General features: G+C 36.3%; 1 pseudogene; it reads right to left on the bottom strand.

Moving 5' to 3' along the window:
• Window positions 1–555,977: 555,977 nt before the first annotated feature.
• On the bottom strand, window positions 555,978–556,583 carry LOC140613240 (regucalcin pseudogene; annotated as a pseudogene).
• Between the last annotated feature and the right edge of the window lie 20,133 nt (window positions 556,584–576,716).

Raw genomic sequence — 576,716 nt, 5'->3', positions numbered from 1 at the left:
CAAATTCATGCATTCCGTTCCCTGAGCATAATCTTTCATAGTTTCAACTCATTCACTCTACACCCCAACTCCAGCCACCACCCTTCAACTACTCCTTGATCACTCATCTATTGACTCAACGACTTTAACCCTGACCTCACTGATGCTCTGCCCTCTTCCTCTTTCCCATTTATAATTCCATAGTCGGGCATTATACCTCCTCCCTTGCATAGAGCATCCACACCATTGCTTTTGCTTGCTTTTGTGATTTTCTCTTTACAAAGCCACAAACAGGATGAGATTCATGCCTCTTACTACTGCACCTTTACATCTGATTCCATTAAGGAAAAGCACATAATCGTGCTGCTTGGCCTCATTTTACTTTCATGTCCTCAAATTGTAAGTAACACATCAAATCTGTCAGGCAATCATATGCTTTCGTAGACCAGTTGTTCGCTCATTCCACTAGATGTCTTTCACACCTTCCCTTCACACTCCTAACACCTTCTCCTTCTCCTCGTCCTCAGCCCGAACCCTTGCTTCTCATCCTTAATGTGAAACAATCCTAAGAGAAGTTGTGCAGGCTCCCACCAGCTCATCTACCACCAATGCCTGAGTATTTATACTCCGCTTACCCATCTGTCGTGGTAAACAAATGATTCATACTTCTACGTGGCTTCTACATTCTACGTACCTCATCCTCTCCTATTCAAGAACATAGTTTCATTAACTTTCTCCTTTCCCTTCTGGATGATTATAATCAGCAAACATGCTGTAATTTCCTCTACCTAAAATGAATGAAATAAATGCATGAGTGAATGAATGAATACAAAATGCACTCAGGATCCCACCGTGCATGCTAGCTATCCTCTCATCTCATTTCTTTTTCTTTTTTTTTTTTTCCTCCTTTTCTTTTTTTGTACCAACACATCTCAGGAAAATTTATTCAACTTGCTATCTCCAATTTATGCCCTTCTATTTTCTCAAAAATTTATTCTAGTACAACTTTCATTCCTGTTCATAAACAAAATGGGTTTTGTTGACGTCTTCAGTTAACCTCAACCTGGTTAAATCCAATTATCAGCACCCAGTCCTCATCTTATCTGACCAACCAGCATCTTTTAATATAATCAAAGACTTCTTGATAATCTTCCTTCAGTTGGCTTCTAGCATACTATTATACCTTCCTCGGCTTTCCTTTCATTATGGTCCTTTATTCCTCATTTCTTGTCGGGATCATTTACTAATTCCTCCCTTTTTTACCCTTACATCTTAGTATTGCACGTCTTGTTGCTCAGTTCTTGGTTGTTTGTTCTTGCTACACTCACTTCCTTGTTGATGTCATCCAACTCCATGACTGAAATGTGTCAAACCTCTATCTTCAGCCTTCTCTAGGAAACTATTGTCATAAGTCCAACGGCCAACTAGTATCTCTACTGGGATGGTGATTAGAGATCTGAAACTCATCATATCCCAAACTACTACTGAAAGTCCCCTCACCTGGGTTGCCAAATAAAACACAGGATACACACATATTTCAGTTTCAGAAAAACAAATCACTGTGGTCCAAGTTTGAAGTTACCACAGAATTAGTACAATAGTTTCCTGACTGGTTTCTCTGACCATATACTACCTCCTTCCCCCTTCCAGATAATTGTCAACACAGCAGTTAGAGTAAATGTTTTAAAATATAAGGCTAAAAAATAAATAAATAAAAGGCTGATTTTTTTTTTTTTTTTTTTTGTACCAGACTCCACTCCATGATAGCTCTCTACTTCATGCAGTTCTTGTAATGGCCTACACATCCCTATATGATCTGTCAGCCACCATGTTCCCTTCCTAATCTTATCCTCTACTATCTCCCTTTACCTCGTGCACTCCAGCTATATTGGCCTTCTTGGTTGTTCTCACACATAACAGAAATGTTCTCACCTTTGTAACTTTGTCTTGGTTATTTCCTCAGCCTGAAACATTCTTCTTCAGGTGGATATAGAGCTAAAACTTTCATTTAAGTTTTTCCACTCTCATATGTTATTTTTTCAATGAGATCTGCTCTGACAATTGCATTTAAAATTACACATATTTCTAGTCCCTCACGCTGTATCACTGTTAACTTGCTTGCCCTTTTTAGTTTTTAAACAAAAGCACTTATCATCTTACAATTGATTACATAATATATGCATTTATTATATTCATTCTGAGCAATAGAGTAGTTTTTGGCACATCAAATGTGTTCAGTTATTTGTTAAATGAATAAATGAAAAATTGGAATTTACAGGACCTTGATTCTTATGATTTTGATCCCAAAGGCATTCTCTATTTATAAAATTTTGTGAAAGAATGTGGTAAAGCTTTCAAATTTAGATACAATTTTTAAACAAAACATGGTGCACATCAATCAGGTTTTTATTAAAAATACTTTTTTATTTAAAAAGTTGAAAAATAACAAGAGGTTCATAGTAATGATAAAGATAAAGATCATTCCAATGCAATGCTCATAAAAAAAAGATAGATAAAATTCATATTAGTGCTGGGAAACGTGTAAAGGTAAACACAGTATGAAGGAAAATACCCACATGAAGTGAAAATATTTTGCCACAGCTCATCTTACTCTGGTAAATGCATCTCAGATTAAATGAAATGCATTTATATATATATATTTTTTTTGTTTTAATTCAACTAGCCAACATATAGTACATCATTAGTTTCAAGTGTAGAGTTCAACAATTCTATCAATTGTGTAAAACACCCAGTGCTCATCACATCATGAGCCCTCCTTAATGCCAGTGACCCTATCCTCCCTGCCAACTCCCCTCCAGCAACCCTCAGAGTGTTTCCTAGAGTCAAGAGTCTCATGGTTTTTCCCCCTCTCTGATGGCTTCCCCTTCAATTTTCCCTCCTTTACCCTGTGACCCTGTATGCTGTGTCTTCTATTCCACATATGAGTGAAACTGTATATAATTGTCTTTCTCTGTTTGACTTACTTCACTCAGCATAATACCCTCCAGTTCCATCCATGTCCCTATAAATGGTAAATATTCATCCTTTCTAATGGCTGAGTAATATTTCATTGTATATATAGACCACATCCTCTTTATCCATTCATCTGTTGATGGACATCGAGGCTCTTTCCATGGTTTCGCTATTGTGGACATTGCTGCTATAAGCATCAGGGTGCAGGTGCCCCTTCGGATCAATACATCTGTATCGTTGGGCTAAATACCCAGTAGTACAGGTGCTGAGCCATAGGATAGCTCTATTTTTAACTTCTTGGGGAACCTCCATACCACTCTCTAGAGTGGCTGTACCAGATTGCATTCCCACCCACAGTGTAAGAGGGTTCCCCTTTTCTGTATCCTCACCAATATCTGTTGTTTCCTGACTTGTTAATTTTAGCCATTCTCATGGGTGTGAGGTGGTATCTCATTGTGGTTTTGATCTGTATTTCCCTGATGGCAAGAGATGTGGAGCATTTTCTCATGTGTCTGTTGGCTATTTGTTTGTTTTCTTTGTAGAAATGTCTGCTCATGTCCTCTACCCATTTCGTGACTGGAATATTTGGTTTTGGGGTGTTGATTATGACCAGTTCTTTATAGATTCTGGAAAATAGCCCTTTATCTGATTTGTCATTTGCAGATATCTTATCCCATTCTGTGGGTTGCCTTTTAGTTTTGTTTACTGGTTCCTTTGTTATGCAGAAGGTTTTTATCTTGGTGAAGTCCCAATAGTTTATCTTTGCTTTTGTTTCCCTTGCCTTTGGAGACTTCTTTAGAAAGAAGTGGCTGAGGTCAAAGAGGTTGCTGCCTGTGTTCTCCTCTAGGATTTGGATGGATTCCTGTCTCACATTTAGGTCTTTCATCCATTTTGAGTTTATTTTTGTGTCTGGTGTAAGAAAGTGGTACGGTTTTGGGATCTCTCTCTCTTTCTCTTTGTTTCTCATGAGTAAAAAAATATTTTTTAAAAATAAGGATCAGTGTTATATACTGATTTGAAAAAAAAAAAAAAGTGGTCCAGTTTCATTCTTCAACATGTGGCTGACCAATTTTCCCAACACCATTTGTTGAAGAGACTGTCCCTTTTCCATTGGATATTCTTTCCTGCTTTGTTGAAGATTAGTTGACCATAGAGTTGTGGGTCCACTTCGAGATTCTCTATTCTGTTCCATTGATCTATGTGTCTGTTTTTGTGCCAGTACCACACTGGCTTGATGATTACAGCTTTGTAATACAGCTTGAAATCTGGCATTGTGATGCCCCCAACTTTGTTTTTTTCCCCTCACCATTCCTCTGGCTATTTGAAGTCTTTTCTGGTTCCATACAACTCCTAGGATTATTTGTTCCAGCTCTGTGAAGAATGTCAATGGTATTTTGACAGGGATTGCCCTGAATGTGAAGATTACTCTGGGTAGAATAGATGTTTTAACAGTATTTATTCTTCCCATCCATTAGCATGGAATGTTTTTCCATTTCTTTGTGTCTTCCTCAATTTATTTCATAAGTGTTCTGTAGTTTTTAGAGTACAGATCCTTTACCTTTTGGTTAGGTTTATTCTTAGGTATCTTATAGTTTTTGGCACAATTGTAAACAGGATGAATTCCTTAATTCATTTTTCTTAAATGAATTTTTAATTTTTAATTAAAATTTGTCTTTCTTAATTTTTCTTTCTTCTGTATCATTGATAGAGTATGGATATGCAACTCATTTCTGTGCATTGATTCAGTATCCTGCCATGCTGCTGAATTTTTGTATGAGTTCTAGCAATTTTCAGGTGGAGTCTTTTGGGTTTTCCACATAAAGTATCCTGTCATCTTTGAAGAATGAGACCTTGATTTCTTCTTTGCTGATTCGGATGCCTTTTATTTCTTTTTGTTGCCTGATTGCTGAGCCTGGGACTTCTAGTACTATGTTGAACAACGGAGGTGAGACTGGACATCTCTGTCATGTTCCTGACCTTAGGGGAAAAAACTCTCAGGTTTTCCCCATTGAGAATGATATTTGCTGTGGGCTTTTCATATACAGCTTTTATGATATTGAAGTATGTTTCCTCTATCCCTATACTGGAGAGCTTTAATCAGAAAGGTTGCTGTATTTTGTCAAATGCTCTTTCTGCATCAATTGAAAGGATCATATGGTTCTTGTCCTTTCTTTCATTAATGTAATGTATCACACTGATTGATTTGCTAATGTTGAACCACTCTTGCAGCCCAGAAATAAATCCCACTTCGGGGGGACCCCTGGGTGGCTCAGTGGTTTAGTGCCTCCCTTCAGCCCAGGGCATGATCCTGGAGTCCCAGGATAGAGTCCCGCGTCGGGCTCCCTGCATGGAACCTGCTTTTCCCTCTGTCTGTGTCTCTGCCTCTCTCTCTCTCTCTCTCTCTCTCTGTGTGTCTCTCATGAATAAATACATAAAATATTTAAAAAACATTTTTTAAATAAATAAATCCCACTTCATTGTGGTAGGCAATCTTTTTAACATACTGTTGGATCCTATTGACTAATAGCTTGGTGGGAATTTTGGCATCTATGTTCATCAGGGGTATTGATCTCTAATTCTCCTTTTTCATGGGCTCTTTCTCTGGTTTTGGGATCAAGGTAATGCTGTTTTCATAGAGTTTGGAAGTTTTTCTTCCATTCCTATTTTTTGAAACCGTTTCAGAAAAATAGGTATTAATTCTTCTTTAAATGTTAGTAGAATTCCCCTGAGAAGCCATATGGCCCTGATTTTGATTACTGAATCAATCTCCTTGTTGGTTATGAGCCTGTTCATGTTTTCTATTTCTTCCTGTTTCAGTTTTGGTAACTTATAAGTTTTTAGGAATGCATCCATTTCTTCCAGATTGCCTAATTTGTTGGCAAATTGTTGCCATAATATGTTCTTAAAATTGCTTTTTTATCTAATCTAATACTCCATGTCTTTTGATTGGAGCATTTAGCCCCTTTACATTCAGAGTAACTATTAAAAGATATGAATTTAGCTCATTGTATTACTTGCAACATCCCTGTTTCCTGTCTCTGTTTCTTTCTGGTCTATGTTCTTTCTGAGCTCTTCTTTCACTTACAGGATCCCCCATAATAATTATTGCAGAGCTGGTTTAGTAATCACAAATTCTTTTAGTTTGTTTGTCCTGAAAGCTCTTTATCTCTTCTTCTATTTTGAATGACAGCTTTTCTGGATAAAGTATTATTGGCTGCATTTTTTGTTTGTTTGTTTGTTTGTTTGTTTTTTTCACTTAGGACTCTAAATATATCATCCCAGCCCTTTCTGGCCTGCTAGGTCTCTGTGGATAAGTCTGCTGCCAATCTAATGTTCCTACCCTTATATGTTAAGGACTTCCTGTCTCAACCTGCTTTCAGGATTTTCTCTTTATCTCTGAAATTTGCAAGCTTCACTACTATACATGGTGTGTTGATCTATTTTTATTGGTTCTGTACCTCCCAGACTTGAATGCCTGTTTCCTTCCTCAGAATAGGAAGGTTCTCATCTCTGGTTTGCTCAAATATACAGAGAAATGTCCCTCTTTCTCTTTCTTCTTCTTCTAGGACCCCAATAATTCTCCTATTGCCAATGTATATTAACAGCATTTAACAGCTAAATGATCCTGGGATTCTCATTCAAGATAGCAGCACAGGGAGAACAGCTGGGTGGCCTAGTGGTTGAGCATCTGCCTTTGGCTCAGGGCGTGATCCTGGGTCTGGTGATGGAGTGCTGCATTGGGCTCCCTGTGAAGAGCCTGCTTATCCCTCTGCCTATGTCACTGTCTCTGTCTCTCTCTATCTCTCACAGATAAATAAATAAAATCTAAAAAAAAAAAGGGTGGCAACATAAGACAACCTCCTCCACAAATACCAAATCTATTTATTTATAAAGAAATTCCTTCTGAATAACTGAGGGCTGATTGAAAAGCTTATGCACAGCAAAAGATAGAGAGGCCACACAGAGAATGCCAGAGAGATGGGAGACACCATAAGGAAGGGAAACCCCAAGGCTTTGAAGGACAGTGGGGAAGGACAAGACTGAAAGATTAGGAGTAGATTCATCTGCCTTGAGGTACAGCAAAAAAGCTGTGGTTTAAAAGGGAACTAGAGGGATCCCTGGGTGGCGCAGAGGTTTAGCACCTGCCTTTGGCCCAGGGCGCAATCCTGGAGACCCGGGATCGAATCCCATGTCAGGCTCCCGGTGCATGGAGCCTGCTTCTCTCTCTGCCTCTCTCTCTCTCTCTTTCTGTGTGACTATCATAAATAAATAAAAATTAAGAATAAATAAAAATAAAAAATAAAAGGGAACTAGAATATAAAAGATCTAGCCCTGGACTTCCACCAGCCACAGCAGGGCAGGGGTGAGGGGAGTGTTGGAAGAGTGGCTGGAACTCTCTCTCGGTTGGAGGGGCTGGTGAGCACCATGGTTTACATGTCCCCTGCACCTTAATAGTGCAAATTGAGACAGGGCCCATGTGCCATAACTGGCCTACCACCTCAACAAGTCCCAGGCCCCAACCCACATCAGCCCCAGCCATCCCACCAAGGTAGCCCCAGCATGGCACACACCAGGGCACCCTGGCCAGTGCTCACTACAGCTCCAGCTATTGTGACAAGGTGATAGCATTCCAAAGTACCTTGGAACACTCTAGGGCCATAGCACTTTGTCTTCATATGGCTTGCTTGGGTACCCTCACCCCAGCACAGAACACTCCAGGGACCCCAGGCTCATGCCTGCTTAAGCTCTAGCATTATTCATAATAGCTAAGAGGTAGAAGCAGCTCAAATGTCTATTGACAAATGAATGGATAAGGAGACTATGGAATACATCTCTCTCTCTCTCTCTCTCTCTCTCTAAATTTTATATAAAATGTTTCTCAGCCTTAAAAAAAGTAGAAATTTTTTTTAAAGTAGGAAATTTTGTCACATGCTTCATGTGTGAAACTTGAGGTGAAATAAGCCAGTCAAAACCCCAAAATAATGTATGATCTCACTTATATGAGATTTCTAGAGTAGTCAATTCATGGAAACAGAAACTAGAATTGGGGTTACCAGGATTTCGAGGGAAGGGGAAAGGGGGTTTGTTATTCAATGGATATAGGTTTCTATTTTGCAAGATGAAAAAGTTCTGGAGATCTCTTACACAACAATGTGAATACAGATAACACTACCAAACTCTACTCTTAAAAATGGTTAAAAGAGTTAAAAAAAAAATCAAGTGGAATGATCATGAAAATTGTAATGGGGCTTCTGGGGGAAAATCATTAAAAATATTATATTTCATATTTGTGAAATACTTGGAAAATTATATATGTATATATACTATATGCATAAAATTTATTTATTAAAGTATGTAATATTATATTTATAGTTATGATTATATATTATAAAATTAAATATGTTAAAATTTATATATTATTCATACCCACATGCACACAAAATGACCTATAGACTACTTTAAGACCCATTAGGAACCACAGTGTTTTATAGATCACACCATGAGAAAACATTTATTCTTACTGAGCCTAGGGTCTATCGCTAAAGAACATTCTACACCTAGAAGCTTGAATTTGGTCATTGCCATGAATCCCTGAAAAGGAGGCTGGAGCCTATTTCTCACTGAATTTTTAAATCAGAGCAAGAAAAGGATGGTTAAAAGAACCTCAAATGTATTTGGGAAACAAGGACACAAGAAAAGTACACTTTCCTTCTGGCCAGAGCCCTGTGATAGTCCTGGCAACCAGAGAGGAGAGTGGGACCTTAACTCAGCTGTAGACATCAGCCCATAGCTGGGCCCAGGGCAGGTGAGGCACATCCCAATGGATGTCAGGACAGAGCGTTTCTATCATGGACACAGCCCACCCATCAGTTCCTGGAGCATTCGTAAAAATCCCTCTTATATGTTTCATCAGTATTCAATATGTACATTAGAGTAAAATGCAGTAAAATAGAAACTGCTGCATATTAAAACCAGAATATATATCCCCATTAGTTTTACATGTTAATTTTAGGTAACATTTACATTTAGCTTCTCCCTATGTTTTTCACTATGAAGTTCACTTAAAAATTACCAATTTGTGATGCCTGGGTGGCCCAATTGTTGAGCATCTGCCTTCGGCTCAGGCTGTGACCCTGGGGTCCTGGGATTGAGTCCCACATCGGGCTCCCTATAGGGAGCCTGCTTCTCCCTCTGCCTCTCTCTCTTTCTGTGTCGCTCATGAACAAATAAATAAATAAAAATTGCCAATTTAAGACCATCTATAAAAGAAAAAACTGATCATTTGATGAATAAGCTGTCATTTAGATCACATTTAAGACAATATCCCATCAGGCAATAAAAACTTCCAGTTCAATTTCCTCTAATAGAACAACGTTTTCCCTTGAATGAAATTCTCTTCATTTGCTGATTGGGGAAGACAGCTCATTTTAATAGAGATTGTCCCTCCATGATTCTCCTACATTTGCAGATTACTTAGGAAATATGAATTTCAGGAGGAAAAACATCATTAGCAATAGAGGTATTTAGAAGAAGTAAAAGGGTAAAGTGTACATTTAGCACAAAGCAGCAATCTCTTTACTCATAGCTCCAGGGTTATCAGGATGCCATTAACAGCTTTTCACTATGTAAATGTTTTCAAACAAAATAAGCTAAATGAGTAACAAGGTGAGTATGGTTCATTCCAAAACACTTATTTAGTGTTGCTTGAAAATTGAAGGGGAAAAAAATGGTCCCGTTCCAGCTCCTTTCCATAGTAAACCCCAAAAATCTTTCCACTGCATCTAATCAATTTGTGTTCTAATGTAATTTGGATTTCATAGTATTTAGGTCAAACACTGTTTTAGAACCCTGCCGGGTAACAAATGTTGTCACATATTTCTGTTTTATTTTACTTCTACTTAGCATGCCACAGAGAAGTACCTTATAAAATTTTACTTTGGTGTGGTCTAAAAGTCTCCCTTTTCACACCTCAAGAGATAAGCTGATTTCCAATAAAATGGCCAGAGATTTAATGAGAGCACCCAGGAATGAAGCAGAATTTATTTTTCTGATTGCAAAAGAGTAACGAAGAAGTGGTTGATAGTGTGACCGGTTATACAGCAAACATTCACCAAGCTCCTCCCTCAGAACCAGGCCCTGAAGGAAGTTCTTGAATAGGTCTCAAACCTTTCCTTTAAAATCCTCCTAAATCGCAATTTACACGTTTAATGCAATCCCTATCAAAATACCATGGACTTTCTTCAGAGAGTTAGAACAAATTATTTTAAGATTTGTGTTGAATCAGAAAAGACCCTGAATAGCCAGAGGAATTTTAAAAAAGAAAACCATAGCTGGGGCCTCACAATGCCAGATTTCAGGTTGTACTACAAAGCTGTGGTCATCAAGACAGTGTGGTACTGGCACAAAAACAGACACATAGATCAATGGACAGAATAGAGAATCCAGAAGTGGACCTTCAACTTTATGGTCAACTAATATTCGATAAAGGAGGAAAGACTATCCACTGGAAGAAAGACAGTCTCCTCAATAAATGGTGCTGGGAACATTGGACATCCACATGCAGAAGAATGAAACTAGACCACTCTCTTGCACAAAGATATACACAAAGATAAACTCAAAATGGATGAAAGATCTAAATGTGAGACAAGATTCCATCAAAATCCTAAAGAAGAACACAGGCAACACCCTTTTTGAACTCGGCCACAGTAACTTCTTGCAAGATACATCCACGAAGGCAAAAGAAACAAAAGCAAAAATGAACTATGGGGACTTCATCAAGATAAGAAGCTTTTGCACAGCAAAGGATACAGTCAACAAAACTCAAAGACAACCTACAGAATGGGAGAAGATATTTGCAAAAGACCTATCAGATAAAGGGCTAGTTTCCAAGATCTAGAAAGAACTTATTAAACTCAACAACAAAGAAACAAACATTCCAATCATGAAATGGGCAAATGACATGAAGAGAAATCTCACAGAGGAAGACATAGACATGGCCAACACACACGTGAGAAAATGCTCTGCATCACTTGCCATCAGGGAAATACAAATCAAAACCACAATGACTTAAAAAAAAAAAAAAAAAACCCACAATGAGATCCCACCTCACACCAGTGAAAATGGGGAAAATTAACAAGGCAGGAAACCACAAATGTTGGAGAGGATGCGGAGAAAAGGAAAACCCTCTTACACTGTTGGTGGGAATGTGAACTGGTGCAGCCACTCTGGAAAACTGTGTGGAGGTTCCTCAAAGAGTTAAAAATAGACCTTCCCTACGACCCAGCAATTGCACTGCTGGGGATTTACCCCAAAGATACAGATGCAGGGAAACGCCGGGACACCTGCACCCCGATGTTTATAGCAGCAATGTCCACAATAGCCAAACTGTGGAAGGAGCCTCAGTGTCCATCGAAAGATGAATGGATAAAGAAGATGTGGTTTATGTATACAATGGAATATTCCTCAGCCATTAGAAACGACAAATACCCACCATTTGCTTCCACGTGAATAGAACTAGAGGGTATTATGCTGAGTGAAGTAAGTCAATTGGAGAAGGACAAACAGTGTATGTTCTCATTCATTTGGGGAATATAAATAATAGTGAAAGGAATATAAGGGAAGGGAGAAGAAATGGGTAGGAAATATCAGAAAGGGAGAGAGAACATGAAGACTCCTAACTCTGGGAAACGAACTATGGGTGGTGGAAGGGGAGGAGGGCGGGGGGTGGGGGTGAATGGGTGACGGGCACTGAGGGGGGCACTTGACGGGATAAGCACTGGGTGTTATTCTGTATGTTGGTAAATTGAACATCAATAAAAAATAAATTTATTATAAAAAAAATAAAATCCTCCTAATCTAGGGGCACCAGGGGGAGGCTTAGTTGGGTAAGATCTGACTCTTGATTTCACTTCAGGTCATGATCTCAGGGTCCTGGGATAGAGCCCTGTGTTGGGTTCTGTGCTTGGCAAGGAGTCTGCTTGAAGATTCTCTCTCCCTCTCCCTTGGCCCCTCCCTCCACTCGTGTTCTCTCTTTCTTGAATAAATAATTCAACCTTTAAGTAAAAGGCTGCTAGTCTATTGTTTTTTTTTTAATATTTTATTTATGATAGATACAGAGAGAGAGAGAGAGGCAGAGACACAGGCAGAGGGAGAAGCAGGCTCCATGCACCGGGAGCCCGATGTGGGATTCGATCCCGGGTCTCCAGGATCATGCCCTTGGCCAAAGGCAGGCACCAAACCACTGCGCCACCCAGGGATCCCAAAGGCTGCTAGTCTAGAGTGAATTTCAGTTCAGCAGCCAGTCCGTATTGTTGATTTAGAAAACAAACAATATAGGGGTGTCTGGATGGTTCAGTTCGGTTAAGTGTCTGCCTTTGGCTTAGGTCATGACCCCAAGGTCCTGGGATCCAGCCCTGTGTCAGTGGGGAGCCTGCTTCTCCCTCTCCCCCGGTGCTTGTGCTCTCTCACTATCTCTCTCTCTCAAATAAATAAAGTATTTATTTAAAAAAAAAAGAAATAATGTAAAGAAAATAAACATTGCCAATTATGGCACAAATAAAATTATTGTGAATATGCTTGTATATACCTTTTCATATTTTTTCTGTGCAATTATGTATATATGTTTTCTACAAGTGGGACTATACTATCTAAAATTCTTGACTGCTTGCTTGCTTTTTAAATCCACTCTCCATTTATTGAATAATATGCCTCTAAGTCACCAGTTTTAATGGTATTCACATATATGAGTATATGAATTTTTTTAACCATCCTTGAAGTGCCAGACATTTTTACATTACCAAAGTTTGTAATTATAAAAGAAAATGCTGAGCTGCTCATACTATAAATTTTTTCATGATATTTAATCTTTTCCTTAGAATACAAACCAATAGATAAACTTCCCGTAATAAACGTTAGGCATAATTTCAAGATATCTGAAACATACAGCCAAATCGTTCCTTTATATTGGTTTTTATTGGTATGAAAATAAGTTATGTTGTTTTCTTTTTCTTTTTTATCTTTAATGAGTCTCATTGTTTTTTCTATTTTATAGTTTAAAAAAATAGTTTCTAATTTGTGAGTAGTTTTCTACTGGGTATTTGCTAGTTTATTTTTTTCTTTTTTTTTTTTTTAGTTTATTTTGTATAAAAGTTATTTATATTAAAAATATCCTCCTCCAATTTTATCCCTTCTTTTCAATTGGTAGATATGGAGGGCCATAGGCAAGGGCCAGGAGGCAGTGTCTAGGAAATGAGAACATCCATCTCCCGTCAGTATCCAACAAAGAGCTGGAGACCTCAGTCCTCCAAACTCAAGGAACTGAATGCGGCTAACAATCTGGATGCATTTAGGAGTAAATCCTGCCTCAGAGCTGCCAGGTAAGAGTCCAGTCACCTTGATGTTAAATTTGTAAGACCCCAATCAGAGAAGCTATCTAGGCCCACCCACTCTTCTGACCTACTGAGCTGTGAGCCAATAAAGGGAAGTCATTTTAAGCCACTAAATTTGTAGTAATTTGTTACTTGACAATAGAAAATTAGTACAGACAGCCCTAAAAGACAGTGATGGTGGGTGACTGACTCTTCTGTTCTAAAACATTACAAATAATCTTGATTTTGGTAGTCATTTTAAGCAAAATAAACAACATATTCAGGAAGTGTACATTATTCCAAGTTTAGTTAGAGCTTTTAATAATAATAGTAATAATAATAAAGACACTACATCTCATCAAATGCTTTTATAGCATTTTTATAAAGTTTGTGTGTCTTCTACTCTACTCTGATGTATTTATGTGATGATTTGTATCAAATATTTCCCAATCAGATTTATTTATGAAATAACCCTTTTTTTGAGTCTCATATATTATTATTTATTTCAGTTATGGGTTGTTATTTTATTTGAGATATTTTATATCTATTTATAAGGAGGAATGATCTGTAAAATTTTCTTTTATTTTCTGCTATTCTTCTTCTTATATCAGTTTTAGGATTATGCCTGGGTCATAACATGAATTGAAAAGCACTTCATCATTTTTACATGTTATATGAAATATTTGTTCTTTATTTGAAAAACTAACTTGCCCATAAAATCATTTTGGACTGGAAACATTTGAGCAATAATTCTTTAAAAACTTGTTCATTGTTTGTCATAGCTATTAGTCTACTATGCAGTGCAGATAGAGGTATGGACAGGGGCATATAAATCCACACAGGGTGGGAGGTAAAAAGACGGGGATGGGTTTTGATGAGAAAATAATGCTGACCTCATTGTGAAGATTGGGAAGACAGCAAGGCAAACAGGGCAAGGAAGGGAATTTCAGGAAGAACAGGATTTACAAAACCATAGGTAGATGCTCGTTGTTTCCTATCTGCTATACATTTTATTCCAAATAATTTTATCCTGCCACATAGCACACATGCAAAATGAAGCCCAGGAAATTTAATTCATGTGTGGAAAGTTACCAGCAAATGCAAAAATGAAACTCACATTCAGTTCCATCGAATTCCGATGTATACATTTTATTTCTTCTATAAAATATTGTGACTGGAAACAGAATGAAACCTCAGAAATCTGAAGATGGCCAAAAGGATTGGAAAAATGGGAAAATAGAAGTAATTTTGTTGATTTCTATCCTATGTCTATATTGCAATGATTTTGATCGTTATAGGATACGAGCTTTATTAGATTCACATCAATACTTAATATTTATTAAGAAATAACATATTTTTCATTTAATTCCCCAATGACTATGTGATACATTCTTTACAATCCAAGATTGTCTTTCTCAAGGACCTGGCAGCCATACCTTTGAAATGTAATCATCAATAAAGATAGATCCTCTCTCTTCTAGTCTCTGAGAGGGTAGGAATCTCGCTTTGATACGGAATGATTCAGCAAACGCAGTGGGCCAGTCTCTCTGACCAGTCTTCTCCTCTAATATTTTCCTGTACTTTCCACTAACTCGTCTAGTATTTAAAATTCCTTCAGCCTTTTCTTCTGCTAATTTGATTTCAATCTCTCCCCCCAATTACAATAATCTTGACCTCTATTACAATCCTCTGGAATAAAATCTTCCCTATTTTTAGCAAGTGTCCAGTGCAATTGTCCTTTTACAATACGTGTTACAATTCACCCTGATTGTATAGTTGTTGAGTAGCTCAGCTGAGATTGTAATTTTTTCCATCACATCAAAATTGCTTGGAATGTTTACGGATAGGTACTGTGTCACTGATAAAAAAATTAAGTAGATATATCTGAATAAATCAGGCTTTTTTTAATGTAGTTCTGTTCGATAAGCATTGATAACTTGAAATGATTTTAGTAGCTGACCTTCAGCTCAGGTTGGTACCTGCACAGTATAGGTGGTTTGGATGGCAGGTGATCCAAACCTCAATCTATATACATTATCACTCAAAGCTTTTATAATTATTTACACAGTTATTTCCGTTAAGCTGATGAGTATCTATGTAAATAATCACAGCTTCGTGCTTCAAGATCATTGTTATTGAACATGCACCTTGGAAATATAGACCCCAATTTTCCTTTTTGTAAAGCCATTTACCAGTATTGTGTCTTTGGACAAATCTGTTCTCACTCCAATAAAAACCGTATGATATATGCTTCCAAGCTTTGTGATGAAGTACAACAAATTAAAGCACTTTGAAATAGACATTACTATATAAGAAGAAGTCTCTACAATTGGTCAATGGAAATTCATGGGATTTTGAAATTGTTCCCATAATGGTTTAGGTAAAATTTGAAGTCAGAGTAAATAATAATAATAATAATTGACATTTAATAAAAAAATAATACATTTAACTTTTTTAAACAAAAAAGCTCCCATTTCCTCATATATCTATTTAATTCAATAGCTTCAAACAAATGAAGTATTCTAAGTTTCATTTATTTTTTTGTCTCCTATTCCATGAATAGTACTTGTCTTAAATTTTTTGTGTAATTGATATCTAAGGGTTTGAACAAGGTTGAGCAGCTACATTCTGCCAGAGGCTTAAGGAAGTCAATGGAAAGTCTTTTTATGAACAAAGACTGTTGAGCATGCAGATTCTGTAAATTTATAATAGTTTTGGAACATATGTTCAGTAATGTATTTGGACTCATTTTGAGCCAGGTTACAGAAAATTGGTTCAATTAGCTTTAAGTGGAAAGGGTACATGAAGCAAACTGCAATAGGAGATGGGGTAAAACTGGTTTCATTAATGACCATGCAGGAATGCCAAGGTCATCAGGCCTATTGTTTTTGCATTGGATCTGGTCTATTTTTTTTTTTTTTTCTTTCGTTGTCTTTTATCTCCACTTCTCTTTGATTTCAGTTCATTCTCTTGGACAAGCTATCTCCACAAACCCAAGACCATGGCCACATGCTGTTTTGGGCTTTTTTATGGTATAACCTTGCAAACAGAAAAAGAACACTTTTCTGCCAGTTTTCATCATTAAAAAATTACTAAGAAAGACATCTGATTGATGTAGATTGGGTCATGTTTCTATCACTGGAAAACGAATTGAAGACAGAGGGATGAGTTGTTTTGATTGTTACCTTCAATAGGAAGGAGTAAGAGCAATAGTATTTCAAGGCTCTGGCCTCACAGAGAATAAAAAGAATGCTGTATTACAGATTTCTGATAATGGGTTTGCTCATTTTATTTATTTATTTTTAAAGATTTTATTTATTTATCCATGAGAGACACAGAGAGAGAGGCAGAGACACAGGCAGAGGGAGAAGTAGGCTCCATGCAAGGAGCCTGATGTGGGACTCGATCCTGGGACTCCAGGATCATGCCCTGAGCCGAAGGCAGGCGCTCAACCACTGAACCACCCAGGCATCCTGATTTGCTCATTTTAAATCATCATATATCAACAAGCCCAAAGTGACCCAATAGATCTGAATTTTCCATATTTATAGTAACATTTTCAGAATCTATTTAATTTAATCTATGACTACCTAAGGTCTATCTTCAGAATTATACTTCCTTTTGGGGCACCTGGGTGGTTCAATGGTTGAGCATCTGCCTTGAGCTCAGGTCATGATCCCAGGTCCTGGGATCAAGTCCCACATCGGGCTCCCTGTGGGGAGCCCGCTTCTCCCTCTGCCTGTGTCTCTGCCTCTCTCTCTGTGTCTCTCATGAATAAATAAATAAAATCTTAAAAAAAAACAACTTCCTTTTGAAGAGTAGTAACTGAGTATCATAAAAATTGATTATTTAAATATAATATACACATTTTCAGACCTGCAAATGCACTTTATATTAATATAATTCAAGACAGGAATCTGAAGTAGCAGGCATATTTGTATATGTGATTATTTATAGTTGGAAATGGGTAATATATTTATATAAGATGAAAAAAACTCATATACATAAACACTTTTGAAATAGTCATTAATTTTCACTTTTCTAATCATTGTGCTAAGGTTTCTAAAGTAACATCTACTTTTTTTTCGCATAGTCTGAAACCTAAGTCCATTGAACATGTTTGATAAGGGCCTATTAAAGCACTAGGTACACCTAACTAAACCATGGGCTTGTTAAACATAAGGGCCAATGTTTTATTCATCTTTGTTTTCTGATCCCTGTCAGAGTAGCTTGCATGTAGCAAGTGCAGGGGCAGAAAATGTTCTCCTTCCTTTCTAGGTTCTTTGGCTGGTTTAATAATTACATTGTTATAAGACAAATTAACAGGAGAAAAACAAATTTCATGCATATGGGAACCCCAAAGACATGAGACCCAAAGACAGTCAGGCATCAAGTCTTATATGCCATCCTAAGAAGCAGTAGGAGTCTGGGGCTTCACAGGGGAGTAACACAATTCACGGGGAGATGAAAAGGACAAATGTTTGGTAAACACATCTTTGCCATGACATGCAGATGAATCTGTATAATAAAAAATTATTTTTGGTATTAGCTCTCTCCTGGTACAGGCCCTCTATCTAAATTCTTGAAGGCAGTTAAGGTGAAGGTAACCAGCTCTTGATTGTCTACAGCTTGAAATAATTCACATGTCAAAGTGGCACATTTTGGGATCACATTCTGCTTCCTCTCTCTGTCCATGTTTGTGAAAATGAATCAGTGGTTGGATATTAACATATTATTGGATAATAAATAAATATGTAGCTTCTCAACTCAGAGAAATCACTGAGAAGGTGATAATCAGATAATTTATGGTCCTTCATTTTCCAAAAATATAGGTACTGAATAGCCATATTTCTTACATAACTAAAGAAATATCTGTATGCTATTTTTTCCCCTATTTCTCTCATTCAAGCCCATAAAAACAAAATAAAACAAACATGACCCATGTTTTGTGGTTTCTTGCCATCAGTGGCTCTTGCAGCCATACGTCCCCAGGTGTTTCAGGAAGCCCACCTATGTATCTCCTGTTACACTTCTTGCCTCCTTCCCGTCCCGTCAAGTTCACTGCTGCTACCTTGATTACGAGCAGGTAAATGACTTCTGCAGCTGAATCTCATTTGGCATGAATTCTTCCCAGGCTTCTCCGCAGCTTCTGCTCATTATCACAGTAGCCACTTAACGGGGCTAATCTGGTTCAGAGCAGGCTGCCATACAGCTTCCAGAGTTCTCAGGGTGGCACTGTGTCATCCGAAGTCTTCTGCTGGAGAAACACTGCCTTCCAGGTAAACGTAGAAGATATTTTCTTCCTTACCCTTAGCTGCATACTGGTATCTGGTACGAACTCTGTTTTGTCCCCAGTTTGTTAATAATACTTTTAGAAAGTTATCATTTAAGATTGGACCTTAGAATTTACATACTCCAAGGACTAAATTTGAATTCAGAGATTATAACTAGAAAAAGTCACAGCAATAAGGATAATACAGCTCACCCATGATCAACATGGGCTTAAACTGTGTGGGTCCACTTCCACACAGATTTTGGTGACTATGATATGGGACTCTAAATGTATCTTCTCTTCCTTATGATTTTCTTAATAACATTTTCTTTTCTCTAGCTTTAATTTATGATAAGAATATAGTATATAATACAACATGCAAAATATATGTTAACTGACTTTATGCTATCAATAATGCTTCCGGTCAACAGTAGACTCCTAGTTAGGTTTGGGAGGAGTCAAAATTTCTTTAGAATCTTTATTATTGTGTATATGCTCTTGTCTGCATTCGGAAGTTTGACTAATCTTTGAGAGAGACCCCAAATAAGCAACTTTATATGTATCTTTGTGCCCCAGGAGTTTGTGCATAAGTTAAATGGCTTACCCACTTAAATACTTGTTTATGTCTATTTATAAGCCCAAAGTCCGCATAGGTACAATTGACCTAAGAGTCACTTGTAGATATAAATTACATTTACATTTTGATTTGAAGAGAAAACCCATCTCAATTTGTGTCATTATGGCTCTCTAGGCAGGGAAGAGTCGCTTGCATGTGGTGGGGGTTATATACTGAATATCAGGCTATTTGGATCACTGATGTCTTTAATTAACACAGAGAAGGTCATGTGAATGCCCACGAGCTGCCCATGGCAGATGCTTTGCCTAATCATTATTGGATCCAATCACTATTAATCACTAAAGTTTCATTGGGGTTTGCAAGTGTTGAGAGGAAACAGCAGGTTTTTCTACACAGCCCATTGAAGTCATTCTTCTTGTCCATTAACTCTTATGAGGTCATGATGCTAATGCTTTCCCAGGAGGACCGTGTATCTTTCCATACACTATGTGCTTCTGGTTTGAATCGTAGAGCCTGGTTTGGATCACAGCCTACATGAGTATATCATACTCTTCATTAATGAAAACATTCCCATTTAGTATGTCAGACAGTGCAGGGCAGTGTCAGGAGCACAGAAATAAATAAGGAGTTCAGTTTGATCATGACCATCAAATAGCATTAATAATAATGTGGCCCTTTGTACTTGGGCCCCTTGTACTTGGGCCATTTTTCTCATTGGACCAGATCCAAATATTATGCATGATTAAAGAGAAGCAGTTCTGAGGCTCAAGTGGATCTTGAACTAGATGGACATCACCAAACAATTATACAATAGCTGATCTATTTTTTCCTCTGTAGGGTGCAAATGACCCAAACTCATATTTAATAAATTATCAGTTGGTGACCAACTTCCAAGCCAGCATTTCCATTCTGTTTATTGTTTCTACTCTATGTGGGCCCATCGAGTTGAGCAATATTTCATGACCACAATAAGTTTCAAACCCTTGCTGGGGCTATAGATGCTATATAAATAGGCATTGAAGAAAATACAAGTATTCAGCTTTCAGAATATTAAAAAAACAGAGAAGATGAAATCTGAACACTAAAAATATAGACAAAATGTGGTAAATACTGTGAGATGAGTTATAAGCAAATTGGTATGCAAGTGTGAAGAGCCCCCTCTGAATACAGAATAAAGTATAATTGTTTAGCAGGCTATTCAAAGCCACTGTAAAATGTAATATTTTTCTCAGCTCTTTGCATGGGCTTTACCTTTCAGTGGGTCTGCACGGTGAGCCCCAGTTTCAGCTTAACTAGGTTAATTACTATTCCCACATTACATCTTCATCTTCCTTCCCTATGCTTTTTTCTTTCTTTCTTTTCTTTTGGAGAGCTGTTACCTTGAATACTAGTGGTCAAATACCCTTTTAAAGATCACTTAGAATGACCAAACACTGATGGAATTTTAAGAGAGAGAGATCAAAGTTCTCCTTAATGGTATTGTTAATCAAAAATAAGAAAATTAAAAATAAGGAAAAAAGGAGAAAGAGAACAATGCTAGAAAGGTTCAGGAAATAGAAAAAAGTGATACACTCATTATCTGGTATGTTGACTCTGAGATATCATCCTGTCATCGTGGGGAAATACCCAGATATAAATTTAAAATGTTTCTCTGCAGCTCTAGGAGAAAATGTTGGGCCTAAAGAATTAGATGTAAGAGACATTGCATTAGAAATTCTATTTGAAAAAAAAAAAAAGAAATTCTATTTGATACAAGAGATAATCAGAAAAGCACGGAAGGTAGTGTCAGAACCTAGGAGTTCCTACAATGTATGGGCAATTGGAGGAATACAAAGCTGGAAAAAGAACATAAATATATAGTCATTTGGGAACTTTGAGAAAGAAACAGATGTAAAGGTAAGTTTAAAGAAACCAGGGCTCTTTACTACTATCAGGTACAGGAAAAAGTCAAAGATTGACTATTAGGGAAAGGGCTTTGGCTTAGAAGATGAAATTGGTCATTGACCTTTACCAAAGAGTCAGGGCAATGATTTCCAAGGCATAGTGGATAGTAGAATAAGACAGATTTTTTTTTCCCCAAGGGATTCAATATAGAGTATCAGAGAAATTAGCTAGTAACAAGTTACTTCCCCTAAATACTTGTAAACTTAGCTTATCATAACCTATATTAACACATTATTATAAGGATTCAACACAATACTAGCAACATAAGCACTTGCTAAATACTATTGTCTATTATTATTTTAACTATTACGGAATCCAATCTCCCTTTTCTATCTTTGGTCAAAAACCATTTCTTTTTCTCTTGATTGGCTTCACTTTTTCTAAGCAAGTGCCACTTGAGCTAATTTCCACTGTGTCTCCTGGGCCTTGGGGTCTCAACTGGCCTCCCTTATTACTGCTCTTGAGTTCTTGTGTTTGAGACCCTGGTTCCTCGGGTGCATATTGCTGACAAGAACTGGTGGGGATATGCACATTTTTCCAGAAATTCATTTTGGAAGAATAGTGCCAATCCTCTTTGCCACATCGTTGGAACTGCCTACATATTCTTGCTGCTGCTACTGACATCCAGGGTTCCTTAAATATCAAAGTATGACTATGGCTAAGTTGCAGTAAGAAGGCCCCTTTGCATTTCCATGGACCATGTTACTAGAAGGAAGTGAAAGTCTAACTGCCTTGAAGACTAATGTTTATTTTTTTTTTTAAGATGTATTACTTACTTTAGAGAGAGGAAGAGCGATCATGGGAGGAGGGGAGAAGGAGAGAACCTCAAGCAGGATCCACACCCAGCATGGAGCCCAATGCATGGCTCCATTCCTGACCCTGAGATCATGAGCTGACCCAAATCAAGGGTCTGATGCTTAACTGACTGAGCCACCCAAGCACCTCAAAGACTAATGTTTAGATCCAGAGGTCTTGTTGTAAGTTTAGGAGTCCGGGAGGTAGGTGAGTGGCAGTTCTGAGTGATACCTTACTGTGTTCAGAATCATTTGCCATTTTAAAATAAAAATGTCTTAATTATTTTTTGAAGCTAGGATCCCTCACTCCCTCAGATGAACTGGATAAGGCAGTCCTTCCCTGACAGTTTGTCAAAAATGACCAAACACTTTGAATTTCAGTCAAGCCTAAACCCAAATTGTACCCCTCTGCTGCACAGATCAATCTCTACTGCCCACTGTTAGAATATGATTCTTTATGGGTCTTGTATGGGTCTTCACATTTGCAAGCAAGACCACTGCTGCCCTTTGCTCCCAACATCTTTTTAGGAATGTCTATTTAATAACGACCGTGGAAGATCGAGATAGTGTCTTCCTCTGGAGCAGAGGGAAGGCAAGCTTACTGACCATTATAAAAGAATCAGGTGCCTTAATTCAGAATTCCTTTGCTGTTGTCCAAAACACACAATGTGCTCCTCTCCCCTGGACTACTTTGTGTCATCCTGTGGAAATGGGACACAATAATACATTAATCCTCCAATTAATGCTATTTCTGTGAGTAATAAAGCACTTCATTTATAACCCTAAGCCTCCTGCCAGCATTCACCCAACAATGGCAGGCTAACTTGTTAGCTTTCCAGCACATTTAAAAAATCTTAGATTCCTCCCAGCTTTTCCACACTTACCTCATAGTAAACACTCTAAATAAGAGCTATTATTAGTATGCAGAGCATTATTACCACAGAAACCTCTGAGTTGGAATAGATGGTGTCTAACATGTCAACCTTCAACACATCTGACTGATAGTTTTAAAATGTATTAGGGAAAAAGGAATTTTGGTATTAGAACTCTGTGTTCTTTAGAAAGTTACAACTTTTCTAAGAGTTTTTATTCCTCTGCGTGCCTCACAAGACTTCGATGGAAATCAAATGAAAAAGTGGGTAACGCGTCTTTGTAAACTGTGATGTTTATACAATTCAAGTTTGTACCTTTTTTGCACATGGAAAAGAACATTAGGGTCTAGAAATAATGATTCAAAACGTCTTCAAGAATTTTATATGAAAGTTAAATAGAACACGCACACACGGCAGCATGTTTGAATAATAACATGTCAGTGGAACTTGAATAGAAAGCCAGGACCAACAGCTTTGATTTGACATCAAATATATTTAACTTATCTGGTTCTTATTTTCCTTCCCTATAAAATGCTTTAGGACAATAGGCTATTTAGGGTGAGGCATTTATTTTCAATTGCTGTTATAACAAATGTCCACACACTTGAAGGCTAACAGTATCACAACATTTATTTTATCATTCTGCATTTTAGGAGTCTGGCATAGGTCTCACCAGGCTAAAACTAAGGTGCCAGTAGGCCTCCATTCCTTTCTGGAAACTGTAGGGGACAATCTCTTTCTTTCCTTTTAACGCTTCTAGAGGCTGCTCACATTCCTTTGCTTGTGGCTAATTCCCTTTCATCTTTCAAGCCAGCAGCAGTATCTTTTTTTTCTGACCATTTTTTCCATAGTCACATCTTCCTGTGACCACATCCAGGAATGGTTCTCCGCTCTGTGATTAGACTGGGCCCACCCAGCTAATCCAGGGTAACCACTGCAGGATAACTCTTCTTACACGCAGCCCAGTACTGCGCATCAGGCGTGAACATCCCTCATTTCCACATGTGAAGTGCCAGTCACATACCCAAGCCATTGTAATGAATAATAATGAATATTCTAAAAATGACCTCCTTACTTTCATCCCACATTATGCTATCTTTAGATTTCTCAGAATACCAAGAACGTAGGGAGTCACATGTTGAAAGGAAGGACTTCTTTCAATTAAGATAAATGAAACAATGGAGCTTATCTTTATTTATATTTTTGTGGAGACATGCATCTATTATCTTTTAACACTTAAAGTCTCTGAAAATAAGCAAATTTCCTATGCTGTAAGAATCTAAAACTTGACTATTACTTGCCATTCTATAAGCTATTGGAAAGGATGAAATCTAAAACAGCAGGTAGCTCCTGAGAATAAAGTCTTGGCCATTGGTGTGGATACGATGCACTGCAACTGCAGATTAAATCCTTATAACAAATATAGGAAGAAATTTAACCATGTAATTCATTTTCGATATCCCCGAACACCATTTGTCACCCACTATCCCTTATCAGGTATAATATACTTTTATTGCTTCTCCAGTCATAAATGAGAACTGTTAGCAGGATGGTGGTGAGACATCCTTAGAAGATCCATTTCCACTGCAGTCACCATCCAGCGTTCGTCATCCAAGAGTGAGCTCAAAAGAATGAGGATAGAAAAAATAAGTTACTCTCGTCATCTAACCTGCAAAGAACCTGCTAAGCTATTTCTCTCCTTTGCTATTTTAATTTGCTTTGTATGTCTCTAGTACATGGTGCTTTGAATAATATTTGAACTTGTGGCAAAATAGCTGATTATATGAAGGTATAGGACCTTCTAGGTCGGTTATCACGGCTAAGACCAGAAGTTATCATAAGCAAAGTAGAGGGGCAGAATTGTTCAGTGAACTGAAGTGGATTCTTCAAATTACTTTGATTTATTTTCCGTGTGAGGAAAATGTGCATTGTAAACATGGGGTGGAAGGAACACTTTTTATCTTCCACCAACAACTGCCAGAGATTAAAAAAGAACCCAAAAAGTTTTACCTGCATTTTTTATTTGCATTATATGTTTTTAAAAATGTACACTGGTATTGTTAGTATCTATTTAATGATTTACAAATTGGAGCAAAATAAAGAGAGACAGAAGTGATGGCAAATTAGATAACAAGAGTATCATTTCTATATATTATTTTGGTGCAGTACAAGGTTTCTGAACCTTAGCACTTTTGGACCAGATGAATGTTGGTTGTGGGGCTGTCCTGTTCATTGTAGGATTTTCGGTAGCTTCCTTGCCTTCTACCCACCAGATGTCACTAGCAACTTCTTCCACCACTGTGTTCATCAAGAACATGCCTAGACATTATAAAATGTTTTCTGGAGGTTATAATCTCACCCAGAATCGAAACCCACTGGGATGGAGTTTGATGGTTTTCTAGTATTTCTCTGTAACTTTCTCTATAATTTATCTCATTCTAACTTCACATGATGTATTTTAGAAATGAAAAAAACGTGAATCTTAGAGAAGTCAATTACCCATGGTAGCACATCGACTAGATGCTAGGACTAAATTTACAATCCATATATTTTTTCTTCAGTATGTTTTTTTTTTTCCCCCCTCCCACTGACCAGGGCTTTTCAAACCTTATTGCATCAGACTCAGCTGGAGGGCCTAGCCCCAGAATATCTGAGTCACAAAGTCTGGATTACAATTTAATGATCTTTATTTCTAACTAGTTCTCAGGTGATGGTGGTGCTGCTTTGCCAGGGACTACACTTTGGGATTCATGAGGCCAGACTCTGCTGAAATGTAGCTTGCTTAACGTTCTACAGTGAGTATGTCCATACATTTCCCCAAAGTGTGGCCTTTTCCCTGACCATGAGTAATGTGTAGATTTAAATCTCTTCTAAGTATGTGAGGATTCTGACAAAAGGCAATGAATTTGTGACCATAGATGATAAGAATGACTGAAAGGTTTGGTCCAGAAATTAAATTCATGTATTATTAGGATGTCTCTCAGGAGATAACTTTTTCACAAAAATTAAAAGTTGAATTAGATCACTACTAATTCTTTAACAAATTGATGGTATAACTTTGCAAAAGTTACTTTAGCTCTCCCTTTGAGTTTTAATTACCTTATCTATGACATGTTACCTTTTTTTTTTTTTTTTTTTTTTTTTTTGTAGCCTGGGTGATCAGCTCCAACAGTCTATATCCCATTATTACTGTAATATTTTTAATGCACTTAAATTAAAATGAAAAGGTCAGTGACATTTCTTTGAATTGTCTTCATGGATATCTGGATAGCCATGTATTTATATAATATACTCTATCAGTAAACTTCAGGTGCTGCCAGCAGGATTTTAAGCCCTTGTGCTTTTCTTTATTCTCCAGTGGAGAAATTTAATTTCTCATTTCTTTGTGTTTGAGCATAATCTGCCTGATATTATTTCCCAATTTCTTCTTCAGTATTAAATGTCTTTAACTTCTGTTCTCACGTTCTTACTACTCTATTCATGAGTTCTTACTATCAAGTTCAAAACTTATTCGACTCTCATATTAATGTGTCAATCAAAAAAATGTCTAAAGCTTAATTACATAGTAATAAAGATCAGGAGATTTTTCTTCCTTTCCTCAGTTGACATAAATGAATGCGTAGTTTAGCTGGAGAAAATAGCTTCATCTTTTGGTAACATAAAAACATTATTCCCTCTTTGATCATTTCAGCAAGAGAACATTTTTGTCACCTGTATATAACAGTGGAAATGATTTTTATTGGTCATGTAAATCCTGTAAGCTTTTGTGAGTCACTTAGCTATAGCTAGAAGAGATCAAATCATTTAGATGAGAAATGAAGTAATGGCAACAAAAGGGATAGATTCTCATGGTTTTGTGTTTGCTTTTTCTGTGACTCATAGTCTGTGACTCTTTTTTTTTTTTTTTTTTCAGCAAAGACTCTATCTGAGCAAGGGGTCTCCGAGCAATGAGGTGATAGAAACTGCATGAAGATCATTGCTATAATTTTCCTTAAGATAAATGCAAATTGTTAGCTACTTATCTAAATCATCCTTTATCTCTCTAATGCAGGGACGGCTATAGTTAGCCACAATGCCTCTCAATTTCAAAAAAGCATTACCTAGGAAAATGGCAGATTGCACAAGTGAGAAAATAGAAAATAATTATAAAATTCTCTATTGTGTTCTTTATAGTCATTGGAACTGTTCAGGAAAAAGCTTATCATATCAACAATGAGATAAATACAATGTAAGAGCTTTGGGGGACAGTACAAGGAGACTAACTACTCTGAATTAGAGCCCTTACTTTGCCATCTACAGGTTGCATGATGTGGAACAAGTTACTTGATTTCTCAGTCTTAATTTTCTCATCTGTAAAATGTGGATAAGAGTAGCACCTGTCATATAGCAATTGTGTTATACATGAGGAAGCTTTATAGTACCTGTAAGGAATGCAATATATTCTCAACAAACACACATTATTATTTCTTAGGCAAGAAATATATTCTCAAAATATACATTTTTATTGCTCAAAGAACAATCTTCGTCAAATTTGTTTTAGCCTGTTCTTCATTGTACAGGATTCATAATTCATCAGTGGTAAAAATAAATTAATTTGGATTCAGAGATGCATCACTCTTTCAGATAAATTATTTTTGTGCTAGGATTTAATTTATTTCAACAAGTTTTTCTCAAATGCATACTATGTGCTACCACAAAACTGTAAGGATCAAAAGAAAGAAAAGGCTTAGGCTATAATGACAAAATTGTTAAATGTGTTTAGGTTGAAAGAAATTCTCATCTGTAACATGGCAATCATGAAACTTGCTTTATCTATTTCATGGTCATATTGTGGACAGTAATATAAGGTTATTGCTCTATTAACTCATTCAAGATCATATTTGCAGTGATGAAATAATGGATACTAATGTACATAATCACATAAAGTAAAAAACCAAAAACTTAAATGTAAAATGACATTGTTGAAAATGTGTGAAAATAACCTCAGAAAACCCACTCAAAAATAATTATTTTATTTTTATATAATTTTTATTGTTTTTTATTGAAGTTCGATTTGCCAACATATAGTATAACACCTGGTGCTTATCCCACCAAGTGCCTTCCTCAGTGCCTGTCACTCAATCACCCCATCCCCCCCACCTCCCCTTCTACTACCCTTTGTTCGTTTCCCAGAGTTGGTCTCCCATGGTTTGTCTCCCTCTCTAATTTTTCCCACTTGCTTTTCCTCCATTCCCTTATAATCCCTTTTACTATTTCTTATATTCCACATATGAGTGAAACCATATGATAATTGTCCTTCTCTGATTGACTTACTTCACTCAGCATAAGACCCTCCAGGTCCATCCATGTCAAAGCAAATGGTGGGTATTTGTCCTTTCTGATAGCTGAGGAATATTCCATTGTATATATAGACCACATCTTCTTTATCCATTCATCTTTGATGGACACTGAGGCTCCTTCCACAGTTTGGCTATTGTGGACATTGCTGCTATGAACCTTGGGGTGCAGGTGTTCCAGTGTTCACTACATCGGGATTTTTGGGGTAAATCCCCAGCAGTGCAATTGCTGGGTCGTAGGGCAGGTCTATTTTTAACTCTTTGAGGAACCTCCACACAGTTTTCCAGAGTGGCTGCACCAGTTCACATTCCCACCAACAGTGCAGGAGGGTTCCCCTTTCCCCTCATCCTCTCCAACATTGGTTGCTTCCTGTCTTGTTAATTTTCCCCATTCTCACTGGTGTGAGGTGGTATCTCATTGTGGTTTTGATTTGTATTTCACTGATGGCAAGTAATGCAGAGCATTTTCTCATGTGCTTGTTGGCCATGTGTCTGTCTTCTTTGTTGAAATTTCTGTTCATGTCTTCTGCCCATTTCATGATTGGATTTTTTGGTTCTTGGGTGTTGAGTTTAATAAGTTCGTTATAGATCTTAGATACTAGCCCTTTATCTGATGTGTCATTTGCAAATATCTTCTCCCATTCTGTAGGTTGTCTTTCAGTTTTGTTGACTGTTTCTTTTGCTGCAGAAGCTTTTTATCCTGATGAAGTTCCAATAGTTCATTTTTGGTTTTTTTTCCCCTTGCTTTCATAGATGTATCTTGCAAGAAGTTGCTGCGGCCAAATTCAAAAAGGGTGTTGCCTGTGTTCTCCTCTAGGATTTTGATGGATTGTTGTCTCACATTTAGATCTTTCATCCATTTTGAGTTTATCTTTGTATCTGGTGTAAGAGAGTGGTCTAGTTTCATTCTTCTGCATGTGGATGTCCAATTTTCCCAACACCATTTATTGAATAGACTGTCTTTTTTTCCAGTGGATATTCTTTCTTGCTTTGTTGAATATCAGTTGACCATGGAGTTGAGGGCCCAATTCTGGGTTCTTTGTTCTGTTCCATTAATCAATGTGTCTGTTTATGTGCCAGTATCACACTGTCTTGATGATCATAGCTTTGTAATACAGCTTGAAAAGACTATACCCCAAGATTTCTAGAACTCATGCAGTGATTCGGCAATGTTGCAGGATACAAAATCAATGCCCAGAAATCAGTGGCATTTCTATACACTGACAATGAGACAGAAGAGAGAGAAATTAAGGAATCAATCCCATTTACAATTGGACCCAAAACCATAAGATACCTAGGAATAAACCTACCCAAAGAGGTAAAGGATCTATACCCTAAAAACTATAGAACACTTCTGAAAGAAATTGAGGAAGACACAGAGAGATGGAAAAACATTCCATGCTCATGGAGTGGAAGAATAATTATTGTGAAAAAGTCTATGCTACCCAGGGCAATTTACACATTCAATGTAATCCCTATCAAAATACCATGGGCTTTCTTCACAGAGTTGAAACAAATAATATTAAGATTTGTGTGGGATCAGAAAAGACCCTGAATAGCCAGGATAATATTGAAAAAAATATTTTTTTAAGTATATGACAGATAATATTTGGATACTGTTTCAAGGTTATCCAAGGTTGAGCATGACTTTAAATAAGGTGGCCTCTCAATAGCATCACCTTTAAATAAGGTAGCCTTTCAATAGACAAGCAGTGTTTTACATGTGTGCCATAAAGTATTTTGATGGCAGATACTATTGAAAATTAACAAGGAGTATTGGAAAGGAAGGATTTGGACAGTAAGGATCTGTCAATGAATCTGCACTATCACTCAGGCCTGATTTTATTAACCAAATATCAATATTCTACGATAGTCTCAAACTTAAGTGCTTTTATTGGCCACTGTTGTAGAGTTAGGAGATGTATAAGAATAATAAAAGAATAATAAAAATAGAGATATATGAGATATATAAGAACAGAATTGAGAGAGAAAGGGGTAAATGTCCTCTCTAGAATTATTTAAAGTAAAATTATTCAACATCATGTGGACTAAACAAAATACTTCCAATGACCAAATTGGGCAAAAGATTATGGACACTGGAAGATGGTGGAATAAGAAGCACCAAGAATTTGTCTCCCAACCTAAAAAGTCCACTGGCAGAATCAGTCTGATGTAACTATTCTGGATCCTTGCGGTTTATCAAAGGCTTGCAACTTCCAGGGAAAGACTTGGATGGCAAATCGCACTTAATGTTGGTCGATTTCATCTCAGCAGACTAGCAGCCATTCATCCTCCACCAGCAGCCTTTTGGCAGGCAGATGTGCATGTGTTCCTGGAACAACCTGCACACAGTTTGCAGAAGCCAGGAAGAGCCAAAAAGACCCTATTCTCTAATCATAGAGGATCCGTGCTGTGGATGATGATTGCTACTTCCAATCTCTGAAGTACAGACAAAGAGATAGGTGACCACTGTTGTTACACACACACCCCCTTTGTTACTAGCCCCTTCTTCTCTAGCTGAAGAGATTGCCAGAAAATGTAAAGGTCCAGCCCCTTTGCTCCCTTCTTGTTTTTCCTTTTCCTCTTTTGGAAGCCAGACATTAAAGACTAGGACATTCAAAAACAACTGTATATTTGGAAGAAATTGGAAAGTGGCCAGGTATGCCAAGGGAAAGGCATAGAGTTATAAGAGAACAGAAGACCTTGGACTCACGCTTCAGACTGATCCTTAATGCAGAGAGAGCTCACAGAATTAAAACCACAAAAACAATAATGAAATCAATGACAACAACAACAAAAGAAAATGGGGGAAAGAAAGAATCTGATTTCCAGAGCTAGTTATTAGATCCAAGTGTCCAATATTGAACAACAACAACAAAAAATCCATAAGGCATAAAAAGAAACAGGAAAATACAATTCATTCAAAGGAGAAGGAAAACAAATCAGCAGAAACTCTGAAATCGACCTGCTGTCAGATATACCAGACAAAGATTTTTAAACAGTTATCTTAAAGATGCTTAAAGATGCAAAGAAAGTCAAGAAAATGATGAATGAACAAAATGAAAGCTCTAATAAGTAGATAGAGACTCTCAAATTATGGAACTGATAAGGATGATAACTGAAATAAAAGATACCTTACAATGATTCAAAGCAGATTTGAGCAAGCAGAAGTATCTCAGCAAAGTTTGGAAACTTTGGAAAATGGAAATTATCAAGTCTAAGAACAAAAGAAGAGTATTGAAGAAAAGTGAATAGAACCCAAGGGATCAGTGGGACAGTATCAAAGAGACCAACACATGCATTGTGAGAGTCCCAAAAGGAGAAGAGAGAGGAAAAGAGATAGAGGGAGCATTTGAAGACCTAATGGCTGAAAACTTTCCAAAATTTGAGAAAAACATGAATATAAACATTCAAGAAGTTGAACAAACTCCAAGTTAGTTGAAATCAAAGAGATCCAAACCAAGACACATTTTAATCAAACTTTTGACTACCAAAAACAGAGAATCTTAAAATCAGCCAATAGAGAAATGCTCCTCAACAGGATTATCAACAGATTTCTCATCAGAAACCCTGGAGGCTAGAAGACAGTAACCTAATATATTCAAAGTAAAAGAAAAAAGAAATGTTAGCCAAGAATCCTATGTCTAGGAAAACTTCCAGTTAAAAATGAGGGAGAAATTAAGATATTTTCAGATAAACAAAAGCTGCATGAGTTTGTTACCTTTAGACCTGTCCTGTTGGGTGAAAGGAAACGATACTAGATAGCAACTGGAAGCAATAAAAAATGAAAAATCTCAATAAGGCTGAATACATGGACTATTATAAAATGTAATATTATTGCATCAACAGTTTGTGACTCCACTTTTTGTTTTCTACATGATTTAAGACTAATATATTTTTAAAATAATTATTAGTCTAAAATCAGTGTTATTGTAACATTGGCTTGTAATGCTACATGTTTTTTTTGTTTGTTTGTTTTGTTTTTGCGTAATTTGAGTGTTTATGTTTTGGGGCACAGAAGGTATTAAGATGCAACTTTGTGACATTAACAAAAAGGGTTAGGAACAGAGCTATCAAGAAGCAGTTTTTGTATGTTACTGAGATAAAGGGGACATAAATTCAAATTAGAGTGTTATAACTTTAGAATGTTAAATGTAATTTCCATGGTAAACATAAAGAAAAGAGAGATAGGACAAAATTAAGATGAGAAAGGATTTTCACATTTTTCTTTGAAGAATCAACTAGACATAAAAGGAGACAGTTATATAGAAAATGAACAAAAAAAAACTACAAAGCATACATTACTACATTCTTTTATGTTAATTCCCACTTATCAGTAGTTACATTAAGTGTAAATGAGTTAAACTTACCTATCAAAAGGCAGAGATTGAAAGAATGGATAAAACACATGCTCCAACCATATGCTATCTACAGGAGAGTCATTTCAGATACAAAGACACAAAAACATTGAAATTGAAAATCTATAAAAAGCTACTCCATGCATATAATGACCAAAAGAGAGCAATGATTATTGTACTAATATTAGAGAAAATAACCTCTAAATTAAAAAAAAAATTTACAAGAGACAAAAAATGGCATTATACATTAATAATTTTTTAATGTAGCAAAAATATGTAAAAATTATAAACACTTGTGTACCTAATTACAGGCCATAAAAATATATATAGCAAAGACCAACAACATTGAAGGGAGAAATAGACAATTCTGAAGTAATAATCGGAGACTTTAATATCCCATTCTCGATAATGCATAGGATAACCAAATAAAAGATAAGTAAGAAAATAGATATCTTAATGCAATAAATAAAAGAGATCTAACAGACCCTCACAGAGCACTCTACAGGAGTTAACACATTCTTCCTAAGTGCACATGGGACATTTTCCAGGATAAACCATATATTAGGCCACAAATTAAGTTTCAACAGATTTTAAAAGACAGCTATCATATAAAGTATCTTCTCCAATCACAATGAAATAAAATTAAAAACATAATAAACAAAACTAGAAAATTCACAAATTTATGAAAATTAAACAACAAACTCTTAATGAATAGATCAAATAATAAAACAAAAGATAAATTATAATATACATAGATACAAATAAAAACAAAAACAGAAAATACTAGAATTTAGGAATACAGTGAAAAAAATCTTAAGGGGTAAATTTGTAGTCCATAAATGCTTACATTAAAAAATAAGAAAGAACGGGGTGACTGGGTTAGGTTCCGATTCATGATTTGGGCTCAGGTCATGATCTCAGGGTAGCAAGACTCAGCTCTGCATCATAAGGCTTTGTGCTCAGTGCCATGTCTACTTTAAATTCTTTCCCTCACACACCCTCTGCCCCTCCGCTGTTCATTCTTGCTCTCAAATAAAGAAATACATTAAATCTTAAAAAAAAAAGAGAAAGACCTCAAATCCACAACCTAACTCTACAACTAAAAGAACTACAAAAGGAAGAACAAACTAGGCACAGGTAGCAGAAGAAAAGAAATAATAAAGATCAGAACACAAACAAAACAGTAGAAAAACAATAGAGAAAAATCAATGAAATCAAAAGTTGGTTCTTTAAAAAAAAAAATCAATTGACAAACCTTTTGCTAGATATATTCAGAAGAGAAACTAAAAGTATTAAAATCAGAAATAAAGGTGGGAAAATTACTATTGATTCTACAGAAATAAAAATGATTATAAGAAAGTAGTATATATATTTTAAAAAGCATACAATTTAAAACCCATAACTTACATGGGATCTATAGGTTATAAAAAATCATAATGGATTTTGCTTTGAGTAAAATCTCAATTATGTTAATTTTATATGTTATAAAAGGTAAATATGCAATTTCACTTTTTCTAATTTATTTCTTTACAAAGGAGTTAAAACAAGCCACAAGCAACTAAGGGAATGTCTTCTTCAAAGTAGGAAAATAATAAATACATGTGAAATTTTCTCTATAATTAAAAAATATAAATTAAAACAATGAAGGAGAGGGGCACCTGGGTGGCTCAGTGGTTGAGTGTCTGATCCCAGTGTCCTGGAATCGAGTCCCACATCCAGCTCCCCGCATGGAGCCTGCTTCTCCCTCTGCCTGTGTCTCTGCCTCTCTTTGTGTGGGTCTCATGAATAAATAAATAAAATCCTTAAAAAAAAAAAAAAAAGAAATAGAGGTACAGAAATCTTTCAAGCTAGCAAACTTCATCTCATCAATTAGCCTTTTATTTTTCCTTAGTCATCATGCAAAAAATCAATAATCTAAATAAAACTATATGTATGTATCCATTTAGAACTGTCCCTTAATTTTGGATTTGAGTTTGTACATTTAGATGCAAATAAATGTATTGATCATTTCCTAAAAAACAAAACAGAACAACTTTGGTAGTTTGATATCTTGCCACAAACTCTGATAGTTTACCAAAGTGTAAAATCCAGTGCACACTGTATTAGGAAAAAGGAGAAAACTCACATTTATTGAAGACTTACTGTATGCCTTGTATTTTACAAATATTTTTTTCATTTTATTTTTCCACTAACTTTGTGTCATAACCTCTAACAGATGACAAAACTAAGGCTTAAAATTTTGCAATGATTTGATTTAGGTTCCATACATAATAGAAAAGAATTGATACTCAAATCCAGTTGTATCTGGCTCCCAAACCCGTATTTTTTGGAGACACAGAGATTACAGACAGATGACCCAAAAACTCCTAGTACTGGAAAATTTGGAGGGCAGGGAAAGCCAAGACCCATGCTGGGGCTCCTATCTCGGCTTCCACCAAAGCATTTCATTGATTATTGGTTTATATACTAGACCTAGATGTTGTTTCAATAAAGAGTTTCATTGCTAAAATATGTTCAAAACCACTGTTTTAGAGCAAAACCATTTCATGATACAAATGTGTATTACTCCACCTTCTTTTTTTTCTTTAAAAGATTCAATTAGTAACCTTAAAAACCACCCCGAAATTATCTTGCTATGAAAAACTTTTCCTTAGGTTCTCCTGAGTCTTCATTGCTTCAGGCTAGGTGGTGATCAAAGGCCTTCCTCCCAGTTCACTTTGGGCACACATTCAAGATCGTGAATTTTGTGACTGCCATTTTAATAGCTTTTCACAAGGATTTCAATTCTTCACATCTATCTCATATTAAAAGTTCTTGTCTTTTAGAGGGGTGAATTGTAGGGAAAGGAGAGGACAAACTCATTATACTCTCCTAAAACTATAGGTCCATCCCGGTCATAGGAAACCTATTGTTTCTTTAGCCAGGCACAGGGAGGGGAACTGGTGCTGTTACTTCACTCGCACTGACTGGTGCTGCTACCTTACTTGGACATAATTTATTATCTGTCATTTATTGGTTTATTCCCAAAAATGCTTTTATGTGCAAAATTCTTCAAAGTCGCCAGAGCAGTGGAGCCAACATTTAGATGCGCTTGTAAGTTCCCTGAGGTCAGAGACCTTGTCTGTTTCATTTTTGTGTGACCTTCCTTTCACCAGCACTATGCAAGACCAATACATTTCAAAAGGAAGACATTCATAAAATATTTAGGGAATGCAGAAATGAAAGTGTATAATGGAAGGATTAAACGAGAGTAGATTTATCTGTGATTAAAACTAGTATTTTATTACTTTGCATGTGTATGATATTTGAGCAATGCCCCGTCCTCACCTAGTCCTCCTATAGGAGGATATAATCACACACACTCTTTCTACACAAAGATAAGGTTATATATGAGTCCATCTTTCCTACTGCTATTGCCTCCACATCTGAGAACATAGTAGGTTCTTTGCCATGTGGCTCACTGACTTGTATTTATTTCACTGTAAATTAATTAATTTTGGCAGTGAATTTCTGTACATATTTATGACTTAAGACACCAGGCAACTTCAGAGTGGGGGTGGAGAAAAGCACTTTAAAGTTTGGGACTCATAAAGGAATGTTTTTATGAGGACAATAATATCTCGGATGGGTTTTGTACAAATTTATTGCATTCTCCTCATGGAAGAGGTTAATGTAAGAGTTGTAAAAGATGCCCAAATGTAGGGCCATCACTCATTTGAGAAAAGAAGACTGAATGGATAAATAAATGGTCAATGATTTGTTTTATGCCTACAGTAGCTTAACCACAACTCTTTATAATATTTTCAGCACAAAGATATTTATGAACAGACATTAATATCTCAGCACATCCCTCGTGGCAATGCTGAAATACCTGTAAAATATTTTCAAGCTATATTTATTTGAAAGTAAAACAATGACCAGGTATCATTTGTGGCCAAATCTACTTGATCATGAAATAAAAGTGAATTTAAGGCCATACTACCAATTTTAATAGGTTGAGGAACCTATGTATTTAAAAATCAAAATAAAATACATACCTGTGTCATGCTATGACTACGTATTACTAGACAACTGATTGTCAGCTCTCAAATATGTTTTTAGCATAATTGATTGATTGATTTTTAAGAGAGGGAGTTGGGAGGGACAGAAGGAGAGGGAGAGGGCCAACCTGGAGTCTGATACAAGGCTACATGTCACAGCCCTGAGATCATGATCTGAAATCAAGAGTCTGACACTTAACAGACTGGGCCCTCCTCGTTCCCCCTTTTAGGATGATTTAGGAGTAAACCTTACAGCAGGGAGAGATTGTAATTTATATAATCTAAGAGTTTTATTGTTCTGTAGTGATATAAATTTCCCTAATACTATTTTGAACAATTTTGTCTTTTTTTTTTTTTTTTTTTTTTTTTTTTTTTAATGCAGCTCTACGGGGACAAAATGATTTAACCCTATTTTCTTCCTTAAGCTCCCATGTCAGAAATTGCGTCGAAGCCAAAAGATGCTGCAAAGGAAACTGTGCTGTGGAAATTTCTTATATACTTTATGACTATATTATTGAACGCTATATAAACTTAAGCAATTCTACTTACCATCAAGACGTCTAGGAATGGAAAAATCAAATACAGTCATTGAAAAGTCAAAACATGTAGCCATTTCTCTTCCCTGAATTTGCTCATCTCTTTATTTTCCCTACCCTGTATATGTGGACAACAAAAGCAGCCTTCAGAGTTGAATTAGTTATTAGCCCTATGAAATAGCATAAAAATTCTAGAAAAATAAGTGAACTAATGTACACAGTGTTAACATGTTTATGACCTGTGCCAAAATATCAAGGGTTTTCCTAATGTCTTATTTGATGAGGAAGAGTTTTTTTTTTAAGATTATTTATTTATTTATTTATTTATTTATTTATTTATTTATTTGAGAGATTGAGCAGGAGCAAGGGGAGGAACACAGAGAGAGGGAGAAGCAGACACCCTGCTGAGCGGAGATCCCCATGTAGGGCTTGATCCCAAGGCCCCGAGAGCATGACCTGAGCTGAAGGCAGATGCTTAACCCACTGAGCCACCTGGCTGCCCCAGTGAGGAAGATTTTGTTTTATCGCCATCAAAAGAATTATTTTCCTGCCTTCGTTTTATGAGTCGGCCAACACAGTCCCTATTTAAAAAGATAATAAAAGAGAGGTGAGATCAATTTTTCCCCCCAAGAGAATGCAAATTGTAGATCTATGGTTTGAATTTAGGTTTCCTGACACTGTCTGATGCCTAGTACTCTAGACGGTGATTGACAAAGTGATGCAGCAATGCCTTGTGCTTGGCAACACATTTATTTCTGATATTTCTTAGCAGTATAGAATTATGCTACTACCATATGGACTGATAAGGAATCTAACGCAGTTGAGATTTTATGCTAGAAGCCATTACAAACTCAGGAGATCTGAAAGCAGTCAAGTTTGAAGTTGGATTCTGACATAAGCTGCGTTGTTCCTGTTTAATTATCTATCTCCTTTATAATCTAACTTATCTGAAGATAGAGATTTTGCCCCCTTTGTTAATAATTGTATCCTGAGATAAGCATAGAGTAGATACTCAGTAGGTATGTGTTGATCAATTTAATAAGCAAATGAACACTGGTTGCTCATGTGCAGGATTTCATCCAACAAAGTCATTCTAAAAGATGAGAAGAAAATCAAGGGAAAAAAACAGATTGTTCCCAAAAGGTCCCAGCTTAACTTTTTCCCCAGCATTATTTAATAAAAATTGTGTATATTTGGGTTATACAATGTAATGTTTTGATATATGTATATATTGTTAAATGATTACCACAATCAATTTGATTGACATACATATCACCTTGCATAGTTACTCTCCCACCTTCTTTTTTTCTCTTTGTGGCCAAAATATTTGAGATCTACTCTCAGCAAAATTCAGGGACACAATACATTATCATTAATAATACCCACCATATTATACATTCGGTCTACAGAACTTGTTCATCTTATAACTGAAAGCTTATATCTTTGACCAATATAATATCCCCTTTTTCTCCAAATCCCATCTCATGGTAACCATTATTCTGCTCTTTGTTACCATCAGTTTGACTTCTTTTTGAATCCAAATAAAGTGAGATCATTCTTCGTGTAGTTTATTTCACTTAGCCTAGTGTCCTCTAGATTAATCCATGTTGTTGCAAATGGCAGGATTTGCTTTGTTAAGGTTGAATAATAATTTTATACATGTAATATTTCATCTGTCAATGGATAATTAGGTTGTTCCCATATCTTGGCTATTGTGTGAATATGGGGACATAGATATTTAAAATATTGATTTTATTTCCTTTGTATGTATATACTCAGAAATGGGATGCTAGGTCATATGGTAGCTCTATTTTAGATTTTTTAAAACAATTCCATACTGCTTTCCATAATGCCTGTACTAATTTATATTCCCATTAAGAGTGTACAAAGGTTACTTTTTGGTCTGCATCCTCACCAACACTTACTATCTTTTACTTTTTAATAATAGCCATAAGTACTGCTGTGAAGTGGTATCTCCATTGTGATTTTGATTTGCATTTCTCAGATGACTAGTGTCATTGAGAATCTTCTCATGTTTCTATTGGCCATTTATAGTTCTTCCTTGCAAAAATATTTATTCAGGTCCTTATTTCATTTTAATTGGATTATTATGATTATTTTTGCTATTGAGTTGTAGGAGTTCTTAGAAAACTACAGTCATCAAAACAATATGATACAGAAATAAAAAGAGTCACATATGTCCATGAAACATAGTAGGAAGCCCAGAAGTAAATTCAAGCATATACAGTTAATCTTTGACAAAAGTGCCAAGAGTACACAATGGGTAAAGGATATTTATTCAATAAACAGTGTTGGGAAAACTGGATATCCACATGCAAAAGAAAGAAATTGGCCCTTATTTTATGCTATACACAAAACCAACTCAAAATATATTAAATGTGTAACCCAAAACTGTAAAACTCCTGGAAGAAAACACAGGGGAAAGTCTCCTTGACATTGGTTTTTGCAATGATTTCTTGGAATTGACATCAAAAGCACAGGCGATGAAAGTCAAAATAAACAAGTGGGACTACATCAGACTAAAAAGTTTCTGCACAGTAAAGGAAAGAGTCATCAAATTAAAAAGCCAAGCCTCTGGAATGGCAGAAAATATCTGTAAACTACATATCCTATAAGGAGTTAATATCTAGTTTGACTTCTTTAATTAGTTATTTTTATGATATTGGCAATGTCCTAAACATTCCAGTAAAATGAAACAACTCATCAATAGAACCCAGTGAACTGTTGGGCAAAATGAAACTGGTAAATATATGGGTAGATGCGTTTTGGCACAGAACATTGCAATAAAGTTGTTCTGATCATTTGAGCATCGGGTTATTAATAAAGTTCTCCAAGCAATTATATTTTTCTCTTCCTGTGCATTTGTCCTAAAGTACAAATTATAATTTTATCCCTGGCATTAATATCCCACAGCTTGATTTACAAGATATTTTCCCTATTTCCACTAATACAGGTGACAAGTAATAAATAGGACCCATCAACAAATACATACTATTATTGTATCTCACTAAATGTGTATAATTCAGATTCTTTGACTATTAAATTTTGTGGACACATCAACAGATAATTAGAATTTAGAAGTCAATTCTTTGAATGGAGTTAGAATGGCCTAGATTTAATATTATGCGGCTCATCAATAGTGTCTTTTTTAATCTCCAAATTTTTACATTAAAATTTGAATTTCAAAACTTATATGAATCACAGTGTCAGCAAATCTGGTGAAATATTTCTCCAGGCTATATTTTTCAGGTTCACATAATTTCAGGTAGACTCAGATATTTGATGACGTTATATAATATTTTACCACAATTCTACTTTAAATTAGTGGGGAACAACTTGAAATCTCCCATATTTTAAAGTCATTTAGAATTTGGTTCCAGTTGTTCAGCCTTCAAAAATGTTAAATCTATAAAATAATATTAAAGACATTTCATCAACATTTCTCTGTAACTCATTTTACAAATTTATCTTAAAAGATGTGGTGTAGCTAAAGATATGGTTTGAGGCTTGGGACAGCTGAAGAATTTGGTTGGCCATTGAGGGATCCCTAAGGTAAGATTTGTGGATACTTTTTTCAAATACTTTGAGGACTCTGGTGGCTGCTTTATCAGAGAATTTCCTGGGAATTATAACCATGATATGTCTTAAAAAATCAAAGTAAATAAGCCTATTGCATCCTTAAAAAAAGAAAATGTATATTCTGAGCATTATTTTGAAGATAGGCAACCAATTCAGTTTCTTTTTCTTTTTCTTTTTCTTTTTCTTTTTTTTTTTTTTTTTTGCAACTCAGTTTCTAAGCATGAGTTGTAGGTTTTCAACCCAAGACTATTTTACAAAGTTAGTTGCTGAACAAATTCAATGTGTACAATGGCTTAAACATAGATTTTTTTTTTTTTTTTTTTTGCTTGTGTAATGTCAAATATATGATCCTGGCAGACTGAATAGTCTCCTTCCAGGGGTGGTTCAAGATGCTGGTGTCTTTCTCTTGTGGTTTTACTTACTTCAACTTGTGGCTTCCATGGTTACTGTGTTTATTTTTGCTCAAGATGGTGGGAAGGCAAAAGAGCTTGGCATTCACATATGGAAGTTTTTAATGAACAGTGGTATAAGTGGTTAATACGACATCTCCCTATATTCCCTATACTCCCTGTCTTCCTATACTCCCACTGTTCATTAAAAACTTCTTGAATGCCTACTATATGTTCGGCCATCATTTATATGTTGAAGTGCTAAAAAGTCCAATTATCTCAGAATTTGACCTTTATGGAGGTCATTAAACCACTGTGAGGTCTTTCCCCGTTAGACTATTAGCAGTCTGAAGTCAGGAATGGATGTTCTCTTTGATTCCAAAGTCCCTGTCACATTGACTGACATGAAGTTGGCATTTAATAAATATATGTTGAATGAATAAGAGATTATGTCAGCAAGAAAAACCCTGGAGGAAATGTTAGGAACTGGTAAGTAGATTGCTGATGAACTTCAGATGTATTTTTCCTGGATTATTCCAAGTTCTTTACTTCTTGCCACAGAAACTGGCCAGCTTATGTATTTTAATTAACTGTTAACTCCTCCTGGGATAGTCAGAGGCAAGCAGTTGCTTTAGTAAATACATCAATTTGGAGCATCTGGTTCTCTAAAGTTTAAGTCCCATATTCAAGTCCTGTAAATTGTTTAATGGAGAGACAGGCAGACCTTCCCGCGGCAATGGCAGGGGAGATTTGATCTCAAGAGTGCCTACTACTTTGAATTTGCATGGTCTCCTGGACAATAGCCTTTCACTGGACTTTCAATAATATGCCTCAAAACCAGTTGAACTGTCAGGAACTCCTCATCACTGTCTTACCTGTTCTCTTAGTTGTTCCCGTAGCATATGTCGTTGGTGCCTGTAGGGAGTTGAAACCCCTTATCAGAAGAGAAATCAGAATGTGAAGACTCCTGAGTCATTCAGAAGTATTTACTGTCCCAGAAAAGCCCAGAAGTCATCGAAGGTTAGAAACAAAGCTGATAGCGATAAAAGATTATCCTGCTTAGACAGGTGGAAGCAGCAAGGTCATAAAGAAAACGAAGGGTGAAAATGCTTTTATTTGAGATAAAATAATAGAGCAGAAAATGTGATAGAGAGGAAGGAAGGATTTTGTGTGTGTGTGTTTCCCGCCCCCCAAGACTGCAGTAGGGTTGTATGAGATATTAATGTCCCTCAAATGTACAAGATTGTTGAGTAGCTCTGGGAATTGGGAAGTCTGCAATTTACAACCTCTCTCCTCTGTTCTTATAAGCAATTTAACCAAGCTCCTGTTAGCAAGAGACACTTAAGGAACAGAAATCCTAGAGGAGATTTTTAAGCCCATAGTAAAGATAATACAATCCTCCTGCATAAAAACAAAGGATTATTAATGCTGTGCTGCTGGTGAAGTCTCATTTCACAACCGATGTAACTTTCTGTATTAAATCAGCCCCACCAGCCCTGGAATGGGCCAAGCTCAGGTGTCATTTATCACTAACCATTTTGGGTGCACCAACCATAGAGCCAGCCCTCAGTTTGACCCTTCCAATGACTCACCCCACTGTGTGTGCAGAGGTTTTTATCTGTAGACATGCTGATTTTTTTTCTGGATTCAAATTTATTTTCCTGACATGGTTCATGGCTCCTGTCTCCAGGTGCTTGTCCTCAGAAGGAAGAGCCTGCCTTTGCGGTACACCTCCCTTGGCAGATCATATCCCTATGGCAATCTGTAGCCCTCACTCCTTTCCATCTCTTAAATCTCAGTTTATGACCCATTTACCTGAATAATTCATAATCAATTGAGGTGCTAATTTTGCCATTTGCTGAATCACCCAGGATAAGTGAGGTGAGGAGGTGCTGTTTAATTGCAGAGCAATTGGTGATTGACAGATTTGGCTTTTTGTTTTTGGCTTCGCTTTGTTTTGTTTTATAGGTTACTTTGACAGACCTGAGGAAAACATATCCCCCTTCCTTTCCCAGATGAAAGCCTCTATTAAAACTGGCAGTGTTATTTTATACTCCTTTCTTTTCTTTTTTCTCTTTTTTCCTTTTAAAAATAAAAATCACCTTGTAGAAAGCAAATCCTTTGCTCACACCTAGAATAGATTGCTCATTAGAGTTTTTTCCAATCATTATATTGCTCCTCTATTCTTGAGGTGTTATCAGTGGGGGATTACAGTCACACATTATATATGAGACTACGCCAGGGTGGCTGTAAACACCAACATTATTGAATTTATTCATTTCTCAACTCAGGTGTCTTGAGTGCCTACTATATGCTTGTAGGTACCTACTTGTGGGTGCTAAAAATACAAAATAAACAAAAAGGACAGCATTTTTTGCTCTCCTTATGCTTGTATTTTATACTCCTTGGATGCCACCATGGTAGTATGATATCACCAAACCACCACAGGCTTTGAAACCAGTTACCCTGAAGTTTCCCCAAATATTAGAAGGGTGATGTTACAATGTCAGGGAAGCACAATATAATGGTTTCTTCATAGCCCTTTGAACCAGACAAATCCAGTTTCTCTTTCTGGCTATGTGACGTCAGCCAAATTATTCAAGTTCTTTGAATCTCAGGTTTTCTCACTCGTATAAAGGTGAAATTAATCCCCCAACCCCTCCCAGACTATGATAGGGCCAAGATCATTAAGTATGAAGTCCATCATACCATATAGCTAAGTGTTTAAAAGATACGAAGTTAACATGCTATTAAATAAAATGTCTTCTTCATTCTTACCTTGATATTTTCATAATGACCTAAAAGCCAATCCAAAATTTTAAATTCTTGAATTCCTCAAACTTTTGAACATGGAGTGCTGGTGCCTGGTCTGCAAGTCTCCAACTCAGAGCTCATGCTTTCCTCTCTTCCCACTCCCAGGTTACTGGCTCACCATGAGCAACTCATCCAGTTCCATCTGCCAACCCCTGAACAGCTCTCCTTGATCATGCCCAGGCCTAAGTGTCCATGTGCCAAGCTTATAATCTACCTGGAGGAAATGGACCTCAGAAACATGCACTTGCATACTCTGAAACTGGGCTTGGGAGGAGGGCAAAGGTTTCCATGATCCCAGGTAGCCAGAACATTAGCCATGTTAAAAGATAAACTGAAGCCTATTAAAAATGTTGACTTCATTTGGGCAAAAGTCAATTCAAAGAAGGCAATATCTCACCTAACAGATCAAAAGGAGCTCTGAGATGCTAAACAAGATGAAAATTTTCTATGCACAGAAGGGAGTGGGTAAAAGGTAGGTATACCATGAAAAAGTGGTTTAGTTATTGCAATTACTTTCCTTTCCTAAACACAGGGAAGATTTCTCAGGCAGATTATCCAGCTAATGCTGATGAAGTGATCCCTGATAGATTGGTTTAAGATTCCATTTCTGTGCACACTGAAAGTGTAATTAAGTCTCAGTTTGGTGATGCAGGGCTAAGCACAAGTGCCTCCATTTTGGGCCTTTTTTTTTTATTTTTGTTTTTTACATCCACCATTAGAGGTTGTCTCAGGGTTCCGGGAGGCAAATTCTTTTTGAGTCTATTGATTCCTTTCCTCCTAAGAGTAGAGTAGGAGTAGGGCCAAAGTGAGGCCCTGTTGAGGAAACTTAGTGGTTACTAAGGTGATAATATGTCTAAATGAAGTAACAAAAAGTTCTTATTTCTGTGCTGAAGTCATGGTAAATACTCTAGCAAAGGGATCTAATTTATATCAATAGTAGAAGAATAACATTTTGTCTACCTCATATTTATAGCTACCACCTCAGTGCTGGGTATTTAGAAAGATCTTAAAAGGTGTCTTTGCCATTTATTCTTTACGGGACCTCAAAAGGCGAGCTGATGCCAATTCAGAAGCATTGATGGGCTTAGACTCTTCAGAGTTCTCAAGGGGATCTCCTGCAGCTCTGGGACCATGCTGCACTGTGAATATATTTTGAAGGCAATTTCTCCTTTTGGTAATATATTTTTGAGAGGGACAGATAGTTTTCCACTGAGAACAAAGGAGAGGACATTGCTATATTTATAACAAACACTAAGCTACCATGAAATTGTTCATCTTTTAATTTTAATTTCATGCCCCCACAGAGGTGCACTCATAGGAAAACTAGTTTATTCCACTTATCAAAATGAGATGAATGGGTGAGATTTAACAGCAGCAGCTTGATGAATGAATGAACATATTTTTGTGACATTAACATAGTTAAAACTCACTATTTTTCCCCATGACCTCCCACATCTCCTGATAGCTTGTGCATATTAAGAGGCCTTTTTTAATCCTTAGAACAGCCACAAAGATAAATAAAATAACTACATTTGAAAATGACACAGCAAACTACTAATTTAACAAGTATATACAAAAAGAAAAAGAAAAATATAATTGTGAGACATATAGAAAATAAATAGCAAAATGATGTACATACAGTGAAAGATGAATGATTTTCCTCTAAAATCAGGACAAGGCAGAGAGGTCTGCTCTTTGTCATTATTTTTCAATATTGTGTTGCCAGTGTAATAAAGAAAAAAAAATATTGGGAAGGAAGAAGCAAAACTGTCTTGAATCTCTGATATTGTGGTACTATATCTAGAAAAATCCCAACTACTCTGATATATTTTTTTAAGATTTTATTTATTTATTCATGAGAGACATGGGGGGGGGGCGGTGCAGAAACATAGGCAGAGGGAGACGCAGGCTCCATACAGGGAGCCGGATATGGGACTTGATCCCAGGACTCCAGGGTCGTGCCCTGGGGCAAAGGCAGGCACCAAACCTCTGAGCCACCCAGGGTGCCCTACTCTGATATTTTAAATTCAATTAGTATCATAGATTCAATAAGTCTACTTGCATTCCAGATTACTAATTGGATGATCTATAGTCACTTCCAGAAAACACATGAATTTAATTTTCTTTGCTTCCCTTGACAATTCAAGCATCTGATACATTTTCAAGAAACTATAAGGAAAATGTCAGTTAACATGAAATTCTAAATTTTCACCAGTAGTTATTGACTCTACTCACCGATACATAAATATAACCTCATAAATCCTAGTGCATGGTAACTACATATTGAAAAGCTTTTCAGATGGTGTAAAACCTACCACATTAACTCCATCTTTCAAAGTAGGCTCTTGCTAAGTTATTCATGGAGTAAATTTCTCTTAGAGTTACTGCTTTTTCTTTCTCACTTTCTTATAAACATGAGTTCTTGATTAGTTATGTTTTGCCTAATGTTTGCCTTTTAATTTTCTTAACAGTGTCTGTTGAAGAGTAGTATTTCATTTGTTGTTGTTTGTTTTTAAGTCAGCTCTATGCCCAACACTGATCTCAAACTCATGACCCTGAAGATCAAGAGTCACATGTTCTACCAATTGAGTCAGCCAGGCACTTTCTAATACCAAAGTCTTTTCTTGTTAGTACCATTTTATCAGAGTGACTGAATATTTTCAAGAATCTGTTAATTTTCTCTTCCCTGTATTTCCCAGATTATTTTGTTCTTTATTCCCATAGATTTATATTCTAAACTTTCTTTCCCTGGGTGTTCTGTTTCCCAGACCTGTCTGTCTTGTTCTAACAGCTGTTTTTTTCTTAATCACCTGCTCTTGTCCTCATCCCTCTTCCTCCTGCTTGCCTCATAGAGCCTTCCTATTCCACACTCTTGTACCCTCAGGCCATATTATACTTGGCATAAAGTAGGTCATTTTCATTTTGAGACTGCCATGCTACATTGATTCTCCAGCAGACAGTCTAAACTGCAGCCTGACAATCAGTAAGCTGCTATTTAACTCTAAAATGGGCTACTCCTCTTTACGACTATTACCCCTTCACTCTACACAGATGTATACATATAAATACGTATGTATATTCTATATATAACATTTAGTACATATATACATTCTAGTGTATGTATATAAATATGTATATAAGTAGGCATGTGTAGTCTATTATATGTGTGTATATGTATGTCTATCTATATCAATATATGTGAGTCCTCTCATCTCTTGACTGTTCCCACACATCTTTGTTGTGTTAGCTTCTACTGATGTAGTGACAAATTACCACAAATGTAGCAACCTCAGATAATCCATTTATTATCTCATGTTTTCCATGGCTCAGAAGTGTTACCACAGCTATGTGGATCCTCCATTTTAGATCTCACAGGGTGAATCAAGGAGTTGGCAGCACTAAGATCCTCATCTCAGGGTCTGGATCCTCTTCCAATATTGATGGTTATTGGAAGATGTAATTTCCTTGCAGGTATATGGCCATTTTCTTGCTGGCTGCTAGCAGGGGCCTGCTCTGAGCTTCTAGACGTTGTTCCCCAGAAGGTCATAACACAGCTATTTGTGTTCTTCCTTAAAGCCAGCAAGAGTACATCTCTCTCTGACTTCTGCCCTCAGCAAAAGAAAATTCTGCATGTAAAGGGTTTTACTGGATTGAGTCAGGCCCATTCAGATAATCTACAGTAGTTCAAGGTCATATCTGAGGGACTTCAATGACATCTGGAAAAACCTTTCATAACAAAGTACCTTGATTAGTATTAGATTGAACAGCAGAAAAAAAAAAAAAAAAAGATCAAACAGAGGATGGGTAGTTAAGGGGTCACCTTCAGAACCCAACCTTCCATACCCCTCATCACCCATCCAACTTCTGCACAACCCTCAAGGTTAATCTCAAACCCTGTCTACCCTTTCTTGCTTTTTCCAAATTCCTTTCTTCTATTATAAATATCTAGGCCATACATAGGTTTTATTTATCTATGTTTATATTATCAGTATATAGAATCATGTTTTGTTTGGAAATGCATGACCCACCCAGCTGCCCACCCACAACTGGAAATACATACATATAATATACACACACACACACACACACACACACACACACACACACATATATATATATATACGTGAAGATACAAAACAATCTTTAAAATTTCTTTTGCATAAAACATTCCTTGACTATGATACACCAAACATCCCGACAAGAAGAACTCAGTGTTTAGAATAGTGGTAGACTTACAGAGTTCTATATTAACTTTGCTGGAGATGATAGAGAATCTCTGAACAACTATTTAGGTTGAAAGTTCATCGTAATTTTCCCTAATTCACAAACAGAACTTGGAGCCAGCACCGTGGGACACTAATGAAGCTCAATTATGAACTCAACTGGGTTGAAGACAAGCAGGCAGCACTTTCCAATGGCCTTTCTCCAAATACTACTATAGGATTTTAGTCTAAATCATGAAACACTGTCCTTGAGAAGCACACAATCAGAAGACATCTGTATAAGAAATGACCCTCTGAAGAGGTTGAGAGATCCCATCCTCATTTTTCACTAATTCTTGAACCAAGACTTGCAGCCCAATGCTCTTATAAATTATTTCTTCACTCTAGAAGAAGGTGGGGGAGATTGGGACAAGGAAACTTTTTAATAGATAATGTTTTTTGTAATTTGATGTGTCAAAATCCACAGGCTGTTTGTTATGCCCATTTTGATGGAATATGGAAACAGAAACAAATTTCCTTTCAGAGTGAAGGGAAACATACTTCCTAAAACACTCTCTTTAGATTGCATGATAGCAAGAACTAGATAAGGAATAAAAACATTTTTATATATGTGTATTGTTAAACATAGGCACATATAAATTTCCAAATTTTCAACATTCAAGTCTCTCTTTTTTTTTTTTTTTTTTGAGAAGAATAAATTAGTGCTGCTCTGGTTATGATGGAATAATTCCTGGCATTGCTGTGATTAAACTAGGTATATTAAAGTAAGCAGTGATGAATTAAAAGCACAGTAGAATCCTTGGTGGGTGTGAACTGATGAGTAATCTTAATTAGAGGTAAAATGTGCCCATTATTTTTGTGCTATAAATGAATTTTCATATTATGAATCAGAGATAAAGACAATGTGAGGCACAGTGACATTAGTCAAAGACCAAGCCTAAGTGAACTAGGTATAGTTATTTCTGTTAGAAAAGAAGAACAAAAGGCAAAATTTATTCTGCATCTGATTACCTCAATTTACCTAAACTTGAATGGTTAATTGGTGATGTCTTATTCAATAGTTCATTATCTGGATTTACATTAGAGTTTGGCTATCGCTAAAATTCAGTTGTAAATTGGTATTTAATTTGATACTCAATTTAAGCTAAAATATTATATCTATTCCAGCATCATCAAAGAACAAAGGAAAACCAGGGAAGTGTAGATCAATTAGTACCCTGTCCAGTGAATGTTGCATATTAGCAATTATGCAATTATTAGGAAATAAATTTATCATTTCTCAAGGTGAAGCACCTACTAGTTCAAATAAATGGAGGTGGAAGTAGGAAGATCAGTAATCATAATTTGTCATACTATAAGTGATAACTTCATCGTTGAGCTGGATTTTATTTTACTTAAATTGTTTGGCATGAAGTACCAACTGACAACTGACTCAGTAGAGCATCTGAAAATTCCAGTAAAAAACAAAAAAAACAAAAAAAACAAAAAAACCTTATGAGGTAGCCTGTCCTTTGAACTAAGCATCCTATGGAAAGAGTGTACTCACTAAATTCCTCATATTTTTTTTTTAAGATTTTATTTATTTATTCATGAGAGACACAGAGAGAGAGAGAGTCAGAGACACAGGCAGAGGGAGAAGCAGGCTCCATGTAGGGAGCCCGATGTGGGTCTTGATCACTGGACCCCAGGAACACAACCCAAGCCACAGGCAGACGCTCCACTGCTGAGCCCCCCAGGCGTCCCGCTAGATTTCTTATATTGACAATAAGCTTGGAAGACATGATCTAGAACAATTTAAAGAGGTAAAATTTGCTTTCTTGAATTAAGTTATATTTCCACAGCTCCAATAAAGTTCAACAAAGAAGAAAACAGAGTTCAGTTAAGGACTTAAGATGTCGCATATCAAAAAGCAAGTAGGTAGTCAAAGACTCCTTATGTTCAAAGAGCATGTGCTTTTCAATGTATCACAAAAAGGTCTTCTTAAATATCCTGGTGAAAAACCACAGAGATGCTGGGTTTTCTCTTTGTGCCCTTGATAAACTAAGAGAAAAAGACAATAGTGCTTTTTTCATCTAAGGAGTCTGTTTCCTTTTTTTTGTTTCTTTTTTTCCCCCCTAGACAAACTGTATTCAGCTTCCTTAAAGATACTTTTCATAAACAGCCGTGGCATTTCAGGCAGGACACAGGTAGACAATCATGACCAGCATACGACTTCCAAACCCCCTTCTCCAAAGGACTGCTGAGATCAGAAAGCCACTGTAAAACCCAAGGAAGTCTTCCTGTGATGCTCGGAACAGAGAAAGTTTAGAGTGAGGATTGACGTCTCGCGTTTAGCATATCGTTCAACAACTTTTCACCAGCCAACCCTGACTTTCAGGAAATGAAGTGAAAATAGCAGCATTATCAATCCAAAGATGTACAAGATAAAAAAGGAGCTCTCTGAAGGGGCACCGTCTCAATGGCAGGTTGCCTGATGTAGTGGGGACCACTTTGGGGGTGGGGGGGGCAGGTTCCAACAAGTCTCTGGGTATAAGAGAGTTGAGTCTATGCTGAAAGCAGATAGGGGAAAAGAGGACATTAAAAAAAAAATGAAATGAATCTTTGGTTTTCCACACCACAAGGAGTTTGTGCGATGGTGGCTCTTGTCCGCCAACATCAAAGTATCTTTCCTCCTGGGAACCAAGAGGGATAGTCTCAAAACTAGAAGGGAAAGGTGGTTTTCCCCGGTATCAATCCAGCTTCTGAGATATTCTGTTAGGGACATAGGCCCTTCCCCTAAAATGACAATGAAGTGTTCTGTGTGCTAACAACATAGCTTTAAAAAAATTTTAAAAAGTAAAACAAAATTCTGCATTTTTAGAAAACTTGATATAAAATAGTATTTCAAACTGTACAGTCATGAGACACACCCAGTTACCAAAACTACACGCATTTCACGTGGCATTTCCAGGACCTTCAGCTTTCTGTGTCTGCTCTGTTTTGGCCTCTCCATGTTCGGCCGCATCAGCTTTCCTCTTTTTCCTTTTGGGTCCTTCTTTCCCTTCTTCGCAGGGGCCTCTTTAGGCTTAGGCTCTGGCTTTGGGGAAGCAGATCTCTGTGATTCACCCTTCACCCTGGCTTTATCTCTTTCGTGTCCCCTTTAGCCTTTCTCTCGGGCATGGTAGTGTTGGAGGGACACAGACGCTGGATGCTGGGGTGCACTGGCCCTGGGCTTTAGTGGGTCAAGGGGTCTTTCTGCCTCTTCTTCATACTGCTCCTTAGGATTCTTGTTTCCTTTTGATACCTAGATTAGTTTTAGGATGCCAGAAACTCTCTTAGGTCTCCCCCTGGAGGCACTGGTAATTACACACTCTAGGGGAGACAGTTTGTATAGATTTACTTGGTCACAGCTACTGAGTGCTACCATTAAATTAACCAACTGACCCTTGGTTTCAACTGCGTCATGATCTCATGCCTCAGATTATAATCTCATGGATCGTGGGATCAAGCCCCACTTGGTGGGCTCCACGTTCAGTGGGGAGTCTGCTTGAAATATTCTCTCCCGCTGCCCCTTCCCCTATCCTCTCTCTCTCTTTCTCTCTCAGAAATAAATACTTAAAAAACAATTTAAAGTCTATATACTTTAACCTATCCGTACATACCATGGCAGGTCATCTTGTAATAATTATAATTGGGACTCCTATTAGTAAAAATAGTCTTTGCTTAGACTGTGGAGGTATTTCTGAAGTTTTTTTTTTTTTTTTGAAAATACATGTGAGAGGAAGAAAAGATAGTCTGGCTATGCAATTATGAAAGAGGATTAGAGAAATTATTTTCAATGTGATCTTTAGAGTCAATGGCCCTCCTAAGATAATAGTGGGCCTGTCTCTTTTTGGACCAAAGTTAGTAGCTTTCTATCACTACTGTATACTTCAAGGTTTTCGAGAAGGGGAGATTTTTGCATAATGCATTTTATGTCACAGTTCTCACCAAGAGGCTATAAAAACCTCAGGTGGCATCGTCTGATAGATATTTCAGAGGTGGACATTTTAATTCTAATCATATACTAAATTATTTTCATGAATTGTTTATTAGTTTGATAATTTCTCAATGCATTCTTGAAATATTTTCCATACGAAGTAAATATTTCTAATATTTACTGAAGTTAGCATACAAAAATGCCCTTTGTAGTTTTGTTTAAACAGGGACATGAGTGAATTACAGATAAGGAACTGTTTCTAGATTAAGAATGTCACTTACATAATAAAATTGCCCAGTTAATTCTATTTATTAATAGGAAATAAATAGTATTCATAATAACAATCATCTTAAATCAAAATGGAGCAGAACATGGAATTTGAAATGACACAATTCCTGTGTGAACTTAAGAAAATTCATTAACTTCTCTCGGCCCCAGTGTCTTTCTTGATAAAAATAGAATTAATAAAATCTATGTTAACTTATTGTAGAGAATATGTGAAAAAAAGAAATAAAGGAAACATATGTATGTTTTTTGAACATATGTATATTTTTATTTATTTTGTATAGTAGAGAGCACTTTCGTAGGTATCCAAGAAATGGTACCTTAATTTTGTTAATATATAGAGCACATTATAGTTTACAAGTATTGCTTTCGTATGGAGTAATATTTTTTCACTACTTTCCCTTTTTTACATATAAGAACCTGATACCCTAAGAGCTTAGATGATTTTCTCCAGTTTTTGCATGTAGCAACTTTCTAAGTGGTGGCTTCATACGTTTATCCCACAAATATTCTGATGTTTCACATGATCTAATTTAATTTTTACAACAACCAAAGAAACTGAAGTACAGAGAGTTAAAACCATTTTCCGGGGATCACACAGCTAACGTGTTTGAGATTAGGAGACAGGACCCCTACTCTCTACCAGAATCTCAAGCTCTTTATGTTACAGCAACTCTGAATCCCAACGCGGTTGAGGACACCATGTTGCATTTCCAATCCGATCTCCATTCCCTCTTCCCCTGAATACACCGTCTACTTTCCAACATGTTTTACTCACCTCCTGAAATTGTATTCCTGCTTCTGTTTACCCATTACATTCCTGGTGTCCTCCCAAGTTTTGTGTACACCGGCCTCTTCTTTGAATTCCTTCAATCAACTACCAGGCACAATCACATCATGTTTGGGTGTCCACAGCTCCTTCTCCAAGTGTTTATATATATTATATATGATATGATAGTTTTATATATTATATATTATTATGATATTTATAGCCCCTTCTAAGCCAAAAATAAAATCTCTAACCACTTTTTTAGAACTGTGTGTCTGATCTAAGCATTTTACATGTTTACTCATTTAAGCCTCACAAAACTCACAGGGGTTTGTTATTATCATCACCCAACTTTCACAGACACATGGTGAGGTGAACCTCCAAAGTTCACCCAGCTCAGCCTTCACTTACTTCTAGCTTTAATATTCTTTTTCCATCATTCATCTTCACTTTTCCATGTATTCTACATCTACAGTTTCTCACTTGTAGAAAGCAGAGAGTTAGCTTTTGTTTGTTGATCCATTCTGGACATCTCCATCTCTTTGTTGGGATTTTCATCAAAACATGTCCTTATCGAGGAGATGGTTGTCTATGGAAGAAACTTCCATGAGAACACAGAAACTAGAGATGAGGGATGGCATCGCAGGGGAGAGGATATTTGATTTCACTCTTGAAGAGCAAGTGAAGAAGGGTATCCACGCATGATGGCTGAAGCATCACTGACAGAGGAAAGCGCATGTGCAAAGACACAAAAGCCCCAGAGTAGCAAAGGTGTGGTATAAAAGAGATATTGGCCCGCACACCTTTTTCATGCAGTGTTCTATAGGAGCACTTCCTGCCTCCTACTGGAGGACTGAGTTTTGCTGACACATTTGTACCAGATGAACTCCTGGTACTTTACATCTCATAATAACCCTGACTAATGGGGCCAGCTTTGGATGGGTTAGTTAAGTTAGATTCCCCAGATTTGAGGATCAGTGCTAGGAACCATGGGCATCGGTATTAGAAAATGGTGACATACCAAAGAATATATTTGATGAGGTGAAAACGAACTATGGATTTATGTAGTATTTTTGTCTTTATTTACAGAAAACGGTATATTCCTTTCAACATCATTTCCATTTAGTAGCATGGCACTATTTACTCTGGCCATATAGATAGATCTACTAGGTTTACTGCGAAGGTGTTTTCGAGATTCCCACGGTGCCCTGTTTTGGCTACCCTAGGAGAGAGAGTAGCAAAAATGATAGCCTATACAATCATGGCGAAGGCAGTGTGAGTGAATAAAGAAGAGAAATCAACTCAGTTCTTTCTATTTTATTTGCACTATTTCAGTGTCATGTCATGAATATTTAATCACGCCTCACCGATGTAGGGAAATAGCAGGGTGATAGCAACTAGAATAGGAATGGATACTATCACGGTGAGGGATGGTTACGTTTTTATGTGTTCTATAAGGTCCCATACACAGGAATTTCATAAATAATGTTGATACTAGCTTAATATATTCAGGACCTGATATTCCAATCGAGGCTGAGATTGAGCATGTTTTCATATTAGAGAAAAATAATACTAATCCCAAACAGTTGAAAGGAATGGAAAACAGTACAAATCCAAGCTGTGAAGAAATGATAGACCGTTTTCTTTATATTAGAAAAAGAGTAAAAAGTGTTGAATTATGGCAGAGACTTGAATGGACTATAATGAATCTCAGTGGCTGAAAGCTGATTCAAAATAAATGGAGATAATTAACAGATTGGAGATCTGCAAGCAACAGGTAATTGGATTATCAATGGATAATTTGTTTCCATGGACGTTTTTACTATCTGCACATCTGCAATATTTCATTCTTGTCATTTCGTTCTCTGAAAGAATGTCCTCAAAACTCAGTTAATCCCCTGTATGATCTCTGTAATTAAGTTATTTTGAAGAGATGGGTACTGCATTTTTATCCTCAAACAACATCCAAATCCCTCATTTTAATTACAAATGACACTTTATTTCCGCTGCTTTTGTACTGACCCTTTGAAAGAGTGAGACGTTTTTCATTCTCTAGAGAACACAAACCCAAGTTTAAGAGTTTTAATCTTTTAAAATATTGATCATCAATCTGGGTCTTTTGGTTGGTCACAACAATTCAACATTTTAAGTTTCAAATATCTTTTCATCAAATCTCTAGCCTGGCCGTAAATTTGAAAGTTTCAGTTGTGCCCTGAGCCTCCTCCACGTACCTATTTTGCTGTTTATAGTCATGTCCAGGCGATGAGAGTCCATTTTCTCTTTCTTTAAGGAATATAGGAGACCACCTCCCTATTTTGGTGGAAGAGGAAGGGTGGCTTTCAACATTGTCATAACGATTTTGTTCAAGCCATAATTGATTCAAAATTGGGATTTTTAAGTGAAAAGTGTTCTAAGTTGTTAAATACAATATTAGGACATTTTAAGACAACTTGACAGCTTATTTGTTAATTTAGTTTTTTAGATGCATAGCGTTTACTTAAATTTTCAGAAAGTTTTACAGAACATTGAAACACTTAAAAGGGAGGTTGAATATATTAAATTTATAAAAACCACTTGAACCATTTGAAATATATAGGAAATGAGTTGAGTCCCCTTAAAGATAATTGTCGAAATTTTCTGTTTTTATAAAGACATGAGCCCATATACTGAAGTAACAGATTTTAAAATTTATATAAGCTTTTAATATTTAACACTAAAGAAACTCTGGAAGATCTTTTCTTGGGGGAGAATCTTCAAGGGAATGTTTATGTGTGTATATGCATGAGTATCATATTTAACAATCATTATCCTTTTCAAACTGGTTGGATAATTTGTCATCAACCTTTTTTCTACTCCTTTAGATTGTGAAATTTTTCTGAAAATTTGAAACCAACTTGAAGATTGTTTAGGGTTCCAGGTATTGTACCTGGGAATCATAAATTGGATAATAATAAGGCTTGATGTGTTGAGATTTTTGGGATAAAGGATCACAGACATATTTGCACTATCCTCTGGAGTCTAAGAAAAGAAGTATTGTAGTTGGAGGTCAAATGACCACTGGTAACTGGAGCCTTCTTATTTGAGCAGCATTGCAGGAATATAGGAAGCCAATGAGTGCAAAGTTCTATGGTAGTTTTGGGAAAAGACAGTGGCTACAAGAGAATAAGCATATTTGGTTCCTTTAAACTTTCTGCCACTTCTCTGTGTTTTTCAAGACAAAGACTTTTCTTTAAAAACTTCTGTGTTTGCACATTTTATAACATTGTTTTCTCTTTGTTCTTCTCCAGATTTTAATAAAGTGCTTTTGTAATTGGGATTGTAATAGTTTCTGGTCTCAGTCATTGCTTTGGTGGAACCAAGGATAGGATTTCTGTGCACATTTAGAAAAGCATTTGGGAAAAAAAAAAAGTATTTTGGAGGGGTGCCTAGGGGAGGATGCTAGCAGAGAGGGAAAGAGGAAGGAGCTAAAATTTCCTGAGACTATAGCAGGTGCCTACCCTCATCATTTTGTGATCTCTTAATAACAGTCATCTTGGCGTTATTATCCATGTTTTAAAGATGTAAAATGAACCAACCAAAAATCTAAGATTGCGAACAAGGTCACACAATAAACTAGCAGGATGGGTGTCAAACTCAGATCTGATGCCAAAGTCTTTAATTTTTAGTAGAGGAAATGAAAACTAGTGATAGAGTCAGATTTGTTTCCCACCAAAATATTTTCATTTCAGACCTCCCTGATCCTCTGTTTTAATTTTTTTAAAAGGATATCTTTATTTGACCTTTATAACTAAATTAATCATGAGAACTCTATTTGCTTATCCCTGAGAGGTATATTATTAAGTTCTATGTCTGCTAGGTTGACTACCTCAGTAATTTACAGAAGTTATTTTTTACTCTTAATTTATTTTTTGTCTGTTATTTTCCATTTATTTTTGCCATGTGGTATTAAATAGTACAAGAACCTTTCTTAATGATTTTAGAAAATATATGGAATCAATGCCCATGGCCAAATGTGTTTGCTTTCACTGTAAGAGTAATGTTAATGTCAAGTGTCTGTGTTTTTCCCCTTAGGATCTGTTTTAATGACCCCATGTTTAGGTAATCCATGACTTTTGAATGCATACCAAAGTGAATTCCTTTGCTTCACACCATTGTAACAATCCATTCAGCCAGAAGAGGCCAACAGAACACAAATTAATGGTGTTTGCATTGATTCGGTGTGAGTCTAAATTACTGTAATGGAAATGTCTACATTGTCTTAAATATTTTTTCTACTGGCTTTTAAGAAGTAGTACCACTGTTTCCACAATGTATCACCAACTGGTCTGGGGAGGAGAGGAAATTATAGCTACCTGTTCCTATTGCTTACTTGGTGCCAGACATTTTGCTAAAATATATTGCAAGTATTTTCTTAATAGGATATGGTATTAATTAGTTTGGGACTATTTATTTTTGTTGGTTTTTTAAGCAAAAGTTTTGTTCTACGGCTAGTATCAGGGTGCAAAATAGAAGTTTCTGACGATCGTTTTCTTTAAAAAAGCCATTTTATTCCCACTGTTCCTTCTGTATTCCTGAGAATATGACAAGGTCCTTGGCAGTGCCTGTTTGGAAAGACTTCATCTCGTGTGGGTGTGGCAACCCTTTGAGGGCCTGTTCAGGCCTGTAGCAATGGATAGACTGATAAAAATCTGATAGAGGGTGATTACTGATTAATCACAAAGTTCAGCAGGGACCTCTTCATGACCACCTGGTAATTTGTATCAGCCCTTCTCCCCATCTTGGCCCTGTCTACGGTTATGCTGAGGGACACGGACAGCCGTTCCATATGGTGGCTTCACCACATTCTGCATGGAGTCACTCTGCCCATTATCTCTGCATTCTGAGTCTCCCTCTACATTTATTCTTTTATTTTAATGCAATTCATTGAGTGACCACTGTGTGTCAAACACACTGACATCTTCACAGACAATCCTCATCTTATAGCAGCTCATTTCTCCATGTGTTATCTTAAACATACACAAAATGAATATTACAACACTTTTACTTCTAACACTGTGCCACACAGGTAAAGTGTTTTATTGGGGCCATTTGTATAAGCAGTTTCTGTTTTTAAAAATGCAAATTAGAAAAGGCTTAAAAAGCGATCCCAGAACTTTTGACTAAGGCAGGACTCAGTAAATAGAAATTTACTATTACTGGTTTTCACAGATGAAGAAATTAATTGACTTAATTAGTTAAGGGAACTTCCTGAGCTGATATGGGTACTAAGTGTTAGAGATGAAAATAGACCTCAGTTTCATCAAATACCTGGACTCTTAACAACTAAAATATTCAAGCTTTCTGTGACAGAGATGAGGCAAATGATTTGATTCTACAGTATTAGTTTCCCTGTTCTTTAAATTTAATGAAGGTCAGTGTCTTAAGGCTCTGAAGATTGCTTCACATGTAAATGACTTAAACACAATTTCTAATGAGGGTTGTTAAAGCAGTGGAAATCAAGTACCATTCTGGAATTAAGAGACGGGGGTTCCTTTTTCTAGGGACACAGAAGTTGTGACACCCAAATGACTTTTCTGTGAGCTAATTCAATAAATGTTACCCTCTTACATGGGTAGTATTTATTATTTGAGAAAATTTATTAAAGTTGAATAATTATCTGACTCTTTTAAGGACGTCTGCATGTTTTGGTACCTCGTGCTCAGGCATAGTTTGCAAACTGGTAGAGCTTAGCTTAGAGGTATGTTATGGGAGCACCTGGGTGGTTCAATCAGTTGAGCAACTCTTGATTTCAGTGTAGGTTGAAGTTTTGGGGTTGTTGGATTGAGACCCCATTGGTTCCATGCTCAGTGGGGAGTCTTCTTGGGATTTTCTCCCTCTTCCTTTGCCTTTCCTGCTGCTCACATGTGCGTGTGCACTCATTCTCAAACAAATAAATAAAATCATTTAAAAAAGGTTATTCATGTATTTATATCTCTTTACATATCAAGTTTACCAGTTTTTCTGAAAGTGACTCATTTCAATTTATAAACTGGTTGATTGGTCTAACAAAAGAAACAGTTAGATCATGGGAACCAGTTAAACTCTTTGTACATATAGGAAAAGGTAAGCAATTTATCATCCTGGTCTTGATTTGTCAAAGTCGTGAGACATGATGATGTACAGCAGGTACCATGCCTACGCGCCTCTTCATAGCGGGACTCATTTTCTACAAAACTCCAGAGAACCTTATTCACAAAAGACTGCATTTATACTTTTCCCCACCTCTTTTACCATATGTTCCTTTTCCCACTCAGTTGCCTTTTAGTTAGGCCTTCCAGAAATATCTGCCAAAATGTTTAATAATTTTTCATGGCACCAATGGCATACTTGAATTCTTGCATGGGGGTAAGCCATGACTTCAGGTCTGAAGAATGTCCTTGGACTCTTAAGGAGTAACTCAGTATTTGATAGACATACAAATCCCATAAGAGAAAAATAAACCACTTTGTTGTAATTTTATCTAATACCAAAGATACTGTTTGTTCAGGGAAAAAGTAGTGGAAATAATGCTACAGAAGTGGTTATTAAATAAATAAGTACTAAGAAGAAAATTTTCTTTTCTCTGTCAAAAGCATCTGGTCTTGCCAAGTCATCTTGTATCTGATGTTCAAGAGAGACAGGGCCGCTCTCTTCAAAGGCTCGTGAGAAAAAAAAAATCAACTTTGTAACTACTAAAGAACAGAGGAAGAAGGTAATGATGAGAAAATATTTGTGTTATTCGTCAAATCAAAGAGAAAATTGAAAGTATTAATAAAAAGTCTCCCTGGGAAACTGAACTTTATTAATACCAACAGGTTGATAGAATGATATATAGTGTTATTTTTCTATTTCATTTGAAAATATGGAAAGGATAATATTTTAATGGTTAAAGCAATCCAGGTTCTATTTTTATAGTCCTTGTGTGTATGTGCTTTCTTTCAAATCTAACTTATTAGAAAGATATATCGATTCATTTCTCACTGATACACAGGTGCAGAGATCATTAGACTATGTATAGCCTGACTGAATGTATGGGCAGATTACTGGTGTATTTGTTTACAGAGAACAGTGTCTTTCATGTCAATAATATGTTTTTAGGCATTCAGCCTACAGGAGGATATATATTATCACCTCTCTTCCACATACCCAGAGAAAATAACTTGTTCCCTTGCAGTCTATTGACACCAACCATTAGTGTTTAAATCACATTTGTTAAAGAATAATTTTCAGGAAAAAAAAGTAAAATCGTGAATCTCATACAGAGACAAAATGAACATGTGATCAAGATTGAATTTCACTCATTATTAAGGAAGGAACCGGTAAGATGTTACAATAAGTTAAAAAGAGAGTACCAAGAACAGACACATTTATAAATCAAGAATATTAAAATGAATGTGCAAATGAAGGGAGGGCAAACTGCCTTCTAACATAGTGGCAGAGAGAAGCCAATTGAACCTTTATCTGACAAAATTTATTTTTGTGTGTATAAGTCAGAATCATTTTGCATTGTCATGAATTATCTGTAATTTAAAGAATTACCTATAGCTTGTAAATAGCTCAAAAGCAGTGAAAAATTGGAATCATATAACTGGGAAGTACGTGTGGTAAAAAAATACATAGTTGTCCACTGAGGATATCCAGTAAGTTTTTGTACTTATTGCAAATTGTCTTGCACATTGGAATGTTCTGGTTGATAGGTTGGCTACCTCTCTGGTTATTTTCTGCATATTTATACATCTTTTTCCTTCTAGCTAGGTCCTGGGCTTCCCTGGATTAAGAATTATGCTTTGATTTTTTTTTTTCTTTGTGTGTTTCCTTGCTATTCCCAACAAAGGATTGGGAGAAAAAATGCCTACTTCTTAAATAGCTGGTGGAATGAAATTATAACATTGGCTGTTTTTGGTCAACCATGATGAAACTTTGATCTTCATGATGTGTTGCTGATTGTAAAAAGATGTTATTGGGAGCTTAGGAGAAGAATGTGTATTGTGTTGGGTATAACTGGTGAATAGCAAGCAACACTTTCAGCATTGTTTCATGTCCTTATTTTATGCTTTTATAAATTTTGATTGTTGAGAGCTCGTTTGAGCCCAGCTTAGCCTAAGCATACAAAAAAAAAAAAAAGAAAAAAAGAAAAAAAAGAAAACGAAAAGAAAAGAAAAAAAGGGTAGAACTTTAAGTGAAAGTCTAGATTTAAACCCAACTCTACCCCTTTAACCCTTAGGAACAGTGTGACCTGGAGAGAGATGACTAACTTGACTGAGACTTTTTTTTTTTTCCTCTTTTAAAACTGAGATAATAACACTGCAGCCCAAGAATGTTATGAAGGTTATATAACATATATTAAAAGCTTAGCCTACGGAGGAATGCATAAATACTATTTTCCTTCTTCCTCTCTTTTCTTAATTTGATTTAAATTAAATAAGAGAAAAATCAAACTGAAGACTCATACTCTGCTGGACAGTTTCAGACTTGAAATTAGCCTGACTACTCATAAAATAGGTTTTTGAAAAATGCTTGAGTCATTTTAGTTTCTAAGATTAGTTTATAACACTGCTTTCAACTTGAAGATAGAAAATACGCTTTAAGGTTGGGATAATTTTTAAAAGCCAATAATTTGCTCCGTCATAATTAGAAAAAGCTAAGTTTATTAAAGGACTTCCTTTTCACCTGTTAGAAGATAAAAATGTCAGAATATTTCTGGGATGCAACTATTTTTCTTGTATTCATTCATTCTACCCCCCATCTCTCTCCCCCTCTCTCTCTCTTTCACTCTCCCGTAATTAAGGGAGACATCCAATTCAGAAAACAGATTAGCCATTGTATTTATATTCCAGAAAATATCAGCATTCACACAGAACATTCAGTATGTATGCAGAGTTGCTCTAACCCTCTCATAGCCCTTTCATATATAAAAATAAAAAATCAGTCTCTTGAAAGGCCTAATTGCTTGGATGGGAGTAGTATATGATATTTTCTCTGCCAATCCCATATGGCACATGTATATATTCCCCTTTTATTTCCTATTTCTTCATTTACAGATTACAGTGGGCCTCTCAGCTACCCCAGCAGAAAATCAGCATAAGAGCTGCATACTTTAATGTGATTTTAAACAATACTTATTCTCTCAGAAATGAATTTTGCCCTCTTTGTTTGCTAGTATTCTTATGGCAGCTCTACAATTCCATTTTTTCCAAAAAAAAACTGCATCTGCTGAGGAGTGAAAGCATTTGGACCAACTTTAATTAATGCGCTGTTTATTTGTGAATTATTTGTCAGAACAGTTTTGTTACCTTATTGTCTCCTCGAGGTTGCTGACTATTTAAAAAACAAACACAAGATAAACATAAACAGAATATATCATGTCCTCTGGAACACATCTGAATAATGAGAAATTAAATGCTGTAATCACCATCGATGCATTTAGAGGTTCCTGGGCTTCTGTGGAGATTTTAAGGCCCATGTGAGGTCTTTGTACCTGATTCTTCAGTAGAGGGGTTTCAGAAATGGAAAAATCATGACCCCGGGTCCCAGGATCAAGTCCCACGTCGGGCTCCTTGCAGGGAGCCTGCTTCTCCCTCTGCCTGTGTCTCTGCCTCTCTCTCTCTCTCTCTCTCTCTCTCTGGGTCTCTCGTGAATAAATAAATAAAATCTTGAAAAAATAAAAACAGTTGAAAATTCCCTCTAAAGCCCAGTCACAGTAAAATTTTAAATATTTTCTAATTTTATTGCAGCAAATTCTAATCTTTCAGGGGTTTGGAACTCGGAATTCAGTAGATTGTATCTTGACTATTTAGGCATTGGAAGCTTATCTTAAAGGAACTGAAAGAAAGAAAATGGGAGCCACATACTGAATAGATCTGACGATGCTCACACAACCAACATTCTAGATGATTTTAATTTATGGGCTGATCAGATGTGAACCAAATCCTACTTCCTTCTCATTAGTGATAATTAACAATTAATGGAGCAGGAAAGGAGTCACTCTTAACCAGATTCCTTTCTTCTGTAAGAGATCTGATTATAGGTTATGTTTTCCCTTTAGAAATTTTAGTCACACTAAGAGTTTAATACGGGGGGGGGGGGGGAAGTGCTTACATTTCTGAATTAGTTATATTGCCTATCAGTAAAACTTCAAAAATATTGAAGACTATTTTCAAAGGAAGGGTGATTTAGAATGGAGAAGACTATGCATTATCCACTTTTTAAAACGATTGATATGCACTCAGGTTATATGGTGATTAAGAACAAAAAGTCGTGGCAAGAAGTGAACATGGATTTGAACTGTAAGTCCAGGGCACCTGGGTGGCTCAGGAGTGGAGCACCTGCCTTCCGCTCAGGGTGTGACCCCGGGGTCCCGGGATCCAGTCCCACATTGGGCTCCCTGCATGGAGCCTGCTTCTCCCTCTGCCTGTGTCTCTGCCTCTCTCTGTGTCTCTCATGAATGAATGGATAAAATCTTTAAAAAATAAAACAAAACAAAATGTAAATCCAGCATGGAGTCCAACTTGTCCAAAACCAAACTCTTTATCCTGTCCCTACTTTGCTCCTACTCTAATATTTGTTCAGACTGAGGGAAGGTTATTGTCCCAATTGCTCAAACCAGATATTTTGAAGTTTTTCCTAATACCTTCCTCATTATTTATAGTCTACCAACTACTTAGGCTACTGGCTCTCCCTCCTAAGTATTGTTAGAATTTGTTTACCACCTTTTTTCTCCCTGCTTATCACCCCATTGTAAACTATGAACTTCTCTAGAGTATCCTGCAGAAACAGATTGTGACTGGCTTCCTCTTTAGGGCTTTGTTGTTCTTTTAATTTTTTCTTAATCATGTAGCAAAAGTAGTCTTCAAAATCTGGTTATGTCAACCCAACTCATTCCACCTCTCTACCCCCAACACACACGTGCACACACATACACCATAGTTAAAATGGGTTTGTCTTAGGAGAAATTCTCAAATGCATAGTGTGGCTTACTGTTTCCTGAATAATCTGTCCTTTGTCTCTCCAGCCCCTGTATCTAAGCTTGTATATGCGCCTTTTATCTACCTGGCCTTGAAGAATATAATTTTTGTGCCAACATTCCCAGCAAAAATCTAGAGACTCACTCTGATGGGATGGATAATTTAGCTTAATATGAATTGCGTATCTAGGTATAGAGCTTACCTTTGCCGGAACTCTATGGTTTTTCTTTTCCTTTTTTTTTTTTTTTTTTTAAGATTATTTATTTATTTATTTATTTATTGCAGAGAGAGAGAACAAGCAGGGGGAGAAGTAGAAGAAAAAGGAGAAGCAAGCCCCCTGCTTAGCAGGGAGCCCCATATGAGGCTCCATCCCAGGACCCTGGGATCATGACCTGAGCCAAAGGCAGATGCTTAACCGACTGAGCCACCCAGGTCCCCCACTTTCTGATTTTCTAAACTGAAATGGTGAACATTCTGGAAAAGGATGGTATGTTTGCTAAGAAGACAACCCACCAGTATCCACTAGGTGTGTACTTCTAGAATTTTAAGGTGCATAGGAATTACCTAGGATGTTGTTAAAATGCAGATTCTGATAAGGGGGATGCTGAGATTCTGCTTGTCTAAAAAGTTCCCTGATGATGTTGATGCTGCTGGACAACAGATCTCTGAGCAATAAGGCATTAAAGTGTTCTATGCACATGTACGTAGATAAAGTAGAGTCATTCGAATCTGAGTTTGGGAGTCAGAGAGGCTAGGAGTCAAATTCTGAATCCAACTGGTACTCATTGGCCAACTTCGGGAAATTACTTAAAATCTCAAAGCCTCAGTTTTCATATCTATTAAAGAGCAGCACCTACTTCAAGAGGATCTTCTGAGTATCAAGTGAGAATATATATTCATAATCCTTCATATAGGCTTGCAAGCCATTAAGAAATATAACATGTTCAATATTACTATATTAATATTGATTTATGAGATGAAATGCAACACACTAGTTAAGATCATTAGTCTCAAAGAAGTTAGTGTATTCAGAGAAAGAATAAACATGACTACGTGAAAATCTGAGGTCTCATTCAACCCAAAAATGTCGTTACCAATGACATAAAAATATAATTATTAGTAAAATCAATAAAAGTGTAATATTTTATAATTCCTATAAGTGGGAACTGAATTAATAAAGTTTTCTCTTGGCTGTATTTCTTTTCAATATATATTAGGAGATGACAATTTGGAATAAAATTACAATTCTTTCCAAAGATTCAAAGAGATTTAGTTTCTATTTATCTGTTTTCAGGATTAACATGTATCTTTAAAAAGAAATTAAGACTTAGATATTGGTCAGGTGAAAATATTTTGATTCATCTTTTCACGTATGCTTGGAATTCACTGGAATAAGGCATAGTGTGTATGTGTGTGTGTGTGTGTGTGTGTATTGCACTTAGGCATCAAATTATAACTTAATTTAGGAAAGCTAGTCTTTGAATTCTGTGAGAGAAGCAAGCTATGTTACTTTCACCTTGTTTGTCCAGTTGGAGTAGATAACTGATAAAAAATTCAGAATATGGATGTTCTCTTCTTCCTGCCATTACTGTTTCTGGCTGAAAGAAAAGGACCTGAGTCTCTACTGGATGAACTCATTTGCATTTGGCTGCAGATTGAGAATAACATTGAGGATGGGGTGGGTGGGAGACGCTTTTAGCCAAATTTGAAATGAGTTGGAGGAAAAGAGTGACTCTAACCTTAGAGATGAAGATGCTGTAGGACTGCCTACTGTCCCCTTCGGGTTAAGATAGAAGGCATATGCTTCAATATTAACGTCCTTGAAAATTGTATTTTGCATTCAAATGATTGTGCAATCAGCAATAAAATCCTATCTTTATGTTAAAATTCATGCTAACCTTACAGAACATACAAATGGAGTAGGAAATGTACATATATTATAAACTGGGATGAATATTTTTTAAATGTAATGTATTCCTTACTTTTCCCTGAAAGGAGTTACTATTTTATGAAGAGTGGTATAATAGACACGACTAAAATTCTACCCTAAACTTAGTTTAAGAACATGAAGAAAAGAAGCAGCAGCAGCAGTGCATCTGATGAAGATCTCATGGCATTTGCTTCTTAAACTTAAATTTGATTTTCATGCAACTTAGTTTAGGGAGGACACAGGAGAAGGTCTGAAGACAATAGGATGCTTCTGGGCCAATTATGTTGCAGTGTAATCTGTCTCTACCAACGAAGTATAGAGAAAGATTGAATAACAAAAATAGAAGTTTGTGCAGGGGTTTTAGGATGGGGGAGGAGAGTGGGATTAGTATGTGTGCTGTGGGTACAGGGTTGAGGAGGACCCCAAAATCATTTTGTGTCATAGGAGAAAGAAAAGAGAAATTAGGTCTATCAATGGATCCACAGGAAGCAGCTTCTTCTAATCAGGTCTTCTCCCTTATTTCAAAGATTATTTCTTTATTATGTTACTTATCTATATGGCACATGAGAAATACTTTTATAAAGAAAAAGATGATAAAGATAAGGTAAGACTTTAAAATCAGATCATTTTTCTTTACTTTTGGACAGTGATTTTTGCCCTTAGGGGACACTTGGCAATGTCTTAGCAACATTCTCACAGCTAGAGAGAGGATACTTTTGGTACCTAGTGAACAGAGGACAGGGATGCTCCTAGAGATTCTACAATACATGAGAGAGTATCCCCCCCAAAAAAAAAGAATTATTCTGCCCCAAATATTAATAGAGCTGAGGTTAAGAAATCCTACTTTGGAGTTAGGGAGTATTTGTTGCTTGTTTGTTTTTTGAAGTACACTTGACATATACAATAGTAGTTTCAGGTGTACAATGTAATAACTCAGTATTTGTGTATGTTGGAAAATAATAAGTCTAGATAACATCTGTCACCATACATAGTTATGGAACTTTTTTTCTCGTGATGAGAACTTTTAAGATTTACTCTCTTCATAACTTTCAAAAGGGCAGCACGGTATTATTAACTATAGTCATCATGTTGTACAGTAGTACATCCCCACGACTTATTTTATAACTGTAAGTCTGTACCTTCTGGCTCCCTTCACCCATTTCACTGACCTCCCATCCTTCTGCCTCTGACAATCACCAATCTGTTATCTGTATCTATGAGTGTGTGTGTGTCTGATTCCATATAAGTAAGATCAAATGATTTTTGTCTTCCTCTGATTTATTTTACTGAGCGTAATGTCCTCAAGGTCTATCCATGTTGTTGCAAAAGACAAGATTTCATTTTTTTCTGGCCAAATAATATTCCAATGTGTGTGTAGATACTACATTAATCTTTCAGTGGACATTTAAGTTGTTTCCATGTGTTAAGTATTATAGATTGTAAATAATGCTGCAATGAACATGGGAGTACAGATAAGATACTGGTTTCTTTTCTTTTAGATATATACACAGACGTGGGATTGCTAGAACATATAATAGTTCTATTTTTTTGTATTTGGAGGAACCTCCATACTATTTTCCATAGTGTCTGCACCAATTTAAAATCCACTACAAGTGCACAAGGGTTCCTTTCCTTCAAATCCTGACCATTCTAATAGAGGTGAACTGATATCTCGTTGTGATTTCAATCTGCATTTCCCTTATGATTAGTGATGTCAAGAGTCTTTTCATGTGTCTGGTAACCGTTTGGAGATATGGTAACTTCTTTGGAGATATGTCTACTCAGTTTTTCTTCCCATTTTTAAATCAGATTTTGTTTTGCTATTGAGTTGTATGAGTACTTAAAAAGTTAAGCTTGCCTATTATATATACCCTAAGATAATAGGTTGAACTGTTTTATACATTATTTAAAGTCGATGTTCAGACTATGTTTTACAAAAAGATAGATGTATCAGTAGTTCTAGCGTCAGAATCGCTGAGTTGTAATCCTGGCTTTAAATATATCATCTGCAAAATGGACTTATACTTTGAGCTATTTCATAGGGTGATTACATGGATTAGTTGAAATAATCCATGAAAAACACTTAGAATAGTACTCAGTATAAGATAAGTGCTAAATAAATGTTAGCTATTTTTAAGGAAAAAGAAAATCCCAAACAACTACTCATCAATGCCTTGATCATGGGCTCTATTTATCCTAATGTTCCTCAACATTTGTGCCATTATATCAATGTATGTTGAGTTGTTTTAGTCTCTCACAGGGGAGAGTGACTGGGGATGACAAAGTAATAGTGGATTTTATAAGTATAAATACAACCAACAACTTACCTGGAATTTTATGTAGCTGAGAATTATTGAAAATCCTTTGCCAAGTTATAATAATAAAAATTAGAATATATTCTGTATAATGTTCCTTATTGGTCTAGTTCATGTTGGTGCTATTGCAGAAGATGCTTAATCCTTTTTCCACTTGGCAGCATTCTTCTATGTTTTACCAAGTGAAATTGTACCCTTTGGGTCTATATTTCATATTACATGAATGCAGTAATACAAAAATCAATGATATTTATATACAAAAATCACCACTTATTCAACAAATGGCAATGTCTTAGGTGCTGCGAATACAGAGCTATGTAAGATCAGTTCTAACCATGGAGCTACAGACTCTTGTTTGGAGAGAGACACACACACTTTGTAGTACAGCGAGGTGAGTACTATGTTAGATGCAGGAAACAAGTACTGCTGTCGAAGCACACCATTTGTGAACTACCTTTAACTAAGGAGATATAATAGACAATAATTTTAATAAGAATGAAAGATTATAGAGGTAAGGTAACACTTCAGTTTCATTTTTTGTACGTGGGGGCAATGGTGGTTAGAGAAAGTCTCCATGGGTGTGAATTTACTTAAGTGGATCCATTTTACGATTTACTCTCCATATTATAAGTGTCAAAGTGAGATGCCAATTACAAAAATTTGTTGTAACATTACCCACCACCAAATAAAATAAAATTAAAAATAAATAAAATAAAATAAAATAAAATAAAATAATAAAAAAGACATTTAGTCTATATATTGGAAAGGATGGCCACCTGCAACCCAAGAGTGAAGCTTTGGTTTTCCTTCATCACATAAACATAACCATGAGGGTATTTGATTCAGTTCCAGGGGCCTCATCTTAAGGGTTATAAACACAGCAAAAGGAAAGAAACTTATCAAGAAAATGGCATGAACACAAATAATATAACATGAATATAGGTTAGAAAACTAGGCATAAATAGCCTAGCTTTATAAAGTCTCATGGGGCAACAGAATTGTTTCCCAATATTATAAAAGGGATTAGACCAAGGATTATTGTCATGTACTACAATGATAGATGTAAAATTGTTGAGTAATGTGTTTGTTTCATTCTATACAGGAAAGTTAAAGTTGTAAAAAATGTGAAATGAGTTGTCCTAGGATGAAGAGAATTCTTCTGCATTCAAGGGGTTTGGCCACAGGACTGAACACGGGTGACAGGAGAGCTGAGCAGGCACACAAACATCATATAAGTAGCAGTGAATTACCTCTTTTTCCAACACTGAGAAATTCTGATTTTAAAATGGGAAACTGGATTAATTTGTTCTTGACTGAAGTTACTAATGAAAGTTAGGAATATATTAAATGTTGAATACCATTCTGGGCTGCGTTCAAGTAGAGGGAAATAAAATTATACCACTGGCGACCCTTGGGTCTATCATAGAAATGAGATGTCTATCTCATACGGCTATTATAATCAAAAAAAAAAAAAATTAAATAATGACAATTAAAGGGTGGCTGGCTTCTCTAACTAATGAAAGTTCAATATCTTCTAATTATATTGGTGGCACAGTATGGTTGCAATATATGACCTGGTAACTCTAATGCGGCACTAGAATGAGTCTTCATTTCAGCTCTCTGCTGAATGCTTTTAAATCTCGTGGGCATCTGAAATACGCCATTGCCAGAGGGCAAGAGATTCAATGTTTCTGACATGGTAGAGGAACAATATACTTTTTAATTCAATTTATTTCAGTGATTAATTACTGTTTACCCTGGATCATTCTCTATGCAGGGGATAGAAATAATGCAAAGATCAGTAAGGTCAGTAAGGTATGAAACTTGCCCTCGAGTTGCTCACTGTCTAGTGGGAGAGTAAACACATTAAAAATATCTGTTACAGAATCAGGGAAGTATGTTAATGAAGCTACGTCCAAAAGCCATGGAAGTACGTGGGAGCCATCCAATCTGCTGGTGGATGGATAGTGAGAACAGTGGGGAAGGAGAAGGTCAGAGTTAAATTACATTTGAGCTAAAAATATATATAATTCATCAGAGTAAGCCTTATAAATACTGTGGAATAGACATTATAAATACAGCTAACCATATGAATGCATGACACAGTTGGTGTGATTACACATTTGATTGTCTGTGTTGGCAAAGACCTGAATGTGAAGTTGTAGACTTAGATCGTGTAACAAGCCAATGAGATTGGATCCATTAAGAATCTTAAACTTATTTTCCTCAATCATTTTTGTTTCCAAAGCTCACCTACTACCCAATAGATTGTGATGGTTCTCCATTACTGTTCCTGGGCTATGAATCCTCTATCCTGATTTGTTAAAAACAAATCACACGAATCTACTTCTTTGAGATGCAGGCCATTTTGCAAAATTAAGCTCTATACCCATTCACCTAGTTATGCTCACCTGCTTTTTTTTTTTTTTTTTTTTTTTTTCAATCTCTGCAGTTAATCAAGAACCTTGGCACTTTTGATTGAAAAGTGCGATTTGACTAACGCTTGTATAGTTTTGATTGATGTCAAGTCTGTATGGATGGCAATCCCCTCAATGGTAGCCTCTCAGTTTCCTTGATGTCTTAACTCTTTCTTTGGTTCAGTAAGCCACCGTCAAATTCCTACTTTCTCATTTTCTATCTATTGTAAATTTTATTCCTCCAACGACATTGCTTCAAGCATTCTAAAGTCTGACCACAAGTCTCTTTTCCCAGACAGCAGGCTTGGTTATGCCTACTACATCCATTCTTGACCCTCATCTCTACCTCCAGATACTTCTCATTTTTAATATTTCAGTTCTCAAATTTCTTTGTTTGCCAATCTATCATCTAATGATGAACCAAGTACAGGTTGCTTAGTTCATCATTATAAAAACACATTGTCTATTCTGTAAACACTTTAGGTCATTGTTCCTACAGAGTCATTGACACTGACAAGAACTAAACTAATCAAAGCACCTGGATATTTGAATTGTTTAGTCTTTTTTTATTATCAGAGTTTGGCCCAATATGACAGCTATTGATTACTTTGAGAAGAGAGAGAGAGAGATTTTCCTTAGCCCTCCTATGAAAAATATTCCACGGCTATAATATAAACTAGCAAAGCAAATCCACTTTGAAATTCTTACTATAGTTTGGGACAGTTAGATTTTTATACAATAGGTCAGAAGAATAAATGTGAACTGACACTCATGGTGGAAACCAACAGATTTTTCTTTTTTATACACAGATGGACCTTTGTAAATAGTACATACCATAGAACTGAAAGAGTAATTTGTTTCTGGCTATGTCTTATTACATTGCTAGCTGTTATTTTTCCTATGTAAACCTATGTATTGTAGCTTTATAATCCAAACATCTTTCAAATCCATACATTTCTCACCATCTCCACCCCAACTATTCTAGATCAAACTGTCATCATGGTAAGACATGCTCCTACTTGGTCTTCCTGCCATATTTTCTTTCTCCCTTCTAACTCATGAAGACACTGTAACTAGAATTATATTTTCTAAATGTAAATCTTTCCCTTTACACCTTAACTATTTTAGTGCCTATGGGTCTTTGGATAAAGGTCTAAATCCTTCAAATAGCCCAAAGGGTCATGCCCTGGTCCCTACCTTCCTCTTCACCCTCACCTCCTAGAATACCATTCTTTTCCTCTCTGTCTGTCCCTAGCCTTGTTCTTAGACTTGAGATAAACCATTTTCTCTTTTGGCACATCCATGTTTTTGATTTTGCTCCAGAAAAGCTGACAAAAGGTAGACCTTACCCATGATTATATCCTCTTTTCTTAACACAGTGCTTTGCTCATAGAAGTAGTTCAGTAAATGTCTACTTAAGGAAAGAAAACTAAAGGAACTGTGTCTACACATAGGATTACTATTCATTGTTATATGGTATAGTTCATTGTTCTTAAATGACCCCCATACACACACATTTTTAATATTTAAAAAATCAGGATGTATCTTACAACTGGTAATATCCGGTAGCTACTTTCTACCAGACGGTTTTCACATCATCGTTGTCATGGCAAGCATTGTGTGTAAAATTGCTTTTGCAGAGGGCATAATGGTACAACTGTAACTTCTTGACTTCATAGTAAGAAACCACTAGTGGACCATTTGAAGAAGAAATATGAGTCCTGGTTATTGTCTCAAAATGTTCTGTTGGAAGGGTCCATACTAAGTTATGAGTTAATGATTGTCAATCATTTGAGAGGCAATTTAAGATATTACTGGAGAACTCTCAGGAAATGCCACATTCTCAAAACTCTTCCTTAGAACAAAGGAGGTTACCACGTGAAAAAAATATGGATGCCATAGGTATGAGTGGAAAGTGATTCAGAAGAAAAGGTCCTTGAATGAGATGATGTAATAGAAAATCCCACAACCAATTTATTCTGATTGTATTTTTCTTTTTATGTTCATACAATAGTGATATATGACAGGAAATTTTTAAATAAGTGTATTTAAAAAATTCTAAGTGATGAAACATTGTATCATGGTTTATGTGGCAGCATTTTTTCTTATTTGGCGACTTATAAAATATGGGCACATTTTACAACTTATAAAATATGGGCACATTTTACAACCTATGGGATCTTATATTGAGTGAAATTTAGTCACATCTACTATCTTTTTAAGTTTTAGGCCATTTCATAGATTTTGTTGTTGTTGTTGTTAAAAAAAGCCATGGAGTTATAGACACATAGGACATTAGAGGTGATATGGTCCAGTTTTTTCACATTGAGGACCCAAATCCTAAATGATGATTAAAAAGAAATACCTATTTTCAAGGAGCTTGTTAATTATCTGACAGATTCAATGTTTTTTCCTTCTCTGTTGGATCCATGTTGAATTACTCATCTCTCAATATTATATGGAAGTACTGTATCTCACAATCTGGTTTTGTACTAGAAAGAACTGTCTTCTCAAGCAGAAGGTTCTAAAAGTGTACCAAGATGGTAAGAAGTACCAGAAGCCTATTTTATCCTCTGTGTTCCTGATAACTTGCCTGCCTGCCATGTGCTGAGGCCTATGATTCAAATGAGCTCTCCACAAAATATGGATACCAAAAATATCACTTGCTTCAGAAAAACTTCCTCATCTACTCCCACCACCAAAAGGCAGAAAAAAAAAAAATTTGCCATGATTAGCAGCCTTCCCACAAGGAAATTTTTACATCCATCTTAATTCACTCTGAGCTTCTCCTAAATAATAGGAGCCACCAATGCACTAAAGATGGTTTGAATTTCCAATATTCAAATTAGCATCAACATTTTTTTTTGAGCTTCATTATAGTCATTTACCAGGAATTCAGATTTAGCTTGGCAAGCTGAGAAGTACTCAAGAAAAGTACTATTTTTCTTCTCTTTATTAGTTTCATCTGTAGGATAAAATGTCTATAAACCTCACAAGCCCAGTGACTGGCCAATAGTCGGCCCTTTATGAGTATCTGCTAAAATGAAAATAAAGTTAAAGGAAAGGATTATCTTCCTTCAATCTGAGACTGGAAGTGAACTTACAGTCTGCAGAGCCAAACGTTAGCACTAAAGCAAGTCCCGCAAAAGCTCTTTGCTGGGGACTCTGTTTCTGTTGGCAGATTTCTTTAATGGCACGGCTCTGTCTCATGGACCACTGACTCAGTGGGTTTGATGGGAGAAAAAACTCACAGTGTCACAGAGCTGAGACAGGCTGACTCCAACAATCCCTAACAAGCTACATATGGGAAGTAACACAGAAGCCATTTCTATGGGTTTTCTCTTTTGGGGTTTCCTTCTCTTTTTTTTTTTTTTTTTTCTTCGTATCAAAAATGCCTTAACATTTTTTTTTTTTTTTTTTTTTTTTTTTTAGTTTGCTTTTGCATTTCTTTTCCAAATGATCCTAGAGCTCCTGCTAGGAGTTTTGGAATGAAAATTAAACTGAGTTTGTTATTATTGTGCTTCTGCAGTGCAAATCTAGCATGGCTGACTACTGTAGGAAAGAGATGGAATCTTTTTTTTTTTTTTCAGATTCTTGAAACCTATGAATTATCTGCACAGGAAGCTATGGACCCTTGTAGTGTGAAAGGATTCACACTGCAGCCTGTCACCGGGTTAGAAGATGAACTTGGATTTGGGTCTTGCTCAGTGGTGGAAATTATTGAGCACCAATCTAGACAGGAAGTACTCACCCAAAATTTGGATGGAGTAATATAAACAATAATTTATAAGGAAGGGAGTCATTGGGTTATATTTTTACTCTCTCAGGCTATAGAGTAGTGACAACATCTGGAAAGTTGACTGCTGAACCTCATTTTTGGTTGAGTCGGCCAGTCTAAGTGGGTTTTATTAGAATGTGACAATATCTAAGTGACTCATTATGACAATCCCATGGGTGTTCTACAAAAGTGTAGTGAGTACAATCAATGTGCCCCATGTGAACAATGTTCATGTAATAAAAGGATATTTATGTAATAAATCATGTAATAAAAGGATATTTTCTGCTACATGCCCTGCTCAGTTAGTAAATAGATTACGTTTTCCCTCTCGTGGCTACTTCTCTGCTGCTCTTCAGATGCCCACCTCTCCACGGAGCACTCCCTATGCTTCCAGAAAAAGTGACTTCACCAGTGGTTTACTGAGGGGCATGTGGCTGAGGCCTGAGCTAATCAGTGAAATACCATCCTTTGTATCACTGATTCAAAGATAAGTAGGTGGCCCAACGGGGGCCAGTGAGATGCAAGACGTTTTGGGGTAATTCCTTAGAAGGACTCTTCAAACTCTTCATACTCTTACTCTTTCTGTGGACTTAGAGGAGGAACAGGAAGCCTGGAGTTTATCCACAGTCGTCTCGTGACCCAAGGGGATGCGTTTCTTAGGATGATGCTGATGCCACGCATGGCACACACAGGGGCTAATCATTTAAAACCCGAAAGCTGGGTCAATGAATCAAACAGGTTGTGACACCCGACCTGCTTCCCGCACTTACAATTGTAGGAGATAATAATTCCTTTTTATTAAGCAGGTTAAAGTTCAGTTTTCTCTTATAAGTGTCATAAAATCTTAACTGCTAGGATATCTGTTTAAAATATTTGACATAACCAAATAGAAATGAGGTTTATTAATAGAACATTCTTCAAAAGGTACTGTGGACGTTTTTGGCATGTGTGTAAATTTAAGTATCTTATCTGAGCTTCATTGTTCAAGGGTCCGGCTTTGCAAACTGTGTATCTATTTAGAATAAACACAAAACTCATTGAGGTCAAAGCTGGTTAACTAGGAGTGATGAGCTACAATTAAAAAGAAAATGAAAATTTGGGGAGGCCCGAGTGGCTCAGTAGTTTGGCGCCTGCCTTCAGCCCAGGGCGTGATCCTGGAGTCCCAGAATTGAGTCCCATGTCAGGCTCCCTGCATAGAGCTTCTTCTCTCTCTCTCTGCTTCTCCCCCTGCCTGTGTTTCTGCCTCTCTCTGTATTTCTCATGAATAAATAAATAAAATCTTTAAAAAAAAATTCTACACATTCTCTTCTATTGTATCCTTAAGTATAAAATGCAGGTATGAGCTCCAAGCAAACTTGAAGGACACATTTTAGAAATTCTGTGGTTCAAGCAATATGTCCTCTTGGCCTGCAAGCACCAGCTGCTTTGGAGAAAACCTTTGGAGAAAGTGTTAGCGTCTGCTCTTTCCCACGGCACACCTGCTACGCATGGCTTTCAGTTCTCTACGCTAATGCTGTGACACAGAGATCTCTCCAACTTGTGTTGACAGAATAACTAGGGGAAGGGTCTTTCCCATAAGAGCATGGTACCAGATGTGGCCTTGCTGTGGCTCAGGTCCTAAGGGAAGGACCCTAACAGCCTTCCACGTACGCTCCAGGGATGAGCTGTCAATGCCCTGAGTCAGCCTGCTGCTTAAGGACATTCTCCAGACTGTCCTCTTCAAGAGACGTCGGCTCCTCAGTTCACCTGAAAAATGAAAAAGCAAACAAGACTCTCCATCCACAGGTAATCTGAAGTATTTTTCCTACACCCTTTTCCACCCCCTTTTTATTGATTGGCTTTTTCCTGTGTTCTCTAAAAATAAAGACATTCTCCTACATATGTATATAAATTTTATGCAGCAGCCAAATAATAATGTCTCCAATTAATGACTTTACTGCTTAAATAATTCTGAGTTACTCTTTGACAGGTCCAAGATGAACACACGTTTCTATTTCTTCCCTGGTGCTGCTCAGAGCCATGAATTACTATGAGGACCCTACAATGCTGGGCTAAATATTCAATAATCTTCCCTAGAATAATTGTCCACCCTTCCCTATGGAACTGTGATGTCTTGGATAGCCGTGTCTCAGTCGCCTAGAGGAGTCCAATGCTTCTAAGATAACACCAGGCAAAATTGCACAATCACACTGCTCCGCCCCACTCAAGTTCAAGTCATGCAACCAACCTGACCCTTCTGCCAGGATTGTCCTGGATCCCCTCTGTTGGAACTCTCTGAAGGGGTTCCTTTTCTCTACTAGCTTCTTTCTTTCTCTTGATCTCTATTTCATTTTTTAAAGATTTTTTGTTTGTTCATGAGAGACACAGAGAGGGAAGCAGAGACACAGGCAGAGGGAGAAGCAGGCTCCATGCAGGGAGCCCGACGTGGGACTCGATCCCAGGACCCCAAGGCAGGCACTAAACCGCTGAGCCACCCGGGCTGTCCTTGATCTCTATTTCTTTTTTCTTCTTTTTTTGTTAATCTCTATTTCTTAATTGAAATCTGGCTGGAAGATGCACCATCTTCCTTGTAGCCCTCTCAAGTGAAAGGTGGTTTCTTGCCCCCATCTCAAACTTAGAAAAGTGAAGTGTGGCAGGTACCCCCGCACTTGCTTATGATGGAAGCTTCCCTATCATTTTAGTTTTTTAACTTCTTAGAAACAAAATAAGAATAAAAACCCAACACAAAACAGCTTTGGATGTCACGCCGTCCTGTGCTACTTCATTTGGGAGTTAATACTTCTAGGATTGCCAGTCCTCCCCACTCATTAGTTGGAGTTCAACTTTTAGCTAACAGAAGTCTGTGTGACTTATTCTGGATTTTTTTTCAGTGAATTTAATGCATTTAAAACATTTCACATATTTATACTCATTACCTCTCTATGGCGTTGGGTCCTTAATGTCTCAGCTTTCTAACCTCTTCCATGCCACCCTCACTGCCCGCCCCTTATTCACCCGCAGGCCATCATAGTACAAAATGCTCACCTTTCAAAATCTTAGCGATGGACCATTACCGCAGATTCTCCCCGTTTACCTTCTCTAGGATTCAAACTATGACTTGACTTTGACATTTTAAGAGTTCTTTGAGCAATTATTAGCCTGCAATTTTTTGTTCTTCCTCCTTTTGTTTTATTATGTTGATGGTATAGTACCATTCTCTCATTTCCTCTCCCCACCCCCAAACTATTTTTGATTCTGTGGCCTATTTTTATCATTATCCTCAAAGTCCTTTTAGGTCCTTGCCTTTCTCTCACACTTAACATGAAATCTATTAAGATATGCTTTTAATTTTATTTTTTCGAAGTTAATTTAAACATTACTATGCATCATCACTTTGCTGCCATTCTTTTACAAGGCTGTATCATCTTATACCTGGGTCATCTCAACGGCCTCGAAAATGACATTTCTGCTTCCACTCTTGTGTTCTGCTCTTCCCGTATCCTTCTGAACACAGCCACTGTGCATGTGTGTGCGTGTGTGTCTGTGTGTGTTAATTTTAAAAATCATTCTAATGGTTTCCTTTTCACTGGCATTGGAATTCAGTCCTATTATATCCTGCAAAGCTTTACATGACCTGACCTGGGGCTTCCTCTTGGCTTCCATCCCTTAATATCCCCCTCACCCCCGTTGACTCTTCTACTCCAGTCACACTCTTCATTCCTCAATTTTTCCAGATACACCTGTTCCTCAGGGCTCTTGCACTTGCTGTTCCCTCTACCAGGAATGCTCTTCTTCCAGATAGCCTCAAATTTCACTTCTCCATCTCTTTTTTTTATTATTTCTTTTCTTCTGCTTATTTTGTATTTGATTTGCTCTTCTTTTTCCATTTTCCTAAGGTGGAAACAGCTTATTGATTTTTTATCTTTCTCCTTTTTCTAATATATATTCAATGCTATAGCTTTTCCTCCAAGCACTGCTTTTGCTACATTCCACAGATTTTGACAAGTTGTCTTTGTTTTAATGCAAAATACATTTTTTTAATTCTCTTGAGATTTCTTATTTGACCCATGTGTTATGGAGAAGTGTGTATGTGTGTGTGTGTTTAGAAGTGTGTTGTTTAATCCCCATGTATTTTTGGATTTTCCATTTATCTCTTTATTGCTGATTTTCTAATTCAGTTTCTTTGTGTTCTGAAAGCAGACATCGTATGATTTATATTCTCTTAAATGTGCGCAGGTGTGCTTTATAGCCCAGCATGCAATCGATCTTGGTAAATGTTTCAGGTGTGCCCGAGATGAATGTGTACTCGCCATCATTGAATGAAGTAGTCCGTGGATATCTTTTGTACCCGGCTGATTGATGGTGTTTTTGAGTTCAACTGTCCTCACTGATTTCCTGCCTACTGGATCTGTCCATTTCTGATGAAGGAATGCTGAAGTCTCTGCATTTGACAGTGGGTTCATTCTATTCTCCTTTGAAGTTCCAGGAGTTTATTAAACCTTATTGGTTTGATGTTATGTTGTTAGGCTCATACATATTAAGAATTATTATGTCTGCTTGGAAAATAAATTTCTTTTTTTTGATTATTTATGTATTCATGAGAGACACAGAGAGAGGCAGAGACACAGGCAGAGAGAGAAGCAGGCTCCCCATGGGGAGCTTCATGCAGGACTCGATCCCAGGACCCTGGGATCAGGACCTGAGCCTAAGGCAGACGCTTAACTGCTGAGCCACCCAGGTGCCCTGGGAGATAAATTCACTTATCATTATGTAATATCCTACTTTATTCCTGATAATTTTCCCCTTTGAACTCTGTCCTGTCTGAACTTCACATAGCAACTCTATGATCTTTGGAGGAGTGTTTACAAAGTGTATTTTCCTGAATCCATTTAATTTCTAATTTGTATGGGCCTTTTTTACTTGCAGTGGGTTTCTTGTAGACAAAACATATCTAGGCCTTTTTTTTTTAATCTATTCTGGCATTCTTTGTCTTTTAATTAGTGCAGACCACTGACATTCAAAGTGATCATTGGATTATTGATACACTGGGCTTGATATCAACCATATTTGTTGCTGTTTCCTACTTGTTGCCCTCTTCTTTGTTCTGTTTCTTGGTCTTCCACACTTTTCTGACTTTTATGGTTTTAATCGAGCATTCCATGATTCCACTTTCCTACCTTTCTTAGCATATCAGTTATTCTTTTTTTAAACTCTTTTTAGTGGTTGCACTATAGTTTGTAATACACTTTATAACTAATCCAAGTCTAGTTTCAAATAACATTACACTGCTTCCTGAGTAATATGAACATTATAACAACATAATCCTAAATCCTCCCTCTTATCCTTTGTATTATCAATATCATCTATTTTGCTTATACATAAGAATAACAATCACGATATGATATACATAAGAAGACATCCTTGAATACAGTTGCTATTATTTTGAACATACTTCTATTTATTAGATCAATTAAGGATGATAAAAATGAAGCTTTTAATTTATATAAATATTATAAGGGATTTTTAAAATATTTTATTTATTTGTTTATTAATAGAGACACACAGAGAGAGAGAGAGGCAGAGACACAGGCAGAGGGAGAAGCAGGCTCCATGCAGGGAGCCCAACGCAGGACTCGATCCCAGGACTCCAGGATCACACCCTGGGCTGAAGGCGGCACTAAACCGCTGAGCCACCCAGGCTGCCCTATACAAATATTATATAAAATAAATATATATCCCTTCTTCAATGGTTCCCTTTCTTTATATAGATTCAAGTTTCTGATCTATATATTTCCCTTCTCTCTAAATAACTTATTTTAATATTTCTTGCAAGTTAAGTCTACTGGCAACAAATTTCCTTAATTTCTGTGAACGGAGAAAGTCTATTTCTCCTTCACTTTTGAAGGATAATTTCACATTTTATATCGGTGTGTCTTTTCTTTTTTCCAACACTTTAAATATTTTGCTCAATCTCTTCTTGCTTGCATGGTTTCTGACAAGTCATATGTGACTCTTAGTGTTCCCCCCATAGGTAAGGTAGTTTTTATCTCTAGTTTCTTTCAGGATTTTTTTTTTCATCTTTCATTTTCTATACTATGACAATAATATGGCTGTGTGTGTGTGTGTGTGTGTGTGTGTGTGTGTGATTCTGGCTTTTCTCTTGCTTGGTGTTTTAGTGTTTGACATTAATTTAGGAAATCCTGTCATCATTTCAAATATGTCTTCTGTTCCTTTCTCTCTTTTTCTTCTGCTATTCCCAATATGCATATGTTACACCTTTTGCATTTGTCCCATAGTCCTTGAATATTTTGTTGTTATTATTGTTTCATTTTTTTAGTTCTATTTGCATTTCAGTCTTAAGGGATTCTATTGAGATATCCTCAAGTTTAGAGATTGTTTTACTCAGCTGTGGCCTGTCTACTAATGACTAAACTGTCTTCAAAGGCATTCTTCATGTCTGTGACAGTGTCTTTGATCTCAAGCATTTCTTTTTGGATCTTTCTTAGTTTTTCCATATCTCTGTTATTTGCCCATCTAATCTTGCATGCTGTCCCTCTATCTGGTAAGTAAGAGGCCTTAGAATACTAGTCATAGTTGTTTGAAATTCCTGGTCAGATCATTCCAACATCCTTGCTGTGTCTAGTTCTGATACTTGCTCTGTCTCTTGAAATTATATATTTTGCCTTTTGGTATGCCTTATATATTTTTTTCTTGATAGCTGGACATATTGTACCATGTGAAGGGAACTGTTGTAAGTGGCCTTTACAAATGTGGTGGTGAGGTGTGTGCAGGGTGGGAAGGGGGCAGGAAGCAACCTATAATCCCATTATTAAGTCCCAGACTTTCCGTAAGCTTGTGCCTCTAGACTTCAAACTTCATTGTTTCTCAGTTTTTTTCTCCCCCCTCATGAGACAGGTTGGCTAGAGTGGAAGTGATGTATTTCCCTTCTCCCATGTGGAAGGTTACAGTTGTCTATAGTTGGGTATTTCTGCTCCCAGGTCACTTAGGCCCTGATAATACTCTAGCAAATTAGGTTCCAGTTAACTAGTTTTTCCTGAGGAAAGAGCTTGTTAAGAAAAACAGAATGATCTAGTATATTCCATATGGGGCTTTTTTTTTTTTCCTACTCCTGCCGGAAGCATGAAGGAAATTTTTTCTGATATTTACTGTGAGTACCTAGTCAAGCTCCTAGAAGAAAAACTCACAGTATTGCAGGGGACCTGCTTGGAGTTTTTAACCTTTAGAGGTGCCCACCCAGGCCTCCAGCAATTTGTCAAGTACACTTAAGTTTTTTCTACCCCAGCCCCTGTACCCAGGATGATTTCTTTACTTCGGTCTCTGCTCAGGTAAGCCACAATTCCCCATATCTGCCCATCTGTCTCTCTAATCCTGTGGTCAGTGGTCTTCCTGGTATCTTCACCTCTCCTGCAGATGCAAGGAGAGTTGTTGGTTTTTCAATCTGTTTCACTTTTACTTGTTGTTAGAATAGAGTAGTGACTTTAAGCACATGCATAACTGGAAACTAGAAGTCTTTGCTTATTTTAATTTTTCTGATCTGTGTAATAGAGCTATTAACAATACCTACCTCATGAGGTTGTATTGACTCAAAAATATTTACTAACTTAATATTTTCCCAGCTTTTCTAGGACCTTGGCATAAGGAAATGTCAAGGTTGAATGTGAAATGTTTTCATTAGTAGTCTTTTATAAATGTGGCTATTAGACTATTTTATTTTTTAAACCCCCAAAATAGATGTGGTAACCATTAATTGATAATTATATTCACATTATAATTTATGATTCTTTTCATTATCATATATTTTCATAAAACTTATATTTGGCCCTTGGCCATTTTCAAAATGCTTTTCATTTTTAATATTTAATATTTATGTAACCCACGGTCATTTTAAAATTTAAGTAAATTGATGATCTCTTGTTACATACTTAAAATATACAGCACACACAGTGAAAAAAAAAGTATTCTGAGTGATTGATATGAAAAAATGCCCAAGCTACAGGTGATTGTTCTGTATTTATTTAACACCTTCAGGGTGATGAAAGTATAAGGACCAGCTTCACTTGAGGAAAAAAAAATGAAAACAAATATTAAATAATATTTAAATATTATAGGTGATGTGTTAGAAAAAACTATTTGTTTTGTTTTGCCTGCAAATGCATGTTTAGAGCATAATGTCAACATTCAGACAAAAAGTGTTTGAGATTCTCTTATTTTTCATTACTAAGTAAGCCTGAATATTAGAGCAAAGTTATCAGAGCACCATGTTAGGTTTTCATTTTTTGAGACCTTCATTTAAGCACGTTGAAGAAAATGAATTAAGATCAGAAGATCATTTGAAATGGATTGAGCCTTATCTAGCAAAAAATCTAATCAATGCTCCCTGCCTCACAGGATGGACTTGATTGTTCACTACCTATTACTAACAGATGGCTGTTTCTGGTCCTCATTTAGGGAACAAGTGTCCTCAGTCCATTCCACAGAGGCCATATGTTCCCAGGCAAGCCTACTGTCCTATGTGGCATCACTCCATTTTAGTACAGGAGAAATTGGATTGTCAAAGACAGAAATCTGAGTCAGAGTTCAGTTGCATCATCAGTTGGTTCAAAGAACATGCTTGTTTGGAAATCCAGATCATGTGGCTATAATTCTCCCTATTTATAAAACTGGAAGTCAGAAATCAAATTACCTACAGTAAAGCAAATCACTATACTTAGAACAATTGTTTTTAAGAATACTGTTTCTGAGGTAATTTGGTCACTGCCAGATACTGCAAGAGTGTATTTGGGAATAAAAGACTTCCAAAAATTAAAATTCATGTGAGAGCATGCAATATTCCTAATTTTAATGGATAAGCCTTTCTCTGAAATATTCCTAGAGATTATTCAACAATTGGAATAGATAATCCTGTTATGTTAGGCCGTGCATATGCACATAGGCTTACAAATGCAAAATGGTAGAAAATATCTGGATTGACCCCCATGTCACTAATCCTAGCGAAGGAATGAGAATAACAGTGGTGTACATTTACAGTACATTTTCCAGGGTGTTTTTGTGTTGATGATTTCATTTAATCCTCAGGACATCCACTGAATTAGTTACTTTAATCCTCAATTTTTCAGATGGGAGATATTATCCAAATTTGTCAAGATCACCAAGTTCATAAATGTTGGAGCCAAGACTCGAACCGACATCTTTGGACTCTTAGGCCTTAGGCTCATTTCACTAAATTTCAGAATCAAAATTCATTTTTCTTTCACTGGGATAATATTTTACTTTCTCTTGAGAAAATGGCTGTCATAATTTACTATTACTTCCACAATTCACTTTGAGGGAATTTATAGAAAAGAAGAAACCAGTATAGAGATTCATGAAGACCCAGAGAGATTTTCTTATGGTAGAAGAAATGCTCACGTATTCATCACATTAAAGAGAAATCATCAAAGGTTGTAGAAAAGGGAAATGAGCAGAGCCACAAACAGCTTTTCCACAAGTACTCACCCATTTTAGTCCCTGTTTTTCCAGCTTTCCTTCTTTTCACCTATTTGGGACTTTCTTGCTGTTTGAGGAAAAAAAAAACATGAATTGATTTCTTCAGTTAACACAACTATTAGTGATCTAACAAATTACCCCTCTATGATTTTGAACGTTTGTAAAAGAGAAAATAAAACTATATAGAACATATATGAAAAAAGAAAATGAAACAAATGAACTAAAATCCATGCAGTTGTAGGGTGAGGAGAGACTCAAACATGAAGAGAACAGGATTTCCTATTTTCATTTGGGAGTTGGGCAACCACATGATTTAAAAGTAAACTCTTATTTGTCTGCGTTGTGTGTTTTCTGCACATATAGGAAAAAACTAAAAATCTCATTCAAAACAGCCAAATAGAAAGGAAACAACCTAGTTCTTCTCCCTGTGCCTAAGACATTGTATACAGGATATCCCCCACCCAAGAAATTATGTGTGTGTGTGTATATATATATATATATATATATATATATATATATAACACAGTTTTAAATATTACTCTCTATTCCTTCTTATATATATATTTATTATAATAAATCTTATTTGTATTTATTATATATTTATATATAATATTATAACAAATATTATATATATATATATTCCTTTCTGAATTGACAACACCTAGAAGTCAAAAGGCAAATGTGAGGAGGTTAGGTTTTTTAATTTAAGAGATATGCCTACTTGAAAATTTTCAAAAGCCACCTACTTTTAATCATTTCCTCTTTCCTGAGCACAGAACAAAAGATATTTTTAAAAAACATAATATCTTCCTACATAGAACATAAGGCTGATATTTTTTAAAAAGTGAAGGAAGGCATTCAACTTTTGGAGGGCTTCTTCCCCCTAACCAAGGCAAAAGATGTTTTAAAAATACAGAGTGATTATACAGATAAGATTCAATGAGAATAGTAATTTAGGAAATGTGCTCAAACAGAATCAAATCAATATTACCGAATCTCCTGTGAACACAGTTTTAAATATTACTCTCTATTCCTTCTAGGGTTAGGTTATTGATTGCAAAAATTGTTCCCAAACCTCCATTCTGAATAATTACACTCTGCTTGCTTGTCTTTTCCCCCCAGTGCCATGAAAATTACAGCATTCTAATCAATAAAGATATAAAATCAGAGGAACAGAAACCGTGGTTTCTGCCTTTCCCACATTTCACACTTTTGTAAACACTAACACTTGTCTGCAATTATTTTCCTCTGAGGGTTGTGTTTTATGAGGCCTTTTCTAATGGGAAATCTGGATAAGTTTTTGTTTTGTTCTGTTCATTCTCCTTATCACATCCCATTGGATTGTCAGCTAAACGTACCAGCACACATCCCTCAGATGTCCTTATGCCTAGTTCCATTTGTTACATCGTGTCCAAAACTACAATAGTGTAAAATATGAAAGCAAGTTTTGGCTATCGTTAGGCAATTCTACAAAATAAAGACACATTTTGGTTATTTTGATCATTAATATTTCCACTTAAAATCAAGACAAACACTTAAAATCAGCAAGCGTTCATACTATTGACTCAAATCAGTTGAGCTTAGTTTTATTTTCTTGTTGCTAATGTTCCAGGCTGATTTTAATTGGTTTGGGTATTAGAAAGCCGAAGATCAACTGAGCCAGATTTCCTTTTAGCTGAATGTAAAGCTCAGATCACTTTAGTGATTCCTAAACATAGTGTGGAAGAAACTCAGCCACTACTCCTTACAATAGGTAGAAGCGTATCAGAAAAGAGAAGAGTTGACATGGTCTGTCTGTTTGAGGTTTTCTAGTTGTTAAAAGAACCAAGAAGCTTTCCCTGGGCCCAGAATAGGTCCTTTAAAAACAGAACCATCTACCAGACCTTTATTAAAAGCATAGGTTTTAGAATTAGGTGCCCATGGGTTTGAATCTTATTGTTACAGGTTGCTGGTTGCATAATTTTGGCCAAAATGCTGAAACCTCTGCAAGATTTAGTTTCATTCTTTGTATGAGATGGTACCATTCATGCTTACTAAAGAAGTTGTTAAGGGAATTAGATAACTTGTTCCTTGTACTGTGATTAGCAGAGTGTGTGGCACCTAGTAAGTATTCAGTAAATATTAGCTATTAATTTTGTGACACTTTTATTACTATTAGATAACCCATGGGGGCTGTCAGGTAGTTCAATCAGGGATACTTTTTCTATGTGTTGAACTTAACCACAGTACCTGATAGAGAATAAACTTTTGTAGAAACTCTGTGAATAATGAATAATGATGAATAGACTTAGCTCTTAAGTACTGATGGCCGGTCTTGATTTCCTTGCGGCCTGTCTTAAGACATATCATTGCTTACTCATAACCTTTCACAAAACTGCCATGCCCCTGAGGAACTTAGTCAGCTAGGTAATGAGGTGGAAGTATGCTGGTCTGATGACTCCCCAAGGTTTCTGGAGAAAGAAAACCACGGCTTCACATGATGTGTGGGAGGTCAGGAGAAGAAAGGAAAAAGATTATGCACTAGACCCCCAGAAATTCAACTCTTTTTCACATTGCTTTTTCCTAGAATGCCCTTTCTTCTGTCCAACTTTATTGTCTGACACACCCGTCTAGTTAGCTTTGGGTTAGAGATGGGCTATCCAGTGTCAAATTCTATTAGTTGAAGGTAGCAGCATATATGCCATAAGATAGCACTTCCTGCCTCCAGATCTCAGCCCTCCCCTTTCAGAAGAGGGGAAGTCACCTTCATGGGGACTTTAATAAAACGCTGAGATTATCCTGTGATCTCTCAGTTGCTTCATTTTGAATAACAAAGGGGAACATGTATTAGCAGGAAACGACCTCAATCGCTGGCTTGTTTAGGACACTTATGGAAGCAACTTAACACAAAGTAACAAGGGAAAATATGGAATGGAATAAATTTGTCAGATTTGAGGATTATTCCTAGGAATTGATCTCACAACTGCAAGGATAGATCGTGAACGTAATTAAGCTATTTAAAAAAGAAAATCCCCTTATAAGCTCAGGTATTTACCTGGAGAAAATGAAAGCACTTATTCAAAAAAATTAATTAATTAATAATTATTTTTTAAAAATCTCCTTATAAATAACAACAAAGTGGTTACTTTATAAACCTCATAAGCATAAACTTATATGACAGGTAAAGGATGTGATCTGAATGGGCCCCTGTGTCTCAATATAAAAGTTTTGGGGATAGAAACAGGCTTCACTCATTTTGCACAACTTGGAAGAAAGTGAAAATTGTATGTTTTTAAAAACCTAAAGTCACCTAAGTGACTCCAAATGTCGCCCCAGTGAGAACTCAAACATTAACAAGGAAGAAGGACAAGGAGAATTTTTTTTGTTTTTATGAAAAGTCAGTACAAAAACAACAATATTTCTAAATTGCTACACCTCTTTATATGGCAGGTGATTTCATGTATTGTTATAATGAAATTAATAAACCAAGTATTTTAAACATATACCCTTGTTTTTTTACACTTTCCAAAAAAGTGTTATACAAACACGTCAAGCAATAAAACAAACAAATATTCTCACTACGTATAGGAGTTTGCCTTGTATTCTGATTTAATTTACACACAGGGATGCAGGGTGATTTATTTTTATCATTACCTGCATCTTTGAGTTTTCTGCAAAGTGAGCCGGTTGCTTTACTGTTACTGTGTGTGCACGTGTGTATGTGTATGTGGCAGGGTTGCTAGGGGGTAGAGAGGACAATTTAAAATGCCCATGACAGAGAAAGTGGCTTTATATTACCGCAAAAATTTAAATTCTTTTCTTTCTGTTTTTTTTTTCCCTATTCCTTTCCTTGTCATTTCAGTTTAATTTCCCCATATGAAGCTCCGTCCACAGATCATTTAGCAGAATTTATAAGCTCAGGGTTGTGTGTGTGTGTGTATGTACATGCATTTGAGTTTGGGGTTGGAAAAGGACCATAAATATCTAATCACCAATATTCTCTTACCTTCAAAAATTACTAGAAACACACAAAAAAATAGTGTTATAAAGTGCACAGGCATAGGAGTTTCACAAATATCAAAAAAAAAAAAAAAGGATTAAATTCAGTTTTTAAGCGATGATCTCAGTGTTCCAGACTAGAGAGCAACTTTTGATAGAGCTGTAAAGTAGCGCTTACGCTGGTGAAGGGCCCTGGTGGGTTTGGATATTTAATATAGTCTTCAGCAGGTCTTTTACGATAAAAGGCCTTTTATCTAGTTTTGAAACAATATTTTTGCTAATTCGGAGAATCTTGTGTCAGGCTGGTTCACGTGCCTGCAAATCTGAAACATATATTTTTTTTCAATACTGGACAGTTTTGAGCATTAAAAACAAAGTACATTCAAATCGAGATGGAATATACTGAACACCTTGACAAAGGTGCCATTTAGCCTGCACTACTTTAAATAGACTTTAAATGGCTTAACCAATGCAACTGTACACTTGAACGGTGATGCCATGTATGTCTCTGATGCCTCTTCTTGATCAAATCTTTGCTGTGTAATGAGCCATCTTGCATAATCACCAAAACACAAAAGGATAGGCACTTCTATCATTAGTAGGTGAGGTCCTTGGACTATAAAATTGAGAATGTTATCCTTTTACCAGATAATATGTCTGGTTGTCTTCTATGGTCATTGGAATAAAATATCGGAGTCCAATAGTTAGGTTGATGCTAGACCACTCAATGAATTGATGGTTATTTTATATAAGAAAGTTCAGATAGCATTCCAGGGTACTCAATAACTCTTGACACTATCATTTAGCCATGCAACTTATAACATTTGAATAGCTTAAAGAAATGGCTGCCCTGAATTGCAAGGTCTCTAAATAAGAAAGTTAACTATTAGGATATTATCCTCCAAATGATTGGTAATCTTACAAGAGCATAGTTGGGTCCCATCTTCCTTTCCATATAGTTGAACCATCATGGCAACTTTGCACGGACTCTAGACAGCTATGTGAATAAATTGCTATTTATGTTGGGTATTAAAATACAAAATTAAAAAAAATAAAATAAAATACAAAATTATTTCTATGGAAACCTAATGATTATTTTACAAAAATAAACATTGTGTTCCAAACCCCCTTTTAATTACATTTCTGATGTAATGAACTTTTATGATTCAACTGGTATATGTATGAAATAAAAAGTGTGACTGCTTCCTTTGTTCTTAGAAAAGTCATTAAATTGTGTGACTCCATGAAGAGAGGGATTTATTTTTGGTAAAAATCAGTTTTTTAATTTAAAATGAAGTTGGCATTTTCAGTATCTACCTGAAAAAAGGAACAATGACTCAATTAGAATGCCAAATCAGTGAGAATTTTTTTTATAGAGTTCTGGTTTCAGAAATAAAAGATATGATATTTTTCCCAAGAGGTTGTGAAAGAGATATTATAGATTGAATATTTCCATTTTAGGGGAAAAGATGCACTTTCACTTCCTGCATTTGGTAGCAAAAGAAAGCATTGACTTGCACCTGATTCTAACATCACCTTTGATCACGTGATTCTATGTGCAGAAACCTGATGTGATCATCACATGTAGAAATAAAAACAACTCTTCATAAAATGAGCCATAGCATTTTGAGGGGAAAAAAATAATAAAGGTAAAGACAATAGACATGAAGGTGCAAAGTGTGTCATTGTTTAGAATGAATGAATACTTTAAAAGTTACTTTTTAAAACAATTTCAATTGATCTCTTCTTTGTATCGCTCTTATATATTTTTATTCTGTTGATCACTCTATTAACCATTCCTTCACCCCTCTTCTTCTTCCAACACATATGTACTATTTCTGGAATCAGGAAAACCTTGTTTGTCGGACAAGTTCTGTACTGCTCATGACTATCTAAAAAAGGAGCAACTGGTAACTTTCTAGTAAGGGGACATTGGAAATAAAGTAGATAAGTAAAATTTATAACAGGTAAGATAGTGGCAAGTGCTAAGAAGAAGCTTTAGGGCAGTAAAAGAGGGTAGGATATTTGCGCACATATGTTGACATTTTTAACAAAATATTCAGAGAAGACATCAGTGAGAAGAGAAGTAAACAGGTGACAAAAGAGAGGGGAGTGTCCATGAACATATCTGCAGAAATACTCATCAAGACAAAGGAATTGCAGCGGTCTTAAGGAACATCCTGCCCATAGGTAGGAGCAAGGCCTGGAATGTGTGAAGTCCATCAGAGACTAGAAGGAGGGGAAGGGAACAAGAAGGAAAGGAGATGAGGTCAGAAAGGTCATAACAGTCCTGCCATCCAGGCTCTTGTGAGTGAAGTAAGGACTTTGGTTGGTCCCTTAGGTGAAATGGCAGTTTTGGGGAAATGTTTAAGCAGGGGAGTGGCATGTTTTAATGTCTGACTTCTATATTCAGAATAATCCACACAAGGCTGAGGAGGGAAACCAGTAAGAAAGAAAGAAATTCTACACTAGGAGCACCTGGGTGGCACAGTGTTGAGTGTCTCCCTTTGGCTCAGGTCATGAACCTGGGGCCCTGGGATCGAGTCCCTCATTGGGGGACTTAAATCTTTAAAAAAAAAAAAAGGAAAAAAAAATCCTACACCAGGTGATTGTGGCTTGGATGAGTGGGATAACAGTAAAAGAGGCAAAAAGAAATCAGATTTTAGGTATTTTTTGACCACAGAACAGATAGGTTTTGCTAGAGAATCTCATGTGGGGTATGAAATAAAAAGTTAATTCAAGTATTTCTTTACTGATTTTGCCTAAGAAATGGGAAGAATTGAGATGCTGTTAACTGAGGGACTGAAGAGCTGGATTGAGAGGTGAACTGGGCATATTAATTAGAAGCTCAGTTTTGGACAAGTTGAGGTGGGAGGCCTATTAGCCATCCAACTGGAGAGGTTAAAGAGACAGTTGGATTTTGGGGTCTTTAGTAAGGATCCTCAGCAAAAAAGATATTTCCATGTGTCATCTTTCTTTTATCTGTTTTGCCTTTATGTGGGTAAAGCACTGAAGATCAAGATGGGCTTTAGCTCTTAGCTTAAATGTAGCAAGACGTAAACTTAGTCATGAAAGTTAGACCCATATAATCTGTAGACATTGGTCACTCATACATTCTCAACTAATGTTTAAAGATTTGTCTTTATTTCATATTTTATCGAAAGGCTACAATATTGATTATTTTAAAATAAATATGGCACAATAATATATTTTTATGATATTTCTTTCATAGTTTCAGTGGTGAGTACCTATGAATATGGAGCTTGGAAAGAAATTGATGACCAAGGAAGACACTTGATCTTGATTTTTAGTTTGGAACCTTGGCCAGGAATGCAGTGATGCACATTTCCTATTGGCAAATTCACCATAAAATTACCTTGAACTTTGGACCACAACTCTGGTTAGTATTATTTTCTCCTGAACATCTTTCTTCCTCTCTCTCTCTCTCTCTCTCTCTCTCTTTCTCAAGGGTAACTGCAGTAGCAATGGGATTTAGACTTGTAATCTTATGTACATTCTGATACCATCAACTAAGGACACTGCGGTTACTAGGATTACTTCCTTGGAAGACCTCTTCCCCTCCTTTTGCCCACAGTGTCGTCTACCTAAGGCAGCACGATCTAGGAGAGTCACAAAGCAAGATGCATGAGGCAATTACCCAGAGCCTTCATGCCCTAGGAATGATTCTTGCCTAAGCTTGACTGCATTTGGCACCAGTAGCATCATCATTTTCTCCCAGATGAAATTTTCTTATTAATTGATACAAGTAATCTCCATGGGGATAGAAAATTGTTAGGTTAGCATTATTTGGAATAATTATTTTACCTCAATCTACTAGCTGTCAGTTCTGTAAAAATTACAAGATAAATGAATACTATGCAAATAAATACTCTAGAGGGGTATTTCAATGGCATATACTTTAATTTCTGATTGGGGGGATTGGAAAGCAGACAAGGGATTTACCTACGATTGAGTGTATGGAAACACACAAATACGTTTTTTTTCCACCCCAGATTACGTGACAGGCTTCACAATGAGTATCTGTCATTTGTTGTGACTGGGTTTCAGAGATTTAATCTCAGTAGTTTAAAACCTAGTGAGAGATGCTGCAGGAATGACCTTTTCAAGGTGTAGTGTGTTAATTGAGAATGCTGCCGGTTTTCAATTCTTCAGTGTGTATGGATATTTTTTGTTCTTGTGCAAGAATAGTTCTGTTGACAATATTCCTATTTGTGGGTGTGAGGGTGATAGACCCCTGACATTGAGGAGACAGTCTGAGCAGTTCTTATTGAGATGCAAAACTTGGGGGTCCCCTGACTCACTGCCTGGTTCTGCCTCTGGAGGGGAGCCAGAGGGGAGCCAGAGCAGTATACGCAATTCCAAATTACACTTGACATGTGTTGTCTTCTTTAATCTTAACTACTCTGATGATGTAGAAAATAAGTTTTCGTTACAAATAACCATAGGTGATGGGTGCCACAGTCCCTTGCTAACGTGCAAAACTTCATTTGTTAAGAATACAAGTGGTTTTACTACAGGTATAATGTCGTTACTAAGGCTTACTATGTCCAGGGCAGACACCTGACTTATGGGGGTATTACTCGCTTTTGCATATATTTCATTTTTTTTTCTTTGAGGCATCCTGTCTTCAGCCACCCAGTGTTGCTTTGGGGACCTTCTATCCCTTTTGGTTGCTGATCAGTTTGTTCAAAATGATACAATTAATCAACAAACTCTATAGTGAGCTTTCAGTTCTGGAACCTTCCTTGTTCTCATTGTTGAATTTCCCTTAAGTCCTATTGTAATAGAGAGCAAGATGAAGTAGTTAGTTTTATTTTTTTTTCCCCGTGGCATTCTTAAACCACATATTTATTCTCTAACTATTCAGGAAGTAAGAGTTGGTCTTTGTTTGTTCAAGAAACTATACATAGTTGCCTAAGATACATCTCACTGAGCTTTTTAATGCTGTAATTTAAAAATCCCAATTTCTGAAGACTGGCTAATTAAGATATACTGACGTTCTTTTTTCAGAAAGTACACAAAGTTATTTTTGAGTTTAGTGCTATTTGAGGTAGGTTATACCAGCCCTCCAGTTGCTCTGCTGCCAGAGAACTTTTTGGCTTGTCGCTGATAGCTGAAATTACTGAATGGCAACTGCAGCATCAGGTTAAAAAACAAAACAAAACAGAACAAAACATTGTGTTGGCCAATGTCAAAAATAAATAAAACACAAGTAAACCTAAAATGGATATTATAGTAACATCACCATTTTTGCCTATCACTTAGTAGTTTCATTCATCCTGTCGCCATGGATTTCTCGAGCTACTCACACCAGAATATTTCTGCCAATTGTGTTATGAAAATACATTCAGGGTGCCTGGCTGGCGCAGTCCATTGAGCGCCTGACTCCTGGTTTCAGCTCAGGGCACGATCTCATGGGTCCTGGAATTGAACCCTGCATCAGGCTGTGTGCTCAGTGTAGAGTCTGCTTGAGATTCTCTCTCTACCCCTCCCCGTACTTGCTCGTGTGTGTGTGCACGTTCTTTCTCAAATAAATAAATTAAATGTTAAAAAAATTTCCAGGAAATTTGCAGCTTCATGTAATTAGCAAATAATTTGGTTGATATTGAGTAATACCCAACTACTCTATAATTTTATGATGGTTTAAATGTCCAAATGACAAAACAAAGAGAATCGCCAAACTTTCTACATGATTTTGCTTGCTACTACTGCATTAGGATGCTAGACCTGGTATAAGAGTATCAAGAAAGTCTACACCAGTGTATTGTTAGGAATGTGGAGGATGAATCAGGGACAAAGATGTACCATGCTCCAGTGGCGCTATAGCTTGACAGATTAGGTCACGGAGGACCACATCATGGAGCATAAAAAGCTAGCAAAGTATTTTTCACTGCAACTTAAAGAATGCACAAAGTTGCTGGTATGACTGACAACATGTGTGCTCTGAACATGATAGTAATATCAAGTAAGACATTTTTGCTTCAGAGTCATGGCTTAGATACCCAATTACTTCTGGACTGTATAAAACCATTGAGGATTTGGTTGTCAACAAGTAAGTTTTGTATAAAAGTGTGTTCTGATGGTGCAGCTGCAATGGTAGGACAGCACTCTGAGTAATTACCCAGATTAAGGATCGTCCTCCAGAATGTAAATCAACTCACTGCTTTCTTCACAGAGAACGTTTTATGGTGGAAAACAAATAATAAGTCAATTGATAAAACTGAAGTACTTAATGATGTAGTAAAATTTGTGAATTATATAAACACCACTGTGTTGGAGTCTATTCTCTTCAGTACATGATAATGTGAATGATGATTATTGAGAGTTACATCCTTAAGTATGATGGTTACTGAATGGAGATTTTCTGCCAATCATGTTTAAACTAGGTAACAAACTCCAGTGTTTCTACAAGACAAGACAACAGTTCGGTCCCAGCCTTTAATATGAATTAGCATCAGACATACTTTTTTTGTTTTTGTTTTTAATAAACTTAAAACCTCCCCTAGAAGAAAGTCATGTCATATTTCCCCTTCCTCAGTGGCAGATGACATTAAAGGAAAATACAAAAATTAAAGTTGGCTAAGAGCAAATCATTATGGTACACTCCGTAAATTAAAGACAGTAATTGATGAAGTAAGTGATATTTATATCACACAGTTAGGATTGTAATCAGTGAGCACGTCCATATTTGATAGAATGATTTAAATCATATTTTGCACCAAAAGAAGATTCAAATGTAGGAAATTCATGGACCGGATAGTCATTTTTTTCTACAAAAACATTATTTAAATTTAACTATATTTGTGTAGCATGAGTTGTTGGAATTGACTACCTATGAGTGACTGAAGTCAAATTTTGAGCACCCTTCACTTAGTTATTGATGAAATAAAATGAATCCCCTGAGATTGCTTTGAAATATTGTCTTCTATTCTTATCAACATACCTGGTGATATGGTTTAATCTGGTTTTCCCACAAGTGTTATTGAGACAAACATTATAAATGTTAAGATCCGTGTTACTGCCTGTGAGTGGTGTTATAAGCATAGGTGAACTGCCTTGGAGGGGAGTGCACAGATTTCTGAGAAGTTCTTTCTCAACTTTGACATGCCATAGTTGGCTACTTCTTCTTTTTTTTTTTTTTTCTAAGATTTTATTTATTTATTTGAGAGAGAGGGAGAGAGAATGTGCACTTACACCCAACATGCACATGCATGTGAGAGAGATAGAAAGAGAGCGTGCACATACAAGAGAGTATGAGCAATGGAGGGGAGGGGGGCAGAGGAAGAAGCAGACGCCCCCCTGAGCAGGACCTGATCATGACCTGAGCTGAAGGCAGACCCTTAACCAACTGAGCCACCCAGACACCCCCATACTTGATTCTTCTTAAATTCTGTCTACATCCTGTTTTCCTATGTCTTCCAGTGGCTTTGTACACATTATTCTCAATCACATGACATACACCAAAACCAAAACCTTAATGTAAGGCTATTCCACAGAAAATTACCATAAATTTCACAAGATTGGAAGACACAAAGTGACGTCTTGCCATCAGGTCTTTGCTTAACCCAAAACTCCTGTGTTTTTGCTGTAATTCAAACACGATTAAACAGTGCATGTCAGTTCCTACAAGACAAGGAATATTTCCCAGCACATCTAGGGATAATGATACTGGATATCATTTGCTGTTTTTCACTCATTCCTTGTATCCACCTCCTTTATTTGAATTCACAGTAATTTCCTCTGGAGTGAGTAGAGCATATTCCTTAACCCGATGTTGGCTTTAGTTGACACACATTGACTAATGAAATGTCGTAGATTTGATGTGATTAGAAGCTTGAAATGTGCTTATGTGGCTACTGGATCACATTTGCTTCTGTGATCCATCACAAAAGGAATATGGTCCTGGTATCTGCTGGTCCAAGGAGAATGTGGAGACATTTGGAGTAGAGCTGAATGCAAACTAGAACCTGGAGATACAACCAGATTAAAGATGAGCCCAATTTAGTGACAGCCAACTCAGCAGACTACTGTGTTGAGAACCAAAATATGTTTATGGCCACAGATATTTTGTGGTACCTACATATGGCATTATTGTAGCAATAGACAACCAATAGAATAGATTACTAAAATTAAAAAAAAATCTTTAATTTCTGGCATTTCTTGATTTTCTATGACTATCATTCTTAAAATATTTTTTTAGAAGGCTTTCTCTGTCAGCAGAGTAAGATAAAGGAATCATTCCAGCTTTCCCACATGAATTTACATATTATTGTAATCTTGTGCAGGGAGCCCGATGTGGGACTCGATCCCAGGACCCCAGGGTCACGCTCTGAGCCTAACGCAGACACTCAACCACTGAGCCACCTGGGTGCCCTCTGTTTAGACACTTTAATAGTAGTAACTTGAATGTCTTCTTGGATGTCATAGGCATTTTGTGAACCCTACTCTTTGTTATCCTGGCATCTTTTACAACTGTCTTGGTTGTTTAAGGTAGCTGGAGTGGATTCTATTGTTTATAACTAATAAGAACCCTGACATTGGCAACCAGGAAGTAAGCTTCCACTCCCATTTCTTTTCCCTCTCCCCTTCCTCATAGGTTCTGTGTGGGTGATAATATCATCTTCTTAAGTCTCATGATCCTCCTCTCTAGCTGCTATCATTGTGTCCCAGTTATCAATGGGTTTGCTTCCTTAGCACAAAATAGTATCTTCAATAGCATATGTCGCTCCTTCAAGAAACTTTAGGATTGGACAATAGCATCTTTGTGTAAAACATATGCCTCTTTTTTGCTACACTATTCATATAATAAAACTTATTTTGGCTATATTTACATAGTTTTCTTACTTCTATAAGGCAGTGGTTCTCAAATACCTCCTTTGAGGGACTATTTAATTTTTTTTTCTAGTCCATATAGACATTTTAGAAAATTTAATAAGGATGAATTACTAAAAAAAAATAAAAACACATTCATAACAGAAACTTGTATATTTTATTATTAGATTTGACAAGACTATAATTACATATCAATAAGTATAATTAAAACAAATAGGGCCGAAAACATAATTAAAAATTGTACACATTGTTTATTGAAAGTATATATAGGTGAGTAATCGAGAAATTCCCTCATATTTGTGAATTTGCACATTATAGAATATTAACTAAGCAAAAAGTTACGAGTAAAATAAAGCTTCTGTATATCAAGTGCCCGTTCACACGGTGAATGAAAACCACATACATTGTTCTTTAACCTTGACTGTGACAAATGAGCTTGCTTCTTGCTTATTACTTTGTATCTTTCCAGGTAGATCTGGATAAGTTAAATTTTTCTTCTGATAACCTGTGGCATGAATTTATTAAGCTGATACTATAAATGAACCCATCATTAGAAAAAGCTAAGTTTAAGTTATATATATTTTTTTCCTTTTCTTTTCAACAGATCTGTAGATATTCTGTCGTTCTACTGATCTAAGCTGAGATCAGTTAGCCTTGGTGCCAGACTGATTTGGTTTCAGGTCTTCCCCACATGCCTTCATGTTCTTCTTGGACTAGCAGCTTCCTGGGACATACTCTTCTAATAGGGGGTCACAGGAGCATAACAGAACAATGTAAATGATACACAATCTCAGCCTCTACTCTGATGGTACTAGCATCCCATTGTTCAAACCAAGTTCCACAGGCAACTTCAATAAAGCATGGAAATATATTTCACTTACTCTAGAGAAAGAATTGCAAAGACACATTTAAGGAGTATAATGCCAAGAGTGACTGAAAACAATTTTTCAATCGACTACATCTACTTTCATTAATATCCATTTACTTTGGTGTTTCTGCTAAGACGTGATTATTGCTTAAGCCAGCACAAATCAGAATAAAAGGGTAATGATTCTTGGTCAAAGTCACGGTTATAGTGGCAGGAGTTCCAATTGTAACCTTCCTTCCCCTGGTATTTATGATGAAAGTCAAATAGAAAGTTCCCACATTATGGTTCAATTTTTCTTAATCTATATAGAGGGAGGATAATATACATAAAGCCAGTAGAAGGCATGAGAAAATAGAATACAGATAGAAATCAAGGTGAAGTCAAAGTAGCGTATGCAATACAACCTTGGAGAAATGTGACCGTTCTTCTTTAAGATAGACGACATGGCTATCACTAGTTTTAGAAAGAATTTCCCTGACCTTCTATATAAATCTCACAGAGAGGGAACATAGGTTATCACATTATATCTTAGACTGCCTTATTTTAATCCCTTTAGAAAAATGGCTAACCACTACAATGCCACTAATATCAAGAGTTGCAGTAGAACTACTACATTTTAATTTATAGCACCTACATCTTTAATAATAATATAGTGATATAAATTTCCTAAACTTGATGATTTTGATGGTATTATAGTTATATAAGAGAATGTCCTAATTTGTTCAAAATATATGATAATGTATTTGGGTACAAGAGGATTATCATGTTAGTAACTTATTCTCAATAGACTTGGGGGGGAAATAGTTCATTGAACAATTCTTTGAACCTTTGTATCAAATTGTATTTGTATCACAAATTAATTACAATAAAAAATTGTAATTGTATCAAAAAATTAAAAATCTGCACCAGTAACAAAAATGTGGTGCACTTATGAAATAATTAAGCAAAAGGGATTAAAACTTGACGTAGAAATGGTAAACATTTACTAGAAATCATTTAAAAACTAAATAAATAGATATACCATGTTCATGGAGAGGACCTTACAATATTTAAGGATGTCAATTATCCTGAAATTAATTAACTTATCAAATAGACTGCAATATAATTAGTAATAGTTTTGCATGAAACTTGGGAAGGTGATCTAAAATTTTACATAGAGGAATAGAGGGCTGAGAATAGCAAAAATTCTTTATATGAAAAAAAAAAAAAAAAACACAACAAATCCGGGGAATTTTCTTATGATATAACAAGACTTATTATAATGCTTTGAATAGAGATCTCAGAAATAGACTTATGCACATATGGAAACTTGTTTTAAAGCAGATTTGTCACACAGATCAGTAGGGAAAGAATACACTTTTCAAAATAGTAATATGATAGCTGGTTATACAATTAGATTCATTTTTCTCACTGGAAATTTTTAGTGTCTTTTCAATTCCCTCATTGCTCTGAAAATCATGAGGGTGTCCTTTAGTGTGGACTATTTTTATTCATTGTGCAGGAAGTGTGGTAAGCATTTTAAATATGAAAACTAATGCAATTCATTCAGTCTATCTAGAAAATTTTCTTGAATTAAGTCTTTAGTAATTTCCTACACTATTTTTTTTTCTGATTTTCTTCAGGCTCTCCTATTATTCAGATATTGGTCCTTTTGTACTGATCATCTAATTTTGTTTTATTATCTTCTATTTTAAGCTTATTTTCCTTTTGTTATACTTACCAGATTTCCACAATATTTTTCCACCCTGTATTGAATTTTAATTTCTTCTATATTTTTAAATTCCAAGGGCTAATTTTGCTCTCTAAATATTTCTTTTCATAGTGTGCTGTTCTTTCCTACATGTGATTTTTTTTCCTTCTCTCTGCAGAGATTAGCTATAACTCCTTTTTGCATGTTACTTTCCCTGCCTTGTTTTCACTTATTTTAAAATCCTCTGGGAGATTTGTTTGTTTTCTATATGTCCTAATAGAACATTTTCTCTATTGATATTTGGTTGTTCCATATAATTAAGGGAAGCTCTCAAGAGCTGATTGTAAGCTATATGAATTGATGAGATTGGTTGCATGGTGGATTTCACTCTAGATGACCTAATCAAGGGATTTCACTTGGGGACCCAAATGGTCAGGAACTGTGTGTTTGGGAATGTATATGTTTATGTGCATATGTATGGGTATATATACACATATACATATTTTTCCCTCTGGGAAAAACCTTCCATCTCTGGCTGTAGATTGTAAATTTATCTATCATTACCCCAGACCCCAAGTAGGGAAATAATAAAAGTAGTTAACACAGGGGTGCCTGGGTGGCACAGTCAAGTTAAGCATCTGGCTCTTGGTTTCTGCTCAGATCATGATCTCAGGGACCTGAGATTGAGACCTGTGTTGGGCTCCATCTTCAGTGCAGAGTCTGCTGGAGATTCTCTTCTTCCCTTCTCCCTCTGCCCCTCCCACTCATTCTCCCTCTCTCTAAAATGAATAAATAAATCTTTTTAAAAAGTAGTTAACACATATATAGTACTTATTTTTTGTCAAGCCCTGGAAAATGTATGCTTCACAAACATTCACCCATTTAATATTTATATCAGTCTAATAACTATGATTATACTCATTTTTCAGAAGAAGAAAGTGAGGCTCAAAGAAGAAAAGTAACTTACCTATGGTCATAAAGCTTGTAAAATGCAAAGCTGTGATTTGAACTCAAGATACTAGGCTCCTAAATGGGATATACTCCATTTCTTATCTACCATGCATTTAATCCCCTAACCCTGCTTTATTTTTGATGGAATGACTGTCTTCTGTGCCTTGTGTTTTTCCAGTTCAAAGTGTTAGACTGTTAACTCTACAGGTGACATACTTTCAGTTCTTTTCTAATGCAGGAAAAGGTCAATACCAAACTGAGTCAGGAGGGTGAAGATCAAAGTGCCCAAAGTCTTAGCAGATATTCAAATTATCCTCCTGTTTTTAGCTCCCTCTAACCACATTTACAGAGGTCTGTAGTTCAGCAAATTCTTGCACATTTCTAGGATAATGCAATGCAAAGCAGGTGGTTCTCTGTCTTCCTCTGTGGTTATTTAAATTTAAGCTTTCTCTGGTCTTCTAAATTTGTTACCACTATCCATCTGTTTTACATTCCCATATATATTTTTTTCTTTTTGACTTTAATTGTCCTTATATGATATTTCTTTTTTAAAAAATTTCACTTTACACTTGTTTCCATGAAAATTGAAGAGGAAACTGGGGTGGACGTGTGTTTATTCTCTCATGTTTAATAAGAACCCACTTTTATCTATTTTTCTTGATGCAAATTACTTCCAACTTACCTCATATTTGTAGATGGTGGGTTCCAAACTGAGAATCATGTGCTGGATCAAGAAAGTTCCCTTTCATCATCTAAAATTTCCTGATCCCAGTTTGTTGAGGATCACAGCAAACGAGAAGCCAGATCCTAGAGATTGGCTGGAAATACTGAATTTGCCACATCAGTCAGAGCTTTCTGTTATGCAGGGATGCAAGTCTTGATATAAGCAGGAAGTAAAGTAAGGATGACTCTTCCAGGCTCTATTCAAAAGATCTCAAAGCTTTAGGCAGATAAGCATTGGTGTAGTAGCTATATAAAGTCCTTCCATCTTTAAGCTCCTACAGTCTTAAGGCTACATATATTAAATCTGTTTGAAAACCAGACAACATGGGGCACCACGATGGTTCAATGGTTGAGCATCTGCCTTTGGCTCAGGTTGTGATTCCAGGGCCCTGGGATCAAGTCCTGCATCAGGCTCCCCTCATGGAGCCTGCTTCTCCCTCTCCCACTGTCTCTGCCTCTCTGTGTGTCTCTCAGGAATAAATAAATAAAATATTTAAAGAAAATGAAAACCAGACAAAAGAACTGCTACAAAGAGGAAACTAGGAAGAAATTAAACTGTGTAAATGGTTTCTTAGCTTCTGCTTTTCCTGGAAATGACCTGTGGAGTTTTGTTTTGTTTTGTTTTGTTTTGATTTTTAAAGCCCCAATTCAAAGATGTCCTACGAGCCCGATTAAATCTGAACTTCTAGGGGTAGAGTCCCAGTAATAGTATTTTTAAAGTTTCCTGTAGTGATTTCATTATGGAGCCTTGTGTGTTGGTCTTCTACATGATTTGAGCAAACCTGGATCTAACAATGAATCTGTTAAAGACACTTGGTTATCAGTTTCTCTGTGGCCATCCCTGGATTTTGTAGTATGAGACTAACTTAATAATAGAAAAAAAACTGAAGATAATTGATCTGCAATTTAGTGTTTGGCCATTCTCTCCTGTTGGTATTCCTTTCAGAGCTCATTCCAAGTCTTCCTTTTTTGCTGCCAAGTTATTTTTCGAAGACCTCTTAAACTTCTAGTATAGGCTTATGAAAAATATATACATACATTTTTTTTCTAACCAACTTTATAACAATTGGAGACAACTCTCACAGCAAGGTGACTTGGAAGGCTGAATATAAATAACTAGATCCTGAGTTGCATTAATTGGTAGAGATGGAAAGTGGGAAAGTGAATTTCAGTCCTGTTAGATTTTGTTATAAAGCAACCTCTCTCTCTAACAGCCATCTTAATTTAATTATCACTTTATCCATTACTGGCTGAATTTGTGACAATGGCAGCTTTATGTGTCTCTCTTAATAGGAACTGAGCCGAGCTCCCACTTGAAGTGTCAGGGTCAGAGGAGCAGTGGTTGAAGTGCCTCAGTACATCACTGGAGTGGAGGAGCTTTCCAGCTAATATACTTAGGGGAAGTATGAACCACTCTACTCCTGCCCCTCACCCCTTCTGAAACAGCACACTGCTGGCTCTTAATTGTATTGGGAAATACTAAGGCTCATTTGAGGAGAGAAGGCTCATATAAGGAGAGAAGAAGGGCGTGGAGTTTCAGGGATGTTGAAGAGAACAAATGTTAAGTTTCTTGCAACACTCAAGACATCAATTCAGTCAAGAGATGGAAATTGTTATTAAGCAAGTAAGCACAATGGAAAGGATAATACCTCCTCTGAAATAAATGGAAAAACCACAGTATAAGCACATGCCTATCTATTGTCTTTTAAGGTTGGGGGAAGTGGACTGACTGAGTGAGTGAGTGAGTGCCAAGTGCTCTTCCTCAATTGTATCCCCTGTTATCACAGCAGATTGGCATAAGGTTGATCTCTGGCCAGTGGGGAATGTGAAAGTAATTTCAACAGAGCAGATTCAACAGATATAAGACCATGCAGGGTCTTATTTATTGTTCATTTCAATCCCAACTTGTGACCCTAAGATTCTTCCATAGGATAGCCAGAAATAATTATAATGATTTTGTAATGCTTCATTACTAATTAAAACGAGAATTCTTTCATTTCTTCTTAAAATAAGAATTCATGAAATTAATTGACCATAAATATAAACACTGTTTCAACAAATCACAGAACTCTAGGAGGTTCCCATTGGCTGACCCAGGATAGAAGTGGGTGAGCAGTCAATGGGGTGGGGAGGATGAATGGTGAATGGCAACTCAAGTTCAAGAAGCAAACAGCAAAGATAATATGCCTGCAGAAACCTTGCCAACTGCATTCCCAAACCACTTTATTAAGTAGCTGATGTCATTTTGAAATAATTTTAGATTATGACAGTCAAAGAAAAAATAGCAGAAAAATTAAAAGGGTGTCTAAGGGGTGCCTCCATGGCTCAGTTGGTGAGCATCCGACTATTGATCTCAGTTCAGGTCTTGATCTCAGGGTCATGACTTCAAGCCCCACATTGGCCTCCATGCTAGATGTGGAGCCTTCTTTTTAAAAAAAAAAAAAGTATGTATGAAATATGGGTCAAAATATATATGTAATTTTTAAATTTTAGAATAATGGATGATTCCATTTTCCAAACCCACATATAAGTAGCTTTGGAAACTAATATGTAAAAAGGGGAGCAGGGAAATTAGCATGATAGATGCCACAACACAGGCATTTTTATTTGTCAGAAATTTGTGGCTGCAATTGATAGAAAGCTCAAAAACTATTAGGGAAAAAAAAGAAATGAGAAATGTGTTGCCTCACACAATTCAAAACTTTTTTGTTGATCCACAAGCTTTGGAAAAATTAAATGCTTTGACCAGGATAAGTGGAATATGAGTTAAGATTATGTGCCTACCGTGGAAGAAGGAAGTAGGGTCAAGGCCTTTTGGATCACTGTATTGCAGTAAGAAAAGATGTGATTTTCCGAAGGAAAATCAAGATGCTGTCACCCAGGTAGAAGGAGAGAGATAGCAGGCCAAGAAAAACAGCTGATGTTAAGACCAGTAATTAAATAATGCTAATTGAATGAGTGGCCATGTTATGAATGGAGTAAAAAGAACAAGTGTGTGAACAAATTTAAAGGATTGAGATAAAATTAACATTCTGCAGTGCATTAGGAGTGGACTGCAGTGTCCCCTATATTTTTATCTTTTGGGTAGGATTTTCTTTCTTCCATCGAGGTACATGCCACGTGACATTAGAGCTAGCAATGTACAGTGATTTCTGATGTTTTTATATATGAAGGCGTCCCATTCCCTGTGAACCACTACTGCTTAGGGCTGGAACTTTGAAAATCCAATGTCTCTAAATCCAACCAGGGCATCTTTTGTTTGTGTGTTTTGGTTTTATTGTCTTTTTCTCCTTTTCTTTCTCCCTGAAAAGGAGATCCTAACCCGTATACTGTGTGTGTGTGTGTGTGTGTGTGTGTGTGGAGTAGGGCTTAGGGGAAAGAGAATGGACAAGGACCTAAGTCTTTGTCAAGAGCACACAACACTGATCTGATGTTCTGTGTGGACCCTGGATGATTAGGTGAACAGCAAATCATTCAGGTCAGACTAAGCTGGGTGGTCGTTTGTCACTACACCTCAGGATAACTAGTTAGCACTTCACCTGGCACCTGGCAGTGATCAAAGCAAAGATAGCTTCTGTTCCATTTCAGACCACTCAATGATCAATCAATCTTAGATTTCTGGATTATCAACTCAGCAAACTTTTTTCTGGCCTTTTCTCTGATACTTTATTATAGGAAAGAAAATAAGGTAAATAGCACTTCCTGTTTAATGTTTTGAGGAACCATGTAATTCAGTTCAACTTTCTCTTCATTAGAAACGCTATTTTAAAAATAAAAGCACCTATTCAACTGAAGAAATGCTAATTTCTGAAGAAGCAACATTTTAGCTAGAACTTGCTTCCAAAAGACCTAAGCTGTTCCTAATTTTTCCATGCTATTTTGATCTAGAAATTGAGCTAGAAATTCCATAAGGTGTGATCTGAACCTTACTCTGACAAAACTCAGGTTTCTTTAGCAACACAAAGCATTTGCATACTTGAGAGAAAATGTTAATTTTAAGACAACAATGCAAAGAACAAAGGAGTAGAGTGTTTCAATGCTTCCAGTGTTCGAGTAAAAACAGAACGATTTAAAAAATAATAGCCACATCTCAGATCTAAATTATACTCCTTTATTCTGTCAATAATTGTGACAGCCTCAAAAGTAATTACTGATGAAAGACTTTGTCACCTTTCTGTTAAAATTCACTTAATGACATGCATCTTGGGTTGGATCTGAGTCATAGCTACTTTTTTTTTTTTTTTGAGACTCTACTGTAAATTGTATGGGATGTGGAGGTAAGGTGGTAAGGAAAAATATATTGCTACATATATCTTCTCTATATAATGTAAGAATGGCAGTATCTTACCCTTATTAATTATTATTTCATTTCTAGAATGTTTCCACTTTTTTCTTCTTTATTGTTGTCGATGGTAGATCATGGAATAATCATTTCAGATTTCGTTTTACCTGTGACTTCTAATACAGTGTTACCTGTAATAGATTTTTAAAATCCTTTAATCCTTATCCATTAAACACTATGAAATTAAAGTACAAAAAACTTGTGTTAACCATGCAAGACATTTTTGTGAGGAAAAAAGAAATTCTTCAGTGGTTTTTTTTTTTTTTTTTTTGCTTGTCCAAGAGAACACAATTCTGATGCATTAGGATATACTTTCTTATCTTCAGCATCTATAGTCCATCCCCAAAGTAGCAATTGATGTGCATGAAAAATAACCATTACCCTATGACTCATTCACACTTTGCCCTTCTAATCAGAAACATCAGAAAAGATGCTAATTCATGTCAAAGTTTGAGACTTAGGTATGCCAGGCTTGGCTGACATATCTTGGCTCCTTGAATAACTGGTCTCTTTGTGGCTACAGTCAGCCCACTCTCCTCATTTTGTACCTTGTTTGTGCAAGCTTTGTTAAATAAACACAGTAAAATCTTATGCAACACATAAAAACTACTGGCATTTAGGGAGCTGTTTAGCTTAAAAAATAATTGGCGTGCACACAAAAGATGACACCAGCCATCTAGATTATATTCTTCATTATCAGGGTAAATACCACGTTTAAGAGGAATAACTGGCACTGATGGCACCAGTTTTATCATTTGTGTGCCTAGATTTCCTCATCTGTAATGGGTATCTTAACAAAACCTAAGGTTGGGGTAGGTATGAGTTATATTCTATGTCATATAAAATCATTATTTATATCTATTCATCTCTTTCCCTCCACTTTATTTTTTTTTCTTTTTTTCCCATTTTTTTTTTCCTTTTTTTTCCCCCTCTACTTTCGAACACTGCCTAGAACATAACTGATGAGGGAGCACAAGGCAAGCTGACAGTTTGCAATCCCCCCTACGCCCAGGTAGGAAATATGTGACATTCCTCAGGCACTCCCCACTGTCCCAAAATTAAGGAAACAAACAAACAAAAGAAACACACACACACACACACACACACACACACACACACACACAATGGCTAACTAATAGAGATCACAGTTGAGCAAGATCTGAGTGTTCCTCAGTTTATAAATGTCTTAGTGATTTACAAGAAGACTCATTATTAATAACCTAACTTCCAGAGTCCCATAAACTCAGTTTCCTGGAGCCTTAACATCACCCACCCACCCAGAGTGATGTGGCAAACAAAGGTAGCAGGGAATGTAAACAAAAGAAAATATCCTTATAACCTGCAGCCCATTGAGGAGCAATAGGTAGAGTAGAATATTCCTCCTAATGTTGATGCTTTTCTAGATGGAAGAGCAACCTTAACAGGACAATGGCAAGGCCACTAGAATCTTGTAGGCACTCTTTAGCATGCAAAAATTCTTTTGAAAACTTCCCTTTTTCCTTACCCCCAACTCCCAAGCATATAATCAGTCACCCCTCACTCTTGTAATATAGCTCTTCCTGCCCACTGGTCCTGTCCCTGCACTTTAATAAAAACACCTTTTTGCACCAAAGACATCTAAGAATTCTTTCCTGGCCATTGGCTCAGGACTTCACTTATATTTCAAAAATACATCAATAATTTCTTTATAAATGTCTTTTATTTATCCAAAACTACGCACTTACGGTTTTAAATTTGCTTATTGGTGATTATTATTAGGAATGTTTCCACCACTGGACTTTAAAGCCATTTGGATATACTTCACTGGATCACAGTTAACTTTATATCACTGCTCCTTTACTAAGTACAAACACTGAAGGTATGAGATGAATGAATGATGACTCAAGCTGCTAGATTCAGATCTGGACTGAGACAGGCTTAGTCAGAAGTAATCAGAAACTGAATGATGAAGTAGAGGGTGAAAAACTGGCAGCCTTAGGTGATCTTCCACTGGATATTAATTTACATCAAAATTGCCTGATGTTTAGTGTCTTGATAACCCATGTTTCATATATTTTGGGGAGATTTTTTTGCTTTAGGTCAGATGGTAAATTCTTTGTTATTTTGTCTTGAGTGAAGGGATCCTTATTTCTTAAGAGAAAGTTTGTCATATCTTATTAAACGAGATTTATTCTGAAATATGTCACTAAGGTATAATGTTGGGCACAGAATCAGTTTGTTGAATTGAGTCAATTTGTCCAATTATTTATCTCAGTAAAAAGGAGGATAGATTTTTTTAAAGATTTATACATATATATAAATAAAAATATGTATGTATGTATGTATTTATTTATTTATTTATTTATTTTAGAGAGAGTTCATGTGAACAGGGGAGAGGGGCGGATGGGGATGGACACAGAGAGAGAGAAAGAGAGAGAGAGACAGAGAAAGACAGAATATCCTCCAGCAGACTCCCTATTGAGTGGAGGAACCCAGTTGGGCTCCATCCCAGGATCCTGAGATTGTAATCTGAGCTGAAATCAAGAGTCACATGCTTAACCAACTAAGCCACCCAGGGCCCCCAAGGAGGACAGATTTTTATTGAACCTACGCAAATTCTCATATTGCCATGAAAATGTAAGAAGATTCCACAAAGCATTTCTCTCTCAATTCTGAGGAATTTTTGAAAACTGTCTTTTCAACAGGCATTTTGACTATCCTTTTTTGGTGATGACAGAAATTCTAACCTACAGTTTACAGCACATCTTTTGGCAAACATCAATAGGAAGCAGAACCCTGTTTGGTTTGTTATTAAATGATTTAGAGTAAGTATGAATATTAGAAGAGAGGATAAATTCTCTATTGGGATTCAGTACATAGTATATCAGGAGTTTGATCAGTGTTTCTCCTGAGGGTAAAAAAAAAAATATGGACAGTGAAGAAATTGAAAAATCTCTGGGAAACTAAACAGTATATATTCTGAAATCCTGTTGTAATAATATCTTATCTAGGTAGTGTTTCCTTAGGAAGGGCTGCCTATTTCTTCTACTTTGATGATTACTCCCTCATAGATTTTATAGTAGTATCAAGATAATTATGAATCTGGGACACAGTGAACAACCTTCATTGTTCCTATCATCTCTTTTTTTTTACAAGGTAAAGTAGCAAATATTTGTGTTTGTCTAGAAGACTTATGGGAGCTTTCCTGAATATATTAGTTTTTTTTCTGAATTTGGGATCTGATATTGGAGGCAAACCAAAAAAATAAAATCAATTTATGACTCAAGATAGGACCATGGATGTGGAGAAACAATATCTGATTATCTGTTTAATAAAACTGATAAAATGTTTAAAATGAACATAAAAGATAAAAACAGTTTTGTAAGAAACTTTATCTCTCTCACGAGTGAGGATTTTTTTTGTTTTAATTAATTACATAATAAAATCAATTCTATACAGAAAGGATTCTTCTGATAAGATGTGGAATCTCTGCTATGTGGGAAATTTATACAGAAGATAAAGAATGATATTACCTCTTAAGAGTTTCTAAGACTTAATTATCAATTTGATAGAGAAAGAACCAATTTTTTGTTTTGCACGGATATATATCTGACAGCCAAGTTTTCATGAATCTTCCTCACCTCCTTAAATTATCTGGAGAATAAGCCCATCTAAACTGATTTAACTTTGCCAAAATTTAAAGCTATTCATAGCTTCCTTTCAGTCTCAGGTATGATAAACCAAGGCAAGTAAAATTAATTTCCCTCATACTTTCTTCTACTTGTTATACACACTAATGTTTTCTTCTTTACTATATATATACTTTTTTTTTTTCTTATTTGGGATCAAATTTATACTTCAAGGAAAAACTACTTACTATTTTTTTTCTTTGAAAACTTAAACTTCAATTTTATATAACACACTGGTTTTCTCAAACATTGCTCATAGTATAGTCTCAATAATCCATAGTAGTTGTAACTTTTAACCAAGACTATCTTGTTTTGAACAAAGAAAACTAGGAGATTGTATTAAGACTTATCTGTTATATACAAGCACAATTTCAGCAAATAATCACAGCTTATAAATACACACAACACAAGCCTAACCTCATGATCACTTTTCCATTTATGAAAGTGGCAAAAATGAACAAGTTCATTAACATAACCCAAATGTATAGTGACTCCATGACACATGCAGATAAGAAGCAAACAATATAAAATTAAAATTGTGCCCTGCAATGAGTGGTTCACTATTCAGTCTCACTTGCAAATTATCTACAAATTCAAAGATTGTCCATTAATTCATTTCAATATTAGTTGAAGGATTTTAGTTATCTAAAGATCTATGAAGTTTTGTGCAGTATGATGTACTGTAAACCATATTTATACTTTACATAAAAAGCTTGTCAGAATTATGATTCAATTTAATTAAATCAATATCTACATTTTTATTATCTCAAACATTATATAAGTTTAAACCAGTATGAGAAGTTTGAAATTTCAGATTAATTTATCTCTGTGAAAAAACAAATCCAAATTTTATTAAATAAATAAAAATCTTTTAAATCTCATGAAAATATTTAAACTGTAATCTGTAAAGCGTTTGTATTTTACTTCATGTTGAAACTCAACTAATACACACATAGCTATCATTTATTTTTTAAATATAGAATTATAGTAGTATAATTTGCAAAATTCACCTCAACTATATGCTTTGAATTCCTTAAAAGTTTTTAACATAACAATGTCTATAATAAAGATTTCTCTTAGTGCTTTTAAAGTATTATAGATTCAATTTATTTTCTGTGAAGTTTAGAAATATCTTAATTTTTATATGTGCTTATTTATACGTATAAAACAATCAGAAGATAATTTAATTTAAGAAATGATAAACTCTAATTTGTATCCTCTGGAATTAGAGAAATATTTCGTACCCAAAATGAAAAGTAAAAACTTACCTTAATTACAAAGCCAGAGACACACAGGCAAATTATACCTTCAGTCCTACAATCTAAATCATAAGTCAAAAGCAAACATAAAAATCTGTTAAGATTTCAATGAGCTGTTCTCCTTCTTAATAGATATCTAATTCTTAATTGAGATAAACTCACAAGTAGGCCAAGTTAAAAAATACTTAAAAAAACAGCAAATAGAATAACAAATCATGTATTATTTCTTCTCTCAATCAACAAAGAATAGGTTTTTATAATCTATTTGATAGAGTTTATCATAAAATTTAGACCATAACCAAATACCCACTTTTTATTACAACCAAAGTAGAATAACTCATCTGTGCACAAACTAGGAATAAAAACAAAATCATAAAATCAGTAGAAAGTTAAGAAAATTAAAGAGAGTCACAAATGTCAGTTCCAAATTCATTTGGGATTCACTTACTGAAACCAAGGAAAGATGGAGATGGTCTGGACTTAAGTATTCTATGGGGGTGAATTTCTGGTTTATCCCCACTTACTTGGCTCCATCAGGGGTGCCAATTTGACATCTCAGTGGATAATCTCCATTTTTTTCTTTCTTTTTTTGCTATTCACATAAACTTTTTATTTCTCTGTGCCACCATAATATCAAGATTTAATATCTGGCTTTTCCTTATTTTGATAACATATTATAAAAAATAATGGGATATAAATAATTGTGAACTATTTTCTGTATATAAGCCATTAAGAAAACAGGAACAGATGATATCATTATTTAAAGGGGGCATCAAGAGGAATGGAATGAGTAGCACCTATGTACATTCGCTTGATATGTGCTATGTCATTTAATTCATACACTAGTCTAATGAGGTAAGATTTCTATTTACTAATGAGGACCCGGAGACCAAAGTTTCCTTAAACAGAGCTGGTCTATCATTTGTGGCTTACCTAACCCAGGGCCAAAGTATATTTTCTTTTGATTATACTGCTTACCAATCCCTTCATGGGCTTTACTGAAAAAAAAAAAAAAAAATCTTAAAGTAACAAAGTGAATAGTTATCCTTATTTTAGATTCCCTAAGCACCAATCTTTGGTTTTCACAAAGCCCAAGGTTACTTTTATGCACTCGTTTGAGTTTCAACTTTTGTTCTGACTACATACCACCTGAACTGTTATTTACTCATGGTTTTCTTTATATGAGTTTACTTTTAATTGAAATTTATTTAAATGGGAAGCTTTATATCACATTATAAATGTATTATACCCACTGTGTTGACCAGAAACAGAGCCAAAAAGATAAGTAAGCATGAAATGATGGGAGTTCATAAGCCCCCTAGATAGTTCTCAGGCATTATCAACTGTGCATCCTGAAGGGTGGGGTGTTAGGGTGGTGGTGGTCATACAGGACCATGAAGTCTGGAAGCTTCTTGGGTGTAGAGGAAGGTCTTGAGCAGGAGTTTTCTGAGAGTTATATCCATGCTTTGATGTTATTATATAATTTACTTTTCCACCATCAGACACAGAGATTCATGGCATTGTAGAGGAGATTCACCCCATTATATAATTTTATCTCATTTTAAACATGAAAAAATTACAGAAACAAGAATCCATATGTTACTAGAACTAAAGCTTTAGAATTCCAAGTGTAAATATCAGGAGAAATTAGTTTCTGGTGTGTACTTTATTTTTGGTTTTCCTGGTATATAACAACTTGAACGGAATGCTGATATACATAAGACCTGGTGTCCGTGTAAATCTAATATCCTAAAATGAAATTTTCAATGCACTATACCCCCAATGCAAATCTGGTCAATGGCTGCTGTTTGTGGCTCTTAGTTTAAACTTATAATTCCATAAAGTAATCTCTATTAATTTGAGGGAATTTGGGCCAATCAGATCAATAAGCTTTTCTTGTAAAATACTTTGAGCTGCACAAAACTCACTATATGCCAAATGTGTGATTAGAGCCCTACTATAAAAAGGCATATGACCGTTCACAAAATTCAGAATTATCTTTTATATACCTTCATGACAATTTAAATCAGCAGTTATTTCTAGCTGCACTTCCTCCGCTTTTCTCTGATAGAGACACAAAATTGGTGGGACAGGAACCTGGGAAGTACAATGGCATCAGTTGAATGACTCTAATGGTGTAGTGAATGGAAACTCATAAGGTCCATTAAATGTAGAATCATCCACTGCAACCATAATACTAGAAATTAGAATGGCAGAGTCAAGAAAAGTCATACAAGCAGCAACTAGAATGTCCTGAAGTGGAGATCCATTGGGAGTGGCAGAATGTTTCTAGTAAAATTTTTTAAGACTTAAAATCACGACTTTCAGACACATTAAAAAATAACTGATGCCATAGATATTATTTAACTCACAAATTAATGAGAGAAGCAGGAAGATATTAAAACTTATCCACATGGCACTTGAAGTGAGGGTATTTATAGTAAATTTTAAAAAGAAATATTAGGATAACATTACTGGTCCCTATACAGTACTGATTAATATCTCACAGAGCAATAAAATACAATCTTGTGGTTATCTGTTTTATTGAACAAAAATAATGGGCATTTCTAGGAGAAATTGGCATTTCTTCTAGATAAGAAAAATCTACAGTTAACATGCAACTTCACTATCTGAGACTTTTAATAAATTAGTAATAAACTAAAGACTTTACCCTTGGTATGCCTCTGGTGGCATTCAGTTCATCCTACCCACTTTTTGGACTTATTTATGTACTTTGGTTGTATTTTCACAAGAGTATAACAACAAAATAGTGACCGTTGGTATAAAGTAAAGCTGTCCTGTCCATTATTCTGACTCAGTCATTGCCCCTCAAGCTCAAAAGAGAGGTTGAGATGATCAAAGATGAAAGAGAAAATATCTTTTTTAATAGAAATCCAAATATTTAAGTGCTTCCTGCCACCAATGGGATAAGTTTGGAAACTCAAAACATATTGATATTAGAACCTATACATGGTGTTGTGAGCAAAGTAAGAAAGAAATCATCATACTGAAAAAAAGTGAACGCTAGATAACCGGAGTCAGAGAATCACCAGCTACAAATACTGGTTGCAGGAAGAGCGCATACCTTGAAATACATGATTGGTAGATTCACCATTACCAAGGGGCTGCCTGGGGACTTGAAACAGTTGCTCAGCAAAAGTGCAGGCGATGACCTTGAGGAAAAAGGAATAGTTCAGGTGATGATCAGAAATGGCATGAACTTGCAGTTCCAATGCTGTTGACCTGAACAACTGTGAGCGAAGGTGAAGAGCACTTGGTGGAATGTTGGGACAGCAAAGAAAAAAGTACTTTGACAAAGTATCTGTCTTGGAAATATCCAAGGGAAGACCAGAAGGAGAAGAGACTTGGGTCTTGTTATTTGAAAGTTGTAAAATTGGCCCATGGACTCCAAGATCAACTAGCAAAGAAAATTTCTGTGCAAAGTAAAAGGTGGTGATAACTATGGGATATTATGATTATAAATAATACCATGCAAGGAGGTGAAGGTAAAAATTCTAAAATCTAAGATTACTAGGTACAAAGACAATTTATATCATTTTTCATCATCTAATCAAGGTAGAATAGATATTTCTCTGTACCACTCAGAATGAAATTAATGTAATTTTCTTTTAAATGGAAAGCCTTGATTATCCTTCTGAAGCTCTTCTGACACACCCATAGTGGGTTAATCTCAATGGATTAAAAGAGGAGAAATATGGAGCTTGGCATGAGACATATTTTTCTGGGTAAAGGGGTTAGTAAAAGAGCAGAGGTTAGACCAATTTTTGAAGAGAGAAAAAAGTCTGAATGCAAGAAATTAGGATAAAAAGACACTTTTTCTAGAAAACGACCTTTCCCCTCATCTGCTTCCTTAAAGCTTAACCTCTTGAATATGTACCCTTGCTCTCTCAGAAAATTGTTACATGGCACACATCTCTATGTGTTCTCCTGCACTGTAATTACATTTCCTTTTCTCAAGCCTTTAATTAAGTTTTATATACTTGCATGTTTTATATAATAGTGTCCTGGAAAATAAAGACATAGGACAAAAAATAAAGTGTCCCTTGACCCATTGTAACTTTTCCGATGGCACCCATCAGAAGAGTTCTTCATCCTGCCGAGGAAACAGTGACCAAGAGTTCCAGAAAAGACCTTGATCCTAAGGAAAACTCGCCTCAAGACTCTGGTTGTAGAGGATGATAAGCAGAACACCAGAAGAAACATGGATAGATAACTCAAAAGGAGACTAAAGTAAAATTTGTTTTTTTTTTTTTTTTTTTTTTTTCCCTACTCTGTACTAGAGAATTGACCATTGTGGGTAATGAGATAAAGTATAGTGGAAGTTTCCACAGAAACGAAGAGGCTGAACATTGGCATGTAGGACCGCAGGCATGCTGCTAGTCAGCAGAATGCCAGATAGAGCCTGAGATCTTTTAAATGTAAGTAAAATATATTTTTTCCACCGAACCGGCCTCCTTGAAAGATGCTTGATGAGGATACAGCCCTGACAGGCTCCACGTAAGCAGTAGAGAAGACACGCTGCCTTCCAGAAAGGAGAACAAAAGAAGCCACCAGAAGCTACCTCCAAGTTCCCACTGCACTCATACTCGTTATGGTAATTTAGGCAAGACTCTCCACTGTTTTGAGCTTTACTCATCTATGAAATGATTAATGTCATTACCCTCTTGGAGTGTTGTGAGGCAAGATAATGATCTGTAATTCTAAAATATCAAGGATAAAAATGTTCTACAAATCAAAAGTACCAATAATATGCATACAATGAAAAGGATTCTTTCCAAATCTTTTGTGAATCTGATTTTCTTCACCTTCCTTAGATGAATTTACCCAGGTTGCTATATCCATCCATTCAATGAACACTATCCTCCTCACTAGCATATAATGTTCTTATCTTTATATTCCCTCTCCTCCCCTGCATGGAGAATATTAGAAATCCATAGTAGAAATGCCATAGTAGAAATGTAATATTTGTTAAATGAATAAATGATTAAAGTAATGACTGAATTATTGAACACCACATTTTTCCTGATCTTTGCTTGGTGCTTAGAACGAGATGAATAAGCAATGTCCTCTGTCCCCGTAGATTTCATCATTTTCTGTCTTGAATATATGAACTTTTAATCATTGCACTCCAACTTTCCAGTTTACCACCAAATGAGATTCTTTCAAGTAAGGAGATGCCCATATACAGAGCAGTTCACGTTTTATGCATATTTAATGAGCCCAGTGAATAGTAATCTGTGTTTATGTCTTGCCACATTGTGGTACCACTTTAAATGGTAAATACAAGACTCGTGTAGCTTATAAGGCTCCCAGTTTTAAATAATTCATGCCTCCAATCATGTGTTCTCCACGAACACATCTTTGTTTCAAATGTGGTCACAAGACAAGAAATCTTAGTAAAAGGAAGTCAGCGTTTTCCTGTTTGGGTTTTCATGATACACAATGCTATACAAATTTTGTGATGGTCCTTCAGTAATTCTCCTATATCTGCTCACAAATGATAGATACACAGCTGCTGGCAAGCTTGCAGAATACTATCCACTCCAGCTAATCCTTGTGTGCAGGTGGTGAGAAGTGAAGGTAAAATAAGGAGCAAGGGGTAAAAGGTCCTTCTTGCCTTCGGATGATGTCTTAAAACTCAATGGGTTTCTAAAGGCCCCTCCTCAGAGAGAAAAAGGGTTACTGTCAAACGGAAGCCTGCATTTTAAAATGGTCTCTCTGTGGCTGGTTAAACTATGATTAATTTTATCTTCTCACATCATTTCTCATATCCTCTCATTTTTCCTTTATCTTATTACACATTTCCACCCACCCAGTGCTGGGTTTTTTTACTGTTGTGTGCTTACCATTTCAAATAAAGACCCGTATTAAAAGGGCAGTGGTTGATTGCTTTGAAATTTTAACTTTGGGGTAAATTTATTTTTATTTTTGTATATAAAAATAAAATACTAACTCTTCCCTATAACGTCAAAAACTAAGTATTCGCCTATCTCCTCTCATTTGTGTAGTGACTTTCTTCACATGTCCAAATTCGATGTAAGGAATTTTGTTGTTTTATCCAGAAATCAGTTTTCCATTTGTTTATTCGTAGTTGTTTCTAATGATCATTATAGACAGATTTCCCCTCAACAAGACAATACATTTATGAAAATATGCCATCCTCTTTTTGTTTTTTCTTCTGGTTTTGTGTTCATTCACTTACCCTTTCATCTAATTTTATTAACTACTGTGTGCTAGGAACAGTACTTGTAACACAATAAATACAAATATGAGTGGAATAACAGGATATCTTCTCTTCCTTTAAGGGTGTAATAGTCTGACATAGAAGTTTCTAACAGTCTCTATAGAGAGCTTTCTGTGTTTTGATAATTATCTGCAAGACATACAAATTTTGGGTGAGTATGCATACGCTCATTTTTTGATAGAAAAAACATTTTCTAAAGAGAGCAATTTTAAGATCTCCATCTGTTAAAAAATAATTTATAGCCATTCTCTGCTCTGTCTTATTCCTGTCCTCTTCAAACTCCTTCTCATTCCCTTCCCTTTTATGAGGACTGTGGTTACCCATCTTACTTAAAATGAGACCTTACATACTTAGTTTCTATTAAAAAAAGAGACTATAGGCCTGAAATGGAGTCACTTGTGCTAATCTCATGTCACCAAACTGAGACTTAAAACCTAATCTAAATTCAGTTTAAATCTCTCCCAGGATCATAATCTCAACCAGTCAGTCTAGGATTATCTGGTCAGTGCTAGAGAGGTAATTGTCCCAGTAGATCTCTCCTGTCCCCCCAAAGAAAGGTGACCTTGCTTGTGATAATCTACTCTTTTCAAATAACTTCCTTAGTCTTCCTCCTGCTGCCCTGAAATTCATCCATTTTCTACCACCCCTTGGAACTCCTTTTTATTTGCTAGATAGGATGCTGCCCAATTTATGATTCATTGAATTAAGCCAATGACACCTTTAATTTATACAGTGGAATTTATTTTTTTTTAATTTTTTAATTTTTTTGCAATTCTTTTGAGAACTTTATTTTAGAGATATTAAAAGTCATTCACAAGACTCACTTCTGGAATGGTGGCATGAGGGCCTCTACAGACCCACTCCCCTAGAAAATAACCATTACTGAAAAAAAAAAAAATAAAGCAAACAAGTATTTAGGGTCTGTAGAGATTTTCCTAAGTTGTTACAACAAATAAATAATTATTTATTCAAGAAATTCTACTAAATTTCAGTAATAATAATAATGAGAGTCCATGACCCTTGTTCTGTGAACTCTTCCCTCTCTTTTCCATCTCAGCTAGGTGAGAGGAAGCTCCATGACAGCAGGGGTGGCCAAGAAGGCACGCCTTCCACTCCTTCCAGGTTGCAGTCAAGTTCTTTGGTATTTTCCAGAGAGAGGCAAGACACCGGCACTTCTCATCCCAGCCTCTCCTACCCACCATTTGTCATCTGCCCCAGTTCCACATTCTAAAAGTCAAAATCAAAGTAACTATGACAGAATGGTCAGGAGCTCTCTTTCCCTACCCACCTCCCACTCCATTGTCTGAAGTCTCTACAGTGGTTAGCATGCTATTAATCCTATGGCCTTGATTGACCTTACCCCAGTTTGTTTATAGGAGGAAGCCTTCACACCTGGATATGCAAGCTGAACACATTAACCAGTATCTTACTCATAAAGGAGGTGTTATGTTCTGAGAGAAGTGAGCCACTGTCCCTGCCCCAAGCTCCTAAACAATCCCTTAGAGATTTTGCCCAAGGGGAGAGTTAAAAAGATCTTAAAAAGAAAGAGCTCTAAAGATCTTCCCAAAAACATTCATTTTGTTTGAAATGGAGCATGGACAGAGTTTGAGATTAATGATAATCTTGAAAACAATGGAGATTTTGTTGTAAGCAACACAGGGTAGACAGTTTGTTCCTAGAGAGCAAAAGTTTATGGAGCAAATAGTTTATCAGAGATAATCAAGAAAAGAGGCAGCTCAGAAAAGGCTTCTAGGGGCTCAGAATAAAAGAAAAACAACATAAAACCAACTTCAAAAACTATGCTTGCAAAGGGGGCTTCTTGAGTCTGTGGGTAAGGACAGCCTTGCTGACACCTTCATTTTTGATATCCGCCTCCAGAACAATGAGACAATAAATTTCTTTTGCCTTAAGACACCAATTTTGTGTTGATTTGTTATAATAACTCTAGGAAACTAATGTAAGGCAACAAATTAGATAATTCCAATGAAATGGCCAAAGCCATTAAATAATATATAATAAGTAATATGTTTATAATAAGTAAATAACAAGTAGTTGTATAACAAGTAAAAATATTGGGAAAGTGATCAAAAACTACATACACATATATAAAGAAGGACCATATCCAGTTAGTTGGCTTTATGGGTGAATTCTACCAAACATTTAAACAAGAATTAATACCATTTGTTTTTTTCACAAACTCTTATAAGAGAAGGGAACAGTCCTCAAGTCATTTTTAAAGGCCAGTATTATTCTCATGCCAGAACTAAAGATATCACATGAATAGAAAATTATAGACCAGGGCACCTGGGTGGCCCAGTTGTTGAGTATCTGCCTTCCGCTCAGGGCGTGACCCCAGGTCCCAGGATCGAGTCCCACATCGGGGTCCCTGCAGGGAGCCTGCTTCTCCCTCTGCCTGTGTCTCTGCCTCTCTCTGTGTCTCTCATGGATAAATATATAAAAACTTTAAAAAACATTTATACCAGTATTTTTTTTATTATAGATACAAAAATCAACAGAATACAAGCAAACTGTATCCAGCAATATACAGAAGGATTCTATACCATGGTCAAATAGGATTAACTCCAGGAATACTAGATTAGTACAACAAATGATAATTAAGTAATACATTATATCAAGAGGACAAAAGACATATGCCACTTGATAGATAATCTTAGTAGATGAAGAAAAAACATTGACAAAAGTCAACACCCCTTCATGAGAAAAACACTTGACAATCTAGGAATAGAAGGAAATTCCCTCATTCTGATCAAGAGCATCTATTAAAAAACAGAAATAACAGCATCTCTAGTGGTAAAAACTGAAAGCATTCCCCTACAACTAGGATTAGAATAAGGATGTTGACTCTCACATCTATTCAGTGTTGTCCAATGTAGGGCAATTAGTCAAGGGAAAAAAAAAATGAAACCAGATAGGGAAGGAAGAGTGAAACTATACTTATAGATGGCATGATTTATATATAGAAAATTCTAAGGAATCCAACAAAATATGTATTAGAATTAGCACGCATTTCAAATGTAGTATATCCAAAGGATTCCTTTTAATTCCTACTCCCCTGCCCTTCTCACAAGAAAAACAACATCTTTCCCCCCACTCTTCTTTAACATAATTAAGTGCAATGTCCTACCCAGTTGATCTCGATAAGTGTCAGCATTATTCTCCTTTCTTCTTCTTCCTCATCTGACACACGTAATCCACAAACAAATGTTGTACGTTCTACTTTCCAAATATATCCTATTATTTCTCATTATATCTGTTTCCTTCCTTGATACACTAATCGAGATCAATAGGATCTCCTACCTGTACCAATACTATAACCTCCTAACTTGTCTGTAATCTGCTCTGTTGAAACCACCAGAATTATCTCCTTAACATGTAAAGGAGATCATGTTATTCTCTTGCTTAAAAATCACCAATGACTCCCCATTGATTTTCGATATCCATTCTCTTCTTCAGTCTTGCAAAAATCATACATGATCTGGGGTCTTTCTACCTCCTTGACTTCATTATATTATGTCATGTCATATCATTTAACACAATCTATCCTTTTATTATTATTTTGTTTTATTTTCTCCTTTGTTGACTATGTTAGCTTTCTTTTGATTCCTTGATTTGTCATGTGTATTTCTTGTGTTTTTGCATTAGCAGTTTCTCCTGCCTGGGATGCTTTCATTAGGTTTCTTCTGGGGCTAATGCTTAGCACTCAAATATTAGCTTATATATCCTCTCTTTAAAGAGGTCTTCTCTGATCCACTGTATTTAGTTACTATATACTCTCTACCTCGTCATTAATTTGCATTTATGTGCAGCACATTATCACTAGATGATTATTTACTTATTTCTATTCTTTTGGGAGAGACAGAGTGCAAGTGAGAGAACATGGGGGCAGGGAGGCAGAGGGAGAAGCAGACTCCCCTCTGAGCACAGAGTCAGGTGCAGGAGCTCCAACCTGGGACTCCAGGACCATGACCCCACCTGAAGGCAGATGCTCAACCAACTGAGCCACCCAGGTGCCCTGAATTTTTTTTAATTTAATTTAATTCCTCCAGCAGAATATAAAGTCTATGAGAGCAGACACCTTATCTTTGCTCACCATGGTAATGTCTAAGACAGCGTTGGCAACTTTGACGTATGGAATGCGCTCATAAATATTTGTGAATGAATGCAAGAACTAATGAATGATTTTAATTATACAAGATAGTCATATAATTACTAAATTGGAAATTTGGATTCAAGTAAGATGACTGGGGCTTTGTGCCAAAGACACCCGTTATTCAATAACGAAGAAAGTTTCAGAAATCAGGTCTGCAACTGAATTTAAAAGAGATACAATGCTTAGCTCAGAGGAAGGGGTGTTTGAGTACCAAGAGGTGGCTTGTGGGGTGTGTTTTGGAAAATGAGATGACCACGAAGTAGAAAGAGAAGAAAGGTCGTTCTTGACAGAGAGGACATTGTGGACACAAGCTGGAGGTCACACTGGTGGATTATGACAAGTCAGAGATGGGAGTTCAGCTCAGTTACTGCAAAGCCCACAGATGCCCTTCTGAGTTCACTTGCAATAAGAAATCTTCTTGTTTGGAAAGTTCTCTAATAAGTATACAGAGTTTACAGATTCTGGCAATTATCTGTGTGAGAAAACAGTTTCCAGGTGACCCCTGATTTGAAGATCTAAGCAGATTCTGAAGATATTTTTGTCTGTTTCTTTTTTTAGTGCTATTTACAGAGAGGAAACATTGGCAGAAACACTTGATCCTGGTGTGCGTCCAATTTCTTTCTGTTTTGATTGGCTAGGCTTCAGTAAATGATTTTCACATAAACAAAGGGACATTTGAAATAGTGATCTGGAATCCTGTATTTCTTTCTAATGCTGGTGTTGATGAGTCTGGATGCTGAAGTTCACAAAGGCAATGAACACAGGCTATTGACTTAGGACAAAAACATGGTGTGTATTTCAGATTGTGGGTTAGATAACAGTAAAACAGACTCAAAATTTGACTTGGAGAAAGGAAAGGTAATCACATGCTACTTAAAACAAGTTTCTAGGCTGAAAATCTATTAAAAAGTTTCAACATCTACCATAATTTTGACAGGTTATATTTAGTTACTAAGAACTATTTAAACTGAATTTTTTTCACCTTTGATTAATTCTTCCAGCAACTTGGAGAAGATGCAAATGCATATGGGTAAATGTAATTTAGTTCTAACTGTTAGGTTTTATGAAGACCTTGGCAACAGAAATCTGCAGAAGAACTATATCCTTTGAGAAAATGATTTATCAGTTGCAGAGCAACTTGGAAAGAGTAAAGGCTCTTGCTGAAATTTTAGAAATTTAAATACATAATTGTCTGTAGAATGTAATAAGGAATAGCCCTATATGATTGAGAAAGAGACTAACAAAAAAATTTCCCTTCATTCATGATGTGCTTATCTGTGCTTTTAATTCCTGGCTATTCTTACAAAGATATGCAAAGACAGCTACAATGAAATAAGAAAAGCCAAGGTGAAAACACTTAAGAGTTATAAGGCCATTGATTTCCATTATAATAATGTAACATTTTATTCTGACTTTAAAAGGGATGCATGCTCCCTGAGAAATACTGGAAAATACAAGATAAAAAAGGAGATAAAATCATTGATCATTCCAATATCCAGATATTAACATTTTGTTACACTGAAAACTTTTTTACTTGACCGGTAGATAATAGAGGGATAATCATAGTTATCATATAGGTTTAGACAGTTGGCATTAACCTGTCATCCTACAAATACATTTTTTTCTTTTTAATTCATTATTTGTTTGAACACTAGTCTACATTAAATATTATTCAAAATTATAAAAATATTTAAAAAAATTTAGCATATTTGATGAATGACATTCTATAACATATGGCCAAAGTAAGTTACTGAGCAATCATTCCTATTGTTTTGTAGGTTTATCCTTTGTTCCATTATAAACAATGCATGTCCTTTACCTAAGTTGCTATACTTAATGAATTTTCCTGAGAATGGAGTTTTGAGGAGTTTAGCTCTGGCACAGAGGGTAGAAAATATTTTTGTTCTCTCTATGTATTCCCAAAATTATTTCTAGACGTGTAGCACAATTTTGTCTTTCATCAGCAGTGATCCTTTCTGATCACACTATACCCTCTGTTGCAATGAGTTTTAGTCCTAAAAATCTATCTTAGCAGAAAATAGAACTTAGTTACTTCAAATTAAATAATTACATCAGTGTTAATGTAAGACATTTCTATAAAAAATATACTCATTCTTTTATGTCTCTTTCTATTTTTATTGCTGCATAATAATTTTAGATTTAGGACATTTTTACATATTAAAAATTAACTTTGATCATAATCATTACAAAATTTACAAGTTTTTTAATCTTTTAATGTTCTTTGTAACTACTCTGGGGTTTAAAATATTTATACAATGTGCACTAAGGTATGTCACCCTATTCATCTCTGATTATTTTTCCATAGAATGTCATCCTTTTACATGTGTCTATATTGTTTTTTTGATGTTTTAATATGACTATTTTTTAAACGTTTTATTTATTTGAGAGAGAGAGCGCAAATAAGAGAGAGAGACAGTGACAGCATGAGCAGAAGGAAAGGAGGTGGAAGAAGCAGACTCCCCACTGAGCAGGGAGCCCGACAGAGGGCTCGATTCCAGGACCCTGGGATCATGACCTGAGACAAAGGCTTAATGGACTGAGCCACCCAGGTGCCCCCAAATTACTATTTTTTTACATATGACTTTTAAATTTATTGGATGACATATAGTTTAGTTGGTCTATAATATAAAATAAAGATCTAACCTCAATTTTTGCAGACACTTTTCTAAGAACTATTTTTCAAATAATATTTTTCCATTAGTTTTTCATGCCCCCTTTATAATAAATTTAATTATCATATACCAAAAATATTCCATGACATCTGAAGGTTTCTTCTGGCCAAAAGAGCATAGACATTCCATGGGAATCTCTTCATCCCTCGCTGAATGTGAGGTAGTTGTCGTTAAGTGTGGGCAGTACATGGGACACCGTGAGGGTGTCCAATTATTTGTATCTTGAGTTAGTGGCAAACTGAAAACTTTTTTTTTTTTTAACTGAAAACTCTTTAACTTCTTTAGCAGGTTTCTTGTATAATCTGAATAATCAGAAGCAAATGACTTTTTTGGGGGTAGAAATCTCAATAATGGGACACTTTATTACAGACAATTATGTCTACGGGGGTAGTTTGGGAGAACGAGATAGAGCTATAATGGAGGTTAAAATTGCTTTGCATAATGTAAGACTACCTTCATTTCAGACGTGTAATATCTCTGTAGATTATTGCTTTAGGAAGGTGATGATTCTTTATGAATATGGACTTAAACATCACTGAGTCTGAAAATAATTTTATATCATTAGAAGATGTGCGTGGCCATGTGTCTGAGATGTGTGTGCGCACGTGCATCTTGTGTGTGTGTGTTGTCTGGCAATTAACGGCAGAGGCACTACTCAAAGTTTTAGTTTTTTAAAGTTTTTATTTAAATCCCAGTTAGTTAACATACAGAGTTACATCCGTTTCAGGGATACAATATAGTGATTTCAGCACTTCCACACTTCACCCCGTGCTCATCGTGATTAAATGTACTCCTTAACCCCCACCACCTATTTCACCCATCCCCTCGTTCACCTCCCCTCTGATAACCATCCATATGTTCTCTGTCATTAAGAGTCTATTTCTTGTTTTTTTTTCTCTCTCTCTCTGCTTTTTTTTTCCCTTAAATTCCATAGAAGAATGAAATCATATGGTATTTGTCTTTCTCTGATTAACTTCTTTTGCTTAGCATTGTACTCTCCAGCTCCATCTACATTGTTGTAAATGGCATGATTTCATTCTTATTTATGGCTGAACAACATTCTTGTGTGTGTGTGTGTGTGTGTGTACAATCTCTCTCTCTATATATATACACACAACGGGCTGCTTCCATAGTTGGGCTGCTGTAAATAATGCTGCCCTAAACATTAAGGTGCATGCATCCCTTTGAATTAGTGTTTTCAATAAAATACCCAGTAGTGGGTATTTGGGTAAATACCCAGTAGTGTGATTGGTGAATCTTGGGGTAGTTCTATTTTTAATATATTGAGGAACCTCTATACTGTTTTCCCGCAGTGGCCACCCCAGTTTGCATTCCCACCAACAGCATAAGAGGGTTCCCTTTTCTCCGCATCCTTGCCAACACCTGTTGTTTCTTGTGTTCTTGATTTTGGCCAACCTGACAGGTCCTAGGTGATATCTCATTGTAGCTTTGATTTGCATATCCCTGGGGGGAGGCAGTATTGAACATCTTTTCACTTGTCTGTTGGCCCTCTGGATGTCTTCTTTGGAGAAATGTCTGTTCACATCCTGTGTCCACTTTTGAATCGGATTATTGGGGGTGTGCATTGAGTTTTATAAGTTCTTTATAGATGTTTGACACTAGCCCTTTATCAGATATGTTATTTGTAGATGTCGTCTCCCATTCTGAAGATTGTCTTTTAGTTCTATTGTTTCCTTCACTGCACAGAATTTTCTTATCCTGATGTAGTCTCAATAGTTTATTTTTGGTTTTGTTTCCCTTGCCTCAGGGGACCTCTCTAGAAAAAAATTGCTACAGCTGGTGTCAGAGAAGTTACTGCCTGTATTCTCTTCCAGGATTTTTATGATTTCAGGACTCACATTTAGGACTTTAGTCCATTTTGAATTTATTTTTGCATACAGTGCGTAAGAAAGTGGTCTGGTTTTATTCTATTGCAGGTTGCTGTCCAGTTTTTCCAAAACCATTTCTTGAAGACTTTCATTGGATAGTCTTCCCCACTTTGTTGAAGATTAACTGACCAATAATTGGGGGCTTATTTTGAGTTTTCTTTTCTTTTCTCTTCATTTATATTATCTATTTTTGTGCCAGTACTGTACTGTTTTGATTGCTACACCTTTATAATATAACTTGAAGTCCAGAATTGTGATGCCTCCAGCATTGCTTTTCTCTTTCCAGATTGATTTGGCTATTCTGGGTCTTTTGTGGTTCCACATACATTTTAGGATTGTTTGTTCTAGTCGTGCGAAAAATGCCATTGGTATTTTGATGGGGACTGCATTAAATGTGTGGATTGCTTTGGGTGGTGTAGACATTAAAAGATATCTGTTCTTCCAAAGCATGATGTATCTTTATGTCCTCTTTAATTTCTTTCATCAGTGTTACATAGTTTTCAGAGGACTGGTCTTTCATCTCTTTGGTGAGGCTTATTTCTAGGTTCTTTGTTTTTGGTATAATTGTAAATGGGATTGATTCCTTAATTTCTCTTTCTGCTGTTTCATTAGCAGTATATAGAAATGCAACGGATTTTTGTACACTGATCTTGTATCCTCTTACTTTACTGACTTCGTGTATCAGTTCTAGCAGTATTTTGGTAGAGTCTTCCAGGTTTTCTATATAGAGTATCATGTCATCAGCAAATAGTGAGAGTCTTACTTCTCCCTTACTGATTTGGATGCCTTTTATTTTTGTTTCCTGGCTGCTGTGGCTAAGACTTCCAGTACTTTGTTGAATAAAAGTGATGAGTGTGGACATCCTTGTCTTGTTCCCGACCTTGGGGAAAAAGCTCTCAGTTTTCCCCATTAAGGATAATGCTAGCTGTGAGTTTTTCATTATTTTTTTATGTTGAGATAAAGATATGTTTTATGTTTATTATGTTGAGATATGTTCCCTTTAACCCCACTTTGTTGAGCTTTTTATTGTGAATGAATGTTGTAATTTGTCAAATGTTTTTTCATCTATTGAAACGATCATATGGTTCTGATGTGATGATGTATCGCATTGATTGATTTGTGAATATTGAACTACCCTTGTAACCCAGTAATAAATCCCACTTGATCGTGATGCATACTTTTTTTTTTTTTAATACTTTTTTTTAAAAAAAAGTTTAGGTTTGCTAGTATTTTTTGAGGACTTTTGTATCTGTGTTCTTCAGGGAAATTGGCTTATAATTCTCTCTCTCTCGATGTATTTTTCTGGTTTTGCTTTCAGGGTAAGGCTGGCCTCATAGAATGAATTTGGAAGTTTTCCTTCCTATTCTATTTTTTGGAATAGTTCAAGAAAAAGAGGTGTTAACTCTTCTTTAAATGTTTGGTAGACTTTGCTTGTGTGACACCATCTGATCATTGACTTTCGTCTGTTGGAAGTTTTCTGATTATTGATTCAATTTCTTTACTGCTGATTGGTTTCTTAAAATTTTCTGTTTCTTTTTGCCTCTGTTTTGGTAGGTTATATGTTTCTAGGAATTCATCCATTTCTTCAGTTGTCCATTTATTGGCATATAGCTTTTCATAATATTCTCTTATAATTATTTATATCTCTGTGGTGTTGGTTGTTATTTTTCTTTTCTTATTTGTGATTATATTTGAGTCCTTTCTCTTTTTTTCCTGATAGGTCTCTCCTGATAGGTTTATCAATTTTACTGATTTTTTCAAAGAACCCGTCCTGGGTTTCATTGATCTGTTCTAAAACATTTTATTTTGTTGTTTCTATATTATTTATTCCTGCTCTAATCTATTATTTCCTTCCTTCTGATGGTTTTAGGTTTTGTTTATTGTTCCTTTTCTAGATCTTTTAAATTTGAAGTTAGGTTGTTTGAGATTTTCTTGCTTCTTGAGGTAGGCCTGTACTGCTATAAACTTCCCTCTGAGAACTGCTTTTGTTGTCTTCCAAAGGTGTTTTTGCTGTTTTTTTTTTTTATTTTTATTTTTTTTAAGATTTTATTTATTTATTAAAGACACAGAGAGAGAGAGAGAGAGAGAGAAAGGCAGAGACACAGGCAGAGGGAGAAGCAGGCTCTATGTAGGGAGCCTGACGTGGGACTCGATCCCAGGTCTCCAGGATCACACCCTGGGCTGAAGCTGGTGCTAAATCGCTGAGCCACCCTGGGCTGCCCCAAACATTTTGAACCAAGTGTTTTCATTTTTATATGTTTCCGTGTACTTTTTAATATCTTCTGTTTCCTAATTGACCCATTCACCATATAGGAATATGTTATATAATCTTCATGTATTTGTGGTCTTTGCAGATTTTTTTTCTTGTGGTTGACTTCTAGTTTCATGACACTGTGGTCAGAAGATGCAGGATAGGACTTCAATTTTGAATTTGTTGAGGTTTGTTTTGTGGGCTAATGCGTGATCTATTCTGGAGAATGTTCCATTTGCAATTGAAAAGAATGTGTATTCTGCTGTTTTAGGATGAAATGTTCTGAATATATCTGTTAAATCCATCTGTTCCAGTGTGTCATTCAAAGCTATTGTTTCCTTTTTAATTCTTTATTTAAATAATCTATTGTTGTAAGTGGGGTGCTAAAGTCCCCTATTATTATTGCATTATTAGCGATTAGTTCCTTTATATTTTTTCTCAACTGTTTTATGTATTTGGGTGCTCCCATGTTGGGTGCATAAATATTTACAGTAGTTCTATCTTCTTGTTGGATTGTCCCCTTTATTGTTATACCTTTGTCTCTTGTTACAGTCTTTTTTTTTAAAGTCTATTTTGTTCGATATAAATATCACCACCCTGGCTTTCTTTTGACATCCATTTGCATGATAAATGTTTTTTCATCCCCTTGCTTTCCATCTCTAGATGTCTTTAGGTCTAAAATGAGTCTCTTGTAAGCAGCATATAGATGGGTCTTGTTTTCTTTTATCCATTCTGTCATCCTATGTCTTTTGATTGGAGCATTTAAAGAGTAAGGTAATATAGTTTCACCTCAGATAAGAAAAATGGGATAGAACCTGGAGGTCAGAGCCCAATCTGAATCAATTCTTTGGCTGAAATTACTCTCCTCTCTTGACACACCATATTGGAAATGAGGTTATTCCTAGACTGAATATTGCAATTTTGGGAAACATATTGGTGGATGATTTTGGGAAACTATTGAAGATTTTTTCCTCTTTTTTTTACATTTTTGTTGATGTATAACATATGTGCATATATATGTTGAAGTATATAAACATATACACATACGTTGAAGTATAACATTGTATATACATGTTGAAGTATAATATGTATATATGTATATATATGTTGAAGTATTTTTTAATGTGTGTATATATATACATTAATCCTAAGTGGAGATATCAATTTATAGACTGCATAGACCTGTATTCAGCACTAGGATTGAGGAACAGAACATTGCCAAACATTCTAGAAAACTTCCATGTGCAATCATCTATTTATTTTTCTCCTAGGGTAATCACTATTCTGATTTTTAATATCATGGATTAGTTTTATGTGTTTTTAAACTGTACATCCGTGGAAATATGTACTTTTATATTTGGCTTCTTTTGGTCAAAATAATATATCTGAGATTCATTTACATTGTTGCAAGTACTTGTAAGTCATTCATTTTTATTTCTGTAGAATATACCATTGTTTCACCATATTTTTATTTATTCAGCTTTTGCTGGGGATTTCTGTTGTTTCAGTTTTGGAGTCTCTTATGAATAGTGCTACTATAAACATTCTAATGCATGTCTTTTGGCGTGCACATTTCTGTTAATAACATACCTCGAGGTGGAACTGGTGTATGATAGATTATGTTCAATTTAGGTTTGTACTACCAAGTAGTTTCCCCAAAAGTTTAACAATTTATATACCCACCAGCAGTGTGTAATGAGAATCCCCATTCCTCCAGTTTCCTGACACCTCTTTCTATGATGCCTTTTAAATTTTAGAATTTCCCTTGGGAGCTTACTGGAATTTCATTGTAGTTTGAACTTGTAGTTCCCTGATAACAAGTGAAGTGGGACACTTTTCATATATTTTTTCTGGCTACTTACACATCCTTTTTTGTGAAGTACCTACGCAAGTCTGCTTTTTTCTACTGATTTTTAACCAACTTGTAAAAGTTGTGTTTGTTTTTTGTTTTGTTTTCTCTATCTTCTGAGAACTAGACCTTTCTCAAATAAATGTGCTACAAATATCTTAGCCCATTCTGTAAGTTGCCTTTTTATTCCTCATCCTTTTGATGGAAAGATGTTCATAATATTCACATGGTGCTATTTACTTTTTATTAAATACTTTAAAAATTCTTCATGATATTGCTTTGCTTAAGCCACATTCAGGAGATATTCTCTATGATTTCTTGAAAAGCTGGTTAATTTATCTTTCATAGCGACATCAAGAGCACCTCTGCAATTGAGTTATTACTGTCATATGAAGAAAGATCAAAGTTTCTTTTTTTAGATTTTATATATTAATTTGAGAGAGAGAGAGAGAGAGAGAGAGAGAGAGAGAGCATGCACAAGCAGCAGGAAGGGGCAAAAGGAGGGAGAGAAGCAGACTCCCTGCTGAGCAGGGAACCCTAAACAGGGATAGATACCCGGACCCTGAGATCATGACCAGAGCAGAAGGTACACACTGAACTGACTAAGCCACCTGAGCACCCCAAGATTAAGGGTTCTTTATTTCCTATATACATTGCAACTTATACTATTTATTTAAAATACTGTCCTTTCTCCATTGTACTATATCACCCTTGTCATAAATCAGTTGACCCCATACATGTATATCTTTATTGTGTTTTATTGGTTAGGTTGTATATGCTTGTTAAGTCTCCATACTCTCTTGATAATTATAACTTTACAATAGAAGTCACTCATAGTGTCTAGCTTCATTCTTCTTTAAGAGTGTCTTGTCTATTTTTGACCATGATAATTTCTAAGAATTTTAGAATCTACTTTTCAATTTACATACACACTATACCACTTCCCCACCCTCCAGATCCCAACCCACAGTCATATCCTTCTAGGAATTTGAGATTGAATTAATGATATAGATTTATTAGGAGAGTTGATTTTTTTTTAACTTCAGTTTTTCACTCTATACACCTAGTCTTTGAGATTTTTTTTTGGAGATTAAAAAATTTTAAAAAAGGTATGAGTCATAAGACTATAATATTGGATATTATTGATCAAGAAGGAAATTTGTCTCAGAAGAAAACTCATTAGGTTAAATAATCAATGTTCTTTGTATTATGTTAATGAAACTAGAAATTGGGGTCAGTGAATTCAAGAAAAAATAGAAAGAAGAGGAAAAAACTGCAAAAACATTGCATTCTTGTGACCATTAAGATAAAATGAGGGATGCCTGGGTGGCTCAGTGATTGAGCGTCTGCATTTGCCTCAGGTTCTGATCCCAAGGTCCTGAGATCAAGTCTCACATTGGGCTCCCTATAGGGAGCCTGTTTTTCCCTCTGCCTGTCTCTGTCTCTTTCTCTGTGTGTCTCTCATGAATTAATAAATAAAAATTAAAAAAAAAATAAAATAGAATGAGCCAAGGTATAGTACAGTTTAACTAAAGGGAGTAGAACTAGCTGTGGATTTATTATTGCTATTTGAAATGGATTAATAAATATTTAAAACAATCATCTAAAAATGCCTACTACAGTAAATATTGAGAAATAAATTCTCCAAAAAGACTCTGATATCTTCAGAAACTTTTAGGAGTTGTGAAGGGCTCTTGAAACCAAAATTTGAGAACTACTACTGTATTAATCTTTTCAGAGAGAGAGACAAAGAGAGAAATTCTCAGAAACTACTAGCCCAGAAGCTATATAGGATTGCAAATTTGTATTACTAAGAAGACTCCTTGGACAAATCATACTAGTTTGCTAATTTTAGTTGAAAACAGGAGAATGAAATTCACTGAAGTCAAAAAGCATTATAGGGGAAATCTAGTGGAGAGACTTTCTTTGCTTCGTTAGCCTTAAGATGAAAGAAGTAATAATAGAGGCTTTTACATTATCCAATCTGAGATTCTATGATGAAAATTTGAGACACAAGTTAATTTTCTTGCATTAGAATGTGCTCAATACTCTATAGGCAAGGAGATTTACAGGGTTAATTAACACTGCTTATAGCCCTGTATAAGTAAGCCAATTGAGACTACCATTTTTTGCAATCAAGAATAATCTTTGGAGATTGTGCTTTATCAAATTGGTGGGGTCACTAAGCAAATAAAATTATTTACAGCTTGAAAGTAAAGCAAAAGTGTGGACTGTGTATCCTTTCAAATTTATACCCAAACTTCCACAACAAATTATTTAACGATCTAGAAAAATGTACCTGTGGTTGATGTTGCTATTAAACAAAGGCTCACACACTCATAAATTACATGTTAATTTGTAGGTCTTGTCCAATAGAATTGCAAATATTTCTGTCTAGTAGAAAAATAACCTCAAAGGTTATGTATAGTCCTGTAGGTCATTAATCACTTTTTCCCCCTCTGGATGAACTATTTCAGAGTACCTTTCATGGTGGATCATCCTAATTTTCATTTGACCCAGGTCTGCCATCTGACCAGTTCTCTCCTTCATTAATGAGGTGAGTAAAATCTTTGTCATGTGTTCATTCTATATATGTATAAAATCTTTTTAAAAATTCTTCGAAAAGATTTAAGACTTTTTAAAAATTGCATTTATCTTATCATCTCTAAATGCATTGGTATGCTCAAGCCAATGAGGATTGGCTCTAAAGAGCTGATTTCATCTTTTCCCAATTTCAATCCAGATCTGCAAGTCACTCACAAGAAAATCAGCCATGGTAGGAAGATTTGCACCAAAATGCTTGTTATAAACTAAAAATAACAACTTTTTATTATTCTTGAAGAGTCAGCTTACCGATACATTACACAGGCAACTAAAAAACACATTACTTAATTTTGCTTGCTTTGAACTTTTAACATGTTCTTGGACTTTTTCACTAAGACGTTTCTTAGAGTAATCTGTATTATTGCATCTAGCTGCAATTCATTCACACTAGATGAATTATATCTATATATGAATATCCCATTTATCCATTCCTTTGCTAGTGAACTTTTGTGTTGCTTCCAGTTTATGCTATTACAAACATTATTGTTTTCATAGCTACAATTACTAATGTACACTTTTATGAAATGCCGGTTTGAAGCCTATCCATCTATCTACTAGATTTTCTTTATTTTAAATTGATTACGGGATACACACACACACTTATTAGAAACATGGAATACACATACCCCCCCCCCACAAACACACACACAACCTGTGAGCTCTAGTTGTCTCAGGAATGTCTTCTACTCTGTGGCTTGCATTTTCATTTTTGTAGCAGGGGTCTCTTGATGAATTCCAGCTCCTAATTCTAATATAGCCCAGCTTATTATTTTTTTCCCATTAAGTTTAAAAATTATCTTTGAGCTTTATTTAAGAAAATGACTTTGCCTATCTTAAGTCAAAAATATATTTTACTAAACAACCTCATAAAATTCATAGTAGTTTTTACTTTGACATTATTTTATACATATTTAGAAAACTTACAAGTTAATGTTCTTTTCAAAAATCTACAGTAGGATAAAATTTCATTTTCTTAATATAGGTCACTTTTCAGCAACCTTTATTGAGAACACTATTATCTTCCTATCCCTCTGCAGTAATACATTCAAGAGTCCACAAATAAGTGAGTTTGTATCTAGGCTTTTTATTCTGTACCATTTGTCTAGCTCTCTGTTCTTATGCCAATGCCATATTGTCATGTTTGTTGTAGTTTTATAATTAGTCTTGACATTCAGTAAAGCAAGTCTTCTCATTTTATCCTTTCTCTTAAAGAATATTTAGGCTCTTCTTGGTTACTTATATTTCAAAATAAATTTTAGGTTTGTCTTGTCAAGCTCCCCCTATTTCCCTTTTGGATTTTGATTAAAATTGAACTAAATCTGAATTTGGGGGGAAAGTATTAAGTTCAAAATATTGTCTTCCAACTAAGAAATCTGATAAATCTCACATTTTATGGAATTGACAGCTCTCTGGGTTTCTGTATAGAAATCTTTTACATTGTTTGTTACTTTTATTCCCAGGTTTATGATATTTTTGTCCTACTACAAATGGTATAATTTTTACATTTTACTTTGTATTTGTTATTAGTTCCCAGAATAAAGCTATATCTCTTCAGGAGTTTTCTTCATATTAGCCTCAAACAAAAATAAAGGTATAGAATATTGTGGCTCCTGTGTTTTCCTAGAGAGAACTTTAGAGATTAATGAAATAATTCTTTTAAATAATTTTTGAAATCACTGCAGGTTATTTTTACAAGACAATCAAATTCTAGCATTATTACTTAAGTAAATAGTGTGATAGATAAGAAAAAGTAACAGCAATAGGCTACACAGGATATATGGCTTAGGTAGTATTCATTTATGTACAATAAAGCTGAAAGAATTTCAAGAAAATAACTGTCATTGTTATTGCTTTGCTGTTTAAAAATCTCTCAATTTTTCCTCTTTGAGGGTAATTTACAAATGTAATATACTCAAACTTCAAATAGTAGTTTGTTTCCTGATTTAAAAATCCTTTGGCAGTGCTGTTTTAGTGTTGGCTTATTGTTTTTTTCTAACCTTTACTTTCTAATTTGAAGATCTTTTTAAAACTTATATTTGTGTCCTTGAAACTGAAGTTTAAAACACATACTTTATATACTATATAGTTCAACAAACACTTCTTTAAAACATCATTGTAGAGTGAATCCAATACCGTAGTTTATAATGGAATCCTTCAGTCCAAGCAATAATGGAGCTCGTTTTCTACTGGGACTGGGCAGTGGGAAATGAACAAGCATGAAAGCAGTTAAATATCAAGTAAAGACGAGTCAGTCACAGAGTGGTATGAAGGGAATGGTGTAGGAGGTACTTTTTATTTACTATTTAGAAGAGACCTCCCAATCCTGGCAATATATTCAAGCTAATATCTGAAAAATGTGAGGGAGCCAGCCAGGAGATGATGTGAAGGCAGAACCTTCGAGAAAAAGGAAAGAACTAGCAAAAAGACCACAGCATAGACATGGGTTTGTTGTCTTTGAGGCCCAGAGTGAAGGACAATGGGCTGAAGATAAGGAAAAAGAGGCTATACTAGATGTAATCTTACAAAGCCTCGCAGGCTAGAGATGAAGGCTCAGGCTTCATTCGAAGTCAGTTATAATGCACTGGGGATTATGATTTCGTACCACCTAATTATGTTCTACAAGCATCACCCTGGAATGCTGTTTCAGGATGGATTTGCAGGGTAGCAGGAGTAAAAGAAAGGAGTCTATTCATTCCCTTAATTTCAGGATCTCCTTTCAAAGTCAAGTCAATAGCTCTTGACTGTATTCTGGATGTCAGGAGTGACAGAAAAATAGAAATCGGAAGATTCACAGGATTTTCCATCAAGTCATTACGTTGATGGGTATTTGTTGTTGTTGTTTTTTTGAGGTGAGAAAAACGACACTTTGAAGGAAACATCCAAATGTTACTACTTGTACATAAAACTTGAGATACTTATAAGACATTAAAGAGATTTTGAGTAGCTTGAAGCTCAGAAAAGTCTTGGCAAGAGATATGAATTTGGGAGTTATTGGCATATGGGTGGTATTTAAATCCATGGACATGGATGAGATCACTGAAAGTAAACATTATTTTCATCAGTCTATTTACATATTTCCTTACCTCACCGTCAGTACTTCCACATGGTTAAGGCACCCATCCTTCGCTAGTGCCCATCCTAGTTCATCTGGGTGCCTAATTGTTAATTACCACTGGTTCAACAAAATAGCGAGGGGACAGCTACAAGACAAGTTCAGCTAAAAGGCATTTGCTGAAATCTCTGAGCTGTAATAAGCATTACATGCTTACTGGTGTACTAATAAAGGTCTAGTTTTACTAAAAATAATTTAATTTTCTTTCCCCAGAAAGAGTTTAATAAACATTTGAATTAAATTGGTAGCTTAAAATACTCAGTGTAATCAGGGCAGCAATAGGAAATGCAATTGTGACTCACAGGAGTAAAAGTGAACAGTGATCAGTGATCAGGAAAGGAAAAATCTATAGAGAAGATGAGAGATCCCTGGCATCGAGTAAATGATCCCCATGAGGTCAGGAGTCAGAAGTCTAAAATCAAAATTTGCAGCGCATTAGTCTTGAGGGTCTTTTCTTCTCTTACTTTTCCCAATTCAGAGATGAAATGGAGGTGCATAGATGGTACTGGGTGGTTTTTCTTCTATTCCTTTGGGAAAGAACAACAAAAAAAAATCTGTAAATAAAACCTTCCAAATTCAACTCCCTGTTAAACTCAATTTTAATCACTACTGCCTAGGAATTTATAGACAATTTTCCTATTGGTAGGCGAGCTACCACTTGCCCCATGCTGACAACTTCGCATAATCAAGACGTCCTAATTTGGATTCAGGAAAATTTGGGATGTGGAGCTTGTAAATGAGTTTGGTGAAGCACGCTTGCTACTTATTACAAGTGATGCAGGTGGTGCTATAGACTTCTTGCAATTCTTGAAAAGTTCCAGGGGTGTTCACTCTACAGAGATTCTTCAGGAATCTCAGAACTGAGGAGGTTTAGGATAGGAATCTTTAAGATTTGAGGGGAGAAACAGGTAGACAGTAGGGTCAGAATGGAATATTCCAGAGGGAGTTGCTGAATTAACATTATTTCTTTGGCAAGACTTTACAATGTGTGAGAAGCATTTCTTGAGTGCTTCCCATAGGTCAGCTGCCAGGCTTTATGTCAGGTAATCAACCCAACAGTATCATAAAATAGGGAATATAATTGTGTTTATTTTAGAGATAAAGAAGACTGAGGCTCAGAAATCACACAGTTAATAAATAGTTCAGCTTGAACTGGAAATCAGGCCTTGATTCCAGAGCCTGTTTCTTAACTGCTGTATATTTTGATAAAATGCGTATGTGAGCATGTCTAAGGTAGAAGGTGTGCAGAGAATTTGGTTAAGTAATACCTGACTAGTGCCTTTTATTTTTTTTAATCTAGCCTCCCTTGAGTACCCTTTACTTATACGACAAAAGGGAGATTGTCCAAGTAGATCTAATCTAATCACAGTAGCCCTTAAATGCAGAGGCAGAAGAAGTCAGGAAGATGTGAAATGTGAAAAGAGTTTGACAGTGCTGGCTTTCAAGATGGAAAGAGCAATGTTAGAAGAAATGCAATTGGCCCTAAGGAGCAGAGGAGAGCTCCACCCTGCTCCCCCTGTGCCCTCAGTTGACCAAGAGTAAGGTAATGGAGACTTGAGTCTGATGCAAGAAGCCACAATGGGCCAACATAAAGGATTCTTCTCCAGATGCTCTCAAAAGACTAGTCCTACAATCCATGTAATTTTGGCCTGGTGAGACCCCAAGGAGAAGACCCTGATGAGCCTGCCTGGATTTCTGGTCTCCAGAAATTGTGAGATAATAAGTGGGTGTTGCTCTGAGTTGAGATAATGCATATGCAGCATAAGAAATGAATACAGTGAGACATCGCCACTATACAGCACCCTAATTTTCTTATTTCTGTTGATCTGATGAGGCAATTATAAGGCTTTCTCTAGAAAAAAAAAAAAGGGGAGAGAGAAGATGGACTCTCAAGGGAGAAGATGGGCTCTCAGAGGCTTTCAACTCCATACACAATAAAGATGGCAAAGTAAAGTTTGATTTTCAGTGCTTTTCTTCATTTTTTTTTTTAAAGATTTTGTTTTGAGGCAATTGGGTGGCTTGGTAGTTGAGCATTTGCCTTTGGCTCACGGTGTGATCCCGGGGTCCTGGGATCGAGTCCCACATTGGGCTCCCTACATGGAATCTGCTTCTCCCTCTGCCTCTCTCTCTCTGTGTCTCTCATGAATAAATAAATAAAATCTTTTTTAAAAAGTAAAGGTTTTGTTTACTTGTTTGAGAGAGAGATAGCTAGAGAGTGACTCTTGGTATCTATACCAAATTTTAAAACTTGTTTCCAACATCTAAATGCTCACAAACCTTGCTTGATTATTTTGACATTTCTGTTAAATGAGGGTAGTGCTGTGAGGTGGGACCCAACGATGGCATTTTATAACTCTTGCTTTTAACATCAATTGACAAAACACAGACATGCCTGATAAAACCACAAGAAATCTCTCCCTTTGCAAGTGGGCACTGTATATTAAGTAAGATTCAATATGAAGAAATATTGACATGAAATGAATAAACTGGGCAATTGTCCAATTTGGGGACAAATGACACTGAATATCTGATTTTAAAAATTGAATGATTTTTGTCCAAGTCTCCATAATTTAATATAAATCCAAGCACACCCGCACACATAAAGCTTGAGATGTTTTAAGTTAATTATCCTTTATACAAATATGTATATGCTATTTAATCTTGATATGTTCTTAATGAAATGCTAATGTAAAAAGAAAGAAAGATTTGCCTGAGTGGCTTACTTTAATAAAAATTAAATGAATTTCATAGGAATGCTAATATAGCCCAGTCATCCAGTCCCCAGCATCATTTTCACTGCATCACCAATGCTTCAGAAACAGATGCTGACAAGGGACCTCCAATTAGATGAGCAGGAAATAAGCTCAAGTGAAAATGTTGATTTTAACATGGATGAGCCCCGAGAAATTACGACTGTAAAAAGCTTCGGTTTTAATGACGCCACTTTGTCTCTAGTAGGCATGCATTAACAACGAATCCCCTCTTCATCTTTCTTGCTTCATAAACTTTTATACCCAGTGTAGCCTCGTGCATTCCCTGGGGAGGATGACTCCAATAATTGAAAACTGAGGCCCAGGCTATTCAAGTCGTAGCCCAGGAGCACCCATTACTCTCATATTTATAACAAACACACCCAGCTCAAGAAAGTGTTAATTTACTCTGCCCACTTGCCAGGAGGATTCTGCTTTAGGACCAGAGAAGGGGAAAGGGGGAAATAGCTTGTTTCTCAGTTTTGTTTAAAAATGTGCAGATGCGCAAGCAAGCTTGGACTTTTCAACAAGTTAATCTGAAAATAGTTCATGCTCATGCATCCCGTGCTCCAGTGGAAACCCACTAGATGTTAAAGACGGACTCAGTCATCTGTATGTCTTTAGCTCTAAGCAGATAGATGGTAACTACTAATATTCATGTTCGTAATAACGACATTTTTCATCATTAGTATGTTTGGGGCATACACAGGATATACTTTATTCCGTTTAATCTTGATGACAACTCTCCGTAATGGATATTATTCAAACTTATTGAGTTTTACGGATGTTTTGCCTTAGAAAATCAACACATTTAAGAGCCCAAATGTTTGATACATTTGGTGAATGAATGAATGAGTATCCATCTCATCTCTGTAGGATTCCTCTACTACACTCCATTGTGATTGGACCATCGTTAGGATCTGTGGAATATATATTTCTTCTAAAGCAGAAAAACAATGTCACTAATGAAATTTTTATTATATTTTTTCCTAGGCTAATCCTATTAGTAGAGCCCATGAGATTACTTTTATGTACTTTTATATAGGCTTTCCAATTATCTCTCCTTTCTTTTATCTACTCAATTTTTGCTTGCTTGGCTTCTAACTCCATTAATGATTAAAATAGAATATCTTTCACCACTTCACCTATATTGCCATCCTGCTTATGTATCTTCATGACTCCTCATTTCTTCGTGTCTTATGCTGAAATCTCAGCAGATTTCTTTATATGCTTCACTCATCAACTGGGAATCAAATATAATTATCAAAACCATTTGTACCATATTATTACAAATATGACAAAATATAAAAACCCTAAAATGAGACAGTGTATATTTTATTTTCATATTTTATACCCCTAATTTTCTTATGTATATATTACTAACAACAAATATTAATATAATAGAATATTAAATCTTGAAAAGGTAATATTTAAATTATATGATTTAGCTTAATATTAGCTTGAGATAGCCATCTCATGTAAAATATTGGTAGAATGACAATTTTCACCTTCGATTGTCCTAAATTTATATTATTAGCAATTTGTAAGATTTCCCTGAGGCCACATTTTTTAAGATTTTATTTATTTATTCATGAGAGGCACAGAGAGAAGCAGAGACATAGGCAGAGGGAGAAGCAGACTCCTTGCAGGGAACCCGATGGGGAACTCGATCCCAGGACCCCAGGATCACACCTTTAGCCTAAGGCAGATGCTCAACCACTGAACCACCCAGGTACCCCTCCCTGGGGCCATTTAATTAAAAAACTTTTTGCAAATAAAATTATCAAAATATAAAAAATAAAAATAATACTATAGTGAACATATACATTTCATTCAGCTTCAACAAGTATGAACTGTTTCTCTTTGTTTCATGTGTCCCTTTCTCCCAATTCTTTGTGTTTTATTTATTTATTTACTTATTTATTTAAGATTTTATTTATTTATACATGAGACACAGAGAGAGAGAGAGAGGCAGAGACACAGGCGGAGGGAGAAGCAGGCTCCATGCAGGAAGCCCGTTGCAGGACTCGATCCCGGGACTCCAGGATCAGGCCCTGGGTGGAAGGCAGGTTCTTAAACCTCTGAGCCACCCAGGGATCCCCAATGTTTTTTTTAAACACTGGGGGATTTTCAAACAATCCCAGACAGTATATTATTTCACATTTTAATACATTTAATTCTTACATGAAGACAAATATACAGATATGGACTTCTGTTTCTTTGTTAACCTCATGACATTATCAATCTTTTTTTTTTTTTTTTTTTAAGATTTTATTTATTCATGAGAGGCAGAGAGACGGTTAGTGAAACAGGCAGAGGGAGAAGCAGTCTCCCTGCAGGGAGCCCGATGCAGGACTCAATCCCAGGACCCCGGGATCACACCCTGAGCCAAAGCAGACGCTCCACTGCTGAGCCACCCAGGTGTTTCGACATTATCAATCTTTAAAATTATCAATGTTAATTACTTAACACCATCTAGCATCAAACTCATATTTAAATTGTCCCAGTTGGCTCATAGAGTTTATTTTAGACTTGCTCAGTTCAAATCAATTTCCAAACAAGGTACAAACATTCATGTGCTTATTATGTGTTTCAAGTCTTGTTTAATCTATCTATAATAGTGCTCCTCCCTCTAGCTTTTAAGTTTTTATTTGTTGGAGAAATACATGTTTTATGGAATCTTCCATATTTTGTGTTTGACTAATTCCTTCTTGAATGGATTTTTTAACTTGTCCTCTATCCATTCAATTTCTGCTAGATTTGTAGTTATATCCAGAGACTCTGTTAGATTCAGGTTCTGATTTTTAGCCTAGATAATTCACGTACGGCCATGTATACCTCCTTGTATCACTTCATGACGTGCTTCATATGATCCTGTTGTCTCCATTTGTGATGCTGAGATTGACTGGGTTCAGGAGGTGTGGTCCTGCCCTGCTATTCAAACAGTAGTACATGGGAAATCTTTATAAGTGTTCATGTTTCTTGTTATTGTCATTGCTAGAGTCCAATGGTAAGTCATTTTCAAGAGGTGCCACGTTTTAATATGCATGACATTTCTCTTCTCTAACTCATCACTTTCAACTCTGTTATGAAGCACAACTTTGGTAAAGTGGGTCAAAATATACTTTAGAGGTCTTGGAACTTTGGAGGAGATAGGATTTACATTTAGTGCCCTAGGATGCAGATATGGTTCAAGACACATGGGAAGCAAATAAAAAATGAACATCAGTAATTCAGTAGAAGCAAGGAAAAAAAGCCAAAAGCATGAAAATATATCTTAAACCCCAATAATCTCTAGAAACATTGGGACTAACATTGGGACTAACTAACATGACATATGGGATTAGAATTTGAATGGAATAGTTAAAAACAGATCAGCACATTGGAGAAGCCCAACAACTGAGGGCTTCAAAAAATTTGAATTTTTTTCAAATTTATCTAAGTGATAACATTTATCTAGGTGATTGTTACTCAGTAAAACAATTTCGGTCTCTTATAGACAATGTTTGTGTCTTTCTACCACCATGACCACTAAACTTATCTCAAAATCCAAAGCTCTAATGTGATGTTATTAAGAGGTGGGACCTTTGAGAGGGGTGATTAAGTCTTAAGGAAGGAGCCCTCATGAATGGAATTACTGCCTTTATAAGAGACTCCACAGAACTCTCCCACTCCTTCTGATATGTGAGAACACAGTGAGATCACATCTTTGTGGCAGGAAGCTGCCCCCAACACACAACACAGTTCCTGGCATCTTGATCTTGGACTTCCCAGCCTCCAGATCCCTGACAAATTGTTAAGTTACCTACTCTATGGCATTTTTTAAAGATTTATTTATTTATTTATTTATGAGAGGCACAAAGAGAGAGGCAGAGACACAGGCAGAGGGAGAAGCAGGCTCCCTGTGGGGATCCGGATGTGGGACTTGATCCCAGGACCCCGGGATCACACCGTGAGCTGAAGGCAGCCGCTCAACCGTTGAGTCATCCAGGTGTCCCTATGGCATTTTTGTTAGAGCAGCCAAAATGCACTAGGACAAAGTGCTCCATACATTTTTCTTTTTCTAAACTGGATAATTGTAATTTCTAAACTTAAAATTATGCAGCATTTCTGATACAAATAATTTTAGGTTACTGAAGACAAACTGTAGTATGTGTTCACGTGCACAAAACAATATATGTTTCCAGGAGGAGGAAAAAGGTAGAGTGTTGTGTTTGCTTGAATTTCTTCTTGTTGTGATCCATGAGCTTATGAATATGTTATTCTTCTTTTATTTAAACTTCAAAAGATTAGAGATAAGTAAACACTAGCAAGAGGTATCTATTTGTCATCATACTGAAGTGTAAGTATGCCTTTACGAATGGAAATATGTGAGGTTTCTGCAAAGTTTCCTGTGTGCTTATACTCATTTACTCTTCAGGATGATACTGGGAGGTTAATGGATGGGGATGCTGTGCTCAGTGTAGACAGGTTGCCAAGGTCACATTATATGGTCTTGTCACCAACACTGACTTGGAAGCAAAGATTCTTGACTCCATTTCCAGTGCTTTCATTATGCCCCCAATGAACTGGAAAATAATGATAAGTAAATTGTCAGAAGAAACAGAAAGGGGTGTCTGTATTGTAAATTAAGAAACTAAATTATAAAGCATTAAAAAAATAAAGGATTAAAGTATATATACCTAAAGTATTAAAGTATGTGTGAAAATAAAAATCTTTAAAAATTTTTTTACTAAAATAACTATTTACTATAACTTTTATATCATAAAAAGTATGAACACCAAAATCTGTATTTTTCTTTTCTTGCAAATTGCAAAAAAGTGACACAAATTTTTTATAATTCAATAAAATACAATTTTTATACTTTAATAAAAAAGAAAATAATTTTAATTAGTAACTGTATTATGTATTAAATATAACTTAAATATATGACATGAAAGCTTTAGGAACCATTTGAACTTTATGTTATATATTTAAAATTCATGAGACATAACAAGATGTCTCTAACTCTGTTTTGAATGGCATCTATTTGAAGTATGTAATATCTGTTCTTATGTAAGATAGGACAATGCTCTCCAAGACCTACATGCCTTTCAGTATTTACAGAAATTTTCATTCCTCTGTATGCACCTCATGCTCTGAAGGAACATCTGTCAATTGCAATCTGACTTGAAAAAGTTGGAGCGCATGCTTTCTTTTTGATTTGGTATATTACAAGGAGGCAGACTGAATTGCACTTGAGTAATAATTTGGAATGAGGCCCTAAATAAGACTTTTTTTTTTTTTGAGTTAGCTTATAGCTGTTCCAAAATTCAGATAAAACTGTCCAGTAGAGTGGGTGATAAATTCTCTGGTTTTCTAATCTCAGATAGAATTAGTAAGAGGACTCTTTAGCAATTTATCAACAATTTCTCTACATGCAATATGATATCCTTGGTATTGTGGGAAATGGAAAGAACTGTGTAATACAGAATCCCTGTCCTGAAGAAGTTTATACTTTATGGGAGAAGACAGGTGTTTAAGTACATACACAGCAATGTGAATTAAACCACAGCTCTCTCACAATTCTAGTCATGACAATTTGCCCAGTGATAAAAAGAGATAATAAAATCTAGGAACAGAGAAATTTCCAAGGTATAAAGCATCTTTTATTAAACCCTGCCCCCACACCATAACATAATTTTTTTTTTTTTTTTTATTCAGTTGAAATCTGAAAAGCCACTTCCTAGTACCTAGTATGGCTATTTGCACTTAGGAAGTTTGCTAGGCTTACGTCATATCATCAAGTCATTACAACATATCTGAAATTAGTGGTATTAACTCTATTTCATCGATGGAGCAATTAGAGGTGCCAAAACCTTATTGTTTCTTCAGGTTCCCTCAGACAGCAAGTTGAAATAAGAACCCAGATAATTTAGACTTGGACATTCGTACTCATCCTACTGAACCACTCACTGTTGTTACTAAACATTTTCATCTAAATGGATAGATGTCACTTAGGAGCATTTTAGAAGTTCTGGCAATACCCAGATCGGATGTCTCTTTAAAGCCCCTCCGCGGAGCCTTATTTAGGAACTCTGAAGGAGAAAGTACTCATTATCATCCCCCAGTTTTTAAAAAGTTGAGAGAGGAGCTATGGAACCCAAAAAGCTTTTCCTCTTTGAGACTGATCCTTTTTATATGCCATTCCGGAAAAAACAAAACAAAACAAAACAAAACAAAACAACAACAAAAAAATACTTTCCAGGGAGATAAGATGTAACCTCAAGGAGGGTAGTGTTTTTGCTTGATGATACATTTAAGCAGCATATGATATAATGGGAGGAAACACAGAAACTTTGTGACCTAATGCTTATCTCCTGGGTCACGACGCACCCTAAGGTCGGAACATTGGCTCAAGTCTGGCCTCCTCCCATCCTGCCTGCCTGCTTGACCATCTAGATACTCGCCTTCCTTCTCCTCCTTCCTTCTCTTCCTTTCACTCTCTTTTTCACTTCCTCACTCATTTTTCTCTTAGTCTTTCTTTTCCTTATCCCCTCCATCTCATTCTTTATCCTTTCTCCCTTTCTCCATTCTGTCTCTTACTCTCTTCTTTGTCCCTTTCTCTGTCTCCCCACTTTATTCCCCTTTTAAGTGAAAGCATCTTCCTTCCTTCCTTCCTTCCTTCCTTCCTTCCTTCCTTCCTTCCTTCCTTCCTTCCTTTCTTTTCTTCTTTCTTCTTTCTTCTTTTTAATGCTGCACAGTAAAAAACATTGTCTCTCCCAAGCTATTTATCCCTCTGCTATTCCTATCCATTGCTTGGACCACTTCTTAAATGTATTTATTTATTTGTTTATTCACAGTCATGAGCTTAATATATGTCAAGGCAAGAATTGTAAATCAATAATGAAGAGATAGAACATCAATACTTGTTGGAAATAATCAAGTTAGGTCTTCATCTCTGTAATGACCACTTGTCTCTTGGTGGTCTCCCCAGGCAAAAATATTTCCCGTCCCTCATGACTACCCCTCCCCTGATTCTTTGATATAAAAAATCAGATCCTCAGAGAATGGCCTGCTTGGGCTACTTTTAAATGTTCCTGTGGGGGAACATTGGATGGAAACAGCTGCGTTCAAAAGAAAAGTTTCTGACAAGGCACATACGAAAAAAAATTGCAGCAATCACTTTCACAAGTCTGGTTAAGCCAAAATTTGTTTGTGTTGCTGATTGTTCTATAGTAAAAACTGCCATCAATGAACAATGCTTTCCATTCTTAGCACATTTAGAAATTATGTAAATTAAAAGAAGAGACAAGAATATTCTGATGTGCTTGAGTATATCTCTGTGTAATGACCGCGGTTGTCCCATTTATCTCTTCAAACTGTCGGTATCAGAGGCTTCCAATGGAGAGCCCAGATTAAAAAGGCAAATGAATCATAAATAAGCTTGCTCATCCTTTCTGCAGATGACTGTCTAGCTTTTTGGTTTAACTTTATTTGAAATATACATGTCTGGTGGAAGCTAATATGGGCCTTGGAAGGGATAATGAATAGGGGATGCATCCATTCATAATGACAAGAGAGACTTTAAGTGTTGAGGCTTTTAAATTTCATTCGGAATCTGACATATAGGATTATCTGTATTTGAACTTAGAGCTATCAAAATTTCCATGAAAAAGCCATGGGAAAAAGATAGTGGCTTGAAATGCAAATATATTCTTCAAGTCAAGAAGTAAATATTTCTTGCATTGGCATCAACTTTTATCTGCTGTAAACAAAAGTATATTTTTGCTGGTGGTTTAATCTTGTCAAATTTGTACCATTAAATAGATCACTAAACACATAAATATGGTAAGGTTTATTATATGGCAGACAGTGTTAATTGTCTTCTACCCAACAGCTATCATATTTCTCTGATATTCCTGTCCTTAAATGTTTGCGTGGAATTCCTGAAATTCTGAAGCTAGATCACGGCAATCATCAATGACATGTGTATGTGACATAATGAAAAGATAGAAGGCTTTTAGGAACTTTGATAAACTTTTGAATTAACTTTGGAACTGTTCAAACTCTGAATTTGAGTTGGGCAAGACCAGAGACTGGAAGACCATTTTTAGAGATGATGGTTTTTCTACTTTTTCTACTTTTTTGTGAATCTATTGTAGTCTTGTGAATACAATAGATTCACAGAAAAAAGTCCCAGAGAAAAGCTTTACTTTTGCAGCAGAAACAGAAAACAAATGGTTGCATTTTGACAGCTTGTGTAGCAGTGACGTTTGATGACATGTATCACATTCACTTGGAATGATGGCAGGCCTTTGTTGTTTGGTAGAAAGTTCTAGAACAATCCTAACTTCTATGAGATAGAAGACCCTGTCGCCTATACTAGTGCCCTCAGTAACTCATTCTCATGTGAATTTCTACTCCCTTCCTGACTTACTTTTCTCAGTTCCTCACTCTGGGTTTCTCAGAGAGCTTTCCAAATAATCTACCTGCACCACTATCCTTGTAACATGCTCTGCTCTTAGGTAGATCTCCTACTAATACACCTATTTCAATTATATCTAGTATCATAATTGTAGAAATTTAAATTGTACAATTTTCAAAAGGATAAGAAATATTCAAACTTGGGAAGTTTTGATTTTGCTTGGTTAAACCAACTAGTTGTGGATTAACTGCTGTTAGTGTCTACAAATCGTCTGTCTGACTGGTGAAAGAGGATGGGTATGGCTAGAGTGGAAACCAGTGCCAAAAATGGTGATGCTTAGGAAAAGCTTATCACTGGGAGTAAAATTAGATCTCAGAAATCTGAATCTCAAGCATAATTAATTGAAAACCTAGTTAGAGCTCTCCTGTGTAACTCAAAGATAAATGTAGTTTTAGTTTAGCCATGATTTTAAGAGTTTGAGAGTGTTTCTTACATTCTGCTCATTGCATTCCTTCCACCAACCTTCCCTCTTCATGACCTCTTCCCATAACTTATAGAAAATTTTCTGTATGGAGTCTTATATTGTCCTAGTTTAGTTTAATTGGCTTTGTCACATGGCATATGTAACTGCTATACGTGGACATTGTAAAAGCCTTAAAAGCATGAGGTAAAATTTCAATAGGGAAGAGTTTAGTTGATTTTATATTTTAAATGTTTTTTTTGTAACCAATAATTGATAAACAAATAAAGCATATAAAATAAAAATGAATGGGAATTAAAGTTCAAATACACATTTTTATCAGCTGTATTTTATAAACATACTTTAGACCTTGAATATATAAGGGACATGAAGGCAATTGCAGGGAAATACCTGTGGTCACAATACAGTCCTCTCCCTCCTGGTGACTTTTCATAGAATCATCAAAACTTTACTATATATGTACTCTCTACTAAAATCGTATGTTTATTGGAGGCAGGTGCAATGTCTGATTTATCTTTGCTGCACCCACTGTATATTACCATAGCACTTTACATAAATACTTTATACTTCACCTCCCCCTCACACATAACTCTCTTGAATTTCAGAATCATATTACCAACTGCCTACTTTACATCTGCACTTGGATGTCTCATGGCAATTCAAGCTAATCATGCCCATATCCAAACTCTTGATTTCGCCCTGAACAAAATGTAATCTTTTCATTGTCCTCTCGTTTTGGTAAATGTAAATGCCAGATGTTGGTGGCTCAGGCGAAAGTCTTGGGTATCCATCTTTGGCAACTCTCTTTCCATCACAACACACACCTAAAAAAAATCAAACAAAAGCAAAAAACTTAATTAGCTTTGCTTTCACTATTGATCTAAAATTTGACCACTTCTTACCGTCTCTACCCTTAACATCCCCAGTCATCCTCATGTCTCATGGAATTATTGCAGTTGCTTCCTTATTGACCTCCTTCCTCCCACTCTCGTCCTCCCATACTGCGTATTCTTAACTCAACTATCAGAGCTTCCCAGCTCATTGAGTCAAAGTCTACCTTGTCGTTTGTGATCTCACCTCCATTACTTCTCTTACCTTATCTCCTGATAGTCTCTCTCTTGTCTCCTCCACTCTGGGAGCATTTTCTCTTTACTGTTCTTTGAATCTGCCAAGGATCCTTTTGTCTCAAGACTGTTACACTTACCATTCTTTCTGCCTGATGAGGTCTTACTATAAATACCCCGTGGCTTACTCCCTGTGTTATTTTCTAGGGATGCTGTAACAAAATACCACAGACTTAAATAACAGAAATTCATTTTCTTACAAGGCTGGAAATCCAGCCCAGTGAAATCGAGGTATCAACATGGTTGGTTTCTCCTGAAAAACTCTCTCCCCTTGTCTTGTAGCCTTCTTGCTATGTCCTCACATGGCATGTGTGCACCTGACATTTCTTCTTCCTATAAGAACCTCAGTCCTGTTGCAGTAGGACCCCATCCTTATGACTTCATGTAACATTAATTACTCCTTTAAGGGCCTTATCTCCAAATATACTCACATTGTGGTTAAGGCTTCCACCTATGAATTTTGGGAGAGCATAATTCAGTTTATAACATTTTCTTATTGTCTTCATGCCTCACTCTACCAGCAAGGGCTTTCCTGACCAGCCATTGAAATTGCATTCCACTCCCCCTTTTTATCTACCCCCATCTGTTCTTCATTTTTCTTTATGATAATTATGTCACTAATACATGGTAAACTTCTATCTGTTTCTCCCATCAGGCTATAATAACTCCCTGAATACAGGAATTTTCTTTTTTTTTATCCCTGGGGTTTTATTCTTATCACTGAGATTTATGCCTGGATAGAATAGTTTTTCAACACATAATTGTTAGAAAAAAAATAATGAATTATTTCAGTAGGCAGTGTAAAGTGGCATACCAGTAAGGATTCCAGTAAGAAATACATGGGAAGTTCAAAAACTAGAAGAAACTAGAAGAACTTAGAGTAGGGTAGGAGGAGTTTTAAACAACAACAACAACAAAACAAAACAATGAGACACTTGGGTGGCTCAGTGGTTGATCATTTGCCTTCAGCTCAGGATATGGTCCCCGGTGTCCTGGGATTGAGTTCCACATTAGGCTCCCCACAGGGAGCCTGCTTCTCCCTCTGTCTGTGTCTGCCTCTCTCTTTGTGTCTCTCATGAATAAATAAATAAAATCTTAGGAAAAAAAAAACAGATCAACAAGTGATGATGAGGCATCAAGGATCTAGCCATAGTCAAAACCATTTCCTTCTCTGGACCTAAAGGACCAAAGGAAAGGCAATTGTGACTGGAGCCAAGGAAGAGAGTCAGCCTAATGAATCCATGACTACAAGGGATGAAGACTTTGCCAGCTATTGTGAAACAAGGAGAGGGAGGGAAAACAAGTAGATTGTTCTCCTTTTCTCTCTAATCTCCCTTTGGTAACATCCTCTGCTTAAAGAAATTGGACACTGGAGAACACAGAGGTATAAATGATGCAATGAATAGAGGCCAGCCTCCTGAAGGACCAAGCAGAACAGCAAAATGAAGAAAATGGATCTTTAGAGAGAGGAAAGGGGGATAATGGAAAGTAGGCAGCCCAAGGAGTTAATATTTTTTAAGTTATTAATGTCTTTCTAGATTTTGTTTTGACTATGTGTCCTTCTCCCCAGTAATCTTGAGACACCCTTCTACCACCAGTGGTGGCCCTGGTAGGGAGGAGATGGAGGATATACAGAACTGTTACTTGTAAAATGCAAAGAGTAATAAAGGGTTCCTCTTCTGCTATTGGAATTCACACACACACAAAAATGATTTTATAACAAGACAGAAGAGATTGTAATCCAGGATTTGAGTAAAGATCAAGGATTTTCTAAATTGTCTCCATATCAAGAACCTGGCCTGGAACCAGGTCATAATGTCTTACACTACATAGATAAGAGCCCTATTCTACCTATAACTGGGTCATGGGGCTAGCACCCTAGAATTGTAGAACAGTGGATAAGAATTCCATCCTAAAGAAGGTAACCTGAGTTTGTTAAGTGGAGGCAAGGAAGTTTTCCTTTATCCAGTATGGAACTCTAGGAGATAATATTGCTGCATCAAGGGGGCTAATGATATGGATCATTCATTAATGTAAACTCGGTGGCATAGCATTGTTAACCGGAAAAAGAGTCTAGGTTTCACTTTCTTACATTCCCAGATAGTGTGGATGCATCCATTTTCTTTTAGGAGTGATGGTAGCATGGGAAGTTATTCAAGACATGGATTAGAAGGTTGATAGAAGCGTGGGCTCACAGGAGGGGCAAGGTGGGCCCTTTAGGCAAGGCTTGAAGAGTAGACCACATGGACACCTGGACTAGGCTATGGATATCACTGGGTTTTTGTCTGTTTGCTTTTTAAAGATGTTATTTAATTATTTGATGGAAAGAGAGAGTGAGAGAGAGCACAAGTGGGCAAAGGGAGAAATAGCCTCCCCACTGAGCAGGGAGCTCAACCTGAGGCTCCATCCCAGGACGCTGAGATGACCTGAGCCAAGAGCAGACACTTAACCAACTGAGCCACCCAAGCACCCCTGGATATCAGTGTTAGACTTGGACCAAGATGGAGCAACAGTAAGAGTTAAGATGGAGGCCAATCAGTTAGAGGCTCACCCTGACCAACCTGAAACTGCTTATCATATCAGTTAAACTGATAGAGCAACCAGGGATGGGACAGTCATACTTAAGGAGTCATCAGTCCAGAGAACAGCACAACACACTTAAGTCAGTTTTAAGACCCTGTTCATGCGATGGGACGTGCCCAGTGAACCCCCTCGTACTAGCAGACACTACCTTGAAGTGTAGCAAGGGCAAAAGAGGAGGACTGAAAAGTGGCTCTGTATCTCCAAGAATCCAATCTCCTAAAAGCATATCTCAAACTATAAAATTAAACTGAGATGACCAGACTTGACCTCCTCCCTCAAAAAAATGAACTTTGATTCTTTCTTACTCTTCTTCCCCAGTGCTGGCAAGGGATGCAAGAGGTATCCATAAGGATATGTCACTTTTAGAGAATAATGAACACATTTTTCTGCAAACTTGAGTGTGCTATGCATAATTCCAGAAAAACTAGAAATTCTATTCCAGGAAAAACTAATGCTACAGATATATATATATATATATATAATTCTGAAGTATATGCATGTTTAAGCTTGTTTGGACTCAACTATGCATGAAGTTCACTCTTGGTTCTGTCAAATCATTGATTTGACATTGATCTGATTTGATTATACGTAGATAGATGATATCAGCTCTAATATTGAGGAAGTAGACAATGCAAAGTAATTATTCACAAAGCTCTTTTGTAAGCCTCCAATATAATGAACTCTGGGCAAATTAGCCCGTAAGCATCATATCTCCCATTTTAATTTGATTTCTGAGCTCCAGAATTAGGAGAGCCATCAGTAAGATCCGTTGTTATTTTGCCCAATATAATTAGAGGGTCAGCAATTTGATCTTGCCTTGATGACAAAACAATTATCTATGGCATCCCCTTTCCCATTTAGGAAAAATAAAAGCCTGTGCTTACTTAGGTTTCTTTTCTAATTAAGTAGAGTTAGTCCTGGTTTCACAGGGCCGGAATGAGCAAGGCATAAATGTCAGAACTGAAGCTCAGCGTGAGTGTAAAGACTATCGCAGGCTGGAGGACTCACAACCACAGCAGTCACGGTTCTCTAGCCCTCACCTTACTGCCCTTCTGTCTCTGTGTCTGTATGAATGAGCAGAGTTTCCCCTTTCCCCCTGGTGCGGGTTATGGTGGCTTCCCCCTCCTTCCGGGCCTATGTTGGCAGGTGAGCTCCCAGCAATTCGGCTCTACATCTGGTCATTTCACAGTTCTCCATTCTCTGTTACTGGAGTTGGGAGCTTGTCAGTGGAATTGCATTTTCTAGTTTCTCTAGCAAAGTATAAGAAAATAGAAAGCAATGCAATATGTTATAGCAATCTAAAAATGAACAGGTGTTTGCTGGGCTTTTTCTTTCACTGTAGTGAACGTTTGAAATTCTGTCAACACTCTTGGTAAAGCATCCCAATTTCTTACACCCATTAATGACACCCATTTTCACAGTTCTCTTAAAAGACTATTTGGAAATTTTTTGACATTCTGTTAGACCCACTTCCTACCTATTAGCAATCAGTACCCAATATTGTAGCCCATAGGTCAGATGATAGTTCTTAAAGATGTTTTATATTTACCATGTTGAGGTTCTTTGCCTTTTTGCTCCCTGCCTAACATTTTTTGTTTTTCACCGACTTGGTGAAAATCTAAGTATGGACTACATATGAAATGGCCCCATCTCTACTTCTTTTATTAAACAGACAATGTTCCAAATTACTTTTTCTCACATGGTCTCTAATAAAGTCAGCCAGTGATAGCGACCTGCATACTCTGGGGAAAATGGGATCAAAACCCACAATGAGCCTTATAGACTATAACAGAAGAAAAAAGAGAGAAATAGATTTCAATGCAAAGAACTCTCAATTTTAAAGCAGATGCAACCCTATAACGCTCTGCTTGCATGTGAAATTTGCCAAGTACATGAATCTTCCCTTTTAATCTTAGTTTCCTTGTCTTAGTTATAGGATAACCCTCATCTGAAGTAAAGTCACCTCATGCCTATTTTAGGCCTTGGGAATTTAGCACATCTTCCCAAAACAAAGTTCCTAGAGCCAGAATTCTTGTGTGCCAGAGAAGGAGGTGGACAGATACCTGCTGTGGCAAAATTAGCTGTGAGACTTTGAGCAAATCGCTAAACCTTACTGATTTTGTTTTTATCAATATAACATGAACCATCATATAATCTTCATAAAATAATTTTGAGGATTAGTGAAATAATAAAGAAGTAGAAGCACTTAGCATGGTGCAAATAATAAAACCTTAATAAAATGATAATTGCTTCATTTCTTTAGTTTTCATATTATTCCTAATTTTCTTCTGGAGAAGAAATTCTCCCTGGGATTTTTGTTCTTTCTAAGGATTGTTCAAAGCATATTAGCAAGCTATCATTGAAGGCAATTCTCTTATTGTTGGGCAAACAGGTATGTCTAGGAAGCCCCCTGGTAACCTGTGTTCTTTCTGGTCACTAGGTTACCTAGAAAGACTTACTAGAGCTTTGCCAAGGGAGCGGTACATCTCTTCTTTACAAATAACATCAGGTCTCCCACAAAGTGCCTGTTTTGAGCTTTCAGAAGAGAGTAGAAATGATTCATCTGTCCTATATCCACTGAGTTGTTGAAACCCTGAGATAATTGTAAAATGTGGTTGAAAATTCTTTGACACGCCTCCCATTGATAGACGGCATTTGTATCCTTTCCTCTTTATCTGTACAGACTTGTCACTGCTTTAACCCATAGAGTACAGCAGTCCTGACTCCAGGTGACTTCTGAGACTAGCAGATATAAAGCCATGACACTTCTGCTCTTTTTCATGGCGTCCCGAGCTACCTTCAACTACAGTGAGGCAGCCATGCTGTGAGGAAGTCCAAAGGACCTGGAAGGGACATTTGTAGCTCAGTGTAGCTCAGACGAATGTAGCACTGAAGTCAGCACTGAAGTCATCCAGCCCAGGTGCCAGGTAAGCCAATAAATCAGCCTCCAGCTGGTTGTAGCCACACCCCCACCCCCTCCGCACAGTCACATCTGGGGTGGTCTTCCCAGGGGAAGTCCCCAGACTCTGTTGAGCAGAGTCAAACCATCAGTTGTGCCTTGTCCAAATTCTGGACCCACAGAATCTAGAAGCCTAATAAAATGGCTTTTGTTTTATGCCACTGACTCATGGGGTAGCTCCTTATGCAGCAATTTATAACGAAAACAGTCTCTGAATTTTAGCAGATCTGCTCAGGCAGGTGATTAAGTAATGATCAGTTAAGACTTTTCCAAAGAAATCTATTCAGATGAAGACAAAGAGGGCTGGTAGTACTGAGTGGGCTCAAATGAAATGCTTCAGGGGAACCTGCCATAGGGTAATATATGGGATTGAGAAACTAACTGCAAGAAAGTCTAGAAGCAGATTTAGGGGACTAGTGTAACAGAATTCCAGTCTCCTAAAGAAGAGCATGTGAAGGAAAATACTAAATAGAAGAACAACGCCCAGATTTAAACATAATAGCCTGTGTAATCAATTACTGAGGAACCAGCAAAAAATATCAGTATCTGAACTCGATCAGGGAAGGATAATCTGTGTATTTTACTGGTTATTGCCAGATATCTCAATTACAGTCACAGCGCTTTATCTGTAAGGCCTAGGATAGTTTAAAAACACTAGTGTGTTCCAAGAAGATAATCATTCTTTCATGTTAAATGTCTATCTCCACCAATAACTTACTTCACTATTAAAATTTAAAAACAATATAAAATTTTCCTGTTTCATAAAATATTTGTGTTATGCCTTTAGAAACAAGAGCTACACGTTATAGATTAGTCGGCCCAAGACCTTTCATGGCATCTGACACGTGACAAAGCAATTCCATTTGGGAAACGGTGACAATCAAGAGTAGAGATCTCAAAAAGAGACCAAGCATTCCGACTGAGGCCAACCAAATTTGAGAGATTTTAACAGTGTTTTACTTTCAGGGAACTTGGGCGTCTCAGAAGTTTAAGCCTCCCGTTCTTGATTTTGGCTCAGTCATGATCTTGGGGTCTTGAGATCAAGCCCCAAATCGGGCTCTGAGCTCAGGGGGAAGCCTGCTTTGGATTCTCTCTCTTCTTTTCCCTCTGCTCCTCTCCTCTCCCCCCTACCTCCTTGCACGCTGAAGCCAAGAATATGATAGTTCACGGTTCACAGATAAGGAATTATTTTTTTGTCTTCAATTCCACCCTATTGTGCCTGTTTCTGCTTCTACATCTTGTTGGTGAGCTTCTCGGCTCTTCGTAGGCCACATGTTATCCCTGGCTAAGATCTCTGTGGCAAAGACTAGCATGCAGATGCAATACTCTTTCTTGCCCCGCCTGCAGGGAGCACTCACACAAAGATGAAAACGTGGGGGATGTTACCCATATTCTTCAGCTGTAAACAAGGGTACAAATTGAGACAGGAATCTATTCTGTGGATGGCCCATTCTTTGAGTCATGGCTGAGTCATTTGGGAATTGTGGGGATTGTGAATCCCTTCTTATGCTTCCTGGTTTAAGCCATACTCCTCATCAATTTTTTGATGAATTCTACATAAAGACTTGTATATTCATAAACCATTTGATTTGTTATTGATTGATTTTACTGAGATATCATTGGCATATAAAATTAGAAGATATTTAGAGGGTCCATCATGGTGATTTTATATAGGATTTTCTTTTTTTTTTTTTTAAGATTTTACTTATTTATTCATGAGAGAGAGAGGCAGAGACACAAGCATTGGGAAAAGCAGGCTCCCTACGGGGAGCCCAATGTGGGACTCAATCCCTGGACCCTGGGATCACGCCCTGAGCTGAAGGCAGATGCTCAACCACTGAGCCCCCAAGGTGCCCTGATATAGGATTTTCATCTGATTTTTCTTTGCTTCCATTGGAGGGTTGAAGAAGGCATGAGTGCTAGGATTATTATTAATCCCTAAACAAAGGCCTGAGAATATTGTATAAACTGCTCTGCTCGGAGAAGATTTATCCTCCATCTCCAGAATAAAAAGAGATGTAAACTAAAGCTCATTTGATGGGCGGGCCTTGCAGCTTTCAGGTTTCATGAAAGTGAGGGCCTTGATTCCAACTCTGGCAGTTTCCCAGAAGAGAGTTCAGAGGTAACTTTGAAGTGTTGTTCCAGATAACATCTGTATTTGATGTTCTCAGGAAATGGAGCTTTTGAGTATATATTTGACATATTATAGAAGTACATCCCACTGATAGTTTTTGGGTTTTCTTTGTTGCCTCAACATATAGTGGAAGGCATAGAACTAATCTTTATATGCTCCTGTGTTGGTTTCCTAGAGCTGTCGTTACACAGTACCACAAACTGGCAGCTTAAAACAATAAAAATTCACCGTCTTAAATTTCTGAAGGCTAAAAGTCAAAGTGTTGCAGGGCCACGTTCCCTCATGAAACCTGTGAGGAGAATCCTTTTTTGCTTCTTGCCAGCCTCTGGTGGTTTTCTGCCCATCTTGGGAGTCCCATGGTTTGCAGCTGCCAATCTCTGTCTCTGCTGTCCTAGGATATCTCTCCTTGTGGGTCCGGGTATCTGTGTGTCTCTTAGGTTCTTGTAAGGACACTGGTCATATTGGATTAGAGGCCTTTCCTACTCCCATATGACTTCATCTTAATGGGTCATCCCTGTGGTGATCCTATTTCAAACTCAGGTCAAATTCTAAGATGTTGGAGGTTAGGACTTCCACAGAACTTCTGAGAGTACACAGTTCCACCCATAATGGTCTCCTAAGAGTAATTCTTAGTTTTATTTTAGTGTACAGTTTTAGATCATATTTTCTTCCCATTTCCTAAATTGCAACAGTTAGAGCAAATTACAGACAGGCACACTTACGTATAGTCTAGTATTTCCAAAATATGTAATGATTTTAACATCTAGCTCTTTCAGAAGCTCCTTTCCCGCATCCTTTCTTTTTATTTTTTTGTCTTTCTTTGTCCTTTATAAAAGGGCAAACGATGCAAGAATACATCCCCGAATGATTGAATTTATCTGCAAATTGCTTCCAGGTGCTCATATCACTTTCTCTCCATCTTCAATTGAAAGACAAAAAAAAAAAAAAAAAAAAAAAAAGATTCAATGTCACTGAAGAGCAAAATCATGAGGAATTTAAATGGTTTTGGTTTTCACCTCATTTTCCTTCTGAAATATTGCTTGTTTATATTTCCCTGGTTTGCATTTACTTACACTTCCCATATTATACCACTAGTACAGTGTGAGACTTTTGTTCATTCTTGATTTTCCAGTTGCCAACATAGTGCGTGGCTCATAATAGACACGGAATAAGACTTGATTGACTTCAATGTGGAGTTTTCAAATGCTTTAATTCACTTGAGGGGTAGCTAAAGTATCTCAACCTCCAAAGGATTTATTGGTAAGGAACAAGTCAGAACAGATTAGTCATAAATATCCAAAAGAAAGGGTTGAAATTCTGAGGACATCTGTTTATATTCTATTTTTTATAGTAGATGTAAATGGTACTTTAAAGGAGTTTGAAATGAATATTACTCTGTTATAAACTCAACATATGATTTTAATTTACTTGGCATTCCTTCACCTCTGTTGCTCTTAAGAAAAGGTAAAAAAAAATACATATACATATATATGTATATATGTTTACAACTATATATATTGCCCACAATCACCAAATATTGACATTTGTGAAAAGCTGTTAACATCTTCCCTTTATCCTTCTCTCTCTCTCAATCATCTTTTGAAAATAAATTGAAGGGACTGTGACACTTTATCCGAAAATACTTTAGCCAGCATCTCATAAAAATAAGGATATTTGCTGTAGCACCCATTGAAAAGTAACATTAATTCAATAATGCCATCTAATACATAGTCCATACTTAGTTTGCATCAAAATTTCATTTATCATTATTTTAAAGTTGAAGATACAGTATAAGTCCACGTATTTGATTTGTATGCTTCATTAGTTATGTTAAATCTAAGACAGCCCCTCTGCCTCCTGGTTTTTTTTCTACAGCGTATACGTTTTCGTGGAGCTTATGCTGCCTGTCCTGCAGAATATTCTACATTCTTCATGCATGCAGTTGTTTCCTCATTACTAGATTTAGATTAAACATTTTGGGAAAGAATACTACAAAGGTGATGCTTGTATGTCTAGGGCATCAATTCTGGCGGCATGTAACATTCTGTTTCACAATATTGGTGGTGTTGACTTTGATTACTTGATTTGCGTGCTGGTCAATAGAAATTATAAAATTAGATAGTCTTTTTGGAGTATGTGCATACTCAGTTCCTCTGAAACCCTTTATCAAATGATTTGAGCATATTTTGATAACCCTTAACTCTTACAGTAGGATTGTGAAATGGTGTTTTTCTAATTCTATCATTTCTTCTACACATATTAGCTAGAATTTTCCTATAAAGGAGAGTCCCCCCTCTTCTTTATCTCTCTCTCCAGCTCTATTATCATTCCTACCATCATCATCATCATCATCATCATCATCATCATTAATTTTAGTATCACCATAGGTGTAATTTTTAAATTCCATGTGTTTTGATCTGTTTCCCAATAAGGTATTCAATTTAATGTTCAAATTGTCTCATCTTTGGTTCATGGATGTCCCAGCATGCTAGCTCTTTTGTCCTTGTTTTCAGGCATGAAGTGATCTAAATTCATTTTATACTTTTTCTGTCTAAATTCAGAACCATTCATTTCTCCAAGGAGCCTGGTTTCTTTTATAAGGAAATGGTATTTAGAATCCAATAATCTGGCGCCTATACATCCTTAGGATACTGAGGTGTCATTATTTCTAAGCCCTTTGAGTAGAAACAGCTAGGAAAATACTTTTACAAAATACAAACCTATATTAATATGTCCAATTCTCAACCAACCCCACAACATTCATCCTTACCCTCCCTCTTTCCCATTTGCCTTTATTTTCTTAATCAGTGAAAACTCTGGTTTCCAAAAATATTTAGCGTATATACTCACTGGCCGTATTCCAGAATATATTAAAAATAATTTTGAATCATACCACCAATGCCTTTACGAACTACAGACCTATAAATCAATCTCAAGAATTTGGAGTTTTTTTAAAAGATCTTTTTGCCCTTAGAACTTCTTTCTTGAGAAGGACATTAAAAAAATAAATGAAATAATCATTTGCTTTGTGTTTTCATGCTTTTGATTTTATATAAAGTTAGATTTTATAATTTCTATTTTTAGTCAACTTGAAGGTTTCCCCCCATACTTTTTTTTTTGTATTTTAAATCTACAAAACATGGACACGTATTAAAATTCAAACCATTTTAAAAAATAATTGGAAAATTCAGACTTCTATTTCTAGTCCCTCACCTATAATCATCCACTCTGCATCAGTAACATTTTTCATTACTATCTGGTTTATCTTTCTATGTTTTTTTTTTCTTTTTGCAAAAATACATGTGAACATCTCTCTCTCTCACACATGCACACAAACACACATTCTTATTTCCTTCTGTCTCACACAAAAAGTAGCCTACCATATACATTCTTTCATACTTCTCCTTTTCCATTTGACAATTCATGCTGAAAAATACTGTCGGTCTGAAGAGATCATCCTCATTTTGATTAAGAGGCATGGTGCTATGTTGTATGAACGCGCCATAAGCCTTTCGGCCCAGTCTCTTATGAAAGACACATATGTGGTCTCCACCGTTTTCCTTTGCCACATCATTCCAGAATTATGAATAAGCATGTGCCTGTATTGTTTCATGTTGGTGGGAGTGTAGCTCAGTGACAATTTCTCATAAGTGAAGCACATTATTCTTCTAAATTCTCATGATTGCAATTCTTGTGAGATAGTCATGTTTGTAATTCTGGTGGAAATTCATCAAACTCCCATCAATCGTGGTTGCATCACTTTGCTGTCTGGCAAGCAAAGTCAGATAGTGACTATTTTTCAGAGATTTATTTAAGAAGTTTATTGTTATATAAAATTTCTGCCAAGCATTGTCACAGTGAAAAAGATCTTACTAAAACTTTATTTTCCTTTTCTTCTACTATGAGTAAATTTCATGATCTTTTCACATGCTTAAGGGACATTTGTCTACATTTTTTTTGTAAGGAGCTCTCCTTGATGGATACTTCAATCTTTTTTTTTTTTAACATTTTAATTTGAACTAATTTCATATTACAGACAACTTATAAAAATAATAGAGTACTACTATATAGTCTTCACCCAGTTCCCCCTAGTGTTAATATCTTACATATCATAGCCCATCTCTCAAAATCAGTCAACTAATACATTTTTTTTAATGACACACCATATTCAAATTCCGTCAGTTTTTCCACTAATGTCTTTTCCTGTTCTAGGATCCCAGATATATCTATTTGATTTTGAAAACTGTTTATATTCAGGACAGTGGTTCTTTTCCTGTGATTGAAATTACCAATACATTCTCCCAGTTTGTTGTTTGTTCCCTCTCTCTGGAACATCCTCTTTTGACTTGACTCCACTTATTAATGCCTGGCTTAATTCTCTCTCATAGCCGTCTTAGAGTTTCCTCCACAGCATTTATCAATTGTCAGACTTTTATGTTTGTTTACTTACATATTTGGTCTCTCACCTCATTCAACTCTAAAAGCCACAAATGCAGGAGGTATGTTTAATCACCACCATACAAGAAACTGAAAGAGTACCTGCCACATATTAACTTTTTATCATTATTAATTGGGCTCATTAAGCAAATCCTCAAGAAAGCATGCCATAGAAGAAATCACTGAAAGATGTAAGACCATTTAGTTTAAAACAAAGAAGGTTGAATAGGAGCATGATAAACATTTTTAAATATTTAAAAAGTGATCATGTTAGACTAATTTGACTTCTTGTATGTAACTCCAGAGGCCAGTCAGAACAGCAAAAATCAGCCTTTTCTTTTCTGAAATTAGAAAATGTTTTTCTAGTGTTTTTTCCTAAAATTGGAAGAATTAAAAAAAAAATGGAATGAAAGTGTCTTCTGAGCCATGGAGTATTTTCAAAGAGAAAACAGATTTCAGAGAGGTTGGAGAAGAGGTTCATGCATAAAATTGGTTTGACTAAATAAATTCCACTAAGTATATTTCTGAGCTAAGATTTTATGAAGCCATGAAAAGAAACTTCCAGGGTGAATGTTGATATAACCATTCTCTTAGAAGAAAGAAGTAATTCAGTATTAGTCCAAATGAATGAATTCATCATGGTGAAATTTTAGCAATTAAACTGCTAAGTGGGAACATAATGTGGGTTGTAAATATTTCTGGCCACCAAAAAATAATACTGCATTTATAATCTCTTTCTCAGACTTTACATGGACCATGCACTAATATCATACATTTATCAAAAATTATTACTATTTGTATGTGTTATCAATTTTTCTTTTCTGTAGATTTGAGCTGGAACTTTGCAATTTATATATGAATTAATGAAAAATAGCTAATAACTGACTTCTAACACCTGAAATATACATTTCTACATTGAATATATGGTCAGGTCCATAGGCAGCACCTGAAGCATATAAACTAATGCACATGCTTGAAGAATAGAACACTTACTTTAGTGTTTAATCTCAAATTTCATGGCATGAGATTTTGGGAAATAAAATGTCCCACTAATCATGTTGATGTTGCCGTGGCATCGCCTGGTAACTTTAACGATGTTCTATTTGTGGGCCAACCTGAATTTGACTCCTATCTCCCTCACTGACTAAGGAAAAAAATCAGTGCTGATATCTAATTAAGTGCTGATTCGAAAGACATAAATGCACTAAAACTAATATTAAAATACAGCAAGTAAAGTATGGCAGAAGGATAAAATCTGTGAAAGGCAATGGAAGTGAATTATTAAATCCACAAATATCAAAACCTCGGGGCTCTTTTGCTTATGGCTGGCTACCAGTTTGGAAAGGCCCATCATTTTTCAGTTTTCTTTAAGGCAGACATTCTACATATCACCATATGCTCAAAGAAATTCTGCAATTTCATAATCTGTTCTACTTTTTTTTTTTTTTAGTTCGTTGTATTTGCCGCAGAGGATGAGTTTGCAAATGCACCTGCACAGTTTGATGTTTATAAAAATGGCAATTATGATGATGTACCATTGAAATAAAACTTTGCTGGATAGAAATTAAAGAGTGAAAACAATGATCTGCTAAAAACTATTATTTTGTCAGGCATTCCATTCATCAGAATTGCAATTAATTTCTTCCTCTCTATCGTCATTGTGGTTGAAACAAAGACCAGTAATCTCACATCTGGTTACAGATTTAAAAAGAGAACACTTCCTTCTTTCACAAAGCTCTGTAAGTATTGTGTTTACATTGTTTGAGGAGATAGTTAAAATTCTCTGGTGTTCAATGTCTTATATTTATTGTGATTTAGACTCTGGAAAATTTGCAAATCCAAGTATGGAAGCGGTGTTTTATTAAAAATAAATGTCTTAAAACAGCCTCTCTTGCTTTTCATTGCTTTGAAATGTCTGTGATACTGAGGTTTAAAAAAAATAATGGTGCACTGTTAGCATTCACTATACATTTCATTTGAAACAATGACTATTTTTGTACATAAATAAAATCCTGAGTCTGCAAGGGTTAGAATTCATCTTGTCATCATAGTGGCAACCTGGCACTTCATTCTGAATGAATCACCTTGTTATGTGAATTTTGTTATGTTCCCTGCCTTCCTTGCCTTTACTTCTTCTGCTTTTCTTGTTCATTTGCATCCTACTCTCCCTCCAGCCATTACCACCAATGTCAGAAGACAACATGGCTCTCCATATGGTTCTTCCTCTAAATAGTTTAGAGTTTGGCTTTATGTTCATGGTGACTCCTTGACTCTGTTTCTTCCCACCACTTTTCAATGAGGCAACTGTCTCAGTGTATTCTGGCTGTATTTTAAAATGGTTCCCCCCCAAAAAAAAGGTCCCAGGTTTGGTGACTGGAACGACGTAATGTATTTATGTAGAAGAAGTCTGAGATCAAGTTGTCACAGGGTTGGTTTCTTCTGGGACCTCTCTCCTTGCTTTGTACATAGCCGTCTTCTCCCTGTGTTTTCAAATGTATGTATGTACCTATGTCCAAATCTCCTCTTCTTATAGGAACACCCATCGTATTGATTTAGGGCCCACACTAATGATCTCATTTTAATGTAATTACCTCTTTAAAGACCCTATCCCCCCAAACAGTCACCATTTGAGGTATATATTCTTTGGTAAGGTGTTTCTTAAGGTCTTAGGCCCATTTTTTAATTGAGTTCTTTTCTACTTGTTGAGTTTTAAGAGTTCTTTGAATATTTTGGACAATAGTCCTTTATCGGATGAGTCTTTTGCCCATGTTTTCTCTTAGTTTGTGGCTTGCTATTTTCATGACATTGTCTTTTGCAGGACAGAGATTGTTAATTTTTTAAGATTTTATGTATTTTATATATTTATTTGACAGAGAGAGAGAAATCAAAGCAGCGGGAATGGAAGAGGAAGAAGTAGGCTCCTCACTGAGCAGGGAGCCCAATCTGGGGCTTGATCCCAGAGCCCTGGGATCATGACCTGAGCTGAAGGCAGACACTTAGCCAACTGAGCCACCCAAGCACCCTGGAAGTTGTTGATTTTACTAAAGTTTAGTTTATTGATTCTTTTATGGGTCATGCATTTTGTCACATGTAATTCTTCTTTATCCCTCTCTATGTAAGGTCTTTGCTTCCTCTAGCTTCTTTCAAAATTCCTTCTTTATCTTTGATTTTCTGTTGTTTGAAAAATATGACTAGAAAAAGTTGAGTTTTGAGAGGTTTTTGTTGTTGTTGTTGTTGTTGTTGTTGAGGGTTTTGGTTTTTGCATTTATTCTGGGTATTGTTCTCTGAGATTCCTGGATATGTGGTTAAGTGTCTGACATTAATTTGGGGGAAATTGTCTGTCATGATTTTATCAAATATTTCTTCTGTTTTTGCCCTCTCTTCTCCTTCTGGTATTCCCATTATGCAACTATAACTACCTTTTGCAGTTGTCCCACAGTCCTTAGATATTCTGTTCTATTTTTCCAGTCTCTGGTTCTGATGCCTTTTGGTTTTCAAGGATTCTATTGATATATCCTCTAGCCCAGAGATTCTTTTCTCAGCTGTGTTCAGTCTACTAACAAGCTTGTCAAAGAGATTCATATTTGTTACAGTGTTTGTTTGTTTGTTTTTTTTATCTAGCAATCTTTTTGGTTCTTTTTTAGGATTTCCCTCTCCACTTACATAGCTCATCTGTTCTGGTGTGCTGTCTTCTTCATCCATCAGAGCCCTTAGCATAATAATCATAGCTTATAATTCTAACATCCCTACCTTGTCTGTTGTGATATTCTCTCTCTCTTCAAATTGTGTTTTTTATCCTTTGGTTGTGAAAGACACTTCTGTCAATAGCCTTTGGTAACATGGTGGTGAGATGTGGAGGCAGGAGAGGTATTCTACAGTTGTATAACTAGGACTCAGTCTTTTAGTGAACCTATTTGTCTGGATTAGGAACTTCCTAAGAGCTTTTTGGTGTTTTTCCTTCTTCTTCTGGTGAAACAGGATAGGTAGAGTGGACTGGAGTTGGATATTTCCTTTTCCCCAAGTCAGTTAGGCTCTGATAATACCCCAGCAGGTTATCCTAGGTTAATTAGTTTCCCCTGAAGGCAGTCCTTGTTAAGAAGAGAATGTTCCTGTGTGTTTCAAAATGGTTCCTTCTCTCCTCTCCCTGTCAGGAGTATCGGGGGATTCTTGTCAGTATTCACCTTGAGAATCTCTTCAAACTCTTGGAAGTCAACTCCTGACTTATCTACACTGAGCTGCTAGAAATCCGTCAATTGCATTTCCAGTTTTCCTACCTGGTACTGATTCCTGAGGTGGTTTCTTCTGTGAGTTTCTCCTCAGGTAAGCCACGGCTCTGTATTCCTCTTTCTCCAGTCTTGGGAGCAATGGCTTACTCTGTCTTCTCCTCAAGGATCCAAGACAAGTTGATCTCTCACTGTTCAGCCTTTAATTGTTAAAACAAATAGTAACTTCAAGATGTCTTACATGTGAACCAAACACTGGAAATACTTAGATGGCTATTTTCTGGATATAGAGAAAAGGAGGTGTGCCCCTGTGAAACTCCTAATGTAGTGGATGGAACCTTAACTGCAGAGTTAGGTGCATGTATGGGGTTCACAATTTAAGTCCTTCTGCTTCTACTTCTCTGCTTCTCTGATTGTAAATGTTGATTAGGAATCGCTACTGTCTACCCATACAGCTGTGAATCAGTCATATGTCACCATAAGAAGCTTAATAAACTGGCTTTTATAAGTCAAACACCACTGGTAGTTAATGCGGTAATTAGCATTCACAGATCTTTCCATTTCACTGAACTAAATTTGGAAAATTTTGTATAAAGAACCAGAGATAACACTTTTTAATTTACTTTATTCTTTTGATAGTTTTATTCATTTCTCCTTTTATATCATATTGGCTTTTAAGCTTGGGCCGTCAATCTCTGAAGTAGAAATCCGCAAAATATATTTTTACCAGAGGCAAAAGGGATTCACTTAACATTTTATGTTAAGTTAGAGAGTTTGAGAGACTTTTGCAAGCATCTTATTTGGATATTTATGGAGATACTGTTTCCCTCAGAAAAAAAGTCTTTCTATATCATTTGGAGCATTTTAGCCTCTTTCTTTTTCTACGTTAGAAGTAAGCTTGATGACATATGTACATACGTAAGATGATTCTTCTCCAAGGCTCATTATCTCTCCCTTAATGCTTGGGAATTATGATCCTAATGGCTTTCTTGCTGCACTTAATGAATGATTTTTCATGTTCTACCTGTTTCTGTCCAAGTCTTTATAAAGAGGAAAATTATTTTAGGATGGTCATAGATATACATGTAGTGATTCTCCATTAGTAGAGATTGGCAGTGCGAAGTACTCTAGTTTAAGAATATTATGTCTATCAGCCAAAGGGCACCACTCAAGCTAATGGAGTCTTCATTTCCTGTAATGACTATTCTACCCTTTGCATATAAGCAGAGGACAAAGTACCAAAGAACTACTTTAGAAAAAAAAAAAATGGTTAAGAAAAAAAATTAAAATAGGAATAATCTTTGCAGCAATTTCTGGGCATCTAAGACTTTTGATATCTCTTTAGTATTTTCTCTTTCAATATGCTTTCCTTTGGGTTCACATTAGGATGTTTATGTACTTGAAAAAAATTAAACTTTAGAAGTAGACATTGTTTTAATTTTTTATGGAACCCAAAAATATAAAAATGAAAAGAAGCCTAAATAAAACCTGAGTTTCCTTCTTTCTTTCTTTTTTTTTTTTTCCTTCTGTTTCGGAAATCGGAAGCCTTCACCAAAACATAAAAAGGGGAATTTAGGGAAAGGAAATGATAATAGACTAAACCTGTTTTTACTCGAGAGAAACCAGTTAGAAATGTCATAAAACTGCAAGATAAGGAATTTTCAGAAATCAATAAAAAATTTGCCTCAAAGCAATGCAACGATCTACATATATGCAATAGTTTCATAATGAATATTGATATTGAGATTACAGTTTATATCAGTCCATGTTTGGTTAGCCTATTTCACAATAGAAAATTGAGACTTAAGAAGATTGAATCTTATAAAGTTATATCCCAAAAGCGTGAGTTGAGAGCTCTGAATCTGATAACTTTTCCTTGATACATATTATAATTTTAATATAGTTTGAAAATCTTCTTAAGTATTTTACCTTTCTTCATTTCTAATCTTCTTCATAAATTTAGAAATGTTTTGCATTTTCCATGTGAAGTACGTTAAAATATTTGTTCCAAAAATGTTTTTGACTAAGAAATATATTCATAAAATAGTTTAAAAGTATTCTTTTCCTGAAGCAAGTTTTAAAAGTTGCAGCTTGGCTTAAGAGTCTTTATCATCAAATATTCCTAGTGAAATTCTCCATGGGAATCAGAGAGAGAATAGTTTGATTGGCATTTGTTTATTGAAGAATAGTCATTGGCTATTATTTAGTCTTTACAGGGTAAATACTTCAAATCATTATTCAACCAAACAACATCTTTTACCTCTTTATTTTTCCCAGAGCCAGTAAAAAATAGAGAAGTTCTAAGATGGTTGCAACAAAGTAAATTAATTCAGAAGAAGCTAGACTAAAGGTCGGACAGTTAGAAGCCAGAAGGGATCATCCTATCACATCCCAAACAATGAACAGATGAAGCAAAGGAAACTTAGAAATTTTGAATCACTTCCAAATTCCCCAGGGACTCATGACTCCTAATTTAGAGTTCATTCCACTGACACATCTAGGCTAATTGTACATGTAGTTGTAAAAAAGAAGTTGCTCTTTTCACATATGAATATATGTGTTTATGTATCTCTGTATTCATTAATTGTTAGCCTAATATCCTAAAGGTTGATGACCAACAACCAGAAATTACTTGACATTAATCAAATCCACAAAGTGACATACCAGTTTCAAAAAAGAGAAAACTGAAAGTCTGTATTCAGAATATATAGGAATATTTTACTCAAGCTGTGATCAGAGAAAGAGTATTGAGAGGTAACAGAGCTTTGTTGAGAATATGATAAACTATACTACAAACTAAACTAAACTATAGATAATTACTTCTTTGCAAAGTATTTCCTGGAATTATTATTTTCAGCCATGTTATATTTTTCAAGCATTTTTATTTTTTATAAAGATTTAGATATATTTTTTCAGAAGAGGAAAGGTCAGGAAAAAACATACTTGAATGCAGTTTCTAGGTAAGCACCTTCCTTTTAAATGAGAAAACTAAACCTCTCAACTAAGGCAAATAGTCTCACTGATTGGTAGTTTTACTTAAATGTGAAGCTATTAAAGAGAAAATCAAAGGAAGGTCAAACTAGTGTCAGAAAACATTACTATGTATTCTGTGGAAGAAGTAGTTTTGGTTTTGTTTTTAATGAGTATCATGTAGGTTAAGGGTAGCTTTACCTTATCCTCCCTCTTAAAATCTTAGAGCGAATTAAGTCCTAATGAATCACCTTCTCTATATGATAATTTGTGACTGCTGATATATATCTTTTATGGCCATACTTTTTTTTGTGTGTGAACTACATTGCTGTGTCTTTGTCTCAATTTTTAAAAGATTTATTTAAATTCCAGCTAGTTGACACAATGTAATATTAGTTTCCAGTATACAACACAGTGATTCAGCACTTCCACACATCACCTGGTGCTCATCACCGCCAAGTACACTCCTTAATCCCCCTCACCTATTTAACCCATCCTCCCACTCACCTCCCCTCTAGTCACCATCAGTGTGTTTTCTATACTTAGGAGTCTGTTTCTTGGTTTGCCTCTCTTTTTTTTTTTTTTTTCCCCCTTTGCTCATTTCTGTTTCTTAAATTCACATGAGTGGACTTGTACAGTATTTGTCTTTCTGTCTCAATTATTATTTCAAGTATTTCCTTGAATGTAACATATGCAAAAAATATTTTGTACTGTTGAGGTCAATGCTCAGTTGACACGTTGTTTCACAAAGCACTAGGTTTCGGGTAGAAAATGTACTGCAGTAGAGAGATCACTGGCTTTGTAGGGAGACAAACCTCATGTGAAAATCCCAGTTCTACTATTTTCTAGTTGTAACTATGTAGGCAATTTATTTAACTTCTCTCTGAAACCTCAGTTTTCTCATCTATAAATAGGAAGAGAAATCTTTCCCCACTCTTAAATTCGGAGGATTAAATGAGTTCGCATATCTGAAATCTGTGCAGTGCACATGGGCACAAAATAAGTAATAGGAATTGTGACTTTCCTTTTCCTTCCATTTCTTCCTTTCAGCCCTTACTTTTTATCTATTTCCATGATATGTGTCCCACTCATTCTTGGGGAGAAACCTTTCCTTTGTTTTTTTGTTGGAGACATAGGTACCTAAAAGTCCAATCTCTCGTTGGTCTCTGACATGCTCAAATAACTAAGGGGATTTTTGCTCTTTCCTACAGTTGTGAACTGAACAGATGGGGATTTACTACCTGACTGCTCTCTGTAATGTCAGCCAGGGCAGCTGAGGGTCAAGGTCTGGATGATACATGTCTAAATGTAGGTTTCACTTGCACCATTAAAGTGACACGATACAGGCCACATTCATTTTAGTTCTTATCCCCGATTTCAATGAAGAGTTAACAAAATAAAATGAGCCAGCCACATTAAAACATTACAGTCCAACAATGACCACACAATTTGGATAGACATCTGAATGAGATTCCTTTGAACTCATTGGTTTAAATTAATAGCATGTACCGTATGTTTTATGTATTGTTATTAATATCTAATGTTATCCTCAATTTATAGAGAGGTAAACTTGGCTAAGAGAGGTCTGACTGTGATTTGTCCAAAAATATAAATGGCAGACTTAAAAATTTGAATGAATAGCTTTCTACAAAGCCTGTACTTAAAATGTGAGTGGTCAATGGTGACCACAGGCCTTTGAATGGAACCATTTCCTATTGCTTTACATTAGCTTTAGATCCAAAGCACATGGCAGACTTGAAAATTCTTTCAAAATTCCCAGTTTGTGGAGGGCTGAATTGTTTTCTGAACTATCAAAATTATTTCCCCTCTTTTTTGCTTTAGTTCAAATACTGTTTTTCACTGAATGATATATGAATGTGTAGCAACTTAATCAAAATGCCTAGAATTGAAGAGAAAAAAAATCACCATCATATTTTGATCTTCTGTGAATAATATTTGACAAGCAGAAATAGTATATAAATAATAGTTAATGGAGAATGTTCGGCTTTCACATTACATCTTCCTTCTGGTGGTATAAATCGTGATGGGAAAAACGCCATATTTTATTTGTTATAACCCTGAAGAGAGTGAAATAAATAAAAATAGTATTGTGGGGCTGGGGTAAGATCAATATGAGATTTCACTGAAATATTAAATATTCTGTTGATGATGGATTGATCCCTGGTCTTCTCTATTGTCGAAATTGTTAAAGCTGCAATACTTGGAGGCAAGAGGTGAAAACAATACAAATGCATTAGAACCTATTTAAGAGTATGACTTATTATATGAGTTTATGTATGGCACAAATGAAATCATTTTCAGAAATAAAACTACACAGAGAAAATATCTGATCAATGTAAATACTATTATGTCTTATTTTTTTTTTTTTTTTGTCCACTACAAAAATTTCTTATGGTCATTCAGGTCTCTGCTGCATAATTTAATTTCCAACAAACATGCGGAGGAATTAAAATGTAAGTTAGACAATACCACTTTATGCTTACCTCTTTACAATCACCTAGAACAGGGTTTCTTAATCTCAACACTATCGACATTTTGGGCAGGATAATTCTTGCTGTGAAGAACCATCATGTGTAGTGTAGAATGTTTAGCAGTATCCCTGGACTCAAATCACTGCATGCTAGTAGCCCCTCCCCCTCCCATTTGTGACAATCAAAAATGTGTCCATATTTGCCGCAGTGGCCAAATTATCACCTGGTTAGGGACCATTACACTGAAAACTTTGTAATGAATACAAAATAAATTGCACACTCCTTATCCTGCCCTACAAAACCCCAAAATGCCCTGTGCATATTTGGCCTCTCACACATTATGTAATCAACTCTCTCCTATTCTCATGCTCCAGACACCTCTGCCATCTTTTTATTCCTCTAGATTCTCAAGATTGCTCCCAAGACAGGAGCCCTTAAACAGTCAACTTGGATTGCTCTTCTCAAGACCTTGTCACAAGCTCCTTCATGTCTCACATCAGCTGTCACTCCCTCGGGACCTTCCTTGTTCACCCTATGTAAAATAGTCACCTGGTCCCTTTCATTGTATCACCTTATTTTCATACCTTTCACAAAACTTATTACTGTATTTTATGACTTAGTTTTTTTTTTTTTTTTAAATCTCCTTCCACTGGAATGTAAGGCATACAACAGGTGTTTTGATTTGTTTAACACATTTTTATTAAACCTCACATTATTCTAAGCATGAGGAATATAATATTAAAATGCAGGACACTTAAGGCTCAAATATATAAGCTGTAGAATCAAGTAGAATTTAATTATATCTGGGCTGGAATAGATTATGATAAAAGAAATGAGTTCAAGTTTTATAAACCTGTATCAAAGGTGAGAGTCATTAAATTTATTTAATTCCTATTTCCAATAAGATAATTAGCTTTAATATTACCCATGTGTATGATAGGATAAATGAATAGGACTATGACAAAAGAATAAAAGAGAATGAATGATATGAGAAGGAATTAATGAGAGGCTCCCTAATTTCTCCAGGTGGTAATAGCAGGTCTGGCTTCTTTCTTCCCACTGCACCAAAGCATCTGCACTGTAATCATTTAACATGAGACCTACAATTAGTCATAAGGTCCTTGGAGGCAGAATCATGACTTTTCACCTAGGTATTTGCAGCATTTTTTTCACAGTCTTGGTATAAGTAGGCCACCAATACATATTTCTCTATCGATTATCCAGTGTGTGGATAATATTTGACTATTGATTACTTTGTGAGTCTTGATTTGATTATTCTATCAATACCTATTGCTCAACTTGATATCATCAAGCACTATTCTAGGCACTAAAGTTTCATTATTATGCATGTTTTACTTTTGCTTTCTCCTCTCTAGGGTAGCACGAAAAAAATGCTACAACAGTAAGAGCCCTGTCCACCCTCCTCCCCAAAAAGAATAAAGAAAATCAGTAATACTAAACTGATGGAACTTCATTGTTTGAGCTTTACTTTTCCCTAATTTGAAAGCCTGCTACTCAGTCAATGAAATTAATGATGGGGAAATTGAGAATCAATGAAAGGAAATGCGTTCTGTGCATTGTGTGTAGCCAGGCGATAGAATTCTCTGACACAGATGAGATCAAGTCGAATAATGTGGTTGGATATGAAAATAGAAGAGATAGCTTTATCTTCATTCATAGTACTTGCAGTTATTACACTATTGATCAAACAAAGAAGAAATTTATCTTTTGCTTCTAGGCATATTGATAAGTTGATTGTCTGCCATGATAAATGTGTGATATTTTGATCTTCCATGGGATTTATGTTGCAGTGTGGAAACGAGGGAAGGGTTGATGTATGGGATTGATCCTAGTGCTTCCAGAAGAGCTAGAGATCAGATACCTAAACTGAACCTGTGTGACAAATAGAAGGATCCAAACCACATTATCTAAGACCTTCAAAAATAAGCCATGGGACAGTTATTAAAATAAAATGAAAGATAAAAATATTTTATAGTATGTTTCATTTATGTAAAAACCATACTGAATCAACAGAAAAAGAAGGAAAAAATGTCTATTGAGTACTCATCTGTCATAGACACAGTTTAAGTGGTCTTACCTAGTTATCATAATGATTCTAGCAAATAGAAAAAAACTACTAACTGAAAGCAAATTATGTATTAGCAAATATTGCATACTCCATGTATTGGTATAATTTTAATATTTCAAATAACGCATGGAATAGTTTATATTTTCTTTAAAAAACTAGAGAAAGATGACCTGTGTGAGACCAGTAAAGAAACTTGTGGCTCTCTGATAACACCATAGGTTTAAGCCTCTTCACACCCATTTTTCCAAAGAGAAAATTGCAGGTTATAATAGATAAACAATTTAGTTGTGATGTGTCACAGTAAAAGAGGAGGGGAAAACATTTTATGACTCTCTAGAGTAAAATGACTATTGCCTCCTTATCTTCTATTTAGAAGCTGCCCTGAGCCATTTACTTTACCACAAAAGGATTTAATTAGAATATTTTGAGTGTGCGTTTAATAGAAAAGGCTGTTTTTAAAAAGGAAATAATCATTTGAGAGTAAAATTTAATTTAAATATTATCTTGCAGACATCCTAATATTATTTCCTATAGAAGAGAATTCCACAAGAAGATTCATCTGCATCATGTCTCGCTGCTCATTCTAGTTCTCTGAAGGCTTTATTCAGAGTAATTAAAGCATCAGGAAATGGGAGATTGTGTATGGAGAGACAAAATAATGTTTGGTAGCAAACAGACGTAACGACATCGAAAGGGAGAAGTATTTGAAGGGAATTATCAACAAACCCCTTTTCTAATTGCAAGCTATACATTAAATGGACATAAATTGGTAAAATCCTCAAGAAAAATATCTAGACATAGGTAGTCTTATAGAACTTGTGGCTTGGATTCATTAAAATAACTACTTCAAGTGTATTTTTTTAGGACAACTATTCATTGAATTCATTTTAGGTGCCAACGACTATTTCAGATGTTTGGTATAGAGTCGAGAAAGACATTGACCTGGTTCCTCCCCTCATGGAGCTTTCAGCCTAGTTGGAAAGATGAATAGTTTCCAAACAAGCCTATAACAAAAATACACAGATATAAAATGTGTTTACTTTTAAGAAAGAAAATAAAGCACAAAGATGGCACGTAACAGGTGACTGAGAAGTCATAGCTGAGACCCCTGTGGCCTTTAACCTCCAAATTTCAATCTCTTACAAGAACACTCATTCCTGTTGTGTAACACTCATGTTGCATGCTGGCTATAACTCTGCTGGGTTCTACACAGCCATCATGCTGTCTTCCAGGGAGTGGCTTGGCTCCACATGGATTCCCACTTTGGAACACAGCCACTCTGGTTCTTCTCATGGTGGGAAAACGCACCCCGCTTACAGGACATGATGGTAGGGGTGAGGGGCCAATGGATACTTGTGGACAAGTGATGCAATCATTCAGCAGCTGCTTCTTCTTCTTTTTTAAATATTTATTTATTTATTCATGAGAGACACAGAGAGAGAGAAGCAGAGACACAGGCAGAGGGAGAAGCAAGCTCCCTGCAGGGAACCCAATGCAGGACTCGATCCCAGTACTGATCGAGCTAAAGGCAGATGCTCAACTACTGAGCCACCCAGGCATCCCTCAGTGGCTTCTTTTATATTACAAATATTTGCTTTGCTCCCTGTGAGCAAAATATACTCATCTCTAAGGACATCGAGAAAGTTTAATCACACATCTGACTCCAAATACAGGATGTCATGATCTATCTGAAGTTGGCGTTAATTCCATCTTTTGTTCATCTTTTGTTTAAGCTTGCAAATTGAAAATATATTTTCAATTTGCAAGCTACCAAGAAACATATAAGCTAAAAATATCCAATATACAGAAATATGATGGTGGAATGGGAGCCACACTCCCTGTGAACAGTTCCATCCAGAAAAGAAGGGGGAGGCAGGGAGGGAAGAAGAGTAGTCACAGGTCCTAATCGTTTCCGAAATCATCCAGGCAAGTGTTGTAATGTCTCTTTATTCCTGTAATAGGGAACTTTTCTCCCCCAAAATATTTTGAGCTTTCTTAAAAAATAATTGAAGTACTTGAATTGAATTGCTTCTCTATCGATTAGCAACACCAATGTTTTGTTTTGTTTGCTGTATTTCTCTCCTTAGACTTGATAAAGGGTACTTTGAACCTATCAGACTTCCATACAACCATGTGATTGATTTTTTCCCCCAATTAATTTGTCTAATAGAATGGATTTACTAGGGGCCAACGTAATACAACCTAGACCTTAATTTGGTCTTCGTCCAGAGTCTGGGTCTTAATTTGAGACTCTTTTCCAAAATGAGGTTGAGAAAATTTGCCTCTTTCAACATTGAAACCCATTAATTTTTTTTATTTACCCCTTCATCAGTGATTATGAAGAGGCCAATTATTTTCTAAACTTATTTTCTATAATCATGTGGCCCAAAAACCTACAATTAAACACCTAAATCCAGGTTCATTAGGTACATTTTTCCCCTTCCAGTTTATCAGTAATGACAGTTGTATAAAATATCTCAGCCTTGTAAATTTTGTGTAGCATTTTTCATCCTCCTATAACAGTTTACTTGTCACTTGCCACCAGCCATAAATCCATGGCCATATATTTTTTATTTTATGCTATTGACAGCCCCTACTTTTAGATTTCAGTTTATGTGTTAGTTAACTTTTGCTAGGTTATGTGGTAAAATAACCTACCTCAAAACTGAAGTTGGGTTCAACATATTCATTTCTCATTCATGTTACATGAGAGCTGTGGATCAGCTATGCTTCTCTTGCTGTGGTTCTATGGCTCAGCTGGTGTGTGCAGGGCTCATTGAGCTCTTATTAACACGTGTCTTCTCTTTTTTTTTTATAATAAATTTATTTTTATTGGTGTTCAATTTGCCAACATACAGAATAACCCAGTGCTCATCTCGTCAAGTGCCCCCCTCAGTGCCCGTAACCCAGTCACCCCCACCCCCTGCCCTCCTCCCTTTCCATCACCCCTAGTTCATTTCCAAGAGTTAGGAGTCTTTATGTTCTGTCTCCCTTTCTGATATTTCCCACACATTTCTTCTCCCTTCCCTTATATTCCCTTTCACTATTATTTATATTTCCCAAATGAATAAGATAACTAGGAATAAACCTAACCAAAGAGGTAAAGGATCTATACCCTCAAAACTATAGAACACTTCTAAAAGAAATTGAGGAAGACACAAAGAGATGGAAAAATATTCCATGCTCATGGATTGGCAGAATTAATATTGTGAAAATGTCAATGTTACCCAGACCAATTTACATGTTTAATGCAATCCCTATCAAAATACCATGGACTTTCTTCAGAGAGTTAGAACAAATTATTTTAAGATTTGTGTGGAATCAGAAAAGACCCCGAATAGCCAGGGGAATTTTAAAAAAGAAAACCATATCTGGGGGCATCACAATGCCAGATTTCAGGTTGTACTACAAAGCTGTGGTCATCAAGACAGTGTGATACTGGCACAAAAACAGACACATAGATCAGTGGAACAGAATAGAGAACCCAGAAGTGGACCCTAAACTTTATGGTCAACTAATATTCGATAAAGGAGGAAAGACTATCCACTGGAAGAAAGACAGTCTCTTCAATAAACGGTGCTGGGAAAATTGGACATCCACATGCAGAAGAATGAAACCAGACCACTCTCTTTCACCATACACAAAGATAAACTCAAAATGGATGAAAGATCTAAATGTGAGACAAGATTCCATCAAAATCCTAGAGGAGAACACAGGCAACACCCTTTTTGAACTCAGCCACAGTAACTTCTTGCAAGATACATCCACAAAGGCAAAAGAAACAAAAGCAAAAATGAACTATTGGGACTTCATCAGGATAAAAAGCTTCTGCACAGCAAAGGATACAGTCAACAAAACTCAAAGACAACCTACAGAATGGGAGAAGATATTTGCAAATGACCTATCAGATAAAGGGCTAGTTTCCCAGATCTGTAAAGAACTTATTAAACTCAACACCAAAGAAACAAACAATCCAATCATGAAATGGGCAAAAGACATGAACAGAAATCTCACAGAGGAAGACATAGACATGGCCAACACGCACATGAGAAACTGCTCTGCATCACTTGCCATCAGGGAAATACAAACCAAAACCACAATGAGATACCACCTCACACCAGTGAGAATGGGGAAAATTAACAAGGCAGGAAACAACAAATGTTGGAGAGGATGCGGAGAAAAGGGAACCCTCTTACACTGTTGGTGGGAATGTGAACTGGTGCAGCCACTCTGGAAAACTGTGTGGAGGTTCCTCAAAGAGTTAAAAATAGACTGCCCTACGACCCAGCAATTGCACTGCTGGGGATTTACCCCAAAGATACAGATGCAGGGAAACGCCGGGGCACCTGCACCCCGATGTTTCTAGCAGCAATGTCCACAATAGCCAAACTGTGGAAGGACCTCGGTGTCCATCGAAAGATGAATGGATAAAGAAGATGTGGTCTATGTATACAATGGAATATTCCTGAGCCATTAGAAATGACAAATACCCACCATTTGCTTCAACGTGGATGGAACTGGATGGTATTATGCTGAGTGAAGTAAGTCAATCGGAGAAGGACAAACAGTGTGTGTTTTCATTCCAAAACATAGGTTAATGGGATAGTCTCTGTTACAGGCTACTCTTCTCATAGGAAAAGTCTGGGAAAAGAAGTTTCCAGACAAATCATCAATAATGTTTATATTTTTGCTTATATATGACAGATTCTATAGGGAAAAATCTATCACATGGCCAAATTAAAAATTAATGGGGGAAGGGAAGATGGCAACATGAGGGAACAAATAGTTATTTACAAATAATATAATACAATTTACAACTCCCACAATAAAGGAAGAAAGGAAGAGAGGGAGGTAGGAAGAGAGGAAGGAAGGAAAGACAGAAAAAACTAAAAAAAAGAAAGAAGGAAAGAAAAGATTTGGAATCACATTAACCTAATTTCAAGTGTTGCTCTTGTTCTGTACCAGGTATGAAATCTTGGAAATGCCATACCATTTATAATACGTGCTTTTTATCTACAACAAAGGGTTACTAATTTCTTCTGTGTTGGAAATTTGTGAATTAAAAACTAAAAAAGACAAATAGAATCTGCAGCAGAATGCTTTACACATAGCGGACATTCAATGAGTATCACATAGGATTGATTACTCATTCATAGCAGAAACTTTGAATGGCAACAGGTTTATTCTGTTTCTATTCAGAGCTAATTTATCAATAAGGATAGATTTTTAATAATTTTCCTAAAATTAGTTTACATGGAGAAAAAAGGGTGCATGTAGAACCTACTGTTTTTAAAGACTCATTCTCAGCTAACATACCAGAAGTTTTTATTTCCTGGAATTACTGATAGGGACTGTAGTTTAGGAGATATTTATTTATATATGTATAGATTATGTACAAAGACAAAGCAATTAATTTGAAGTTTATACCATTTCTGATCTTATTCTTAAATAATTCATAGAATTGATAAGATTCTCAAAAGACTGGCAAAAAATAATGTCCAATTGATAAAATATGGAAAAGAGTATTTTATATGTTGGGACACATTTCTATATACACACATGGTATATATCATGATATATACCATTACTCTTATTTTAACATTTATGGATGTTTTAAAAATATCCCAGGTTTCTAACTTGTAAATTAAATTTCTAATACTGCAGTTCAAAAATCAAATTTCATATTTTTCATTTATGTAAAACTTAAACTAAATATGTTTTTAGGAGCTCAGAAAACTGGTCAATCCCTTTTAGAGGTGGAAGTGCTCAGTTCCAGAAAAACTAGGCAAAAAAAAAAAGAAAATCTTGGTAACCTACCTATAGAAAACTTTTTTTCCCCGAGAGCAAATCATTTGGGGGGGGGACGCTAGAAAAATAATCGGTAATTTTTTAACAAACAGATTATGATTAAAGACCTAACACTAACCTTCAACATTACAGAAAAAATTGAGTCAATATTAAAGGGTTCTTTTCCTAGTTGTATCAGAAACTAATTAATGTATGCACTTTAAAGCCTTTAAACTTTAATTATAAGTTTTATTTTCCATAAAAACAGTTACTAATTTCCTGATGAGAATTCTAACATATCATGTTTAAGCACTGTACCAGTTAGCTCTGTGAGCTATACAAAGCTGCATCACACACAACACCAAAATCTCAGTGGCTTATAAACACGACTTTTTTTTTTTCACCATATATTTTTATTGCAGGCTCTGCTTTCCTTTTTCTCTTTAGATTTGAGTAAATAAGTGTAACAGCTGAGGGAAAAGGAAAGGGAAAAGTGGCAGATCTTCGGGGAGCTATTTAGGATTCTACTTGAAAATGGCACATAATCACATCCACTCATATTCCATTGGACAAAGCAAGTCAACCAACCTGGAAGTACATGGGAGTAGAGACGAGAGAGGTAGGGAGACACCATGAAGAGATATAAAATACATGCATTTTTAAAAACATTTTTTTAAATTTATTTGAGAGGAAGAGAGAGAGGGCATGTGTGGGAGGAGGGGCAGGGAGAGAGGGAGAAGCAGGCTCCCCCCTGAGCAGGGATCCCTGGACCCTGGGATCATGACCTGAGCCAAAGGCAGATGCTTCATCGACTGAGCCACCCAGGCACCCCTAAAGTGCATATATTTTAAATCATATAATTGACCTCAAACCTTTATCAGAAGTGAAACATTTTCACTTACTTGATTTCCATTTCCAGAGACTGTGCGTTTTTATTGTGTGCTGCGTGTAATTGTTTGCATGTATATGCCTGTGTGGTGAGACAGTGCATCAGGAAGGAAATAAATTTAAACATTTCAGGAAAAAAGTTAGCGTGTCTTGAGATGTCACTGTGGTGTGGTGGGATATGAAACTGTACTGTCAGAATGATTACTTTATTTCCTGTTACACAGAAAAAGGAATCAACCAATACAGTTTGAGAGTCTTGTGACTCAGAGAACAAGTTTACACTAATTAGTGTTCCCCTTAGGCTCCAGTTTGCCTCTATGTGATGAAGTGCAAAATAAGACGTTTGCCTGAGCCAGTAAGCCATTCAGCTGAAAGACGCTACATAATTGGTTTGATGTGCTCCTGGTTAGTCAGGTCATGTACGCAGAACTGGGGGCCGAGGGGGGTGGTCTAGGATCACGAGGTCCTAGGATTGCAATCTAGGGCAAAAAAAAACATGAACCCTTCCCTACCTATGATGTGAGAGTTCTGCAGGAGAATTGGAGAGGTCGCCAATATTTTTATTTTATAATATTGTTAGCTCAAGGTAGGAACTAAAGCTGAAGAGAAACCAGTAGCCCAAATGTCTACTCGGTTCACAGTCACAGCAGTTGTCAATTTTATAAGGTAGCCTGTCCCAGATCATCGCTCATCTCTCTGAGGTGCAGTGCTGCACATCATTTATATTTGATTGTGCAGTGTGTTTTTTTATATTTATATTTATTTTTTATTTATTTTCTTTTCTTTTATTTTTATTTTTTATATTTATATATGTTTTTATATTCGATTGTGCAGTGTGTGATTGTGCAGTGCTGCACATCCATTTATATTCGATTTTGTTTCCCCGAGGATTTGTTGGACAATTTAAAATAGTATCCAAAGCAGGTGATATAGCAACAGTTGAGTTTTGATTGTTTTAAACATCTATGAGATTAACTGTCATGACTTTAAACCCGATGAACTCTCTGTAGGTTATATGCTGTCTGTAGAAATGTAGAAAAAAGTTAAAACCTTACTATGATCGAAACTGATGAACGTGTTCAAGACAGCTCAAGCAATACCTTATCATCATAAAAATTTAAAGTAGAAAAAGCACTAAGGAATCTAATGTATTTAATTTTGTGGATAGGATCTTAAGAGGAAGGAGGTAATTTGCATACCTGAATTATTATTATTTAGTTAGTGGCCAAAGTGAGGTCATTCATTCATAAATTTGTTCATTTATGTGAGCATTCATATATCTTGAACAAGAAGTGTATTGACTGCATATAATGTGGCTAGTACAGGGACATGTGGGTGTTGGAGAGCACCTTGGAAAAAGACACAGGATAGATGGCACTTGGGGGGCTATAGTCTAATCAGAAAAATATTGAAAATTATTTAGGAATTGGTGATCACAACAAAGGAGAAGTCAAGAATATCATGGCAACAGGAGAGAAAGAGAATAGATTTGAACTCAGCAATGATTAAGCTCGGCTTCGTGTTTATCGTACAACACCCACTGTGTCTTGTGAATCATTTTTAGAGTTTCCAACCTTGTCTTTATCTGGTAAAAATATTTCCCAATCCCAGTCTTACTGGTGTGTACCTATCATCTCTTTTTTCAGCCAATCTTATTCTAATGGACCTTTTTTTTTTTTTTTTTGCTATTATCAAATAATATGTCAGTATCCATCCTTTACATGACTCTGCCATAGGCACAAACACATCCCTTGGGGAGAATATGATGTGGAATTGCTGAGGATAAGAATTTGCAGATTTTAAATTTTAACTGATGCCATCCAATCGACCTTGCAGAGTAGCTGTGCCAATAAATACTCTCAGAGTGTCTCCCACTTACCAACACAGGATATGTTTAAACATATGATTTTTGGGGATCCCTGGGTGGCGCAGCGGTTTAGCGCCTGCCTTTGGCCCAGGGCCCGATCCTGGAGACCCGGGATCAAATCCCACGTCGGGCTCCTGGTGCATGGAGCCTGCTTCTCCCTCTGCCTGTGTCTCTGCCCCTCTCTCTCTCTCTCTCTCTCTGTGACTATCATAAATAAATAAAAATTAAAAAAAATATATGATTTTTGACAATTTTATATGTGAAAAATGGTTTTTCATTGTTTTAGTGTACGTATCTCTGATATCTATTTTGACTGATCAAATCTCTTGGTTGCATTGATTTTTGTTTTACTACTTTATGCTCTTATTGATCTTAACACTAAAATACCCCTCAATAAAAATAAATAAATAAATAAATAAATAAATAAATAAATAAATAAATAAAAAAAAAATATCCTCAATTTTGGCTGCATCACTTTACCTCTCCCAAAGTCACTCTAGAAAAGTACTTACATTTTCTCACGTGGATCACTGCAGCTCCCTAACTGTTATCCCTGTGTTCGGTGATCAACACCACCCTTCCGTCAGTTTGCAACATGTAGCCAGAAGAAACTTCCAAGATGCATATCTGACCACAGCTTAAAACCATTTCTATGGCTTCCCATGGCTTTGAAGATCAAGACCACTGTCGTGAACATAGGCAGAGACCCTGCGTGAACTTGTCCCAACTTTCTCCTAAGCTTCTCCTCAGGCCATGTCTTCAAGCCACTCAGATCTTCCTGTAGTTCCCGCAGTGTGCCATGTCCTCGTGTGCCACAGTGCCTTTGGACTTCCTCCAGCCTTTCAGCATGCCTGCCCCATCAACTTCACCTACTTACCATCTGCTCACCCTTCAGATCTCAGACTGCTCATGATGACTTCCTAAGACAAATTGTTTCTACATTCCTCCACTAAGTCAAACTCCCCATCATGTTTTTCTTCCGATACCTATGTTTTTGTTTATAGCATTTTTACCTTCTTTAGTATCTCTCTTCCATGATAGACTCTAAGTTCACTACGGTCAGAAATCATGTCTATTTTGGTAGACATTGCATTTTTTTAGCCAATATATTTAGTGACTGACATATAATACATATTCACTGATTGAACAAATTAATAAATATCCCAATTAATGTAGCCCCTCTCTGTCTTCTAGCTCTTATTCTAGATCTAGATTATTTACATAATTTATTTTAAACCTTTTTACATTCTACAATATACAGGGAAGGCGTGTAATTTTTCTAGGTGTTCTTTTTTGGGCATATTACACAGGTGTTGATGTGAAGTCCTCACTTGAACTTATTTTAAAGTAGTTTCCAGTTACTTTTTTTTTTTTTTTTTTACTTTCCTCTTTACTAAAAATGGTAATATATGTGGATACATTAAAATTTCTAAGTGGATAGATTTTTTTGAGTTCTCTATTGTTAATTTCTAAATCAATTGCTTTTAGTCGGATGATATGGAATGTGTGACTCATGCTGTTGTTTTTTCTGGTTCTGATAAATAATGAAAGAGTGGGATTTGGAGAATAATACATGAGTAGTTGAAAACATGCATTCTCTATTTTTTGATAGAAATTTAATATCTATTAATCATTGTTATTTAGCATATTCAAAAATCTTGTACTCATTATATTTGTTAATATTCCTCAGAAGATTTTATGTCTTCTCTTTGAGACGTCGTTTTCTGTGGCTATTGAGGATATTTTTCCTTCTTATAGTATTTGGAAAAGGATGTTAGTAGTTTTTGCCATTTATTTATTTATTTATTTATTTATTTATTTATTTATTTATGAGAAACAGAGAGAGAGAGACAGAGACAGAGACACAGGCAGAGGGAGAAGCAGGCCCCACACAGGAAGCCCGACATGGGACTCGATCTCAGGTCTCCAGGATCAGGCCCTGGGCTGAAGGTGGCGCTTAATCCCTGAGCCACCAGGCTGCCCAGTTTTTGCCTTTTTAAAACTACTTTCAACGTTCCATCTTTTGCACTACTTTTGTTCATTCAATAAATATTTACTGAGAACTTATGAAGTGTCAGCTGGGAATATAGCAGTGAACAAAACAGGACAAGTAATTGTTCTCATGGAACTTCTATTCTAGGGAGGAGGATACATTCCATTGTAAATTGTATTTGGCATTCTAGTATAACCCTGGTCTTGAACTTTTGAATCATTAATTCAGTTTTAAGCACAATTTTTTCCCCATTCAAATCGCCTCTTCATGTATTATTTCATTTGTCAAATTGATTCCTTTCTTTAAATTTGTTAGAATTCCATCAAAATGTGGTGATTCTTGGTTTTCTGCTAATCACTGAAATTGAATATCCATGTTTCCCTGTCTTGTGTCCTAGGTATTGTGTACTAGAACTCGGCTTTTTGATACAGAAGGAGGATCAAAGCAGGTGGGCTGTGCTCACCACTTGTCTTAGGGGTTTGAAGCCACACCGCGGGTTTTTGCTAGGGCCACTGCCCTCCCTCTGACTCTATTACAAAAGAGAAAGGTCTCTTTTATCTGCTACTGAAGTCATGGAGAATACAGTTTCATTTATTTCCAGTGCAATTTCCAAAGTAATCATCTTGACATTAACTCTAGGGACTTCTGTAACTCATTATACCCTTATTAATTAACTCTAAAATTGAGAGTTTTGCCACTATCTTTTTTCTAACATCCTCTACTGCAATAATTTAGGCTATGTTGATTCTTTTTATTATTATTATTATTATTATTATTATTATTATTATTATGTTTTTTTTTTTACTGTGGATCCGATTCCTCTGACTTTTTTTTCAATATTGTGGGTCTTTCTTATTTTCCAATACTATTATATTTTTATTATATTTTATTTTTTATTTATTTTTATTTTTATTATATTTTAAAATATTGTTAAATAAAAAAGGCTGCAAGATAAATTTGTTTAGCAAATGATCAGTATGTTATGTTGCTAACATCTGATGTTATCATTACTTTATTGAGCAATTTGTCAAAATGCATGAGATTTTAAATTCCCACACCCTCTGATCACATAGTGCTTTTGGAATTGCTCTTAAGATAGATGGGCAGAGGGTGCCTGGGTGGCTCAATCAGTTGAGTGTATGCCTTTAGCTCTAGTCATGATCCCAGGGTTCTGGGACCCAGCCCCATGTCAGATTCTCTGCTCCATGGGGAGCCTACTTCTCCCTCTCTGTCTGCTGTCTGCCTGCCACTCCCCCTGCTTGTGCTCTCTCTCTGTCAAATAAATAAATAAAATCTTTAAAAAAAAGAAAGATAGGGATATTTAAATATAATAGACATATTTGAAAGTTACATTTCTGACAATGTATTTTGCTGCATTCACAGTGAAAATTTACCTTCACAAATCATATTCATTCAAAACACTTAAAAATATGGCAAATATTCAGCATTATTTTAAATAACAATAGTTACGGTTTCAATGTTATGAAAATAAAATTTTTTGTATATATGAACCTAGAATAAAAAAGATATTATTTAAATATATATCCTATCTTTTGTAAAGTATATATAATAAACATAATTTTCAATTATAAGTAAAAAATTCTGATATTTATTATCATTTTTAATATCTATCACAGCTGACAGTTGGTTCAAAGTCAAATATTAAGAAGGGTTTTAGGGAAAGTTAAAGCCCACTGTCTGATATATATATATATATATATATATATATATATATATATCAGACCAATGAATAAGTACATGACGGATAAATGGAACAATGCATGAATATTGAATATCAAAACAAGGCTTAGTTGTTCATCTCTCATATATTGGTCTAAGACATTTTCTCAAAACATTGAGAAAGATTTATCTCTTATAAAATCTTTCAATCATAGGATTCAAAGAGAGAATAATCCACCAAGAAAAATATGTGTATGTTCTTTTATTTACTGAATTTCAGAATTCCCTGGAGGTTATGCAATTAAACATCTCCCAAATTAACTAAGTAAGCAAAACAACCCATTTTCTATGATCCTTTCAAGGGAAAAAGTTCTGATGATGCTCTTTATACCATCTGTGCCTGCAGTTAGAGCTAACTCTATCATATCACAATAGCTAAACATTCACAGAGGCTACCCAAATTAATTTAAAATAAAATTAAACTGTTTTTTTTCTGATGTGTTTATAAAGCAGGGACATGAATACATAAAAATCTGACAATGAAAGAGTTTATCTAATTGGTATGTAAGAGAAACTCAATTATTCTAAATATTGCTTTCCTTTAGGATTCTTCTAGAGATTTACACTGAACAAACAAAAAGCAAAAACAAAGTTTTTACACTCATGACTTGACTCGAAGTTTGTGGGTTCACTCATGTTTACTATATTCCTGTGATACTCATAGTTGACTATAAGAATAACGTGCGATATAAGGAGTCAATCCCATTTACAATTGCACCCAAAAGCATGAGATACCTAGGAATAAACCTAACCAAAGAGGTAAAGGATCTATACCCTCAAAACTATAGAACACTTCTAAAAGAAATTGAGGAAGACACAAAGAGATGGAAAAATATTCCATGCTCATGGATTGGCAGAATTAATATTGTGAAAATGTCAATGTTACCCAGGGCAATATACACGTTTAATGCAATCCCTATCAAAATACCATGGACTTTCTTCAGATAGTTAGAACAAGTTATTTTAAGATTTGTGTGGAATCAGAAAAGACCCCGAATAGCCAGGGGAATTTTAAAAAAGAAAACCATATCTGGGGGCATCACAATGCCAGATTTCAGGTTGTACTACAAAGCTGTGGTCATCAAGACAGTGTGATACTGGCACAAAAACAGACACATAGATCAATGGAACAGAATAGAGAACCCAGAAGTGGACCCTAAACTTTATGGTCAACTAATATTCGATAAAGGAGGAAAGACTATCCACTGGAAGAAAGACAGTCTCTTCAATAAACGGTGCTGGGAAAATTGGACATCCACATGCAGAAGAATGAAACCAGACCACTCTCTTTCACCATACACAAAGATAAACTCAAAATGGATGAAAGATCTAAATGTGAGACAAGATTCCATCAAAATCCTAGAGGAGAACACAGGCAACACCCTTTTTGACTTGGCCATAGTAACTTCTTGCAAGATACATCCACGAAGGCAAAAGAAACAAAAGCAAAAATGAACTATTGGGACTTCATCAAGATAAGAAGCTTTTGCACAGCAAAGGATACAGTCAACAAAACTCAAAGACAACCTACAGAATGGGAGAAGATATTTGCAAATGACCTATCAGATAAAGGGCTAGTTTCCCAGATCTGTAAAGAACTTATTAAACTCAACACCAAAGAAACAAACAATCCAATCATGAAATGGGCAAAAGACATGAACAGAAATCTCACAGAGGAAGACCTAGACATGGCCAACATGCATATGAGAAACTGCTCTGCATCACTTGCCATCAGGGAAATACAAATCAAAACCACAATGAGATACCACCTCACACCAGTGAGAATGGGGAAAATTAACAAGGCAGGAAACAACAAATGTTGGAGAGGATGCGGAGAAAAGGGAACCCTCTTACACTGTTGGTGGGAATGTGAACTGGTGCAGCCACTCTGGAAAACTGTGTGGAGGTTCCTCAAAGAGTTAAAAATAGACCTTCCCTACGACCCAGCAATTGCACTGCTGGGGATTTACCCCAAAGATACAGATGCAATGAAACGCCGGGACACCTGCACCCCGATGTTTCTAGCAGCAATGGCCACGGTAGCCAAACTGTGGAAGGAGCCTCAGTGTCCAACGAAAGATGAATGGATAAAAAAGATGTGGTTTATGTATACAATGGAATATTACTCAGCTATTAGAAATGACAAATACCCACCATTTGCTTCAACGTGGATGGAACTGGAGGGTATTATGCTGAGTGAAGTAAGTCAGTCGGTGAAGGACAAACATTATATGTTCTCATTCATTTGGGGAATATAAATAATAGTGAAAGGGAATATAAGGGAAGGGAGAAGAAATGTGTGGGAAATATCAAAAAGGGAGACAGAACGTAAAGACTGCTAACTCTGGGAAACGAACTAGGGGTGGTGGAAGGGGAGAAGGGCGGGGGGTGGGAGTGAATGGTTGACGGGCACTGGGGGTTATTCTGTATGTTAGTAAATTGAACACCAATAAAAAATAAATTAAAAAAAAATAAGAATAACGTGCGATACCAGCAACTACCTTATTTCATAATAATGAGCTGTATTCTTTTTCCTTTCAGTGCACATTTTATTGAGTAAATCTAAGAAAAGAACTTCAATATTTTACCCTGTAGGAGGAGAAGAGAGAAATCTTCAAAACCTGGCAGTACAATCCAAACAATATGAGGCATAATTAGGAAAAGTCATTAAAACAATGTGCTCACAATATGCTCTAAGTATCAATGACCGTGTTTAGTCTGTGGATGTTTAAACATAGTTTGAACATGTTATTGTTTAAAGAAAACAAATCAGAAAGAAACTCAACAGCACACACAATTCTACGAACATTTGAGTAATGGGACATCATATGTTAATGTAAACCTTTTACTGAGCGGAGATTCCGTTTCACCTTCATCACTATTATTGTAACTTGAGTAGCTTTTTAGTCTTCTGTTTAAGCATATACTCAACATATATGATCTCTGCTCTTCATTGGCTTTTTGTGTATAATGATGGACAAGATGATATTGGACTTTTATAGATCATTCAATATTGGAAACAATCCATGAATCCTAGTTGGTAAAAGCGTGACAATTAACAAAGATAAATAAAACCTGATTAGTATTTACTACTTGGGAATCTCAGAAAATTCATTTAAGGTTATTTCTTTTTATTTTATGGGAGAAGATATGAGTGTTGAACTGTAAAATCATTTGATCAATGATGCACTTGTTAATTAACAGTGTGTAGGTGGTTAATAAAGCTTCATTCTCAGGATCGAAGTGATAATTATCTAGGACAGTGCCTAGCATATAATTGACACTTGATGCATAATCATTCTTTTTCATGTGTAGTTAGTTTCTGAAAGGAAAAGTAGAGCTCAAATGGTGAGTGGTCAAAAAGAAATTTTTAACATCCTAGATTTCTTATAAATTGTGGAGGCAAATATTCAGAGAATTTAACCGGAGGATAGAATGCGGTTCTCAATACATATATCAAAATAGAGTAATGAGTCTTTGTTGTCAGGGATCTTGTTGAAACATGGGCCTCTGAGAAAATTAGCTAAAAACTGATTAATAACACTTGGTTTGGTAAAATTGTTGGTTCTATGGCTATCCCCACGCAGATTCTCAAACAAGCTTCTCAAACAAACATTTCCTATGAGCAGTATTCTTTCTGTGTTTTTCTGAAATTGAAGCAGATAGTATTATATCTGGTTCATTTTTAAATGAGGGCAAATCTAATTCAGAAATGACCAGATCCTTTCAGATTTAGGCTGAAATTTATTTGAGTATAAATAAAGAAAAAGTTTGATATTTTTGACATAAGATGATAAAATTAAGGAGGAGTAGGCTTAAAAAGAAATTGAATTAATTTTGATCACCTATTGAATTAAATGGAAAGAATACTTTGTCCTTTTTTAAATAACCAATTTTTAAAAATAATTAAATTTAATATCAATAATGACAAATTGATTTGATTTTTATTGAAGCCATGAAGCAAGGTGTTCCTTTGCATATTTCCATCTGATAATTACCTTACAGACAACACATTTCTTCAACGGGCATAAAAACAACTCTGAGTGGAATATCTTGTTAAAGGAATTTCTAGCATATCGTTAGAGTTGCCAAATGAGATTTTGAGAGACTTAATTTATACTTAACTGTTATATGTAGGGAGATACTAGTATCACAATGAGCAGACATCTCCCAGGCTTGTTGAATTCCTGTGGTGGCCAGACTCATTTTAAATAAATGTCTTTTGTATGTTAGCCATTATGCTGCCACACAGACTAAATATATATATTTTTTAATTTCTCCCATGAGGGGATATTTTTATTGTTTCTATTTCACATTTTCATTCATTCAATAAGACTAAAAAATATATCAAAGATCAGACATTTGTAAAGTTTTAAGGTTGCTTTAACTTGACCTCCCATACCATTTATCGCATGAATGTCGGTAAGAATGAGTCCCTATGGGGCACTGCGTGTGTTTTTGTTGTGGTTGTTTCAAATGTTTCCCCTCTCTCTATTGTGTACCTAAAGGTACAGAAGATCCTTAGTCATCCCAAGTTGTCTTGCTGATAAATAGGAACATTAAAGGAACGCTTTGTAGGATATCAGGAGGGATATTTCTTCAAGTGGATCTTGAGGCCACTACTCTATGACATATAATCTCCCATGGTAACCCTTTCCAAACTTCATCTTTTATGAAAAAAATATTTGGTATGAATATTTAGACATTTTCCCGAATCCTTTCCACTTTCAAAGGTTTCAGTATGGCCTCATGATCTTGACACATAGGTATGTACTTAAGAACGTTTTCTAAAACCTAAGTGGGGAAGAGGAGTTATTCTGGGTAGAAGTTATTGGCCTGCATGTAAAAATGCATGACACAATCTAAGGTTTTTGTTTTGAGGAAATAATTATAGCTCCTAAAAAGACCCTAAACTAGACTGAAAATTCTGATAAAGATGGGTTTATGGTTCATTTTGAGCAATGACTTGGGATAAAAGCCAACACTTTCTATTGCTGTCTTTTAGGTACTTTGTACTAATAACTAATTTTTTAATCAGTTTACTTTCTCAGATAAAAGGATCAGATATTTTTCTTTCTCTAGGCAAATGAAACTATCAGCCATTTTGTACGTATAAAGGAGTGTTTGCATTCTATAAAATATGCAATTTTTTAAAAAAAATTTATTTGTTAATGAGAGACACAGAGAGAGGCAGAGACACAGAGGGAGAAGTAGGCTCCCCTCAGGGAGCTTGATGTGGGACTCGATCCCAGGACCCTGAGACCACAACCTGAGCTAGGCAGACATTCAACCACTGAACCACCCAGGTGCCCTTAAAATATGTAATTTTTGTAATACTAATCAACCATGGCAAGATTGCCTTTTTGCTTTTGAAATATTATTATTCTAAATAATTATTATTCATTATTTCATTATTCTAAAACATTTATTATTTTAAAAATTATACATATGTTCATTATACAATGTTCATAACATTAAAATAAACATTATCACCCATAATTCTTATACCTTTATTTAAAAAAGGTACGTTAATTTTTCAACATTTCTAATTTTAACTGTTTTTGTCCTTATTACTATAATTACAATAATAGTACTATGTTTTTCTAGTTTTTAATTCATTGTCTTCTTTGCTGCATATCATAAATTCAAAATTATTGTGGATTTCAGTATTTGTCTCTCGTCTACCCTACATATCCATTTTCTGCCATCATATTAAATGATTTCTACTCATAGCAGGTATACCACTTAAGAAGACAACATTTGCTCAACACCAGTGACTCACTTTCACCATACACCAAGGTGTTAGAAGTGGTACAAGTTTTGTCAGGGGTAGAGAAGGTGAGCAATTTGTAATTTTTACTAGAATCTTAATACTCAACTATCTCCTAGCCAAGCCCCCAACTAACAACAGATTCGTGAGCAAGCCCTGCTGAAATCAGTCAAAACCAGCCAAAATCAGCAGCAGAACCCAGCAGTCAACCCATTGTTGAATGATGAATAATACATGCTCATTGCATTCAGCCTCACAGTAGCTTTGGATCAACAGACCTTTACTCACATTATTATTGTGGAAATATTTCACAGGCACTTCATAGTACCTCAAATTCTTTTTTTTCCCCCTAAACTTGAAGCTATCATTCATTTTCTTGATTCCCTCACCTTGTTAATTTGAAAATTTCTCCTGAGTTACCCATTTTGGTAAATCACATGAAAACCTCTACAGTTTTCCAGGTCCAAAGCATGATTTTGTTTTTGTTTCTCCTTTGTTATCCTCTTACCAATTCCTATTAATTATGCCTTCTACTAATCTTCAAAATCCATTATTCTCTGTCTCCACGCTGAAAATTCCTTAGTTCCATCCTTAATCATATCTTACCTGAGCCCCGCCCCTGCCCCGCTTTTTTAAAACTAGGCTTAGTATCACCTTTCCTTCCTCAGTATTTCCCTCTTCAAAAAAATGTAACTAACTCTGATACTCCATTAAACTTTCTAAAATGCACATTTGATCAGGCTACTTCCCTGCTTAAATCCCTTGATTACATCTCTAAAAAGGGAATGGACACAATTTCGGTGTTATAAAAAGCCCTGTAGTTTGTGGCCCACATCTTTCAATCTGTCCCCATGAAGGTCAGTTCTAGAAGATGTGTCCATATGCTTTTGTAGACATATTCTCATCTCCAGCTACTTTCTCCAAAGCTAACTCTTCCTGATTCTTCAAGTTCTACATCAAATCTCACAATCTCTTAAAATGAAGTAGGTTCTTATAATGTGTATTGTCATAATACTCTAAATATACTTCTACTTTAGGCTTTATTAATTATGTCAACAAATATTTTATATATTTTACTTTGTAAACTCCTGATGGCAAGAAATATGTCTTGTGGGATATAATACACTTTGCTTCATAATCTAGAGAAGGAAGGATTTTTTTCACTTTCTTTGAATTATTTTCTTTGTATTATAGTATTTTGAGTTGATTGCATCCAGAACTAACAATAACTAAAAAAAAAAAAAATTCTTATCATTTAAAACTTTCTCCTTTTCAATGAATGATAAGGCAATGGTCTATTGAATATTTTTCATTTTTAAAATCTTATAACTAGATTTAAAATAATTGGAAAATCAAAACTTCTTCAAAATTGTCCTAAATACAGATATATCCCAGAAGTCTACTTTCATGGAAGAGTACCACATTGTATTCCTCTAAGATCTGAGATTCACTAACCTGTATTTTTCCTGAATTTATTTATTTATTTTTTTTAGTAAAGGTGTAATAAAGACTAAGAAAGCCACAGAAATACATAAGAAAGGTCTATACAAATATCTCTAATAATCCATACAACTCATAAGTTTTTTATTAAAATGAAAGTTTCTTGATCCGTGTTTCAAGACTTTGGGAAGTTTCTAGAGTAACAATTCTTCTCAGTCTCCATTGATAATATGCGAATGTATGCATAAAGCAAATATTTTAACATTGCATCTCAAATGCAAAGACATCTCCTTTTTTTGTTTATCTGTATTTTCTATGAAAATGCATATGACATTTAGAGCAATCTAAGAGAAAGGAGCTAACGGTGTTGCAATGAACATGAGGAATTAACAGATTGCCACTTATTGTAGAACACAAATACATTCATAGAAGCTTGGAAAACGTGCTGCATAAATAGGAATTGCAGTTATTGTTGGCCTATAACTATTTGAGTTCATCTCTCATTGATTCTTATTCTTTTCAGTCTGACAAGACATTTTTACTTTTTTTTTCTTTTTGGTGTCCACTGCTTTTAAAGACAAAGTATCTTAAAAATATATATATATATATAATATATATATATATATATTTATATAATTTATTTGAGAGAGAGAGGGTGAGAGAGCACAAATGGGTTGGGGGTGGGGAACAGAGGGAGAGGGAAAAGCAGACTCAGACTTAGCAGGGAGCCCTATGTTGGCCTCGATCCCAGGACCCTGAGATCATGACCTGAGCTGAAGACAGACATTTAACTGAGCCACCCAGGGGCCCTAAAACCCAAGTATCTCAATAACATTTTTTGGTGTGTATCTTCAGATGGTTTTATAACATCTCATATGATAATTATTTTTAATTCTGTAAATATATATACATTTGTGCCTGATCAGGATCTAAGCCATAAACTCACTAAAGGACTCTAATTTTTAAACTGCAGCCCTGAACTCTGTCTTAAATTAAATATACTCTTAAGTTCTTGCTGTAACCATTAATTTAATTATCTATTTAGCAGATATTTATTGAGTGGGTATTAATCCCAGGGCAATGTGCTGGATGCTTTTGGGATTACAGAAAAGAGAGGCAATCAGGTTTGACTTCTCTGAGTGGGTTATATATTTGAGATCGGATCATCATAATATCCTGGTAAAGATCACCCTATACAATGGAAGTCTTTCCACGAATAATATAAAATTGCACAGAAATACTTAAAAATTAAAAGTAACAAATACATCTTCTGAAAACAGGCTTTGTTATATTTTTTCATGTTATCTGTAGGTGCAGAGAGTACAGCTGGTATTTTGAACTTCAGATTTTTATTGACTTTTAACTTTTGTTAGTGCAATTCCCTCTGTAATGCCTTACATTTCTCAGGAGGTTCAGCCAATAAAAGAAGTCAGGTTCTCCCCAGGAAGTCCTTTGTCTTCAATTAATTGATCACAGGAAGCATGCAAAGCCAAATCTATTGGCCAAAGTACATATATAAGGGGCAAGAGAAATATCAGATTGCAATGTTCTAAAGTGAGAAGATTTCAATTTAGAATTTGAGATATTACGGTTGTACAGAACACTAGATATTCAGTTGACTTTTTTTTTTTACTACTTTCCACCCTCTTCTCACCTACTAGCTGTAAAAGAATGATGAGTTTTTAAATATTTGGGGCACGAATGGTTCAAGATATAATTGCTTATAGAAATGTGAAACGTCTAAGTTTTCAACTGGTAATTGAGAAAATCAATAAAACTTTTGTAGAAATTAACAGTACTCTATTTTTTTTTTTTCATTGTGTCTAAATAGAACTAAAGCTTGTTTGTACCAGAAGCTGGGATAAAGCAAACTGCTTGTGGGGTCTTCAAACAGGAAGACAAAATGTTCTTTTCTCCAATTTGATCAGATAGAGCTCCATGAAAGAAAGGATTTATTTTGAAAGAGGGCAATGGGTTGACTTTTTAGGAAAGAGTCTTTTAGTCAAAGGGACTGTGTAAGAGGGAGCAAAGCCATAGGATTTTAACAAAGAAATGGGAAAAGACAGAGAGAGACGAGTAAAAGCTATGGAGAGATAAAAAGGACATAAGGCAGAGCTTAAAACCATCAATGGGAAAAAGAGTAGGAAAGGATTCCTTGCATGTGGTCTGGGGTGGGGGGGGATAATTTGGATAAAACACGCATATCCAGGATTTGCCCCTTTTTCAATTAAACATAAACTGTTATATGCAATGATTATTTTGATTTTACAACTATTTACTTCAAAGCAATGTCTTTTGAATACTGAGAGATTGATATAAATTTGATGGAAATTTGCTACAAATCTAATTGCTGACATTTATGTGAATTTGGTACTTACGTGACTATCTATATATTTACATATGCTAAATTTTATAGGTAAAAATTTTCCTCAGTTACCGATTGTATCACAATATGGCATATGTAATTTATGACTTAAAATTGTCTATGAGTATTTTTTTTTGCTTATCTATGTTAACACCACTGAAACAATAGCAAGATTACTTTTTTCCAGGTAGAAAACCTGGAAAAACTGGTGAAAATTATGTGCTTACAGACTCATAGGCAATTTGAAAAAGGAAAAAAAAAACTTCTGAGTTTGATTTTTATGCTCAGAAATCAATATAGCTATTTATTGTCAACTTGGTCTTTGAAAACTAGCTGGAAAAATGCACAGTGATTTTTCAATCAGCAAAATGGGAACAATGAAACGGTGAGAAATAATAGCTCTTTATGGTGAAGGAGTAGATGTCCTATTTTTATTCCATTTTGTTTTCTCCCTACCACTACTTCATCTATGAGCAAAGATATAATCCAAACTGTGTGGTTTATGGGGCAATTTTTAGAGATAGTATGTTGGAATATAGTGATTGAGTTAGCCCTTCAGCTCTGCACTTTTATATATTTCAAAGTTTGATGCAGTTCCTCTCAATCTTTCTTTCAAGGAAATGTGATGTGACAGCCAAAACCAAGTGCTTCCCTCTATCTTATTGTTTTGTTTTGTTTTGTTTTTATTTAACAAAAATTTATGGGACTTCTTAGTTCCAGCAGAGGATACAAAGATGAAGAATGACTTAACACCAGCAAATCCTTCTTAAGGCTCGAAGATAATTTTTAAATTTCATATATTTTGTAGAATGTTTCAACCAGAGTTCACACATATGAATCAGTTTTGCATGCTTAATGTTTTTCATCCCATTGAAACATATGACAAGTTGACATGGATTATGATGACAAGGGTCATTTGGTACAGAGGGTGTTAGAGTTCTCAAATCTTAGACCTAGAAAGGAAAGTAGGAAACATGTAGCCTGACCCACTCATTTGATGGATGATGCATTGCTGTAAAAGAGTGCAGTGAAAAAAAAAATTTATTGAGGCGAATTTGTCCTTCCTCCTCTGCTAGTCTCGGCAGGTAAGGTTTACCCCAAAAACTCCAAGTCTCTGAGAATCTTTTCCTACAGAGAAGGATGGAATATCATGATTGATGGGTTGAGAATCAGAGAGTGGGACCATCGTGCACCATCTAAGTGTTTCCAGAGCCAGGTTGCTTGCACCACCCAAAATAATGTTAGCCCTGTGGTTTTAGCACTGGACAAAAATCACATATTTTTAAGACATAAGCTTTGAGATCTTCATGTGGAGAAGCCTGTGATTGATTAAGGCTGCTCCTAACTGTTCTTGTACATTTGGGATTCACTACCAGAAATGCTGGAATTATTGTGCGACTAAGTCAATATCAATTCTATTCAGTAACAAAGGTTCTCAATTGTCTCTTTATCCCCAAATCGTTTAGACCTTGAATTGGCCTCAGATTTCAACAAGATGTATTTTATTAGTGTATGTGTGTGTGTGTGTGTGTGTGTGTGTGTGTGTGTGTACATGTTTGGGTATTTGGAAGACTAAATGCATATTGTATGAGCAAGAGTATAATGACCACATGAGTAGACTTACATGGGTAAAAGGATATGCTTATGTTTGCAGTGATGCCTAATGGGGTTTGCAAGATAATAGAAAGGACACGCAGTTAAATTTAAATTTCAGAAAAATAATAACAAGTATATAGTATAAGTGCACCCCACCCATTCTTCATCTGAAATTTAAATTAACTGGATGCCTTTTATTTTTATTTGCTAAATCTGGCAACCCTACCCATAATGATTTATTCCTTTGATACAAGACAAAGCAGTTACAAAATAATGACTAGTAAGCAATGCCTGGTGTGACTTGGCATCCTGGATATTTGCTCTGAAATTTCTGAAAGACAAGCTTGTTTAAAATGGAGCATATAGGAGAGAGCACGCCAACTGGTGTCTGTGGGTTCGCAACTGAGAGCTTTACTGTACCACCAAATGAGTAGGCAAGGAATCCTCGGAAAGATGTATGAAAATTCTTCATAATCACTCTCTTTTGTCCCTTATAGTTCACTGGGGAGCAGCGTATTTGATGGGTATGATGATGCCGCCAACTTTTTAAAGAAAACTTTCCCATTTCTGTCATTTCTCATTTTTTAGCGTGAGAAACACAATCATCAGTGATCAGAAAGGTAAATGAAAGCTAGGCAAACAACTTGCCCTTAAGGGATCTAATTTGGTCCTAAAAACAAATAATAAGCATCCTAAACATGATGCCCTAAACACATAAATACAAAATGAATCTAAATATCAAGTGGTCTATATCTCCCAAAAAGAAACTGGAAATAAGAAATTTCCTATTTTTATGGACTTGTAAATTTGGATGTTTAATCATGTAGAAGAGATAAATCAAATACATTATGTTATTAAATTAGTTGTGTACATCAACCTGATATTATATGAATGTATTGATTTTGAGATAACTTTTTCCCAAGTCATATTTAATGAGAATAATTTTATTCAGACTCACATATATTTCTTCAATATCAATGCTGTCATTGTCAGAGTAAATTTTTCAATCACCTAGCAGGCTTTTTCAAAGGTTGTTTCTATGTTTTACTTGAGATGGAATACACAGTTTTTTATACACAATGTGTCTCTATGCACAGATTTCCTGATAGTAAACAAAAAATAGCCCTAATGGTCAAATTTTTATTTAATTATTACTGGATTTTGTTTTTATATAGTCCTCTTATCCAGAGGTACAAAGTAACGAATTCACTCATCCCCATGGGACATCCCATTGGGAGTTCCAGTAGACCACTTCTTTCCCAGTTGTGATGGGTCATGGCATTCACAGCAGCCCGGCATATTGATCCACAGGGAGAAGTGGGCAATGTCTATCTTTCTTATTTCTATGATGCAGGTGTCTTGGCCTGGGTCCTCAGTCTGGCATATCGTGAGGCAATAGGCCCTACCTAGAGTTGATCATTCAAATGTATTAAAGCCTGGGATACCAGCATCCCAGTCTACACAGCCAAAGCGGTTTTACTTGTTACTTATTTCATCTGTTACTGACTCATCTCCTCTTTCATATTCGATTTGTCTCCTTTCCATCAACCTGCTGTTTGCAGATTATGAGGGAAATAATACCTTTTTCAATGTCCTGTTCTTTTACCCAGGGTTAGATATCATGACCTTTGAAATATGACTCCCAACCACTGTTTATTTGATGAGGGTTTGTACAAGGTATTCAGCTTCTATAATTCCCTTACTGTGGCAGCCCAGTTTGTGTGGTGATGTGGGAAAGCCTGAGTGAGGTCAGAAGCAGTGTCTACACAAACCAAAGCATATTTAGAACCCTCACTTAGAGAAAGGAGAGCCAATGTAATCAATTGGCCAATTCCTTACCAGTTGGCAACTCCAGCAGAAGGTCCCAAACTTTTCTGGCAGCTGCTTTGGGCATTGTTTAGAGCACAGGACACACTATTACTGCATCAATCAAGTCACTGTAATTCAAATGCAACCCAGCACACATAACAATATGCCATCCCACCTGGGCACTGCAGCAGCTGCTCTTTCTCTGCACCCAATTGACCAAATCTGTTGAGGGATCAGCTGCTAGGGCTTGTACCTGTTTTAGGGCATCAGCTTCCTGATTGCCAGGGGGTGTCAGTGTCTTAGGACCTGGGAAATAAGAAGCAGTGAGAACTGCGGCTTTTGGAGGTGAACCCAAATGTCTTTCCACATATCCTGATAATGTCTTTCCACATTATCCCATAATGGCTTAATCATGATCATCCAGCCCTCCACTTCCCATTGTCCAATACATAGGGTTGACCTCCAACAATCAAGACAAAGGGAGAATGGCCAGGGCTCATGGGTGATCACCAGCCAAACAGCTCTGAGTTCAACCCAGGGACTGCAGTGATTCATTCCTGTTTTCATCCAGATGGTGTCAGTGTTAGACTGAATAGTGACTGTAGCTCCTGTGGATGGACCGCCTCCACTAGACCCACCTCTATACCAGGCATCAATAGGAATTTACCCTACTCTCACTCTACAGGCCACTGGACCCACCACAGGAATAGGGGCAAGGGCATTTGGAGGATCTTCATATGCTACTGAGCCTAGTAGCACCCACAGTTCTGGAGACCGTGGGCTGGTGGACAGGGTGCTCCTCTGGTGTAAGTAGGCATGCCATTTAGCCAGCGTGGGCATTTGAGCTGTGGCAGAGGTAGGTTGATGGGACATGTTCTCACCCAACTCCTTGATAGGAAGGGAAGTTCTTATCATGATACACTGTTCCTTTGTGAGAGTCTGTACCTGGAGGAATGCTGTGTACATCGTTACGAACTGTTATTCTATGGGGGGTGGGGTGGGTAATATCATCTTTCTGCCCTTTGCCAGAAGTGGGACAAAAATCCTAGGGGTGCTCTCTACTGCTGTTTCTTCTATAAGTGCCCAACCCATACCTTCCGGAATCACAGATATTTTTAACTTAAGCAATACCCCTACTTGGAAGGCTTTGATTTGCTTTCACTAGTATTTCTGCCTTCTCAAAGGAGGCTTGCTCCTCTGATCCCCAGTCCCACACGTACTCTTCTTATACCAGGCAGTCTAAAGGGATGAAGGCATTGTGCCAACTGGGGAATGAAAGTCCTCCCAAACCCTAAAATCCTCACAAAAGCTTGCACCTCTTTTACCTTCTCAGGAGTCGGGTAGACTTGCATCTTGTCCATTACCACTTCCGGGACAATGTGTATGTTTCCTGACCATATGAATACCAAACGCTTTATAGCAGTGCCTATGCTATAAAGTGATCTCACTTCCCATCTGCTCTCCCTCCTATATGTTCTAGCAAAGTTTGCAGAGTGTCCTATTGCAGAAACAAATCTTCATATGATAACATCAGTTCATCAGTGGAATGGCTCCATTTTACTCTAATGGGGAAGAAGGACATGGGCAGATCTTGGGTTACCATCCCATGACATATTTGGGAGGTTGGGGAAGTACTTGGAAGATCCATTGTCGCCCTTTCCACATGAAGGGAAATTGATCTTGTGACTCAGGAGCCCGGGGTATAATGAGAAAAGTGTTTGCTGAGTCTAGTACAGCGTGGAATCCTCCTGGGACTATGGCCAAAGTATCCACGGTGGTGGCAATGTTGGGCAGAGCTGCATTTGTGGGAGGCACTACCTTGTTGAGTTCTTGGTAGTCTTTGGTCATCCACCATGAGCCCTGTTGCCCTGTTCCTTTTTTACTGGCCATACCAGGCCATGGAAAACACTGTAGGTGGGTTGCACGGGGTATCCACTTGGTGTGATTTTTGGATAGTTTCTCCTCTTATGCTCTCCAGTCAACTTATATTCTTTGAAAGTTACCACTCTTCAAGGGAGTGATAGACTTCCTGGTTCCCAGTTGGTGTTTCCACTCAGCACTAGTTTTGATTATTCTAACCCAGAGACAGAATCCTTCCGTGAAGGTTTACAGAGTTTGACCTTGTAGGAAATCACTGTTCAAAATGTTCTCTGCTATTAAAAAGAGAAAAACCTCATATACTTCTGGAGGTAAACTCCCAATTAGCGAAATGTTAGTCGTCTGCCCTTTGTAACCCTTGATAGCGCCGGAACTTCTGAGGTTATCATATATTACAGTATATTTGGCTCCAGTACCAACCAGAGTTGTTGTCCTTTGTTTACTTCTGTGGGATCAGTGAATAGCAAGGCCAGGGACCCTCACCTAGAGGTGATTTTGGCCTGCATGTTGTACCCAGGGCACCCTGAATAGGCCTGTACCCTGTGGCCTCTGTTGGAGCAGGCAGGGCAGGTATGAAATGTTCAGGTTTAAGGCCAACCAATGCAATGTTGGTGTGCAGTCTATCTTTTCCTTTTTTTTTTTTTTTTAAGATTTTATTTATTTATTCATGAGAGATACAGAAAGCGAGGCAGAGTCACAGGCAGAGAGAGGAGCAGTCTCCCTGTGGGGGAGCCTGATGTGGGACTTGATCCCAGATCTGGGGATCCTGGGATCTCGCGCAGAGCCAAAGGCAGACACTCAACCCCTGAGCCACCCAGGCATCCCCAGTCTATTTTCCAATCTATCTTTTCAGCTGGGGTCTGGGCAGCAAGGAAATCAAACCACATTTGCTCCCCAGTTACTTTGACCAAACCCTTTACAGCTCTTCTTTTCTCTTACGACTTTGTGATTTCCCTGGAGTTAATAATTATTTCATATTCTTTAGTATGCCAGATGTCCCGTGCACCTATTGCTAACTTCTTTACTTTTCTTCCTTCAAAAATCCCTAATGTCTCATTCTAACTTTGAGAAATACAAAGATAATCTATCAGGTTTTTTTTTATTTTTGTTTTTTGGCGTGTTTTTAGACAATGACCACACAGCCGTTATCCTGGAACTATTTTTACAACCGTTTTAGGTAGGACTCTGCTTTCTGGATCGTGTCATTTCACCTTTTTTGTTTGTTTGTTTCATTTTGCGAAAAAACATTCTTAAATAGTCACAGAAGAAAGTTTTCTAGGACTGAACAGAAAATTTATCTGAGGAGCCTCTAGACATAGTAAACATGTAAAACCTCAACCAAACTACTGATCAGTGAAATGCAAACTGAAGTACTATCATTTCACATCATTTGAAATTGGCACAATGTTAAAAATGATAACACCAAGTGCCAGATACATATACAACAGATAGGAGTACAAAGAAGTAAATTTACTTTTGAAAGCAATTTGGCATAATGTAGAAAACTTATAACGTGGTAATTCTGATACAAAAGGAGACATACACAAGAAAGAAATGCTCAGCATGACCATGGAGAAAGAATAGGTAAATAACGCGTGGTATATTCTGAGGTCGGAACCTGTAAAACAGTTCATATAAGTTTGATTGGAAAGGCAAGTTGCAGAGGTTCCTGGGTTGCTCAGTTGGTTAAGCCTCTTTCTCTTGGTTTTGGCTCAGGTCTTGACCTCGGGGTCATGAGATAGAGCCCTGCGTTGGGCTCCCCACTCACTCTGTTGTAGAGTGAATAGGGCGAGGGTCAGAGGGAGAGGAAGGGAAAGAATCTCAAGCAGATGTTGTACTGAGCATGGAGCACAATAAGGGCCTCCAGCCCACAACCCATGAGATCATGACCTGGGGCAAAACCAAGAGTGAGACATTCAACTAACTGCAGTACCCAGGTGCCTTCCACTCCTTTTCATTTTAATATTATTTTTTATTTAATATTATTCTATATCTTTTAATCTCCTTTTCTTTAATCAGCAATTAGTAATCTTATTCCTTGGTTTCTTTGCTTCTCTGTCTCTGCCTATTACTTTGATTACTTCTTTCTTGATTTTTCTTCCACTATTGTTCTCACTTTGCTGATTTGAAGCAGTGGATTGTATCTCTATTCATTCTCTCTCTCTCTCTCTCTCTCTCTCTCTATATATATATATATATATATATGTAAAATATGTATGTAAAGGTATGTGTGTGTGTATATATACTACATTTGTTGAAGAATCAGCTTTAATTCATATATTTACCACTATATACTCTATTTTATATATATTTAGTATTCAGAATTAACCATATATTTTTATTTCAAAAATCTAAAGTTATTAAGCATTTTTCCCTCCATAAATGATCATATTTTAAATACAAACTGAACAGGTTTTTTTTGGTTTAAATTTTAATTTTAATATTTTCTGGAAATAAAGCATTAGTTATTTATTTCAGTTTATAGTTAATTATGTTTCCCAAATATTCTGTTTGTGTTCATGATTTTTGTTGATATCTCTCCTCTTCCCTCTGTTCACATTTGCTGAATAATTAGCTTTAATAGTTGACTCTGTAACTTGTGAATTCTCTTAGTCTTTGTTTATCTGAAAATGTCTTCATTTTGCTGTCACTCTTGGATGATAATTTCACCTGGTATCAAATTCTAGATTGTCAAAGATTTTATCATTTTGAAGATATTCTCTCGTAACTTTGAGAATATATTATTGTTAAAAAATTAGGCTAGTTACAGGCCAGTTAAGATTTTATTTTAATGGCATATCTGGTGGCTCAGTGGTTCAGTGTCTACCTCAGTCATGATCCTGGGGTCCTGGGATCGAGTTCTGCATTGGGCTCCCCACAGGGAAATTGCTTCTCCCTCTCCCTCTGCCTATGTCTCTGCTTCTCTCTTTTTTTTTTTTTTTTCTGCTTCTCTTTGTGTCTCTCAGGAATAAATAGATTCTTTTTAAAAAAATATATTTTCATCATTGATGTTCTAAAATCATGTGGGTGTTAATATTTTTTGTGTTCAGTACTCAGAGTTCACTTTCAATCTGAAGGTTCACCAATAATTCTTGGGTACTATATTTTTAAGATACTTTATTAAATTTTCTCCCTGTGTTTATTTAATCCTCATATAGGTAGGCATTGTCCTATCTCCCACTGATGTCTAATCTTCCATTTTTTTCACTATAGTGTATTCTTGGTGAATTGGCACCATTTTCTCATTTAAAAATGTATCATCTGTATAGTTTTTATTCTATTTCAATGTTTTAGTCTCAAGGTTGTACTTTTTATCTCCAAAATTTCTTTTTTGTCTTGCCTATGTTCTCTTAAAATACTTATGTCTGTTTTAATTTCATAATCATTTATTCCCCCCTCCCCCCAGGAGTCTGTAAGGGTATAAACATGAAGCAACAAGAGTAACTAAATAAGACATTAATTGACTTGTTTAATGAGGAATTAAGGCTCCTGACTGGTTATGGAATGAAAATGAAGACTTTTTGCAGAAACACAAATGTCATTATAGTTTCTGAGTGTGAATTGTATGCAGGAGTAAAATAAAGACATGAAGATTTTCTGACCTTTATCATTAATATTTGCCCAATCAGATTTAGCCTCCTTCCTGATCCTCTCTCTAAGGAGAAACATCCCTTTTCAAACTGTTGCTGTACCTTTATGATGCAGAAATAGGAGTTTAGAAGAGACACAGTGATAAAATTGTGACCTGGAAAGAGAATGAGAAAACACTTGCAAAGGGAGAAAAAAATTGTCTAGAGAAGTGTAGATTATGCACATGACTAGAAGCTAAGGAAAGGAGAGAGAGAGTGAGGCCAAAAAACTCACAGGGTATCCTTTAAGGGAATTTTAGGAGTTCGATTAGTGAGATGCTCAAAAGAAAATTGGGGAGAAAAGTAATAGACATTTAAAAATATTTAAGGTTGTAAGTCAAGTTCTATGTACTCATTTAAAATGCAAATAAATAATGGACTTACTATTCACTTACTTCTGGCTGTGAACTAACTTTTAAGTGTACCGTACAGATAGTGGGCCACAGGAGCCCTGGATATTATTTGGGTTATATTATTAAACATTCCTTATGACTCTGGTAGCTTAGGGTGTTAAGGTTTAATGATTTCTTGCCCAACATTATTCTGGCTCCTGATGATGCAATGGAAACCATGAAATATTAAGACTATGGATGCTATTGATTTTAATTAGAAGTTACCTGAGTAGTATCTCTCTCTCTCTTGTCTCCCTCACCCCCTTGTATATGTTTTCCTATTTTTAATTTTAACATACTCCAGACTTACACAATTGTGGAGAATTAAGTGTAAACTTGGGGGAAAACTTAGCTTTGGCCAACTTCCTTAATCATTGCAGCATCTGTGTTGACAGTGGATAGGTGGGCAAGATGGAGATATTCCACTTACTTTATTGGAATGTGTGTTAAAATTGGGATGAAGATGGTGAGCGAATGAAAAGGGACATAGTAATGGGGGGAAATGCCAGGTAAGAGGTCAGTTGCAAAGATCTACAAAAGTATGGTGGTTTGAGATGGCTTCTCTGAAAAGTTGTCATCCAAACTGACCACAATGACAAAAGGGAACCAGTATTGAGCCAATATGGAGAAACATGTTCCAAGAAAAAGAGACCCTATATTCAAAGCAAATGAAGAACTTGTTAGAGTTGAGGACTAAAGAGAGGCTAATGGAGTGGAGCGTAGCAGCAACAGGGCAGAGAAACACGCAATGAATGTGGAGGAAGAAAGTACATGATTGTGCACTGTCTCCGAGGCTTGATTTAACAACATTGCAATTCTCTCTCTCTCTCTCTCTCTCTCTCTCTTTTTTTCTTATTTTTGTAATTCTCTTTTTTTAAGTGTACTGGAAAGTCATTGGAGGGTTTTACATAGATAGAAACCACCATGTAAAAATCAAAGTTAGTCAGTGAAGTCTTTTTTAAAAAAATTCCATTATAGTTAACATACAGGGTTCTATTGGTTTCAGTGGATCCACAGTTCTATACATGCTTCAGTGTTCATCAAGATAATTATTCTCTTAGACCCCACTGCCTATTTCACTCATCCCTCTACCGGATTCCTTCCCCTCTGGCAACCACAAGCCTGTTCTCTGAAAAATCTGTTTTTTGGTTTCTCTCTCTCTCTTTTTTATTTTTCTTTGTTCATTTGTTTTGTTCCTTAAACTCCACATATGAGTGAAATCATACAGTACTTGTCTTTCTCTGACTTATTTCACTTAGCATTATGCCCGCTAGATCCATCAATGATAAAGTCTGTCAGTGTGATAAAAACACCAAATGACCAGGAATCTGAGATTACTGGATACAAATTTTGGCTTTAGTTGAATGATTGAGTCATTTGGATGTGATAATACTCATTGTCTTCATTTTTAAAGGAAAGGATTGGATGCTACATAATTTTTGGTAACAGGAGAGGATGTTGAAATTGGTCAGTAATTTGCTCATCTGATGTAATGATCCACTTTTGAAAGAGCAGAGTACTTCATGAAAGAGCCACTTACCCTCTTCTGAGGAGTCATTTCCTCTGGCGGCTCTTTCTTGAGCTATCACTCCAAACAGTGTTCATTACTTATATTAACTTTTTAACAAATGGCTGCCTAGAGCAACAAACTACTTACACAGTTAAGCTCTCTATAAATAGTGAGAAAGTAAATATTTATTAGTTGAGAATAAAGAGGACTCGAGTAAAGACTACATGGGGTGAGTAGATTATTCTTAGAGTTTCTTTGGATTCTGAGTTTATTTGTTGTAGAGGCATTTCCTCCAGCCGTTATCACTGGTATATCCATTTATGGCACCAACATTTGATATTACATCTTGGATTTAGCATCTTAAAAATGCTAATTGAGGTTCTAAATTAGCACAGGTGCTGTGGAAAGCAAGTGCCTGGTTATTTTCCAGCCATGCTGGAATCTAATGAAAGCTATAAACCCATACTGAGAAATATGCAAATATATTTTTATAAAGTTTCAGGGATTCATGAACTCTTTGAAGCCTTTTCGCGGGCCCTCCACATGCAAGCCCTGTGGGGGTGAATATGAACCAAGGATAGGTACCTTCCAAGTATAATCTGTAATTCTCAAGGCTGGCTTCTGTCCTAAATTTAATAGTTCTAATTAAAGTGAAGGTATATTCTGTTAATTTTTCCTTCATACTATAATTGTTAACAGTATTAACAGTGCTGCTCAAAACTAAGTGGGAACATAAAGAGACAATTCAAGTATAGGATTTTCTGACAACCAGAAATGTTAGCATAGCTCATTTTAAACATGGGTTAAATTTTCTCTCCCATCATATTGGCTGAAAGAATTTTGTCTTGTGCATGGCTAAAATTGATTGAAATATACAGATATAAATCTGGTGGTTTTTTTTTTTTTTGACTTGGCAATAAGTTTCCATGCAGTTCTTTAAAATTGATGTTTCAATATGCAAAATCCCCTTAGGAATGCGGAAATCAAAAAGATAGTCACCATTTTTTTTTCCTCCCAAGGTAAATGACTATATTTACAACTGTGCTTGTTTTTCATATTTATCACTGCTATCTTTTATGTGTGGGCGAGCCATCACATTTTCAGGTTGATAGCTAAACTTGAAAGATACAGTGTTGAAGGCATTTAGGTTTGCAGTGAAGGATGGTAAGTTAGCAGTAGACTGCTGGCAGTCTTTCTAGTTTCTTCAGAAAAAGGGATTAGATATTCAAAGTGCCACAGACACAGTTATACATTTGTTAACACCCACTGGGTAGTTGTTGGTGCACATTGACCTGTAGACTCTTTGAGTTTCAGTATCCTCATCTGAAAAATGAGGGCAATCACACCTCAGTGGGTTGTTCAAAAGATTATAATGAGATAACAAATCTCTTGCTGACCAACAGATGCCTGTGCCCATTATTGCTCATTATGATCACCATGTAGTCAGTAGCCAGAGAGAAATTTCTACTATTCGACTCAAAGTTAAATCCTTCTGTAGAGAGCAAGCTGACATCATTTGAGGGCACATGAATGATGAGCCCCATGTGGGCAGCCAACAAAAGCAGGCGGTAGTGAAGTCAAAACAGACTCAGCTTCACCTGCTCTTAAGGACCCCTTACCTCGTGTGTCACCAGGGATTTATAGGCATTCCAAGGGCTGAGCCCTCTGTTGACAACTCTCACGTGTCTTTATGAAATGGAAGTGGTTCATAGGCATATATGGAACAGAAGGTCAAGTTAGAGACAGAGCTGCAGGCAAGTAAACAGTGTCCAGTAAAATGCCTGCTAAACCATCTGAAAATACTTCGTTTAGAGTCATGGTTTTGAAATACCTAGACATTGGTTATTTAATAGATCTTATTGGATTCATTAGTCATCCCTTATTTACATGTCAGGATTATGGTATTTAAGATAATTAGCTGTAGAGTAATGTAAAAGCATATTCTGCAATAAGTTTAGAGTATTTCATTCTGTTCCACAAATTTCAGACATATTCTGTTATCAGGATCATATTCTTTTTCACTACATCCTGAATGGTTCCAAAATTTCTTTTCTGTAACTTATCCAAACCTGAAATTAATGTTGAGTGAATAGTGGATGTCTTAATCATGAAAGGACATACTTAGGCCTTATCATAAAAATAACAAAAGAAATAAATAGTAGTGAAATAGATATTTTTGCCCATGTATTATCTACGAGGAAAGAGCACATTCATTGTTACACTTCTGTTTCTCCTCCAGAGCATTTGTTCAGGTTCATATCAAGATATAGAACAAGAGGGACACCTGGGTGGCTCAGCGGTTGAGCACCTGCCTTTGGCTCAAGGTGTGATCCTGGATTCCCAGGTTCGAGTCCCACATCAGGCTCTCTGCATGCAGCCTGCTTCTCTGTCTGCCTGTGTCTCTGCCTCTATCTCTCTCTCATGAATAAATAAATAAAATTTTAAGAAAAAAAGATATAGAACAAGAAATGCTTGTGGCACTTTAGATAAGAGGCTTTGGACTCGGGGTTGGATCCAGCTCAGTCCTCTAGCACCTTTGAGTTTGAGCGATGAACTTGAACTCTACAAACCCCAGTTTACTCAGTTATAAAAAGGGAGAAAATACCTCCCTTGCAGGGTTTTAATGTGGGTATGAAGTAATGTATGTAAAATGCTTAGCAGATAGTAATCATCCAGCAAACAGTGGTCGCTCCTATTACTGCTACTATTTTTGCCTATCGGTGGTACATAGAAATCCACGGAGATGTCTCTCAACTCTGAAGATGAGAACTTGAAACTACTTTATAAAGCAAGACATCTGAGTACCAGTTTATAAATAGAGATGAATGGATTTTCCAGGTTCTTATTTTTTTCCACAAAAAGAGTACTCCCTGCTTAAAGCTGCAGCAGAAAAAAAAGATGATACAAGCATTTAAAAGAAGAAAATAACGTGTAGAGAGAGAACAGAGACTTCATACAGAGAAGTGAGCTCCTGTGGCTGTCTACGATGTCTACATCCCATCCCTAGTGTTCCTCTTTGCCTCCTGAATATTGGGTTTGGCCTGACTTCCACCACTAGAAAATAAGTGGCTTGGTACAGAACCCGTTAGCATTCCGGTGTGTTTCTGTCACCTGTTTGCTCCTGCCCTGTGCTCTAAGAGTAGACACGTCCCATTGGGGGTTGCCTCCTCGAGTTTAGGTGGCAACACGCAAAGACGTGTGGAACAAAGCTGCAGCCCACCCCCAGTGTGGGACAGAGTTAGAGTCTGTCAGAGTCACAATAGATGAGCAGCCTCTATGCATTGCAAACAAGAAGTAACCTTTGTTTTTCTAAATCACTAAGACTTGGGGGTTGTTACTGCAGCAAAGCTGACAAATATATCTGCAGGGTGATTACGTGAACTGATCTCATTTGTGGCACATCTCTGTAAAATGTGGTCTCTGCTTCCCTGTTAACCACCTCCCAAGCATCTATACCCAGCTAGAGAGAGGTTCTAAACCATGTATCGGGGTATGTTTTACTTCTAGGTAAAATTCTCCAGGGTCCTGCCAGTGCACTCAGGATAAAATCATAATGCATGTTTTAAAAACCCTACACTTGGCCTAGGAGGCAGACACAGTCACGCACTTCCTGCCCCCCACATCGACTGTGTGCCCCTCTGCCCTGTTGCTGCCACAGTCCAACTATGTTAGCTGCTTTTTAGTTCATCAGGTATAATAAACACTTCCTTTTCCTTAGCTATATGGTCTCTTTTTCCTGGATCATATTTCTCATTAGTGTCTCAATGGCTGACTTCCTTTCATCTTTATGATCGCAGTTCGAATATCACTGCTTCACAGAAGCATAACAGACCACGGTACCTCAATAGAGAATACATCTCCCCTCCATCCCTGCCACTTTCCCCTCTTATTTCATTGCATTAGTTTCTTCCATCTGCAGTACGATTTTGATACAATTTTCACCACTCGTAATAATAGCCAAGAGCCATCGAATACTTAGTATGTTCCAACCACTCTTTTGTTTTAATTTTTTAAATTTTTTTCCAAGCACTCTTTTAAGAGAATAACGTAGAATACTCCATGTATTCTATAGTACGTACTATTTTATTTTATGTTATTATTTTTTGTAGGTACTATTTTAAAGAAGAGGAAACTGAGGCATGATAGAGATGTATTATTTTACCTCTCTAGATTATAAGATACATGGAAGTAGGGGTTAGGTCAATTTTTTTTTCACTGCTTATACTCAGCATCTATTATAAAGCCTGCTACTGAATACGAACTCAAAAACATTAACTTCCTGTAGTCATCGCCCCTTTTGAAACCAGTGTTACAACTGGACCTACTATTGTGCTTCTTTTTACGATTGTGAAGTGTGCTTCAGCGGAACCATGAGGAAACTCTGAAAAAAAGAAAAAAAGTTTATTACTTACAAGACCTGGATGCAAGGTTTATTACTTACAAAATATAACACACCTGGGATCACACAGCAAGGTCATACATAGAGAAAGGGCCCATGTGTCTGCACAGGTTAAGGGTCCTGCTTTTATTGGGATAGAGGATGAGGGCCTGGGGCTATGTGGGCTCAGTCTTTATTGGTGAATATAAAACAGAAAAGTGGGGATTTAAAACATGGGAGGAGAAGAAAAGACAAGTGGCCCAAATGGTCAGTTATACACATCAACCAAGCTTGCTGAAACAGAGGGGCCTCAGTGGGGGGGAGTTGGCCTGACATTTTATCTAGAGGCCAGGATTTTCACTATAGCTGTTTTTGAAGTGGACGCCTCTTTGCAGTGGATGTGTTGGCAATCAGAACTTAAGTCAGGCACTTGCACTGTAATAAAGAAAAAAAAAAATATCTGTCATGGCTTAACAGAAAACCATTGTGGAATTCTAAGTAGGGGTATAACACAATCTCGTGTTCATTTAAACTAAATCACCTTTGTTACTCTTTGGGAAACAAAAAAAGGAAAGGTAGGGTAAACTAATGGTAATGGAAACCAATTAGAAGAGGAAAAATAAGGCAATAAGAGATGCTGCCAATTTGGACTTCAGTGGTGGCGTGGAGATAAGACAAAGTGTAAGGAATCAGAATCCACAACTGATACGACCTGTTAGACCGAACAAGATTCATTTTTAAATTCCCTCCTAGAGATTGTTCATCAAGAAATTCCTAAGTAAATAAAGTAAGTGTAAGTAAATGAGGAAATAAATGAATAAGCCATTTTGTTCTAAGTGGCAGCAGAAATGCCCTTGGATGCACTGGGTTGTATTAATATCAGGAAATTGTATGTCCTGTGCGCAGCATCATTAATCCAGAGAATCCAGTAACTTGAAATTGCACTGAATTCTACAAATCATCCCTGAGACAGAAATTCATATAAAGGCTACATTTTTCAAGATTGTTTAGTATTAAACTTAATAAAAATTTTCATGTTAAAAAAAATCCTATATAAAAAAAAAAAAAAAAAAAAAAAACCTGAGTGGCTCAGTAGGTTAAGCTTGTAATGGAGCCCAGCATGTCCCTGCTCAGTGGGGAGCCTGCTTCTCCCTCTTCCTCTCCCCGCACTCGTGCCGTCTCACATGCACTCTCTATCTTAAATAAGTAAATACAATCTTTTAAAAAAATATCCTGAGTTCAGTTCTTAGGTCTATGTAAATTTTTAGGTCAGTTTTTTTTGTTTTGTTTTGTTTTCCCCTCCTAATCCTTTCTTACAGATTTTGGCATTTTCAAAAACAATCAGCTATCTTTGGGCCCCTGTTTGACCTGAAAAACAAAGGCTTTGGGTAAGATGATCTCTGAAGTCTCTTCTCTGTCACATCTCTGTGAATGCTTTGAATAACATGGTCTTAATCATGACCCATAAGCTCTTTTTTCATGGATCTTCAAGAGAGAGCTATTTGTTTCTCTCTGGTGGTAGGTCTTTAAATCTGATGGAACTTGTAGGTTAGTGTATAAGGCCAAGTATATTTGCATGAAACAGCCCAACTCTGACACTAACAGATCAAACATTTAAAAAAAAAATCAATATATCACCCTGGGACACCATGCTGCCCTGTTTGCTAATGGACTTTACATAGGGAGCAATAAATAATATCATTGATCAACACTGTATACAATTTTCTACCTCTCTGACTATACAGTATATCTCAGCATATTTTGTAAAAATTAAGTATATTTCTGATGAGCATGCCCAAAGTCTTATGAACATGTTCACACATTTCTATCATGTTATTCATTCATACAGATTTTTTTTATTTTTTATGAATTTTTATTTTTATTTTTAAAATATTTTATTTATTTGTTTATTCATGAGAGACACAGAGAGAGGCAGAGACACAGGCAGAGAGAGAAGCAGGCTCCCTCGGGGGAGCCCGATGTGGGGCTTGATCCCAGGACCCCAGGGTCACGCCCTGAACTGAAGGCAGACACTTCACCGCTGAGCCACCCAGGCATCCCCAGAAATTTTTTTAAACACCATGTTCCAGGCACTATTTTAAGAATGAAGAGTTGAGTCATGCAGACTTAGTCTTCACAGAGCTTAAATTCTTAAGAAACTTGCTTATTTCTAAAATAAATATACCTTTAAAAGAAAAATTAAATGTTCCAATAAAACCACTAATAATTTCAACTGATTTAGGCAGCCCATTGTCAGAAGGTCATTTAATCCTCCAGGGAATCAGTATTTTACATGGAAAGTAAGTGGAACTCAAAGCAGAAAGTAGGATATGAACCCAGATTCTGGTCTCATTCTTACTTCCTTTATTATGTCACTTTAACGCATACATATGTCATTATCCAGTTAAAATAGTCGCCTTTCTTAGTCCATACTGTTTGTGTTCTGACAAGACACCAAAAATAAATTTCAAAACTTTTTATAATGTGATGAAAGAGAACAAAATGATGCCAATGTGAAAGCATTTGTCTAAAATTTCACAACTAGGATAAAATACTCTGATCTCATTGTACACCATGCTGCTAAATCACTCTATGATTGACTGTCTCTAAGTACTATATATATATTTTACAGAGTAATGAGATATGATTAAATGATTAAATAAGATCTAGCTAAATAGTCTACACATTTCAAACCAATGGGTCAAAAATAAGAATTCTTCAGATGGTGTAGCTGGACTTTGTACTGAATGCTGTTTATTTTATCTGGAGCTATATCTATAACCTGACCTTCTGTTACATTTATGCCCACAAACCACCTCTATTCCCTAAAGACATGAAAGCTGTCAGAATGAGGATACTGCTCCTGGAGCTCCTATAAATCCCTGGTGACATATTAGAGGTGAATCCTTAAGAGCAGGTGAAGCTGAGTCGGCTTTGACTTTGCATCACCTGCTTTTGTTGGCTGCCCACATATGACTCATCATTCATGTGCTCTGAAATTATCTCAGCTTGCTCTTCACAGAAAACACTAACTTTGAGTCTAATAGTTCAAATTTCTCTACAGACACTAGATGCATGGTGATCACGAAGACTAATGGGGATGGGCAACTGTCAGCAAGTGGTTTGAGACTAGCTCTCACTAATAGTACCTAATTTGATATTTTAGGCATCACTTGTTAGGTTATTGGTATGCTGTTTGGGTAAAAGAGAAATGATATTTTGGGGCACTGACTCTCAAGAGATGAATGATGTTGCTGAGTTCTTTGGCAGGGAATGATTGTCTAGCAGGTGACTCACTCAAATATCCTTGTAAACAGATTAATGATGGAACTGCTGGCAAACATACTTAATGGTACGTACTTGCTGGGGTGTCCCATTCTGGGGGGTGCTTCAACAAGATGTACCTGCCCTGTCTGGCTCTGCTTGTGGGTAACAAATATGGAATCTGAATTTGTGAGACAGGGTTCCTTGGAAAACGTTCCTTAAACACTGTAACTATCTGAGGATAAAAGAGAAGTTTTACGAAATAAATGGCTCTTGCTACGGTCTGCATTTTGAAATCCTAATGCCCAGTGTGATGGCATAAGTAGGTGGAGCCATTGGGAGGTGATTTGGCCATTGCCTAGTTGAGTCAGGAGTACTGAATCCCACTAACTCCTTATTTAATTGTCCTATCTAGCTAATACATAAAGAAGGTGGTTCCCGGAGTCAGTAAGGGATGATCAAGGTTTAAACATTTTATTTTTATTTATTCATGAGAGACTCATAGAAAGAGGCAGAGATACAGACTGAGGGAGAAGCAGGCTCCCTGAGGGGAGCCCGATGTGGGATTCGATCCCGGGACCCTGGGGTCACGCCCTGAGCCAAAGGCAGACTCTCAACTGCTGAGCCACCCAGGTGCCACCCCTCCCTTTTAAAGATTTTATTTTCAGGATGATCAAGGATTAAACTAAGTAGTTCCTCCAACTGTTTTAGCTATAACCAACATGGTAGAGAATGTACAGAGAGGACCACAGACCAAGGAGGACCAGTAGGTTAACTCACACTTTCTTTTCCATTTGAATTTTGGAGTCTAGCCAAGCACAATCTATACTCCTATGGAACAGAACATAGTATATGTCTACCATTTTGCACCAGCACTATTTTATTTCTCCAGAAAACTGCCTTATATAGTTAGGTGGGACCTGGACTTGCTACCCATTAAGTGGAAGTTTGTGTTGTCCATTGATGACATCATGGTTATTGGCTCCCCAGAGGGAGTGAAGGACTGAAGTTACCGATATGGCTAAGGGAAGGTCATTGATACATCTGACTAAGATTTTAGAGCTAGCCGATTTATGAAATTTCTGGGATTTACATGAGTGAGCACAACCAAAAGATATTCTTGATCACTATAAAAAAAAATAATAATAAGTTACTATCTCTTGCAGAACCTGCTGATAAGCCAGAAACAGACATTCAGATCTGTTTCCTCTGGACCAAAGAAATTGAGGTTCCCCCTGACTTCCAACCTGTACATAAAAACTTTATCTGAATTATTTGGAGGAAAAATGTGCTTGCTCGGCTGGCACCTAGTTGACTTCAGCTGTCATTCAGTTTGTAGCCTGCAGGTTGCCCGTGAAGGAGCTAATCAAATAATGACTTTAATGAAATCATACACATCGACAACCTGAGGAGGAAGCTTGTCATCTCAACCAGTCTATTCTTGTCACTGTCCGATCTGATGTCTCTAGAGATCAGTAAGCTCCTGGAGTGCTAAAGAGCCGGGCTGAGGCGAGCGTGGAAAGGAGCTCAATGTGCAGCCTAAGCCATGGCAGGAACATGGGGCGATTGGCTTTGTCATTGTTCTCTGATGACCTGATGCTACAGGTCAAAAGGGAAATTGTTTTTCCTGTGGTGCAACTGCTTGATTCCACAGGAAATCCTTTTCCACGGGAAAAAAAATAAAAGAACATCTTGTCCTTGTAAGGGGGAACAAAGAGGTGGTGCTGCATGAGATCTGGAAGCCAGTGGCTGTGTCTACAAAACATGTATTAATGAATACAGAATTAATTTCATGTGCAAAAGGGTCTCCAACCATGAGCCAGTCACTAGATTTATGGTACATGGGGAAAGCCTTTCTTCTTTGGGACAAAATAGAGTTTTGCTGTCATCTTAATTGATATGTGGACTAGGAAACATGACTGTTATGTCTCTACCACAGTGACGGAGAGCAACCGCGGGCTTGTGCGTTGTTATCTTCAGGGAAGAACCTATTGTGAGAGTCTGAGCCCGTCTCCCCGAGTCATATAACACCTATGGGAAACATGGATAAAGTAGGAAGTGAGTTTGGCCTTAGAACAATTATGCAGAAAAATGTCTCCATCGACCCATATAAAAAGATCCAAGTGTAAAAAGAGTCACACGTGAATAAAGGAGGGGGGGGGGATAAAACCCGACCTACAAAGAGAATTTAAAAAACTGTGAAAGAATATTATTATACTTAATATATTTTATAAAAAGGGGATTCCCTAATCAAAAGTGAATGGTTCAAATGCTGAGCATTGTTAGGGTGCTAGGGGACTTTTGCCTTTTGCATAACATTTTGTTGAAAGATGAAAAGACACCTGGCAAATATATGGTGAGTAGAAACTGACCAAAGTCAGAGGGTGGGATTGGAAGGAAGTGGCTAAGAAATGGCACTCCGTAGGCTTTCCACTCGAGGAAAGACGGAATGTGTCATTAGTGTACACACACGTATGACAGGCCTCCTCCAGACAGGGGAGCCCTGGTCTCTGGAATTTTGTTAACTGCATGTATCTGCTCTGTAGAGGGTCCTTGTAAACAGACCTGGAGTCTATGAATTTAGGAGGCCTCTCCTGATGCAGAAGCCTGTGTGAGCCCTCTGACTATGTCTAACCACCACAGCTCCACCACCAACCCGGCTGCCTTTACAGAAGGACATGCTCACATGTGAGTCTGAGCCAGAATGTGACTTGACGCTGCTGTAATGGCCTTGGGACTCTGCTGGTTCTGCTGATGCCTCATGATTCCTGGCGTCCTAGGAATTAGTAATTCTTAGTAAGACCTAGGTAAGATCTCTGATTTGTGTGAATTGGATCTTTTTTTTTTTTTTTTTAAGATTTTATTATTTATCCATGAAAGACCCAGAGACAGAGAGGCAGAGACACCGGCAGAGGGAGAAGCAGGCTCCATGCGGGGAGCCCAACGTGGGACTCGATCCCGGGTCTCCAGGGTCAAGCCCTGGGCCCAAGGCAGATGCTCCACCACTGAGCACCACCCGCAGCGTCCCTGATCCTCCTTTTTATTTCACCATGATCGTGTTGCTTTGATCATTGCAATCAACTTGTGTCATGATTTCAGTGTAGACCTCATATTTGACATACAGGTGTGATTTTAAAAATTGGCCAGAGCAGGACAATTCCAATACAAAGAGTTATGAAGAGGTTATTCATCAGTCACACATTCACTTTCACGCATGTGCACACCTGCATATGTGCACAGCCCTACGCACCACGGGCTAGTGTTTAAATCTTTTAAGAAGGATAGTGCATTTATTGCTTCTATGAGATTCTCTCGTGTTTTCACATTAAATAGAAAATTCCTGAATCTTCTCTAATCCATTAGTTACATCCTCCCTTTCTTCCTTCCCTCCCTCCCTCCTTACTTCCTTCTTTTTCTACCTTTTTCTTTTCTTTTTTTTTTTCCTTCCTTGCTAGCCATTTGTTTCCCTTCTTGAGTTCACATAAGTAGGTACAAGCCCCTCCTGTAGACCCTTCCTTCTGTCAGGTGCTTGTAAGGGAGCATTTAACAAGACAAACAAGGCCCCTCTGGTCAGGAAACGTACATTCAAGCAGGAAGTGAAAGTCAATAAACATGTTTACGACTAAGTAAATAAGATGATTTCAAACAGTGATAAGTGTTGTACAGAAAGTAAAACAGGATGAGGTAAATTAGGAGTGACTGTACGGGTGGGCACAGCCCCTGTAGAGAGGGGTAGGAAGGAGGTCTTTTTTTCAAGGAAACATTTGAGCTGATGCTGAATCACGGTTAAATTGATTCATTCATTTAAAACAGCTGCTCAAGGAAAACAAAATCTGGAGACCATATTAATACATTCTTGCCTTCAACATCTGCATTCACTACACACCTAAAGAGTGTTATCTCCAAAATATTGGCCAAATCCATTTATCCTTCTCAACTTTACCACCAGGGCTCACCCAGGCTTCGCCATCATCCTGCCCCCCGCAACCTGTTCTGGTGACTACAGGAACAAACAGGGCCTTGTGCGCATCCAGAGATTTAACGTGTCTATTATCCCCTAGTCTGTGTGGTATATTGAACATCTGCTCATCAAACCCTTCGTTAAGAACTAAAATATCCCTTTACTATCGAGTTTACCTGTGTGCTCTTCCCTTACCTCGTCTCTCTGCCTATTCCCAGGGGTAAGTGCTATTTGCAATGCTTTTAAAGATTTTGTTTATTGGAGAGAGCGTGTGAATGAGCGAGTGAATGAGAGAGAGAGAGAGCACCTGCACGAGCAGGGGCAGAGCGAGAGGGAGAGGGGCACTGCCCTGTTGAGCAGAGAGCCTGATGTGGGGCTCCATCCCAGGACCCTGCGATCTCAACCCCAGCTGAAGGCAGATGTTCCACCAAATGAGCCACCCAGGTGCCCCTGCAATTTTATATTTACAATTCCATTGTTTCATCAAATATGTGTTTGTGTTTATAAGTATATGGACATATTCATACGAATATGCCTTGTATAATCTGGGCAGGATAAAATTAGTATCATGTTAACTTCTTTTGTTAAATTTAATTTAAATTAAGTAACACACAGTGTATTATTAGTTTCAGAGGTAGAGGTCAGTGATTCATCAGTTGTATAAAACACCCAGTGCTCATTACATCATGTGCCCTCCCTAATGCCCATCACCCAGGTACCCCGTCCCCCACCCATTCCCCTCCAGCAACCCTGTTTTTTTTTTTCCATAGTTAAGACTCTCTTATGGTTTGTCTCCCTCTCTGATTTTGTCTTATCTTTCCCTCCCTTCCCCTATGATCCTCTGTTTTGTTTTTTTAAATCCCACATATGAATGAAATCATAATAAGCGTCTTTCTCTGATTGACTTATTTCCTCTGATCCATCCACATTGATGCAAATGGTAAGATTTCATTTTATTGATGGCTGAGTAATATTCCATTGTTTATAAAGATACACACCCTACATCTTTATCCATTTATCTGTTGGACATTTCAACACTTTTTCCACAGTTTGTCTACTGTGGACATTGCCGCTATAAACATTGGGGTGCAGGTATCCTGGTGTTTCACTACGTTTGTATCTTTGGGGTAAATCCCAACAATTGCTGGGTCATTGAGTAGCTCTATTTTTAGCTTTTTGAGGACCTTCCATATTGTTCCCCAAGGTGGCTGCACCAGCTTGCATTCCCACCAAAAGTGCAAGAGGGTTGCCCTTCCTCTGCATCTTTGCCAACATTTGTTGTTTCCTGACTTGTTAATTTTAGCTATTCTCACTGGTATAAGGTGGTATTTCCTTGATGGTTTGATTTGTATTTCCCTGATGATGAGTGATGTGGAGAAATTTTTTAAGTGTCTGTTGGTCATGTGTAGGTGTTCTTCGGAGAAATGTCTGCTCACGTCTTCTGCCCATTTGTTGCCTGGATTGTTTGTTTCTTGGGTGTTGAGTTTGATAAGTTCCTTATAGATCTTGGATACTAGCCCTTTATCTGATATGTCATTTGCAAGTATCTTCTCCCATTCTGTAGGTTGGCTTTTGTTTTTTTTTGTATGTTTGTTTTTGTTTTGTTTTGTTTTCGACTGTTTCCTTTGCTATGCAGAAGCTTTTTATCTTGGTGAAGTCCCAATAGTTCATTTTTGCTTTTGTTTCCCTTGCCTTTGGAGACATGTCAAGGAAGAAGTGGCTGAGGTCAAAGAGGTTGCTGCATGTGTTCTCCTCCAGGGTTTGGATGGAACCCTGTCTCACATTTAGGGCTTTCATCCATTTTGAGTTTACTTTTGTGTCTGGTGTAAGAAAATAGTCCAGTTTCATTCTTCTGCAGGTGGCTGCCCAATTTTCCCAATATCATTTGTTGAAGAGATAGTCTTTTTTCCATTGGATATTCTTTCCTGCTTTGTTGAAGATTAGCTCACTATAGAGTTGAATGATTTGTTGGGTTTTTTTCAATGAAATTATGTTTGTCACATTTATCCATATTGGTGACTGACTAATTTATTTAATTGCTGAATAATATTTTATTCTGCAAATATTGCATATTTAATTTATCCTCCTATCCAACATCTGGGTTATGGGCCAATTTTTTTCCTGTTACAATCAGTGCTAATATAAATATTCTTGCATATTTCTGCCTGGATACATGTGCAAGACATCATTATATATTTTACAGCAAAATTTCTGGTTGTTCAGCATGTGCACAATCAACTTTACAAAATATTGTTGTTTTTCCCTTTTTTATTTTTATTTTTTTTTATTTTTCTCTTTTTAAAGGGAGTTTACCAGGTTGCAGTTTCACTAACTGAACATAAAGGTTTCCAATGCTCCATGTTTTCTTGAACACCTGATATTGTGAGAATTCTTAATTTTTGCTTTTTGGAGATGAAATTTCATAATTTTTAAAAAGATTTATTTATTCATGAGAGACACACAGAAAGAGGCAGAGTCACGGGCAGAAGGAGAAGCAGGCTCCATGCAGGGAGCCCGATGCAGGACTCGATCCCAGGACCCTGAGCCAGAGGCAGACACTCAACCACTGAGCCACCCAGGTGTCCCAAAATTTTATAATTTGTTTAAATGTTCCTCGTTACTACTGAAATCTCACATCTTTTCATATTTCTATTGATTATTTTTGCTTTTCTTTTTTTCTCTGAGATGCCTGTTCATATTATCTGCCCATTTTTTTCTATTGATTCACAGGGATAGTTCCATTTGTTCTAGATGTTATTTTTTTATTAGTTCTGTATGTTGCAAGTATATTTTCCTAACCTGTGGTTTGTCTTCAGTATCTTTTATGTGCTTCTTTAAAAAACAACTTCTTAATAGGGTTGTATTTCTTTCTTTCAAATTGCAAGTATTATCGTGTCCTAAAAAAAAAAAAAAAAAAAATCTTCCCTCTCCTGAGGCTATGAGAATAATCTTTATGCTATCTGAAACTAATGTTTCTGTATAACATGGATAGGGGCTAATTACATATTTTGTCCGGTACCATTTCTTGAAGAATTTATCCTTTCTTATTTTGCAGCATCAACCATGCCATATTTCAGTACTGGCCAGTAATGTAGGCTTAAATCCATTGAAAGACACTAAGGATTTTATTTTTTAAATCTGACTGACATAGGGATATATTGTAAACAGAATAGTGGCTCACAATGCTGTCCAAGCCTAATCCTTGGAACCTATAAATGTTTTACCTTATAGGACAAAAATAAACTTGCAGATGTGATTTTATACATCTTGAGATGGGAAGACTATCCTAGATTATTTGGATGGGCCTATTATCATCACAAGAGTTATTACAAGGGGCAAGAGTGTCAAAGCCAGTATAAGGAGGTTTGACTAAGGAAGCAGGTGTTAGAGTATGTGTTTTGAAGACAGTGGGAGGGAACATAAGCCAAGGACTGTACAAACTAGAAAAGGCAAGGAAAATGATTCTCCTGTGGAGCTGAGACTTTAGGTTGAGCTCCAGAGAGCCTCATCTCAGACATCCAGAGTCGTAAGATAATAAATTTGTGTTGTTTTGATCCATTGCAATTGTGGTAATTTGCTCCAGTAGCAGTAGGAGACTGATACAGGGAGTCCTGGAGAGGTTTGCACCGAGAAATTGCCTGATTTAACTTACATTTTAACAAGAGAACCCTAGGTGCTATGTTGAAATAGAATATAGGGGTCCCGGGTAAAAGCAGAAAGCAAGTTAGGGACTGTGGTGGTAACAGAGGAGAGCTAGAGTGGTGGCTTGGACGAGGGCAGAACTAGGAGAAGTGGTAAGTAACTGGTGAGTAATTTTTAGGATATTCTAAAAATATCCTAAAGGTAGGGCTCTCAGGATTATAGGGACATTAGGACCGTTCTGTGAAAAAATAAGGTCAAAATCAATTCTAAGAGTTCACAGTAAGCAGCTTTTCATTGTCTCCACGTATTTCATTTAAACCCAGAGACTCTCTGCCCATCTTTATCTACTATCTGTCCATTTAATCTCTATCTATCTGAATACCTTTTTGCTGTTTCTTTTGGCATCTAGTTCTGCTTTTAGCAGTCTGGACTGTTAAGACTGATTTTATTGCCTACTTTGGGCACACTGTGGATTTGCCAAGTAACTTCTCAAACTCTGTCTTTCTAAAAGAGTTGATATTCTAGTCTGGGGATGCTAGATGTAGGTTAAGTCAAGCCTCCACGATGGCCTTTGTAGGGTCTGGGATGACGGAGTCACCCACAGAAATCCCCACTCATGTGTGATGCTGGACTGTTACTGGCTAATCCAGTAATTTGCAGTGTTTATTACTGTTATGCTGTTGGTTTCAGCGTTACAGTGCTACTGGGTAACACCTCCCCAAGTGATTGTCACCCACTGTGAAAAAGAGAAGGTGGATGGCTGAGGGACTGGAGAGAAGAGTTTCCCCCAGAGAAGGGTATCCTATTCTTCCAGAATGATAATGGGAACCACATAGTGAGTGTTCAGGTATTAACAACCCATCAGGTCCTTTTTGTAAACGGAGGAACTACACTCAGATTTTAAAACAAACACACAAAAACCTAAGTGAACACAAGTGCCTTTAAGAAAGACAAAAGGAGGCATCTGCAGGGAACTGGCACGGTTAGTTTGCTGAGAGTTTAGAAAGCAAATGTGTCTATAGCTCTGCTTCCCGCACCCCAGAAGAAAGCCACATAAAGAACATGTAAGCAGAAAACTAGGTGAAAAATAACTGACTGAAAAAACAATGTGATTCTTGTGCAGTGCTGCAATTGGATATTTTATAGGAGTGAAGCAAGAATATTATATTTGGTCTTCCTTTGATCTAATGAGTTACCTACACCAGGGTGGAAAAAATAAAAACCTGACACTGTCATTAAAAACTGATCTACAAGCCACCTTTCTGACTCCCTGGCCTACTTGAAAGTACATGTTAGGTCAAAGACTATTATAATAGAATATTGGATCTACGCTGCTGAATAGCTTTCCCGACTCCATTCAATATGTCAGAGCCTTCGCCTCCAGGTCACTGATGTAACAAATGGGCCTGAGATTAAAAATTTAGAGTGAGAATAAATGATCAAGAAAAGTAATGTAGATAAAGTTGCAGTGCAAGAAATTTTTATTTTTCTCCTAATACAAAGTTCACTCGCCTATCTTGTTGCAACGTTCCAAAAGTCTTTTAACGGATTATGTTAGTCTAATTTCCGAAACAAACAGCTCTCAAGTTTCAATACCTTAACCCAATGGACATTTATTTTTCTCACATCATGTCCCCCATCAATCAGCACGAGGCTCTATTACACTGAGACAGGGAGGAAGCCAGGTTCCTTTCATTAAGTCACTTAAAGCTCTGGATTCCCTCCACTGACTCATTCAGGGAACCAGGATCCCTCTGTTTTATAGGTCGGCTATCTTCTAACGGTGGCTCATTTGCCTCCAGCTGGCTGATGACACACAGAGAGAGAAAGAGAGGAAGAATCATGCTAGAAGTTTTAGAGGTTAGCCTAGAAGTTCTGATGCTCGCACTTAACAGGCTCACCTAATTATAGAGGGGCATTATTACAGGAAAAAGAAGAGAAAAATGGGAATTGGTGAGCACAAGCATTTCCCGTCCAAACTGCTTTCCTTACATAAAGAAATGCAAAAGTATATTTCATCTTTTATTCATTCAGACACAGTTTGGGGCATGCAGTCTTTCAGACTCTACCTTAGACAATGAATGCACACAAAACCGATAAATAGCTTTTACTTCCAAGTTAATTAGAATCTGGTAAGGAAGATAAACACATACATAGAAAAAACCCCCACATTATCAGAAGATAGGGTCATATTAGGGTACTATAGAAATATAAATGTGGTGTGCCCTGTGCTTTAACTTCCTTAAGGGCATTAAGAGAGATTTTTCTGGCTGGGATTATCTTCCTGTAGAGTCTTCACATGAAATAGCCAGTGAGAGTAGCGGAGAGGGGAAGGAGCTGATGCAAGGCTTAGGACTGGAGGGCTCTTGCTCCCTTCCCAAGGGACTGGCTTGGAATGGCTAAAGCAAGTGGTGGATACCTTGGGAGGATATGAAGCAGGGGCCAGATCACCAAGAGACTTTTGTGTTTGCATCTTGTGTGTGTCCTTTTCAAGAATCCATACCCTATTTTGGAGCTGCACATACTCATTGATAAAACAACTCATATGGCAGGGAGAACATGATAATATTTTAAATGTCACTTTCAGTCATCAGAAGATGTAAATTCTCCAAAGTGACCTCTGAAAAACAAACAAAACAAAACAAAAAGTGACACTTTGGGTCAGTCTCAAACACGTGTTTTGTCCACTGGTCCATTTTCTCCCATGTTGAGCCAAGGGGAATTCAGAATTAGGCGAGTTAGATAAGAAAGATTTTAAAAAGCTTTCCATGTAAGGATGATTAATGTCACCTCGTTTATATGTGCATTTATTGTCTCTCATCACCTTCCATATATATATATTTAGTTGAAGAGATTTGTGATGGTGAATTAGCAAATATGCTGCCTAAGTCAGAGAATATCCCAAATGCTTTTTAATAAGGACTACAGAATTAGAATATAAATGTGATATGATATTTTTTAATGTGATATGATCTTTTGTTTAAGATTTTATTATTCATGAGAGACACAGAGATATGAGAGAGGGGCAGAGACATAGGCAGAGGGAGAAGCAGGCTCCCTGCAGGGATCACGATCTGAGCCAAAGGCAGATGCTCAACCACTGAACCACCCAGGCGTCCCTGTGATATGAACTTTTTGATTAAAGAAATAACTTCCGAATCATTTCTTCACCCTGTGCCCAAGTGGAACTATTTTGCCCAGTTTAACTTTCACTCAGCCTCTGGAATAATTTTTCCTTGTCTCCTTCAGAGAAAGAAAGGTAAATGAAGAACAAACTAGCAGAAAGATCACATGTAAGCCTCTGGCCAAAGTAAATACTTTTGGACTGAGAAACTACGGTGACATGAAACTGTGTGTTTGGAGATGGCTTCCAAAGAGTCTGGCTGTGGAAATAAAATTGCTTGGGTTAGCCAACACTTAGTACCTCATTGTAGTGTTGATAGAAATACTGAGTACTCCACACCTTCTTCCCTACCTCACCGACCCGCCCCCCCCACCCTTGGCACAAGTTGGGAGCACTCTGGCATCTTCAACAGATAAGCCAATTTCTGTCACAACTATTTCAGAAGCAGGTGTAATGGAGAAAGTTTGCAAATAGAGGAGACTTCAGTGTAGTCGTTCTCAGGGGCTAGCGATGTGAATGATTTTTGTTCCCTCTGCAGGTAGGATGGTAGACAGGGGAAGAATGGGCTTTAGATTCAGTTGGAAGGAAAATGAAATAAGTGATGCACAGTAATCAGCAGAGTGATCTTATTTAGCTAAACTTTCTAAAGTAGAAATTTGGTGTAATAATACTTTCTTGCCAAGTGTCTTGTGGTTTTAGTGTTTTCTAAAAAGCCCCCAGTGCATATAAGTTAGTTACTCTTTGCCGTAATAACTTATATTTTGTGGTTTCATTCAGTCTAGATGCTGCATGTACAGCTTAACTTTTCCTCTTTTTCAAAAGTTTCTACAAATTATGCTAAGGGCAGTTGATGGGTAAAATGTAGTACTGCGGCGACATAATTTTAGTCTGTGGCTCTCAGATAAGAGGTGATATCTTAGAAAGAATTGAAAGAAGGTACTCCTTGAATGAGCTTAACACAACAATGGCATATCCTTTGTTAAAAGAATTATGGGAATGAAATAGGCAAGCTGATTTTGGATGAAGTGGACAATGATGATTGCTTATCAAAACCCATTCATCCCTTCTATCCCACTTTTATTCTGGTAGGAAAAACATCTCTGGGAAAATAATCACCTCCACCAGCTACAGAGGATAAACAATGGTTTATGTTTGGCATTCAATGAGAAGTTCCAAAATTCTGGGGTGGTTTTGGAAGCTGAATAAAAAGAAAATCAGAAAAACAAAATGTTGTCTCCATCTTCCTATATTCAACCTGGTTCAATAAGTTTAATGATGCTTGGACCTTCATCCATCAAATTCTAACCACGTGATGACAAGTTCATAGACAGCAATTAACAACCCTATGCTTTCACGTTAATAATGGTGGGAATAAAGAGAGATTGAAGATATTTGAATATATTTGAGTGCTTACAAAAAAACTATGTCTTCAGGACTTTAGCCATCATTGTTTGGGCATTATGTTACTTGCAGCTAAATGTACCCTAATTGGTAAAACTAAATCCTGAGAAAAGGGAACTGATAGCCAATGCTAGAGAAGAGCAAGGCTGTCATCAAAACAACACAAAACTTTTATATATCTAATTTTTTTCTTTGTGTTCATTTATTATATATCTATATCTATATCTATCTATATATGAAAAGCACTGTTCTAGGAAAATTTATCAAATCTCAAATCCTTGTAGAAAAACACACAAATACATAAAATAAATGTGATTTCATAAACAAATATTGTGCACCTAGTATACACAATGCTGAGTGTTGGTTATATATTGGGAGGAATAAATTTTATTAAGCACATAGCATATTTCAGAAGTATCATATTGCTTAAGATCACAGAGTTCTTAGTCAAATAGACCTAGGATTCAAAGCTGGCTTTAGAAATTCCAAACATGTGATTTTAGATGAGTTATTTATCTTTTCCAAGCATCCATTTCTTCATGTGGAATTAAGAAGCATACCTACCTCATTGGATAGCTGTAAGGATCAAATAAAACATTATTATGTAAAATATTTAGAATATTTTTGACAAATGCTAAGTGTTCAATATACAGTAGCAATTTTTATTATTCATTGAATCACAATATATTTATTAAATACCTGATTTTATTGGGAATAAAAGTAAACAAAACAGGAAAAAAAATCATCTCCCCACAGAGCTTATATCTAGTCATAGGTTTTGAAATAATGCACAAAATACTGATTATTCCAAACTTAAACATCCTGTATTCAAGGGGTTTCATGTCTAGTTGAAAGAAAGGCAAACTAGTGTATATTAAGTATGAGGATCCGTGATATTCAGTTGATGTACATTTTTTCCAAGGCTAGGAGAGTTGAATAATTCTCTAATGCTTTATCTCTACGCGCATTTATGAGCAAGAATTAATAGATTATCTTTCACACCCAAGGTCCAGAGGACCTCCTCATCCTCCTCCTCAGGATCTGAGGCAAATGGAGCAGAGTATTGGGAGAAGTACCGGTCTCCTCCCTGAGTTTGAGGGTCATGCATTTCCCTGAGAGAACGGAAAACAAATATATGAGAATTTCACAAATAAGTATAATGTACAAGTTCACAAATTTTTTTTTGTAACTCTCTCCCCCTCTCAGACAACACAAAGATGGCAAATTAAAATGAACGATTTTTTACTTTTGTCCAGCTTGAGCTGTTATTTGTCACGCAGCTGGGGGCATTGGCAACAGTAACTGGCCAATCAGTTTCACAGCTAGGTTTAACCACTCAGTTCCAGAAGAAGTCGGGCATTGCTATAAACATAAAAGTGGAATGTATCCCAAAGATCTCTGGTTGTTTTCAATAACATTTGTTTTATTTAGCACACTTCTTGGCCACCATTTACAGCTGATTGTGAAATTAGCTTTGGTAGCCCTGTGAGGCAGAAGCTTTGTTTGACGAGTAAGTTCAGTGCAGACCTAAGTGTAGGCCCATCAGTCATGACCCAAATTCCTGTAAGACTCAGTATTTTGCAAATGGTAATCTTCAACTACCCCAGCAAAGGTTGGCCTGGTGGTTGAGTTCATCCCATATATAGGTAAGAAACTCCATTTGTTCAAACAGGATGATAATATATAGAATATCTTAATTCCCCAGTACCCAAGACATCATGTATTTGTGCCTAGAGCACTATTTAAATAAAGTGTAGCATTCCTTTATTAGAAAACAAAATACATAAAGTGGAAATTCCTGGGAAACTGAATGATGAATCAGTGAACTGTGATATTTGATTACATAATAAGCCTATATAACCATATGGCAGGATTATGCATCCCCAAAATGAATGATGTCATGTATTTTATTTAATCCATTTTTTTGTTCCTGCCAAGCATTTAGTCTAATTTTCCATAGTATAATTACCAGGAAATACTATTATTCTGTGAATAGTTTAACTTTTATCATGCCTCAAAGTCTTGGGCTTCACAGATTTTTTCTACATACTATTCTTTATCATGTATCATCAGCAATGACACATCCTCATCTGTAAGACATCTTTAGATACTGTTACATTTTCCTTGTGAAGTTACTTTTTTTATGTGAAAATATTTAAATGGAATATATTGTAAATAAAAGAGTAAATGGAAACAGATTCATGTGGAGTTTAGAAAATGAGAGTTGAATTTAAAGGATTTGTATTGAGAGAAAAAGAGATTTCTTTTTAAGTAAGCAATAATTAAATGAAGATGCAGTGCTTCTTCATAGCCCTGATCACAAATACTGTTACACACACACACACACACACACAGTCTTGATCTAAATAATGTATTAAAGCATCTCTTCTATATTTAATCAGATCTCCAGATTGTTGCATATGTAAATGAACAGTCAACATCATTTGCTCTCCCTATTATAAAAACTGTTTTTTTAATTTAAATTTATTTCTCTCCAAATAACTTATTTTTATCCTAGAAAGGATTTAAAAGTACTAAAACTCCTTTGATAATTAAAACTTATATATATTATGCATTAAATGTCCATATATAAAGACATCTACATCTATCTATCAGTCTATCACTACTTATATATTCAACATAAGCAAATCTCTGAAAATAATCTCAGATTATATATAAATCCAAGCCCTGCTCTGTTTCTCATTGAATAGTTTCCTCAGATAATAGATTACATTAGCTTCAGTTATTCCCCTACTGTCACCCTGCTACCACCCCTTTGAAGTTATCCAAAGGATCCTGGAGGTGGACCTCTACATGACACTGTTAGATATCAGCCCTGGGAGTGTGAAAAACCGTACAAAGTCATCACCGTGTCCCTGTAGACCACTGGGTCTGGTCCAAGTTGGAGCTTAGTCATTGAAGCTAAAAATGGCAATAGGTCCGATGGTCTTGCTTTGTCTGAGACACGAGAAGTCTTTCACTAGAGGACAGTAGGGGATAGCAGGAAAAAACATGAACTCTAGACACACACCAAGCTCTCATCTTGCTTTTACCCCTTGCCACCTCTGAGTACTTGAAAAAGCCACTTAAGTTTTCTGAGATGCAGTTGTGACATATTTCAAGGAGTTGTAAGTTGAATAAGTAGGACTTTGGATGTTCTTAGGGTATTATGTGGCACATAGTAGGTCTTTAACAATACGAGTTTCGCTCAGCATTGTGTATAGATCTTCAATGAATCTTCCCATTTCAATTGTACAGTCTTCAAACATCCCATGTTCCCTTTCTCCATTTTCACAATTTTATTTTTCTTTTAAACATTTCAGAGAATGAACTTTCAAATGTGTTTTCCTTTCACTTTTTTCAGTGTGTTGCCTCTTTTTTCTTTCCCATTTCTCTTCTTTTATCTGTCATTATTGTTTTTATTCATTATAAGGCAAAACGCATATTGTGTAGGAACCAAAAATTTGTCTTGTTAGAACTATTTTAGTAGCCACCACAGTGTAATTATTTGGCCCCATGGCTTTCAAATGTCCCATGCAGATATCACAGACAAAAAAATAATTACATATATGTAATATATATATATGAATATATATAAAATTTCCTTATATAGTGTATGTGTGTGTGTGTGTGTATATATATATATATATATATATATATATATATATACACACACATATTTTCCTTCATGTAATTTTCTCATTTATTTACATGGAGATGTGTGTTTATGGTCATATTGTATCCTGTTCTTAGGTTGCATGTTATAAGAAAAATGACCAGAGGGACAGCTTTTAGACAATTCCAAAAACAAAGAAAAATTATGATTAATATTCCATATACTTCAATAAAAATTATGATTAATATTCCATATTCTTCAGTTGGTGGTAATGAGTGGCAAGCAAGTCCTTAAACATTTTTGAAATTTGAACTGCCAGGATCTGAAAGGACTTTGAGACTTTTGTTTTTCAATTGGTGTCCTCTCATTGTTCCTGCTTGTCATTGAAAGCATCAGTTTTGTTTGCTTCCTGCAAAATGACAGACAGAAAGAAGAGAAACAATGAAATTAATGGAGAGCTACAACATACCTTGGCAGTAAAGTAGATCCGTCACAAAGTCATAATTTTATTGTTCCCTCTGCATGATGAAGTCTGTCCAATAGACAATGAGTTGCAATCATAACCCTGTGTGCAAAGAATAATAATGAAATAACTACAAAGAAAAAAACAAAGCAAAAGCCTCTGTTCTCACTGGTAAATTCAGTGACTTCCTCTGGATGAAAGGGTCAGGGGCTTGAGAAATAGATGTGAGCGCTTGCAGATGGGATGTAAGGCTGCTCAAATAATAATCTAATGCACGACAGGATCTTCTATTTCCACCCAGGTTTCAACTCAAATGTTCCTTCCTCAGAGAGGCTTTCTCTGTGTACCCTAGATGAAGTCGTCCCTCCAGTTTAAGTCTTCACTGTAGCATTTCTTCTCATCACAGCACTAAATATTATATTTGGGGTTTTTCTGTTTGTTTTTGCATTTGTTTTCTGTGTTCCCAGATAAGAATATGGATGTTGTGAGCATGCCATTCAGGCTTCTCTGCTCACTTTGTATCTCCAGAACCTGGAACGCTGCTCACAGTCCTTACTGGTCATCAATAGCTATCCATTGAATAAATAGATGAATGAACTAAAATGGGACATAAATCACTTCATCTTTTACAATGTTTTAAGCTTAAAATTGAGGAAACCAAACCATGACGAAGGAAGTAGTTTTCTCAAGATTGCAAAGTATAGACCATGTGTGTCTTTGTTCCCAAATGACTGTACTGTAGCTTGAAATGATTTTTCCACCACTGACATAGATGAAACCTTTTAAACTTCCTTCGCATTGTATGGGGGCAGTAAAGTTAGGCTATAGATTGAGTTTGGGGGAGATCAAACAGTAAAAAACCAACAAAACACACAAAAAAACAAGGGAGGGATAACAAATAATGGTGAAAACAACTCCAAAAACAAAACCTCCCTTCCTTCTTCTACTCAGATGATACATGTCCTATGTTTTCATTAAAAACAAAAGAACACAGCGGCACCTGGGTGGCTCATTTGGTTAAGCAGCTGACTCTTGGTTTCAACTCAAGTCATGATCTCAGGGTCGAGAGACGGAGCCTGGAGTGAGGGCTCCACACTCAGTGGGGAGTCTGCTTGAGATTCTCTCTCCCTTTCCCTCTGCCCCACACCCCATCATGCTCTCTCTCTCTCTCTCTCTGAAATAAATAAATAAATCTTAAACAAAACAAAACAAAAAACACAACACAAAAGAAAAATGGAAAAAATCAGCTTTTTCACTGAGGACTTCCAGTCTTCAACAAAGGGACATTCTTTTCTGCCCCTGGTTTGGTAGCTGGACTATTATTACCTTGCAAGTCCTTTCCATGTGAAGTTTATCGTGTCTACCAGATGAGAAACTCATACTAGGCAAGCATACTAGCTTTTACATATTTATTTTGCATTTTCTGCCATAGCACCTATCACTCTTTTGTATAAAAAGTACATTTCTTAGTTCTCTCGGTTGAAAAATCTGTATGTGTGAATGTGAAAGGTAGCATCATGATTTCTCTGATATTCACTGTCCACTGTATGGTGACTTTTTACCATGTTGTTGATTATCTTCTGTGTACTTCACTGATTATTAGAATATACTGTTCCTGGTGGTAATAGTGTGCCAATTTTTGTACACCATGTTTTTGCAGCCGTGGCTAATATGTACTTTTGAAAAAGAAAGCTGAAATTATATTTAAAAAATAAAGTGTAATATTAAAAATTGGTTAGAATCCTTTTTTTAAAAAAATCCAGAGGACAGAATGTGAAAGAAAATGCCAACTTTTAGGTTTAGTTTGATTCCTTATTAATTCATCTTTAAGTGTTAAGGCAGTAATTGTTCTAACTCCAGGTTTATCCTTGACTTTAGTAGCCCATGTCCTCTTAACTGACCTTGAATTTTTAGTATGCACCCCAAGCTTTGCTCAAATATGAGAAGGAGTTCAATGTTTTGATGTTTTTTGTTTTGTTTTGTTTTGTTCTTCTTCTTTTTTTTTCCCCAATATTTTGAAGTGTTAAGCCATGTTTTTGTTCTGGAATACAATGACAAATTGATCATGTGGAAGATGCCATTATGCATGTTATTTAATATTTTCTTAATTAGTGTGAGAGAAGCAAGGTCCTCTCTTTGGTCCACTGATCCTCATTTCCTGAAACTCCCTTGACACTAGAGACAGAAAAGTACATTTGCTTATAAAGCAGCTGGAAATGTCTCTTTCCAGTGAGAACAGTTATTACCTTTTATCTTAACCCGATCCAAGTCCCTCAGTTTCATTACCAACTTATAGCAAGCTATTTGTCATGCTCTTTTTTTTGAAGCCATTAGTACCCACCAATGATTTATGTAGGTATTGTTTTAAATGATATTTATATTCAGTCATCACCATAGCAACAAGCTTAATCCATCACATTATGTAGAAAGCATTTTTTTAAGTTTGTGGTTTAAAAAAAATCTATATTTATCCCTATATCTACGTCTACCTCTACATCTATTCAATTCTATGCCAAAACAGAACAATTAAAAATAGCTAAAGGCTACAGCAAGAGCAATAATCATAATAAGGACTTCATGAAAGAAATGCAAAGAAATTTTAATCAGTGCACTCCAAGAGGAAAGTGCTCGTATTAGATAGAATCCATGATTGTCTTTGCTCTACCATGAAAGAACGTGTTGAATTGGGGGTGGTTCCTTAAATTCTCTGCTGTCTGTAGTACATAACTATCTTTGCCTTTCCAGGATCTCTCACTTTATTTTTTTGCTTCTTAGATCCCAGTTTTCCTTTAGCAATGTGCTAAGGTGGAGGGCAAACCCTTCAAAGAGGAGTCTCATGAATAAGGCTAAGCTAACTGTGTTCTTGGTCTTGGTGGCTGGTCCTGGAATATGAACATGAGACAAGCTGGAGCCATGAGGACAAGACCTGGCAGTTGCTAAAACCATGTCTTGGAGTACGTAGTATCTGCTGGGCTCTTAGACCATAGGCTTGGATGTCTAATGACTCCCAACACAAAGCATAGCAAGAGATAGAAACTGATACCTGTGGACATATGTTTGGGCAGGCACTTAACTTTTTCAATGATAAGATTAAAAAACAAAAACAAAAACAAAACAATAATCTTTTAGGCTAAAGCCAGTTTGGACTTTTTGGTCATTTGTAACTAAATAATTCCTATTAGTCTTCAGTGATTCAAATTCAAAATATATGGTACTTGTTTATTAATATTATATATAACATATTACATATTATATAATAACTGAATATTTATATTAATAATTATTGACTTAGTTGAATCATCCTAGTTCATTGCATAGGTATGAAAATAATTTAAAATTTTAATACAGCATAATTGGCCATCTTTTTCAAGTTTTTCTTGGTGTTAATATTATTTCAGTTACACTTACCCAATTTACTGTGATTATATTTTCTACCTTCAATACGGATTATTTGGTATTGTTTCCAATATCTGTACATTTAAATGCTTTGATAACATGAAGCCAACATCTCAGATGACCTAAATATACTAATGAATTAATTGAAATTAGGATACTGGTAGCAGTTTAATCAAAAGCAATAGTAAAATTGAAAGTTACTTTAAAAAGAAAGTAATGAAAGTAAAAAGAGAATTAGAACAAAATGAGGAAGAAAAGAGATGCGATAGCAAGAATTACTGTGGCATGGAATGATAGAAATATCAATTAATAAAATATATATAAATTTGATTCTGTTCCCTATGTTTGCCCTTCAGAATGCCAGAACATATTATTTGGGTTAACACAATAATTTATGTTGTAGTGTAAAGTGTTCAGACCTAGTTAGTATAAACTGATTCATGTTCAGTAAAATAATCAGGAAAACATTTTTTCTCTGCCTGAATAAGCCTATTAAATTCCCTAAAACACAGTCATAGAAGAGGGAAAGTGTATGAAGAGAGAATCTGAGAGATAGGGGTAGAATTTTGCTGAAGTGTTTATTAAAATTTCTTTCTGGATCTAAAATTTTTTTTTTAATTTTTATTTATTTATGATAGTCACAGAGAGAGAGAGAGAGGCGCAGAGACACAGGCAGAGGGAGAAGCAGGCTCCATGCACCGGGAGCCTGACGTGGGATTCGATCCCGGGTCTCCAGGATTGCGCCCTGGGCCAAAGGCAGGCGCCAAACCGCTGCGCCACCCAGGGATCCCTGGATCTAAATCAATCTATCTATAATATCATTTTTTGTGCTAGGCACTATGCTAGTACATTAATATACAAAAATGTGAATACTTTTTTTTAAGATTTTTTATTTATTCATGAAAGACACACACACACACATACGGAGGCAGAGACACAAGCAGAGGGAGAAGCAGGCTCCATGCAGGAAGCCAAAAATGTGAATACTTGAGTGCAATTTTAGAATACCTCCATAATTAGAAGTAACATTAAAGGACATTAAAATAATTAGAAAAAAAAAAAAAGATGCTTTGAATTATATATGGTACTACCCAGAAGAGAAATTTATGTTGTAGCAATAAATAATAAGCACCCAAATCTCAGTGGATTAAGGCAATGAAAGAGTTCATTTTCATTTTCAAGATATATGTCTAACTCAAGTCAGCAGAAAGGGCTAAGGAGCATCTGCATATCATTGCCACAAAAGGGACCCTGGGCTGTAGAAGCTGTATCTGAACACGTGCTCTCTCAATCACTGAAATAATGAGAAGGGATATGTTGATGTGCCTAATGGTTTTTACAGGCTTTAGCCTAGAATGCCGTATATTACTGCTGCTCATATGGCATCAGACAAAGTCACGACTCTGCTGAACTTCCAAGGGTATGTGGAAGGAGGAAAGTTGGAAAATCTGTTGAACAGCATTGATGATTATCAGAGTTCATTGTTCTAACCATCAAATATTGTGTTCACTCCCCTCTCCATAAAATATACTCTTCTACTCATTAAAGGAGATAAAACAAAATTTTATCCAAAATCGGATTCACTTAGTCCACAATCCCTAGATAATGTGCATAGTCACTATTATGAGAATGATGTGTCGTACTTGGACATGTCAAGCATGGAAATTGGTGAACTAAAAAGGCAAGTTAGTTGAAGCCCAAATATATTGTAGAGATATATATGTAAGAGATGAAACCTACCATTTCTAAAAAAGAATGAAAGGTGACAGAGCAGTCATTGATGTGTCATAACTCTTAAATCCTGCACAGATGTTTCCAGGGTGGCTTACCCTAGGGTAGAGAATAATCCTAGATTTGGCTTCATTTCTTCTTTGGAAGAGGTTTACTCATCCATTCTTTGTGGCCTTAGGCTCTGAACTCAGGGAATTTTGTCTCTTTTTCCTGATTCTGTAAGCCACAACTAAAATGGGCATTGGAGAAGATGACCTCTTTGAGAAATAAGCAGGTTTTTTGACTCACTTGTGGCACGAATGTTTGGTGGTTGGGCTATCATCGTAATTGTCAGATTGTCAGATGATCACCCTATCTTTTACCCCAGGCTGGCAATACTTTAAGCACTACCAATCTCTCAGGGGAGTTCTGTTATCTCCACGGACCAATACACATGCAAACAGGTCTTTTATGGACAAACGTTTTAGACTTGCACGTGTAATGTGTTTAATATAGAATTTTTTACTTGTATATCTTTTTTCTTTTAATGGAGTTCTTTGGGTTTTGGTGGAAGAACCACATTTAGTCCCCTTTTCCCTTGAGCAAAATAGTGTGTAGCTGAAGGATTTTAAGCCATTCAGAGATTCTAACATCAGGCGTAAAGCCCATATCCTAGATTGGATCCTTTCTACCAGGTTGGGTTTTTAATCACCTCTTGTCGTTTGGAATGCTGAAGTCTGTTGCTTCTTCAGACTCTACAAAGTCCATCTATTTGTGGATTTTCTCTCTTCTATTTCTTCTTGCAAAATGACCCTTTCTTTTTTGAGTTCAGCTTATTCATTTAATAGCTTATCAGCTGCAAGCAGCAGCAATCACCACATGCTATTAAAGTTCTTTTTCCTATCCTCTTATCTTAGGGCTAATGTTTCTAAGTACTTCTTTCAAGTTAGTCTAAATCACAGTTTTACAACTTCAGCATTAGATAACATGGATTATCATCCTTTCAGTCACCAATAACTGTTTTTTACACTGCTTTCTTTCTCTCCCCCTTAAGCTAGTACCATCTGTTCTGGGTGTTTTTGTTATAGCAGCTCTTCATCTCTACTACCAATTTCCATACCTGTTAGTATAGGCTAGGTTATGCTGGAGTGAAAAGCAATTCAGACTCTTGGGTCAAATATCAATAATTTATTTCTCAAAAAATTTTATAGATTTCTAGAAGTAATTCAGAAATGTATGAACAGTCTCCCCTGAATTCCACATATGCTAATAAATTTGAAAATCTAGATGGAATTCATATTTTTCTAACAAAGTATACATTATACATTTGGATTATGAAGAATTAGAGAACCTAGGAAAAAATAACAGTAATTTTGAAATCATAATGATGAGTTTAGAAAGACCTGTCTAAGGCTGGATAGCATAAAACACAATACAAAAAAAATAAAAATATGTAGAATTTAACAGGAAAATTAGTTAAATATCATAATTGAAGTTGATAGATGCATGAAGATTTTCAAACTGATATCTAGACATAAAAAAGATGATCATATAATTAGTATTAAAATGTGATATTTTCCACTTCTCAGAATAATGATTAAAATTTTCAGCGATTGAGAATCATCTTTGTTCAAAAGGTTATAGATTCACAGGCATTGTCTTATATAGTATAATATATACAAAAGATATAAATATGCTCTGGAGTGATCTATTGAGGCAATTCTGGTTCTACAAATTTACTGTATGGAGGGAATTAGGTGTAGAAAAGTATACAAAGAATTATTGTAGCAATAGGATTATTTATATTAGTGTAAGTTTGGAATAAAAGAAAAGCATAAAAAGCCAAATAAACCTAAATGGATATCAGTAGTTGGTAGTAATTCCAAAATACAAAGAAGCATAATGAGGTACAAAATAACAAAATGCATATCAATGACAAAGCAAGTTTTAGAATGACATATGAACAATTCTTATTCCTTGGTGAAAGTTTTATTCACAAATATACTGTCACAGTGCCAAATAGGATACACAATATAAAATAAAAGGCTTTGATTTTATTGATAAGTGGAAGTGAAATGGACAAACAGAAACAAAAATTATGAATACTGCTAGGATTTTTGGCAAATAGACCCTTGTCCCTATCACAAAAGCTATTGTCAAAACATTAAAAGATCTTTTTTTCTATTTAACTTATACTTTTAGTTTTTGAGTCAACAATGCGTTTCTTTTAGAAGATTTGAAGAGCTGTGGAAAACAATGAATTTTCTAAATAGCTAAATAAATATGTTTATTGTTAAATCATAGCCTATACTGTTGTGCCTCTATATATTGGGCCTTCTTTCCATTTAAATAACCCTGTGCGATTTTCATTGAAAACAAATTATTGTTCATGCATTCAAAGGGCAATGAGCAATTAGAACATAATTGATCCAACTGAGCATCTGATTTCAGCTTTGTGCTGAGAAAATGGTCTTGAAATAATGTCTTTTCCATTAGCAATTTCACCTAATTCAGAAGAACATTTTCTTGAATATGAGAGTGTATTGACCTGAAGGAGAGTTAACTACTATCACCAACACTACAATCCTAACCGCTTCTCAGCTATTTTAAATATGAACTCTCCACTCAAACAATGAAATATTGATAAATTAATTAATGATAAATCATGTTTACATTTTTTTTGTACATTCCAAATGATATGTATTTTGTTATTTTGTATCTCACTGTGCTTCTTTGTAATTTGGAATTGGATATTTAGGTAAGACCAGTTTTCTTCATTTCATTAGATATCCACTGAGATATTTACAGAGTTTCTGATAAACTCAGGAAATGCCAAACTGAATAAGACAAGTATCTTCCATCACTGTAAAAACGCAAATGAAAGTATAATAAGAAATTGCAGTAATTAATCGGAGATAAGTGGGAAAAGGGCAGTAGGTACTAGAAGGAAGATCAATGTGGGCAGTCCTCAAAAAGAAGGAACACTTGAGCAATGGGATGCTATCTAGAAACTACCAGTCATTAAGTGTCTTCTGGGTGGCACATGCTTTATATAAATTATCTTTAACCCTCACAGTACTCACAACTGATTTGTTAAAAAGACAGTTTGATTCTGTAATTTCCCTCTAAAGCCAGTGTTTCTCAACCCCGTATCCTACTACACCAAACTGCTCCATTTATAGCACAAAAGACAGAATTTCAGAGAGAGGCAACAGCGAGTACCACATAGAAATGTGGAACCACAGTAAAACTGTCTGGAGCATGACAGATGAACAGAAGAGTTGAAGAAACAGGGGTTAGAAAAATCAAAAAGGGGTGAAAACATGGGGGGATGATGAATACAAAGGAATTTGAGGTTTTCAAATAATTTATGGGGAACCACTGAATGAGTTAAACAGGAATAATTTTGATTGAGCTGAGTATTAGAAGGCTGTTAGTGCAGAGGTATAATCTTTGAGGAACTCATCTAATGAGCTACTGTTAGGAAGAATAAATGGAATAAAAGGGAGAAATCAGAGGTATTTAAAGGATATATGGGAAGAGAGGAAGTCATAGAGAGACAATGAAAAACTGGGGAGACAATAAAGTCCTTCTGAAATTCCTCTTAGACTGATGTTGAGTAACCATGAAAGGTTCATTTAGGTACACTTACGTTCAGAAAGAGCCTCCATTATTTTCATTTAAACACAAATTGCCCAGTTGTTTTACATCAGATTTAATGAAATGAAATGATAAACCTCTCCATGATTAAATAATACATTGTGCTAAGTGCTGTAGGGAATTAAAGATGAAATATTAATGTCAATAGCCCCATGTTTTCTCTAAGCATCTATATGTTCTACTGTAGTCGAAAATGGTCTTCCCTAGCACATTTCTTGACTGGTTGTATCATATTATTCAAAACGGTTAAATATTTACTGAATAGGCAACATATGCTAGGAGTGGAGATTCATAGCTGCGTAAGAAATGTACCCCGCTTTGAAAGATTTCACCTTGTCATAGAACAGTAGACTTATAAATGTGTTAATCATCATATAAAACAAGGAGCTAAGTAATAAATGTTTGTATAAGAGAAAGTGATAAAAGCGTAGGAAGCTACAAACTCTCTCTCTCCCATTGTAAGAAAGCAAAGTCTCTATATGGTTGGTAATAGGCTGGAGATATCTGACTTGTTGGTTAGTGATTACCTAAGCAGTAGGCTGGCAAGAAGAGCTGGTCTTCTCCATACATAGGACATCCACTACAAAATTGTGGTGGTTTGCTACCTCTGTGAAATAAATGAAGAGTCTGAATCAAGGTAATGATACTTGGTCAGATCTACATTGGTTTCACTAAGCTAGGTAGTCAGGTCAGGGTATTACCAATGTATATTAGCATGTGATAATAAAGTTAATCAATGTATTTAGTAGAAGTAGGGACATCATTAAAATTTTGTGAAGAATAATAGATTTGAAGGATTGAGAAGAAGCAAGATTGAACTAAGGCAGTGGAACTTATGCTATGAAGTATAGAGAGGTAGAGCTTTCAGAAGTTAATAACAGATTCAGTATTGAATTTGGGGAATGAAAAGAGAAAGAAAGATTCCATTTTGCCACTATGAAGATTCCAGTACCTAAAATAGGGTATATAAAGGATTAAAAATAGAGGAACTGGGAAAGGAGAAAAATAATTTGGCTCTAGAAAAGTGGATTAACGTACTATCAGAGTATATAAATGGATATATCTTTTAGACAAGGTACAAATTTCTGGATATGTGATGAGAGATTTAGGCTAAAAATAGGGACTTTATGGTTAAGAATATGGTGTGGTAGTTAAAACTGAATATAAATGTTTGGATAAATAGGAAAAAATATAGATTAAGAAGACAAAAGGCTAATAACTGAGTGATGGAGAGCAGTGTGCTCTACGAAGTTAAGGTAACAGTGCAGTGGAAAAAGAGAGAGTTGTCAGAAAGGTAAAGAAGACCTAGACAAAGAAAGGGCAGTAGAAACCCAGGGAACAGAGGGACAGAGAGCCATCCATAGCAATAAATATCTGAGAGAGTTTAAAGGTTCAAATAAAAAGGAAAAGGATCAACACCTTTCCAGTCAGGAGATCAGTGGTGACCATATGAAGAGCTGTTGCTGTGTAGATATAGGTATAGACTCCAGAAGCATGGTCAAGTCTGTGAATTAAAGATTGGAAAAGGAGATTAAAAATACACACACACACACACGCTATAAACACTTGTTTAGGGAAAGATAAAGCACTGAGAACACAAGTGTTAAAAGAACAGAACTTTATTGGAAATAGTTGGCAAATGAAAAGGCATTAGCAGTTTTAGAGGCTGAAAGCATAGAGTCTTCTAAGGGAAAGAGACTGAAAATATAGAAGAGAAATGAAGCAGCATTCCTGGGAGTAGCCAAGAGCACAGGAAAAAGAAAAGGATTTCGATGAGGGAATGAAGGCCTTTGCTAATAGAGCCAAAAGGATAAGGATTTGTGAAGATGTAGGCACATTTGTAGGTTGAGAGGAAAGTTAGTGATGCTAATGCTTCACAGTGTCTGTTTTCATTATGAATTTCAAGGACAATTTATAAGCTACAAAAAAACTGGACAAAATTAGTTTAGGAAAAATTTAGTATAGCTGTTGATGGGACTGGGAGCTGTAGACATGTATCCAAATGGGATTGAGTCTATTCCTGATTAGTACCATACTACTTGCAGCATCAATACATAGATTTGCCATTTTACGCATCTCATTTTGTAAATGGTGCTGAGGATGGTTGAGTTTAAATTTTCAGAATTTAAATTTCAGAGTTTAAATTTTCAGTGTGGGAATGGTGGAGAGGCATTGGCATTCAGTGACTGTAGTGCTGGTAAGAAAGTAATGAAATGGTTGAAACTAAAATCAAAGCTAGGTAGACATAGAAGATAAAAGCAGTGCTGATGAAGAGGGGAAAAAGGAGTCTAAATGGATGAGGAACAGTTTAAAGAGTGGAGGAAAGAGAAATGTAGGAAGAAGAAGAAGGGAGAGGAAATGAGAGAGACATCTGGAAAGATAAATAATGGAGCATAAAAAAAAACAATGTATTAGAGTTTACTTTGTAAGTGAATCAAATATGAGAACATCATAGGTTTGTTTTCTGAGAATTAACAAATTGAAGTGGAGTTGATAATTGTAGAGGAGAATAGAAGGAATGCTGTACTTAGAATGTCTTATGGGACACTAAAACCATTTAAGATTGTGACAGGGTTGGAGATACAAGAAAAATAAAATATAAGTCAATGACTCTGAGGACACAACAGTAAATGATAGGAGACAATGACACTGTGGTGTAGAAAGTAAATTTGATGTGATCTTTAAAGAGGAAGGATTTGCATACATAGAAGGAAGAATAGTTGTCAGGTGGGTGATAGGAGGAGCTATGTCATTAGTGACTTTCTGTGCCTTTTATTTGCAGAAAGGTATTAAGGAATGAGGAGAAGTATCTGCCATTGGAAAGAACTAGAAGGTATCTTCTGCTAAGGTAGGCTGAAGCAAAGACCTCTGTGAAGAAACTAAGACATAGTGGCCTAGACATACCCAATGGGAAAGTGTGGGGAAGAGAAAACTGGGGAAAGGCACAGAAAACATAGAAAAATGGTTATAAAAGAAAGAAAAAAGGGGAGCCTGGATTGCTTACTAGGTTAAGTGTCCAGCTCTTAATTTCAGCTGAGGTCATGAGCTCCAGGTTGTGAGATCGTGCCCCATGTTAGACTCTGCTCAGCGTGGAATCTGCTTGAGATTTTCTCTCTCCTTCTCCACTTCCCCCCACTCATTTTCTCTCTTAAATAAATAAATAAATAAATAAATAAATAAATAAATATCCTTTATAAAAAGAAAATAGTCATAAAAGGAAGAGCACGGTTGATCTGAGGTTATATGTGTGGTCAGCTGGGTTTGGTGTTAGCAGGATGCAGGAATATACATAATTACTTATCCTTGAGGTTCTAAATATTTATTCGATTTTAATGTAGTGGAAATAAGTGAAGGTGCTGACTGGTATCCGAACTTGAAATATACATGTAATTGCTGGTTAATATTGAGTAGGCCAAGCTACATTCAACAGAAGGATTGCTATTAATAATGTATTTGACATCACTAATTTAGCTTCTACTATGAAGTGTGGTCTTGCTGGTAACATGAATGATTTAAGAAAGGACTTTTTCTTGAAGAATGATTGATTTTAGGGCTCAGGTAGCAATGGGTAAGACAAGCTTGAACTGTTCTGTTTCACCTGGAAAAAAAAAGTATCTCTAAAGTTGATGAGGGATGTCACCAGGATCCTGAATGCAACATGAAAGGGTTGCTTCTGGATAAATCTTGACCTCTTCAAGCACCAAAATAATTAAGGACTTGAATGATAATAAGTCATTCACAAAAATGTGACTCCATTTGTTTTTTTTTGTTTTTGTTTTTTGTTTTTTTGTTTTTTTTGTGACTCCATTTGTATGTGACAATAGTAACTGAGTAAAGAAAGACAGAAATGGAGGAAGAGGTAGGGCTCTCGCTTATAGTAGAATGCCAAATTCAAACTGGGATATTTGGAGAGGATAGTAGATTCAGATGTCTCATTTTCCAACCATCATTTAAAGATTGGTTCAATTAAGAATCACCAGTGCTAAATTTAGGAGAGAAGGAGTTTTTATAGGGAAGGATATTCGCACGGTTTTGCAGTGTTTTCCTAGAGACTATGAGTAGCAAGGAAGAAAATAGTCACAATACAGTGGAAAAGTGGGGACTTGGGGTGATTAAACTTAACATGAAAAAATGAAAGGCAAACCCCATGAGGAAAACCCAAATTGAGGAGGTATTCTACAACAAATCTGACTTGCACTCCTTACAGCTGTCCAAGTTAGGAAAAATAGGACAGAGAAACTGACACAGATCAATGCAGATTAAAGTTTCAACTAAATGCGATTTGCTATACTGGATTAGCTGCTAAAACAGAAAAGATATTAGTGGAAAAGCTGGTGAAACCCAAATGAAGACTGTAGTTTATTGAATACTAACGTACCAATGTTAATATCTTAGCTCTGGGAAAAGAGCATTGGGGATTCTCTACACTCTTTGAAACCTTTCTGTAAATCTATAATTGTTCTACAATAAACGGTTATTAAAAATTGAAAATTGAGAGGAGGGCAGATGGACATTATGTGTCTTCAGATGTGATACCCCGAGGACAGAATTTCACCTACATGGTATTCCAGATGCCAATGCATAACCTGAATTTCAGCATGAAGAAACATCAGAGAAACTCAAAATGCGAACGTTTTACTATTATTATTATTACATTATTATTGTTTTAAATGCTACATTTGAAACTGTTGTCATGAAAGATAAAGATGTGCTGAAGGAGTATTCCAGATTAAAGGAGATTAAAAGACATGACAATTAAATGTAATATGGGCCCTTAGTCTGGATTCTGTAACGGAAGAAAAGAAGTACTAGAAAGGACTTTGATGGTTCAGTTTTTTAAAAATCGTAATATGGCTGACAGACAACCATATCACTTAAATTTAATTGAGATGACAGTTGTGTTGTATTTATGTAAGAGAATATGCTATTCTAAGGAGATACACACTGAAGTATTTAGAGGTAAGGGGATATGGTGTATGCATCCAAATCTCAAAAACATCAGAAAGATAAACATGGTATGAATATGCAGAGAAAAAAAGAAAATCAGGACAAAATATTTATAATTAATGTATCTGAATAAAAAGCATGTATTTTTTTACACTTCTTGCAACTTTTCTGGATATGAGAAACTTTCTAGCTTTTGCCTTTTTTAGAAAAGAAATGATTTTCTTCTAAGAAAGGCACCATGACTTAATGCCTGAAGTAGAATAATTACAGTAATAGAATTTTTAAGCTGGAAGGAGCTCCTAAAATGTTGACCTTAGGGAATGCATTTTTCACGTTTGTATGGCCAGAGCTCTGACTATGGTGCTTGGTAAATAGAAGATGTTCAAAGATGCTGGAAGGATGAAGGAATGGTTGACAGCTCTTGGGGACAATGCCTAGAACTGGCGACATCGGCTACTGATAGTTGTCAGAATTGTTGTCCTTTCCCTGAATTTGTGTAGATACAACTTTATAATACTGTTTCTAAATCCACAGAATATGGAATAAAAAATAAAAAAATATATAAAAAAATAAAAAAAAATAAAAATAAATTAAAATTAAAACAATAAAATAAATCCACAGAATAAACCATAGAATAAATATTTTTATTTATTAAAAATAAATAAGGACAACATGAGAACAGCAGGCAAGAGATACCTGGGTGGCTCCTTCAGTGAGTGTGCCTTGGGCTCAGGTCATGATCTCAGGGTCTCGCCTGTTCAGCAGGGAGCCTGCTTCTCCTTCTCCCTCTGCCCCTTCTCCTGCTTATGTTCTCTCTCATTCTCACTGAAATAAGGAAATATAATCTTTTTTTTTTTAGGAAATATAGTCTTAAAAAAAAAAAAAAAAGAACAGCAGGTGAATAAGAGGCTCAAACTTTCCCATCCCCAGTCACTGCTAAAGTTCCTGCCTGGTGTAGACACTTAGAAAGGACAAAAATCACAGTCAGTTCTAAGTAAGATCAAAGGTGTAGGAATTTCAGGCTGTTTTTATCCTAACACAGTGTCTCCTGCCACAGTACTATAGGAATTTGGATAAAAGCATATTATCTTTCTCTTTGTTTCCCCATCAAGGGACCAGCCAGGCCTACCTGCAAATAGGTCATACATGGGAGAAAACAGTGGAGATTCTTTCATTTCAATTTGGGAAACAAAGCAGAGTGACTACAAAACTGGGAAAACAAACAAACATGAGATTGGGATAGTTTGAAACAACGGCGGGGGGGGGGGGGGGGGTGGTTAAATAGGAAAACTAGCCACATCTCTTTATGACCCTTTAAAATATATGGGCACATGACTTTCTGCTGTGAATACACAGAAAACGTGCATGTCTTGTCTATCTGTAGATAGCTTCCTGAGATGTCCTTATTTCAATTTAGTGTTTTCAAATCTACTTAACCACCATATAGACGGGTTTGGCATGTGCATAATCTCTTACTAAGACATACGATGGGCACTTAATGAAGAATTAAGAAGCAATGAATCCGCAGATGGCTACAATCTTGCATTCCCCACTGCCTTTCGTGGATAAACATGTATTTCTCCAAGTAATCTAAATGAAAAATACAATTTGATTCTCCTCTTTCTGTAAGAAAATTCCTCTATAAGCAATTGGCATGTTTTCCATTTCAGTAACGGTTCTGTAATGGAATTTTAAAAAGCTGAAACAGAGATTTAGGCCTTTTTTTATAGCTCCCTCAGTGTTCAAGGTACCTGCTTATCAAAGTGGCTTTCAGAGTGATGAGTTAAATACCAGCGAGGAAGTGACTGGCGGAAACAAAGGTTTTAGTGTTGAGAAAGAAAGTGGAATTGTGAACCTTGCTGTTGCCTATTTTTGATCACAGCAACAGGAGTGGAGGGGATATATATATATATATATATTCTTATATTCTTTTTTTTTTTTTTTTTTTTTTTTTAGGGAGAGAGAGAGAGAGATTCTTAAGCAGATTGTGCATTGAGTGCAGAGTGTGTTTCGGGGCTCATCTCCCAACCCTGAAATCATGACCTGAGCCCAAATCAAGAGTATCAAGAGTTGGTTGGCAGACTGAGCCACCCAGGCACCGTGAGGCTATCTTTTAAAACCATAGACAAATCTTTTCATAATTCTATGCACTGATGAATGGATTGATTAACTCAGGTTTTCTGGATTGTCTTTACTAATATTTGTACTACGTTCTGGCACCTTGGCAGAAACATGTCTCCAGGAATAAAAAGTCTGTTTTATGTGGAAGTAAAAAAAAAGAGAAAGTTAGGGAAATGATTCTTTTTTTTTTCTATGACACAGATTATCATTTCACTGATAGACAAAATTTAAGTGAATGGCACTGGGTAATAAGCACACGAATTTACCGTATCACCATTAAAATTACAGTTGCACTGGAGGAGTTTAGAAAACTCAGAGATGATTTAAAAAGAATCACGAAGTTGAGTAATGGTAGGAAAAAAATCAAATAAATGAAATATAAGAATGAAATGAGAAAAATAGAGGAAAAGTATAATAGAATTCAAATACGTATTGGCTATAAAATCCAGAGGATGGAGACTGGTTATGTTCAGCTTCCAATAAGGACAGAGAGAAATTAAAATTGTCAGTTAAGATCTGTGTATGACTGTAACTGGGACTATGATATGAAAGAAAGTAACCACAGTAAAAAGTGGGCGTAAACAAATTGTAGGTTTTATTGTTTGTTCATTAGTTTTTAATTACTCCCAGATAAGTCAACATGATGGCTCAGCAGGGACAGAATCTTTCTCTTTCTGTCCTTCAATCCTTTGTGTGTGCTTTTCATATTGAAGGTCTTCTTATGGTGTAAAATAACTACTGGACTCTAGCTATCTAGATTATTTTTGAAGTCAAAAATAAGGAGAGAAAGGGAAAAGGCAAAAAAAAAAAGTATTTCTGGAAATTCTATTCAATAGTTTTTGTGTATATTCAACAGACTCCTCTTTTTTTTCAGGAGAAATATACACATGTGTATTCATACACCTATGTGTGTATATATTCCAGATATATGTCTTTCTTAGAAATATTGGCCTTATATTGATTAAAAAGAAAGAAAAATAGATTTTGGGTGGGAGGCCTTGGCATTGACCTACCGCACTAAAACCTAGATGGTGTGAGTTCAAGTCCTTGAGAAAACTCTCAGATGACTTGAGATAATATAAAAGAATATAACCAAAGTGTAAAGAATGGAGAAAATGGAAAAGAGGAAAAACTGGAGCCCCCTCAATTTTACCTACTTCTGGACATCCTCTAACTTTTCATCACTCTCTGATGATTTGTGTGATCTTCCCCGAAGGACGTACAAATGGCAAGCGATGAAAGATACCATTTTGCTCTAAGCAAAACCATTAGTCTTTTCCTCATTTTTACGTAGTAATGGGATTGAAGAGAGGAGGCTGTGACCCAAAGAATCTCTATCCGGGAGCACCCGGGTGGCTCCATTGGCTAAGCAACTGCCTTCAGCTCAGGTCATGATCTTGGGGTCCTGGGATGATGCCCCACGTTGGGTTCCCTACTCAGCAGGGAGCCGCCTCCTCCTTCTCCCTCTCCTCCCCACTTGTACTCTCTCCCTACCTCTTTTGCTATCTCTGTCTCTCTCAAATAAATAAATAAAATCTTAAAAAAAATCAAAGAATCTCTATACTGACCGCCATGTCTTCTAACACTTCTCCATTAGCCATCATCCAAAAGCTGATGCTCCCCATTAGATATTAATTCTTTTGAGTTTAAATAATCTTTTAAAATACAGATGCAGCTTCAGGAACTGTTGGCCAGGCACTCAGTGAAAAAGTGAGGACATAAAAGGTGTCCCTTGAACTCAAGAAATCTATAGGCCAGTGGTGAATATGAATGAATTTACAGAAAAATAAAGTACAAGGTTGTAAGTGTGATGCTTTTAAAAGCTTCAAGTGCTTAGAGGAAGAGCGTCTGAGATAGAGTTAGTAGTAACTCAAAACCCGAGAAAAATTTCTCTGGGAGAAGTACCTTAAGCAGTTATAAACATTTATGATCATGTTGTGGAGCAGATTTCTTGCATTTCTAGCTGACTGAACTGAAAACACTAACTTGGAATTTTTTAAATAGTGAAAAGGGAGGGAGAGGCTCGAAAATGATCTAGGTATATGAGATTAGATAAAAAATTAGAAGAGCGGTGAAACATGGGCAAAAATAAAATGTGTGTGTGTGTGTATGAAGCTAAAGTGGAATCTATAGTCCCCCATTGATTCCTACCAGCACCCTTTCCAAGAACACACAAATTTTGATGGTCTTGGGAGTACACACGGAATAGGGTATTTGCAAAAAGTGAGTACCATCGCCTTTTTATAGTCCTAGCAACTGTAGTATACAGTATATAGAAACAACATACGCTTCGTTCAAAGCATCGATTCTCACATCCAGCAAGACACGTAAACCAAATCTTGAAATGTTCAAGTGTCAGGACACAAGCAACTTCCCCTTTTCTCTGCCCATTCAGCCGAGCTTAGGTCTTTAACATTTATTTATTTATTTATTTATTTATTTATTTATTTATTTTATTATTATTATTATTATTATTATTATTTTTTTTTTTTTTTTTTTACAGCTTATCACATAGGTAAAGAGAGGAGGGGAAAAAAATAAACATGATGAGGGACATGGAGAGAATGGAAGGAGTGGGTTTGGAACATTTATAAACATTTTTTTTTATTTTAGATTTTATTTTTTGTTCATGAGAGATACAGAGAGAGAAGAAGAGACAAGGCAGAGGGAGAAGCAGGCTCCCTGGGGGGAGCCCAATGAGGGACTCGATCCCAGGACCCCACGATCATGCCCAGAGCCCAAGGCGGATGCTCTCCCAATGAGCCTCCCAGGAGTCCCCATTCATAAACTTCTAACTCTGAATCTGATACCAAGAACATAAGATCGTGCAATTTAATCAAAAGGCATTCTACAGCCAATGTATGTGGAACCCCTTGGCTACATTGCCATGTGGAGTGAATATATTTGAGATAAGTAGAAACCACACATTCAGAAGTAGTTTTTAAAATAAGTACATAATGAGTATTCATTTTTAATCCTAGCCTTTAAAACTTATATTCTTTCAAAAGAATTGAATGTGGCTTGTGCAATTAAACTAATATAAAATCATATATAAAAAAGAGCAGAAATAATCAGAGTAGTGAGAATATGCTATTCCACAAACTCAAGTTAAGATAATGACGTTGTCTTTTTCTTTTTCCTGCCCCAAATGAAAATAGCTTTTATTTTTGTTATTGTTATTAAAGAAATGGTACTCATTAAAATTTCACACAGTATTAAAAAGCTCTAAAGAAGAAAGTGAGATTTACCAAAAGTAGCAAGACTAAAGATGATCATTTATATCTTATTATGCAGCCTGCCTTTTCTAAACACACACAGCATCCTATTTTATAGCCTGCTTTTTCACTCAATGCTCTGTTGTAATTTTGTTTTCATGTCAATAAATAAATGCAAATGTGTATTTTAATTGCTGGATTGGATATCATCACATAGATGTTTTATATAACCTATAGTATCCAATTCCACACATATTAATTTAAATTGCTTGGGCAGCTGGGTGGCTCAGTAGTTTAGCGCCTGCCTTCGGCCCAGGGTGTGATCCTGGAGACCCGGGATCGAGTCCCACGTCAGGCTCCCTACATGGAGCCTGCTTCTCCCTCTGCCTGTGTCTCTGCTTCTCTCTCTCTCTGTGTGTGTCTATCATGAATAAATAAAATCTTAAAAAGTAAAATAAAATTTAAATTGTTTTCAATTATTAAATACTTTAACAAAACTCAGAACATTTCCTAGGATAGCCATAGAGTCAAGTGTTCAATTGAAGAAATGAGAAAGCTCTGAGCTTTTCTCAAAATCATTAGCATGGCTGGGGCACCTGGGTGATGTGGTCACTTAAGCCTTTGACTCTTGGTGGAGGCTCAGGTCATGATCTCAGGGTTCTGGGATCTAACCCCACACAATACTCAGGTCAGAGTTTGCTTGAGATTCTCTCCCTCTTCTCCATCTGCCCCTCCCCGGATCACGTACTCAGTCTCTAAAATGAAATAGATAAATAAAATCTTCAAAATCATTTGTTTGGCTGGAAGAGTGGGCTTAAAGGAATAATTTCCAAGGCAAGACCATGAAACAGGTCCACCGAGAGAAGGGCCCTTGTTCCCATAATCTGGAAGGCTGGACCTCAGGAAGCAGTCCTTTGAATTCATGGAACCTCTGATTTATAATCTTAATATCATGAAATTCTTGACCCAAGAAATAGAACACGTAAGCCCTCACCTCCAGAATCAGGAAGGCACTGGTGCCATCTTATCTGTGGGTCCCAGGAAAATTCTCCTGAGCTGTGATCCAAGTATCAGAGCTCAGGCACAGAGTATAGGGGCCCAGGGTTTTGCCCCATTGTTAGGATTTGCATGGCATAATGAGTATTTTAGGACTTGACTCTCATGAAATTAGTGATGGGTCCCTGGACCACTACCACAAAAAATAAAACACAACAACCAGTACTCCCACACTGTCAGCAGAAATTGGAAGAAACCATTTCATGGCCTCCATGTGAATCCCATCTTCCAAAACCCCTGGGATTGCTCCTCCATCAATGACCCTGACACATCAGGAACCCTAGCTTCAAGTGTGTCCAAGGGACATGGGTTTAAGCTTCCCGATTCCACAGTAAAGGAAGGTCTAGGAAAGGGTGGACTGGAGGCTGTCAGTCTACTGTATTCACTAAAATTACCTGGTTAACAAGAGCTGCTGAGGAGATAGGCAGCCGGATTCCCACATCACAGCTATTGTGACATCGATCAAGTTATTTAACTTCTGTCGTCCTGAGATTCCTCAGTTGTGAAGCTGGGATAATGATCGATAAAGAGCTCTTGTAGTGTTTTATGATGATTAAACTAAGTAACTTATACATGATGAAATTAAAAAAAATGTTTCCCAGTTTTTGTAATTTTATGGACGTCTTTTGCAAGCTTGTCTGATTATTTCTTCAAGATAGATTTCACTAAGTGGAATTGATGACTAATAGACACACACATTTATGTATTACAGTAGGATGTCAAATGGAAACTATGGCCAGATCTATACTCCTGCCCCAAATTGGGAGGGTGACTATTTCTCAACATTTCTCGGAGAGGTTATAGTATTTTTGTTTCAATTTCCAATACTTAAATCATGAGGGTAATCAAATTTTAGTAAACAAAGTGACCAATGGCATTTTTCCCTGCTAGAAATTGTGTATTCCTTTGTTAATTTTCTATCGATCTGTTTACATTATTTCCTTTTATAATAAATTTCTCATGGATATATAAGGGCTCATTTTAAAACAAGTATTTTAACATTTTGTCATGCGTGTTATAAGTATTTTCTTTTTCCCCAGCTTTTTTGATGTATAATTGACAAATATATGCATTTGAAGTGTACAACGTGATGACTTGATATATATAAACATTGTCAAATTATTACAACAATCAAGTTAATATATTTATCACCTTACACTGTCACCTTTTGTGAGTGTGGTGTGTGTGTGGTGAAAATGTTTAAGATCTACTCTATTAGCAAATTCCAAGAATACAATACAGTGATTAACTGTAACTACTATGCTATACAGTAGTGGGATTGCTATATTATATGAAGTCTGAGGAAACATCATTCTGTTTTCCATAATGACAGCACCAATTTACATTCCTATCAACAGGGCACAGGGTTTCTCTTTTCTTTACACACTCACCGATACTTGTTTGTCTTTTTTCTTTCTTTCTTTCTTTTTTTTTTTTTTTTTGTCTTTTTTTCAATCGCCTTTCTCAAGGTGATATTTCATTGTGCTTTTGATTTCCATTTCCTGGATAATTAGTGATGTCAAACGCCTTTTCAAATAATTTGGCTAGTTATATATTTAATCAAAAATAATATAAAGATGTTATTGTGCTAGTATAATACATTGCAAAATATATTTCTGAATAGGAAACAAAAACCTTGAAATAAAAGTATAAAATTCATATATGTAAATAAAATTCCTAATTTTCCCCTTCAAATCATAATAGATCCTGAACACCCCCAGAGATTCCTCTGTTCCATTGGAGATTGTTGCTCTAGACGTCTCTACTGTTCCTTGTCATATTGCCTTGGAGAAGGAGACAGAAGAAATTTAGCAAATTTGTATTTTTCTTTCCCTCAAGTTACAAGGGATTTTAGGTTAATAAAACTTGGCAACAGCCATGTGATCAATATCTTTATTGAAAGGGTAAAGTAATGGGGTGATAAGATAAGAAGATAAGATAAGAAGATGGTACCTGCCCATGCACAAAATAGACTGCCCAAATGATCCATGCTATTGCAGAAGAAATGCTGAGACAGGCTGAGCATCGTTGTCATACAGTTTGGAAGCTCAGAATCATCAGTGGGATGATGATGAGTTAGAGTCTTCTTGGTCATCACACCAGTATATTACACTCAGCACTATTTAAATTTTTGGGTTGGCTAAATTCAGTGCTCTGAGTTGCTGCATCTTCCTTAGGATAGTCTCCCGGGTAGCCCCACTGATGAATATCACAATTAGCACAGAAGAAAGAATCATCACAATCAGTGATCCATTCTGCCAAAAAAGTATCTTCCAGGGACTTTTTAAATTTTGTGTTTTTAGTTTAATGCATTGTAACTCCTAATTTTTGAGACTACCTCTATTTTTAAGCTTCCAGAACTTAAATAATTGGGGACTTTGGAAATGGACATAAATACATGAAATTTTCAAGTATTCTATCTGTATAATACAAATTCTCATAATTTTAATTAAAATATTTTTTTACTGTAGACATCGAGTTTGCTTTTAGTTTTTGTTTGCTTTTTGTTTTGTTTTTGTTTTTTTTAAGTTTTTAAATTCCAGTTAGGTAACATACATTATGATATTAGTTTCAGGTGTACAATGTAGTAATTTAGCAATTCCACATAGCCCTGGTACTCACCAGCACAGGTGTAGTCCTTAAGCCACATCATCTGTTTCACCTGCTGCCCCCCCATTGGTTTATTATCAAGTTCATTTTTAAGTAATGTCCTAGAAGTACCTGTAGTACAAGTAAATATGCTATATTTAATTATTAAAAAGCTTGATTGAATGTGTGATGCAGGAGAGACCAAGAACAATGTGTCTTTTGCCGCTTCAATTCTTTTTTCATAATTTTGATCCTAGTTCTTCTTTAGCAATTTCTTCCAGATTCCCTTCTTTCTCACTTTTCTTATTTTCCCCTTCTTTTCCTGATTGATATTTAAATGCATACTTTGGTATTTGGATAGAGGTGGGCTTTAGGGATGGTGGTAAAATTAAAAGAAAGCTAATGTGTCAAAAGGTCTTAGAAAACATTTAGCCAAAATCTCATCTTTTGTAAATGGCAAAATGAGGTTTGGAGAAAGTAATTATTTTTTCTGTATGTGTGTGTATACATATGTGTGTGTTTTTTTTTCCTCTGAGGTGAGAAAAGCGGTAAAAACAAAAACAAAAACAAAAACCAGAGCTAGTGTTAGATATTGTTATTCATTAAATAGTGTTACATATAAAATTAAGGGGTATTTAACTTAAATACAAGTTAAAATATATGTATAACTATATACATAAGATTATATATATAGCTACTTGTAACTATGTGTACATAGTAGATGAAATTGAGAAAGAGAAATGAGACAAATATAAAGCCATATATACTTTTAGAATAATCTGTCTTGTACTATATTTTATCCATAATCTATTTATTTATCTTGTATACTATGTCCTGTATTTTATATTTTGCAAGGCTCCATCTTATGGTACGAAACTGCTTGTACCCAAAACACTCATGAGAGATATTGAATTTGTGAAAATAGTTTTATTTGACATTGGTGAGTTTTTTACCTAATTACTAGGATATTGATATTAAAGCACTTGAAAATTCACAGCTGAAAACTCACAGCTTTTTTGCATAATATTATTTACTTCTGACAATAAAAGTGGTTAGTTGGATAATATTGTCCCTATTTTGGAGAATATATGGAATATGAGAAGCAAGTTATGTGGCTGAGGTCATAGACTAAACACTAAAAGTGGAACCACCTCTGCTCAGACCAGAAAGTTGATTCTTTGTTACTCTTTCCCATTTCATGTAGAACATTAACAAAACTAAAAATCATTTCTCTTTGAGGCTTCCTAGATTTTGTTTCCTGCTAAAAAAAAAAAAAAAAAAAAAAAAAAAGACTTAATTTTGTGTTTTACTTCTTGTCTATCTCAGTATTGAGCATTTGGGATGCCAATTTGTCAGCTAATAAAAAGACACTAATTGCAAGTCTTAATTGAATGAAGGGAAAATCTCCTTTTCTAACTTCTCCCCAGCTAAAGCCTCAACTGTGACTTATAGGGAAACTTGCTATGCCACTTGTTTCCAAAGACCCTTTGGAAGAGACTGTCACATAGGAGCCTGGTTTATCTCTTTATCACCTGGGAGGTAGAGGAGAGTGTCATTGGTAAACTAAGTGCTTAGGCTGTAGGCTACCATTGGTTTCACGATGAAAAAATCTCATTTTTCCTCTTCCATCCACGTGTTAGAAGGGAATTAGATGTCAAGGCTAGTCGTTAAATCACACTGAGCATTACTAATTTAGTAAGGCTGTTATTTGCTGCACACTAAGACAGGTAATTAGGAGCACTTCCATGAGTAATTTTGAAATGTGACAACTCACCAGATAATCATCACCAGTGTATCTTTGGTCTCTGAAAATGGCAAAGAATCCCCTTGAAATGCTCAATGTTACCCACTTCCATAGGCTGAGCACATGGCTTAATTATCTATGACTTGAAATTATACCGTGTTCAATCAAATTGAACACTTGATCTGTGTCCTGGAATCCAAGCTCCTCGGTATTTCTGGTGATTGTCAGACCTTAAAAACACTAGATTATACCTGAGCTTTAAATGTGTGAGCCTGTTTTGTCTTTCCAACACATTTACTATGTGTGCTGCCTATGCCTTATTATCTTCCATCCTTAAAACCCTAAATGAATAAATCAAGGCTAGACTCTGGAGAGTGTGCCCTAAAGACTTCCTGTGATTATTTCTAACTGCTCTCCAGATTCCTTTACCACTCTTCCCAAATATTCTTGTGAGATGTCAACCTCTGTGCCCCTTTCCTCCCCCCCCACCCTTTTAGCAAATACAAACCTCTTCAGATCTTCCAGAATCTTTACAAGTTTTACTTTCTTGGTAAATCTGTGTCTGATGCTTCTCCACCCCAACACCAGGGCCTGCCCTTCCTGACTGTTGGCCAGAGCAATGACATTTTTCTGAGAGTTACAACGATTCAGTGTGGTTTACTGTTTTCCCATTCCTCTTTCACCCTAGAATGTTAGGTCCTGGTGGTTTGGAGATGCCTGAATAATCTCTGTTCTCAGTGTCAACACACAGTAAATGTTCAATTAATGTTGACTTAGTGAAACAGCAGAAGCATTTCACCCTTTCGATGATCCTGCCACTTCAGTATGACTCTTCTTTATATGTTTTCAATCATTGAAAATGTATTCAGACTTGTTTTATGGACTAGCTTATAGTCTATCCTCTGGAATGTTCCATGTACCATGAGAAATATGTGTAGCCTGTTGATATTGGGTGGAATATTCTATAGATGTGTGTTAGGACTAACTTGCTCATAATGTTGTTCAGATCTTCTGTTTCCTTGGTGATCTTCTGTCTACTTGTTTTATCATTTATTGAAAATGAGGTATCGAAGATCACCTGTTACTGTAGAATTATCTATTTCTCCAATCATTTGCTTTGTTAGTTTTTGCTTCCTGCATTTTGTCCTTTATTACAATGGAATGAAGGTAGAAATCAACAACAGAAAAGATTGTGAAATACACAATGATATGAAAATGGAAAACACATTTTTAAATAATGCACGCCTCAGGAAAAAAAAATCACAGGAAACATTAGCAAGTAATGTGAGAAGAGTTAAAACAAAAACAAAGCATGCAAAAACTTATAGAATGTGGCAAAAGTAGACCAGATAGAAATGTGTGTGTGTGTTTTTTTTTTAATTCCATTATAGATTTGTGAGTGTCTCCGACATGAAAAAGTGTGTGTGCTTGTAAGTTCCAATGACATAACAGTCTGTACAAGAAGATTCTGTTGTGTTTTTTAAGTCATTGTCATGAAATTGATATCTTAGAGCGGGGAGACTAAAGAAGTACAATAAACAAGAAAACAATGAAAAATGCATGGTTAGTATTTTAAGACAAGAAACCAAGATTTAGACACTGTCAGTGAATAGCCCAAGTTCACATAGCTAGGAAGTAGTTTGCTTTGAATCCATGTGGTCAGCATCTTTCCTAGAAAAGACAGGCAAGGTAAGGGTACAGCAGAGATCAAAAGAGTGGGGAATTAGTGGCAGTTTTTCTAGGACTCAAAAGATTTTAGAATGAATGTGTGGGGAGAATCTGTTCTTCAGGCAAAGTTAATCTTAGAAGATAATCTATTTCAAGTTATGGCATTTTTGCCATTTTGCAGTGGTATTTTTGTAGAACATAAAAACGTCTATTTCAGTGCCATGTGAGCATAACTTTATATAGAATGTGCAAGTATGGGACGAGGGAAGGATATGCTTGCTGCTTTAGCACCGCAGTGGAGATATGCTCTGAATATGATGTCTGTCCTCATAGATGAAGGGTGAAAACAGAAGTCTTCGTGCAGTGAGGAGAATACACAGAGACTTGTCTCTTCAGCCACCCGGGCACCAGGTAGTTGTGGCCACGGCCCGTTGTAGCAGTTCCATCTGCCCCACTGCTGGTGCTTCCTGCAGAGGCCTGGGGAAGGGCTGTAAGGACTCTCTTGTCTGGGCTCATCTCCTGCAGAACAGTTAGGAGAGACTTAATCCTGACCAAATGTTGATGACAGGAGAGATGGAAGCGATTGACACACAGAAAAAGATTTCTACTCTCCATCCATTGCGAGAGCTCCCATCATGACCATGTGTATCCTCCAGACTTGGTTTCAAATCCCGGCCCTCTGCCTCACTTTGTGGTTGTGGGAGTATTACAGAAGCCAAGCTGTGGCCTCAGCGACAAATCAGGTAAAATGGGAGAATAATGGTTACGGGATCGAGCGAGAACCTGTAACACACTGATCCTTCTGGCATTCAACAAAAAGCCTCTATGTTTCCTATTAAATCTGTGATTTGGACCTGCCCTGTTCACTCAGCAGAAAGATTTGCTGTTATATCAAATGGCCAAATACTTAAAAGTAAGGATTTTTTTTCCTCCTTGTCAGGTTATGTAGTTGAAATAGCCATGCAGTGCCAGTCTTCAGGTATATTCACTGGACAGTAGTAACCTCTGTTTGAGTTTTTTTCCTCATTCTTAATAAAGTTTCCTTAATACATTCTTAACTAAATATTGCTTAGTTATTGAAAATGTTATTGTAATAAAATAGCTACAACAATCGTGTTGCTATTGATGCCACCGTGGCTAGGAACTGATGATAGAGGACAGCTGTACGATACAGTTTGGGGCCCCTTCCCTACCTCAAAATGAAAAGTTCAATTTGTAAGTCTCCTTCACATTTTGAGGAGCCATATCACGTTTCATCTGGCTGAAGAATTGCGCTATTTTGAAGAGTTTCAAAGTTGCCACTCTGTAAAAAAAAAAAAAATTTAAGTCACTTTTGCAGACGGTTGGAACCCAACTCACTAAGGAGATGCAGCTTTGAAAAGATTTCCCAATATTTTAATGTAAAAGGAAGGAGAGACATGTCTTCTCATGTCCCTCTCCTTGTCCTTGTCAGTGAATAACCTGTACAGATGTTGACTAAATAAATAAATAAAGTGAAGAGAAAAGAAAGAGAAAAGGACGGAAAGCAAAGAGAAATCACTTGTATTTGTTTTCTGGAGCTACCAAAACAAAGTACCACGACTGAGCGATTTAAAGAACAGAAATGTATTTTTTTACAGTTCTGGAGGCCAGACGTCTGAAATCAAGGTTTTGGCAGCATCACGCTCCCTTCCAAAGCCTCTAGGGAAGGATGCTTCCTTGCCTCTACCCGTTCTGGTAGTCCCAGATGTTCCTTGGCTTATCGATGCATTACTCCATTCTCTGCCCCCCTCCTCACACGGCGCTCTTTCTGTGCCTCTGTCTTCACATCATCTTCCCTCTTCTTATAAGGACACCAGTCACACTGGATTAAGAACCCATCCTACTCCAGGATGTTCTGTTCTTAGCTCAACTGATTATATCTAGGATGACCTTATGTCAAACGAAAGTCACAGTCTGAGTTCCTAGGGGGAGGCCTGAAACATACCTTGGAGAGGTACACAACTCAACCCATACCTCTAGTTGTCCCTAAAAGGTTAAGGCAGGTTCCGTGGAGAAAATAGGAAGCTTTACATGATGAGCACAGATAGCGATAGCGGTAGCCACAACCCAGGCTTAGGGCTGGCTTTCCTGGAAGACAAAATTGCCTGCGGGAGAATTGAAATGAGTCAAACCCCAAGAATCTCTTGTCAATTCCCTTTACCAGTTGCCTGTGAAGACGCCATTAGAAAGATACCGTTGGGTTCATTTTTGTATTCATTACATTTCAAATATCCCTCGACAGAATAATGCTTTGAACTGTGGTTGATTTTTTTAATGTCCTAAGAATAAATGAGTTTGTCAGCTTTTTCCTGAAGGCAGCTTTTGAGTCTCTGATGTAGAGGGAATTAGAGCAGTGGATAACTACCAATTTACATAGAAGCCAAGACGACCAGAACAGAAACTTGCAATCCATTGAATCAGGGGTAGGGGACTCCTCGCCAGACCACAAACGTACTGGGTAGATGGTGCAATGAGAATTCAGCAATTCTGCATTTCTTGTTGCATTTTGAAAACATGACTACGAGAGCGTCCAAAAGAATATATACTCCCTAAGTGTTCAGTTAAGGCTGGGGGAAAGGGGAAAAACAACTCATTCTTCCTTCTTCTACCAAATGCCTCGAATTATTATGCTGAATGAGTGCTGTTGAATTTCCATGTTCACATTAGTTTGCTCTCTAAACTGTACTGCCAGACTGGTTTTACTCTTCATTTGTTTGGTGTTTTGTTTTGTTTTATTTTTTTCCTGGTTCTCACGTATCTCCTGAAAGTTACACATCTAAAAGAGCAAAGAAAATGAAAAGACACTCTGCAGATGGGTTAAGATTGATTGATTGGATAATAAACTCTTAAATATGCCTGTTTCTTATAAGAATATTTTTCTTAAAATCGTATGTTATTTTTAAAGCCTCAAGTAGATTTTTATTTTTTTTTTTAAGATTGTATTTATTTATTCCTGAGAGAGACAGAGAGAGAGAGAGAGAGAGGTAGAGACACAGGCAGGAGAAGCAAGCTCCCTGCGGGGAACTCAATGTGGGATTTGAGCCCAGAACCCCAGGATCATGCCTTCAACCAAAGGCAGATGCTCAACAACAGAACTGCCCAGGTGCCCCTACCTGAAGTAGATTTAAAGAAAAAAGCTTAAATAATACACAGTGGAATAAAATTTGATTAAAAAAATTCCTACAGATACGTTTTCTTGGTATGGATAAATCCTTATTTTCCAAAAATGCAAGTGAGTTTGTTCATTGATCACCATGGTATAGATGTCAGCTCCTCAATAACATCCTTCTTTTCCTCAAAACAGAAAAAAAAGATCAGACCAGCGCTGGAGTCTAGTTCTCTGCAGTTCTTCCCAAAGGCAAGAAATTCATAGGGACCTCTGCCTATTGACCCAATAGGATTTTTTTTAATCTGCATTTTTAAGTTTTTGTTAAGATAGAAATAAGCTAGAGAGAAAGAAGGCAATTGTGTCAGGCATATGCACACCCTAGCGGTGTGCACAGTCCCGTGTTTTCACACAACGAAATAAAAGATCCCAACCTTTAATGGGAACACACGATCACGTAAGAGTATCTCTCAGTAGCCAGTGAGCAGATTCTCCAAGAGCTAAAGGCCTGGAAACCATGCGTGTAATAGTGGCATTAGTTGACTTTATGCCAAAAAGTGCTACCCTCAGCTGGGGCCAGAACTCTGTAATGTGTTCATGGCCATGTTCCTCTCCTCCTGTTTGCCTCCTTTCTCATACACATCAGGCGGTGAGTCTGCTCTGAGTGCATTCTTTTTGAAGTCAGTATACCGAGCTTTTGAGTCAATTGGTGAAAGGCCATTAATTCTTCAATTCCATGAGCATAATATGCACTACCCAGTGGAAAAGATGTAGAAGGTAGAGTTTTACTTTCACATTTGTCCCTGAAAAAAAAAAAAAAAAGTCACGACAGGACATAAAAGGATGTGGAATTTGTGATATTGGCAGCTCAGGGAAGACTGTCTGTTGCATGAGGTTTTTATCACCACTGGGAGTGAAAGAGTACAAAGTCTTCCTTGTAGCACAAAATGAATGCTTCTCTGTGGTTTAAAGAAACCATGAAACCCCTTCTCATAACAGGAAAAAAAAAAAGAAAAAAGGTCCTCCTTGGATGAAACCAAATGGTGACAAATGAAGAAACGACACTAGAAATAGAATGACCCAGTGGGGAACTCAGTGAGTTACCTTTTCTTTTAGAATTAGATAAGGTTGTTTACCCCATAAACATGCCTCTGTGTGCTTTAAAAACTCTAGCAATCTAATAAAAGTCAGTGTAGCCCTGTCCACTAGCCATTGCAATTCATCCCTGCGTTGTTTTCCATTGGTTCTGCACTAATCCTTGATGCATATGCTTTGGAACTGGGGATAGTCATGAGGGTAATGGATGTGTCGGAAATGTTTCGGGTTTTTCACTGCTCTCTGACGGTCTTTGTTCCTGGTGTTTTGTTCTCCCTAAACATCATGGTTGTTGAAGATCTCGTGGCACTGCACACACTGATCTTTCTGGCCGGAAAATCCTACTAGTTAGCATGCACGTATCAATGTGGCACCCTTTACTGATCCTCAAGACTGGTTTCTCGGGTGCTGGATGGCTCACTCAGTTAAGCATCAGCTCAGGTCCTGATCCCACATTGTGTCCCATGTTGAACTCCCTGCTCAGCAGGAGCTCTGCTGCTCCCTCTGCTCCTGCCCTCAGCTTGTGCTCATTCTCTCTGTCTCTGGAAAAAATAAACAAACAAACAAACAAACAATCTTTAAAAAAAAAACAAAAACAAAAAACAAAACAAACAAACAAACAAAAAACAAAGCAAACCAAAACTGGTTTCTCTGCCAAAGCTTCCTCGTCGGACCAATTCAGTTGTTCCATCTTCTGGACCACCACCGAATGTTCTGTCAAGCTCTAGTGTAGTCTTACCACATTGCATTATATATTTTTTTTATTCTTTAAAACTTCAGGAATTGATTCATTTCGCTTGTATTCCTGGTACATACCACCATATCCAGCAAAGAGTAGATACCCAAGGCCTGGCTCTTTGGTTGAACTGAGTGAGGGAATGAAGGGCGGGTGAGGAGACAGGCGGTGGAGACATCTAAACGTGTTGCAAGACTGTTAACCGAGTTCCTGAAGGGTTAGTATACAGACTGGCCATTCTGTCCCATGTGATCATCTGCTCTTTTATGTATGATTGATTTATGTATTTATATTTATTTATGTATTTATGTATTTATGTATTTATGTATTTACTTAGCAAGTATTTCCAGAGGATCAACTCTGTCCAGAGACGACGGTAGACACCAGGAATACATCAACAAATGAGACAGGCTTTGCTCTCACATCACTGAATGATCACCCTGCTCAGAGTTTCTCTTCGTTTGGAGACTTTTTCCTCTTTAATCAGAGAAAACGCAAAGACTCCACAAAAGATAGTACTCAGCACTACAGCCAGTGTTACAGTCTATAAATATCTCTAGCTGAAAGCGTGACTAAGGCTCCACTGGCTGATATTACCCAGCTGAGCCAAAAAGTGAGCTTCAGAGCCTCAAAGCCACCTTTGCTATTTACTAATTGCTTTTAACCTTCCGGGCTGTGCAATCCTGCTACACTGCACCTCTTTGATTTATAGCATTCACTCATGTTCCTCTGATACAGGTGATGGGTTGCTGGGAAGGTGGTTGGGCACACTTCGCCTCTCCTCTCCCTCGTGAAAACGAGCTGTTGCGTTTTCAGAAACTCTGTGTCCAAGGACAATTTTGAGATAAGAGTTATGGTAATAAACACCACGCAAGGACCCATTATCACCTGTATATCCTGAAAACGACCAATAGTGATTTACATTTTTGTAATGAACTTTACAGTTTTGCATCCTAAAATGATACAGGTCTTAAGAACATACCTACTGTTAACACTGTTGAGGGGAGAAAAATCCATTTGTGAAAAATCCATTTGTGAAAATAGTGATTTATTACATTTTTGTAATGAACTTTGTAGTTTTGCATTCTAAAATGATACAGGTCTTAAGAATATACCTAAGGTTAACACTGTTGAGGGGATAAAACTCCATTTGTGAAAAGCAGACTTTTACTATTCCTGCAATCATGCATGTGATCTTATTACAGTGTCCAATAAGGGTAAAGGAGGTGTAAGATAGACTGCAGTTACATGCACACCCATTTTCCTGGTTAATCAATGAATTATTTTGGCTGAGAAGGTATATTTCTTTTCTTCCTGGTGATGCCACATTTTCATCCTTTTTGAGATTAATCATGATATTTTTTTAAGTTAAATATATTCGTGAATTACATAATAATAATAATAATAATAATAATAATAATAATAAAACAACCTTTTCTTCCCGAGAGAGTCAAGACAGGAACATTGTCAATATTTCCAATTTTTATGGTGGATGTGTTTTCAATTAGAAGCATAAGTTTGAATTATCAGTTCTAACTAACTAACTAACTAAATAAATAATTCTCCTGGTGAATTGCCCCTTTAAATTTTTTCTGTTTTTCTCACCAGTCCTTTTCTTACCTTCTCCCCATCCACTTACTGGTTCAGCTTTCTTATAAATACATTCCATAGTTGAGATAAATCAGGTTCAGCGAAATGTCCATTTGGCATCACCTGTTAAGACTGGTGTGCTGGGTCAGGAATATGAGAATAGCATGTAAATGATTTAAACTATTTTACTTTTACAGCATCCTGCATTATGATGTTTCCTGGGAAGGTGATTTTAACTGGTACGTTCATGAATTGAAAGTAAAAGCTTTGTAAATATTAAAAACATTTACAAAATACTAGGTGAAAGTAGGTCCTTATATCCACAGAGCAAGTACAAGTAACATGCAGTAAAGACATAGGCACACACTTTTTTTTTTTTTTTTTAATTTGAGGATATAGCCATGTGTAAGTCTTTCAAATTAACAAACATGTAAAAACTTTTTTATTAATAATAATAAGGTGACTTCTGCTTCGTTTCTAGCCAGAATCCCATTACCCAATAGAACTAAAGGGGGGTTAGTATATTTTTCTTTGGATATTGTCCCCTGGTGAATTGTGACCACACTCCACCTGGGATGACTGCATTAGTTGGAACATCAAATAGCAAACATCAATTTACATAACAGGTATCTGAGGATGGTTTCCTTTTGCCTGAAGTGTGTTTTCCTTGTCCCTGAAGTCTCACCACAATGTCACCTCCTCCAGGAAGCCTTACTGGACATCTCTGTCCATGTTGGGTGCCTTACATCTATATTCCCATGATCACTACTGAGCCAAGCTCTAAAATAGTCTAAACTGAGAAAGATCAATTTCGCTTAGATATTTAGAAAATTTTTCCCAGAGGAGGTTTAGTTTATGTTGAAAGCTGAGGGGTTGCTAACGTTGGCTTTGTAGAAAGGAGATGGAAGGACTATCTAATGATTTTCAGTGTAATTTAAAAGAAAAATACAAAGGAGTAAGTGTGCACATTTCCACTTAATTAAGAAAGGATGAAATATTATCTAATGTCAGGACAATTGGATAATCGCATGTAAAAATAAATTTCCTTACTTCACACTAGCTACAAAATTAATTTCAGGTGAATTAAGGACAAAAATGTAAACCAAAGCGAAACTACTTTTAAAAAATGATTAGATGAAAACATCAGATTTCACATCACCTTGTGTTAAACAAGACAGTTTTTTAAAACCACAAAAATGAAAATTATTAAAGAGAGGCTTAACATCAAAACTGTAAGTATGACAGATAAAACTAGTATAAAGTTAAATCAGACAATAGCCTGTGAGAAATTGATGACAACCTACATAACAGGTAACACAATTATACCCAGAGTATATAAATATCTGCCATTCAATATGAAACAAAGAAAGAAAAACTATCACTTGGAAAAATGTATAAGGCGTGTCTGGGTGGCTCAGTCGGTTAAGTGTCTGACTTCGGCTCAGGTCATGATCCAGAGTCCTGAGGTCGAGCTGTGAGTGGGAATCCATGCTCAGCGGGGACTCTGCTTCTTCCCCTCCGTCACCCTTCTCCCACTTTGGCACATGTGTGTGCTCTCTCTCTCAAATAAAATCTTAAAAAACAAAAAATGTGCAAAAACTATAGGCAGAAAGATTCAAAGACAGTAATTGCCTTGTAAATGTATGAAATAATGTCCAATGTTCTTTAACCAAAATTAGAAAAATAACTTTTTTCATCTATCTTGGCAAAAGCCAAAATGTTTTCTACTATCAAAGTTTGATGAAGTCCTGGGGGAACTGGCACTGTCATTCATTTCCCGCTGGGTGGTGTGAGTTGGTTTAGCACTTCCTAGGTCACGGAGGTAGTAGAGTGACATCTTGCATGTTCATGGTGGCTACCAATCAAGTCTGAATAGCTCTTCCCTGTTTAGAGATATTTCAACATCCTGCATGCTACTTTCTTAACATAAAACTACCATTAGACCTCAAACTTCCAGCCTCTCTTTTAGGTCAAGCACAGGCTTGTGATCCCCAGGCCATCAGTAGGAACCAGTATTACCAAAGTCACATTGAGAAGTGAGCAATGCAAGCAAAATGCTAGAGCTGGGGCTTCAGTGTTCCCATTTTCTCTCTCTCTTCCTCAGTCTCCATCTTGCTCTCACTCTCACTCTGTCTCTCCACGTCCAGGTGGCAGCAGGAGCTCCTCCTTTCAGTGAGACGAATGGCAGCCTGGAAACATACCTAGTGGCTACATGAACCAGTCTCACTGGAGAATTAGCATCAGTAGGATTACCGCCAAGGTCACTGGGGCTGCTACAGTGGGTGTGCGTCCACTGGAAAGCCAGCTCTGCAGTGCCCCTTGGGACATTTTTTCTGGAAGCATAGGCTCAATTCAGGAAAAAGATTCGCCAGGACTTCCAGCAACTTTATGATGCTCCCAATATCTCTTTAAAAAAAAAAAAAAAAAAAAAAGTTGTTTTTTCTCTGCTCCAACAGCCAGCTTCTGTTGTGTTTAGTCAAAAAGCATCATTGATAGGAATTTTATGGAAAAGAATAGAAAGGGAGGATGGGGGAAAGGAAAATGTGCTACTTTATACTCTAGTAAGAACAAAATAGACCATAGCCCATAGCTTAAGACATTCTGACCATAATTACACTGTGTAATAGTAAAAAAAAAAAAAAAAGAGAGAGAGAGAGAGAGAGAAAGAAAGAAAAACAAAAGGTGGTGGGTGGCACTTAATATACATATTCTTTTGAATTGGGAAATGTACAATAAGATGCAGTATAGTCATATAACAAATATATATTTATTAAAAACCCAGATTTATAAAAAAAACAGATTTATATAAAACATACCCTACATAAACACAAGTCTATATATCTCTTATTTTTACATAAATATCTACATATCTATTTCAAATCTAAGTGAAGTTGGGGAAGTAAAGGAGAGAATGGAAGTAGGTAATGAGAAATTCAAAGTCCAGCTTCGTGTATACTGTATCACTCAAAGGAAAATGTATTCCTATCTTTCTAATAAGTTAAAAATAAATCTAAATACCAGTGTCTATAAAATCTTTCAAAGAACTATGGATAGATAATACACAGAATTGATTACAAATAAGTACCTATAAATCAATAAATAAAGTCTTCAACGTTAGTGTTCTCATGGAAGTCTAGAATGAGATATAAATATGGGGAGATGCTTTTTGTTTGATTCAAGAAATGTCTTCCATCTCCAAAAGTCACACTCCCTGACAGAAACCTTTGAAAGACTTTTGAAGGGAACTAATTGGTAGGGTCTCAAAACACAGAGTGGTACATAGTCCTGATCATTTCACAATTTATGAAGTGTGTCAACGAATGAGATGAGAAGTTTGAAGATCTTTTGTAACCAAAATAGCTTCTCCTTTGCAGGTGTGTCTCTTTCAGTATCAAGATTAAGATATATTACTATGTGAAGATGATTTTCCCCCCCTCTGTTCCCAGAAGATGTCAGTTGCTACAATAATCAAGTCAGGAGTTAAATTTACTTTTTTTTTTAAAATGAGGGTTTCAAATTATAGAGCAGATTATAACCCTGCCCCAGAGCCATCTTCTTTTCTATTGCATTATTCTTACATAGAAGCCATCGTGATTCCGATGGCAGAGATTAGCTTGAGTAGGTGGTACTGAGTTAATTCATATCCTGGTTGCCCTGGGAGACCTAAATTTAAGCTGCCTATTCTTTCCCGGGGCGAGAAATAAAAATGAGTCGAGTGCCATTTTCTTGAGGCTGTGCATTTCAAAACCTAGGCTTTGTCTCATTTCTTCTCTTAGAGTTACCATTTATTTACATTTTCTCTACAAGGGAGGTTTTACACTGCCAACTTTGGCTGAACATCAGGGAAACCAAAAGGAGTTTGTTGAACATCTAACTCTGGTGTTTAGGTACTAAATGAAATGAATGGATCCATGGGTAAGTTGAATGGTCATGTCTAGTTCATTCATTCACTTGTAAGTCATTCAGAATTAAATTTTTCAGAATTATTTTAATTAATAATTAAACTCAGCACATTTAAAAACCATTAAGTGGGATAAGATCATAGTGAGAGATTGCGTACCAACATAGCAAAGGCCCTGAGACTAGGAATTGCATCTGTACCTCAGTGATCCTCCAGTTGGATAACACGTGCTGAGTGGTTTCGCTGTGCCAGACATTGTGCCAGGCATTTGCAAAGATGAAGGCATCAGTGTCATCACCCCCGGTGAGGACTTTCAGTCTGGTGTAGTCGGATGCATAAATTGATATTTAAAAAAAAAATCAGAGTAAAATGGGGTAATTTGTTATATCTTCTCTACAATTCCGGTAATGGAGCTCTGCCTATATATTTTTAAAAAGTGCTTAATATTACTTCAGTGAATTGATGTTTATAAAGCTCATTACAAATGCAAAAAGATTTATTATCTGATGGCCTTCTTTCCTGATGTCTTTGATATAAGGAAACTGACAAATACAAAAGCAGGTTCCTGGTTTTATCGTGCCAGTCCCTGTTGTAGCCGGGTGGAGGGGTTGAAGCCAGAAGCTAAGCCTATCAGAATTGATTAAAATCAACACACACTTTGCGCCTAAATTATTTTCTGTGGCTACCTAAAGGGAAATTTCTCCTGCTCTTCTACAGCCTCTGATTAAGAAAAGGGAAAAGACAAGAAACATAGTCAAAAGCTGCCTGACCTTTTGTGTGGAGCTGTTGTCAAGACTGGTACCATTTTGCACTTGTATGATCAGAAATTGCAACAGTGCTGCATAAAATAGAGTCAAATGACGGCTCTGCATGTAAAACAGAGCTCAGAGTGTCTTCCTGCACCCTCCTCTTAAAGCCTTCTCCCAGTGCCTGCTGTCTCCACGGTAACAGCATCACTGGGATTCTGTTGAAGTGTATTTTGAAAGCTGCCTTCACCTGAGAAGTTAGCAGATGACAGAGCTGTCCATATTTCGAGTCCTCTCAGATTATTTTTCTAATGAAAAAAAGCAGGTGTAGAATAGCATTTGCTGAGAAATGGTCAGAAGTTATTATTTCTTCTTTTTCAAAATTTGTATGAGGTATTTGGAATAATTATGATGCCCAAAGTGCCATCATGGTTTAAAAGTGTTATGTGCACAGGGTGTTTTTTTTTTTTTTTTTTTCTCTCTCTCTCTTTTTTTGGTCACATTTTTAATAAACAGATTTTAGTTCAGCCAAACCATTTGGACTATACTTCCAAACTGTAGAAAATATCCATGGCAACAGCCCTGGATCAAGAACCAAGAGGCATGTGTTTCTGTACAAGTTTTGCTACAGATTAGTGTTGCGATCTTGGTCAAGTCAAGTCTGTTAGAATTCAGTTTTCCAATATAGAAAGTGAGGCTAAGCGAGATGATGTTGAAAAGGTCTCCTTAATATTCTCTCACTTTCTCTGTAGGTTAGGACTGGTTTTACTTAATGAATGATGGCTTCCATGGTCCTATTTTCCTCCGGATGATTACCCAATGCCCAGTCTTTTTGTCTATGTTCCTATTCTCTGTTTTAATCAGTGTTCTGTTTCTAATATTCTGTCCAAGTCTTAAAAGAACACTGAGACTGGACTTATTCTGGATTTGCTTCTTTACATAAATTCATGGAAAAGTCAATAAAGTATAGATCTGTGCTGTGTAATTCTATAGCCACTGGCCACATGTGACTATTTAAATATAAGTTGAAGTTAATTGAAATTAAATTAAATTAAAAATTTGTGTTTTCAGTTGCACTAGCTACAGGTGGCTAAAGCTTCCTCAAGGAAAAACACAAACAGAATATTTCCATCATTGTAGTACATTCAATTGGACAGGACTGGCTTAGATCAATTCTCGTTTCTACCACTGAAATGTCCTTTCTCAGTCTTAAGAAAAAGGGAACAGCCTTGAGCCTGAGGATTCTGTTCTATCCAAGAACAATGTGAACTTCGTTTGGGGAGCAAACTAATATTTGCAAGGGGAAGTCCTAACACAGTAGAGTACCTTCATGTCTGACACCTATAAGAAGCTCTCAAAGTAGTTACTGAATGAATAACGAAATGAGTGAATGAATTAATTCAAAGCCATGTTTGGTAATTTTTATCAAATCTGAGGAAACTATCTTAAAAAAAATAATTAACTCTTTCCATAGCAGCTGTTGAGAGAACTTCCCCAGTGGAACAAAAATAATGTCTTATGTGGCTTTAATGACTTGGTCATAAACTCAAGTGCCTATGGCCACAAGAGGGTCTGTAATTTAAGGGATTGGGTGTAAGAAACTGTAAGGAGTTGCAGGCCTATGCCAAACTGAAGAAAGCCTACTCATTTTCTTGAAAAAGAAGCCAGAAATCAAGATATTTACATGAAATTTCTTAAGTTTCAATGTTGGTAAAATTACCCATCCCCTCCCTCATGAAGTTGGCTTGGAGTATACGGTAATATTTTGGGGAAATAGTACATCAGGTACTTTTTAAAAGTTTCCTGAATCATGAGCTTATCATTTTGAGAGGTTAAGTCGAAATTTTTATCACTAAAACATAGCGTGAGGAAGGAAACGCCAATACTCTGGGGTTGATTCCTCTTTTCTTTTTCTTTAATGAACTTATGCTAATGACAGACAATCAAAGACAAATTTTTTTAAAAGGATTCAATTTTTGGAAAATATAATCTGCCAAGAGTCTTTTTCTTTTAATTAAATCATTTTTTCTTATTTATGTATTCATCAAATACTTATTAAATTTCCACTATGATCCCAATATCCTGTTAGCTTCATAGAGAATAGGACACAACTTAGCTGCTTTCATAATAAAATAATAGCAATAGTTATGCAAAGCCTTATTGTAGAGGAAAGGGTTATATGCAAAAACAAAACAAAAACAAACAAAAAACTCAGCAGAGGGATGACCTTAGGTCAGCCTCTCTCATTTCTTACAAAATGGGGGTTAACTGGCTCAACTAGGTGGTTCCCTCTCAGGATCTCTTATGCAGTTAGTGATAAAGCAGTTGGTACTGGTGTTCTTTCGAGGGCTTTCTTATGAAGTTGTCTAACGGTTAGTGGCAGTTGTTCTCTGGGACCTTAAGATGTTTGGTTGAACATTCATATGTGGTCTCTCTGTGGCACCTGAGTCTCCTCAAAGCATGGTGGCCAGATTCCCAGGATGAGTGTTCCTAGAGAAAAAGCCAAGTAGATGCTATCCACTCCTTTTGGGACATAACACTAGAGGGCACGTAACATGGATCTCTCAGAGCCATCACAAACACCTACCCAGGCTCTACCTCACATAGTGTGAGGGCTCATAGCATGTTTATGGAAAAGCATGTGAGGCTAGAGATATTCATGCAGCTGTTTCAATGGAAAGGACAATCTACTGTAGATGCTTATTTTTTTTTTATCTTTCTATTACAAAGCATTCACTTTGTTCACTCATTTATTCACTCATGATTTTTTTCAACAAGATGGATTGTATTTCTGAGTTAAAGATTTAGTGTCTGCAATTCTCACTTTTTCTGACTGAGAAAAATTTTACTAGTGATACAATTCCAGGAAAAGTAGTGTAAAAATATTAATGTTGACACGTGGTACTTGGGGGCCTATGAAGAAAGGCTTATTTGGGCCGAGGAACTTTGTGGAGCCCGACTGCCTGCTGCTACTGCAGACAGAACTGAAAAAGATCCTCCTATCAAGGGCCTCAGTCTCAGAGACAAGCTAACTGGAGAGGTGTGACAGGGACTGTGTACACGTAGCATATGACACAGTAGAGAACAAAGGAGTGAGAGCAGAATGGAGAAGTGTTCATTGACCTGCAAACTCACCCCACATATAAATGCTACAAGCATTTTGTTTCTGTTTTTTTTTTTTTTTTTTTTTAGGGTGGATTTGAGAATGAAAGCTATTTCTAGGGTAGTTCACATTTCCTCTAAAATACGTGTGCCCACAACAAAGAGAACTAACTAGGCTTAGGGATAGTTTCTCTAGATCATGGAAAACTGAGATTGTCATGATTAAAATCAAAGATTTTTTTTTTTTTTAAGATCCCAACTCTGCCATTTTCCCATTCAATACACTATGCCAATTGCCAATTAAGCTTTCTTGCCTCAGTTTCCTTCTTTGTAAAATGATGACCACAATAGCGTTGACCTCACAAGTAATTCTGCAAGGATTACATGAGTAAGGTACTTAGAGCTGTCTTCTATGTTAGAATTACTCGATAAATGCTGATTGCTCTTATTATTACTTGCAAACACCGATGGCTTACGCCACAGTCTGTGATGACACGTAGGACTTGGAGAATGAACTGCTTGTAATCAACCTCCAAGTTTACACCGGCTTCCTTAGAGTGCGAGGGTTTGGGAATAGCTACAATTATTCTCTCGGGCAATTTCAGATAAAAGGTCACCATCTCTCCTCACACTGCCCAGACTGATGTCTTCTTATTACGTGACCTATAAGCCGTATGTTTGCTGGGTCCTATCAACCAAAATGTTCACTGGAGATACACATGGCAATAAATACTTTAATATAGAAAAGATAAACACTGCTGGCATTGCCAGTAGGTGCTATCATATTAATCTATTTTCTGCAACTTTTCTGCTTTTCTTGAGCCACTTTCTTTGTCAGCTGTGTTGGCCTTTTGCAAAACCTGCTTTTTCCTTTATTTCATTCCTCAATATAGTTTTCTGTCTCCAGTGGCTGAAACACCCTAGATCGCCAGTAAATGTGGATTGAATTAAATTGAATTAGAAGGCTTTATTTCATAGGTGTGTGTATGTGTGTGTGTATATAAAGTTATATTTTTTCCATTTGTAATTTTAAGCTAATGATCATCAAATAGGGACTTTTGACTCCACGGGTTTCTTTTAAATGCTACAATAAGTAGTAAGTAAAATGTTGAGAGGAACTGACAAAGAAATGCCATAACCCTAAGCCCGTAACCTTGAAGTATACCTGCCAAATACTGTAATGTGTGTAACAAAGGAGCAACGTGAGAGCTTACACATGGCACCTAGGATGGCTGGAAGTATACAGATTTCCTGTAAAGTAAATGGCATCATCCTCAAAGGCATATTCAATGATGTTTTGCTTTAAAGCAGGTGACCTGAGGCTGTGGAGAAGCCACTAGGAAGGTGGACTATGTCCCTGTACAGTTCGATACCACAGAATATTAGATGAGAGGTGAGATGAAAAGCAAAACATGTGAACAAGTTATTTCTATTGTCTGTAACAGAATGTTCTAGCTGAGGGGACGACAGGAGTAGTTAAAGTGCGATGGAGAAGGAAGAAACCGTGAGTACCACCTTGAAATCCACAGATTCTGAACCATGAAGGGCTTTGCTGTAATGACACTGAACTCTTGAACAGGAAAACCAATAAGAAATATGCTCTCTTTCCCAGGGTGAAGAAAATTAACACACTCGGACGAGAGGGTGTGATTGAGACAACAAATCCAAGTAAAGATTTCTAACTCGGTTGTGCTCCTCCTTGAATTATTCCTTAGCAGGCAGCCGGGCCTTTTCAGGAGTATTAACAAATATAAAGAGACATACATGAGTCCCATGAAATGAAATCTGCATGAATAAAATCTGCAAAAATAAGACATTTTTAAGTGAGAAGAAGCTTAAGCAAAAAAATCAAGTGAAAAAAAGCACATATCACATAATATCATCCATAGTCTCAAATACTATAGGCATTGTGAGTTATTTTCAAAAAGAGCTAAAAAATATATACAAAGATTCAAGAAGAGAAGACAATAAAAGGAGATGCGACGCTGACTACCAAAGCTCAAGGAACAACTGATTATATATAAATATGGCCTAAATATAACAGAGTATATGAAATTGAAAAGAACAGAGATTTACAAGTGATAAGGAGGCTGCTATATGGGGACAAAGGAAACTCTATCCACATTAATGTTCTTACTAAGAAAGAAAAAGAGAAAAAATCATTAAAGATAAAATAAAGCTTTTCTGACATAAATACCTATATATTCAGTTGCAAGTGACAATTGTGTTCTGGGAGAAATTGGTAGAAGTAATCACAGCAAGATGTATCTTGGTAAAATTAATAAAATTTGAAAGAAAATATCATTTAAATATACAAGAAGAGAAAAAAATTCCCAAAATTTGTGAAGTGTTTTGGACAGCATGGATTTGGGTGGCCTTAGGATTCTCTGAAGATAAAACATAAAATAACAGATAATATTCTGAAGATAAAATTGCAGTCCATGGGTTTTAAAGATTTCTTTCTTTATTTGAGAGAGATAGAGAGAAGGAGCAGGGGGAAAGGCGTAGGGAGAGGTAAGGAATCTCAAGCAGACTCCCTGCTGAGCAATGAGCCTGACTTGGGGCTTGACCTCAAGACCCCGAGGTCGTGAGCTGAGCCCAACTCCAGAGTGGGAGCTTAACCACGAGAGCCACCCAGGCGCTCTGATCCACTGCTTTCATATACAGTCAGTTTTGCCTTAAACTGTGAAGGGCAACAGAAGAATCCTCTTACACTTGAAAGCCTACAGGACTACAGCAGCCACGTGTTTGTCTTCATAAAACCACCTGCTGATGAAATGTAGCCAAATAATTACATGAAGAGTAAGAGATTAGAATATGAGACTTGGGGTAAAGAGTTAGAAAAGACACCACAGTGATTTAATGCCAAGTTAAATGAGTTTTTGAAAAATGTTTTCATTATAAAATATAATAATGATATAGTTAATGCAAAAATGACATAATAAAATATACTAGATCAATAGAAGGAAGATGGGTGTCATCTTTTGATAGTACATCTCGTAGACACTAAAATGTTATACTACCAGGTTATCTAATCTCATAAAGAAGTCAACATATTTTCCATTATCTTTATTATCTTTGGAGGAATTTTCTAAAGAACACATGCCTTTTGGAAAGAAAAAAAATTTTTTTTTCTGGAGTTTAGTCATGTATATATCTTCTGTTCCATTCAGTTTCTTCCCATTTGGTTAAATTTAAGTAAAAATAAAACCCCAATGCCATTTAAAATAATATATATATATATATATTTCCTTCTACTTTATGTATGTATATACAGGCACGGACAAGTGGTTATGGCTTGTTAATCAAGTGTCAGTAATAGTTATTAATGATGGGATTTTGTAAATTTTTATTTTTCTGTTTTATGCGTGACTTGATTTTTTTATAAAATGGAGAATTTTTTTATACAGTAACAAATTTATTACTCCTTAAGAACTATAAAGATGTTTATTGCAAACAAAATTAATTTTTAAGGATGTCCTCACCCAGCCAGAGGTTCAAACATAACTTAATTTCTAAATGCATTTTTTTTTTCTAATTTGCTATTTAAAGTAGGCTTCCTAGTGTGGGTCTTGAACTCACTCACAGGCTCCACGAATGGAGCTGGCCAGGCACCCCAATTTTTATATGTAGATTGACCACAACTCTTCAGATACCCTCATCCTGGTGTGCATGCCTGTATTTGAGTTGTTAGAGGCTTATTTAGGATTCTGATGACAAACTACATCAGTATCAAGATTTCATTCACAGACGCTAGATAAAGCCAACAGATTCCTCAAGCCTATCGATATGAGAAAATGAACAAAGAGTGTGAACCAAAGAAAATTGCCTGGAAAACGCCTCTGGAGGCTCCAGGTAGAACGAATGTGGCAGTCAAGGCATGTGCCATGGAATCAGGAAGAAAGGAGAACCTGAAGCTAGCACGTTTGAGTTCTCATCATAAGTCAGTCTCAGGGGAAACAGAGATGGAAATGAGAGAAAGGCTCATTTGTGATGCAGTCACTCTTGCTGTCAAAGCTTTCATGGCTGTTCAGCAGGCTACAAAAGGCCAACCCACTGGAATATGAATCAGATCTAGTCAAGGCCCCATGGAATAAGTAAGAGACATCGGACCTCCCTGTTTGGCTCCTAATAGCTTTTTCCACCTCAGTAACCTCTCACTGTAAACAAAAAGCTAGGACTTGTTTCCCTCCTCCTTGAGGGTCCTGGATGACTGTCAAAGATTTAATGACAAAGTGCAAATGCATGAACCAAGCTTTTTTGAAAAAAAAAAAATTTCCCCATCAGCTGGCCTGTGGGTTTAGAAAGTACGGCATTGTCCCTTGTTTAGACTTGGAAGGATCTGATCACTAGGCAGAAAGAAAGTAAATGTGTAAGAGAAAGCAAAGGGAGATTTGCATCCCAATTTCATGCTTCAGCATATGGCAGAGGAAACACCACTTTTGGTAATGGGAACAGTTAATGATTATTTTCGGTCAAATGAGGGTAATAAAAGCATGTGGTGCCTTCTCACCCTTCATTTGCTAAATTGATTCAACTTGTGATCAAATACTGTTTAAGTGCATGAGGAAGACTTTCCATCCTTTTATTGACAGAGCTTTGTAGAAATATTCTCATGATGGGCTTGTAACAGTCATGGGTCTAGTGCCAGAACTTACACTTTTTGGCATGAATAATTTTAATTATTAATTTATAATTATATAATTATTAATTATAATTATTAAATAATATTATTATATAATAATTTTAATCATGAATTAATTTTAATCATGCTATGCTAAGAGACCATATGAATAATTTCAATCATGCCAATCTAAGAGACCTTATCATATTTGCTGATTTTTGTTCTTATCTTTTTCTTTGGTGTAGGAAGCCAAAGGATACTGTCCTGTCCCTTTGCGGATTTTAGAAGCTATACTAAGCTTTATAGTCGGAAGCCTTAAGGAATCTCTTGAGTTCCTGAAAACCCCTTTGCTCCCTCTGATATTATACCGGGCACATGTTCTGTGCCTGGTCCCTAAAAGTATTTGGGCGCGCGACTTGGCTCCATTCTCTGGGTACGTCTGTCCTGTGCCCTGCAAAGCACTTTGGAGACTAGACTCAAATAATTAAGGCACGAGGCCAGACTTTAAATCACAAGGTGTGAGAGACTGTCTATCCATATGGCTTATCCTTGTCCCTGAGCACCTAGATAATCACCGATGTTTAGAAAGTGGCTAATATTTAGTTTATTTAGTTATGTTTTTAGAAGAGTAAAAAAAAAAAAAAAAAAGAAGAAGAAGAAGAAGAACTCTAGGAAGAAAGTGAAGAAGCAAATTATCCCATGATGTTTTCTGGTGGTTTTGTCTTGTATCCACTTGCCCTAAGCTGGAAACAGGTTTTCTCAAATCCCTTCTGAATGGCTCCGAGTAGAGCTGTCGGAATGTGACACGGCTAGTGTATCTGTGCAAAGTGGAGGAAAAGCAGAACCCCCAGGTGTGTCGGGTGTGTTTCGTGTGATGGGAGGCAGATGAAGAGGTGCTGGCTGATTGTGGCTTGTGCTCACTTCCCTCCACTTCTCTCTGCACATGTTTCTGGTCGCAAGTGGTTGCAGACATGCCTTTGTCATCCTGTCAGCGCTCAAGGAGGGTCACTTAAGCACCTCCGTCTGGGGCACCTGGGGGTCAGTCCACTAAGCATCTGCCTTCAGCCAGGTCCTGATCTCAGGGTCCTGGGATTGAGCCCAGGTTGGGCTCCCTGCTTGGCGGGGAGTCAGCTTTTCCCTCTCCCCCTGCCCCACGCCCCCATCCCTGACAGTGTACTCTCTCTCTCAAATATAAAATAAAATAAAAAATAAAAAATAAAATAAAATAAAATAAAATAAAATAATAAATAATAAAATAAATAATGAAATAAAATAAAAAAATAAAATAAAATAAATAATAAAATAAAATTTAAGAACCTCTCTCTGATCCTCCAGCTTTTCTTTTTTGATGCTCATTTCTGTAGTTTCTTCAATAATTATGTACCCTCCTAGTCCTACAGCAAATCCTTCATCCCATAATAATTATAATATTTCTCTTTCTTTGATTGAACCCCTGACACAGGCCTTTTTTTTTTTTTAAAACACAGAATTCTGGAATGCATAAAAAATTCAAAGAACCAAAATAAAAGATAAAAAATAAATATTTAATCCTAATTCCCCCTGCACCAGACTCTCTCATTTTGAATCTACCTAGGTTAGGATTTTCCAACAATATTTCATAAAACCTATGTCTTTGCAGAGTCTTTATAAATTGCTAATTAATCTGAACAGGAGAAAAAAAAAAACACTTTTTCTTATCTATATAATTTACAATCTGGGGACGCCTGGGTGGTTCAGTGGTTGAGCATCTACCTTCAGCTCAGGGCATGACCCCAGGGTCCTGGGATCGAGTCCCACACCGGGCTCCCCACAGGGAGCCTGCTTCTCCCTCTGCTTGTGTCTCTGCCTCTCTCTCTGCGTTTCTCATGAATAAATAAAATATTTTTTAAAAATTACAATTTGGGGGCAGCCCGGGTGGCCCAGCAGTTTAGCACTGCCTTCAGCCCAGGGCCTGATCCTGGACTGAGATCGAGTCCCACGTCAGGCTCCCTGCATGGAGCTTGTTTCTCCCTCTGCCTGTGTCTGTGCCTCTCTGTGGCTCTCATGAGTAAATAAATAAAATATTTTAAAAAATAAATAAATAAATAAATAAATAAATAAATAAATAAATAAATAAATATTACAATCTGTTCTAAGCCAGGCATTATTTCCATATATATTATTGGCCAAAATAGCAATCAAATAAGAATGGTTTACTTCTTTGTGAACATTCCGGCTTCTAGATCTGCTACAAAATTCTCCTCACCTCTGTGTTCTTTCTCTCATAAAGATGTTAAGTGACACATTGAAAAATACATACCTAACAATATCAGGACTTGCAATGAAAGCAAACACGTTAATGTCCCCAGTGATGTATTGCATGGTTGTAATCTGAATTTTCCTGTTATGTTCTGAACTTATGTACATTTTCAATCTCTGGGCTTCCTTTAGAATAAAGGATTTTATAAGTGTTTTATCAACACTGTCAGCCCAGTAAAATCTGGGCTTAAACATCTTACTAACATGCTCCTCTAGTTCTATTATAATATTAGGTACAATATTATTTTCATCCCCGACATGGCTTTCATAGTGTTTGAAATTTTGAGGATCACCTATCTGCCATTATCATTCTAAGCAGAGGAAGCTTTTTTTTTGTCTTTGTCAGTTTTCACTCCTTTGTATCTGCCTTCCTGCTTCCTTCCTTTCTTCTGTTCTATCATTTTCTTATTTAAGTTTGTGTTGTTTCTTGGCCTCTTTTATATCCTTTTCATCATTATTTCTTGTTATTGTAAATCCATGTTTATGCCATCATGAGTGTGAATTACAATGCTAAAGCTACTTTACAGCCTTATCCATATGATTACTTTATGGTTATAACTAGAGGGAGAATATATTTTATTTTCTTTATTAAGTACTGATTAATGATATCTCATCTCTTCTGGGTATTTTTGGCTAGTGAAATTCCATTAAGAGAAGGAAAAAAAATCAATAATAGAAATTATTGTATCTATATTATATTTTTATCTACATATTTGACTTAGGGGGATTATTCAGATATTCATAAAGCATTTTGACAGAGGGAATTATGCATTTTAAATGTTCTTATAAATATATCCAATATATTAAATATATCAAATATATCTAATATATTCTAAGTTATTAGCAATATATTGGCCTCCTATATGAGGATAGACTGTTTAATCAGATAAAGCATAATAAGTCATTTTAAAATATATATCTGTATTTATCACAAAGAAATGATGTTCAAGAACTTTTTTTTTTGCATTTATATAATATATTGCCCTCTTTTCTACGATGTCCATGAAAGTGATTCTAATGCTGCTAATCCTTTTGATTTTTCTTTCTGTAGACGGGACAGTAAATATCCCTTATTGTGAAAGATTTATTTTCTGCACCAACATAATTGAGTCAATCAATAAAACATAATGTTTCCCCAGGTGTTCTGCTATGCACAACACATTTTATCAACAAGTGCACATTAAGAAAACACCTAAATCCCCCTCTGACAGACATGTCACCTCAGAGATTTAAAAGAATAACAATAATGTTAACCATCTACATATAGTCTGGAAATGATATAGCTAAGTCTTTTTTTTTCCCCCTTGTATAAAGTTACTTGGAGATTTACAACCTGAAGTCCAAATAAAAGTTTCCTGAAACTAATATTTCTATATTTCTGAAACCATATATTTCTATAGAATCTGGTAGATTCTATAATTTTTGGTAGAATATCAGCAAGATGGTGGTATAGGAGTTTCCAGTCTTGTTTCTCTCATCGAAACATCAATTTGAACAATTATCCATGCGTGAGGAATGCCTTCACAAGGGCTAAGGATCCCAGGTGAGGGATTACAGCATCTGAGTAGAGTGGAGAAACAAGAAAAGATTCAAGAGGATAACTTAGTCTCACCTTATCCCCGTCACCCTGCCCCCAAGTCCGGGTAGCCAGGATAGAGTGCTTCCCCATGGGTTGAGGGCAGAGCGGTGAGCATCCGACTTTTCCCAGATGCCAGCACCAGGCCCCCACTAGTGCCAGGCCGACCACCAGGCCCCCAGGCTGGTCCAGACTCTTGACCTGCCCCAGCACTAGGAGGGCCTCAGAGACGTAGTCTCCAGGCAGAGTCCCATGGCTTCAGTCTCCCAGCCCACCCAGTGCCAGGCTGGCCCCTGTAGACACAGCCTCCAGGCCAACTCTGAGGGGCCCCAGCTCCCAAGCACCCCCCACCCCCAGAGCCAGGCCTGCTCTTTCAATCTAGGATGAAAGACTTAAATGTGAGTCCTGAAACCTTAACACTGTTGGAAGAAAACACAGAGAAAAGCTTCTTAACATTGGTGTAGGCAATGATATGACCCCAAAAGCCCATGCCTCAGACCAAAACCAAATGACATTGCATCAAACCGAAAAGTTTCTGCATAGCAAAACAATGAGCATAACGAAGGGACAACCTGCAGAATGAGAGAACAGATTTGCAAATGATGTATCTGGTAAGAGCTTAATATCTAAACTATATCCAAAATTAAATCAGAAGAAGTGTAGCCTGCTCAGTCAGGATCCTCCAGCTGACTCTCCTTTGTTCGGTCTGCCATATTTCAAGAAGTGATTCTTGGGGACAACGGTGACTAATTACCACAATCTTGGCACCTTAAAATAACATCCATCGAGTATTTTATGGTTTCCATAGGGAAGAAGTTCAAGTGAGCTGGACTTGGTTCTCTGCCTAGAGTCTCACAGGTCAAAATCCAGATATTGAACAAGTCTGGGTTCTTATCTGGAGGGCCTGGGGGTGGATAATCTGCTTCAAGGTCCATTCAGGATTTTAGCAGGATTTATTTCCTTCTCATTTGTTCCACGTGGCCCCCTCCACCTGTGAGCTGAAGCAGGTGAAGTCCTCCTTGAGAATATGGGAGTGTGAAGTAGCATGCATGGCTGAGCTCCTTTTTGGTTTTGCCTTTCAAGGCTAGCCCGCTGTAGGGGGAGTGCGTTCTCAGCCACCCTTCACCTTGCAGAAAGAGAACCTGGGCCTGCAGAAAGTCCCGTGGGAGCTCAGCTATGCCAGTAAATATGTGGAGGTATCTATCAAGTAACAGGACGCCAACTTAACCGCAGATCCAAAGCTACACACCTTAAAAGGTTTTGAAGGTAATCAAATGGGATTTTGCACCCCCCACCCCCACCTCATCTGTTTGACTCTCACTTGCTGAGCTCAGAACAAGCCCAATACTTCAAATTTTGCAGGCCCCATAACCTCAGTTTCAGTCCATCCAGAGTTGATTAAACTCTCAGGTGTGGACGCATGCCTCCAAAAGCAAGAGTGGTTAAATAAACAAATGCCAGTTCTGGAAATTACAATGCAGCCTGCTTTTCTCATGGACAAGAATGCATGTCTACTATCTAGGGCACCATGTTCTCTGGGATAAGGCTACATGAGTATATGAAAAATTAGGTAGGAGGCTGATTGATGGGTCCGATTTTAAACAAAGCAAACTAGATGATCTTGAGGGATATTCTATCTAGGTCATGGAACACTCTGATGAGATGTTTTATTTTTGTTTTATTCTTATATTTTAGAATCAGAGAATTTCTGTTTGAGACCTGATCCTGCCATTTGCTACATAAACTTTGGTAAGTTTAACTTTTCTGAATTTCAATAGATTGTTCTCTAAAACATGATACTACTTGTTTCCCAAGATTGTTAAGAGAATTAGATGAGATGATACATATCATAGTATTTAACCCAGTGCCTGCCAAACAATAGTTAGGCATATATACACATATATACACATCGTATATTGATTATATAGTGTGTATATAGAATTTATTATATATTCCATCTCCTTCCATAGACATAGAGAAGTTCTTCTATGGTATGTTTTACAATCTCTAGTAAATGTTCTCTTTTTTGTTAGTGCATCTATTATTATTTTTCAGATATATTGCCTAACATTCTTTTATATCTCTTTTTTCAACAATCATGTTGAAGTCACATGTTTATAATTTGACTATCTTGTTTGGACTTGGATGATTTTCTTCCTTCTTAAGAAATCCCTTTCTTCTCATATGATTTCATAATAGCCTATGTTTTTCTTTACACACTTGATCAAGCTTCTAAGTTTTATCTCTGCTTAAAGAATAATACTCACTTTGTTTACTACAATATCTAACAACCAGCACAATGTCAGGTATGTAGTTGATTGTCAGTTAATATTGAATGAATAAATACAAGAGTGAGTGAATGAATGAATGAATGAATGAATGAAAAACATTCCCAGTTGAATTATGTCTTGTTGCATTCTCAAAATGTAGGATTTCAGGGTTTGGAGCACTCTGTACTATTTCCTTCCTGATGCATTGGTAAATGGTCTAATAAGTATTAGTCCGAGATCATAGACTCAGACTCTTGCAAAGTCTGGGAAGTAATGAAAAGGAGGTAAAAGGGTCCATAGATCAATGACAAATGGCCGTTGGCATTCTGTGTCAGCGTCAGGGAGGCAGTAAACTGTAGTAGGGATTGTGGTAACTGGAAAGGCATGCCCTGTCTTAAGACAAGCGACCCTTTTCAACAACAACTCGTCTTCACTACATGGACGTCAAGCCAATTATTATCAAAAATTTTAAAAGAAATCAGAAATATATTTTTTTCTGTTTAAGTCTCTGTGTCTGAATGGTGTGAACTAATTTTAGCATAAACACTCTACCACCAAATACTTGATTGGATGAATTAGGCTGTGCGTTTAGATGTGACCCAGAGACTCCTGGCTTAATGTAGCAACCACATAGATTTTCCTTATGCTGTATGACCCCATGTATTCTGGAATGATCTCTAAAGATTATTCTCAGTGGACAGTGATAATTTGGCAAAATTTACATCTAAGAGATCAGTGGGTTGGTCTCCCTGACTGTTTAGAACACCTGATTGCTTTAGTTCCCACGTAATGAGTTTTCCTTACAAGTCAACTTAATTTTCTCATTATTATTTCATTTTTAAAAACCCAAAAATATTAAGGAAGAAAAGGGAGCAAAACTAAAGCAAAAATGTCTCAAAGACTGCACCATCAGTCATGTGTAGATGCTAACATCAGTACCATTAGTGTTTGATTTGGAAGTTACTCTTCCTTCTTCGAAAGAATTTTGTTTGAAAGGCTTTTTCCTCCTCTGCTGCCTCACATAAGAATGTGGGATGAGTGTCTCTCAGCCATGGCAAACAGCCCGAACCATAGGAGAGGGCTTTACACTAACATCTCCAGAACCTCCCCAGGGAAGGGAATGTAAACAGGAAACCAAAGTGCTGGGTGATACTACAGACCCACCACTATGACTTGAAGCAGAACCACTCTTGCTTTATGCTTCCTCATAATATTTTGTTATCAAAAGATTTCTATGCCAAAAAAAGAAAAAAACTTAGAAAATTGAACACCAGCACATTGTACACCCTTGCCATGTATCACTTCTCAGTCTTCATTTCTCACCTATAAACTTTGTTCATAGCGTATTTCTCAGTTGCCCAAAATTGCAGGCAATAGAACAATGTATTTTAGTCAAAGCATGTTCAAATTCCCTAGTAGTCAAGGAAATAAGAATTAAAGATCTAAATAACATTTTCCACTAATAATTTAGAATTTTCAAAATGATTACATACATTGTAAGGGTTTTGGATAGTGGATATTCTCTTATTCTCCAAATGGTAATATGTATTAGAAAAAATATATATTTTTGAGGGCAATTTAGCAAAATGTATTGGTACTCTTAAAATGATTCACTATTTTCTGTTTCAACAAGTCATCTCTCAGGGATTTATTCTAAAGAAATAATCAGAAAGGCAGAAAGATTTCTCCACAGAAAAGTTTATTAAAGAGTTTTAAAAGGAAGTCTCGGTGGCTCAGTTGGTTAAGTGGCTGCCTTTGGTTCAGGTCAGGATCCTGGGTTCCTAGGATGGAGCCCACTGTCAGACTCCCTGCTTCATGGGGGGGGTGGTTCTCCCTCTACCTCTCCCCCTATTTCTGCTCTCTCTCTCTCTCTCAAATAAACAACTAAGATTTTAAAAAACAGCTTTAAAGATATTGGAAAATTTTAAACAGTTTAATGAATTACCTATAAAAGATTTAGTATGGGATGCCTGGGTGGCTCAGTGGTTGGGCATCTGCCTTCGGCCTAGGGCATGATCCTGGAGTCCCGGGATCAAGTCCTGTGTCGGGCTTCCTGTATGGAGCCTACTTCTCCCTCTGCCTATGTCTCTGCCTTTCTCTCTCTCTCTTTCTCTGTGTGTATCTCTCATGAATAAATAAATAAAATCTTAAAAAAAAAGATTTACTAAGTCATAAAACCATATCATGTAATACTATGTAGTTATTAAATATTATGTTGTGTAAAACTATTCAATGACAAAGAAAATATTCTTTATATATTAGGTAAAAACAAAAGAATCAAAATATAGAATAATACTGTAATGCAATATTGATTTTATATTTAAAAATTTGCTCATTAATAAATAAGACACATGCAAACATTTAGCTTATAGAAGTTGCTACTTAAAGGGACAATTGTAGTTAATGAAGAAAAAAATTATTCAATTTTGTTTTTTTGCATTTCCTAAATATTCTATAATGAATATGTCTTCTGTAGTCTTCCAAAAAAAAAAAAAAAAAGGCACATAAGAATGAGTAAGACACCAATGGAACAGAATAGAAAATCCAGAATGGACCCACAACTATATGGTCAACTAATGTTTGACAAAGCAGGAAAGAATATTCAGGGGGAAAAAAGGAAAAAAAAAGACAGTCTCTTCAACAAATGATATTGGGAAAACTGGACAGCCACATATAGAAAAATGAAACTGGACCATTTTCTTTCACCATATATAAAAATAAATTTAAAATGGATGAAAGACCTACATGTGAGATAGGAAACTATAAAAATCCTAGAGGAGAACACAGGCAGCAACCTCTTTGATGTTGGCCGAAGCAACTTCTTATTAGACATGTCTCCAGAGGCAAGGGAAACAAAAGTAAAAATGAACTATTAGAAAAAAAGTTTCTACACAGCAAAGGAAACAATCAATGAGATAAAAAGGCAACCTACAGAGTGGGAGAAGATATTTACAAGTGACATATCTGGTAAAGGCTTGGTATCCAAAATCTATAATGAGCTTGTCAAACTCAACACCCAAAAAGTCAGTCCAGTTAAGAAATGGACAAAAGACAAGAACAGACGTTTTTCCAAAGAAGACATGCAGATGGCAGCAGACACATGAAAAGATGCTCAACGTCACTCATCATCAGGGAAATAGAAATCAAAACCACATTGAGATATCACCTCACACCTGTCAGAATGGCTAAAATTAACAACACAGGAAATAGCAGATGTTGGCAAGGATGTGGATAATGGGGAACACTTGTACACTGCTGGTGGGAATGCACACTGGTGCAGCCACTCTGGAAAACAGTGTGGAGGGTCCTCAAGAAGTTAATAATAGAGCTACGCTATGACCCAGCAATTGCACTACTGGGTATTTACCCCAAAGATACAAAATTACTGGTTTGAAGGGATGCATGCACTTCAATGTTTATAGCAGCATTATCAACAATAGCCATATTATGGAAAGAGCCCAAGTCTCCATTGACTAATGAATGGATAAAGAATATATATATATATATGTATATATATATGTATATGTATATGTATATATATATTTATATAATGAAATATTTTTCAACCATACAAAATAATGAAATCTTGCCATTTGCAATGACATGGATAGTACTAGAGTATATTATCCTAAGCAAAATAAGTCAGCCACAGAAAGATAAATATTATATGATTACTATATGATTTCACTTATATATGGAATTTAAGAAACAAAATGACTCAACATAGGGCAAAAAAGAAAAGAGAGAGAAACCATAAACAGATTCTTAATTATAGAGAACACACTGAGGGTTGCTGGAGGGAAGGTAGGTAGGGGATGGGCTAAATGGGTGATGGGTATTAAGGAGGGCACTTGTGATGAGCACTGGGTAGTATATATAATTGATAAATCACTGAATTCTACTCCTGAAACTATATACATATATATATATATATATATATATATGATTTTTGTGTATATTGATTATATATATACATATATATAGTATATATAATATATACTACATATTATAGTATATAATATTATACTATATATAATATCGTATGATTATATAATATATACATAATATTACACTATATTTAACTAACTGGAATATAAATAAAAATCTAAAACAAAAAAGAGTGATTAAGACACTGACAGTGGACTAACCAAAATGATCATTTGTTTTTTTTTTTCCTTTTTTTAAAAAGATTTATTTATTTGAGAGAGAGAGAGAATGTGCATGAGTGCAAAGAGGGGCAGGGGGAGAGGGAGAGAGAGGGAGATTCTCTCAAGTGAATGCCCCTTGAGCATGGAGCCTGACTTGGGATTCAGTCCCTCAACCTCAAGATCATGGCCTGAGCCAAAATCAGAGTCAGACTCTCAACTGAGGGAGGCACCCAGGTGCCCCTAGATTTTCCTCCTATTGTTTTATTTTTTTGTCGCTTTAATAACTGATAACCCAATTACATTTTAGAAGATAGGATCTTTCATCTGAGGGACTGTTACATCATGGCTTGTAGGACTAGAGACTAAGAGAAGGCCCCCCTCCCTCTAGAGACCATTCTGACAAAGACTATAAGACTGACCAAAGTCATCACCAAGGGCCCCCTGCCAGCCGCTGTGATGATTACTTTGGGTATATTTACCATAAAAGACAAAGATGGTCTTAAAAGCAATAGATCCCAAGACAAGAAACTTAACAAGACAACACATTACAAGGTGCTTTTATCAGAACATTAAGTAAAAATTAGGTGCAAAGAAAAAATTAGAAAACATCTGGGAAAACTTTGAAAAATGTCACCTTTGTTCAGTAAGCTTTGATTCATTTTGCTATTTGATTCCCACAAAAATCAGACACCATGATGGATTCACTTGGTTATAGGATGCATTTAATATGTAATTTAATTGCATTTCCAATGTAATAGGACATCTATTATTCTGAGAGAGAGAGAAAAGTCCAGATTCACTGAGGTTGATATATGCATCAGGATACTCTTAAAAGAATAATTCAGCGTTCTCTTTTCAAGTCTGACTTCAAAGCACCACTGACAGATAAAGCAAGGCAGAGTGTAATTAAAACCAATTAAATTCAAACAAAAGCAAAATTGTTTAAGTATATTCATCATCCAGTTTGAACTTTATTATTATATTCATTTCTCCTTCATTTCAGGGAACATCATTTTGTTGGTGTAGGGATGCATCTTACATTGGGAGATTGGGGAGCAGTCTACATAGGATTGCAGAATTCCATGACTTTTAAGGACTCGAAATGACAATGAAAAGAATAGCTGTGATTAAAATCACAAATGCTTTTATGTTTATTTGTCTGCAATGTTACAGATCCTAAGGAATATGTATGTGTAGTATTTTCTACCTGTGTACAGGATGTATACATGTTCGGTAACTGTCATTGTGTTTTATTTTATTTTTTTGTCATTGTATTTTAATAGCAAGTATATAAGGATGAGATTAGAGGGAATTAAAAAAAAAACAAAAAAAAGATCAGTTGGTAGTAAGGCGAGGGCAACCAACAGATTGTATGAATTCTCAGTTCAAAAAGTTAAGTAAATAAATAAAATCTTAAAAAAAATGAGTACTTTGTGAAGCTACTTTTAATTTCTTCATCATCAAGTCAAAAATACAGTTCTTGTTTGTGGGAAAAGCCCCATTGCAATATGCCCTGTACAGCATGAATGAGCAGGTGAAGGTTTATATGAAGACCTGCTAACAAGAAACATCTTTTAGTCACCCGGATTTCAGAATTGCCATATATTAAATCTGTCCTGCTCAAAATTTGTATGCTAAAACCTATCCTCAATGTGATAGTATTAGGAGATGAGGCTTGGGTCATGAGGGTGGAGCCCTCACGAATGACAATAGCACCCTAATAAAAGGACAGAGAGCTCCCTTCCTCCATGTGGAGCAATGGCCATCTAAGAAGCAGGTCCTCACTGGACACTCAATTTGATAGTGCCTGGATTTGATTTGATTATTCTATTTTATTTTAATTATTTATTATTATTATTGTTATTATTATTATTGATAGTATCTGGATTTTATTTCATTTTATTTTATTTTTATTTTATTTACTATTATTATTTTTTTGATGGTGCCTGGATTTTAGACTTCCTGGTCTCTAGCGCTGTGAGGATGAATTTTGTTATTGAAGCCACCCAGTCTCTGGTATTTTTGCTATAGCAGCCTGAGTGGGCTAAGACAAGAATAACATTGTTTCACTCCTTTTTAAGATATAACATTATTTTTATTTTCCAATCAAAGGGGAATTTTTTTTTTTTCCCCATTTGAAAGTGGAAGAAACAATTCACTCCACACAAAAGAAAGCCAGGGAAAGTTCAACTCGAAGAGCTGTGCTTGTATAACCAAGTGTGTGGAAGACTGAGGGCCACTGGAATGGCAAAACAGCAATCATGACCAACATGCACATTAAAACAGGAACAACTTGTAGCTCTGCTCTTGTTAGCAAATTCACAGGTGGAAGACCCTGTAATGAAAGGTGACGTGGCCTTTTTGTTTATTTCCAGACATGTGAGCCTAATCAATTCACACTACTGGTGTCTGATAGAAGGTTTTCCACCACTAGAAAGAAGGAAGTCCTGCCATTTGTGACAACATGGATGGGCCTTGAGGGCATTATGTGCTATGTGAGGTAAGCTGGACAGAGAAAGAAAAGTAGGGTGTGATATCACTAAATAAGGAAGGAAGCAAACGTATAGACACAGAGAGTAGAAAAGTGATTTCCAGGGACTATGGGGAGGAGGAGGTGTGAAAATAGAGAAATTTTGATAAAAGATTACGGACATTGAGCTGTAAGATGAATAAGCATGAACTTCTAGTGAGTAACCAGTAACTACAGTTGATAACACCACATTGTGTCATTGAACCTTGCTAAGAGAGGAGTACTTAAATGTTCTCATTTAAAAAAAAAGATGAATATGACGGGAGATGGACGTGGACTTGTTAACTAACTTAGTGGGAGAAAGATCTCCTTCACAACGTATAAAGGTACCAAATCCCCACAGCGCGCACTTCAAACACCTTACAATTTTATGTGTTAATTATACTTCAGTTAAGCTGAAATTGTAATAAATAAATAAATAAATAAATAAATAAATAAATAGTATTTTTGTAACCTATTCTGGAGTGTTACGCATCTTGGAGTTTGTAATATTTCAGATATGAGTGGACAAATGACTGATAAGGCATCCAGAAAGGAATGGGGAATGAGAGGGGGGTAACATTCACCCTTCTCGATTCTTTCTAGAGCTAACGTTCCATTACAGACTGTTCATACCCTGATCATTGCCATTGCTGTTCTTATCACATGACGATTTGACATGTCCTTCTTAGATTATATTAATTCTGTAGAATAAAGCTGAAGACTGAAAGCACCTTTTGTTATTTGTTAGTCATAAATTCACAAGCACAGAATCTTGGGGTCAGGGGCACTTTATTCACTTGCTAGGTAAAGAAAATTAAGTCTAAGAAAGATCACCAGTTTGCACCAAGTCACCCACAGTGGTAGAGTTCTGGGTCCCCAAAGATGTCCACGTCCTAACACCTGAAAAAAAACCTTTCCAAACTCAGAAGGGTCCTTGAAGATGTGGTTAAATAAAGGACGGAGGTGGTCAGACAATTCCAGGTTCCTCAGAGAAAGGCAGGAGGGCAGAATCGTGGCTTCAGAAACAGAATTTGGAAACTGGAAAAATCAAGGAGTACATTCTCCTCTACCATTTCCAAAAATAATGGAGTCTTGCTGACCGATTTAGGGCATCTGACCTCAAGACAGTGAATGTGTATTGTTTTAATTCACTGAATTTGTGGTGATCTACAGCAGCAGTAGGAGGCCGGCATACCCAACCACGACGTTGGGATCCCTGGGTGGCGCAGCAGTTTGGCGCCTGCCTTTGGCCCAGGGCGCGATCCTGGAGACCCAGGATCGAATCCCACATCGGGCTCCCGGTGCATGGAGCCTGCTTCTCCCTCTGCCTCTCTCTCTTTCTCTCTCTGTGACTATCATAAATAAAAAAAATAAAATAAAATAAAAAATAAAAAAAAAAAACAGTAGGTCCTACATCTGAGTCCTGTGAGGGCTGCTGTACTCTTTCATGTTGTACTTGCAAGTCTGCACCCACCAGCACCCATGGATAATGTCCTAACCAGATCATTTTACCCAAGGTTAACTTAGATTTTTGGAGCCCTTGCTATGTGAAATTTTCAGGACCGGGTGCTAGACAAGAACAAATACGAAACAGGAATACAGCTATGCATAGGAACGATTGTACGTACCTGTGACAATGTCGTTTAATATAATAGCATAAAACTCTCTGCCCTTCAGAGTCTGCACTTAGTGTCTTTACTGGGCTGTTCGCACTTCACTGGGAATCTTAGTCATGTGACCTTTTAAAAATACACTTGGCCTACCCAACCCTAGCCACATTACAAATGGCTACAGGGTGCCCTTCTAATTTTCACATAAAACAAGGTAGACAAAGCTTAAATGATATATGTTCATCTGAGCCATATGAAATAGTCGATATTCTGATACCCTTTGAAATGTGAAAACAGCCATGTTATATAATTCAATTATTTAAGTGCCTATGGGAGACACTCTAATGCTGGCCCCTCAGTGAGAGATTTGTTCTTTCTTTCTTTCTTTTTTTTTTTTAAAGATTTTGTTTAATTGATAGAGAGCACACACGCATAATTGGGGTGAGGGGCAGAGGGAGAGGGAGACACAGACTCCCTACTGAGCGGGACGCCTGATGCAAGACTCCATCCCAGCATCCTGAGATCATGACCTCAGGCAAAGTCAGATGCTTAACCAACTGAGCCACCCAGGTGCCTCTTTTGCCATGTTTCGAACGTGCTATGAGCCCTTGAATTTTAGCCCCTTGCCTGAAGTCACACTGTGCCTAGATCTGATGACCGCCGATGGAGTATAAAGTTTTGGCTGCCTTGGCCCAAGTGAGGACAACTCAGAAAGGTCATTCTCGTTCTAGAAGCTCCTAGGAATTGAGCTGCGGCTGTCATGAGGCCTGCATCACAGCTTCACACCTATCTCTGCCGGGTACTGCTTCCTTCTCCTTTCTTCCATGGGGTCAGCCTAAGGCCTTCCTGAATAAACATCCTGCATTCTTACCTCCCAGAGAATCCAACTTGCAACAATGCCGCGTAATGTAATCCCATAAGATTCCATGATCTATAAAAGCTCATTGTTGCATCTGTGCTAATGCAATGATTTCCCAGGATGGCTGGGGAAATTGCCTTCAGGAGTCAACCTTCATCCGTCAGTGTAGTTCCAGTAGGTCTATGGTATATTTATCACAGAGCTGTCAGTTGATCGTGCATTGATGATACACGTTGCCTCAGCAGTGGCTGTGCTTTATGGAGTAGCCATGAAAATGCAAGTCAGGGCTGTCCAGTCTTGCCACCCTCTGTGCCTTTGTGCCTCAGTTTCCTATTCTGTAAAATATAGATAATTGTGGGTGTCCCCCTCTCTGCTGGTTGTCATCATGTAGTTAATCCATGTGAAATCTTCAAACACTGCCTGACACTTAGTAACCACTCAACAAATGTTGGGTGTTAGCTATTATTTCCGGGTACTGTGTCCCCAAAATTTATCTTATGTTATCAATCTCTCTTCACTGACTCTTGACCTTAAATATACAAATATTCTCAGCCTCCTATGTAAACAAACATGCAAGCAAATAACTAATGTCTTTTGTCTTTTCTTTTTCTCTTTTAGTTACCCTGTATTTTTTCTTCTTGTTGTTTCATAACAGATTGGCTGCCACTCATTGCTTTCTCATGATCCATTCACCCCTGAAAGAACCTGCCTCCTCAGCCCCCTACCCCAAGTTTCAACCATTTGTATAACAGGAAAAATAGGTACAGAATCCAGTTATATGGGGGAGTAATACAAGTAGACAGCCTCCCTCAGAGCCATTCCCTTCCCTAGTATAAGGCATCCCCATGAAGGGAATTTCTCTCAATAATTGAAGAGTCAGCATCCTTGGCATCATGCCTTCTTACTCCTGTGATTTCTGCAACTGAGTCCCATATCCACCTCGGTGTTGCTCGTTCTGTTGCCATTTGTGGTTGAGATAATCTCTGATGGCTCCTTAGATCTCCCTCCCTGACTCTCCCTATATTATCTGATCAATGAGGGTCTATAGACTTCCAGATCCAACCAAGTTATCTCTCCAGCCTGCAGGTCTGATGATTGGCCCTCAACTACAGAAATCAGTCACCTCTCTTTTCAAACCCTTATTATTAAACTCCTATCATCACGTCTTCCCTGAACATGCTTAGCTAGCTACTGTACTTTTCCATACCCTCCAAATAGACGTTCAGAGGGCAGAAATTAGTAGTTCAATTTTGACTTTTTTACCTACCTATTTTTTTTTCTTTTTTCCCAACTATCCTAGGTCTAAGAAAGGTGTGGGATTTTCTATTGTCTCCTCTCCCCCATCCTATATCATCTTCATTCTTCCAGCTAAGACCTTGCAAGTTATCTTGACCAAGGAGACCTCTATCAATAAAAACTTTTAATATCAGTTTCTTGATATGCTAAGGAACATATCTTGGCTGAAGAATGAGAGAAGGTCTTCCAGGATAATATGAAATACTGCAGGGTCACATAGTTCTCTTGAACTAGGAACTGGGTCAACTAGCGTGAAGGCTTTGCAGTCACTATTTTGTGTGTGCCGCAGCAGGAGGGGGTGATGGTGATGGGCTGATAAATTGAGCCTGATTTAAGTTGAGAACTAAACTGATTTGAAAAAAAAAATAAATAAAAAATAAACTGATTTGATTTCATGTTATATTGCTCTAGTCATGTTGAAATACTCATCGTTACTCAAATACCCAGTTATTTTGCATATTCTGTTATTTTGGCCAAGAATGCTCCTATGTCCATGCTCCAACTGAAAAACTTTAACCTGCTCTTTAAGGTAAAAATCAGATCCCATGTTTTCTGCAAAGTTTCCTTGGCTTTCTCCCTGGATTTTCTTAATATTTCTTAATATTTCTGACCTACAATACCTATTAGTTTCAGGTATACATCATCATAGTGATTTGATATTTTTATACTTTATTAAATGATCCCCATGATAAGTCTAGTTACCATCTGTCGCCATACAATGTTACTACAATATTATTGACTATATTCCCGATGCCAAAATTACATCCCCATGACTTATTTATAACTGGAGTTTTGTACCTCTTAATCCCTTTCAACTATTTCAATGTATTTAATATAACAGTACATGGGAGATCATAGGCTGTACATGACTAATAGTGAAATAAGTAACACAGTAAGTTCTTGACAAATCTGGAGGGAAAGACTGTTATAGCCTAAGAAGATTTATAAAATAATAAATGGGAAAATGAGGTACACTTGAAATACCAGTGATTAGTGCAGATTCATCTGTATCTACTGATTAAATCATGCACACTTGTTTATTAAATGTATATGTCTTATTTAAATATATACCCATAACTAAAAATTTATCTCTATTGTGCAACAAAGGTGTCATAATATTATAGCAATTTGGTGGATCATCTGTATTTATCATGACTATAGGTTTATGAGGGCTGAGAGTTTTATTTATTTAATAATTAACTCATAACTTCATGTATTAATTCATTTAGTCAAAATATTTATTCCATATCTGCAATGTTGAATGTACTCTGCTAGGGCAGAGGAAAACTAGGATGGCTAAGATTATCTCTCAAGAGCGTCTAGTCTCACTGAGGGAGATAAATATGTAAACAGATAAAGCAATAAAGTATTATGAGTGCCATTAATAGAAATACACAGAGGGAATTGAGCATAATGAAATTACTCGATTCTCAAAGAGGAGAATTTTTTTAATCTGTCTTGAAAGGAAGATACATGTTTATAGGGTGAAAAAATACAGGAGGAGAAAGAACATTGTGAGAAAAAAGGGAAGATGAGAAGTTGGGTTTATTTGGAAACTACAACTAATAATTGGATATGGTTGTATCATAAGTGCAACTGGCACGCGGCTAGTTTTTGCAAGAGAAAGAGAAGAGGACATTTCAGGGAGAACTGGTCATTTTTCATTTAGTCTCTTTCTCTGCTGGGAAAAGAGTCCCCTTTACCACGTTCTATTTTACTTTTATTTTTTAGGATATGTTTCTTAGTTAGCACTTCTGTCTCCTTAGTAATGTTCGGCACTCCTCTGAACCTTGCAAAAATTCACTATCTCCCATGAGATGTAGTTTTTAGACATAAATATTTCCATAATTCCTATTTGTGTAGCCTAGTATTTCTCTATATCCAGTGATAACATGGAACTGTTAAACACACACACACACACACACACACACACACACGTTTTTGAAAAAAACCCAAAAAACTAAAAACTAAAAACAAAACACATTTTTTAATCTTTTTACCCTGCCACCTACTCTCCCTTCACCTACTCTCTGCTCATTTCCTTTCCCGAGCTCGTTTACTAATGAGGTAATCTTTCCAGTGACCCCATAAGGAAAATGCTATTACTATATCCATTTTATGGAGGGGGATACTAAGGCATAATGTGCACAGTGAGTCTGTGTCAAATCTGGGGTTTAAACCCAGGCAACCCACCTCTGGAAATTATTTTCTTAACCACTACTCTCAAGGTAAAACCCCAAATCTCCACCACTATGTCTGTCAACCTCCTAACAACCAAGTCTATATAATTGGCCTTCCCTTTGCTAGTATTTTTCCCTTACTGCTGCATCAGTTTTATTGCTTCTCTCAAAGACCACCCTCCATGAGAGTCTACCACCTGTCTCCTAATTCAAGGACATCATTAATTCCTCTCTCTTTCTGTTGTGCATCGTCAGTTTGCCCATTCCATATAAACTTTCTGATGGTCTCACAAATATGTTTAGCTGAGTTATCTCTCTTATCTACAAAACCTCTTTACTAATTATCATCATGATCACCTCCATTTATCTCCCTCCTTTTGAGGGTAGGTCATCTTTCAGCTTTTTTTTTTTTTTTTTTTCCTATTTGGCAGCATTGGACATAGTTGACTCCTCTCCCCATGAAACACTCTCTTCGCTAAATTTCCAAGACAATACGTACCAGGGACCCTTCCTTAATGACCTCCTTGTCATGAATTTCGTTGGTTCATCATCATCCCCCAGTATCTATATGGCTCAATCCTTGAACATTTTCTCATTTTTAAAAGAAAGAAAGAAAAAGAAGAAAGAAAGAAAGAAAGAAAGAAAGAAAGAAAGAAAGAAAGAAAGAAAGAAAGAAAGGAAGGAAGGAAGAAAGAAAGAAAAAGAAAGAAAGAAAGAAAGAAGAAAGAAAGAAAGAAAGAAAGAAAGAAAGAAAGAAAGAAAGAAATCAGACTTAATTCCCTTACCAATTTCATCTAGTCTCAGATTTTTATATGCCATCAAAATACTGACAAACCCAAATTTATGTTTCTAGCTCTGACTTGTTCCCTGAACTTCAGATTCATATATCCAGTTTCCTGCTCAACTGTCCATTTTGATATATAATGTGTGTCTCCTAAAACTAAACTCCAATCTTTCCCCAGTCCCATTACAATCTGCTTCCCCTCCCTCCTCCCTCCTCCCTCCTCCTCCTTCCTCCTCCCTCCTCCTCCTTCCTCCTTCTTCTTCTTCTTCTTCTTCTTCTTCTTCTTCTTCTTCTTCTTCTTCTTCTTCTTCTTCTTCTTCTTCTTTTATCTCAATAAATAGTCAATTCATTCTTAACAGTTGCTCAGACTAGGTTTTTGGACTTCCTGATATTTCTTTTTCTCACAAATCCTACATTTTATGAATCAACAAATACTGTCATCTCTACTTTTATGACATGTTTAGATTCCAAACTCTTTCACAGCCTCAAAGCTACCACCATGGTTCAAGTCACTGTCATCTCACAAGTGAATTCTTTGTTTAGTTTGTTTAACACAGCAGCCAAAGTGAATCCTCTAAAATACGTGAGGTGACATTTTTCTGCTCAAAACACTCCCTTGCCTTTTCATCTCACTCAGAGAAAACTTGAGTAGATGGCCTATGAGGTTCTATAAATCTGCCTACCCCCAAATTATTTCCTTGATTCATTCTCCTGGTACTTAGGGAGATGTGAAGTTCATTTCTGTGTTTCTCTTTGTTTCTCGTTTGTTTTTAATATGCTATTCCTTCTAATTGGGAACATTATCTGCTCAAGACTTGTTCCACCAAATTCTTGCAGGTCATCCTGCATATGGTCACAGGATTTTATACATACATTTGTATCAATCCTTTCCCCCCATTGTGGTATTCACCAGCTATATTCTCTGTTTTAGTAAATCCCCACTCATACATAACTACTTAACATCCTATGTATTGTTATTCTTTTACTTGTTTATTTTGTTTCTGTTTAAAATGTCGGCTCTAGGAGCCTACACTTAACATATTCATTTGCTTATTCACTTACATATCCGAAGTATCTTGAATGTGAAATAAATGAATGAATACATAAAAGTATATTAGAGATCAGTTTAAACATTTTCTAGAAATATAAAGGAAAAGAAAGAATGAAAAAAGTGTTTTTACCTTTTTTGTTCACTTTTTTAATGTCAAATATCTGTAGACTATAAAGATATAAACTCATAAAAACCTTTCTATATCAAGATGCAAACTTCATAAATTGCTGTTTGTTCGCATGCTTGCTCTGTCTATGCTTATTTTTAGTTGGATAACCTTAGGCATTCTTGCACATTACAATTCCAGATTTGGTCAGAAATCAGCATTTTTAATAGATTGAGAATGTTCATTAGTTGTTTTTGTAACTTATTAGCAGCATAATTATCTCTGCAACTGAATTTTCTCGTTTGTTAATTGGGGATAATAATTGAAATACCTATTCTCAGTATTATTGTGAAGATTAAATAAATTATAAACATTTCTGATCTACACCCCCCTGCACACACACACACCACTATGTTTTATAAATATTGAAATGTGAGTGTGCTATGTTGGTAAGAGCTTTGGAATATAAACAAATTAGGTTTAATTTCCAGGCTGTTACCTGCTAACTGAATGATATTTTGAGTCACTTTCATCTCCCCGTGCCCTGTTTATTCTCTTTCTCTGTATAATGGGCATCAAAATTAACACCTCAAAGGTTAATTGTGGAAAAAAGCTCAGCACTATGAAAGGCACATATTAGATATCCAATAAATATTGTTTTTTCCCTCTCTTCTTCAAAATTAGTCTCACCTCCTTCTTACCCCAAACACCATATTTGAAACCACTATGTGATATTACACAGGATAGCAGGAAAAAATTTCGATTGATAAAAATTTTCAGAATCTTAGAATGTGTTTCTATGCAGAGTTTTTATTATTAATGACAATGCTATTTTTCTTCAACAATAATCTTTTGACAAGATTTGGGTAGACTGCCTAATTGACCAAGAACAATAGGTTTTCACACAGATTGGACAGCTCTTCAGCACTTGTCATTGAATCAGCAACATATCAGAAATGACTCAGAAATATTGGTACCTAGCTAAGGGATTGTCACACAGAGATTTTATTACAGAGGCACAGGAGGTTTTAGAGTAAATGTTCTAATCATACAATACAATGTGTGAAACTGAAGCAATGTGAAAGAAAATATGAGATTTGCAAGTGTGGGGGTTCTCTAATCAAAAAGCTGGATTTGAATCCTTACCTTGATTCAGATTCTTCACTTCTTTGCTTTTCTGTGCTGCGATCTATGAAATTGTAGTTATGATATTTTTCAGAATTGCTACAGATCAAATAAATTAATCAACCAGAAAGTGATAGGTAGATTCTAAACCTTGAATTAAAAAAAAATTAAATAAATGGTTGCCAAATAACATCATTAATTAACAAAGATTAGCTCTATGTGTGTGTGTTTGTATATATTTATATGCACACACACATATATATTTGACTCAAGCATTAGTAATTCAAGATTATTTGAGATCAACCTATTGGTCCTTGAAAACATAGAATAAACTAATTTATAAATAAATGTGATAGACATAGTTTTCTCTCATCTGTTTATTCTTTCAAACAGTCATGGCTGATAAGGGCCTGAGTACCAATATATGAGAGTACATCCATGGCCTCATTTTAATTTAACTCATTTGACATAGGCACTGAATCATCCCTCCATGTATGGCAGTATTTTTAGATGACCTTTCCAATGGTCTCCATTTGACTTAGGAAGTATTGGCTTGCATTTTGAAAAGTAATGGATGAACCATCGATTGTCTATTATTATTTTGTATAGGCACTGCTTGCTTTTCAACAGAAGGGTTTGTATCCCAACGACTACAATTAATTTAGTAGGCTTAGATAATATGTCTTCTACTATTTTAAACTTTACATATTGTGGGGAAATATTACATAAAACATATAGTGTAGGACAGCCTGGGTGGGTCAGTGTTTTAGCACCTCCTTTAGCCCAGGGTGTGATTCTGGAGACCCGGGATCAAGTCTCACATCGGGCTCCCTGCATGGAGCCTGCTCCTCCCTCTGCCTGTGTCTCTGCCTCTCTGTGTGTGTGTGTGTGTGTGTCTCTCATGAATAAATAAATAAAATCTCAAAAAAATATAGTGTAGAAATTCAATGTATATTATTGAAATGAGACTGGGGTAAATGGCATAATTCAAGTATTAATTTGCTCATGTAACAAACCATTGAGTATATACTGTATATTTGACACTGAGTCTTTTGTTGAGCTTTCAGTTATGCTTTATAATTTATGTAGGAATTTCTAATGATTAATATTGACTTTGATGCTGCTAGTTTTCCTGCTTATGATTTGTTAAATTATATATTTATGTATATATGCATATATACATAATGTATATATACATTACATGTACATATATAGACATGTACATATGTATATATACATATATATGAAATCATTTAGCATTGGTTTTGGTAATGATATGAAGTTCATTTATCCAATCCCCCAAGCAATACATGGATTTCTTTTTCCATTTGATATGGTTTTCATATTTGTGAGTAAACATCTCACTAGTGGGACAAGTTGATATCCAAATGGTTGATATAAAATAGAAACATATGAAAACTTAGAAAAATAAAGCTAAGGGTTTTTTAAATTTATTTTTAGTTTTTGGTAAATCTGGTGTAGTCTAGATTTTTTTTAATGTTAGTAAAATTCACATGTTCTTAAAATATATTAAAAAAAAATCACACAGTGATTTCAAGCTATCACCATAGCAACTATTTGCATCAGAATAACTATTTTTTCCCAGAGCTATTTCTGTATCATTAAATCCTTGATAATACTTTATTATTTGGTATCTGTTAAGTCCATATGCATGTTAGCGTCTAATTTACTTAACAAATTATGTCTGATAAAAGAGAAAACTTACAGAACAATAAACAACACTATTAATTACCTCATGAAGCAGGGAACCACTATATTTGTCAGTAGCATTGTGTCTTCAAAATAATGCCACCAACTAATTAAGTATGAACATATTCCATTATTAGGATATATATCCTTTTCCAAATTTATTCATTCTGATGAAGCAAAACCAGAAACTGGGACTGGTGGAATTGCAAAATTGCATTTATTAGAGAGGCTTTTATCCTATTAAAAACAAAGCAAAGGAAATGGAAAAAAGAAAAAAAAAAATGTCTATATGTAAGAAAAAAAAATGTTGCTGTGGCAACCGCATGCCATTTGTTATATTTTCTTCATTAGACTTCTTGAAGGTAATTACATGATGAAAGAGAAAAAAATGCCATTTCAACATAAAACAATAATTTCATGGGGATACATATTTCTATTTTCCCCTGGAGTATTTATTGAAGTGCTATTTTTATTTGAGAAATATCCGTTTTCTTTTATTTATAAAGATTTAAAGGAGACATAAGGATTCCACAGACCTGAGACCATTATAGTTTACTTTCACTTTTTTATTTTTCCCAGTCTGGAAGAAAAGGAAGGTATAAATAAAGACAACCTTGCAAGAGAGAGCAATAAAGTGTAGTTGGTTTCATGGCCTCTAGGGCCTCATAAGTTTAATGGTCCATAACTTCGGTGAGTCATGTTATCTGTATGTTTGTTTTTTTCTTGATCACTGACACATGTCTGCAGTGGCATACAGGGTGCACTGTTCAATTTGATGGCATAGGTGGTGGATGCAAAATGCTGAACATGATATGATTTTACTAAATGTTCCAACCATATATCCTAGTTGCTACATAAACCCACTGGATGGTGTGTGTGTGTGTGTGTGTGTGTGTGTGTATGTATGTTATAGCTTCATTAAATGATGTGAGACTTGATGTGGTAGAAAAGGATATTAAAAAAAAAAAAGAAAAGGATATCAACTTTGATAAACCTATAATTCTAATTTACCCTAGATTTTGTTTTTAATTTCAAAAGCACTAGTATAATCTAATACAGGGGGTATCTGGAGATCACTTGATTTCTATATCTCAGGATATTGTTGAACTCTATATTGTTCAATTGCATCAACTAATATTTTAACAAAACACATTTGCAAATTACTGCTTCACCAAGGATCCTGAATTGGTTTTTCACATATGAAAGTTATTTAAAATAAATAATATTAATTTGAACATGTAAGTCTATGTTCTTTATATACTCAATATATTTGTATATAAATAGCAATAGTTGGAAGAACCATTTATCCCCATGGGTTTTCACATTTTGAAGCAAAGTTAAATTGTTTAAATATTTTTAGGGTTACAAATTGTTGTAAAACTGCTGGAGGAAGTATCAGGTCTTAGCCTTTGTGGCTAGAGAGATCTTTCCAATAATATGTAAATACTAAATCTTCTTGGGTGAACATGATTTTCTCCCTAAAGCAAAAGTATTTTTCTTTCTGATTCTATGGCAGCGCATAATTTAGAACACAGTGTCTTTCCATGGGAGTTGCTAAGATATGTTCAGTTTACATTGAGCTGCTAAAGTCATCTTTGTCTCAGTCCAGTGGCTAATAAAATTACAGTGTTAAGCAGTATTGAAGAAAATAACTCTGAAAATACAACTTTAAATGGAGCTTTACCACTGCCTCTAGCTTCATGCCTGCCTGGAGATCATCAAAGTTCATCTCCTATTTCTCGAGTTTTCCTTTTTTCCCTTGTTCTACCCTTAAGGGCTTCTAATTCCTCAGTCCCAAATATACACGTCCAACCTAAAGGTTTAGTTGTTGGTTCCTGTTTACTTCACATCACCATGGTCTTCAAATGCTGGCCAAAATTTCTTTGCTTCCAGAATGGATTTCACACAAGGCTCTGAATGTCATGACTAAAGTTACTCCATTTGCCTCACATTTCCCTTTTCCCTGAACCTCTTGAGTTTGTAGAGCAGTGTATTTTCACACTAAGTACTAAGAACCCAGGGGAACCTAATAAATAATTGCTTGTGAGTTCATGTGCATTCGTGGATTCAAGACGTGATTATAATGCATTATTTTTCAACTGGTAGTGAGGATGAGCAAAGGGGAACTGTAAAAGTTCTGTTCTTCTCTACCTGCTTTTCATCCTATCTTCCCCTATTGCCTTAAAACAAAACATATAAATTGACCAAATCTATTGAGAAATACAGAGATAAAAGATGGATAACTGAATATGAATATATAGATACAAAGGTGTTGATAAAAAACAAAGTTGAAGAAAGGCTTAATTCTATTTTTTTCCCCATTTCATCAGCCCTCGTCTTTGAGCAAGATGACAGTGTGTATTGTTCTTGAAAATCAGTGATATTTATTACTTAGTCAAAGGCCCCAAATGAATCACAATAATGAAATGTTAAGTTCCTCAGTACAGGGAACCAAACACTGTAACAATAGAAATAATATGTTTATTTTTTTAAAAGAGAGAGAAACAAGCTATTGAGAGGATTGAACCAAAGTGGCTGAGTTCTAATGCCAATCAAACCTATATTCCTGTCTATCTTGTAATACTTTTTAGCTGTAAGATTGTCAGTCTATTATTTCCCTTTCCTGAGACTCAGTTTTCTCAGTTTTGATATTGAGATAATAAAAAAAGTAGTCATAAGACTTTTGTGAGTAGAAAATGCATAAATGGAGATAAAACCCAGCCTGACAGGCATCTATGTTAAAAATGGCCAGTATCAGCATATCTTTCCTATGTCATCATCATCGTCACAATACAAATGATATTTTCATTTGTATTATGATGGTAGCTTTGACCACAAAAGGCACCTTTAAATGTTGATGTACTGGTGTAGAGTAGTGGACAAGAGTGAGTCAGAAATTTGACTGTAGTCTTTTAAATCACTCCTCACCATAAGCAAGCTATATGATCGTACATACTTCTTTTAATCTCCTAAGCCTTGGTCCCTTATTTGTGAAATCTAGCTAATCATGAAGTGATTCTACAGAATTATAGTGAAGATCAGTTGTTATAAATTCTTTCTTTTCTGGCACATAGTAGGAACCTGTCTTAGTTTTCATCACCGCTATTATTGCTGTTATTAATATTCTATAGGACATTATTTTGAGTTTTTCCCCTTTCCTGAATCCTTTTATTTCAATCAATACATTCCACAGATAAGATGGTGCTTAGGGTATTTTCTGCTAACTGACTGAGAGAAAAATACCAAATAAATAGAGACTTACTTAGTACATTTTGGGTTTGTATTGTCTTTTGAAATAAACTTTATTAAGGTATAATTTAAATGCAATATAATGTCCTATTTTAACTGCATAGTCCAATTAGTTTAGACAAGTGTTAGAACCATCACCACAGGTTCTGGGGTTTTTAAGTTGACTTTTGAAGCTAATAGCAGGATAATAGTTTTTAGCAGGAAAAATAACTTGAAATGCAAGAATTTAAACTGCTGAGGTTCACCTTCCTAAACCCTGCAAGATTCAGAATATTATATTTTTGTCCTTAACAACATACCAAAGACTGTCCGACCCATGTTAGATGAAAATTCCATGGGCTCAATATGGGGGTAAGAAGAATCAGAGAGAATGGACCCAGTGCTCTGCCTTCCAAATGATGTGAAATGAGAGGTCTAGAGTGATGACAGAAACTCCAAATAGATCTGGAGGCTCTTGAAGCAGGGGACAACCTGGGAGAACCCAGGAAGGTAGATAGCTTCACGTAGTACCTTCACGCCCAGTATGGTTGAGGAGATGGCCAAGTTAGATATATAGTCAATGGATCTCTGATACAGTTAGCATTCCCTGGGCAGCGGGCGGTGAAAACAGTGATGTGGTACCTGCGGGCTCAGGAAAAGCAGAAGTGCTTGGGAATAAGCCAAAGTTGAGAGACCTATGGTCAAGAATGTAGCTGTAGACTAACGATTAAAGAGCAGGTGAAACTTAGGTTGTCCCCATGATTTATATGGATGGACAAAATGTTTACTAAAGGAACAAAGTTTATCTCAGTACATTTCATCAGAGAACTGGCAGTGACTGAAGACCGGATAGCTGCCTTCCAACCCCACACTTTCATGAGCAATCAAATAGCCTCCAGGAGGCTTTAGACTAACACCCAGTGTGAGGCGAGGGAAAACTTCCAATCACTGAGTCCTTGAATTGACCAAACCTAAATTTTCAAATCCTGCTGCCGCTGAAGCTAAAAATAAAAATTCAATTTTATTGGGAGTGGGGATAATTTTATTTCGACCTTTGGTTTGTGGTGTGAGATTTACACCTGGTATATTACTTATTAACGGAAACAAATTTGGGAAAAAGAATGGGGTATGGGCAACGATGGGATTGACTTTTCTCTCTGGGAAGTTTTCTTATAGCTTAAAGTCATAGAAGGTGGAAGGATAATAGTTGTGTTTTGTTGATTACGCAGAATAATATTTCTGAACCCATCATCCAGTTATTGATATGTTGACAATATACCTAAAATTACATTCCTTTTTTTTGGCTTTGCTGATGGCATTCATGTGTTCCTCACATGACAAGCATTAATTTGCTGACCACTGTTAACCCTGGGTTTCTTTACCTGCTCCTTTTCTCCCCCCCCCCTTTTTTTTTTCCAGTTCATATATTTTTCTATCCATTAAACCAAATTGTTGATGAATTTTAAACAAAGACATAGAGTCATTCTTCCAGAATATCTCCTTTGAATATCAGTGTTTGGAAATAAGCACTTAGGCTTAAATGTGAATTGCAACAGAAAAGAATCGTTGAGAATAGTAAAATTGTGAGGAAGATGCATAGTTACAGGAAAAAGATCACAAATAAACAGGAATAAAAATCCTTACTTATCAAAGTGAATAAGATAGAAAATACCTTCTTTCTTTTTAGATAGTATCTTCTAGGCATTCCTTTATTTAGTAAATAATATATTTTTTAAATGTCAAAAATATTAATTTTTGGTACTGTGGCTATAGGGGTTCTGAATATATCACCCCAAAATATGCCACTTTGGCATATGGGTTACTTTGAAATAAAGGTACTTGAAATAGCCAGCATAGGAAGGACACTCTGGTAGTCCTTTGTCCCCTAAAAGTGATGAAGTTTTGGAATATAGGTGAGGTCTGGAGCCAATGACCAAGAAAGAATCCTTGAGATGTCTTTGGTGAAAATGGTGGTTTTCCTAAAGCCCGGGGACAGGACCCATGGGCAGAAGAGTGGCTTCCCTGGGCCTGTGAGGGGTGGGTGATTATATACACAGGAGTTGGAGGAAGTAAGCAAAAGGGAGATTTCAGGAGGATTTTCATATGCTAAGGAGGACCTATAAGATCCTGGAGTCCTTGCCATTGTCAAGTTAAAGATTGCTTTTCCCTCTAGCAAGGTATTAACATTAAGAAACTGGAAGCTTCCTGAAGAATGTCACACTTACCCCACCCTGGGGGGGGGGCGTGTTTGTGGGATGTCAGCTGTGCTTTGAACTCAGCTAGCCCTGCTCCCTCATCAAAAGCAGGTGATGAATCTCACGTGTGAAAGGTACCCTCCCTTTTCACCAGGCATCCTTATCACTAAAGACAGGGAATGTAGGGCCTAGAAGGCTATATCAACAAACCTTGTTACTACCTCACTAGTTTACTATCTCTAGCCCAAACCTTTCTGTCTTGCCAATTCTTCACAAATGCACTGTTGCTTTGTCTAAAAGTTATAAAAACTTCCCGTTCTGGTCATGTTTTTTGAGTCTCATCTCTTTATGGGGTTCCTGGTTGTATTATGCAATTAAATTTGTTTCTCTATCCTTTTTATTTCGAGACACCTTAGCTGAGAACGTTGAAGGGTACAGGGGAAATTATTTTTCCTCCTTTCTCATGACTTATGAATAGTAGTAGTACCTGTAGGAGACACGGGGAGCAAAAAAAGTCCCTAAGAAATGTATGAGCCTGTGGGGATCAACTCAACTGATGCCTGTCACATCTATGGAGAGAATGCTTAACAGCTGTTCAGCAATGACAGCAATTGCAGAGAAAATAAGCCCCTGCCTCTGTCAGTAATTTGTTTCCTGAATTTTCGGTGGCCCTGGTAGATTCCAGAGGATGGACCAAGATCTCGAGGCAGACAAATGGGAAACACTCAGAAGCTTAAGTATTAGCTGTTTACCTGCCCAGTCAGAGGTATTTCCATGTTTTACCAATGTATGTGTCTGTGTCCAGGCCCCATGGCTGCATTTCAGCCTAAGTAGTAGAGAGCTAAGCATTAACAACCAGTCAGTACTTATAGGTAATTACTTCATGATCAACAATTATTCATATGTTTAGATTTTTCAAGGAATTTTAAATAAAAATACACAATTATAAACGTATTGTGAAGGTGCACTTAGGAAGTTCGAGAAATATTCCTTTTTTATAAAACTGCAATAATGATAAAGCTAAATAATGGAAATGATTTTATTTTTAGTGTTATAATAGACTTTATATTATCTGATATCACTATTCTAGATGATAGACACTTAGCCAGTTGTCACGTATGGAATCACTTAATAGAGCTACCTTTACATTATCTAATAATGCCCAAAGGTATCATCATTCGTCATCATCATCATCATTGTCAGTTCTTTAAAACACCTGAGAACTCACAGAGACTAATCCATTCTATGAAATAAGGATACGCACATGAAATATTTTACGGTATCAGGATGTGTGATGTTGTGATTTATAGTAAGAAATATGCATTTGGTCTTCTTCCCCATCCTGACACAGAGCTCCTAAAACCCTTGGAATTTGTTATGATAAGAGCCATGAAGTTATAGTTTGTTATGTGAGTGAGCTAACTTTTGGACCCCACCTAAAGGCGGGAGGGGGGTGGATTCTGGTGGCCTGGGGAGCTAGTCATGTGATTAAAGGGTTGAAAATTTCAGTTCCCCAAGGAGGGGAGAGAGGAAAGAAATTGAACCAGTCACCATTGGCCAATTATATAATCAACCATGCCTACGTGATGTAGCTTTCATAAAAACCCAAGTGGATGAGGTCTGGAGAGCTTCTGGGCTGGTGAACATAGGCAGGTGCAGGGAGAGTGGCCTACCTGAACGGGGCATGCACCCCTTCCCACATACCTGGTTCTACGCGTCTCTTCCATTTGGCATATAATTTTATAATAAACCAGTAATCTAGTAGGTAAACTGTTTCTCTCAGTTCTGTGAGCTGCTCTAGCAAATTAATTAAACCCTAGGAGGGATTGTTGGAACATCCAAACTGTAGTAGTTCAGCCAGAAGCACAGGTAGCAATTTGGATTTGCGATTGGCATCAGAAGTGTATGTGGGGAGGGACAGCATGGTAGGACTGGGGTGTGATGCTATTCCAGGTAGATAATGTCAGAATGGAGTTGCACTCAGCTGTCCAAGGACTGCTTGGTGGTGTGACAAACTCACTGACCTCCCACCCCACCACGGCCGCTGCCAATACACATTGGAAATAATTGGTGATTAGAACCCTTAGGATAGAACCCTTTCATCTAATAAGCTTGGAGTTTGCCAAATGTAGACTTTAAACCTGCTTTTGACACAGAAAACCTGCGAGATCTTTCTTCTAAGTCACTTAACCACAGTAAGCTTCAATTTCATCCTCATTAAACTGAGAATCCTTATACCTACCTAATGGAGGGTAATGGGTTAAATGGAGGTCCTCCAAAAGATACATTCACTATGTAATGTCTAGAACCTGAACATGTTACCTTATTTTGAAAAAGAATCTTTGCAGAAGTGCTTAAGGGTCTTGAGAGGAGATAATCCTGGATTATTTGAACAGACCTTAAATCCAACGTCTAGTATCTGCTAGGCATTTGAGAAGAGATATTTAATGCAAAATGAAGAGGAAGTGTGACCATCACACAGTGATGGAGCCCCCGGTGCGGTAATGCCAGCTACCAGAGCTGGGATCCCCAGAGAGTGGATTCTCTCCTCCAGCCTCCAGAGAGTGGAAGATCCTGCTAAAAACTTGATTTCAGACTTTATAACTTCTGGAGCTATAAGGGAATAAATTCTTGTTGTTTGAAGCCACACAGATTGTGGTGCTTTGCTATAGCAGATCTAGGAAACTAATACACAGGGTCCCTGTGAAGATTGAATGAGAAAATGTAGGAGTCTTAGAAAAATAAACCTTAGGATGATACACACACACACACACGCGCGCATGCACACACGTAATTCCAATAGTTCCTCACTAGGAATATTTATGCTAAGATGACTAAAAGGTCTATTTCTGTGTGTCTCTTCCAGTTTATTTTCATCTGTCTGCCTGGTATTGCTTGCTTCAGAGTTACTTTGGTCTTATCTCTTGATTATAATGGTAGCTATTACAAATGAAGACTTTTAAACCAAGTAGGCATTTGGTATAGTGGAGTGCATGTGAGATTTTGATTCAGAATCAGACTGAATTGCAGTATCATTTCAATATTTCTCGTAGCTACCCATAGGATTTGGGGGCAAGGATCATATTCTCCTCCTAACTCACGTTCCTCATCTATGAAATGGAGGTAATAACATCTATCTTATAGGGTTTCTATAAGGAATATTAATATATACACACATTTAATCATATACAAACATTTGATTCGTGTGTGTGTGTATGTGTGTGTGTATATATACTAGTGAATATATTTATAGAACAGGATATCTTTTTTCTCGGAGAATAAACAAAAACTTTCTTTTATGGGTGGTTATTGTGGATGCAGAGAACCTGAAAACAGGGAAGAGGGAAGTATTAGCCTTTTAGTAAATATCTCATAAAAGTTCCATAACATAGTATGCATTTTTTTATTTAAATGTATTATTGCCATTGTCATTATAATTTTTATTAGAGGGCTATGCTCTCATGCCTGTGCTTTATACCAAGCTAAATCCTGAAGTGCCAGGTTATTTACATGCAAAAAAATAAATAAATAAATAAAATAAAACAATAAAAAAAAAAAAAAACAGAAACAAAAACAAAAGCCCTAAGATTCATTTTCTTCTGCTGACTGAGATAGTGTACTGGGTAAGTTTTCTGTTCTCTATTCTGGAATATTAATTGTATATCCCTTGTACTTACATAATTAATTAGTTATGTTTATTTTTAATAGATGATCCAGCATTTACTTGGCAAACATTGGGAGGATGTAACCTCTCCATTTGCTGCTAAATTGAACAAAATGTCCTCTCATTTTATTGAATTGCCCTGTATCTTCCATTACCTGGACATCAGAGTAACAGATACAAAATAATTATTTTACAAAAGAGTAGTAAATACTATTTTCAGCCCAGATCATAATATCCATGAGACATTAGGGGAAAAAAAAAAGTATCTGTAAGAAGCAAATTTATTAAAAAAATAATAATAATAGAGATGTAGAATTTCTACAATATTTTTATATTATAATGCACATTAGTAGCAGGTGATATATTTTTGCCGATTTGCTATGTGAAATCTGTCTGAGTTATAAGTATCATTTTACTTCCACCAAATTAGAAATTTAGAATGAATTTCTAGGTATGGTGATGATGAGAAATTTGGGATTGATGTTCAATTTTATTTAGGGAAAAAAATTGTTTAAAAGCATGAAGTTAGAAATCTTCCCAGAAGAAAAACTTAACACATTTCTTTACATCTGCCGATGGAAGAATAATTAATTAACAAATGAAATTATTGGACATCTAACACCTGAAATTTGAAGCTAAGTGTCAAACAAATGAAGTTTGTATTTGCTTTCATGGACAGATCTCCACAATATGCTCTTGTGAAGCAGACAACCTTTCCAACTGATGTTCAAAAATAATAACATAAAACAGTGTATGTGCGTGTGGGTATGTGTATTTAAATGTCTTTGTGGGTGTATATGAAGAGATCTAGAAGGAAGTATCAAACTGTAACTAATGGCTACCACACGAGAGGATAGTAGGATCAGTGGATGAGTCATGTGGAAGGGAAAATGAGCTTTGACACTTAAATTCATTCATTACGTACCGTTCGAATTACTTTACAATAAGAAAACAAATGCAATATATTTGTTATAAAAACAATGAATAAAAATTAAATACTACAGATGGTATATCCTTCCCCAAACTATTATTGCAAAGAAGTAAGGCTCTGCCTATATTGAAATGAAACCTCACACTGACAGTGCCTTCTCTGTCAAACACTGTCAAGGGAGTCACCCACACAGCCACTTTAAAATCCATTTGAAAACACACCGTGATGTTCCATCTTTAAAAATAAATATGCGATCTTCCCCAGTTTGAGAGAAATGATCCAGTGGCCCCAAATCAGAGTTGTATTCGGTGTTTTTCCAGGGGGCATATTTACTCCTGAAGGCTGTTTTATCTTTGTCACAACAGCAGTCACTTGTCCTGAGTATGTGGGTGGGTGTTTACATGGCTTGAAGGGGGGTTTTTGGTGATGTAGCTTGGGAGTAAAATGTGCAGTGAAGAAGTGGGAAGAATGGTCCTACAGGCAATGACCATTTGCTTGAGCTGCCTGAAGATAGAGGATTTTAATTTTCTGAGAAGAGTGCCCACTCTGCACAAACAGCCCCATTAGTGGAAAATTTAGCAGCTGCTCTCTCGACTGAGTCGCCTTCCGCTCTCTGAAATATATTGTTCAAATGAAACAACCGCAGTTCGATGCCTGTTGCCAGGAATTTTGACAACTATAGCATGGGACCCCAGAATGAAACATTTAATAGAGTGAATGAGACCAGTCAAAAGATAGGGCACAATAAAAGAAAGTCATGAGGGAAGAAGGAAATTCTTAATATCTACATCAGTTTAAATTGCTCCTCCCCTAAAGTATTTATCTAAAGCCGATCATAAGCCAAACACATTTTTGTACATGGCAGATATTTAACCTATGCTATCCTTTGGTCCGTTTTATTTCTTGCTCTAGAGCCCACAGGGCACAGAAGAATAATAAAGTTTGTTAATTAATTCCCTGTCCTGCATCCAGTTTTCATGGAATGATTTACACTTCATCTAAAGTATCCCTTCCAAACCTAGCCCGTATATATGGCTTCTATTGATTCTCTATCCTTGTCTTCCACATTTTCTTTCTTTCTTTTTTTTTTTTTTTCTTGCATTAACTTTCAGTTGTCCTGGCCTCCTTTCTGTTCCTGGGACATGCCATGCTCAGTCTTGTCTCACAATACTTAGATTTCCCATGTTGCCTGCCTGGACTACTCTTTCTTTAGATCCTTGCATGTTTGGTCCTTTTGGTCATTTCTGCTGTTGTTCAGATGTCATCTCCCCAGAGACTTCTCGTTAATGTTGCCTGTCACACATTCTCTCTTCTGTTATTTTAATTTCTTTATAACACATTGTTTTCTGAAAATAACATTTATTATTTATTTTCTGACCCCCCCCCAAATGCAGTATTAAAATGGGGAGATCAGATACTCTGTTTTGTGAACTACTTTCCAGATTTTAGGACATTTGTTAATGAAAATTTGATGAATGAATTAATATAAAATAATTATTAAATATGATTTAAAAGGAACAAACTATCTTACAGGGATAATAATAGGCAAAGTAAAGTTAGGGACAGGAGGCCAGGGATTGGGAAAACCAAAATGAAGAATGTTTGATAAGAATTTTTAAAAATCCAAGACTTATTAAAAAGAGCTTTTTAATTCTGGGATCTACTTTGAGGATCACTGTGTCAGAAGACCCAAAAGACCCAGCTTAGTTCTAGGTAGAAAATTTTTAAACATTTACAAATGAATTAAAAGATCTTTGTAATAGATCAATCACGTTATGAAGTATAAGCTCTTTATCCCCTCTCACATCTATTCATGAATCCATCTTTTACTATTTTCTCTTATTTCCAAAAATAAAGCATCCAATTCTAGTATCTGGCAGGGAAAGGGAAAAAAAGGGGGGGGGGATAGATTTCTAACTCTAGTGGGAACACCGTGTCCACTTTGTCAGATACAGTTAGGTAGCATAGCAGCTTCACTTCCAATTAGAAGTAAGTAAGAATCACCTGGTCTCAAAAGCAAGAAAAAAATACAATTTGGGAAACTGTGATGAAACTGTCATGCTCTAAAAGTCACAGACTACTCTGGAGACAAGGGTAATATTATGGATAAGAACAAGTCTTCCTTGGTAAAGAAAGAACTCCTTCTCTTAAACAAGTGAAAAAAGAGGATAACCATGGTTAAAATGATTCGGTAACCAAACCACCCTAGCAATGGCTCTTTTTGTCACCTTTAATCACAACCGTGGTGGCTTCTGAAAGGAGGCCTAGTTATGACTACCTGTTGTTACTGAAATTGAGAATGAGTCTCCCTAGAGTTTTCTGACGTTTAACACAGATCCAGAAACACCGCTGATGTTAAGTGTATCCACTTAAAGATCCCACAGCAATCCAGATTTTTCTTTAGGATATCAGTTCCACAAGAAAGGATACCATTAGCTGAAACAAATTACTTCGTGATTGAAGAGGGAGAGTTGGTTTAAATTATTATTGGCACAGTATGCGCATTTAAAAATTTATTGACTCCACATAACAATATGTGCTCATCCAGATGTGACAGTCACCATGTCACGTGCTTACTCAGACCTTACAGGCCAGTGCATTGCATGCCTGGGTGCTGCAACCGCTGAATTTTTATCTTCTTGTGCAATCAGCTTCCTGTCACAGAGAACTGTTATTTTTTCTTTCTTTCAACAGTTAATAGAAATTGGCATCTTGCCTTCAAGGGGGTGATCTCTTTAGTTGTTGTAAGCTTCTCACATTACTTTCTCATGACAGATTTCTTTCCCTCATAGATATTTGATAGGAACCAAGTTTAAGTAATGGGAACTGATTAATTTATCTCCAAGAGATGGCACTTTTTGGCAATCATCTTAATTTCTTGAATGTAGATCAAGGATCTTTTGACCGTACCATTTGTCAGCTATCTTCCTTTACCCAACCTCGCTCCTCCTCCCATCACATTTACACATCACACGTACACCCCTTTTATCTGTCCTAAACTTCTTAGAATTATATGGTCCAAATCAAAAACAGTGGCTTCAACGATATTACAGCCAGATCCATGAAAAGGCTGACGAACTGTAACTCTTTACTATATTGCAAAGATTCTTGGTAGCCGTTACCTCCATCTGTGTGCTCAGGCTGAGTATAAGAGACCTCTTGGAGACACCTGTGCAAGCAATGACATTGACCTCTCTTATCAGAGAGGCTCCCACCCCCACAGCAAGAGATAACTGTTACTGGGCATGTAAGTTTGAACATCAGGGACTTCCTTCCCTGCTGCTGCCAATCAGGTACCCTTCATTAGATCCTTATCTAATTAGTATTCCTTTAAAAATTAAACTTATTATGTATGCAGTGATCTCTCACTCTTCACTGTTCTAAAAGTCAGCTTCCAGCATATTGTTTGTACCTTCACCATATGTTGGAGTCATTAGATAATGACTTCCATCCTGCAAAGGCTTTGCAGGAAAGATGCATATACATTTTTACGTTTAAAATGGCCTGACTTAAGAGACTAATTAGCAATGCCGATTTTGTGTAGAAATTAGCATATCTGTTATTTTATTAACTAGCTTGAATATCAATTGCACTCCCACAATGTAAGGCATATCTCTGAAGTATTGTTCTGACATTTCAGGTTGGTCTCTGACAGGCAGACAGACTTAATCTGTCAGGTTTTACACGGTTGGAAATCAAGGATTTGGCTCTTTAAATGTTTGAGTTGGCCAAAGGTGCTGGTTTATTTTGAGGGCAAATCTTACCTGCTTATAATTACTTGTACCTATTTGATTGAATCAAGTAAATATCCTTTTTGCCAAACGCAACCGGTGTGGGATGCGCTCATAGGAATGTTTGGTTTCAAAGGTCCCAAGGCACATGAAGGAGTTCAGTCTGGAAACTGATAGTATAGCCTTCTGGGAGAAAAACTTGTCTTTGGCAGAGAATGCTCTCAGTCAATATATATATATTACTCAGCATCCATAAAAATGAGTGAAAACACGGGGGGAGAATCAAGAAGTTTTCATTTGAACTAGTGTAACAGCCAACCAAATCTAAATAAGGTTTTGTTGTAAATGTGAGCTCTGGATTAACTCTGATAGTGGCCCTCCTTTCAATAGAAATATTTTAATCTACCATCACTTAGAGCTCTGCTATCAGGAGAAGTGTTGAGAATAAGATTTTATTTGGTGTTTTTAAAAATGTCTGTATTCATATGTGCATGCAATCTATTGATTGGTTATAAGTGGTGTGATAAAGTCAGCCAGCTAGTAATGCTTTAAGAGGATCACCACTTCGCTTCATGAAGTGTCAAGCATTATAACAAAAATGAGAATAATAGAGGATAAGCCAGGTCAGTCATTTCGAAGGCAGGTGGTACATGCAGGATGAAGATGGATAGCCATGGTTGTGAGATAGAGATTGTAAAATCTGCGGGAATATGGAAGGAATTGGGACTGGAAATTTGACACAGCAGAGCTATCCGTGATCCATAGGTAATTGCACGTGTAGAGGGAATCTGCGAGTGGCACTCTAAGTTTCTGAGGGCACGAGAGGCAAAACTCAACTTCCTTAGCCCCGCATTTTATAGCTAGTCATTCAGGTACAATAGTTTCTCTGATACTAACATTCCCTAATAAAAGCACTTGCTTTAGATTGATGAACCTAGAGAAGATACTTCACCCTGTTTTCTGAGCATTGAATAGTACCTGGTGGAAAAAGCTCCAACCACTCTTGAGCTCTTATAGCCAACTACTCATTTTCATTCTGGAGGTGGTTATTTCTAGGGAAAGAAAAGAATATAAGAACTACTCTAAGTTGGATGGCTGGGCATATGCCTTCGCACTTTATCTCTCCACTTATAAATCCCATGGAAGGAGAGTAAAAATGTACCAACAGGAATAAAATCTTAAACATATGAATTGGAGAATGGAACATCAGAATATCAGAAAGTTTGGTGACACCTGAAAACAAAAAGCAGAATATATATCAAAGATGAAAATATAGTTACTGCTTGCTAACGTCCATAGAATATTCATGCAAATGGCCTTCAACTGCTCTATTTTCATTGCTGTAATTGCAACAGCAATATTTTTTTTTTAATTTTATTTATTTATGATAGTCACAGAGAGAGAGAGAGAGAGAGGCAGAGACACAGGCAGAGGGAGAAGCGGGCTCCATGCACCGGGAGCCCGATGTGGGATTCGATCCTGGGTCTCCAGGATCGCGCCCTAGGCCAAAGGCAGGTGCCAAACCGCTGCGCCACCTAGGGATCCCAACAACAGCAATATTTATGTCAGTTTAAAATGACCGGCGCACTCTAAAAATTGAATGATACACTTGGGCCAGGCTAACAGTATCTCGTATAGATTTTAGCTTCTGAGAGTAGAAGAACTCATGGTTGAGTCTACCTGTCTCCCGCCAATCTGGAAGTTAAAAGCCAACAATGCTCTTCAGTAAAAGATCTGAAGATCAGTAGAGAAAATCCATAGTGAATCTCCAGTGGAGGGCTATCCAAGATTTCTATCACTTCTGCAGCTACTTACCCCAAACCTGATGGCTTAAGATAATACACATTTACTATTATCCTACAATTCTAGAGGTCAGAAGTCCAAAATGGGTCTCAGTGGTCTAAAATCAAGAATTTAAAGCTGCATTTCTTCTGAAGGCTCTAGAGGAGAATTTGTTTCCTTGATTTGTTGTGCTCACTGTTGTTTTTCTGGCTTTTGGAAGGCACCTGCATTCTTTGCCTTATGACCCCCTTCCTCCTTTAAAGTCAACAATGGCCAATAGAGTTGTTTTTATGCTACATCATTCTGACACTCTTCAGCTTTTACATCTAAGGACCCTTGTGATTACATTGGACCTACCAGAAAAATGCAGGATTATCTCTCTAGTTTAAACTCAGCTGATTAGCCAACATCAATCCCATTTGTTACTTCAATTCCCCTTTGCCATCATGTAGTATAACATATTCAAGTTCCCATGGATTTGTACATGGACCTCTTTCAAAAAGCTGTTTTCTGCCTACCACAAGAGCTAAATGAATAAATTAACCTTGTGCTTTGTCCATAAACATGAATAATAATAATAAAAAAAACACATTATTTTGGAAACCAGAGTGAAAATATCAAGACCTAAGTCAATAAATGAAACAATTGATGACTAAAGAAACTGTGGTAATTCAGAAAGCACAATTTACATACATACATACATATATATACACATATGTTATATATGTATATATACTGTTTTCAGGAAAAAATTGAGAAGGCGTTGCCGTCATAAAACAAGAATAGACTGAAATGAAAAAGGAGCAATCACAAAGTAAAACAGTGTCCTCAATAATTTAAAATATAACCATCAATAATGAAAGAAAAGTTGGATAAAAAGTTGAGATCCCTGGGTGGCTCAGCGGTTTGGAACCTGCCTCTGGCCCAGGGTGCGATCCTGGAGTCCCTGGATCCAGTCCTGCATTGGGCTCCCTGCATGGAGCCTGTTTCTCCCTCTGCCTGTGTCTCTGCCTCTCTCTCTCTCTCTGTGACTATCATGAATAAATAAATAAAATCTTAAAAAAAAAAAAAAAGTTGAGAAATTTCCCAAAACTATAAAGTAAAATGACACAGCCACGAAAAATAAAAACCAAACAATAAGACAACTGGTGGGTTAGGTCAGGAGGAACAGTCTATTTAATTGAAAACTGAGAAAGATTAGACAAAAAAGAATTTATAGGGAAAGAAATGTAGAATAATAAATTTCCTCTAGGTTTCCTTCCCTTTATCATTTTGCTTTCAATCTTCATTATTTTTCTCCACTCTATGGCACTAACAACCATCTGTGATTTTATATAGTAACCTGATTATTTTCTCTGTGACTCAGTTAGAATGTAAACTCCATGAATAGGACATTAGATTATTTTGCAACCTAATGTAAAACTCTCCCTAGACTTATGCTTGCCACATAATAGCTCAATAAATTTTAATTAGATGAATGAATGATTTTTCAGTTAACAGTAAGTTGTGTCTGAGGAAAGAATACACCCCTGTCCTTTTTCTGCTTCCCACTTCCGTTGACGCAAAATGAGCAAACCTTTTAGAATCTTTAAAAGTAAGAAAATTTTATTTGAACCCAGGTTGAAACACTGCCTGAGAAACATGCTCTTCACAAGGAAGAAAATGTTCTGGAGAAGGAGCAGTTTTCACAGGGTTATGTATTTTTTACACCTTATAGTAGCTCAAAAGATGATAGATGAGCATATAAGCAGGAATCATGACTTTCATCACAAAGGAATGTTGGGAGTAGGAGACTCGAACGACATTTCTAGGTGGTTTTCCTTTAGGCTACTCGTTCACAAAGCATATGTACAATGCGTGAATAGTAGACTATAAGTTAGGTTTTTGGTTTGAACAAGTTTATATATATCGTGGTGACTTAGAAAATTATCTGAAATGGCTTCCTTTACATATTAGGCCTTTAGAGTTTTTCCCTCATCACTTCCACCATCTCCATCTCAGAGAATTTGCAATTCTTATAAAATCAACCTTCAGGCTTGCCTTTAGGTCTTTAGGATTCTATGGTGCCGTTCTTAAGGTCTATATGCTCTAAAATTTAAGTCCAAGATTGATATGTTTGTTTGGGGTGTAAAATGAAAAATTATTTGGACACGAGTATGTCTTTGAAAGGGAAATCAAGACAACATTTCAATTCCTAGCTTTACATTCAGAGTTTCAATACTTGAAATATTCCAAGCATAGACATTTAGCTTGACAGCAGTGTTGGATGAGAAAAAAATAATTTTCTCTCTACCTTGCTCAGTTCTTGGTTGAGGACCCCTTATCCCTATAATAAAAAGGGTAATTAACAGAAGAAAAACAAACAGAAATTTAACAACATGTATATCTCCTAAATACATGGAAGATGCCCAAGAACCTAAGTAACTCTCTGAAATGATTCAAGCCACCACTTTAAATACCATCAGAAGCTAAAGATAAAAGAAGATGTTGTAGAGGGTCAGGGATCCAGTTGTGGGAGGCTATCAGGACCAGCACGGTAAGCAAAGGTAACATTTTGCTGGAGATTTAAGTGCTGTCTTCTCCATTGATAAAAGTTTCTAGAGATTTAGTCCTCCCCTTCCTCCTACAGAGAGGGAGATTCTTACAAATGGAGAATTCCCTCAAGAATGTAAATTTCTTTTACAAAAGGTTAACATCAACTTGGTTTTTCTGAGCTTCTCCTGTGTCTGTTTCTTAAAAATAATCAACTCCAGATAAACCTTATGCCAAAGAGCCATATTTTGGTGTGGCAAAAAATCTGTTCTCCTTTACCATAGTACAATAATAGGAGGAAATTATAAAACTTTCAGAGCCATCAAAATTCTGAAATTTTTAGTAATGGAGGATAGTTGAAAAAAGGCAGGCAGGTGCAAGGGGACCCTGTCCTAGGAGGAAACTACCCTTCAAAGGGAAAAGACCCCATCCTGTTATCCTATACCACTCTGGAAGGAGCCCTCCACCTTCTCCCACGTGAACAACTATCTGATAGGTAGATGAGCACATGGACTAAAACCTGTTTGGGTGACAGGCACACGGAGGGTTAATCAGATTAAAACAGCCCACCAACAGTCCCATAAAATCTCCTAGATTTAGAAACTCCCAACTCTCTCTGGTCCTCTCCCTCTTCAGGAATTTTTTCCTATTGATCAATAAACTTTGCTTTGTTGCCCATCACTTCCTCTGGTCTACCTCTTCATCCTTCCAAGGGGCATGACCAAGAAGAGTGAGCACTAAAGGAAAAGAAATCCTGAAACATCTGGACCCTGTTTAATATTGTTAAAGAACAAAAATTCAACTGAGCAAATTTGAAGATCTAATTGGTTTTATTAAAGATTCACAAATCAGCAGCATCCATCTCATGTAGCAAGTAAATAGCTCTGAACAATTGTGCAAAATGGAAGGCTTTTATAGGCAGAGATAGGTAGGACAAGAACATTATTAGCAAAAGAAAAGGAGAGATTGGTATAGATAAGGTCACCTTCCCTAAGGGGAAAGGGCAGGTGCCTCAACCATGCAGATCACCTCACTGGGGGTGATCAGGAAATTCCAGACTGATTGGTTTAAAATTCCACTTCTGGGAAAGGCTGCAAGTGCAATTGGGTTAGGTATTAATTCTTGGTGGGAGTTAGCAAAAGCACCTCCATTTTGGACCTGTTTTATTTTATTTTATTTTATTTAAAAAAATTTTTAACACTGTCGTTTAGTCCTGTTGAGTCAAAGCATCATTAAATTGGTGTATCTGGAAGGTATCTGATCCTAAAGGGCTGTACCATTAACAAATACATTATCCAACCAAAATTTGGGTTGATAGAGGTGCTGGGAATATATACAATGGTATCTGTGTTCTCTTCCTTGATGTTAGCTAAGCCTAAAGTATAAAAATTGCACTTCCTCCCTCTCCTGGCTTATTTTTAGCAAGATTGTCTTGTTAGGCTAAAGATGATAAGAGGCATATTATTGTTAATTATATATATTTGTATGTAACACACATATATTATTATGTATTATATACATATATATATACATATATATATATTCTATGCATTCTGTTGTTTTTAAAAATTAGTATAATTGAGGAATTTGAGAAGATTCTACTTGGGCACGTTATATCCTAATCTGTTTAAGAATATGACATAGTTCTACCAGTGAGAATCAAATTAATTGTTTGTTTCAGGAACTTTTCAAAAATCAATTTTTTGAACACCATGTAACTCATCTTACTCTTTTAGATTGTGCATCCCCTTTCCAGAGCAATAGCTGACATTAAACATTTGTTTGCTCTTTACTCTTCAAGACTCATTTCTTAAAAAAAAAAAAAGATACATTTCTAAACCCTCCCTCAATCTATTAATCTTTTTAATCTTTAATTCTAATTCACTAATTTACCCAATCTAATCAAGCCCTTATCTAAAACTAGACCTTAACACCTTTATTAATTCTTACATTCACATCCCTGTCCCAAACACTACTAAAATTCTGCCAAAGTAGGATGTCAGCTTTACTTTATCACCAGCTTTATTTTTATAATTGTTCTATCGAAGCCTGCATTATTATTTTAATTATCAATGACAAAGAGAACTTTGCCAATAATTAAACTATAAGTTTTAGTACTCCTTAGAGTTTTTGTTTTATTCTTACAAAATCAGCTGAGTCAGATTTACTTGAACATTGATGTGTCATGTATCACTGTTGTACAAATAAAAAGGAAAGGTATGTGAAGTAAATAGTGTGTTCTGAAGTATCTTCACATTTGAGATACATCTGGTTCTCAGATATGAAAAAGTCGAAATAATGTGCCTCTTAGATTTGAAGAAAAGTCTCCCTGCAACTCCCAGTTGCCAATCTGTTTCTCAGGGCACATCAGTTAATCTGGCAAATGCCTCCAAAAGAGATCCTGCTTGCCTCAGTCAAAGAGGCTCATTTACATCGACAGAGCCTTGAGTCTGGGAGGGGCAATGCTCTCTCTCTCAAGCCTTTCACAGAACTGACATCTTGGATTCTTCTGGTTGTGGGGCTTGCATATTGCATCACGCTTCCCTTATTGTGTCAATTCTTGGGAGCTGAAATAAAAATGTGTTGGACTGTAACTTTCCATATACTTCTTTAATGTCAGGAGCTGAGAGAATGTGGGAAGAGGTAAAAATGAGAATATGTACTTTAATAATTTTTTTAAATGCAAATCATTATCTTAGGGCGTGATAAGCAGAGGAGGTTTTTGCAGGAATATTCAAAGGACAAGAGAAGGTGTCCTTGGCAGGCATTGGAATAGAGATATGAATCACCAGGTGATTTTTCATCTTTCTCTTTCACCTCTGTCCCATAAAAATACTTTAAAATAATATCTTATTTTCCTGTCTTCTTACTAAGTGCATAAAGAGCTTTTGGAGCCACAGTATTTCATCATTTGAAGAAGTCTAAATAAATGCCTAGTCTTAAGACTATACTCCAGGCAAATTTAACATGTAAATGACCCCCACATGGGGATCCCTGGGTGGCTTAGCGGTTTAGCACCTGCCTTCAGCCTAGGGCATGATCCTGGAGACCCGGGAACGAGTCCCATGTTGGGCTCCCTGCATGGAGCCTGCTTCTCCCTCTGCCTGTGTCTCTGCCTCTCTCCCTCTCTGTGTGTCTCTCCTGAATAAATAAATAAATAAAATCTTTTAAAATAATTAATAAATACAAAATAAAAGGCCCCCACTGAGGAATCAGAGTTGTTCTAAAAGAGGACCATGACATCATTAGTCAGAAATGACCACAGGATATGAGACTAAAACATGAGACTGGGGTTACCTTTTAGGGAATGCAAATGTGCCCCAGAAATAGGCTGAACACCTTTTCCCAACCTTGTATTTTTTGAAATAGATATTTAATGTATTTTTGAGCATTTTATTTTACCGTTGGAAGTACTTTGACCTTTGAACAGAACAGGTCTGAGTCACTTGCAGAGACTGGAAATTGAAAGTTTAATATGAAGCCTCTGTCCAGTTGTAGTGACCATCATTCCACTCACATGAAGGATGGTACTGGAACCCTGGAGAAGAAAGAGGAGATAGACATTTATTCCATATTCAGGAAAAGAGGACATTATTTTCTGTCTAGGCCTTGAAAACACAACAGACTCTGTTTTCTACAGTAACAGTAGAACATATAAAATGGAGAAAACAGGAAAGATTAAAGGAGATTTTTTTTTTTTTTTTCTATTTTAAGGGATTTTCTTCAAAGTGGCTGTGGAAGTTTCTTCCCTAGAAGCCCTTAAACAGAGAAGTCAGGATCTCCACACATGAGATGCATAATTTCTTTTGGTAGTACAAACGCAAAAATATATTCTTGTGTAGACAGAAGTCTCTACTGATTTAGGGTAACTATTGACCAGGAAGTCAGAGGATATGACCTCGTACCTCTCCTTAGACATAAGAAGTCCTTAGAAAATGTAACAGGAGAAAGGAAGCTAGCAGCCAAGAGGAGAAGAGCAAGAAGAGAATAATAAATATAAACTTATTGGGGTGGAGTCCCCCCCCTAAAAAAAGATAATTATTGAGTGGAGAAAGAAGCAGCAACCATATAAAACAAAAGAAGAGAAAATAATGAAAGGGAGAAAAATAAAATACTGTTTACACAAGACTTAGAATTCAAATGCATAGTGATTTGTAGCCCAGGGACTAAAGCCCCAGTGATCTATGACTGGAATAGCAAGATTAAGGCAACATGACCTCTAGTCACCCTAAGAAAGAACATAAAAGGTCACAAATCAAGTTAAAGAGGACAGGAGAATATAGCCGGGGTGATGAACTGTTCTTTTCTGGATGGCTGGGATCTAGAGACTTTTGTTTTTTGTTTTGTTTTGTTTTGTTTGATCTGCCAATACCTTCTTGGAAACCACTCCTCTCCCTTCTAAAATAAACATTTTTTATCCCTTATTCATTTGGGTTGGTGTTGACCCCACCTCTCCTGACTCCCCAAAACATATGCTGTCCCAGCCAATTAAACCCTCCACAGGCCGGGCTACATTCAGGGATTGGTCGTGTGATGCAAGCCAGGGAAGGCCAAAGTTTGCAAAGGTTTTTACCTGAACTGCTAAGCAAGACGACCATTTCTTCTTCCCCTGGGTTCTCTACTGTGGGAGCATATTCCACTTAGACAGTATGTGCATGAGCAGTAGGAAGAAGGAAAGGGATTTAATGCCATTATATGTGACTGTGGTTCATACCTGAAACCGTCCTACTCAGGGATTTCAGCAATGTGAGCTCATCTCTTCTTTCTCATTCAACTTGAGATAGCGGGGATTCATTCAGTCCTTGTGTCTGGCCTGGGAAGTATAGTGACTTAATGATGTTTTGGTGATTAATGGTAATAGAATACGTGGATGAGAAAACAAGGTCTGCTTTACTGAAAGCCTGCTATATAATGGGCATTTTATTTTCTTCTTCAGGGCTTTACTCTCCAAAATCACATTTTGTTTTAATGTCTACCATCTAATAGAGATCCTCTTTCAGTCCTATCTCCAAACCTAGTTGTTTGCTTTTACACACACATACAAACACACACACACACACACTCCTCTCAGTAGAATTGTCTACATATAGCTTCTTCAATTAATAACCTCTTGTTCGCTATTTAACCTCCTCCAATTTACTTACATCCTTGCTACTCAACTAAAATCGCCTCATTAATGCAACAAACAGCAACTACCGCGCTGACAAACCAAGTCAACTTCATCATCAGGTCCTTTTCTTAAATGTTCAGCAGCACCTAAATAGTGTTCCATATTTTTCTCAAGAGCAAACTCTTCTATTGAGCCTCCCGTGTACCGAATGGGTTCTAAGGGTGTGAAGTGTATTAGTTCATTTAATCCTCACGGCTATGCTCTGAGGCTGGTAAGGTTGCCATCCCTGTTTTACAGAAGAAGAAATCGAGGATCACAATGAGAGGAAGGGCTTTACCCATGACCATCCAGCTACTTATTGAGATTGGGTTAGGATCTAGGCATTTGGGTTGCAGTCTGACTCTATATCATGCTTTCCTCTCATTTATCTTATACCAACTTTAGGAAAAACACTTCTTCTCTTAGTTTCTGGTATGCTACAACTTAATTTTTTTTTTTAATAAATACTCTGTTATTCTCTCTCTCTCTCTCTCTTTCTCTCTCTCTCTCTCTTTCTCTAAATTTTGGAATGCTCCAGAGTTCATTCTTAATCATGCTTCCCTATATAATCTCCTTAGTCTCATCCAGCTTCATACTTAGAATCTTAGCAATTTACTTTTGACTCCCAAATCTATGTCACCATATTTGAGACAGAGTGTGAAAGTCATCTTCTCCTTGATGCATAACATCATGAATACAGTCAGTTCATGTCTTCAAGCCCATCAGCCCCCATTACAATGAAATATATCAAGCAAAATGTTTTCCTTCCACAGACTTTTCTACCTTTGGTTTTTTTTTGTTTTGTTTTGTTTTGTTTTTTTTTTTAATTATTTATGATAGTCACAGAGAGAGAGAGAGGCAGAGACACAGACAGAGGGAGAAGCAGGCTCCATGCACCGGGAGCCTGATGTGGGATTCGATCCCGGGTCTCTAGGATCGCGCCCTGGGCCAAAGGCAGGCGCTAAACCGCTGCGCCACCCAGGGATCCCTCTACCTTTGTAAATAGCACCATCAGCCATTGAGATCTTTAAGCTGAAAGACTTGGCGTCACCTTTACTTCCATTTTCTCATTGGTCATAAGCAAGCCTTTTATCTCTGTTGGTTCCACCTCCAAAATTAAGATAGATTTCTTTTACTTCTACCTCTAGTGCTACTACATGACAGCAGCTTAATAACTGACTCTTAGTCAATTTCCCTGCTTCTGTGCTTGTTTCTTGACAATATTTTCTCCTTATAGTAGCCAGTGGTTATCAAATATGCCACCTACCGCTGCTCTCATTAAGCCTCTCAGTGGCTCCCCTTGAATTCAGAATAATAGGAAACTCTACGAGGCTCATCCATGCTGTGTCTTCTGCCTCCATTTCCCATCTGATCTCTTTCGCTATTCACTCCATTCCAGGGATACTTATTTCTTTGCTGATCTTCAAATATGTCATGTTTGCTCAACATTCAGACACAACACTTGATGTGTTTCTCTCGGGATGGCACTGACTCATCTTTCATGGCCCAGCTCAAATGCGACCTCCTCAGAGCTACTTTCTGCAACATTCTAATTACTCTTTATCAGATTAGCCTATTTATTTTCTTATTAGTGCCACCACAGTTTGTAATTACATTGTCTATTTATTTGTACTTACTTATTTATCCTCTATCTCCTAAAGACAGGAATAAAAGCTCCATGGAGGCAGACATCGTCTTTTTCACAATTTATCTCCTATACCTAGAATAATGCTTGCCGTGAAGATAATTACTTTTTAATGAATAAATTAATACATGGATAAAAAGGAATTTATTAAGTTAATGTAATTAACTTTCACAATAGGTCTATGAGACAGAGACCGAGGTTCTAAGGCTTTTTTGTTGTTGTTGTTTTTAATTTTGTAGTTATTTTGACAAGGCACAGATCTTATGAGAGTTAAAGCTATGACTATAGCTCTAACATAAATAGTTTTTTTAACCACTTCACAATTTTATAGATATAGATACATATATGTGTGGCTATATGAATATATACATACATATATTTAATTTGTTTAAATGGGAAACTTGCCAGTTAGGAGGGGGAAATTGTTGTACTATATAGTACGTGTAGCCTAAGTGTCTTTAAGTTTTCCAGTTTTCTGTGGTACCCCATGACTTAAGTATCCAAAAATCAAGGCCAACAATCAGATACAAAGCTCAAATCCATCATCCATTCTGAGGAGTTTCATAACTCTTTAGAATTCTTAAATTCTTCACAAAAAGAACCAGATTTAACTATTTTTTACCTCTATGGTTTACAATCACTACAATTCAAGGGCAGTGGCTAGACTGATATATGATCCAAGTCATCCTCTCCAAGATAGGTTTCAATAAATATTTGTGGATTTATGTTTCAGGAAAGTGTGTCATTTTTTATGGAGTTAAAACTTCAGATAAAGGTAGAATTTATAAAAAAATAAAATTTGGAGTGATTTTCTGGGAAATGCTGGGATAAAACTAAAATTTTGACTGGTAATAGAAGTATATAAATAGTTCTTTAAAAATTAAACTGGTTAATATGTCAATTGGAAGCTGTAAACTTCTTATGAAAATCTAATTTATTTGTTCATTTTATTTATTTATCTATTTATTTATTTATTCATAATCTTTGTTCTGAATGTTTTTTACAACAATTGAAAAATACCTAACTTTTGTTTCAATGTGTAGTTTAAGTTTTCAGATTCGATTTAATTCATACGAAGTTTTCTAAATTTAAGGTAGACATTCTTTGTAATCATATAGCCTACACTTGCAAAAGAAGTGAGAATCATGAATATTGTCATTTTAAGAGATTAATTCTGATTTATTTTCCCAGATCTTCAAGGCCCTGACATATACTTTTTTTTTTTTTTAATGCATTCTTTCATTGAAAACTCTTAGGAAGTATGTACTAGATTAAGTTTCCATCTCTCTCTCTCTCTCTCTCTCTCTCTTTTTTTTTTTTTTTTTTTTTTTTTGAGAGATCAAAGGTTTGGTAATCCCTACCTTAGAGGAGTTTATTTAAATCAAGAAATGTGGAGTGGATGGAGCGGTCTAGCTGAATTTGAATGAGTTCAAAATTCTTTAATGAACATGAATTTGTGATATGATCAAATTGACAGTTAGTGGAAAGGACATGGAATACATTTTAGATACTACAATTTGTATGTAACCAAAGCATTAAAACTGTTGAAAGTCCTAGAATCTTGACAGGTGAGTATTTCAAATGAAGTTGACTTCAAATGGAAGAAACATAAACTTGTAAAAGTTATCGTGCATATTCTAGAATTATATAATAAATTGAATAAAATAAAAATATTTAATTTAGATTTATGTCTTCTCAAGATATGACTGAAATTGAAAGATACAGAAAATATATTCAGATTTTCTTTGATCAGATAATAAAAATGATGCTCTACTTTGTATCCAAATAAAAGAGAGCTATGTATTTTAATTTGTATGTTCTGGAATTAGCTGATCTATCTCCACATTATTAAAATTTATGTATTCATAACCAAAATTTTGCTTCATTTCATGATAAACCTTTCCTCAGATTTTTATTTATCAATGACCTTATGAGCATCAATTGTGATTCTAGGTGTAATAGAAAATAGATAACTAACAAAGCATGTCATATGAATCAATTCCGTTTGTTTTCATTCTGAAAACATTTTTACCCTGTTAGGAGCTATTGAGTTTTAAAGAAAGATATTTATACAGAATCTAGCTATCGGAAGAAAGAAAGTTTGATGTAGGAGAAACAGAACCAGCCTCCGTATTAGAATTGATCTAAAGGCATAATTTTGTTCTCCTATTACCAGCTCTGCGTGTCAGGAATGACGATACCTTCCTTAGAGCCTTAGCTTCAGCTGGGATACTTTGGTTGTGAGTTCAGAAATTAGCTCTAGTTTGTCTCAGGCCGTCAAGAGACCAAGAAGTCAGTTTAATGGGAAGCAGTGTATAGCAAGAATCATAACCAATGTCAGCGATAATTTGGTTTGCAAATTGGCACTGCCACTACAGACATTGATTATCAGTCCTCCCCATGTTCTTGCACAAGACGCAGAGTTACTAGAGAACGCATAATGATTCTTGAACCTTGATCATGGGAGTAAAGAATTTCTGTGCTACTTTCCACCAAAATTACATACACTGGGAGTTTCCCAAAAGGGAGATCCAAGAGCTCACTGGGAGGATGCAGATCAGGATGAGTTTTCTAATTGGGAAAATCAGATGTGCAATAATGAGCTAAGAGCTCTACGGGTGAGAGTGAAGGCAAATGTACCTCATGCGGACTATGGCACATAATGTGGTTGAGTCTGTGTCCGTTAATAGAAAAATAGAATGTTTAAATCTGATAGCAAAGAAACAGTCACTTTATGCAAGGACCATATGGAAGACAAAAAATTGAATGAATAACATGTGCTGGAGTTTGATCTTCTCTCTGGTGTGTAGGCTCTACTTTAAATTAAAAGATGATGCCAATCCAGGGGGATTTGATTATCACAGCATAATATGCTAGATCTGAAGATTGTGTGTCAAGCTATTATTCATGAGGCTTTTTTCTTCCAAAGCCGACTTGAGTGCCTCCCTTCATCAAGTGGAAAGAGGATGTCAAAAGCACATAAGGTCACCATTACAAAAAGAGATTCTACTGGCATATGCCAGGTCTTTTTGCTTGGCAATGGCAAAATATTTAATCCTGTGATAGAGAAAGGAAATCTACTTGTTTGTCTCAAAGCTTGTATTTATATGGTCACGGCTTGACTCTGAAGTCATTCTTTGAGCTCATTTGAAATCTCAAGTAAGAATAAATGTCATCCAATGCTGAAATATTGTAAAAGCAATTCAATTCAATGTTTATTTATAAATATGATGGGCAGGAAGCTTGCATACCTTGTCTAAAGAATTCTCAAAGAGGTAGTCATTCCAATCCTAATCTCTTATCACGTATTTAAATTGCTATCATGGGGATACTATGTAGTATGATGATCAGATAATGTTTATAGATTATCTAATTGAAAGTCTTCAGGTTCAATCTCAAAACATTCATTGGCAATCTTTATTTAATTCTAATATGAAACTTAAAAGTTGGAGAATATGTTCTTTCCAAAGATCACTCTTTTATATGCTTATTCAGTCATTCATTGTTGTCGTGTATTCCAAAATCTTTTATTAGTAATTTTCCACCTCCTTTTCCAGACTATAGCATAAATGGGAACCCACTAAAACCGTTGAACAATGTCTCAATATCAGGTTAAATATGAGTCATTAGTATTGATAAGTATGGAACTCACATTTAATTTAGGGATTTTGTTAGTATTTCTGTTCTCTGCTGTACTTTTGTGTTTATAGCTTCAGTAGAGATAGAACCAAATGATAATGATTTGACAGTTAACTAGGGGTTGCGAAGATATGGAGCTGGCAAATGATTTAACTGCCAATAAATATGGAGGGGCATAATTTATCTTAAAATGCCCTTAATAAGTTAAATGGAAAAGTAAAATGTTTGGATCTGTTGAGAAAAAAAAAGAAAAAAAAAAAACCACCAAGAAAATTGAATAAAAACTTAAAGGAAAGGTTGTTGAGCTATATATAATGAGATATTTCACTGCTGATTAAATTATAAGGAAATTAAATCAAGAAGCATTTTTTATTTGAATTCCAAATTATCCAAGGGTCTTTCTTTGCTTTAAGCCAAGAGTATATGAAAAAAGCTGCCACTGATTAATGCTGGGTTCAAAAACACATAAAATGTATTCCTATCTATAAAATGTAATCCTAGAGTCATTTACTAATAACCACAAATGATGAGTAATCAAAGCACAGCGAATAAACTAAACAAATAATTAGCTTTGTAGTTTGAGATAAAGAAAAGTCGATTCTTAAAGCTTCTAATTGTCTTCACAACTGGAACATTCGCCTTGGCATTTAGTCTTCGGTATGACTCTATAGGGGACAAAGGCAGGGACCTAACATGGGCCACTTGGGATATTATTTTAAATAAAAGTTACTCAAGAGAGTCTGTGTAAGAGGGATGCTCAGACCATCTTCTGCCCCCCTGCAAGAAGGAAATAAATCTCCCATATGAAAGATACCTTCTCTTTACATATCCTTATCACCAGAGATAGGAAATCCAAGGCTGATAATGCTGAGTAAAAGCCCTTATGGTGCACCTGGGTGGCTCAGTCTATGAAGCATCTGCCTTAGGCTCAGGTCATGGTCCCAGGGTCCTAGGATGGAGCCCTACAGTGAGCCCTATATTGAGCCTCGTGTTGGGTTCCCTGCTCCATGGGGAGCCTGCTTCTCCCTCTCTCTTTCTCCCTCTGCCTGTCATTCTCCCCACTTATGTCCTCTCTTTGTCATTCTGTCAAAGAAATACATAAAATCGTTAAAGAAATAAATAGAAACCCTTGTTTCTTTTTACTAATTCACCATCCAAGCCCAAATTCTGTTTAGAATTCCTTACTAATTGGAGCTCTCAAAGTTAAGTCTTCTTTGTCCTGTCAATGTCTCACAGATTTATTGTCTATTTGTCTGAAAAATATAAAAACTGCCTCCCTTGGTCATTTCCTTAGATTTCAATTTCATCATTGGGCCTTTGTGCACACCTAATAAAACTTTTCTTCTCCTTTTAATATGTCTCTTGTAAATTTAATTCTTAGTCCAGCTAGAAGAATCTTGGGCTGAGGAAAATTTCATCCTCCCCTTCAACACAGAAGCTCAGATTTTGCTGGGCTTGAATATAATTTTGAGTTTTGAGTAGGAGAAAGAGGAATAAAGAAGAACAACTCACTTGTTTGAGGGAGCTTATTGCTGATTCTAATAAATATTCCTCAAATAATATTAAGCATTTGGACTGAAGGATGAATCATTATTTAATATAGGTTACCTAATATGTAGCCAATACTTTTTGCAAGATACTTTGTGAGTAGAAGAAAAGATAAATATCTTTTTTAAATTATGTTTTTTTTTTAACATACCTCTTATGGCTTCCTTTCTCCAACACCTAATTTGGTTATATATTTACATATTTGCTGATTTATATAATTGCATCCTTAAAATATATATATTTGCAAGGCTAAATTAAAGAAGCTGGCCATTCATGGGGCTTATAAAATACCAGATACCAATTAACTACCACAGCAGGAGAGAACAAGGAGGGGAACTTATTCTTCTATAGAAACCCTAATTTCTATATATTTCTTTCATAACCTTTTCTTCTTTGAAGAGTTGTACCCATCTAAGAAACCTTTGACACAAGATCACATCTGAGGTAAACATTTTCAAATTTAAACTTTAATTATAGACTTCTGAAAGTTTTAATATGAATTACTTATAATTGTGATATAGCTTATTAATGATAAAAGCAGTTAGCGAACTTGTCTCTATTTTGCTAAAGAAGCTACTAGGTATTCAAATCTGTACACATTACTTGGTATTAGTATTCTCTTTATGCTTTGCAAAATATACATATATTTCTTTCATTCATTTGTTCATTAAGGATCTAAAATTGGCATTTATTAGAAGCTAAACAGTGTAAAATTGTGATGTATTTTGTTTATTTTTCTAGTTCACATGGGTTGTAAATAGTACTGAGGTAAGTCCAGTTAAGTCTGCATTCTTTCTTATTTTTAAAGATTGATTGATTTTTGAGAGAGAGAGAGAAAGAATGAGTGGGAGGGGCAGAGATAGAGAGAATCTCAAGCAGACTCCATACTGAGCACAGAGCCAGATGTAGGGCTTAAAAAAAATTTAAAAAAAAAAAAAAAAAAAAAAAAAGATGTAGGGCTTGATCTCATGACCCTGAGATCAGCACCTGAGCCAAAACTAAGAGTCAGATGTTTAACCCACTGCACCATCCAGGGGCCCCTAATTTGGTATTCTTAAATCAGAGAAAATCATCAGTGTAATCAGATGACCAGTCCATTAGTCAAACAAACCTTTCATTCAGCATTTATTAAATGTCACATCCACAAAAACTGGGCATCTATCTGATTTTTCTAAAGGACTGTATTTTGAAGATAAGTGAGACATACAGGAATGTCAAACAAAGTATATTGAGCATATTGTTACTTAAAAAAACCAATTCATTTTATAACTGAAATACAGTAATTTTGGGGTTACTATTGCAGGTTAAGCTTTATCAGAGATACAGATAAAAGTAAATTCTTAAACTTCTTCTCGAGAGAAGGAAATACAGTTAAGTACCTAGACTACTTCTGGAAAATCAAATAGTACAGTCTAGGGAAGTCATTATCTTGGTAACATTTATGAGAAACACCCACCACTTTCAATTTGCTTAAATTATGCAGATACAGGATGAAAGAATCCTAGATTTGCTGGAGTTCTTTGTTCAATGTACATCTATCAGTATGCTGGCATGCGTGTGGACTTTGACTTCGGATGTACCAAAACAAAAATGAGCTGTTATAATAAATAATCCTTCCTTGATGTATAAGGTTGAGCAGTCAAGTGCATTGGCGGTGTGAGATGCATCAAACATGAGAAATGCCAAAATGGCAGGAAAGGAAAACAAACAAGCCCAAGAGCATGAATCAAGGTGATAACAGTAAGTTGGGGGGAGGTTTCCCCAAGTACTCAATGACAAGTTTCTTGGGCCTTTCCTGAGGCATCTACTCGGAATGATATTTCATGTGAGCCTGGATTTCCAATGAAACATTCCTCCAAGAACTCCCTTTCTCATGCTCTGTGGGCTCCTTATTCTAATTCTTATTAATAATGTAAACAGTAGCCAGCCTTCTGTCTGTGGTTGACTCGTACTTGTGTGCATCACTTTAATGCAAATATCACTGTATCATAGACACTGTTGTTATTCTATAGATGAAGAGACTGAAACTTAGAAATATTTAGTCATTTATCCCAAATCCCAAAAGCAGACAAATTGTGGAGATGGAGTTCAACCCTAGATAAGAATGGCTTTGGGACTTGTGTTCTAAAATACCCTGCTCTAAAAAAAAAAAAAAATAAATAATAATAATAATAATAATAAAAAAAAAATACTCTGCTCTGTTTCCTTCTCTCACAAAGAGAAACTTCCTTTGCCTTTTCAGTTCCAGGCACAGCTCATTTAAACCAGAAGGAAGGCTTTCAGAATGCAGCAGGAAATCCATTCCTGACAGCTCATCTTCATTTGGAACATTGCGAACATTTTGTAAAAATTTTATATAATGTAAAATTAGAAACTGAAGGTTTGTGTCTCTGACACTAAGTAATAGTATTGTGTGGGGCAAATTTTTTGGTATCCTGAAGCCTGAATTTTCACATCTACAATATAAAAATGAGATTCAACTTTATTTTTTTTTAAAGACTTTATTAATTTATTCATGAGAGACACGGGGGTGGGGTGGGGAGAGAGGCAGAGATGCAGGCAGAGGGAGAAGCAGCCTCCATGCAGGGAGCCCGATGTGGGACTCGATCCCGGGTCTCCAGGATCAGGCCCTGGGCTGAAGGCAGTGCTAACCCACTGAGCCACCCAGGCTGTCCATATTCAACTTTAAAGGCAGCATTCAAAAGTAGTACTAAATTGAGTTTGAAAAAAATCGCTATGCAACTCTAAGTTATTTGATATAAGCCGTCAAGTAGCCTAAACCCTATAATTGCTTGAGCCTTTCTCCATATATGTGGTGCAAGGGGAAATTGGTTCTATTAGTGGACTCTCAAAAGAAACAGAATTGGTTGCATCTTATGTGCCATGATTTTGGAAAATTTGTCTCCAGTAGCTTATCACTTAAAAATTAGAAAAGAGGGCTTCTCCCTCTACCTGTCTCTGCCCCCCGCCGCCCCCATCTCATGAATGAATAAATAAAATCTAAAAAATAAAATAAAATAAAACTTCCAATGAGATAAGTCATACTTATAAATCCATTTTAAATCTTAAATTATTTGGCTCAAAGCAAGTGAAACATAGTTCCTTAACACAATTAATTTGCACTTAACATTTCTCAGATCTATAATGATACTGATGAGTTGCCATATCCTCATTGACTGCGTATCTTCCTTTGTGATTGTCTTTAGGTGTTTTGTGCCAATATTTATTGAGTTGTTTAGGTATTTTGATGATTTGTACATTCTGTATGTATATGCTATATATTATCATATATAAACACATCTGTAAATTATTTACAAATATATCCTTTCTGATGTACATGTGATTTCTCATGAGAGTCATCTTTTCCTCTTTTTTGTCAGATGTATGTAGTCTAAATATTTTTCTCAGTCTGTTAGTCTTTTTAAATGTGTCCTTTGATAAAAATTCTTAATGTGTTGAAATCAATTGCATATTTTTTCTTTTACTATTCGTGCTTCTGTGTTTAGAAGGACCTGCCTATCTGTAGAGCATAAAGAGTTTTCTTTTAGAAGTTTTATAAATTTAATTTTTTACATTGAGGTCTATGATTCATCTCATAGATTTTTCTGTGGACAGTATGAAAAAACGTTCAGGTTTATTTTCTTTTTTTTCCCATATATATGGCTAGTTTTATTCCAGAACCATTTCAAGTACACTCTTCCTTCTTTTGCCCAGCTGATGCCTCTACTCGTGGCGGGTTCCCTCCTCCGTTAATGTGCCCCCTCAACAAGTGCCCCCTCCAGAGGTGACTGATCTCTGTTCCCTCAGGAAGGGATCATTGCTCTCTGCAGTTTAGTTTCCTTAGACATCATGATGTCCATAGCTCTCTGAAATCTTTAAAATAATGAGCATTTTATTTATGTGTTTTTGTTTTGTTTTGTTTTGTTTTGTTAGTTGTGACAGGGGAATTAATGTTTAAATATACACCAGTGCTTTTTTTCAGTTTATTTTTGGTATTTTCCTAGTGTTTTAGAGAACTGCAATGAGAAGGTGTGTCAGGGTGTCTATTCCACAATATTCCTGGAAACAAAATGCCATCTCATTCTCTCTAATATCATGATTCTTTGAGCTCTTGCTAATGACCCCATGCCCTGATCCTTGAAAACTGAGACCTTCAGTAAGTGACTAAACAGCACTTGAAATATCATCTAAACATTGGTGACATAAAGATTATAATGGTCTGAATTTCTAACTGCCTGAAAGTCTGTATTTTATTTTATAGGGGACACAAAATGATTATATTTATATATTATTAATATTTCTTACCCCCAGGAAAACTAACCCAAGTAAGAGCTTGAACTTACTGATGGTTATGCACAGTTCCAGAATTACCTTCCATCTAATTTTCCAGAAAGGTAAAAACAAAGTATTATTCAGTGAGCTAAATTCTCAGCAGGGAAACAAATTTTTAATCTGGTTGCCATGGTAATTCCATCCCTGTATGCAATTCCCACTCAACTTGGCTTGATGGCATTTGGGCTGAGTAATGAAATGGGAGGAAAGGACTGATGATTTTACTTTGAAAATATCCACAATAAGAAGTATACATATTTCATTCCTTCCTTCAACTCTCCCTTCAGTTTTTCCTTTTTCTAAAGGCTGTGATTCTTGCAATGAGTATAACAATTCTAGTGTATGCATCAATTTAAACGCTTTCATATCAAGACTAATAGCAGATCAAGAGAGTGTACCGACAGGGTTAAATCCCAGACATGAATCATTCATAGGCCACATCTAGTAGGTTGTCCGCATCTTTCTACCTTGAGCTAGTTATGGTCAATTTTCCGATAAAAGGCTGTATTTCATATCAGAATTAAAGATCAGCTGATCTTCTCTATGCTAAATATATGTTAAGTATATGGGCTGGCAAATTAATGTGAATACTTAAAGTGAATACTTTCAGTTTTTTCCCCCCGAGAGAATCAGCATAACCTATTGGGGGGGAGGGATATATATATATATAATTGTCCCTCCAGAAGTAAAGTACTGCCATAGGTTAGGGAAATATGCCACACATAGTATGATCTGTATGAAAATATGAAAAAAACAAATGATCACCCAAGCATACTTCAAAGGACATTGGAACATAAATTTAGGTTACTATCTACGCATGGCCTTTGACATGGCCTTTCTCTTCACATTTCTTTTTTCTCACAGAGAAAAGTAACAATTTCATATATGCCTTATGATGGTGATGTAAGGCTCAATGGAAACATGTCTGTAAAAGGCAACAAATTCAGCAAATGCGTTTTCTTCTTATTGTAGATGACTACTATGTTGTGCATAACTACATTTTTTGCAATTCCTAACACTCAAATGAATCCCCAAATGCTCTGTGTGGAGGGATTCTTTGTGTAATTGAGTAAGTAGGTGAGAATGAAGACTTGTGCCAAGGCAATGTCTAACATATACAGAGGGAAATGATTCTCTTAAAAGCGGTGCTCTGAAAAGGTGCTACTGGTTTCAATCCTCAGCATCAAAGGCGTCACCAAAATTGTCAGTTTGGACTCATTCCAGTGAGCTATATTTTACTGACTGGAGGGTTTCTTTCATTGTAACCATCTATGGTAACCAGAAGCTTGACTGATGACAACAACATCCATACCAAGGAGTGAGAATCACTCCAATGTAATTCTAGAGTTGATTCTAAATATATTAAATGAATTATAAATACTGCATGACTTGTAATATAAAGTTTTGGTCCTTTTTCTTTAATGAACCAATGAGACATTACTGGGGTTGTTAAAGGGACATTCGGGGCGGGGCTGGGGGGGTACGGGTTGTGTTGCTTTCTGATTCAGCTTCCATTTATTTCTGTTCCAGGTAGTTCTTGTATCATTCAGTCCACACTGGAATGGATTATTCTCTTTTCTCGAAGTCCTTATTCTATCTGAGGAAGATTTTTACTCTTCTATTTATTGTGAATTTCTATGAAGATATTTTCTCCTCACTATGCTCTATAAAATGTCTACTACATCTGGAAAGAGATTTTTCTCTTCTTACCAGTGTTATTTGCTACATCTGGAAAGAGATTTTTCTCTTCTTACCAGTGCTCTCTGTTGCATGTCCCTTCCTTTTTTGTGCTATGTTGAAATATAATATGTTCTGTTTCTTGTGTACAGAAAAGTCATCTGCACATTTGGGTCTAAGATAAAAAATTGTATTATTTTTTTTTTCGCATGAGAGAAGTGTCTCTTGATACCAATATGTCTTGCATTGATTTGCAATTTAGTTGTTTATGCCCAACATGGTGTGAGATATATTGCCTTCTAGAAGCATGTTGAGGAATGAGCAGACACATTATTCAGATGGTAAATTAAAGAGTCGAAAATAAGTACAGGTGTCTATGCCAACATTTTCTTCCTTCTCCCATTCTTAAATTTGTTTCTTTACCTTTAGCTCTGTTTCTCCACAAATTCTCTCTTAGCAACTCTTAGAATGATAACTAAAACTCAGAGTAACCTGTTGTTTTTCCATTTCTCTTTCTGATTTCTACTTTTCAACTCCAGTAGAGTCCATTGGATGTGGCCACAATAATCTTTGATGAAGTTCCCAATCAAACATATTCATTACATGCTTCTTCCTTCCCTACGTGTTATTCTGAGTTTCCTACTTTGGATACCCTAAGTTAGTGCCTTAGTAGCCTAGACTCTAGAACTCAAGCAACTTCCATTTTTCTCCATGCCGTTTTTTATTTGGTATGCAGCTCTATTGCAAAAAAAAAATATATATATATATATATATTCTATCTATTTCCTGCTTTCTACTTTGCTGTCACTACTTTCTTCTAGATCCATATAACGTTGTCTTAGACCTTTTCATTTCTCCCTAACCTGTTGCCTTGCTCCTAGAATGCATTTATTTTTATCTCATATATGTTTCTATAGAATCAAATTCCAAAATATTATTATTACATTTTACTTTTTCCAAAAAATATCAAGTGCCTTGCCATTACATAGAGCAGGGGACAGCAAAAATTTTCTTTTAAGTTCCAGATAGTAAATATTTTTAAATTTTGCAATATACATCTGGTCTCTGTTACAGATATTCAAATCTACCGATGTGGTTCAAAGGCAGTCATAGATAATATCTAAATTAATGGGCATACATATATTCCAATAAAACTTTATTCACAAAAAAAGGAAGATTTGACCTGTGAACAAGTTTTCTGACCTCTGCTATAGTATTCATTTTCAAATATTTTTCCAACCAAAATATCCTAAAGTAACTTACCATGACCTAGACATTTAAAAAAATCTTGTTGTGTTTTTATATTTAATGTATATATAAGTGCACATTACATTTATCTCCAATATGCGTTTTAAATTATTTAATCTAAAGTAAAATTGATGACTGAGGCATACGTGGATTATATGGCATTTGGCTCCACTTATACCCAATAAATTCAGGGACACGGATACTCCATTTTGAGAAGCATTGGTCTGAAGGATTAAAGCCTGACTTTTTACTGTGTCTTTCAATAGCATTCATGCATTTTCTATAATCAAGTCTTCTAAATATCTCTCTTCCCATTCTGGTGGGAAGATCTTCAGCTATCTACTATTCTTTGCCTGAATCATCTCTATAATGCCTTTACACTGTTTTTTTGTAGTTCTTTAAAAATTTTATTTTTTTAATTTTGAGAGAGAGAGAGAGAGAGAGAAAGGAGGGGGGCAGGGCAGAGGGAGAGGGAGAGAGGGAATCTTAAACAGGTTCTATGCCCAGTGTAGAGCCTAATATAGGGCTCAATTTCATGACCCTGAGATCATGACCCGAGTCAAAATCAAGAGTTGGATGCTTAACCAACTGAGCCACCCAGGTACCCAAAACTTTTATGTAGTTTTAAAGTACATCTTTGATATATCTTTCCACAAGCTCTCTCTGAATCACCCAACAGAGATAGATTCATCCACTTATGAAATCCCATGTATGTATTTCTGTTTTAATACATTATGCTATAGGCATTTACTTACATATAGCATCTTCTCAATTAGACCATGTGATCCTAAGGAAGGGCAGAGTTTGTTAATAGTTCATTTTTAAGCCACCACCACTCCCACCAGTGCTTTGTACAGAATTAGGACTTCCTATTTATTTTATAAGTGGAAGTAAATGTGGTTTGTTCTGAAATAAAATATGTCTACACCATGGCTTCCTTTCCCATAAATGGAAGGATTATCAAGATAAAAGCCTGTTTGCATAGGATCTTTGTTCCTTTTCTTGCACAATCAACAAATATTTATAAAATATCCATAGGATGTTAGATACTATTCTAAACAATATATTTAATGGGTATAAATACACTGATGAGGCCTTTGTTTTCATAGATGACATTATGGTGAGTGGGGCTTGGTAGGGAAGAGAAAATCATACCCACACATATAACCTCAGGCAGACATATGTTATGTATTATTATCGGCAATACTTGATGCTATGCTATAGTGACTGGGTGGGGTATCCACTTCAGACAGAGTGATCGTAGGTGTCCTCTCTGAAGCAATGTAAAATAAGAAGAAATGTGATATTCAAAGTTTTGAAAAAAGATTTTAGGAATAGGAAAATGAAACAGGTGAGATAGAGCGTGATGTGTATGAGGAAATAGAAGACTATACTATAGTGGTAAGCCTGGGGCAGCCTTCTAGTAATGCATAATCCTTCCATTGATACACATCACTAGAAAGAACTTTATGGGAAGGCCTTGATTTGAGACTCAAATGGCTTTAGCTATAAGAAGAGGTGTAATACAGACCTGGAACTAGGAAGAGACAGTAGTTTGCACACATAGTTATCCAAAGAGATGGATTAGCTCTGAATGGACACCTTGGATTGTTAGTATCATAAGCTAGTTTAAAATTAGGTCACTCAAGAAAGCCTCTTATGTACGGACAAAGTTCCTTCAAATTCTCAGTAGGAACCAGTCTAGCTCTACTAGAGGGCCTGCTAGGATTTGTTTTGTTTTGTTTTTTTCCCCTCTTCATCTTTAATGTTGATGATTCAGGGTGATCCAAAAGCTATCACAGCTCCCTGTTGGTGTTCAACGCACATCAAATAGTAATGAGAGGAGACTTGAAGGTGACATCTTTCTAATCCAGTTCACAGAGACAAGTTTGTTCTTGCAATAGCACACCATGAAACTTTAATAATTTAATAACTTTGTAAAGAAAGAATTCATCTATCTCCAGAGTTGTATCTGTCTCTTTCCCTGACATCTCCTTTGGGACTTGCAGACAATTTATGCTTATTTTAAAGTTAAAATGTGTTCCAAGATAATTCTTTGCAGGGAGTAGTAGGGATATTTGCTGTGATTCTCTGAAGTGGAATGACATGCAAGAAAGGAGTGAGAGTGTAGGGCTCATGGTAACCTTTCTTCTCCCAGAAATCTGTACCTTTCTTGCTGCTCTTGAGTGCAGCACAAAAATATAAGGGCAATGATAAACTTTACTGTTACGAGTAAGTCGGTCAAATGTGAGGAGAATTATTATCAATAACTACTATAGGAAAGCAGACTTCATCATAATCTTACCGCCAACCAGTCTAGAATTTATGAGATCTGATTATCTCGCTGTTGAAGAGCGTGCTTTTCTAACCACAGTCCTCTAAATGAGGAGTTGCTAGAGCAAAATAAATCTTTCCCTGCTCTTGTTTGTGGAGGAAAGAATATGCATTATCATTTTTGTTTGTTTGTTTAAGGAAATTGAACATCATATAGAAAAGATTGTATACTAAAATTTTTGTTAAATATTAATATAAATATAATATTAATATAAAACTATGAAAGCTCAAATCTATGCTTGAGAACAGATCTCTGTATTTATCATAAAGGGTAACTAATGCCCTGTTTTTTTTCCCTGGGGCTTCCATGTCTAGACATATGGTTCTAGGTATAAAAATAAATACACACATATGTATATAATATATATTGCATATATATAATATATTATACATTATGTAATATAGATAAACATATGCATAATATGTTTATCTATATTAGCAATAAAAGAGGTGGTGAAAAGTTTAGTTTATTATTTTTTTTTTCTTGATAAACCTTTACTAAGTATTTTTAAATTAGTAGATATGCTATTAGATGCCAAAATACTAAGATGTCTAAAAAATATTTTCTGCCTTAAGGGATCTCATAGTTTTCAAATTACAAACTTTTGTTACAAATATAATATAGAATGAGATAGACTATGATGAGTATCTGAAAGAAGTACCCTAGAAAGAAAAATAACCCTACTGGCAACTGGCAGTTTTTTATATGTTCATTTGTATGGTTTGTGTCTTTTGTGTCCTAAGAAATACTTGCCTAGTCAAAGTTGCAAGGAGTTTTACCTGTATTTTCTTCTAGAAGTTATATAGTTTTAGCTCTTAAATATAAGTATACGATCTATTTCATTTTAATATATGTGTATAATGTAAGGAAAAGGCCCAGACTTGCTTTCTCTATATAGATATCCAATTATTTCAACATTATTTCTAAAAAGACTACATTTTCCCCTATTGGATTGTCTTGGCACCTTTTACAAGACTCAATTGACCATCCATGTAGGGAACTCAGTTTCTTAATACTTGTGTATGTGGAGATGTCTAGTCTCTTCCAGGAGGACACATGAGTGTCCATTTATCTGCCTGTTCATGGACCAGATGGCATTTTTCTCATTTGGGATACGTAATAAAGCATTTTATACCTGAGACATGCAAAGAGGCTTAATACCTGAACAATGTAAGTTTGAGTATTTATTTGGTCACAGTGGGAGAAGGTTGGGGGCAGAGCAGGTAATTGTTTGTATTTTAAAAAATAATGGAATCTGTCACTATGATATCTTGGATTTCAAAGGTTAAAAGACCTTAAATTATATTTGATCACCAAGCAAATTGTCACTTGTTCGTCACCATGGGGTGCTGATAATGCTGGTTGGCCATCTGGCCCTTATTTCTAATGCCAGGAAGCAGTCACTTGGCAGGGCTGAAGCCAGGAGCATTTTAGTTACAGTAAAAGGCAAACTGGACATTCTTTCTCAGTTTGAAGCCATGAATTATACAGTTTAACTTCAGAACTCAGGCTGGGAAAATAAGGAAATGTTTTATCTTTTTATGTCAACTTTGACTTCTCAGTTAAGATACTTAAACCACTTAGAGCTTATATACAGAAATGCAAATTGAATTGGGATCTAGTTTTTTGAGTTGTTTTCCCCTAAATTTGTTTATACTAGTTATTCACAGTTGTTTATGTATGACGTAAATTTCTCATGTGAATGCAAATGAAAATACACTCTATTATATCTAGAGGCATTACCTTTGTATCAGGATTATTAAGGTATTGTTTTTAAAACATTCTCACAGATGAGTTCTATAACTCTGAGTCAGATCAACTGTTCTTTGGTCCAAAAGTATTACTCAAGTCCGAATGATTCTGTTGAAAATTTGGATACTCTAACTTTACTTTGTGTATCATAGAAACCTGGGATTGAAGAAGCCAATCAGCAGTTTAGAAAAAAAAATTGGAATGTACCCCTTGGTGGCTGTCACAAAAGTCAAAACCATCTTCAAAACTAACAACAGGATTGTATCTGTTTCTCTCTAGAGAATTATCCAGTGCTCTTTAAGGAAACCTTAGATCTTTAGATACTCCCCTTTGTTAAAACAAGCAAACAAATAAAAATTCTAGGTGTTCCCCACTGCCAGTGAGGTAAAATCTGAACTTCTAGGTTTGTCATTTAGATTTCTCTTTGATCTTGCTCCACCATCCCCTGCAACCATTTTCCTTTCTAAATCCAGATTTTACATACCTCACACACTAAAAATCTTACAGTGTGCCGATCATTTTCCTAATTCAATATTATTATATGTCTAGTAATACCTTTTGTGCATTGGGTCTCTGTGACTAAATCTTAAAAGATCGAAATCTTACAAAACTAAGCTCACATGGAAACTGACCCAAGAATTATTAGTTCATTAGTTTCAGCAGAAAGTGATCTCAGTAGTCCACTTTTCTTTATAGTATTTATTTTATTCAGCCTTGACATATCCATTTGGATGTACGTACACGTTTTAATTCAGATTTTGAGAGTGTGATCCATAGTTCATTTATCTGTGCATTAAAACCTATCTTAGAGTCCTGGTTATAGTAGGTACCTATTGCAAGTTGATAGAATAATGGAAAAAAATAAGTAATTTAATCGTTTTCCAACTTGAAACAGTCCATGCTAGGAATGTTCTAGATACTTCAAACCTAACTGATCAATCTTTTTAATTCCAACCGTCAGACATTTCTGAAGCTGACAGCCTCCCATTTTAATAACTCAATATTAAGTTCCTCCAAATGAAGTGTATGCATTAATCAGCATCTGATATGAATAACATCTGGCATGACTTCATGAGTGATTCAATTTCACTGTTCAGGTTCAACACTCTAGAGCCTTACTACAATAAAAATTACTCTTGTAAAACACTTCACTAGGTCATGGTTAGTAACATTGCATTTTCAATCAAGCTCACTCAGTCCAAGTGCTCCTCTCCCTGAACTATGTTAACCTAAACATATGTTGCAAGCATCAATGTTAGAGTCAAATACAGCTTTATACATATATTTCAAGTGACATTTCTCTGTTGCTATCTGAAAAAAGAGATATCTCATAGGAATACCCTCCCTTTTTTTCCCCTTTGCTGCTTTTGTAATACAGACCTTCAGTAATTACTTATCCAGTAGCAGAGAGGATTAAAAGCATGACAAGTGCCAATTACTGTCAAGATTATCCATGTGAACTAGATTTCAATAATTGGAATGCAGAATTTAATTTTAACTGTTTACATCATTATTTGTAGCATATATAATGTAGTCTAAGAGGTTTTATACAAGTATTTTGGGAATCAGTTATCCTCAGAGAATTGAATATTGAACATTCCGAAAAAGTAAATTAGAATAGTGGTGATGATTTTAAGTATGTTGTTATTTAGAATATTTGAAGAGAAGTTCTTTATTATAGAAGTATATCATAAATTAATAAAAAATAAGTGAAAATTTTAGTGCTTAGGAATATTCATAAATAATAGTCAATGCATTGTTCATATAATACTTCTGGTTTAGAGTGTAGGAAAACAATTCTCTTCTTTGGAGATAAGAAAATCTTATTTTTGCACAGTCCTTGATAATTCTTTTTAGATAATCATAGATATTTACAACTCCAAACTTCTTACTATTCAACCAAAAATACTCTTTATGGGAGGAGGAGAACTATGGAAGAGATGGTAGGAGTTATTAGTGATGTACTGAGCAAATAAGACAATTTTTGTAATAAGCAGTACTGCAAGGAAAATAATAATTATTTTCTTAACTAGAGGCAAAGTGGACTATCTGTGCAAAAATAGACCCTGAGTGGGAAGAAATATACTTGCTTTAACCTGCAGACTGAGAATATATTGTGAGACCAACATGGGATATTGTATGTGTTTAACATGGGGTAATGAGACCTCTCCTGCACAGAAAAACACACACACACACACACACACACACACACATATACATACATACATACATACATACATATATGTAGCCTAAAGCAACTAATTTTGTGTAAATTATTATTTTTGTGAAGAGTTAGTGTTTTTCAAATGAAACAACTGATAATCATTACTGTTGACTAACATATTGTTGCAATCTTGGCACACTATAAAAACATTTTCGCATATTTTCTGATTTTCCTCACCGAAACTCTGTGAGTTGGATTTTATGATTACTGCATTTTTCAGATAGAAGAATAAAACAGCAAAGCACTCTGACAAGAGTTTAGGAAAACCACAATCATATACTGTTAATTGATAATCCCAGAATTTAATCCCAAATGTTCAAATTTCCTTGGGAGTATAAAGTAAAAATTATCTAAAGAATAGATGGATGGGAGGGAGTTGAGAAATGTGTGTGTGTATATATTTATTTATATTTATATTTATATTTATATTTATATTTATATTTATATTTTTTGGTACAAAAATAAGAAATCTTCATTCGGCTTTTCCTTTTTTCCTGTTCTTGATTTTGTATCTATTCTGTAAAATAAAAGATAAGAAGAAAAAGCCTCCAGAAATCTAAGCAGCACCTAGGTTCTAACTAATTTAATTTATTAGAATAAGCCATAAAAATGCAAATGCCTACTTTTCTCATCCAGCTAATCCTTGGTGTGACTGGAGAAAGCCTTAAACTATACAAATATAACCCTTGCTCTCTGTAGCCAGGGTTTATATACATCTCTAGGGGATTGGGAAATTTTAAGACTTCTGTTGAGTTACAGTTGGGGATATGATTTTTACCAGCTAATGTAGCATTTTTAAACTCATTTGGAACACAATTCAAATATATTTGTTACTCTCAGAACAAATATAATCAATGTGTCATAAAAAAATAATAATCATTTATCCATAATATGTCTTTGACTTTAAAGCTGTCTTGCTAAGGATCCCAGAATAATGAGGATATTCTTTTTCCTCTCTTCTCCTGCTCTCTACCTAGCACGCAGTAGATTATCAATAATAGGCACAAAAATAACTTAGGAAAATAATTAAAATCCAGAGTAACTTAAGGTTTTACATAAGTTCTACTTACTATATTTCAAAGGCCACAAGCTCTCATACTGTCTAAAATATACTTACTAGTTTCCATGTACCAAAGAAGAAAAAAATAAATATAATTCTCTCAGAAAACTCACTTAATATATTTTAACTTCCAAGCATTAATTTCTCTCGTGACTTTCATTTCTAGGAAAATCTTTGTAAAACAGACATTCATACCTAGTTTTTGCTGATGTTGGTAATCTTGCCATTCTTTGGTTTGCAGCTACATGACTCTAGTACCTGACTCTGCGGCCATATGATAGTCCGTCCACTCTGTTCCTTCCCATTGTCTTCTTCTAAGAACAATGGCCCTATGCATAAGGACCTGTCCTCTTCCAGCAGGACCTCATCTGCAACAACTCTATTTCCAAACAAAGTTGCCTTCTGAGGTACTGAGAATTAGTACTGCAACATATCTTTTTGGAGGACACAATTCAATCTATAACAAAGGCAAATAAAATGAAGGGGATCAAATAGCAGAAATTAATCCTAACTCCTCTTTTGATGGAAATTTTTATTATCCTCCCAACCTCCGTTACACTTGTGCACTATTCAGCCATAACTGTTGGAGTGGCATCAACCACCATTGCTATCCACAAGCAGGCCGCTTTGGTCAACACAGATGACATAAACTGTTAGTCTTAATATGTAATCTCAAATGACAGGGTACTTGAACAATTATTAATGGCATCTGCATTATTATGGAAAATGCCATATGTTGAGGCTTCATGTCTCATTTTATACAACTCAACTACAAAACATATTACCCAGAGTCTAGGCTCTTAGAAAATGTGTCTGTTTTAGGACAGATTCTCCTCTCTCACATGCATAGTCTTTATTTCAAGAATATTCAGAAAGAATTGAAATGAACTACATTCATCTAACTTAAAGACCCAGAGAACTTTAAATCATCTTTGGAATACTTTTCCTGATACTTTTATTAGTCAGAAGCTACCATAAAGGTAATGCTTTTCTCAAATAAAATTACCCACTTAAAAATAAATATGGATGTATTTTTGTGTTCTGTTTTTTTTTATATTTTCCTTTGCAATGAACAAAGGATAGTTGAAATGCAGTTTTTATTTACTTTCCCATTCGTTGTCATGTAGGATTCATGTATCTCACTTGCAAAGATACAAGACGGCTCCTAAATTTACCTAATATGTTCAAGGCTAATCTCAAGGCTATAAAACGTCAAAAGACCCTCTTAGGAAAGTATGTCAATGTGGCTTCTAAAAAGCAGTGTGCTCTCCTCTCCCATCCCACATTTCCAGCTCTGAGAGATTCTTACTATTTGGTATAAAATCTTGGTTGTTATGGTGACTGTAGTGGGTAGAATTTGAAATGGATTAGAAAAGACATTGCACAGATGAATAGAAGTCTTAGCCTGTGCAACATTCAATATAAAGTATAAATATTTGAACTGGATTTGGAGAGATTGTGATTGTGTTCATCATGACAGGAAGTTAGATTATGCTAGGTTAACAAATCCTCCAAACTCTCCACACCTTAAAGTAATAACATTATATATTTTTTACAAACAATATTGAGCTCTGCTTATTGTAGCTTACTGAAGACAGGGATATACGGAATCTCCACCTTAAAACACTGTCATCTCATCAGAAAGATTCAGTATTTATGATGGAAGGGGAAAGGGAAAGGACATGGAGAAGCACATGCTGGATTTTAAATACTTCTTCCTAGAAATGATACAAATCACAATGGCTCACATTTCACTGGCCAAAGTAAAGTACATGTTCAGGAAAGTATAATCCTCCTACAGGTATGGAAAAACAAAATAACTGGGAATACTGGAGAACACTGTAATATCTATTAAAGTTCTTATGAAGATCAACTTGAAGTTAACTCAGTTCAAGTACACATTTTGTCTTGTGTTTATGTATCGTATTGCTTTTACAAGCAATATATTTTAAATAAATATCAACTTTCTTACTATGTGTTGATGCTAGATGAAAATGCAATTTATATTTATTGACCTTTTATTCAGCCTCCTAACTAAACATATTTTATAAATTCTAACTTGTATATATCATTTTTGGCTTTCTATGTGGATGATAATGTCATTGTTAGAAATAACAATTGTGTTTTCCTTTTTAAATTATTCTTTTTTACTTATATATTGTGTATGTCTAAGATTTTCAGTGATATGTTGAATACAGAAAGCATTAGTATCAATTTTTTGGTCCTAATTTTAAAAAGAAGGTTTCTTGTATTTCAAATTCAGTGTCATCGTAGCTGTTGGCCTTTTAGTAGACCTTTATGAGAATAAGGAAATTTCTAGCTTTTAATATATATGTCTTGTAGATCTGTTTTTCTCACAGTTTGGAATTAAGATGACTATCCCATTTTTAAATTCTGCTTATTACAGTAAATCATATGAAAAACATTCCCACAATAGTATAAATTTAAATGTAATGATCCTGAGATTTGACTCCTACCTATTCTTCTCCCAGAATCTATTCTCAGTAGTTTATGTTCAATAGAGTGTGGGGGATGATTAGGGAAGGACAACATCACCCTGTATGTAAAAATAAGAAGCTGAGGGCCCTTGAGTTTCCAGTGTTTTCATTGGGCAACAAATCCTAGTCTAATTTACAGGATTTACTGTAATCTTTGCTTCTGTCTCTGAAGTCTCAGTCAGCCACAGTACTCAGAGACATGTCCTTTGTTACTTAAGCCTTAAACTGTCCCTAAGAAGTATGAAACACACCATGGTCCAGAATTTACTTAGATGACACCATAGCCTTCTAGAATTCCGATTATTTTATTAAATATGCAGGAACATAATCCTCCATTTTCCACAATAGAATTGTTTGGACCTGACATTATGTTATGACAGGACTTACCTTAATTTGCTTTGATCCATCATTTTAAAGCCTGCCTTTGTGTACCCTTTGGTACTAGGTTCGTCTCAAGTATGGTAACATTCTTTTCTTATTCCTAATTATGAAAGGAGTCTTTCTAATATTGCACAAATAATTACCATGTTGCTGAGATAATCATAACTTTGGCTATATTGTACAATTCAAATTTAGAGATTGATTTGTTTAGGTTGCTTAATTTATTTATATTTATTGCTATTACTTATATGTTTTATAAATTTGATTTATTTCTACTAACCTAATTTGCACTAATTTGTTTTTTGTTTTGTTTTGTTTTTATACTTACATTCCTTTGAGTTAATTAATAGACTCTGGGGGTGGTGCATTTTTTTCCCTAACCTTTGTGTCTTTAAAAAACAAATGTGAATTTGCTCATATATCTGTGGGCTGGCAATTCGGGCTGGACTCCACTCCATGCTGCATGAGCTAGGTTCACTCAAACAAATTGAGTTTCTTTGTCATTTGTCACCAAAGAAAGCTGAAAGTATGATATTATGGCAGTGAGAGGACAAGTTCCTTAACCAGAATAGTTCTTGCATCCTTATATAGTAACAATAAAAATGAAAACATTTTTTTTTTTTTTACAAAAACATAGACCAGAGTCTGCTCTCAAATTCAGGTAGTTCTCATTTACCCTGCTTTGCTAAATCAAGTTCCTAATAACATCCTATAATCAACTTCTTGCCACTTCAGGCTACATTATGCATCATTCAGGAACTTCCACCAGGTTTTAAACAGATGAGGCTAAAAGCATATAGAAAATCTACATCTAGCAAGACATGTCTATAAAGGCAAAGGAAACAAAAACAATATTGAACTATTGGGACTTCATCAAGATAAAAAGCTTCTGCACAGCCAAGGAAACAGTCAACAAAACTAAAAGGCAGGCTAGGGAATGGGAGAAGGTATTTGCAAATGACACATCAGATCACAGGCTAGCATCCAAGATCTATGAAGAACTTATCAAACCCAACAGCAAAACAACAAACTATCCAGTCAAGAAATGGGCAGAAGACATGAACTGACGTTTCTCCCGAGAAGACATACACATGAACAACAGACACATGAAAAAATCTTCCATATCACTTGGCATCAGGGAAATACAAATCAGAACTACAATGAGATCCCACCTCATACCAGTGAGAATGGCTAAATTAATAAGACAGGAAACAACAAATATTGGCAAGGATGTGGAGAAAGTAGAGCCCTCTTACACTGTGGATGGGAATGCAAGCTGGTGCAGCCACTCTAGAAAACAGTGTGGAGGGTCCTCAAGAAGTTAAAACTAAAGCTACCCTACGACCCAGCAATTATACCAGTAGATATTTTTCCAAAGATGCTAATGTAGTGAAATGACAGGACACCTGCATCCTGAAATGTACAGCAGCAATGTCCACAATAGCCAAAGTGTGGAAGGAGCCACAATGTCCTTCCACAGATGAATGGATAAAGAAGATGTAGTCTATATATACAATGGGATATTACTCAACCGTCAGAAAGGATGAATACTACCACTTACATCGACTTGGGTGGAACTGGAGAGTATTATGATGAGTGAAATAAGTCCATCAGAGAAGACAATTATCCTATGGTTTCACTCATATGTGGAATAGAAGAAAGAGTGAAAGGGACCATAAGGGAAGGAGGGGAACTGAATGAGGAAAAATTAGAGAGGAAGATAAACCATGAGAGACTCCTAACTCAGGGAAAAAAACAAAGGGTTGCAGAAGGGGAGGTGGGTGGAGTGCTGGACAACAGGCATTAAGGAGGGCACGTGATGAGGTGAACACTGGGTGTTATACTATATGTTGGCAAATTGAATTAAAATTAAAGTAAATTTAAAAATAAAACAATTATAATAATACTCTAATAAAAGTTATGTGAATGTGATTTCAAAAAAAAGAAAAAAGAAAAAAAAAAAAAACTCTAAGTCTATACACTTGGATTTGCCTGATAGATCCACTTTAAGATCCAGTCTCTAAGAACACACCTCGAAGTGAGCACTACTTGTAAGTGAATTTAAGAAAAGAACATGTGGGGGCAGCCTGGGTGGCTCAGCTGTTTGGTGCCGCCTTCAGCCCAGGGCATGATCCTGGAGACCAGGATCGAGTCCCACGTTGGGCTCCCTGCATAGAGCCTGCTTTCCCTCTGCCTGTGTCTCTGCCTCTCTCTCTCTCTATGTCTCTCATGAATAAATAAATAAAATCTAAAAAAAAAAAAAAAAAGAAAGAAAGAAAGAAAAGAAAAGAACATATGTGAAGATGGACATGATCTTAAAATAAAACACAGTGGTGAAAAAGTCACTACGGCAACATCAGTAATGGTGTATCTGTCCAATATAATCAATAGATGGCCATCTTAAAGAAAGATTGCAATTATTTTGCAACTGATTTAGCTAGGGCACATTGAGAGAGTACAAGCAGATTGATAACGTATCATGTGAACTATGGATGCTTTTTTGGATAATATCAACTCAAAGTTGACAACTCTCTTCATCCCTTCTATGTGTCACTCTGAAGAGACTTGTTACACATAGCAATTTACTGAAATTCTTTGTGTGTATGTTGTCTTTCCTAATTGGATTTTAATGTCTATGGAGGCACATCTGATTAAACCCTGATATCTTAGCAGGTAATGGTATCCGTTGGCGGAAGATTCACTGTAGTGAAAACCAAGAGATGAGGCCTTGGATCTAATGTGGTCACTACTAAACAATGTGAATATGGATGGTCACCATTTTTTACCCTGGGTCTCAGATTTTAATATAACGATAGGGAAATTGGAATCAGTTATTTTACAATGATTTCCAGTGAATCTTCAACAGTATTTATCATGAAAAATGTCATGGTGACTTAATGTGATCAATCAAATTATATATGACTAGTTTTCTATTGGAATCTGCTATATATAACAATATAACTTTTAATTAACAATAATCAAGACATATATGTTGCACTGGGGAGATTATAGGAATTAGGGATTAAGAAACTATGCTCAAGAGTTAGACTGAGTGGATTTAAATCTTGGCTCTGCCACTTACTAGCTTTGACAATTTGTTAAATATCATTCTACCCCAGTTTTCTTGTCTATAAAAGGATAAAATAATAATACTTATCTGTGGTCTCATTGTGAAAATCAAATAAGAGGGTATCAACAAAGCACTCAAATGTGCCCGACATATTGAAATAGCTCCATTATATAGTATCATTATATAGTATTATTTTCTGTTATTACATATTGTTTTGAGAAGAGCTTTGGATGTTTGCTAGGCAGATTTCATTCATAAGAAGACCCTGAGAAACCACTAGCCTGTGGTGTCGTGAGCTGACGACCAACAAAGCAATGCCTGTTCCATTGCTGGGAGGATTTATGAAGAAGTTGCCTATTTGCTAACAAACTATAAAAGATTAGTGCATTGTTGTGAAATTGGACTGAACAGCTCCAAAAGTTTCTTATAATTATGAAAGTCTAAGATATTTTTAAGACAACCTAAAAACCAAATATGTATTCCAAATGGAGAAAGTAGTAAACAATTCTGTAGGCATGAAGTAGGAGTAGCCCCACCACCTATTTGGTGTCTCTTTGGATATTTTAACTTAAGCTGATGACATCACTTCTCTGATTGCTACCTTGCTAAGTTCCCATTCACCATGCCTTGGAGATGGCCCTGGCACAGGTTTATTAGATATGCCATTTTCTCTCCTACTATTTTAGTGTGGTGTGATACTATAGTTTCCATATTATATGCTTGCTTCTTGCATAAAGGAATGATCTTTATCCTTATTTCTTTAAGCTCATAAATATCTCTTATCAGTTTGAAATCTGTATTTTTTTATGCTTTGCCTAGTATTGATTATTCAGACAATGATGGACTAGCTGAAGAGAAAGCATCCAATACAGGGTTATAAGGCCATATTTAAGGCCACCTGAATATATCAGGTGTTGAGTGTCTTTTTATTTTGTTTTTAAAACTTTAAAATAAAATACATTATTTTTAATGGCATTATCCATATAGAGAAGTTACAATTAATAGTCATTAATAAGATATATAAAAATAACCGCTTTAAGGAAGCTAATAAAACTAAGCTTCCATTTTCATTCAGTGAAAGGGAGCTAAGCCTGCAAATTCACATACATTATATCATTACTGAGTTTAAAAGTTTGATTTTTGAGTTGAATTAAGTTAATTCAGTGTTCTCCTTCTACTCCATCTCTTATTTTTTTATACATTGAAATCAGGGAAGGGGAGGCTTGTGTTGTCTGGGTACAGGGGCGCCACACCCCACATTGCCTACTGTCCTTTGGCCATCCTGGCCTCTGTTGAGATGTAAGGTAGAAGGCTTTTCACACTGTGCAATGTCATTATCTGCTCATGTTCGTGGTCTAAGCATCCTCTGCTCTTCAGATGCATCTGTTCTTTATACCAAAATATGAACATCATTCAGACTAGCCCCAAGGCTGGAGTAGAGATGGGAAGTAGAGATCATGAGGACATAAAGCTCATTTTCAGGAAGCCAGACAGTTTCTAATTTAATCACATCTGTACTCCAGCAGGTAGAATTTTAAATTCCTTTGAGTTGGAATTAGCTATGGAACTTTAGATTTGTTTTCTCATTTTCCTTTCCTTTTCTTATTAAAGATTTTACTTATTTGAGAGGAAGCAAGCACAAAAGTGGGGGAGGGGGAAGAGGGAGAAGGAGAAGCAGGATCCCTGCTCATCAGCTTATGCTGCCCAGCTTTATCCCATGTCCCTGGGATCATGACCTGAGCAGAAGACAGATGCTTAACCAACTGAATCACCCAGGTGCCCAATCATTTTCCTTTTCTTAATTGATACACTTTATTTTGCATTTCTGTAGGCTTTGGCACCTGGTCTTCCCAAGTCAAACCATTCAGAATTCAGAAGAAAACACACACACACACACACACACACACACACACACACACAACCATTTATCTTCCAAGTTCCTAGCTCTTAGAATTTTTGTTTAAGTGTGATTTTTAAGATACTTTTTATTCCTATACACTTTAAAAAGTCTACTTAAGAGCTCAAAAGCCTAAAATTGGGCACTGTTGTTCCTCTCTTATACTCTGAAACCAGGACAGAATGAAAATATTTGCCGCCACTTGATAAACGATGAGAGACGTTAGAGTTAAGGATTGTCAAATTAGGAAGTTTGATCTAAGAATTCCTTTTAGTATCTGTAATATGAAAAATATTAGGCAAAGGATAAGTTTAGAAATTCAGTATGAACTGAACTAGGGAAAGTACGATTTTGATGAAATTGCCAATTATGCCATTGAAGAAATGAGGTAATTAAGACGTTTTCGGTTATAAGGGTTGGGTTGAGGTTAAGACAGAAGACTGAGGTACATGATAGATGGATGAAATTGAGTCAGTTGAACCTCAGCAAATCCTGTTTCATTGTTCTGTTAGTCTCAGCTCTATGTCAAAAGACATTTATTACTGTTTTTTAAGAATTAGAGAAAAATGAACTTTTTTCTGCTTTAGTTTTAATTTAACCAGCCAATAATTAAGTTGTACAAACCTTGCCACTTATCCTCTTTTTATCCTACCTTTTCCTCCCTAAATTTGTAATGTTAATTCAAAGACCACATCAGTAGAGCCATTATCCATACTTGGTGTAACTTCCCAAAATTGACTCCAAGAAGTCTTTGGCTCAAGTACTTATTCTCCTCCTCCCCTTCCTCCTTCTTCTCTCCTGTATGAAATTGTCATCAGATTACAATACTATCTATGGGCTCATTGGTCATTCTAAAAACTATAAATATCCTGTTTGTTTGTTTTGTTTTTTTTCTCTTGTAAGTAAAATATTGCATAAAACTGATCAGAGAAGATTGGTCTTTTCACTCTGATGTCAAAACTAAAACTCAGTGTTACATGTTACCCTAATATTGGGGAAATTAGAAGGGCCTCTAATTGCCTAAATTTAAGATCTCTTCATCCTGTTCCCACAGATAAGGTGCCACAGCCAAACAACCCTTCTTATCAAATGGTTTGTTATCAGTGCAGTCAAGTGCTGTGTGTTTGGCCATACACATCACCCTAGGGCAGGAAACTCTTACTCACCAACAAAATGCATAGATGATTTTTAAAAATTACTTTGTTTATTTACTCAAAACCTATTAACTTAGTCATTTCAGTTGGTTAGGCATTTCACTTTGCTTGTGCTTATATTTAATCCTCCTAATGACCCCCCATATTGGTGTCATTTTCTCCATTTCATGAGTAACAAAACCGTGAATTAGAGAGGGTAAGTAATTTGTTCCAAGTTACAGAAAAAGTAAGACTGAACCTAGGTTCTATTCTAAATTCCATACTCTTTTCATTACCCACATTATTTCTATTAAAAAGAAGGTTACTTAGTGAATAAGTGCAAGGGATGCCAGAGACTACAACACGTTTTCCTTGAAATTGTTAGGAAAAAAAAAAAATGCCTCTTAAAATGGACAAACATCTCTTTCTTATCCTGGTATTTCATTTTTTCACTGATATTTCTAGAATAAAAGTACAAAACCACATTTATGTTAATGATGATAGTAGAGTGAAGGTGTTAATTATATTTAAAATATATGTTAGCTTGGGTCTTTTGTGCTAGAGGCAGGGATGTAAAAACAGATATAAGTCACTGTGATATCCTTGTCCTTGAGCTGTCTTCCCTTTCACTAAACTTCTTGAGCAAGTCTACAATATCCTTTTCCATTTTGTCCTCTTTTATATTCTTTCAAACTTGACTGGTCCCTGGTAAGGTTGAATGTAAGGTCCAGAGGATGGATTCTAAAGAGACTCAGGAGACTTAGTTTCATATACTAACTAGGCTAAAGATACAATTGCTCTCTCTTCCCTAATTCTTCTATTTTTCATAGAAATACTATCAGCTTAGAAATAAAAATATAAGAAACCATTTACCTCTATCTCCCAAGAATTATATTCCTTTCCTCACAAAGGATGAACTAAATGGAGATGTGTTTTGAGAAAATTCTGTTTACATACACTTCTACCTTAGTATATTCTTAATGCATATATTTCACTCCCTAATTTCAATTTCTCTCATGACTCATTACCACAGTTATCATGCATTGAGAGTCTAATATGTGGCAGATGCTACATTAGTTGCTATACATGTATCACCACATTTCTGCATGGAATTACATCCTCACATTAATTATTTTCATATGTCAATGAAGAAATAAATGTATGGATAATGTAAGAATATGCTTAGATCACGTACCTAGTTATTCGGAGCCAGGAGTCAAACCCAGGGCTGACTCCACAGCTTATTCTTGCCTCGTTAATTATGGTTAGACTGAGTGATTTGGAAACACCACAGCTGGCTTCGAAGACAAAAGCTGCTCATAAACACATATTTTGGTAGAGGCATGTCTTTTCCCTGGTTTGCCTGCTGCCTACTTGATTCCTAAAAATACACTGTTGATTGTTCAAAGCTTCAGAGAAAATCACTTTTCCATAAAGTACCCATTACAGCATGTCAATGAATGTGATAACGTGCATAATTTATCTCAGGGGAGTATGTAATTAGAAAATTAACCTTTTACTTTTCTCCTGTTAATCAGTTTTAGAAAATTATGGAAGAATAATACATTAGCAACCATCTACTATGTTATTGTGCTTTTAATTTCTAAGTAACTCGGTAAGAACAAAATGCTAAGAGACAAGAGCCTCAGTGTCTTAAACAGAAATGGCATTTTGCCTATACGGGGACCTACTTCCCATGTCTTTCATTTTCTTTTTAAAAATTCTTAAAAAAAAATCTCTATCTTAGGTTGGTATTTTACTCGAATGACAAAGAAAATTCAGGATTCTATTTTCACTTCTAAAGCCATCCTTACTTTTCAGAAAGCATGGCATTTGTCTAAGGTACATATATGCTTGTGGTTCCGTGAGAGGATAAAGAACATGAAGAGTAACGTGAGAACTGAAAGGAGCCAGCAGCTCTACAGTCAGGCCCTGTCCTCCCCCACTGATACTGACTTGCTTGCCCAAATCCCAGAAGAGCTTAGTTCTTGAACTGCAAGAAAGCAGAGTCGAGCTCATTATTATTGAAGGATTTGATCAATTTTAACTTGTTATCTCACAGATGCTGATGGGCAATGTTGGTTTTGTGTCTCAAAATTACTGGGTCATAGCCATGATTTTGTGTGGATCATTTGTGATATTTTATTCCTTAGAGACCTGTGAGAAGGCAAAAAAGAAAAAAATCTGATATATATTAAAATGGTGTATATTAGAGGGTGAGGGGGAAATGCTTCCTTGCGTCCCAGGCCATTTATGATACAAAAGGAAAACTTAGCTGATGAGACTTCTGGAGTTAAATGACTTGTAAAATATGAAGTAGAGTTTCCCAAGTGGAATGATTCAAATTTCTCTTTGATGGTATGAGAATAGGTCTGATTTCCTAGTTTAGAGTCTTTCATTTTTCCTTTTGCAATGAATTGTTGCACGTGATGTGTCTTAGTGGATTCTCTTAAGAAATGTTGCCTAGGAAAATAAAGGATTACACCTTGTAGGATTTCTCTTTCCTTTCAATCATGTTGTTTGTTTGTTTGTTTATGTTCCCCACTTGTGACATTGCGCTCCTGTTTTTACTGGGAAACAAAACAACTTCACACTAAAGGATCTTAATGCTATAAGGAAAACAATGGACAAGACTTAAAATATATATATTTGTTTATTTGTTTATTTGAAAGAGAGAAATAGAGTGAGAGAGACAGAGAGTATGAGTAGAGGGAGAGGGAGAATCAGACCCTGCGCTGAGCAGGGAGCCTGACTTGGATCGTGATCCCAGGACCTCGGGTTCATGAACCTGAGCTGAGGGTAGATGCTTAACCGACTGAGCCATCTAGGCGCCCCTGGATAAGACTTCTTACAAGATTCTAGACCATGTGTTTTTGAATATGTTTAAAAAGAAGCAGAGTAAGAGAAAATCATTTTGCTGAAATTTCTAAACTTTGTCACTTACCTTGGATGTGAGAGTTTTCCTTCCTATGCATATTAATATGCTGCTGGTTTTGCCCCCCACCTCCCATAATTAACTGAACACGAACAATTCTTAAGAGTTGTTTTTCCAGTTAGTTTTGGACAAATAATAGTGAAAGAGGATGTTCTATATAAATAAACATCCAATTAATAACCTGTTTCTCAGAGATCATCAGTGATTGAGGAATATCTATAGCTAACTTGTTGAAATATCCCTTAATCTCTATAATTTCCAGAAGGGAATATATTTCTCTATCTTTTTGACCCATATCAAAAATATAAATACTTAGATATTTATTTATTTATTTATTTATTTATTTATTTATTTATTTAAATTTTTAAAGGTTTCATTTATTTATTCATGAGAGAGAAAGAGAGAGAGAGAGGCAGAGACACAGGCAGAGGGAGAAGCAGCTTCCATGCAGGGAGCCCGACGTGGGACTCGATCCCAAGACTCCAGGTTCACACCTTGGGCCAAAGGCAGGCGCTAAACTGCTGAGCCACCCAGGGATCCCAATACTCAGATTTTTATATCTAAATAGCATTAATTGTGCACTTGCAAAAGCCCCACCCCCAAAAGGGTGTTTTTTCTATGATTTATTTATTTATTTGAGAGAAAGAAAGAGTGAAAGCAGGGGGAGTCGGTGAAGGAGATGGAGAGAGAATCCCCAAGCAGACTCCCAGCTGAGCATAGAGTTCCATCCCAGGACCCTCAGATCATGACCTGAACCAGTCAGATGTTTAACTGACTAAGCCATTTACATGCCCCTGAAAAGATGTGTGTTTTTTTTTTTTTAATTTGTTTTTATTAGTATTACTAAACACAGTGCACAGCAAATTGCCAAAATAGCTAACAGAAAAATATATCCAGTAAATGAAAGTAAGAGAAATGTAGAGCTTGAATTGGCGTACCTATAGATCTCTGGTGTATTGTTCTGTTCCGAATCCTTATCTCTGCAGCCATTCCTCTTTTAGTCTTTGAAAGAATGTCTCCATTCCTTTACTTATGTGTTATGTTATTCTGTGTATGTGTGTGCTTGAATTAGTGAATCAAAGAGTTAAATTAGAAATTCCAAAATTGGAGATGATAGAGGTAAAAATAGGATAAATAGATGAACTAGGAAAATGTAAAGAAGATGGAACTAAGATTTTTGGTGCGGGCCCTGATTACAAATGTAAGCTTATTCAAAACACACACATACACACACACACACACAAACCAATATCCTTTAATTTCTGTGCTTTTCAGAACATGTTTACATGTCTAAGAAATCCACTTAGAAGTATAAAGAAAAAAGTGGCAAGGTGATTAAAACGCTAGCAATGAAATAAAAGGAAAATAATTTTTAAATGAAATAGCATTGGGGACTATCAAAATCTCATTCTCACATTTTAAAGAATTTATCTTTTTTGAGGAAAAGAGTTTGTATGTTATTTAACTCAACTGCTACATTCTCTTTTGGTTTGTCAGGAACGTTGTTGGTTTGTGTCAGTTATAATGACTGTGCCATTCCATAAACAATAGTTTGACATTTCACTGTAGTCTAATTTAAAAATTTCAAAGTATAATAGTGTGAACTACCAGGAGTTAATTTCAAAATTATCTTTCAATTGAGCAAGCAGCACAGAGTCATTTTGTACTCTTTATACAAATCTTGGAGCAGCAAAAATTCCATTCTTTTCTCGGCATTGAGTAGTTTTATTTAAAACCAGGATCTTCTAGGGGCACCTGGGTGGCTCAAGCAGTTAAGAATCTGACTTTTCACTTCTGCTCGAGTCATGATATCAGTCATGGGATTCAGGTTCAGCAAAGAGTCTACTTGTCCCTCTCCCTCTGCTCCTCCCCTGATGGTTCTCTCTCTCTTCTCTTTCTCATGAATAAATAAAGAAATAAAATCTTAAAAAGAAACAAATTACAGCAAAATCTTTTGTAATTAAATGGATGAGTGCTTATGATACCATAGAGTTTCCAAAGATGAGGAGCGGAAAATTTTTGCATTGACAACAGGAAACCTTATTAGCATTGAGATAAACCTGTATTTACATTTCACAATTATTATTTTTTAAAGATTTTATTTATTTATTCATGAAAGACACAGAGAGAGAGAGAGGCAGAGACACAGGCAGAGGGAGAAGCAGGCTCCATGCAGGGAGCCTGACTTGGGACTCGATCCCCGGTCCCCAGGATCAGGCCCTGGGCTGAAGGTGGCGCTAAGCCACTGAGCCACCTGGGCTGCCCCCACAATTATTTTTTGTATGTTTTACAATGTGTGCCCCTAAATCCTAAAAGGTAAAGATGATATTCTGCTGTATGTCCACATTTTGAGAATAGGAATGTCATGACATTGGAGGTTTTTAGTTCTGCAAGAAGTCAAGACCCAGAAATATATATATATAATGTAGCAATGTTCTCCAAAGTCCTTTAATTAGAAAGGAAAATTCAGGATTACACTGAAAGTGTAGTGTTAATTGGCAGATACCTTGGCAAGGGGAAGTATATTAAAGGCCAATGTGGGAAATGAGAGGTGGGTAGATAACTTAAGTCTGAGATGTAAGTAAAATGGAAGAAATGGAAGAGTGGGAGTAAACTCTCATTAAAATAAATGGATAAAAGCATTTTCATGAACAGGTTGATATATTAGTAAGCATTGGAGGATCTGTAGGTGGGGAGTGGAAAAGATGTAGATAAAATGGAAATGCCTTCATTCATGGAGAAGTGGTGGGCTGACAAAATAAAAATACAGACATAAGTTATGCTCTAGTACTTGAAGTTTTCTTCCATCAGGGAAATTTGGGTGCATATCAGACTGTGTGCTTCTGTAAGAGGCAATAATAACTCAGCATCAGACACATTGGCTCAGAAGTTTCAGGACTCTCTAGGTATACTCAGATTTTTTTTCTTATATGGTTATTGCTAAATTTACCTGGTGTCTTAGTCAGTTTGGATGGCTACAACAGAGTGCCATAGACTGGGTGGCTTAAACAAGCAAACAAAATATTTATTTCTCATAGTTCTGGTGGCTGGAAACACAAGATCAAGATGCAAACAGATCTAGTGTCCAGCAAGGGCATAATGCTTGCTTTGCAGATGTTTGTCTTTTCTCTGCATCCTCTACAGGATGGAGAGAAAGAAATTCTCTCTGTTGATTCTCTCTCTCTTTTTTAAAAAGATTTTATGTGTTTATTCATAAAAGAGAGAGAAAGGGGGTAGGCAGAGGGAGAGGGGAGAAACAGTCTCCTCACCAAGCAGAGACCCAGATGGGGGACCGATCCCAAGACCCTGGGATCATGACCTGAGCCGAAGGCAGCTGCTTCCCTGACAGCCACCCAGGCACCCCTGATTCTCTTTTTATAAGGATTCTAATGCCACTGATGAGGGCTCTCCCCTCATGACTTATTTTCTACCAAGGCCATCACCTCCTAACACTGTCACATTAGGGGATTAGGACTTCAACATACGAATTTTGAGAGTACACAAATACTTAGTCTATATCACCTGGTCATGCATATTATATGATAATCATATTTTAGTGCCTCCCAAATTTAATATTTTTTATCATTGAGCTCTTTACTCAATAATAAAATAGATTTTAGGTTTGATTTTAGTTGAACAAAAGTGGACAGTCTCAAGGCATATCATGAATTATCTTATTTAGTCTGAGAGGTGGGGAGCATGACCCGGAGGAAGTCTGCTGAGCACAGTTGTGAAAAATAATGTATAATCTAGCAAAACTATAAGTGTGTCTGGAAGGAGGATGATTAGTGCTCCAGACAGAGGCAATAATATATGCAAAGGCAGATTAGATGTGTTAGCATATTAGAGTATTAGACAGAGCATAGCAAATTTGAGGAACTGAAGCAAGTCCACTGGTACTGAGAAACAGAAAGCAGGTGGCAGTACCATTTGAGGTGCATCCAGAGAATCAGAAAATAAAGTCTTCTGCATGTGTGTATGTGTAAATATATTTATTATAAATATAATGGAAGACATTGAAATATTTATTTTTTTAATTTAAAAAAAATTAAAAAAGATTTTATTTATTTATTCATGAGAGACACAGAGAAAGAAGCAGAGACATAGGTGGAGGGAGAAGCAGGCTCCATGCAGGGAGCCCGATGTGGGACTCGATCCTGGCACCCAAGGATCACGCCCTGGGCACCATTGAAATATTTAAACAGGAGATAAAATGATAATGTTTTGTTTCAGAAATTCTCCTGGCTGCAAGCTAAAAAAATTAATTGGAAAGTGGTTCATGCAAGGCCATTGAGGTAGTCCAGGTGAGAGACGGTCATAGTTTGATCTACAGTTGGGTGGATAAAAATAGGTAAATTCTAGAGAGATATAGATAAGAAACACTGTATCCTTAAAACTGAGTCAGGAAGAGATTAACTATTTCACAGCTTCCTGGTTTGTGTGTCTTGGAATACATGTTGGGGCCATGTAAAAAATGGTGATCCTGTTCTATGTGCAAGTCCGTAAGTTAAGTTTGTGGAGAATACCAATATGCCTTCGAAACATGCATGTACAGATGAGACATAGGTAGAACAGAAGATAAATTTTGTTTGCCATAAATTGTAACATGAATAATATTCGAGGCCAACAGTGAATGGGATTACTTTAAGAGTCCAGTGTGAGAAGAGGAGAGAGCCTGAACATTGAGCCTTAGGGAGCTTTAGCCAGAGAAACAGCACAGGGAAAAACAGGCAATACTGGTTATGGAATGCAAAATATAGGTCTTTCTAGAAGCAAAGAGTTAGCAGCAATACTAGTAAGAAGTCAACAAGTTGATGATTGAAAAATCATCAAATTAGAGAGAGTTCTTCATATAGATGGAGCAAGTTCAGGGAGTTTGGTCTGCTACCTGAGAGAGGAGCAAGGTAACAGAGAATAAATAACAGGTTTCATGAAGTTTAGCTGTGAATGGAGGAAGAAATAAGGCAGTAATTGAGGGGAATGTGGAACAAACAGATCCTTTGCAAGGAAGGGATCCAATTGAGAGAGATTGAATAGGTAAGAAAGCCTGAATGAGAAAGGGAAGAATGGAACTCAAGTCACACATTGGAAAATATGAGGTACTTAAATAAACCAGGGTACTGAAGAAGTCAGGATTTTTAAAAGGTATTGTAAAAGTCTGAAACACTTGTGAATTGTGATGCAGCAAATAGATCAGAGCAAAAATAGAACACTTGGTGGGCCAGGTGGAGATTGCACTTGTGCTTGCTAATCATAAATCATAAATGTAAGTTATGATTTACATAATCATAAATATAAATTAGAACCTATGGGCACAAAAAAAAAAAAAAAAAAACCTATGTGTACTTTTGTGTGACTTTTTCCGATGGAGCACGGTTACTTTTGTTCTGGCTGTACTATATAACCGGTGGATTTATCTACTTTGGAAGTTTTGCTGGTTATGTAAAATAGAAAAAACGAGTGTGGTGAATTTCGCTATTGAGAAGTGTAAACTTGGGATGAGGGATCATGGACTTTGTTTGAATAAAGCAGAAAATGCTGTTTCAAACAAGTAAAGTTGTTTCTGCCTTTGTGCATGTAAAGCTTGTAAAGATATGGAAATTATGGTCAAATAAATACAGAAGTTCCGTATTGAAAAGGAATAAGGAATTCAAGGCAATGTTCACAATTTTGTTTACTTAGAATATCTGAATTGAGCTATTTCAAGGTTGCAATTGTTATGTATGTTTAGATTATCTTTTATTCTACTACATCTACTCTCTGTTCACATCTTGAGGTGGTCATTCACCAGAGCGCACAGAGTCTTCAAAGTGCTCTATTCCTGCAACAGCATCTCATAGGCATTAAGCTTCAGGACAAAACAAGACTATGGAGATTACCTTAGTCCCTTCACTTTGAAGATGATGTCTTTAAAATTCACAGAAGTGTCATGGTAAAGGTTATAGAGTAGTTAGGAGAGCTGTAATTCAAACTGACACCTCTTTAACCCCGATATTGGGCACTCTCCATAGTCTTAATTCTCTGTGACATTACAGATTAGTATATTGTCATTGCAGAAGATAACTCAGACGAAGTCTATCCAAAGAAATTAATCTCTGATTAATTTTACCAAATAACTACCCCAGTATGCTCCAAGGTATATCAACCCCTGAAATAATATTAGAGATCTTTCTATAGTGCAATAGCATGTGATTAAAGAGTAACCCCCAGAAAGGTGGAGGAAAATTATAGGTAGGTGTTATTTATCTTTTTTTTTTTTTTAATTTGCTTTGGACGGCAGTAAATGCTAACTCTATTTAACATTTTTGTTTCTCAAAAAATGCAATATAATATTAAGCTGATTTATTCTTAGTGTAAATAATACCAGTCGACTTTCTGTTAGGGAATTTAAAATTGAATATTACATCAAAAAAGTCAGCTACAATGTGGATTAAGAGAGGTGACATCTACAAGGTACGGATAACCATTGCCTGCACATAATGTGAATTTCATGTGATCTAGAAATACTCACCAACTGATAGTTACATGTAATGTGCTTATGTAAATAAAATCATTTCTTTTAATTTCTGTTATCTCTCGGAGTCCTACAAAATGTTTGCCACTTCAGGAACCTTGGACTCATACCCATCATTCATAACATTTACTTCACTGACTTCCAATACCATATCATTTACAAATGGTCTACTACTCACATAGCAAAAGGCTGATTGTTGGCGGGCTAAATATCCACGCCACTCCACATGAATTTCTCATGACCAGATTCATGTACTATGGCCGTGATGGATACTATTTTGCTAGTTGATTAAGATAATGTGCCAATGCTGAAATAAACAAGTTAAAGATATATCACCAACTCCCCTCACCTTACACGATGATAGTATAAATCATTCCATAGATTTATACAGTTCAGATTCTGCATACTGATCTACGCATGAGTAAAGAACCCTCTTTTAACAACGATGACATCATTTAATCTTAGTAGCTTCTCTAAAAGCAAGAGATATCTACTCTTCCAATTCCAGAGGTGAGGGGAACAGCTGCTCTAAAGTTAAAATTCTTCACTAAGACATTCACTAAGCTAATGTAATTCATTATCAGTTTTCTTTATTAAAGTATCTTAAATGCCTATGTTGATTTCTGGCACATATTCGGTGTTCAATAAATATTTGCTGAATAAATAAATAAGACAGACATAAAAGATTAAACATTAAGAATCAAGTCGAAATAAGAAACCACAAAACAACTCTTTGTCATCTCAATCTTTCTTTTCTGCCTTAGCATCAGCATTTACAACCACCGAGGAATCTCTTTATAAAATTTTCTTTGAGATTTAAACTATAAGTAAGGGTTTTACATTAAAAATATTGAATTTATGCCTATTTGCTAAATGATAAACATTTAAAGCAAGGATAAATAACAACCCTGGATGTTGTAAGTGGATTTTACTTTAGTCTGTCAGTTTAATCATATGTTACCCACTGGAAAATGTTATGCGTCATTACAAACTCACTTTGATAGGCTAGGGATTACAATTGTTTCCAGAGTAGAAAGTCAAACAAAGGTCATAAAAGCAAATCAATTAAATGTTTGAATCAGAAAGCTGCCTAAAATGATGACTTGTTGTTCAAATTTACAAAATCCCAAACCATCCCAAGAGGTGCTCTAGTTAGAACACTATTGGAACAGAAACAGTATTTCCCAGAGGTTGATAGTAACTTGTGAATAGTAAATTGTGATGCCAGAGGCAAACATCAATTTTAGATACTCTAATTCTCTCACATATTTTTAGCAAGAAATGCACAATAGCAGGGAAGAGGCATCGTTTCTTCAAAATTTAGTGATGAAATGAAACTGACAGATGTAACAAAGATTCTGGAGTTGAGTGGGCATCCGAGCAATCAGGTCATGTGCTCATTATACACAGAAAGCGGATACTTTATCAATAACAGCAACCCCAGCAGTATGAAAAGTTTCAATGTAAGATACTTAGAACATGATATCGCCATCAATTGAAAGGTGTTTTCCAAGTAATAATGATTCAGGTATCAAAATCAATTTCTGAGTGGTTAACTTTCGGATTTATATTCAAATCTATTTCAATATATTCCCAATTCAGCATCACTGTGTCTTACATTTGAACATATCCCTTACGAAGGAAAAGAAAAAGATGGATCCAGATGCACTAGTGAGCTGGTTCTGACCCAGCTCACTGCCCATGTGATCTTTACCCAACCATAGTAAATGATCATTCCTAATTGATTATATATTATGGCAATTACAACTTACTGCAGTTTTTTTTTTTTAATTATACTTAATTATCTCTGGCATGATCAGAAGTAACAAAAAGATATATATGTCTGGAAACTTCTGGACTTTCATAATCAGTTTGCAAATTTACTTTAAAAATATTCCTGGAAAGGAACACAATAAGAAAACAAAAATATAAACCAAAGCAAACTGGAAAAATTCTTTGTTTTCCAAATATAGATCAAATGAAGAGAGATCATAATTAAGGATCCTTATTAAGGATCATTAATCCCTAATAAGGAAAGGTTAATAACACTTACTAATTTCTTTAAACTAGAAAGTTATGTGATATGAAGGCATTCTTCCTCCTATGCAGCCAGTGGGATTTTTTTATTTTATTTTTTTAATTTTTAATTTTTTTTAGTCAGTGGGATGTTAATTAGGAAAGCGTCTTTGAAGCAGAATCAAACAACACTTACTACATTTAATATGCACATGCTCCATAGTCTTGAGAAACTTTTGAGTGACTATGAAAGGAGATTTGTAAGAAGATATTCATATTAATGTTATTTGTTGTAGCAAAAGCTGGAGGTAAGGTGGGTGACCATCACAAGGGTAACAGATAAGATATAAGCTAAATCTACATATTGTGACATGACTATAGCTCTGAAACATAATATTTAGATGAATAAGAACCCACTGTATGAGTGGGAAGGTAACTAAATCCCATTCAGAACACACCACTACCTGAAAACTGGGAAGGATGAGCCATTTTGCAGATTACATGAACACTGTCTACGAATGTTAGGGCTTTTTGTGATTTGGTTCTTTAAGTACCATCCCTCTTTATAGTTATTAATACTGTCTTCTTCACTCCTTCAACTTCAACCTCCTCTGTAACTTTTCTTAAATATCACCTTTTCAGTCAGGTCTACCTAGCTACCACATTAAAAATTTCAAGTCTAGGGATCCCTGGGTGGTGCAGCGGTTTAGCGCCTGCCTTTGGCCCAGGGCGCAATCCTGGAGACCCGGGATCGAATCCCACGTTGGGCTCCCGGTGCATGGAGCCTGCTTCTCCCTCTGCCTGTGTCTCTGCCTCTCTCTCTCTCTCTCTCTCTCTGTGACTATCATAAATAAATAAAAATTAAAAAAAAAAAATTTCAAGTCTACCAGAACCATAGAATTGCTGTCTCCCTCTTCCTTTTCTTTTTTTTTTTATCCTCTTCTTTCTCTGATCTGTTTCCCCCTAGTTCTCATTGTCATTTACCACACACAGTATATATATATATATATATATATATATATATATATATATATATATATATCTCATTTTGCCTGTCTTGTATAATGGTCTGCCCATCCTAAGTGTTCAATAAATATTTGCTAAATTATTTAATTTTTTTCTAAATATCTATATGATCTGGCATTAATATTGCTGGATCATATTTATTAATTTTTAAATTTCTTTGCCTTCTATATATTTTTCCACTTATTAGTTTTAAAGTTTCTCTATTTTTAATTAAAATATGCATTTTCTAAGTCAAATGTAAATGAACTTCTTAATCCAGTCAGATTCATGGTATTTATCTGTTTAATATTTCGTTTTCCTGCATATGATAAAAAACTTTAGAGAAATGTGATATGTATTATGCTGAATTTTGTCCAGTGTCTAGTATAGTTTCTGGCATATAATTGGAGCCCAACAATGTTTTTCTTTATTTAAAAAAAATTGGTAATTTTTTTTTTTTAATATGGAACTAGGTAGCAACTTGCAATGCAGATAGTGTAGGCTATGAATTCAAAATAACACAAGCTGAGTCTTTTCACAGCAAAACTAATATTATTTTTTTCCATATATGTATATGTACATAAATATTTATAATTAGAGAATATATGATTATATATATATAGTCCATTGGAATGAAAACAAAAAATAAAATTTAAATAATGTAATGTCTTTAGGAAATACTGAAGAAATGTGTAATTTGTCATGAAAATTACATATTCATGTGATATTCTAGCTATGAAGGATTGATTTTGAAATATTTGGGTTATAAAGATGAAATTCAACTTATTTTTTCTTATTTTGTTTAATATTTGATATATAAATCCATTTCATGATGCAGTTTTACTATATTACAGTAGCAAATCAGTTATGATGTGTTAGCTGTTTTCCCCCAAAATAGGTGACATTATTAAGTAAAAGCATGTTAGATATCGGGCATTCACTAAGGCTTCAGTTGAAAAATAACATGCTGCTTTCTTTTTAGAATTAAATTTTGCTAACTTAAAAATACTGATGGTTAAAATCCTACTGAATTACTTTTTACTTTTACCTGTTCTATTTTAAATAATCTTTCTACATAGGAAAAGGTTGCATACATGGATCACGATTCACATTTTGACAAACAGAATTAGAGGGGGAGATTCTGGGTAATGTATTAGGGTTATTATAATACAAATCACCAAAAAGGCTGATAAAATATAAGCAGCTAAAATCACGCACAAAAAAGTCTCTATCCTCATGAATCTTGTGGCTTTACTATTGCAGGAGATAATCACCATGGTAAAAGCTTTGGAGACAGAATAAGGGTAGAGTAAGTCTTGGAAGATAAATTAAGAAAGTAAAATCCCATTATTATGGATAATACTATTCAGATTACCATGTCAGAAAGGCTGAATAAATTAAAGAAGTTCCATCTTGCTGAGAATTAAAATAACGATTGCAAAACATCACAGGATACTATTGAATCTTTGGGTTTCTTCAAAGAAAACTCTGATTTAAAATTCTATAAAAGTTCCTACATAGATAACAAAGATGAAAACAGTACAGACCTTCCTGATCTTTTTAAAACCTTTGTTCTTGATTTCTATATTTTGGCCTTACATTCTTAGGAATTGAAATAATAAAAATAAAGATCTAAATAAGATTGCTGAAGATTTTCCCAGAAATTGAAAAATCTTATTTTATCACTGTTTCTTTTTCTCTCTTTCTTCTTTTTCCAGAATTCATAGCAGTTCTGATTCAGGTTAAGAGAAAGTAAAATGAATTTCCAATTAGATGGAATAAGTGGGCTATAGTATAGGTTGATACTGCTCTCTCTCCAATTTAGATTCTATCTAGGATTAATCTACTTTCTTTTGGTAAGAAACACACAAACTCTCACAAGCATCATGGGCCTTCTGTTCAGAGACGCTCCTCTGGTTTGGGAAAGGATTCAGAAGGAATATTTTCCAGGGGCAAATGTATTCTACTTGGGGTTGCAAGTAGAGAGCTGGGCCCTCAATTATAGGGAATTAAGTCCTGGGAATCTGTCATTTTTCTAATGCCAGGATCTAAAGAATTTTATGAATAATTATTTCTAAAAAGAAAACTTCAGGCCACCATGTGGTCGCATGTTATACAGGTACATAAACACACAGGCAAAATGCAGGTAATTGTAGTGTCCTATTCCTATTTCCCTTTCTCTATCCTCTCACCCTCTTTTATTCCAGTCATCTGTTTATCTCTGAGTGGCTTGGAGCATTGGGAAGTCTGTTACTTGTTATTCAATGGATAATTTTAGAAGACTAATATTCTAATTCTGTGGAAGTATGATACCACAGAGGAAAAGAATAAGGGAGAACTATATGCACTAATATGGATGGAACTCTGAGGCACATCTTTCCACAAAATACCTACAGTTTTAACTACATGTTAACACCCTCACACACACACACACACACACACACACACCCTATCCTCCCCCACTGCAGAAACACACATGTGCCTCACTGGTGCGTAAATGGATGTAAACATTTGAAAGAGAAAGTGATGATCTGGTGAGAGCCAGATTACAATTTCAGAGGTGCAGGATGCTAAAAAGAGGAGGTTGTTCCTACCTGTAAAGTTTTTATTATTGACTTTTTACAAGCAGAAGGTATCCATTGCTTGACTTTAATTTACAAAACAAACAGGAGAAAGTGAGAAAGGAATGGAGGGAAGGAAAGAGAGAGAAGTGGGTCTTTTGATCCATTCACAGTATTTTTTAAGGACCTGTAATTACGCAGTAATCTGGTTTGCAGTAGATGTTCAAGAGATTTCTGCTGAAATGGTAAATAAATGACAGTTTTAAAAGACATATGCCTTTAGTCTTACAGCAGTGTGATTATTGGCAATGTAATGAGGCAGGATAATCTTATTAGGGAATTAACTGTCTCATTTCTCTGATGTAAGCTTCTTATAAATTATAAAAAGTATGTTGCATCTACATTTGAAGAAGGTATATAAAGCTTTGAATAGTTGAGGTTATTTTGTGACTGAAAACCTTTTGATTCTCAACCCTATCAGGACCATAAAACCCTGAAAAGTATCTTTATACCCCTGTGTACTATCCTGATTGAAATTCACAGATAATGTAAACCACCTAAACATTTAAATAAAAGTCAAGTCAAAATAATTGAAATAAATGGAGAAATTAAAATATATTAATCATAAAGCAACGTGAAATTTAATATGTGCAGATTTGCATTACTTTATTAGTTGTAATGAATTAATTAGTGGTTAAAACCATACTTGCATATGTGGACTAATATGACTGTGTTGCAGTGGCCAGGAAGTGTTATCCTTGGGGATACGGTTCAGTCTTGGAAAAGTTCTGAACAAAATGATATCCAGTCTCCGTCAATATACATATGTGAAGGTTGCATGCTTGAAGAACTTCATTTTATACTACAATCTTGAAAAATCAGTTTGTGTTAACATGTAAAATTGAGTTAGATTACAGGATCAGATAACTACATTGGAGGATTCACCTATATGAATACCGACCGATCAAGACACTTGAAAGCCATAAGCATGTACAAAAGTCTCCATTATGTGGATCTGTTCAGTGAATTGCAGAATGTCTGGTACGGTCCCATCCCACTAAAGGTAATTTTTGATGGGTAAATCACCCATCAAAGTGGCCATAAATAACACACCAACAAATGTCTCTGGCTGCATCATCCTCATTAATAGCCACTGGCTTAGGCTCTTGGAAGTGATTACATTGCCCCACGTGGAAAGTAGTCTGATGGAAGTGGCTTCTCAAAGATGAAAAAGGATGAGGGAGCTAAGATGCAGCTGGGCTCAGTGAAAGATCACAGGAATGATACTGTTTACGGGAATGCTAGGAACCTAGTTCCAGCTCATTCGGGGTACAAAGAAGTGATAAGGTTTTAAAAGAAAAGTATCTGTGAAGATGTTTGAGAAATGTGTGCACAAGTTTGGCTCAGATGGATGAATGCTAACAGTGAGCAACTTGCTGTTGTGTGGACCTTGTGAACCGGGGCAGGGGTCCTGAGAACAGCAGACAGAATGACGGAAGAACAGAGCAGAGCATTTTCCCTCGGATTGTATGAGCCCACGTTTAGATTCTATGAAAGTAGGTTCATTCTACTCCTTGTTACTCACAAAATAAGGCCCGAGTCAACTATGCTTTCGTTCTGAACAGCATTGAGATAAGTTACCTTTGGTTAGAGCTGTTAGATTGAGCATGTGCTTTAGCCTATGCTCTTCTCAAACTCCACAACTGCAACAACAGAAAGTAAATGTAGATGCAAAACTCATATAGAAAAAAAAAGAGGAAAAAAAAGATTAATTCTTGAAAATATAAAAAAAAACAGTAGGACAAGTGTCAATTAACTTAACAAAAGTAGTCCTAACCTAGACGGGGAAGGAAGGAAGGAAGGAAGGAAGGAAGGAAGGAAGGAAGGAAGGAAGGAAGGAAGGAAGGAAGGAAGGAAGGAAGGAAATATTATATATATTATATTGTATATAATATATAATATATATAAATTACATATAATTTAATGTAAATATAATATTTATGACAGTTAATATAATTATATTTATTATATATAAATACATATAATTATAATATATAAAATATATAAATAAATATATAATATATTTTATATAATTATATTTTATATATAATTTTATATAAAATTTATATTTATATATAATTATATATAATATTATAATATAGAATTGATATAAATATATAATGTTTATAATAATATAATTGTATTATGAATATATTAATTATATATAAAATATGATATTTATAAATATATAAAAATATAAATATAATATATATTATATTTTATATATAGTATATATAATATATATATAAATTATATATATATCTGCCCCCTGGGAAAGAAAATATTTCTGGAATTAAATATTGTGCCAAAAAATATGGTAATTGGTTTAAATCTGTTAATCTGCTCAGGCTGCCATAACAAAGTATAACAGACTGATAAAAACTATCAAAATTTACTTTATCACAGTTCTGGAGACAAGAAGTCCAAAGTCAAGGTGCCAGCAGGATCACCGTCTGGTGACACAGCTCTCCCCATGGGTTGTAGACAGTTGTCTTCTCACTATGTCCTTACATTGCAGAAAGGGGACAGGAGAGAGAAAGAGAAAGCAAAAGCTATCTAGAAGATTCTGGGAAAGATGTGAATGTATAGAGAAAAATATATTTAAAAAACTTAAACAGTATTTACAATTAAGTTGATGATACGCAAGTTGGAATCAAATGTTTTATTTTTACATCAGTTAACTAATCTATATATTAACCATCAAATATGTACTGCCTGCTCACTAGACTTGGTTACACTATAAGAGAAACCATCTTCAGAGGTTTAAGTTATATTCAATTCTGGTTAAAAGTTATCTCAATGTTCTAATTCCTAGTTTTACTAAAACTGTAAGCATCTTTATTTTTTATTTTATTTTTATGTCAAATCTTACTTTATTTTCTTATTCATTTTTTTTATTTCAAGTTTCTTTTTTCTTTTTTGATTTTTATTTATTTATAATAGTCACAGAGAGAGAAAGAGAGAGAGGCAGAGACATAGGCAGAGGGAGAAGCAGGCTCCATGCGCCGGGAGCCTGATGTGGGATTCGATCCCGGGTCTCCAGGATCACGCCCTGGGCCAAAGGCAGGCGCCAAACTGCTGCGCCACCCAGGGATCCCATATTTCAAGTTTTTATTTAAATCCCAGTTAGTTAACATACAATGTGATATTAGTGTCAGGAATAGAATTTAGTGATTCGGGTCTTATGTATAACACTTAGTGCTCATGACAAGTGCCCTCCTTAATGCCCACCACCCAACTAGCCCATCCCTCCTGCCCCCCCTCCCTTCCAGCAACCCTCAGTGTGTTTTCTGGTCGTTTATGGTTTGCCACTCTCTTTTTGCCCCCTATGTTCATCTGTTTTGTTTCTCTTTTTTTTAAGATTTTATTTATTTATTCATGAGAGACACAGAGAGAGGCAGAGACAAGGCAGAGGGAGAAGCAGGCTCCCTGCAGGGAGGCCGATGTGGGACTCGATCCCAGGACCCCGGGGTTAGGCCCTGAGGTGAAGACAGACGCTCAACCACTGAGCCACCCAGGGGTCCCTCAACTGTTTTGTTTCTTAAATTTCACATACGAGTGAAAGCAGCGACGTGGATGGAAATAGAGTGTATTATACTCAGCAAAATAAGTTGGTCCAAGCATCTTTTTTAGGTTTAAGTAGTGGGAATAGTAATGGTATAGTAATTCCTTTTCCTGGACTATTGCGGGCATTACCCTAAATAAAATTTTGAACAAAATCGCCAAATAGTTGTAACTTCATTTCCCTTCTCATGGCTTACACTGTATATAATTTGTCATTTCTTTTCTTGAATTTACAAAACATCTCTTAGGAATATATTCATCTTCATTAAAGCTGACTTTTATTTCCTGTTATTCCTGTATATGTTTTATCACATATTCCAGATACTCATTTAAAGATAATTCAATGGGTTTGACTGCTTGTAACTCTGAATACTAAAACTGATAACATTGTTAAAAACTACTATCCACAATGAAATATCGTGGAAATTAAGACATGAACTAATTTTTTAAAAATAATAAATAATATGATTTCTTTAGGAATTTGAAATGTAATTTTATTTAAGACAAATACATTTTTATACAACTCTTTTAAAACACATGTTTTATACAGGGCATATCTACATATGAATTCAGAACATAATCATAAATTCTAATTGCTTGGGAATTTTTTATGAAATATCTACGGATTAAAAAAAATGTAAAAAAAAATTCTATTGAGCAGAAATGGTAGAGGGTCTTTCTAAATGTTAATTGGAAATTACAGACTGAAATTAAGCAATATGGCTCTGAACAACAATTTGAGATGAGATTAAAATCAAGGGTATAAGCCCTTGTGTTAATTAAACAATTCCTGGAAGGCTTGGGGTGGAAAGCTGGTTTTAAGCTCTGTTAATCTGATTAGATTCCAGACCATAGATAATAAATGTGACCTACTTGGATTTTCCAATTAGGAGAGTTCCAACTCTTTGTCATGATATCATGAGTTTTTTGAGGATTTGTATTTCTTTGGTGTTTCTACTCTGTTCTACTTAAATCTGTAAATGAAGGCCGTGTTACACGTTAACAGGGAGAAAGAAGGAACATTTCTAAAACCTCAGTCTGTTGGTAGGACAATTAAAGGTATATCTAAAAAAAAAAAAAATCCTTAGCAAATCTTAAAGACTAGAAGCCTTAATCAATGTTCTTCTTACACCCTAAGAATGACTTTTATACATTGACAGACACTGAGTGGGGGTCTCTCCCTGACTTTGGGCAGAACTGTATTTCTGACAAGCTCTGTATAAATCCTACCTTATTTCCTTGCTGAACTACAAAACAAATGCCCAGAGGTTTTGTCATCACATGCAATGTAGTCTAGGAAAGGCTGTAGTTTTTAAGAGTTCTTACTGAGTTCGTCTGTGTGCTATGCAGAGACCTAGGTCACAAACATCAAAAATAGTTTATTATGAGGATGTTGGCTAGTGCCAAGAAATGCAGAAGGCTGGAAAACCAGGCTCAGAAAATGAGCAGGAAAAAAGGAAAACCAGGGGAACAGGTAGGCTCAGAGCCCAGAACTAGTCCATCAGGATGGCTCTTGCCACAGCCTCTCCTGATGCCCCGCGAACTGGATGTTTCTGCTTCTCATGCCAGCTGCCCCGGTCTTGTCTTGCTCCAATGGCTTGTCACTCAGTTTGGGGTAGGTCAAGAATTTGTCAGATGCATATATTTTAGGGACAACACAAGCCAGGAAAGCGAATGTCTGGTATTCAGAACTTCTAGAGTAGAAGACTGTTCCTGTATCCTACCAACGTTCTCTTTAGAGGACAGTTCCTACTAAATACTGTCAACTATGAAAAGTGTCCATGCTGTCTTGTTCCCAGTGTCTGAGATTAGCAATGAATGATTTATAAATTAACATTATGCCCTAAGGGAGCATAGAAAAATGAAATCTGCCATTACTATTACCTAAAATCTTATTTTCATGTGAATAATCTCACTTTTTAATTCAATTATTTTTTTTTAAGATTTTATTTATTTATTCATGAGAGACACACAGAAAGAGAGAGAGGCAGGCTCCCTGCGGGGAGCCCAGTGTGGGACTCGACCCCAGGACCCCAGGGTCATGCCCTGAGCTGAAGGCAGCGGCTCAACCACTGAGCCACCCAGGCACCCCTTTAACTCAATTATCATTTTGTTATTTTTCCTGTTCTTCCTTTGTTTAATTGATAGCTCTATCCATACCACTTAACATCACTGTTAGGAGAAAAAGCAGTTCTGTTGTGACTCAAGCTGGCAACCTACCCACATCTAGGCCCAGATCATTTGTACTCACACTGTATTGACACCGCCAGCATTCCTGCTCCTGCTTAACCATGTGGTTCTGGGGCAGTTCTAGTTGCGGACACCCTAGATCCGCTTTGCATGATCTGCCTCCTGACCCTGTGGATCCATCCCAACTACTGGCCAAAGCTGGGTCAGTAAGAATTGTACACAATTTGTTTTTTCACAGAAGTGAGGGAGAGAGAATGTGAGGCTCAGGCCTGGTCAATGATGACTGTGGATCCTGCCAAGGGGTAGGAAGTGCCAGAGAACACAGGCGTGCATGGGGTGTGTTCTCAGAGGAAGGCAGACATGACAGATGGAGAGAGTAAGTCTTGGTGGCATCCTAATCTATTTGTTCCTCTCCTTCTTACAGTTTAGTTTTTCAACCATTTCTTCTATTACAAATAATACCCTCATACTCTTCCAATAAATTAACCTTGTTGCCAAAGCAAGTTCTATTGATTTTCTGTCACTTGCAACTCAAATGGCTATGACTATTACTAATACTGAGAAACAACAGAAACCACCTGCTTTACTGAAGCTGTTAGGTAGGAAATCTTTCTCCATCTTTTTCTTCTTCTTTTTTTTTTTCTTTTTCTTTTTGGCACAAATCATTCTGCTTCACTCCCCAGGCAGGGCCAGTATATGATACAGAATTTTTGAATCTCTTCTCCCTCCTTATCTATCCAAGGAAAGAAATCTGGGAAGAACATGATGACTTGAACAATAATATCAGAGGATGTGTCTATTGCTTCTCTTCTCCTCCCTCCCTCCCTCCCTCTTTCCTTCCTCCTCCCTCCCTCCCTTCCTTCCTTCCTTCCTTCCTTCCTTCCTTCCTTCCCTTCCTTCCTTCCTTCCCTTCCCTTCCCTTCCCTTCCCTTCCCTTCCCTTCCCTTCCCTTCCCTTCCCTTCCCTTCCCTTCCCTTCCCTTCCCTTCCCTTCCCTTCCCTTCCCTCCCTTCCCTTCCCTTCCCTTCCCTCCCTTCCCTTCCCTTCCCTTCCCTTCCCTTCCCTTCCCTTCCCTTCCCTTCCCTTCCCTTCCCTTCCCTTCCCTTCCCTTCCCTTCCCTTCCCTTCCCTTCCCTCCCTTCCCTTCCCTTCCCTTCCCTTCCCTTCCCTTCCTTCCCTTCCCTTCCCTTCCCTTCCCTTCCCTTCCCTTCCCTTCCCTTCCCTTCCTTCCCTTCCCTTCCCTTCCCTCCCTTCCTTTCCTCCCTTCTCTCCTCCCTCCCTCCCTCCTTCCTTCCTTCCTTCCTTCCTTCCTTCCTTCCTTCCTTCCTTCCTTCCTTCCTTCTCTTCCTTTCCTTCCTTCCCTTCCCTTCCCTTCCCTTCCCTTCCCTTCCCTTCGCTTCCCCTTCCCTTCCCTTCCCTTCCCTTCCCTTCCCTTCCCTTCCCTTCTCTTCCCTTCCCTTCCCTTCCCTTCCCCTTCCTTTCCTCCCTTCTCTCCTTCCTTCCTTCCTTCCTTCCTTCCTTCCTTCCTTCCTTCCTTCCTTCCTTCCACCTCTCCCCTTCTCTCTCCTTCTCCCTCTCTCCTCCCAATCTCTCCCAGTTTCTTGAGTCTACATAAGAATCAAAGGCACCCTATATTTTTTCCCATGTTGATAGTTACCCTGCACACGTAGAGGTTGGTATTTCTCTAGTGTTCTTTTTTCCAGTGATGGAGTTTTTGAGGTTGGCTGGGTTCTGTTTGGTTCAAGGAATCTGCTTTGTGGAATTCACTCCTGTCATAAGTAGGTTAAAAGGCAAAATTCAGTATGGAGGGAATGTTCCAGATTGCTTTAGGTCTCAGCTATGTTTCCTAATCTAGTCTGATAGGGAAATCCTTCTCTTTTAACATATTAAGCCTCCAGTGATAAAGTTCTCATCCTGATCCTCATTAGGCTTCTTGAATCTTATCTTTAAAGTGTAAAGCGTAAGACCAGATGGATAGAGGATAATAAATTGGCATGTCTGGTGACACAACAATGTTAAAGGGGAATCTTTATTATCAGTTTACTATAAACTCACATATATTCAACATTTTGTCCTGTGTTGTGATGTATTCTTCTCCATTGGAAATTATATATTCTCTAACCAACAAGCAAAGAAAAAAAATCTATTTTTATTCCGTATTTTATTTGTAGCAACAGGTCATTTATTTATTCATTCATTCAAAAGAGATTCAACAGATATTTTCTAAACAACAGTTGTAATATCAGGTCCTTTGCACAGTGCTAGGAAACAGAAAAAACATAATCCCTGCCCTTTAGCATGTTTAGGAGAATGGCGTATCAAGTTTGATCAGAGATGTTTTTTACCAGTTTTTGTTTGTGTCAAATACGGGGAGAGTGTATTATCCTCAGAAATATGAAGATGTTTGTCTACTTATGATCCAAGCTTCTCTCTCTAAGTACAAAACATTGAACAGTCTTTTAAAATCTTTTATTTTGTTGGGCACCTGGGTGGCTCAGTAGTTTAAGCATCCAGCCCTTGATGTTGGCTCAGGTCATGATCTGGGGCCTTGGGATCAAGCCCTGCAATGGGCTCTGCTCTCAGCAGAGAGTCTGCTTGAGATTCTCTCTCTCTCCCTCTCCTTTTGCCCCTCCCTGTCTCTAAAATAAATACATATTTTTAAAATTTGTTTAAAATATCTTATATTAAAAGAACTAGCTTGCTTCATTTTTCTAATGTGAACTAGATATGTATCACTGCACCCTTTAAAATTTATAGGTTTTGATTTTCCCATCTACAAAATGGGAGGCATTTTGTCATGCAGATTAAATAAGTAAGCATATGCCAGTATGTCAATGTAGGCAGTCTTGCTGTGTCAAATAATGCGGTGTGGTGGAGACTAATGAAGCTAAGCCATCCACTCTCGATTGGGTGATATCATCCCCAAGTCATAAAAAAGTTGATTCTTGAGGGTAAAAAATAATCTTACTATATGGATAATACACAAGTATACATATAATATATAAAAACATACATAATTTATCTGTGGTATTAGGATTTTGTGGGGAGGTGATTAAGAAAATAATGTTACAAAAACTCCTTTGGGTGATTTTAAAAAAGAGCATTGAGACACGCTGACCTAGGCCATAATTTAGTCTTTTTTTTTTTTTTCCCTTAAATGCCTCTAGGACCATGGAAATATTACTTCTACTAGGTTCCATTTCTAATATTTGTTAAGTTGTGTATAGTCAAAATTTTCTTACTCTACATCATAGGTTGCAATGAATAAAACCATCTCTGTGCAAATACTTAGAAGTATACAAAAGTGTGATGAATTATCAGATGTCATCAGTGACACTTGGCCACCGTGGTTAAAAATAAAGTACAGTTCCGAAAGAGAAAACAAGAATCTGATGTTTGAGACCGTTCAAGTTCCATTTTGTCAATGAGAACTCTTTTACAAAAGGAGGTGATTATAGCAACAACGTTGAAATGTGGTTCTTCTTCTCAGATTTAGGCGTATTACTAAATTAATTTTGCGAGAAGGTTGTCTGTTTCTCAGTTTAGGAAAAATGGTGAAGAATGTAACTCTGTCTTCCCACAAGAATATCACTTCTGACTTCTCAAGCCTGGTGCCCTACCCTCCACTCCTTAAATCAGACACGTCGTCTTTGAACTATGAAATATATCATCTGGAATTGTTTGATCACTCATCTCCTTTCTTCTCTATCCCACTGGCTCTTATTTCCTTAATTTATTTATTCTCCACTAAAAAAATAGGTGTTGAAGACCCACAATGAGCTGGGTGCTGTTCTCCATTGCACATACAATGGTAAACAAAGAGGACAAAATCCCTAAGAGCATGGTGCTGACATCGCTTTATTTTACTGTGGCCCAGTGCTGCTGGGAAATAGAAACAAGTAAGAAATCTTCTCACCCTTTTGTGTTCCACAAAGAGCTTTATTCTTTTTTTTTTTTTTTTTAAGATTTTATTTATTTATTCATGAGAGACACAGAGAGAGGCAGAGACACAGGCAGAGGGAAAAGCAGGCTCCTCACCAGGAGCCCGATGCAGGACTCGACCCCAGGACCCCAGGATCATGCCCTGAGCCCAGGGGAGATGTTCAACCACTGAGCTACCCAGGCGTCCCCAAATTTCTTTTTTTTTTTTTTGTATGACTTACGTAAGATTGATAGATGCCCCCTCTGTTTACCTATGTCAGGCCCTCCAAATGCCCATGTTTTGGTTCATAAATGGTCGCTGAGCTGCTACCCACTGACCGACCTGGACAAAACACCTGCTGTATGTAGCCTTGACCAAACTTGAGTTAAGCTTCCCTCCTTCCCCGGAGGCACCTGAACTCAGTACCCCTCCCCACCAGTGCCCTCAGCCTGAGCCAGCAAACAATCTCTCCTTCGGGTCCCTCCTGGGAATGGCTGACCTCATAATACAACAGTCTCTGATCTACTGGGCTGTGAAACGACACCTTCATCCTACTCACTGGTATCCTGTTCTTTCTGGCCTTGTTTACTACCCCCTGTAAAATGACTAACTTTTGAGATGCTGCAATTCTCACAGGCAGAGCTCCTTTCCCCATTGCAGTGGTTTCTTTTCCTACTCTTTTTAGCAAGTCTCTCCTTACCTTAGTCTGGATTTGTTCTTTATTGGTCAGTGCTTATGTACAAATAGATAATAATAATTATAATGAATGAATATCCTGTACTGGGCACAATGTTCCCAATGCCCCTCTTAAACTGGAGGGAGTTGGTGTGCTATTAGCTTTGTTTCTCGTATCCATCCCTGGTAGGTGGCACTCAGGCATTTGATCCAGATGGGAAGCAGTTTGAGTTTTAGGCTCATGGACCAACAGTATTCGTGATGACTCTTGGAATCCCAGTGCTGGAAAGGATTCCAACCCGGGAGGCATTCTCAGGAAGAAATACTGCTCTACCAATAATTTTATGGATTTGGTTAGTGGGTATAGGTTCACGTGTAATTCTTACGTGCCATCCTCCCTAAGCCTCTGCTCACATTTTCCCAGATGTTCTTCTTGGTTTTCATGACGCATGTATCTTATTTTCTGATTCCCATTACCTAAACCCATGGACCTTTTCTTTCCCTATTGGATCTATTACCTGCCTGTTCATTCACCCACCTTATAAATAAGAATCATTCTCTCTCTCTCTCTCTCTGTCATTCCTCTTAAATTACCTGAATCCCTAATCTTTGTTTCCATATTTTCTTGTCCATTTTTCTGTATCTGTGATAGATCATGAATGAAATATGGCTTCCCTATTTTAGAACAGAAAAAAAAGACAAAATCAAAAAGAACTTTTTGACATACAACATAACTTTCACTTCTAACCAACTTAAGTGGAAGATGACTTTAGTTATAATCAGTGATTAACAGCTTTGCTAATCTTTTGACCTAAATTTTATACTTACCTAAAAACCCTGAGGTGGTAACACAGAGTTAAAACATTGTTGATTTTAAACTTGGGAGACTGCAAACTGCAATCCACGCATAAAATCCATGTTTGTGTTGAAGCCGTTGGGAGTGGAAAAGAAAAATTGATGTGGCAGGAATGAAAAGTACAGAGGAGTGACATGTTCAGTAATCATTTCCACAAAAAGAGCTGAGGTTTGGGTCCACTTTTGATTTTTTTCTGTTGGAATTTTTTTTTTTTAGTTATTTTGTCCAAGAAAATGAACCATATGATTATAAACTACCATTTGCAAAGGAGATGGAATGCTTTTGTGTTCCCTGAAACGTGTTCAGTGTGTCACCTATCTGTATGTTTCTAAGATAAGCAGGATGCAATAAGGTATTAAACGTGGACTAAATGAGGGGCCTGCGCACACAACGTAGCACGGAATTCCTTTTCCTTTAATAAAGGTTAAGGGTTGATGTTTTACCATTTTTCTCTGAGGTACACACCCGTCGCCCGGGACCTCGCTCTCATCCTGGATGTCACCTTTCCTTCAACATGAAAAATGCAATGGCAACAGTAAAACTTTTGTTTTTTCTTTGTTGAGGTTTGCAGAACATCTGAGCATAGGGAACCATCTGCTACTCTCCTGTACACAGGCCCAAAGCACTGGGCACAAGAGAAAAAGGCTGGCATCCTGGCCACCCTGGCTGGCCCCGACCTCCGCCAGGCCCAGAGGTGGGGAGCACCGGGGACACTAACTGTGGGGAGCACCTTGTGAGCAGGCAGGTGCCCTGCAGAGCAGAAACAGCTGCAGGGAGCAGCGGTGGTGCAGCAGGTTGTGAGATGAGATATGGGCTCGTGGCAGAGTCATTAAGCCTTTCTGATAAATGGGCTGCAAATTAATTGGTGGTTCCCCTCAGTCATTAATCTGGGCTGCTGCAGTCCTCAGGCCTGGTGGTGGCCGTTAGGAGAGCAGAGATCCTTCAACACGGGCAGTATTCTTCTCTCCACCCCAACCCCCCAGCCCACCCACCCCCACACGCAAAGATTTTGAACTTAGCCTCACTAGCAGGTGGGGCTTTTCAAAACACACCAGCAACACAAATAGTAAGTGATTCAAAATACTTTTAATATCTAGACATATCTGAGTGGTGATTTGGGGGATCAGAAGAGGAATGAGACCACAAAAGCTCATGGTTTCTACTGGATGGTGAGTAGAATGCCTAAAATGGCCTCAAAGGGCCTGCTGGAAAGGTCATTGTTGTCAGCAAAGTAGGGATCTCTGGCTTAACAGGAAAGCTGGCCCATTGAAATGGCAGGAGCACAAGGAGAATGTAGACAAATGTGCTCATCTGTTTCAGAAGTGGGGCACCTGGGGGGCTCAGTTGATTGAGTGTCTGCTTCCACTCAGGTCATGATCTCCGGGTCCTGGGATGGAGCCCAGCATGGGGCCCCCTGGTCAGTGGGGAGCCTGCTTTACCTCTCATTCTCCCTCTGCCTCTCTCTCTCTCTCTCTAATAAATAAATAAAATCTTAAAAAAAAATGACTTCTGATATCTGCATCAATACCTGTATCTATCTACATACATAAATGCCTAAATGGGGCAGCCCGGGTGGCTCAGCGGTTTGGCACCTGCCTTTGGTCCAGGGTGTGATCCTGGGGTCCCGGGATCAAGTCCCGTGTCAGGCTCCCTGCATGGAGCCTGCTTCTCCCTCTGACTGTGTCTCTGCCTCTCTCTCTGTCTCTCATGAATAAATAAATAAAATCTTAAAAAAAAAATAAATGCTTATATATAGGTATACATACAAATATATAGTCAGTATGTGCATTTTTTTCTTTTCTAAAACTGAGAAAGTTTCTTAAAAGAAATACTTTATCCAGTGTGTGTCAGTTTGTCTCACTGGATTTTAATTGTATAAAAGAATAAAAAGTACTTATATTCTATAAATATAACTAAGAAACTGTTATATGTGCTTGTTGAAAATAAATGCAATTATAGGCAAATAACCTAAAATATATTTGCTACATTTTTCCCTTTTATCTTTATAATTTAATTAGAAAAAGAAGATATTTTTCTCAAAAATATCAAGTGCAAAAAAAAATATCAAGTGCAGAAAGACATGCAACAAAATGGAAAGTCCTAAAACCCCATTTTTTACATACATGGATAACCCCAAGGAATGTGTTTTATTTTACTGTTATGAAATTGCAATATATATATTTATGTGTGTGTGTGTATTCATGTTACACACTCAGCTTTTTTATTTATTATATTTTTAGCCATATCTCTGAATTGGTTGATTTAGGTATCTTTTTTTTAATGGTTTTATAATGCTTCATTTTATAGATGACTATATGATTTTTAATTTGAACTCATAAATACACAGGTAGTTTCCAGCTTTTTACTATTATAAGCAATTCTTCATTGATAATCATCATATATAACATTTTCTATATGTGCGTGTTACTTCTTTTGAATGAATTGCTAGTAGTGGAATTTTCTGCCAAAAGATGTGCACATAATTAATTTGAAGGTTGAGTAATCAAGTGATTGTTTTAGCTAATTAAAAAAGAAAAGTAGACGTAATAAAGCAAAAGTGGTTAAAAGAGGAGAAAATAATGCTTTGTAATGAAGCTCATACCTCTCACCCAGCTTTTACATAGAAACTCTTACTTTATTACTTATAATCAATCTTCCCTGAATACTGGCTTTCCATAAGGGCATACAAGTTATAACGTTATCTGAATGCAGATGTGTTGCACATGTCACAGGGGACGGAAAGCGTAAACTCTGACTAAAGGTTTTGAATAATTAGGCACATGAACAGGGTGATTGGGGAAATTAAAATTTATTTCCGACACCTGAATTATTGCCCTTATTTCCACTAGTATTTAGCTAGTAAGAAATAAGTTACTTTAAATAAACACCAAATTTGGCTAAACACAGCTACAAAAACAAAAAACAAAAAACAAACAAAAAAAACCTAAAAGCACTCTACACTTGCACATAACTAATCTTGAATAAAAGTTGTATCCTTGCAATACAATTAACAACTGTTTTTGGAAGAAACAAATGGATACAGAAGCACGCTTGCTCTATATCTTAACATGACCAGCCAGTCCACCCTCTCTTATTTGCAGATTTTTATTTAATTAAAGCATAATTGACATACAACATTATATTAGTTTTAGGTGGATGACACAGTGATTCAACAATTCTATAAATTACTTTAGTGTTCTCCACAGTAAGTTATGTCACCATCTGTCACCATACAACACTATTACAATATTATTGAATATATTCCTTATGCTGTATTTTTCTCCTTAATGACTTATTTGTTTTATAACTGGATGTCCGCACCTCTTACTCTCCTTTTTCTATGTTGCCCATCTCCCCACCCACTTGCCCTCCGGCAACCACCAGTTTGTTCTCTTTTAGGAGTCTGTTTTTTTGTTTGTTTTGTTTTTTTAGATGCCACATATAAGTGCTAAGAAGCGTCTGAGCTTGAGCCCCCTCTTCATATTTATTGGGGCAGCGGGTACTGGAGCAGCTCTGTACGTGTTGTGCTTGGCATTGTTCAGTCCAGATGTTAGTTGGGATAGGAAGAATAACCCAGAACCTTGGAACAAACTGGGTCCCAATGACCAATACAAGTTCTACTCAGTGAGTGTAGATTACAGCAAACTGAAGAAAGAAGGTCCAGACTTCTCAATGAAATGCTTCACTATAAAGCTACTTAGAATGGAAGTCTTCCAGAAGCCATCTGCACAATTTTCCACTTACCCAGGAAACATTTTCCCTCTAAATGCACAAAATCATGTTGGTGTATTATGCTGAGGTTTACACTGAGTAATGAATATCTGAAACTTGAAAAAAAAAAAAAAAGATCATATGGATCTTTCTCTGACTCATCTCACTCTGCAGAACGTCTTTATTCATTCACCTGAGGTTGAAGATTGGCTTACTTCCGTATCTTGGCTATTGCAAATAGTGCTGCAAGAAGCAAGAGGGCTGAGTGTATCCTTTCAAGCTAGTGTTTTGTTTTCTTTGACTAAATATTGAGTTGTGGAATTACTAGATCATAGGGCAGCTCTATTTTTAATTTTTTAAGGGAACTCCATACTGTTTTCCTCAGGGGATGCACCAGTATGCATTCCCACCAACAGTGCATGAGGGTTCCCATTTCTCCACATCCTGGCCAATACTTGTTTCTTGCCTTTCTGAACAAGCTATTTCGATTGAGGTGAGGTGATATCTCATTGTAGTTTTGATTTGCATTTCCCTGATGATTACTGATACCACCTTTTTTGTGTGTCTGTTGGCCATTTGTATGTCTTCTTTGAAAAAAATTCAAAAAAAAAATTCTGTTCAGCTCCTCGGACCATTTTTAATCAGATTGAGGTGTTTTTAGTTTAGTTTTTTATTTTTCTTTTTTTTTTTTTGGTGTTCAGTTGTGTCAATTCCTTCTATATTGGATACTGACCTCTTATGAAATATATGATTTGCAAATATCTTCTCAAATTTAGTGGGTTGTCTTTTAGTTTTGATTATTTCCTTCACTGTACAGGAGCTTTTAATTTTGATGGAGTCCCAACAGTTTATCTTGGCTTTTGTTTCCCTTGCCTGAGGAGACACATCCCTAAGTATGTTACTAAGGCTGAAATCCAAGGGATTACTGCCTATGGTCTTTTAGTAGTTTATGTTTTCATGTCTCATATTTAGGTCCTTAATTATCTTGAGTTTATTTTTGTGCATGCTCTAAGAAAATAGTTTAGTTCATTTTTTTTTTTTGCACATTGCTGTCCATTGTTCCCAACACAACTTATTGAAAAGACTGTCTTTTCTCCATTGCATATTCTTGCATCCTTTGTCGAAGATTGATTGACCAGATGGATGTGAGTTTATTTCTGAGCTCTCTACCCTATTTCACTGATATATGTCTATTTTGTTCCAGCACCAAACAGTTTTGGTTACTATAGCTTTGTAGATATCTTCACACCTGGTATTACAATACCACCAGCTTTATTTTTTCTTCCTCAATATTGCATTGTCTATTTGGGGTCTTTGGTGATTCCATACAAATTTTAAATTATTTGTTCTAGTTCTGTGAAAAATGATAGAGATTGCCTTGAATCTGTAGAATGCTTTGAGTGATATGGACATTTTAATAATATTAACTCTTCTAATTCATGAGCATGGAAGAGATTTCCATTTCTTTTAGTCATCTTTGATTTCTTTTATCAGTGTCATATAGTTTTTAGAGTATAGGTCTTTCACCATCTTTGTTAAAAGTATTCCTGGGTATTTTATTATTTTTGGCCCACTTATGAATGGGATTGTTTTCCTTAATTTTCTTTCTGCTATTTTATTATTAGTGTATAGAAATGCAACCTATTTCTGTATATTAATTTTATATCCTACAACTTTATTGAATTCATTTATAAGTTCTGATAATTTTTGGTGGAGTCTTTAGGGTTTTCTATATGTGGTATCATGTCATCTGCAAACAGTATCAATTTTATTCTTCTTTACCAATTGGGATTTCTTTTCTTTCTTTTTCTTGACTAATCACTACAGCTAGGACTTCTAGTACTACATTGAATAAAATCAGTAAGAATGGACCTCCCATTCTATGTGGGCCTTATAGAATTAATATGGAAGTTTTTCTTCCTCTTTAATTTTTCAGAATAGTTTGAGAAGAATAAGTGCTGACTCTTTAAATTAAGTTTAATAGCATTCACCTGTGAAACAATCTGGTCCTTGGCTTTTGTTTTTTGCAAGGTTTTTTTTTTTTTCCAAATTTAATTTAGTTACTATTATTCAGTTTGTTCAGATTTTCTATTTATTTCTCATTCAGTTTTAGAAGATAGTATGTTTCTAGGAATTTATCCATCTCTTCTAAGTTGTCTGATTTATTGGCATGTAATTTTTCATGAAAAAATGGACACAGAAGCAAACTTGCTTTATTTCTAAAAATGAGTAGCCAGTCTATCACTGTCTTATTTTTGCAAGAAAATGTTCCTTTCAGACCATTCTAAACTTTGTAGTAAAATGTTAAGAGTATTCTATTCATAAACTATGTCAGTAAGATGTAGTGTAGTGAAGCTTTTTTATAATCATTTTCAAGATTGATTCAACCAGAGAAGAGTTTAATGCCTTTTTCTTTTTTTTTTTAATTGAGAAAGAGCATTTCTGTGTCTATGTTCTTTGTCCTTCCTTTGTTCTCTATAGCTAGTTACTGGACACCAGCCATCAAAAACCAAATTGACTAATTATTCACAAATCAGGAGGCATGCATGCTTTTCAGAAGGTTTGCAAGTTGACTGCTATATTCCCTAATCAAAAGCAGCTGGATGAAATTTCCCCAGGGGACATTAACTCCTAAATTTTCCAAAGTAGCTCCTGGAGACTTGGCCAATTAGCTTCTACATTTTTCAAGCAGTGCATTGTTTTGAACCTCATCTGTTATTTAAATGATCTAAGGCGCTATGCCCTTGTGTTAAAAGTTGATAAATGTGAAAGAGTATCTGAAATGATTTCGTATTTATAGATTATTCCTGAAATTCCAGCATATGGAGCCCCCCAAAAAATATTCTTCTCTTCTTAGTGCCTCAGGTTATACAGCTAAAATTTCTATTTACCTGACATAGCTCTTGAATTCTGTGCTCAAAATCTTGAACATCAATAGAAAATTGTGTCATGTAGTTACTTTGAAATCATATGGAGCCATGTTCAAATTTCAGTTCTGTAAATTATTACTTATAGCCTTGAACAAATCATCCTCACCTCTCTGTTTCCTTATTTGTAAAATTTGTACTTGGTACTGTAAGATATCCTGAAGGGAAAAATCAGTCTTTAATATTAGACGTAAATAATAATCTTAGTTTGGAAATTGAGTTCAAACAATTAATAAATTTGCCTAAAGTCGTTTATCATTTCCATTAAGAAATAAAATTAAATTGCTTCATAAGAGTTGTAACTTGTAAAGTACACAATATATCTTCAGATAAATGATTTTAATTACACAATATATCAAGTTCTCCAGTTTCAGTATTTACAAGAAATAACCAAATTTGAATAGTGGTCTGACATGTAATCATTCTGAATTTAACCTTTTTATTTTGTACTGTTGGCATTCCCCATTTATTGAGCGTAACACAATATGTCTTTGCATACAATTATAAAACCTTTAACTTTTTTTGTGCAATGTTGTAAGCACGCACTCTGCTTCATATTTATTAACTCGCTTTGTGAAGTTAGCTACCACTACTCTCTCAGTTATTTCAGATGAAAAAATTGAGGAACTGGGAGTTTTGAAACTTAGAGTTAGTATATGTCAAAATCAGGATTTGTTCACAAGGTAGATTATCTCCTTTACATATGCCCTTAATCAGCACGGTCTATTGCCTATTATTTATCCCTGAATTTTAAAGAATCATATATTTTAGCAAATTGAAAAATATCATTTACTACTGGTAATACATTTTCCACTGATTTTAACCTACCAATTTATGTTAGAAACGTCAATTTGCATGTTCTGTTTGAACTAAGAAACAAATCAAACAAGTATTCTCAATTGAATTGTATTAGAAAGTCTTTTTATTATTATTATTATTATTATTATTATTATTAATGAAACAAATCCTTTAAAAGCCTTGGAACAACTTTATAAAATAATTCACCATTTTTTGTCAAGGTCAAACTTCAACAAATGTATTCCACAAAATACTAATATTAGTAAAGTAAGTAATTAGTGTTTCTGGGTGAAAAACTGGCCATTTTTTTCATTGTGATTGGAGAATATAAAGCATCGTATTAAAATAAAGGTTTTACCGCTTGCAGCAGAAACATGCTTAACTTCTTCTAAGGCGACACATTCTAAACTTGGTTGACCAGAATCCCTTTAATAAGTTAGTATCCTGCTTCTTACTGTTTTCCAGAAAATATTTTGGGAAATACTGATCTAAGTGACTCTTCTTGACAAGGGGATTTATGTTCTTTGACACATAGTTTATGTTCTATTTCAATATTTTATATACCCAAAGACTCAGAAGCATTTTCTTTTCATCCCATCAATTAAACCAACAGTTGTAATAATAATTGGGAGTCCTTGAGATAAGCACATACAAGCTGTTATTTGCTGATGATTGTGCCCCACCAGATATCTGAACACATATGGTCCAATACTGCAAAATGAGGGTGTTTTTATGGCATCATGATATGCACGGGCAAGTAGGTAAAGGGAGTTTCATGAAATAAGGTGACTGGGAATTGATTAAAAATATATTTTGGATACTCAAATACTCCTAATGGTGCATATAGTCATAGGCAAGACTAGTAAAAAAGATTTTTAAAAATATGGCACCTCTATCGCCCTCTCCCCAAAAAAGACACGCCCGTCAGCCCTCAGAAACGTGATAGTGTTTTCTGAAAGACAGTGACCAGCCTATAGCTTGCACGTACAAGAAATTCAATAAATATTTGTTGAGTGAATGAAAGGAAGAATGAGTCAGACTGTGAAGCCCAAAGATAATCCTGCTTGAGCAGCTACAGAATCCACAAACAACAGGACTATCTTTATAGCACTCAGTATGGGACAACCTATTAATCTTTGCAGTGTTACTTGCCTGTGGAGTTTTAATCATTACCAATAACGCCATCTCATTATAGGAAGCCCATTGGTATACAAAGCCTGCTAGAAAAACTTACACCTAATATTGTTTTGCAAAAGATTTTTGTAAAGACCTGTCAAGGTCTTTTATACCTGTCAAGGCATTTTCCTCATTCAATGTGATTGCCCTTGTGTTTCACAGTGCTGACATTCTGCTTTTTGAAATTCTCTGCTTACTTCTGAGGGCACTATTTTTTCCCACTTCTTTAACTTTTCCTTTGTTCTTTTGAAACACTTCACTACAGGCAGATACATTCCTCTCTCCTTTTTCCATTTCCTTCCACTCCCCTTTGTACCCTACCCTGCTTCTTTTCATTGTCATAATTCCGATTCTTTACTCAAAGATAGTGGTTTGCAAATAGTTCTCTTAAGCTAAATGTAACGTCGACAGAATGTTGAGTCTGACGTTTTTCCAACTTTTGCAGATATGTTAAACTTGAGTATTACACTGACAATTGAACATATATCCAAGAGAACTTCTCTTCCATTCTAAAGCCACCTCCTCCATTTCCATTCTCTTCTTGGAGACCTTCCAGCTCTTTCCAAAGAACACATCTCCTTTTTAGCCTGGAGAAGTTGTTGCTTTTTCAAATCGGAAGCGACGGTCCTGGGAATTGGTTTGTCCCATTGCCAACCTGCTCACCTGAACTACTCATCTGTAGAAGTAGAATCCGTTTAAGCAGCAGCTGACCCATTTTGAGAGGACTGAGTGCTACCACTTACCTATTTTCCTTTCCTTTTATAGGTAACTGCTGGGATCGATTCTTTTGAAAACCATGTCTATTCAGTTAAAATGATAATGCCTCACAGTCCTGCCAGGCTTGGTCACTACCTAAAATGTTAGTACCTCTGATTAGTGGTATTCAAGATCTAAATTGTGCTTCCTTTTACTTAACCAAACATTTCTTTAACTCTTTCTCTTATCTCTGCCTTCTGGAATTTCTGGAATCTTTTTCCATGTTCCCATCAAACGTCCTTAACCAACTAAAACATAGGGCTCCCTGCAGGGTGTGACTTTTACTACATTTCTTTTGAGTAAATGCTCTTTATTTTTGTACAACCCATGAGTATAAGTGGAATAAGTGAGTACCCAGGTATACTTCAGGATCTATTACTATTCCGTCTATATGTTTAAAAAGGAAGAAAACTCTACTTCTATGAGAATTTTCTATATGGTTAGACAATCCTTCTGGTCTTCATCCTTGCCTTCCACTATTAATTTGATCACTCTTATTAGCTTGGAAGACTTTGAGACCCACAGCACTGTTCTCTTCCTGTTCCAAGTCCTAAAATCATACTTGGGGACATCAGTATTGATCTGGTGACCCATTCCAAAATCTAGTCCTGAATTGCATGATGACTTCAATTCCAATAACTAGGGAAACTTAAAATTAATTATCCTAATAGGGACTGTTCTAAGAGTAAAAAGGTATGCTATTCTTAATTGCACCAAGACGACATTAAACCATAACTTACTTGGGGTAAAAAAACAAAACAAAACAAAACAGAATATATGTAACTCACTCAATAATTGTTATTTTCTTTCAACTTCAGTCATATTCTTTAAAGACCAAGAACTGGAATTATCCAATAGAGGATAGATAAATAGATGATAGATAGATAGATGATAGATAGATAGATAGATAGATAGATAGATAGATAGCTGATAGATGATCGATAAACAAAAATGAATAAGTTGAATATGTGACTATAGTCTTGTACCTTCTTATTCATCAAAACTCAGATTTACTTCAAGACAACTGGAATAGCATGTTGCCAGATTAAGACATTCACAATGGAATAGATCTTTTATTTGCTACTCCATTACCATAATAACTTCTGCTCCTGTTACCCCTCTACTTTCTTTCACATGCTAAGTCTGTTTGGTTTTTATTTATACTTTCTCTCCTGGAGAATTGACTATGCATCTCTTCAACCAATTCCTTGCCAATATTCTTACTTTGTTTTTCTTGTGTTCTTTCTGAAATAGCCGCTTTACAAAACTTTAGCCCTAGATCAATCCACCTCTCACCTTCTTTAGAATCCATTCTTCTCTAATAATCATCAAATTTAAGCATATCCATATTTCTTACATCTTAAAAGTATCTTTTTATTATTAACCTTCTTTAGTGACTATCTTTCCTTTCTCCTTTTTCAGAGCCATACTTTCTAACCCTATATGTTTATTAAATAAAATACACACTGCAATAGACATATACACATTAAATCAAAAACATTTTATAATTAGCTGCTAACTCACTTTCTTTGCCACCCTTGGGATCTTTTAAGGCAGCAACTGGGGCTTATTCATGCTTATTTTCTCAATATATATATAAGGGCTCTTAGAACATAAGCACCAAAAAACATTGTCCACTGAATTAATACCTGATTTATTTTTTTATTTTTTTAAATTTTTATTTATTTATGATAGTCCCACAGAGAGAGAGAGAGAGAGGCAGAGACATAGGCAGAGGGAGAAGCAGGCTCCATGCACTGGGAGCCCGATGTGGGATTCGATCCCAGGTCTCCAGGATGGTGCCCTGGGCCAAAGGCAAGCGCTAAACTGCTGCGCCACCCAGGGATCCCCCAATACCTGATTTAATAAATATGTATTGAAGAGGTGTGATCCACTTGTGGCCATTCTTTCCCTATAATTCCTAATTATAGCATTATATCCCTCTTTCAATTCTCTCTCTTCCTCTTTTTTGTCTTTACTAATCTTTCATTGTGCTTAATCCCAAAGTAGTCTGATATAAGTAAAACAACTCTAAAGGGTGCTTGTAATTTGACATATTTTGGGTGATAATCTATTCTCTTTTCTTTAGATGAACCCTGCAGAAGACTTGTCAAATCTATCTTGCTCAAGTGTAACTGTGATATTATTGGCTTTAATGCAGGCAGTCTCAATCAACATTATAATAATACTATGAAAAGCATCAGAAAAGCCCCGTGCTTGTTAATGTCTGTATGCCCTAAAAGGAAACCAAGCCTTTTAAATTCCAAGTGTTCAGTTTCTAGGACTGAAGGATAAGATCTAGATGTCAATTTTCTTCAACAGTTACCAGTATTATTCATTTCTCCTACAATTATGTCCCTTTACCTGCACATAAAGCTAAAATACTACATAGTATTCAAAGTTCTTCACTGACCTAACCACTTGTATATTGTATTCGAATATAGCACATCAGACCAGCCAAACTGGTTCTCTGAGTACCCTGAGCTCTTCCATGTCCAGCTAAATTTGTACCTCCTACTTTTCCTCCCTGGAATATTACGTCCTAGCCCTACTGCACTAACTCAGTTATTCCTACTTGTCCTTCCAGGCTCAGCTGAGATATGAACTCTTCAAAGATATGTCTACAGCTATTTCTTAGTAGAGTTGTGTTTCTTTCTCTGAACTACTTTTTCTGTGGCTACAACATCAATATCATTGTGATATAATTATTAGTGCTTCTTTTTTTAGGTTTTGTTTGTTTATTTTTTTTTTTTTATAGATCTGTTTTTTCCTAGCATAAAGTCACACAAATAGAAATCACACTTAGAAATGTCAGTCTGCATATACAACCTGGACACTGAGAACTGAAACTGTTTACTATCTACGTCAACCTGGCTTTGCTAATACGTTGTTATTATTAGTATGACTTTACTTTTCTGAAAGCCTAGAAAATGGCTTGTCTGTTACAAGAATTTGCTGAAATACTTATCAACGGACAGTTTGCACCTTAAGATTGTATGAATAATTTGCCCCAGAATCTTTACCTTGTTGTTTCCACCAAGGAAAAACACCATGATCTCTTTCTAGTTCTGATCAAGTCCCCATATGAAAAGACTTGCCTTAAGTCAAACTAAATGTTTTCAATAAATCCTGTCCTTTTTTTTCTTCCTCTGAGACACTGCCAAAATTTTTGCAGAGGATGGTGATCTCACTCTTGGGTGTTTTTTTTTTGTTTTGTTTTGTTTTGTTTTTTTAAGATTTTATTTGTTTATTCATGAGAGACACAGAGGAGAAAGAGGCAGAGATCCAGGCAGAGGGAGAAGCAGGCTCCATGCAGGGAGCCTGATGTGGGACTCAATTCCAGAACCCCGGGGTCACGCTGTGGGCCGAAGGAAGGAGCCAAACCACTGAGCCACCCAAGGATCCCCTCACTCTCTGGTGCTAATCAAAAGACTTGGCTTTGTATTATTAACACATTACTGATTATTTAAAGTTCAATATTACACTTCATAAAATGTAAGATGTCAGTTTCTTCATAGAATAACATGTTAAAAAAGCTTAAGTGATAACATTTTATTTTTTTTTGAGGTGTCAAAGATAGTCAAACACATAGAATCAGAGACTAAAATTGTCAAATGTTGGAGTCCAGGAGCTAACAGTCGATAAATAATTCTTGAGATGGGGACGCCTGGGTGGCTCAGCGGTTGAGCTACTGCCTTCAGCTTAGAGCGTGATCCCAGGTCCTGGGATCAAGTCCCGCATCAGGCTCCCTGCATGGAGCCTGCTTCTCCCTCTGCCTGTGTCTCTGTCTCTCTCTGTCTGTGTGTCTCTCATGAATAAATAAATAAAATCTTAAAAAAAAAAAAAAGAATTCTTGAGGTGTCTTCCATGCAAAAAAAGATGATTTTATAAAGGTATAGGGATAGGACCTGTGGGCAGAAAGAGCTGCACTGGGTTTGTAAGGAGTGACTGATTAAACACTTTCAAGTTGGGAGGGGGTTAGGGATAGTATAAGTCTCTAAGGAACTTGGAAGCAAGGTTTCCAGAACCTTGAGGGCTAGCTGTCTTTAGCATAAGTTAATTTATTACTGTCTAGTAGTACCTTCATTATGAGACCCTTCAGATGTATATCAGTGGACTATATGTTTAGGGGATGATTGCTAACATAGATCTTTGTGGGAGGTAGAGATAAAAGAAGTTTCCAAAGGGATTTTTATATGTTAAAGAAGACACAGGATCCTGGAGGTCAACCTAATGTCAAGCAAAGTTTTCCTTTTGTCTTTAGCAAAATATTAACACTGAGGAGATTGAGTTCCTAGAGAAGGGCACACTGCCTGCCTCAAATACTTGTTAATGGGCTGTTAAGTGGTAAGGAAATTAATTTTTTTTCTATATTTCTTTTGCTTTTGCTGTCCACATCACAATAGTGATTTACAGAAGCTGAGGACGGGGAAATGGAAAGTAGTTAGTCAGTTATGCTAGATGAATAAATTCTAGAGATCTGAGGTATAAAATAGTATCTATAGTAAGCCATAGAGAATTGTGTGCTTCAAAATTCATTGAAAGTTTAAATCTCATGTTAGTTATTTTTACCACCAAAACAAAACAAAACAAACAAACAAACAAAAACCCATAGAACATAAGGAAACTCTGGAAGGCGTTTGATATATATATTAAATTGATTTTGGTGATGGTAACACATGTGGTTGCATATACCCAACCTCATCAAATTATATACCTTAATATGTGTAGTTCTTTATATATCAATTATACATTAATAAAGCTGTTTTAAAAAATTAAATCATTTTTTTGAATTTCAGGGCCATATATTTGGATTAGTTATAAGCAAAATTCACACAACAGTCTTGTCTATATCACCATTTGGTTGACAGAAGCTCAGATTTGGCCAAGAATAAATAGGAGGGAAAGAACATTTACTAGATGCTTAATTTACTAGATGCCTACTGTGTGTAGGTTGGTATGCATTTTGCATGAGTGATCTCCTTTTTGCTTAGATCTTAAAGATTTCTGCTTATTTATATCAAACTTGTAAATCATTTTAGACTCTTTTCCAATACTACTTCCAATTGAGGTTAAATGGTTAATATGCATTTAAAATGTAATCAGCCCTAACACTGATTCATTATCTGGTTCAGTGGTTCATTGGTTCACTCACTTTTTATACAGCCAAAAGCATCATCACAGATTCAGACTGCATTTGTCATAGGAAGCATACAAAGGTTATATCTATATCAGCCTTGCGTCTTTAAACCAAGTTGATTCACGCACATATCAAACACCTGAAATTAAAAATAAGACCTAAAAATACACCATTACTTGCCTTGTGAATTCTCTCACATACCCTCCCTTTATCTTTATTTGCCCAAGTCTAGATACATCTTTCAACTATGATTAGCAAACAAAATACAAGAGGATTATATAAAGAGTCATTTCTTCTGAAAGAGATATCTGGGAAAATTTATGGGAGATACAGAATTTCAACTGAGTTATGAATAAATATGCATTTGGCTAATTTCTGCCTTCATGTACCTTTATATCTTGTTTCTCCACTTCTGCCTTTGTACTTATCAGCACAAGCTCAAATTCGGCCTGCCAGCTCTCTCTATAAGCAGACATTAGCCACCCTAGTGTTAGTGCTTCAATTCCTAGCTCTGGTCTATCTGCACACTTTGCCTCACAGCTAGAGAAAAGAAAAGGAAATCACACACTTGTGTAAACTATGGAATTGAGCACATGTAATGCAGTGCTACAGATGGGAGGGGAAGGAAATTAGCTTTCCCTCCTTTTTCTCATTCCTAGTCCCCAAGACAGATGACTTCTTCAGTCGGGACTTCTGCCCCTTAAGATACATAAAATTGATGATAGGTTAGAAACAATTCTGCCTGGATCATGTCTCAGCTGTGTTGGTCCCTGCGAAAACTTTTCACCAGGTACTACAAAGGGACCTAGAGAAGATTGAGACTCAATGCCTCATCCAAAGTACTTTATGCCAACAAGGTAGCTCCACAGATTGATGAGGGCTCAGCTCTGTTAGTATTGTTTAACTTATTCCTCTGCATCAAAGGCAGGGCATATTCTTCCTCACTGACTCCTTTTCCCAAGGTTGTTTCACCAAAAGCATCTCTTGATATTTTATGGGCACAATTCTGTAACAGCATAAGAGAAATTGGGTGGAGTCTTAATTGTTATAGGCTCAAATATTGTATCATGCTTAACAGTACAAATATAAGATAATGGATTGGTGGTTGCCAGAGGCAGGCATGGATGGTGGACAAAATAAGTGAACGGAATCAAAAGGCACAAACATCCAGTTATAAAATGAACAAGTCATGGGGATATAATGGCATGGTGATGATAGTTAATAATACTGTGTTGTATATTTGAAAGCTGCTAAGAGAGTAGATCTTAAAAGTTCACAACACAAGGGGGCACCTGAGTGGCTCAGTTGGTTGAGTATCTGCCTTCCACTCAGGTCATGATCCTGGGGTCCTGGGATTAAGCCCTGCACGGGGCTCCCTGCTAAGCAGGTAGTCCGCTACTCCCTTTCCCTCTGCCCTTCCTCCTGCTGGTGCTCTCTCTCTCTCTCTCAAAAAAAAAGTTCACAACACAAGGGAAAAAGATGTAACTATGATGATGGAAGTTAACCAGACTTAGTATGGTGTTCATTTCATAATATATACACAATGGACTCATTATTTTGTACATGAGAAAATAATATAAGGTTATATGTCAATTATATCTTAATAAAAAAGAAGTCCAAATATAAAAAGAAATATCAGCATAGTGTCAGCCATAACAAGCCAAGAAAGGATTTTCAATTCATCTGTCCACAAAAGTGCATGTAAAACATTCAATATGCTTGCTGTATTATTTTTACCTTATATTAGTTACCAAAATCACCATGTTTTATTTCATTTCACCATATTTTATAAATCAGAAATCTGAATTGCAGGATAATGTGTCACTTTTTCAAATTCAAAGAGAAAGCCATGAGGCAGACTTGATTCAGGTCTATAGACTTGAGTATTATTAAAATGTGGAATATTAAGCCAGAGTGGGGTGGTTGGGATTCAAGACGGTGGCGTAGAAAGACCTTGAACTCACCTCTTCCCATGGTCCACCATATCTACAACTACACGAAATAATTCTCACTACAAAAGAACTGAAAACTAGCTGAAAGCTTCTTCTACAAGAAAGATAAAAGGGCCACTTCAAGATAAGTAGGAGGCAGAGATATGGTCTTGCTAAAAACTCTACACCCAGTGTGGTGACACATAATAAAAAATTATCTAAAATAAATCAATAAATAAAATAAAAAAGAATCTGATGGGCCTAGGGCCTCTCCCAAAGAAACTAAAGTTTTGTGCTTCCCATGAATCACCCCAACCTTTGAGATCTGCACCAAAGAGATGAGGCCCCCAAAATGTCTGGCTTTGAGAACCAATGGGGCTTATCTCCAGATGACCTGGAAACTGTGGAGATCTAAGATACTGCTTTCAAGGGGCTCATGTATGCTCATTCATCCCAGGAATCAGCTCAAAAGCAGTAGTTTGAGAGGTGATTAGATTGTATGTGAAGAAAATTCAGTTGCTAATCTGAAGGCATCTGCTGTGCTTGCCTGAAGTGCGTTTCTCCAGTGTGGCGAAAGCCACAGATCTCCCCAGCCCCCTGTGCTCTTCCCAGACCACATAAAAAGTCTGGTGCATCCTGTGCCCTCACCATTCTCCTGCAGCCTTGCTGGAGCTGATAGGCAAACACAGCTCACAAAACGGAGGGTTCTTGATTGCCTATCTCTGTCGGCCAGAGGGGCTTGTGCTCCTGGGCCCCATGGGATTGTAACACTCTGCTGGATAGTTCTGAGCAGGATACCACACTCAGGGCACTATACAGACACTATCCATTCATTGTCCTGGATCTTCAACCTGAGAGACAGCTTCAAGTTTGCCAATGTCTAAAGGCTACGAGGCACTCTCAGAGAATACAGACAGGGAGACTCCACCTGTGAGCCCTCCCTTGGCCTCACCACAGCCCATTTGTACCTCCTAAAATTAAGTTTATATGTTAGTCTGAAGCTCTGATTCTTGCAACTGTCACCCAGGGGGCACCTCCAGATCTCCTGGTCTGGAGATCAGCAGGGTCCATGATTAGAGTCCAGAGGACTGTACACATTTGCATATCATAAAAGCTGCTGCCCAAGGATCTGGCTTCCAATCACCCTGAATCCAGATGCTGACTGAGATCACTCCCTTTGGAACACTGACAGGTTCTGGCACACTTTCAAAAACTAGGACTTATCAAGAATAAATCAAGCTACTTAGAGATTCACAGAGGTTTTAGAAACAATTAGGAACAAGGGCAAGGTTAAGTGATAAGGTTTATCTCCTACAGAAGGCCACATCTTCAAGACTGGGAGAAGAAGCTGTCTGCATAATGTATAGAAACAAACACAGAGAATCAAGGAAAATAATAAAACAGGGGACTATGTTTAAAAAAAAAAAAAAAGAAGACAAAACCTCTGAAAAAGACCTTAATAAATGGAGACAAGTAATCAATCTGATAAAGAGTTCAAAGTCACGGTTATAAAGATGTTCCCCAAATTTGGCAGAATAAAAAATAACAGTGATCACTTCAACAAAGGCATGGAAAAATATATGAAAATACCAAACAGAAGTCACAGAGCTGTAGACTATAATAACTAAAAAATATACTGGAGGGATTCAACAGCAAACTAGATCAAGTGAAAGAACAAATCAGAAACCAGAAGAGCAGTAGAACTCACCCAAAGAGGGCAGCAAAAAGAAAAAAGAACTTAGAAAAGTGAAAATAGCTTTAGAGACCTATAGGACAGGATATGGAGTAACATTTGTATCGTAGGCATCAAGAGAAGAGAGAGAAAGGGGCAGAAAACTTACTTAAAGAAATAATGGCTGAAAAGTTCATATGAAAGTAAAATTCTGTCTGGTAAAGGTGAGTATACAATAATGGTTGTGAATTAACCACTTGTAAAGCTGGTATGAAGGTTAAAATATGAAAGTAGTGAAAGTAAATATGACAGCAATAATTAGTTAAGGGGTACACAGAATAAAAAGATGTAAAACATCTCAACATAAAATGTGGTTGGAATCAAATGTAGAGCTTTTAGAATGTGTTCAAATTTAAGTAGCTACCAACATAAAATTGTCTGATATATACCAGTCTCTTTTAAGTTTATATTATATATATATAATATATATATTACATATATTGTATATAATATTTATATATAATGTTATACATAAACCATATGGTAACTGCAAAGCAAAAACCTGAAGTAGATACACAAAAGTTGAATGAATAAAAACCAAATGGTTAAAAATCAATACTCATTTATAGGTTGCTTACAAAAAAGACTAACTTAAGAGCTAAGTACACATACAGACTGAAAGTGAAGGGATGGAAAAAGATATTCCATGCAAATGGAAATGAAAATAAAGCTGGAGTAGCTGTACTTATATCAGACAAATAGACTTTAAAACACAGACTAATAAAAGACAAAGAAGGGCATTACACAATGATAAAGGAGCCAATCCAACAAGAGGTTATAACATTTCTAAGTATGTATGTACCCACCCAACATAGAAGTACCTAAATATATAAAGTAAATGTTAACAGACCTAAAGGAAAAATTGACAGCAATTCAATATCAGAAGACCTTAGTATACCACTTACATCAATGTATAGAGCATCTAGACAGAAAATCAGCAATGAAATATTAACCTTAGCTGACACATCACACCAAATAGACTTAGTAAGTACATACAGAACATTCCATTCAAAATCAGCAGAATACACATTCTGCTCAAGGGCACATGGAACATTCTCTATGATAGATCACATATTATGCCACAAAACGAGACTCCATAAACCTAAGAATACCGAAATCATTCAGAAGATACTGAAGCATCTTGTCTAACCATAAGAGTATGAAACTGTAAATCAATTACAGGTAGAAAACTGAAAAATTATAAAGATCTGGATATTAAACAACATGCTACTGAACAACCAATGGTCAATGAAGAAATCAAAGAGAAAATACAGAAATAACTTGAGACAGATGAAAATGGAAATACAGCAATCCAAATCTATGGACTGCAGTAAAAAGAGTTATAAAAGGGCAGGTTATGGCAACACAGGCCTACATCAAGAAATAAGAAAAATCTCAAATAATCATCTAACTTTACATCTAAAGAAACTAGAAAAAGAAGCCCAAAATTGATAGAAAGGACAAAAAATAATAATGATCAGGGTGGAAATAAATTGACTAGAGAATAAAATGTAAATAGAAAAGATCAGTGAAACTAAGCTGATTATTTGAAAGGATAAACAAAATTGACAAGTCTAGCTCGACTTAACAAGGAAAAAAGAGAGAAGTCTCAAATAAGTAAAAGCTTAAATGAAAAAAAAAAAAAAAACTACAATGGATACCATAGAAGTAGAAAGCATCTTAAGAGACTATTATGGGAAATTGTATGCCAACAAACTGGACAACATAGAAGAAATTAATAAATACCTAAGAACATACAATCTTCTAAGACTGAATCATAAAGAAGTAGAAAATCTGAATACCAATTACTAGTAAGGAGATGGAATCAGTCATTGTAAATCTACCAACAAACAAAAGTCCAGATTCACGTAGCTTAACTGGTGAATTATGCCATTGAAATATTTAGTATGTATCCTTCTCAAATACTCCAAGAAACTGAAGAGAGAGGAACACTCCCAAATTCATTTTATAAGGCCAGCATTACCCTGATACCATTAGCAGACAAGGTACCATAAAGAAAATTACAGCCTGTATCTCTGATGAACATAGGTGCAAACCTCCCCAGCAAAATATTAACAAGCAAACTCAACGATACACAAAAAGGATCATATATCATGACTTAATGGGATTTATTCCAAGGATGCAAGGATGGATGATTTGCAACATATGCAAATCAATGAACGTGATAACTACATTAATCAACATGATAACTATATATGAACCTCAAGGATGAAAATCATATGACTATCTCAATAAATACAGAAAGAAATATTTGACTGAATTCAACATCCATTTATGATAAATCTCAACAAATAAAGGATAGAGGGAACATACCTCACCATAAAAAAGGTCATATATGACAAACTCACAGCAAACATCATACTCAATGGTGGAAAGCTGAAAGTTTTTCCTCTAAGATGAGAAACGAGACAAGGATACCTATAGTGCCACTGTTATTCAACATAGTATTGGAAGTCCTAACCATAGCAATTAGTCAAGAAAAAGAAATAAAAGGCATCCAAATAGGAAAGGAAAGAGTAAAACTGACATGACACCATTTGCAGGTGACATGTGATATTATATAGAAAAACTGCTTGAAAACCACCAAAAAAGTCTTAGAGCTGATAAATGAATTCCGTATACAAAATTCATACACAGAAACAGGTTGCATTTTTATATCCTAAAAAACTATCAAAAAGAAAACTCAAGAAAGCAATCCCATTTACAATTGCAGCAAAAAGAATAAAATACCAACAAATAAATTTAACCAAGGAAATGAGAGACCTGTATACTGAATACTATAAGATATTGATAAAAAGAAATTGATGAAGATAGAAATGAATGGAAAGATATTTCATGCTCATGGATTGGAAGAATTAATATTGTTAAAATGCCCATATAACACCAGACAACTACAGATTCAATGCAATCCCAATCAAAGTTCTAGTAGCAGTTTAAACAGTACTAGAACAAATAATTCTAAAATCTGTAAGGAAGCACAAAAGACCCTGAATAGCCAGAGCAATCTTAAGAAAGAAGATTCAAGCTGGAGGTATCACCTTCCCTAATTTCAAACTGTACTACAAAGCTATAATAATCCAACCAGTATGGTGTGGGCATAAAACCAGACACATACAACAATGGAACAGAATAGAGAACCTGAAAATAAACCCATGCATGTAGGGTCAATTAATTCACAATAAAGAAGACAAGAATATACAATGGAGAAAGGAAAGGAAAGTCTTTTTCAAACATTGATCTTGGCACAACTGGACAGACCAATGCAAAAGAAAGAAACTGGGCCTCTATTTTACACCAGAAACAAAAATCCACTCAAAGTGGATTAAAGACTTAAATGTAAGACCAGGAACCATAAAACTTCTGGGAGAAAACATAAACAGTAAGTCCCTTTTAGTGATTTTGTTTTTGTTGTTATTGTTGTTGTTTTGATCTGACTTCAAAGACATTAGTAATGAAAGCAAAAATAAACAAATGGGAGTACATCCAACTAAAAAGCTTCTGTATGGTGAAAGAAACTATCAACAAAATTAAGTCAACCTACTGAATAAGAGAAGGTATTTGCAGATTATATATCCCATGAGGAGCTAATATCCAAAATACATTAAATCATACAACTCAGTAATGATAACAACGACAAATTTAATTAAAAATAGGTAGAGGATCTGAATAGACATTTTTCCAAAGAAGATATGTAGATGGTGAACAGATACATGAAAAGATGTTCAACATCACTAATCATTAGGGAAATACAAAAAAACGCAATGAGATATTATCTCACACCTGTCAGGATGGACAGTATGAGAAAGATAAGAGATAACAAATGTTGGACAGGTTATAGAGAAAAGAAGACCCTCATCACTGTTAGTGGGAATGTAAACTGGAGGTTCCTCAAAAATTAAAAAAAAAAAAAAAAAAAAAAAAAAAAAAAAAGAACTACCTACCCCATAATTTAGCTATTCTACTTATGGGTATTATCTGAAGAAAATGAAAACACTACTTGGAAATAATGCACCCTTATATTAATTGCAGGATATCTGCTATGACCAAGATATGGAAACAACCTAAGCATCCATCACTGGATGAATGGATAAAGACGTGGCAGGGATACACAAATGAATACCACTCAGTCATAAAAGAAAGAAGGATATCTTGCCAACTGGGACAACATGGATGGATCTTGAGCATATTATGCTAAGTGAAATAAGACAGAGGGAAACAAATACCATATGGCTTAACTTATATGTGGAATCTAAAACAAATTTCATGGATACAGAGAACAGATTGGTAGTTATCAGGGAAGGAAGTTGGTGGGGAGGGTGGGTGAAAAGTTTGAAAGAGGTGTCTTGTATGGTGACAGATAACTAGATCTATTGTGATGCTCCCCTGGTAGTGTGTACAGATATGGAATTATTGTGCGATGTAACTGAAACTAATGTAACATCACATAGCAATTTTTCCTCAATAAAAAATCATAAATAAAATAAGGAATATTTAAGCTCAAAGATCAACATGTGTATTCATGTGCTGTATTTTATTCAATATCCTTAAAAATATAATGCCCGGGGTTCTCAAATCAAAGCGCTATGAGTTCATCACAATTACTAAACGTCTCACAAAGCAAAATCTGAAAAGCATTAATATGCTGAGTTTATTCATTCTTTGCCTTTAAGGAACCCAATATGTAGGTAAAGGTTGAAATGTTTATCATACTTTTGCTATATAGAACCAGAATTTTTTTTTTAAACACTCTCATAAGCTGTTCTTGGTTACACGTTCAGAGCTACAAGAAATCTTTCACTATTAACCTCTCCTTGATTGACAGAAAGGATGTAGTTGGTCTTGAACCAACGATAATTTCATTTAGGTGAACATCAAGATTTGAGCAAACAGGTTGAAAATGTATATGCATTCCTTGAGTTGTTTTCTACCAGACAACTTAGGAAAATGACAAGTTCCTACCTGTAAGAAAATAATACTGTTTCTATTTCTGAACTGAATGATGCTAAAAATCCTAAGAGACTGAACAAATCTGTCTGGTTTTGCCTCAACATCTCCCCCAAAAGAAATTGTGATTTTTGAAGGGAGAAAAGTATGGAAAAAGAGTACAGAGTTTGCCTCCAAGGCAGCCTAGCTTCCAACCATGCGGACCATACCAGAGAGTCATTTCTTGATCATATGAAGTCCACTGTGGGGAAGAGCAACTTTCCAGCTCTGCTCTGTACAGAAATATGTTGTTACAGGCTAGTGGGGGTTGCACACTGTTGTAGCTCGAGCATCTGGCGTGTGTCGTTAGCTAGGCCAGTGCATCAAGGAGAGAACACCTACATTAACTGTATCAGTTAATGAGAGGCTCGTGTCAGTCACTTCTGCTCACAACACAGAGATAGAAACTTGGTCCTGCCCAACTATAGAAAGGGGGGAAATTAAAATCCCTCTCTTTGTGTGGCAGAGGAAGAAAAGCCGGTCAGGTCTCTCCAGCACTAGATATGTGATCAAGGACATTTCATGTAATCTCTCAGAGACTCTTACTTCCTCATCTGTAAAATGGTGATTCTAGAAGTTACTCCATAAATTTGAATTTCATTTACATACGCAAAAATCGAGCCTGTATTCTAGCACACAGCCCAAATTCAAGAAACCATGATTGTCTTTTTCCTATTTTTCTAGTCTTTGTCAACTCTATAACAGCTTCTACTGAGCTGTTCCCATTATTTTCTCTCATTTGTCCTCATTTTTATTTTAAAATGAAAAAACACTTTTTTTTTAAAGTACTCTTTAAGAGTACTTTCAAGTAAAACAATGTATTTCCCCAGGGAGTACAAAAATAAATAGATAGATAGATAGATGATAGATAGATAGATGATAGATAGATAGATAGATAGATAGATAGATAGATAGAAGATAGATAGATAGATAGATAGATAGATAGATAGATAGATAGATATTTAGTAAAATATCTCAAACCATTATTTCAATGGACCACTGATCTTATTTCTGGCTGGCAAATATAAATATTAGAATTATCATAAAATTGCAGATCCAGCTAGAGCCTCCAATCTTTCTGTTTGGTTTAGCTGAGTTTCCTGGGAAAATATCAAGGGACAAGGCAAGTGGTTTCACCTTGTGGTTTCTTGAGTACTAACAACTCACCACAAGGAAATCTTATTCCGTGTATTCCTCTCTAAACCAGGAACTTGATCTCTTTTTTTCCTGACCCTTGGTATATTCTATTCTCTGCTCCGTGGTGATGGAAAGCCTTCTCAAGGATTCCCAAAACCATCCATGAATTTAACAAGAACAATAGATGAAGAGTTGTAACACCTAGTAAGTCCTTATCACATATCAAGTTATGCTCATGATGTTATATAAGCAGCTTTATTAACTATCCTATAAAAAGGCTATTATTATCACCATTTTAAAGATGAGGAAAAAGGGTTGAAAAGAAATTTAAATCATGTGTTTATTCCGTAAAGCTCATAAATGTAGACAGAAGATTTCATTCTGGATAAAGTCTAGGCTTCTTTTGCACATTAGAGTTCTCTTATGGACATGAGATAATTTAGCCAAGGGCACAAAATTAATACAGGCTATTACAAAATAGAGCTTTGAACTCTGTTTACTTGATATCAGAGCTCTGTCAGGGCAAAAATTATACCAGGCCAAGTTAAATAGGGAAAGATGACTTTACTCAAGGTTATCCGAACAGGACAGAGACCAGAAAGCAGTTTGAACTCAACTGCACTGAAACAAAAGGTGGTAGAGTTTTTAAGAGCTGGAACGGTCGAGGAAGTGGGTACAGAATCGTAGGCGATTTTTGTTTGCAAACTGTTCTTACCCAAAGGAAAAGTAGACTTTCTAGCATTTTCACGACACGAGGTAGTTGTACAGCTTGGAGTGAGATGTCCAAAGGCCCACAGAAGTTAGGTCCTACCACTCTCAGAGAATGAGTCAGGGGGACACTGTCTCTCTTGATGGTTGCACTTCAAAGGACTTGTTCCCAGATTCTTGAGAAGTGTTCCTCGGTCTTAAAAGTGGGAAGAGGCCTTTGAAAAGGACTTGCATCTTAGAGGGGCAGGGAAGGAATTTAGGACACTTTCTCTAAAGTAAATGCCCAAAGAAAGGAGAGGGAAGGGCTCTGTGACTAGGGCCACTTGGACTCCGTAAGGGCCGGGATGCGAGGTCAGCTACCTAGAGGCAGCAAGAAGCCTAAGATTTCATCAAACTGAAGGAAAAGTTAAGGCCTTGTTGGTAGCCACTATGAAAAGAATTCTAATGAAGCTCTCAATTTGAAATAGAAAAGATGCAGAGCTAGAGGCCCAAACAAGCCCCACCATTCCCAGGGAATAGTTTCTTGTCTGTGTGCAGAACCTGACTGGACTCCTGGGTTTAGCAGGAGTGACCACCTGGCCTATGAGTGGGCGGCACAGAGTAGAGAGTTGAGCTCAGTGTTTCCAGGGAAGACAACAGACTCTACAGAAGGACCAAATTCCAAGATAGCTTCCTCACTCACATGTCTGCTGCTTACGGGATGGCTAGAAGGCTACTCTTGGTTGCAGCCATCAGCCAGGTACATTCCTGTGGTCTCTTCATTAGGGCGGCCTCAGGTGGACTTCTTCCGTGGCTGCTCAGTGTTCCTATGCTGTTGGGTGAACAATGTGGAAGCTGCATCTCTTTCTGGGCTCTATCTTCTGAAGTCATACATAATCACGCTTCTCTTCCCCTCTATTCATGGTCTTAAAGAGAAGCTAATCAGAACCAAGGGGTAGAGATATCCTTCCTTACAAGGGAGGAATGTCTAAGAATTGGGAGCCCCAGCTTAACCTACCATAGTTCCTCAAAAGATGGAACTGAGGAAATTTTGAAACTACAGAAACCCTAAAACTGAAAAATAATGTGTGGAAGGGGAGACTTTCTTGAAAGTGTATTATGAAGTGCAGAACTTGTCACAGAATGGAGTCCAAAAGGCTTGAGAATGTGATCAGGGGATGATGCACATAACTAGTATTTTCTTGTTTCTTTGCTGTCATGAACACCTTTGAAAACTTCAAACCTTGCTCCCTGGGCCTTAGATCTCTCCTTAAATAGCTGAGAGATCCTATAGAAAGGTCTTAGAGACAGTGGCTGAAATCTTGACTTGGGGTGAGATATTTATTCTTTTACTTTATTTCTTCATCTTTGAAAAGAGCATATTAAAATCTCAAAGCTTAAGCTAATGTTTATGGAGGGTTTCACACCATGCTGGAGGCATAATATACCTAAAACAAATATGGATTCTTCTGTTGAGTATATGTCTGGGCTTTCTTGTTTGTGGCAGTGGGCCAAATGGACGTAAGCTTGGAAATAATAGAAGGTAATGTCTTTTGAAGGGAGTGGATGGTGCAAGTTTCCTGGGGAAGGATAAGGAAAATGGAGGAAATTATTTAATGGTTTCCAATTCTTATGGTAAATTACAATTTCCTGGAAAACTTGTAAAAAATACATATTCATAAGCTTCACTCTAGACTTATTGAATCAGAATCTGATGGTGTGATGCTCAGAACTCTATATTTTTAAATTAGTTCTTCAGTTGTTTCTAATACAGCCAGGCTGGCTGGCAGCAGTCTGAGGGTCACCACCAAATATATTACATTATGCTGTAAAAACTTATCTGGGCTGCAGCCATATATGCAATTCTTCCCTTTCCACACCCCCCCCCCCCCGAAACTATCATTGTGATCAACCATTAAACAAAATGTGAAGTGACATTTGTCAACCCTGGATATGTGAACGATAAAAGTAATTATCACCATTCTGATTTTGCTTTTAGTTAACAAGAAAATTAATTTTAAAACAACTTTTCTTTATGTTTGATCAGCATTCTGGCAATTTGCCTGCCTAAGATCAATGTTACAAATATGCAAATCTAGAAAATTAAAAGGCATTCTATGGCATTTGAGCAGTTGAATAATTTAAACTATATTCATAAAAATAATTCGGAAGTATTCTTTATACTGTTGAATTAAAAGTTGCCCTAACCGGTTGTTGCTTTTTTTTTTTTTTTTCAGTAAGTATGCAACTGCCTGGTCAATTATTGTAATTATTTTTTACTACATTGGCATGTCTCAAAGGGGCTTGAATTATAGAATATATATCTAATTTTCTTTTTTGTAAATCCTCCTCAAAACCTGTCTTACTTCCAATTCTACCTGGACAATATTAAAAATCGCCCTTCGTTTCTACAAAATCAGCAAAACAGATAAATGAGAGATAATCTGGGAGAAAGAAGATCCCAGATTTCTGAAACTGAGTTGAAAGACAGATATTTATAGCTTTTCTCTTAAGTAGTAAAGACCTCCTTCAGCTATTTCGACTCTCTAAATAACTGGAGCAGATTCTTAAAGGTTTATCTGCATTGGAATTATTATCAACTATAGTTTCATTTCAACAGGAAATCAGTGAGCTACCACCTGAGAGAGTTTCCAGAAACCAGGGACAGCTGAGGCCCTTTGTTATATATATATATATATATATATCCCCTCCCCCGAGGATTTGTGGCCAGTTACTGCAAATATTGAGGGAACTAGTTCTTAAAATCTTAGGGTCTAACAATTTATCTATTTAAAAATAGAGTGAAAAACAACAGTGTACTCTCCATCCCAATCCACCCATTCAACCTCCAACTGGGCTTTCAAAATTTCTACAATAAAAGATGTGACCTACTTTTTTGGAATACTGTCAATGGTGCATTTTCCTCTGAACTGTGACAATACAGAAAACCTGCCAGTAGAGAAAAAGAACTGAGGAACCTCATGAAATTTAAATCCAGATCAGAGACACATAGCTATTTGTTCACAGAATACTTTAGAGTACTTTCTGTATATGTGATCTGCCATATCAATGCTCAGAAAATCGGCTGGTATTGGGGATTATTGTCAATACTTTGAGAAGGGAAATAAACTAAACAAGATTTTCCTGTAAATCTTAAAAGGCCAAAAAAAAAAAAAAAAAAAAGGTTAGACAGTCTTTTGTGCAAATATGTTCACATACTGGATTAGACATTTCTGGCTGGCTTTCACAGGACCATAGAGTCCATTTTTCTAAATAAAAGGTCACTGAGTCACTCAGGCTTATATTCACTCATCTTCAGAGTAGGAGAATATACTCTAAATTCCTAATTCATAGCACTAACCACATTTTTTTAAACAGTAGTTTAGAAACTTGGATCACAAGACATTGGACAGAGAAATATGGCTTCACGCATCAAGTGGAAAGAGAGATTACATAAAGCATCCAGTGCCATGCCTTGACTGAAAGAAGGTCGTCGAGCTGGGGGCAATCACTCTATCAATCTATTTGTTCATTTATGCAAACTGGTAGGTACACATATTTTGTGCAGTTGACACAATTTAGAAATGATCTCTACTTTTGGAGAAAAACAAACAAATCAAAACAAAAATTACTCCACTTCTGAAGAGTCTCTCTCAGTCTGTCCTCTATCTTTGACAGAGTTCCTGTTAGATTTTCCATTTTTAACAACAAATCCATTTTTATCAAATAGAATCTTACACAAAGCTCTATAAAGCAGATCCAAAGAATGTTTTGTTGGTATAAACTATTTCATGTTCATTCATTTTTGGTTTCCAATTTATTTCTCAATTTTGCTTTTCTTGGCACAGTTTTGAGAAATCCTTGATTCACACAGATAAATACTTGCAAATCGTTTTCAAACAGTTCTATGTTGTACCTTGCTTCCGTTTCCAATTATATTGTGGAAGTGTGACAAAGAGGCAGTGATTTTTTTTGTTGTTGTTTCAGAATTAAATCATTATTTTACCAACACGTAACTAGCGATTATTTTCTTTAGTTGAATCTGATAATATTCTTTTGACAACTGAAATGTTCATCGTTTCAGAAAAAAAAAATTTACAAATGTATCTTGTGACAGGAATCTTTTAAAATGTCATAAATGTGATATTTCGGCTTCATCTATCAAATAATCACGTAATATTTCAGCATAGTCACATTTATTTCTCCTTGCATGCTGAAATCAAATGTTATGCTTTAATTTTAATGCTGATAATCTACACTTAAAAGCAGGTAAATCTGCATGTGAACTGAACTTGCAAAAATAGAGACCTCACTGAAATGGAGTAGGGAGGATAGAAGGGGAGGCGAGTGGGGGGACCCTACCTCTTGGCAATTACATGAAAAATTGTCCATGACAGATCCCGACAGATGAATCAACAGAAAAGAATCATCAATTACACCCTGACAGGGACCGCTCTGCAACTCAGCCAACGAGAAACCATCATCACCCAGACCCATGCTTTTCTCCAACGAATATTCTTTCAAAACAACCCCTTCCAACATCTTCCTTTAACAGACTTGTTTAGATTATTAGGAACAACATAGGCAAGCTCTTTCAACAATGTCTGGAGTTTAACATCTAAAATGTCATTTAAAATTCTTAAGTTTACAGCTTTCATAGAGACATAGAACAGATTCCAGTGTAAAGTGTAAAAGAAAAAAAATCATCTCACGATAGGATTACAAAACTCTAAACAAAATATAATTAAGATCATTTGCCTTGGGGCATCAGTGAAGCCTCTGCTTTTGTCTAAGGTCATGAACCCAGGGGCCTGGGATCAAGCCTGGCATCAGGCTCCCTGAAAGCCGATTTCTCTCTCTCTCTCTCTCTCTCTCTCTCTCTCTGCTGCTCCTCCTGCTTGTGCTCTCTTTCTCTCTCCCTGTCAAACAAAGAAAGAAAATCTTTAAAAAAATAAAATCATCTGCCTCAACATTTAAATAAAAATACAATAAATACCAATATTCTATGACAATATTTTGTGGGACGTTTTCTTAACTGATGCTATTTTTCTATGAAACATATAATAACAGCTTACACATAAGTTTCATAGATTTTTTCTTATGCTGTTTTCTAATTCTCAATACAGATATCACATTTTTGACACATTGCTTTGAATAAATAAAAAATGAAAACACTTAAAATGGTTGTTTTAAGAGTCATTTTTCAAGTACTCGAAAAATAAGAACCTGAAAAATGAAGAGAACAGCAACATCTGAAGCTCCTTCCACATGAAGTGTGAGGATTTCAAATGTTCTCTGCCTTCAAATTAATGCATTAAATGCATTGGATTTATGTCTTTGGGTTCTTTTCTATATTCTTATTAGGAAACTAGGCTAATTGTATATTCACAGATTTTTTTTCTCCTTTAAGATATTTATTGCAATATAAATAGCACTGATTTGATAAAGTGTTCTCTGAGATTGTGTGCTTCATCCTAAATGTTAGCTAGCAGCTTGCTTTAAACAATATTGTAAGTGCAGCTTTGCAATCAGATTTTAACTTCGTTTGCCTAAAATGTTTGATAATATTGAGCTCATACTGAAAGAAGCTGAGTTTTTTTATTTAAAAAAAAATTAAAATTTTATTTATTTATTCATGAGAGATAGAATTAGAAAGAGAGAGAGACAGAGAGACAGAGACACAGGCAAGGGAGAAGCAGGCTCCCTGCAGGGAGACCCACATGGGTCTCAATACTAGGATCCCAGGGTCACGCCCTGAGCCAAAGGCTGACACTCAACCACTGAACCACCCATGCATCCTCTGAGTCTTCTTTTAAATAATAAATAATTGTGTTTCAAAATGACTCAGAATTAGGCCTCTTTTAGAATTTTATTTCATAAAATACATTAAAGATGTTTTATCATCATGAATGGTAAATTCCATTTAGAAAATACCTTGCATCACATATTCTAAATTTCCAGTAATCTATATGTAAATTTTAGAGCATTGTTTTATTTAATTTACTTTTATCAATGTAGTTGGCATTAAGGAATTGGTTAATATGAGTGTTTGACATTTCACATTAAGCCTCATCAAATCTCACCAAATAAGTGTTTTTGTTTTGTTTGATTTTCTGTTTTCAATTGTAGAACTATTTCTAATTTTAAAAGCAACTATCCAGTCTCACCAGAAGTTAGCATATATTTTGTATGTTTGAGTGGATGTATGTGTATGCATAAAACAAGAAACACTACAAGATTATAAAGTGCTGAGTTCTTTATGTATTGTCTCCTTAAACAACCTGTATCTTATCTGTTCTTATTATCGTAAAACAACTTTTCCATGCTGAGAACTTACTGCAGCAGAGACAACTGAATATCTTTTGGAACATATTAGGCATCAAGACATTAGGACTTGAGTGAAAATCTCCAGAATGGATGTAATTCGTAAATAAAAAATCTGGTTTGGTTCTTCAGGGAAGGAAAATAGTTCATGGAAGTGTTTAGATGTAGACTTGAGCATGTCGTGTTGGGTCTGAGGTGTCTGGGGTGAAGGCATGATGGGGGAGAGGAATCTGTCCTTCATGGGACCTCTAAGTGATGAGTAGGTGTTAATTATGGACAGATAAAGAGGACTTAGTTATTGAGAACTCTGCCTGCCTGCCTGCCTGCCTAGAGGGAGGGTTCAAATTTTAATTTTCAGTAAGGCAATTGGCAGTTGAGAGGCCTGACATGATTTGTGGTACAAAATTGATAAGAATAAAACAATTACTTCAAAATATTGGTAGTTTAGAGGAAATAATACATTTAGGAAATAATGCAACATGAATTCAAGAAGAGACGAGGCTAAGGTAGGATGACAATGTTTTGACTAGGGTATTGCCACAGAAAAAAGAAAAGAGGCAAAAAGCAAAATAGAGATGTTCTGATTTACCATTATTTTTAAAGATTTTGTTTATTTATTTGATGTGAGAGAAAGAGCACAGGTAGGCAGAGTGGCAGGGAGAGGGAGAAACAGGCTCCCTGCTGTGCAAAGACCCTGACCTGGGAGTGGGGCTGGGGGGGGGGAGGGGGGGGATTCCAGGACCCAGGGATCATGACCTGAGCTGAAGGCAGACACTTAAACACCAAGCTACTCAGACACCCCATAGATTTACCAATTTTTAAGTTTCAGCGTATTTTCAGGTGACATTTGGATGCCCTTCAGACTTGAGGACATTATCTTTTGTGTGGACAACAACAACAAGAAAAACACTACATGATACAGGCAATGTGGCATCTGCACTGATTTCATCAACTCGGGCAAATAAACTGTGCTCATGAGCTGTGAGATCAGCAAGGACTCCTGAAAACGGTTGTCTCTAGGGTCCAAATCTCAGTTACTGCTTCCACATGACGGGTTCAAAACCTACCTTCTTCCTTCCCCACCTGAAAGGAATTCCATTAAAGCTTTGGGTCAGAAGGAAAAGATGAGCTATCAACATACACATATTTTTGACAGCTTTTCCATTTGGATATGCATTTCAATCAATTTTAAATCAGAGAGACAAAAAAGCAAACCTCTCTCAGCTTTCAATTTGCCTCTGCAGTGATGGGTGCCCTGTCTGATATTTACAGTTCACAGTCTCGTAATAATGGATGATTTGGGCACGTTGCTTCTATCTCTATATTTTTCTAACGCTTTCAGCAATTTCATTAGAGTTGTTTTTTAAGATGACAATTAGAATAAAATGAAAAGCTCAAGAAGCCATTTGAAGTATAACAAGAAAGGAAATGTAATCTAACTTTGAAAAATATGTATATTTTTTATTCGGCTTCTTTCTGACATCTTCATTTATTTTCTACTTGAAAAATTCCAAGTACTTTTTGGGGGACCTTTTAGGTTTCTCTGTAACCAATCTTTCTAGGAGACATTCTCCAGCACATTTCCCATGAGTCATTGTTCCCCCTCACCCTGCACAAAATACTACAGCACAAACAACTCTACTTTGTCAGTTTCCCCAAATGGCATTTACCTGGATTTCTCTGTTTCACCATCCTAATTCAACTACCATTCTATAAAATTAATTCAAAGTGTGTCTCTATTGCCATTAAAAAAAAAATAAGTTAACATTGACAAGGACCTTCCTATAATGTCATGTCATCAATAAAGAATTTTGTTTAATGTCCTTTAACACCCCATGAAACATAGTAAGGTGTAGCAAGTTTGAATTTTTTTATGCAAATGAAGAATAATTTCTTATGCTAAAAGTAACACACATTTAATTGACTTGGTAGGCTGATTGGTTTATCACCTCTCAAAATTCTCCTGTGAATCTAGGTGACATCATGGAGACCAAACATGGAAAGAGGTACATGACTATCGAGCAGTAGTTAATATATCACATTCTAATGCATAAATCACAACCATATACTGGGAAAATCATAATGGCAAATAACTTTTTTACCTAATTAGAACTACTTTGTAGAGATCAGGACACGCTTAGAATTTGCATGCCATTTTGGGTGCTGATTTTCCTAAGTCATTTTCTAATTACAAGTGATGAGACATCTCCAATTATAGATTAGAGAAACAAATTCCTTGACTCTTATAAAAGAACCCCAGGGCACAGCTCTATTTTGGAGGTCAACAAAGAGTGTCTTTCCAGCTCTCAACTCCACAAATTTCCAGGGAGCCTCCTTCTCTACGGTTTCTCTTCCTGTGGCAGCAATCGGGGTGGCTTACTCATACCCTCCCAGTTTAGCAATTCCTTCAGAAAATGGATTCTCTAACCTAAAGTTGATTTAATTAATCACCGGGATAATTGTGACAAATCTGACTGGCTTTGTTTGGATGATGGATTACAATAGGAATCAAAAGGGACCCTCTTCAAGGCAGTTTGAAGCTAAATGATTGACAGCTCCATACGTTTCTTCCTAGAGGACCTTTCTTTCCAGAGCCCGCACAGGAGGAGAAAAACATTATGATCACATGAAACCAGAGTTTCCATGCTCTGTAGAATCTTATAAACAAGCAGTGCTTATATGCATTTTTGATAACATGATGGGATAATAATGCAGAAATAACCCAAGGAAGGAAAAAAAAATTGATGTAATATGATATCTCCTTTTATGTAGCTGATCATTTAATAAATACTTCTAAACTATTTATTTTATAACAACATAACAGACTCTAGGCATGGTGCAAAGAATATAATACCACATATAGGGAACAGAATAGTCATTGTTCTTCCAAAGAACCAAATAAAGGAGGAAGCATAATAAGTACCCTGAAGAGCCCATGTTATAAAGTTAGCAGTGCAAGTAAGATACAGAAAATCTCTATTAAATATCTATATCTATATCTATATCTATATCTATATCTATATATGACCTAGCAGAAATAGATGTTCTCCTTAGTCATAGAATTCTTGGCATTTTTGTGATCCTTCTCCAAAACCTATGACTTCTTTGTGATTCCATTCTATGACTTTTCCCTGAAGATCCTTATGTTTTGCCAATATCCATATGTGAATACTTCTTTTATTTTTTTCCTAGTAATCTCAAACTATCTCTAAGTCTACAACTTACCCAATTGTTGACATGAATTCCATTTTTCACAATTATCTATGAACATCTCCCTTCAGATACTATTACCTGAAAACCAGTTTGTTTAGAATTATACTCTTTTCTTCCTTACTTCTTGCTCCTAAAATCCTTCTTCGCTAATGGCATCATGTTAACCCTGGTTAAAAATCCTCACTTTCATCTTTGAGTACTTATTTTTCCTGAATTTGCTGTTTCTCAATAAGTCAAGAAGAACCACTGATTTTTTTGCAGTCATGATTCATATGAATGTATGAATCAGAACCAAGGGAAATCCTCCTAAATGGCTACTTTTATGTGCCAGATGCTAATATTAAAGACATTATTTTAGCTTACATGATAGATTTTTGTATTCACAAATTATGGTAATTTAAAACAAATGCTTATTTTTCTAATAGCATAGCTCATGGAAGAAGGCTTTGAATAAATATCAATGGATCATATGATCCCAAATTTAAAGGAATTAATAACACATCATCATTCCCCCCAAAAAATAAAAAAAAAAAAAAACTTGGATCTTAGAGTTTTTTTTTTTTAAGATTTTATTTATTTATTCACAAGAGACACAGAGAGAGGCAGAGACACAGGCAGAGGGAGAAGCAGACTCCATGCAGGGATCCCGACACAGGACTCGATCCCGGGACCCCAGGATCACGCCCTGAGCCAAAGGCAGACGCTCAACCACTGAGCCACCCAGGCGTCCCTTAGAGTTATCTTTAAGATGACTTGAACAGAGGATAAATGGTCAAATCCCTGGATCAAATCATGGCAGAACTTTGTAGAATATCAATTGGCTTATTTTAATGTGGAGCTTCCCTGAAAATTTTCATCTTTATTAATGAATCTTGACATATATTTCAGAATTTCTGTGCTGATGATCTTAAATTGTTAGCACAACTTAAACAATGATGTGCATTTGTATCATGATTTGTTCTTCATGCAGAGTATGTTTTCCTTTGAAGAACTTTATTTCCAGTAGCTTCAGCAATGACCTTCATTGTCTCAGATGTTAACTCTAAATTTTCTTAGTTATTAAAATAGTTCTGATTTACTACATTAAGTTTTTACTCAGGATTCCTTTCCTTTCCTTATTATGAGCTAGGCATTATGTACATGCAAATTACAAATAACTTGCTCATCTTTTTATTAAATCACATATAACACTTTTTTCTGAAATTGAATCTAAATCTAGGGTCTTTCAACCTTGATGCCTCACAGAGTTAATGAGAAATCATTTTAATATCAACATAATATAAAGAGATTATAAAGAAATGATTATGATAATGATAATGATGATAGCTGATCCTCATTGAGTGTTTCATATGTGCTAGGTTCTATGCTTTACATGAATTAAATAATTTAATCCTAACAAGGACCTAAGAAACAGATTATGACCTTATTATTCAGATGAGGAAACTTAGTAAAAAAAGATATTAACTAACCTGTTCAATTTCACAGAACTAGTAAGTAGAAGTGGGATTTGAACCCAGTCAGTTCACCTTCAGATTTAATCCAGGCTCCATTATTGAGTGCTCATATACCAAGCACTTAGCATATATGATCTTCAAAATTTAGTAAAAGTACAAAGTTTCTGTACAAAGTTTAAGTAACAAAGTATAAGGATCTTAGGAGATACTTATAGCACAAAATTGTGAGGAGGAGATAGGATTCAAATTCAGCTATGTTTGAATCTAAAATCTGGGGTCTTAATTACTACATATTATTTTAACTGAATGCAGTAATAACATTGAATTTTGGAAGATACAGGAATCATCACTGATGAAAGGTTAACAAATAGCAGTAAGCAAGTTATTAAATTACTTTCTCTACAATATTTTCCCAAAATAGAAATGAAATATGGACTCTTATTGTTTTCATTATTACCTTAGCATAAGATAGTTTCGGTTTTCTATGATTTATTTTTTTCATTTTCTATCAGTGATGGGGGAAATTAAAAGCCTCCAAATTATGACAAATGCCATGGTAATGAGAATCTATTAAAATGGTCCAAAGGGGCAAAATTCCCATTTACCCAACCTTCCTCTCTATATTTCTAGTAAATGCCATCTTTTCTATGTCTCTAATTGTCATAAAATGTGTTTTGTGCTAATAAAGACAATAATTTTAGGGTTAGGGACTAATCCCATTGCTATTCTTCACCTAGATAATATCTCCTAACAGTGTGTGTCTTAAAGTATATAATGGCCACCCAAAGACATCACGTTGTGAACCCTGGAACTTGTAAATGTTTGGATAAAGGATAAAGCCTCGTTTGGATAAAGGATCTTTGCAAATGTGTGTTAAGGATCTTGATATGAGGAAATTACCTGGATTACTTGGAAGAAAATCATGTGAAGATGCAGGCAGATATTGGAGTGATATGGCCTCAGGCCAAGGAATGCTGGGAACCACCAAAAGCTGGAAGAGGCAGGAACAGGATTTGCCCTACAGCCTCTGTAGGACTGTGGTTCTACCAACACCTTGATTTTGGTCTTCTAACCTTTAGAACTGTGAGAGAATACATTTATATTATTTTAAGCCACAGGGTTTGTGGTAGTTTGTTACAGCAGCTCAGAAGCTAAGTCTCTCTCTCTCTTTCTCTCTCTCTCTCCTATCTATTTACCTATTTACCTTTCCTCTATCTATCTATCTATCTATCTATCTATCTATCTATCTATCTATTATCTATCATCTATCATTTCTGTGTGCTTCTGTTTTTCTCTTTCTTCCCCCATCACATTCTTCTTGACAACATATAGGAAAAAAAAAATGTAATAAACCAAGATGGCTTTAACATTCCTCTCAACCTGACTAAACTTTAGGTGAGCTTCTTCCTGATTCTGTGGCCCCTGGTCTTTCATTTCCTAGAGTATTTTCTTTAGAGAACTTATCATTGTAAATTATTTCTCTGCCCTTTTCAGATGCAAATTTTGTAAAAAGTCCTCTTTTTTACAACCCAGAAATGGCGTTCTCTATGACCTGGAAGTCACCATTTGAAATGTGGTCACCAAGGCAGACAAAGTCTCTATCTCTTACTCTCTATGGGGGAATAGGAGCCTGATGGGGTGGGTGCCTCACTCCAAGTTGCAAAACTACCTCTCGCTATAAAATTTATTTTTCCTTTCAAATGGGATCAATTCTCAAATACAAATGTTCTAAGACCCCCTGACTCTAGCTCCTTAAAACTCTCCTGTCCTTTGTTTCAGAGAGTTTAATGCACACTGAATTCTGGTTTCTCTTCCTAATTGCAATAGCTTTGAATAACGTCTTCCTCACCTGTTTAACGTTACCTATTGCAACTTTTGCTTTGGTACGATATAAAAAGAAGCCATGTAGTTGCTTTTTGTAAAACTAAGTGCGATTCTTTTTTTTTTTTTTTTTAATTATCAGAAAAGAAAATAGAAGCTGGAGTCACTGTTGATAACTTTAAAAGTTTTTAACCATAAATACCATCATCTTTTATTTTTTGCCCACTACACAGCCCAATGTGGGGCTCAATCTCCCAACCTTGAGATCACAACCTGAACCAAAATCAAGATCCAATATTTAACTGACTATACCCCGCCAGATGCCCCAATGTCATCTTTTCTTGAAAGTATTACTTATGTTTCTGTTCATTACTAGTTTTTAAATGGCAATTTATTTTTAGTTGATGGAAGGAGAATTTTTGTTTATTTAGTAGTTTATTCACCTTAAGAAGGTCAAGACTCAAAGTGGCCATTTTGAAATTTTGGTCAATTATTTAACATAACCACCTTTTTTGATTCCTTACTGGAATACCTGCTAGTAAGGTAGACTATTGAGTTAAAAAACAAAAACAAAAACAAAAACAACTAGAAATGACTCGATCACCTTCAAGGTGAAAGAAAATATATGCGTCAATGATTCGTGTTACAGAATTTTTCAGGTTTTGTGGAGGCAAAATTTGCATTTGTTGACCTCCACCCTAGTTTAGCCTCATTCTTTTTTTTTAAAAAGTGTTTTTGGGATCCCTGGATGGTGCAGCGGTTTGGCGCCTGCCTTTGGCCCAGGGTGCGATCCTGGAGACCCGGGATCGAATCCCATGTCGGGCTCCCGGTGCATGGAGCCTGCTTCTCCCTCTGCCTCTCTCTCTCGCTCTCTCTCTGCGTGACTATCATAAATAAATAAATTTTTTTTTAAAAAAGTGCTTTTATGAAAATTGTAGAATAAGAGAAGTCTAGTCATGAAACAGATATTAGGCTAGATACCATAGTCTCATTGCCTTCCTGGATGAAAAAGTTGAGCTTCACAATGTATAGGTGACTTGTCCAACCTCATGTTCCTAATGGAGTCACATAATCTTCTAACTGGGTTCCATTTCAATTCTGCCTCCAAGTCCATTGCTTTTGATGCAATTTCTTTTTGTATGTACATTTACTAATTTATTACTTCACTACTTTTTAAATCTTCTCTTGGTTGTCTCTAATATATTTAAATTGTTTTGGCATTTATGCAGCTACAATTGAGTGCAGTATTTGTGTATCACCATTTTTCACACTGTCCTGCACTATTGAAGAATATAGAGTTTTGTGATTAAACAGCTGCCATGTTTCAGCCCAGAGGCAGCTAAACTCCTGTGAAGACTCAGATGATCCCTGTTTATGTGACTTGTAATCAATTTGTAATTTAAGTTGAGTACAATGAGACATTTTCATGAAAGCCCCAGATAGGGCACTACAGTGCCTGGAGGCTGGGATTTGCAGGCAGTCCTCGGAAGGCTTTTGCCTGCAGGAAATACAAATGAGGGTATTTCCCTTCAACAGCAGAAATTAAACTGCAGGAAATCTTGTTGATGCTGTTATATTTTAAGACAACAGCACTCAAAATGTCAGTCATGATTAATCATTATTATTATGATTGTCATTTTCAATCTATGGTTCTTGTTCCACTACTCTGAAAAATTGTTCTAAAAAAAAAAACAAAAACAAAAACAGGATGCATATGTTTAATTCTGAAAAAGTGTGATTAATGGCCTCAGGCTTTTAAGAGGAATAAGACCAAATGCTAAAGCCTATCTTCATATTTGATAAATTATAATTTGGATATAGTCACACAATATCAACCTCAGTTGTCTTATCTGTAAAATGGAGAAAATAGAAAAGTTCCATTTAAACCGCGTGATTTGTGGGGACCGCAAAAGAGTATAGCTGAGAAAACATAAGCTGAAAATAATACAAATATTGGTAGTGTTATGAATATGAATCTCTGAAATGGCCAGATTAACAGTTTTACAAGTAGAAAACATAATTAATAATAATCATCCCCATGAAAAGAAGTTCAACATCACTAATCATCAAGGGAATATAAATCAAAACCGCAAGGAGATATCGCTTTACACGTGTCAGAATAACTAAAATCAAAAAGACCAGAAATAATAAGTGTTGTCTAGGATGTGAGGAAAAAAGAGCTCTCAAGCACTGTTGGTGGGAATGTAAATTAATACAACCATTGTGGAAAACAGTATGGAATTTCCCCAAAAAACTAAAAATAGAGATATCATAGGATTTAATAATTTGAATTTACTCAAAGAAAATAAATCACCAATACAAAAAGGTAGAAATTCCTAAGTTTGTTGTGAAATATTTACAATAGCAAAGATAGGAAAGCAACCTAAGTGTCCATCAATAGATAAATGGATAAAGAAGGTATGGCATGTTTGTGTCTGTATGACATGGAATACACAATGGAATATTATGCAGCCATAAAAAAGATAAGATCGTGCCATTTGCAACAACATGGATAGACCTAAAGTGTTTTATGCTAAGTGAAATAAGTCAGACTGACAAAGATAAATAACATATGATTTCACTCATATGTAGGATCTAAAAACCAGAACAAATGAATAAACAAAAAGCAGAAGCAGACCTTTAAATACAGAGAACAGACTTATGGTTGCCAGAGGGATGGGGCATGGGGGATGTACAAAGTGAGTGAAGGAGAGTGGGGGATACAGGCTTCCAGTTACGGGATGAATAAATCATGGGGAAAAAATGGTACAGCATAGGAAATATAGTCAATGATATTATAATAGCATTGTCTGGTGAGAGTAGCTACACTTGTGGTGAGCATTGCATAACATATAGCCATGTTGGATCACTATGTTGTACATCTATAATTGATATAACATTATGCATCAACTATATTCAAATTAAAAAAATAAAAATAATAATCAACCTCTAAACAAGAAGTATTGACATCAGCATTAAAATGTATAGATTATAATGTCTATTCAAGTCTGAAAATGTTGCTTCTATAGTCCTTCAGATTTTGATTTTATTCTATCTAGAGTTTAAGATCTACTTCTACATGGGTTGTGTAATTCAATCGCTGTAGAACGTCCTTTAGATTTGTTACTGAACTGTACTCATTGTCTTAAATACTAATAATTTCTCTAGATATATTAATTTGTGTGTGTGTGTGCTTATGTCTGTGTCTTACAATGGGGATGTTAGTGTACCATGAAGTAACTTTAAAGGCCCCTAGATTTGGAAAATCTTAGCAGTTAATTTACGTTTTTTTTGTTTGTTTGTTTGTTTTTGTTTTTCTTTCTTTTTTTTTTTTTGCTTTTATAAATGTGTTTATTTTCTCGTGTATTGACGTGGCTTCAGACTCTGCTTAGGGGAAATTATGGTGAAAGCCCAGGCTTACACTTCCTATTTGTAGAATCAAACCCACTACTTGGCCTGAAGAACCATAACCAAGGGCACCTGAGACACTAACAGGGAGGTGAATTCTCAGTGACAGGGCTTTGGGAATGTCCTTTCCAAGCAGTGTAGGAAATTCAGCATTTACTTACAAACATTTACTGATCATTTACTGTGTATCATGCATTATTTTAACAAATCATATCATGATTTCTACTTAAATTTTTCTACGTGACCAAATTTTATTATTTCCGTAGTAGTGCTATCACTACTATTCATTTGCGAATCTTATAAGCAAAACCAGAGGAAACATTTATTTCTGAAATCCAATATATACCCTAATATATGTTTTATAATGGCTGGATGAATACACTGTGAATCCAATAACAACTTAAAACAAAATGAAAGAAGGAAGGAAAGAAATGTTCATTTGGATTTAAGTGAAAATGTATGTTTGGACACATCCTGCAAATCTGAATGAGTCAGAGCTAGAAAACTGTAATTAACATATTTTTCTCTGTTAAACCAACAGAAAGATAAAACTCAACATTTTAATTCTTGATAACAAAGGCACTTTTTGGGACGCCTGGGTGGCTCAGTGGTTTAGCGTCTGCCTTTGGCTCATGTCGTGATCCTGGGGTCCCGGGATCGAGTCCCCTATCAGGCTTCCTGCAAGAAGCCTGCTTCTCCCTCTGCCTGTGTCTCTGCCTCTCTCTCTGCATTTCTCGTGAATAAATCAAGAAAATATTTTTTTTAAAAAAGATACTTTTTCCAGGTGCTATTTCCTGTGCCACCAGACTGACTCTCCAAGGACCACAATTGGTTCATAAGCTACATGAGAGCTAAGGGGATCTCTCAGAACCAGGCAGTTTGGCAGCACAGTGTATTGCTTATGCTCTTTTGTGTGGTGACTGTTAGGAAAGAATTAAAAGAGCAAAAAGGAAATCACTAAGCTAATTTTCAATGTCTACCTTATCTGGATTGAACAATGAAATGCTTTCTTTCCCACATCGTCGAAGCCATATTATGACACTGAGGTTCAGGACTCTGCACTCAGTCTGTGAGTGGACGTAATGAGATTCTGTTGTGGAAGACGCAGGGTATGGGCTTATTTGATTCCATTAGAAACTGAAAGGCTAGCTTTTCTGCTAAGGCCTAACAAAGTGAGGATTTCTTTCCTTTGCTTGACTGAGAACTTGGCTGAGACTGGTAAATTGCTTCCTGCAACTATTGGTACAGCCCTCTTAGACTTCCCTTCATCTTAGACTTTAACCTTATCCACATGTTTTATGAGGGCAGAGACATGGGGACCGTGCTCACCATTATATCCCTAGGATCTAACAAGTGCTGAGCACTAAAGATAAGCACTATATTTGAATTAATAAAAAGATTAATTTAGTATCCAGTCTGATCAATATTGGATGTTAATGGGAAGAAGGGAAAAAAGGACACTCCCATCTGTAGGCCATATTGAACTTAAGGAAAAACATGCTAGCTGTATAAATATGGAAGTCTTCAATTAGATGCACTAATAAGTTATGCTCTAAAACAGAACATTTTTAAGAATGAAGACATTGCTGTCTGGATCAGACTAGAACAAGAGGCATGAAGTATGGCAATTTGGGGTAAATTAAGACTGATAGGTACTCCAGAAATAGAAGAATTCATTTGTGTTCAAAAAAGGGAGTAGAAGCAGTGCATTTTTATTGAGTACCAATCCTATACAAGGTGTGTTAGGTACTGTTGAATGTAACATTAAATTCCAGTAAAATCAAAAGTGCTAAACTAAGATTGTCCCCCGTTAAATTAGGATGACTTCCAAATCAGTATGAACCACAAACCACACATTGAAGGCTTGTCTTCTGCAAAGGAAAAAATCAAAAACAAAAAAGCTATAGGTGGTGAGAGGATTAGTTCCAGACGTGCTAAAGTTCTGATTCCCAAGAGGCATAAGCCAATATGATCATTCCAGGAAGACTACAGCATAATTTGGGGCTCAGACTTTTGAGTTAAAGTAAACAAAATCATTAAAACCCTAAAATTCATTTCTTTAAGATTTTATTTATTTTAGAGAGAAAGAGCATGTCGGGAGGAGAGGAGCAAGAGGGAGAAAGAGTCTTATGCAGACTCTGCACTGAGCATGGAGCCTAATACAGGGCTGAACAGGGGGCTTGATATGGGGCTCAATAGGAGGCTTGATCCCAGGACCCTGAAACCAGGACCTGAGCTGAACCAAGAGCCGGGTGCTTAACCTACTGTGCCATCCAGACGTCCCCATAACCCTAAAATTCTAACAACAAGCTATGTTCATCTTTTAAGTTTTATTCTTTTGAAAACAAATTTCAAAATGAAACATAAGAATAATTTCTTTTTTTTTTTAAGATTCTTTTAAAAGATTTTATTTTTTTTATTCACGAGAGACACAGAGAGAGAGAGGCAGAAACACAGGCAGAGGGAGAAACAGGCTCCCTTCAGGAACCCTGATGTGGGAATCAATCCCAGGACCCTGGGATCACAACCTGAGCCAAATTCAGACTCTCAACCACTGACCCACCAGGTGCCCCCACAAGAGCAATTTCTTATTCTATCAGTAATTTGTGAGTAACAATCTCCCTATTGCTGAATGTATACTATTTTCATGATTATAGAGTATAATATGGATCTATATATACAGTTCTTACTGAGGCCTTAATGGTTGGGGAAAAAAGAACCATGGAACACAGTTAACAGATTCTCAAAATATTGCATGTACATGACTAAAGGCAGACATGTGTGGCCTCCATAGATTTGCTTCTAGGATCACTTTGTTAGGTCTCCGCAGGAAGGGGTAACATAAGATTCAACCTTGCATGCTCCAGCTTTTCTTCAGTTTGAATTAGTCTTTGTGTTTCCAGAGCTAAGGGGATGCACCTTCTGTTTTTTCACTGGCAGTACTAGTTTATGCCTGTTGTCCTGGCTTCACTTTCAACCATGTCATTTTTCAGAAAATGAATTAAATGGTCACCCTATCAGAGCCTGGCAAACAGTGAATAGACAATAAATGACTACTGAGTGAATTAATAAATACATGTCAAATAGAGACTCTGTGCCATGTTGATAGTCTTCAAATAGTATCCTTTTATTACTGAAGTTAGAGAGTTTCCGCACTGTTGGGCGGGTTCTATGGTCTACAAAACAAAATCCTCTGAATAACTCATTCTCTGTATGATTGAAAACTAGTTTTTGCTATTAAATTAGGATGACTTCCAAATCAGTAAGAAGCATGCTTCATATGAATGCAATGATAACTATACAAGTTATGCCAATTTTTCATAGTTTGGCCAAATTAAGGATAAGATCCCAAACTGATGAGTAAGAAGGCAGTGATAATGATGTTAGTGGGTGTTAGAAAAAGAATTGGAAAAAAAAAAAAAATAAAAAAAATAAAAAAAAAAATAAAAAAAAAAAAAGAATTGGAGAATATGAATTTGTCTGACTTCTCATCTGCCTGGGGCTTTTTGACCATAAGACGAGAGAAAAGCATTTTTATCTATTTAGCAGAATGATGTCTCTAAAAGATGTAGATGCTAAGATTGATGACAATAATCTCTTCTGATCTGCCAGTTCCTCTTATCTAGAAATTTATCTACATTTTGACTCTCATTGCCTTTTATTCTGAAGAAATTTAGTACTGGTCAATCAGCAGACACGGCATTTTGGTCCAGTTGGCTGATTTCCAAGTGAAAATGAACCATTTGCCTTCTGGTGGAAAGCCATCTTTTGAGAGATTAGTTAGTGCCAATCACTGTGCCAGAGTTTAATCCTGCCCAAATAAATAAAGATCCTTGATAAAATAAAAGAAATTTTCAACTTTTCATGTTTGTGGGCCTTGTCCCTGGGCTTCCAGTGAAGCTAATACTTTAACATTTACCAAGGTCAAAATGACTTGTCAAAATCTCAAAGCATAGGCTCTGTTTCTGCCATGAGCACATATTGTACATCTACTTTGCTAATAATAATAGTAACAGTAACCAAAGGGAGCATTCCAAACATAAAGATAAGAAAAAAAAAACTTCCCATAAGATTAGTCATACCAACTTGCATATATTAAAAACATAAGATGAAGTCTATAACTTTCTGGAATGTCCTTTGTCATGATGATTTGTAACTCTTTATGTAACAAAACAAAATAAAAACAAAAACAAAAAACCCACAACAACCCAAAACCAAAAAAAAAAAACATATAACCTTGCACCAAATGTTCCTTCCCTGAAACTCTCTTCTTTCTGAAGAATTTGTATCCTGGGGAGCTGTGCTAACTTGGGTTGGAGTAGAACTCTTCCTTTCTCTTTAAAAATTATAAAAAGCTTGTTCATATTGCATCAACATCCTGAAACGATCAAGATAAACGCAAGATCATAGATTATTTAGAACATATCAAAGTACAGAAACTTGGGATTTCAAACCTAAAACTGATTTCTTTTTTTTTTTTTCTTCTCACTCATCCTGTCCAGGGCAAGACGAAAAGCAAAGAGGGAAAGCAAATGAGGCTATTAGGCGCTGCATAATTGAGGATGGCTCTAAATAGTTTCCTAGTGGCCTGAAAAAAGTGCAGATTTCACATTCTGGAAATAGCCACCTCTGCGGTGCAATTGGGCCCTTGGCACATTAGTGAAGAAAAATCTGTTTGTATATAGACTTGCTTTTGTGCTTTGCTAGTCTTTACGTTGTAGGTATAAGAGGTGTTATTCTCCATTTGGTATGTTACCCAAATGAGTCAACAAAAATACCACCTTCAGTCTAAATATTTTTTTCTTGACTTTCTATTTCCACATCAAAAAATAATGTGGGATTTCTTTGGAATACTCTGTTCCTTTCATGTACAGTGACTACTATGTTTGTTTTGGTATTACCTATCTCAATGATTAGAAAAGTAAGGCACAAAGTGAGATTTATATTTTCTTCTGTGGACTAGTCTCATCCATAGATTGTCCTGAAACTAGCCTTTCCACATCTATGTTCAAAAGTCTTGTTAAAATGCTGATGAAAATCTTTGTTGTTGATCTTTTAAAATATATATAATTCCATTTTTAGAAACAATAATATATCTGAGATTCTCTCTTGCTAAGGTATTGTGTGGAAGTGGCTGGATTCTGAGCCTAGGGTCAGGGTGGATATTGTTAATAAGAAAGCCATGGGGCAGGGAACACTTGTACCCTCATCCCAGATATGTGGGTGTTAATTATATGACTGCTATCTGCTCTCTGGGGAGGACCATCTTTTTTCTCCCAGGCAAAGGCACAATGTTGGATAAAGAGTCCAAAGATCTTTTTTATTATTCCCTGGTCTCACTGACCTTATTTTTCTTTTAGGAACACACTGTGCTTATTTCTACCTTCAGGATTTTGCAATTGCTGTCTCCTCTTCCTGGAATGTTCTACTTCTAGAATATCGCAAGTTAGTATATACTATTCAGTTACCATTTCAAATGTCACCTCCTCTGGATTTTATTTTCTTCACATACTAATCTCTTTGCAAAATAATCTTACTGATTTTTTAAATCAGTCAAAAATATATGTTGAGTGGCTGCTATGCAATGGATACTAGTCTATGTTTCTAGAATACAAAAATGGAAAACAATAATGGTGTCTCTGCCATCAAGGAACGCAAATTGCATATACAGGATAAGCATGTGAACAAAGGAGTAATTTGTGCTATGACAAGAACATCTACCACAACTCTAACATTAGAGTATATAGTAAATGAGGATGCTCATTTAACTAAGTAGGGGGCAATATCTTAAAGAAATTATGTTTAAACTTGGATCTGAGTTTGTAATGATCTTAGAAATAAGCGCTACAAGCAGAAGGCACAGGAAATTCTAAGCTTTGGTGTAATTGAGCAGGAGAATGAAAGCAAGCAGATGAATGGACAGAGGTGAGTTCTGAGTGATTGATAGAAACCAGATGGTGTAAGCCTTTAGCTCTGAGGCAGGAAGAGATTCAGATTTTATCCAAGTTTAATGGGAAACAAGTGAGTATTTTTTAAAAAAGGGAGTGACTGTTGCACTGTATGTTAACTAATATTGCACTGTGTGTTAACTAGCTGGAATTTAAATACAAATTTGAGGAAAAGATTAAAAAAATTAAAAAAGGGAAGTGGCAATTGTTATTTATATTTTTGAGTGATTCCTCTGGCTGCCTCTGTGGAGGATGAGTAAACGGTGTTACAATAGAAAAAATTAACCCTAAATTTGTTTTAACAAACGTGTAAACTATACAATTTGAGTGGCTTAACACAACCAAGTAAAGAGGTAAATTGGGAGACTTCTTGATTTCATGAATCAGCAAAGGTATGGGCTGATAGTCATCACATCCTGTGGCTCTAAGTTTGCCATAACAGGGGACCAAGAGCTCAGAAGTGCTACAAACAGAAAATGATGTATAACATCTGTTCAGTCCTGTTTGCTAGCACTCAGTCACAGATCCACCTAATGACAACAGTGCTAGGACATATAAGGGAGCAATTAATAATATTCCATGAGCATTAGCTGCACATGGCAAAGAGGGAGAAAAAGATAGGCATCCAACATCCTAGGAGAACATTTTGGTGTGAGAATAAGTGAACTGGAAGAAAAGGTGTTATCAGAGAGTGCTATATTTGAAATCGAGCATTTTGGGGAGGATTATGACCAGAGGAGTAGATTCCTAAGGAGAAAAACATCATTACCAAAGAGATAAAAGTTAAAAAGTCAATTATGTGAATTTGAAGTCCCTCTGCTTATGAAAAGTAATGTGTGATCATTAATCATTTTCTCTATATCTTTATTTCTACTTTACCTGCTTTATTGATTGATAATATTCTCCCTTTCCATCCTGATTCAGTTAAAGGTTTTGTAGGTGAAAACACTTTTCCCCTAATCCCCATATTGAATTTCCCCTAATCCCCATACTGAATCCTCATTTGAATTTTAGTTTTCTCTACTTTCTTTATGACCATCTGTCTTTTGGCCACCTCTACCCAGTGATGCTTGTGTCAAGGGATCACACAAAGTACACGTTACTTTGTGGTTAATAAATTGGCTTCTTTCCTTTCCTCCTCTCATTTCTTTATACATTAGTTTATCAGTTGTCTATTCTGAGCTAAGTGCTGCAAGAAAAGAACTCTGGGCTTGAAGGAAGGAGAACTCCACCCTTCTGTTAGTTCTGCCTCTCACTTTCTGCATTCACTCACTCAAAATCTTTCAAGAGATATTTATTAAACTCTAACCATGTGCGAGATTCTGAGAGAACTGTTGGGGATAAAATGAATAACAAGAAAGACATGGTTCTTGCCTCACTGAGCTTACATTCAATCAGATGAAGGGGGATGAAATTAAAAACAACAACAACAAAACCATAGTATGAACTTTTCTGAGGTCAGTTATTGAAAACCACGTGCAGTCATTAAGAGACACACACTGAGTATTTGTAGGTTGGAAAATTGTTTGTGAATAAAGTTTTTTGTTGTCGTTTGACTTTCAGTGACTGATGTTTTGCTTGGTGTTTTGAGGATTACTTTAAGCAACATGAGATGGTAAGGCTCAGCTAGCATTCTTTCTTTCCTTCTTTCAGTGGTTGTTAAACTATTACTGAGCTGTGGATTTATTGCCTAGAATAGTAGAATGGTTTTGCTTTCGATAGATCAAAGGCAACACTCACCCACTACACCTTGTCTCTTCAAGGAGAGCAATTTTAACCTATGTGGGTTTCAGATACCCCATTAAGACAATGAGATGACTTGCAACTTAGCTTCCTCTTGTATAAGTCTAGTGTTTATAATTTCTGAGACTTGTGGATGAGACACAGTGCATAAATACCAGGATTTATTAATAAAGTGTGAGTATTCACAGTGAAGTCACTGAGAATCGCAGGAGCAAAGGAGTTAATTATCCTTATTACATCTCTAGCAATGGGATCTTGATATTAGAAGATCTTTTGATGTTTAAAATAGTATTTCTCTATATACATTTTATTTGATATTTTGCTTTCTTTAGTTCTCTATATACATGTTCCAAACTATCAGTACAGGACCAAATTTCATTTCCATGTGAAGTAGAAACTTGTAAAATAAATAAATAAATAAATAAATAAATAAATAAATAAATAAATAAGTAAACCTTTTAGGAAAGTAGAGCCCTTTTTCCTATGTGATGCAAAGATTTCTAGCCAATGTCATTGCCTGACTCCCATTAAATGTCTTACTTCTATATCAATTTTCTATTCAGTTAGAGAGCAAATAAAGACCAAGGAAACCAAGAATTCCATGCTTTGTTTACCAATAGCCAAATATGACCCATATTTAAAATCCTAGAAATTTTCTCTCAACTACACATCTACTAACGTGGCCAGAAAAGGCTTGAATTAGCATCAGGTCTGCTGGGATCGAATGGGGAAGCAGCTGAGTCTGAACCTGCCTGGTTTTACTCTGTTTTTATTTCCTTTCCAAGACTCCGAACAGAGTTCTGGGTCTGATGCCTCCACATGCGTCTTCTGCCTCCCACGGATCTCCTTCAGGGCTCTTTTCCACTAAGGAATCCACTTCTTCTCATTTGTTGCAAAAACTACAGGAAGCTTTTGACTAATTCAGTTAGGACAAAGGTTTTACTATGGTAAAACCTGTGGTTTTACTGTTGTTTGTGAACAGCCTTTTATTATACCATTGTAAGCATAATATATATATACGTGTATATATAAGCATAAATATATATATAAACATATGTATATTTAATGCCATTTTAGATTATATTGACATTATTATATGATATATATAATTGTAACATTATACATACTTATATATCATTATATGTATTATAATATATAAACATATATCATATAAAATTGTTATTTTACTTGACTTTATTCATTGTCCTTACTCTATTTCTATCATTCTTCTTTCAAAATCATTGGTCTAATTGAGATTAGCAGAGGAAGCATTCAAGATAAGTTCTTACTCGAAAGAAAAAAAAAAAAAGAGTGGTGGGGCGCCTGGATGGCTCAGTCTGTTGAGTGTCTGACTCTCGGTTTTGGCTGGGGTCATGATCTCAGTATTGTGAAATTGAGCCCTGAGTCGAGCTTCAGGGTCAGCAGGGAGTCTGCTTGAGATTCTCTCTCCATCTCCCTCTACCCCTTTTGCTCCACAGTTCTCTCTCTCTCTCTCTCTAAAATATTTAAAAACCTTAAAAAAAAAAAAAAAAAGTAGAGGTGGTATCATTTTCCCCTACAGTATCCCACTTTCTGCTATGCTAGTATCATTAGGCCTATGTGACATATCTCCCAAGAGAGAGCCATTTAATTTCCTTAGTTAAAGGATGACTTCGAAGATCAAAAGATCAATCTAAGTTCTTCGGAAGCCAATTGAATTATAAAAATGAAGAGATTCCTTGAAGAAGATATGAATTCTGCCTAGATTTGTAGCTCAAGAAAACTATTTGAACAGTGATAGGGCCAATTTGTCTCAAAATAAATTTGCGAGTGCAAGTTTGAACAGTTTTGTAGAATTATGTTGTTTTATTCTGGGAAGATTGGCTTATTCTCTGTATACATGAAAATATGAGTTTGTGTGCTCCAAACATTTTATTCAAAGATAAGAAATTTTGCGTTTGGTGAGAATCCAAAAGGAGGCTCCAGAAATCATAAATGCAAATGCAATTACCTATGTGAATACTGGGTCAAATAAATTGATATTAGCTTAGACACAGTAAATAAATTACATAATAATGTAGAACAGAAGAATATCATTCACTAATAGAACAGAACATAGAAGTAAGTCAGTGACTTTCAGAAAACACTCTCAATAATTTGAAATCTAGTTTTGAATAATTTGATGAGATTCAGTAAAGTGACTAAAAGTCTGAGATTGCTAATACTATGCCCAGGTAATAAAAATAAACATTTTGATTATAATCCTCTTAAAAGTAAAAAAAAAACAAATAATTAAAATCCTCTATGCCAGGCATTGTTACTCCATTTAATCCTCAGAGCAAAGCTATTGAGTGGTGCTAATTAGTTGTAATTTATAGATGCAGAAATTAAGCTAAAGTTGGTGAATTAACTTGCCAAAGTTCATATAAAAATGAATAAAATTTAATACTGAAACTTGTTCTGTCCAAAATGTATACTGTTGCTACTATATAAGAACACATTTAAATTTTTAGGGGCAAGGGATCCCTGGGTGGCTCAGCGGTTTGGCGCCTGCCTTTGGCCCAGGGCGTGATTCTGGAGTCCTGGGATCGAGTCCCACATCGGGCTCCCTGCATGGAGCCTCCTTTTCCCTCTGCCTGTGTCTCTGCCTCTCTCTGTGTCTCTCGTGAATAAATAAAATTAAAAAAAAAAAACATTTAAATTTTCTAAATGTAATTATAAGACTTACTTGATTTTCTCAAATAACTATCTTGGCAGTTCTTCCCACTCAAGTCTTATTTATGGGGAGAGACTATGTTAATATTGCTTTTATATGTTGTGTTATTAAAGAAGTATTATGTAAAGTACTTTCATTTAGGAAACCATTTTTTTAAACAAATGTTATTTTATTTCTAATTATAAGTTACTCTAATTATGCTCATTGTAAAAAAAATTGAAAATCATGAGAAGAAAAAATATTTTCCAACAACTCTTGCACTCAATAACTATTGTAAAGCCTTTAAAAATGAATATTTTAGTGCCACAAAAAGTAATATACATATGTCATTTTTTATTTAGCAATACATAATTTGCTTTAGATATATTTCTAAAATATTTTATTCCATCCTATGGGTATGTAATAATTCAATGAAGAAATTATACTTGTAATTTTATTTAATGTTAATATCACTGTTCTTATAGAAAAGAACAATTAGAATAAAGCTCCTTGAGATGTGGGACCTTATTCTTTTATTCTCCTTCTTCATTACCGTACTCTCAGTGTCTGGTACCTGATATATAATAGATGCCCAATATCCATTCTTAATCAATGGATTTAATTAGGTAATATTAGTAGACAATCTGATGAATTTTTTAGGATAAATAGCTTGAAGTCGACTTGCTGAGTCAAAACATATGCATACTTATAATTTTTCTTTATTCATATTGGCATTTTCTTTCCAGAAAAAATGTGTTAATTTTTGCTCAAACTAGCAAAATACAGTGTGATGCTTTTTATTTATTTTTTTTTTATTATTTTTTTTAGTGTGATGCTTTTTAATTTGAATTCTGCTATATTGAGTTATATTATTCTAGCATGGACTTTGTAAATATACCTTTTGCAGGGTGACCTATTATTCCAAAGTGACTGCTCCACTGATGGCTAAACCCTCTCTACAAAATTTTCTCCTTTGGGGATCTATTGTAAAGAATATAACCTTGCCCATAAAGAGCTATGGCCTTTGCCCTAGGTTTCTGAGAGGTAATCTCTAAGCCCTTAGAAATGTCATGGCTGGTAGATGTTTTTGGTCCAGCTGACATTTTTGGTCCAGCTAGATAATAAAATGTGATTTAGGACAGGACCTTTGAATCATGCAATAGCAGCCCAATCTCCTAAAGAGCTGGAAACTGAGATCAGACTTGGAGACTGTTAATTATGCCTATGGGATATAGTGTCAATAAAAGTTTTGGACGCTGATGCTTGAGTAAGCTTCCATGGTTGGCAATACTCCATGTATTTTGTCACACAGTATTGCCGGGAGGAGTAAATACTGTCCTTGACTCCATGTGGACAGGACAACTGGATGCTCCATGTTTAGAATTCTCCTAGACTATGTCACATGCATTTCTTTGCATGGCTGGTTTTAATTTTATCCTTTCTCTCTAATAAATCACAACTGTGAGTAAGATAGCTCTCAGTGAATCCTTTTAGTGAGTTCTTGAAACTGAGGATGGTTTGGGGAAGCCCCTGAACTTGCAGTTGGTGTTAGAAGTAAAGCTAGTTTTATGATCCGTTCCCTAATCTTGCCGAGTTGGCTACTCTTGCAGTGGGTGCCCAAAGTGCAGTTCAATAGAAAATCCCTGACTCACTGAAACATGTGGTTCAGGAAGACGAAGAATGACAGGAGAGGAGATCCTGAACTTTTAATATCTAGCCTTGGCCCTATGTGCTTTATCTTTGGGCAGATTTTAATCTCCAGGCTTTAGTTCTATGAAATTATTAACTGGTGAGCATAACAACTTTCAGTGATTCTGTGAATCCTTCTAATGAATGATCAAACCAAAGGGTGGTTTTCAGAATCTTCTAACTTCACAGGTAGAGTCAGAAGTAAGGACAGTCTCATGGACTATGCACACTTTTAACTTTGCAGGGTCTCTGTGACTTCTCATTCTCCTTTGTCACCTATTAGTCCTGGGGCCATGTATTCTATCATTAACCCTTAGAATTTCTCTGTACTGAGCCCAAAGCTTTGTAAAACAGTGTCTCTGTTAAAACCTCAAATTATCCTATGTTATAGATACATTTTTCTTCTGCTGAGATTCTAACAGCTATAATATCTTTCATATCCTTCATTTTTTATGTAATGTCTATGATTAGGAATTAATTTTGGTATATGTGCCATAGGTACATTATTTATTATATTTTATAAAAAGCGAAGTGCTTTCTGCAATGTTAAAAAACACTCTAGTTTGGTCTTGTACTCCAATATTCCCTTTGCTTATATTCAAACACATGCAAGAATATACACATGATGTGTGAATATGTGCATATCCTTCAAAATCCATGTACGTGCAGCTCTGGACATGCTTTCATACTTAATTTCAGGGCTTTTATTACCATATATGTTGTGATTTTAATTCCAGTTTCCAAACTTTTACAATGCATGGCTTTCCTCATTCATAGTAATTTGAAAATACCTTATAAATTCATAAAAATTTATTTACCTTGATGACTACATATAATCATATATACATATATATATGATTAAAAACAATGAGTATTTGAAGAGAACTGACAGTTGATACCATGTAAACTCTCCAACCAAAACAAGTACAAATTACATTTTTTTTCAGATTTATTCATACTTTTCAATGATGTTTAGCATAATTCTTCATAGAAGGCTTAAATACTTGCTCCTAAAGTAATTTCTACACATTTATATTTCGACTGATTTTTTAAAGATTGTATTTATTTATTTTAGAGAGACAGAGAGAGAGTAAGCATGAGTGAGGAGAGAGGGAGAGGGAGAGAAGCTCCAGCAGACTCCTTGCTCTGCATGGAACCCGACCCAGGGTTCTATCCCAGGACCCTGAGATCATGACCTGAGCCCAAACTAAGAGTCCATCGCCCAAACAACTGAACCACCCAGGTGCCCCATGATTGATTTTTTTGGTGGATAATTATTCAAAAACATTTCTGGGATATAGAATATATTTTTCTGCATATCTGTGTCCAAATATTTAGCTATATCATTGTTATAATGGTTTGCAACTTGTTCTTTGAGATTTAATAGTATTTACATAAAGAAAAAATTTATCTTTTCCTTTTCCCTAGAACTACTTTTGCCTATTTACACTGTACTGATACAGCTTCCAGAACACTAAGTCATCATGATATTTGTTGGCATCCTTGTCTTATCCTGGTTTTAAAAGAAAGCCTTGTGTTTCAACATTATCATGTTTATCATTGATTTAAAATAAATATTTTACATCGTTAAAGAACTACCTAAAAGACTTTACAAAAGAAATGAATTTTGTAAAAATCTCTTTTAGTATTTACTGAGATAATCCTGTGAATCTGCTCCTTTGATTTATTTATAGGGTACATTATACTCAGAGACAGTAATGACATTAAAGAAACTTGATATTTATGGAGTGCTTCAGATGAGCTAGACACTGGGTTAAGTGCTGGTTTACTAATGTTAAATCATTTTGGCATTTCTGGAACAATGTTAATTGTTTGTATTCTATTTTAATATCAGCCTATGCTACATACTTATTTTATTTAGGATTATTTTCATTCTATACTTAGTGGAGATTTAGATATTGAATTGTTGTCTCAAAAGTAATTTAAAAACTAGAAAAAATATTCTGTAATATATTGGCCCTAAAATAGTTTTTTACATGTTCTCTGTAGCCTTATTACTCTGTCTTTCCCACTGGCTGCCTTCATTTGTAACATGCTTATTTTTATTTCACCTGCCTAAGTTATATTTAACTGAAAAAACAAGTTGTGCATAGGAGTCCAATGTGGCAAGCATGCCTGGGAGGTGTCAGCATGGAGATTAAGAGTCCTTCTGGAGAAGAATTTCTAAGGAAAAATCAGGCTCACCCAGTCTAACTATCTGCCTATCAGTTTGTCCATATACAAAATATAGGACTTTTATATTTAAAAGATTAGGGGCACCTGAGTGGCTCAGTTGATTGTGTCTGCCTTCGGCTCAGGTCATGATCTCAGGATCCTGGGATCCAGCCCTGTGACCAGCTTCCCGCTCAGCTGGGAGTCTGCTTCTCCCTCTTCCTCTGCCCCTCTCCCCTGCTCATGCTCTCTTTCTCTCTCTCTCAAATACATAAATGAAATATATTTTTTAAAGGGTTAAAAAAAAAAACCTACACAAGAGTTGGGTGTTTTGTTTTGTTTTGTTTTACCTCCACAAATGTTCCTGACTTCCATATGTGACCACGCAGGTGACTGTCAGCAGTGGTGCCAGCAGTGGTGATGCATCTTCAGTGTAGACATGTGCCCTCTGGACAGGGGTACTGCACTTCACCTTGAACACTAACTGTCCTATTGGGAATGGTGATGCCTTTAATGGGCATTGGTAGTACCTCTGTCATATGTTTCTTTAGCAGACAATGAAGAATTCGTGAGCATAAATAATCTGAATAAATAAGGAAGAACTGGTGATAATCAAAATAATGAGTTTGCATGATACCATCAGAGGGACCTTAATGATTTTCTGAAATATTTGAGAAGATAGGAAGAGATACAGTCACATGCACGCTCTTGGATAGCTGTAATGCTTCATTTAATATCCTTGGGCTTCTGTATTCAGAGGAAAGCAGGTTGTAGGTCGAAAATTCTGAGCTTTTTGGTTTTTTTTCTGACAAAAGACCAAAAAGAGATTACTTTAATTGTAAGAACATTGGATTATATTGGTGAACATTTTAAATTGTTTTTAGAGCAGGATAACTACACAATACAGGCACACATGCGTGTGTGTACACACACTTGCACGGGCTAGAATTTTCAAATATTTATACTATTTAGGTTAAAGAGCGATGATAATACAAAATATCATGTTGGAGGTCCATTAAAAAGCTGCTGTTCCTCTATTTTTAATGATATTTAGAAGTAAATATAGTAAGGAAGGAATTTAAAGAAGATTGAATGTAATGAATATAGGACTCCCTTGGGCATTTTTATGTAATCCCAGTTCTAGAGAAAGGGCACAAATAACACAAAGTTCTCTCTCTGACTTTTAAAAAGTAAAAAATCTTAGTGACTCATTTGGCTAATATATAGGAGCTAAACCTCTGAAATTATCTGATGCAATGATTTGAAAAGGTTTAACAATGAGTTTGGATATGGTGAGAATGGCGATTTTTTTTTTTTTTAAAGATTTTATTTATTTATTTATTCATGAAAGACTGAGAGACAGAGAGAGCCAGAAACAAAGGCAGAGGGAGAAGCAGGCTCCATGCACCGGGAGCCCGATGTGGGATTCGATCCTGGGTCTCCAGGATCGCGCCCTGGGCCAAAGGCAGGCGCCAAACCGCTGCGCCACCCAGGGATCCCAGATTTTTTGAATTAAGTAGATACCAATAGGTGATAGATAGGTGATAGATAGATAGATGATAGATGATAGATAGATAGATAGATAGATAGATAGATAGATAGATGATAGATAGATGATAGATAATAGATAGATGATAGATAATAGACAGACAGTAGCAATAAATATAAAGTCATGCAGTGTTTGGTACTTTCAATACAGCATGAGAATCTGAAATACTGAAAACGATCAACATAGCCAAGTAGTAACTGCTTGAACATTTTTAAATCCAAAGTACAGAAGCAAACACTGGAAAACAAGCTTCAGAGTGTTTTGGAAACACACAGAATGGGCAATTTGGAAACTTGGGATATCACTCCTTTTCTAAGAACTGAGAGGACAGGATCTTGGCCCTGATATCGTAGGGTTCATGCTGTCACTAACTGTGGGATGTGGGGCAGATGAATTAACCTCTGAAACCTCAGTTTTTAATCTAATCAATGGAGAGGATAAGCTTAGGATTTTTGTAAGAATTAAGTCAGATAGTATGAGGAAGGTCCGTAGACAAAAGACATGAAATATAACAAACAACAAAGCACAGCTAATGAAACAAACAAACAAACAAAAATAAATGAGACGCCCTGCTTTTCAACTCCTCTGGATATAGATCATTTGTTCTATAAAATTAAGAGATCAAATTAAAGCCACTACAATAGTAACCGCAGTTCCTTCTAACTATTAATATACTAACTTTTTTTTTTTTGTAAAAAAAAAAAAATATATTGTGGGATCCCTGGGTGGCTCAGCGGTTTAGTGCCTGCCTTCAGCCCAGGGTGTGACCCTGGAGTCCCCAGATCGAGTTCCACGTCGGGCTCCCTGCATGGAGCCTGCTTCTGCCTCTGCGTATGTCTCTGCCTCTCTCTCTCTCATTCTGTGTCTCTCATGAATAAATAAATACAGTCTTTAAAAAAAATATATTGTCAAAAGGCTATTGTGTTAAAAAAAAAAAAAAGAAAAAAAAAACTTCTGTGTGTATGTGTATAGATTCCCCTGTGTGTCTTTCCAATAAGCAAAGGACGATGAGAAAGGGTACTTGGCTTTTAGAAAGAAATCTGTAGGAAATGTGCTGAGCAAATATTGTTTGCTCTATTGATTCACAGATACTACTGTTTGTAATTGTGGTAGGGCTTATTTTCACTCTGCTATTGTAAGTTAAATTTTATAAATGAAAGCTGGGCCAGAAAAAAACAGAATGTGTTAATGATGTCTGTGGCATAAAGATTTTATTGTTTTACTTTTGTTTACAAATAAACCGAGAAGATATATGATAAAATCTTTCAGTTGTGAAAGGATCTTAGCAACTTTTTGCAACCCGAATGCCTGTTTCATAATTTGCTGTTTAAAATGTCTTTGCGAATATTTCTTACCCTATAATGGCCAGGTTATTAAGAAGTAATGAATGCTTTAAACAGTGGCATGCCTAAGTAGATTATAAAGGCAAGAACAGCATTGTCTATTAGCAAATAGAGGGAGAAAATTTTCAAAAGAAGGCTTTGTTGCTGGAATGAGGCTTGCTAAAATCCACAGCTCAGGAAATGTATAGTTTTGTCATTTTTTTTTTTTATAGTTAGCAGCTTTATCTTGGGATTTCTGAAAAATGATACATATTAAGTGTAAGCTGGGATTTTCGATATCCAATTAACTTTGAATACAAGTTGGCCCATTAAAAACAGAGCCCATTTAGCCCAGCTTTAAATATATCCTATTCTTGTAGTATAAAGTTAAAGAATTCTGCTGTTTCTTAGTCAAAGATGACACTCATTTGACAGTGTTATTATCTGTACATGAATGTGGCTATTAAGTCTGAATCATCTCAAACTTTTCAACTGATTATACGTAGAATATTCTCTGTGGCTCTTCTATTAGAGATGCATATATTGAGAGATTCTGAAAAAATACACAGAAATAAATTATTTTCCCTACGACCTGCCTGGTGCTCAAGCAGAAAAAGAACCATCCATTTCAATTCAGCTCTGTTCAATTCAATTCCGTTTGATTCGATTTGATTCTATTCAAATTGACAATGTATTCAACAAAGATTTCCATAGAGATGCAAAAGAGGAATGAAACTCTCTTGGCTTTTCCAGAGTTCCAATGAAACCCCACTATGATGAAGAGATGGAGTTTACTTCCAGTCTGACACAATTTGGGAAGACGTCTCAGAATGGATGGCATATAAACTGTGGTGTGAAGAAAGAGTATGCTGACAAAGACAAACAAATATGGCAGACCAATGATTGGTGGCAAATAATCAATTAAAGTCCTGATTCTAGATCAAGCTGAGCAGTGGATAGGTGGAACTGAGGCCTGCGCATAGGGAAAAGAGAAGTGGGCCCAAGGAATCAAAATGTACAAGAAAGACCCTAATATTGATGGGTGAAGCTGCTGATAAGTAACTACACTCAATTCCGGAGACCATCACGAGCAGAAGAGGGATGTGAAATGTTTGTGCTCAAGAAACTAGTGGTGGAGACATAGCCATGACGAAGCAGAGGAGTCTACAGGACGGGAATTGAGCTTTAAACCACTGGCACAGGTCTGGGCTAGAGGACTTCAGTGGACTGGGATTGACCCTTGGCAGCCTTGCACATCCCAGCTCTATAGACTTCCTTTGCTTCCATGAATTCATTGGTGCCGCTGCCCCATCACGCAAAACCTATAGTCAACCAGTCTTTCTGATACCAACGTTTTCACCTCCACCATATTGCTCTCGTCATTACTACCTCACTTGATGCGCAATTACATATCGGGTGTTCAATTAATATGTTTGATTAAGTAATTTAAATCATTCTTCTTAAAATGTCTCGGCATCTACAGCCTGTGCTGTATAATTTTGAAGGCATTTTTAGTGTTTTGTATGCACTTGTGTTACATCTCAGAAAGTTATACAAATTTAAGGTGGTGCCATGGACTGAACTGTGTCTCCCCTCCAAATTCATATGTTGAAGCCCTATTCCCCAGTGTAATAGTGTTTGGAGATAGGACCTTTGGAAGGTATTTAGATTTATTTATTCTTAAAGATTTTATTTATTTATTCATAAGAGACACAGAGAGACAGAGAGGCAGAGACATACACAGAGGGAGAAGCAGGCTCCCTATGGGGAGCCCATTGTGGGACTCAACCCACTGAGCCACCCAGGTGTCCCTGGTATTTAGATTTAGATGAGGCCATGAAGCCATGGGGTTCTCATTAAGGTATTAGTTTCTTTACAAGAGGAGACTAGAGATCCATCTCTCTCTCTCTCTCTCTCTCTCTCTCTCTCTCAATCACTCACTGTCATATAAGACTATAGAAAGAACATGCAGTCTTCTGCAATCCAGCAAGAAGGCTGTCACTGGGGGATGACCATGTTAACACCCTGATCTTAGGCTGCTCAGACTGTAGAACTGTGGAAAATAAATGTCTGTTGTTTAAGGCACACAGTTCACAGTATTTTGTTATAGCAGTCTAAGCTAAGACAGGCGTGATATCCTAACTCTTCTAATGGTTCTCTCCTATACATCCCAGGTATATATTCTAATTCTATAGAATTATTCTAATTCTATTCTAACTCTTTAGAAATGACTTTAGTCAAGATCATACACAGTTACGGGCACCTGGGTGGCTCAGTCGGTTAAGTGTTAGCCTTCAGCTCAGGTCATGATCCCAGAGTTCTGGAATCAAGCCCCACATCAGGGTCTCTGCTCAGCAGGGAGTCTGCTTCTCCCTCTACCTCTGCCCCTGCCCTCATTTGTGTTTTCTTTCTTTCTCTCTCTCACACACACACTTGCTCTTTCTCTCTCAAATAAATAAATAAAATGTAAAAAAAAAAAAAAAAAAAAAAAAGATCAGAGGAGCCTGGGTGGCTCAGGATGATTGGGTGTCTGCCTTTGGCTCAGATCATCATCCCAGGGTCCTGGGATTGAGCCTCATATCAGGCTCCCTACTCAGCGGAGAGTCTGCTCCTTCCTCTCCCCCTGTGATCTCTGTTGCCTTCACTCTCACTCCCACTCTCAAAAAAATAAATAAAATATATTTTTTTAAAAGATCAAACACAGTTATGAGTCTCACTTCCTTGTGACATAGAAAAGATGGAATGGGCCACTTTAAGTTTCTCCATCTTAGACCTACTGCATATTGAGTTCTTTGCCCAAAGTAATTTATTCCTTTGGATAGGAATTTAGACCTGCCAAAATATGGGATTCCTAGAATCTTAATGTCCTTTGAGCTCTCAGTGGCATAAGTGTTACCTGTCCTCTAGTTAGTGTCACATTTCTAATCACTCATCATTTTCATTTGCAGGCACCTATAGTTTTGAAGAGCCTAATAATATGTGTATGCTTCCTTGGATTCCCATCTTTACCTCATTGGGCCCCAAATGTTGCAGTACATTGGAATCAATTGGGGGTGTTTAATAAGTATTGGGATGCCTGGCTCCCAATCCCAGACATTCAGATTTAGATGGCATGGAGTTTAATTTGAGCACTGGAGCTCTTAAAGGCTCCTCATGTGATTCTAATGAGCACCAATGCTTGGACTCCAATGCCTTTAGTTCAGGCTAGGCCTCTACAACCCAGCCATATCACTAGACCATAGCCAAAGGAAAGAGGTTTCTTCAAAGGATTGTAGTTGTATGTTCTGAGCATGTGCATGTTTCATTCTTAGGATAAATTACTTCATGTTTTCAAAATTCACAACCTAATTTGAATACTATTGGGTATTTAGATAATAATAAGCAGCAGAGGATATGCCCATCTATACATTAATGCTCTCTCTTCCGTAAAATGTTTACTTAACAACCATCTCTTTCATCTCTCACTGAATCCTATATAGTCTTGCTCAGGTGGGAACGTAGGTCATCTCTCTGAGTCACCAGAGCTCGATGCAGCACTCACAATTAATAGCACCAAGTACACTGAAGGAGATACATCTTTCTGCTTAACAAAGAGTTCCTGCTGCTATATACATGTGTTTGTCTAAATATTTTTCAACACAAAGTCATCTCTAGCAATGAAACTCCAGCTGATATCTAGCACCTTCACAACAACAACCCCTGGATTTTTTTGATGGTTTTTAATTTGTACAGCTACATTAGTTAAAAGTGAAATGAAGAGGGATTATTATTATTAATTATTATTATTATTATTATTATTATTATTATTATTATATTTCTAATCCTGAAAACTATTTTTTGGTCCTCTTTTATTGGATTGAAACATCTGTTGCTGAAAAGTCTGTGTAAGAGTACCAAAAATATTAAGTATTATCAAGAAACTGATGTTCAACAGTTTGTGTGCACAGATACCACCCTTTAGGAGTATTTTTGTACCGCATCTCTCCACATGCCTGCAAACTAAAGGCTATAGTTGACTTCAAATATCTGTCACCTACACCGTAAAGATGGCAGTGTGCCCAAATATAAAACAACATTCATGTACTCTTGTTTTCCGTGGATTTGGTTAAGAAAAAAAATTAGGTTTTTTTTACTTCTCCCATTATTCTGAACTTCAAGTGGCTTGAGCTGTGTTTATCAGAGACTGACCCAACCAGCAAATGGAAGATTAAATTTCATCGGGGGGTAAAACAAATTATAAATAAGGGCAATTATTTTATTGGAAAATATACCAAGGATATAATACGGATATGGCATAATTTCTTTCTTCAGAGACTTTTGTGAATTAAATAAAATATTCTTCACTCTCCCACTCTGATTTCTATTTGAGGAGCTCTAACATACAAAACAAAAAGGTAGCAAAATTATGTGGCAGGTGGAGAGATAGTACGTTTATAGATTTTTTTGTTTTTTGTGCTGGCTTTCCCTGTTGTCCCAGAGACTTCAAGATATCTTGCTCCTTCAATTTGAGTTATAACAATTTCTAATACAGTGTTCATGACATTTTGCAAAAGATTGCACTTTGCTGTCTTTCCACAATTCCAACAGGAATTGTCTTTATATTGCTTCAGCTGCTGATTCTCCATTGTTAGAGTCTGCTCTCGTCTCTCGCTTTGACTTAGCCTCTTCCTCTCCTAGACTTAGGCATGCTCCCATAGCACTAAATTCAATTCCCTGAAATAGGTGGCATTTAACATTCGATGGGTGTGTAGCAGGCCGGTTTTTGGTGCCCATGATCTTTGCCCCTTAGTGCTAAGCCTGTGAATATGTTATGTGACATGAAAAGGGAATTTTCAGATATGAGTATATAGACATTAGGATTTTTAAATTATCCTGGACTTTCTAGTTGGACCCAGTCTAATTGTATGAACTTTTAAAAACAGAGACATTTCTCTGGAGTCAGACATGCAGCAAAAGAGAAATCAGAGTCAAAAATGAGGAAGACTAATTTGATGATAGAGGAGGCAGCAGGATGGGAAATGTAGGTTCCTAAGGAACAAAGGGGTCTCTCACCTGACAAACAGCAAGACAGTAGGGACTTTAGCTGTACAACCACAATAAACCATTTTGTTAACAACCTGGGTTGGCTTGAAAGTGGAATCTCACAGAGGGCCTCCAGATTAGAGCTCAGGCCAGCTAACATCTTGATCTGGCCCAGTCAAGCCCACCTGGACTTCCAACATACAATTTTTTTTTTAAATAAATGTGTGTTGTTTTAAGCTGTCGAAGTTGTGCTAACTTGTCAAAGCGGAAATGGAAAATTAACATTGAGTGAGATGTAACTTAATGTACATTCCAGTATATGGGACATCTTACACTTAGGATCTTGTAATAATTCAATACATCTCTCCTATTCTACAGTGCCTGCTTTTGTAATTACAAATGCTTCCTTGGAAAATTATTGTATTATTATTGTGCTTTAATGTCAGTGCCTCTTTATTGGGTGAGACTCAGATACAAGACTTTCATGTGACTTCTATGGTCAGAATCCTTCTGTTTTTATGAGTAAGAAAGGCCTCTTGCTGATCTATGTGAAACAGAAAGGAAAATTGATGCGGTGCCGCATAGTGGAAAATCAAGATAGATCAATAGCCATGGAAGCAGAGAGAAGGTCCTAGGTGACATAGTTTGAGTTGATGGAGTAAGCCACACCAACATCTAGATGTTTTGGCCATATACACCAAAGACTGGTCTTTTATTTTCAAGATCATTTGCATGAGCTTTGTGTCACATACAACACAAAGTTTTAACTGATATATAAATTTCCCGAAATTTTGTGTTTAAATTGTACTAACTAAACTTCAAGCACTTAATCACTAAATCATGTTTACACTAAGTATTACTGTAGCCCCCAGGTATGCTACATTGATTATATCTTTTCTGGTAGATCATAAATGCCTTGAAGTCAGAAACCATAATGCACATCATGAATGCTATTAAGACTGGACTTGTGTTGACTAAATATTTGGGAATTATTAGATAAAGAACTAAGATAAAGTCATAATTTAGAGATCATTTTCCTCCCATGAATACCTCAAGTGCTTTACAAACAATTACTTTTAGTTTCAGTATTAGACAGAAAATATGATCTAACATTCCTACAAATTTCACGATACAGATGGAAGTAAAGGTAAGGTATATCTTACCTTTTGTGAGTTTTAATCCGCTATTGGTTTGTGTTTAATGTTAAAGTTGATGAATAAAACACTACGTGGTTAGTGGAAGATATTTTCTATATCAAACAAAACATCAGCATATGAGTCCTCATGACTAATTTAATGGAATCATATGTATCTGGATACCTGATTAATTTGGGGTGAGGGGGTCCATTTTAAGGCATGCTTGCTGAATCCCACCTTTAAAAGAATAGGCCAGTGCTACTATTCACTTGAATTCAGGGGCCAGAAATGTTTACACAAAAATTAATTGAGGAATATACTTAGATATTTTAACTTACACAGAAAATTAAAGAACCTATGTCCATTTTTATACATGCATTTTGAAGTCATATCATTCTCATGAAAATAAAGATTGAATAACTCTTTGCAGCGTATTGAGTTTGAGGAAAACTATCGGGCCTATTTTTATATACTGCCATTTAAATCACTACTTTAGCTGTTGCTTGGTTTTAGGGAACAAGGGTATCTAATATATATGTTGATCTCATGGATTTGGTAAAGATACATCAATACCTATTTATTGAAATGCTCAGAGCCATACTACAATTTCACATACACTTGTATTGATTCTTGAGGAGGTTCCCAGGGAATATTTTGGATGCTCATTCACTAACAACAAGGTTTAAGCAATCAGAGAAAAGTATCAGGAGGTAAATTGTGAAGTGTTAGGTATCCTATCTTTGCAAAGGAATGGAGTGAATGGCTTATGGGGTTCCAAATAACTGGATGGTGATGTATGAAGTCTTTGTAATGGAATAAATAAATAATTGTTGGCTAGTATATCAAGTGATTGTCAGTTTATTTTCTAAAAATTGTTAGTGGTTATTTTTATTTTTATTTTTATTTTTTTTTGTTCAGTGGGATAGATTTGCTCTTTTACACATATAACAAGAGTTTTAAACATTTAAACAAGAGTTTTAAACTGAAAGGCAGTGTATTTTGCCAGGATTGGTGAGCATTTTCTGAGCAGATGGTTTTATTTGAAAGGACGTTTTTCTCCTAGACATACTTTCTTTTCTCTCCTAAGTTCTACCAGCCGGCCATTGATTCTTTGTTTAAAACATCACAGCTCATGACCATAAGCCATGGCTGTCACAAATAGAGGTCTGTGACCAATTAGATTTCTCTAAATAATGCCTTTATGTAGATGGCTCAATTCTATCTGTTGAGGCAATGATTCTTTGGACTATATTGATAATGTCATCCACATCTTTGAATTGGAAAGCTAAAAGATATTATGCAAGTTAATGTCCCGCCTCCTGCTTTTAGGCAGGTGAAATTCTAAGCCATCTGGAAGAGATTCTGTTTTCTTTTGAAATATTCAAAGGTATAGGCCTCACAACTTTGACTTGTAGGTAACTAAACATTTCTTACTAGTGGTGATCAATGCGTTCTTTCCCATATCCCACCCAAATCTCTTCCATGACTTTTTCTTTTCCTGACATTCTGGAAACAAAATTGAATAAAATAGAACAAGTATTTGCTTCAAGTTACCATCCAGAACTTCTCTGAGGTGAAATTATGTTACTTCTTTTTCATTTGGGGAGAGTGGGTAAAAACATGTTTTCTAATGCTTACAAAGGTGTCATATCGATTTTACAAAAATTTAACATAGAAGTGTCAGCAGAAAATGACTAAACTTTTGGTTTCTGTCTATAAGACTTATGTAATTATTAATAAAAATAAATCATTTTTATTCCAATGTTTGAAGGTCTAAAAAAGAATTCTATTCCAATGAGCTCATATAAATCTCTCCCACTGATTCTCACAGTTATTATTACAATTTGTTTTTAACCGGGAAAGAGTGGTGAAGGATAAAATAACAGAAGCCATAGCTGAATTAAGAAAGATCTTAGGGATCCCTGGGTGGCGCAGCGGTTTAGCGCCTGCCTTTGGCCCAGGGCGCGATCCTGGAGACCCAGGATCGAATCCCACGTCGGGCTCCCAGTGCATGGAGCCTGCTTCTCCCTCTGCCTGTGTCTCTGCCTCTCTCTCTCACTGTGTGCCTATCATAAATAAATAATAAAAAAAAAAAAAAAAAAAAATTAAAAAAAAAAGAAAGATCTTAGATCCTTAGGAGTTATACAAGATTTCATTCAATCCAATGATTTACATAAGGGATTGGTCCAGCAGAGAAAAAAATAAGAATAATAAGTATTTATTTTATTCTGATCAAGAAGAAAATAGTTAATAAAAAGGAGGGTTGATCTGAGTAGAAATATGTTGCTTTATCTTAGTTTTACTCATTTAAAAGTGGGAGAGAGCCATTTTACATTAATGATGAGCATTGATTCAGTAGTTCTGATTGGATGGGAGTTTGTATCCCTACCTTTGTTTGCCTTTGTTATATGTGCTTTTCTCTAGAATCTGAGCCAATGAAAGATGATTCTACAGAGAGAATAGGATCATTTAAAGTTCTCAAGATTTATTTATGAAAGTATACACATTTAATATTTAATATTTTGCTGAGGAATGTTTATTACAAAATACAATGAGTAGCTTTATCCAATTGAATCATATAAATCCTGTTCCAGTATTTGCTCCTATGACTTACCAATGAAACTATAGGACTGATTCATTGATTTTGTAATCACTTTGCTTTCCTCCAGTTCCTCCCAGTTCCTATATTTGGCAAGCCCTTGCTTATCCCTTTTAAAACTCCATTACTTTAGTATTATTTGTTTAAATTCATTATAATTTTTTTAAATTCCTTTATCTTATTTTTATTTTTTAAATTCAGTTTTCCTGTTTAAATCCCAATCTGTTTTGTTTTCCAGTTTGTCAGGACTATCTAGTGCTGGGCATGTGTGACCACAGATCATTAGTGAAACACAGAAGAATTAAAACACTTGCTAGGAGACTAGGCTTAGTCCATTCAAGGTACTGTAATAAAAACACTGAGCAACTTAAATAATCAACATTTCTTTTTCACAGTTCTAGAGTCTGAGAAGTCCAAGATCAAAGTGCCAGAAGATTCAGGGTCTGGTAAGGGCCTGTTTTCTGGTTATCTTCTCACTATGTCCATACAAGGCAGAAATGGACAGGGGAGATCTCTGGGATCTCTTTTATAAGGACACTGATCCCATTCATGAGGGCTCGACCTAATCAATTCCCAAAGGTCCTACTCCCAAATACCATCATGTTGGGGGTTAGGTTTCAAAATATGTATTGGGGGGATTGGGAGGGTGGCGGGACACAAACATTCAGTTTACTGCATGAGAATAGAAATGCATCCTAATAGAGCAAAGCCCCAAATACATATTAGACTGATGGAGATTTAGCATAGCAAAAGACATTACTAGTATTGAAATAATGTTTGTCATTGGTATTGTTATGTTCATTATGTTTATTATTTGAAAGACCATAAGTCACTTAATGTTGTGTATTGGATTTTAACAACTCAAAACAGACAAAGGAAAGGATGCCATAGTTATTTTCCTGTGGTTGAAGAAACTATAGTTCAGTGGGTCTAAAAGACAGCCATTTCAGAAAACGGAGGCTGTGTAGATATGAATAAATCAGATAGTGGAAGTAAGCTAAAGATAGGCACATCTTAGGTATCTGGAGAAAGCCAGCCTCTTTTAAGGCACATCATCAAGAATGAGTTATCAAAATCTTTCACGAAAACATACGATTTTGAATCGCAGGGCAAAGTAGAGAGTGGAGAATAAGGTATTGGCACTGGGAGCAAAATGATTAGATAAAATTGTATATATAGGACATAAGCCAAGTCTAGAACTTAGCTTAGTCCAAGGTTAAGCACAGAGTTGGTGTTATATATTTATTTTAGGCATTTAATTAAGTACTCTACATCTCCCTAGACAGGAATAATTTGGGTAAGGAATTGAGATAGATCCTAACCAAATCCTTGAAGGCAAAGCTTTATCCATCTAACTTCTGTGGAATGATGATCTTGTTTTCCGATGTTGCTGATGTAACTATAATTTGGAAAGGTATTGAAGGCCTCTCTAAAATGGAGATGGATGACATCTCTCACTGTTTTGTCTATTGTTTATTTCTTTATCTCAGAAGATGTCAACATGCATTACTGCTCTTCAGCTGAGTCAACAGTGATGACTTTATAGTGTTGTCAAACTTCAGTGTGCAGCTTAATCACTGGGGGGGAGGGTGTGAAAACACAGAATAGTAGATTCCACTCCACGAGTTTCAGAGTTGGTAGACGGAGGTTTAAAATTTTGCATTTCTAACAGTTTCTAAGTGACACTAATGCTGCTGATCTCAAACTACATTTCGAGAACCACTGCTCCAAGCCACTAGCATCAAATCAGTTGCATTTATATTCTAGGAAAATAGTACTTCAATGAAAAAACTAACAGTGTTTCTAGTCATTATGTGGCTTGGAATGCAGTAGGGACACAAGGCAAGTTGGAAATTTCTGTATTTTTTTCTGAAACCAGCTTTATGAGAAGAAGTATTCTGGATGGGCAGAGATATTCATCTGAAAATATATAACAAAGATTTAAGCATTAACACATGAAAAAAAACCCCTACATTTTTCCAAGTATTTCATGGCTCAGTTGTTGACAACTTATTTGCTAAATCTTAATAATTCAGCCTTTGAAATATTCATGAGATCCATCCTTTTCCAAAGAGATATGGTGATTATTATTCAGAAGCATCACAGTAATGAATAATATCCTGTAGAAGCCAATTATATAATAAGTCATAGAATGTTGGCCATTTATATTACAGCATATATTTCATGTCCCTTAACTGCGTTATCTAATTATCCTTTCTCTCAGCTCGGCATTTGACAAGTACTGAGAAGTAGGTAATTGGAGATTAAGTTCTATCAAGAATCTGAAAAACGGATTTTTTATTTTGCTGATTAAATGTGAAACACTCTATCCTAAACGTGGTAGCAGGGTTGATAGTCTCTTGCTAAACCTAAGAAGTATACTTAGGATTTTTATAATGCTAATAAAATTTAGAAATATTTTGTGATAATATAATTTTTAAAATGGGCCTCTATTTCGTTGTGCTTTAAAGATGAGTCACATGAATAAAAATGTTTGCTTCCTAGACTGGTAAAAACCTGCATCTATAATTCTATGACTGAACTTAGCATGGCTTTTTTTTTTCATTTCTTAAAGATTTTATTTATTTATTCATGAGAGACACAGAGAGAGAGGCAGAGACACAGGCACAGGGGAGCCCGATGTGGGTCTTGATCCCAGGACGCTGGGGTCACGCCCTGAGCTGAAGGCAGATGCTCAGCCACCCAGGCTTCCCGCCTTTTTAATTAATTAATTTATTTATTTATCTATTTATTTATTTATTATTTTTAAAGATTTTATTTATTTAGTCATGAGAGACAGAGAAAGAACGAGAGAGAGGCAGAGACACAGGCAGAGGGAGAAGCAGGCTCCATGCAGGGAGTCCAACGTGGGACTCGATCCCAGGTCTCCAGGATCACACCCTGGTCCAAAGGCAGCACTAAATCGCTGAGCCACGTGGGATGCCCCTATTATTATTTTTTTTAAAACACCTGTTTATATGTTTCTCTCCAACTAGATTCTGAAGAGACTTCTGTTCTTCATTTTATTTCCTCTGGTGCCCAGCTGCTGGTAGAGACCCAAAGAGTATTTGTTGAAATGCTGACCAGCAAGCCTCAGTCAAGCCAGGTGAGTGAGACTTTAAAGATGGAATTTTAATTTTCCTAAATTTCAGTTCATTCCAACAGAGTATGTACCTGTGGCCATAAAACACGCCACACCATCACCATACAACAGTCACACACCACTTTGTAGTCCCTCCACGTTGACTTCTCTGTCAGACTTCCCAGCTGTAATTTTACCCAGAACTTTCCTATGGAAATACATTGGTTAAATACAGCCTGTCAGCCATGTAAGCTGCATGATTCCAGGTCATATGACAAATGTGGAAAGCTTTCCTTATTCTTGTCTAATTGCTAAGGATTAATATCTCGGCAGCCAAGTTTATAGACACAGGGCAGCATGATAGGCGACCCCCTGGAAGGAGACTGTGCGGCTCTCAGGGGCGACTCCCCAACACATCTCACCACAACTATGTCATCAGCCACAATCACATCACCTGGATCATCATAATGATGCCGAACCTTAAGTTGGGGAAAAGGAGCCGTGCCCAGCATGCCTCTGGAAATAACTGTCTTTTTAATCAAAAGAAATTATAACTCCATTGGGACTTTTATCTCTGGAATTAAATGTGCCGCTGAAGTTTTATGTCTCTGTAATACTGCAAAGGAATATTCTCTTCATCTTACTGATAGATTTGCAATAGCTCAGTCAGATTCACAAGTAGCTGTCATTAACTGCAAGAAAATGATTTGGCTTCAAATATATTCGTGACCTCTTTAATTCATATTCCTTAAACCTTAGCTAGTCAAATTCCTCCTAAAGGCCAAAGTAACTCACATAATTAGATATTTGCTTATCTTACCAGTGATAGCTTTAATTAATCTCCTTCTTGATGATGTTCTTGAAGCTACTGGCCTTCTCTTTTCTTTAACACACTAGCTGTAGTACCTCCTTAGTGCCTCGTGTTTGCTACAACTTCCACCTAGACAATTCCCGAATGCCTTCATGGGCCACACTTTTTGTCATTTCTTTCTCTGCTCAAAAGCCATCCCTTCTCTGATTTATATGTCTAACATCAAAAGTCTTTCTTTGTCATTCCCAGCGTATCAGTTATCTATCAATGCATAACAGATCACCCTAAAATTTAGAGGATTAAACTAGCAATCACTCATTATTTCCCACAAGTCTTTGGATAATTCTATGGATTCTGAGATGAGTAACTCTACTCATCTAGGTCAGACAAGCTCAGCTAATCTTGTGGAGGGTCTTTCCTGCATCAGCTGGAGACTTGGCTGGGGGATTGACTAGTTTAAGATGACTTTACTCATGTCTCCAAGTGATTAGCTGACTGATGCATGGGTTAAAGCTGTTGTCTGGGCCATATGTTTCTCATTTTCCAGCAGATCAGTCTAGACTTATTCCAAAAGAACTAGTAGAAGCATATGAAGGGTTTTGAGACCCATCACAGTATTGCCAAAGTGTCATTTCTGCCATATTCTCCTGCCAAAAACAAGTTACAAAGCGAACCCAGAATCAAAAGGTGGGCAAATTTACCGCATTTATTGATGGGAGGAGATACTGAATCATATTGCAAAGAGCACTAATATAGGGAGAGCTGGAGAATTGGGATAGTTTTGCATAAAACCCACATCATACTATCTTGCTTTCTTCATAACATATATCGGTCCCTGAAATTATACATTTTGTCTTTTAATTTGTTAATTAGCCATTTTTCCTCGCATGAATTTAAACTCCATGAAGAGAGGAATGTTATCTGATCATTTCTCACTGTTGTATACACAAGGTCTAAAATATCATTTACCAGGGACTTATTAAAATCTGTAATGATACAATTGATAAATGAACTCGCTGGCACCATGTGTCTTTAATCCCTCCCAATGTCTATTCTTTGATCAATGAGTTAAAGACATCCATCCTTGCCTCAAAAACAGACATTCCCACACCCTAGAATCTTAAATGAAATCATGGAATATACTCTAAAGGAAATGCAAATATGTGTAAGTTTCTCATCATTATCTTAAGCAGGTTGCTTTTGGTCATTGTTCCTTATTTTCATGAAACTTCTGAGAACAAGTTTCTTTTCATACATCAGATAACTACCACCTTTAAGAATTCAGCAGAGCTAGGGAGAAAACATGGTGAGTAAAGGAATCTTTAGGTCATGCCCGGCAATATGCAGTCTAGACATGGCAGCCAGGAAGTAGCTGAAGCTTCAAAAGCTTTGTCTGCCAAGGAGGAAACAGTTCAGGATGAGCCAGCAATGTGAGAAACTTAGGCATTTTCTTTCTTGTTCTGCATCTGTAGGAGAAAAGGGAAAAGGCGCTACCGTATTTGAGAGCCAACTGTGTGCAAAGTGCTTTTCTGGGTGCTTTACAGAGTTCATTTCCTCCACACAACAAAATACATTACTTTGCCAATTTTGAAGATATGGCAGTGAGAGGAGTTAAGTAATTTCCCAAAGACTAAATAGCTTGAAAAGAGTAGAAGAGGGATTTAATCCCAAGGCCTCCTCTTTCACTGTGTTCCAAGAACTAGGAAGACAAAAATAGAAATAATAAACTATTTAAGAAGAATACAAATTCATTTCTTGCCGAGAGGGCTAATCTTTTTAGTGGAATTAACTAAAAAGGCTAGACACATATAAATAAGCAGCCTGTCTTAAATACACAGAACCAAATTAGTTTGAAGAGTATAGCTATCTGAATCAAATAGCATCAGGGTGACACATAAAATTAGTAATGGAATTGACCCCAATGTCTGGTCATCTTAATAAGGGGTCTTTGAAACCAGAAATCTCACTTCATAAGGTAAGGCACCCAAGAGAAATAATGATTGCAACAATGAACATGAAAATAAGATAACAAAGGAATACAAGGGATTACTGAGAATTTAGGTATCACAGTCTAAAGAAAACTCAGGTTAAACAATATATTATGATGTAGTTCAAAATGTAAGGCAATGACAGAGGAAGATAACGATTGCAACGATAACCGTAACCCAGGATACAGTACTGACAGGAATGCTAGAAATAAGTACTTCACAAAATTTATGGTACACACAAATCATCAGAGGATCATGTAAAAATGTGAATTTGCATTCAACACATTTAGGTTAGAACAAAATCCTACACTTCTCACAAGTTCCACGTGAAGCCACTGCTGTGGGTCCAAGTACCACACTTTGAATATCAAAGGTCTACTTGTCAATGAAAAAAAAATCAATGTACTTATAAGGTACCTAATAAATGAATAAGAAATATTTATGGCTGAAAACCTCCCTCTCTGACATTCACACAAATGCTTTCTCTCTAGCACTTATACCTGCATACATGTGCTCCATCAAAACACATGACAAAACATCCAATACGGTTAGAAATGTAACTGAAATACCATGGTCAGCACAGAACTAAAATTGCCATTTAAACCAGAATGAGAACTGAGTCATTTGGAACATGTACCAAGTAAAACAGCGTTTATTGTTGGTAAACAGCATGTATTGTTATTTATTTATAGGTTTTGATTATTCATAGAAGTATGCCTTTATTTCTGGAGTTTTTATTTGGATGCTGGAGTCAGTATGCTGGGCTTTAGGCAAAGAACACACGCTAATTGACCTGTTAATCAAGTAGCTCCTTCTCTGAGGACGTCTATATAAATAGTTGTAGACTAGGTATGGATTACAAGGTTGGAGTGCACAAAGAATTCTACCTTTTTTACCAGTTAGAAATAGGTATTCAAAAAAAAAAAAAAAAAAGAAATAGGTATTCAAAATTTCAGTTCCCTCCCGTGATGCAAGATCTATCTAGAAGAAAAACAATCAAGCTGAGAGCAATAGGAAGAATTCAAGGTGGTTTAGACAAACTAAGGTAACCTATCAAGAAGTTTAGGAGATGAGTTGAAACTAAAAGAACATCTTCTGATTGAGCCTTGTCCCCAAAATTGTTATCAATCCTCTTGAGGTACAGGGAAGCATGGCTCTAAGAAGCACCCAGGATATATTTTCTACCTCTACCTAAAGTGCCAAAGTAAGTGAGGTGAGCACGATGATAGAAAGATTGAATTTAGAATTAAGGAGTTGACCGCCAAAGCGTGAGGGGCCTTCCACAGAGAAACAAGCTATGACAAGGACGTTGCGCATCATAGTGGTGTTCTTTCAGGTAATAAAGAATTAAACCTACGCACATTCTCTCAGAAAGAGGATCCTACTGTCAAGATTTATGGAGACAGATGGAAAAGAGGGATTGCTGAAAAGCTCATACCACCAGAAGAAAAGTTCCCACCATCTAGGTGTGAATAATAATTGGGAAGTCCCTTTAACAATTAAACCACAGCTGCCATCACAGAAGGAAGACTACATGGAACTCCCTTCTCCCCTGTGACCTTCTAGTACTTGATTCTCTACCCTTGTTTCCTGTGTTTCCTGAAGCCTGTGATGATCCGAACCATCCCAGGCAGATTGGCATATTTTATTTTAAGATGTTTTGAGAGAGAGTTCTCTTTGGTTTGTTGGTCACTGATACCATCTTGGTCAAGTATAGCTCTCCTGTCTGGTCACCATTAGGCCAACGGTTAGCCAATAAGTCAGAAGTCCTTGAGACAGATACCCAGCATTAGTCAACTAAGCCAGGCCAAAGTGGGGAACATACATGGTCAATTTTTCTTAGAAGAAATGCCGGCATGAGAGGCACTCAAAGCCTAATAAGCTCCTCTACAATCCATTTTCAGAAGACTATTCCTTCAGACCTTCAAAAATAGGACTGCCAATGAATTTCCTGGGGTAAATTACATGGATTCAGAAGGGAAGAAAAAATAAAATAATTTTTTTTTAATTTAAAAAGAATGAAAAGAGAAGGCACAAAAGAGTAAGTCACTATTTGAATCTCAACTCCAAGTCAAAGATTATGAGAGTGAAGTATAAGATCTGTGTCATAAAGGAATTTGTGTTGAAAGGATTCTGCAGAAAGTTGTCTTTTCGATAAAGATATACATTTACTTCTATGTTATAAAGAGATATGTGCCTTCAGGGAGTAGAATCAAACATTTATAACTGAAAATAACTTTTGAAGTTATCCAGGATGACTCTATACTTTTTAGAATAACAAATTAAGTCCCAGAAGATCTGCTAAATATGCCTAATGATAAATAAGAATTCATGGTAGAGTCAGGTGTTCTTTATTAATTCTTTTGAAAAAAAGACTTATTTCAGAACTTACTGTGTACAAGGTGATTGTGGATAAAATACAACCTCTGTTTTTAGAGGGGTGTTCAGTTTACATTCACACAAAGACATGGGCTTTGTACATATACTGTGTGGGCTGGAATCTTAGCTCTACTAGTCATTAGCACTGACCTTGGGAAAGTTACTTATTTTCTCTAATTCTTGGTCACCTAATGTGTATGCCAAGGGCAACGGCATATACTTCCTGGTTATATTGAAGTTATATTAAATATTAATGAAAGTGCTTAGTATGGAGCTTGAGACCGAGTAGGTCTTCAGTCGGTGTAAGTTACCATCGATCTAGTTCACTGTGTATTGTACTACACCTACCTTCCGTGTTCAAAGTTTATCTAATTGTAATAGGGATAAAAAATAACAAAAGCAGTGGTGATAGTATCGTCATCATCATCATCATCACCATCATTTACATATATTGATCCATTATGTGAAAAGGGAGTGTGGGGAGATTAAATACAAATTAATTTGTAGTGCTTGGTTGATATCAGTGAGATGCATGGTTCTCAAAATGCAGAGTTTATAAGGCAAAGCATGTGAAGAGACTGAATTATCATGAGATACAGTCAGAAACGTCTTCCTAACCCATGAAGAAGAAGCAAGAGCTAATCCAAGAAGGGACAAGATATTTCCTACATTGATGGAAACATTATGATTTGATTGTAAATTGAAGACCAGTTCTTGAACTGATTTAGGTCCCCCATCGTCCTGGGTTGGCTGTTTGAATCAGTTTAGGCAAGTTATTTAACTCTTTAAGACTTATTTGCTGTATATAGAAAATAGGAATACTAAAAGTATATAACTCTCTTAGATTGTTTTTGATAATTTAATAAAATGTGAGTAAACATGTTTAGTACAATACCCAGTGCAAAAAAAAAAAAAAAAAAGTCATTGGACATATGTTAGTCCAAGCCTTGCCTTGCTAAGAAGGAGAGGAAAGTAAGTTTATTAAGAATGCTCTTTGAATTCATGAGAGCTTTAGCCAGCTGGCTCAGGTGTTCAGGATCTGGACATTTCTTTATCTAAAGACAATATTCAAAGGACATTTGGGTGGCTCAGTGGCTGAGCATCTGCCTTTGGCTCAGTGTGTGATCCCAGGATCTTGGGATCGAGTCCCACATTGGGCTCCCTGAGAGAAGCCTGCTTCTCTCTCTGCCTGTGTCTCTGCCTCTCTCTCTAGGTCCCTCATGAATAAATAAATAAAATATTAAAAAAAAATAAAGACAATATTCAAATATCCTGACTGGGCCAAATACCCATCTGTCTTAGCAGGGCTATGTGCATAAAAACGTCTCTACAACTTAATCAGTTGGAAAAGCATTTCCCCAATGAGAAAATGAGTTGTCCACAATATCTGCTGAGTTTCTTGCATAATGTCAGCTTTCACTGATAATTCTTGCCTTTTTCTTTTTAAAGATTTTATTTATCCATTCATGAGAGACACAGAGAGAGGCAGAAACACAGGCAGAGGGAGAAGCAGGTTCTTCACAGGGATCCTGATGTGGGACTTGATCCCTAGACTGGGATCACACCCTGAGCCAAGGCAGACACCCAACCACTAAGCTACCCAGGCATCCCAATTTTTGTCCTTTTAAGTGTCAGGGAAACACACACACACATACACACACACAAAAAGAGGGAAAAAATATATCTTCAGAAAGCCCAAAATGTTACAGTAGGAAATCTGGTAAAATACAATTGCTACAAATTTAAGATTCAAACAAGGCAATTCTATAGGCAGAGACTATACTGAGGCAGGAGCCTTACAAATTCAATGTCACCCTGAAGTTTTCAGAAATACAAATGACTGTCTTAAGTTTATCAGCTATGGAAGGAATGTTAACTAGTGTACCTATCCTGAGAGGAGGCTTTAAACTTCTCTTAAGGGGGGAGAAGGGGATGTTGAAAATAATTTCATATTCTGGATCAAAAGAAAAAATATGTAACTATTAACTTTCAAGGGCATCTAAGCAGCAAAATCGTGAATGTAGGATTTCTAAGAATTTTTAGCTTTCCAGAATGTTTATTAAAATCACTCTCTGTTTCCTCCAAAGTGATTACCAATAAACCTTTGAAATAAGAAAAATACATAAATACATTAGAACAAAAACATATTAGTGCTTATTTTAGAGACAGCAAGAAAAAGGAATCAAGTAATCCATCCTGATTTCTGAAGTGTTATAAAATGTAGGGGAAACATCAAAATCAGTGTAATAGGGTATATGAAAACCACCAGACTCCCTGTTGGTGCATAGTATGTTCTATATCTCTTGCTAAAACTGAATATATACTTCATAGGCTAATGGGAGGAAATAGGTCTTCAATTGCAATTTTCAAGGAGAAAAATGGAAGTAGACTGAGCTAGTAGATTCCAAAACAAGGAAACTAAGACCATGACTTTGTGGGGTTTTTAAAAATTATTTTAATATAGTTAATAGATAATGTCATATTAGTTTCAGGTGTACAATATAGTAATTGAATAATTCTATGTATTATTCAGAGCTTATCAAGATAACTAATGTACTCTTAATCCCCTTCACTTATTTCACCCAACCCTCTACCTACCCGCCCCCCACCCCCCGCCCTCTGGTAACTATCAGTTTGTTCTCTACAGTTAAGAGTCTGGTGTTTGATTTCTCTCTTTTTTTCCTTTGTTCATTTGTTTTGTTTCTCAGTTCTACATATGAGAGAAAACATATGATATTTGTCTTTCTTTGACTTATTTCGCTTAGCATTGTACTCTCTAGATCCATGCATGTTGTTGCAAATGACAAGATCCCATTCTTTTTTATGGCTGAGTAATATTCCTGTGTGTGTGTGTGTGTGTGTGTGTGTGTGTGTGTGTATCTTTATCCATTCATCTATGTATGGACACTTGGGCTGCTTCCATAGTTAGGCTACTATAAATAATGCTGCAATAAATGTAGGGGTGCATATGCATATATCCTTTTGAATTAGTGTTTTTGTATTTTTGGGGGTAAGTACCTAGTAGTGGAATTATTGGCTCATGAGGTAATTCCATTTTTAATTTTTTGAGAACCTCCATACTGTTTTCCACCAGTTTGTGTTCCCACTTACAGTTCACAATGGTCCCTTTTTCTCCACCTCATCGCCAACACTTGTTGTTTCTTGTGACTTTGGTTTTAACTGTTCTTAGAGGTGGGAGATGGTATCTCATTGTGGTTTTGATTTGCATTTCCCTGATGCCTAGTCATGTGGAACATCTTTTCATGTATCTGTTAGCCAACTGTATGTCTTTTTTAGAGAAATGTCTGTTCATGCCTTCTGCCTATTTTTAATTAGATTTTTAAATCTTTTGGTATTGAGTTGTATAAGTATCCCTAATGCTCAACTGCTTAACTTCAGATGGATTAAAGTAAACTAATTTCTCTCAACCTGTACCTGATTCCTCACAAACACCTAGGAAGGTGAGCCATACATATATACATATGTGCATATATACATTTATTTCAACTTCAGACTTACTATACTTCCAGAAGCCTAGTATAAAGCTTGTTGAGGTTTTCTTGTTTAAAAGAATAAGGGTCACATTCAAAGATAGAGTTGGAGCAAGATTTCTCAATCCTTATCAAATAAGGATTTTGATAGACTACAGAGTTCCAAAATGAAAAGTCCTTAATGTCATGCATGCTTTTACTTTACTTAATTTTGTTTTCATAGTAACTAGGGATAGGACTTTCCCTGTGGAATTCTAAGCATGGACAGCTGAGGATATAGCTCTAGATTAGATCTCAGTCTATTCCATAAAATTAAAATCTACACAAGAAGAGTCCTGAAGGCTTGTGATAGGTTATGCATCTGAATAGAAGTTCCATTTGAAGATTTATAGTCAAGGGTGTACTAGTAATTATTAATGGGGATTTTTCTATATTAGGTTCCTTGTGAATCTACAATGGTATTGTGCAGCTAGCTGATTTGATTGTGAAAGATTTGGACATTTCTTTAGAGACACTGCTACATTTCCCGACAGGTCCAGGTGCTCATCTCTCCTATAAACGTATTATTAATTGGGCCATGCACATGGCTTAAAACATATAGTTGAGCCCCTTACACCTAGAAACACACAGCACTATCTTATGAAGGCATCCTGCAGTCAAAGAGACACATTGCTATTTTATCCTTCCAGGAGCTCAATCTTAATTGATAGAAAGACCACAGTGATCAGAAATTTGTTGCTAAAGTACAAGAAATGTTTACCATAAGATTTGGAAAACCCAGAGATTTTTAGAAGCATATGTTACTTGCTAATTTAAGGGGAGAAAAACATTGCATCATCTAGAAAAAATATCAAGTATCAAAGATTACATTTTGTTAAAAAAATTCTAAAATATTTTACAATGTCAGGCTATATAAGGCCAGGCAGAAAAAAAAAAAAAAAAAAAAAGAGGCAGAGATAAATCCAGAGATAAAGAGATAGAGATGTCTTTTTCTGTCCTTAGTATTGAACCATTAGACAGGAAGGTGAATGAGTGCCAGATGTGAACATATATCCACTCTACCACGTGAGACTTGAATATTGTACCTGGGTACAATCAGTACTGTTATTTTTAAGTTTTGTGATAGTTTCTGTTGCCCCAAACCTTGATAAAGTTGGATATTCACAAATGTCTTCTGGAAGAGATTTAAGCAAAGGAAATGGATTTCACTTCTCTGTTTTTACAGAGAAAGGGGAAAAAAACATCCATGAGATGAGAGATGCTTTAAGATTTTAGCTGCAACAAGAGCTCTTAGCAACAAAGTGAACATGAGATTATAAATTCCCTGAAATTTTGGAAATCCTGCCAAGAGATTTTCACTTTCCACCAGAATTGAGATAGGCAGTTTGAGACAATTTATATAAATTACAAAAGACAAAATGATACCAGTAACATCTAGGTATACACAGGATGAATTTTTTGGCCCTCGTTTTTCAAGTAGCTAAAGATATTTTTCCTTTACAGCTATATTGGATCTCAGATACAAGGTTCTTAAATATTGATAAAGTTTTATTTTTTTAATCTTTTTATTTATTTATGATAGTCACAGAGAGAGAGAGAGAGAGGCAGAGATACAGGCAGAGGGAGAAGCAGGCTCCATGCACCGGGAGCCCGACGTGGGACTCGATCCTGGGTCTCCAGGATCGCGCCGTGGGCCAAAGGCAGGCGCTAAACCACCGCACCACCCAGGGATCCCTTGATAAAGTTTTAATATGATAATACCAGGATGACTTCCATTATCTTTTATAAATATGTTGCCTTTCTCAATCTAATTTACAAATAGAAGAGGTGGAGAGTTGACTTTTACATTCCATTAATTCTGGTTTAGCTAAATGAGAGAAATGGTTAATAGTGTAAGTTAAATAGTGTGTATTTAACATATATGAGAGAGAGATCTGGCCCAGGTTGCAGTGGTGTGTATTTGGGGTCAGGAATCCCAACATGTATAGATGAAATCGAGGCAGGTATAGCCATGTAGCCAAATTTCTTTTAAAGAATGAAGAATTTAATTCCCAAGTGCTGCAAGTGCTGCCAGAGTCAAATCTCACGTCTGGGCCTTCTTTAGAAAATATGTCAGCTGAAGAACACTTCCTCACTCAAGTTCACATCTCCTTTGGGGGGAAGCCCAATGTGATGAGGGATCAAGTCAGGAGTATAAATATCCAGCAGCTCACACCAACATGTTTCAAACTGAAGGACCATTCTAGTTCTAGATCTTCCCTTGGGGTGGGCTGAGGCCTGGCTGGACTGCACTGCCACTCAGTTTCTCTCTCTCTCTCTCTCTTTTTTTTTTGTTTTTTTGTTTTTTGTTTTTACTTCCTTCTCTCCCCTTCTACAGGTATTGCTACGAAGAACTCTGACTCAGAGTCTGCTTCTTGGAGACAGAAGGCATGGTTAGAATACGGTTATATTTATGAAAGTATCCCAAGCATAGGGGTAAAAGTGTCTCCCCAAATCTGGAGATAGAGGGAAATTTTTATACTGAAGAAACTAGGGAGAAGGATAAGGTGATCAGTATGACTAGAAGGTAGCAAGGAAAGTAAAGCACACTGAGACTTTTGTCTGTTAGGTTTACAGACACTATCCTCAATGCCTAATCAATACCTGAAGATAAAATCAGAGGAAAATAGTGGGTTATCTTGCGGAATTCAAAGGCAACAATGCAACCAACTGCAGGATAGGACTGGAAAGATAACATTTTAAAAGCAACAAACAACTCCAGTACTCTCATTCTCTTTTCCACTCTTTGAATAGATTCTTTTCCCTCTGATTTTCTGTTTCAGATGATTGGCCATGTCTACCTAGACCCCTCAGTACACAATTGATTGTCCGCAAAGGTATTATTAACTACCTCCATCTCAGCCCCAACTCTAAACATACTGTTTTGAATTCTAGCCTCTAGATGTATGGGAGAATTAATTTCTTATTTTAAGTAAACCCAATTTGCAATGATTTGTTATGGCATCCCAAGGTATATAATACACCTTGAAAGATGGTAAGTATCAAAACTCAAACAAGGAAAAATAGAGTATCTGAGAATATCTATTAAGAAGATTGAATCAATAATTCATAACCGTCCAAAAGTAAAAGGCCCCAGGTCCAAATGGTTTCACTTATGAATCCTACAAAATATTTAAAGGAGAAATAATAGTAATTCTCTACAATATATTCCCCAAAATAGAAGGGAGAACACTTCCTATCTCATTCTAGGAGGCCAGCATCACCCTACAGCCAAAACTGATAACGGCCTTACAAGAAAGGTATGCTACAGACCAATGTTGCTCCTCACCATAGATGGAAAAATGTCAAAAGTGGATTAACAAGTAAAAATTAAAATTAAATACGTCTGAAAATATTTTATTAAAATATTAAAATAAAAATGTCTGCTCTGCTCCCTTTAATAAGTGAATGGATAAATACATCATGGTACATACATACCACGGGAATATTACTCAGTGATTAAAATAAATGAACCATCAGTCCTTGGAAAGACATGGAGGAAGTTTAAATGTGTAATGATTAGTGAAAGAAGTCAGTCTGAAAAGGCCACATGCTGTAAGATTCTGACTATTTGACATGAAAAACACAAAACTATGGATACAGTAAAAAAAGATCAGCAAGTCAGGGGTTGAGGGGAAATGTGAGGGGATGAGCAGGGGACTACAGGGGATTATTAGATCATTAAAAATTTTCTGTATGACACTGTAATGGTAGATGCGTGACATCATTTGTCAAAATTAACAGAACTGTCCAATGAAAAAGTTGAACAATAACGAAAACTATGAGCTCTAACAATAACCTGCCAATATTGGCTTCACATAAACACTGCCGTGCCACTCCAGGAGGACACATTCTTTCCTTTTCCATCTTCTAGTGTCTCCAGGTATTCCTTGGCTTGTGACAAAGCTCCAGCCTCTGTTTCTATCTTCACCTGATTCAGGTGAAGAATCATCATGAGTCTGATTTGATGTTTCCTTTGTTTCTTCCGACTGTATTTTGTTTCTTCCCTCTTACTATGTCTCATAATTCTGTTCTGAAAGTGAGACATGATGTATTAGGTGATAGAAACCGAGATAAACAGGAAATTAGTGTGATGTTTTATGCTAATCTTGCTAGGAATTGGGCTGATTTCATATCGCTGTAGCTGTAGGTAACCACAGGCTCCACATCCTTAGGACCCTCTTTTTGTCTTCTCTGTTGTCTTTGCTTTCCCTTAATAACTCTCTTTAAAATTGATGCAGGGCATTGCAGCTACTTCACTGGCAATCCACTTTTATTACACTGGAGCACGTTGATATGGTGTTAAGGTTTGGGGGAAGGGAAGCATTCTATATTTTTAAAAATATTTTATTTATTTAAGAGGCGAGAGAGCAAGAGAGCACAAGTAGGGGGTGTGGCCAGGGGGAGAGGGAGAAACAGACACCCTACTGGGTAGGGAGTCCAACATGGGGCTTAACCCCAGGACCCTAGGATCATGACCTGAGCTGAAGTCAGATGATTAACTAACAGTCATCCAGGTGCCCCTTATAATTTTAAGACTTCATCCGGGTCTGCTAGTGGGCCTCCATCCCAGAGGCATGACCTTCCTACGGGCTGATTTGGCTGTATAGCTTTCTCCCCTACCTTAGGTAAGACAAGAAGGCTAGAGATGATGGGGATGAGGGATGCCTCCTCCAATGTGAGTTAAGACTCTAGTCAAGTGTTTACACCCAGAGTGTAGGTCTTTATTATGGCAAATACTCTGGGTATATTTCATTGGGATTACTCCTCCCCTCCTCCTGCCAGGTCACCAAGGAGATCTTTCACAGATCTGGACCCTGAGTACCTAATGGAGTCATGCAGGTAGGTTTCATGAAAAAGGGATCTTCTAAGATTGGGCCCTCAGGAGTCCCTGGCTCTCCTGACAGTTCATACTCAAGTAAAAGTAATTCATCAAAATTAGTATCTGAGTCTTTCTACTTGTTTATCCCCCAGTGACTTTTGCTCTAGATCAGCTGATCTGAGCTGTGATTTTCTATATTAGTCTATCTCTCCAGTTTTTGCTATGGTGGTTTGTCTATGACCTCAGTTCTCTGATGGAGTCAAGAAATGTTACTGTATTCATTTGTTCTACTTTTGTTTTTTGTAATGACAGATTTGATAACTTCCAAGCTCCTTACCTATCGATGCTGAAGCCAAAAATCTCAGCCATTTTTTTTTTACTTAAAAAGAAAAGTCATGAAGAGCATTGATGTAGTATAATCAAAATGAAATAAAGACAAGTTGAGAAAATATGTGTTTGACTAGCATATGTTCTCCCTGTAACTTATGTGATCACCATCTAACAGTTAAGCAAAGTTTATAGGATTTTTATAAAAAGGGATGCTGTGGTCAAATACATTATGGAAATATTGAACTTCATATCTTTCATTTTGTTTTAAAATATGCATTTGGATTTTAAAGCATTTGGGGAAAAAAATCTATCATTTTCAAATTTATTTATCCTGAATAATCTCTCCACCCCCCACAGAACATGCCATAGAACAGTGTAATCTAGGAACTTCTCATCACTACTCTAGTTATCACTTCTTTCCACCTGTAAATAATGAATCCAACAGTAACATTCACATACACAACTCATAAAGTTATTGGTATTGCAACTAAGGACAAAAGTGTCAACTTATTGTATCTGTAATGGAAAAAAAACTAACGTATTATTATCACATCTCTTTGCTATTAATATACCTAAATCTTCTAAAACCTACTAACATTTACTGTATTTAATTTCCTTTCCAATATGACAGCTGTATTTGATCACTTGATTGTGATTGGTATAAAATAAAATGTACTTTTATGCCAGTTTTCTCAAAGGAAATATCTCAATTTTTATATGGTTTGTATATTGAAATTATAATACTTTGTATATATTTAGTCAACATATAAGTTAATTCAACCTCTTTTTCTTTACTTAAAATGGACCATTGGAAATTTTTAAATTACATACATTGTTTGCATTATATTTCCTTTGGAAGGCACTGGTCTATACAAAACCTGGTTTTAATGTTGTGAAGTCTGGAAATCCAAAGAATTTCAGGAGCAACAATAAAAAGTAGTTGATAAGCTGTTTGCAATTGAGGTTTTATAAGAGGCCTATCATATCAAATCTGTGTGACATTAGAGGAAGTTCCTGAGGTGGATTTGGAAAAATGATAATTAGTGATGAGGCAGTCAATGAAAGAGAATGTTAGATGGTTTCACTATTTGAAATGTGAAGGCTTGAAAAATTATGATAGATATTTTACATGGAGAAAAAATAGGTCAGAATGTCAAATTTTTCATAAGTATGAGGATGGAGAGGATATTAGCAAATGACAGCAACAAATAAAAGGGTGTGAGTTGTGCATGCATACGTGTGTATCTCTATCATTCTAGCACCACCAGCAACAGCATCATGTATCTATAGAGAAATAATGACAGTGTCTTGAGACTCAAGGGCCGAAGGTTTTTGTTTGTTTGTTTGTTTGTTTGTTTTAGCAAAGAAGGATGATGATACTTTGAAAGTGATACAAACCCAATCTTTCAGCTCTGATGTATAGATTTGAAGAAATAAAAACAAGCCTCATTTTGAAAGAGCAATGGGAAAAGTAGTATCCTTGGGACCAGTCATACCTTAGGGAAAAAAGTAAAAAGGGATGGAGGGGCAAAGGGTACAGATTCTCAGAAAATATCAACAAAATATACCCAGAATAGATGGTCACAGAGACTCAGTAGAAGGGCTTGAGATTGTAGGTAGTTGGGTTGGAGTAGAAAATGTACAGAGCGATATGGGGAAAAGCCATTGAGTTACAGCATTTTGATTTCTCAAGGAGGAAATATTGCAAGTTTACGTGGTAGACTCAGAAACATCTGATTTCAAATCATGATTGTTGTCCTCTTTTTTCTGTTTTTGTTACCAGCTATGCAGTCTTGAGCAAGGTGCTTGAACTCTCTAAATCTGGGTTTTCTCTTTAATAAAATGGTCTTATTAGTACTACATCTTCCATGTGGTTTTCATGAAGATTAAATAAGCTATAAAATAAAAAGCACACTTAGCAAAGTGTCTGGCACATTGCAAGAAAACAATAGTACTACGACTATCATTACTGTTCCTTTAAGCTCGAAAGAGTGATTCTGAATTCTCTTACCCATTTTCAACCTTTGTCATTCCAGACTTTAAAAATGCATTGATTTTCTTTCTTTTTTTTTTTTTTTAAGGGAAGAATATTATGAAGAAAGTAATTTAGTCTCTCCATTGGCCCCCAGGAGGCCTATACTTAATATGAGTCTTTGTGCATCAGGAAAATTATTCATTCTGAATCTATCTCTTATCATCTTTTCCACAGTATGCTTGACTGCATCTGCTTACTTCTTGAAAACTGTGTAAAAGACTTGTGGCTCATTCCTCATTAACATATACTTTAGCTAAGAGTAAATTCAGAATAATCTATATACCAGAAATGATTTAAGAGTTTTAGAAATGAACATCACTCATTGGTGACTCAATTATAAATCAGATATTTAGAAAGAGAGAGTAATATATCTAATGTAACCAAAAGGTCCACTGTTTTAAACTGATGCCTTTAAAATCGTTGCTCAGTTTCAAGTTTTTGTTAAAAAAAATATCGACCCCCTGCCGATTTTCCATAATTTAAATTTGCTACTATTACAGATGATTAATGCTATTTAAATAGGCTAATTCTTTCTAGCTTATAACTAACTTTATTTGGTTATAGAATATTACAATACAACACCTTTAATTATAGCCTGAGTTTTTATTTGTTTTTACAATTTGAATTTAATTTGAGATTATTTGTTTCACACTATCGTTAACATTAATAAAGTTATTTTGGTGAGTCATTTTCTCTTTTTAACATGCCCTATTCCTTCCCCTCTACCTCAACGACTTAAAATCTTTTATTCTCTCTCTTTTATTCCCTTAAAAGCCTTATCACATTCTTAGTGCTGTAAGTCTATTGTATATTAATTATTGTATACCTGCTGAAATATAAAATAATGTATTTTTTCAGTTACAAATATTGGATATTCTAATTCCAAAATCCAACATGTGTTTGAAAAAAACAATTGTAGATCCAAAGCCATTCCTAAAATCACTGATATAAAGTGAAGTACATGGTCCAAATCTACAGAGGTTCAGTTCTAGTCTAATCTTGGCATTTCAACTTCAGATGATATTCCTTTTGCCAGTCTATTGGAAGTTGACTTTTGAATTCTTCTTTCCTTTATATTCAGAAGTATAATATTTTTTGTAATGCTTTTTAGCAAAAATCAATTTGCTAAAATTAACAGATACAAGCTTGACAGGAAGATACCCTAGGATAAACATAGAGTCTAAGAAGGAAAAAACCTTGGTTTTTGCTCTTTATTAGCTAGGTAAACTTATACATACCATGCTGGAGCCCAGATTTTTGTGCATTGGTTTGTTTGTCTTTTTTATCTACCAGATGAGACAATGGATTATCCTTCAAATAGTTCTTGTAAGAAAAAAAGTCAAATATGAGGCATAATGACTGGTAAGAATTAGGTGCCAAATACAATTCACTGTCAATAGTACTAAATAATAGTGATTACATTTATCACATTTAGGAACATCTACTATGAGCTGCTGAAAATAATCTAATTTGTTTCATGACTGTAACAGGTCAGAGATATATGTGCAATCACCTGGTCATTGAAAATCATAAAGCTCTATCTGGAATGGCTCAGGAAATGTCTTGCTTAAACTCCAGATGTGGATTTAGGGAGATAATTCTGGCATTTCTGATCATTTCTAAGCAAAAGGTAGTCATAGTGGTTACATCTGGGTCAGAGAGTTGACTTACTTTTGCTCCATAATGGTCAAGTCTCCCTCTTCTCTGGAGGAAGTTTGCTTACATTCCTGAGTAATAGAGCTAATGTCTTCCTCCAGGCACCTGTAAAGCCCCTTTGCCAACAGTCTTTTCCAAAGCTTAGTGTCCCTTAGCTGTGAAACCGATACACTTTGAGCACAGCATCCACCTGGGTCACATCTGCATCCGTCCGATTGAAGTGTGGAGGGCAAGGGAAGAACGGAACTTCATGTTGTGCTGTGAGTAATAAATTATCTAAATGAACTTGGGCTTATTGTAGCCTTACCAACCAAAGTGATGGAAGTGTGTCAAATCAAGCTACTGGTGACTCTGATGCTCAGGGATTACTTGGCTGCTGGAGTTGATGTGGATTATGTGACCTCATGGTTGTTTTTTTGAGTATTCTCAATAGTTCTCAATAGTTCAAGATGGGACTGAACACCAAGTTTACATTTTAGGATTGGGTTCTCAACTACACCTGGTTTGGGACTGTGAGTAGTTTACCCAAAAGACACAATCCATAGTCCATTAGGGAGACAGAGAGGACACAACCTTGATTACAGTTCCAGGTCTGAGATTTATAAATTATTAGATTTTGGGACTTGCTCACTTTCCAAAAGTCATAGTCTTATATAGCATTAGAAACTTCAAAGTGCTTTATATAAACAAAATTGCATGGAAGTAAAAAGTGGTTTTGTTGCTACTACCACTACTACTACTATTTTATCATGTTGGTGCATGAATTTTTGGATGATATTGAGATTTTAGTAAATTTAGCAACAAAGTTGGAGAATAGTGGATTTGCCAAGTCAGGTCAGTTCTCCGGTCAGTAACATTACTAGCTTACAATAAATGTAGAATTTATGATGCAAAACAACGATTATCAAGAACCTATACTTATTCCAAAGATATTTAGTGGTTACCTTCTCTGTGTTGTTATATATTAGTTATTACCATCACAGACTTTTTTAGTCTAATAGCTAAAATTCGACTGGGTTAATAATTATTGAGCATCAAGCACCAGTAATCTTCTAGATTGGACCATGTTAGAAAATTTGAATTAAGGACTTCATAGTTCCTGAGGGAGCTTATTATTTTGCAGAATGTAGCACCAGAAATATCACTCACCAAAGTCAAACAAGGTCTAAGAAAATAAAACCCTGAATAGCAGAGGAGGTTTTATGAGTCCTTATTTGCTAACAGATACTGAGCACTATCTATATACCAGATTTTGTTATAGATTCTTTTAACATATTAATTCTAATTTTTACATTAATAATGATACATAATTGGGACATCTGGGTTGAGCATCTACCCTAAACTCAGGTCATAATCCCAGGGTCCTGGGATTGAGCCCTGCCACAGGACTCCCTACTCAGAGTGGAGCCTGTATCTCCCCCTACCTCTCCCCACTGCTCATGTTCTCTCTCTCACTTGCTCACTCTTTCTCTCCCTCAAATAAATAAATAGATAAATAAATAAATAAATAAATAAATAAATAAATAAATAATAAATAAAATATATTTAAAAATGAAATATAATCATTACTATCTACAGTGTATAAATAAGGAAACTGAAACTAAGATAGATAAGTCACCAAGAGACAGTCTACATTTTATGATGAAATCAGGTGCATTCAGGGTGATATGGCAAGATAACAGTCTACATTTTAAATTCATATTCATCTTGTTCAATCCCACTGCCCTGTTTTCCTGCACTGCAAATCTACTTAGAGTTGTGGGTGAGGTTCATGGAGAAACGTTGGTGCTATGTGGATAAACCATGGGGAAGAAGCTTGTCAGTACAACGAAAACCTAAAATGGTTGAATCTATAATAATATGGTAGGTATGACCACATTTCTTTGCAAAATTGGTATCTAGAAAGCCATAGACCAATGGTAGCAGCTCTCTTTATCTACCATGGAATCCCTGGAGAGAGAAATCTCTATCCACATCTAGCATATAATCTATATCTGTATCGACATCTCCATCTGTATTGAATGTGTGAGATTCTAACTAAAGGGCCAACATCAGGTGATGCCAGTTTTATCAGAAAACTTTTGTTTTTACTTGTGTTTGTCAGTGTTTATTTCTTCTTTCATTCATTCACAATAGATGCACACAGCCAGACCTTTAATTTCACTCACTGGCTTTGTTAGCTTGAGGATTTCAGTGATCATTTTCTAATGCGGAAATATTCATGGATATTGAATAAAACATATACTCTCAAAACCAGTAATTGGAATTTATATTTAAAGTGAGTAAAATAAGCAAATGATGGAGTACTATCAAAAGCTACGTGTTGATGCAAACCAGTTTACTTTCCTTCTTTTAGAAAATGTGTAAGTAGAACTCTTCTTTTTAAAAGCAAGAAAAACTTCAAGTTCCTTCTTCTCTTTTTTTGCTCTGAGTCATGCTGAACAAGCCAGTTAGCATCTTCAATCCTTATCATGCTGACTAGAGAATGATTTGTACTGCTCATCCTATTAGATAATTACGTGGGTCAGTTTAGAGAGTGGATAAACGTATTTTGTAAACCATAAGGCACTAATATATATATAAATATATATATTATATATAAATATATATAAATATATAAAACATAAAATATAAATAAAATATAAAATATATTTATAGATAACATATAAATATATATTTTTTACTTTTTTGTTCTTTTAAGTCCAATTTATGGTTACCGGGTTATACTTATAGGTATGCAATAGCTCTAGACAAGATTAAATTATGATTTATGATAATCAAATGTAACTGCTCCAGAACAGAATGAAATGGAAGGACAGTCAAGGGAGGTCTGTCTTCCTGAGTGGGTCAGGTCTGATTTTATATGTTGATCACAAAGTTCAAGCATTATCACTAACCGTATATTTTAAGGCCAACTTAACAAAGAAAATGTACATAGAAATCAGGAAGCAGAACTAGTAATTTCAGCTGCAGAGGAAGGTGGGAGGTTGGAGCTTTTCTCTTTTTTCTTTTCTTCTAAATCTGTAAGCTTGATTCATAATTTCAAATATGTAAATCAAAAGCATAAAAATCTCTGCTAGAATTCTTGTCACTGTCCCCAAATTTCACCTGGCAGGCTTATATGAAATGACATCTTGGGGAGCCTGGAAATGGTCAATAACAAGACAGACAGGAAACAGGAAAATGTCCAGAACTGCTAGAGTTTTGACAAGACATAAAATTGTATATTTCCTTAAATTAATGTCAATATTGTCTCTGGAAAGTGTAAGCCCTGGAGATGATTTATATCTTGTAATGTGTATCCTTAGTGAAGTAGCCCGTGATGATGAGGAGAATCTAAAAATTAGATGTAATTCTTTTTTTTTTTCTTTTTATAAGGTAAGTCTTTTTTTTTTTAAGAGCTTATTTATTTCTCTAAGAGTGAGAGCACAAGCAGGCAGAGAGGCAGAAGGAGAGGGAGAAGCAGGCCACGTGCTGAGTCCAAGATCATGACCTGAGCCAAAAGCAGATGCTTAACTGACTGAGTCACCCAGGTGCCCCTAGATGTCATTTCATATAAGCCTGCCAGATGAAATTTGAGGACAGTGACAAGAATTCAAGCAGAGATTTATGCTTTTGGTTTACATATTTGAAACTATGAATCTGGCTTATGGATTTAACAAAAATAATAATAATAAGTTTTAAGTAAAAATATAGAAACATACCTAATAAATTATTGTATATTTATTCCATAGCATTTTTTTCCTGTTTCAACAAAATCCTCAACATGTTGCCATAATTAATGCTTTTGACATAATTTTGTTCTACTGATGGTAGTGCAATATTAGAAAGCCTTTTTTGACTTTTAAATTCTTTGTTTGGGATGCCTGGGTGGCTCAGTGGTTGAGCATCAGCCTTCAGCTCAGGTTGTGATCCCAGAGTCCTGAGATCGAGTCTCGTATCAAGCTCCCTATGGGGAGCCTGCTTCTCCCTCTGCCTGTGTCTCTGCCTCTCTCTCTCTCTCTCTGTGTCTCTCATGAATAAATAAATAAATAAAAATATTTTAAAAAATTAAAATTAAAAAAATAAATCTTTTATTTTGAAATTTATCAATTGAAATTTTTATAAAGCAATAGATTTAAAAATGAACAATTAATTTTATCATTTAATAAATTTAAAAATTATAATGGATAGCATATAATGAACTATCACTATTATGGAAATATTATAAAATATTTAAATTTATTGTATAAACTGTTATCACAAATATATTGCAATTTCACTAATTCTCAAAGCATTACTTGGAATCTTACAATATTTTAAGTTATTTGTCTCACCAAACTTTAATGTCAATATGTTATAATAAAAATACAAAAACAGGAAAAAAGTATTTAATATATTCAAAACTCTCCTGAATTGAGATCATACTATGATATATAATTCCCAGAGTATGATGTCTATACATATTAATTTCAGGATTAGTTTGTGAATCTTTCTCAAAGTTAAATAAATGTTTTTATTTCATTGCTTTGATTTTTTATATTTAAATTGGGATTTTTTTGTTTTGTGTATTTCACTTTTTTTTGTTTTCAAAGCTATTAAAAAAAGAGAGAGAGAGAGAGAGAGAGGGAACCGGTGTGGCTCAGTTGGTTCAATGTCAGACTCTTGATTTTGGTTCAGATCATGACCTCAGAGTCCTGGGATTGAGTCCTGTGTGGGGCTCCTTGCTCAGTGGGGAGTCTGCTTGAGGATACTCTCCCTCTCCTTTTGCCCTTCTCCCCACTCACTGTGTACACTCTGTCTCTTTCTAAAATAAATGAATCTTTAAAAAAATATATTAAAAAATTAAAATTTTTAAAAAGAAAAACCATTTTTCTAAATATTTTTTAAATCCCTTTAAAAGTGATATACTCAAATTTATATTTATGGGGTTTTGTTTTGTTTTGTTTTGTTTGTTTTGTTTTTGTTAAACATTTGCCAATCTTTTAAATAGCAAAAACAGTTCTGTGGATAGGGAAAATTCAAAATTAATTTGACTTTTTCAGCTAACCATAATTTCTCTTTATTAGCAGAATCTTTGTTTTGTTGCATTTTTCTTGCACATCTTATATTTTCTCTAAATGTAATCTAGTTGCTTTAAAGAAACATTTAGTCAGCATTCCTATCACATCAAATTTGAAATGTGTCCCATAAATATGTTCCATCTTTAGAGATATCCAGAAAATCTCATACATAAACTTTGAATTGTTCCAAAGGATGTCATCATTATTGGCACAGCTGAGGTTCTGTCTCCAGTAAAAAATTCAAACCGTGTGCCATTCATAACCAAAAAGTGTTTTTGGATTTGGGCCAAAATTTATCTTTGTGCCTTTCTCCTTACCAATCATGTTATCATTGTTATGGTATGTCTGCCCTCAATAATCTTTTAAATTATTTAAAAGACACTGAATTAAAAAAAATAATGTAACTAAATAATTTCAAACAAAATATTGCAATTCTTGTGTTCATTGACCATGCAGTTGCCAATGTAAAGAACTGGTATCATGCTTTTTACATATTATGTCTAGACATACTTATTCAGGCACACACACAATTTTAAGAGTAAAATTCATTGTTTTATATTGCAAAATGTTCTTTAGGCACCATGTGAAGATGGTGTTAATTCCTGTGTAATTTATTTTTAAAAATTTATTTATTCATTTTAAGAAGAGAATGAGAGCACACAATTGAGCAAGGGAGAGGCAGGGGAAGAGAGAGAGAGAGAGAGAAGCAGCCTCTCCACTGAGCTCAGAGCCCCACATGGGGCTCTAGGACCCTGAGATCATGACCTGAGCCAAAATTAAGAGGTGGATGCTTAACTGACTGAGCCACCCAGGTGCCCTCTATATATTTTTTTTAATTTAGTTTAGAGATGGAAATAGAGAAAGAGAGAAAGAGTGTGAAGTGGGAGCAGATGCAGAGGGAGAGAGAATTTCAGGCAAACTCCACTTTGAGGGCAGAGCCCTATCTGCAGCATCCATCCCATGACCCCTAGCCTAGATCACGACCTGAGCCAAAATCAAGAGACAGATGCTCAACCATCTGTGCCACCCAGGAGCCCCTCTTGTGTAATTTATAACCATGAATGCGGGTGCTCAGTCATGTTGGGGAATACAACTTCACTTGAAATCATCTATTATATTCACTTATCTGCACTCACAGGTTAATCAGTTTGGTTTTGACCTAAAAGTTTTTGCTCTTAAAATCCCCACCACATTCCAAGGCATTTCTTTCTTTCTCCAAGGCATGAAGAGTCTGTAATTAGTGAGACCCTTGAAAATATAAGGCTTTTCATGTTTAATATTTGTTTCAATATCTACCATGTTCAAAACCTTAAATGGAACAATGAAAAAAAAATGTAGTTTCTGTGAATAATGTGTAATAATTCTGAAGATTGACACTCTGAATTAAGACCCAGGCTACATTCAACCTCATTTACCGTCACATACGACCTTTGTTAGAACATTCCAGTCAAGTAGGGGTCTATCAGGTTTTCATTTCCAAGATGTCCACTACCTCGCCAAGATGATAAAATCACTGTAAGTTACATTGTATGTAACTCATATGTAAAGCATGTGAACATCATACAGTTATTCCAAATAGTCCTCACAACAATTTTGTAAATTGGCTAGAGTACCAATTAACATTTACCTTTCACAGAAGGGGAAAGCAAAGCTTAGAAACTGAAGTAATTTGTCTAAGGCCACAAAGCTAGTAGTGGCAAAGCTGAAATTAAAATTGATGGCAATTGAAACATAGGCATAGCAAATATACTTACTACGTTATCTTGCATCCATGATTTATAGCAAAAGCAACAACAACAACAATAACAAACAGAGAAAGTACTTAATGATGAAGACATTTTGAGCCTTGAAAAAAAAAAGATAGTATTTCATCAATGGAGATATACATGAGTATACATTAGAAAATAGAGCACATAGTGTAAGCATGGACTCTCTAAGAGAAAAGAAAATTTGTGGCCACAGACAAAAGTAGGTATGTGTAGGGGAAAAAAGGATGCATTAGGTTTTATAATGCAGTCTGGAAAAATAAAAATAAATAAATAAACAGATTTTACAAATAAAAATAATCGACACAATGATCATCTAGAGTACTCTATTATAATGACCCCCAAAATTCCTTGTGAATATGTGGGATGCTGAGTCATCCAAAGTTAATTTAAGTAAATATTTGCTGTTAGTTCACTAAAATGTTCAATACAGAATGAAGTTTACTTATCACTTTTCTTATAAATACAATTTTAAACACCAACTACTTTAGATGTAGCAAGGCCAAATATACAGTGTGATTGAAGACTGTGAGCCCATATCCCCTCATTAGGTGTCTAGTTAGTGTCCGTTGACAGCTTCATGGAAGCATTCTGGTCTGGTAGAGAACAGGAGCCTTGGTTTTAATAATCACAGCTTTTGGGGCACCTGGGTGGCTCAGTGGTTGAGCATCTGCCTTCGGTTCAGGTGATCTTGGAGTCCTGGGATCGAGTCCCACATCAGGCTCCCCTCAAGGAGCCTGCTTCTCCCTCTGCCTGTGTCTCTGTCCCTCTCTTTCTCTCTGTGTCTCTTATGAATAAATAAATAAAATCTTTTAAAACATAAAAATAAATAAAAATCACAGCTTTTATGATTTTTACATAGAATTTTCGATAATGTGTTTAATCTTTTAAGTCCTCCATTCTTTGGTGAAATGGGGATTAATATGCCTACAGTGAGAGGTCAGTGATCACAGTAGAATGAAGTAAAATATTTAACTTAGCCAATCTTCACTTATGATGCATGATCTCAGATATACACTTTGCCAACTTGTGGTTTGTGTCTCTATTGTACAGCTTATCCTGTAGGATGCACATGAATCAACCAAGATCTCAGTATGGATTTGTATCAATAGACAACACTGATGATTTCCTTAATTTTATTTTCAAACTTATAAAATAGAAAGCCTGTATATATTTAAACTGAAAAAAATATAGTCCTGTAAGAAAGCCCGAGAATTGAAGAAAATCTAATCTTTATACTTTCTGTTAAGAAGTATGAGATATTCATGTAGATTATCTTTCATAAGGTTTAACTTTATCAAGGAAATAGAGATGGATATCTTCATCTTAGAGAACATAACCATAAGATGGAAAGATCTGTAGTATGAGATATGTATATCTAGATAGATAGATGATAGAGATAGATAGATGATAGATAGATAGATAGATAGGTAGATAGATAGATAGATAATCACATTGCTAGAGAACGAATCAAATATTTATGCATCCAGAGTGTAAAGTCTCCACAGAACCTGCCTCTCTTATAGGCAATCTTCTCTACTATCACTTTTTCAGTTTTTATTTCTCACTACAATGACATTGGGCTTAATATTGCAAATTTTTTTAATGTTGAAAGACTATTTTTTCCCCAGATAACATGGCAAGCTAATGGATTTTGAAAAAAATAAAAAAAAGAGAAGTATGAAATGTCAACAGTAGACAAGTATTATAAATACTCACAGAGACTGTCTCACCAGAGTTCTGATACACATCTGTTAATATCTCACTCTAAATATGAAAGGCTGTTTCTTTTAGGAAATCAGGTTATATGTGAGTTCAGCTGACAATGTCAGCCAGCAGTTTTGTGTTGCTATGCAGAGGCCAGTGTTTCCTCTTACAATAGTAAAATGTGCATCTATATTGTGAACAAGGTGTATCTAGCTCTAGGTAGGATTACTCTAACTGGAACGATTTCCATTCATTGAAACACAAAATTCCTTTCTTCAAAGCAAATATAAATTAACTCAGTCTTTTAGTAGGCGAACACTGAGTCCCTGTTCTGTGCCCGGCATCAACTAGGCCCTGGGATGGCAAACTCAAGGAAACAATTTCTTACAACGGACTGTGCCTGTTACAGAGGTATTGTGATAATGTCCCGGAATGACTAATCCTATTATACATTGCATGACCTACCAACTTCTAGAAAGAGTGGGAGTACAACCAACCAGAAAATGATGAGAATGGGTTCTTCTAAAATATATCACAATCTTGAAGAAATCAGGGTGGGTGGATGAAAACATTGTCCTATTTCATCCTTCCTCTCTGGAATTCTTGAGGTTTCCTTATATTCTCAGTGCTCTGAGACCTTGAAGAGTCCAGTTGTATGCCTTCCATGTGTTGTCTTTTCCTTTCCTTTGTTCCTACTGGCAAGTAATAAGGATCCTGGAGAAGATAGTTTCTCTCTTCCCAGTCCAGAACCTACTCTACAGAGTATAGTAGCTCAAGAACTGGGATTTTTGCCATGGACTGATTTGGATTTGCTTTGTCCCCCATGTGAAGTGACTGCCTCAGTTGACCTCTCTTATAATGGATCTCGCTATTTCCCTCCTCCTGAATCATCCCAGTTTGCTCTCAATCTATTTCAATTCTACAATATCTATGTTGACCTAAGGAATATGTTTAGGTTATTGCAAAAACTTCTAGTCTATTTTGAGGGGCACACAATATAAAATATTTATCTTGTATAAATATAAAATTATAAATATAAAAGTAAAAAATATTTTATCTTGTATAAGCAAAAAAGAACTATGAAGAATTAATTTTTGAAGACTAACTCCACAGGGTCTGGAAAATCCTCATAAAATAGTAACTTTGGGTTTTTGGTCAATATATGTGCCTCAATAACTATGACATATCCCAATAGGCATTGATTTCATTTATTTATTTTTAAAGATTTTATTTATGTATTCATGAAAAACGCAGAGAAAAAGGCAGAGACATAGGCAGAGGGAGAAGCAGGCTCCCTGAGGGACTCAACCCCAGATGCCAGGATCACAACCTATGCAGAAGGCAGACACTCAACCACTGAGCCACCCAGGTGTCCCCAAGCATTGATTTTAAAATGGTGAGTTTAAAAATAAATAAATAAATAAACAAACAAATAAATAAATAAAATAGTGAGTTTCGAGATTTTTTTAAAAATTTATTTATCTCAGAGAGAGAAAAAGTGCCCAAGAGCAGGGGTAGGGGCAGAGGGAAAGGGAGAAGCAGGCTCCCCACTGAACAGGGAGCCCAAAGTGGGACTCGATCCCAGGACACTGGGATCCTGACCTGAGCTGAATGCAGATGCTTTCAAGCTAACAAGTTGGTTCACCATAGTTTCATGAATACAGGTAGAAGATACTTGATTCCTGAGTCAGAGTTGAATGGCAAGTTCTTAATCAAAGTGAGATCAAAAACAGAAGCCAATCATTTTCACATCAGTTCCCTGAAGCCCAGGTCCAACAGAACTGCATTAGAGAAGATGACTCTGACTTGAGGGGACCTGAATCTTTTATAACAAATAGTAAGCATGTTTTTCTTATTCTGAGAAAAAAAAAAGATATTACCTTTATTATCTCAAACAGTGAGCATGTTTGCTCTTTTCTCTAGAGAAAAATACTAATTTTGTTTTGTAAAAATGTTTGTTATACAAACATATCTGAAAGATAGTCTGCAACAAAGGGGAATAAGTACCTCATTTGCAAGATGTGCACAAATGCAAAAGAACAAACAGGGGTATCATCAAATCTTAGAATATTAAAGTAAAATTACTTTTTTTATTCTGTTTTTTTAAAGATTTTATTTTTAAGTTATCTCTACACCTAATGTGGGACCCAAACTCACAACTCTGAGATCAAGAGTCACATGCTGCACTGACTGAGCCAGCCAAGTGCCTTTAGAGTAAAGCTCTTTAAAAGTATTTTAATAGGGATGCTTAGGTGGCTCAGTGGTTGAGCGTCTGGCTTCAGCTCGGGACATGGTCCTATATTCCGGGATCGAGTCTCACATCAGGCTCCTGCATGGAGCCTGCTTCTCCTCCCTCTGTCTATGTCTCTGCCTCTGTCTGTGTCTCTCATAAATAAATAAATAAAATCTCTCATGAATAAATAAATAAAATCCTTTAATCTTTAAAATAAAATAAAAGTACTTTAACTATACCTAAACCAAGATTTCTCTACACGCATCATTCCTATCAAACTATCATAGTCTCCTCCTGGAGGAAGGCAACTCATTATTTCATGAAATAGGTTACTGCATTTTTGGACAGCAAATCTTTATCTAAATCTGCTTTGCAAAGATTCAATCTTCTGTCTGTAACAATACTTATATTTTAATTATTTTATTTGAGTATAGTTGACACACTACGGCAGTAGTTTCAGGTATACAACAGAGTGATTCTAAAAGTTTATACATTATACAATATTTGCCTTTTGAAAACAACTATACCATAGTTTTGACTCCTAAGACACATATAGTCAACTATATTCTTAAGTGTTTTTTTTTTTTTTGTTAAGATCCATTGCAGTAGGGGATCCCTGGGTGGCTCAGCGGTTTGGCGCCTGCCTTTGACCCAGGGCGCAATCCTGGAGTCCCAGGATCGAGTCCTGCGTCAGGCTCCTGGCATGGAGCCTGCTTCTCCCTCTGCCTGTGTCTCTGCCTCTCTCTCTCTCTCTCTCTGTCTATCATGAATAAATAAATAAAATCTTTAAAAAAAAAAATCCATTGCAGTTAAACTGCATCTCCTCCATTCTTTTTATATGAAATTTCTTTTTTGAAGCCACATATATAGGATTTGATATTAATCTCGGTTTATTTCATCTCAGAAGGTCAATTAGCTGATCACTACTCTAATCTTACGAAGGAAAATAGTATCTTTCCTGGATACTATAGTACTATTACTATACTAATAGTACTTTCCTGGGTTCATCAAGAGACCTTGCTGGTTACTACAAGAATTTCACCAAGTGTTAATGGAAGCCATACATAGACATTTCCAGTTCATTTGATTATCAAAGAGAATTTGTGGCTACAAAAATGAAAATAAAAGTAAGGAGTCTTGGGCAGCCTGGGTGGCTCAGCGGTTTAGCGCCACCTTGGTGCCCCGGGATTGAGTCCCACAATGGGCTCCCTGCATGGAGCCTACTTCTCCCTCTGCCTGTGTCTCTGCCTCTCTGTGTGTGTGTGTGTGTCTCTCATGAATAAATAAATAAAATATTAAAAAAAAATAAGGAGTCTTTTCTTGATTGAGGGTATTATCTTACTTGACAAAAATGAACACTTGACTTGGAAAATATCTGCTTTCTTCTCAACTCTGCTGGCAAATAATTGCATTTAAAACATGTCATGAATATTAGCCATGTTCCATTTACACTTATAAGTACTATTCTCATAGAGGAGAAATATCATACCCTTAACTAAAATGCAAGTTGAACAAGGCAATCTTTGCTTAAATTAAAAAAAAAATAAAAATAAAAGAGAATATTTACAATTTTCTTACCAGATTTACAGTTAAATTATTTCATTTCACTATTTTGGTTATATATTTTTTCAGAATATTTCACTGCAAATAGTTCATTTTTTTAAAGATTTTATTTATTTATCCACGAGAGACACAGAGAGAGAGAGAGGCAGAGACACAGGCAGAAGGAGAAGCAGGCTCCATGCAGGGAGCCCGACATGGGACTCGATCCTGGGTCTCCAGGATCACACCCTGGGCCAAAGGCAGTGCTAAACAGCTGAGCCACCCGGGCTGCCCATCACTTCATTTTTAAAATCTTTTAATTATTAAAAGTCATCACTGTTACTTATTAATTACTTGAACTATTTTTTTATCCTCTCTTCCTACTTTGTTGGTTAGCAATTGGAAAGGACAGTAAGATGAAAGATAATTACTGGCTTTAATTTTCAAAATAGCTTTAGAATTCAAAATTTGTATTTTGGCATCTACCATACATGGTGATGGTGATGATGGTGATGATGGTGATGATGACGATGATGAATTGCTTCCAATCCATTCTGAGACATGAATCCACACCATCTTCAGAAAGTCAGGGACACTAAGATGTGTGTAGAGCAGTGTCATCCTTTAGTGTCTATTTTGGCTAATTTTACGTGTCAGCTTGGCTGGGCCACAGGGTGTCCAGATAATCAGCCACCCATTATTTTGAGTGTTTCTGTGAGGGTGATTTTGGATGAGATTAACATCTGAATTGGTAGACTGAGTAAAACAAATTGTCCTCTCTAATGTGGGCAAGCCTCATTCAATCAGTTGAAGGCTCGAATAGAACAAAAAGGCCGACCCTCTGGTGAAAAAGAGAAGGAAGATTTCTCCTGCTTGACTGCCTTCAACTGGAATATTAGCTTTTTCTAACTTCCTATGCAAATTGAAATATTGGTTCTTCCTGGCGCTGGAGCCTGCCAGCCTTCAGACTGGAACTATGCTGTTGGCTCTCCTGGGACTCCAACTTGCTGACTCACCCTGCAGATCTCGGGACTTGTCTTCCTTCATAATTGTATAAGCCAATTGCTTATAATAAATCTCTGTTCTGGCTAACCCTGGATTAATACTGTGTCTTCTGTGAATTTCCAGATAGAATGTTATTGAATATTATACTGTTATATAAATATAATCTAGAATTTTATTTAAGGATCTATCTGGTCTTGTTTCCCTTCCTAATGTAAATAGACTATAATATAGTATTATGGTACTAATGGCATGTAAGTAGCATAGAATATAATATAGAGCATTAGAATGTCAACAGATCATAATAGGTAATTTCTGTGAATCCCTAAAGCATCCCAAAAGTGAATTTTCCTTTTTTCCTGTGGACACAACCAGATTTCCTGGTCTCCCTTGGAGTTATGTGTAGCTATGTGATTGAGTTCTGATCAAGGAATGGTGAATGGAAATAATATGTGCCACTTTCAAGCCAGACTCACACAACTTCTCACTTGAGCTCCTCATTTTTTTTCTCCCCTTCCAGGTACTAAGATGGAGCCTACCATTAAGCTAAGCATATGGCAAATTGACAAACCCTCAATCAGGCTAAATGCTTCAGTGTACAATGGTGCAGCACTACCCCTTCAACTGTATTACCCTGCCCCCAGCCCTCTGTTCCTGCTGACCAGGAATATCTAATTTGGAATGTTACGTGTGTGCAGAATAAACTTCAATTGAGTTTAAACTAGAATATATTTTGAGTTTGCTGTTGTTGCTGCTGCCATAGCCTACCTTGACTAGTCTCCTGGTTAGGCATAGATTAAAACTGGCCTTCCACCGAAGAGCTAGTAGAATTTATCATGCAGTATTAGTTTGTGAGGTTTAACATTCAGATTCAATAGGAATATAAAATGACAAGGAAAATTAGGTTTTAGTTTACTTATTTGCTGTTTAGTATGTACAAAAGTTTGTGCTAAATACTATATCTACTATAAAAACCAATTACTGCCCTCAAGATACCATCCTCCAAAACAAGAGCATGGTTCATATATGCTTCATCTATACGTTTCAAGAACCTGTTACCTACCAGAGCTAACTTATTAGTAGTAGTTTTGAACCATTGAATGAAGGCCTCTAGGCAGGAATTAAAAAAAAAACAAAAACAAAAACAAAAACAATAAATGCTATGGTAGTTCAGAGAGATGAGATTGCTCTTGAATGGGCAGTAAGGAAAAGGACAAAAGAGAAGATAAGGGGATCCCTGGATGGCTCAGTGGTTTGCCATCTGCCTTCGGCCCAGGTCGTTGCCCTGGAGTCCTGGGATCGAGTCCCGCGTCAGGCTCCCTTCATGGAGCCTGCTTCTCCTTTGCCTGCGTCTCTGCTTCTCTTTCTCTGTGTGTCTCTCATGAATAAATAAATAGAATCTTAAAAAAAAAAAAAAGATAAGATTTGGTTGAGTATGTCAGATAGATAGATAGATGATAGATAGATACATAAATACATACATGCACAGATACATAGAGATAGATACATGGATGCAGTGAGGTCCACACAATTAGAGAGAAAAAAAGAAATACAAATAAGAGTGAACCTAAAAACATGGAAACACCATTCTGATAAGACTTACAGGTTCATATAGATAAGTCACTGAAAATCAGGATGAACCTCTGCTTAGTGCCAGCCAGATGCTAGTGAAATTACTTATGCTATTTGCTAAAGATTTCAGCATTTATTATACAGGTAATAAAGCAGCCATTGAGGTAATCCAGATATATTTAAAAAATGAGTTAATTACTCCAAAACGTCTATTTTGAATTAAAAGTTTAAGGGAAAAAAATTGAAAATTTCTTCCTCGAGTTTTCTGAATTTGTAGGGGGGCCGGGGCAAGTACTTCATTTTGACAAATCACTGTCGAAGAGTATTCCATGGACAAGTTTGAAATTCAGTGGAATAAAAATCTCAGAATCAAATGTTCAAATGCTTTCCTAAGGTCATAGAATAGGGCCCTAATCATTTCCAAACATTTAGAAGCACACCCTACTGACTCTTTTTATGCTTTCAGAACACTATAAAACAACTTTACTTTCTTCTAAGGGAGGCCTTGAGAAGAGCATTATGATTCTTTTAACCGGTCAGATATATCTTTTTTGTTTAGGTCACTGCTTCTGGACTGTCCAGCAGAAAACCGTTCATAACAGCGGCAAATTGATAAGAGCTTTGTTGTGGCTTTCCACCTTGTTGCATTTCTCCTGTGTGAATTCTTGCATCCGAATGTATCATCTCATTCAAAACCTACCAGCTTCTCTATCCCATAATAATTTGTGCTACCAACCCTATAATAATAACAATGGCATAATACGAATAATGTGAATAACAGCAACTTATTTTTTTTTTCCCTAAGTATTTTCAGGCAAATACTTGTGTTTTACAAAGACACATTTCAGCCTGATTCCTGGGCACACAAATCAACAATCTGTGAAAAATAGAGTAGAATAGAATACTGCTGGCATGCCAACTGAAACCACATTGAATCCAGGTACAATGGATACCGTTGCTGTGATAGAGAATGTAGATCACTGAAAGGTGAGAGGAGAGGAGAATGTTAGAGGTTTCTGATTATAGTAAAAAAAAAAAAAAAAAAAAAAATCCCTCTCTCTATTTCTCCAAATCCTTCATAAAAGGAATTAAGGTACTACAGAAATATTCTTACTTTCAAACTGAGTTACGAGAACAAACCCAAAATGACTTTGTAATGATATCAAGCAAAAGTGAACTGTACAAGAGAAGTGGGAAGTCTCAGACAGGTTTAAAAGTTCAAGCCCGAGCCCACTTACAAAGCAGACACTTTAAAAAACACAATTTTTGTGGACAGGATTTTTGTGCCACCGCCAAAAGAAAAAAAAAGAAAAAAAAAAAAGAAAGAAAATCAAGCAGGCTCCTCTTTAAAAAGACAAGTAGCAGTCTATTGATGTGAACTTTGTAGGGATTTTCCAGCCATGTTACACATGTCATTCTAAAGGGAGAGTTGGTACAGCAGCCACATAAACATGGCCCATTAAGGATGGCGTAAGAAAAGTACTTGCTTTCAGTTAATAAAGTTTGGGGCCGTTTGGTGCATAGAAATTTGGGAAGCTCAGATTATAGGCAAAATAAGAGATTCAGATGGATTGTGGCAAGTAGTAGCAGAGATTCAATAGATGGCACTCTTGCCTCTGCTTTGAGCTCATTCCTTAAGATGGCTCAGATTTCCAGATCTTCAGACTGGTGGGCTGGGTACTCTTCCTACCTCTTCAGCCTTTATCTCCAATCACTCAACTGTATTTAACTTGGTGATTCAGCCACAGAAAACTAACAACTTATGGAAACCTTAATATGGCATTCCCTCTTAGGTCCTTAGTCCTTCCTAAAATATGTTCTCTCAGGCTGGGAACGCCCTTCTTCCTCCGTCCACCCATTTCTCATCAGCTTAAGCAGCATTTCTACTGCTGAACCCTCTTCTATAAAACCCCCACATCACTGAGCAAATCCTGCCTGTGCTTTTTCTTGCTCCTCCCATAACTGCATGCAGATGCCAGAGGTCTCTCACCTGTGAATATTATACATACTAGTAATTGGGTCTTCCTCCTCCATGAGATGAGCTTCTAAGGAGGGACCATTTTCTTTCTAATATCTACCACATAAGCAATATCGTAGAAGTACTTGTTGAATGAATGAATGCAACCATCGACATCTTTTCAAACCTCATTTAAGTATTAATCACACCATATGAGGAAATAGTTCTTGTTGCTTTTCTACATGTCCAGCCCTGGCTCTATTGTCCTTGCTTGTGTACCTTTAAGGTCTATTTTTATCACCCCAATTTGGTTTTATTTGGTGTTTTTCCCCCCTTTTGTTTGTTATATTGCTGCCATTTTAATTTGAAATTCTTGATAAGGCTGATTATGTATTTAGTTTGTTGGGAATTGGTTTCTTAACTGTTCTTTTAAAGATTTTATTCACTTGAGAGAGAGGGAGCACGCACAAGAATAGAAGGGGGAGTGGGCAAAGGGGTGAGAGAGGGAGAGAGAAAGAATTTCAAGCAGTCTCCAATCTGTGTGTAGAGTCCAATGCGGGGCTCGATCTCATGACCCTGAGATCATGACCTGAGCTGAAACCAAGAGTCGGATGATTAACCACCTGAGTTACCCAGGTCCCCCTTAACCATTCTTCTAGATTAATTTTTATTCTTAAGGTCCAAACAGAAAAGACAGTATTTATATATGATATTAAGTTTTATAGGCTATAAAGCTTAACTTTTAGAATCAAATGCATGCTTTATTCAATCAGTTCTTTCAATTCAACAAATATGTATTGAATGATTATGGAGTTCAAGGAGGACACCCCAAAATATGCCACTTTGCAGACTGATTATTTTTCATTAAAGTTACTTAAGAAACAGCCAGAGCAAGGACACTCTGACCCTCCTTTGTCCTCTTGAAGCTAGGAAATAAATCTATGTGAACAGTACCCTCTTGTACCACCCTTAACATCCTATCATCAGAGATAGAGAATTTAGGGCCCAGAAGACCTTATAAACAAACCTTATTATTTCTTCACTAATTGACTACCCCAAACCTAAATTTCCTTGTTGTTGATCCTCACAAATTTATTTGTCTAAAAAATACATAAGCTGCCTGCTTTGGTCATTTTGAGTCTCATATTTCTATGACCTCCCATACATACGTAATTAAAATTTTTGTCCTAATAACCTATCTTGCATCAGTTTAATTATTAGACTGGAAGGGAAAGAAGGAACAGTTTTCCTCCCTTACAATTATTATGAGTGAAACTTTTTGTTAAGTAAGTAGGAAAAAGCTTAAATAAAGTACACTCAGGCTTTGTCCTCATGGCAGTGACAGTCATACAGAAAACATTCTTTAACCTCAATCTTCAAGGAGTCTAGTTTCTCATCTCAGAGGATGAGGACCACAAACCTTATCTTACTGGGAAAAATAAATAGGATGATGTGTATGAAATCTCCCAGCATAATGAATGACAAATTCAAGGCATTTAATGAATGATAATTTCTCTGATTTCAATTGAAGATAATACAAGGTAACAGGATAATCCTCCTCTGTGCAGGTGTGCCAAAGTGCTCTTGGTTCTTTAGTGATGGGACATAATAAATATATACATAAATTGACTAAAATTTAAGTAAAAGTACTCTGAACAAATGATCCAAAGACTTGGTTGCAAAATCTAATTTTATTATTTAATTTCTGGAAACTTTAGATAGCTCAGCTTTCTTCTTTATTACTCAAGTTTTTCATACTAACATTCTACAAGTCAGATAATTGGTTTTGAACAACGGTGTTTAAGTGAGAAACTAGAGTAGACTTTATGACTCCACCAGGGACTCTTGAATGACTTTGGTAAAATGCTTCCTTATCTTGGGTTTTCTTGTCTGTAGGACAGGGATAAAATTATTTGCCTAACAGTGTATATGAAAGAAATATGCACCATATATGCATCATGTTTTTCACATACACAATACTCAAGAATATGATGTGCTCTTATTATTACTTCTCTTATTAGTCCTGCCTTCATAGGAAGAAGTGTGAGTTTACTTTGAAAAATCCAAAGTAAAAAATATATAAGACAAGCATGAGATCACAAGGAGCTCCTTCGATTCTCTCTCAAGGCAAAATTGGTGAACATTTATACACACACATACACATGAGCGTGCACATTCATGTAAGAGATGTATAGATGCCCTGGAGATAATAGTTTATATTGTGGGCTAACTAGCTTACCAGACAGAAATGAGAAAAGAAAAGCTAGAAGAGCCCTCCTGGAGTCAGAACAAATCTCAAACAATGTCCTTGGGGGGGAAAAAAAGCACAAATTTGATGAATTAGTAAGTAGCCTGTGAAACAATCTATGCCCCAGCATACTGTGAGAAACACTAGAGCAGTGATCCAACAATTAGCAGAGTTTAACAACTGGGTGTGCCCAAGCCACAAACCCCCAGGATGACTGTAGGCTTCATACTACGTTGATGGACATGAGTGGTGGGTAGATCGCACTAAAGTAATCCATCCAGTCAAGAACATTTAGCAAGCAAATCCTATTACCAAGCACTTGAGGGGAGAACCAGACTTGCTAAAATATATTTTCTCAAACGCCCAATTTCCAGTAATCAAATGAGTCAAAGAAGAAATCAAGAGAGAAATTAGAAAACAGTTTGAAATGGCTGGAAATGAAAAGGCGGCATACCAAAGTTAGTTATGAGATGCTGCTAAGGCCGTGCTCAGAGAGAAATTTATGCTGAATGCCTATATCGATAAAGAAAAAAAAGATCCCAATGAACCCTCCATCTTAAGGGGAAAAAAAAGAGCAAACTAAAATGAATGAATGTGATGTAAGGAAAAAATAAAGATTAGAGCAGAAATTAATGAAATAGAAATTATAAAAACAATAAAGAAAATAAATGAAACCAAAGGCTGGTTCTTTGAAGAGTTCAGTACAACGGAAAAAATCTCAGTGAATGAGGACAAGAAAAAAAAGAGAGACGACTCAAATGAGCAGAGTCAATAATGCAAAAGGGGACCTACTATCAACTTTGCAGAAATAAATCAAAAGGAATCAAAAACTACCCAAAAAAGTAAGGTTCAGGCTCCAGTGGCTTCACAGGTGAATGTTCCCAAACATTTGAAGAACAATGTCATTTCTTTCTCAACAGAATAAGAGGGAACAGTGGCCATATCCTCCAGTGAGGTCAGTAAAAATCCAGATTAAAAATGTCACAAGAAGAGAAAAGCTACAAACTACTACTTATTAATGTGGACACAAAAATCCTAAACAAAATTGTAGCGCACTGAAGCCAGCAATATACTTTTGAAAGTTATATGCCATAACCAAGTGGGATCCCAGGACTGGAAGGTTTGCCTAATACAAAAAAAATGAGTTAATAATACTTTATTAACAGAGACACACACACACACAACACACAGAAACACCAAACAATCTCAATAGATGCAGAAAAAAAAATTGTAAAAATCAACACCATGTCTTGATAAAAACACCAAAGTACAAAAGAACTTGAAATTGATAAGGGGCATCTCTGAAAAACTCACAATTAACATCACACATTATGATGAAAGACTGGACGACCTCCCTCTGAGATCAGGAGAAAGGTAGGAGCATTCACTGTTGTCCATTCGATTCTGCACTGTACCGGAGGCCTTCTGTAGGGCAGTTAGGCAAGAAAAGGAAATAGAGGGCATCCAGATTAGAAAGACTATTACTGCACTTGAATATAGGGCCTTAAAGAGGAGATTAAGTAAAAGTGAGGCCTTTGGGGTGAGCCCTAATCCAGTCCGACTGGTGTCCTTAGAAGAGAAATTTTGGACACACGGGGAGACACTAGAGACTCATTTAGGATCATCACCAGGACACTAAACAACCAGAAAACTCCCCAGCTTATAAACTTAGATGGTCTTGATGAAATCAGGGTGGGGAACAGGCAGGTTTTTTTGTAAAATAATCATGTCTCTCTCTCTCTTTTTTTTTTTTTTAAGTTAAAAAATATGATTGGCAGACCTTGCTTTGAATAGGGTATTGTGCGATGTGAATTCAGCTGCTGCTCAGAATTGATTTCATCTCTATTTTGCCAGTGGAGTGCAGTTCTTTTTGAAAAAGAAGGTTGCTTTTTATTTTGCTCTCTCTTTATTATGATTGCTGTCTGCCCCTGTTCCTTTTTTTAAAGGAAAAGTGTAGCTGGCCAAAGAGTTAGAGCCAAACGCCTCTTGTTTTTTCTTTGCTGTCCCCATTCTGTGCTTGCTTCAGTGGAGCTTCTTATAAAAGGAAAGAGCAATGGGAAGCAGATGCAGTGCCATCCTGGGCCTCCCATGCTTAAATAGCTGCTTTATATTCCTTTGAAAACAAATATCACTTTATACATCATTTCTCAGAAGCGCGGATGAATCCTTACTTTTCCCCTTTTCCTAGACAGTCAATGTCTTGGTTGGACCCAATCCTGAAAGATGATATTTACGTAGCTGAACATGTCCGTTTACCTCTTTGAAAAGCTTCAAGCCAATGTTTCCTGATCTATTTGGTTTTCAGAAGCTCTTGAGAAAATGAACAAATAGAGTCAACGAGTGATACAATAATTTCTAAACTAACCCCAAAGAATGAAAAAGGCTTCTGTGAATGCAGTAATAAGTTTTATGGGTTTTTATAGGGCATTCATTACATTGACATACAAATTAAAAAATATATGCCACATATCTAGGGCACATAATATCTAGACTATTTACAGACTTTGTATGGTGCATACCTAATTCACAATATTCTCCAAACAACTCTGTCCCTCTTACCTTCACTTCTTGGGAACCTCTCCTCTGGGCCATTCGATAATAGGGTTCCGGTAAGATAAATTCAGTGCCATCTAATGGATATACTCCCCTGCCATTTGGGATTTATGTAAATAGTCTCTGCTGTGCTGAGTTTCTGAGCACTCTTGTTTGCTTGGAGTACAAAGAATCTGTGGAATTTGGATGATTCCTTTTACTCATCCTGTGGTCCACACAGTGTGATGGAGCACAGAAAGACAGCTATTTCATGGTGTCAAATGCAAGTTGAGCCTCATATTTATTAGTGTTGGCCCCCCCATAATCTTCATAGGGTTGGGGGTCATCAGATTTAACCAATAAAAAGAGAGGACATGAGGACATTGGCCTAAATTTGAATTTTATGATAAGTAAAAAATACTTTTTTGTCGTTGTTAAGTATAGGTGTGTCATGCAATATTTGAGATACACTTATACCTGGTTTGAGATTCCTTCTTAGAGTTGACGATAAGCGTTGCTGGGAAGTTGGAGGCATACGTCACAGTCTGGAAAAAGAGATAATTCCAATCCCACATAATTCCCAAAACATTGTGTTCAAAGACCAAAGACAGGTACAAAGTCAGAGGTGTTGTGTATGTGTGTGTGTATGTGTGTGTGTGTGTGTGTGTGTGTATAACCCTTTTAATGTACTGTTGAATTTGCTTTGGTCTTTTCTCTCACTCTCTTTTTTTTTTTTTTTTTTTGAGTATAGTTGACACACAACGTTGTCACAATTTAAAACATACAACGTACAACATAGTGATTCAACAAGTTTATACCTTGTGCTATGCTCATCACAAGTGCAACTACACTGATCATGTTCTATTCTTTGGAAACAAATCACCAATCCCGGTCTACATTCAAGGTGAGGGATTACATAAGGTCATGACTTCAAGGAGATGGAGATGATTGGGAATTATCTGAGAGGCTGCCAATCACCGTAAGGTAGTGCTCATTAGCTTTTCCATATCTTTCCAAGATATTAAGAGATATTAAGATATTAACTCAAATGTTTGAATTATTTTATGTGCTAACCAACAATGCATGAGGGTTCTAACTGGTCTGCATTTTCACCCTTACACATCTTTGATAATATTGGCATCATTTTTTTAAGATTTTAGCCATTACAGCAATTGTGAAATGTCTCATCTTCTGGTTTTATTTTCATTTCTGTAGTGACTAATGGCTTGAGCACCTTTTTCTTTACTCAAAGACAATATCTCTTGCCTTAGGAATTTCTCTCTTTTTTTTTTTTTTCAAAAAATGTTATCTATTTTTTACTTTGATTTCTAAGCATATTGGAGTATTTATATATTCTGGAACAAGTCCTTTGTCAGAAATATATACCATTATTAATTCCTCTCCAGCTATAGCTTGCCTTTTCATATTCTTAATGGTTTTATTGGATGAATAAAATATTTATTTTGATACGATTTATTCTTAAACATTTTTTTCTTTTATCATAGTGATTCTCGTATCTTAAGTATTATTTGCAAACCCAAATTTTCTAAGTCTCCTTTATTTTATTCTAGAAGTTTTGCAATTTAAAATTTTATGTTTACATTTCACCTGCTCCATATAAACTTCTGTGTATGATATGAGTAGTGAATCAAATTTTATTTTAAGAACAAACTTATTCAGTTGATTCAGCATCATTTGTTGAAAAGATTTTCTTTTCCTCCTGTACTTTTGTCAAAAGTCATTTGTCTTTATGTGTGGTTCTATTTCTGAACTCTCTATTCTGTTCCACAGATCTTTATGTCTATACTTAATGCCAATACTACACTCTTCTGATTATTGAAATTTGTTATCAGGTAGCTGAAATCTTCAGCTTTAATCTTCTCTTTAAAAATTGAACTGACTATTTTAGGTCCTTTGACTTCAATACAAATTTTAGAATGAGCTCGACAATTTCTACCAAAAAAATAAACAAGCAAATAAACCAAAAACTCTTGAGATATTCAGATTGTATCGTTTCTATTTATCAGGTTAGTAATGATTAATATCCAGAAAATACTGAATCTTCTAATTCATAAACATGATATATCTCTCCATTTACTTAGGTCTTCTTTAATAACTATCAGCATTATTTTGTAATTTCCAATGTGCTGATCTTGCACAATTTTTGTTAAAAGTTTTGACGACTTACATATCATTTTAGAAAGGTTATTTTTAATTGTTCATTGATAGTGTACAAGTATACAGTAGAACTTTCTGTATAGAATGAATTCTGATATTTTGCTGAATTTCATTATTAGTTCTAATAATTCTTCAAGAGTTTATTTATGTTGTTTTGTTTTGTTTTGTTTTCACCGGCACAATTATGGCAATAGAAAATAAGATAATTTTGCTTCTTATTTTCCAAACTTTATGCTTATCTCTTGCCTTATTGAACTGAGTATAATGTTGAATAAAAATGTTCAGACCTTTCATGCTTCCTTTGCTCTAAATCTTAACAAGACATTGTCTAATATTTTGCCATTACCACAATGTTAACTGATGATTTTTTTATAGATGCCCTTTATCAAATAGTGGATATCCCCTTTCATTTTTAGTTTGCTAAGATGTTTTATCATTAATATTGAATTTTGACAAATGCTTTTTCTTGTCTACTGACATGATTATATGGATTGTTTTATTCTGCTAATGTGGTTAATTTCATTAGCTGGTTTTCAAATGTTAAACAAACATCGAATTATTGAGATTAACAGCTATCAATCTAAATAAGCCTAACCTATGGGTGCCTGGATGGCTCAAGTCAGTTAAGCACTAACTCCTGATTTCAGCTCAGGTCATGATCTCAGGGTCAAGAGATCAAGCCCTCATCAGGCTCCACACTCATTGTGGAGTCTGCTTGTCCTTCCCCCTCTGCTCCTTGCCCTATTCATGCTCTCTTTCTATCTCTCTCACTTTCTATGTCTGAAATAAATAAATAAAACTTAAAAAAAAATAAAGCTAACCTAAGTTCAAACATTGTTTTTATTGATTGCTGGATGCTTTAGACACAACATTGAGTCTTAGTAGCCTCAACTGTAAAATGAGATACCCTAGATTACAGGGTATTTGAAATTTTTAAGTAAAGACAATATGAAGGTATGCTGTAATGGCCTGTTTGCCTTTATGAACTTCTATTGGATTTCATACTCTGCAGTGGACAGATTCTAAAATGGCCTTCAATTTTTCATGTGCCTGATATTTTCACCTGGAGAAATCCTTTCCCATTCAGTGTGGGCAAGACTCATGAATTGCATCTATTCAATAGAAAATGGCAAATGTGATAGATGTTACTTCTATGATTAGGCTACATAAAATTGTGACTTTTGTCTTCCCAGAAGTATCTTTCTTTCACCGAAATAAGCTGCTATATATTGTTAGTTTCTTGATGGAGAGACCTGTATGGCAATGAACTGTGCGCAGACCCTGTCAACAGACAATAAGAAACTGAAGCCCTTAGTCTTAAAGCCTGTGAGAAACTGAATTCGTCCAACAGCACATCATCTTGGAAGTGGATCCTTTCCCACTAAGGCTTTGAGGAGACACTGCAACCACACCTTGGCATCAGCTTTCAAATGAAACCCTGAAGCAAAGCACCAGGCAGAACATTGTCCCAACTCCTTACCCACACCAGCTGAAATAATGAATGTTTGTTGCTTTAAGGATCTGTTTGTGGAAATATTGTGCCATAAAAATAGATAAGTAATGCATAGTTAAAGAAACCAGAGATCTTGAAATCTTGCTCATTGTTATATCTATTACATATATCCCAATTTCTGAATAAATGTTGATTCTCAATTAATATTCATTGAATGAATGAGTGAATGAAGCAGGTACAAAGTTGTTTCTTCTCTCTTTTCTTACCTATGTAAAAAGAAACTTGCAAAACTTGTGAAGAGATGCCTGTGTGAAGAAACAGACTTATAATAGCCTCATGCTTTTCATCTTCCTGAATAACCAGATGGATTTGTTATGCCAAATGAGTAACTCAAAAATGTCAAGTTCATAGGTCAACTGATATGTCAAAGGATATGTCAAAATTTTGTTATTCTATTTTAGAAGAAAACTGTTAGCAAGTGAATAGCAGTGGCATGAGGGAGAGGATACCATGCTGTCATTGGAAGTTGACATTTTGTGGTAATAAGAGCAAAGTCTTTTGGAAGCCTGCACTCTAGTGCTTCGTAAAGCTGATATATGTTAATTTCAGAAAAAGCTGAAAATGGCATTAGAGAATTATGATGGCCAGAGGAGGTCAGAGTTTTGTCAGTTCTTATACCTTGAGCAGTGAGAAATTTAAGAAAAGAGAGAAATTTAATCTCAAAATTAAATTTGATATAGGCATATGGGTAATTAGCACTCAGCTAGAGGGCAAGTAAAAAGAGAAAAGGTGGCAATTAAAATCAGCCCCATGGTAACTTATTAATAGGTTCTTTATGGCAAGAGATTTAAAATCATTTTCTTTGGATCCCAATGACAATATTATCTATACCTAGAACTACCATTCATAGAGTATCAACTCTGGGCCAGCTCTTTACACATTTCACTAATCCTCACAAGTATTTGACTTAGATTTTGTATTTCTATTTTTAAAATGAGAAAACCGAGACTCAAAAAAGTTTAATGATTTGCCAAAGGCTACAGAGTATGTGGCACAAGTAGATTTGAGACTTTCACTCCAAGCATACTCTCCCTGTTTCTTTATTTTCTGCCTTACAGAAGTTAAAAATTTATTGAATTTTAGTTTACACAGAACTTCAGTGGATATCATCCTATTCATCTTGGCTATACCTAGTTTTTAGAAACACATATGTTTCCAATCTTGGCAAATGTTAGTGTTTGAGCTGTTGATGCTTTTCTAACTGTGACAACTATTATTCCATATCTTTCTGAATAGACTAGTTGTGACAGAGCAAACAATTTACATGTCATAGTTCTAGTCTATTTCTGATATACTGGATATTTCCAAGAAGAATTATGAAAAAAAATAAGGGAAATTATCACTGAGTTACAAGCAGGAATGTTTCCCTGATTAGAATATTGATGTACCAAAGAATGTGCTGATTATATGTTTCCTCTTTTATAGAGGGGTTTGCTAACATTCTCTGTAATGTTTAAGTGCTGATGCACCTGTTCAAAGAAACTTAAAATATTCTGACTCTAGTCAAAGTAATCTATTCTTATTTCTTAACTTCATCTGCATGCAAGCAACTTTAGATTTTAATGATTTAAAACAGATCATCTAAAAGATTTATAGTTTCCCACTTTACATCTAAGTCTACAATACATTTTGAGTTGAATTTGTATTAGATGTGAACTTTAGATCAGGCTACTTTTCTCTTTCTTTCTTTCTTTCTTTCTTTCTTTCTTTCTTTCTTCTTTCTTTCTTTCTTCTTTCTTTCTTCTTCTTTTTCTTCTTCTCTCTCTCTCTCTCATCAATGGATGTCCAATTGATCTAGCACTTATTGGAAAGCTATTCCAAAAAAAAAAAAAAAATGAAGAAAAGAAAAAGAAAGAAAAGAAAGAAAAAGCTATTCCTCATTCATTGAAATGTTTTTACTTCTTTGTCAAAAATTAATTGGACATATCTGTGTACATCCATTCTTGATTTTCTAATCTGTTCTATTGATAAGTGTCTATCCATAACTTGTATCACACTATATTGATTACTATTGCTATATAGTAAATGTTAACATTGGAAGAAGTGAATGCTAATGCTTGACTCTTTTTTTTTAATTGTTTTGGTTATTCTTAGATGTTTTATTTTTTATATACATTTTAGAATAAAATTTCTTGTTTTTCCATGTTGACAATCATATCATCTACTATAAATAGAGGTAATTTTATTTCCTTTTTAAAACATTTGTATTAATTTCATTTCTTTTTCTTGACTGACTGCAATGGCTAGGGCTTCTATTACTATGTTAAATAAGAGTTGTGTGAGAAGAATCCTTGCCTTTTAATCCTAAGTCTTTCACCATTAAGTATGATTTTGTCTGCAGGGTTCTCATGGATTCTGTTTTTATGGCTGAGGATCATAGAAAAAAATCTTCAGAGTTTTTGCCTTGGCTTGGTATCAAAGAATAATCCATAAAAGTAAAAATTTATAAATTTGACTTAATCAAAAATAAAAACTTTCACCTGTGAAACATCTTATTTTAAAAGGATGCATCTATCTTTATACAGACTTGTATAAATATAATACAAAGCACATAGTCAATGAAAGTCTTATCTCTAAAACATATAAAGCACTCTGGAAACTCACCAGTATAAGAATAACAATCCAATTTTAGTATGGGCCAAAGATATGAACAGATATTTCATAAAAAAGAGTAGGTAGTGGGAAATAAACATAGGAAAAGATGTTTAACATCATTATTCATTAGACAAATATAAATTAAAACCACAATTAGATATCATCACATACATATCAAATGGATAAAATAAAAATTTTTGATAGCACTAAATACTAGTAAAAATGTGGAGTATTAACTCCCTCATCTTGTCCTGCTGAGAATGTAAAATGGTACAGCCACTTTAGAAAATAGTTTGGAAGTTAATTTTAAAGCTAAAAATAATCTTAACAACATGACAAAAAATTGAACTCTTGGGTATTTATTCCAGAGAAATTATTTTCATGCAAGACTTATTTTCATGCAAGAACTTACACAGGAATGTATATAGCAGCTTTATATAATCATTATAGCCCTAACCTGGAAAATACTCAGATGCCCTTCAATGGTTGAATGGGTAAACAGACGTTATTACATCCATACTATGAGCTACCGCTCAGCAATATTAAGTGCCAAGCTATTGACACATGCAACAATTTAGACTAATTTTAAAGAAATTATGCTGAATTTAAAAATCCCGTTAAAGAAGATATAAACAGCAAGATTCCATGCTTATAATACTCATTAAATAACACAAGTAAAATGTTGGAAAAGATATTATTGGTTGACAAGGTTAAGAATAGGAGTTGGGGATGGGTGTGTCTGAAAGGGGTCACAGAATTCTACTGTGATATGTATATACAGTTGAAAATCTTCATATTGGCCGTAGTTATATAAGGATACTCTCATGTTAAGATTACATAGAGCTATATGAATACATAAATAAACATAAATGAGTATATGTATAATTAACAGATCTTGAATAAATTCCATGGATTTTACCAGTGCCAATTTTGTTTTGTTTTGTTTTTGATATTGTACTGAGTTGTATAATATATTATCAAAGGAGGATGCTGGGAAAAGTTGTACATAGGATTTTTCTATACATTTCTTTGCGACATCCCATGAATATCTATTTTTAAATTAAAAAAAAAGTTTTTAAAAACCTCCTTTTCTCTTTCATCAAAAAATTGTTAATTGTAAGTTTAAATTAATGGATAACTTGTCTCTGCTTCTTCTTACAGTATTTGCTCTTCTGTTCAGGGGAGGATGAAATACGATCTTCAACCCCCTGACCAGACTATAAGAATGGAAGTAGCGTTTTGCCTTAACACAGCAATGTAATACTCTTGGGAATTTGAAACTGTGTCACAGAAATTCTAGCTGGCCTTTGTCAGGCAAATCGGTGAACATAGAGCTCTGGGCCAAGAATAATTATAGCTTACCAGGTAGGGACAGCAAGTCTTCAGAGAGGGTGGGTAAGGCAGGATAATGCATTGCAGAAGATGCAAGATAAATTAGTATTTTTGTTTTTTTATAAATTTTAGGTATCTTGCCATTGGATTCTGTGAGATACCTCTAACAAACAAACTTCCTTCCTTCCTTCCTTCCTTCCTTCCTTCCTTCCTTCCTTCCTTCCTTCCTATTTATAAAATAGTGAATTTCTGCAGTTTCTATTTCTCTTACCTAAACTATTTCTTTCTTTTTTTTTTCTTAAACTATTTCTTATTAGTAGATGACAAATTTGATTTTTGATACAAAGTGTGCTGATAACTTGAAGGCTCTATATGTTTTCCATTAATTAATTCTATTCTCCCCTTGACCTTTCCTCTTTCTAATTGCATTCCAGCAGTAAGAGAAAGGAATAAAAAGGGGTTGGGGGGGTGTTAGAAAAACCTGTTAACAAATATTCAGATTTCTTATGGGCATAGAAAGTAGGATTTTTGTTCTGACAGGATTTTTACATTGTCTACAAATTTCCTTTCTGCCTGTAGTAACATTCCAACAATGACCAATGATCATTGACTGGCTGCCATGCTTTGCTCTGGGATTGGCATATGCCTGTCAGAGGATAAGTTAATATGTTTCTAGGTTTTCCACTCTTTGCCATGGGAAGTCCTTAAAGCACTTTTGGTGCAGACTTAATCATAGTTATATTTTTCTGAATCTCATAAAATTATTTTGAAGATTTTATGGGCTTTGACATAATATATATATAATATATTATATATATTATATATATGTATTTAGTACCTAATATATTCTAGAGAGGAAATAAACTCCATACTCATGTGGATCTCAGTGGGGTTGTTGGTTATATCAATATTAGGAGTAGGATAAATATTTTTAAATTGCACAGGATTTTTAATTCGGTCTTTGTGCTGTGAAAAATTGGGTCCTACAAAATTTGCTAAAGGAGATGCAGGAAAAGATTCAGTTTGAAATATATATTTTGTAGCACTGCTTCCAAATACAAAACATGCTAAATATCCAACACAGGCTCTTGGCTCACTATATAAACACATACCCAAGCAGTGGCATAAAACTGCAGTGAGCAAATAATATTTATGGGATAATTGAAGAAATGTGCATTATACCTGTCTAAGTGAAAACCTGTACCAGAGCTATTAAGCACACCTGTTTTGACATTAGTCAGAACTGGATTCAAGGGTTTGTTCTGTTTCTTACTCTTACTGAGCTACTTAATTATACTTTCATTCTCCTGTATTTTTTTAGACTGTTAGTATGCTGTGCACCATACACTTCATGGCTTAAAACAGCACACATTTATTATCTCAGAGTTTCTGTAGGTCACGAGTTCATAGAGTTTATCTGAAACTTTGGTTCAGTGTCTCACAAGGTTGTGATCTCAAATCAGGCATGAGGTCTTCTTTCAAGCTCATTGGTAGTCGGCAGAAGTGAGTTTCTTGTGGATGGAGGTCCTCAGCATCAGAGGCTGCCCATCATTCCCTGCCAGGTCATGCTTTTCACAATATGGCATTCTGTTTCTCCAAGCCCAATGAGTGTCTTAGCTTACAGGTTAGGCCCACCTAGGGTAATCTACCTTGGGAATACCTCAAAATCAACTGATATGGACACGAGTTAGATGAGCAAAATTCCTTCACCTTCACCATATCGAGTATCCACCGGCGTGAAATCCCATCATATTCCTGCCCACGCTCAAGGAGAAAGGGTTATTAAGAGAGTGTGAGTCATTAAAAATCGCTTTAAAATTCTGCCTAACAGACACACTACTGTGTAATGTGTTTATTTGTAAAACTGAGCTAATAACTTATCAAGTTAATTGGAATTACATAACAACTAAATGAGAAAGAACCTGAATTCCAAACATGGTGTAAAAAAAAAAAAAAAAAAAAAAAAAAAAATATATATATATATATATATATATATATATATAATGTGTGTGTTAATGGTTACCATAATTAGTAGTGTTAGTACTATCAGCATTGAAACCAAGGACTTAGGAAATGCATGAAGCAGCAAAATACAAGTAAGACAACACACCAAAATTTTACAGTGGCTATCTCTAGTTGGAATGGGACCATGGATAATGTTATATATGATATATATATATCTCCATTATTGTGCTAATATGATTAGAATCTTTTGTATTTTGTGCAATAATTACTGACACTCACAAAGCAGTTAACAATTAGTGCCAGGGCACTGTTATAAATTATTTTCACAAACTAACTCATTTAGTCTTCATGCAATCCTGGGAGTTAGGTATTATTAATAGCTTTGGTTTAAAGCTGAAGAAACCGAGATGGAGAGGTTCAGTATTATGCTCGAGGTCACCAAGGTATTTTGTGTTACAATCAAAATAGTAATTTAGGGTGATTAGCTTTTGGCACTACCCTGTTTTGCCTTTCTAGGAATATTCATTGTTTTAGTAATAGTAAAAAACAATACAAGTTGTATTATTCAAGTAAAAGATGAAGCTATGGCCAAACAATGCCAACTAGAATTTATTAAAACTTAGAGAAATTGAGCTTGGAGTTTCCTGAATCTTCCCGCATCCCCACCCTTTTAATGTAGTCTTTTATAGTAGAGCTTCAAACATTCGGTGAGCCACCTCAGTGGACAGGGAACCGCTGGAGACAGAACACACCGCAGGGGGTTGGGGGGGAGGAGGGTTACTCCTGGGAGGAATCTGCACTTTCCCAGCGGCTCACACTTGAAACGGCCTCATCTCTGTTCTGAATTGGTTTGCCTTCTCTCCAAAGGCTGTCCTTTTCTTTTCTATTTTTTTTTCCCTTTGCAAGATCGCTTTGCACAGAACTCCCACATAGATGTGTTTCAGCTAAAAAACCTGTCCCCCTAACAAATGATTCCCACCCAATCAGACACAGGAATCATCCAACTTCTTGGGCTTCCTGCCGCATTTTCTAGGTGGTTTTTGCAGTATGCTCGACTCAGGCAGCACCTGCTGGCACATATTAGGACTCCTACCATGAGGCATGATTTACTCTCATCTCTTTCTGTGCATATTAAATATGTTAAGCAACAAAACAACTCCTCTCCTCCAAATTGTGGTTCAGATGAATCCCCTTGACAACAGCTGCTCAACATTTGTTCATCCTTAGTCACTACTGTCGGAGAGAACCCTGCTTTCCCCTACAATTATTATTTTTTTTTCAACTGCTTCCTGCATTGTTTGCTGTCTGACCTTTCTTTTGTCCTTTGCAAGTACATATATTAAAATAAAAATACCAAGGCCAAATGCCTCATTCCTATTCCCGCACATCTTGCTCTGATTTAGATTTTTTTTTGGATTAGGTTTGAACTGTGTGTGGGTGTTGGAGTGGGTGAAGGCAGAGAAAGAGATGAGGGGGCAGGAAAGGAACAGAGATGGCTTTCTCCTTTTTCCTTTTTTTATCTTCTTGTCTTTCTTCTTTTTGTACCGTGGCATATTCACAAAAGCAGAATGGGATATTCATTAATTTGCCCATTCATTTATCAGATATTTACTGTGCCAGGCAATGGATCTAAAACAATGTGCAAATGACGGGGTGGACAAAAACAAAGCACCGGAGTCATATCCAGAAGACCTTTGTTCTTCCTGGCATCTAAGCTCAGTATTGTGAAAATTGGCAAGCTGGTGAGCAGTCATCAAATATTTCTTGATACTGTACTACCTGCCAGGCCCTGTGCTAATTGCTAGGGGCGTATTAATGAACAGAGATAATTTCAGTCTTTGGGAAGATCTTGGTCCAGGGAACTATTTCATCTCTTTGATCCTTTCTCAAATCAGTACATATAGAGATTATACCTTACTTTCTTCTAAAAGCTTACATTATTATTCTTATGCTTCATTCCAGTTCTTTCTACTTAGTGGGCTTCATTCAAATGCATACCTGCGTGAGCTCCACCCACTAACACCCCTGGTTTCTCATTATCTCTTTTTTATCTTATAACATCAAAGCTCACAGAGCAAGTGGGGTTTGGAATAAAGCTATGACCACAGCACTAAAATACACAAGCCCTAACCGCTCCCCTGTTAACCTTAATTTTCAATCAAGAGCACAACAAACTCAAATTGTTAGAATTTGAGGCAGTGTAAAAATTTAAGTAGAAAATGTATGAGCAGCCGGAGGGAAGGTGATTTGGTGCCGACTGCTAACATATACATCATTTATATCTGCCTTGGGTGAAAGAATGTTTGATTTGAGAGGACACATTAGAAGCCATCTGTTTCCATCTTTCAGTGGGTAAATGGAAGTACTGACTGTGGTTCACTAATGAAAGAGACTGGGCTGATGATAATGAGAACAAAAATGGCTTCAGTTTATTGAGCACTTACTATAAGGGTAGGCTAAAATATTCTGTGCATGATTATATCAGTGGATTATTATAAAATTCTGTGAGGTGAGTAATAATGCAATCCTCATTTTACAGATAAGAAAATTGAGGATCAGAATGATTATGCACATGTCTAAGAAAGAAAGCGCCTAAGAGGTCCAGGGGGCTTCAAACATTGGTGTCTTCAATTTTCCCTCTCAAAAAACATAAAAAATGCAATCCCAATTGTGACCTATGTTTCTGTATTGCTTCTTAATCAGCATGTCTATCCACTATCCCATATACTTCATATGCTGTTCCCCATTTGCCCAGGAATTTTTAAATTTTTATTCCTCTCATGAGAGCCCGTTAATTTGCTAAAAGCCATTTAAACAACAACAACAACAACAATAACAAAAACGTAAGACTCTTTTGGTAGTAGTGTTAGGTATTTCAAATTAAAAAAAAAAAGGTAGAAGCAGTCAGTGAGATCCTATATCACTATATTTGGTGTAAAAAATGTTAATAACAGGACTAAGTTAGTCTGGGTCTTAATATCAGTGGCTTAAACAAAGTTTTATGAACTTTTCAAATAAGGGAAGTCTAGAAGTAGGCAGTCTGGCTGGTGTGAACTTTGTCTGCTTCACCTTCAGTAGACCCTGTTCTCCTTCTATCTGTTCTACATTTGCTAGTTCATGACTTCCATTTTAAAGCCACATCAGGTTTTCAAGGTCGCTCCTAGACCTCTTGTCACTGCGTCCACTTTGTATCAGCGTGGGCAAGACTTTGAGTTGACTTAGGACTCTTTAAAGAACTTTCTCGGGATCAGTCATGAGTTCTCTTTCCATCTTAATTCTGGCCATACCTACAAGCGCTATTAAGGAAATGTGCATTGAGCTAAACATAGTCCGTATGCTTGGTGATTAAGAAAGAAAGACTGTAGGTGTGTGTGTATGGAATAAGGTGATATATGATGTGGGGGCACAGGGTGGCTCAGTCGGTTGAGTGTCCGACTCTTCAGGTCATGATATCAGGGTTCTGGGATCAGCCCCACATTGGGCTTCATGTTCAACGAGGAGTCTGCTTGAGATTCTCTCCCTGAGGTGCCCCCCTCCATCTCCATCACTCTCTCTATCTCTAATATAAATAAATATTTTAAAAAAAGAGGATATGTTTTTATGAATACAGAATATGGTATATAAATACACTTAACTGATAGAATGTCAAATGTTTTAGCTTAAATGCTCAGAGAATCATCAAAGTTAGATGAGAACAGTGTTTTAGATATTAAAGGCAATTTAAAAAAATTAAAGTTTTTTTTTTAATTTTTTTAAATTTATTTATTCATGAGAGATACAGAGAGAGAGAGAGAGAGAGGCAGAAACACAGGCAGAGAGAAAATCAGGCTCCATGCAGGGAGCCTGATGTGGGACTCGATCCTGGGTCTCCAGGATCACACCCTGGGCCGAAGGTGGTGCTAAACTGCTGAGCCACCCAGGCTGCCCTTAACGGCAATAAAAAAAATAAATAAATAAAAATAAAAAAGTTTAATGTTTAGAAACCCATAGATTTACCTCATATTTCTTTAGTTTGGTTGGTGAGGTTTTACGGAGGAATGAATAGAAGGGTAGTCAAAGGGAAAGAAGCAGGTAGCACTTCTTCGGATCCTACCCTGAATAAAGGAGGGGGTCTTGCACTTTCTGACTCATATAGCTGAGATGAGTTTGATTTCCTTTGGAAAGACGTGATCCTGTGGCATAAAAATTAATGGAAACTGTTTGTATATAACTGCTTTTTCACATTTTACTTGAAAGCCACTTGCCAAAGCAGGTGTTAAGGCTAAAAAACCCAACTCTCCTGATTCCCAATTTAGTACTCCTTCTACTACATTTCATTAGAATTAACCAGAAGGATTCATATACACGTCCCTAAGCTTTGGAATTTGTGCTCTTTTGCTAGCTCATGCTCTATGGTCCTAATTGATTTATTGATTTATTCAATATAGCAGATGCTGCACATAATGAGCAGTAACTATAAACTCAAATGAAATCAGCACAGCTAAAGGAGAAAACTTGCTCTAATTTAATACATTATACATATGCTCATGTATTTAAAATTATTCTTGTATTAATAAACTCTGTGAAGCAGATTGAAGAAAAGCAGTATTACTCTGCTACCTTTGAGAATTTTTTTTTTTTTTGAATAAGACTATTTTTATATAAAACGTTTTAGGAAAATTTCATTTTGGTGATACTTCCAACGTTTAGACACCCAGTTAAATTGTTTCTTGTTTGTTATTACCTTCATTCTTACGCTAAGGAAAATTATGCTTAAGATAATTTGCTAATAATCACATACTTCATTGCTAGAAAGCAACGGATTGAGGATAAGATGACCACTGATGTCTATGAACTTGTCTTCACTCTGGAAACACACAGGCTTCAAAAAAAAAAAAAAAAATGGTAGTGTTTTTGGTGTCACACGCGGTCCTCTCTGCTGGTATATTCCACTTTGCCATGGCCTTTTCAGAAACACAGACACTCACATTTGTGCTCACATTTAAAAATATTGGTGATTTCTATTTCTGCCTTCTTCCTTGGGATAATGAACTCCTGGTCTTGGAGCCCTTGGCTATTCTTCCCAGGTTCGTATCTGCAAGGACTTATTTCCCTGGCCCCTTAGCTCTACTATACTTGTATCTGCCCAACTAGAGTTCTTGTCCCCTTTCAGACAAGCTCATCGTTCAAAACTTTTCATGGCGGAGCTCATTCTAGTCCAAATAGAGAGGCATCATGGTGAAATATATGCCATGTGGTTTTTCTTGAAGGAAATTGAAGATATCTTAGATGTTTTAGTGATGTTTTAAACCCGGTGAAACAGACAATCCAACAACCCAACAAACCAGCCATCAGAGATTAAGCTTGTTACCCTGGATAAGATTTATCTGATATGATCTCTTAATTCTAGAAAAATATTTTCACCTCACTCAACTATTTTTTTTTCCAGGTTGAGTCTACGCACTAGATTTTTGGTGTTGGCTATTTGCTTGTTTTGGTTTTGGCATTAAGGTGTGTTCCCCTATCTGTAGTGAAACCCCATATTCTGAATCTGGAACCTCAGGCATTTGCATATCCCACATGATTATTATACACTTTCAAGTCAGAGAGCCACCGCCTTGCTGTGCTCAAAAGATCTTTTAATTTTGCCCAAGAATGTTTTATTTGGGTGAGTAAGGCAAACCTGTTGTTATTGTGTGTGACACACTCTGCCTGCATAGCAGACAGGTGTGAAGGTGACTCACAGCAATGTAGGTTGGCTTTACATCTTGGGAATAAAAGTCACGTATGAATGCAATTAGCTAAAGTAATACTGTATTTGAGGTTTCAAGGAAAATTCTGGTCCCTGAGCAGGTGGTTTCTACTTTAGCTACCATGAGAAATTAGTCAACAATAGCCTGAGTGTTTATTGTGCAGGGGAACAAAACGGAGATAAAATTCTCTGTTCCGTTAAGGATGAGATTACCATGAGATGGAGGCCCTGAGAAAGGAAAACACAGTCCAAGGACATACAACAAGTTTATGTCATAACAGAAGCAGGCAGACCAAGTACATTTAAACGTAGGATAGGTGGTACATGCAAATACAAATGTGACTATTTGAGTATGTCTTGCTAAGCACAATCATTTACACTATTTCTTTTTAAGGCTTCCAATTCCTATAAAGGCAAGAAACTTTCTGATCTCCAGGAAGATCAGTTCAGACTTTTAAGTGTCCTTTGCTAAGTCATCCTTGATTCAAAAGTAAACTAACTATCCTGTCAATACTTGGTCATTATCCCTCTCACAAAAGAATCAACTATTTTAATAATCTTTAAATGTTCTCAATACTTTATGGCTTCCCCCAAATACAAATATTATAAAAACAATTAGAACATTTTACAAAACGGGCAGCCTGGGTGGCTCAGCAGATTAGCACCACCTTCAGCCCAGGGCGTGATCCTAGAGACCTGGGATGGAGTCCCACATCGGGCTCCCTGCATGGAGCCTGCTTCTCCCTCTGCCTGTGTCTCTGCCTCTCTCTCTGTGTGTCTCCCATGAATAAATAAATAAACTCTTTAAAAAACAAAAAAATATATTCTTAATCAAATACATATATTTTACAAAATGGTTGTTTCCTTTCATTATGCAAAGATATTTGAACAAAAGAAAAAATGAGAAGACCATGGACTAGGGTTGCTATTTTTAAATTTCTTTTCCTTAGAAATTATTTGCCTAAAGAAGCAACAAAAACAGATTAACCTCTGTTCCTTCAAGAATTTGCTTTGTTACATCTTCAAAAATAGGCTATTTATCTAAAGTCAAACAACTCCATCATCTACCTTAGGTATGTAGGTTTCATCCATTTCTGGACATTATATTTCATCACAGTATGTGAGAGTGAAGGGGTGTGTGGGGTGTGTATGCGCGCACGTGTGTGTGTGTGTGTGTGTTGCATTTGTGAAGGTTATGAGATTCTATTGCTGTTCTATTGCGTTTTATTGCTGTCATAACAAATCACCACAAATGTGGCAGATTAAACAATATAATTTAATTACCTTACTGTCTCAAGGTCAGAATTCTGTCCACTAGGTACAACTGAGACCTTAGGTAGGGAAAGTTTTGTTTTAAGGAAGAAAAAGAGGGGCACCTGGGGGGCTCAGTCTGTTAAGCATCTGTCATTGGCTCAGGTCGTGATCTCAGGGTCTTAGGATCAAGTCCCATGTTAGCAGGGAGTCTGCTTTTCCCTCTTCTTCTGCCCCTCTCCCTCCACGCTCATCTTTGTGGACAAGGGGACACTCTCTCTCTCAAATAAATAAGTAAAATTAAAAAAAAAAAGAAAGAAAGAAAGAAAGAAAGAAAGAAAAAAGAAAGAAAGAAAGAAAGAAAGAAAGAAAGAAAGAAAGAAAGAAAGAGAAAGAAAGAAAGAAGAAAGAAAGAAAAGGAAGAAAGAAAGAAAGAAAAGGAAGAAAAAAAGAAAATGGCTTCCTCCAAGTCCAAAGACTGAGACCCCAACTAAAACTCCAGCTAAGGGGAGCCTGGCTGGCCCAGTGTATACAGCAGGCACCTCTTGACCTGAGGATTATGAGTTTAAGCCCTGAGTTGGGCATGGAGCCTACTTAAAAACTAAAAATATATATATATTTTTTAAAAATTTAAAAAATAAATCTCCAACTAAAGATATGCATGAAAATTTCAGACGTAGAACATACGCTTGTCTGAACAAATGGGTTAACTTTACTAAAGATAATTTTGAATTACAGTGGCCGCTAGTACAGGGCAAAGGGGGAGATCTACATAAACATCCATCCATGAGGTACCCTAGAGAAAAATGGGCCCAAACGTCCCAAAAACAATGGATTACAGTTTTTGATTGATATGCAGATGCTTCTAAGAGATTTAATGAAGTGAAAAATGCCCTTTTAAAAGATGCCTTACAAAAAAGCAAATGAAACATTTAAAAAATCTTCTCCCCGAATATTTGTAAAAAGCAATAGCCATCTGAGTGGGTAATCTTAACCTATTCCAGCTACCAGAAACACAACTTTGATCCAATTGTTCAAACTATTTTATAAACTAGTGAGTTTTCTGTTATTCTGTCTCATGGCTAAAATTTAAAAATGAAAGGTATAAGATCCCTGTTTCCATCTGTATGTCTTTGTATGTCTGTATATGCAGATTATAGATGTGTGATTTCCCTACCTCTAGATGGCATGGCCAAAATTAATTTGTAAAAGTTCTTATAATTGACTTAAAGAAAAATAAGCTGTTATATAAAGTAAGTATTCTCTCAGAACTATAGAAATAGACCAATTTTTTTTTTTCAAGTTCACATGATCTGGGATAATCTTTGATAAATAAACCCTAGTTTATGTTTGTTGGTTTAACCAAAAAAGGTAGATCTTCATTATAAACATTAAGTACAGTGCAAATATGCAACTTTTATTTTACCTATGATTACTAATTAAATAAGCTGAAATTATCTCTGTTACACAATTTATCAGCAAGAAAAATAATTTAAGATGATGGCTAGCTATTTAAGGTCTTGTGAAATTTTAAGTAAACATTGTTGTATGAAAAATAATTTAGAGATAGTACAATTCAAAAATAGTTTCCAAAATCTTTTGGTAACTTGAAACCTTGAAGTTATACTACGTTAAATGATATGTACTCATTGAAAATGGAGATCATATACTATGAAAAATTAATTACTGAACATAGATTTATCTACTTAAGGCTATTTATTAAAAGGAACTAAAGACATTTGGAATTATTAGCAAACATATCTTGTGCCACATTGAAAAATTTACCATGAGGAAGGATATATTTCTAGGTATCCTGAGATGTATTCATGAAGTTGCTCGTCTACAGAATGCTGGTGTAACACTGAGTTTTTTCTAAGACAAATTAAAATTTCATGACAAATTAAAATTTCTAAGGGTCAGAATTCTAATCAGTATATGTAATTAAAGGTGCTAGAAATAATAAGAAAAACAGCTCTGTATGCAAGGGGAAAAGGATGTATTTTTGATAAGACGAAGGATAGGGGATGGAGATGCATTTTAAGGGAAAAGGGAACAATCTTGTCCTAAAGATAAGCTTTCATATCAATACTGTGCCTATGTAAAACTAAAATGTAATTTTCTTTCATCTGTTAAAATGATAAAGTTTTCTTGGACTACTGGTCTGTTCTTGATAAGAGATTATGAACGATTTTTCTTTACCTTTTGGGTAATCTGCCTGGAAAGCAAAGATTTTGTGTCTTACCAAAATAGATTCCTGTGCTCCATGTTACCTTTATCAGGTTTTCGATTACTGGGGAGAACTGAGTCTTTTCTATTAAAAGAGATAAAGGCTACTTTTGGGCTTTTTTGTTTTTTAAAGAAGAGCTAAGGTTTTGTTTTTGTTCTTACAACTGTGTAACTTTCTCTGTTTGTCTTTGAAGTCATTGATTGCCTCTTTAGTTAAAGAGATAACTAGGTATTATATACCATGATCCAGCATCCTATTTAATCAAGTATCTTCAACCTTTTGATATTTTTGACAACCTTCCCCAAATCAAATTTTAATGAGGTCATTTTGCCTCTCCTTAACGTTAAGATATATCCATGGGTACCTGAAAAATCTCAAAAGAATTTATTTTTTCCTTGTAAAGGGAGAGATGTTGAACGAATGAGACTAATTTGATATATTAAATTCCGTGGGAGTCCTTGTTAAATACAGAGTGATGTTAAACCTCTTTTAGTTTATATTTGTTTGGATATGTGGGTTTTTAAAATTTGTTTTTAATGTATATTTTTTTTATCTATTCATGAGAGACACAGAGAGAGGCAGAGACACAGGCAGAGGGAGAAGCAGGCTCCATGCAGGGAGCCCGATGCGGGACTCGATCCCAGACCCTAGGGTCACGCCCTGGACCAAAGACAGGCACCAAGCTGCTGAGCCACCCAGAGATCCCCAGGATATGTGTTATTAATAAAAGTATTCCAGAAATTGTATGAAATCCCCAAAGATCTGATATGTCCTGGTGTAATGTTATTGGTCATAATTCTAGTTACTATCTTTAAATGTATGCCACAGAAATAGCCAAATTTTCTTGTCAATTGCATTCTGGTGACCTCTCATCAGATCTTTAACCATGTGCATTTTTAAATCCTTTTGTCATTTTTTGACAAAAAAATACAGTTTTTTACTCTGATGTTTTTACAAAATTGCCTTATCTTCAAAGAAGTTTACGGAAAGGACTGTGAAAAGTACAGTTTTTTGGTAACTTTAATAATCATACCACTGAATGGGTAAGAATTTCAAGAACTCTAATGGAAAAAATGGAATTCATAAAACTGCTAACCCAAGATCAAGCAGAATAAGAATTAATTATGTGGGACTGAATGAACTGATGGGATAATTATAGTTTTTTGTGATTTTTTTGTTTGAAACATTGCTAGCTCTTCAGTGTTTTTTCAGATTTTAAGAAAAACTTTTTTTTTAATTAAATTATCTTTAACTTAGAGCATTTGGTAAATTATATCTTTGTTAATGGATTTGAAACATTTCTTTCTTTCTTCCTACCTGATCTTTTTAGAATTTAGAGAATTCTTAGCGAGTGTTTTATTTTTGTGGCAATATAATTATTTGCATAATTTTAATAAGAATTCCTTCTCCTTTTAACAAGACACAATTGGAAACATTGATTATATTACCAAAGCCTTAACTAGAATATAATATTTGAAAATTATGTGCATGGAATCAGATATGATCAGACAATCTTAAGGAACTAAGGTTGACTTTGTGGAGTCAATAAAATCCCTGGTGACTTGCCTGTAGGGTTTTTGGCAGCCCACGTAAGTAAGGCAGGCCCAGGAATCTCAGGATACGTTGGGGAACTCCAAGAAGAGAATAATTCAGCCAACTCTACAGGTATTCCATGCAAAGTCTGATGGTGAGTTCTTTGCTCTACTTTTTAGCATCAAGAAGCTTTTAAAAGTCCAATCTCTGATTCCTTTTGACAAGTTCTAGCAAAAGCAGACTTAAGGAGAATGCATATGATTAATCATTATTCTTGCTGCATGTATGTAAAATATCCACCAAATTCAACACAACTAGATTTATTCTGCAAATGAATTACACTTACTGTGATTATCTTTGCTAGAAATAAGGGTGGTTGTAGAGAGAAAAATTATTTTTCAGTAGAAAGCCATAACATACCCTTGCGGATATCAGATTTTAGTCGTGCTTATTGTTTATGAGGTTTTTTACCTGCCTGTATACTGGATTGTATCCTGAATTTTTCTAGTTTCCCCAAATATTGAAGCATGTAACCCCAAGCAAAGGCTTCCAATTTTCCCCTGCTCTTCTGATTTACAACCACTAGGAACATCTTTAAACTTCATTGGCAGGGGCAATATCTGTCCTCCTCACTACCCAAATGGCAGCCAAACATCACATTCTTTTTTTTTTTTTTTTTAAGATTTTATTTATTTATTTATTCATAGAGATGCAGAGAGAGAGAGAGAGAGAGAGGCAGAGACACAGGCAGAGGGAGAAGCAGGCTCCATGCAGGGAGCCCGACGTGGGACTCGATCCCGGGACTCCAGGATCACGCCCTGGGCTGCAGGCGGCGCTAAACCGCTGCGCCACCGGGACTGCCCCAAACCTCACATTCTTGAAACTTGGGTTCACATCTCTCAGCTGAAAACCTTCCTCCAGAATCTTGCCACTGCACACCAGCTGGAGATCTAAAATCAAAAGGGAGTTTCCTTCACGGAAGCGCCTTAAAGTCAACAGCTCTCAAAGATCAGGGATCAATATCTTAATTTCTAGTATGAAACCCCTGTATCATTTGCAGAAACCCCTGTATCATTTGCCTTTTTGCTACTTGCCTTTTCTCTCTGCAAATGCATGGAAAGACAATGCTATAATTAGGATTTCACAAGCAACAGCTACGGCAGGAAACCTAACTAACTGCTAACTTTGTCATACTAAGTCAAAATCAGTATGAATTGTCTGCTCAACGATTTGAAACCTTATGATATAAGTTCAGAAGGCAGATGAGTTTTGGTGGGTTGGCCTCCTATAATCCTTACACCACAGACCTCTGCATCCCAAATAGTGAAGCGATAAATAAGACCACTTTAATAAGGGGAATGTGTGCTCCCCCAGGATATGTTTTTGTCTGATTAGTAATGGTTATAAATACGCATACAGTGACCTGTCTCAATGGTAGGCAAGTTCAGGGCTAGAGTGGATTCGAAATTTGAGCAGTGCCTCTATCACTTCAAAACAAACCAGAAACACAGCCTTAGTCCACTTTTCTAAGTGTGTTATCACCAATCCAAAAGAAGCTTTCCAGTAGACGTTAAGTCCTTCTGGATGAGCATCATCTGAAGAGCTCCACTTTCCTTGGCTTGGCTTAAGTATGCAATTGAAAACACAATTAGAATCTCATCCTTCATTCTTTTAACTATTGGTGAAATTGGCCCTAAGGACATAACTGCACCACAAAAGTCCCCGTGCCCTCTTGTTAAGGTGGCTCCAAGTAACAGAATCACTTGAGATTACTTGTTGACTGAATCAGGAGGAATGCAATATAGCAAGCATTTCCCACTGTACCTAGAGCAACACCTCCGGATATTGTAGAAACTCAAATACAAGAAATTAACAAGCCACTTGGCTAAAATAAAAGTCTCTCTTTAGGTCCATTCTTTGATTTATGTGATACTGAAGTGGAAGAGCTAGCTTCTTGTCTCATGGAGTCAGAGAATGGATCTCAAGAACAAAGGAGAGTGAGTAAAGTGATAGTTTATTAAGTCAGGTTACAGTAAAAGCTCTCAGAAGTGACAGGGGTCCTGACAGGGTTGCCAACATGGGCCTCCACTGACAGTCTTTTATATAGAACTAACCAAAGAGCTTATGGCCTTATCATTCTTGTGATGTCTTGGTTTGAGTAAGGACTGGTGATAACATCTTTAGTGGCTTACTTCTTTTTAGGGTCTGGTTATTTTTTGTTGGTCACAGATGATTCTCATAAAAAAAGACACCCTCTCCACCCACACCCAGGGTGGTCTGGTTTGTTCCCTTATCTCTGGTTTCCTTACACCTCAGCATTCCGGGGATTTCCTATGAGCCCAACCACATAGCCCCATGTATCTCTCCCTATCTAGCCCCACCTGTCCCTTACTCAATACCAGTTCATTTGGTTAATGGGGGCCCTGGCTAAGGAGCATACTGCAGTGTCTTGGTATTGACCTCCTGATAGTCGCCTTTGTCATCTCCCTAGCACACTGTGTACTAACAAGTGTCTTATACTTGTATTCCTGGGCATCTGTAGTATATTACATGTTCCTATTGCACTTGGAGAAATAGAAGCAGGATGGACAAGAGGTGAACAGAAAAAAAAAAATCTTTCCATAAACTTGTCATTATAACCTATGAGTTTCACAATGAGATAAGAATAACTTAACCCTGGGGCACCTGGGTGGCTCAGTCGGTGGAGTGTCCAACTCTTGATTTTGGCTCAGGTCATGATCTCAGGGTCATGAGACTGAGCCCCACATGGGCTCTGCGTTTAGCCGGAAGTCAGCTTCTCTCTCTTTCTTCCTCCTCTTCTGCCCCTCCCCATGGTCTCTCTCACACAATCTCTCTCTCTCTCTTTCTAAAATAAATAAATAAAAAATGTGGGCAAAGAGTAATTTAACCTGAGAGTGACTGAAAATGGCACTATCACCAAATCTCTCCTGTATGGAAAGATGACCAAAATGGGGAATTTGGGAAGTCATTACATAAGGAGGCTGTAGGCAGAGGTGGCTCTGACCCATTGGCAGCCCAAGTGAGCAAACCTGAAACCTAGGCCAACCTTGATGGTAAATACATTTGTGTCCAAGAAAATGAAATTTAAGAGCAGTCAGTCACAACCATTGAGGTTTTCCCAAATAAGGCAACAGCTCAAGCTATACAGTCAATCAAATGATCACCTTGCTTTGCTTCCGTGCATGCCCTATGAAAGTTTTGCCCTTACCTTCCATCTGCAGAGCACACCTCACAGCTTTCTATGTGACGATATCCTACTGGAATCAATGTAAGTTTAAATAAACTTAATTTTTTAAAAGATTTTATTTATTTACTCATGAGAGACACACAGAGAAAAACAGAGACATAAGCAGATGAAGAAGCAGGCTCCATGAAGGGAGCCCAATGTGGGACTGGAAGCCAGGACCCAGGATCATGACCTGAACCAAAGGCAGACACTTAACTACTAAGCCACCCAGTCGTCCCAAACTTACATTTTTGAATGCGCCTCAGTGATTTCTAATAACACCAGTCTTAGAATTTTTCTTCCAAAATCATACTTAAAGGCTAAAATTTCCAACTGAAATATTTAGAAGGACATAGTATAGGCAAATATTTTTACCATGAGTCTTCCCACGTGCTTAGGTAATGCCTTAGCCCCAGACTTCAGAATAGAGTTGTATTCAAATGTGATCTTTCTTTATGTTCATATTGTTTTTCATTTATCAAATCAGCTTCCACTTCTTTCCAAATAATACCTCTTGGAGAATCACAGGGAAGTTTCAAGGAGTTAGGAGGTGTGGCATCCGAGTCCCTCTTCATTTAGATTGCATGATAAGTAGTAGAAATAGAATTTGAATATGTACATATTTTTTATGGCTCCTCCTTAAATCTTTCCTTATGTTAGAGGCCTTTTGTCCTTTTCCTACTTTCTTTGTTCCAGATCTTTATTTCCAAGAATAGTTTTACATAAACCAAAAAGAAAAAAAAATCTGTTAGAAGATAATTCAGGTTTATGATTTCCTGGGCCTGGGCCATTTGTATAATTTTTTGTAAAGAAAAAAATTCAGTGTACCAGAATTATACATTGATAAAGAACATAAAAACCAGTTGCATGAAAGCAGACTTGGTGGGAATCTATCTATATATCTATTCTGGTATACTTCTTTTTTTTTTTTTTTTTTTTTTTTTTATGATAGGCACACAGTGAGAGAGAGAGAGAGAGGCAGAGACACAGGCAGAGGGAGAAGCAGGCTCCATGCACCGGGAGCCTGATGTGGGATTCGATCCCGGGTCTCCAGGATCGCGCCCTGGGCCAAAGGCAGGCGCCAAACCGTTGCGCCACCCAGGGATCCCTGATATACTTCTATCATAAATAAGATTATATGCAAAAGTATGAGAGAGCCTCTCATTGGAGACTCTCCTCTCTCATTAGTATTTGCATATCACTTCCCGTCTCTGCCCTCCCCTTCTCCTTCCCCCTCTCCTTTTTTCCTTTCTCTTTCCTTTTAACTTCCTTTTGTTTTTTACTAATGCATGAAAAAACTGCTATTGTTTTATTTAGAGTACATAAGCATATTTGAAATTACCTTGGAAATAGCAAGAAGTATGCTCCCAAAACTGTCAGATTTGAAGATGACTACTTATGTCAGCAAAGGTCTCAAATATTGGAAGAAATGGATCTCTTCCAGTTAATCTATCCTGGCCAAGTTTTGGAGTATAAGCTATATGTAGGTCTCTCGGTCTTTCTAGCTGCTGAAATAGTGAAGAAGGAACACTAAGACCAATTGTTTACTAATCTCCATGCTTTTGACTGATCCACATTTCTCTTTCAATACAAAATATTTTCTCACTAAAATCTCAGGTGCTCAAATACCATGGAAATTGTTTGGATGTTTTAAATCAGGTTTTTATTATGATTTGACAATTATCTTCATTGACTGATTAAGCTGTGATTTTTTTCCCCAAAAGTCAACTTTAAACATTTGAAAATACTCCAGTTGTATTGAACAAATGTCCTTACTTACTTTAGGAATCCTAGGTTGCTATAAAAATCTTGACTCATCATAACAAGTCACAGTAATCATAAAAATTGCCTTGAATTTTCCTATGCCCACCAAATTCTTTCCTTCTGTTCCATTCACTCTAGCAATGGGCTTTTGTATGATCTTTCCTTTAATTCTCTTCTGAAAATACTGAGTCAAAATTTAATTGGAAGAAAAATATTTTAAAGTACTTTAATGTTTTAAAGTACATAGACTTTTTTTGCTGGTACTGGGTATGTACCAAAACAGCACACCACATAGAATAATCAGAAAGAACATCCTGAAGAGACAAAGAAAAATAATTTTTGAAATAAATTATTCATTAAAAAAGTTTTGCATCTCACATTTTTAAAACTTACTGATAAGGAATATCCATAGTTTTCTTATTCCACACTCAAGAAAATTAATATATTTTTATTGAAAAAATAAAGAAAGAACATAGTGAAGGGAGAAAACTCATGTTTATCCTTAAGGTCCAGTTACAACTTTAAATAACAGATTGAAAACCATCTGATTGCACATAGGTCATCATCAAGAAACTGCTAGAATGTATGATGTACAACTCCTCCTGCCCCCAATTCACTGTTTTGATAAAGCAATTTTTTTATTTTCTAAGTTAATCCCATATCTCTTTAACCTGTTCCAATGTGGTGTTTTTTTTTGTTTTGTTTTGTTTTTTTTAAATTTTTTAAATTTATTTATGATAGTCACAGAGAGAGAGAGAGAGAGAGGGAGGCAGAGACACAGGCAGAGGGAGAAGCAGGCTCCATGCACCAGGAGCCCGACGTGGGATTCGATCCCAGGTCTCCAGGATCGCGCCCTGGGCCAAAGGCAGGCGCCAAACCGCTGCGCCACCCAGGGATCCCCTCCAATGTGGTGTTTAAGCTGGTTACCAGCCCTCCAATTGTAGAAAGCCACATAACTGTACTTGAGTAAACTCTTTTACTGAAAGTAGATTCTGTTTATAATTTTTCCTCTGTAAGTTTAACTGCAATAACCATAAACCAATCCACAATTTAGGTTAGCTGCTCTGTATTTTGAGTGTGCTTCAGAAGCACCTGGAAGTATTCCTAAATCCAGTGTGTTGCCTTAGATAACAGCAAGTGTCCACTACAGAATTTGAATCAAACACTCTATTAGGACTTGCTAAACTGGACCCCCTAGTAAACTATGTTTCAAACAATATATAATAATGCAGCTGTCAGAGAACCAGAATTTCCTGTCCCCTGTGAGGCCTTTCTAGCTGGCTAAAAATCAAATTCATGTTAGACTAACAGGAGAAAAATAAAATTTAATTTAATTCTTAATGGTAATCCACACTGACCCAGAAACTCCAAAGATTGGCCAAATGAGGTATGTATGTCATTTGGACCTGAGGAGACGTGGGTATGGCTCTGAGACTACAAAGGGAAGGAATGCAATTTAGAGGAAGAGGAAGAAGGGTAAATGTTTGGTAAGAAAGTGTTTGCTGGGCCACTGGGAAACAATGGGACCATGGAGGATTTTGATTCAACGGGCCTTGCTAAGTTCCTCCCTATCATACCTATTTCATTATCATAATGCAGTTACCTGTGGTGACAGCTCTCTTCTTAGAGTAGACCCTTTAACTAAATTATTTTTTAGGCACTTATAGGTGAGGTGAGAGCTTTCCCTGAATCTGCTGGGTTTTCATTGCTTTTTAACTCAAAATAATCTTCCTGCCAGAGTGACCCCTCTTGGGACAGCCTGCCCTTGGTCCCTACAGGAAATAACAGAGTTTTTTCTTCTTTAGACCAAGCATTTGTTCATGGACTCAAGATTATTTTTTATTATTATTCTTTTAAAGGTGTTTATTTGAGAGAGAGATTGAGAGAGTGCAGTGTGGAGAGGCAGAAGGAGACAAAGTCTTCAGCCGACTCCACACTGACCATAGAGCCCAACGGGGGCTCCTTCTCAAAACCCTGAGCCAAAACCAAGAGTCAGACTCAACCATTCACTACCCAGGCACCCCAGGACTCAAAACTACTTAAAAAAACTTTTTAAGAGAAGCTTTTCCTTTGAGAGACTTGTGAATTCGGAGACATAGTTAACATTTACATTTATACATCTCTGCTAATAACAATATGATGACTCAATTGTAGATATCTGGTTAAAATCAAATGGTAAAATTTGAAGATTGAAAAGATTTGCCTTGAAAGAACGGTTAGAAATAACTAAACATTTTGAAAAGGTGACTTTCTGTATCAGGTATTCTGCACTAACAAATACTAGAATTTGAGCTTTAGGGGATGAAAAGATAATTTTCCAATATAAGGTGAGGAAAATAAAGCATTGTGGGACATCCAGCTGTCATGCATTGCTTAAATTATTGGCAGAATTAAGAGTGTGTTCATAGTCTCGATTCCCAACAAGGAAGGCATCAATGTGGTTGGAGTTCCTAATATTAGTAGGCACTGTATACTTCCTTTTAAAATTATAGGAGTAAGAAATGAAAGATTGATATAGACCTTTGTATCATTCTAGAAAATTATTTTTCTATCCTGCTCTGGGAGCCCCGGGCACACAATTACAATTGTCACATTGCTCAGGGTTTGCTGCTAGAGAAGGAAGGTTGGGAGCATGAAACTTGGTGGGGAAAGGACTATTTATTTAGGAGGCAACCTGGCCTCCTAATGTGGATTCAATCAGAATTTTTTCTATCACTACCTTTTGGTAACAAATTTGGTAGTGAAATTCCATTCGAAGAAAATTGCCTGAAGTTGAACATCTTTGTGTGTGCGTGTCTTGTGTGTACATTTAGCTCTTTGCTAAAATGAGAAAAAAAAAAAAAAATCTGTCCTTTGTATGCTCAAGCTGCATTGTTCCTTTCTATATTTTTAATATATTTAATATATTTAATATATTTCTATACTTTTTAAACGACATCTTCTTGGTCTTATTTTTCTTGGGAAAGTATATATAATGGTTTGTATGTACCAAAACCAAGTATAAGGAGATTCAGCAATATAAACCCTCCAATAAAGCCCGTGCTAATGGGATTCATATCCATCATGTATTAAACTGTTCTAAAAAGTTTAGGGAAATGTTACCCCAAGGTTCAACCCTTCACAAAGTAGGACAAATATTTGGAATGATAGTCGCAAAAACAAAAAACAAAAAACAAAAAAACCCCACAGGTTTGCACATAAATACCAGGAATACAGCCATCATGACTGAGAACGGTTTCCTTATGATGGCTAAACAAAGAAGCCAAAGAGATCCAATTATCAGTTTCTTAAAAAGTGTGCCTGGCTCTAAATCCACCTTTCTACCCATAAAAAAATGTGATGGGGATTTGCTGCTTTCACAGCTGTCTCTTTTCCACCTTGCGGATATTACCTCCGCCACTGCCTTCTCAAAAACCCTTCCTCAGAGCAGATCATCAAAATTGGCTTCCTCCCAGAATCTTATTTCCTTACCCTGTACATTTCCTGCAGGGTCTTCTCACAATCTGTAACTACCTGGCTGTGGATTGGTTGACTGGCTTGTTTGCTTATCTACCTTGTTAATTGTCTGCAGTTTCCATAAAATACAAGCACCATGAGGGCAGCTCCCTTAATGGTCTTGTTTACCAGCCTCGTCCACAAAGTGCACCCATAACAAGCACTCAGTAAATAATTGTTGAGGAACTGAGGAAATTAGTTACCTTTTTAGGGTGTGTTTCATGATCTGATGATATAGCAAGGAGAACAGACCGTATCTTGCTCCAACTAACAACATGACCTTTTCTTCAGTTGCTTGAAACAGGATCTTCTTGGTCTTACACTTTGTGTGTGTGTGCAAGTGATGGGGGAACAGGGCTGGCTGAGGACAAGGCACGGGCTTGGGGCAGCCCATTGACAAGTCCCTGAAACAGGCAAAGGGACCTTCCTCTAGGGACTCAGCTGCCTCGATGTTCATCTTTGGCTAAGGGCAGAAGGCAATCTTAGCCCGACTCCCAGGAGCCTGTGAGTCTACTTTAACACACAAAAATCCCTTTAGAAATTTCCTTTACCTCTAAACCCCCAAGGTACGTGTTGGTGATCATCCCCGGAGGACATGGCCCACCCACATCCATCTGAAGGGTCTCATGACTCAGGTTTTGTTAGATGGTAATCAGTGCCCTTTTCCCAACAAGAGCCAGCCCCCTCCAGGTCCTGGAGACCTCCTTCCAACATTCCTTAGAGGTGACACTATCCCCACCCCACCCCCCAACTCCCAGGTACATCATCAGCCTCCCCTCCCAGGCCCGGGCAGCTGCTCTTCCTGGCCATGGGTCCTGTCCCCAGTAGTTTTAAAACTACTACTTTGCACCAAGGAGTCTCAAGAACTCTTTCTTGGTCGTAGGCTCCGGACCTCACCTATATTCCAGAACTTCATCACAAGTATGATAAGTATGATTTCACTGACATCTGTGGTCAGTGTTGCATTTCCCAAATAAATCCATGACCGCCTTCCCAGGGCTCTATATCGCCTCTCTCTAGTTCTGAAACAACATACCTTGTGGCCTGTACGTCTTACACTGGGATGTGGGTTGGCAGCCCTGGAGGGCACAAGCCACTAAATATTGAACGATCAGTTTTTTTGGGTTGTTTTTTGTTTTTTTTTTCCTCAAAGATGAACGGGGAAATTAAGCTAAATTATTTAAAACTTAATTTTTAAATTAAATGCTAATACTGCTAAGGAATCAAATGGAAATCCAGATGAATCTTTAAGATTTAAAGGAAGGTCTTGCTTCCTGATTAGAGCCCCGCGGGATTATACATTCTCTTTCTTCTCACTGCAAGGATAATGGGTAAAATATTTTGAGAAATATTTTTAAAGCATCTGTTCTGCGTGATACATCAGTTAACACATTTTGTAAGAAATAAAACTTTATTCCCTTAGAAAACCAATCATCTGTTTTCGGGAAGAGGTATTATAATGCATGGAAATTTCTTTTGTTTGTTTTTGTGTTTTTTGTTTTGTTTTGTTTTGTTTTGTTTTGTTTTTTTGCATGGGAATTTCTAAATGGCACAAGTTACAGCTGTTTTCTGTTTTTTAAAAATAAAAAAATGTAAAAGCCAGCTGAGGAATGCAAACCAACAGGTTATTCATGCATGCTGTCTTAAAAGGGCTAGATTTCCCGTTGTTAACCTGCACTTTAAATGGCCTTTGCTAGAAATGCAGGAATTGCCCTCAGAGTGTTATCAATACAGAAGCATCATTGTGTTTACCGCTGCTGGAAATCTTTTTGTTCTTGTCAGTTCCTAGCTCTCCTTCGTGCAGCTGCTTGGCCAATTTGAAATGTTTTGCTCAGAGATGACTAGGGTTGAGACTTTGAATGCCTTTTTCTCAGGAGAAATCATCAAACACCACTGAAGACAAATTTTTCTGAATAGGAAATCCTTATTAAGTCATTTTCACTCATATTTCAGGCCTGTTTATGAAGCCTGGTAATCACAGAGGAGAAGAGGAGCAAAGACTGTTAAGAGTAAAAAGAGAACAATATATTCATGCCACATAAAGAAGTGAGATGGGAATTTGGAGAAAGGGAAGCAGATGAGAAGCAAAGAGAAAGGAAAATCAGGTGATTGAAGTAGAAGCTTTGAATGGAGACAGGCAAATGAATGCTGAAGCCATTTCCTTTAACTTTTTTTTTTTAAAGGAGTCATTATTTTTAAGAAAGAGACTTCTTTTTAGCATTAATATTCTGATAAATGCACTTATTACCGAGTGATGAAGGCACAGGTTTAAAATCCTTTTAAAAGCCCTTTGTCATTTCAGGCTTTCACAACAAGGACAATATAAATAGCTTCATAAAAGTCACTTTAAAAGGAGGAATAAGAAACTAGCGTTGCATTCTGAATTAAAGACCTTGGTCTTCATTTGACGTTTGGCCGAGCAGAGGGCTTCTCTTAAAAGAAATTCTCTCCATCATTCACTGAGAGTTGGAAAGGGCTCCAACCTTTCTTAGTATCCTACAGGCCTTCCATGCCGGGTGCGAGCCCCTGGCTGACTCAGTGTCTGGGTCTGTGGGCAGGCCCAGAAATGCCACCCCCCAGCCCCCCAGCACTGAACCTACTTACAAGCATTCTGCAGGTCCCGCAGAAGGGTAAGGGCACAATGGATAATTTCAATCATCATCGAGACTACCAGAGTGTCTGTTTACAGTTCTTAGGATCCATTCAGTGGCTCAGGTGGCTCAGGTTCTGACCTCGGGGTCTGGAATGGAGCCCGTCAAGGGACTCTGCGAGGAGTCTGCTTCTCCCTCTCCTTCTTCGGACCCTCCCCTGCTCCTGCTCACTGTCTCTCAAATAAATAAATAAATATAATCTTAATTAAAAACATAATAAAACAAAATAAAACCTGCAGCGAATGGGCCTTTTCTCCCTGAATTACATAATCCTCCCGATGTGCATAGGTGCCAATAACTGTTCTCCACGCTGATAGCAGGTGAGATCCTCCTCTGGCTGCTGCAATCTGTGTGCCTCTACCTGGGTGTTGACTTTGTGTAGGATTCAAAGTTCCAAGGGAAGATTCCATTCATTTCTCCAGGTCATAGGCCTGTAATCTCACTGGGGCAGGCCGGGAAGCGTTCATGTTAGGCCCGTTCAGGGAGTCCACAGAGATGCAGTTAGAATTCCCCAAAAGGGAATCATGAGCAGCTGGAACCACCAGAAATCAGTTGGGAGCCACCCAAAAAACAACGCAGTAAAAACTCAAGAGGTTCATCACAGGACCCCCTAGAATGTGCCACTTTGGCAGATGGACTATTTTCAGCTGAAGGCCATTGAGATTCTGGGGGCCCACGAGAAACGTTTGCCTCTCCTTTAACTACATAGACGCATCTAACTGGGAATCTTTCCCAGAATAAGGGTTATGAGCAGAGATAAATCTTACCTGAGTGATCCATCTGTGTGGCAGGGCAAAGGTCTAATTACCAGACACCTGCTCTTCTGATGGCCCTGTGAAGTGCATGCGTTTCTTCTGAAGTCTCGGACCCTTGGCCACTTTATCCTTGGGTCAGGATGACACGTCTACCTCATTTAGCCTATCTTTGGAATTTCCGTGTCTGTGTGGATACCCTGCACACACGCTATTAAGTTTTATTTTCTTCTGTTAATCGGTCACCTTTCCAAGTTGATCCTCGGTCCAGCCAAAAGGACCCTTGAAGGGGACAGAAATTCTTGTCCCCCAACAAAATGAATATATGTCAGTATGGGAAAAAGGTAATTACCTATGGAAATCGTGCAGTTTAGGACCAGAGAAACAGAAGTTCAAAGTTAGACTCTGGCGTATAATAACAATATGATGTGAGGCAAACAAATGTACATTTCTGTGTCAAAGCTTTCCTTCCTATTAATTTAATTTGAAAACTTACAACATTAATGCACAGAGAAAACTCTTTCTCTAGAAATATTGGTTTTCTGTATGTTCGAGACTCATTTCCATATGCCAGTGGCTAGCTCTTAATTATCACAAAGTTATTTTTATCACTAAGTTTTATAATGAAAGTTTTCCTTCACGGTAAAGACTAAGGAAGCATTTCTTCTTCTTCTTTTTTTTAAGATTTTATTTATTTATTCATGAGATACACAGATTGAGAGAGAGAGAGAGAGAGGCAGAGACACAGGCAGAGGGAGAAGCAGGCTCCATGCAGGGAGCCCGATGTGGGACTCGATCCTCGGTCTCCAGGGTCACACCCTGGGCTGAAGGCAGACACTAAACTGCTGAGCCACCCGGGGCTGCCCTAAGGAAGCATTTCTCTCTTATTTTAGGTACTATCATGCACAGATAGAATTAAGCATATTCACAAATCACAGTAACTCTTCTTTGGTGTGACACAGTGTCATCACACTATAGGCGAGAACTTGCTATTAAAATTCATTTCTGAAAAAAAAAATAAAAAAAAATAAATAAAATTCATTTCTGGTAATTAAACCCAAGAGAGAGATTTGTGATACCAAATTTTAGCATTGAATTGCCTAGGATTCTAGAACTTCCTCAATAATTTTGTGTGGCAGGATGTTATCAGTATCTAAATATTATATACATTGTGGGTAATTTAGATCTTAAAATCCTCACTAAAAATGAGAGATAGCACATGTGGAGGGCTCATCATATGCCAGGCACTAACTGCTTTTTGGATAGTAATTCATTGAATCGTCTTTAGAACCCAGTTAATTTAAGTACATTTATTTCCTTTATTTTTTTTTATTTCCTTTATTTTCACATGAGAAAACTATGGCCAATTATTCTCAAGGTTGCACATCTAATACTGAGCTAGTTTAATTTTCCTGTTTTATAAATGAGGAAACAGAGGCACTGTGAAGCCAACTTAAATTTCACAAAGTGACGTGGCTAACATCTGCACAAATGGGATTTGAACCCAGGCTGCAAAGTATAAAGAATCTACACTCAGCCATTACGCTATCCTGCCAGTTTCAGACTCAAAAGGAGCCACGATCAGATACAGATATAAATAAATAAATAAATAAATAAATAAATAAATAAATAAAAATAATAAATAATAATAAATAATCTATATTCCTTAACAGATTTTAAATTTTTATTTTGAATTAGAAAGTAATAGATGCTTATTACCCGGACTTTGGAAAACACTAACAACCTTATGATTGCAGAGATGCCATTGTTCATACTTCTGTATATTTACTCCTCATTGTTGTTATGGTTTGGTAAATATATATTTCATAATTAGTAGCAAACATATAAATCTGTATCTCACGATTTGTACATGTATATATCTTACTAGAGCAGATATTCTTTAAAACAAGAAATATAACGGCTACATAGGATTCCAGTATCATAATTATCTAGCCCTTTACCTTCCGTGACCAGAGGTGTTTGTGACATGGCTAGGGCTAGATGAATGCACTAAACACATTTATTTTTATTTAAGCAAAAGTAGTCTTCTTTTCCAGTTTCTACTTTTGTGAAAGTCACATCAATCTTTCTATGTTTCTCCAATACCTATGTTTACTTAATTATTTAAGACTAATTTCAGAATAATTATTGGCCCAAAATGCTTTTGGGTCTCTTAAATTTCGAATAGTTTTGTGTGATGCATCATTTGCATTGGGCTCCTTTTTTATTTCCGTGCCATGAATCCCTTTTAAAGAGATGCATACACTCAGAATTTGAACTATTGAGAATCTTTTCAAAGGTACAAACCAGGGACATCACTTGGTACAGGTTGGACTCAGAGACAGAAGGGTCAGCAAGAGATAGTGCCTTCTCTCCTCTTGGCATCCCTAGAAAGTATGCTTAGGCCTGGATATAGCTGAATATACTATGGGGATGGACTTCAGTAGAAGGATGCTGCTCTACCTCCATGTTTCTCCCTTTTTTATAGGCTGAATGACAGAAGACTAGTGTGGAGTGGGGAACACAGAAAAAAAAAAATGAGTTTTAGTAGCCAGATAGTCTGATTTTATGCATGGCAGGGACCTACCCTAAGATCTTTATTATTGGAAAATGATGGGACCCACTATTTACCTTCAGAGAAGTCAGGTCATCTGATTTTGCTTGTTTCTGAGACAATTTGCTTTCTGCCATTTTCTAAAAGATGAAACTGTGGACCAAACCTTAGCGTAGCTTAGCATAGAGAATGTTCTGGTAGATGTTCTGGTCCTTAACTTCTGGCCAATCAGCATAGCCTTGAAAAACCAAGCATTTGTGGCACCTGGGGGGCTCAGTTGGTTAAACATCTGCCTTCAGTTCAGGTCATGATCTCAGGGTCCTGGGATCAAGTCCCACGTCAGGCTCTCTGCTCAGTGGGGAGTCTATTTCTCCCCTCTCATTCTCCCTCTGTGTTCTCCTTCTGTCTCAAATAAATAAGTAAAATCTAAGAAAGAAAGAAGAAAGAGAGAAAGAAGAAAGAAAGAAAGAAAAGAAAAGAAAGAAAGAAAGAAAGAAAGAAAGAAAGAAAGAAAGAAAGAAAGAAAGACCATGCATTTGCCTCATTTATGGTCGACATCTTTGGAAGCTATATAGGATAGTATATATACAATCAATTCTCATTATTATAAGCTGAATAATGTACTAACATGATCGTATCAGAACTTCAGTTCCAATATCATCTGTTCTATTTTATACACCACTAGGTCTTTGTATAGCGTCAGAAGTGATTTGTGATTTCACACTGAGTCCTATTTATATCCAGAGATTAGGCATTTAGTTCTAATTTTGAAGGTGAGAATCCTTTAAGGGGAAATCCTCTAGTTGCTAAAGGAGTGAAACCACCTACAGCTTTTTTATCCTGTTTTGGAGTACGTTGGGAAAATAGCCAAAATTCTTATTTTCCCAGTTTTCTCTGTCCTACAAAATATAATAATTATCACCATGATAATACGCTCATTTTTCTTTATTAAGAAAAAAATCCAAAATCAATTAAATACATTTACATGTTTAATCTGAAGCACTAGTTGAACTTAGACACTAATTGAATATGAAACAATACTTGAATTTAGAACCCTCCTTGCCCAATCTGGTTTCTAAACATAATCCTTCATCCATTCAGACAGACTTGGCATTTTTGCCTCATTTTTCTTAAACGTGGATTTCTTTTAGTAGATTGGAAATGGAGTCATTTTATAAAAGCTATTATATTCCATGTAAAAGTTTGAAATATAGAGAGGCTAGCTGGTGAAATATGAATAAAAGGAATATGAGAGATGGTGTTAATGAAAAAGACATCATTCACTTAGAAGTTACTATATTAGGAATAATGAATACATAAGTTGTTATAAATTATGCAATCTAACATCTGTTTTCTTTGGCAAACTTCCTCTTCTCCAATTGTTAAGTGTGCATTGCTCAGATGTGCTAGATAAATAGCTATTATAAGATGCAATTGGTGCTAAGGCTTCAGGAGCAGTGTTTATGTCGCATGACTCATGCTCCCTAAGTCATGGGTAAATTGAAAGAAGTAGCACTTTCTTTATTATGTGCTTTGCTTTCCTCTCTAGGATCTACTTGGCCAAGAGATGAATAAAACTGACGTCACATACTTTTAATGCACCTAGATCTCTATACTCCTCTGGAGATCCCATGGGATTGGCATTTGTCTAACGGTGTCTAATATTAGCCACCATCCAGAGCTAATATTCAAGTTCTGAATCAGATTAGTGAGCAAAAGGTGAAAAGCTATGGGTTGTAACTCAGCTTGGTCAAGTCATTTATTCCAATGAAGTGACACCATGTATTGTTAAAAATAGACTCCTCAAGAAAGGCAAGAGAGTTACCCCAGAATTACAGTTTTCTTTTTTATTGGTTTTATTTATTACCTTTTTCCTTGTCTGCACCAGTAAAAAAAATATTTTATTTTTGCTGCATCATTACTGTGCTTTTGAAAGATATAAGATCGACAAAAAGAAAAGATGTGTTCTCTTTACTCACAGAGAAAACAATTGTGCGGGCAGGAGCAGTTTCTGTTTTGCTTCAATGGCAGCCAGGCAATACTGCTTAAACCCACCCAAGAAAAAGGGCATTAGAGGAAAAACCAGACATGAACCTTATTTCATTTCCTATTCACCAAGAAGTCATGCAGCCCCAGGGTGGCCGGGACTTTGGAGACCTTGGATGAATGATTCATGCCACGTCAGTGACCTAATGTCCATTGAGAGGTGGTACTTTCTGATTGCTATTTACCAAGGCGGTCTCCCACAAAGAGACCTTGAGTAGGGTGACTCCTCTCTCATCAAAAATCTCCTACTAAATCCCCTCTGACATTAAAAATGCTGTGTCCTACCTTTGGTGAGTTTTCAAAACTGCAGACCCGGCACCTCCTCATGAAAAGCTATTCCCCTATTTGCAGTAAAAAAAATAAGCCAACTGTATTTTACCAACTGTGAAGTTTAGAATTTTTTTCTGGGCTTGATGTATAAATCATATTTTATAAATACAGTTTACATAGTCCTGCTGATCTCTCCCTTGCCATTGAGTGTTTGAACCTACTGGAATAACACTCAAAAAGTTTTGCTTCTTAGCAGAAAGTGATTTATTCAGTAGTGTTACAGCCATCCCCAGTTTAAGCGAGGATGATATTGAAGTGACTTATGTGAGAGTCTCAATTTTGCAGCACCAGTGTCCTTATTAAAGTTCTTCATGGATGAATCAAAAATCTAAAAATAATTTGCTTTTATCCACTAAAGATTTTTCCCCCATATTCACACTTCGGTGATGATGCCAAAGCATACCCCCCACCCCGCAACCACCACCCAAAGGAATGGATTTGGATAATATGGCTACCACCTAAGCTATGCAGTGTTCATTCAGAAAATTTAGGAAGTCTGAAGAATATTCCAAAACCCCTAGAAAAGCCCAGTTTACTGATTCTCCTCCCTAGTTTCAAGCCACTGCTATAGGCAACCTTACTGCGGTATCGGCAGTTCTTTATCCTAGTTGTTGTTGCTGTTGTTCTTATTCTTTTTTTGCATCCAGGCAAACCATGCCTATTCTTATCTTGCATCCTGGAAGGCTTATCTCAAGTAAATAGGACACAGAAAAATGCCACACAAAGCAATATTACTAAAAATCCTACATCAATCCAAAGCTTTTTTTCTGTTCTCACTAGGGTTTTAATTGACATACCCATTTAGAAATTCAAATTATTGATTTTCAGCAGTCTTCACTTGATAATGACTGCCCACTTAGCCACTCTCAGAGTTAAAATTCAAAAGGAAGGGTTTCCATTTATTTGAAAAATGTAACACTTTACATGTCACTGATAATATTAGTTTGTTAAGTATGTGTGTAACTGCATATTTGCATTGGGTAAGCTGAGAGAGGTGAGATAGTTTCTTACTCACCACAGAAACTCTGTAAATAGAATCTTTCTGGAACAACTGTTCTGTGTAAAATTAGCTTTGTTTAAAATTCACATCCAAATACAATGTGAGTCTATTTATCACGTTATCTTCCTTTTCCACATCTAAAAATCACAAAACACTCTAAAGCAGTCATTCTCTTTATCTTCATTTTATAAGCAAATGTTTAATTTGCATTAGCAAGCTAAACAAGCACCATTTCATAGACATGGAAGCATTCACAATGAAAATACCTGTGGGCCAACTATTCACAACTGAAGTTTTTATGAAAGTAGCTATAGGGTAAAATAGAAAAAAAAAAAAATCTACAAGAGATAAGAGTTTTCACTCCAAAATTATCTTTGGTTTTCTACTATGATGACATTGATTCCTTGTGATTTCACAGTTCAGCATATATCCAGCCCATAGGGCAAAGCCAGTCTCCCTTTTTTGACAAGTATTTACTGTGAAGAGGGAGAAACTATTCTCTCCAACATGGAAAAGGGGAAACATTTTGACACTCATTTATTAGGCCTGCAATTCATAACTCAGTCTTTCCTTATCTATTACAGTCTGGTAGTATGCAATGGGACTTGTGACTACAAAATATTATCTATCATATCCTTATATTATGGAGATGTGCATTGCCCACTTTTCTTAATTTGAGGGCTCTAGCAAAATTCTGAGATGGTCTCTGGTTTTATCAGCCTGGAGTTCAGAGGAATTTGGTCTACCTGTCCAGACTCTATCTAGATGAGATTTAAGGGCATTGGAAAGGCCAAAACCACCTAGAGAAGCGGTGTACAGAGGAAGAAAGAAAGAAAGGAAGAAAGAAAGGAAGAAAGAAAGAAAGAAAGAAAGAAAGAAAGAAAGAAAGAAAGAAAGAAAGAAAGAAAAAGAAAGAAAGGAAACTTGTAAGAACATACAGGGAAGCGTTTATAGTTTCTAGGAAGAAAAATTTGAAAGGAGACCAAATGTGACTACATTTCTAAGGAAACAATCAAGAAAGTATGGTATTGTGGAAACTCTAATGATTAGGGTTCTCAGGTGATGATAAATACATTTCCGCTTGTTTATTTAAGACAAAGGGATTTATTAAAAATGTTATGTGAGTTACAGTATCTTTGGGAAGATAAGGATTGAACTTAGATGTGTGAGGGCCTTAAAGAGATTAACCAGAGAAAATACCCAAACTCATCTTGATACACTAGAGTTTTCATCTCACCAAATATGGCATCTATTGGGCAGCCTGGGTGGCTCAGGGGTTTAGCGCCTGCCTTCAGCCCTGAGTGTGATCCTGGAGTCCCGGGATCAAGTCCCATGTCAGGCTCCCTGCATAGGGCCTGCTTCTTCCTCTGCTGTGTCTCTACCTCTCTCTCTCTGTCTCTCATGAATAAATAAATAAAATCTTTTAAAAAAAATATGGCATCGATTACACAAGGGTGAAGAACTCCACAGCATTCATCCAGAGGAACCACATGTATCTGCGACCATGCTTGTCTGTAGAGCCAATAATCCTGCCTTAAAACCTGACCTTGTAAACCTAAAGGTCATTGGTAAAATGAAGAACCATTTCATTTTATTGTTGAGAACAGAAGCTGCTCTGCAGCTTGTCAAAAGGTGAGTGGGATATGAGAATGTAGATAAAGTTTCTAAAAAACTCTCGAAAGCTTTGACACTGAAGGAGGGTATAAAAATGAGAGAGCTGGAAAGCAGGCATTTGCCAAATAGGGATTTTTTTTTTCTTTTGCTTCTCTTTAGACATTAGCATGCATATATGTACTGATTACACATATTTAAAATGATAGTGAGGAGGCACGTGGGTAGCTCAGTTGGTTAAGTGTCTGGGATCAAGCCCCTCACTGGGCTCCCTGCTCAGGGACAGTCTGCTTCTCCCTCTGCCCCTTCCTCTGCTCATGCTCTCTCTCTCTCTCTCTCAGATACATAAATAAAATCTAAAAAAAAAAAATTAAAAGGATAGTGAGATTAATAAGATAGATTAAGATTCAAAATTCTTAAAAATGCAAGAATGAATGGGAGAAAGATTATAATATTGAGCAAGTGGCCTCTGATTGTAAAAGCACTTTGTCGGATGTAAACAGGTGGGTGAAGATGGAGATGTGTACAGTTAAATTTTTTAGGTAAGGATAGGAAAACAGAGGTATGCCTGTTATATATTTTAATCTCATCAACATGTGAATTATTATTGTCAGCTGATATAGTGATGGGGTGTAGAAAGCAGGGTAACATGAGAAATTTGGGAGGAAATACAAACTTTCTTAAGAAACAGTACTGAGATTACCAAGCTGTGTTTAGAGTTCATTTGACACACGGATTTATGATTTTAGTGTGAATCCAGTCTGTTAGGTTATTTGGGTGTAATTAAAATGACGACTCACAGACAAAGCTGGATAAAATGGGAAGTGAAGACAGGAGGTTGTTGATGGCAAGAAACTGATGACATGAATAAAGTAGAGGTCATTGTTGTTCAAAAATATTTAAGCAGAAAAAACTCGAGTAAGTATAGAGGAGGGAGAGCAGATTGTGGTGATAGTACGGAATGCATGCTTTCAGGATGTTGACTTTGGTTAGAATTTGATGATGATAAATTCTAAAATGTGACCTTGGCGATGTAGTTTGCTGGGGGAGAGGGACGATCACTGAAGGTTGATTTAAAAAAAAAAAAAAAAATACACTGAGACTAGAATACTGAGTCATTCACAAAAGAGTTTATGGCTCCAGGAAGAATTACTGGAGTTCACAGGGAAAAGAAAACTGTGAACCAGCTTTATAACTAAAATTTTCCTTGGGTCAGTGGAGCCACTTATGAAAACCAAGAACTGGTGAGTCTGTAGATGAAGAGAAGAGCCCGGTATCTCTAGTGATCTCTGTGAATCTCAGATAAGCAGGGTTTTGTTTTGTTGTTTACAAGAAGGTAGAAGCTTAGTGTTCTGAAATCTAAACGTTGAATAAAGAATACAATTATCCTACCACTTTGCATAAAAACAAGAAAAAAGCATTTGACATGGAGGTTAGGAAGGAAGTGCTCCCTGCTGTAGCCACATTTGGGTTCAAGAGACAATGGTAATATTTCGAGGGGTGGTTGACGAGTCTGAGAGTGGGATGATCACATTTCAGGAAGCCAGAGAGCACCTTGAAAGGATTTACAAAGGAGGGGACATAGGGGTGAGTGATTTGGTCACATTAAGAGAATAGGTGTGAACTTCTAGAAGACAATTGGCAAGTGGAGAAATTTAGCCTTCAGGTAATGATCAGAGTAAGTAGATCTGAGAGGTCGGGTTGTCTTTCAGGATTTCTCTGCCTTTAGTGCCTGCAGGTCTTGCTTTTTGCAGCGTTGAAGAATGAAGAGGTAGACCAGACAAAGAGTAGTGGGCAGCAAAGTTTACTGAGCAATAGGATAAAGGTCCCAGAGGGAGAGGGGGCCCGAGACGGTTGCCCTCAGAGCAACCAGGGTATGCAGAGTCCTGCCAATTAGAGTTTTGGTCATGTATCTGTCTACCTATTAGGTTAGTGTCTACGGACTGATGGTCTTTTTTGCTGACATCTGGGGTTTATGTCTTAACTCCCCCTTGCTCATGTTGGTGACAAATGCTTTGTACCAATGTTAGGCAAGTATCAAAAAAAAAAAAAAAAAAATCACAAAAAGCAAAAAACCCAAACCAAACCAAACCAAACAAAAACACCCTAAAATTTTTTTTTTACCAAAAATGTACAATTTCCTTGTCTTATTTTAGGACTTTTTGCAGGAGTCCATTTTGCAAAGGCTGCAAAGCAGAATGCTGGTACGGTCCTGTCTAAGCTGCAAAACAGGATGTCAGTGCTGTTTTATTTTGGCTGTCCTGACTCAATATTTTCATGTTGGGGTCCCTGGCCCTGACTACCTACCTGCCCAACTAACTCCTAACAGTCTCAGTCCTGAGAATCTTTTATATTTGCAACAGTCTGGGTCCTCTGAGAAGCTCACCACAGGATAGACTCTGATATGAAAAAGAGTTTAGTGAGGGAATGCTCATGAAGGATAAAGAGAAGAACTGACATTTAAGAGGCAGGGAGAATTTCAGACCTTAGTGTGGGCCCAACCTGTGAAAGAAATGGAGAAAAGAGGAAAGTTTGTGTTGAAAGAGCCTCAGACAGTAGCAAAGCTCTGAGAACATTTTGGATATAACGATAGGGAGACCCCAAGTAAAGATTGCCCAGTGGGAGGAGTCCTATTTTGAGCAGAAATAGTGCAGTTCTGGGCCCTGCCATGGTCATTTAATGGCCGGGGAACATCACCTCAGTGCATGGGCAATACCAAGGAATCTCAGCCTCCGGGCCAGTCCTTGCGGAAACCTCTCTTGGGGGGATCTCAGTAGCGCACCTGCATGACTGCCTCAAGTAAATACTCCACTTTGGTGCCATCAGACACAGAGCTCTCTTTGAAGAAGTTTTCTGAGATAGCACTTTTTTTTTTTCCCTCCTAAAATGAATCATGTTATAAACTTAAAGTTTCTACTAGACTCACATTTTAGTAGAAAGGACAGGAAAAACTGTATTCACAAAATAAATAATGTAATTATACCATATGGTAAGTTCCATGAAGTTTCTTTATGATGCCTTTGAAAAACAGATGAAGATAAATGACTTTGTGGTGGTGTAAATGGATTAATTTACAACTCTTTGAATGGCCTTGCCCCCCAAATATTGAATTATTGATTGATGTTAGCACAGGAGAATTTTTTGAGTGACATTGAAGGCCTGACCTTTAACTGTGCCCCACTCCACTTTTATTGTTTTAATCAAGGAGTTGAGCATATGAAAAGACAACAGTAGGTGGTAGGAAGCTGAGAGGGTGGGGGGACTGAGTGTTTGGGTTGCAAGGAATAAAAGAATCAGAATCCAAAATGATCTCAAGTGTCTGGTATGGCAAACTGGAAGAAACTGAACAGAACAAGATTTATCTCACAGTTCCAACATTATAAGTGCAAGACGGTGAGAATCACATTCTGTTCGCCATGTTCAGGAAAAGTACTGGCACTACTGCATTCAGATGTCACATTTTAAAAAGATCATTGACAATTGAAAGAGTTTATATAGGATAAAAACAAGGCAGGCAGGTGACTTGATGCCAATTTTTAGTGCTAGTCAATAGAAGCTGGCATCTCACTGGTCTTAGAATTAAACCTTAAACTTGTGAGCATTTGCCAGAAGGCCTTCTATCTGCTCTCGAAGCCCACCAACACCTTCTTGCATCATGGACTTTAAGCTTTCTCTTCTCTCTCCATGAATATTCTACTCTCTTCCCCTAGCAACAGCCCTGTCATTTCTATGCTCCTGAGGGAAAGGCACATGGAAGCACTTACATGCACACATGCATGGAGACAGACAGACAGACACAGACACACACACACTCTTGTGTTAAGACTGGATCTCCCAGTGTTTAATGTGGTCCTGGCCGCATATGACTCATCCAGCAAGTCTTTAGTTAAGAACTGAAAGGTAGAATATTTTTAAAGAAATGAACATGCTTACCTTGAGAGAAGAGTCTTTAGAAAGGAAGATAGAAACTGAGTAATTGTTTAAAATAATTGAAAGCCTTCTTTTAGATCTATTAAATTGTTTAAGTGAAGGGGTGCCTGGCTGGTTCTGTTGGTAGAGCATGCGACTCTTGACCTCGGGGCCATGAGTTTGAGCCCCATGCCGGAAGTAGTTTACTTTAAAACAAGGTTGTGTGAAAAACAAAAAACAAAAAACAAAAAAACCAAACCAAACCAAAACCAAAAACAAAACAAAACAAAAAACAAAAGGTTTTGTGCATGACATAGCAAGTGGCAGAACTGCAAGAGACAATTTCAAGCGATGGCGCCAGAGTTTATTCAACACTTGGGAAAGCTTTCTAAAAGGAATAATTATTTACAGAATAGACTACTTTAAAAAAATATATATTCAATTTTCTGTCACTAAAAATGTTCAGAAACTTTATTATTATTATTATTTTTATTTCTTAGGAACATTTTCTTTTCACATTACCACATTTCTGAAATTGGAATATCTCTTTCATGTGATATTATCTTAAAGTTGCTATTATAATTATTATTTTCCATGTATTCCTGATCATCAGAAATTGTCAGCATTCAACTTGAAGAATAGTTGTCACAGGATTGAAAAATAATCTTGAGTATTACCTCCTAGGAAGCAAATGGCGGTGGGAAGAGGAGGGTTGATGATGAATAGATACCGAATAACATTCCTGAAGTCGGCTAATAATGTTATCTTGAAAATGCTACAGATAACAGAGAAGATGATCTCATGTAGGGGAAAGAAAATGAGCATCTTTGACTCTTGAGTTGATTGATTCAAAAGAATAAGGCTCGGAGACTGAAGAAATTTTAGAATTCATTAACCAAATTGTGTTGCTTTTATTTTTCTTTTGATGGATGCACAAAAGTAATGTATGAAAAGATGTCCATGGCCAATTAAGTCCAAAAGAAGGCTTTAATAAATATACAGCTTAAATGCTGAGAAAAAACACTGTGTTGTAGTATAGTTGGTAGTGTTTTTTTTCCCCTTTCAAATGGTGCATAAATAACACATATCTAGCAATCAATTTTAGCTTATCTTCTATGAAGTATGATTTAGATTGTAGGTTATGCTATCTTTTAAAGGGAGAGTTGAAGAGCATACACTGGAATTATATGGATAATTGGGGCCTAACATACTTCCATCGCATTTTAATCTTAAATTTCTTTGCTTAGTGTCATGGCTGGAATTGTGGCCCACCACAAGATACGTTGAAATCCTATTCCCCATATCTGTTAGGGGGACCTTTTACAGAAGTAGAGTACCTGTGCATGTAACCAAGATGAGGTTATTCTGAGTTAAAGTGGGTTCTAATCCAATATGACTGGTATCTGCATAAGAAAAGATAGACACGGAGAGGAGAATGCCATGTGAAGACCCAGAGATATGGAGGGCAGGGGGGCATGTACAGACGAAAGCAAATTGGCATTATAATTCCCAAAGCCAAGAAGCTCCTGGGGCGACCACCAGCTGGAAGGGACAAAGGGAAGATCTTTCCCTAGAGGCTTTGGAAGAAGCATGACCCTGAAAAAGAATCTTGATTTTGGGCTTCCAGGCTCAAAAACCGTGAAAGAGAAAATTCCCATTGCTTTACAATCTGTCTGAATTTCCTAGAGCTCCTGTGATAAAGTATGGCAAACTGGGTGGCTTAAAACAACAGAAATGTATTTTCTCACAGGTCCAGAGGCTACAAGTCTGCAATCAATGTGTTTGCAGGACCATGATCTCTCAATGATTCTAGGGAGAGTCTATTCTCTACCTTCTTCTTAGCACTAGGGTTTTTGGCCAACAATCCCCAGGTTTCCTTAGCTTGCTGGGTTATGACTTCAATCTCTGCCTCCAGTGTTATGCTTCCCCTGTGTGCCTTCATACCTTCTCCTGATAAAGACATCAGTCATCTTGGAGTAACAGCCCACCCTACACTACCATGTCCTTATTTTAGAGATGGAGAAGCACATACGGCTCTTCTCTGAGCTGCTACCTGACTGGCTCAGCCTCCACCACATCCACACAGACACCTACATCAAGCTGGACAAGGCTGCTGACCTGGCAGGTGTCATCATGAGGCTGGCCCACCTTGCCCTTGCAGAGGCAGCACTGTGAGCCTTGCGGACACTGGCCTCAGGCTCCTGGTCCACCTGCTGTGACCATTTTACTCCCATTAGGAACACGATGCACTTTCCTCCCTTCTGCACTCCCCATCAGGCTTTCTGGCTAGTGTGGATGGTAGGCCTGCCTCAGAGCAGCGTATCTGTCATTAAACTGGTTTCTGTTGGGGAAAAAAAAAAAAAAGAAAGAAAGAAAGGAAAAGAAAAGATAGACACGGAGAGGAGAATGCCATGTGAAGACCTAGAGATATGGAGGGCAGGGAGGCAACAAACCTCCTTCTAAATAAGATAATTTTCTGAGGTGCTGGGGGTCACAACTTCCATATATTTTTCTGGAGGATACAATTCAACTCATAATGCCTAGTAAATTCACCCACAAAAGTGCTATTTTCCATATCAGTTAGCAAAAAAATTTCAGAAGCATATCTTTAGTTTCAGTTGACTGAAAACAGGACTCCTTATACATAACTTTTAATCCATGTTATTGGGCAAAATTCTAATCTGTGGTTACAGAGTGTGTAAATAATGTACTTGGGTCTTAAACAAACACTCATAAGTGTAGAGAATGTTATTTCATCTGGGAGTCTGACATCTTAATCTTACTATAATATATATTTCACTGTCGCTAATAGGAAGAAATAATAGAGAGCAGTTCTAGGCCTCTGAAATTTTAATATTTGAGCTAATTATTAATCATTAATGGAAAAATAAGCTCATATCATCTTACTTATTTTTTTAAAAAATTAAGCTTTTAAAATAGATTATTCAAAGTCACATGGCAGCTATATAATTTTCTTTTAAATAATCATATTATAAAAAAATAATAATCATCATATTCTAACCTGATAACAATTAGCTGCCCACTGAAGGCAGTTATCAGCATATTCTGAATTGAACCAACAGTTTTCAAAGATTAATTTGTTCAGCTGGTATCCACTTATTTTGCCCAATTATGACAGTTTAAACCCTAGAGCTCATGTTTGTAATGTTACTTCCTTCCTTAATAAGTGATTTAGTTTTTCAGTGTTGTTCTCAATAAGTGCCATGACTAATATAATCTTGAATCTTTCCTACAATAATTTGGCAATTTAATTGAAAGCATCTTGAGTGTGCGTATGGGTGTACAGTGTGCATATGGGTGCACACTGTACACACACACACACACTTTGATAATTTTTTTATAAGATTTTATTTATTTATTCATGAGAGAGAGAGAGAGGCAGAGACACAGGCAGAGGGAGAAGCAGGCTCCATGCAGGGAGCCCGATGTGGGACTCGATCCCGGGACTCCAGGATTATGCCCTCGGCCAAAGGCAGGCACTAAACCACTGAGCCACCCAGGGATCCCCACACTTTGATGATTTAACTGAAAGTATTGTATGTGTGATCAGTGATTTTTGATCACTGATTCGACCCATCGTTGGAGTACAAGAAAAGTGCATTCCATTCAAAAACAAATTTAGAGTCGTTTTATTTTCATGGTTGAGGCACTACAAATTTCCTTTCTAGCACACTTATCACAATTCAAAAATGTACTAACATCTAATTGGAACACACCATCTGTTTACTAGAAATAAAATGCTTTGTGTCACATTTATCAATTATTTTGTCAAGTTTCGGATGAAGAAAAACCACCAGTGTAATTCTAAATACCTCCTTATAGTTTTAATATCTAGCATAATCCATAGCAACACTCTAAGAGGACTCCTAGGCTTCAGCTGGTTTCCTGCACCCTCTAGGGTCATAATCTCCTCCTACTACAGAAAAAGAAGAGGCGAATGCTGGTGTGGGAAAGGCACAACCCTTTTAAAAGAATGGTTAAACTATGATGGGTAATCTTAAAAGATGTATCTGAAAGGGATGTCGGTTGGGGTCCTGGGGAGAAGCAAGCATCTAGTTTTGAAAGGGCTTCCTGACCGAGTGGGAAGGCCTTTCAATAAACCAAAAAGAGAACCAACAACACTTTCTCTGGCTTCCCGTTGTGAAGAATTAGGGCCTTAAAATAATTCCACTCAAGGTCCAAGGACTTCAGCTGCTCCAATGTGCCTCTATTAACCCGGCATTAGAGAAGTTAAACCAAGTCTCCCTCTCCCCATCCAGAAATAAAGAGGCCAGTCACATTCATTAGGATCTGTCCTATAAGCCACAGAATACTAAATGTGTTTTGATTAATACTTCTTGGAGAAATACCTTTTTCTCTATGAAATGTCAAGATAGACCTTCATAAATCACTAGGTTTCCTCGGAAATCAGCAGATAAATTGAATATTAATATACTCTTTGTTTATTTTCCTGAGATATCCTTCTTTAAGTGCGCACAAAATATCAGGAGCGAAGTTTTTACTATTCAAGGGAGTAAACTATGAGAATCAGATATCCTATTGATAAATATCAGCCACAGAGAGCAAAAGCAAGGTTACAATCTGTTCTGTAGATCTTCAAGGGAAGAACGGAGATTAATGGGTGGAATCTATGAGAAAAAAAAAATTAAGCTTAAGAAAGGAGAGAATTTTCTATCTGGTTGTTTAAAAGAGGGAGGAGATCTTTTCAGGGAGAGAGAGTCCTCAAGAGAGAGCTTTTCACACTATACCCTCTGCATTAGCTTCCTTTCCCCTTTCCAGCAGTTTTTGATTTTTTTGGTGGGGAGGAGCAGGATGGTGAGTGTCTATGGTTTCCCGGAAACGGGCTGTATTCTCCAGGTGTTCAAAATGTGGCAGAGGTCAAGGCAATCAACATAGTCCATTCTGAGGTCATAGGGATTGGTTCATGTTTGGCACATGACTTAAACTGACCCCAGGATGGTGAGTTTCTGGGCTTTTGCTGGGAGTTTGGGGACAAATATTCATCTTTTCTGATCAACGTGCATAACAGGGAGTGTGCATTGTGAGACTACGTAGTGCGAGGAGGTGACAATCTGAGGATCAAGTGGGCCTAGGGGAGAGAAAAGACAGGAAAGAATAGAGTAGAAAAGAAGTCGGGGCCCTGATGCCATGATGTACCAGGATCACATCATACCTGAAGTAAGCCACGTCTCTGGACTTGGTGGCTAAATGAAAGAGTGAATTTTCAATTTTATTTATTTTTATTTTTATTTTTATTTTTATTTTATTTTATTTTTATTTATTTTTATTCAATTTTTATTCAAGTGAAGTTTTGTGTCCCCTTGAACCAAAGCAGACTGATATGACCCGTCACTTGAGCTGTAGAAATCATAGGGGAGAAGAGATTTCCACCATCAACATGGTGATGGGCTATTGTATTGGAGGCCTTTGCTACTATGGTAGCTTGGACCACTAAAATCTGGGAGGGTTTCCTTTTAAAATAAAGAGAAATGTGAAGTTTTTATATAATGACATCAGTATCACTTAACTGGGAGTAAAAGAGGTCTTTTAATAACTACCTTTGCAAGAACTGTGCAGGAGTCAGAGATTGTTTTCTCATTGTCTCAGCTCAAGTCCACGAGTGTGGACTGTGGCCGTGAATACCGTTCAGCACGTATAGTGGAGAGAAACAGCAACTGAAGATGAATGATCTAGAAGCCTATTTCAGGAGGAAGTTTCCAAGAGATGAGGCTAGGAGCTAAAAACAGTAGCGCTGGACTAGTAACCTGAAGCCCTGCAGACCTTGAGATCTGTGAGTCTATGATACCTGCATTTAGCAAGTTAAATTCTAGAAACCGGAGTCCTCTTTCTGTTTTCTTGTTTGTTTATATGTTTTTCTTTCGAAGCATTTAATTCATTTTCATTCTTATTTTGTCTTTCTTGCGCTGCCAATAAATGATTTTTATTTCTAAAGATAGTCGTTCCTGTTCCACAAGATCTTTTTTGCTTTCCCTGGTTTGTCAAAGGAATTCAGTGTCTTCACATGTATCCGAGAGGAAAAACACAAACAAAAAAAACCCCAAAACGCTGCAATTTATTTTAATACGTCAGTTCCAACATTTGGACAAATTACTTGTGCTTATTGTGACTCAGCCTTCTTGATGTAAATGAGAATCATCATATTTTCCTTCCAGGTTTTTAATGACTTTTGGGTGAGATCATGCAAGTAAAGTGCTCGGCACAGAGTCTGGCACATATTAACCACGCAGTGATTGGTTTCGTTTGAGTGAAATGAATCTGATATATGACTCAGATGGCCTGTGGTGAAGCCTCAAATTTTCACAGCTCTGTTGAGACTGGAGGAAAAAAAAAAAGAAAAAGAAAAAAGAAAAAAGAAAAAAGAAAAAAAACCAAACCCTGGTATTTCTATATTGCAGATCTCAAAATATTTTGACACCTTTTTTTTTTTTTTTGCATAGAAATGCAATTCTTATTTCCAATTTACAGATGAGGGTACTGAGGCTCAGAGAAGTGACTTGATTGCACACAAACCGAAAATGGTAGGTTTGCAACCCAAATTTGGGGCTTCTGACTTTCAATACCCTGTTCTTTTTGCTCTGACCTCACTTCATGTAGTCATCATGACTCTTACATGAAGGAGCTCAGAAAAGATTTCTCATAAGACCACATGTGTGCTAATAAAGAAAAGTTTTACTGGCCTGGAAGTTGGAAACCTATGCTTGGTAAATTGTCGGAAGTCAACATGAATATGTATAAGTGGGTCCAAGGGATGTAATGTACTGACTTTTTTACCATGTCTTGAAGATATGGGGTTTTGGAGGCACCTGGGTGGCTCAGCCAGTTAAGCATCTGCCGTTGGCTCAGGTCATGATCCTGGTATCCTGGGACCTGGGTTGAGTTCCGTGCTCAGTGGGGAGCCTGCTTCTCCCTCTCCCTCTCCCCTTTCTCTCTCCACTCCTCCCCCTTCCCTCTCTTGCTCTCTCTCTCTCACAAATAAATATGCAAAAATCTTTATTTTTTAAAAAAGATTTTGTTTACTTATTGAGAGAGAGAGAGAAAGGGAGGGAGCAAGAGAGAACAAGCATGTGAGGACAGAGGGAGAGGGAGAAGCAGACTCCTCACTTGGCAGAGAGCATGACTCCTCAAGGCTCCATCCCAGGACCCTGAGATCATGACCTGTGCTGAAGGCAGATGCCAAACTGACTGAACCACCCAAGTGCCCCTAAATAAAATCTTAAAAAAAAAAAAAAAAAAAAGAAAAAAAAGAAAATATGGAACTTTAAAGAACTGAGGCACTTTTAGCCTATTCACAGATCTGGATTGAAAAATATGTAGAGATTAAATAGATTAAATATGATAATAATTGCAATGATCGTATTTTGCATTAGGATAATACTTCAAAGCTTTTGTGACTATTTTCTATGCATTTTCTCATTTTTAAAATTCGTGTAGTACTAGAGTATGCCAGGAGAAACCTTCGAAAGTGAAAATGTTGAAGTTGTAGCTTTTAGATTCAGCAATATGAACAATCTCATTTAAGAATTTCTTGTAAATGACCTGGATGAAACTATTTTATTGAGAAATTTCCAGACTTCTAGCAGAATATATTTTGGTGTGAGGAGGTGCCAAGTAACTAAGAATAAGCCATAGTGCTGTATGTTGGGGGGATGTGGATTTGGTAGGTAGGAATGGGTACGTTTTAGTGAGAACAAGAATATACGGTAAATCAGAACATACCAAGAACAAATCATGATCATATGGTAAAACATTTGAAAAAGGTAGTCCAAACACCATCACAATTATGACCTTTTCTCTCTCACGGGTCAAAGCAAAAGTCTGGAAGCCATCGGAAGGAGAACCAACAGAGTGCTTAAAAAAAAAAAAAAATCAGTTCAATGTTTGGCATCACTGTTGAAGGTAGTAGAGATGAATTTGTGTGAAAAATTTTAATTTCATTTTGTGGAAACAAGAGTGTATGGGACCTAGAGTATTTTTGTACTTTTTCATGCCAGGCTTTAAGAGAACTTTGGTCGTATTACTACTCACCTGTTCATTTGCTCATTCATGCCCTTACTCATTAGTGACATAGTAGAGTATAGTGGCTTAGGGTGTAGACATCCAGTCCGACCAGGTGGTCAGCGGGAGGCTCCCTTTGCCAGTTGGCACCATTTGCACCATGATTTGACCACTGAGATCATTACGGGCGGTTGCTACAGCGCTAGGGCTCGAGCTGGAAGAAGGAGAAAGTGTACAGATCTGGAGCAGGTGATGAGTAAAGGGAGTATGGAGTCAGTCTAATCCTTACAGGGTATGTACGTCATGCTAAAGAGTTTAGGATTTCTCAGAAGTGATTTAGGGAGCCATTTAGGTCTCTGTGCTTTGAGAATGTTGTTAGATAAGATTTGATTACCACAACCGAGTTGAGACTGGGCGAGTTGGTCCACTGGTCTAACTCTATCCTTATGTATCAAGAGCGGAAACTATAGGATCTAGTGGAGAGATTTTTGGTGTTTCCAACACCATTTATTAAACCTACTTTGGGGGTTGTAAACAGCTATTAAAATTCATTGTACAATAACTACCTCTTCTCTTCTTTTTCTTGAATTTCCCTTTATTACGTTGCACATACCCAGACTCTCTCCCGGGCCTCCCAGAGGACTACTCAAGGAGACATCAGTAGCAAACTTTCATTTAATCTCTCAAATATTTAAAGTGTCTGAAAGCTCTTTTCTTCACTTACGAAGAGCTGCTGCTGTTCAGCCTTGGCAGCACAGATGTTTTCCTTCTCCATGTTGTCATAATTAGAAAACTCCAGCCCTGCTGTAAGGGAGTGGGAGTGATAAGGAATCCTTTAGTCGGCAAATTGCCTTATGAGGTATAAGTATGTCTGTGTAATAGGGAATGATGCCAATAATAGAATGCTGTTCAAAACGAAGGATTGGACACTTGAAACTAATGGAACATTGTGCATAAACTGTATTTCAGTTTTTTTAAACACACACACACACACAGGGTATTAAAAAAAAAAAAAGAAAGGAAAAGAAAGTACAAAGTTGATAGTTAACTATTAAACATAAGAGTGCTTTACGTCCTAGTGTCGAAACTGCGCTTAAACGTCTCTCAAAGTCCAAAAGACTTCGTGCAGTGTGGATTCCAGCTTCTGTATATGTTCCGAGCATCTCATGGGTCATTTCACAAACTGTTGCTCGCTGTCCTGAGGCAATTTGCTCCTGTGTCTCTTGGCAGTTATTTATTTATTTATTTATTTATTATTTTTGAGATAAATAGCTGCCAAAAATCTTTGAGACAAATGAAGTTTAACTATCCCCCTGCTCAAAATGCAAGACTTAAGAACACATTCCCCCCCCAAACAGATACTTATGAAACAAGTATTAATAAGCAAGTTTTTGGTAAAGTCCTTGTACTTCGTCTTTTGTGGGAGCTCCAGGCCCACCTTACTTTTTTTTTTTTTTTTTTTAAAGAGTTTATTTATTTACTAGAGACACAGAGAGAGACAGAGACACAGGCAGAGGGAGAAGCAGGCTCCATGCAGGGAGCCTGATGTGGGACCCGATCCCGGGTCTCCAGGATCACGCCCTGGGCCAAAGGTAGATGCTCAACCGCTGAGCCACCCGGGCATCCCTCCAGTCCCATCCTACTCTAAAGTTTACTTGGGGCAGATACAACAAATTTCCGTAGGCAAGGTTCTGGACTTTATAATTGACATCTGGCCTCGAGCAATCATCCACGCTTGTCACCGGGTCTGTCCAGGGATCAAACCCTGTGATCCACGTCTGAGAGGAAAGCCTTGAGGCTTCCCTGGATTCTTCTCCTACATTTGTAAAATCTGGGAGATGCTCCTATTTTTCAGCTCATGCAAAATAACCTGAATATCTTTCACCAGGAATACCTCACCTTTGGCATTGATCACACCATACAACAGAATACTATCTTTACTGATAAAAACTCCTTTTTGAGAATCTGTTATGCTGATGAGCAAAACAGTGGATTTCGATTGAGAAATGGACAACTGACTGCCTGCTTTCTTTACAGCATGTTTGCCGACCTGGATCATCCTTGAAGCTAAGTCGCACACATGTAACCTTTCAGCAATGGTTAAGTTATAGATCGTAAAATAAATCACAGACACTACAGAAAACTTCCCCAATGTTAACCAAAGGGAACGCGATTTAGGGCGATGAGGCCAAGGTAAGATGGCTTGTTTTAGTTAGTTGCAGTATCTCAAAGACTAAGAAGCTTGAATCCTAAAGTGTAAAACTCTGTGCTAATTGGCCATGTCATTCGTTGCTTGTGGGATCATGGAGGCATCTAAACTCTGGAATCAAGAAGACCGTGGAATTAACCTTGGGAGACTCACTGACCCCCAGACTCCTCCATTTCCTCACATGTCAATAGGGTCGAATTTCTCAGCTTGCAAGGTGGTTGGGAGGCTTACATGTCAACAGGATGGCATGTTATGCTTTGCTGGGCTCCACCGTGCCCCTCCTTCTGTGTTGGCAAAACTCAAACAGCACCTGATAACTCAGAACACAACAAGGTGCTGCTCAGGACCCCATGGAATAGGATGCGATTCCAGGAAACTTCCCAGGCACCCACAAGAAAAAATCCACTTAGAGGTTCTGTTTACTTGAGTAAAAGCCATAATCTTTTTAATTCGGGGCTATCACAGAAACAGAACAAAGTCGACCTGAGAGCTGTGTGGTTCAATGCCCTCCAACAGGAGAAGTCACAGGTTGCATTTAGGTCTGAAGGGTTTGAACCATAGTGAATCGGTGTGGTTCTCCCGTCTAAAAGGGCTTATGCTCTTCTTGCTGATAATTTTATTAGTAATGATTGTCTTTTATCATGTATTTTATGATCCTAGAATGATTGTGCAACAAAAGAAAATCATTATTTGCCTTTGGTTCTTTCTTTTCTGTTTTTAAGATTCTGTAAGGAAATGGGCCTTGAAGAACGCTCGCTGATTGTTAATAATTGACAAGCAAATGTTTGCACCTGTGTCTGAATTGATACATATAAAATGTGAATGATAGTGCTGAAAATAACAGTCATTAGAATACCTGCATAATTCTTAAGTCTAAAGGCATTCCTTCATCTCCACGGGGAAAAACAGCTCGAAACATTAGTCCCATCAAGAAATACCCTCTTGGAATAAAAGTTATCTGCTGGGGCAGCCCGGGTGGCTCAGTGGTTTAGCACCACCTTTGGTCCAGGGCCTGATCCTGGAGACCTGGGGTCGAGTCCCACATCGGGCTCCCTGCATGGAGCCTGCTTCTCCCTCTGCCTGTGTCAATGCCTCTCTCTCTCCTTGTGTCTGTCATGAATAAATAAATAAAATCTTAAAAAAAAAAAAGTTATCTGCTTCCTTAAAGAAATCTTTAAAATATGAGGAATAACTTCTGATAGAGATATGTAGAGAATCACTTGGGCTTGCCCAGAGGTTTTGGTGATTTCTTCCTTGAAATTTAGGCTTTTATACGGATAATATATAACTCTTTACATTTCATAATTATTAAATAAAAAGATTACATACTTTTTTACCACCAGAGCAATGTAAATTAAGACTTTTGCCTGAATCTCAGGGTGCCAGGGTAGTTCAGTTGGTTAAGTGTCTGACTTTGGCTCAGGCCGTGATCTCAGGGCCCGGGGATTGAGAGCCCTGCCATAGGGCACCTGCTGAGTGGGGAGCCTGCTTCTCCCTCTGCTTCTGCCTCTCCCCCTACTCTTGTGTGCATGCTCTCTCTCTGTCTCTCCCCAAAATAAATAAATAAAATCTTAAAAAAAAAAAGAATTTTGCCTCAATCTTAAAACTATATGATGTGGGGAGGTGGGCAGTGAAAAACATAGAAGGTTAAACTATAGCATGGGTTACAAGAGCATTTAGGGTTATCGTTTGGTGTGTAGATTATTGCTTAGAATTCACTGGGCCTCAAATCTAGTCTACCTTGGTTCTTCAAAGTCTGGCAAACCTCTAAAGTTCATAAAGAATACTAACAATCAACAATTAATGAGCACTTAATAGGTGTCAAGCACTCTTCTGAGCAGTTTGCTAGGATTACCTTGCTCGCTCTTAATATTAGCTTTAACCCAGGAATATCATGAGTAATTTAAACTTTTTTTACTATATCTTATTATTTATATTTGACAGTGAACTGGAAATTTGCAACTTGAACTCTTTTTTGTTGTTGTTGTTTTTTAACGTTCTCTTTCATGGTCTTTATCTTAGGAGACATTGTGTCCATGGCTTTTTAAATAATTTTCCAATCCTAATTTTTTTAAATATTCTTCAAATTCTATGTCTGCCTTCAGCTCTCTTTCATATCGCACTGTCTTGGTATTTCTTTTTCTTCCCCCTGATTTCTCCCTCTCACTGTTCTCTGTGTCTTACTCCTCCTTCTTCCCTTTGTACTTCTCTCTTTTTTTTTTTTTTAACCTCTTCATCTTTGATCTTCTCTTTTTATCTTTTTTCTCTTTTCTATATCCAGAAATTGTGTTCTCCCTAAATGATATTTAATACCTGTTTTTTATCTTTCTTCCCTTCCCCACCCAAATTCTTTGCCAGCAGCATGTAACCAACCTACTGATGCTTCTACATCATATTTAGATAAATGTTTTGCTTTCCATTCATGTTTCCTCTATGTGAAGGAAAATGTCGCCTAATGAAGGATGGGTAAAATGGCCCCAATTTCATGCTGTTTAGGAAGTGCTTGTTCTAAGGAAACAAGATGCATTTGTAGTGATGGACAGACATGTTCAACATTGACATTGGCTTTTATTTCTCTGCAACGAAATGTCAGTAAATAAGATAAAAGGGCACACACTTGAGAGATGGAATTCTCTTCTAGCTTCAAGCAATTCCTGACTATGACACGTAAATACTATCATGGTAAGATTTTCCTTTGATTGTTTGGGTTCTGTTGAAGTTGAGAATAAAAATTGAAGAAGAAAAGAAAATTTATACATTGTTATTTTATTTTATCTGTGTCTATTTAGTTCTTTGACCTCCTGCTGCCATGCTTTGAGAAATGCCTTTGATTTACCTGATCAAAGTAGCTAGGAATTCTACTTAGATTCGAGCCCCATAGGCTGGAGGGTTTGAACCTATTAATCTTTCTGGGCCTTTCCTGTCTCAGCGCAAAATGAGAAGATTGATATCTTACCTGTTCGAAGGCCATTGGCGGTCTCCTGATGTATGGTATGTACACCACCTACCCTATTCAATAGTAACCTGATAAAGAGATGTTTAAGGCCTGACATAATTCAATCAAGTAGCTTGCAAGATTTTTACCCCCAATAATTTAATAATAGCAATGATTTGTGATTTGTTTCAACTGAAATGTTTATTATTAGATCAATATTGAGGTTGTAGTGGGAATGTGTGTGAATCAGAGACAGGGTTCAGCTAAGGCTCAATGGCAAACTACTTTGTCACATATTTCAATTTTTACAAATGATTTTTTTAGCCTCTCGGTTCTTACATTGGTTTATATTGATCAAGTGCTCTCACATGCATTTCCCTTCATTGATATAATCCTTAGAAAATAGCACAGATGAAGTTTCAACAAAAACTTTTTCTTATATAAGCCCTTTTCTCTGATTAAATTTGTATGGAAGCCATAATAGCAATTCTCACCTTATTAATAAAGCATATCATCATTTTGCTTAAGCACACAGAGTTAAACAAAAGAAATATTTATGGCAACTTTTAATAAATTTTTAAAAATCGAATAATTCCTATAATTAATTATAAATTATTTTCTCAGTCATATTTTTCTATCATGCCTTTCATTCCTGCTTCTTTATCGCCTTTTACCATCCTGCTAACCTCACATATTCATACCTACTCATCTCTCAAAGCTAATTGGCAATCAGAACTGGTTCTCAACTTATCAGCAATCATACAAAGTCTGTGGAGGTGATGTGTGAATTACCTCCATTAACAGAGTTTTTTTTTTTTTTTTTCTTTTTCTTTTCCTTTTTGGATCATCATGACTATAAATGATATTTTGATTGATTTTCTCTGTACACTCTATTGTAGATATTTCCTTTTTTTTTTTTTTTTTTTTTTTTATTTTTATTTTAAACTATTGCCTTAGAGTTAGGTCACTTATCATACTCAGTCCTTGCTGACCCTGCTTTATCTTTGACTGGCCTGGTGTTGGTCTTTACCCTGCTCTCTGTATATTCCCTGACCATGGTTTGCCTGCCTCCCTCTGACATTAAGCATATAAATTTAAAATTCTCTGACCTACACAGTTATGCCTAGAACATTTATTGGGCTCATTCGGTTTTTATTCTTAAGCATGGGATTGAATTAATATCCAAATAAATTATTCAACAACAATAATGATAATACCTACTAGTCGTTTCCTTCAGATCCTAGGTCTTATCAACTTGTTCTTTAGGCATAAACTCCACTGCCTTGAAATTGGCAAAAGAATAATACTAATAGTAATTTAATTCATATCCTGAGAAAAGCAGATGCATCATTATTAAATTTATTTTCTGATTCGGATTCTTTTACTTTTTTTAAGATTTTATGTATTTATTCATGAGAGACACAGAGAGACAGGCAGAGGGAGAACCAGGCTCCCTGCGGGGAGCCTGATGTGGGACTCGATCCCAGGACCCCAGGCTCATGACCTGAGCCAAAGGCAGATGTTCAACCGTGAACCACCCAGGCATCCCTTGACTCTGATTCTTTAGCACACCGAATCAACTTCTATTTACTTTATTATACTCACAATTGTTCCCCCATTGTTTTCTACCTCTTTACTGTTTATTTTTCAGGAAGGAAAATACCAGTTCTATTGAGTTTGCCATGGTGGCTTATGAATTTGCAATGGACACAGAAGCCGTAATGTATAGCTTCTCCCTTCAGGCTGTGCATCTTATTGGTAGAGCTGTAGGATGTTGGCCTTGTCAAAATCTAGAAGCAAATATCTATCAGTATCTGGGCCATGTGATCTTTGGTTCAGGATTGGGAACTATCTGAGGCAGAGATGATATATGTTAAAAAGGTCATTTTCGTAGAACTTTTAGTAAGTTTATGTAATACATTTAAGTGCCTTTAAATTCTCTTTAGATAGAACCAACAAATACAGCTGCACAAGAATCTCAAGATTTACCACAGTAAAACAAGTTTTCTTCCTTTGCTGACATCTACCAGTTGCTTCCTGTATAATGTGCTAAGTGCTATACATGATTTCTCTCCTTTAACTTCAAAACTTTATGAGGCAATTGTTCTTATCGGCACTTACAAAGCAGAAATTTGATACTAAAAGATGTTAAGTAACTGTCCTTTTCCTAAAAAGTCTCAGGTAATAAGTTATAAAGCCAAAATTTATACTTGTATGTTCCTGACATCAGAATTCCCACTGTTAAGTGCAACGTTAAGACTCCCTATCTTAACCTCCAGCAGTCAGTATCCATCATCTCATATAGGTCAAGATGCTCATTTGGAGAGTATATTCTTGGAGTAGATCCCTTACTTTGTCACTGTGGTCGAGGAAGTAGAGCCTGGAACCATTTAGAAGGTGAAGTGAATTTGTAGAGTTAGTAAGGACATGACTGGAGAATATGACAGCTATCCCCTCCATCCTGGAGAGTTGGAACAGTCTTGGGTCTAAATGTAGTGTTACTGGACCCCCAAGACCAGGTTCTTGAGTCTCAACCTCATAGAAATGGACACTGAACTGGAGAGAAAGACAATAGTGTAGTTTATTAGAGATAGCTTGTATACAAGGGAGCAACCAGGAAGAGGAATGTAGCTCCCTGAGGGTTAATGTGCAAGACCTATAAAGGCACTTTTCTAAAGGGTGAAGGGGCTGGGATTGGAGAAGCCTCCCTCAGTCCCATGGTCATTATCTTGTGATCCTTACTTTTTTTTAGTGAACACAAGACAATCACAGCATGCCTTTCTCCATGGTTGACATTCTTTTAGGGCTCCTGGAAAATAGAGATAATTGTGCAAACAGGCTTTTAAATTGTTACTTCTGACTTTGCCCAGACAACCATTACTCCCTAACAGCTGTGATCTCTTGTTCCCAGAAGGAGGTCTTTGCTTCTAAGCTTATGGAAACTTTTAACCCTTGCCTCAGACCAGTTGCTTTAAAGGAGTTAAGTCCCCCTTGCTTCCCTATACTCTCTTAATAGTATTATATAATTTTTCAAGATGCTGCTTCCTGTAATTTAAACAGTGAGTTAAGTTAAATATCTTATTATTTCTCTTTTGTACATACACATGCACATAGAGTTTCACCACCTTGCCAAACATTGCATGGCAGCTAATCTTGTTTATAGAACATGGAATTAAAGCCACTGGTAAATGTTAGTAAGGTGCTAAACTTTAGTTTGTGAATAACAATTTTAGTAATCTTTAATCACTAAATGCATCACTAGCAAATAGCCCTAAGTTCAAGACTAAATCTCAGCCTCTAGAATCGGTTGTTGGCAACAGTCAGAGTCCCTGGGGGGCTTAGTTTTGCATGTCTTTCCATTTTGATGTCCTTCCACCTGGTGTGGAACCTCAGGTCATATCGGAGATTCAGTTCTCTAGGCAACCCATACTTCAGAAAATAATAATTAAATACAATTTCAAGCTATTGAACAGTAATTTCTCAAAGCTTGCCTTCAAAGAGTTCATTATTTTATTCTTCTTATGCAAGGATATTTATTACTGCCCACCACTCTGCCACCATCTGATCCTTATCTAATTGGATAAAATTTATCTTGTTGATTCACATCTCAGGACGACTGTGGCTGAAGATACACAGAGTAACTTGAACTAGGAAAAACTTCAAATGATCCACATAATTTATATATGTTAGAGGAAAATTGTCCATGTTAAGGTAAAGGGTTTTCTTCAACCTCTCCACACTATTCTGAGTCATATAGCCATTATTAGTTAAAATACTTCAAGCCAGAACTAAGTAGAACCAAAGAGTACACTCAGGCTTGGTCCTGATAACACTATGGCCTTCTTCTCTCTCCACTAGGGATCAACCAAGTCCTGGGGTATTTTGCTTGGCCCCCTCTGTTCACCCAATCTGTAGAGTGAAAATCACCTGCACCTATATAGCCACCCTTCCTTTTCATGAGTTCAATTAACAATGAAAAGAATTAATTTGACTTTGAACCCCAGGTATGTGACTTTGAACATATACTCAAATTCTTTTGATTTTCTCACTTGTAAAATATGAATAATACATGTGGAACATGTTCCTTTTGAAACAACAGCCCCCAAAATTTTCTGTGAAAAGAAAGGGTCCACACAGAACAAAGCTGGAAAATTCTAAATATTATATCTTAATTTTTATGTATCAAAATTACATTATCATATCAATAATTTTGAGAAATACTAAAGTAAGAAAATCTATTTATATTAACTCAATATTCCCCAGAAATTGTGATTACATAAGCTGTGTGTTTATTACTTATTAACCTAGTACAGACTTAGAAGAATGTGGAATGCACTTTAGAAAAATGCTCTTTTAAGGACTCAAAAATCTCTAGTCTAGATCACTTTGCTAAATTCCAGGCTCCAACTGCATATTTGATATCCTCACTTAGGTGTCAAGGACACAAGCTGTTCAGAACTGAAATCCTGATTTTCTCCCTAAACCCACATTTTACGTAATCATTCTTAGCTGAGTAGACCTCAGATCTATCCTTTGGCTCTGGTCAAAGACTTTGAAGGTATTCTTGGTTTCTCTCTCTCTTCTCCCCCATATGATGTCATTAGGAAATCTTATTGAAAATACGTACATGGAAAATAGCTGGTCACCTACTCCACCATTATCACTCTGGCCTATGCCACTCCTGTAGATTAAACAATGTCCTTTATGTTTGTTCTCATGCTGGTCCCTTGCCCTCGTACAGTCTTTTGTTAACATGTAAGCCATACTGTGTTGCTCTCCTGCTCAAAATTGTCTAACACTTTTTTTTTAAGATTTTATTTATTTATTCATGAGAGACACACACAGAGAGAGAGAGAGTGAGAGAGAGAGAGAGAGAGAGAGAGAGGCAGAGACACAGGCAGAGGGAGAGGCAGGCTCCATGCAAGGAGCCCAACATGGGACTCAATCCCGGGTCTGCAGGATCACACCCTGGGCTGAAGGCAGCGTTAAACCTCTGAGCCCCCCGGGCTTCCCTTGTCTAACATTTTTTTGACTCACTGAGAGTAAAAGCCCGAGCTGTGTCAATCCCTCCCAAGCTCTTCAGGATTTGCCCCGTTGCCTTAATTCTCAGACCTCATTTCCTACTACTATCTCCTTTGTTCCTTCTCTTTGAGCTATGAGAGGGTTTTTTGGTGATTTTCAAATATACAAGACATATTCCCGCCTCAAGACCTTTGTACATGCTGTTCCCTTTCACTTGAATGCTCTTCCCCTAGATATCTCTCTCTATGCATCTCACCCTTGTCTTTCTCACATATGGAAAAAATTGCCTGCTGCAATGCATTGTGGAAAATGGATTTCAGAAGAGTAAATATGAATCTGGATATCTTCCATGAACTCATACACCTTTGTTATTCATGGAAGAAATCCAGGCTAATGTTTCAGTGAAAACTATCATAACAGTTCTATTTAACGATGCAGTTAAAAACAAGCTCCTTAACAACTGCAATGTCTTTTCCTACTTTTAAATTTATTTTTCTATAAAGCACTTATCTATTACACTATACATTTCACTTACTTATTATTTTCCATCTCTCTCCACTGGAATGTTATGTAATAGGAGGCCCCAGCATTTTATCTTATCAATAAATAAGGTATCAAAAAAGTATATAATATTTTTATGGAAGCTTATAATTATATTGTTATTAACTTTGATAATACTGATGCTATTATTTTGGTTACTCTCTCCAACGTCTTCTAATTACTAATAAAATGTCTCAAAAGCCTAAAATTTTAATTTGAGAAAAGCACATACAATTATTTTCTTAATTTTACAGAAGATTTTTATGGAAATGTGTGTGTCCTTCTAATAAGGAATGTTGTAGCCACACCCAGATAACTGAGAAAGTAAGACAGAGGAAAATAGACGTAGGTATTTTCTAAGACAAAATAGATTTCTTTCCTGTATTTCTCAGTCCCATATGAGCCATCACTGAGAGTGCCTTTCACATTTGTACATGACATAAGTTTCATCTAGCATGACCATTATTTCATTCTAAGCTCTCACCAAAAGTCTTCAACTTCCATGTTTCTATGTTTCTACTAACAGACTGGTCAATGCAATCTAGGCACTCTCTCTCTCTCTCTCTTTAATTATGGTTGAAGTTTTTCTAGGCCCTACCTATTAACCAATTTCAAAGCTGCTTCCACATTTTCTGGTATTGTTATAACAACATCCCATTCTTAGCACCAATATATAATAATATCTAACTAATTTGTGCATTGATATATTCTTCAAATCAGCAATTCCACTTTACTTATTCACTAATATATATGTCCATTAGCATTACTAAAAAAATAGGGAAAATAGTCATTTCTTATCAAAAAGAGAACAACTCAATAATATTAGGAATATTCTTTCAATGATATACCATACATTGATTAGAATAAGTATATTAAAGCTACACGTTTCAATATGGACAGATTCTAGAAATTAATTGCTTAAAAATACAAAGTAAGTTATAAATATAAAAAATATATAAGAATATATGTATGTGTAAAATACTATGCTATTTATTTTTAAAAATATTTTATTTTATTTATTTGACAGAGAGAGCAAAAGCAGGAGGAGTTGCAGAGGGAAAGGGAGAAACAGGCTCTCCCCTGAGCAGGGAGCCCAACATGGGGCTCAATCCCAGGACCCTGGGATCATAACCAGACCCAAAGGCAGATGCTTAACAGACTGAGCCACCTGGGGACCTTTACCACGCTGTGCAAAAATAATATTAAAACATTCAAAACAGTATAGATAAGAAAAATATAAATATATTCAGGTAATAATAAGCATCTAATTCAAGACTGAATTTTTCTGGGAGGTGTGAGGAAGAAATAATAAAGAAACAGCACATAGTAAGGCTTCAACTGTTGTGGAGAAGTTATGCAGATGCATTTTACATAACTGTTTTTTATTATTTTTTATTTTTATTTTTAAAATATTTTATTTTTTTATTCTTGAGAGACACAGAGAGGGAGAGAGAGAGAGAGAGAGAGAGAGGCAGAGACACAGACAGAGGGAGGAGCAGGCTCCATGAAGGGAGCCTGATGTGGGACTCGATCCCGGGTCTCCAGGATCACACCCTGAGCTGAAAGCAGGTGCTAAACCGCTGACCCACCCGGGCTGCCCCTATAACTTTTCTTTTTTAAAGTGAAGCATGGTTGGATTAAAGGGGATTTTAGTGGTTTGTATCACTTTGAAGAAAAAAAAAATGAAGACTCTAACTGGAGTGGAGCATATTAAAAAGTATTAGAGACCTCACCATTTTAAATTTCCCCCAGATTCAAGGATCATAATGCAAGAGAAAAAGCTTGGTTGTCATCAGGCTGCTCTTAACAACTGCTCTGTAAATAAAAATTCTTAAAATACTCTCTCATTCTATTGGCATTGATCCTTTCTTTCTGGCATTTTGTAAAACACTTATTTACATCTTGCACTTATACTCAAGGGGCTAATTTTGTGAACTTCAGAACAACATTAAATATGTTGGAAGATTATGTAAGCTCAAATGTTATATTTAAATGATTGAGAGCCACTAAGGCAAAATGTCAGCAGTATTCACAATGCTTTGCAAGGAAACTAGTTCCATATAATAGAAAATATAGCCCCAGACCCATATCCCATTAAAATGTAAATAGACAGGCATCCCAATGTGTTTCTTTCAAACTTTTTTTCATACAAATCGAGCTGTACTTTATGCATGAAGCTGTAGCTAAAATTGTCTTGTTGCACATCTGCATTGTGATTACTGGAGGTTTTAGCATTGGATGCCAAAAGATATGAAACTCATATCCAGAAATCCATCTGGAGAAAAGTGAGGGTAAGATTTTATTCCTCATATTGTGCATTGTGGATCACTGAATCAGATCCAGAAAGTTCACATTGGTTTGAACCAACTTGGAAAACCTATTACAAGGGAGAAAAAAGAGAAAGAAAAGTGACAGATTATTTTGCTACTGTGAGATGCTTCAGGTGGTGTAGGCAACACTTGCATATTTGCAAGTGTCTTTATACCTGAAAGACAGTTAATCGTAGTGAAGCATTTGCATCCTTTTAGGAAAGAGTTTCCTCTAGTCAGATATCATTATACTTTTGGAGAGTTAGGAGAAAGTGATGGTTCTTCTACACCAGCAGCTCAGGAATAATACCTCTTGGCATCAAATCTGTGCTCAGTCACTCATAAACTACTTGCATGACCAGCAGGCACATTCTCTATCCTCTCGGAGTCCATTTTCATTATCTGAAGTGAGAACAACAAGCACATCTACCCCGTGATATTTTGCACAGGTTAAATGAGAGAAAGTGTCTAGGATGATATCTCTGACCCACTAGGAATGGAAAATTCAGACTTATTTTTAGCAAAAGCCTTATTATTTTATTTTATTTTTTTAAAGCCTTATTATTATTTTAAAGTGGACCTAAAATTTAAAGAAATGAAAAAACAGTTTATCAAATTACAGATCATTATTTTATACATAGATAAAATATATATTTTATTATTATACATATATAAATTACATGTATTTATTTATAGATATAATTATCGATATCTAACTAGATATATATTACATATACCATTATTGATGTTTATAGGAAAAGAACCTCTTTTTAAAGAAGGATTCACAGAGTCATCTCCTCCCATCTCATCCTAGCCATCCCCCTGCCTTCTCCTTTATTCAATGAAGAAAATATTTTCACAAAAATGCTACAGAGTTATTGAATAATCTTCACATTTTCCCAAGTGAAGAAATCTCTTCCCATCTCTGAATTTTTATATGTCAACTTTTTTTTTTTTATATGTCAACTTTTTAAAACTATTAACACTTTATTTGTATTCTGATTATTTGTATTTACTTATTTTTAGCCACAGTGGTAGCTTCCAAACTCTTTTGACTGGTACTTTCAGGAAGAAATACACTTTATAGGGTTATCCAGCGTCCACATGCCTAACCTTACCTTTACCATTCAGGCTCCTCTGCTATATTTGATTCTTACCTGTTGTATTCTATTGTAACCTTACACCATTACACCCATCTATTCTGTCCTTTATCAATCTTATTTTCTTCCATCTGTTTCATCCTATAACCTGATATCCTATTATATTTCCTATTATATCCTACCTTATTCTGTTTATATAAGTTGTGTGGAGAGACATAGAGTATGCACAGGGGTGGGAGGGGGAAGAGAGAGGAGACGGAGAATCCCAACCAGGCGCCAGGCCCAGTGGGGAACCCCACCCAGGGCTTGATCTCATAACCCTGAGATCATGACCTGAGCCCAAAGCAAGAGTGGGATGCTTAACAGACTGAGTCACCCAGGCACCCTTTTATTATATTTTAAATATAAAGACTAAACCCATAAATTGATTACATGCTCAATAAAGTTGTGGTCACTATCTGTAAACCATTTATTTCCTCTCCTTGAGTCAGGATCCATGTTGGACCCTTCTTGCATATTCAGTAGTGGTTAGCTTCTGTATCATATATATATATATGCACACATTTACATATATATATAATGACATACACAAACACACACACACACACACACACACACATATATATATATATGGTTAGGTTTTTAACTTGAAACACTGGTCTCTATATAGAGAACTTAACTAAATCCAAACCTAAAGTTAATCCCTAACTCAGAGTTATAGTTTTGGGCAAAACTATTATTCTCTATTAGAAAATTTATTAAGCTCTGTATAGGTTTTTCATCATTAAAAAATTATCTCAAATGTATAGAACTTCTAATGAAGAAAATAGTTTGAGAGGAAAAATTGGGATAACAAATGATTATTCATATTGTATTCACATAACATCTCAGTTGAATTTAATGAAAGGAGCTTGATTTCCTGGTTACAGATTGAAGCACATTTCTTTTGATTAGCCAAGATTTTAACTAGCTCTGCTTTATTAGGATGGGGTGGGAGGAGGTAGGAATTGGGAAGAATAAGTGAAGATATATGAGGAAGAAATTTTGGCAATTTATAAATAATAGACTCTAAAAATTATATCAGTAAAGACTGACCTTTCCTTTGGCTTTTTTACTGGTATTTGAAACAGTACTTATATCATATTTACATTTTTCTTTGTTTGAAACAAGGGAAAAATATAGGCATTATTCCAAAGGGTTGAATAAACGGAGTCACCATACAAGTTGCAGTGGAATCCTGTGCAGATATATTCAGAATTCTAATTACATTTCCAAATTGGACTACTCATGAATATGACTTTAGAAAGGAACACACACACATACACACACACACACACAGCACGTACACATAGGCAAAATAAAATTGTTCCAATTTTATTTCTCTGGGATGCATTTCAAAGGGAAATATAGGGTACCATTGAGGGTAGATCAACCAGGACAATTTTCTAGAAGCCACGTAAGCACTTTCTTCTTAGAATTTGTTGTTAAAAAATTATTCAGTAAAGAACACTTTAAGTATAATGGAATCTATTTGCAAGATCCTCTGTTTTTGTAGTATAACAACAAAGAGGGTTAAAATAATGTACCATGAATCATGTAATTGGTAATATTACAGTGGAGTTATTTAAGGAACTGAGTACTAAAAGAAAGGGGGAAAAAAAGAAAGAAAAATAACCTTAGATTAAGTGCTTTTTTTTTTTCTTCTGTAATTCTCTATTTGTAAAAGTTTTATGTGGATGAGTTCATATTTGCTAAAGATAAGGGATTATTTTGAGTTTCACTTAGCTGACAAACATCTGGGCAAAGCTGTGACCCATGAGGAATGATATTTAATGAAGGACGAGCTATGGATTCTATACTAATTTGGGCCCCACCAATGCCAAGGGCAGCTCCTCAGGGTAACAGTGCCAACTATTCATCATGCTTTGGCTTCACAGGTGGCCTTGTTCTCTGATGAAAATCTGCAGTTCACTGGACATTGCTCATGACTGAGAAGCTGAAACTGAAGCAAATGACAGAGATCAGTTGACTTCATGTCTATATACAAAAAACATTCCCTTCAGAGAAACAAAATCAAAGAAGTGAAGAGATGTATACATTCCTCTTAGAAATGTTTTCCTAATTCCAATTAGGTCCAAACATGGCATGCTAGGAACTTGTGAAATTTTCTTTCGGTAGGATAAGCTTGAAAAAATATTTTTCAGAGACTTCTTTTTGAATTACTGACCTACTACCCTTTGTATTTCTAAACGATAACTCCTCTAGGAAAAAAATTGCTCAGTGTAGTACTCTGGGAAGAAAGCTTTTGACCACTCTTCACACTGTATTCTTTTTTATTTTTTATTTTTTTTTTTAATTTTTTATTTATTTATGATAGGCACACAGTGAGAGAGAGAGAGAGAGAGAGGCAGAGACACAGGCAGAGGGAGAAGCAGGCTCCATGCACCGGGAGCCTGACGTGGGATTCGATCCGGGGTCTCCAGGATCGCGCCCTGGGCCAAAGGCAGGCGCCAAACCGCTGCGCCACCCAGGGATCCCTTCACACTGTATTCTTAATGGAGAACACAGTACAACAATAGATTCAGTGCTAAAAATTATGCCCTGGCAATAAAAAAAAAATTAGAAAATATTCTAATGTACATATGTAATATTCTACTATATATATATATGTATATAAAAGTTAAGCAACACTTTCTATATTAAGAAGATAAGGAAAAAAAAGAAGATAGGGAGATTTGAATATATGAGATTTTAATGAATTTTTACAAATGTATTTATATTTCTCACTAACATTTTACAGAAGAACTAGAATGAGTTAACATTTCATGTTTTGATGTCTACAATTGCAAAAGGCACTATAATAAAGCTTGAAATAAAATGATTTTGTTTCAAAGCTAAAACTGTTTAGCTGCAAATAAGCCATTTAGCTTCAAACAAGTTATTTAAGTTTTGGGGACTTCTGTTTACTAATCTCTAAAGTATAGTGCTGTCTCACTCACAAGGTGATATTATTACAATTTCTCCCAATTTTGCCTTAACCTACAGCAATAATAGATGCCTACTTCAATGCAGCATCAGTCAATGTGGTAACAGAGTCCAAGGCTAGGGGATTACAAGGCCAATTCTGTACTAGCAGATGGGATCTAGAATTAATTTGGGACAGGGTTGTCTTATTTCAGACAGTACACAGCCAATATTTCTTTTTTTATAAGACCATAGGAGTTATACTAATTTAAAATTCTTTTAAAAAATCAAATCAGATTATTCCATAGAAATAGATTTTATATATTGATTATTAAAATCCTTCAATATATATACCCCAAGACCAGGAAACTTACATCCTACTATATAATTCCAAGCACATTTTAGAATAACATTGAATATATATTATTGTAGTAGGTAAGTCAGATACAACTGGATTTCAAATACTCACTCTCAAAGATATATGACAAAACCGATAGAATCTGAATCTATGAAAGTTTATACCTTATTTGATATTACTTTTCATGAATAGTATTTTTGTATTTTTCCAAAAGTTATATGAATGACATAGAATGTGTGTTTTTCTTGACTTTCTGATGCAAGCCTTCCATATATGAGACTTTATACAATATGTTATTAACTCTTACTCTATAGGAGCAGATATGTACATGTAATTTCAGTCTTGAGTTACTCTAATGTGATTGCAGGATTATAGAAATATAACACATCTACTGTAAAGAATAGAGGTAAGGAAAAACCTTTCTTGTATTATCCTCATATTTTTTCTTTAGTTTTTAGGAGATAGCATTCTGTATTGTCAAGTGGAAAAATAAATAGCTATGCCTAAAATAGATCTTAAAATTAAATGTTTTCTTCCAAATTATAATTAACATACAGATTGAGTTCTATGGCTAAGTAGTTGTTTTTGTTTTGTTTTATTTTGTTTGTTTTTGTTTATTAACATCAGACAGTTTTTTACTTGACAAATAAGGACCTTTTTATGTGACTTGAGGAAGAGGCAGCTTAACTGGTTACATAATATGAAAAGAAATACCAGCAATATTAAGAAGAATAATGAAAAGGCACACACAGATCTTTCCTGTCTGCTGGTTGTCAAAGGCATCTGCAGAGTAGGACGGGCTGTCCGTGTTGCAGAAGATTTTGTGGACCAGGGACCAATCCAACCAATTGGAGATGTCCACCTGGTCAAAGTACTTGTCCACATGGTGGCCAGGAAAGAGGGAGTTCCAGGACCCCTGGTGCTGCTCCAGAACTGCTGGGGCATTTTCCTCACACAGCAACTATCTCCCAGCATGATCTACCTTCCATCATTGACTCAGTTGTTTTTCTTGTCTTTATCTACTGAACAACTGCAGAATGATTGTCCCAGTTCAAAGCGTAGAACTCTGTTCCAATGGTGGCGACCGACATAGCCTCCTGACTGCTGAAGTGCCACAGAACTGATGGGGGCACCCACAGTCACTTGCTGCACTCATTTCCTGAGCAAATCCCACAGGCAAATCTTTTTTGCAGGAATATCTAGGAAGAGCAGAGAACTGGATGCCTCCTCTTACCCTGGAGAATTCCCAGCACCAGCAGTCCTTCAGTAAAAGACACTGAATCTTCATGGAAGACATTGTCATGGGAGAGATCTTTGTGCTAGTGACCCTCAGAGAGCTGGCTCCTCCATAGCTTTTGAATTCTTGCTTCTGTGTTCTTGTAAATCTTGGCTTTAACTTTCATATTCCATTTTTATGTATATGCCGGTAAACGATGGTTGAACCTCCTGGTTGTATTACATAGCCTGATGGTGTCTTTCAAGTCCCTTATGTTCTACTCTCTGGTTATTAGATTTAGCATGTAAGAAACCTATTGAAATTTTAAGCCAGCTCAAACCTTTCTGTCTAGGTTAATTCTTTGAATCTTTGAGCTGCAAAGGCTATTTACCAGACTTTTCCTATTAACTGTATTTTTAGTCCCCTCTGGCAAATTCAGGATTAATTTCCCAACAACCTGAGGATGTAACATTCAGCTGCTGGAGTAACTCCATTTCTACCCTAGAAGCAGAAAGGATGTGTGCATTAATTTTGCACCCAAACAGCTTGAATGTTATGCTCTCTAACAGCCTTTCTTTGCTGACTAGGGAAACTTTGTGTTGGGAATTCCTTCCAGGAAAAAAAAAAAAAAATTGAGAAAATGATACCTGCCTGGTTGGAGTGGAAGAATGTAAAATATTGACATTTTACAGAATTCAACAATGAGAAGGGCACTGAAAAAAATAGCCAAGGGGTTCACGTATATATCCTAAACAATCTTGGGATTTATCTGCTTGGATCGATCCACTTAAAAGCTTGTAACAAGCTTGGATCTATCTGCTTAAAAAAAAAAAAATCTTTGTCCTTATGTAAATTATTTCCTCTGAAAGCCCCTTTCTTGTGGTTACCATGGGGATTACGCTCTATAATTGCCCAAGTATATACTGTTAAATAACAAAAATTCAGCTGAGTAAATTTTTAAAATGTAATTGGCTTTATTAATTGATGCCTGATTCAGGCGGCGTCCCTCCAGCAAGCAGAGGGGAACTCTGTAGGGCTACAGAAAAGGAGAGGTTTTGAAAGGTAGAGAGGAAGTGAAAAAATGAGTTATTAGCAACAAATGTGTTGTTTTAGGCACAAGTCACCCTCCTAAGGGGTTTATCAGTAATTTCCTAGTGCAGACCAGGAGATTCCCATGTTGACAGGTTAGAGGTTAAAGTTCTGGAGGGTTGAAACTGCAGTCAGGTTAGTGACTTGGGGCCCTAACCTAACTGATGCCATTTTGGGCCTGTGATTTTTTTTTGTTTAACCATTCATTGATTGATTGACTGATTCATTCATGTAGTTGTAGACTATCTGTCTGCAGAGACCTGGCTGTTGGGTGGGGTGGGGTGGGGAGGATGGGTAACTGTTATTGTGCTCAGGCAAAATTGCCCTGAATTAACCACAAGTTATTAAGTCTTCCCCAGGATGTTGCAAGTCTTCAGTAGACTCTAGAGTTCCTTACATTGGACAGATCCTGCCATGCAATTTTTGTCTTGGGTGAGGTAAAAGATCCCAGGTGCTTCCTACAGTACCATCTTCCCCAAATCTTCTGATGAATTCCTTTTTTTGACAAATATATTTTGAAGTGATTATAGCACAGGCATTACAGCTTAATTCCCAACCAGAAGTTGACTGTAGAATATAGTTTAAATTAGTTCTCTAATGTTCTCCGTTTTTAAAATTGCATAATCTTGAGAATGAAGAATTAATTTCTTTTTTAAAATATTAGAGAAGATGAAAGACACTGCGAAAAACCATCAAGCCAGCTCCTAGACTACGTAGATACGAAAGCAGCGTGAGGCACGATGGTCTGTAGGGTTGCTCTGGCTTTAGACCGAAAACACAGAAAATAGAATGAGCGGCATACAATTAAAGATATGATGGGTATATTCACCCAACGGGGAAAAATCAATCACAATCTTCGGGGACTCCACAGAGCCTGAAGCTCTCTGTTTTGTCTCCACATTCAGGTTAGGAACCATGCAGTTAAGCCCATGTCCTATCTTCCCTTAGTCCTCGAGGAGAGCTGCCAGCCACTGGCTTCTCTCTGATGAATAGAAAGCAGCTGTTGTCTCAAGGATGGCTATTAATCTCTTCACAAGATGAAAGTACGTGGGAAAGCTGAGAAATGCTTTGTAATTAGTGATTCATGCACTCCTTACCTAAGAATAAAAGATCTTTGAAGCAGTTTCTGCTTGGAAGATGGATAAGTTTTTATGGATACATAGTTACCTTAAGAAATGGGGACATACAAATGGAGTCGAAACCTAAAAGCTTCTAATTTAGGGTAACTATTACCTAAAGACGTATATTTGTTTGGATTTCTCGTTGTGTTGGATTATAGAAAAGAAAAGACAACCGGGTTTATTCTAGAAGGTGCCCACTAACTGAAAGTTTTCTTCTTGGTAATTATTTAAATTAGTTAATGGCGTCTACTCAGCTGTATTTTAGGGTGAAAAGAATACAACATAGAACTTAGGTTTTAGAAAATAAATTTCGTGGCCATTAAGGAGGGCATGTGATGTAATGAGCACTGGGTATTATATTAGATGGTGTATTATAAAAGACTGACGAATCACTGAACTCTACTTCTAAAACTAATAATATATGTTAATTAATTGAATTTGAATTTTTAAAAAGTCACAAAAAATGAATTTCTCTGAAAGAAATAGTACATGTAGAGCAGCCATTGGACAATTCTAGTACTCAAATTGTAGAGCAGCCATTGGACAATTCTAGTACTTTTCAATATTTTGAATATGAGATTCCCTTTTCATTGTCATGCATATTATTTAAAGTCATCTATATTATTTTAAAATTCATCAATAGAAAAAAAATAATGATCTAAAAGTTCTGTGAAACCGCAGTTAGAAGAACATGTATTTTATTAATCAAAGTAACCATCTCCTCTAAATGAAATTAAATGAGTTTATTATGAAACCATGTAATAATGCACAGCACATGCTAATGGCTCAACAAATATATTTCATCATTATTTTTTACTTGACAAAAATAGTAATTTGGGTAAAATCATAGTTAGACCACAGCTTTTGCATTTAAATTCAATGATACTTAACAGTAATTCAGTAGCTCTCTTCTCAAACCCATGATCCAAAACCCAGAGCCTGATACAGCAGGACTTATAAGGGACAAGTCTACAAATATATAAATTGAGGAAGCCATTCCTCTAAGAATTTCAGAGTACTTTATGAATCTGTGTTGCCAGAAATCATTTGGGATTAATTCCATTAATTCCATGGGAATTTGGAGTGCTTTTGTGTCCTTGTGAATATATCAACTGTTTCTTTAGGTTAGCCAACCTGGAGTATAACAAAAATATTGATTAATTAAATCCCATAAATGTTTAATGAGCAACTTTTGCATAAAGCTCAGAGTTATTGTTACTACCTTTGTGGAGCTTTTAATCCAATGGAAGTAAATAGAATCTGAAATTATTAGTTATTAGAATATAGATTTTAAAGAATCCAACAGGGAAGGGGAGGTTAATTTATACCAGTTCACTCAACAATTGGTATATAGTCCTAGTTTCACTATTATTTATAGCTAATCAAGAGATTAAAATTGTTAATTTCATGGATTTGATGGCTAGATAGATAGTTGCGGATCAACTTCCAACAAGATTTAAACAAAAAAAGTAGTACAAAAAAAAAATCCCTAGGAAGTACAACAAAAGGTTTAAAAATCTGAGAGGTTTTGCCCTTCTAAAAGACAAAAACAAAAGGAAAAGCAAAAATAAAAACACCTTAACAAAGTGCTTTGGCATCAAACCTAAAAAAATATGTTAATTTTTTCAAAAGGGACAGATTATCATATTATTTCAGCACCCTATTCCATTTGGAGCTAGAAATATTTGTTTCCAAACCAGGAATAAATGCAAAATTGCCAACCAGTTGAGGGAATGTTAAATATCCAATTGGGATGAAGTGATCTTTTGTTTTTTTTTAAGCCCTGAACTATTCTTTTCCAACATTTGGACAGCACTTACAATATTTCTGATGAAAAAAAAAAATGTCTCAAAGTATTCTAAGAAGTTCCACTTAAAACTGTCTTACATAAATCAAAACATAATGTTAGGTAAGTAGTCTGAATGTAAGAATAATATCATTTTTCTCTTAATGCAATACAGAAATTATGTCTTATGAAATCACATATTTTTTTACTGATTATATGTATATGTGTGTGTGTGTGCTCTGTTGTTTTAGCTCAATGATAATATGACGCACTCTTCTCTAATTTTTTGATCGGTTGATGAAATGTTATAGTAATCATGAACTTAATATTAATATATAAGGAGGTAATAGTGTTTCTGCACTAACTTTCATCATTCTTCTACACACTTTCATTTAGTTTTTATACTTCAACCTGCTGAGTATCAAGAATATTTTTAGATTTAAAAGCTTATGTCTCTTACATAAATGCTCCACCATTTCATATATATAAACGATATGCTTATTATTAAAGTACGATTTTACTCGAAAGTACTCCTGAATATATAGTAGTTTTGGTCATTTTACATTTTCTAAAGTTAAGAAGTACTGAAATGTCTGTTGGGTACACATATGGGAAGCTGTGAATGTTTTAGCGTAAACAAATCCTTAAGTATGCAAAGCATGGGACAATCATCCAAGTTTCTTTCTTCTAATGTCATTTTTCAAAGCTTTTATGCAGTGTTTGTTTATGGGGGAAAGGGAGGAGAGGGAGTCTCATTCTTCATTCACTAGAAGGTCCTGATCGAATCTTATATTCACAAGATTGACACACAAATTAAATCCTTTCTACAGGAAGTGGACATTGATTTCATATGAAGCTACAGGACTCTAATCACAGGCCTGTCTTGACTGTTAGTAAAATGCTAGAGAGAGTGTGGTTCATTGAATGCTTTTGGAGGACATGGAAGATGCATTCTGACTCTTTTAATCAGGGCTACTTGTAATCTTAAAACTCTGCAATTTTACAACATATTTAAATACTAGGTGCCCTATGTGATTGTTAGGATTGCAGTAATTAAACCTCAACGCCCTGCCTGCTGTAATTAGGAGGTTGGCTTAAAGTATAGATGGCACTTGTCATCTAATTCTTTTTACTTTCTGTCTCGAAGTTTAGTCGCACAGATTGGATTAATCATAATTATAAATCAACACACTGTTATTACTGGGACATACATGACACTCTATTAAGACTCATTAGTTATTTATATATATAAAGATAATTTTGGAATCTACCATCCAAACCACAAGCTAGAATATTCCAGGGTTTCTGAAAAGTTGGAAAAATACAAAACAAAATAAAACAGAAAAATATGCATACATGGAAAGGCAGCAAGGGCTCCTGAGGCATCTGAGACAGCAGGTGGCCTAACTCCTGAAACGGAAGATTTAGAGATAAACCCAAACAACCCTTTCCCAAACCCCAAACCTCACTTTCCTCCTTGGAGCCCTTTGGAAGTCTGGCAGGGCACAGAGTGAGTGGCTAAGAAGTTTGGTAGAGGACAACCAATGTGATGCAGAGAAGCTGTACAGCAGTCAGCAGTTTCCTAAAAGAGGGAGAGAAAGATGGGATTTGGGCCTGGCTGCCTCAGCAGACAAAATTTGTATAACCGACATCCTCAAGAGAAGAATTGTACAGAGAAGGTTGGACAAGACACTGCCTGGCTTTCTCTTCACATTATTTTCCAGTTCTTATTATACACTGAGACAGATGCTAAAAATCCTAGTGGAAAGTAGCTAAGCTGCTTAATGGGACTTTTGACAATCTCACAACGTTGAATATTTACATTTTCTGAAAATAAATTGGAGTTCAGAACCTGGCAAGTTGGGAAAAGGTAAGCCTGAAATAGATCAAGCATTAAATGTACAACAGGCAGGCTCCAGTTAGCATAGGTGATTGTGGACTTGGGTGATCTCCCTCTATTGCAGAAGGAAGCCTGAGACATGACTGGGTGAATGTCCTCTGGAGGAAGATATCCAAAGCCTCTATCATGTTTTATAACAGTGCCTGACACACAGGGAAATGCTAACAGGCAATCTAAGAAAAGGACTAAGGAAAACAATTGATAACAGAAACAGTTTGAAGGTGGCCCAGATTACTGAAGCTTTCAAACATTAACTTTAAAATACATATGATTAATATGTCAAGGAAAATTAATGACAAGATGGGGAACTTCACCAGATTACTGGAATATATATATATATATATATATATATATATATATATACACACACACACACACACATATATAATATATATACATTATATATAATGTGTATATATATACATTATATATAATATTTTATATACATTATATATAATACTTTATAATGTACATATGATATATATACACATATAATATTTTATATATAAATCAATCAAATATATTTATATAGAAATCAAGTGGTAATTATAGAACGTATAGATAAATACTTTGAAATTAAGAAATTATGTATGGGTTTAGGAGCATACTAGAAAAACTGAAGAGCTGACTGGTGAACTGAAATATTAGTAAAAACTATCCAGACTGAAACACAGAGAAAGAAAACAAAACAAAACAAAAAATGAAAGAAGGAAAGAAGAAAGAAAGAGAAAGAAAGAAGAAGAAAGAAAGAAAGAAAGAAAGAAAGAAAGAAAGAAAGAAAGAAAGAAAGAAAGAAAGAAAGAAAAAGAAAAAGAAAGAACACTGATTCGGAGAGAAGTGCAAGAGACATATAAGAAATTGTAAAGCTAGGGATGCCCGGGTGGTTCAGTGGTTGAGCATCTGCCTTCGGCTCAGGGCATGACCAGGGTCCTGGGATCGAGTCCTACATCGGGCTCCCTGCAGGGAAGCCTGATTCTCCCTCTGCCTGTGTCTCTACCTCTCTCTGTGTCTCTCATGGATAAATAAATAAAATATTTTAAAAAATATATTGTAAAACTATGTAACTTAACCAAAAAAAAAAAAAAAAAAATTCCCAGAAGAGAAAGATGAGAGAACTGATGTTCAAAAAGATAATGGCTGTGACATGTTTTTATACTGATAAAAGACATCAATCCACAAGCCACATATTCAAGAAGCACAGTGAATCCCACTGAGGGCAAATACAGAGAAAACCAGACCCATGCACATTGTAGTAAAACTGATAAGAATAAAAGACAAAGAGAATATCTCAGAAACAGCAGTGGGGGTGGGGGGGCGTGCATTATCTTTGAATGGGCAACAACATGGTGATTAGCTTACCAATTATCAAAAAGGGAAAAACTGTACGGTTGAAAAGCAGATGGGAAAGAACTACCTACCTAGGATTCTATTCCAAGCAAAAATATCATTCGCAGGTGAGGACAAACAGAAATGTTTTTAGCCAACAAAATGAAGGAAGAAAATTCATCACCAACAGAGCCCAAACGAAAAGCAATACTAATGTGAATTCTTCAGACATAAGAAGAGCTATGCCAGATTGACTCGTGGAAATGGAGAGAAGAAGAGAGCACAAATGATAAACGTGGTAAATGTAGGGGTAACTAAGGGTAACTAATGGTGAATCTAAATGAATACTGGCTGTAGAAAACAGTAATCGCAATGAGCTACGGAGTTCAAAATAAATGTAGAAATGAAGTGCATGAGAATAGTGACACCAAGGCAGGAGGAAGTAAAAAGAGGTATGTGTTCAAAAAATATTATAAAATTGGGGCGCCTGAGTGGTTCAGTCAATTAAGGCTCTGAGTCTGGATTTCAGCTCAGGTCATGATCTCAGGGTGGTAGGTTCAAGCCCTGCTTCATCCCTCCATTGAACACGGAGCCTGCTTAAGATTCTCTGTCTCCCTCTGCGCCCCCCCTTCCCTCCGCGCGTGCACACACATTTCTCTCTCTCTCTCTCCAAAAATAAGTTATAAAATTGTCTGGGAAGTGATAACAGTACTTCTTTATATGAGAAGCTAGTAGGTCAAGAAAGCATGTTGTACATTTTTAGGATTACCATTAAATAAAGAGGAAATTATCTCATAATAAACGACCTAATAGTTGAGAAAATGATGATATTTCAGTAGAAAAAGGAAAGAAAAGAAAGAATATGTGAGAAAATAAGCAGAAAGGTATTAACTATAAATCTAAATACATCAATTTATATCAAATGTAAACAAACCAAAATGCTGGATTGTAAATTTAAAGATAAAGAACGAGGGACACCCGGGTGGCTCAGCCGTGGAGCGTCTGCCTTGGGCTCAGGGCGTGACCCCGGGGTCCGGAGATGGAGTCCCGCATCTGGCTCCCCACAGGGAGCCTGCTTCTCCCTCTGCCTATGTCTCTGCCTCTCTCTCTCTCTGTCTCTCATGAATAAATAAATAAAATCTTAAAAAAAAAAAGAACGAGTATATTCTGTGTGAAAGAAAGACATTTTTTTTTATTTTTTATGTTAATTCCAGTATAGTGAATGTACAGTGTTGACTAATTTCAGGTACAATATAGACATTCGACAATCTATGCGTTAATCAGTGCTCATCGTGTTAGGTTTACTCTTAATCCCCTTCACCTGTTCCACCCATTCCCCCCACCCACCTCCCTTCTGGTAACCACCAGTCTGTTCTCTTTGGTTAAGAGTCTTTTGCTTGGTTTGTCTCTTTTTACTCATTTGTTTTGTTTCTTAAATTCCACATATGAGTGAAATCATAGGGTATATGTCTTTCTCTCACTGACTTTTGCATCTATGTTCATTAGTGACATTGGCCTGTATTTCTCTTTTGTGTGGCATCCGCATCTGGTTTTAGTTTTAGGGTAATGCTGGACCCATAAAATGAGTTTGGAAGAGTTCCTCCCCTTCTATTTTTTGGAAGAGTTTGAGAAGGATTGGTATTTTATAATTCTTTGCATGTTTGTTATAATTCACCAGTGAGGCCACCTGGTCCTGGACTTTTGTTTGTTGGGAGGTTTTTGATTACTGATCCAATCTGCTTCCTAGTAATTGGTCTGTTCAACTTTTCTATTTCACCAGGATTCAGTTTGGGAGGATTGTATGTTTCTAGGAATCTATTCATTTCCTCTGGGTTGTTCAATTTGTGTGTCCATAATTGTCCAAGTTGTGGGCATATGCGATCCATTATGATCCTTTATATGTGGTGTCAGTTGTAACATCTCTGCTTTTATTTCTGAAATCAGAAATGGAAGGTATTTTTTAAATGAGTTCTTTTAAAAAAGTAATGCATATTCTTTTTTCCACCTATTAAATTAAAAAGAGAATTAAAATAAATAAATAAATAATAAATAAATAAATAAATAAATAAATAAGAGAGAAGTTGCCACATTGATAAAAAAGAAGAACTTTTTTTCCCCTAATAAATATGCCTAATGTACTGTTCAGAGCTATGAAATCTCACATTGCTCGGAATTCCTATTTTATCCCTATTATTTTAAATAACTGCCTCGCTTTATTTTTCCTGGGAGAAAGTTGAAGACAGGATAATCCTACTAAGGTAAGAGTACAATTGTCTGCAAGTTTATATTTTTTAACTCAACGTGAATATAAAAACTGGTATTTACCTGACTTTGGCTACCTTAACTTACAATTTGAAGCTCTAACCTTTAGGCTTCTTTCCGTTACTACCCAGCATATATTTAAAGTCACTGTAAACTGTCATCAGTAACATTTAACTTCTAGCAGTGACACTGTGCTTTATTTGATTCGATATGATGTCTCTTCTAAGTGAAATATAAGACTGAAGGAACAGTGTTTCCTTTCCTTGAAATCAGATTTTCATTATAAAGCTGACCTTTAAATGTCCCATTTTGTTAGGCAAACAACATTATTTGAAATTAGTCACAGGTTTCTTGTTTTGTGCAAGCAAAGCTTGATTACAAGCCTTTCTATAAAGCTTCTTTTCGGTTTAATAATTCATACCTCTCTGCTTATCAGCATTAGAATTCTAAAGGAGGAATTTGCCTATAAATCTTTCCCGCTGCTGCATTTTATTTTAATGCACAGCAACAGAACACTAACATAATTGGTGCAATCTGTTATTTACAGATATGTGGTGAGACGCAGGTGGCAAACTCTTTTTTAGTGTTGTGAGGAAAAGGAAGACCTTCTTCACAACTTGAGTTATGTGAATAAAAATTGTGGCTGGGTTAGGACAGCAGCCATTGTCACTATGGGTGTTCTCTAATTTCTGCAGTAAATCTTTTCCGTATGGAATCCTTCTCAATTCCACTCTACACCAGAATGCTTGTTTTGCATTAAGAACATTTATTTTCTAAAACGTGGACCCATAAAGGAATATTGTTGTGGACAATCTTGCTCAAATGTCCAGAATAAATCAGCTTATGATTTTTGTTCTAATAAAAATCTTCTCTAAAAGCTTCCTGAACTCTAAAACACATGCCATGATTTTCGTTAACTTCAACTTCTAAGCTTAAAAAAGCCAAAAGTAAAGCTCAGACAGTTGCTTCGCATGCCACAAAAATCTTTGCTATGTATCTACATACAAAGTGTCTACATTTCAAAGAATGGAAAAATTGAAACAAACATTCTAAGAAGCATTTCTCTTGAAAAACAGCTGCTGATAAAGGGACTCAGTTGAAGGCTAGATACTACAAGTTCACGCTCAACTACAATCCTTGGGGCCAGATATAATGTAGAATTCAGGATTTTTCAAATGTTCTAAGGTAACGTGGTTATATATTGCACATACATACAACTCTAGCACCCTGCAGTTGTGGGATAAATAATTACATAAAGAAACCTACTTTAGTTCTATCAGGATTTGCATCGGCTTTCCAGTATTTGATGTATGAAGTTTGGAAATTATAGATAAGTGATTACCTCTTTTTTTAAAGATTTTATTTATTTATTCATGAGAGACACACAGAGAGGCAGAGACACAGGCAGAGGGAGAAGCAGACTCCATGCAGGGAGCCCGATGTGGGACTCGATCCCAGGACCCCAGGATCATGACCTAGGCCAAAGGTAGTCGCTCAAACACTGAGCCACCCAGGTGCCCAATTCCATTCTTTAATATACATAAGTCGCTGATACTCTAGCAAAGCCACAGTTGTTGTTCCTTTTTTTTTTTTTCTTCTCATGTTGTTATTCATTGACTTACAACAACCGTCCAGTACAATGAGTGGAAGATATAAACACTCAAATGATACTTGTTAAATAAATGAGGGCAAATTCTCAATTAACTATCATTTGTTCAATTCAACTATCATTTGTTGACTAAAAAGCATTATCCAGGGATTTGGGGAACTAAAGTTATATAATAATTTAATAGAGCATGAATATAAAATAATAAAAGTCAGCATTATTGAAATTTAAATTGTGCCAAAGCCTTTGTCTTGGAATTGTCAAAACAAGTTTGGAATATGCTTATGATCATTTTCCTTATTCTGTGTATGTGAAAACTGAGGTTTAGAAGGGATTAGACACTGGCCAAAGACGTCACAAGTGGTAATATCATATTGAACTAGAGCTCGAACACAGGAAATTTGACTCTGAAGCTCAAAGAATTATGATCTATAAATGGTGAATATGTCAGCAAGTAGATAATTATAAAATGCCATATGTAAAAAAGAGAAAAAAAATACCAAAAAAGAGCACATCTTGACCCACTAGAGAGATTACAATGGCTGGAATGATGAAAGGGTTCTTCACAGAGGTGGCAGCTAAGGGTGATTTTCGGTAGATATATGTAAGAATTAGAGAAGTTGTGATAATGAGAGAAATTGCCTGGCAGGGACAAAGTATAGAGCGAGCTATTTCTAAGGATGTTAGCATGTAGAGCAGAAGGAAAATCCTGTATTCATGGTGCTGATGAAAGAAAATCCAATTTCCAGCAAATCCCAATTTTAGAAAACACATAATCACAGGAAACAAAATTTAGCAAAACACCTGCATTGACCACATACCTCCTGTATAATTTATTCCATTTACATATTTCCCTTTATATAAAACCTATGAGTGGGATATTTGGTATTTTCTGTATTTATTTGATCACCTTCTATTTGGTTCTGATCAATGGCAATTTCCACTACTACTTATTATTTTCAAGATCATCAATAATAACCATTTGTCAAATTCAATGATCAATTCTTAATCTTTGTTGTATCTTTCAGTAGTATTCAATAATTTTGATGACACTGTTCTTAAAATTCTCTTTTCCACTTGGCTTACCTATATGCCTCTCTCAGATGTATTTTTCTTCTTCATCCTTTGTTACTTCATCCTTCATCCTTCTTTTTTGTTAGTCTCTCTTCTTATTTGTAAATTCTGGAGTAGCCCATGCTCAGCTCGGCAATCACCTTTCTTCTCTATTTTGATCTTCCTTCTGTGTGATCCTATCCAGTTTTATTACAGTTGATTATCAAGCTTATAGCCTGGTACGCTAGAGAACCTTACCACCAAGAACTGTGCAACTGAGCACCCGTAAACATTTCTACTCAATGATCTTAACACATAACTCTACTTTCTAGTGTAAACCAACTCTATTTCTCCCCATTTCAGCATTCCCCATTGATTCAGTTGTTCAAAACTAAAAGTCATCTTTGATTCTTTTTATTTTCACTCTCATCAAAATCCAACACACATGTCTTGAAAAATCAAGGGATATATTGAATTAAACCACTTGTCTTCACTGTGGCCAGTATCACCTGAGTCTGAGCTGCCTTCACGTCTGGCATGGTCTACGTCAATGAGAACCAGGTTTCTTTACTTCTAATCTGGTCCAGTCTCCAGGTAGCCATCAGAGTCGTCTTTTAAAATCTTAGAGAAGGGACGCTTGGGTGGCTCAGTGGTTGAGCATCTGTCTGCCTTTGGCTTAGGGTGTGATCCCAGGGTCTCAGGATCAAGTCCCACGTCGGGCTCCCTGCATGGAGCCTGCTTCTCCCTCTGCCTATGTCTCAAGGAAATCTGATACTCACCTGATTCTCTTCCTTTCTTCTCTTCATTCAGGGCTCCACTTAAATATCACCTCCTCACAGAGGCCTTCCCTGACTACCTTATACAAAATAGAAAACCCAGCACAATTCCAGAATTTATTCCCTTACTTTGCTTTGCTCTTTCTTGATATTGCCTGTTGCTACTTTAAATTAGCTGCCCATGTCCCCAAAATATTCATTCACCCTGAAAAGCATGCTGCTTGCCAGGGAGGCTGTCCATACCTTAAAAGTTAAAAATGTTTTAGAAAATATGTTTGGAATATTTATCACTAAAACTATCAGATCAGTAATGTGAAGGACTAGCTGTTCCTTGACCAAGATAAAGGACAATGTCAGTTTCCCAAACATGCCTACTTTTAGTAACTACATGTTGATTAAATATATATAAATATGTATATATTTTTATATATAAAAATAGATATAGTAATATGAAAAATCTTTAGTATAAAAAAGTATAGTTTCCTCAATTTTCATAAATTTACTATTGTGCATAAATTAATTAATTGTAACATTGCTGATGTCATTCCAATAGCTATTGCACGCCTTACATGCTGAACAAGGGAAAAGGTTTTAGAAAAAAAAAAGACAGGCTCTTTTCTTCAAGGTGCTCTAAGGGGAACAGGAGAAAAATATTGAATACAACTGACAACTAATGATATGAACAGAGCACTAAGAAAACATATATATTTATATACAAATTTTAAAAGAGTGTGATTGTGGAGACCTTGATGATTAGGTATAATGAGAACTCTTAATTGCAGGCTTAAAAAGGACTTGCAGTTTTTAACAAATAGTTCTCAATTTAGAATTAGAATTTAGAATTTAAATGGGAACATCTATTTATATGAAATTCTATAAGTATATGTGAACTTATATTTTCAAAACATATTAATTATGGTACAATTTCCCAGTAGTAGCCCAGAAATAATTATGATCTGCCATGAAAGAACTGCTTATTTTTGCAGGCCACATTCAGAACATCTTGGAACAATTACCCTACTGCTCAAAACCAGAAAGTATCTTGAATTATTTGCTGCAGGTTGGCATCTTCGTTGATGTCTATAATGTACAGAGAAATGATCAAAGCACTTAACAACAGATAATTATGTTCTCTTGTTCCGTATAATTCCCAGGAGGAAAGATATTTATATTTTAAGTCCGTTTCCTAAAATGCGTTTTAGGCATACAAGGTGCTGTTTTAAGAACAGTCATGACCGTAACAAAAGACATCTTAGGGTTTTGCTGTTATTCTGACACAGAGGTTTCTTGGAAGAATCTGTTTTATTTTTTTAGCTCTTTCAAATGCAAACAGTACCTGAGCAGTATGTCTGTATTTCTTCTGTTGTTACACTTGTGTCCGTAAGAGTTGAAAAGAGCCTCCCTTTTTCTAAAATAATTAGATAATGAAAAGTTTCAGAGTAAGTTCACATTCCAAAACACTGAAGATTACATTTTTACCCATCCAACTATTTTAGAACTAGTTCGAATGGGTAACATTTAAAATAAATATGTATCATAGATGTGATTTAATCTTTTCACTTTGTCTTTAACCAAATAATTATTAAAATAAGAAATATAAGTAAAAATAAAATCAAGCACAAGGAAAATAATGATAATTGCAGCTATTTAGTAAATTGCTTCCAACATGCCAGGCACTGAATTCGTGCTGTACATTTTTTCCCCATTTACTCCTCGTAACAACCTACGATATATAGATCGTGTTTCAACCTACGATTATATATATATATATATATATATCGTGTTTGTCCCTTTTTGATAGGTTAGGAAATTGGAGCACAGAAAGTTATGTAGATGCACATAATCATTTAGTATGGGCACTGGCGACAAATTCAGACAAGTTGACACGAGAGCATCTACACCCTTGTTAAATTCGCATACGTCCATTTCTTTTTCCTTTTGTTAAGAATGCAATTTGTTTTTAAAAGAAAGAACAAAAAAATGTAATTAAGACCATGCTTTCATGGTCAGAACGTCATGTCATTCTGCTCACTGCCCCATATTAGCTGTAGTGTCTCGGACAGATGACTTCCTCTTTCTTTGACTCAGTTCTTCATCCACAAAATAGGAATAGTAAAAGGAACATGTTACAGAGGACGGTTAAATGGGATAACATGGTAAGCAGTGCATGGCATAAAGAATTAGTAAGTGGAGGATAATATTTTTCACATAAGAAACTTTTTAAAAAAAGATTTTATTTATCTATTTGAGAGAGAGAGAGAGCATGAGCAAGGGTAGAAGCAGAGGGAGAAGCAGGCTCCCTGCTGAGCCCCAAGGGGGGTGGAGCTCCATCCCAGGACCCTGAGATCATGACCTGAGATCAGATGCTTCACTGACTGAGATACCCAGGAGCCCTAAAAAATGCTTATTGAGCACCAACAAAACACTTATCTTATTACCAGGCGAGATACCGCCCTCCTGTCTGCTACTAAAATCACTACTGTGTATTTATTAATGACCTAATGACCAAATGACTCATTCTGCACATCTTGATGCCTCTATCTGTACTTACCATGTATTCAACAAAAGTCTCCTGAGCACTTAATATGTGTGAGCTGCTAGGTACTGAGAGATTAGAGATATGTGTGTCCAAACCTAGTGTTAAGACATATCTGGACATGTCTGGAAACTGATGGGGTGAATCCAATTCACATCGATTTGTCTGAAGTGAGAACTTATCTTAAAGGAAAAAAATAACTAAAACCCATTCAGTGCTTAATAATGCCTGTTTTAAATGCTGCTCATGCATGCACAGTAGCCAACTTAATGGTACCATTGGTGGTACCATTATAATATTGATCTTATATGGATATGGAAAGTGAGGCCCATGGAAATTGAGTACTTGCCAAAGAGCACTCAACAATTATGTTGTGGAACCAGTGTTGAAATACAGTCGATAACGCTGAGAACCTACACTCTGAACTGCAATACCATGTAATTTTGGACCCGGAACAAGATATCATAATCCAGGGTTGATTTTTTTCTTTTTCTTTCTTTCTTTCTTTCTTTCTTTCTTTCTTTCTTTCTTTCTTTCTTTCTTTCTTTCTTTCTTTCTTTCTTTCTTTCTTTCTTTCTTTCTTTCTTTCTTCTTTTCTTCTTTCTTTCTTTCTTCTTTCTTTCTTTCTTTCTTTCTTTCTTTCTTTCTTTCTTCTTTCTTCTTTCTTTCTTTCTTTCTTTCTTTCTTTCTTTCTTTCTTTCTTTCTTTCTTTCCTTTCTTTCTTTCTTCTTTTTTTTTAGCATGGATAATTAGTTCTTTCACTATCAATAGCCCATAGACTTTTGCTGAGCTCTAATGAGAGGGCAGTATGAGTAAAAGCAAAGACTTTTTTTTTTAATAGTAATTTTTAAGACTGGTATTCAAGAAGCAATTCTGTGTTGTCCCTTTAATGGCATGTAGAAGCAAAATCAGAGATGTACTCTACTTCCACAACAGCACAGAACACCAGTCAAATCTGACACCTAGAAGTTATCTATTGGTATAGTGTCTGGCTGGAGAGAGCTGGACATGGAACACAGAGCATGGCGGAGGGTTTGGGCCAATTCATCCACAGTGCCCAGGGTGGGGGGAGTACCGCGCAGACAGAGCAGCATTGGTGTCGGATATGTCAGTAAGAATCCATAGTGATGTTTGAAAATTTAGCAGAGTCAGTAGATGGTGTGATACACCCGGAAAGAGGATCAAAGCCAAACAAGCAAACAATAAATAAATGAGGCCTCATGGTAACTCAAGTGAGCCAGAAGTGTTAATGAGCTCAGTGTGACATCCACTAGGAGCCTCAGAAATAATAATCCCTCGGGAGGGATTATTTAGCAGGCAGAGTAAGAGCCATTGCTTTTATGGATGATGACTCTAATTATTATGCTGATTTTGCTTGTGTCTTGGTGTGGCGATGTATATACTCAGGTTTCATAAAGCAGGTGTGGTTTCTGCTCTTAAGAAATCTGAGGTCTGGGATCCCTGGGTGGCGCAGCGGTTTGGCGCCTGCCTTTGGCCCAGGGCGCGATCCTGGAGACCCGGGATCGAATCCCACGTCGGGCTCCCGGTGCATGGAGCCTGCTTCTCCCTCTGCCTGTGTCTCTGTGCCTCTCTCTCTCTCTGTGACTATCATAAATAAATAAAAATTAAAAAAAAAAAAAAAAAAAAAAAAAAAGAAATCTGAGGTCTCTTCAGTAAGACAGACATGCTTACGTCTGTAAGTACTTAAAACAGGGCTCAATGACTGAGTTCTACACAAAGTTCACCTGGAACTCAGTTAGCGAGGAGGAAGATGAACCCCTCACTCTCAACATTCCACCTTGTTCTGCTTCTTCCCTCCCCAAAACCTTCCTTTTCTTATTACTATGATTGCCATCATGTAAATGAAGCTTACGTCTTAGTTCATGATGGCAAGTTCATCCTACAAATCACCGCTTGCTTGCTCTCTCATTCTGTGCCACGCAGGGACATAGAACCAATGAAATCAATATAGTCAATTTTAAAAGATTGTGGGAGTTATGATCTCTAAGAGTCACTGCAAGCACTGAATCCGTGAATGCGGAATCGTTTATGCTAGAGAAAACACAGGGATAGGTTCCTGGGAAGCTCGGCTCACGTTTTCATCAACCAGTCAAGATGTAACCTTATTTTGTGTGTGTTTCTCTTTAAAGACCTTTATTTACTGTATAGCTGATTCATCAACATTGAACCTAGAGCCACGGGTATTGTAACTTATCCCTGAACAAAATCTGATCTATGTATTTTGCCCATAAGGCACATCACAGCCATCCTGTGCTTAGGAACACTGGCAAGCACTTCAGCACTACACAGGAGGGCCACATCGTCTGAGAAAATTACCAATAGAAAGCACAAACAAGCAAAACATGTGGCAATAAATAAACTGCCAGAAGGACACACGTGTACAGTACGAGGGCTGAAGCCAGAGTGTGGAGTGTGGACCTCAGCTGGAAATGCACCCCCACCCCCACCAGAGGCAACTCAAAAGTCCCCTTACTCTGTGCATGCTTGAGAGTGACTTAAAGTATCGCGTGTGTTCATTGGGGGGTTCCACATAACTCTTAGGGAGTGGATGAATTTGCAAATACAGAAATTGTGAATAATGAGGATTGACTATCTTGGGCAAATAACATCACATGATGCATTTCCATAAAGGCTTTTTTTATTTAAAACATGACTCTGACTGGGACCATAATAATTAAAATCAAGTATATTTTCATCCATTATTTTTTTTTTAATTTTTTTTTTAATTTTTATTTATTTATGATAGTCACATAGAGAGAGAGAGAGACAGGCGCAGAGACACAGGCAGAGGGAGAAGCAGGCTCCATGCACCGGGAGCCTGACGTGGGATTCGATCCCGGGTCTCCAGGATCGTGCCCTGGGCCAAAGGCAGGCGCCAAACCTCTGCGCCACCCAGGGATCCCCTATTTTCATCCATTAAATGGCATTCTTTGCCTATAGCTGATAATACCTTAGAAAACATGTAAAACTCTTAAAAACCTCTTGCTTATCATGATGCAATAATCACTCACATTTTACCTAATATTTTATAATTAAGTGTATATACATTATATATGTATGTTATATGAATAAACTATACACATAAATTATATATATAAACATTATGTGTATATATAAATATATATAATACATATATAAATGTATATACAAAAATATATAAAAAAATATATAAATCTTGGGCAGCCCAGGTGGCTCAGCGGTTTAGCACCTGCCTTCTACCCAGGACGTGATCCTGGAGACCTGGGATCGTGTCCCGCATGGGGCTCCCTGCATGGAGCCTGCTTCTCCCTCTGCCTATGTCTCTGCCTCTCTCTCTCTCTCTGTGTATCTCATGAATAAATAAATAAAATCTTAATATATATATATGTGTATATATATATATATATATATATATATATATATATATATATAAAAATCTTCATGGCAAACCCGTGAGTTTGGTACCTTTATCAAAAGAAAAATGAAGTCCTCTTCTGAAGAAATAGCCCCCCCCAATTTTTTTTTTTTTTTTTTTCTGAACAAATAATAATGACTTATCATGTTCAACTAATGAATTTGAAGCTACTGTTCTGGCCACAACTGATAATAGAAAAAATAGGTTTGTGAATCAAAGGTAACCTGTTTAGACAAGATGATAATAAAAGCCAATAGCCTTTGCGATGGCTTGGTGCAAAACTATGTCTAACGGGGATGGTCCACGTTGTGTGGTGATAAACCTGTCTTGTCATATCTTGACAATATTAAAAATAGGTATTGGTAATAAGAATACTTGTTTTATCCTATATGATGTTTAATTATTTTTCTCTCTCAGCTATCTCATTCTAGTCTTGAAACTCCAGAACCTGGGTTATTATAAAACGGCTAACAGTTTCCTATATCATGACATTTCACCAATAACCTTAAAATAAACTCCCATCACAAGTTTGTTTGAGAGAAATAAAAGAGAGTAGTCGAGAAACTGAGTCTGTCTGTTACTGGCAACAGGAGCATAGTTGATTACCGCCAAGGCGATCAAGGCTCAAAGCACTTGAGTGAGTTGGTTAAGGTCACACAGGCACAGGTGACATTAGCAACAAACCTATATCCCGACTTGCAGGACTTCTGCTCATGCATATCACACAACAGCTACTTACCCTATCAGGATCATGATTTAGGGACATGCTCCACCCGGCTTCAGTGACAGATTAAAATTCTTTGTGTGTTAAAAACCCTCTATAGAAGAGGAACTCAATTTCACTCTTAGGTATGGATGCTGAACATAAATTATTTTATCTTCATCTATAATTTCATTTATCTTGGTCATCTAATCCTTTTTAATAGACAACTGTTAAATCAGAAGAGATTTAGCATACCAGAATTCACTTGTGGGGGGCAAAGTCCCTCTATCTATAAAGGAAAGATAAAATATTCACAGATAAAAGGGAAACTCATCTCTAACCTCAGGCTTACTAAGTAAAACCTTACAAGGACAAAACACTTGACTTGATATTAATCAAGAACCAGCCTTCCTAGGCAGGAGAGACCTGAACAGGTTGGACTCATGACATGATGCTTGTGAGGTGTCTCGAATTGCTGTCACCCCTGCTGAGACTCCTGATGCTGCCACTTCTAATGCCAAACCTGCTGTCTCTCCATGTTACCCCTCTTGTTCATGTCATTACATGCTCATGTCCAATGAGCCAAGGAACACACTCATAATCTACCTGTTCCAGGGGAATAAAAGCGTTTTTAGCAACCG

Source organism: Canis lupus, chromosome 21, assembly GCF_048164855.1.
Source record: "Canis lupus baileyi chromosome 21, mCanLup2.hap1, whole genome shotgun sequence".
Lineage (NCBI taxonomy): Eukaryota > Metazoa > Chordata > Mammalia > Carnivora > Canidae > Canis > Canis lupus.
Note: the sequence above shows the minus strand (reverse complement) of the source record. Positions and strands in the feature narration are given on the sequence as shown.